This window comes from Ochlerotatus camptorhynchus, unplaced genomic scaffold (genome assembly GCF_037179485.1).
Source record: "Ochlerotatus camptorhynchus isolate MF236.1 unplaced genomic scaffold, CSIRO-AGI_Acam_v1.1 ptg000042l, whole genome shotgun sequence".
NCBI lineage: Eukaryota > Metazoa > Arthropoda > Insecta > Diptera > Culicidae > Ochlerotatus > Ochlerotatus camptorhynchus.
In genome coordinates, this window is record NW_027040533.1 from 195,377 (window position 1) to 635,000 (window position 439,624).

General features: G+C 38.2%; 5 protein-coding genes across 8 annotated transcripts; 1 reads left to right on the top strand and 4 right to left on the bottom strand.

The window, feature by feature from the left end:
• Positions 1–29,401: 29,401 nt before the first annotated feature.
• Positions 29,402–30,062, bottom strand: baf (barrier to autointegration factor). Its single transcript, XM_065237083.1, has 2 exons — positions 29,764–30,062; positions 29,402–29,693 (listed from the first exon to the last, which is right to left on the bottom strand). Exons 1-2 carry the CDS (start codon positions 29,887–29,889, stop codon positions 29,547–29,549), a joined length of 273 nt encoding a protein of 90 aa, XP_065093155.1. The 5' UTR covers positions 29,890–30,062; the 3' UTR covers positions 29,402–29,546.
• Positions 30,063–34,792: 4,730 nt separating this feature from the next.
• LOC135713821 (zonadhesin-like) lies at positions 34,793–56,746 on the bottom strand. Its single transcript, XM_065237061.1, has 3 exons — positions 56,693–56,746; positions 39,983–43,964; positions 34,793–34,971 (listed from the first exon to the last, which is right to left on the bottom strand). The coding sequence occupies exons 1-3, from the start codon at positions 56,744–56,746 to the stop codon at positions 34,793–34,795; spliced, it is 4,215 nt and encodes a 1,404-aa protein (XP_065093133.1).
• Positions 56,747–65,234: 8,488 nt separating this feature from the next.
• Positions 65,235–384,867, top strand: Trim9 (E3 ubiquitin-protein ligase Trim9). Of its 4 annotated transcripts, XM_065237176.1 has the most exons (11): positions 65,235–66,878; positions 320,523–320,618; positions 320,739–320,870; positions 320,998–321,099; positions 334,059–334,218; positions 337,614–337,646; positions 347,691–347,830; positions 354,328–354,378; positions 370,627–370,765; positions 382,831–383,064; positions 383,142–384,867. In XM_065237176.1, exons 1-11 carry the CDS (start codon positions 66,087–66,089, stop codon positions 383,429–383,431), a joined length of 2,169 nt encoding a protein of 722 aa, XP_065093248.1. In that variant the 5' UTR covers positions 65,235–66,086; the 3' UTR covers positions 383,432–384,867. The 4 variants fall into 4 exon arrangements, with proteins under 4 accessions (XP_065093248.1, XP_065093263.1, XP_065093255.1 ...); XM_065237191.1 differs by lacking the exon at positions 354,328–354,378; XM_065237183.1 differs by lacking the exon at positions 337,614–337,646.
• On the bottom strand, positions 109,788–111,502 carry LOC135713883 (cytochrome P450 9e2-like). Its single transcript, XM_065237094.1, has 2 exons — positions 111,272–111,502; positions 109,788–111,212 (listed from the first exon to the last, which is right to left on the bottom strand). Exons 1-2 carry the CDS (start codon positions 111,481–111,483, stop codon positions 109,823–109,825), a joined length of 1,602 nt encoding a protein of 533 aa, XP_065093166.1. The 5' UTR covers positions 111,484–111,502; the 3' UTR covers positions 109,788–109,822.
• Positions 384,868–403,082: 18,215 nt separating the features above from the next.
• LOC135713833 (uncharacterized) lies at positions 403,083–404,119 on the bottom strand. Its single transcript, XM_065237073.1, has 2 exons — positions 403,866–404,119; positions 403,083–403,803 (listed from the first exon to the last, which is right to left on the bottom strand). Exons 1-2 carry the CDS (start codon positions 403,922–403,924, stop codon positions 403,083–403,085), a joined length of 780 nt encoding a protein of 259 aa, XP_065093145.1. The 5' UTR covers positions 403,925–404,119.
• Positions 404,120–439,624: the final 35,505 nt, after the last annotated feature.

Consider the following 439,624-nt stretch of genomic DNA (forward strand, 5'->3'; position numbering starts at 1 on the left):
GTGTCACTTTGTATGGGAGCGAGCTGTCAGTTTGTTAGTTTAGTGTCAAACAGTGAAGTTATTATTTTGCTTTAAATCTTGATTTAAAAATCGAGATGAAAGTGTGTGGGTTCGAAAAAAATATCGCTGTGCTCAGAAAACGAAGCTCTTTCAGATGATGTCTAAAAAACGTTACATTTTTCAAAATTAAAGAACCCAATTCAAGCTGATGTATGAAATAATGATGTAATAGCAAAAAGCAGATACAATATTACATCAATGGATGTAATTTTGTTCGCAAAATCGATGTACATCGTACAACGTTATATTCGAGGTTATATAACACAACCGATGGATTGACCTGGTTGCAGCAGTTTGGATGTAATATTCAACAACTTTTTTTTTCTGTGTGATGATAATGTTGACAGACTGCATATATAATTCGTGAAAATTAGCATTAAATCATAATTTTCATCAAGCCTGCGTGAAATCCTTCCAATATAACATTCGAATTGAAGAAGAAAACGTTTTTACGATCAGACTGATGTTCATCTTTGACTTTTCCAGGTGAACTTTCATAAGATATATTCATTTCATTTCATGGCTCCATCAATGCTGCATCGTAAATATGATGGTAAACAGAAGTAAATTGCTCAATTACTCAAAATAAAGATGATTTGTCATCTTGTTATCACTTTGAAGACCATCTAGCACCATTTTATAGTATGGTGCGTGTTGAGTAAATCAAGTTCCGGTGCGTTTTCCATCGAAAAATGTGAGTATCAATATGTTTGCTTAAAAAAGGCCAAATGAACATTTATTGAATATTGGAGTCCTATAAAACCAATTCTCTATTACCACCAGCATGATACAACCTTTCCTAAGTAAATTCACTTAATTTCCACTTTCATCTTAGTGAAAATCGCACATATTTACCATATGGCAAATCATCTTATAGCAATATTATCTTATGAAAGTTTACCTGGAAAAGTCAAAAATGCACATCAGCCTGATCGTAAAGACGTTTTTTTCTTCAATTCGAATGTTATATTGGAAGGATTTTACGCAGGCTTGATGACAATTATGATTAAATCATATTAAATCAATTTTATGCTAATTTTCACGAATTTTATATGCAACCTGTCAACATTATCATCATCATGCAGTGGCGACATCTGCGTTGAGTTTTTACGGCAATCTCCCAATCATACACTCATTGAACATGGTAAAAATTTAAAGCAAAATTGTTATACCCCGTTCACATTACAGCGTATATCACGTGATATATGCTGTCTTGCAATGAGCACTCATACATCTAGTTTTCACTGGAAATCCTACACTCAAAAAATTCCACACGTCATCATCATGTGTCTCACACTTAATTTTGCGCTTATTGTGAAACACATCCATTTCATGTGTGAATCTTATGCTATGAATCATGCCTGAACACTATAGATTTGAATTGTGACACACTTGGATTCTATGTGCCTCATATGTTGATATCAATAGCTTTGCACATCATATTTCAATATTTTACTTTATCGACTTCTACTTTACCGACTCTAAAAATGAATCGACAAATGTATAAACAAAACTTCCAAAGGCCAGAGCTTTCACTTTTCTGGGTCTGGGTCTGATTTGGGATTCAATCATGGACTGTTGGGGTGTGCTGCTGCCGGAGTCTTCGTTCGATCTCACTGTACCACGGTTGTTCTCATATATCACGCAGAAAAAAATATTTTAAAAGTAATAATATTTGACGTAAAATCAATAAGAAATTCATTTTGTTTTGGCTGCAAAAAGAAATCATTATTGTTTCAACAATCCAGTATTTTTGTTTCTAAAAACCCATGGATTGTTAAATCAAAAAGAAAATCTTTTAGAATTTACAAGAGCTTTCATGGTTTTGACGTAAGCTGTCAAATTTGGCAGCTGGGTTAACAACAAAAATATGTTTGTTTTTAAAAGAGATTTCTTGTTGATTCAATCTGACAATTCACGCAGTAGAAATAAAAATGTGTTTATTGATGTAAAAATAATATGGCAATTTTTTTTTGTTTCGTTTTCATTTTGAAACAAAATTGCAGAAATTGTAATTGAATTTCTGCCCCCGGTTCATGAGCTGATGGGTCGATATGTAGGGTCCAGATGTGGGAGCTGCCTTCCTGGCGTTGGGAGCATTGGTACTCAGGCTGTGAACCATTTGCCGAGTTAAATTTAACTCGTGGTTAAAAGTGACATTTCGAAAGTTATTTTCTATGTTCGAAAATCCCCGTGCTGTCGATCGACCGGTTTTCGAGCCACGGTTGTCAAAAATTAACTTCTTGTCTGTCAGAAATAACCATGCTCGGATAGCAGGGTTAATCGATAACTTTTCATCTGTCAAATTTTAACCAAAAGTTAAAATAATCCACCAAATGGTTCAGAGCCTCAGTACGAAAAACAAGATCGACGGAAAAAAAAATAAAGGAAAAAAAAACAGAAAAATTGATTATATTTATTACCTGCAGCTCGAATTGCAGCATACTTACTTAACTCAAGTCTCAAGATTTTCGAAAATCTTGCACTTATTTCCCGAAATTTACAATTAAAAACAATACTTACGTGGAACGCGTAAGTATTGTTATTGTTTACATTTTTGTCCGGGTGAAAACGAGGGAATGGTTGGTAGTTATTTTTGCTTTAATGGCCCAGAGAATGGACACAGCAAATAAATGCTAAATTAAAATTAACTATTGTTGGCTTAATAATAGAATATTGTTATTTTTACAATAGTTGCATTTGAAAAGTGGCTGATTAAAACAAAAAGAATCCTATTTTGAATTTATATGAATAAGTATTATTGAAACAACAAAAAGCAATATAATTTCAACTGGAATTGTTTGCTTAAATACAATTAAAGATTTTTTTGGTTCAATGCAAACAATTTTCTGTCCGTGATGGAGGTGGATTGATAGGATAAAGTCACAACTCATGTTTTCGATGTTTACCTTTCTGAGCAAGCAATTTACATCGTATTGAAATGCAAAACACTTTAAATCCATCTGTTTTGAGCAGTAGTGTGATTCAATGTGCAATACACTTGAATAGATAGTGAAATATTTTCAACATTTCAAAGTTTGAAACACTAGATATTAACGTGTATAACACATTGAACCAAGGTGAAATACACTTAAAGTAAATGTGATTGTGCATTTAAAAAATCAAGTGTTTAAACACTTCGATCAAACGTGTGGAATTTTTTGAGTGTATGCATGAGTGCTTATTGCAAGACAGCCTATATTACGTGATATAGGCTGTAACACAGACAAACAGACATAACTCTTAGAAGAAAATTCTTCAAAAATATCGTCAAGCGTATTTTGCATGCGCACTAGCACCAACAATCAATACGAAACTAACGATTTTAAATTGGCACACTACTTGACTAGCCTATTGGTCCCAAGCAAACGATTAACGTATCCCATTCTAGTCGAAATTCTAGTACTACGCAATGTTTGTTTTGATTCGCTATGAAAGTTTGACAGATAAAATGAGGGGTTATTGGTTTTTCCTATGTTTCGAGGGGTGAATCGATTAGCTTGGGACCGAAGATAGTACCAGAGCTGAGCCAAAAAGTTGAGCACGTTTCTTCGGGACCTACTAGTTTTAGAGTTACCTCTATGCTAGCACCATCTATCATCCATATTCCCAAGCAATGTTTTGCAACCGGAGCATCCCCCGTGCATGTAATTTTTTCACTAGTTGCTTTTCCCTCGTTCTGTCAACGCGTCAGCTGTGTTGAATAAAAACAAAACAGATGGAAGTCAGTGATGTCGGTTCTATGAAATTTTCCGAAGATCTATAGAATTTATTGAATTCTGCAGAAATACGGATCCGTAGGAAAAATTCTCAGAAGCTAAAACTTTTTTTTATGGATTTGTTTTGTTTGCTTAGTGTGCTTTTTCTTTTGTTGGAAACAAGTATTTAAACGAGGTAATGCATCACTTATTAGTGCCCTTTCTACCACCGCTCATCACTTCAATGTGTACACAGAAAATAAAATAATATGTATCAATCAATGATATTCATGGTGAAGTATTGAACATCAATAACTGGTAAAAATTGATAGAATATTACATCCATCAACATGATTTGTTCTCGAATTCTGTGTACATCGTACAACGTAATATTAGGAACGGAATGACTAATGTGCAGCAGTTTTGATGTAATATTCAACAACGTTTTCTTCTGTATTCGTCAGATGTGGTATGTGTTTCCAGTGGGATGCCTTGACCACTTATCATTTTCAAAAGCTGACATCTACTAACTAGACGTAAAAAAGAACTGACATCACTGATAAGTTCGAAATGTGGTGGCTTGCTCAATGCTTCAGTGGCGCTACCATGGCAAAAGCAAGCACATTCCCAACTAAAACATTATTTGCAATGAATGTGATTGTGAGTGTTATGTCTGTTTGTCTGTTGCTGTAATGTGAACGGGGTATTAAAATTTGTTCAATGTAGTGCTGTAACAGGTTGTATTGGCTAACAAAAGCATCAACAAACGCACCAAGTCCAACTAAATATTGCTAACAATAATAATAGTGTATTGAATAATCGTTACAAGTGGTGCCGGTGGTGTAGTGGTAAGCGTGATTACCTCTAACCCCAGCAGGCCTGGGTTCAATCCCAGTCGGCGCCACCGGGATGTTCTGAGGCCAGGCATGGAAAATCATTTGCATTCATTTCATCCATTCATTTACATTCATTTGCCTCTAACTTTTTTCATCAACAGCATTCCGCAAAATAATGTACAGAGCTTATGTAGGTTTTGTTATTAACTACAACTTTTGGTCACAACTCAAATCCGTATCTCTTATACATGACGAACCAGAGTGAACAGAAGCCACTACTGTTTTTCAGTGAATGTATTTTACATTCACTGAAAAACAGTGACAAGTTCTGCCCACTCTAGTTCGTGATGCATAAGAGATACAGATTTGAGTTATGAGCAAAAGTTGTAGTTAATAAAAAACCTACAAAAGCTCTATACATTATTTTGCGGAATGCTGTTGATGAAAAAAGTTATAGGCAAATGAATGTAAATGAATGTATGAAATGAATGCAAATGATTTTCCATGCCTGTCTGAGGCATAACATCTCTGATCACGCCTTCCTTCGGAAGGGAAGTAAAACCTTTGGTCCCCGGTTCATGAGTTGATGAGTCGATAGGTAGCGTCCAGGTGTGGGAGCTGCCTCCCTGGCGTCGGTAGCATTGGTGCTCAGCACGGAAAACAAGATCGACGGAAAATAAATCAAAGAAAAAAAATAATCGTTAATTTTTATTGTCTCATGATAAGGTGTTCCAGAAAAGAAAATATTTAAAAAATGATCTTACTGCCTTATTTACTTTGCTAAGATTCTAATTGTAAGCCTTCCACGGCGTATCCAGATACCAGCACTAAACTAGATCTTTGTGAACCAGGCTGTTTTATTGCACACAGGGGCATTAAGAAAGTTTTGAACACACTACAACCAACAATCAATACGAAACTAACGATTTTAAATTGGCTCACCACTTTAGTAGCCTATTGGTCCCAAGCAAATGATTAACGTACCCTATTCTAGTTGAAATTCTATTACTACACTATGTTTGTTTTGATTCGCTATGAAAGTTTGACAGATAACATCAGGGGTGTGTGGATTCATGCAGAACATGCAGGGGTGAGTGAAATAACTTGGGACTGCTTGGGACCGTTGTTCTGGTACTGAGTGAACCAAAAATAATAATGATTTTCTTCGGGACCCAGTGGTCTTAGAGTTACCTCTATGCTACAACCAACCATCAATACGAAACTATCGATTTTTTTTTTTTTATCTAGTTCGTTTATTTGGGAGGCTCAATCGCGTTAGCTTTACGGAGCCGATAATTCATTGTTCACTGTGTGTAACAAAATTCACTTAATTCTATGTCTAGTAGGAGTTGGGCCGATTACTCGCGGCTTACTCGAGGTTAGAAGGGTACATTTTCGAAGGATAGGATCAGGGGAGGAGCTTGGGGTAGGGTTTCGTTGTCTCATCAGAGCGTTGTCGCCAGTATGAACGGTAGTGCTGTTCTAGCTTCGTCCGGAGTTCGACCGGCTATGGTGGGTGACCAGTGGGCGACGATGAGACTCATCGAGACGGGGGGACAAGACAAACAAAAACTAATAAAGAGAGACAAAAGACAAAAGGAATTAAATTCTTATACTAGACATTTGAAGAAAAACATAAACGGACTGCATATAGCAGAGATCACGGGTTGCCAACACGTCTCTGATAGGAACATAGGGTTGTCTTCCTTGGGCCTCGAGGGTATTCAAAAGTCGCTCTCTGGCGGCGTCATTATCCGTACATTGCCAAACTGCGTGTTCGATGTCATCGTAACCGTTTCCACACCGACAGATGTTGCTGTCCACGAGGTTTATTCTATTGAGATGAGCATCTAGCGAGTAGTGGTTGGACATAAGTCTACTCATCACGCGAATGAAGTCACGGCTTAAGCCCAAGCCTTTAAACCACGCTCTCGAAGAAACATTAGGAATAATTGAATGTAACCACCGTCCAAGATTTCCAGTGTCCCAATCGGTTTGCCAACTCGAAAAGGTACTCTGACGCACTAAATGGTAAAATTCATCGTGTGAAATTTGCCTGTCATACAATTCGCCTTCCTGCGCGCCCACCTTTGCGAGAGAGTCCGCCTTCTCATTGCCTGGGATTGAGCATTGTGAGGGGACCCATACAAAGGTAATCATATATGATCTTTCGACCAGCACACACATCTGCTCCCTTACCTTTGAAAGGAAATAAGATGAGTGCCTACCTTGTTTCATCGACCGAATAGCCTCAATCGAACTGAGACTATCCGAGAAGATGAAGTAATGGTCTGTGGGCATATTGGAAATCATCCCCAATGAAGACACCGAAGCCAGTGGATCCATTGAGACGGGACCCGTCTGTAAAATATCTTTTCATGCAATTGACTTGTTGGTACTTTTCAGTAAAAATACGCGGAATAATAATAGGTCGAAGTTGATCGGGAATCCCATGAGTTGCTTGTTTCATGGTCAGATCATATTCAATTGAGGAACTGCGATTGGTGAAGTGAACACGGGCAAGTTGTCTTAGCGTGCATTGTTCTGCCAAACAGTTGTCGATATCTTTGACATAAAAGTTATAAAGAAGAGGGCTGAGACATGAGCCTTGGGGCAGGCCCATGTAACTAATTCTGGAAGTTGTCAGTTTTCCAAGAGAAAAGTTCATTTGCTTTTCTGACAACAAATTGTACAAGAAATTATTTAAAATTCCAGAAAGTCCACATCTGTGCAGATTGTCTGACAGAATTTCAATGGAAACTGAATCAAAAGCCCCCTTAATGTCCAAGAATACTGAAGCCAATTGCTCCTTGTGTGCAAAGGCCAGTTGAATATCTGTGGAAAGCAGCGCTAGACAATCGTTTGTTCCTTTGCTCTTGCGGAACCCAAATTGTGTATTTGATAGCAAGTTATTTGATTCGACCCAGTGATCGAGTCTCCGAAGGATCATTTTCTCCAACAATTTCCTAATGCACGAAAGCATAGCAATCGGACGGTATGAGTTATGGTCAGACGCTGATTTGCCAGGTTTTTTAATGGCTATTACTTTGACCTGTCTCCATTCAGGCGGTACAATGTTGTTTTCTAGCAAGGAATTGAATAAATCTAGCAAGCGTCTTTTAGCGATATCTGGGAGATTTTTCAGAAGATTGAATTTAATCATATCGCTTCCCGGTGAGGAGTTGTTCGATGAAAGAAGAGCCATAGAGAAATCCAGCATTGAGAATGGTCTATCCAGAGAGCCACCGCTAGGAGACGCTTCTCGAAGAATATTTTGTGCTGGAACTGAGTCCGGACAGACCTTTTTAGCGAAATCGAATATCCATCGGTTGGAGTATTCTTCACTCTCATTGAAAGATGAGCGGTTACGCATGTTGCGAGCCACCCTCCACAAGGTGTTCATTGAGGTTTCTCGTGAGAGTCCCTCGACGAAATTGCGCCAATAACCGCGTTTTTTTGCTTTGATTAATTGTTTCAGCTTTGTCTCAAGCTTTGAATATTCCTCGAAGTAAGTGGAGGTTTTGTGTCTACGAAAAGCTTTGAAAGCATCAGATTTTTCTACATACAATTTTGTGCATTCTTCGTCCCAACCAGGTGTGGCTGGTCTCCTTTTAAAGGGTGCACTTGGAACTTTTCTTTTTTGTGCTTCCAGTGAGCTTTTGTAAATCAAATCGGCTAGGAATCGATATTCTTCCAATGGTGGAAGCGCATCTATTGATTCGACACCGATTGTCACCGCCGTTGCATATTTCTGCCAGTCGATGTTCCTTGTAAGATCAAATGGAACCCGAGATGGTTCTGCAGAGTGAGGGCCACACTTTATTGAAATGATGATTGGCAAATGATCGCTACCATGGGGATCATTGATAACCTTCCACTGACAATCCAATGATAGCGATCTTGAACACAAAGATAGGTCGAGTCGGCTTTCTCGAGCCGGAGGTTTTGCTATACGTGTCGCTTCACCAGTGTTCAAAATAGTCAAATTGAAATCGTCACATAAATCGTAAAAAATAGCCGCTCTATTGTCGTCATATAGATCGCCCCACCCAGTACCATGGGAGTTCATATCACCCAGAATTAATACTGGGGATGGAAGAATCGAAACTAGATTCCAGAGTTGACTACGGCTAATGGAGGTTCTTGGTGGAACGTATACTGAAGCTATGCAAAGATCTTTGTTCTTCACATTTATTTGGCAAGCAACGATTTCGACGCCGGATAGAGCAGGAAGGGAAATTTTGTAGAAAGGGTAGCACTTTTTGATCCCTAAAAGTACTCCTCCATAAGAATCGTCTCTATCCAGGCGTATAATGTTAAAATCGTGGAAGTTGAGTTCTTTATCGGAAGAAAGCCATGTTTCACAGAATTGTGAAGTAAAAATTTGAACGAGTCTAGTTTAGGCACTAGACTACGGCAGTTCCACTGTAGCACAGTGATCATATCTTCAACCTCGTTCGACGAATTATCCATCGAAAGATATGATTGATGCAAGGAGGGGCCATGAAACAGTCAATTGCTTAAGATATGATTCTAACGTTGGAAGCAAGGCAGAAACTAAGCTTCTTAGAGGGTCTTGTATGTTAAACATGTTTAATATGAATTCCACAATGTCCGAAAAAGCTAGCAAACCTCGTTCGGACTTGGATTTCTTTTGAGAAGTTTGAGGAGCAGCTTTTTTATTTTTTTTATCTTTGTTGGGCAATGGCGGAAAATTCTTGCTGCATCCAGGGATTGGATCAACAGGAGCCTTCGGTTTTGTTTTTTCATCCCCATTACCCTGGGAATTTGGCAATCGTCTGGAGGTGACTTTAGTTTTCTTACGGCGCACTTTTGGGGAGGGGCATTTTCTTTTTGAGGAACCGTCTATTTTTGAAGGTGCGTGTACCACCGTAGAATCACCTTCATCGGATGAGTCAGAGTCCGATTCTTCAACTGACAAAACCGAAAATTGGTTTGCATCTTGGACGGCTGATGCAGCCTTCAACATTTGAGCATATGTCTGCTTGGAGCGTCCAGAGATTGAACGCTGCACTTTATCGGAGTGCTGTTTGTACATCGGGCACTCCTGCAAGGGGTGAGGATTCTCGCCACAGTAAGCGCATTTTACTGATTCTTTGTGGCAAGAATCCTCTTTGTGGTTTTCACCACATTTGCCACAACGAGTTTTGTTGCCGCAATGGCTGGCCGAGTGTCCCAGCCTTTTGCAGTTGGTACAATTATATACCCTCTGTACAAACAGTCGCACCGGAAAAAAAGCACCATCAATTTTAACAAAGTTTGGGAGAACTGAACCTGCGAAAGTCACCCGGAACGAGTCTGAATGTTTATAAACTTTTTTACCGTCTAGCAAAGATGCTGAATGCAGTTGCCTTACATCCAGTATCTTCACTAGCGCGGTAGCGAATGTCGAGTTTTTAAAAGTTCCCGAGGCATGTTTCAAGTCCTCGACAGTCAGACTCGCGTCGGAGACCACGCCTTCTATCTCCACATCTCGAGAAGGGATGTAGATGTTGTACTCAACACTAAACAACTCGTGATCAGCAATTTTATTTGCCACATCATAAGTCGGTGCTTCTACACGCAGTTTGTTGAATCTTTCTTTGTGTACCAAGATTCCCGGATACTTACGCAGCAAATCTCTCGTTATGTCGAGAGTTTTCAAAGGTTTATTTTTGGGCCGAAAAAAGACAACCCATGGTCCTTTCGAAGACGGTTCATAGTATCTGGTTCGCGTAACGTAGGCATCGGAAGATGCCATAAGTGTTGCGCAAAAGCGGTGCGCAACCACTTAAGAAGGAAAAAAAAAATAAAACCTTCACTAATTAATTAATTTTAATTACTAGTAATTAAATTTTTTGCCCGACGTACGAACAAATCAAAAAGAAAAAAAAAATCGAAACAAAAAAAAAACTTATATCTACTTGCAAAAAGTTGTCTCACTATGACCCATACTCCCCTACCAGGGGTGAGAGACAGAGTCACGCGCCACGAGGCAAAATTAAACTACAATAGGGAGGCAATGGACTTGCAAAATGTATTGTCTAATACTTATGCCGGTTGTAAACAACCTATCAGCCGTTGCAGCTAGATGGTCCGTTTGCTGCTGCTGGTGGTGATGATTGGTGTTGGTGGGTCGGCACGATGATGAAAAAATGGCTTGACGACCGGATGGATTACCGGGGTGGATTAAAGCTGGATGGCAACTCCAAGGGGCTCGGCCCATGGAATTCCACTTCCTCTGTTGCACACTGGTCACTTGGGGCACCCAATGGGGGGGTGAAAAAACCGCTCGGGCGGAAAAAACACCGAAAAAAACTAGATGCCGCGCGACTGAGACCGGGACGTTGTTAACCGACTGAGTGTTCAACTAGGAATGGATACACAGTATCGATTTTAAATTGGCTCACTACTTGATTAGCCTATTGGTCTCAAGCAAATTGATTAACGTACCCCATTCTAGTTGAAATTCTAATACTACACAATGTTTGTTTTGATTCGCTATGAAAGTTTGACAGATAAAATGAAGGGTTCATGGATTTTCCTATATTTCGAGGGGTGCATCGATTAGCTTGGGACCGAAGATAGTACCAGAGCACTTTTCTTCGGGACCTACTAGTCTTAGAGTTACCTCTATGCTACAACACCGAAGCGAAACATTCAGGGTGGCCAGTGACGTTTTTTTTCCCGGTTCAAATCTTAAAAATTTGCCGGTTGTTGATATTCAACAAAAAACGAAATTGTACGCATTTTTATAAGCGTGGCGAACTGTAAATTTTCAGTGGTTACTTGTATGAAAAATAAAAGCCAAATTACAGAAAGTATTTTCTTAAGCTATAGAAAAAATTCAGCTCTATGAGTCACTTAATGTTTTCAAAACAATTTATTGATCTTTCGAGATCCTTTGATAAATCGAATTCTACCCTAGATTCTACCGCTTTTTATGCTCGACAAATTATGATTTCAAAGCCCTAGAATTTATTGAGTAACAGAAATTATGGTCACTGAGCCAAATGCTATCTGCATGATTAGGTTATAAGACAAAATTGTGAAGAATAAAAGATTTAATTAAAAAAAATGTTTCAGAAAAATGAACTTGATAAAAATGAGAATAAGAGCAAATTGATAGTGATATCGGATAAAGAAAATTTGCATTCCCTCCATTATCTATACTAATACTAAAAAAAATATGTGAAATCTACTGACGTTTGAGCTCGCTCGACGTGAAACTAAACATGGTTCATGAAATTTAATGCCCACTTGAAAAAAAAATTACTGAAAAATATTTGACTAAAAGGATAGATTCTCAAGATTCTGGGACTTTGAAATTTGTGTAGAGTCTAAAAATAGAACTTTTTTTCAAAATTTAGGATTAATAACAATCGTCATGATGGAGAAAAAATAGTTTAAATCAGGGTTAATATGTGAGATTTTAATAATTTTCCAAGATCACAGATTTGAAAAAAAAACATATTTATTAAATAGTCGTGTAGTCATAGTTGTCAAGGCTCTGAGACTTGGAAGCAATTTAAGGGTTAAAACAAATTACAGAACAATCGATAGAATCTTGCGACAAACCTTGGAATTTTCAGTAAATTTTAAAAGTATTCAAAGTGTTGATTTCAAACAACTATTGAGGAGGATTCCCACATAGTTTCGAAAGAGAAGTTCTGAGCAGAATTCCAGAATTATTTTGACATGAAGTCCTTAGAAATTGTTGGAATAATTTGGACGGTGACCGTCACGAAAAGATGTAAGTTTTTGAACGCTTATAACTTTGTCATTTATAGATGAAATAAAATCCAAATACACCAATCGATAGGAAATAATTCTCATAATCAATAATATATTGAAAAAAGATTTCGAGCATGGTCCCGTTGAAACACTTTTACATTCGCGTACTTCACACCTTTTGTAGACCATTTTAGCCGGAGTGTTTTCAAATATTTCAATAAATAATTACTTGTTTGAGTTGACAGCTGGCAGTTCATCGTACATGTAATATGCGCACGCTTGCTGTGAATTAGTTCACCCGTTGGCTGTCATAATTGAAAGAGGCGCTGTTTCAGTGATGCGAAGTTTCCTTCGAAATGAGCTCTCTATTATAATTATTTCTCTAATACCCCGTTCCGAGCCCCGTTCACATTACAGTGTATATCACGTGATATACACTATCTTGCAATGATCACTCATACATCTAGTTTTCACTGGAAATCCTATGTATGAGTGCCCATTGCAAGACAGCCTATATTACGTGTTATAGGCTGTAATGTGAACGGGGTATAAGGTAATATTGAAACAACAAAATGCAATATAATTTCGACCGGAATGGTTTGTTTAAATACAACTAAAGATTTTTTTTTTGATTCAATGCAAACAATTTTCTGTCCGTGTAGATAATGAATTATTTTCATAGCATCAATTTTTGTTCTTTGTGTGTACTACAAAGATGTTTTCACCCAACATCAATTTTAAACTACTCAATATTCAGTTGTGCATCGTTTACTTAACGTTAACTTCCCGTATCTGAAGAACCCTATCGAGATTAGTGACGTTTGTTTATTATTTTCCTAGTATGACATTAGATTTGTCAAAAATACTTTGACAGCGATTTGTTATATTTTTCCTCGGATTTTCACTAACACGCTCTCACATATCGCACTAATACCAAAGATGAATACTAAAAACTGTCGGAAGAAAAACTTTCTTTTTAAGTGTCCTCTTTCATGGTTCCTTTCATCGGGGGGTATCGTATGCAAGGTAATTTTTTGGTTTTGCTGCCCCCTCGGTAGAGATGAAATTTTGCGTACTTTTTTTTATCAAAACAATCACACCAAAATCAGAGATGTCCCATTTTTTAATGACTCGATTAACAACAAATCGATTATTTTTAGCTCGCTGTGCTGTCATTTTTCCACCAATGAGAGTGCAACATATGTTTGAAACGATCGGTGATGATCCTCTGGAGAAGTTAATGCTTATATCGGCATGATATAACCGATTACAAATATTTTACTTTTCAGTTCGTTAATCGATTAATCGATTATTCGAATGAAAATTGGCCATCACTAGATGAATGTGAAACGTCATTTCAAATATAAGGACCATTCATAAGTAATGATACAATTTGAAAGGGACCGGGGCTAATCACAAATTGGGTTCTTTAATTTTGAAAAATGTAACGTTTTTTAGACATCATCTGAAAGAGCTTCGTTTTCTGAGCACAGCGATATTTTTTTCGAACCCACACACTTTTATCTCGATTTTTAAATCAAGATTAATAAAATAATAACTTCACTGTTTGACACTAAACTAACAAACTGACAGCTCGCTCCCATACAAAGTGACACAGAGGGGCGCTTATAAGGTGATTTTTGCAAATGTAATCGTGCTTATTTAAAATAGTTCCAGTGTACCAAAATTGATGAAATTTTGGGTTTGGGTTCCATTTTTAATGCAGATTACGATTATGCATTTACCTCAATACGCTTAAAGAACCCAATTGCGTCCCCACGGTATCTGAAATTAACACGAGTGTTCACCGGTTGCTAATACCATAGAGGTAACTCTAAGACTAGTAGGTCCAGATGAAACGTGCTCAACTTTTTGGCTCAGCTCTGGTACTATCTTCGGTCCCAAGCTAATCGATGCACCCCTTGAAACATAGGAAAATCCACGAACCCCTCATTTTATCTGTCAAATTTTCATAGCGAATCAAAACAAACATTGCGTAGTACTAGAAATTTAACTAGAATGGGGTACGTTAATCGATTTGCTTGGGACCAATAGGCTACCCGAAAAAAATAACAACAAAAATACATTAAAAACAATGTATCAATAAGACGAAAATTATTGTCTTAACAATGATTTATACCCCGTTCACATTACAACGTATATCACGTGATATACGCTGTCTTGCAATGAGCACTCATACATCTAGTTTTCACTGGAAATCCTTTGTATGAGTGTTCATTGCAAGACAGCCTATATTACGTGATATAGGCTGTAATGTGAACGGGGTATTAGGGTAGAGAACTACTTCGGCCTAATCGCCCATTTTGGGCCTATCGAGCAGAAAACTTCAAATAAATCCATGATTTCAGAGTTAACATGTCAATTATGCGTTTGGTACGATACTTTAGTTAATAAGCTTCCGAACAAAGTCAATGAGAACGCGTGATATGAATGGTTGCAACCATTATTCCCAAAAACAAAAGAAACGCTCTGATCGAATCAATTTTTATCTTCATCCGATAGGCCGAAGTGAATTCATTGGCGTTTCAATAGCGTTTCAATGTGTTAAGCCGAGTTTAGAATCCGTAAGCCGAATTTGGCGTCAAGAAGCAGTGTTAGACTTTTGACAATATCTCAACGATTGGTTTCTCTTTATCAAATCTTTTGGTACGTACGGAAAGGTAAATAAATTTGGAAGCCATCAGTAATAATAACATTCCGTTTAATGCTAAACTGCGCTAGATTAAGAAAGACTAAGTGCGGGTTGTGCTTAATAGGCCGGAAATGGGGTAGTTAACCCTATATTGTTACATCTTCAATAAATTTACCTTGATTTATGTTGTACAAAACAGCAAATTTCATGGTAAATGGAAAATTTACAATAAAAAAGGGGGGTTGTTAAGTATCTTAACAATGAAATTTTCTTGATTTCCCCATATAATTTTTTTTTCAATAACATTATATATTATTGTTATTTTACTGTTGGTTGGCGAATTTATTGATTAAAAACAGGGGGTGGTATGTCGGTTACAGGTGAGTCCTTTTTTTACTAGTTATGGATTGAGATTCGATCCGGAATTTGTAAGAAATGGAGGCCAACTCCCCTGCACTCGATCTCGCTAGGTCACGTCTTCTTGGTGGTTGAGCGTCGTTGATAAGTTAATGCATTCGACTGGAGAGAATCGCCCAAGAAATATGCTTCCACCTGAGAGTTCCTTCCTGACATCTTCAAGTGGTGGAATTTTTTATTATTATTGTAGGGGAAATGACGGCTTCGGCATGACAGACTATTTTCGGCAACACAAATTGAAACACTATTTTCACTGGATTTTCTTACGAAAACACTTCGCTGAATGCATGCAAATGATTCTTTATGCTTTCAGCTTCAATTTGACTTTATTTTTACCACTGAGAAAAAGCAATCTAGCAAGGTTTTCTTGAAATGCAACACACGCACTACAAATTGTAGCTGATTTCGAGTTGCCGATAATAGAACAGCAGATTTACATGCAGTTCAAATGGAACGGTTGCCGAAGAAAAACTGGTTGCCGACAATACTCGCTCTCACTAGAGAAGATTGAAGCTTTGTAAAAGCGTTTCAAAACAGTTTTTGACAATTCTTTCGACTGAAATTGTTAGAGCAGCTGGCAGCAAAAGATTGTAAACAAACCAATACTGCATATGTGTGCGTTCCTTAGAGAAAAAGGCTATAGAAAGAAGGTCGCTGCTTAGGTTGCCGAGAATACGTAAATTCCCCTATGATTATTGACTGCACGGAAAAGGTCTGCATTAAGCGGGATTTAGATGAGGCAGGTGAGTTGAATTCAACTCAAACCGATCTGGTCGTAGGCGTTCAATTGACTTGACAACGAATAGAGCAAGTCCGATATCGGTCAGATTTCTGGACGTTCATTTCGCAGTTCAAGCGAGTTGAACGCTGAATTGAACCATCTTAACCCAGCTTTAGAGAGGGTCTAGGATAAGAGATGAGCGGACGTGGACTGGCTGGTTTTGAGCCAAACGAACTGTCAAAGCCAGAGCCATACGAGCAGCGCCTATCTTGATTACATTGGCAGTGTTGCTGACCCTCTCATAGTCTGCATGCTTCAATCAGATTTATTTTTATTGTTCGTGAATTAACCCACAATGAAAACACACCAATATTTAATGTAACAACAATTTTTATTGCAATAGAGTTGTTCATTATTGTTCATGATCGAATCATGTTAACAATAAAATAAATGAAAAATACGATAAAAATCATTGTAACAACATTTTATTATGTACATTCATTTTACAGATAGGTAGCAGTTTTTTCCGTTTTGGGAAGAGTACAACATTATAACAATCATTTTTACTGTCGACAATAAATATTAATGTTAGAGCATTGTTTCCACTGAAAATTTCACTGTAATTTTTTTTTCGGGTGGTCAAGTAGTGAGCCAATTTAAAATCGTTAGTTTCGTATTGATTGTTGCTAATACAACCGGACGTGAAAATCTCTATTGGGTTGTTTTGCACTTTCTTTTTTGACAACAAACATGAAAAAAAGAGTGAGTTAACTTAAAGTTTCTGAGTGACTTTCAACGGGCGTGTACGTTACTTTAATTTCCCAGGCTCCTAGGACATAAACCCGGTGACATCATCAGACCACAGACAAACAGACGATTGCATTTGTACACGCTATTTCAAAACTACCCATATTTGGGTACAATCCTTCCAGATCGGTCATTACTGAACCTACCCAAAAATGGGGAAACTATGTTGAGAGTGAAAAGTTAACGAATGTAGATCGGATTCATGTCGATGTTGTACACGCTATTTCAAAACAACCCAAAATTAAGTTCTTTTCACTCATCTCCCATGTTCCGTATACGATACGTATACGATAAGCCAAATTTGGGTAAACCGGCTCAAAGTAGTTTGCATTTAAGCACGGCAAAAAAAATTACCCATCGCTAAGTTATTTTCAATTTTGTATTTCCAAAATTAAGTTCAATTAACTCAAATTTGGGTATATCGCATATTACTCAATTTTGGCTTCTCGTACGGAACTAGACGGTTGAGTCGAATCTTGCGTTCTATTTTTGACAACAATAGCGAGAGGAAATGAAACGGGCAGAGGTCAAATAACTTAAATTTGAGTTTAAAAAACCCAAGCGGTGGGTAGTTTTGTTTTTCTGTGTGTACACGCTATTTTAAAACAACCCAAATTTGGGTAGAATCCACCCAGATCTGTCAAAACTGAACCTACCCAAAAATGGGTAAACTGTGTTGGGAGTGAAAAGTTAACAAATGAACAACATTAATATGAATCCGATCGACGTTCTTTATTCGTCAACTTGTCTTTTCCAACACAGTTTACCCATTTTTGGGTAGGTTCAGTTTTGACGGATCTGGGTGGATTTTACCCAAATTTGGGGTGTTTTGAAATAGCGTGTCTAGTATATTTACCGATCATTCCACATCGAACGCTCGACTGTTTCGGTCAAGTATTGCTTGCACTCCGTAATCGGTACTAGTTTTTTTCCCCTATTGAGGTTTTTTTTTCAATCCGCTTTCATACTGAGTGGTGTTGTAGTATACAACAGTGCAGTGAGCATCAGTCCGCATCGTGCTCTCTTGCCGTGCGGATCTATTTGCTTTTTGCTGAAGGAAGTGTTACTACTACCTAAAGCTACAACAAATTTAAACAGCACTTTTCAGTGCTCAACCTGTAAAAATTTTCTACCTTGTTCAACTCTTATTCCTCTTCGATCCTTGTTTGGACCCTACCCGAGGTAATCCTTCTTGGATATCGATTTGGAAAATTCCTCTTCGATCCTTCAGATTCTTATAGTAATCTGCTTGGAAATCGATTTGGATAAAAATTTACTGCCGCCATGGCGCCTAAACGCAAAAGAAAGGGGCAAACTCTTGACCCCCCTTCTGATGAAATTAATTTGAGTAATCAATTTGATTTGCTCACGGATGATGAGAATGATCCATCATCCAAGAAAAATTCTAGTAAACTTTCCCGGCTTAATGCCAAGAAGGAAAAGATTCCCCCTATTGTGATAACCACTACCGATTTCCATGCTCTTCGCATGGAACTTTTGAATTTCGTGAAAGTTAAGTTTTCACTACAAATTGGACGTCGGGGTGAATGCCGTGTATTGGCTGAAACCTTGGACGGATTTAAATGTCTTCTCAAGTATCTTACTGAGAAGAAGCACAAATTTTTTACTTACGACACCAAAACTGAACGTGTGTTCAAGGTTGTCATGAAAGGACTGCCCAGTGGTGAATCCCTGGATCAGATCAAAGATGAACTGGCAAAATTACTTGGAGTTGTGCCACTCCAAGTAATCAAAATGAAAATGAAATCCCGTCCTGGCGATTCGCGCAACGGGATTTCTAATGATTTTTATTTAGTTCACTTCAAGTCTAGTGAACTAAACAACCTTAAGGCCTTAGAAAAAGCTAGCCTTATGCTCCATGTCCGAGTGAAGTGGGAACACTTCAGGAAGACTGGAGGAAATTTCCAAAACCTCACCCAGTGCCGTAAGTGCCAGGGATGGGGTCACGGAACTAAAAATTGCTACATGCCAGCTAAATGCATGAATTGTGGTGATTCCTCTCACGCAAAGGACGACTGTCCTGTGAAGGAAGATCCTAAGAAATTTAAATGTTCAAATTGTGGTGAAAACCACAAATCCAATTTTTGGGAATGTAAGACTCGCAAAGCGATCCTACAATCTCGTTCTAACCGTCAGGTAGGAAACGCTCCACGTTTCCGACCAGGTACAAATTCCTCTGCTGTTAACAACGGTCAGCGAGGAACAAATTCTACATTCGTACCCGTAGGTACAAATATCTCCCCTGCTTCAAATGTTTCATCTGTACCTACTCCCCTCGCTGCTAACAATGTTCAGCGAGTTAATGGAGCTACCTATGCTGCTATTGCAGCGGGTAGAAATCAAAATACTAACCAACGTTCTAACGGAAATTTTGACAATTTTGACTTAGGAAGCATTACTGCCCCCAAAATGGAATTTTTACAGAATTCATTAATTGACATGATTTCTGATATGCTTAAATCTAACTCCATGTTTGATGCTATTCAAACTGGAGTAAAATTTGCAAATAATATTGTCATGACTTTAAAATTCAGTAATGGATTTTAAAGCATTAAATATTGTAAATTGGAATGCTCGATCTCTTAAAGATAATGAAGACGAGCTATTTAACTTTTTACGAGTTCATAACGTGCATATTGCCGTTATAACTGAAACGTTCCTTAAACCTGCCCATAAGGTTAAGAAGGACGCAAATTACTTGATTTATAGAAATGATCGTCTTAATGGACCCTGTGGTGGCGTTGCCATCATTATTCATAGACAAATCAAACATAAAATTCTTTCTTCTTTTGAAACCAAAGTTTTTGAAACTTTGGGAGTTTCTGTTGAAACAAAATTTGGACAACTTACGTTTATAGCTGCCTATTTGCCATTCCAATGCGTAGGCCAGCAAAAGAATTTTCTCAAGGGTGACCTCCAGAAACTTACCCGTCATAGGTCTAAATTCTTCATTATTGGTGATTTTAATGCAAAACACCGCTCATGGAATAATGCTCAAAGCAATTCCAATGGTAATATTCTGTTTGATGATTGTTCTGCAGGTTATTACACTATTCAATATCCAAACAGCCCAACATGCTTTTCTTCTGCAAGAAATCCCTCCACTATTGATTTGGTCTTAACTGATTCATGTCAACTTTGTAGCCAATTGGTTACCCATGCTGACTTCGGTTCTGATCACCTTCCAGTAACTTTTGAAATATCCCAAGAAATAATTTGTAATCCCAACAGCTCTACTTTCAATTACCATAGAGCTGATTGGGAGCAGTATCGAACATTTATGGAATATAACTTCGATCCAAACATTCATTTGCAGACCAAAGATGAAATTAATTACGCTCTTGAATCTCTGACTACTTCTATAGTTGAAGCAAGAGCTGGCTCAGTACCAAAATGCGAGGTTAAATTCGATTCAATTATAATAGACGATGATCTTCAGCTCTTGATCCGTCTTAAAAATGTCCGTAGGAGACAATATCAAAGAACACGCGATCCTGCCATGAAAGTTATCTGGCGGGATTTGCAAAAACAAATTAAAAAGCGATTCTCTGCCCTGAGGAACAAAACTTTTGAAAATAATATTTCTAAATTAGACCCGAGTTCCAAACCCTTTTGGAAACTCACAAAAATTTTGAAAAAACCTCAAAAGCCTATTCCAGCGCTTAAAGAAGGTGGTAAAATTTTGATCACAAATTTGGAAAAAGCTCAGAAACTTGCTAAGCAATTCGAGAGTTCCCATAATTTCAGTTTGGGTCTTACTAGTCCTATTGAGAATCAGGTTGCTCGGGATTTTCTGAATATTTTCTCTCGGGAAAATATTTTTGATGATTCCTGGGGGACTGATTTGGACGAAGTAAGGTCTATAACTAAAAAGTTTCAAAATATGAAAGCTCCAGGTGATGATGGAATTTTCTATATCCTCATCAAAAAACTCCCAGAGAGTACCTTGTCTTTCTTGGTAAAATTATTTAACAGATGTTTCCATTTGGCATACTTTCCTGATAAATGGAAAAATGCAAAAGTTGTTCCAATTTTGAAGCCGGATAAAAATCCAGCTGAAGCTTCTAGCTACCGCCCAATAAGTTTGCTTTCTTCAATAAGTAAACTTTTTGAAAAGATAATTTTGAATAGAATGATGCTTCACATCAATACGAACTCAATTTTTGCAGATGAGCAGTTTGGATTTCGCCATGGGCATTCAACTACTCATCAACTCTTAAGAGTTACCAATTTAATTCGTTCAAACAAATCGGAAGGCCACTCAACTGGAGTTGCTCTTCTAGACATAGAAAAAGCATTCGACAGTGTTTGGCATGAAGGTTTGATTGCTAAATTGAAAAAGTTTAATTTTCCACTTTATATTATGAAATTAGTTCAAAATTATTTAACTGACAGAACTCTGCAGGTAAATTATCAAAATTCCAAATCTAATCGACTACCTGTTAGAGCAGGAGTTCCTCAGGGTAGCATTCTTGGGCCTATATTGTATAACATTTTCACTTCGGACCTCCCTGATTTGCCTCAGGGTTGCCACAAATCTTTGTTCGCTGATGACACAGGCATTTCCGCTAAAGGAAGAAGTCTTCGTGTTATTTGCAGCAGACTGCAGAAAAGTTTAGATATTTTCTCTTCTTATTTACAAAAATGGAAGATTTCTCCCAACGCTTCCAAAACTCAACTTATAATATTTCCACATAAGCCTAGAGCTTCGTTTTTGAAACCTAGTAGTAGTCACATAGTCACTATGAACGGAGTTCCAATTTCCTGGTCAAACCAAGTGAAATATCTTGGATTAATACTTGACCAAAAATTAACTTTTAAAGATCACATTGAGGGCATTCAAGCTAAATGTAACAAATATATTAAATGTTTGTATCCTCTTATAAACAGGAAATCCAAACTTTGCCTGACGAATAAACTTCTAATATTTAAACAAGTTTTTAGACCGGCCATGCTTTACGCTGTGCCAATATGGTCTTGTTGTTGCACTACCAGGAAAAAAGCACTTCAAAGGATTCAGAACAAAATTCTGAAGATGATTTTGAAGTTGCCTCCCTGGTACAGTACTACCGAAGTACATAGAATTTCGAATGTTGAGACTTTAGCACAAATGTCCAACAAAATAATTAATAATTTCAGGCAAAAATCGTTGCAATCCTCAATTGCAACGATTAATTCCCTTTATACTTAGATAAGATTTAATTTTAGCTTTTAGTTTTAAGATATCAATTGTTATACTGACATGCAGGTTAAAAAACCTGTTTAAAATACTGAATTGCCAAGACATGAACAATGTAAAAACACTTAGATATATATCATAACAATTAAGGCTGGTACGTTACTGTAGTAACTGGAGCACCTAGGTTAAAATGAAATGTAATTTATTTTGAATTTGGAACAAATAAAGAGTTAAAAAAAAAAAAAAAAAAAAGTGCAGTGAGCATCGCGGAATTGTAATTGCCGCTCAATCGTTCGAGAAAGGAAGCAGTCATTTCCGGCCGAGTCCGGCAGATGAGCTGTACATCTCTAACCAACAAGTTTCATCGCATCACGAAACGGCAAACTCAAGGTCATCGAGTTCACCAGCCGGTGCTTTGTTGCAAACACTCGAGGGCAACAATAGAACGATCATCACCATCATTCTCACATCAGGATAGATCATCGTCATCAGCCACACTCCGTGCGCTTGTGTGGAGAGTTAAGTAACAAACGGTTATCTTCCGTTCTCCGCAACCTGATTAATCTCCATACAGTGTTGATTAACTTTTCTGACACCTTTTTGTTTTTTCCTGAAAAAATTTTCATTTTTTTTTTTTCTCTTTTTTTTTTCATTTACTGTTTTTTTTTTATTTTGCAAGTTGATTAATCTCCCTATAGTGTTGATTAACTTTCCTGGCATTATTTTTTTTTCCATTTTAAAGTTTTTTTTTTTTTTTTTGCTTTGTTGGATTAAGTATTATTTTTACCGTTATATTTTTTGGATAAGTTTATTTTTTTCTTACTTTTTTTTTTTTTATTTATTATTTTTTTTTCTCAACGCATATATATATATATATATATATAAATATATATATATATTTCCTTTTTTATGTCGAAATCTGTTGCGGAGGTACTTAAGACCCCGCAATGGATGAAACCAATGATGGCGGGGGTATTTCGCTAGCAGATATCTCCGATGATGAGTCTGTTAAATCTCCATCATTCGAAAATCTGCTTCTCACTGAAGAGGAAATGGATACCTCAGGGGATTCTACTTCGGACCCCAAAACGAGCACTGGAGCTTACCCAAAGGTGATGTCTAAACAACAACCTCCTTCACCCCCTGCCCCCCCTTCTCCACCATCGCCCCCTCGTCCACCTGTTCCCCCTACTCCAACCGTTCCCTTAAAAATTTCTGCGACCCCCCGCCATAAAGCTTACCCAAGCGACTCAAAAGGTCCGTGGGTTGTTTTTTTCCGGCCCAAACAAAAACCTTTGAATATTTCTCGGATTTCTAAGGATCTGACAAAACATTTTTCGGCCGTAACCGATATCTTTAAGGTAACGTCAAACAAACTGCGCGTTACCGTTGATGACCTGAAACAGGCAAACCGGATTGTTGCCTGTGAGCTTTTTTCGATCGAATATCGAGTCTACGTCCCCAGTTGTGACGTAGAAATTGAAGGAGTGGTCACCGAATCGAGTCTGACTTGTGAGGATTTCCTGCAAGTCGAATCTTTCGGCATTTTCAAAAACCGTGCCCTCCCGAAAGTCAAGATACTGGACTGCATTCAACTGCAGTCAGTGTCGCACATAGGCACAAAAAAAAAGTATACCCTCTCAGATTCGTTTCGTGTGACCTTTTCAGGATCGGCATTACCTGACTACGTCACAATTGGGAAGGTTCGACTACCTGTACGCTTGTTTGTACCGAGGGTAATGAATTGCTTGAAATGCAAACAACTAGGTCACACCGCGGACTTTTGTTCCAACAAACCGCGGTGCGATCAATGTGGGGAGGAGCATACGGAGGGTCTTTGTCATGCTACCCCAAAATGCGTTTACTGTAAGGATGCTCCGCATGCTCTGAGTGATTGCCCGAAGTACAAACAGCAGGGAGAAAAACTAAAGCGGTCTTTGCAAGCTCGCTCTAAGCGCTCGTTAGCAGAAATTTTAAAAACGACCGCTTCATCTTCCCAAACCACCCCAAAAAGCAACAACACATTCCACCTCCTGCCAGATGATGATCAGGGCTCTGACTCAGAGGTGGGTGAGAGTAGTCCTTTTGTCTTTAATGGCAACACGAGGAAGCGGTCCAAAATAAACGTCACCCAAAAACCTCGTAAGGCCTCTCGTATGGACTACCAACCTACCTTGACAAATTTAAGAGGTAGCGGAAATGTACCGAAACCCCCACCACCGGGATTTAAATCTTGTAATTTTAACAAGGACTTTCCGCCACTTCCGGGATCATCTAAAACCCCAGATATCCCAGTTTTTCAGCCAGAAAAACAGCTGAATAATCAGCAAGAACATGATGCCATGTTCACGTTTTCTGAAATTGTGGAGAGCATCTTCAATATATTCAACGTCTCTGACTCAACTCGGAACATTATTAATTTAGTGCTTCCATTCGTGAAAACTCTTTTGAAGCAACTAGCTTCTAGGTGGTCCTTCCTTGCATCGATCATATCCTTTGATGGATAATTTTCCGAATGAGGTCGGGGATATGATCTCTGTTCTTCAGTGGAACTGTAGAAGTCTTATACCGAAACTTGACACATTCAAATTTTTAGTTCACAACTCACTTTGTGATGCATTTGCTCTTTGTGAAACATGGCTTTCTTCAGACACCGATCTCCCTTTCCACGATTTTAACATTATTCGCCTTGATCGAGCAGATTCGTATGGAGGGGTGCTTCTCGGGATTCATAAGCTCCATTCCTTTCATAGAATCGATCTGCCTTCCGTGACAGGCATTGAAGTTGTCGCATGTCAGGTAAATATTCGAGGTAAAAGCCTCAGTATTGCCTCAGTATATCTTCCTCCAAGAACTGCGATTTCTCGCCAAGGTCTCTCAGATATCTGCTCAGCTTTATCTGAGCCTCGGTTGATATTAGGAGATTTTAACTCCCACGGTACAGGCTGGGGGGAACTGTACGATGACAACCGCTCAACCCTGATATACGACCTTTGCGATAACTTCAATATGACAATTCTAAACACTGGGGAAGTAACACGAGTGGCCAAACCTCCAGCAAGAGAAAGTAGATTAGACCTCTCCCTCAGTTCGAGTTCACTATCGTTGGATTGCTCGTGGAAAGTAATTCAAGATCCCTACGGTAGTGACCACTTGCCAATCAAAATTTCTATTACCAATGGTTCATCTTCCACTCGCTCGGTTGACATCGCGTACGACCTCACGAAAAACATCGACTGGCAAAAATTTGCGTCCGCGGTTCTCGGTGGTACTGATTCGGTTGACATACTCCCTCCGCTGGATGAGTACTCCTTTTTATCGCGACTTATCGTTGACTGCGCTCTTCAAGCACAGACGAAACGCGTTCCGGGTGTTTTCGTTCGCAAACGACCTCTCACTCCGTGGTGGGATAAGGATTGCACCGACGCGAACAGCGAGAAGTCCGCCGCGTTTAAACGCTTCCGCAAACACGGTAAGGTCGAGGATTTCGAGCGGTACACCGACCTCGAGAAAACTTTTAAGAGCTTGATTAAAGCCAAAAAACGCGGTTACTGGCGTCGGTTCGTCGATGGTTTGTCGAGAGAGACTTCGATGAGAACACTCTGGATTGTCGGCAGGAGAATGCGCAACGCGTCATCACCGGTCAACGAAGACAAGGAGTACTCAGACAGTTGGATATTCAGCTTCGCGCAGAAAGTTTGCCCGGATTCGGTGTCGGTTCAAACCAACGTTCGTGATAGTCCGTCGGGTAGTAACGAAATAGATTCTCCGTTTTCGATGGTGGAATTCTCACTTGCTCTCCTCTCATGTAACAACTCAGCTCCAGGAATGGATAGAATCAAGTTCAACTTGCTCAAAAATCTCCCAGACGTCGCGAAGAGACGCTTGTTGAACTTATTCAATCAATTTCTGGAGCACAACATTGTTCCGGATGATTGGAGGCAAGTAAGAGTTATCGCCATTCGAAAACCCGGTAAACCCGCGTCGGATTATAACTCGTACCGTCCCATCGCGATGCTGTCCTGTATACGGAAATTGTTGGAGAAAATGATTCTTTTTCGTCTAGACAAATGGGTCGAGTCGAATGGTTTACTTTCAGATACGCAATTTGGATTTCGGAGAGGCAAAGGAACGAGCGACTGTCTTGCGTTGCTTTCAACTGAAATTCAACTGGCCTATGCGCAAAAACAGCAAATGGGTTCAGTTTTCTTGGATATTAAGGGGGCTTTTGATTCTGTTTGTATCGATGTCCTTTCGGATAAACTCCACGATAGTGGGCTTTCACCAATTATGAACAACTATTTGAGCAACTTGTTGTCTGAGAAATATATGAGCTTTTCTCATGGAAACTCGACAACTTCACGAATTAGTTACATGGGTCTCCCCCAGGGCTCATGTTTAAGTCCCCTTCTTTATAATTTTTACGTTAAAGACATTGATGGTTGTCTTGATGAAAATTGCTCGCTAAGGCAGCTTGCAGATGACGGCGTTGTGTCCGTTATAGGGCCAAGTGCACCGGACCTGCAAGGACCATTGCAAGATACCTTAGACAATTTGTCTACTTGGGCTATGAAGCTGGGTATCGAATTCTCTCCGGAGAAAACTGAGTTGGTTGTTTTTTCTAGGAAGCATCATCCTGCACAGTTACAGCTTCAACTAAAGGGTAGAACAATCACTCAAAGTATATCTTTCAAGTATTTAGGTGTCTGGTTCGATTCCAAATGCACATGGGGAAAACATATTGCGTATCTAAAACAAAAATGCCAACAAAGAATCAATTTTCTTCGTACAATTACCGGAACTTGGTGGGGAGCACACCCGGAAGATCTTATCAGGTTGTATCGAACAACCATCCTGTCGGTTCTAGAGTACGGTAGCTTCTGCTTTCAATCCGCGGCGAAAACACATATCTTGAAGCTGCAACGAGTTCAATACCGTTGCCTCCGAATCGCGCTTGGCTGTATGCACTCGACGCATACGATGAGCCTCGAAGTACTCGCGGGTGTTCTCCCACTGACAGATCGTTTCGCTGAGCTGTCTTTCCGGTTCCTCATCCGTTGTGAAGTATTGAATCCTTTGGTAATAGAACACTTTGAGAAGCTGCTCGACCAAAATCCTCAAACAAGATTCATGAGTTTGTACTATGAGTACATGACGCTGGAGGTTGGTCCTTCTTCATTAATCTCCAATCGTGATTGCTTCCAAGCCTTCTATAGTTCCTCTGTAAATTTTGATCTGACCATGATGCAAGAAATCCATGGAATACCAGATCACCATCGGTCGATGGTTGTTCCCTCAATTTTTGCAATCAAGTACCACCATGTAAGTAACGATAAAAGATTTTTCACAGATGGGTCAACCATAAATGCTTCCACTGGATTTGGTGTATTTAATCAATTTCATAGCGCCTCCTATAAACTGCAGAAACCATGCTCCGTATACGTTGCGGAACTCGCAGCTATATTTTACGCAGTAGAGCGAATTGCCTCACTACCTTCTGACCATTATTTCATTTTTACGGATAGTCTTAGCTCATTGGAGGCTATTCGTTCAATGAGGCCGATGAAGCACTCCTCGTATTTCCTGCCTGAAATACGATCTAAACTGAGTGCTTTATCTAACTGCTCCTATACTATCACCTTAGCTTGGGTCCCATCTCATTGCTCAATTCCGGGTAATGAGAAAGCGGACTCATTGGCTAAGGTGGGCGCTATGGAAGGCGATATTTTTGAGCGACAAATCGCCTTCAACGAATTTTTCTCCATTGCTCGCCAGCAAGTCCTCATCAGCTGGCAACAAAAATGGAATGATGGTGAATTGGGAAGATGGTTACATTCTATTCTCCCACAGGTGTCGAACAAACCATGGTTCAAAGGGTTGGACATGAGCCGCGACTTTATACGCGTTATTTCAAGGCTTATGTCCAATCACTGCTCGTTAGACTCGCACTTCTATCGAATTGGGCTCTCAGGCAGCAATTTATGTGCGTGTGGCAGTGGTTATCACGATATCGAGCATGTTGTTTGGTCGTGTACCTTACACCGTGTTGCCAGATCTGAGTTATCCACATCCCTCAGGGCCCGAGGAAAACAACCCGCGATACCCGTTAGAGATGTCTTGGCGAGCCGAGATCTCGATTATTTTAATTTAATTTATGTGTTTTTAAAACGGATCGATCTGAGGATTTAGTAGTTAGTGTCATCTTGTGTTCTCTCAAGTTGCTAGGTCTCCATCGGTGTACCCCCATGTTTGTCTTTTCCTCCAGTATGTCGCTTAGTTCTAGATCAAGAGCACATTGCTCTCCAAACCTTGTGTTCACAATCCCTACCCTGCCATCCATTTGTTACAATTTGTTACCCCTAACCTCGAGATAGCCGCGAGTAATCGGCCCCCGCTTTACTAACGTTAGTTTTAAGTAATTTTGTTATCTAAACAATGAATATCGGCTCCGCAAAGCTACAGCAAATGAGCCTGGAAAAATAAACAAATTATTAAAAAAAAAAAAAAAAAAAAAAAAAAAATATTTACCGATAACATGCGTATTTAAATAATTTAATAATAAGCCACTATAGGAACACATTGCACTAGCGAACCTCCACTGTTGATGCGTTTACCCTATTGTAAGGTTTGGAAAAATTACATTAGGCCGAAACTGCTTTTGTAAATAACGACTTCAACCGCCGATTTCTCGCCAATAAAAGCTCACTACTGCAAATCTATCTGTTGGTGCTGCATGTGAGCAGTTTTCTTCTTTAGAAATCGATGGCCAATGAGACCAATGAGATCAACCCAAATTTGAGTTCAGTTTACTTAATCGCAAAAAGTGCAGGAACTCAGCGATGAATTGATTCGTCCATGTTTACCTGTAGAAAACCACAAAAATTTGCCAGAAAATGAGGAAAACTTTCCCCAGTTTAGGAGTAGTACCAATAGACTGAGCGAATCTAATATTTACTTTTCTCATATTCGGAAAAACATGAGGCAAATTTTCTAATCGCTGAGTTGCTTCACTTTTTTCTGAACTCAAATTTGGGTTGACCTCATTGGCCGTATAAAACAATAGTAATTTCGCCCTAATGAATACATTACCCTAGATTACTTCATGTAAATTTTATCAAAAATAAAGTGCTGTATTTTTTAATTTCAACTCTATTTTTTTATATATAGATTTGAATGTCAGTTTAGTGAGTAATGGAATATGAATCTTTGCCAGCAAGGAATCGACATGAAGCATACAGATATTTTAATCTATTGGTCAATTTATTGTAACATTTAGACACGTATCATTTAAAATTAATAGTTATATGCTTAACAATCTGGTCTTTAAAATACAGAGAGAATATATTCTGGAAAGTTAAGTTTTAAAATAAAAACCGACGAAGCAAAATGAAAAACCTGAGGATGCTTCCGGATATGTGGTTTACATGAACTCCTCACACCAATCGTTAAGACATTGGTAACAGTCGGCGGCTTGCTTTGAATTTGCTTGGCAGGTGTCTTTCATCCATTCCTTGAACAGTTCGGCGTCCTTTTTCAGCAGCAGATACTGGCCAAGCACGGTATAAGCCTGAAATTGAGCAAAGATCAAGGTTATGTGCCTGATTCCATACGAGGTAATTCCTTTACGGTTAACTTACCTTGTCAAATCCGGCAGCGTCTAGCCGCTTTCCAAGGACATCTCCTACTCCGGCGAGATCCGTCACCGGTTTATCTCCCATCGGTTCGGCCACGAAATTTCTATGCTTTTGCGATGTACTCGACATTTTAATGTTCCGCTATTCGAATACGATTGTTTAGATACGAGCAAATTATTCACGATTGGTTTTTAATAGGCACACGTTGTAGTTTTGGATTGACTGATTAAGTGGATCAGATTGTGATAAATTTAAGATAGCAAACTTTCCTGTTTTTACATGAAATTTGCTCCTCTTCCACTTTTTAACGCCAAGAAATAAAATTCAGAATGGAATGACAGTTGTGTTTTGAAAGTTTTTGTTCGATTTTGTGTTTGCCGCTTTGACGAAACTCTACACACAAAATGACATCCTAAGTTGAGAAAGAAGGTAGACCGACACTGAACGAAATCATCCACAAATACTTCGAATTGCTACACGCTATTTCAAAACTCCCCAAATTTGGGTACAATCCACCCAGATCTGTCAAAACTTAACCTACCCAAAAATGGGTAGTTTCGTTATTTTAACTCCAACTAAATTTCCGAATCAAGACCCATCACGATGTGAATTCCGGTGCGACAAGCAAAGTTGGGAAGTGAATCGACAACATAGTGAAGGTTAATCACGGTTTGCAGGTGGAACTGGCTGAAGTTCCTTCCCGCATAAGCGCGAACCATAAATTGACCTTACCTAAAATGGTTATAAATTGTTTATAATCCCTGCTAAACTTCAACTGAAATGGTTATGGAACTTTACATGAACGTTTAATGATAAAGTTTTAACCTTAAGTATTATAGTTTTTTGGAAGTGGACCTTACAAATAATGGGTTGTTAAGAACCATTACCATTCAAAATTCTTGTTTTCTCCATACATTTTTGGAAAGAAAACTATACTAAAACCTTTTAACTTATGGTTTGAGAACATTAATGTTAATGGTTATGGTAACCAGTAAGGTCCATGAATGGTTTTGTAACATCGATCAACTTTATGTGGAATATATCGCGAATTGGTTGCCTGTAAATTACTGATTACCAATTCACGATATAGTTCACGTAAAGTTGAGCGATAATACAAAACCATTAATGGACCTTACTGACTACCATAACCATTACCATTAATGTTCTCAAACCATAAGTAAAAACGTTCTAATATAGTTCTCTTTCCGAAAATGTATGGAGAAAACAAGAATTTGGAATGGTAATGGTTCTTAACAACCCATTATTTGTAAAGTCCGCTTCCAAAAAACCATAATACATAAGGTTAAAACTTTATCACACAAACGTTCATGTAAAGTTCCATAACCATTTCAGTTGAAGTTTAGCAGGGATTATAAACAATTTATAACCATTATCGGTAAGGTCATGTGATGGTTCGCGTTTATGCGGGTTTGAATGAAATCCGGAAATATGCAAAGACTCCAGCCTGATCGCCTAGAAGAGGTCAACGTTACCAGTCAAGCCTAACTGCAAAACGCACTCGTTTACGAGCAAATTATAATGTTCAATTTTGTTTATTAAATATTCCTCCCATACAGTTCATTACGCTACGACGATCCGCTCCCGCTCAAGTTACCTGCTAAGATTTTTTAAGTCCTAGCAGTTTTGAAATAACCAGCATCGAACAGGATACAAATAGAAGATTGCTTCACACAGAAATTTCAACCACTTATCTCACGCGAATGATACAAAAGCTGACCAATATGAGGCAGCCGACGGGAGCGTCTTGTGCTTGTACTCACTGCATGGACGGAGATTGGGTTGACACAAATTTGTCCCTAAGTCACAATAGTTGGGGTACGAATGCAAGACGGCCAAAACGGATTCCTCGTCTCACCATCAATATTCCATCAACGGGACTTCTGCATGGAGGATTGCACCACTAGTTGTACCATCTGTCTGGGGTGGTGTACAAGGGCCATCGTGTTCCCCGAATTCCTACCAGCCGCTATGAATCATTGCCATTCACCATTCAGACGTTGATTTATGCAGTTTCTACTCCAACTTTAGAGGAAATACAAATCTTTTACATATTATGTTTTTTTTATTGAGCTTCAAAACAAAAAAGCAAAAGAAAGGGATAGCAAAATCTAATCACAAATAAAGGCCAGGTTTACATTGGAAGAATAAATGCAGTTTATACTAACTATGTATAAACCGCTTTTATACTTAGTACGTATTCTCTCTCTTTATACCAACTTATGCGTCGGTCAGGAGAGTTGCGATTTAGCGTAGCTTTTAATCTATTTACATTTGAAAATCTTTTGAGTGTACACTGAAGTCTTTTTTTACACGGTTTTTTTTACGCGGTTTTTTTTTACACGGTTTTTTTTACACGGTTTTCCACGATTTACACGGTACGTTTTTAACGATTTCTCGACAACGATACAACCTATCGACTTGATTCCAATCACATTATCCGTTTAAAGCTATTTGTAATCGAATGGCATACTTAAAAAAATCACAATTTTTGGTGTAAATACAGAAATTTTTAAAATATGTCTATATGGACCATATCATGCTTTAATTACAAATGGCATCAAAATCCGATTTTTTAAAAACATTTAAGCATGCGAAAAATCAAAATCTCGTAGGTTTTTTTTACACGGACCGTATCCCCCGTGTAAAAAAAGACCTGAGTGTATATGTGTCGGACACATACTTCTTATGTGTACACATAAAATTAATGTGTAACACATATTATTCATTTGACTCATAATTTTCGTGTGTATTTATGAGTGGATTCTGTTTATGTGTGGACACATGAAAATCATGTGGAATTTTACACGGATATTCGCCAATAAAAATGTGTCGAATTTGATTGTAAATCCTTGAAAATTATGCCTATTTTCATATGGTGTTTCCGGTGTTTCCGGTACCATCAAGAAGATGCTGTGCCACCCTAATTGGCCATATGCCCTAAATCAGTTTCAATATAAGTTTTTCCACATTTTCAACGTAGGCATGCAGAACAGTATTGAGACTAACATCTTGTGGAACAAATTTAGAAAGTAATATTGCGCGTTTCACACCAAATTGGACTAATAAGCGCGTTTTCACTTATTAAATAGTCTGATAAAACTGCAAGTCTACGTCTAATCGTCTTGGTGCCTTCGGTGCACTTATTCCTTATGAGGCAAGCAATAAGCGCTCCAAAGACATCAAAACGATTTGACGGAAACGTGCACTTTTATCACACTTTTTGCATTTTTGGGACAGTCCAGTTTCAGATGCAATCAGCAATAATAATTTCAAGATTTTAGGCCGTATTACCATATACACTAAGATTTTTTTACAGATCATTGTCATTTTTTTACCGAATATGGAACAGCTGAACATCGGTAATCGATTCGGTAATTTTTATGTTTTACATTACGTTCAGTAAATTTATATTCAGCTGAGCTGTCAAAATTTACCGATCCACACTGCAAATTTTGTATTTGAAATACCGCTCTGCAAATTTTTACCGAAAATGCTGTAAAATGTTTATCGGTCGATCTAAAATTTGATCGGTAAAAATTACCGATTGTTTTGTTACTGCATTTTTTATGGATTTTCTTTATTTTTTCAAATTTGAAGTTAACAACAAGATAAATAGGTTATTTGGTTTATATTTTTATTCAACGAATGTTATTAGCTACAATGCTTTAATATGACTGCATTTTCCGTCTGTGTCGGAAAACTGTTTACAGCATTCTGATTTGGAACATGAAGGTACCCAGAGTTCATATTCCTTCATTCTCTGAATTCGGTGGATGCATTTTCCCGATGCGTTATTTCTGCAGAGAATACAAATGTTATAGAAGTAACTCTAAGACTACACTGATAAAATTTCAAAGATTGTTTGATTATGTTTCCTTCACATGAATTTTTGCAATGTGATCAACAAATGACATCTATGTGTCGGACACATACTTAATATGTGTACACATAAAAGCCATGTGTAACCACACATACTATTCATTTGACTCATAAATTTCATGTGTGCTTCTGTGTGGATTCTGCTTATGTGTGGTCACATGAAAATCATGTGGAATTTCACATGGAAATTCGTCAACAAAAATGTGTGGAATTTTATAAGAGTAGTAGGTCCCGAAGAAACGTGCTCAACTTTTTGGCTCAGCTCTGGTACTATCTTCGGTCCCCCCGTCCACCCGTAATCGATGCATCTCTCGAAACATAGGAAAATCCACGAACCCCCCCTTATATCTGTCAAACTTTCATAGCGAATCAAAACAAACATAGTGTAGTACTAGAATTTATACTAGAACGAGGTACGGTTATAGATGTACTTGGGATCAATAGGCTAGTCAAGTAGTGAGCCAATTTAAAATCGTTAGTTTCCAACGGTTGCTATTACCAATTAGGGATGGTCCATTAATTATGTCACGCAAATTTGGCCCATTTTCAACCCCCCCTCCCCCCTTTGTCACATTTTTTGTATGGATCTTAATTTTTTATTGTATGGCTCGTCACAGTTTCCAAAACCCCCCCTTCCTCCTAAAAGTGTGACATAATTAATGGACGATCCCTTAGAGGACCACTATCGCCATAGCTGGTACACTTCCCCTATGTGTAATAGTCAAATAAACAATTTGAGGTACTCAAATGCTGAATAAAACGCTGTCAAGACTGGAGAGTTATAACATGTTATAACGGTTGTCAAATAATTGCAACACAGAAACCACCATCAAGATAGTGCTATAACTTGTTATAACGAGCCAAAAAGTTGAGCACGTTTCTTTGGTACCTTCTGGTCTTAGAGTTACCTCTATGTTATAACTCTGTAGTCTGAACGTACTATAAGCCATTTTCAAACTGAAGAAACATAGTTTTGTCTTCACAAACTTTTATTAATTTTTAAATGTTTGTTGGAAAGTGAAATCTTTTCCCTGATGTTGTATGAGATTTTGAAAGTTTGTTGTTAACAAATTTATATGGAGAGAGTTCACTAGAGTACGTTCCACCTACGGCTACTAGCACTACTGTTACACTATTGAATACAAAAATCTCGGCTATAGCAGCCATCTTTGGCGCTGCATCCAGGTCCCGGGTGGGCGGAGCAAAATTCACGCTGATCCCTAAAGTCGCATTGGCTCCCTGATTTCTGGCACTCATAGGTGTAGCAATAGCTGTCGCAATCATAGCTCCGATCCGTACATCCGTCGCAGCCTGGTTCGTTGAAATAAAAAATTTATAGATTATTATTTATGTTTTATATGTTAAAAAAGAAGAAATGATATACTCTAGGTATTTAGTTTAATATTTATTAAGAGTTTTCAATTTGATAATATGTTCAATATTCATTATGGGCAGCCCTACTTTTGCTCAATAAAACAGATGAAATTATCCTTAATAAGTAAAAAAAAATCTCCTTAAAATAGATCGGGTTGCTCCTTAAATGATTGATCAAAATACGTTAAAAATCTTAAAATGTTCAGTAAATATTTAAAGTAAGCTCCCTAAAATAGAGAAAACTGTACATTAAGCATTTGAAAATGCTCCTTAGTATGCACCGCTTTGCACCATTTTGAAGTGTAATTGTACCATATATCATCGGAAAAGCTGCTGTAGAAAGGTTAATAAGTACCATGAAGTCCTGAAAATTTTTTACTGAACATTTCAGCTGATTTCATGGTACTTATTAACCTTTCTACAGCAGCTTTTCCGATGATATATGGTACAATTACACTTCAAAATGGTGCAAAGCAGTGCATACTAAGGAGCATTTTCAAATGCTTAATGTACAGTTTTCTCTATTTTAGGGAGCGTACTTTAAATATTTACTGAGCATTTTAAGATTTTTAACGTATTTTGATCAATCATTTAAGGAGCAACCCGATCTATTTTAATGAGATTTTTTTTACTTATTAAGGAACATCGTCATTGTTTAATGATTCATTTACCTTTTTACCATTTATTATGTAAGTGAGTTGGTACATAGGATAAGGTGCACCTCCGGGAAAAGATGACTTTTTGCAAATTTTGAAAACATTTAAAGTATTGCTAGTTCAAACATTACATTAGTAATGTTCCTTAACAGATCCTCGAAAAGAGGCAAACCATGTATTTTAAACGCCGCAAAGTCATTTTCCCACCGGGGTGCATCTTACGCCATCTTAAACTACAAGTGTAATGAGCTTTGCTTTTTTAAGCTTTAAGAAAGTCTGCTTCAGTTAGAATCCGGAAGTGAGAAAACAGCTCTATCTTGGGAAGTTTCCTCGGAACTTCTGTTGCGTTCCTACATTTTTCTGATATTCAAAGAACTTCTCTGGAGATCCCACAGTTAGCCAGAAATGTTTGGAACATTTCTGAAATTCTCGGAATATTCTAAAATACATCGGCTCTGGTGGTGTTCCTGCAATTAATTAACGGAGCTGCTCGAAATACTCGGAAAATCCCTGAAAAAAAATGAAACTGCAGTTCTCTCAACATTTTCCTGAAGCTCATAAGGCTGTCCTGAATTTATGGAATTCAAAATTTACAGATCTTAGTACCACTTGGTATCCTCTCCCAAAAACTACAGATCTTTAACTTTGGCTGAAAGTCTGTTCTTTCTTGAAGTTTTTGGAACTGCCTTTAAGATCCCTGAGTTTTCCTGGAGAAATATAGAGCTAGCTTTCTTTCTTGAAATTTTCCATAATTCTCCTAAAGTTCTGCAGACTTCTCAGATAATTTCGTGACATCTCTGAAGTTTTCGGGATATCCTTGAAGTTGAAGAACTCCTTAAAAGTTGCTGCAGTTTGCTTGAAGCTGACGGATCCACCTTGAAGTTGAAGCTGATAAATTTTATAAATTTTATGTATAGATCACTGCATCTTCTTAAAAAAAATCGCAGAGCTCTAGAATAAGTTTCATGAAATGACTAGTCATATAAGTCATAAACTCCTACTTCCGAATTTTCCAGACGACCACCCTACGGCCCCAAGGTTTCACATTCCGGTCATAGATCCAAATTAATTTATATAGGGTAGAGATCTATATCGGCCTAATCGCCCATTTTTGGCCTATCGAGCAGAAAACATCAAATAAATCCATGATTTCAGCGTTAACAAGTCAATTATGTTACGGGGGCGACCCCGGCGTAGTGGTTAACATTCATACCTCTCACGCCAAAGTCACGAGTTCAAATCTCACCCCCGGACAAGTCACGAATGACCCAAGAGCGTTAAAGTGACTATAATAAAAAAAAAAAAAAAAAAAAAAAAAGTCAATTATGAGCATTTTCAGCCCAAAACACAAACCGGTTGGACATGGGTGTTCGTGATTTGAATGAAACTACTCATATGTTCGCTGCTTCTTCTTCTTCCTCGCATTTCAAGCTTATTGCGTATGGCATATTAGCTTATTGCGTGCTCTCAACTTAGTGTTCTTGATGCACTTCCACAGTTATTAATTGAGAGCTTTCGATGCCTGTACCATTTTTGCATTAGTATAATTGTGTGGCAAGTACAATCATACTCTATGCCCAGGGAAGTCGAGAAATTTTCCAACCCGAAAAATTCCTAGACCGGACCGGGAATCGAACCCAGCCACCTCCAGCATGGTTTTGCTTTGTAGCTGCGCCTTTACCGACTGAGCTAAGGGAGATCCCTGCTACCAATGGTTCAATTTTTTATTCAAATATGATTTTCTAACTTTTGAAAAAGGCGTATTAAAAACTGGATTATATTTCTTCAAAAAATCATAACATGAAAATGATTGATCTGATCAAAATAACATCTGAGAAGAAGTTGTAGGTAATTAAATGTTCTTAAGTTTCACGAAATCATAATGGTTTTCAGGACATTTTTAAAGACTTTATTGAACCTGCAAGATCTTTACTCTAGAATACTTTCGAGAGCAATAAATATCTTATTGATACCAATCCATGCTGTGCATGTTGTCAAGGGGTTCCCTTGAGTTTCATTAACTCATACAGATTTTCAGCACATTGTACAAGACTTTATCAAGCCTGTAGATGTTTAAGATATTAGCTTCAGAATAGTTTTGAAAACAAATAATATCTTAGTGATACCAATCTATGGTGTACATTGAAGATGATCCAGTGTCTGGCTGAAAATCTCCTTAATAAAAACCATCAACCAACCATGATGTTCATGTTATCAAGAGGCTCTCTTGAGCTTCACGAACACCAAAATAGTTTTGAGAATATTGAAATTCTTACTGATACCAATCCATGATGTGCATGTTGTCAGGAGGCTCTCTTGAGCTTCATGGGCTCCTATAGATTTTAGCTCCAGAACAGTTTGAAGAGTATTAAAAACCGTTTTCATACTATTCCATGATGTGCATGATATAAAGAAGCTATCTTGATTTTCACGAGCTCATAATGAATTTCAGGTCATTGTTTACGACTCTATTGAGCCTATAGATCTTCAAGATATTAACTCTTGAATATTTTGGAGAGTAATAAATATATATTTTTTTATTATAGTCACTTTAACACTCTTGGGTCATTCGTGACATGTCCGGGGGTGAGATTTGAACTCGTGACTTTGGCGTGAGAGGTATGGGTGTTAACCACTACGCCGGGGTCACCATATAGTAATAAAAATCTCAATTATACCAATCCAAGGTAAACATGTTGTCAAAAGGCTCCCTTGAGCTTCATGGACTCATATAGATTTTCAGGACAATGTTCAAGACTCCATTGAGCCTTAGATCGTAGCCCAGAAAAGTTTGGATAGTATTAAAAATCTTAATGTTACCAATCCAAGCTGAACATGTTGTCAGGAGTCCCTATTGAGTTTCATGGATTCATAAAGATTATCAGAACATTGCTCAAGACTATATTGAGCCAAGATCTTAGCTTCAGAATAGTTTGAAGTGCAATTAATATCTTAGTGATAGTGGCGCCGGTGGTGTAGTGGTAACCATGATTGTCTCTCACCCCAAAGGGCCTGAGTTCAATCCCAGTCGGCACCACCGGGATTTTCTGAGACATACAATCTCTGATCACGCCTTCCTTCGGAAGGGAAGTAAAGCCGTTAGTCCCCGGTCCATGAGTTGATGGGTCGATAGGTATGGTCCAGTTGAGGGAGCTACACCTCATACCCGTTAATTTTGTAGTTGTAGTTCACAACCATTTCCAGTGACTTCGCACCACGTAGATGCTAAAGAGCCTAAATTTATAAAGAGGCTACATGTAAAAATTGGAACAATCGATTGTCTGTCAAAGTCATAGGAAAAGTCATTTCAATCGAGCAGAAGACCTGTAAAATGGATAAGATGTCGTCTCTTTATAAATTCAGGCTCTTTAGTAGATGCGATCAATAGATCAACATTAAACGAGAGGAGATTTTAAGCGACAGTCAAAATTCAGATTTTTTTCTGTGTGTCAGGAGACTCTCTATAGCTCTAGGGATTAATAAAGATTTTCAGGACATTATTCAAGACTATATTGAGCGTGTAGAACTTCAAGCTCCAGAATAGTTTGGAGAGCATTGTATATATTATTGTTACCACAGATAAACAGACATAACTCTCATAAGTTGTTCATCGAACAAGCATTTAACGGTCTATTTGAAAGTATATCAGTTGGTAGTACTGCCACCTGTGGCGCGCATAGTAAATTCCCTTGCGTTTGACGTTTACACACTACCGCCATCTGATCAGCGTACTACCCACCACAGTGTACTCAACAGATGGCGGTAATGTTTAAGCGACGATGTTTTACAATGAGAAATATTCAATGTTTTATGTCTGTTTGTCTGTGTTGTTACCATTCTATGATGCACATATATAGTAATTATGAAGCTTTACAAAGTTCGGATGTGTTGAGTAAGTCGGGATCGTTCGTATCAAACCACATTGAGCCTATAGAACATCGAGATCTTAACTCCAGAACATTTTGAAGAACTTAGACGACTTCGGGTTCTCAAAATCATGTTTAATGATTAATGTAGGTACATAATACTACAACACTTGTCATATAATGCAGAACAAGTATGAACATCTTTTTGCCCTCCTCCTTGGAATATACCACAGTAGACCGGGGTGAGGCATACAGACATACATCATAGCCATGCCAAGCGATAGGAGGGCATATGGGTATGTGATCCCAAAATATAATTTGATATCGACTTTCCACCTCTACCGGTTTTAACGCAGTTTCTCGAAATAACACGTTATTATCAATTCTGGAAGAGTTGACTGGAGTGATTATAATCTATATACTTACTCGGTTTTGTATCGTCCACGTAATCATAGTTTTCATCAAAATCTTCAATTCTGATTTCCGTACCGTGCTCTGGAGGTATCAGAATCAAAACATCATTGAAATAGTACGACTCTGAAGTGCGCAGATAGATGCGCTGGTCTTGACGATAACAGAATGATCCGCATCGATTATGTTCTGTATGGTAGCAATTCCATTCGTCGGCGTTTTCGTCAAATCTACATATCCTGGGTGAGTGGATTCGGCAACAGACTTCGCCCTGCGCAACGGATGAGGTTGATGTGTTGAACGGTCTTGGGGCAGGAAAATGAGGGACATGCGTTACAGGTGATAGCGATGGTGAAAATTGTCCCTGCGAACCGCAGTAAACAGTAAGGGCAGCATTGTTGCATACTTTACGAATACAGGAATCCAACTTTCGGCGGAACCCGCTTGGGCAGCTTGCTTCCACGTATTGGCGTTTTTGGCAGATGCCATTTTTAAAATTGTATTCATTGGGACAATAGAAATCGGCTTGTTCCGTAGAATACTGACAGTAGTCACGATCGCTACTGACTGGACTTGTTCCACTAGGGCACTTAGGAGAATGAGAGATCACCTTGGTGCAGACGGATCCATCGAAGTTGAATGAAGTGCTGCAACTAGGGTATGAGACGGGACAGAAGTTCTCCAGACATCGGGCATTGTTTGAACACTCTGCTTGTTGTACTCGATGTGAGCAGCATTGTCCGTTAAGTTGATAATGGTTTTCTGGACACTTGGGATTACCGCTGATGCAGACGTCCCGCATTCTTGCTGTTCTGCTATTGCAAGAGGGTTCAGAATACTCATTTCGTACACACCATCCATTAGACATAACAAAGTCTGGTCCATTGCATTGTAGTAGACTGACGCATGTACCATCGAGCAATATTCCTTCGTTGCATTTCGCTAAAACCATTTCCTTGTGTACACACATATTTCCAACGATAGTATAACCTATCTTGCATGAGGGAAAACCTTGTATGCATCTGTTGAAGGAAATCCTGCCTTGAGCACATGTTGCTGACCGTATGGTCACTGCTATGCACTGTCCTTCCTTGTTAAGGTACCATCCATCTCTGCACAGTTTATGATATTTGATGCACTTCCGATTGATGATGACCATATCGGACGGGCAGTGTGGAGTCTTCGAGGCGCAAGTGACGCATCTGCCGTTTTTTAAAACATATCCCTTGTCACAAGAAGGAGTCTCAATGTAGGCACACATATTATCTGGTACTATCACTCTTCCGTTGCATCTCGATGGCTCCAGGCTGATTTTTTCAAACTTTGATCCTTTATCATACACACACATTTCCTTGACTCGTTTCGTTTCCGGAGGGCATCGGAGCTGTATTTGCTCTGCACTTCTGCAAACGCTATCGGTAAAGAACAGGTTTTGACTTGGGCAGGTGGCAATCAACACACAAGTATCGTTGATCTGAGTAAATTTCGGAGGACATCTGAAGTGAACGTATCTTCTCCGAACACATTGGTTACCTTCAACGGAACCACCGGGACAGTCACTTTTATGCAAACAAATGCCTTCAATGTAGATGTAGTTCTTCGGACAGGCAAAAGGCGTATGGTACTCTATCTTGGCACAGGTGGTACCTTCCCGTGTGTATCCTGCATCACAATGTAGGCGAATACACGTTCCATTCGTCAATCCGTATCCTAAAGGGCACATGATGTTTGACTCTTCGATTTTTAAGCATACACCATCGACCATCTTGTAACCACTTTGACAAATCCTACTGTAAAATGTTATGCATGTATTGTTCTCCTTGTCGTAACCGGGAGGACATGTCAGGCTGACGATAGTTTCCTGTTTATCAATGGTCGTACAGGTTTCTCCAATGCCACAAATATCAGAATTCTGTTGACTGCCGCCACCGTACACGGAGCTGAAGTGCTGAACTCCGTATGAACATGGTTGCACTGGACATGGTGGACTGAAACATTGAGATAAACAGTACTGCAGACTGCACTGGATGCCGTGGCAAGGGTTCAGGAAGTTAAGATATGGAGAGTAATAGTTTGTCGATCGAAAAACGCATTCCTCACCCATTCTTTCATAGCCACTGGGACACACGAGATCAACTTTACAGAAACATTTGTTTTCTTGGTTCATGTGGATGGTTTTTGGAGGACACACCAGTAATCCGTGATATTCCTTAATACATTTTCCATTTTGCAGGGTGTATCCAATGGCGCACTGTACAGGCCTTGAATCTTTAACAACATCTGTACGGATCGTCCTAATGCAGTTGGCTTTCTCATAGTGAAAACCATGTCGACATTCAGGTTTAACAGAGGCGTTCAAAGCAGTACGCGTTTCTTCGATACAGCTGTGTTGTCCAACGGTATAGCCAGGAGGGCATTGTTTAACTGCTACGCAAAGTCCATTCTGGTAGACGGCGCCTTCTGGACAGCTAGGTACTTCCTGATGAACACAAACTCCATCTATGAGTTCTTGATTGTCAGGACAGTTGAGGTGGCTATGGACGCAGTAATTGTCGAAAAATTGTCCTGATTTACATTCTACATAGCTAGACGAGCTGCTTTCACAGTGATTATGTTTCCATTTGAATCCCGGCGGGCAGAGAGGTTCGTATTTAACGCACGTTCCATTGTTCAACTGATATCCGGAAGTTGTATCACAAACAGCCGGCTGCTCCATACATCGCACACAAATCCCATATCGTTCGTCGTACTCGTGATCTGGTTCACACAACGGAGCATTGCTCACACAGTGCTCTCCATCGTACGTTGTGGACGCTAGACATGAATCCGTTTGCGTCCTCATTTCCCGGACACAGTCACCATTCTCTTGTAATTTATATCCCGATTCACATGTTGCACTAGTACTACACCATCCATCACGCCATTGGAATCTTCCACAATCCACAGGGTGCGATACATTCCTCTTACAGAACGATCCTTCTAGTACAAGCCCAGTTGGACAAACTGGTGCTTTTGAAGTGCAATACATGCTATCAAAAGGAGATCCGGATGCACAGAACGCTCGATGTGAATCTAACTTCCCCTCACATAATCCATTCACGAGCAGTGAAGGTTTGCGACATTGACTTTTTGAAATCACACATCCAGAAGCACCAGGTTGACCTTGACGGCACACTGCTGGCAACGTGCTTTCCACAAGACACTCACAGTCATTGCTAAACACACCTTGCGAACACCTAGCCACCTCCACGCATTTCCCAGCATAGAAGCTTCCTGTGTCACAACGCGGACTTTCGAACTTCCTCCTCATACATAAGCCATTGTTGTAAACATCCTCATTGTCGCATTCAACTGGTACCCTGTAAGTAGCATTCCTCAGCACTACATCAGCTCTGCCCTGAACAATCTTTAAACATTTGCCTCGGTACAATTCGTAGCTTGCAGGACATTTCAAGGTCACACTCTCCTCTTCGCAATCCGAGCACGCCGCATCACAGTTAACGCAGATTTGGATACATTTTCCTTGTCGATTCTCGTAACCGTTGGGACAAATTTGCGTGCGCGGTTGATGGTAGCAGAAGCCATTTTCCCAGTGGTATCCTTCCGGGCAGTATCTGGCGTTGACGCAGTTGTTGCCTTCGAGAATGTAACCGGTGGGACAATCCAAAGTTTTGACGACACATCTGTTGCCCTGGCGGACACTTCCTGGGGGACACTGAATCTCCGATAGGACACAACTCCCGTGCCGACGTACGTAGTTGGCTGGACAAGCCGATCGCTTGTAGCGGCAGAACTGCTTATCGTTATCTAATTCAAAATCCATGGGACAGGTTTTGATACAATCAGCATCGGTACAGTAACGGCGGGCACGAATCTGCATCGGTATTTTAACTTGCACGTCTTTCAACTGCCTGTTCCCTGCTACGGAATGAGCTTCGAAAATACATTGGTACAGGACCAGCAGTGTCAGTAGCATCTTTCTTCGAGAAGCTGTCATCTGGAATGATACAAAATGCCATATATAAGTTATAAATGCAAAACAGACTGATATACTGTGCATTTCCGAATATGATTCATCAATATTTTTGAAATATTACCACAGCAAACACTACTTCCCGTGTTCTACGAGAGAAAATCTACGAGTGCACAAGCATTAGGAACTGCGCAAAGTTTGACGTCAGCTCGGTAGATTTAGAATTTATCAAATTTCGGTTTTGATAATTGATTTTGCTTCCTTCATTCACACATAGTTGGAGATGATTACTGTCAATATCAGACTTAAAGTGAACATTTTATACGATAGATGAGTATATGAACGTATAGAATTGATAGTTCCATAATAGTACGGCAGTGTGAAAATCGTATATAGAAAGTAGAAAACGGCCAAAGGACAATTTTGAGGAAGGTACGAATCGGGTCGAGCATTCCCTTTTCCAAAATCACCCTTTAAGGAGGGGCGGTGAGGGGAGTGAAATCGAAATTTCAAACCAATTAAAGCATTCCAACTAGAAATTTATACACAGCTATTAGTATTTCTTCCCACTACAAAATTCCTGTTTTCTTTACTTCTAGGAAAACTTTTTTCAATAATAAAATAACACATTTCCAGTGCGGTCATGGAAATTTTGGACCTGGTTACTCACTGATTTTTCATATATGTATGCGCCCCTTGATGGAGCTCCCATAATTTTAATTTCGGAATGTACACACAATTTAGTTCTCTCTAATTAAAACTAGAATATGTGTACCCAGTGGTGCCGGTGCTGTAGTGGTAAGCGTGATTACCTCTCACCTCAGCAGGCCTGGGTTCAATCCCAGTCGGGACCGCCGGGATGTTCTAAGGTATAACATCTCTGATCACGCCTTCCTTCGGGGACGTAAAGCCGTTGGTCCCCGGTTCATAAGTTGATGGGTCGATAGGTAGGGTCCAGGTGTGGGAGTTGCCTGCATGGCGTCGGTAGCATTGGTGCTCAGCACGGGAAACGACGGAAAACAAATCAAGGGAAAAAAGAATATGGGAAACTTTTCTACTAAAAAAAAAAAAAAATTAAAAAATATTAAATTTTTCGGATATTGGATTTTCAGTTTACCGTTGAAACAATGCAATGTAAATTTATCGACGTCTGTCAATTAACAATCCTGATCAAAACGCTAGAATGTTTTTTGACGTTTCGGTCTCTGGACATAGCTCAAAAATCTTAACGATCTTAAACTAAAACTAGCCCTGATGAAGATCCTAACACCTGGATAGAAACGTTGACGATGTTAAAAGTATAAAAAAAAATCTTGCAGCCTGAAAGCCGAACAAAATAAATAATTCTTCAAGATCAAAAGTCTAAACTTTTCTGAGGTTTTCGTAGCTTCCCTGAAGTTATTGGAACTGCAACAAAAATCTCTGAACTTCAATAATGTTATTTAGACCTGAATTTCTCAGAGGTTTTAAAAGTTGACACAATATTTCTGAAAATAATTGAGCTGCCCTGAAATTCTTTGACCTATCCTAATGCTGTGATATTTTAGATACTTCCTTGAAGCTCATGGAACTTCCATTAAAATCTAAGAACTTTCCTGAAGCTTCCTATATTTTCAAGAAGTTCATGAATTGTACTTGACGTTTCCTATTTTTTCAAGTAGTTCTTGGAACTTCTCCAGCACTCCATTTTTTTTAATAACATTCATGTACTTCCCTTAATTCTCCACATATTTACAGAAATGTTCAAAACATTCATGAAATTCTCAGAATATTCCATAATTCTTCGGAACTTCTTAAAAGTTCCTGCGATTAATTAATGAAAGTGATCTGAAGATCTCTGATCATCTTCGAAATACACTCAAGTCTTTTTTACGGTGTTTTTTACACGGTTGGTGCCGCTGAGTCACAATTTACACGGTACGATTTTACTAAACTGAATTTCTTGGAACCAACCAACGGATCCTTTAAAGATCTTCAATCTTCCTAAAGTTCTAGACTTTCCTGTAGTTCATAAAACTTTCCAGAAAATTTTGAAACTTCTCTGAATGCTTCGGATATTCACTAAAATTTTCGAAACATCACTGAAGTATTCGAAATTAATCTAAAGAGCTCTGAGCTTTCGAATTTTTTTCTAAAGTTCCCTGTATTTATTAGAACTTTTATTAATTTCCTGTTATTTTCCTGAAATTAATGGAACTGCCTTAAGTTCTCTGATCTATATGACAAAAACAAAATGTGTACATTGACATGCTAACAAATTTTTAAATGTTTTGATTATGTTTTCCCATGTAAATTAAGCATGCTAGAGCCAATATGCTTTTTACCCTTCTTACAAAGAAGGGTATAGATATCACTTGAAAAACCGACTATCGATCCGAGGCCCGGAGGGCCGAGTGTCATATACCATTCGACTCAACTCGACGAGATCGGAACATGTCTGTGTGTGTGTGTGTGTGTGTATGTGTGTATGTGTGTATGTGTGTGTGTATGTAACGAAATGAATGCGCTTACGTTCATCAGCAACCGCTCAACCGATTTGGACAAACTCGGCGCCAAATGATAGGTCTTGGGGTCTCATTGAACGCTATTGAACGGTTTTGGAATCGGTGAACCGGTGAACGTATCAAAACCATCATGCCACACATCAAATTACTACAGAATTCAAAAATAAGATCAATGCAAGTCGTGTTAAGTGTTCCAGACCACATTGGACACACTTGGACATGTTCCGGGTACCCCGGGGAAGTTGCTTGAATATGAATTGAATTAAAACCCATTAAATCACATTAAAATACGATGATAAGGTGATTGGTAGCCTCACCAAATAGACTACACCCGGATATATTCCGGGTACCCCCAGGCAGTAGCGTAGCGTCACTGGATGACACGGGGGTGGGGGGCTTGGTCACTGATAATGACAATAAAAGAAATAAACTTGAATAAGTAAGAAGGGTCTGATCACACCATAGGTGGATCAATTCGGGTTTTTTTTTAATTCTGTGAAATTTGTTTCAAGCGTTTGTTTTTATTATCGTGACGACCTGATTGTCGTTGCGGAAATTGGAGCCAGCGGATCAATAGAAGGAGATCTGTAAACCTGAAGGCAATTAGAGTGAAAAAATCGACAGCTGTGAAAAAATCGAAAGCGAACAGTTCTTTGACATGCATTCCTCTGATGTTTATGATGACAAAGAAGACCCGTTGATGATTAGGTTAGTTAGGTTATCTTTATTAGCAAGACTTTCAGCCCGTTGATGATTAAGGTGGAGTCGTAGACTGATGCAAAATTTGAAATTTTCGCTCCACAGTGCTCAAACGGTTCAAAATTGGGCCTTGATTAGTTTCATACATTTGGAACTCATTTAGTGAGAAACTGACTTGGCACAAACCATTTGAAGTTTATATGGGAATTACTATGGAGAAACCATAATTTAGGTTCATATTGATCTCAAAATTCACCAGTTCACTCTACTTTAGAAAGTTTTCTCAGCTACAACTTTGTTCAAGACCACTTTTCGATCAAATCTAAGGAACAAAAAATATTAATGATTCTAGTCACTCATGTCTTATGATTATGCTCAATCAACTGTTCAGCAGGCAACATTGGTGTTTATGGCGCGTAGAATAGAGGACAACAATCATGGCTACTATGTCACACTGCAGAATACAGTGTTGCCCACAATACAGTTGCTTAATCTTGCATAAGATTATTAATCTCTTAAACAATTAATAACTATTTAATTTGACGTTTGGCTGAAAAATGATTTTCTGCAAAGTTGTAGCTGATAAAAATTCCCATAAGAATAGCAATAGAATTTGTTAACAGTACAATATGTAAAAAGGCTAGAATACAATGAACAAAAAGTTTTGTTTTCCCATAGTAATTTCCATATAAACTTCAAATGGTTTGTGCTAAGTTAGTTTCTTATCAAATGAGTTTAAACTTCCGGAGGCTAATCAGGACCTGATTTGAAACCATTTGAACACGAAAATTTCAAATTTTGCATCAGTTTAGTGGAACCGTCTGAGGATTTACTGGACAGTGAAGGCGTTCCTGAAGATCAGCCGTCAATACGGATGAATCACATCAAACTGCCGAAGCGTTTCTCGGACTACGTGGTGGGTGTTGCTACTCACTAGATTGAGGAACCAGTGACTTTCAATGAAAAGATGAAGTATGTGAACTACCATTAGGAAATGGCGAACGGAGCCTGGGACCTGCTAGAAGAGTGGTAGGCAGTTACTGGGTAAATAAAGTGGAACAGAGGGGAGTCACTGTATGGACTGAAGGACATCCGAGGGTTAACCTTTGAGAAGGAGTGTTAGATGTACAACGGTGAGCCCCTCGATACTGGTAGCCATTCTGCCGGTCTATCAAAGAAACAGTGTCATTGTATGATTGACGATTGCATAATCTATTTCATAACCGCAATACCGCTTTTCTAATCGTACCACGGGGCTTCCCTTAGCTAAGTCGGTAAAGGCACAGCTATAAAGCAAGACCATGCTGGAGGCGGCTAGGTTAAATTCCCGGTTCGGTCTAGGAATTTTTCGGGTTTACAAATTTTTCGACTTCCAGTCAATTGTACTAAAGGAAAAATGGTAGTGGCTAATCTCTCAATTAAAAACTGTGGAGAATTGCTAAACAAGAACAATAAGTTGAGGGCTGGCGCAAAATCCCAGTAGGAGCATAATAAAGTAAAATAATAAAACAAAATACCGATTTTCCTTCCTCCGGTCGTTAAACCCCTGATATCCTGCAAAAAAGGGGTTATCTTCCACTTAATTCCACTTAATTATTTTTGGTATCCATTCCAGATACGTATGTCGACTACAATGTGCAGTCTTCATCAGTGTCATTCCCACTAAAGAACTTATCAAAATCTAACCCCATAATAATAAAAAAATAGGTAGGTTCCGATTCAACACATTGCAGCTTCATTTTTATACCTGTGATCAGGGTTACTTACACTCACTTGCTATAAAACAATGTTTTTCAGAATTATGAAATCATGAGAATCAAGTGATAATTAGAACTTGTAAGTTACAAGATGAGGACGTGAAGTATGTGTTTGACACATAAAATCTGTCAATATTGCTTTCAATGCGTCACAATCAGCGATTTTACGACTCGTGAGTGCTCACTCTGAGTGAACGCTCACGAATCATAAGATCGCTTATTGCGACGCTCTGAAAGCAAAATTGACAGGTTTTATGAGTCAAACACATTCTTTAAACCCTCTTATCGTTACTTACAAGTACAACATATCATTTTATCATCTAATGATTGCATAATTCCGAAAAACATGTTTTTATAGCAAGTGAGTGGAAGCAACCCTGCCTGTGATCTTGACTTTTTTACCTAGGAGATGAGCGAAAAAGTTACCTAACACTGTGGAGCGAAAAAGTCAAATTTTGCATCAGTCTACTGCACATTGTAGTCGAAATACGTATCTGTCATGGATATCAAAAATAATTAAGTGGAATTAAATGGAAGATAAGCCCTTTTTTGCTGTTTTATTTAAGCATTCCGCTAACAACCCAATTTCATTACTTCACCCTGATATCCTGTTTTCCCAAACCTACATTATAAGCGAAAATATAAAATCGATGCGAATCAAACAATGTCAGTGAAGTCATTGTATACTGCTTCGAAAGTGTTCATTGGCATTTGATTGAATGACTTTTTTCTCCGCTTGCCACTATAGACACCATTGCTTATCACGAAATGGTGGTTTTAGAACAAAAGTTTTCCAACTGCATTTATTTTGAGCACATTTTTCTGCATAAATCACTTGCCGTGCACTACTTACAACTTTTCAAAACCCTATCAAGATTATATCTTTAAAATCCGTACCTTTCGGTGAGGCTTCTCTTTGAGGAAAATTTACAACTGATCAATGTTTCTGCTTTCTCCTATTTACTATCCACTCCATTCACAACGAGATTTAACTTTAGACTGAGATGGTTCTAAACGTTTTAATACTATAATAAGGCGATGTTGATCAAGTTCGATCACAAGGACATAGATAAGTGCCTTGATAGGAACTGATAGATGCAATGCATCCTGTTTTAAACATTGTCCTTATTTTTCGCCATCATTCTGAAAGCTTTGCAATCGAACAAATTTGAGTTAAGTATATGATGTCATTAAGAATGGAAGAGGGATTCATTATTATTATACACACACTACGAAAAAGACATGTAAATTTCAGTGCCCTGAGACCGACACATGCAAGCGGCCCTTTTGACATAAGAATCAGTTGAAAAGGACGAGAAAATCAATTCAATCAAACGCACTTTTCGTCGAGTTGCATATGTTTCAGTTTCAGGACACTTAATTTTACATGCCATGTTTGTTTACGTTCCATGCTTTACGTCAAAGCTAAATTACGTCTCGTATAAAAATAATAATTTCTAAGTGTGCATGCCATGTGGCCGTGAATGCGTAAACGATTGATAACACGCAACTTAGTTGCTTTGTTATTAATAAATAATATGGAAGCATAATACAATGTACGTAATCAATTGAATGTCTGCATCTTTATAAGGCTTTCGAAAAATATATTAGCAATGTTTGTGTAAGCCAGTTAGGGAACATCGATAAATGTATATTTATCAAGAGAGTTTAATTGTCATGCCAAATTACTTGAAAATGAATATTTTCATCATTGTTGTCGTCCCCTCAAAACGCTGTCATATTGAAATTTGTCACTACCAAAGCAAACGGTGAACATGACTTGCATATGAATTGTTGACATCCGAATTTGTAAGTTTTTCCGTTTCTGTTCGTACACTAAAATGAACATCTGCTTATTCCGTTTTCCAACGGATCCAATAATCGTTATAAAATTGATTTATTTTTCGTGATAACAATGGTATCAGAGTAAGTACTCCTGTGTGCAGTGTCAGTACATGAACAGAAATCTGACTCATTTAAAATTTATTTTTCTTGAAAGACCGACACTGATTCAAATAAAGCAACATCCGTGAACTATAGCTCTCGTAATATGGGCATTCCGAACAACAGCTGCTACGACATTGATGATACCACAGACAAACAGACGTAACTCTTTCTCCGCAGTCGTCGTAGACGCAATGAACGTTCAATTTCAATATTATTAGTTGTGCAAATCCCCCATCACAGCGCATGCATCGGATCACTTTGAGATTTCTACACTGAAAACGAATCTTACCCAAGTAACCAACAAGTCAGCTAATCACCCTTTTAGCATATAATGCTGATATACGACTGATATAAAAATTGGAAGCCCTATATTAACCTTATATTTTAAAAAGACTATTAGCGTGCTAATAGCGGCCTTGGTGGTTACTTGGATACTCAGAGAGTGAGTAATTTTTACTCATTTCTATGGACAAATTTCTTAAAGTGTAGGTTACTCATGCTCTGTGACCAACGCTTTTAGGAAATTTTCCATACGAATGAGTAACAGTTTCTCATAACTGAGAAAAAGTGACTCATTTTCTGAGTTAGTTTCGTTTTCAGTGTATACATTTTATCGAACTTGTATGCAACATTCTTTGAGACTTAACTTTCCGCGAATAGCTCGCGAGGTGTCGTTAGTGAGTTCCGGGACGTTTCGTCTGTTTTTCTGTGATGATACGGAATATTAGCACCGACAAACCGACATACCACAGGAGCATTTCGTTTGTCCACAATTCGAATTGTCAAACGAGCGATTCGAACTTTCAAACGGGCGATCAGATCTGTCAAACGAGGTGAGACGCAAAACAATGCAATATAAATTATACGTGGGTTCGTGTCCTTGCTAATGATATGAGCATGTCACGTTAGTTCGTCGGTGATATTAGTCCCATTATCTAGAAATGCAAACAAACCGAAGCAAATCGAACCGATTATTTAGCACCAGTTCCTAAAAAGGATAAAAATACGTCAAGAACAACAATGACACTTCTTCAATACTTCCTGTTTGTTTACCACATTGTCTTTTAAAATTAGCGGCGCCGGTGGTGTAGTGGTAAGCATGATTACCTCTCACCCCAGCAGGCATGGGTTCAATCCCAGTTGGCACCGCCGGGATGCTCTGAGGCATAACATCTCTGATCACGGCTTTCTTCGGAAGGGAAGTAAAGTCGTTGGTCCCCGGTTCATGAGTTGATGGGTCGATAGGTAGGGTCCAGGTGTGGGAGCTGCCTCCCTGGCGTCGGTAGCATTGGTGCTCAGCACGGAAAATAAGATTGACGGAAAACAAATCAAAGAGAAGTCTTTTAAAATTTCCCCTTCATTTTCATGTTTTGAAAAAAAAATTCTCTTCAATTTGCTGCACTTTGACAAGCATTTTGAGTTAGTCTGGACTCCCTAAATAATTATCATACTTTAAACGTACTATTTACCACAGTTTGGGCTAGACAAGGTGAATTGACATGGATGGAGCGTTATATCAACAGCTCTGGTCCTCACAAGCTCCAACCTCACGTTTCAACGGGTCAAGACCGATCGCCGGTGATCTCACATAAAAACGGATCGTAGTGATAGCAAAGTGAGGAGGCAGTCCCACTATGGTATCGCGGCCCTACTGCGTTACCTGACTTATAACGAATATACTATACGTTGTTTACGAGTTCCCCAAATACAACGTATAGTTCGTCTAATTTTACATTGCAAATGCTATGCAAAATTAGACGAGTCATTCGTTGTATTCGTGGTACTCGTATACAACGTTTATTCGTTATAAGTCAGGTAACACATAGTAGTTTGTTTCCACGGAAGTCCGTAGGCCCCCATGGATTTTTTTTTTTATTTATGTAATTAAACATGATTTGTAATCCATATTTTCCACTAAAAGCTGGTTATAAATAAAGCTAGATGCAGGTTTCAAAGCACATTCGCGTCCCTGGAGATCAGAACCAGAAACTGTTGATATCAATTTGTTTATTATGCTTTAACGAGTAAATAAGTAAATTAATTCTGCACAAACACATCCCTCGTAGTCTGTTTTCAAGATTACCAACATGTTTAACTTATTCCTCTATGCAATTTGAAAGCTGCATAAATACCCTTCAATATCGACAACTAAATATCCAAAGTGTTATATTGCAACAGAAGCTTGAACAGATGGCACTTTTTCAATGGTAGTAAAACTGACATTTCAGGCCAAACAAAGAACTTCTACTACAAATTTATACATAGATTTTAATATTTATTCCCACTGAGCAAGAAGAAAACGGTGATTGTTGCTAGATCACGCCAAATGGTTCGATCTATCACTTTAGTGAACATTGTTGAAGCCTTCGGATGTATGTGCCACGAAGTAGAAAGAACCATAAAAGTGATAGAAACTGTGCTTGACTTCTGCCCAAGAACGCTAGAATAGTGAAATATTCTTAGAAATGTTAAGCTAAACTACTTGGAGCGCTTGTTTTCTTTTCACTCATAAAGCCTTTTGCTCGATAGGGTTAGCTTGTGGAGTGATCTGCCAAAAAACATTTAAACCGGCGTTCCACAGTGGCGGTTATTAATTAGCTACACAGTTAAAAATGCGTGAAAATTAAATACAGGCCCAGTGCATTCAATTATACACGTTGCACAGGTATCAAACATGCGTCAACGTGGGTTTTTGCTTAGGTTTTGGAAAACCTCGAAAGCACACGGCATCGGCGTACATCGGCCGACCCCTACATGGGAAAATAGTGACAGTTCCCCATACCTAGTCATCATAAACGAGTACCACTTGGTTGCACATCATTCTGCTTGAATCTGAAAAGATGTAAAACAGCGCTGCTTTCCTGCCTCTGCTCATTACCGCTTCGGACGGCGTATATGCGGATATTGTACTAGCACTGTGCGCAGCCAGCCAGCATAATGTAAGCAGGGCATCAGCGTCTGTGCTAGTTTCTAGTATACTAGCTCTAGCTAATCCACACAAATTTAAAGATTCCCTAGAGAGGCTGTTGGTAATTGTCCCATACCACTTTAAATTTGTTTGCATGGTCAATTTTCTACGCAGGGGATCGATCACCTTGACAACCAGCGATGTCGAAGGAGAGACGGTAACTAGTATGAACGAGGAAATTATGAGCTCAGCTTTTTGGCTCAGCTCTGGTACTATCTTCGGTCCCAAGCTAATCTATTCTCCCCTCGAAACATAGGAAAATCCACTAACCCCTCATTTTATCTGTCAAACTTTCATAGCGAATTAAAACAAACATAGTGTAGTACTAGAATTTTGACTAGAATGGGGTACGTTAATCGATTTGCTTGGGACCAATAGGTTAGTCAAGTAGTGAGCTAATTTAAAATCGTTAGTTTCGTATTGATTGTTGGTAATACTGCGGTCGTGTCTAGGACACAACCCTTTATTTTTTATTTTATAGTGAGGGCACAGACAAACAGACGTAACTCTTTGAAAAACTTGTTCTTGAAAACATAGTATCTCAAAACATATAACTTCAGTAACGACATCTATCTGGCTTCTCGCGGAAAACAAGCTTGCCCGCTAACTCGTAAACAATATTGCATAAAATTTCTATAGAATATATAGAAACGTCAAAGTGATCCGATGCCAGCGCTGCGGCGAGTAGTTCGCGGAACTGATAATATTCAAATCAACCGTTAAATGCATGAACGAAGATACACAATGAAGAGTTACGTCTGTTTGTCTGTGGTGAGGGGTTTCACGATTGTCTACGGTCCATACAAATTTCCAAAAAGGAGGTTCTAAAACGGTCTATATACCCAAGTAACCAACAAGCCCTCTAATTCGCCTTTTTGCAATATAAGGCTAATAAGCGGCTAATATAAAGCTTAATTTTAAGCTAATTAGCATACCCTATGTTAGCCGTTTCTTGTATCGCAAAAAGGCGAATTAGCGGGCATGTTGGTTACTTGGGTAGTTTAGGAGCTGTCCCATCTGAAAGGTTGTAATAAACCTGTTTATTACATGTTTTAAATTTCAATACTTTGGTTATTTAATTATTAGTGGAAAATGTGTCACTTTTAATAGTTGGTGTATATAGGTCCTTATTTATGTTTTTATCGTCAGACCTAGTACAACACCTGTTGACAGGAATATGTACTAAATGTTTGTACTAAAACGATAATATCATAAGTATAAATTTAGGGGCAAGAACATTATTTGTATCGTTCTAATTTACTAGAATAAAAATCCAAACCGGAAACCAAAAATTTAACCAATCAGAATTCAGTAAACATAAAACAATAGAAGGGGGCCAAATAGAAGGGTTTGAGCGAAGACAACAAATCAAGAAGACTGACAACTTTGCCAGAATCCAAGCGACAGATACAGTAGCGCTACGCTTGAGTGAAGGTGGAAGCAACGTATAGAAAAATGAGCAAATACACAAACCTTTCTTCTGAGGATGTAATCTTTGCTATCATATTCGTTCGAAGCATTTAACTTTGAGCGGCAAATGACGCGATTATACCTGTCTCATAGCGTTCGTATGAGAAAATGGAAGAGTTGCCAGTCTTCTTGATTTGTTGTCTTCGGTTTGAGTGAACCGAAAAGCGCAATCAGAGTAAATCTGGTGGAAACCGTTGACGAGATAAGGTGGAATCATTTCGAGACCAAAATTGTTTCGCGTGTATTTGATCTTGAATGGTTGAGTGAGTTTAAAGACAGTCGCGTGATAATAAAATAATTCTAATTCGTGTTTTTTTTGCAAATTCATTGATTAAGTGTATGATAAAGTTGAAAAGAGTGTCAAGCAAAGTCGATCGGACTACAAGGTAAGGATTTATTAAAAGTAGTTTGAGTGCTCTTTCGCGAATTAAATCCTTTAAAAAAACTCTGAATTTTGCATTTCTTAATTAATTAGTTTGGTAAATAAATTAGAATTAGGATCGATTAATTTCTATTGCTAAGATTTGGTCGTCTGAATATGATTTTGAGTGAACGACAACGCATCTCCATTATATAACTCGAATTTTGTTTGGAAGGTTCTTTTTTAGCACTTTTCTGTGGTTCTGATTAGTTTCTTTTGCTATATATTTTAATGGTTTGAAATTGGTTTCCTTTATTGTAACCATCCACATTCGTTTCCATAGTTCAGCTCGGGAGAACATTCAGGGTTACAAGGTAAATTCTTCTTTTGCAAACTATCTTTCATGCACATTAGGTTGGTTCAAAATAACGATTTTGCTCCACTAAGCTCGATAGATTCTAAATCAAGTCTTGATAATTCTCCCAAAATTTGAGTATATTTGGATGCGAACTTATACTGCACTGCCTCTTTGACTACATAAAAATCTTTCATATGATTGATGTGATCCCATGAGAATTTAAAATAAACTTTTCTGACATTTATATTTTGTACCAGTTTACCCGGCCATGTATCGGGAGCTCCTAAGGTAGTGAATAGAATTTGAAATGAGTTAAAACTTATCTTTGTCCCTCAAAGTTCAATTAAACCTATTGTCCATTCGTACGTAATATCTAAATCATTGATCTATTTTGTATAACCACTACATTTTTTTTTTTTAATAACGGGTGTCCACTAAAAATGAGATAAAAGAATGGGTCGGGAAAAAAAACACCAGTGAAGTTTAGTTCAAACTAAATCATTTCATACAAAGGGTCTTCAAACTGAGCTTAGTCCATCCAGCGGCATTGGGATCTCACGGTTTGGATTTACTCGTCAGTGTACTCTAGGGATCTGGTTTTCTTTGTACACACTATTCCCTCCTTCCTGTAATTGCAGATATGTGACTTTGAGCTACGGAACTTTCTGGTCGCTTCCCGTTGACTTACCGAATCCTTGTTGTTGGACATGTTATGCAGCGAGCAGAGCGTCTTATGATTCATTATCTTCGTTGGACGGCCGCTATCTCTCTTCCGGGTTACTGCCATGGATGTCAAGATACGTTTTTGTTGTAGCTGAGAAAACATTCCTTAAGAATAGCTTCTTAACTATTGAACTGTGCAATATGGAAAAAAGCAAGAGGACAATGAACTAAAAGTTTTTTTCTTCTCCATAGTAACTTCCATATAAACTTCAAATGGTTTGTGCCAAGTCAGTTGTTTTTCAAATGAGTTTAAATTTAGGAAGGCTAATTAGGACCTGATTTGGAACCGATTGAGCACTGTGGAGCGAAAATTTCAAGAATCCCCCTTTTGATGAAATTAATTTGAGAAATCCATTTGATTTGCTGCAACGGAACACATCATAGTCCTTGTGCCTTGTTGATAGTGATAAGTCCTCGGGTTACCTGGACCGAGGATGATCTTGAAACATGGAAAAAATGAGTTAGTTAGTCTTCATCTATGTGATTCCTAATCTTCTATTCGTTATTCCCTAGTTTGAAGTGGTTAAGACTAGGGTTCTGATGCATGGTCACTATCGGTGTCATTCTTTAATTTTGTTGCGAAGGAATCTAATTTTGACTGACAAAGGGGCGCGCCTTTGGAGGGTGTTCCAACACTCCGAAGGGTATAAATAGCGGAACCTTTCAATTAGAATCGATTCCTTGCGATGAAGGCAAGAATGACAACTGTATCAAAACCGAATACTTCATCATTTCTCAAGTGATGAAGTAATACGACATGCACTAAACTAAGGACACGGGATATACTACAATAGATCAAATTACTGGTCGCAGTAGTTTTATGTCTCGAACAGAGGAAAAAAATGTCTTCTCAAGTATCTTACTGAGATGCAGCATTATTTCTTTTACTTACGACAGCAAAGCTGAACGTGTGTTCAAGGTTGCCATGACAGGACTGCCCAGTGGCGAATCTCTGGATCAGATCAAATATGAACTGGCAAAATTACTTGCAGTTGTGGCAATCCATGTAATCAAAATGAAAATGAAGTCCTGTCCTGGGGATTCACGCAACGGGATTTCTAATGATTTTTATTTAGTTCACTTCAAGTCTAGTGAACTTAACAATCTTAAGGCCTTGGAAAAAGCTAGCCTTATGCTCCATGTCCGAGTGAAGTGGGAACACTTCAGGAAGACTGGAGGAAATTTCCAAAACCTCACCCAGTGCCGTAAATGCCAGGGACGGGGTCACGGAACTAAAAATTGCTACATGCCAGCTAAATGCATGAATTGTGGTGATTCCTCTTACACAAAGGTCGGCTGTCAGGCGAAGGAAGCTCTCAAGAAATTTAAATGTTCAAATTGTGATGAAACCACAAATCCAATTTTTGGAAATGTTAGACTTGCAAAGCGATCCTACAATCTCGTTCTAAGCGACATGTAGGAAACGCTCCACGTTTCCGACCAGGTACATATCCTCTGCTGTTAACAACGGCCAGCGAGAAACAAATTCTATATTCGTACCCGTAGGTACAAATATCACCCCTGCTTCAAATTCTTCATCTATACCTACTCCCCTCGCTGCTAACAATGTTCAGCGAGTAAATGGAGCTACCATAGAGGTAACTAAAACCAGAAGGTCCCGAAGAAACGAGCTTAACTTTTTGGCTCAGCTCTGGTACTATCTTCGGTCCCAAGCTAATCGATTCACCCCTCGAAACATAGGAAAATCCACTAACCCCTCATTTTATCTGTCAAACTTTCATAGCGAATCAAAACAAACATAGTGTAGTACTGGAATTTATACTAGTATGGGGTACGTTAGTCGATTTGCTTGGGACAAATAGGCTAGTCAAGTAGTGAGCCAATTTAAAATCGTTAGTTTCGTATTGATTGTTGGAGCTACCTATGCTGCTATTGCAACGGGTAGAAATCAAAATACTTACCAACGTAATCCTAACGGAAATTTTGAAAATTTTGACTTTGCATTACTGCTCCTAAAATGGAATTTTTACAGAAATCATTAATTGAAATAATTTTTAATTTACTGATATGCTTAAATTTAACTCCATGTTTGATGCTATTCAAACTGGAGTAAAATTTGCGAACAATATTGTCATGACTTTGAAATTCAGCAATGGATTTTAAATCATAAAATGTTTTAAACTGGAATGCTCGATCTCTTAAAGATAATAAAGACGAGTTATTTAACTTTTTGAAAGTTCATAACGGGCATATTGCCGTTATAACTGAAACGTTCCTTAAACCTGACCATAAGGTTAAAAGGGACGCAAATTATTTCATTTATAGAAATGATCGTCTTGATGGAGCCTGTGGTACCGTTTCCATCATTGTTCATAGACGAATCAAACATAAAATTCTTTCTTTCATTAAAACAATTGGGAGTTTCTGTTGAAACAAAATTTGGACAAATTATAGCTGTCTATCTGCCATTCCAATGCGTAGGCCAGCAAAAGAATTTTCTCAAGGGTGACCTCCAGAAACTTACCCGTCATAGGTCTATATTCTTCATTATTGGTTATTTTAATGAAAAACACTGCTCATGGAATAATGCTCAAAGCAATTCCAATGGTAATATTCTGTTTGATGATTGTTCTGCAGGTTATTACACTATTCAATATCCAAACAGCCCAACATGCTTTTCTTCTGCAAGAAATCCCTCCACTATTGATTTGGTCTTAACTGATTCATGTCAACTTTGTAGCCAATTGGTTACCCATGCTGACTTCGGTTCTGATCACCTTCCAGTAACTTTTGAAATATCCCAAGAAATAATTTGTAATCCCAACAGCTCTACTTTCAATCACCATAGAGCTGATTGGGAGCAATATCGAACATTTATGGAATATAACTTCGATCCACACATTTCTTTGCAAATCAAAGATGAAATTAATTATGCTCTTGATTCTCTGACTACTTCTATAGTTGAAGCAAGAGCTGCCTCAGTACCAAAATGCGAGGTTAAATTCGATTCAATTATAATAGACGACGATCTTCAGCTCTTGATCCGTCTTAAAAATGTCCGTAGGAGACAATATCAAAGAACACGCGATCCTGCCATGAAAGTTATCTGGCGGGATTTGCAAAAACAAATTAAAAAGCGATTCTCTGCCCTGAGGAACAAAACTTTTGAAAATAATGTTTCTAATTTAGACCCGAGTTCCAAACCCTTTTGGAAACTCACAAAATTTTTGAAAAAACCTCAAAAGCCAATTCCAGCGCTTAAAGAAGGTGGTAAAATTTTGATCACAAATTTGGAAAAAGCTCAGAAACTTGCTAAGCAATTCGAGAGTTCCCATAATTTCAGTTTGGGTCTTACTAGTCCTATTGAGAATCAGGTTGCTCGGGATTTTCTAAATATTTTCTCTCGGCAAAATATTTTTGATGATTCCTGGGGGACTGATTTGGACGAAGTAAGGTCTATAACTAAAAAGTTTCATAATATGAAAGCTCCAGGTGATTATGGAATTTTCTATATCCTCATCAAAAAACTCCCAGAGAGTACCTTGTCTTTCTTGGTAAAATTATTTAACAGATGTTTCCATATTTTCCTAATAAATGGAAAAAAAAGCAAAAGTTGTTCCAATTTTGAAGCCGCATAAAATCCAGCTGAAGCCTCTAGCTACCGTCCAATAAGTTTGCTTTCTTCAATAAGTAAACTTTTTGAAAAGATAATTTTAAATAGAATGATGCTTCACATCAATACGAACTCAATGTTTGCAGACGAGCAGTTTGGATTTTGCCATGGGCATTAGACTGATGTAAAATTTGAAAATTTCGCTCCACAGTGCTCAATCGGTTTCAAATTGGGCCCTGATTGGCCTCCCAAAATTTGAACTCATTTAGTGAGAAACTGACTTGGCACAAACCATTTGAATTTATATGGGAATTACTATGGAAAAACCAGGAACAAAAGTTATTAATGATTCAAGTCACTGATGTCTTATGATTATGCTCAATCAACTGTTCAGCAGGCAACATTGGTGTTTATGGCGCGTAGAATAGAGGACAAAAATCATGGTCACACTGCAGAATACAGTGTTGCCCACATTACAGTTGAACAATTAACAACTAATTAATTAGACGTTTGGTTGAAAAATGATTTTCTGCAAAGTTGTAGCTGATAAAAAATCCAATAAGAATAGCAATAGAATTTGTTAACAGTACAATATGTAAAAAGGTTAGAAGACAATGAACAAAAAGTTTTGTTTTCCCATAGTAATTTCCATATAAACTTCAAATGGTTTGTGCCAAGTCAGATTCTCACTAAATGAGTTTAAACTTTCGGAAGCTAATCAGGACCCGATTTGAAACCGTTTGAACACTGTGGAGCGAAAATTTCAAATTTTGCATCAGTCTAATGGGCATTCCACTACTCATCAACTCTTAAGAGTTACCAATTTAATTCGTTCAAACAAATCTGAAGGCTACTCAACTGGAGTTGCTCTTCTAGACATAGAAAAAGCATTCGGCAGTGTTTGGCATGAAGGTTTGATTGCTAAATTGAAAAAGTTTAATTTTCCTCTTTACATTATGAAATTATTTCAAAATTATTTAACTGACAGAACTCTGCAGGTAAATTATCAAAATTCCAAATCTGAACGACTACCTGTTAGAGCAGGAGTTCCTCAGGGTAGCATTCTTGGGCCTATAAAGGGTGAACACGAAATTATTGCGACACATTCAACAGGGCATAACTTTTTTACCATTGGGTAAAAATCAACCAAATTTTGCACACTTTCTCATTGATGTGTATTGTGTACATGCTGTCAAACTCGAAGTCGTGTTTTTCGATTCAACGAAAATGGAGGTGAACCAACGCGAGTAGAGAGAACAAATTCTTTCCAAACACCTGGAATTTCCTGACCTGTCGCACCGGCAGTTGGGAAAAATGTTGAACATTCACCATTCAACCGTCTCTAGAGTGTTGAAGCGGTTCCAGGAGCGGTTGACGTTGGACCACGGCAAAGGAGCTGGAAGAAAACCGGGACCGGAGAACAAAAAGACGGAGGGAAAGGTGAAGCGGATGATTAAAGCAAATCCCAACGTCTCAAGCCGTGATTTGGCTAAAAAGATCGGCATGTCGCAGAGCTACGTCCAGAATGCAAAGAAGAGAGCTGGACTACATACATACAAGGTACAGAACTTCCCAAACCGCCATGAGCGGCAAAAATCGACGGCTAAAACTCGGGCACGGAAGCTCTACGAGAAGATGCTGACAAAATATGGCTGCTGTGTGATGGACGACGAAACGTATATAAAAGCCGATTTTAAGCTCCGGGGTTGGAGTTTTTCATCGGCAAGAGCAAGTTCGATGTGGACGACAAATTTAAGAAGAAGAAAATGTCGAAGTTCGCCTCCAAATATCTCATTTGGCAGGCCATCTGCTCTTGCGGACTGAGGAGTGAGCCTTTCGTGACAAAGGGCACAGTAAATGGCGAGATCTACAAATCTGAGTGCCTCGAGAAGCGCCTTTTGCCGTTCTTGCAGCAGCACGACGAAGCTCCGCTATTTTGGCCAGATTTGGCATCATGTCACTATTCTAAAAGTGTCCTGGAGTGGTATGAGGCCAATTCTGTCCATTTTGTTCCAAAGGACATGAATCCGCCAAACTGTCCGGAGCTGCGCCCGGTGGAGCAGTACTGGGCAATAATGAAGCGGAAACTTCGGAAGAGTAAGAAGACAGTCAAAGACAAGAGAGACATGTTAAGAAAATGGAAAAAAAAAAACACTGAGAAACTGGTACCGGATGACACTGTAAAGACTTTGATGGAGGGCATCAAGCGAAAATGCGTTCAATTTTACACTCAAGGCTCCATCGATTAACTTTTCTTTTGATTTTTGAAGTAAATATATGTATAAAACTACCCCATTGTTCGCTGATGACACAGGCATTTCCGCTGAAGGAAGAAGTCTTCGTGTTATTTGCAGCAGACTGCAGAAAAGTTTAGATATTTTCTCTTTTTATTTACAAAAATGGAAGATTTCTCCCAACGCTTCCAAAACTCAACTTATAATATTTCCACATAAGCCTAGAGCTTCCTTTTTGAAACCTAGTAGTAGTCGCATAGACACTATGAACGGAGTTTCAATTTCCTGGTCAAACCAAGTGAAATATCTTGAACCAAAAATAACTTTTAAAGATCACATTGAGGGTTTCAAGCCAAATGTAACAAACTTTGCCTGACGAATAAACTTCTAATATTTAAACAAGTTTTTAGACCGGCCACTTCAAAGGATTCAGAACAAAGTTCTGAAGATGATTTTGAAGCTGCCTCCCTGGTACAGTACTACCGAGGTACATAGAATTTCGAATGTTGAGACTTTAGAACAAATAATGTCCAACACAATAACTAATAATTTCAGGTGAAAATCGTTGCAATCCTCAATTGCAATGATTATTTCCCTTTATACTTAGATAAGATTTAGTGTTAGGTTTTAGTTTTAAGATGTAAATTGTTATACTGACATGCAGGTTTAAAAACCTGTTTAAAATACTGAATTGCCAAGACAGGAACAATGTAAAAACACTTAGATAGGGTAAATGTTGGCTTCGGCACCCATTGACTGTTTTCGGCAACCTAAATTTAAACGTCAATTTCACTATGTTTTCCCATCAACGCACTTCCCTGAATGTGTCCAAACGATTGTTTAGCCTTTCAGCTTCAATCTGATTATATTTGAACGATCGAGCAATCCAGTAATGCTACATTTTTCTTCAAATAAAGCATACGCACTACAAAATGGGGTTGATTTCGAGTTGCCGATAATAGAACAGCTGGTTAACACGCAGTTCTAATGGGAAGGTTGCCGAAGAAAAAGAGGCTGCCGACAATAGTCACACTCACCTGAGAAGTTTGGAGCGTTGTAAAAACGCTTTCAAAACGTTTTGAAAAATTCTGTCGATTGGAATGGATAGAGAAGCAAGCAGCAGATGAATGTAAACAAACAGACACTTCATATATGTGCGTGACGCTGAGAAAATGCTAGTAGAAGTGCAGACGCTGCTTAGATTGACGAGAATACGTAAATTCCCCTATATATCATAGGAATTAAGGCTGGTAAGTTACTGTAGTAACTGGAGCACCTAGGTTAAAATGAATTGTAATTTATTTTGAATTTGGAACAAATAAAGAGTTATTCAGTTGATTCTAAAAGTAGCTTGCAGGATAAGCTTGCAGGATAAGCTTCTAGAAGAAGCTTCCAGAAGAAGCTTCTTAAGAAGATTGTAAAAGAAGCTTCTGCTTGCCCGTCGCTTCGCTCCTCTCTGACTAAAACAAACACGGGCAGGTCAGGAAATATGAGTAGCTACGCGGTAAAAGAGCGTTTTCCAAGGTTTAAGGAGCATTTATTCGTTTTAGTATTACGTTTCCATAGAAGCCCGCACTAATTTTGACAAATTCTGGCCTTGTCTTGTTTTTCATGAAAGTGAAAACAGCTCAGAATCGGGATACAGGAGCTGGATAGAGCAGTCTGCGGGTCGAGTACGAGTAGGTTTTTAAGGCTAACCGCGGGTCGAGCAAATCAAGGCCGTGGGTTGGATCCTTGATCGGGCCGGCCCGGCCGTTACGCAGACCTGGTGAAAAATAATTGGCAGGACAATCCATGAAAGTGATCGAAATTTAACGAGTTATTTTTAGGATTTTATTAATTTCTCCCCTAATGTCCATCGAAAATTTTGAAGAGTGGGCGGTGAAAGGGGGGTGAAAAAAGTAAAAATTATCAAATTGTGTTCCGACCTTATTGGGATAGTAAAGATTTTATTATAGAAAAACATCGCACTCAATACTTCCACACTGAAAGAGCGTAGTACACATTTCAAACCACCAGTATCAGCATCAGTACTTTTGTAGGTATAGCAACAGCATCAACAGATCAATGGATTTATGCGCTTGAGCATGCTGCATGCGGTGCAGGAACCCAGAGAGTTGGTAAACGTCGTGAGCATAAAATGAACACGAGAGTCTGTTGTTTTTTTTTTCCAAAACGCGAAGAAGAGAAAATGTGCAGAGAGCATAGAGTCGTTTATGAGCGAGCGTATCTAGTACATACTTATTTTTCCTACCGAACCGACCGGCATGTTTAATGTTTACCACCTTTTTGCTTAACACAAACGAGATTTTATTTCAAAAGAATTTATTCAGTTAAAACATGAACAATTCCGAATTTGAATAGAGGACTTTAACGAGGCTTTTCGATTTATTGGTATTTTTACCAAATCAGACAAAAGTTCATTCAATATTCAGATAAATAACCAGTTTTCAATTTTAATTACATCTTGGCATTAATCAATCTACAGCCAGGTTGAATAAACGTTGTTTACGTCATAGTCATTTTCACAATAAATTCAACGGAGCCGCTCTCTTTCTCTAAGTTTTTCTTCTCCGAATGAGCGTGAATCTACACTAACTACACACACCCTATGTGTTCATCGTCATGCAATCTGCATGGCCTGCTGCGACCACTTTTCCACCAGTATCGTGAGAGATTTGGTCGCGAGTGGTTGGCGGTCCTGGTTGAATTTTGGTCGACTTCCTTATCACAGTGACTAGGTATTGTGGTGGCTGGAGGGGTGCATGCCTCCTCCTGAAGAGGAAAAAAGGTCCTTTGAGGCTTAGCCAATGCTGAATGAATAGTTTGGGATGTTTTTCTGCCAATTGGGATGAGGTGAATGAATGCTTAGTTTGAGTTTTATCAGTGGAACATAAGACACCGTGCGGGTAACATCTTGGATCTTGGAGAGAAAAGGAGACCGCGAGTGTGACAGAAATCAGTGAAGTTATGAATGAATAAAGATAAGATTAATTGGAAGCATTACAAATCGATTATAATTGATGAATGTGGCACGCCGCACAGTGAATGGGGCAGTGATAATAAATTGATTAAGCAGCAGAAATCAGTTTGAATAGTGATTAATGTAGTTGGTTATTGAAAACCGTCAGTGGAAGAGGCTTGAAGCGATAAATAATAAATAAAAAGTGTTGAACAGAGCGAAGAGCGGCTAAAGTGCAGAGTGTTCTTCTCGGTGTTGGCTAGAAGGTGAACCGTGGAAAGTTACGTGAAGAGGAAATCGATAAAATTTTCAACGCTGGGAAAATTAAGCGAGAGATGAAAAAGCTTTCTGGCTTGTACGTATGAGGGTGTTTCCTGGTGTTATGCTGTAGAGATTAATTTTGGGAAGAAGAACCGGGAGTAAGGAAGGAAGACCCAAGTTGTTCAAAGTGTGAGATGATTTGCATATAAATTGGATCCGAGGATAAAGTGAAACGGAAAAAGTTGTTAAATGGTTTAGTGACCGAAAAATAGTTGAATGTGTGAATTGATTAAAATTTGCTCGAAAGCTTGTTCAAAAGGATTCTAGCATGGAGGAAGAACTACGTTGTCCTGTTTGTAAGCAACTTTTCTCTGGTCCGGTGCTGTTGCCGTGCTACCATGCGCTTTGTTTAGCGTGTGCCCTGGACATCCAGACAACAGCAAACCAAGTCCATCACAATCCGGCAGTTCATTTGCATCAACAGCACTCACAGTCGTCAGCATCATCCGTTAGTACTGGTAGCTCTAGTGCCACCGAAAGCGTTTCGTCAGATCAGGATCAAGCCGACAAAGTTAGTATTTTGAGCGAAGCTGATTCAGGAGTTATCTGTTGTACTTCACGACCAGGATCATACGCAGGCACACCGAATCTGCAAGGTCTACTGTTCCCACCGTCTGGATCGGGATCGGTGTTCTCGCTCGCTTGTCCCATTTGTCGTAAGATCGTTTTCTTCGACGAGCTTGGTGCCAGAAATTTGCCGCTATATCGGGCGATGGAGTCCATTGTGGATCGCTTCTGTGAACGTGAAGCCTTGAGATGTCAAATGTGCGAAACTGAACCACCAAAAGTAGCTTCGGTTGTTTGCGAGCAGTGTGAAATACGCTACTGCGATGGTTGCCGTGAACTTTGTCATCCGGCACGTGGACCATTGGCTAAGCACACACTTACGAAGCCACGTGGCGCCTCTCAACTTCGAGAATCCATTTGCGGTGAACACAACGAACCACTCGCTATGTACTGCATGGGATGTAAGCTGCCCATCTGCAATCAATGCATGACCGACAACCGTCATCAGTCCCACGACTTGCAATCGATCACGGCGATGTGCAAAGCTCAAAAGGTAAGCGCCTTCAGTTTATTCCCATAGCTACTGACCCAACCAGTTCTCCTATTTACCACCTCTAAATAATAACATTTGATGGACAGGTATGCTGGAATGCACTTGCATTTGTGGGTTCGTGTGCGCCTTCCGCCAATATGTGCACCGATATGAAACAGCTGTCAGAGCACTTGACAGTGGCGCACGTCGCGTCATGCCGGAGTTTGCTCGGTCCTGGTTGAAGCGAAATTTGCGGATGCGCTAAATGCGTTTTTGTTTTTCTCTCCCGTGATGCACCGACGACGTACCCCGGTGCACTCAAGAAGGAGCCCGTCGTCGTCGTTCGAATAGCAACGGTAGGAACCGGTTTACGCGGCGGACGATTTTTTAACCAAACAACCGGTTTCCAAGCTGATCTTCTCCGCGTTCGTTCTTGTTTTACTCACTGTTTATGTGCCTTTCTCCTTTTGTTGTTCTCGGGTGTTTATAGACTATTAGACTTCCTTCGTGCAAACGGCAAACTATAGTATGAAGTTGTGGCCTGTCAGAATCTTGTTACATCAAAAACTTAATGGGTCAGGAGGTGGCCCGGGAAGGTGGAATGGACTGCGTATAGGGTTTCCAGGCGGAATACGAAGCTACATGATCATCGATTTTTATTAGCAAGCCTGTATCTTTTATGGTTTCCTCGATTATGATCATGCAAATTAAAAATTAATCATTTTGTTCGACCATTTTCCACAGAGATGGCGCCGTTCCGCTGGTAGGAAGTGATAAAAATCCCCATATAAAAATTGAGAGAAGTGGGAATAATTCGCTTTCGGTGCATATTCAGGTGAAAAAAAGTGAACGACAACCTAAATAAATTAATCGGGGACTTTGTCGTTTAGTTTTTCCCCGGAAATTATTGTTCAACAAGCTACAATTAATTAAAAATGATTTTTCCCATACAGTTTTACCTGCTTTACTACCAGTTCCCAGAGAGCCAAAAAATTCAAATTTTAGAGAGAAAATTTGCTCTCACGACCTCAATCTCTCAACATGCCATGTATTCTGTTGACACTCGATTTGTGATTTCCCTTTCACAGATTATAAAATAGAGTACCTGTCACTACAAAACATGTCTGGTACCTCTATATATGCATTTGCTTTAACATTTGAAGTCCCTCCTTTTTTACATATTCTGCAAAAAAGATACTTTACGCCCCGCCCCATACATAAAATTTGGCGTGAAATTCTGTGAGGGGTGAGCTATTTTGTGTGGAGAATGTGTAAAAAAGGAGGGACTTCGAATATTAACCTAAATGCATATATAGAGGTACCATACATGTTTTGCACTGCAGTGTCCTCTGTGAACAATAATAGGAAAACAGATTGTGTGTAGTTTCCGATAGATGTCACCGCAAACAACAGCTGTGACATCTGATGGAACATGAATGCAGAAGCTTGACGAAATGATTAATTGTTTGCTTGGATAAACGATGATTACATAAACATGGTAGGATGGGGTTTAGTCAACCTTTTGTAACATTTGTTAGGTCTAGTGTAACAAAAACGGTCTATAAACATAATTGACGAAAAATAAAAAAATAAAAATGCTTTCGGATATAACGCAACTAATCAAAAAATCCGTTAATTGCCCACTAAACATGCTTTTCAAAATATAGGGTTAGGAATTCCAAGCTTCATGGTAGCCGTAGATCTTCATTATAGTGCATAAGGGACTTTTACCGGAATTTTTGTTTTTGACGTAGAACTACGTCTTTGTCGACTATACTGGGGTGCAACGTGCAAATCAAAAAATATGTGTGGTGAAGGAGTGTTAGGTTTTGAACGCTTGTAACTTTGTCATTTATAGATGAAATTTAAATCCAAATACGCCAATCGATAGGATATTACATTAAAAACCTGCTGAAATAAATATTTTTCGAATTTTTCTGTAATTGAACTTTTGAAAATGTACAAATGATAATTTTGTCACTGTTTTCATGAAATAAGCCTTTTTCCCAAACCCAGTCATCATAAACGAATACCACTTGGTTGCACATCATTCTGCTTGAACCTGAAAAGATATAAAACAGCGCTGCTCTCCTGCCTCTGCTCATTACCGCTTCGGACGGCGTGGCACTAGGTCCTGCAGCAAGCAGGACTAAGTGAGCGGCTAAAGGTGGATCATGGCGTGTCCACCACAATGAGGAATAAGACTTGAAAAAACGTGCATGAAAACCCCCTCCCCCTTAACTACCTCTCCCCCCCCCCTCAACAATAACCCGAAAAAGACATGGACTTTGACGATCACTTTTTTCCGAGAAATAAATTTTAAACAAACCACAATTATTAGTAAAAACAGAAGTTTTTCCCTTAATTTCTTCCCGCACCACAACTTTCAAATTTAAGAGAAAAAAAAATTGCTTGATAGATATATTCGATAATATTATGTTGTTGAATTACACACAACTGACTGTAAAACATATCAGGTACCTCTATACATGAAATTATATTAACATCCAAAGTCCATCCTTTTTTCCATATTCTGCACAAAAGAAACGTTCTGCCCCGCCCCCATTTATAATAAAATGGCGGGAAATCCTGTCCGTTGTGGGGCTTAGAAAGTATGCTTTGTCACTCCGGATCATAGATAGAGATAGATAGATAGGTTCTACGTCATACTGCGGTCGTGTCTAGGACACAACCCTTTAATTTTTTTTTATCTTTTCGGAGTCTATTGCGACCAGTAATTTGATCTATTGTTGTAGGGGAAATGGCTCTAATGTTGGCCTATGGATCTAAGATTGGGTCCATCGCTAAAAATTAGCTATTTATCAATTTTATCTAGATGAACGCGTCATTGGGATGGTACTTATGGATATTTTTTGTCGCGATTGAAAATTTAGTCGATTGCTGAATTTATGTATGGGCCAAATTAGGGGCATTTAGGCCGACATTACATTGATTTCCCCTATATTCCATGTCCTTAGTTTAGTGTGTGTCGTGTTACTACATCACTACTCACTCGAAAAGTACATTACTTTTGTATACTAAAGATGATATGCCCTTACGAAATGTTACGCAAGAAGTATTGAAAGGTTCTGATTCTTAATGAAAGGTTCTGCTATTTATATCATTCGAAGATCAACAGCACCCTCTAACGGAGCACCTCTTTATCAGTCAACATCGGATTAATTTGCAAAAATCCTTCTTTTAACTACTTCAAACTAGAGAACAACGAACAAAAGATAAGGACACACATAGAAGACTACAAACTTAGAAAAAATTACCGACTTCGGTAATTCATTTACCGAATTCTCAACAGCTGAACGGTCGGTAATGTGTTCGGTAATCGAGAACATTACCGAAAGATATGTAAACTGAATCAGCAAAATTAGCTGTCAAATTTACCGAACGATCGGTAACGTTTACCGAAAAAACAAGCTTGATTTGTAATTGGATTTACCGGAGAACTGTAATTTTGGAGTCGATATGGAAAATGAAAATTACCGAAAGATCTGCATTTTTTTAAAAAGTCTACCGACTTAAATTTAATTTGCTTTAATATAATATAAGGTGTTTTTCGGGTTTTATCAATTATACAAATTAAATACAAATATTTAGATGAATAATTTTTTTGAGTTCATTCAATGATGTCTCTTATTCACGGGTAGAACTTGCTTCATCGCATTGAGTAGGCATTTCATGACCGATGAAAATGGTTTCCCCCACACTTAGAAAAAATTACCGACTTCGGTAATTCATTTACCGAATTCTCAACAGCTGAACGGTCGGTAATGTGTTCGGTAATCGAGAACATTACCGAAAGATCTGTAAACTGAATCAGCAAAATTAGCTGTCAAATTTACCGAACGATCGGTAACGTTTACCGAAAAAACAAGCTTGATTTGTAATTGGATTTACCGGAGAACTGTAATTTTGGAGTCGATATGGAAAATGAAAATTACCGAAAGATCTGCATTTTTTTAAAAAGTCTACCGACTTAAATTTAATTTGCTTTATTATAATATAAGGTGTTTTTCGGGTTTTATCAATTATACAAATTAAATACAAATATTCAGATGAATAATTTTTTTGAGTTCATTCAATGATGTCTCTGATTCACGGGTAGAACTTGCTTCATCGCATTGAGTAGGCATTTCATGACCGATGAAAATGGTTTCCCCGAGTGGATCGTTTCCCTTCGTGGTACTTCCGGCTGGAACAAAGCTTTCAAGTGGATGCTTTTCAATGATATGGCGTTTTAAAGAATAGAAGTTTCTATATCTTGCATCACATTTCTGATATGTACAATCAAAAATTGTGTTTGCCGGTATAAAATCTTTCTTTTTTATGTGGTCATTGATGAAAAAACAAGCAACAGCATCGGCCATCTTTAACAATGGGTATTTATTTAGATAACGAAATATCATTACTTACGGAAAATATCTACGATTCGCTCATCTTGGTGTTGCAGCTGGTCCATAACAGCCTCCATAATTGAACTTTTTATTTTTCACAAGTTTCAACTTGCAATTTTTTTTAAGAAGGTCAAAAATCACATTATGGTGAATTTGACGTTTTTCGCTGTGAAAACTACCGAACTCGGTAATGGAACGGTTTGTTTACCGAAACTTCAGTAAAATATTTCACTGAAGTCAGTGATGAAGCTGATTTACAAATCTGCCGGTAATTTTTTTTTACCGTCTTCGTTGAATTGAAATGAAATCACCGAAATTCGGTGAAATTTACAGTTTTCAGCAATAGAGCGAGAAAATACCGAAGCATCTGTAATTTTTAGGATTACCGATCTAAGACGGTAATTTTTTTTACCGAACTCAGGGTCTCTGTTTAAGTGTGCAGCACACTTCCAGATTTAAAAAAAAAACATGATGTTTTCAAATCCAGTGCGTATTTAGTAATAGTGGAACAGTGTTTTTGATTAACATGCGGGTCGATATGTTTGGGAAAAGCATATTTGGGAGTTTTTCTTCAGGCTCTAGTTTAACCTATCTTCCCCGTGATCGGGGGGGCAGAACACCAACACCATAAACGTAAACGAAAACTTTTCTTCTGGAAGCGGAGGCGTAGGACCAAACACGCGAAAAGAAAAACCCACCGAAGCACAAACCAGCTAGCATGACGCTACAGCAACAATTCTATTTATACCAAGTTCTTGTTCGGGAGTTTTCACAATAATGTTCAGAATCTTCATTTATTCACATTAATGAAAACGAATTTCTTTTTGCATTAGTACCAAATGCAAAAGCACGCGTAGTACCAAATGCAAAAGCACGCGGAAAACACAAAATTTGTGACAGCGAAATTAAAACCAACCGTTCTCGGGCAGAGTCTACAGCGCACTTCATCAGATTTTTTTTTTAATTTTTCTAAAATTCTCCACAGTTTTTCCTTATTTCGTCTTTTTGGCTATATACAGCTAAAAACGGCTATACCAGTGTCTGTAAGTTCTAATGAGGGTCGTATTTAGCAATAAAGACGAAATAACGTGCCTATGGTTACCTGGGAAGTATTTTCCCAAATTCACTTGAAATTCACCTCACGATTCTCTTGGACATGATCTCAGAAATTTTCTTCACATAATTCATAATAGTTTTCAAGGAAAATTCCATGAGTTTATTTTCAAAACTGGTCTTAAATTCAAAATACGCGTATAATTCTTATTTGATTCTCTTAAAACTCGAATTTTTCTCAGGATTTCTGTGAAAATCTGCTCTGAACTGCTGTGAAGGAATCTTTAGGATTTCCAAAGATTTTTCCTTTATTGGGATTTTATTTTATTTAGTTAAATTCGTAAAACAAAAATTGTGAGATTATTCAAACTGAAACGAACGCATGCTTTCCTGCACAACCGCCTCTCACGAACCAACTACGGATGGAATAAGCCCATGCGGAGGATGTGTCGCAGCTTTAACAGATGCTACAATGTATTTGACTTCAATGTCTCCCGGTTTAGAAATAAGTGCAATTTTAAGAGTATTTTATCTTAATTTGTCTAGAATAAGTATACTGTCATTGTCAACTGCAACTACTGTTCAGAGAAAGGATAAAGACAGAGGAAAGAAATTTGTTGCGAATTGCGTAAAATGGATTCTATTCGGATTGCTGGAGAAATTCTCGTTAAAATACACTTTGATTTGTACTAATCATTGAGTTCTCATTTAGAATTCTCCTTCGTCCTTGAAATTCTTTTTAGAATATACCAGCATATCGCGTGAAATTCCCGTGGAATTTATTTTATAATCTAATGTAATTTTCCTTCGAATTGTTTTTCAATTCTCCTCTGAATTCCTTAGAAATTCTGCTCAAAATAAGCAAGAAAATTCTTCAAAGTGCCTTACTTTTGAAAATATCTTCAATTTTATGAGTTTTGTAAATGCTTCAAATGCCAGAATATTCTATTTTGTTTTGAAATGCAGTTTCAATCGCATTACAGCTTCGGAATTAGACTGATGGTAGTACGAGTCTGTAGTATAGTCAAAGAACGCCCGCCTAGCGTACTGTGAAGTGTGAATTCGATTCCCATAGGTAGGCAGAAATTTTTCTCATAATTTTCGTAAAATTTTTTCCATCTAAGCACATGTTCTTAGCCTTCAGTATCGTTTTCTAAACACAAAATACAGTTCCTTAGATTTTTTTTAAATTTTTTAAATTTTTCACCTTGAATATTTCTGGAAGTTCTATTGACGGAAAAAAAATCCAACTCTGATCATCGGAAAAACAAATTACCACGATCTTAAAATGCTTTTGCTGGAACGATTTAAAATCGACTGACGCAGTTCATCGAGATCGAAAAATATTTGTCTGTCTGTTTATGTGCATGTATGTTATTTACTAACTTTTTTCGGCATTGGCTGACCCAATTTGGAATCACGTAAAACCTTATCAATCTTTCATTCCGAAACTAACTGGTTCTGACCTGAAAAAAGGTGTTTTTTTTTAGTAAAACAGCAATATACATTTACTTTTCTCAACGATGGCTGAACCGATTCCATGTTGTTTGTAACTATCTTCTATAGAACCTTATTGAATTTCATATCAATCGGATATGTGGTTCCGAAGGTATGTCAAGTGATAAGTGACTTTCTCGCATTATATTACCTTTACGTACGTGACCTCGGGATTTTAAAATCATATTGCTGCAATTTCAACACCTAAACAAAACAATATTTTGAGTTCCATTTACTCAACTATGAGAACCGTTTACTCATTTTTGAATATGTTTTTTTAATAAAGTTGGTTGCCACTTATCGACGGACGAAAATAAATCGCATAAAAACGGAATTGAGTGTCCACAAGTTTGGAAAAGATGATATGAGATACTAATTTACTTATTTATTAAATCCTCTACACAGCTTTGGCTACCCCTGGGGAGCTGATATTGAGTACCAGCTTCTGGTTGAAAGTCTCCCTAATAACGGTATCCTAACATAACCTGATATGAAGTGTTTAAGGTTCAATTTACTTTGATGCGTTTTGGAAAATTTCAAAAGCAGTTTTTTCCGACGCATTATTTCAGATTGCAAAAAGCTCGCACTATTCGATTCCTTTTGATATTTTAAACAAAATGACGCGAGCTTTTTGCAATCTAAAATAATGCGTCGAAAAAAACTGCTTTTTAATTTTTTAAAAATGTATCCAAGTAAATTGAACCTTAACATTCATGCATGTTTCTAGTGCCCCTGCAATAGAGATCAGAATATGAAATGAAACTTTTTAATATAATGCGAGAAAGGCACTTGCAATCAGTAGGTGGATTAATCAGGTTTTTTTTTATGTAAGGTCGTACAGGGGATACTAAAAAAATCCTAGGATAGGCTAATTTTTGGTCATCTTTGGAGTGTCGTAACTTCGCCCAATATTGTAAATTTTTTAATTATTCCAAAAGCATTCGACAGGAGAGCTAATACAATTTTATAGTGTAGCCCAGCCGATTGCTGAAAGTCTCTTTAATAAAGAAAGATAAGATAAGATTATGGTGTAGCCACGAAATAACATTTTTTTAGGATACGGGTAAATAATCTATTTGTTTAGTAAATAAATAGAAAGAAAGAAGTAAAATCTGCCTAGAATTAACCGAGATATTTCCCTGAAATCGGTTCTGATGGAGGGTTCTGAATGCGGTCTTATTTATTTTTTCACTAAAATATGTCATCCAACAGCTTCAAGGATTTTCATCAATAGTGTAGACTTGAAGTGAATCATTGATCATGTTGGCCGCTTTCGGAACCATCGAGATGCCCCCGGGAAACTTGTATCAGGGGACAAATGTATTTTTACACCAAAACATGCCTGTCGACAGCTCTTCAAGAATAGGCTTTCTATAGACTTGAAATATATCATTCATCACATTAGCCGGTCTTGCAAAAACCAGTATGCCCCCGGGGGAATGAAGCTGGGGAAAATTTAATTTCTACTCCAAAATATGCCGTGTGACAGCTTTTTCATCATAGACATGAAATGCATCAATTGAATTTTTGCACCAAAACAAGCCGTTTGACATCTCTATTCATGGTTTTAAAATAATGTTTTTTGGGTTCCGGGTCATTTGGAAGAAAGCCGTTTGGCCGAATGGGTCGTTTGGCCGAATGCCGAGCAACAAAACTTCAAAGAACTGCTCATGATTGAAAGAAGGAAAAATATCATATTATTTTAAATTCTGGTTTGTCTTAATTTTATGACAATCTGCAGTTACTGTGCAAAAAATAATAAGATCATCAAAACTCTAAAGAACTGCTCATGTTAAAAAGGATGGCTAAAAAAATACCAATTACATAACTTAAAGCTTATCTTTAAAAGAATAATGAATCCATCGACAATATAAAATTTCAGTTAGCAATATATTTTTTTTTGCCATTTAGGAATCTAGTAGTGTTCAAAAATTGGAAATATCTCTCTTCCTTTTGTGTACCGTATGCGTGATAATGTTTGATAATGTAATGTCAAAATTTAAAAAAAATACAAAAATTTCGTTTTGGAGTTTTTTTTTATTTATTCAAAAGGGGGATGTTTCTCAGAGTCTTAAACTATGTTAATCATCGATCGAGTTTCCACTTGCTGCAATTACGGCCTCCACACGCTTCCGGAATGCATGGCAGGTTCTAATAATGTAGTCTGGATCCATTTCTCTCCAGGTACGGGTCAATGTTTGTCTGAGGCTTGCTGTACTCGGGTGGCGTTTAGAACAGGCCTTGGCCTTCATGACGCGCCATATTGAGTAATTCAGCGGATTAAGATCGGGGCTGGATGGCGGCCACATATCCTTCGCCCCGAACGGAAAATGTTCCTGCAACCACTTCTGAGTGCGGTTCGAGGTGTGGCACGGAGCCCCATCTTGTTGAAATACAACATTTGGCTTCGGACAGTACTGTTCTTTGATCCACGGAAGAACATACTTATTTAAAATCCCGATGTAGACCTCCGTGTTGACCTTGTTGCCTTCTGGAATGAACACCGGGTCCGGAAGCCACCAATCCAAACACCATAACGCTAGCAGGATTCTTGCTCAGATACACGTTATTGTGCTCGTCAGCCACGTCTTTTACCGGAAGAGAACTAATATACCGGTCGGTTCTGGAATTTGATACGCGATCGACGGTAAACATGCTCTCGTCGGTGAACAGGATTACCGGATTTTTTCGCTTAAGGAAGTTCAAGATTTTCTTGCATCGTTCGACTCGTAGCTCCCGGATGCGGTTGGTAATCATGTGAGTTTTTTTTCCGTGCCCTCGACTTTGCCCCGCAATCTTCCTTTACGATCTTCCGTGCCGTGAAGTCACTGATCCCGTGTTCCTTTGCCATTTCCTTAATGAACGCACTGGATTCACCCGAATCTTCCTTTTGATAGCAGCGATAACCCTCGGACGACCTGTGGCCACCTTTGCGACATTTGCACGTGGGACAAACCACGAATACGCTGCCACTTCGTCATGGTGCAACTGTCAAACTAAGGAAATCATTTTCTTTTATACACAGCCTACTACGGTATGAGCTATAGGTTACGTGCATGCAAAGAAAACCAAGGCATTGACCATTGAAACGGGAACCTTATTTGTACGATGGTACAAACATTATCACGCATACGGGATTTACTTAAAATTTCGATTCTTGTCCAGCTTTTTAAAAAATCTAGGAAGTTAGACATTAGATTTGCCCACATTTATATGGAAGCATTTTTTATCATTGTTTTCAACGGGCTAACCCGCAGATTTGTGCCATTAGGTGAGAACATCATTCTCTGAAAATTTCAGCTCATTCGGGTGTACCGAGCTTTTGCTTTTGGTTTAAAGTTCATATGGGGGTTTTGGTTAAAATGTATGGAGAAATACCATTCCTTCACTCTTTCATGCATAGAACTGGTTCAGCATACTTGATAAAGCTCAGAATTTTAGCACATATAGCTTCCACAATAAGAAACAACTTTGCTGAACACAGCACCACAATTCATGTTAGTATTGTTGAGATATTCATTTTTGAATTCATATGGGCTTGTTGTTAGTATATTGCAATTACATTTAGGCAAAAGTTCATATTTTCAGCAGGCTATCATTCATACTCCAGTCCAGACTCGTGTATTTAGGTAAGATGACCACTCTCTAAATGTTTCAAAAAAAAAAGGCTCTTTTGCCCGTTCTTGTTTTTCACTCTGCGGACAAAAGTATATCATCTCAATTTGGCAGAACACTTAAAAAAATTCAATGTTTGGACTACAAGCAATGTTTTGACTACAATTGACTACAATATTAGCTCATTGGTTTATCGTACTTCAAGAAGTTGCAGTTTCATAATGGATATACCGAAAAGAGACTTTTTACTAAAATTGCTCAATCTTATTCAGATTCTGTCAATCAAGTTCAACATTATACCGATAGGTTTTGGATACTTGACCAATCTTCAGCCAAGATTTCAGAAATGTCATGTACATCCAGAATAGTTACTGCTCTTTGAAATTTCTTGAAAAGAAAAAAAAATGAGTTGTCAGGTACTGTACATGATGAATGGGGCCAATACATACTGAAATCTGTTTGTACAATAAACCATACAACACAACTGTACATTCTATGTTCATACCATAGCAGTGGTCCAATCAGATTGCAGCGTGTGTTGGCTCCATAATACGTTATAGTTGCAGGGATAATTTGGGCATATTATACATACTTTCCTTTTCTCAAGGTGTCTGTAACTTATGGACGATGTCTTCCATAAATTCTATACACCTTCTCCTCATTTTCCAAAGTCGTCACGTGACACTCCGTGAAGTGAGTTCTGTGATTCGTATAATTTTTGTGAATAAATAAATAAATTATACATATAAACAATTTTGAACCGATCATGACGATGGAATGGGGGCTTTTCGTTCTACGTCGATCAACAACGCGTCATGTACGGTACCAGCAGCCGCCAGCAGTAGCCAAACTTATTGGAAAGGGAGTCTGGATGGAGGAGTCGGACAATTCTCCGTGTAGTGAAGAACCTTACGATTTGACGGTGGCGTCGGGACGTGTACGTGGAAGGAATATGTATGAACATAAATATTTTGGTACTACATTCATATGTACGTACGAACGGTACCGGGCCGTGAAAATTTGGCTTGATAGGGGAGGCCGGAGGCGCTACTGTTTTCTTCGGATTATCGATTTTTAAAAGCATTCAGCCAACGATGTCGGTTGGTCGGTTGCCGTAGCAGTGGATGCATGGTGGAAGCGCGTGCGAGCGGATGATGGCCGCCACCGCAGACGATTTCATGCCACTTTACACACCCGCCCGATATGCTGCTGCCGTCTGGGGGTTTTTGTTTGGACGTGTCTTGTGTTGTATTTATATTTATGCACATTTCTGTTCCATCCATTTTTTTCGGCTTTCGATTCAAAAAGCTACCGCTGCTAGAGTGTTGATTCTTTCATTTATTTTGAATGTGAGATTTATGGTAGAGTCATATCAATGTGGTACAACTTGGTTTACATTCATGTTGTTTCCTCTATAAGGTGGTTGTCATAAATCATACAAAGAGTATTTGAATCTAGCCAGAGATGTTTGTTTTAAATTTTCAATCTTACTCTATTTACTGCTGCTGCATTAGAGTGATGTAACTTAAAATAGTTTGAGTCCACAAGGTCGTGTAAAAAAATCTTTGAAGTCCATGAGATCGTTGAGAAATTTCCTAATTGTATTGCCAAGCCGAATTTAGAAACATAACATATCTCAATTAGAATCTCTTTGAAAACATCCACAGATCAAACGGTATAGTAAGCAAAACACAGACTGGTGAACGGTGTCGTAAAAGGTATCACTCAGCCGGGAAATGTAAGATACTTTAAGAGATTTGTATAAAACATTGACATAATATGTAATGTTTCACCGTATGAACCGATTCTGTGATGTGGCTGTCAGAAGGTTTTTAAAATAATGCTATACAATTTATGTTAGGTAAGTTTTCATGTTTAGATTGAAACCAAAATCTCCAAAACAGCTTTTCGGAACAATTCAAAATCATTGCAATACTTCCCATTTATCGCATCGTTTGTGCAATTGGCTCCATATTATGATAGTTGGTTTGACTCTGCTGGATTTGTCTTATTCAATCGGTGTTTTCTATACCGTCTGTACTCGACAATTGTAAATTTGTAAACTTTGTAAGCTTGCACCAGTTGTGAATCCTTTAAATTTGTTGCAGCTCTTTCATATTAAACAATTTCTTGACTTCCTCATTATGCTTGCTGAACCTTGAAATATTAGGTTCGTCAGAGATAGGCTTAGAGAGCTCGTTTGCCATACTTGTGCTAGTGCACAAATAAACAATAGTTGAACGGCAGGCATTTGTTCACATTTGGAACGTATTTAGAAACCGGACAAATTGATATGCACAGTTGGAAGAAGTAGTGTGCATTTCCGTTACTATTATGCACATAATAGGAGCGATATGTATCATACAAGTTTACATTATAGATCGTGTAAATTTATGAGACATACCATGAAATGTTCGTATGCAGCTGTCCATCTTTGTAAGCAACATTTCCTGCAAGTTTCTAGATTGCGTGTTTACATGCATGGATGTTTACATCACCAGTAAAATTCAGATTTTTTCTGTGTGTAATATGTAATCCTCACAGGTACTTCACCCTATATATCTGTTAACCAACCTCTATTTACATTCATATTTGGTGTTTTTTCTTTATTTTTTTTAAACCTGTGTTTCAACTTTGTCTGAAATATAACCACAGACAAACAGACGTAACTCTTTTTCTGCAATCGTCGTGCATGGATTGATCGATCAATTTTAATATTATTAGTTGCGTGAATCCCCTACCACAGCGCTGGCATTGGTCCACTTTCACGGTTCTACACTGAAGACGAATCTTACTCAGAGAGTTAGTCACTTTTACTAATTCGTATGAACACATTTATAAAAGCGTAGATTACTCATGCTCTGAGTGACCTACGCTGTTTTAAATTTCTCCATTCGAATGAGTAACAGTTACTCATAACTGAGTAAAAGTGACTTACTCTCTGAGTTAGTTTCGTGTGTATACATTCTATCGAACTTGTATGCAACATTGTTTGAGACTTGGCAAGCAAGCTTTTTTTTCCGCGAATAGCTCACAGGATATGGTTAGTGAGTTGCGTATCGTCATTTAAGGAAAACTTATTTAAAGAGTTACATCTGTTTGTCTGTGATATAACGCTGAGTTCCAACATGTATCTTCCTCTTTCGAGCACTTTTCCGTGAGCAAATTTTATTTCGTTGCTTTTAGGGATTCGCTCTTTTTTTCGCTCCACATTTACCAACCGGTAACGATAAAAGGGGAAATGATGGTAGAAATAAAATTATGCAAATTACATATAGAAGGGATTTTCTGTTAGCCTACGGATGTTTCAAGTAAATGTCATAAAAGAGAAATATAGGTCTATGGTTTTACTTAGTTGCACACAAAAATAGGTTGAAAAAAGGCGACTTGGTTGGACAGTGGTATTTTATATATTACATTGGTATTTTCTTTCAAGTGAAAATTTAAAGTGTGTGCTTTACAAAACTTATCTCCATGCTATCAAATATGCATGACATCAATTATTGCAGTAATCGTCCAAGACCACAACACACACACGTTAACAGTGCGCTTACGCTGGACATAAATTTTTGATTCTACATAACACATTCTACCCTCCTTGGTCAGAGTCGTGGTCCTTCGTTGCCATTGATTTTGCTGTTGTTTGTGATGGCGGGTCTGGACGTACTCACATCATCATCATCATCATCGCCATTGAAGTGGCGAGGCGTGGTTTTGTGGTAGAATATTTAAACACTTTTCCAGCGGAAACCGCCCGTACCTACCGTCATCCTAGACGCGGGTGATTCCATGAAAACACGCAATCGTTACTTGTTTGTAGTATGCTCGGTTTGCTTCTCCTTTGAAGTGCCTTGGAATTAGTCACCCACCAGTCATCATTGCACATTCCACTAAATCCTACCGGTTGTCACGTGACTGGAGTTATGACATCTTAATTATAGAAATGGACTCTTTTCAGTTTATATTTGCTATTCTGGATCGCTTTGCAAGTCATGGTCAAATACAGTACATCAGAAATATGTGCTTACAGAATGAGTTTTAAAGATAACCAGTAAGTACCAAATACACCCACCTTCGGCTAGGGGATATACTTAGATGACGTTGCATGTTGCGTTGCGTTGCGTTTGTAACGGAGTAATTCGTAGGTTACATACTGTGCAACTGTCATGTATCTACTTTAACTTTCTTATTCTAATTGCTTAAGGAAAACTATTTGGGAATTAATAACTTTCCAATCAAAATTCAGAATAGGAAAAGCATGACAGTTACCATTGCCGGCCACGGCCATCTTCTCCGTTACGGGGAAAGGAAGGATATTGTTGATGTAGCATGCTACGGAGTTGGAAAGTTGGGTAGGAGATGGGTCAGGATTCGCTTAAGCAGGTGATGTGACCATAGTAATTGTTTTGTTTTGGAGGAGCTTGGGAATAAACCCTCGATCTTCTACTCAGTAAGCAAAAGCGGTAGCGGTCAAGCTAGCCGAGCTCCTCAATTTTAATTCCAATCTTGTTTATAATAAAATGTAAACACAAAAAGGAAGGTCCATGGGGAGTGTACTTAAATGACGTTGCATGTTTATGACCAATTCTTGACACCCCTTCCGGTCACAATTTTTCAACCTCCTTCTCCTTCAAATACTTTACACAAAAATAGTTTAAATCCATGTGACTTTTTCTCTCAATACATCATTGATGTATGACATTGGTGAAGTTACAAAATCTTGGAAACGATTCAATCGACTGAACATTCGGTTGGTTTCAGAAACCAGCTCTTCCTATCCATAAAGTATATTTATAACAGAAGGGTAGAACGCTACTTCTGAAAATGGTGGAATCGACGCTCGAGGTTAGAGTCAATGGCATTTTTATGCCGCTGATTCTTACCCGACTTTGGATCCTCTTTTAGATCAGTCGGTAATGGTGGAGCTACAAAGTAAGACCATGCTGGAGGTGGCTGGGTTATTTTCCCGGTCCGGTCTAAGAATTTTAAGGTTTGGCTCGGCTTCCCTTTGCATAAGAGTATAATTGTACGTGCCACACAATTATACTAATGCAAAAATGGTACAGGCATTGAAAGCTCTCAATTAATAACTGGGGAAGAGCATCAAGAACACTAAGTTGAGAACACGCAATAAGCTAATATGCGATATGCAATAAGCTTGAAACGCGAAGAAGAAGTCTTACCCAACTCTGAACCGTAGCCCTGGTAATATGTTTATTCCTGTACCTTAGTTGAAAATCAATAATAAGGGAAATGGCTCTAATGTTGGCCTATAAAGATTGCGCCCATCGATAGCAATCTTCGGCTCTTCAATATTTTGTAGAATAATGCAACATCTGGACAATACAAATGGATATTTTTGGTTCCTATTAAAACATTGTCAACAAATGTTTTCCTTCGAAATTTATGTTTGGGCCCTATATTAGGGACACTTGGTCCAACATTAGGTACATTAACCCTAATACTTTGCTATTTTTATTTGCTTTCAAGCAAAAACAAAAATGCATTTTTTACGGAACAATATTTCACTCTCAGTACGCTTTGAAATTTTTCTTCGGGAGAGACGAAAAAAGACAATACAGGTAAAGTGCAGCATTTGCACTAAATAAAATTGGCTATAGTTTTGGCATATGCCAGTCGTGACCTATGAGATTTAAGTTTATTATACAAATAATGCTCATGTTCATAGTTTGTCATACAAGTGTATCCGCGGCATAAGGCTTCCTTAGAGTATCAACTTAAAAGAGTTGGTCCAAACACAGGTACTATTGCATACATGGGATTGTGCCATAACTGATTCACTTACCCTAAACAAGTTTGTTGTAATATTTTGTTTTGCTTTTCAGATTCGCCATCTGATCAGCAAGATCTAGAACTAAACTAAAGATGCCAATAGATAGTACCACAATCCGGGGGAAAACTGAATTGTAATTATGGAAATAAATTTCTACAATCAACGAAATTGACAACCTTATGGTAAAAAGCAGTAACTATGAGGTCTCTATCGTTTTGCATGATTATATGTCGTATTGAGTGTTTTTTTATGTATAGGACATTTTTTAAACCTCAAACTTGAAAATATCGATAAAGGGTGAAATTGATCGTCCCCTTTCGAGTAAAATTCTAGTAACTTCTTCTTTCTTCTTCTTTGCATTTCAAGCTTATTGCATATCGCATATTAGCTTATTGCGTGTTCTCAACTTAGTGTTCTAGATGCACTTCCACAGTTATTAATTGAGAGCTTTCGATGCGTGTACCATTTCTGCATTAGTATAATTGTGTGGCAAGTACTATAATACCCAGGGAAGCCCAGGGAAGTTGAGAAATGTTCCAACCCGAAAAATCCCTAGACCGGACCGGAAATCGAACCCAGCCACCTCCAGCATGGTCTTGCTTTGTAACTGCACCTTTACCGACTGAGCTAAGGGAGGCCCCAAAAAATTCTAGTAACGGCTCTCATTAAATTTGGGTTTCCTAAATCCGAATTAGATGCTTAAATCCTTGTGCAAAAAGTTTTTTAAGCAAAATTTTTGAAAATATTTTTTAGAATACAACAGTTGTGCCTAAATTTAGGTTATTTTAGCAAATTTGGCATAAAACCATTAATTTTTCAATACTGAAAACGTTTTATGTAATTTTTAAATAATTTAGATTCATTGACACTTAGTTTAATGAAAAATACCCTTTTTCAAGTAAAGGACAACAATCGTTGAAATCCTATGACCGTTTGTTTGAATGCTGATATTGAATACTATTGAACATCAGTTAAATTAAATTGAAATGTATGAAGTAAAATCTACTTTTGACGTAGGACTACATCTTTGTTTTAATCGCTTATAACTTGGCCATTTATTGATGAATTTCAATTCTTTTCACACCATTTGATTCAGATTTGATGTAAGATTTGTTTGATATAAAGAGTGTAGTAATTTATGATTAGTAACCTACTGAAAATTGTTTAAATTTTTTGGCCGCGATCAACCAATCACGTGCTTGCTTGTTATGACTATCGAGATAGTACAGAGAGACGAACCTAATGGGAGGTTATAAAAGAGCTTAGATGTACGTTTTGTTCCAGTTTGTCTGTAGATGTGGTGGTTGTCACATTGTTAGACGTCGTACACGGCCGCTTAGACTAACTCAAAATTGAGTAGGACTGCTCTCAAAATAGTAGAAAGTAGGGTTACTCACTGAGTGAGTAAAATTTTTCTCGATGTTCCTCAAAAATCTGCTTGAAGTTAAGGAAAATTGTACGTCTTTCAAGTCTATGAGTATACTAGTACGCGGCCAATGAGAGTATCTCAAAATTGATTCAAATTGGCTTAAAACTTCTTGAATACCGTAGAAAACTCCTTGAATAGCAAAAAATACATTTAAACGGCGCCCACTTTGAATTTGTTTAACGGGTACCTCTACAGTGCCCAATGGTTTTACGCAATGTAATACAATTTTGAGTTTAATTCGACTCAGGTACAGAGTTACTTTTATCGGCCGTGTAGAGGCCATGGGTAATTTTTTTCTCGATTTTCGTCATATTCGAGCAGATTTTGAGGAAAATTTGACTAATTCAGTGAGTAACCCCACTTTCTTCGATTTTAAGCAACATGTTCAGTGATGTCATGGTGGTTAGAGCTAGAGACCCTCGATGGTAATCAGCTATTGAAAATAACCATTATTTATTTATATTTCCTACAAGGGCGCAAAGGCCAATTCTATATGAGCAACCAGTTCCAAATTTACCATGACATCACTAGGTTGCGGTCTTCATCAAAGCTGTTCAGATGGATAAGGCCTTTTGAAAGGTGAACAGTTGAGTTCAGAATTAATCTTCCAGGTGCCACTAATATGCCATTTGTTTTCAAATCCTTTGCTTGAATTGACATCTTGACTAGATAAAAGGTTTCTGTCTTTGGAAAAGTTGTTCAAGTGAAAGAGACTTATTGGATGGTGCGCATCACACGAGTATTCTTTTTAAATTTTTATTGCTTTAACTTCCCAACAAACAATTTGAGCTGATTAAAAGCTGAATAAGCCATTTTTTAGCTGAAGAAGCTCACTTTTGTCTTAATAATCTCTTATACAACTGTCAATGTTTGTTGGGTTACGACCTCGACTAGATAGAAGGTAGCGGCCTTGGACAAAGTTGTTCTGATGAATAATACCTATTGGATGATGAACAACTCAGTTCAGAATTCACTTGCCAGGTGACGCTAGTGTGAAATTTTACATCATATTGCTTGCTTTAACTTGGCACTATGACTAGATAGAAGTTTGATGTCTTCAGTAAAGTTGTTCTGAATGACAAAACCTTTCGTATCTAATTCGAAAAAACACTAATCACTAGTACCATTTAATACTAATGGCTTGCTTAAGGGGGTATTCCCGATCTTTTTTTTCAAAAAATCAAATTTTTTTTTTCACGTTTTTTTTGTACTTTAGACTATATACTTTCATCCCCCCAAGCCGTTTTCCGATCAGTGAATTCGGTGTCCAGGCATAGCTGACTAATGGTAAGAACCCCCAAATGGTTTTAACTAAAGTCAAAACTTTAAACGCGTTTTTCTCGAAACCACATTTTTTTTATCGGGCGAAGATTTTTCTCAAAAACTATAAGAGATATTGACTTGAATCTTTGCGCATTTTGTTCCTTATTAAATTCTTTGGAGCTTCTCCCACTTTCAGCCAAAAATATTAACATTTAACATTGTTTGAAGCACCTTAAAGCTGCAAAAAAGCGGGCTAAAAATCGCCTGTTTTTTCATATGGCCGCCATTTTGTTAATTTGCAAGATTTTTTGCTGCCAACGGGAGAAGCTCCAGAGAATCTTATGCAGATTATTAATTTCATCACGAAATCTGTTTCAGATGAAGCCGTTCCAGAGAAAAGTCTTCGCCCGTCCAGGCGTTTGCGGCGAACAGGGGTCTGTTTGCCGCCATTTTGTGACGTCAATAATGTCTTTTTTATGTCGAAAAAAATTTATTTGTAAACTTTAATGTTCAATAAACAAGAATCCCAAAGAGTTAGGCGCATTACTATTCATTTTCCTTGAAAAAAATTAATTGAAAAACAGGCCGAAAAAAGGCAAAAGATTGGGAATACCCCCTTAACTCGACTTCTCGACTAGATAGAAGGTTGCTTTCAACACGACCTATAGTATAGTGGACGACTCAGTTCTGAATTACTTGATTTAACTTCAAAGTTTAACTGATTGCTGTTTTTCGCAAAGTTGATCAGATTTATAAGACCTAGGTACCAGGCGGCACTAGTGTATGAAGTGACTTGCTACCTTTAGCCGAGTTGTTCAGATGCTCATGACCTATTGGATGGTGCACAGTTTAATTCAGAATTCTGTCACCAGCCTTTGAAATAATGATTCTTTAAATCGAAGTTTTGATAAGTTGTTCTCATTCTTCATAGTTATTACGTTCCTACTGAAACATTACTTTTGTCTTCAATTTATATCATCTGCTGTTTAAGGACTGCGGTCGTTACTTGTGAAATGGAGATTACACGAATGTAACGTATTTGCTTGTAAGGTATTAATTTGTCAGTATACGATTTGCCACTTTCATGGCATACAGCAGCGAAAGAAAGCCGAACAAAGACTTTTTAAAAATGGTACCATGATGTTTGTAAATTTAAAAACAGCCATATGCTTAATGTGAGTTCAAATTCACAAAAATATGTTAATATGAAACAATTTAATTGACTTTCAATTTATTGAATTACAGCTATTTGAATGATTTTGGTTTGAACACAGATAAATGACAAATTCAAATGAGATTCAGCTTATCTATCATAATTCTGCAATATCAAAATGTAATAATAGTGTTCACTCGGCTCTCGACAGAAGCAGGCCACTCTCAATGTGTGTCACGCGATCGCCTGTTAACTCGGCAGCAACAATTGTGTGCTCCTCCTCATTGTTCTTCATCAGCAGTTCTTTCTGTCGATGCGTCCTCGACTTTGGAAAGTGACCGTTTCGTGAGGAGTGTGTGAGTTGTTGTTCATTAATTTATTTGATAAGGCTCAATCGAATTAACTTTACAGAGCCGAGGATTCTTGTTCACTATACAATACATCTTAAAACTATTGTCAAATACGCTTTATCTTCCGCTATCCAAAAAGCCTCCTCCATCAGAATGGGAGCCGCTTCCAGTGGTTTCATTGTATGGCAGTATCGCCAACGGGTGGCAGAGCGCTTCCATTGCAGCAATGGACGCAAAACGTGGTCTGCACTCATACACTCATCACGAAACGGTTGCTTTCCAAAGTCGACGACGCATCGACAGAAAGAACTGCTGATGAAGAACAATTAAGAGGACCACACAATGCATTGTCATCATCACCCGCACATCAAGTTCGTCGTCATGTGTGCTAGCATGTCGATATAAGTTGAAGATAGCACTTTGCGGTTTTTGTGTTTGTTGTAAATTTCTTTTTTGCCTTTTCTTCTTGTGCTACTGGTTTTATTTTCATTCCCTTTTCTCTGTGCGGAGGTAAATCGGTTGCGGTGGTACGTGAGTACCCGGAATAGATATTTTAGGTAATGGCGACGAGATCTCACTCTTCGACGATGATTCTCTGATGGATCTTCTTTCTTCTGAGGCAATGCATACCTCTGGTGATGATGGCTCAGCCACCAATAAGTGCACCGGAGTGTTTTGATCGATCTGCTAAACGCTGTAGCTCGATTGCCGTCTCGGGGTTTTGGGCTATTTTTACTATCAATTTGCCGGCTTTACGAAACCCTGTGGAGGCTACATATGTTGCTGCAGAAAATTGATTGAGAAGAGATAGATCCTGTTTTTCTTTGACTTCCTGTGTGCATTTATATACACGGCATACGGCTTAGAAGGATGGCCAACGAACGATTTTGAGGGCGAAAGGACAGCGACAATAAATTCTCCTTCAAGCCAAGCGTCGTTGATCTTCACAAATCGTTCGCGTTTCCTTCCAGCTGCCGGCCAAAGTTTCTGAAACTTCAGCATCACCAGGGTAAGCTTCCTTTGCACCAAACTTATGACCAGCTCTTCTCCAGAAAACTTTTTCTTTAAAAATTCCAATAAATCTTTTACCTTATCTTCGTTCATGAGAAGAAAGGTAAGATCGGTCAAACCAATCGCTGATAAAATAAAATCTGAGTTAATATAATGAAAGCACTTGAAAAAAATTCCCTTTTCTCATTTTGCAACGTTTTGAAATGAGCAGTTCAGCTTCTCAAAAATCAAAGCTTTATTTATTTAAATACGCAAACGTCATCATGGAACAGAGAAAAACTAAATGAACCGTTGCTAAACGGAACGCAGAATAATAAAAAAACAGCAAATACGGCTACCAGAAAATCGCTTTTCTGTTGGTCGTAGGGTTACTAGAAGTTCAAATTAAAAATAAACCCCGTTAATATGCACGTAGTGTCGTTCAGATTGGGGGTTCACGGTATAAATAATATTCTTGTTTATGTTAAAGACATTAACAGTCTTGCTTGTGTTCCATTTCTTATGCTTTTTCGAAGATTCTTATGCTTTATAATATACAAATATATATACAAAATAGTGTATCATCGATCTGGTTCTTTAATACTCGAAAAAAAAAAATCCGAACAATGTAGATTTATGGAACATAAACCCCTATTTTCAAAGTGGATTTATTTAAAACAACAAAAACTACCTTCACCAAAAGTTGCTAAAATGTACTTCTTGATATGCTGTTTAAAGTGATATGTAACACTATCGGTTGTACTTGCGCCATTTTGAAATGTTACGCTTGAAAGTTTGGGCTAAAAGACTACAAAACTGACGATAACTTTTGACAGAAGACTTGTACTGGTATAGTATCTTAGGGGAAAATGTGTATTTTAATATTAACTTGGTTAGCGGCGCCGGTGGTGTAGTGGTAAGCGTGATAACCTCTCACCCCAGCAGGCCTGGGTTCAATCCCAGTCGGCGCTGCTGGGATGTTCTGAGGCATAACATCTCTGATCACGCCTTCCTTCGGAAGGGAAGTAAAGCCGTTGGTCCCCGGTTCATGAGTTGATGGGTCGATAGGTAGGGTCCAGATGTGGGAGCTGCCTGCCTCCCTGGCGTCGGTAGCATTGGTGCTCAGCACGGAAAACAAGATCGACGGAAAACAAATCAAGGAAAAAATAAAAAAAAGTTAGATACCGAATTACGTTACTGGTAGAATTTGGCGTTTAGGACACTTTTGCAATCAACGCGAATAGAGCTCACAAGCAAATGTTTATATACGCTATCTCTAATATTTTTCGAGTTATTAATTTATTCCACCTAATTTTGCTCCCTGGACCACTGTGCAATGGTTGCTGCCGAGTAAACAAACGATCGCGTGACACACATCGAGAGTGGCCTGGAGCGAATTTTGACTCCGGTTACTGTAAATAAACATTATTCAGTACACACTTAGACTTTTTTTTACAGAAATCTGTAAAATTTTACCGAAATCTCAACAGCTGAACGTTCGGTAATGTGTTCGGTGATTTATTTGATTACCGAAAAGTCTGTTGGGTGGTTGAGGCAGTAGTGGAGGTACTAAGGCAATTTATTAATTAAACAATAAATATATGATGTATACACAATTTAAATACGTCAATCAATAGATTTCAACCTCTATTTTGATAGAAAAATATTACACTGTAATAAAATTGCATACAATTTTAGAAAACTCATCCTCCATTAATAGGAACACTGTTCCAGTAGTTGTGGTAGTTGCTAACTTTGGTTCCTATAATAGTGGAATGCGTTGGTTTCTTATGGGTTCCACTATTATAGGAACACTACCGCAACCGTTCGGTTATTTTTTTTACAAATTCTTCTGTAAAATTTTGGAAGAATGAATTTTTGTATTACCGAACCTTTCTGTGTTTTTTTGCGGTTAATCTGTAAAGACTGTACTTTTAATTATTTGATTTTTTAAAGCTACTTTTTTCAGGTATTTTTTAAAAATAATCATGTCAAATTCGGTTTCGAGATTTTTTTTTAGTTTTTGTGTATATATTTTACTTTACTCTTTAATGGGCCCAATGTATTAATGTATTATGGGCCCAAATTAGGGGCACTTAGGCCGACATTACATACATACATTTCCCCTACCAGTCTGCATCAAGATCATGATCATTTGTGGTCATATTGAGTATTCAGAATCATATCAGCCTCATTTGGATATGTTCCGTGAATTTGCAATATTATTACTTTAGGCAAAACAATCCTGGGACACATTCAATCACATGAAGATTCACAATAAGGATAAGGATCATTGGTGGCAACATAACATTTTTCTGATTTTTTGACAACATATGCATCAAGCTTGGTTTTAGTTGAACGTCGGGAAAAAGAAAAATTCAACCGCCTAAAAAAAAGGTGCATTTTTTCTTTAAATACTTTCACAATATTGCCTTCTACGAATATTTTATTTAAAGAAAGGGCTGTTCGCATTTTTCAATATTTGAATAAAGAAGAAAATGTTTTTATCTTAGAATATTGTAATAAAGTAGGGAATATTCACGTTTTCTAATATTTTAATAAGAACTTAAATATTTCCGTTCAAATAGGAAAGTTACTTTACTGCAGCACTTTTTTACCAATTATTTTTTTGCATGAAGGTGCATGATATACCAAGCAGCACAACGCTATGGAAAAAGTTGCAGCAATTTGATTGTGACTAAAAATAAGTCTCATTGAAGTTGCCTCAACTGTTTTGCAACAAGTGTTCTGCTGGGGATTTCGTGCATTTTAAAACTTATTTAATTCATTCTCATCTGAAAATGTTCTGAACCTTCTTCCTAGGAACATAAATTTATAACTTTTGTATTTGAATAAATTCAGATTTTCTAATAGCATCAATCTAAAGGTTGCTAGCGTACCTACAATTTGCCCAAACACTGTACATTAGTGTGATCACACCGATAGATGGGTGGGAGTGGGAAGTAGACAAACGCATCCCGGAATGGAGGTTTTTGCAGACATACAAAACACACAAAATCCATTTGCTAGGAACAAACAAATTAATAATTGCTGTATGAACTCGAGAACGGCATTGTCTTTCTCAGTTGGACCACAGGAAAACGAGATGGGTTTGCCTTCTCCGTCAGCAGCAGAGATACGAGAGGAGATGGCTTATTGATTTTGACTGTGCAATCGACCGTCCGGTCCAAGCCCTGGACTGCGCACCCACCATCATCGGTTTTGCAGCTTATATGGAAGTTTCTACCTTCACCGCGGGATTTCTGTTCTTAATTGACCGATTCTCGTTCCCATGACCATATATCCACAAGTGTGCTCCCGGGAGAGGCTCCCTTAGAAGGAAACGCGCCTCAGAATAACGTACCTACAACAACAGGCAATATTGGAATGCGCATCAACAACGGATGACGGCATGAAGAGTACGTAAAGTGAGGGAAAGGGCTCCTGTCGATTCGACGAAAAGAATTGAATAAAAAACAGGCGAAGCAAAAACTCAATCATTCCGAATTCCGGTTTTTGTGCTCAGCTCTCATCACCTTCGCATTGTGTTCAATGGAGTTTTCAAGTGTGTAGAACTGCTACGAACCTTTCTTTGCTCCTTCACCGATTGTATGTTTTTTCCCCTGCTTACATGATTCGTTTGTTTTCATTGTTTCTTCGGTTTCTAATTAGAGATCTCCTTTTTTGTAGTTAATCATAAATAATTGTATGTAGGAATCGGGCAGAGGGTGGAGTTTTAAACTGAGCATTATGTAAGGTGTGGTGTGCAGGACAGTGCCCTTTATTTGAGGATGTTTTGCATAACTTTTGGATATGTGGATTTACTTAGAATCATCACAAGTCACTTTAGAGTTTCAAAAATGGGTCGCATAGAAAGACTTCATACGATTTTTTTTTGTGAATAATATAGTTTCGTTAGAAGTTTATATGAAAAATGGTTACAATCCATTCAGACATGCTGCCAGTAAAACGATTTCATCGAAAGTTCCAAGAGATGGATTGTAAATACGAACACATTTTTTATTAGATTTAAATATAATTAATTAGATTAGATTTAAAAAAAAAATATTTTAACGAAATATCGAAACAATTACTTTATAACAATTACAAGACATAAAAGAAATCGATTTGGTTTAGTTGAATTATTCTAGGTAACGAGGGGATGTTAAGCACTTTTTACTGATAAACCTGAATATTTTTCCAACCATATGTTTGGTACACGAACAAACACCTTATTAACCTGTACTGGCGAATGCTTTTCTAATATATAAATTAATTTAAATTATTTTTTAGAATTAAAATTTGATTAAGAATTCTAATTTTCAATTCTGGGATGAAGTTGATCATGGTTTTTATGATTTCAATTTGAGTTGATTTCAAGGTTTTTATGCAATGCAATTTCCGAAGTGATCATTTATACTTGATTTGTGTTCGCTGAAGAAGAATCTGGCGTTAAAATTTCAAGAGAAGTTGTGCGAAAAACCTGCATTTTTTGTTGAAAAATAGTTAAAAAATACGCCTAAATGTCAATGATTCACTTTAAGTCTATAGAAAGCATATTCATGAAAATCCACGAAGAAAGAGCTATCGCACGGCACGTTTTTGAGTTAAAACGAAATTGTCCCCTGCTACAGGTTCTCTCGGGGCATCCCAGTGGTTCCGAGAGCGGCCAATGTGGTAAATGATTCACTTTAAGTCTATAGAAAGAATATTCATGAAAATCCATGAAGAAAGAGCTGTCGCACGGCATGTTTTTGAGTAAAAACGCAATTGCCCCCTACTAGAGGTTCCCCCCGGGGTATCCCGTGATTCCGAGAGCTGCCAATGTGGTCACTGATCCATTTGAAGTTTAATGAATGCCTATTCATGAAAAACCATGAAGAATGAGCTGTCGCACGGCATGTTTTGGTGTACAAATGCAATTGTCCCCTGCTCCAGGTTCCCCCGGGGGCATACTGGATGTTCCGAGAGTATGTGGTCAATGATGCATTTAAAGTTTATCAAAAGTCTATTGACGAGAAACCATGAAGAAAGAGCTGTCGCACGGCATGTTTTGAGTGATTAAATGATCTGCCCGCATTCAGAACCCTTCACCAGAACCGATTCCAGGGAAATGGCCATATCTCGGTTGATTATAGGCCGATTTTAGTTCTTGGCATATGATTTGCTTTAGAAATGGTTCTTCTTTTGTTGTATGTATTAAAAATCTATATATATATTTAACCAGCATCATACATAAAATTTCACCAAAAATTTAGCAAATTAGACAAGCCCTTCGGAAACCCGGAATATCTGCGGTATCCGGTGACCAGGATTATTTTCGTGGCTACATCGTAGAACAATATTAGTTTTCCAGTCAAATGCTCTTGGAAGATTTAAAATCGGATCATATTTGACGAAGTTACAACACTCCAAAGTTGACCAAAAATTTGCCTATCCTACACACTACTAAAAAGTCATGTAAATTTCGGTTCCCTGAGACCGACACATGTAAGCGGGCCTTTTGACATAAGAATCAGTTGAAAGAAACGTGAAAATCAATTCAATAAAACGTTGTCTTCGTCGACTAGCTGATGTTTCGGTTTGAGAACACTTAATTTTACATGAAATTTTTGTTTACGTTCTATGATTTACGTCCAATATGGATTACGTCTCGTGTAAAAGTAGTTATTTCTAAGTGTGTAGTTATTTTCAGTAACCCCTGTATGAGACGTAAACAAACATGTCATGTAATATTAAGTGCTCCGAGACTGAAAAGTTCGTTGCTCGACGAAAAGTACGTTTGATTAAGCTATATTTCGCGCCTGTTATGACTCAAATTTATGTCAAAATTGACGCTCGTATATGTCACTCTCAGAGCACCTAAATTTACATGAATTTTTCTAAGTGTGCAATTACTAAAAAAATACGAATTTCATTTGAAACCTTATATGGGGTTGACAGCACCCTTATAAATTCCAGTGTAACTTTAAAAGTGTAAATACATTGGCTTCTTTAGCAACTTTTCACACATGTTTCCATTACACAAATCGAGACTATCATTTGAAAAGGATTGAACTTTTTGATATTTTTTTTTACCAAAAGTAATTTATAAACATAATGAGAAGTTTAGCCAAGTTTAAAATTTGTTAAACCTGGTTTACTATTTAAGGGCCACCCACATTAGATTCGGATCTGACGCGTTGCGGTAAAGTGACAGCTAAATCTATCTTTACTGTTAAATTTATGTTAACGCAGCGCAAACGGATCTAATGTGAGTGATCCTTTAGAGTCTGAGGTAAAAACGGATTTATTTAGATTTTTCTTCTCTTGTTGCAATATTTATCAAAAAAAAATTAAACATATTTTTTTATTGGAGGTAATAAGCTTCCCGTTAATCGGTTCAATTACTACAAAAGATTCTTTGTTGACCTGTAAATTTAACATTTTGAAACTTTTTATTTACTTAATGCATTTTGTAGCATAAAAATATAAATAAAACACAATTGTAAATGGTTAATTGATGCCGTCATGCAGAGATTTCATAAACCTTACGCAACAAAACAAAATGTCAGACAAAACAAATTTGGGTTACGGTTTGCTTACCGGTTCGAATCAGCATGAATGATTGGATTTCTGGTGTGCAGGTGAGTGGACACATTAAAGTGAAACATACAATCCGAAAACTGACTTGATGTATGTAGGTACCTTCTTTCCTCGCACGGGACCCAAGATGTGGCTTTCAAGTGTATCTTAAAGACCCAGTTGGTTTATTAGCTCTGTATACATATAAAATAGCGGTTCACAAAACAGAAAGGAGTCAAAAGCTTAACGATCTACGAAAAAAGTGCCAATCATATTTCTCTCCTGGCTTTCTTTGCGCAGTCTTCGGTCGGTGCAGTGTTGTAGAGTCCGTTGTTGTGGCTGCAAAGGGTATCTTTCTTTTTATGATGGGGTGGTGGCGTGAAGAAAATATGAACGACGACGAACTTGCGAAAGTGGTACGAGATGCAAGACGTACCGTTTCGTATATCTGAAATAAGTACCTACCTTATACTTTTGTTGTTGGTTCGGATCGTAAACGGTTTTTGTGCGGTAACAATATTTTGGAATCGGTGGCGCCATCGGCGAGAAATATTGTTTTTGATCTGTGCAGTCGAAGAAGGAGCGAAGGACGCCTTGTGACCCGATTTAGGTCAACGTTGCGGCTTGCAATAATACAAAAATGATGCACATTGTCTAAAGTATATAATATTTAAAAGCTTTTTTTAAACAACCCCCTCCTATCAGAGATAGCATATCGATGGCTATTGCTTTTATACATTCGTCTGATGTAGCATAGGAAATTTGTACTGCCAAGCGAATCATAATTCATGGCGCACTTGTGCATGCAAACATGAAATTCCCCAATAATAAAACGAACATATGTTGACAAATACATCTTGCCTCGTTCGACATTTCCATTTCGATGTTAGCAGCACGTGAATGAAAGTAAGACACGGAAATCGCGCACCCCTTCGCCCAACTGCTGCAGCATATTCTTTCTCGTTCCGGGGAATTTCCTAGTCTGGAGAAGCGTTCCCGCCGTCGTCGTGGTCGTAGTCGCCGGGGTTGCTCTATCGTTCTTCTATCCATTCAGCCATATATTAGGTAACCCCGGTCCGACCTGTGTAGTCTGCTGCAGCCCAGTCAGTGGATTGTGCCATCGAAAAACTCGGTAGGAATGGCTTTCGTTACAGGGCTCAATTTTTCACCCTCCGAACATTTATTCAGCACATCCCTTGAACCGACAGGAGACGGTATCGGTGAATCCAGATACACAGAATTATAGGGCGAAAGCGAAATATTTTGCATCAATACTAGAGCGATGGTTTGAGCGGATGATTTTTGAAGAAAAAATTGTATCATTTAACGGACTCACTGGTTACGTAAAGATAATTAATATTCTATTAGGGAGAGTTAAGTTTGTATGGCGGATCTCAATCCCCTGCTCCCCACTGCTCTTTCGATCTGCGGGGACCTCACCAACAATAGCTCGATTTTAGAAAAAAATATGAATGAATTTAACATAACAAACAATTATGCAATGTTTCATGAAAATCGGAGAAGGTCGAGTCGAAACCTATTATTTTCGCTATTTGGCCTGGAACTGCTCAATACTGGAATACTAATCTTATAATGTTAGGTTATACTCTTTTTCCAATATATTATAATATCGCATCCAAATAATTATAATTTTATATGAAAATGCAAAATTTGAAAAAAAAAAACCTGTTGTGATAACTTCTAGGTGGATTTAATTTCGGTATTTTTTTTCCGTTTTCGAACTGTAAATCACAAAAAAAAATAACATTCCGCTATTCTCAATAATACTACTGATGTTCAGTAGCTTTTACGACAAACTACTGAATACGGTAATAGCAAGTACTGAATTTTTCGGAAAATGACAGATTTACGATGAATAACTAAAACGCAGTATATTAGAGAACCGAGTTTTCAATATTCGTTATGTTTGACTGAAGCCATCAAACAAAATTCGAAATTTGCTGATCTCACCAGTAAGCCAATTTGCTTGTGTCATCCTCCTCCGTTTCACCTCACGCACTTGACCTCGGAAATCTCTGTGTGATAACAGAAAACCCTAGCGGCGCCGGTGGTGTAGTGGTAAGCGTGATACCTCTCACCCCAGCAGGCCTGGGTTCAATCTCAGTCGGCGCCGCCGGTATGTTTTGAGGCATAACATCTCTGATCACGCCTTCCTTTGCAACGGAAGTAAAGCCGTTGGTCCCCTATTCATGAGTTGATGGGTCGATAGGTAGGGTCCAGGTGTGGGAGCTGCCTCCCTGGCGTCGGTAGCATTGATGCTCAGCACGGAAAACAATATCGACGGAAAACAAATCAAGAAAAAAAAAAATCAGGAAACCCTCGAGAAAACCTTTGTGAAAATAAGTGAAACATCTGGAAGCCAATACAGGAGTGCTGAAACTGCCACGGAATTGGGCAGTTTATGCACTCCTGCATCGACTACCAGATATTTTACTGATTTTTAACCTCGTCCCAAATAAAAATCGATAAAAAAATAATCAATTTAATCCTATCCATAGTATGGAATCAAAAACAAAAATCCCTAACCATCATTATTTTTTTGTATAAATTTGCTGACTTATTCAATGCCAAAATAAAAATACTTTAAAACTCAGCAGAAAAGAAATGTAAACAAATAAATTAATGAAAAAGCCAACGATTCTTCTACTGACTTAAACGGTGTTTTTTGACAGTTAAGAGATTCTGCAATTTACGGATTTTTCAGTAAAAGGAAACACTACTGGGTTGATTACTGAAAACTCAGCTGTTTAAAAAGCTAGTAAAATTTCACCGACTTCGGTAATCTCTGTGTGTACACCGATTACACCAAGACGATTTTCGTTGTTTCAGTCTCGAGATACGACTATTACGTAAATTATCTTAAAAACATAAAATTAACTTGACGTACCTCTAAATCATCACCAATTTTGCTGAAAATTTGCACAGTAGTTCAAATTAACGTGACGAAAAGTAATCACGGTTGACCTGGTGTATCCCGAACATTTATGTTAAAATACAGGTCTATTAGTCATGTATGCTGGACACATAATTTTCACATGATTGTTAAATGGAAATTCTTGTTATGTTTTCAATTCTCGATACATTTTTCAAAGGGACTTATCAGCTTTTGTAAGCGATTTGGCGTAACTGGTAGCTCGCCCACGCATGCTAACACTACCATCAGATAGGGGAAATGTTTCCCTACCTGCTAGTGGTGTTAGTAAGCGTGTATGCATTGTTTACAAAAGCTGATACGTCCCTTTGAAAAAGTAATCGAGAATTATGAAAAAGTAGAAGGGTCTGTGCCTAGGGGCACGAACGGAAGCTTGACGTAGGACCGCTAGTGGACGGAATAAATGTGAAGAGCATTAAGTTCTTTTAAATGATCAAATAAAGGGTGTCCACGATGAAATTGCCACACTATGAAATTGCTCTAACTTTTTAACCGTTGGGTAGAATTTAATGAAAATTTGGATTTAGTTCATAGTGCATTATTTACATCCTACAAGTTTTAAAGTCCTGTGATCAAAACTCGCGGAAATGGAGTCGAAAGAACAGCTCGTGCGTGATAAAATCTTGCGCATTCATCACGAGAACAAGGATCTCTCGCATCGTTCCATCGCTAAAACGTTGGGAATCGCGAATTCCACGGTGTCGCGAGTGATTAAACGGTTCGAGGAACGGTTGACCACCGATCGGAAGCCCAGAAGTGAAGGAAAAAGTATTCCGTACAACACCAAAAATCACAACCGCGTAGTTGGGGCCTTCAACCAAAATCCGAACGCCTCCGTTAGGGATGTGGCTAAGAAGCTGCAACTAAGCCGAAGTTTTGTCCAGAAGGCCAAAACTAAGGCTGGGCTTCGAACGTTCAAGGTACAAAAGGCCCCTAATCGCGACGAGAAGCAGAACAAGTCCGCCAAAACCCGTGCCAGGAAGTTGTACCTCAACATGCTGACGAAAGTTGAATGCTGCATCATGGACGACGAAACATATGTGAAGGCCGACTTCAAACAGATCCCCGGCAACCTGTTTTTCACGGCCAAGGATAAGTTCAGCGTTCCGGAGCATGTCCGCACTCAGAAGATGTCCAAATTTGCGAAGAAATTCCTGGTTTGGCAAGCCATCTGCACGTGCGGGAAGCGGAGTGCACCTTTCGTGACCCAGGACACGATGAACGGACAGGTGTACATAAAAGAGTGCCTCCAGAAGCGGCTGCTTCCTCTCCTGAAGGCCCACAACGTCCCAACAATCTTCTGGCCGGATTTGGCCTCATGCCACTACTCCAAGGACGTGCTGAAGTGGTATGCGGACAATAAGGTCAATTTCGTGCCGAAAATGTTCAACCCTCCCAACACTCCGGAGCTCCGCCCCATCGAGAAGTACTGGGCGATTATGAAGCAGCACCTTCTTAAACGACCTAAGGTAGTGAAGACAGTCGAGGAACTGAAGAAAGTATGGGTTTACATGCAAAAAACGGTTGATTCACAGGTTGTGCAGAATCTTATGGCCGGGGTTAAGGCCAAGGTGCGGGCATTTGCGTATGGACTGTAAATAAAATACGAGTAAAATGGTAAAATGAAGTTTAATAGTTATTTCTCAATCCCTGAAATTTGATGGCAATCGGATGAAAACTCGAATTTTGCGAATCAATTTTGTGTGTGGCAATTTCATCGTGGACACCCTTTATCTACTATCTCAACTCTTTCCGTTTTGTAGTCGGAATTATAGGCGTACCAAATTTGTAGTAATCTTTTTCAAAAAGAAAGTTGAATACGAGAATCAATCAAAATCACTTGCACCCCTGCTTCCAAGTTTGTGTGGTCGTTGGGGCTTGTGGTTCTGAATATGGACAAACAAGCACAGATAAATTCTATTCCAACTCTTTACTGATGTAAGCTTGATGGCCCTGAAAAGGGCCGTTTTATTGAAGAGGACATCCATGGCCACTTACGCTTGGCGTGTTTAGTGTAGGTGACAGCATCACGGACCTCATTTTCCACGAAAACCTTCAGCACACCTCGTAGATCAGACCGGAGATACGTCAGACACTGCCACGGCGAGCCAGACGACGGATGGTGGTTATCTCGAAGAATTTGCGATGACGATTGGCGCCTCAATTGTTGCTTGTTGGTTATAGAAAAGTGGACTAGCCACCTTCCTACTGCTGCTATTGCTGACCACGCCATCCGAAGCGAAAATGAGCTGATACCAGACAGCAGCGCTGCGTTATATCTTTTTAGGTTAAAGCAGAATGATGTGCAACCAAGTGGTATAAAAGCTACAAAGACTCCTCCCATTATGAGTAGTTTGCTATCAAGTAGCGACACTGGCTATTTTCTTTTTGCGTACACGGCGAATGAGAACGACCCAATTTTGAGTTTAGTTCACTCATAATCGCCAAAAGTGTAGGAACTCAGCGATGAGTAAATTTGTGTCATGATTTCCTGTGGAAAACCTAAAAAATCTACCAGAAAATGAGCAAATTGACGAAAATTTTATTCAGTCTCGGAGTAGTAACAATAGACTGAGTGAATCCAATCTTTACTTTTCTCAAATTCGGGATTTTTATCCCTGGACAATCCTGGAAAAACCTGGGCAAACATGAGGCAAATTTACTCATCGCTGAGTTCCTGCACTTTATTTCTTATTTCTGAGATAACTAAACTCAAATTTGGGTCGTTCTCATTTGCCGTGATAGATATCGGCGCCGGTGGTTAGCGTGATTACCTCGCACCCCAGCAGGCCTGGGTCCAATCTCAGTCGGCGCCACCGGCATGTTCTAAGGCATAACATCTCTGGGAGCTGCCTTCCTGGCGTCGGTAGCATTGGAGCTCAGTACGGAAAACAAATCTCGCGTCACTTTGCAATAGGTCCTATCTACATTGATCGATTCTCTTCATCGACACTCTCTTTCGTAAATAACTCGGCTTTACAAATCTGGATCAACAATAGAAAAGAGCCCATCAGCATTTGTAAACAAACCGTTCCAAAGCCTTTTACTCACAATGCGAAGGCCACCCACACAAACCAACACCAACATCGGATAGGGGAAACTTCTACCTACAAGATGTTGTTGTTGGTTTGTGTGAGCGGCCTTCGATTTGTGAGGCTTTGGAACGGTTTGTTTACAAATGCTGATGGGCCCTATTCTATTGTTGATCCACAAATGTTTCCTGCCGTCTTCGTCGAATTAGATGCTAGATGGTTACTTCTTCCATCGAAAATATCCGGCCGTGGCGATTCAAAGTTGAGCAAGGTTGATCAACATAATTTGTATCCCTGCTTCCAGTTTGATTACATGAGCATTTTGTGTGGTCGGTGGTTCTGAATATGGACAAACAGGCAGATGAATTCTATTCCTACTCTTTACTGTAATAAGCTTGCTGGCCCTGAAAAGAGCCGTTTTGTTGCCAAAGTTGGTGATGATTTAACCTCCGAAACCAAACAGAGTGCGTCTCTGTCACTTCAAAACGTAGATGACATCCATGGCCGCTTACGTTTGGCATGTTTAGTGTAGGTGACAGCATCACGGATCTCATTTTTCAGGAAAACCTTCAGCACACTTCGTAAATCAGACCGGAGATGGCGATGAGTGTGCAAAATATTACGCAATTCCATCCTCCCTATTCGCACGCGCCCGAGGATCGGAGGTGAATGCCACTTCGACTTGTTTCGTCTACTTACTACTCTCTGACGACTGTGCTGGGGAAGCAGCATATGCATGTAGGTAATTGGTGGATTTGTTAGTTAATTCGACGCTTTTGGACAATGCTGAACATTTACCAGTTCTTCAATAGTTTCTTGTTAAAAACCAACATTCGGAAGCATTGTTATCGATGCGTAGCCATATTTCTGATCGATTGGTGATAAACTTATTGAAATTGGACCAGGGGCAGCTGAGTTATTAACGTTCAAAATCTTTCTTAATTTGTTACATGTTCCATTTTCGGTTTTCACAAAGTGTACCCCCATATAGAAATCAAAGACGTAGTCCTACGTCAAAAAAAAAACTATGTGACAGTGTTCGTTGTGTACAGAGAGGTACCGTTGAATGTTTTAGCTTTTTTATCGTGAAGGGTTCCGCGCTTCTTTGTTTTATGGAACCCATTTCCGTCCTACACATTAAAAACAATGGGCACAAAACAGACACATCAATTTTGTATAAACTTCATTGCTCGCAAATAAAGTTACGGTTAGCGTGAAGCACTATTAAGTATCTTTTTACTTTTTGCGTTATACTTAATACACACCGTTCATTGCTGATCGTAATCAAATGACATTTCTCGTCGTTTTCATAAACTGAGTTTCATTTGAGATACCGAAGTCTTACCTACCTAAATTTATTCATTCGTATCAGTTCTCCCTCCGTTCTTCTCATCTTGCAAAATCGTATCTTTTCGTCCTCGTCGTGATGGTACGCTGCAAGGAATTCAAGTACCGATAACGGTTGGGAAATAACTGCCGTTCGTAATAAAAATATGAACACAGCTAACTGGGGAGAGGTGTAATTCTATCTGTCGAACCTGTCCGCGAGCATCCAGAATTGGAAGGTGCCACCAATCGTCGTCGTCGTGTGTACGTTTTTTTTTCATTTCGTGCATTTCGTAGCGTTTGAATGTGCTTCAGCGGGAATGGTAGCAGCAAGACGATGAGTATGTTAAGGTACACGGAAGGATGGAATAATTTCAGTTAGACGGGTTTCGGAGGCGGGGTAATTGTCTTCGGGGGTGATTTCTTCGGGGAATTGATATCTTTTCTATGAGAGGAGTTATTTGAATCCATATGTATGTAAGAATGCTGCTTGAACGAAATCTCGTCAACTCTTCTTCGTGTATGAGCTGTTCTGACGATTGGTATTATTTAACTGTATACGATAACCATTGGCTTGGTTTATATTTTCAATGAATTTTAACTTTAACATTTTACAAGAACTGTTCTTGTATGTTATGTTATGTTATGTTATGTTAAAACGTAAAACGTGAGATGTTCTTACCAATCCTAGTGAATAGTGATGGCATAATCAATAGCAAAATTTTAGTTTTCGCTCTCATACGCTATCCATATCACACGTGAGCACGCGTGAGCACGTGGAGCAAAATATCATGTATAATATTGATTCTACAAGCTCCTTTGATATTGCGAGACTATTCGGTGAGAATTGTAGCTGGTGAGTTTTGTTGACCTGATAATTGAAACTACAATGTCACAGCTTGTAATATAATCCGCAATTATTTGCTTGTTGATTTTTGTCCACGGAAATTTAGTGTGATCATGGTTATTGGTCAGATTTGATTTTTTTATATTTTTCCAACACTGCTAGTGAATCTTAAGGCAAGCGAGAACTACAGGGGATTTAATATTAATATGTAACTAGGTAGTTACTTTTTTTCTTCAATTATTTTTAGTTCAAAATTTTAATTTTCTTGTTCAATAACTAATGCAGGTTAAGTAACATAACTAGGATAGGACATGTTTTGACTATCTTTGCAGTGTAATAATTTTGTCAAATACTGATATTAAATATTTTTGGAATCTATGGAGATATTGCCAGAACAAATACCGCTCAATAAATACGGGCCTTTAGACTAGGATTAACCTGAAACGTGCAAATCATGCGATACTTCAAATCACACGAGAATTCGAAAACAATAACATCGGTGGCTATATGGCTATATGCTCAGGTCTCCGTTGGCAACACTCGGGCATGTTCCGGGTACACATATGAGAATGCAAAACCTAGTTCAATTGTAGTAATGTCAAGTGCCCGAGACCACATTGGTCACATCCGCTTGTAAATAGACCATCAAAACTTTCCAATAAAAAATCCAATTTTATTTAAAAAGTGAGCAATATTTTTTTTGTCTTTATTATAGAGACTTTCAGCCTTAGGCTGATTCGTCTCTTACTAAAAAATTGGAAAGTTCCAAAAATCCTCTTCTTCTTCTTTCTTTCTTTTATTTAACGTCAGTATCTGTTCCGCAATCTAGTGCCAATCACTGACGGACATCCATTGTCATCCATTGACGGCAATCGAATGTGCAGGAAGGCAGCTTCCACACCTGCGTAGGCTATTGGCACTTTTTAGTGCTCATTTTGATTTGCCAGTCAAACTACCACGATTTGAAAGCTCTTTTAATGTAGTTTCAGATACAGCTAACCGCATTTGCATCATCCAACACCTAGGAAACACACGGTGAAAATATGATGGAAAAATCGGAAAATTTATCAATAACTCATTCAATTGAAATGATGGGAGTAGTATCTTCAAAGAAATTGCGTATTTGTGTTTTACAAATAGCTTTGTAAAAGATAGTTAAGATCTAGAAATTAAAAATAAATACATTTTGTTATACATACTGTTGGACCTCAACAATTTCAAAACATGCTCTTTTTCACACTACAGCCTACATAACGTGATATAGAGTATCTTGATAAAAAAAAACGTCATACATATTATTTCCAGTGAAAACTATAAGTATGGATCAGGGCATCAACCCTCTTTTTTTTTCCTTGATTTGTTTTCTGTCGATCTTGTTTTCCGTGCTTTTCCATTGTGGAAACATACATTTTTTCATGGTGCTCTTAATTAAGAGCGTGAAAATCGACTTTTGAACCATTAAATCAAATTAAAAACTATGATTAAAAACTAACATCCACTCCCTTCAAGGTGGGGAAGGGGATCCTTGATTTTTTGACAGTCTGAAAATTTAGGTGGTATAAATATGAGAAAACGCATAAGGGGCCGTTCATAATCCACGTACGTCATAATTTTATGTTTTTCAACCCCTTCCTCCCCACTCATAGAGTATAGTAGACATTTTGAAGCCCCTCCCCCATCCCTTAAAGTCTACGTAGACTTTCATGCCTATGAAAAAATAAATATCATATGTGTATTTATCATTTGAAATCGACTTTTGCAGATTATATATTTAATATGCATCAATGAATATTACACACTGACACACAGACTGAAATATATGAGCGTACATTTTGACATAAAATTGACACATAATAGACGCAAAATTCAGCTTATTGAAACGTACTTTCGAACTTTTCAGTCTCGGAGCACTTAATTTTACATTACATGTTTGTTTACGTCTCATCCTTTATGTCAAAGATGGATTCCGTCACGTGAAAGATTAGGTATTTCTAAGTGTGTAGTTCGTCCGTTCGTCGGGTTCAAAAACAAGGGACATCCATAAAACTTACGATCATGGTTGTACAGTACTTTTGTGAAAACTTAAAAACTTGATACGAATGCGATTCAATATGATAAAATGTCCACTGATTGATTTTAAATCATCAAAACAGTTTTTAAACTATTCTCACTAGAAAATTTTACCAGTATGGGATGTGTCTCAATAATTTAAACGACAGTGTCGAAGATGTTCTTTTTTTAATTCGTTTGTTGAACGTTTCCATTAAATACAGGGAAGTAGCCAGTGAAACTAACCGATTATTATATACGTGGATAAACAAAGCTACTTTACAAACTCTTTCAAATGTGTATGAAAGTGTCTCAAAAGATCATCTAAAATTTAAAACTTTATCAGAAAAGTTAAGCGATCAGCCCAAATACCAACTGTCATGTTCGAATACATGATAGAAGAAAATACGAAAAACAAATCACATTAACGTAGGGGAATTTATATATTCTCGTCAATCAAAGCAGCGTCCGCGCTTCTATGAACTTTTTCTCGACGTAACGCACACATATGCAATATTTTTTTTTAATTAACATTCATCTGCTGCCTGCTGCTCTATCCATTCCAATCGATATAATTGTTCAAAACCGATTTAAAACGCTTTTACAACGCTCCAAACTACTCAGATGATTTTGACTATTGTTGGCAACCTCTTTTTCTTCGGCAACCATTCCATTTGAACTGCGTGTTAATCTGTTGTTCTATTATCGGCAACTCGAAATCAGTAACATTGTGTAATGCGTATGTTTAATTTCAAGAAAGGTAAAATGCGTTTGCGCAGTCGTAAAAACCTAATCAAATTGAAGCTGAAAGACTATGGAATCGTTTGAATACATTCGGCCAGGGGTTTTGGAGCGAATAAGCAGAGAAATCACCGTATAAATTTTGAGTGCCGAAACAGTCAATGGGTGCAAGCCGAGATTTACCCTATTTATTGTTAAGTGCAACATATTGTTAATCTATTTTGAGAGCAAATGCGTTTGATATAAACAAAATGATTCGCATATTGTTTGCATACGAATCGGAAAATGTACGCCATTGACCATAACTGACGCAATCTGATATTTTGGAAAACAAATTTGAACTACGTAGACTTTGTCAAATAACTCCCCCTCCCCCTTCTTAGACTAGCGTAGACTAATTACTACCACTTCCCTCGTCTGTATAGTCTACGTGGTTTTTGAACGGCCCCTAACATAAAGAGGGTGACCGGACATTAGCCATAAATACAGGGTGCGTGACGAATTTTTGCAGTAAATTTCAAATAGTAATTTCTCATGCTTGCGGATCATGATTTAGATATATTTGGCAGCACTGAATTGCTCATACTGTTAGGTGTAAGATGTAAACAAACAGTGTTGAGTAAACGTAAAGATGTCGAAACAAGAGAGCAATCTGTCAGCCGTTGTCGCTTTGTTGCGCGCCGGAGTAAGCGTAATAGAAATAATTCGGTGGATAAATGTGTCTGAAAGAACAGTGTATAATATAAAAAAGGCCTGGGAAAGTGATAAAACGGAGAACCTGCTCATACTGCTAATAAAACACAGAAATGGCTTGCTGAAAATATTTCGGAATTTTGGGAAAAAGAAATTTGGCCCCCAAGCAATCCCGATATCAATCCGTTGGATTATTTTGTACGGGGCATCGTCGAACGGAATACCAATAGAACCCCTAACACCACACTCAAGTCCCTAAAAGCTAAAATCAAGGTAGTGATGACATCTATGGATTAAAACATTGTCAAACGTGCATATGGCAGTTTCCGGAAGCGTCTAGCTACAGTCGTCGAAAGGGAAGGCGATTTTTTTGAATAAAATTAGTTACAACTTCCATATTTTGCGAAAGAAAATAAATCACATAACATTCATTGCTAGAATAGCTAACTGGTGTAATTTTTCTCAAATATGTCATTTACTGCAAAAATTCGTCAAGCACCCTGTACGTTAGCCTTACGGATGTTTGCCATACGTATAATTGTCATAAAGACGATAGCATAATAGACGATAGCCATGATGTACAGTAGCCATAACAGACGTTAGCCATAATTTCGTTGTCTTTGGATTTTTTGATTCCAATTACAATGCAGTACCCGTTATATGTATTTTGACAACAAGCCCAAAAATGTAGTGTTGCAAAAACCGAACGGTTTATTTTTGATATTTCTTTTATCATTAAAAAATTGTATCATGAAATACTCATAAATTATGTTGCTCTTGGAATTGACTCCTTCTTTGTATTTTGAGCTGTTCTTTGACAAATAAAAACCTTTTGAAAATTTCATCTGAAAATTATAAAAAGTAACATCTTTCTTGGATCTGACTTCTTCTTTACAGCATGAGTTGTTTTTTGACAATTTTTTTTATGAAAAATTAATTGAAATATTAACAAATTAATTTTCTCTCTCTCTACGGCTGAAAGTCTCCTTAATAAAGATATAAAAAAAAAATCTCTATAAGTTGATTCCTTCTTTATATGATGAGCAGTTCTTTGAAAAATTGAATAGTTTTAAAAATTAATTTATCACATTTTTTTCTCTTGGAGTTGACTCCCTCTATATAGCTTGAGCTGTTCTTTGATAGATGGATATTTTTTTTATGAAAAATTCAATTGAAATAGTCGCAAATAATTTTTCTCTTGGACTTGGCTCATTGTTTACAGCATCGGCTGTTCTATGACAGATAAAATAGTTTGAAAAACTCCATTGAGATGATCACAAATCATTTCTCTCTCGAAGTTGACTCCTTCTTTGTAAGAACAGCTCTATGACAGATAAAATCCCATCTGAAATTCTCAAAAGTAACATCTCTTTTGGAGTTGGTTCTCTGTTTACAGCATGACCTGTTATTTGATATTTTTATTTTATGGAAAATTCAATTCACAAATTATGTTTATTTTTAAGTTGACTCCTTATTTATTTGATGAGCAGTTCTTTGAAAAATAAAATAGTTTTAAAAATTCAATTAAAGTAATTACAAATTATTTTTCTCTTAGAGTTGACTTCTTCTTTACAGCATGAGCTGTTCTTTGATATTTTTTAAAGAAAAATTCAATTGAAATAGTCACAAATAATTTTTCTCTTGAAGCTGACTCCTTGTTTACAGCATGAGCTGTTCTTTGACAGATAAAATAGTTTGAAAACTCCAATTGAAAACTCTCAAAAGTGACAGCTCTCTTAGAGTTGACTACTTCTTTACAGCATAAGCTGTTCTTTAATTTTTTATGAAAGATTCAATTGAATTATCACGTACATCCGACAGAAAACATGTATTTGGAAAATTTTAGTTAATTTGATTATATGAATTATGGCAAATGTCTATTTTAGCTATCGTACATTATGGCTAACGTCCACATTCGAAAATAACAGTATGGCTAACATCCATTCTGGCACTCGTCCGTAGTAGGCTAAGCTAGGATATTTCAAATATAATGTCATTCATATTCAACTACACAACGAAACAAGACGTTTTATAAAGAGCTGTTACAGCAAGCTGTCCTGTAAATCATTATCGCTATGGACTAGGACGTTGAGACCAAAAAGTTCACTTTTCCCATAATAATTCCCATATAAACTTCAAAAGACCAGTGCAGTGTGAGTTCGCATTCAAAAAAACTAAAATTTTGGGAGAATGATCAAGAACTGATTTAAAATCGTAACTCTCCATTACTGGCAATTCCATTCCACAGAACTAGCTTTGGATTCAATATCTGTTTTAATTCATGTTTGCGTTCCTTTAATGATGTTTGTAATTAGTTTGATTTTACCATGTCCAAAAATGTGTTTAGTAATAGAATAAGAGGTTTGGATTAAACAAGTTTTAGTTTTAAGTAATCAGTCTGTACGACGTAGTCGAAGACGGTGTGCAATAAATAAATAAAATCGATTGAGCTTGGTGGAGCAAAAATGATATTTTGAACCACCCTAATAGACATATTTACAGACTTAAATGAGGATTCAATTAGTGCACTCATTACTCCAAAGTCTAATTTGTTTATTGATGTGCAAAACATGTGTAGAGATCAATATGATCGATTTAATGATGGCTCACTTTAGCTCACATTCAATGATCTGCCATTAATATAGGATTTACTCGCAATAACTACCAGTAATTACTATTATTTGACTATTACTTCTCATTGACCGTTCCAGTCATACTGCAGGAAAGGATTCAATTTGCTGGGGTGCCATCCATCGCGTAACGACACTTTTATGAACATTCCAATTCAGCCCCTTTAATGTCATAGCAGGCGCCATAAAACATCAACTTCAATAGAAGCAGGTACAGATGCCGTGGCGGTGGGTGGCAGCAACGCGACGCACGTAGCCACGCGCATCAGAACAAACAGGAGAAAATATTTCTCTGTATGAAAAAATAAACAAATAAATTACTCAACCAACCATCGACCTCGGCATTTTTCTTCCCGTGTAGCTCTACATTTGCAGTCAATCGGTGAGTGAAAGGGGACACTCGGCGCTTCACCAACAGTTTCTCCGCTACCGCCCCTTAGAAACAGTAGGCCGATAATGGAGATAGCATAGGCAGGCGTTCGGCGTAGACAATATTTTGCGGGTTAAAGGACAAACACAAGTTCATTGTATTTTCATTAATTTGCTTTCATATGGACTTTCTTTTGGTTGTGTTTTTCTACTGTAGGCGAGCTTTCAGGTCAATGGAAACTTCACTTTCAGGGGCCACGATGGTAAATCCTTTGCGAAGCTTCAGCGGTATTGGAGTTTTGCTGTTCTGTTCGAAAGAAAAGTGAAGTAGTAGATAGTAGATGATTGCTTTCATTTCCATCAGAGCAAATCGTGATCCAATACAATTTCTCGGGCCAGCTCCGAACGGTAGGTAGGTCATCGGATCTATGGTGGCTTTGTTTTCGTCACTGAATCGTTCCGGGTCGAATTTCTCCGGATTGGGATAGTACTTGGGGTCCAGGTGGATACCCTGTGTAGGGATCCAGACGGCAGTACCTTTGTTTATGGTAAACTTTAAACCTTGCCCGTCGTCCAACACGTAATCCCGAACACATAGACGGTCCAACAAGGCTGCTGCGGGACGAAGTCGCATGCTCTCCGATACAACCATGTCCATATATGTCATCTTCTGTAGTGTATCGTAGTTCAGAAGCTTTCCATTTAGAGACTCGTTTGTAGATTTGATTTCTTCATACAATCTTTGCTGAACATCCTGGTTTACGACTAGATCGTGAATGAGAAATGTGATGGTGGTCGATACAGTTTCAAAGCCAGCCAAGAAAAAAACGAAGGCCTGAGCGATCATTTCGGTATCGGTCATGCTAGATGCAACGTTCAATTTCCCAATATCGGACTCCTTGACGGTTGCAAATCCTTCATCACTATCTTTTTCATCGTGATGCTTGAGAGTGCCCTTTCGAGCTTGTATAAGAAGATGGATCATATCCGGACGTGTGATACCCTTGGTTTGGCGCAGCTGGATGGCTTCCTTAATCAGAGTACTGAAATATCGCACTTGATCACGATCAACGACATCAACTCCAAGTTGGCCCATCAAGGTTGGGAAAAATTTAAATGCAAACATTCTCAGTGCCACGCTCAGTCTCTCAAATCGCATCATCTTTTTACCATTGTTGTAAAAATCATTCTCGCGATTCCTCAACGAGTCCATTTTGATACCGAATGCACACGTTGCAATCACGTCGGAACCAAACCGAGTACACAAATCAGTCAATTCCACTTCCTGCGATTGCTTCGACTGGCTTATGTAATACTGGGCCACACTGGAACTGCATTCTATGACCAGTTCGAACATTTTTCGCATTTTGCTTCCGGTGAATGCCGGACTCAGAGTTGCGCGCATATCTCGCCATTTTTGACCGGCCATGGCAAACAGCGTCTTCCCGAAAATCGAGTAAGGGTTATCATTTTCACCATCTCCAAAAGTCGGTCGATGATCGATAAAATGGTCAAAGTCCTTGACGGTGATCTTCTTGATCAGTTCCGGGTCACGCACAACGAATATCGGTGTCATCGCGTCGAACATCCCGAAGACTCTGTAAGTTTCCAGACCGTATAACATTGTATTAAATAGCAAATAGTTTCATCAACTCACTTGGCACTAGCATATTTTCGGTGGATGTGATCAATGAATCCATTGAACGAGAATTGTTTCAGAATAAGTGGAGCGGTACTTCCGAACAAAGGTACAACTGCCATTGAAGGTATCGGTTTCTCGTGGAAATATCCATTGTTTCGCGTAAGCCACTTGTAGACCAATAATACCACCGATATGATCGCCAACCAAAGGCCCGGATTGATTTCCATTATGGCTGTCCTAGAAAGACACTCACGATAACAACGTTTCACCGCCGACTGATAGCCCAAATAAGATTCACTGCCAATTTCAAGAGCGCAATCAAGACAATTGACTAAATTGAAGAGGCGATTCATACAGTACCGGCCATAAGTATATAACAATGTTGAACAATTGTAGAGCTCTTAATTTTCCCGATGTGCATCTAATATCCTTACATGTTGCCGCTGGGTAAATCGATGAAGCTTTGAGTTCAATTGACAGAGTTTATGAAAAGTTCGACGAATACCAATAAAAGGTTTTTTTTATTAATGATATTTAAATGCTATTTCTTTAAATTTAAATCGAATCTGCTTTTAATAGTTGTACTCATTTGAGCCCTTTCAAAAACTATACACACGCAAAACAAATTTATCTTACATCCAATGAAAGGTTGAATTTATTACATCCTCTGCATATGTTTCGTACAACAAATGTAATGGCAGTTCTTGCAATGGACTGCAGAGTACATGCAAGTTTTTCCAGAATGCATATTTTTATATAAAATTTTCATGAGATGATTTTCTAGACGTAACGCGTTAACATCTAAATTACAAAACTATTTTAAAAACCTTCCGGCGACCACATTACAGATTCTGTTCATATCGCGTAACATTGCAAATTCTGTATACTTTTCGTAATATAATCTTACATTTTCCGGTTGTGTACATTTTTTGTAGCTGGATCACGAGGAATAAGAAATTCAGTACATTTTTCAGGAAAGACACATTATCGAAAAATAAAACCTGTTTGTCAAACGACTTTTGAGTCGTACTGTAAACAACTTGAATACGTTTTTTTTTATATAAGATATGCATATATGATAAGATATAAACTATAGAAGATCATATCTTGACTGTGAATTGATTTTCGTAATGAATGACCCTCCAGCTTTGATGACATAAAATCTGCTTGTCATCTTCTTTAGGAAGATCTACTTCGGCCTAATTGCCCATTCCCGGTCTATCGAGTACAGAACATCAAATATATTTATGATTTCGGCGTGAACGTGTCATAAAACGTTTGATACGATGCTTCTATTCAATAGCTGCAAGAACGCAAAATAAGATCTCGAAAACAAAAGACGCACTGAAGTGTACAAAAGGTGTACACTTTTCTTTCCGTTCGATAGGCCAAAGATAATCCCAATGGCGTTTCATTAGCTAATAGGCCCAAGAAGACTCGTAGGCCAAGTTGAGCCGCCAGAAGCAGTTTTGCATTTTCAACAATAAACGAATATTTCGCGACCCCTTATCAGAAACTAACGTTACATATGGAAAGGTAAATAAATTTGAAAGCCAATCGGGATTTTATTTTCACCAGGAAAAACCGGGAAAAAGTCGGGAATCTGAAAAATCAACTAGGAAAATGATAATTTCAATAATATCTGCATTTTACAAAGGATGATGATGGCACATGTTTAAACAAATCCGATGTCAACGTTTATTTTTATAATCGGGTCCATGCTTCGTTCAAACTAAAACTTTCACGCAACTACAGAAGAATAAAATATACCTAAAGGATTAAGTAAATGTTTTGCTTATTATTTATTGTTATTTTCAATTGGATTCGACAAAGATAGTGAGTCGTTGATCGCAGAACAGAGGAAAAATTTTAAAATTGTGTATATGCCATATGTCGTCTTAAAGTACATTTATTTGTATTATTATTTTGCTTCCTAGCTTTACACAATAGTGATACTGATATAAACATAAGTAATATGTTTTTGAAAAACAAAATCATTCCAAATTGGTAGAATCTGAGCTAAAAACGGCTAACTCACTGATTGTAGATTTACGAACGTAGATAACGTTTAGTCCTTAATCTCTCATTTTTGAGTTTGCACTCGATGAGAACATTATTCATCATCTTCCAGTTTCTCGCCTGACTCGTTCTACTGATGTCAGTTCCGAGTATTTGTACAGCCTTCTGCTTGGTCGAATTAACATTCATTCAGTTTTCTTTTACCATTGAAGCATGGCTAGTTTACTACTCGTACGAGTGAATAAATTTGCCCATGATTGATCATGCACTTAAAATCGCTTCTTCTGTTTGCACATCTTTCATAGGAATAGTTTAAATAATAATTTAAAGCAAGTGTGAAAGTCACAATATCTTCTGACCCCTCACTATGACTCCAAGGCTATTTTAAGCCTGGTCTTAAGTGGTGTGGCGGTATTAGTTTCGTGCCACGCGATATTGACATGATGTTTTGTCATGTTGTAGCAGATTGCCGTCATATCTATACGCGCCTGGCCTTAAACTTCAAAATTAGCTCGCACGAACTAGATTCAAGAGAAATTTTAATAATATGTACCTAAATCTGTATAAATTCATTTTTACAGAATAATCACGGGGGCTGAATAAATTGCATTGGTTTGATAAGCTTAAATATTACACAAGCGTTGTTTATTAAATCTTTATAATCATGTAGGAATCAAAATTGTGCAAAATCTCCAGCGTCCATAAGGAGACTGTTAAAGTAAACTACTTTCTATTTATGAGAGGTTGTTGGTACCACTAAAAGATGTGTTTTATACAGGCTTGGGTAGTGAACCGAGGACTTTCCGCGATAAATTTCGTCACGGTTTACTGAAATTGTTCTCTACGGACGCTGTTTTGCTCGTGTAAAGCACATAAAAGATCTCGGCGTTACCTTGGACTGCAGACTCACTTTCATAATGTACAGAGCTAATCGACAGCATCTTCAGAGCTAATCGACAATTAAGCTTTATTTTCAAAATTGCCGACGATTCCGTGACCCGCTATGCCTCAGGTCACTTTAAATACTGCTCGCTTGTGCGATCCTTATTGGAGTCAAGTTTAGTTGTTTGGTCCCCTTTCCATGCTAGCTGGATCACTAAAATTGAATCCGTTCAACGCAAGTTTGTGAGATATGCTCTTCTTTTCCTCAACTGGCGTGACCCAACGAACTTGCCACCGTACGAGGAGCGTTGACGTCTCCTGGGATTCGAACCATTAGAGGTGAGATGGACGGTTTCTCAAACTCTGTTCGCTGGAAAACTGCTTACGGGGGACATTGACTGTCCAACACTGCTGTCTCAGCTTAATATGTATGCCCCTGAGAGACCTCTTCGTCAACGCGACTTTCTGTTTTTCGAACCACGCCGCCGAAATTATACACAACACGAGCCAATTCGAGCAATCAGCCGGAAATTCAACAACTTCCTTTATATGTTCGACTTTAATGTAGCAGCTGACGTGTTTTGTCATCGGCTACTTGGCCTTTTCCGTACCGTTGACCGTAACTATTTAGTTTAAGTTTTATTCATTTAGACAATAGTTGAATTATAAACAAATAAACAAATAATCAAATTAATATGTATGTTCAATATCTAACTTGGTGAAGAAATTAGAACTATTTACATGAACCATGCCTAAAAAAAAAAAACGTGGTGAACTGCGGCGGTTCACGAAAACCGTGGTTTACGAAACAGAGCCACAGTGGTCAGAGATGGCAAAATCAAAAACAGAATTGAATTGTGTATTAACTAGTGACTTATTCAAAGAAGGGTCTTTAGAGAAATGGTTAACATAAGTATTGCCCAAAATCCGAAAATTTAAATAATTTATCAAAGCCTGCTATAAAAAATATGAAATCCATTTTTTTTGCCTGAAGAGATAGAAGGACACTTTCTTCGGCTAAGTTGTACAATTATTCAAAATATGAATAAGTTTTTAATTATTAACTTTTTATAAACTAATTTTTCAAACAAATGATGTTGTAAATAAATATAAAAAATAGAACTACATGTTTTTGCTGAAGACAGCATGTGACTTTGTGTATTCCTTGCAAAGTTATAGCAATATTTAACTTTATTTTACCCTATTTCTGACGGCATATATGGAGAAGGTGGCACACCAGGACATAATATCAACTAAAAGCATGTAGATTTATTGTTTTTACATTTGTCTGAAACATTATTTGTATGCAAAATTATTAAATAAAAAGTTGATAATAATAGACTAAATTTATAAGGGGGAATCCCATATAAAAACATAGAAATTTGAAGCCTTCAACAAAGTTTCATATTTTGAGTTGTTCTATTACTTTGCTGAAGAAAGTATCCTTCAAAGAAAAATGTTTTTTTTTTTTTTTTTATAATGCGTTTATTTTTCCAGGCTCATTTGCCGTAGCTTTGCGGAGCCGATATTCATCGTTTGGGTACAAAATTACTTAAAACTAACGTTAGTAAAGCGGGGGCCGATTACTCGCGGCTTTCTCGAGGTTAGGGGTAACAAATTGTAACAAACGGGTGGCAGGGTAGGGATTGAGAACACAAGGTTTTTTAGAGCAATGTGCTCTTGATCTAGAACTAAGCGACATACTGGAGGAAAAGACAAACATGGGGGTACACCGATGGAGACCTAGCAACTTGAGAGAACACAAGATGACACTAACTACTAAATCCTCAGATCGATCCGTTTTAAAAACACATAAATTAAATTAAAATAATCGAGATCTCGGCTCGCCAAGATGTCTCTAACGGGCCGCATAGGTTGTTTTCCTCGGGCCCTGAGGGATGCGGATAACTCGGATCTAGCAACACAATGTAGGGTGCATGACCAAAGCACGTGGTCGATATCGTGATAGCCACTACCACAAGCGCACAAATTGCTGCCTGCGAGCCCGATTCGGAAGAAATGCGAGTCTAACGAGTAGTGATTGGACATGAGCCTTGATATGACACGTATAAAGTCACGGCTCATGTCCAATCCTTTGAACCATGGCTTGTTCGATACCTGTGGGAGAATAGAATGTAACCATCTTCCCAGATCACTCTCATTCCATTTTTGTTGCCAGTTGGTGAGGACGTGCTGACGGGTAATTGAGAAAAATTCCGCAAAGGCGATTTGTCGATCAAAAATATCGCCTTCCATAGCGCCCACCTTAGCTAGCGAGTCCGCTTTCTCATTGCCCGGAATTGAGCAATGAGATGGGACCCAAACTAAGGTGATAGTATAGGAGCAGTTAGATAAAGTACTCAATTTAGCTCGGATTTCGGTCAGGAAATACGAGGAGTGCTTCATCGGCCTCATTGATCGAATAGCCTCCAACGAGCTAAGGCTATCAGTAAAAATAAAATAGTGATCAGATGGTAGTGAGGCAATTTGCTCTACTGCGTAAAATATGGCTGCTAGTTCCGCAACGTATACGGAACAGGGTTTTTGCAGTTGATATGAGGCGCTATGAAATTCGTTGAATACTCCAAATCCAGTGGAAGCGTTTATAGTTGACCCATCTGTGAAAAAACTCTTATTGTTACTAACATGGTGGTACTTGTTTGCAAAAATTAAGGGAACAACCATCGACCGATGGTGATCTGGTATTCCACGGATTTCTTGCAACATGGTCAGATCAAAATTTACAGAGGAACTATAAAAGTCTTGGAGGCAAACACGAGAGGAATTGAATGAAGAAGGGCCAATCTCCAGCGTCATGTAATCGTAATAGAGACTCATGAATCTTGTTTGAGGATTTCTGTCGAGCAGCTTCTCAAAGTTTTCTTTTACCAATGGGTTCATTACTTCACAACGGATAAGAAACCGAAAGGACAGTTCCGCGAAACGATCTGTCAGTGGAAGAACACCCGCGAGTACTTCGAGGCTCATCGTATGCGTCGAGTGCATACAGCCAAGCGCGATTCGGAGGCAACGGTATTGAACTCGTTGCAGCTTCAAGATATGTGTTTTCGCCGCGGATTGAAAGCAGAAGCTACCGTACTCTAGAACCGACAAGATGGTTGTTCGATACAACCTGATCAGATCTTCCGGGTGTGCTCCCCACCAAGTTCCGGTAATTGTACGAAGAAAATTGATTCTTTGTTGGCATTTTTGTTTCACATACGCAATATGTTTTCCCCACGTGCTTTTGGAATCGAACCAGACACCTAAATACTTGAAAGATATACTTTGAGTGATTGTTCTACCCTTTAGTTGAAGCTGTAACTGTGCAGGATGATGCTTCCTAGAAAAAACAACCAACTCAGTTTTCTCCGGAGAGAATTCGATACCCAGCTTCATAGCCCAAGTAGACAAATTGTCTAAGGTATCTTGCAATGGTCCTTGCAGGTCAGGTGCACTTGGCCCTATAACGGACACAACGCCGTCATCTGCAAGCTGCCTTAGCGAGCAATTTTCATCAAGACAACCATCAATGTCTTTTACATAAAAATTATAAAGAAGGGGGCTTAAACATGAGCCCTGGGGGAGACCCATATAACTAATTCGTGAAGTTGTCGAGTTTCCATGAGAAAAGCTCATATATTTCTCAGACAACAAGTTGCTCAAATAGTTGTTCATAATTGGTGAAAGCCCACAATCGTGGAGTTTATCCGAAAGGACATCGATACAAACAGAATCAAAAGCCCCCTTAATGTCCAAGAAAACTGAACCCATTTGCTGTTTTTGCGCATAGGCCAGTTGAATTTCAGTTGAAAGCAACGCAAGACAGTCGCTCGTTCCTTTGCCTCTCCGAAATCCAAATTGCGTATCTGAAAGTAAACCATTCGACTCGACCCATTTGTCTAGACGAAAAAGAATCATTTTCTCCAACAATTTCCGTATACAGGACAGCATCGCGATGGGACGGTACGAGTTATAATCCGACGCGGGTTTACCGGGTTTTCGAATGGCGATAACTCTTACTTGCCTCCAATCATCCGGAACAATGTTGTGCTCCAGAAATTGATTGAATAAGTTCAACAAGCGTCTCTTCGTGACGTCTGGGAGATTTTTGAGCAAGTTGAACTTGATTCTATCCATTCCTGGAGCTGAGTTGTTACATGAAAGGAGAGCAAGTGAGAATTCCACCATCGAAAACGGGGAATCTATTTCGTTATTACCCGACGGACGATCACGAACGTTGGTTTGAACCGGTACCGAATCCGGGCAAACTTTCCGCGCGAAGCTGAAAATCCATCTGTCCGAGTACTCCTTGTCTTCATTAATCGGTGATGACGCGTTTCGCATTCTCCTGCCGACATTCCAGAGTGTTCTCATGGAAGTCTCTCGCGACAAACCATCGACGAACCGACGCCAGTATCCGCGTTTTTTTGCTTTAATTAAGTCTTTAAAGGTTTTCTCGAGGTCGGTGTACCGCTCGAAATCCCCGACCTTACCGTGTTTGCGGAAGCGTTTAAACGCGGCGGACTTCTCGCTGTTCGCGTCGGTGCAATCCTTATCCCACCACGGGGTGGGAGGTCGCTTGCGGACGGAAACACCCGGAACACGTTTCGTCTGTGCTCGCAGCGCAGAATCGATGATGACACGCGCGAGAAAGGAGTACTCGTCCAGCGGAGGAAGTACGTCAACCGATTGACTGGCATCAAGGACCGCGGACGCGAATTTTCGCCAGTCAATGTTTTTCGTAAGATCGTACGCGATGTCGACCGAGCGAGTAGAAGATGAACCATTGGTAATAGAAATTTTGATTGGCAAATGGTCACTACCGTAGGGATCTTGAATTACTTTCCACGAGCAATCCAACGATAGTGAACTCGAACAAAGTGAGAGGTCTAATCTGCTTATTTTTGCTGGAGGTTTGGCTACTCGTGTTGCTTCCCCGGTGTTCAGAATTGTCATTTTGAAGAAGTCGCACATGTCGTATATCAAGGTTGAGCGGTTGTCGTCGTACAGTTCCCCCCAGCCTGTACCGTGAGAGTTAAAATCTCCCAAGATCAACCGTGGCTCCGGCATAGCCGTGCAGATATCCGCGAAACTTTGACGAGAGATCGCGGTTTTTGGTGGAAGATATACTGAGGCAATACTGAGGCATTTAGCTCGAATATTAACCTGACATGCAACTACTTCAATGCCTGTCACTGAAGGCAGATCGATTCTATAGAAGGAATGGAGCTTGTTGATCCCCAGAAGCACCCCTCCATACGAATCTGCGCGGTCAAGGCGTATAATGTTGAAATCGTGGAAAGCAAGATCGTTGTCTGAAGAGAGCCATGTTTCACAAAGAGCAAATGCATCAGAAAGTGAGTTGTTAACTAAAAATTTAAATGTGTCAAGTTTTGGCATAAGACTTCTACAGTTCCACTGAAGAACAGAGATCATATCCCCGACCTCATTCGGAGAATTATCCATCAAAGGATATGATCGATGCAAGGAAGGACCACCTAGAAGCTAGTTGCTTCAAAAGAGTTTTCACCATTGGCAGCACTAAATTAATAATGCTCCTCGTTGAGTCAGAGACATTGAATATACTGAAGAAGCTATCCACAATACCAGAAAACGTGAACATGGGAGCATGTTCTTGCTGATTATTCAGCTGAATTTCTTGCCGAAAAACTGGAACATCTGGGGTTTTAGATGATCCTGAAAGTGACGGAAAGTTCTTGTCATAATTACAAGGTTTATAACCCGGTGGAATGGGTTTCGGTGAATTTCCGTTACTTCTTGATTTTTCCAAGGTGGAAGGGTGGTCCGTACGAGTGGCCTTACGAGGCTTTTCGGTGGTGTGTTTTTTTGCTCGTTTTCTCGTATTGCCTTTAAAGACAAACGGACTATCCTCACCGACCTCTGAGTCAGAGTCTAGATCATCAACTGGCAAAATGGAGAACGTGTTACTGCTTTTTGGTGTGGTCTGAGAAGATGAAGCGGTATTCTTCAAGAGTTCTGCTAGAGTTCTCTTGGAGCGAGCTTGCAGAGACCGCTTAAGTTTTTCTCCCTGCTGTTTATACCTCGGGCAGTCAGTCAGGGTATGTAGGCTTTCCTTGCAGTACACGCATTTTGGAGGAGCACCGCAAGGGCCCTCTTGATGTTGCTCGCCACACTGATCGCAGCGTGGTTTGTTCGAGCAGTAGTCCGATGTATGACCAAGTTGTTTACATTTCGAGCAGTTCATTACCCGAGGTACAAACAGACGTACAGGCAGCCGAACCTTGCCAATAGCGACGTAGTGAGGTAACGCTGAACCCGAAAAGGTCACACGAAACGAGTTTGACAAGGAATACGTTTTTTTGGAGCCTACTACGGATACTGACTGCATTTGAAGGCAGTCCAATATCTTCACCTTCGGCAGGGCACGGTTTTTAAAGATTCCGAAGGAATCGGGACCCAAGAAATCATCACTAGTCAAACTCGCTTCGGTGACCACTCCTTCAATTTCTACCTCACTACTGGGTATGTAGACTCGGTATTCCAATGAAAAAAGCTCGCACGCAACAATTTGGTTAGCCTGCTTCCGGTCATCAACGGTAACGCGCAGTTTTATTGGTGCTACCTTGAAAATATCGGTAACGGCCGAAAAATGTGTTGTTAGATCCTTAGAGATCCTCGGAATGTTCAAAGGTTTTTGTTTGGGCCGGAAAAAAACAACCCATGGGCCTTTCGAGGCTTCTGGGTAAGCCTTTAGGCGGGGGAGCGCAGAGGTTTTCGGGGGCAATGGTGTGGGGGGTGCAGGTGGACGAGGAGGAGATGGTGGGGGAGAGGGTTGTGGGCGATATCTTTTCTTGGGATATGCTCCAGTATTTTTGCTGGAGAGCGAGTCAACTGGAACGTCAAGGGTTTCCATTTCCACAACTTCCTCGAGACTTTCGTGTGAGGTGGAATTAAGAGTTTCGTCGTCTGAGATGGCAAGCGACCATCCCCCGCCTTTATCATTTTCATCCATTGCGGTTAAATATCGCCGCAATGGTGTTTTTGGTAAATATTTTACAAATAATTACAGTAATTTCAAATAATATCAAAAATAGAAAAACAAAAATGCAAAAATAAACAAAAAAAAAAATGATATAGTTTTACTCTACTAAAGAGTAATATGAAAGAAACAAAAAAAAAACCAAGAAAAAAAAATAGAAAAAAAAATATATAGGGGAAATGTAGGTAATGTCGGCCTACATGTCCCTAATTTGGGCCCATCGCTAAAAGTCTGCTATTTATCAATTTTATCTAGATGAAGGCGTCATTAGGATGGTACTAATGGCTATTTTTGGTCACCATTGAAAATTTAGTCGATTGCTGATTTTATGTATGGGCCCAAATTAGGGACATGTAGGCCGACATTACCTACATTTCCCCTATATACTGAAAAAAAAAATTTGGATTACCCTAACTATACTCTACTTAAAAATAGTACGAGAAAAAAAAATCAAGAAAAAAAAAAAAAATTATAGATATATACTATTTACAAGATTTTGGATCACCCTAATTATGACCCAGCCTAATCTAATACTGGACCATGCGGGAAGATGCGATACTGGTGAAAACAAAGCGACACGGTATACCTATTGCACTGAGGCGGCAGATGACTGGTGCGATGCTATTGTATTCCCCAACGGCTGTTGGGTCGATAGCCTTGCAGCTGGTATGCCTCTTTCGCCTCGGTAGGCAATTTAACGTGCTTTCGTTGTTGCTATCAATGGGCCGATAGTGGTGATGATTTTACAGATGTTGATGTTAAAGCTGGACCGTAATCAAAGCGCTCGGCGTATGATTAACGGCTTCCTCACTCGCGCACTAGTTGTCTTAACACTATGCCAACTAACTTTGGCGAGAAAAAACCCTCGCGTGGGGAAAAACTCAAAAACTCAAAAACTAGTGTCGTACAACGAGACCGATGCGACTTGACCGGCTCAGCGTGCGAGACGGAATGAAAAGAAAAATGTTAGGTTCTTTATTTTTTTCATAGTAGACCATGATAATTTTTTGATATTATCAATATATGGGCAATACTTCTGTGAAAAAATCCTCTAAAACACTTTTTTGACCAAATATTTAATTTATGCACAATTCAATGAGGTATTCCATTTATCAGTCGAATAAACATCACCGCCCCATTACGTGTGCAGATCCCCTTTTCGTGGTACGTTACGGGATGTAAGATCTACTACCGATTCCTAGTCCTGACTATTTCAAACTAGGGGAACAGGATTTTTCAGTATTCAAAGGAACACATCTTAGTCCTTGTTACTTTTTATACCTTGTTGATAGTGATAAGCAGGGACGTAGTAAGCATTGATAGCGCCCCTGGCAAATTTCAAATAATTAAGTTAAAATATTTGATCTACATCAATGAATTTTTATTATTACGTAGGTATATAAGTTTGTGGTATGTCTTTTTTTCCCTTGATTTGTTTTCCGTCGATCATGTTTTCCGTGCTGAGCACCAATGCTACCGACTCTAGGGAGGCAGCTCCCACACCTGAACCCACCTATAGACCCAACAACTCATGAACCGGGGACCTACGGCTTTACTTCCCCTCCGAAGGAAGGCGTGATCAGAGATGTTAAGCTTCAGATCATCTCGGTAGCGCCGACTGGGATTGAACCCAGGCCTGCTGGGGTGAGACGTAATCACGCTTACCACTACACCACCGGTGCCGCTAAGTTTGTGATATGTCGACATGTATATTTATATACATACAACAATAAACTCTTTTTTATCAGTTGCAGTAACGTTTATTGCATATTCCTAGTAAGACCATCATAATTATTACTTAAAATAAACTCAAAATAAAGCCTTACGTGCCTGCTGAAGCAAACTGATCCACAATAGCATCCAAATCAAGTTCTCGAAGTGATTCCTTTTCTATCGAAAGAACAGCCAAGCCAGAAAGTCTGTCTTGGCTCATTTTGGAACGTAGATATTTTTTATAATTACACGATGCCACTTACGTCCAGTTACGTCAACAAAAAATCGTAGAGCCGTTTTGATGTTAGGATAAACTGCTTTGAGAGAATATCCATGGATACTGTTCAAGATGTCTAAAGGAGTCGAAAAGTTCAGGTCAGGTAATGCCTCTATAATCTGTGTTTTAAAAACTTCCACCTCAGATACAAGCTCCACTGTATCAATGTCAAAAAAATACTTTAGCCCGAAGTTTGCCGTGACATTCTCCAATTCCTGCATGGTCATAGCAGTCCCATTGAATACTCCGAAGCTATATCCACCATTGCTTATCCACGCTGTTCCATCTGTTGGAATAGAAAGATGACCTGATAATATATTATAAAGGTTCTTCTTTGTTTTATTTAACGTCGGTTTCTGTTCCGGAATCGTGTGCCAATCACCGAACTGCGACGATTTCCAATTGGTGATTTATCGCCGACGGAAATCGAGTGTTAGGGAGGCGACTCCACACCTGGATCCTATCGAATCCTTCACCAGATGGGCTGGGACTAACAGCTTTACTTCCTTTCCGATGGAAGATGTGACCAAAGATTTTTAGGTCTCAGAAAAATCCAAACTATTCCGGCTGGGATTGATCCCAGACACACTACAGTGAGAAAGCAGTCACTGTTTTATTCGCTATAATTTTCTTTACACATGCCCTATTTATGCTCTATAATAATTGTAGTTTACAGACATCACTGAATCGCAAAGAATCTGTTAACTTTTTTATCATGATGTATTGAAATTATAGTTGGGTTATTCCAGCTCAAGTGTATACAAAGTTGTGGTCAATGTCACTGATTTCAGCTAAACTTTTCCAAAATGCTTATTTTGATACTCTAAGAAATCAGCTTTTTAGATTTAGATTTTCACTTTCTGCACAGTTCGAAAAAGTAGTGTAAATTTCTGTTCAATATGATGCACATAAATGGAGCGTCACATATCATATACGTTTACATTATATATCATGTAAAGTTCTGACACATTTCATGCAATGTAGCAAATATTGTATACAAAAGCCCATCTTTGTAAACAACATTGTTTGCAAGTTGCTCGGTTGCGTGAAATGAAATACAAGTCTACGTGAATGAATGTTTACATCACAATTAAAATTCAGAATTTTTATCTGTGTGTAACTCTTGTTTTACGTTACACATAATAGCAATTCAAACTCAATGGTTGCTCACGAGATACCAATAAAAAAGTTCACGAGTCATAGTTCGCGATCTATTTCATCACATATCGGGAACGAAAAGTTGTGCAAGGAACCTAGAGCAAAAATATATTTTAACATACACAGATATAAATTCTGAATTTTAATTGTGATGTAAACATTCATTCACGTAGATTTGTATTTCATTTCACGCAACTGAGCAACTTGCAAACAATGTTGTTTACAAAGATGGGGTTTTGTATACAATATTTGCTACATTGCATGAAATGTGTCAGAACTTTTTATGATATATCAGGCATAACATTTGATAACGGTACAAAAGCATTTGTAAACAAACTTTCTAAGGCCCTTTACACGCGAACCAAAGTACGCTCACGTAAACCAACAACATCGTCGGATAGGGACAACTATCACCTTTCCGAAAGTGGTATTGGTTTGCGTGGGCGTACTTTCGTTCACGTGTAAAGGGCCTTAGAAAGTTTGTTTACAAATGCTTTTGTGCCGTTATCAAATGTTATGCCTGATATAATGTAAACGTATATGATATGTGACGCTTTATGTGCATCATATTAAACAGAAATTTACACTACTTTTTCGAACTGTGTACGCTCTCTCTTGCAGGTGAGTCAAAGAGGGAGTGATATTAGTTCCTCTCAATCTCAAACAAGAAAGTTCGCTCAGGAAATAACGCTTTGCGAAATTCCCATCGATAATTTCCCTAGTGAAAACATCTCGCTTGCGATGATGAACTTTTGGTGATATTTCCAACACTGCTCTGAAGTGCTTGGTTCCGTCTGGGCTGCAATCCTGGATTTTTTAGATATTTAGAAATTTGTATCTTTGAATAGAGATTACTCTGTAATCAAACAAGTTATATGTGTTCTTGACTCATCATTTTGAAGTGTTTTTATTGTAGATTAATCAAATTTGATTTGAGTTATTCAAACTACAGTAGAGAGTCAGATTATTGACAGCTGTCCAATTTATCAAAAATTTGCCTTTCATTGTAGTTGGACTTGGTTGTTTTTCAGGATATTTAGGGTTTTTCAAACTATTTTTCAAACTTATTCGTAAAAGTTATATATGACTGTATTATATTTTTCCTTCTGTGACAACTGCTCGTTATTTAATAGCGTTATTTAATTTCCTTGGTTTGTTTTCCGTCGATCTTATTTTCCGTGCTGAGCACCAATGCTACTGACACCAGGGAGGCAGCTCTCACACCTGCACAGATAAAAATTCTGAATTTTAATTGTGATGTAAACATTCAATCACGTAGACTTGTATTTCATTTCACACAACCGAGCAACTTGCAAACAATGTTGTTTACAAAGATGGGCTTTTGTATACAATATTTGCTACATTGCATGAAATGTGTCAGAACTTTACATGATATGTAATGTAAACGTATATGATATATGACGCTCCATTTATGTGCATCATATTGAACAGAAATTTACACTACTTTTTCGAACTGTGTGGACCTCACCCAGTTCGAAAAAGTAATGTAAATTTCTGTTCAATATGATGCACATAAATGGAGCGTCGCATATCATATAAGTTTACATTATGAATCATGTGAAGATCTGAGACATTTCATGCAATGTAGCAAACATTATATACAAAAGCCCATCTTTGTAAACAACATTGTTAACAAGTTGCTCGGTTGCGTGAAATGAAATACAAGTTTACGAGAATGAATGTTTACATCACAATTAAAGTTCAGAATATTTATCTGTGTAATCACGCTTACCACTACACAGTTCAAAAAAGTAGTGTAAATTTCTGTTCAATATAATGCAGATAAATGGAGCGTCACATATCATATACGTTTACATTATATATCATGTAAATTTCTAACACATTTCATGCAATGTAGCAAATATTATATACAAAAGCCCATCTTTGTAAACAACATTGTTTACAAGTTGCTCGGTTGCGTGAGATGAAATACAACTTTAAGTGAATGAATGTTTACATCACAATTAAAATTCAGAATTTATATCTGTGTACACCACCGGTGCCGCTAGAAAGAAACTAATTCTTCAAAATAAAAAATAAAACGCAAATGGATGATGTTTTAGGATTCCGACTTTTTGTCCTTTCGGCTTATTATCTTTAGATTTTTTTCTTCACAGAATAACGATCTAAATGATCGTAGGGCTGGTGATTCTATTACTCTGTTGATTGTTTGCTCTATCCTTCGAGTATATAATACATCATAAATTATGGATTATTTTGACAAAATACTGTTGGCCAGCTAGATTGAAGAAATAACCCTCCGTGCGATGTTTATACCACAAAAACTGCTTACCATCTCTTTCATTTGTTCTAGTGCCTACACGACCTTTAGTTTACCACAAAATTGATCTGAAACACTACCATTCATATAATTTGTTTATCAATACGGATTAGTTAAGATTGTTGACGGCACCAAATTCGAACATCCAAGTCTCTAATTAATGACTTTCAACAAATTTTTATCACTACTGAGAAGGGATTAATCCTAAAGACCAGCTTCAATATAATTATCATACGTATCCCTCTTGCAGTGCCGAAGAACATGCTGTTGCCAAGTTTTATCACAACACTGCCAATTCACCTAAACATTCGAAATCCCATTAATAAGCCCGATCGTAAGTTTTCGTATTTTCCTCCCATCTCCTGTACGCCCCTCATCCACCATCATTCCGCATAAATTCAACCTGAAATAGCTTCCGCCCGTCGGTCGTCCTGGTTCGACCGAATAGGACGGGGTTGCGAGGAATGGGTCGCATAAAAGGAAAATTACAATTTTGCATGATGGAAAAGGCTGAATACCGAAGGAAAATAAGAAGGGGAAGTAAAAAGAAAAACGGAAGAAGAAAAGGGCACGGTTCTCGCAGTTGTTATTGTGGCTGCTTCCTGCCTGCCTGCGTGCCTCGCCATGCCAATGATGATGGAAGCACTTTCCCCTGGACGACTGAAAACCCATCACAGGTTGCTCGTGGACCTGGGTGTTGTAAATCTCACTGTGTGTGGCTGTTGTTATTGGTGTGGTAGGGTGGAAGAGGACGACTGAGTACTTGCGGAAAGGGTGACCATTTGCTATGTTTAGAAATTCTACCAACAGATTAAAGTTTCTTTATACATACTCAATATCAAAACCTAAGTGTTTTGTAATTTGAGAACTCACTTAAGCCAGTAGAGGGGTTTTTATCGGGAATTTGTGGTTTGAATTTGTTACGGCAGTACCGCAGTACCTTACGAAGTCGTGGATCGATTTTGTTTTACAAAATTTCTTAAAGCTAAAGTAAGTATAACGAGTTTTTTTTCTGGGCAGTAACTAATTTTTCAGGGGGCAAAGGCGCAGCTATAAATCAAGACCATGCTGATGGTGGCTGGGTTTGATTCCAGGTCCGGTCCAGGAATTTTTCAGGCCGATAAATTTCTCGACTACCATGGGCATCAAGTATGATTGTACTTGCCACAAAATAATATTATAGTAGCTCTCTTTTTGAAAATCTTTTGAAGATGCATGAGAAAGATTTGGAATTACGGTTATGTAAAATTATTGAAAGATAAAGTCTGATCACTGTATTGTAAAAATGGTACTGGCTTAGAAAGCTCTCAATTTACAACTGTGGAAATGCTCTAAGAACACTATGTTGAGAGCCAGCGTGAAGTCCCAGTTGGGACGTAATTAAACCAAAAAAGAGGAAAGCTATGTTTTCAGGATGATAATTTCTCAATACTGTTCGGAAAAATCCTTACAATGGGTGCGCAGAGGTTACCCTATCTGTGGTACCTATTTACGACTAAACACAAATACAATGGGCACGGATGAAACCATGAGCGGAAGGGGAAAATCTGTTCGTTTCCTTAAAAAAAACCTTTCCCTTCTTCGGTTAGGATGTGCTTGCTTTGCTACACGCAGAATAGCTATTTGCCTTCCCCCTGGCCCAGCCAGGTCTAGTAAACCGACCAAAGGGGCAGGGCGAAATTTTATTGCCCGGATAAAGTTGCAGTTGTGTTGTAGGTACGGAGCTGGCCTGATGTTGAATAGTGTTGTAATGGGGTCAATGATCCTTTTCTCCGTCGATGTTGTGGCGGTGTTTTATGTGCCCGTCACATGTTGTGCTGCTCTTCGTCGTGATATGACGATGATGATGGTTACAACCGACGACGACGACGACGACGACGAGTGCCCAAAGTGGCTAGTCATGCTCTTTTTTCTGGAGGCAAAAAATCCCGTAGGGTGGTTGGATGGACATTCGGTCATTAAGATTTAGATCTTCGTTGGACGTGTTTTCCTGATCAGTTAACATGCCCGCTGGAGGCTGGGCATGAAACTTTGAAACTTTGTATGAATGAACGGACATCTTTCGGATTTGCAGAATAAGCATAAAGCGTAATGTTCATTTTCCGAGGCGAAGTTAAATAGGTTGAATTTGATTTCTTTGTTCGGCTGGTTACTGTTACTGGTTCCTTTTAAGTCACTGAAAGTAGATCGTGGTTTGTTGCAATGAAAACGATAACATTCGTTTAATTGGTTAAAGCAATTCAGAGAAACATTTTTAATGAATAGTGACAAGACAATGCAGAGTGGTCCAGAATCGTTATTTAGATGCAATAAATTGTTTGTGCATAAATTCATAGGTAAAGGTACATAGTATCTTCGGGAACGTTATTACATTTATTTTGGACAATATTTTTAGGTGCAAGACATTGGGGTGATCCTTTGATGGTTAATGAGTTCCAAATATCAACTTTTTAGTCGAGATAGAGTTGTAGTTGTAGAAAAAGTAATTTGAAACCATTTTTAATCTCTAACAGTTCACGATTTATACTGATTTTAATAAGTAGGGTAAGTAAGTTGGGGTGGCCCCTAATAAATCTGGGCTTCAACATTAACGTTTTATACATTGATTTTTCGTAAAATATATGTTCTAAAAACTTTTTCTTTTAATTTTTATGGTGCGTATTTTGGCCCAAGTAACTTAGTTGTTATTTAATTTCGTTGAAAAGTTAAAAACATTTGCATCGCAAAATACGTTATTTTCATCTATAAATGCTAAAGCTATAAATGGTTTATTGTGCCATTAGTTGCATTTGAAAGATCCTGATTTCTTATTTTTTAATTCACTTTTTTTTATTGAATATTGTTCATAAATTACCAACACGTAGCACTTTAATTTTTCGGCAAAAATGGGCGCTATAAATTTTTTGAAACGTGTTATGAACATACTGGTATGAGAAATTAATGTATGTACCCTTGAAAAACTATTTTTTTAGGAGTCACCATATTAAAAACATATATAAATAGTGAACCATTGAAGATTGAAAATTGCTTCCTGCAGCAAAGTTGCTTCAAATGAGTTGTTCTACAACTTTGTCGAACATTGAGGATCACTGTCTCATTTGTGACCCATTCAGGATGAGATTTGAACTCGTGACCTTTTGCATGGATGCTCACCACTACACCGGGCCCATACCCAAGGCAACGAATCTCTGGATGGGAAATATGGTTTCAGGTGATTATCATAAGCAAAGTGAAGAAATTTACGCGAAAAAAATACAACTTTAGACAGTTTGCATCAATAGTACAGAAGTCACGGTATTGCATGGCCCGGTGGCAAGTAAGACCTATCAAAACAACTTTTAAATCCAATAATATCACTTCTTTTCAAGCATGTTGTGTACACCCAACAAGCTATTTTAGTAATAATTGCACATAAAACTTTTTCGCTGTGCAAAGTAATGTATACCAAAAAACTGCATACAGATTTTGCAAAAACGAACAATATGTATTAACTGAAACTGTAAGATGAGCGGTTTCATACTAATTCGCTAATTCATTTATTTTTGTATTTTTTGACGTAGGACTACGTCTTTGCTTTCTATATGGGGGTACACTTTGTGAAAACCGAAAATGAAACATGTAACAAATTAAGAAAGATTTTGAACGTTAATAACTCAGCTGGCCCTGGTCCAATTTCAATAATTTTATCACTAATCGATACGAAATATGGCTACGCATCGATAACACGATACGAATATTGATTTTCAACAAGATACTATTGAAAAACTGGTAAATGTCCAGCATTGTTCAAAAGCGTCGAATTAACTAACAAATCCACCAATTACCTACATGCATATGCTGCTTTCCCAGCACAGTCGTCAGAGAGTAGTAAGTAGACGAAACAAGTCGAAGTGGCATTCGCCTCCGATCCTCGGGCGCGTGCGAATTGGCGTTGTCGAGAGCTCTGTAACTCTTTACTCCTATGGAGAAATCTCATATGTAACTGTCAGTCTATGTGTGAAACATGGCGGACTTTTTCTTACTCTCTCACTCCAACGCAAAACCCCATAAGGAACTGCTCAGAATTACTCAACCATCACTACAAAACGGTCCTTTTCAGGGCCACCAAAAATTTGTTAACGAGTATTATTTGGACATTGGTCAAGGTCATCAGTTCCCGCAAGCAGCTAGTTATCAAGGCTCAACCTGTCTATATAAGGTGTGGAATTGTAGGCCTGAATATATTGGTGCAATTGGTTTTTCCTCGGCTTTCATTCCGCACGATTCGTTTCTTTCGTTTAATCAATCACCCTTGTAGTGACGTCGAAAAGATTGTTTCAATCGGCACTTACATATGAAATTTAATGTGGATTATAGAATTTTTTGTATGTTACCAAAATTTATGAATGGTTTGCCACTAAATGTTAAGATAATTTATTGATTATTGAATTATCACACTGTATACCATGAAAAAGCATCCTGTTTGTGAGTTTTTGCCTGTTTTCAAGTAAGGAGTTATCACAAAAAACTATTCCCATGCACTTTACAAATAAATAAAATCAAACAGAATCATCATGCAGAACAAGCTAGGATTTGTTTTACTTCATATTTCACAAAATTGCTTTCGAGTGTTAAGACATCGTCTCCCGCAAAGTTTACATTTTTCCCTCTACCAACACATACATCAGGGCTAGATAGATCTCCACAGGATCTATAGAATCCACGCAATTTCAAAAAACCAAAATGCACAGCATTACGAGAAGAGGTCAGGTTTCGACCAATAGCAGATATATTTTAACTCTAAACGAGCCAAACGATTGGAAATGTATCTACCATTCTGCTTAAATGAACACTTAGTTAATTTTCAATAGGTAACTATTGAAAAATACCAAATGTCCAACTGTTGCAATGGTGATCAAAATTATCACCGAATGTCTGAAAACAGCCATTCCCTAACACAGACTTAAAAATCGAATTCGATGCGGTCCCACTGAACGGTGCTCATTCAATCACCGTAAGTGGGGGTGTCTAGTCCAGCAGCAGCAGTAGTAGCAGTAGCAGCAGTAGCAGCAGTAGCAGCAGTAGTAGCAGTAGCAGCAACAGCAGGAGTGCTTTCAACAACAACAACAACAACAACGAAAGGCTGTCTGCTAGCAGCGAGCTGCAGAGCTCATATGAGAAACCATAGAGGAGGAAAAAGTCCCACCGCTAGGCTAGGATCGGAATCAGTAGCTCGTCGTGCTCAGCTCAGCATTACTCAACCATCACTACAAAACGGTCCTTTTCAGGACCACCATAAATTTGTTAAGAGCATTATTTGGACATTTGTCAAGGTCATCAGTTCCCGTAACCAGCTAGCTATCAAGGCTCAACCTGGTCTCTATAGAAGGTGTGGAATTGTAGGCCCGAATGTATTGGTGAGATTAATCATCGTCCGACCATTTTCCAGAACACGCTGGTAGGAAGTGTTAAAAATCCATATAGAGTTTGAGAGAAGTGGGAATAATTCGCTTTGGGTGTATATTCAGTCCCATAAAGCTAATAAAATCAAATTTGTGAGAAAACTAGCACTCACGAGTTCAATCTCTCGAAGTCCCTCCTTTTTTACATATTCTGCACAAACGATACTTTCCGCCCCGCCCCATTCATATAATTCGGAAGGAAATCCTGTGAGGGGTGAATTAAATACTTTTTAATACCAAAATTTGATGATTGATCAATTAAAAGAACTAAATGTTCACATTTGTTCCGTCCACTGGCAGTCCTACGTCAAGCTTCCGTTCGTGCCCCTAGGCACAGACCCTTCTACTTTTTTGTTTGGATGAAAATTTGCAGAAAGGTTCCTTTTGTCCAAAAGTGAAATTTTCCATCTTCAAATCGCAAATTTGAATTACGCCTTATTTTTTGAAAAGAGCCTATGGAAAAAAAATAGTTTGTACTATCGGGTTGGTGCCTTGAGCAATGTTGTGGGTAATGACTGGGAGTATTTGAAAAAAAAAATATGTGCACTCTAAAAAAAGTTGCACCATATAAAAATAAAAGCATGTTAAGCATGTTTTTTATAACTAACATTTTTAATTTTTGTTTTTTAACATGTTTTAGGGGATATCAAATGCCATCTATAGCACATCTATTGGTCATGATGGAAAAATTATGGGCAAAAAAATTATGATATTTTCATAAACTAATGTTTTTGGAAAAATATTCAAAACATGGTTCAATTTTTCATTCGACTTGATATAATGAAAGAACATTAAATTTTCAATAAAAAATAACACAGATAAAGCATGTCTAAGTGTCTTTAAATGTTGATAATGTTTGGCACTTTTTGAATGTATTTCGAGAATCTCCAGATGAGGTAATATTTTTTTTTCAAAAGATAAGAATTTGTTTATTGCTATTGTGTTCCGGCTCATCGATTTGATCAAAATTATCCGACCTATGTGTATGTTTCTGAACAATCACATTTCATTTTTTTCAAAAGTATATTTACAGAACTTTTTAGGATAATCCATTTTCGTTTTATCATCAATTGAGGAGATTTGTCCCCGCTCTATGAGTTGGAGTTGATGGGTCGATAGGTAGGGTCCAGGTGTGGAAGCTGCCTCCCTGGCGTGGGTAGCATTAGTACGCAGCACGGAAAACAACCGACGGCAAACAAATCAAGGAAAAAAATCCACCGCCATAAATTTGAATTTTTTGATAGTTTTATGTCCGGGTGATCCCACTTACCTCGGTGCATGGGGAAAGTGAGACCTATTGCTCAATTTTAGAGCATTATTTTTTAATGTTGTGTATCTGGGTTTTTATGTGCCTACGCTTGAGCAAGGATGCCAACAGATAATGGCCATGCTTTTAAAAATATAAAACGATGATTATTGTAGATTACACAAGCACACTTGTTCCGATGTACCTTATTTGTTTTTACTCAGAATACCGCTGTGGCTCACCATTCACTTTAAAAAAATCTAATTAACAATGAAATTGAGAATTGTGAATTTCTTAAGGGGGCGGTGTAGTGCCCAGACAACCAGAAGTCGTATAGCAATGTGCAGACACTGTCGTAAATTGCTACAGTTTAAATCAAAATCGCATATAAGAATGGCATGCTTCGCATTATGTTTAAGTTAAATCGTATAGAATACAAATTTCCGACCTATATGCGATGATTCATTTTTTCGTCGTACTGTATCACAAATCAAATCGGATAACATCGTAAGACTTTTCAAAGTGAATTTGTTATTACAGATTAAATCGCATATGATGTTAAATTTACTCGTTTAAAATTAAATTAAAATTTGCACGTATATGGCCTCCACTTTTGTACGTATAAGCAATTTCTTTGCATTCTATACGATTTGTTGGTTTGTATATATGTTTGTATATCGTGAAAACAACTTTGAATATACGTGCATTCTGGTTGTCTGGTTGTCATGGTTAACATCCATACCTCTCTAGCCAAAGTCACGAGTTCAAATTTCACCCGGACATATCACGAATGACCCCAGAGTGTTAAAGTGACTATACCATTAATATATATTAATATATAATATAATATAAAAATATTTTCTTAACGATTTAGTATAGGTGTAGCATATATTAACGTTACAGAATACCCATATAGTTTATACCGTATACCGTAGTTAGCCATCCGATGTCAGATTTAATTATTTCGTCAACCGACGTAGAGTTGTACGAATTCATTAACAGTTTTATTTTTCTTATATATAAAAAAATCATTGAAAAAACAAGTAAAATGTACATTTTTTTCTTAATAGTATGAGAAATAAAGAATTAAATGGAAATTAAGCAGTGTCAGGTATCCAATTTTATTCTTATGAGTTATGATTTCATATGGAGTTAAAATATTGTTTTAGTTTATGCCGAGACATTGAAAAGTCAGTGTTTTTGCAGTATTGACCTCTGGACCTCCCTAATAAAGAAAACTTAACTTAACTTCGCAGTTTTGATTGTAAGAGACCATCATGTGATTTAATGGCCCATATTTTGCATAATTGCGATTTCGGAGTTCCATAGAAATTTAATTTTGAAAATGTCTATGCAACACATTTAATTTTGAGTCAATGCACTGCGAAACGATATCGGTTATAAATGAAACCGTTACATATTCAATGCACTCTTTTAATGTTTGTATGTTTATAAGCATGCCGCGTGCTTCATATGATGGAAGTGTTACGTGTCAGTAATACTATTTTTGATTTGGATTTTTCGTTGACACTTGCCTCGAAAAGTTTAGAAATGCAATAGATGATGGCACGTACGTCAAATTTTCAGCCAGATTTAAATATAGAAAAGAGCTTTTCCAATATTTTTGGATATTTCCGGATTCCGGTGACATATTAACAAGCCAAAACAATAGATCAGTCAGTTCCATTGTTAGACATTTCATAAACACTGGATGAATTCCGTTAGGTCCATTACGTTTTGAGGCGTCTAAATTTTTTTGTAGCCTGCAAAATATCCTGCACATGAAGTTGATTGACGCCAATATCCCTTGAAAATTCTGGATAAAATGCGAAATAATTGCAAATCTTCTTCAGAAAATGTCGTGTAGATTCCTTCAAAAAAAAAAAAAAAAAAATAGGAAATAGATTACAATTTTTTCCGAGCTATCGCCGACATTTTCGTCAAGATGCATTATTGAAGGAATATTGTGTGATTTTAATTTATTTTTTACGTAATTGAAGACAGGATAGGGCTTTATTTCAAGTTCAGTTTTGAATTATATTCTTCAAGTGTCACCATAGATGTGAACTTTAACCTAAAATCGCTTGATAATTGAAAAGTGCTAACTACTCTAGGGTTATTGACGTTCTGAATCTTTCTTAAAAAATGCACGGCCGATGAGACTAGCTCAAAGAGTGAGAGTCACTTTTACTCAGTTTCATGATAAATTTTTAAAAACGAAGGTTAGCGCTGAGTGACTTACGTTAAAAAAAAAATCATAAAACTGAGTAAAAGTATCCCTTGCTCTCAGAGTTAGTCTCGTCGTTCGTGTACGTGCAAATTACATTGCCAAAACAAAGGAATCCAATTTTAGCTACCCAGATACAACAGCACCCGCAGAGGAATGCGAAATAAGAACAAAATCCGATCCCCCTTCGCGATAAGTCTTCTCTTGCTGTCCGGCTGTAATACAATTCGGAAGCACCCGTAGAACCGGGAGAGTGTATAATAGCAATCATCAGCGCCGAAGCAACTTCCGCCGTTTTTCTGCCTCGGTCCGTGTTACGATTGCGGGAGTGGATTTTTAAGCTGCCATTCTCAGAGACCAGACATTGAATGGAAACCAGCATTGCAGATGCGATGGGTCGTTTTCCAACATCAACCAGCACTCAGTAGCATGTAGGTATAGGAGCTGAGCAGTTCAGTGTGCCAGTGTGGCCCGAAGGCAAAAGGATTAAACTTTGTGTTTAATTCGCTCCGCGTTTTCGTTTTCTGGCTGTCACGTCACGACTGAACAGAGGTTGGCTCGCGGCACAGAGGAAACTCAAATGCGGATGCCACGGTTCATCGGTTTCTCTATTTTCCAGGGCGAGAAAAATCCTGCCAAACGTTGTTGTACGGGTGAACCGTGTGGATGGTCTGGTCCTTAAGTCGATGGTTTCTCACTGTAGCAGCTTGTACTTAGCCCATTGGCGTGGGCCGAAGGGGGGAGAGAAGGAAATTGTAGAAAAGCAATTTTCTTTATTGATTCTGTTTAATTTCCTCTCCAGCTCTGGTTGAGGATGTTAGGAGTGTTATATTTTCGAATCACGTGCCTGGAGTAGCAAACCTCGACCCTGTTTGTAATGTCTTCCAGACACGGAAAGATTCTGAATTAGCACTAGGCTGCGATGATAAAGAGGTTGATATAACTGGAAATAAGAGGAAGGGGTCAATCATTAGGTTGTTCATGGGTTTGAAAATATTCAATTTGAAATAATGATTGCATGAGTGTTTCGAACTCATCTGCCCTTAAGAGAGGATATGGGCTATACGCAATATCAAAACTTGAAGATCTTTGCTATAAGTTTTAAGCGGTAAATCAATCGAGAAGAAAGTAAATATAAAATTATTAAACGTGACAGTGGTGAAGTTCTATGTAGGTCACGTATAAGCAATATTTTCGCTTATGAGTAGACTAATTCACTATAACCTGATCGTACATACCAATCTACATGTAATTGTCGTTTCCAGATTGATGCGTAATGATACCAACACATTTCTCCTTGTCCTGATTAAGGGTTCATCCACCAGGATAACGTTTTACTAAATAAACTACAATTACAATTACCATTTCTAAAGTCTCATAAGCTATAGATCTAAAAAAAAAAACATGTCCTGTCGTGGACATCTTGAAAACCATCATAATGATGCAGATTTCAAAATTTTATATTGCCATGTATGGATGTGAATACAGTTTGTAATATTTTTTTCGGTGATTGTACTCGTGATAAAAAAAAAACTCAAGGGCTTACTTTGACTATATATTTTAGTATTACTTCTACGTGAAGTCAACGATTTACGCGTGATAAAAAAGGTGCTGCTACTGTACCTTTCGACCATTGACAGTAATTGATGGTATGCTCCCATCCAGAGTTATGTACTTTGACTATATATTTTAGTATTACTTCTACGTGAAGTCAACGATTTACATAGTTGAAGATGCTAATTTCAATGGTCGAAAGGTACAGTAGTAGCACCTACCCCACCCGTGTCCCCTCGAGATCGTCAAATCGACGATGACAGGTGCACATATCGTGGTAGGGGTAAACAATAGTTGCAATTTCCAAACCTACGACTGGATGCCTTCCTTCAAATAACAACTGAAGTGCGGTAAAAAATCGGTAGAACTGTTTCAAACACACAGTTGGTACTTGAGCGGGTCGGTTTTCATCTCTTTTTGCCAGTGGTGGCGGGGGGGGGGGGGGCATCCCTCACCATCCCTCTCCAAAGGGGGAAATTGGTAAAGAGAGATGAAAAAACCGATTTGTACCTTCCTTAAAAGTTGTCCTAGCTCGCTATTCTAATATCTATATGCAATCTTCACACTGCTGTACTCTAAGGGAACTATCAACTCTATGCTTTCATCTAATCCATCTATCGTATAAAAATTACCACTACAGTCTGTTATTTGAAATTAGCATCTTCAACAATTATTCTTAATTTATAAAAAAAAATCGCTGAAAGTGGTTAAGATAGGTCGATTTCGACTTTTTATCACCCAACAATCACTTAACAATAAAATTTATTAGATGTACTTTATTCGAAAAATAGAAGCGAAGAAGTCTCGACATTTCTGGAGATGAAATTATTAAATCGATTTCAGTTCTTTTGTCATATCAAAAGAATCAAATGATATCGGATTATTTAGATTGGTTGAAATATCTAGCGACGTATCATTTTTAACGTTTTACTTCAACTGCCAATTATTTTTTTTTCATTCTGCATGCTTTCTTTCCAAAAGCCACCAAGGCATATAAATGATGGAAATGTTGTGGATCTCGATCAATTTACTCGCGTAGAGCAGTCATTGTAAAAAATAAGTTATTTCGCGAACCATAGCACCAATTTTAACCAAACTTGACCAGATGAAACTAAAACTTATTAGAAACTTCTGGCTCTAATTTCAAAAACTGTGCTAATTCGAAATGTCATTACGATGGAATTTGCTTTTGGATGTTTTGAGCATGTTTGCAATAACATATTTTGTTTTTTTTTTCTGAAAATTATAGAATTTTTTTAAAGATTGTGCAACCGAATAATTCCAAATTTTTTTCAATTTTATTTCTGCATGCTTTGTTTCCAAAGGCCACCAAGGCATAAGAATAAAAATGATGGTAATTTTATTGATGTAGAACACTTTAGCTTATCTAAAGCAGGCGTTGTAAATAAAATTAGTTTCATTTTTTAAATTTTCTCTCAAACTATTGCACCAATTTTAATCAAACATTTTCGCCAGATGAGACTAGAACTTATAAGCAACTTCCGTTGCAATTTCATAAATATATGTTCATTTGAAATGTCTTTACGATGGAATTTTCTTTTTAAAATTTGAATATTTTTGCAATGACAACAATTCATCACATTTATTCCTAAAATTTCACGGAAATGGAAAATAACTAGTGTATCTTTCCCACCATTGACAGAACAATTGTTGATAAGAAGATCTTTTTTTTGTAACACCTCTTTAAACTTAATGCGGTAATAGAGATTAGTGACGTTTAACGCACGCACACTAGCGAGTGCACCGCAATGTAAAGCTGTTTATTATTTTACACTGGCTAACTTAAAAAACATTATGAAATGAGATCTGCTAAAATGAGTTTGACAGCGATTTGTTATCTATAGAGATGAACTAGCCTTCGGCTAAAAATCCCTATAATAATAAAAAAAAAAATGTTATGTATTTTCCTCGGATTTTCACTAACACGTTCTAACATATCGCACCAATACAACCGGACGTGAAAATCTTTATAGACTTGGGCAGTAGAGGGCAGTTCCACTCCAAAACCGAATATTGGTGAACACACACACATCATTGAATGAAGATTGAGAACTGCGGTAAAGCAAAAGCAGCTGCTCGATTCTAGTGACTGTGTCGACGATTTGTTTGAATGATGTCTCCGCATGCCATTCGATACACGCTTTTGACAGAGGATTAAATTTCGTGTTCCTCCATGGCACGTGTCCTTGGGAGTTTTCTTTTATTTTGTTTTGTTTATGACAACTGACTGATGTAGGCATTAGTGATGAAAGACGAGGTTGTTCCTATCGAGATTTGGATCAAATATCTTGCTCTGTTCGCCATTAGCCACTCCATATCAAATGTTAAAATGTTAACTTTGAATGCTTCCCATATTTATCAAATATAACCTACTTTTTACTTTCGATGTGTTCACTATGGTAATTTTTGTTTACGCAAAATGCAATGTTTCTCGCTAGATTCTTCAATGTTCAAATTTAATTGACCCGTATGAATTTAATGTTTTCTTTCTTGCAAAATAATTAATTATAAGCCTACATTTTGGAAACTTAAAGCAAAGATGTTAATGGAAACCCGTTGAATGATGTCCCCATAAATTAGCTGAGTCCTGGGATATGACGCCAAAATTTTAATTTAACCACTCATCCAAACACAAGAGAAAGGCACATGTAACCGTTAGGGGCTGTCCATATACCACGTGGACAGTTTAGGGGGGTAGGGGGAGGATGGTTGTCAAATGACCACGGTCCAAACAAATTCAGGAAAAAGTATGTTGGTGATTGTCCACGCAGAGGGCGGGGAGGGGTTCTAAAACCGCTCAAAACATGTCCACAAGATATTGGGATAGTCCCTTAGTTGGATTAATTAATAAACAAGCTTATGTAGTTACATGAAAATTGATATTAATTTTGTTTATTTTTTCTTTTATTTTCAGGTGAGTGCTGAAATTCAACAAACTACTGTGTAGCTAACATGTGGATATTCTTAACAGAGATAGTGTTATTTTTTATGCTCCTATATAAAAATTATTTTCTTTAATACTTCTAACTTTTTTTTATCAGATATTAAAGAGTTGATAAGAAAGACGTTTATGTATGTGTGTATGTGTTCAAAACGAAATCTGAATATAACTAGTTATGTAAACATTCATGTGTGTACATTAAGATTTATTTTTTCGCAAACTAGGAACTTGCATGAAATGTTATTTGCAAGAATGGACGTTTTCATGCAATATTTTAAATATTTATGAAATATACTTATGGATTTCTTTTCATAAGGAACTTTAAAAAAATGTAATTTTCATTCCTCGATGTATTCCCTGTTAAGTCTAAACTAGAAGTGATCTGCTCGATCAACCTATGACCATCTAACAACCTAACATCTACGCTAAATTTATGAGGTCAGCTGGGAACGGTTGATGTCGCCGCGATGTCGTCCATCTAATTGTCACGTACCAGGATTCAGGTTGCAATTTATGACGATGACGTGTTGAGTTGGTTGGGATGATGTCCGGAGTAAATTGTGATTAGGGCGAAACTAGCAAAATGTAAACAAATGGAGATTTGTAACCCACAAACGATTTTTTTAAATGTTCCTCGAACGAAAAATCCGTGCAAAGCGGAAGGCGAAACAACATTTATTCATAAACAAACTTAAAAATGGATTACAATCTTTCCTTTGTTTACAATTTTGAAACATTTCAATGAACGGGCGAAACCAATGTTGTTTACCAACAAAAAGGAAAATAGTAAAAGGCTCATCTTTAACTGAAACGTAAACACGGCGAACAGTTAAGGGCGTTAATTTTAAGGAAATCAAATCAAGGCGCATAGTATTGGACAATAATATTGTTGACAAACATGTTTGGAGCGATTTAATGATGGCATACTCTTCACGATCCACATTTTACCGGCGAAATTATAAAAATGACGATTTTTCATGGTAAAATGAACAAATCGGAGATTTTAGAATTTTCCGAACATAAAATTAATTGCATTGGAAAAAAATATATTGCTACACCTTTAATTAAAAATTAAATTAATACATGCAAACTTGCTCGGTTTTTTTTCGTTTGTTTATATTCTGCTAGTTTCCCCCTTATCACAATATGCTCCGGATGTCTCGCCTGGTGTAGGCGCTGCGTGGGAACGTCAGCTTGGGATAACCTGGGTCATAACTGTTAACTTGGGATCCCATGACATAACTATATATCATAACTTTACAGGATCTATAATGCAATACGCTTTAGAGATATCGGCAGTGTTTCAAGCATAATTCAATCATCTGATTACGAGGCCAATGAAAATATAAAGCATTATTGCAATGATTCGTATTTATTTATTTTTTCCGAAGGTACTACTTCGTCTTATATTCGATGGCGGATGCCCCTGAAGTAAAATTTTGAATGAAATTAAAACATTTTTCTCATGAGTCCCATTTTATGAAGTACTATAAGGCGGGGTGACATTGGGCCAAAATTGAATTTTTTTATTGATGCCTTGAATATAAAGAAAATGGTGACTAGAGTACGTTCCTTGTACACCTGGAGTAAGGTGTAGAAAACATTAACCGGATTTTGTGCTACAATTTATTGAAAATTTACAATAACGCCATTTTCAAAAAAATATCAGCTCTGGAAGTTTGCTGATTTTTGGTAAACAATTGAATGATTGCCTATAACATACAGTTATGCAAAGTTTTATGCAAATCGGAGAAGGTCGAGTTTTTCCGATTTGTCGTGTGGCGTGAAACTACTCACCTTACCTTACTGGTTTTGGCAGCTGAGTACCGAAAGGTGCCACTAGTGAAAAATGGTAATGAATTCTATCTTGTTTGCTGGGCATAAAAACAAAATCAGATTTTCTCAGTATATATACTATATAAATAGTGTTTTTATTTTAACTTAAATATTCAGGGGAGGTTCTCATTCAAATGTTCAAAAAGTAAGCAAAGTTTGGTATTTTTTGTGGGCCAATGAAAAAACATAGAAGGACGCGGTTTTGAAATTCAAAAAGCTTAGAACTTCGTCGGGGTGAACACGAAATTATTGCGACACCGAAAATGTCATCCCAATTATAATGTTTAGAATCAAACCAAAATTTTAGGGTAGTTTTATACATATATTTACTTCAAAAATCAAAAGAAAAGTTAATCGATGGAGCCTTGAGTGTAAAATTGAACGCATTTTCGCTTGATGCCCTCCATCAAAGTCTTTACAGTGTCATCCGGTACCAGTTTCTCAGTTTTTTTTTTCCATTTTCTTAACATGTCCTTCTCGTCTTTGACTGTCTTCTTGCTCTTCCGAAGTTCCCGCTTCATTATTGCCCAGTACTGCTCCACCGGGCGCAGCTCCGGACAGTTTGGCGGATTCATGTCCAAAATGGACAGAATTGGCCTCATACCACTCCAGGACACTTTTAGAATAGTGGCATGATGCCAAATCTGGCCAACATAGCGGAGCTTCGTCGTGCTGCTGCAAGAACGGCAAAAGGCGCTTCTCGAGGCACTCAGATTTGTAGATCTCGCCATTTACTGTGCCCTTTGTCACGAAAGGCTCACTCCTCAGTCCGCAAGAGCAGATGGCCTGCCAAATGAGATATTTGGAGGCGAACTTCGACATTTTCTTCTTCTTAAATTTGTCGTCAACATCGAACTTGCTCTTGCCGGTGAAAAACTCCAACCCCGGAATTTGCTTAAAATCGGCTTTTATATACGTTTCGTCGTCCATCACACAGCAGCCATATTTTGTCAGCATCTTCTCGTAGAGCTTCCGTGCCCGAGTTTTAGCCGTCGATTGTTGCCGCTCATCACGGTTTGGGAAGTTCTGTACCTTGTATGTATGTAGTCCAGCTCTCTTCTTTGCATTCTGGACGTAGCTCTGCGACATGCCGATCTTTTTAGCCAAATCACGGCTTGAGACGTTGGGATTTGCTTTAATCATCCGCTTCACGTTTCCCTCCGTCTTTTTGTTCTCCGGTCCCGGTTTTCTTCCAGCTCCTTTGCCGTGGTCCAACGTCAACCGCTCCTGGAACCGCTTCAACACTCTGGAGACGGTTGAATGGTGAATGTTCAACATTTTTCCCAACTGCCGGTGTGACAGGTCAGGAAATTCCAGGTGTTTGGAAAGAATTTGTTCTCTCAACTCGCGTTGGTTCACCTCCATTTTCGTTGAATCGAAAAACACGACTTCGAGTTTGACAGCATGTACACAATACACATCAATGAGAAAGTGTGCAAAATTTGGTTGATTTTTATCCAATGGTTAAAAAAGTTATGCCCTGTTGAATGTGTCGCAATAATTTCGTGTTCACCCTTTATATCCAAATTTTTACAAGATGAAAAAATCAAAATGGCGCCCGTGGTCACGTTTTGAGTAAGGTAGCGTACGCCTGAAATTGTCAAACTGCGTACCTCAGGATCGATCTGAAACACAACACGATTAATGAGGCTTTAAAGTGAACTAAATTTATTGAAGGAATGGTCTAAAAATCAAATCAAAATATGCAATAACAAAATATCTTTTTTTAGAATCTTTAATGAGAACCTCCCCATAAGTTTTGTTCATGCCAAAATGTTTCTTTTATTTTTGTAATTGAATAAATTAAATAAAATTGTTTGGAAAAAGAAACGTTGTCCACACGTTTAATATTCGGTTAACTTCTTTTCTGGAACTGGTGGTGAAAAACTGACTGAGGTGAACCAGCCAGTGGCTGAAGCATCTTTAATAAAGATTAAAAATCTGACTCCATACCACCATAACTCATTGACACTTTCTTCTACAAAAGTTCAGAGTGAACACTTAAATCTTTACTCATTTGGCGGCGTCCATTAATTACATAAATCTAAAAATCGAAAGTTTTGGCTCCTCCTTCCCTTTGATAAATATCGTAACGTGGAAAGTACCCCTCTATATTTTATTACGTAACGCTCTTAACCCCCTCTGTCATTTCTAACTCCGAATTTTGTTATTACTTCTTTATTTGAAGGTAATTTAACATATTAAAAAAAAAAAAAACTAAAGATAAGTGTACCGTCGAGTACCTGCTTTTCAAAAGTTTAATGAAAGCGAAGAAATCCACGATAGAAAAATAGAACACATCTATTTTGCAAGTAAGATTTATTAAAGAAATGGCTTACTCGTATTTTCAAACTAAAAAAAAAAAAAATACAAAACATATTATTTTATTGTTTTGTCTCCTCTCCTCTCCTTCCTTCCCTATCTAATAATTTGTAACGATAGGGGGGACCACATCCCCCACCTATAAGCTTTACGTAATTTATGGACGCCGCCTTAGACCAAAAGAGAAATTTGTTTAACTTGTTCCAGAAGACCTTGAAAGTCTAGTCTTTGAAGTTTGAAGCTGTCCAAAGTTTAATACACTCGTTGTTTTAAAAATCATTCATTAAGTACTAAGACGTAATTAAGCATTTCGCGTAAACGAGTTAAAACAGTTTATTAATTTGATGATAATGATGGATAATGAATCTAAGAACAATTAAAACAAATTTCACAAGAGCCATTAGTGTATTAGGTTTGTTATCGTTTAAGTAGTCTAAAACAATATGAGAATGCAAGACCCGCTACTGAAAATTTGATTCAAAGATTAATTTCCGAACCCTGTTTTACTGATCAGGAGCGGCAACGTTCGATGGAGCACATTGTTGATTGTTGGTAATCTGAGTCGAAGTCGGAAGAATGAAACAAAATAAACAAATTCCGAACTCTGTGAATGGAAATAGTGGGAAGAGGAGAAGCGAGAGAACCGTAACATCGTGCCATAAGGTATCGGCCCCATCCGTCCGTTTGAGCTGGTTTCGGCAAAATGTAATCAATAATGTTCAATCAGATACACCGTCTCAGCAGCAGACATGGATCGGATCGACCGGCGCTAGCACGTTTGTGTTCTTCCCATAGGAGAGAGGCGTCTATATTGAGACATTTTGTTTTATTTACGGATATTTTCAGGTTTCACCGAATTTGATGTTTTAGGCCGGTTCGAAAATTGAGGACAGTGCCATTTGTTTTTGGGGTTGAATTGGGTTGTTTAACTTCGAAAAATATATCGATTTTTATACATCATCTGATAGAATTTTGTTTTCTGAGCACAACGATATTTTTATCGATCTCGTAGACATTCATCTCGACTTTATAATCAAAATTTAAATTTTTGATCGTTGAAACTAAATCTATTCGTTGACCGCTCGCTCCCATACAAAGTCCCACCAAGGGGCGCAAAGATGGTGATTTGTGATAATGTAATTTTACTTATTTCAAATAGTTCCAGTGTACCAAAATTGATGAAATTTTGGATTTCGGCTCCATTTTTAATGCAGATAACGAATATGTACTTACCAATACCCCTAAGCAACCCAATTGGGTTCTTTAAGGGTATTGAGATAAATGCATTTTCGTAATCTGCATTCAAAATGGAACCCAACCCCAAAATTTCATCCATTTTGGTACACTGGAACTATTTTAAATAAGTACGATTACATTTGCAAAAATCACCTTATTAGTGCCCCTCGGTGCCACTTTGTATGGGAGCGAGCTGTCAGTTTGTGAGTTTAGTGTCAAACGGTGAAGTCATTATTTTGCTTTAAATCTTGATTTAAAAATCCAGATAAAAGTGTGTGGATTCGAAAAAATATCGCTGTGCTCAGAAAAAGAAGCTCTTTCAAATGATATATAAAAACCAATATTTTTTTTTCAAAATTAAAGAACCCAATCGAGCTCTCCCTAAATCGTGATGGCGTTGAAAAATCTTCCGAAGGATTTGTTGACATACGAGATAATGACAGGCCATATGAAGTGAAACTACAGGAAGATGTGGGTGTGGCAAACGTGGATTCTGGTTCCAAATCAGTGTTGAATCAATATTCATGGCGGATAGTGGAGCGGAAGATTTTTGGCAAACTGGAATTCCTGATGACTTGAAACAGAAAGTAATTGGCAAAAAAATATCAAAAGTTGTGGTAAAAAACGGATTTAGTATTGTTTTTTTATGGTTGTCAAAATGCTTTTTTCACTGGTATTGATCAAGAAAAGTTTATCTGTAGTAAATTATTAAGATTTTGAGATGAACCTTCAACGTTGACTTGTTTTATCAAACATCGCTATGAACCCTTGCTATCAGTAGAATCAATAGTTTGAATTCAAATGAAACTGAAATGAAACTATGAAGCGTGTTAGGGTTACGGGATGTGTACTAGACCTACCTTCTCAACACAATATTTATGATATATTTAATAGTTATCTAATGATATATAATGATATGGAACTACCACTCACTGTAGCAAGACAACTGTCGGTAGACTGTCGACTATCCTCGCTGTTCGACTTGATAAAGTTAATAACCTGCCATTGTATGAAGGGCCAAACACGGTTTGAATGAATCCGCAGGCAATATTGCCCACCGGGTACCTGAAAATCTACAATTTCCGCGGCAACAGCCAGCAAACGTCGTATTTAGTTTTCAAGTTGTTGCATTTCATGTTATGTACTGGTATATTAAAGCTTATAAAATGGATGGATCTCACCAAATTTCAAGCCGGCTAGCACAAATTGGTCCAAATCTGAAGCAAGTGGCACGAATATATAGAAATCGAAAAAGTCACTGCACTTTACACCTTACTTTTTTCACACATATTAAAAATCAATTTTCGTGTTTTTCGCCTGTTTGAAAAAGCACTCAAACCATCACTTATGAAATGAATTTCTGACATAGCCATCACAAATTCAATGTTGTATTCTTATTGCCTATGATATTTTCTGATTTTATACTCATTCATATTCAAAAAACTAAATGGTTTGAGTTTCACCCATTTTTTCTACATTCATCGTTATCTTTGTATGATGATCTTGAGTTCCTAGTTGCGTCGTATAAAACTGTAACACCAGCGTGGAAAATAGACAGCGCCCATCTCCGGGTATTTTCTTAACGAGCATCACTCGATTGCCATATCGCATGTGCTCCATTTTGCTGCCCTCCTTTCACTTTTACTTTGTTGACTCCATGGTACCGGAAAAGAGATAGATACATACATTATTAGCAATGCTGGAAGAACACGCCCTAATCCTCACTAAACCAAAGGGTAGGGTTGTTAAATAATTTGTAGGTATACTTAAATAACAAGTTTTGTCGAGATTCCGGATTAAAAATAAGATTAGATCTAGAATCAGGATAGATGAACGTACAGTAAGTGTAAAGGTCAAGTTGAGACGTGTTAGTCAAAAATGTAACAACATCCACTAAATTTCATTCCTTGGTACAAGCAAGCAGAGTAAAAATGGCAGCTTGGATAAGTTGCTTTTAATAGTGTACAAAACTCTAGTGTCGCTCGCATAGTGCCTGCCGTCTCATTATCGACTACCCTCCTCTATCTAACGTGTGTTTGTGTTGAACCTGTGTGGAATGGACCGATAAGGCCATCTGAATAGCAAACCTACTCTCGGGATGACGAGATTGATGTTGTGAAAGTAAGAAGAAGATTTGTTGATCAAAGTCGTAGGTAGATATCTAGAGGATTACTTTTAGGTTAGCGGATATATGATAAAGGTATAGGAATAGCTCCAGCTTCCGTAATAGATGTACCGTTCTGTGTACATAATCACCTCGGAAGAAATGCGTTCACAAGAAGCACACATGGAGAAGTGTGGTGAATCGTGAAAATCACTGAATGATTGGATGAAAGGATGTTTATAAATACGATCCGGCTGGGGCTCGATGGTCCAGCTGATTGGCATATGATTTGTGTGCTTTTGTGCGTAGGTGGATTCCGGGTCAGTTTGATGTTTCAGGTTATTTGTCTCGCTTACATTTCAGTTGTTTGGATGAAAGTGTGTCTTCTTTCTTTGTTTGGTTCGGGAACATGCGATGAATGGATCTGAAATGCTTTATCATACAGGATAGGGTTAATAGAGCTGGAAGGTCTTTCAACAGTAATCCTCATTTTTCTTCCTACTGGATTTAACACTTTTGCACAAGCTTTTGCCTACTCTCAATTTAGAGTTCTTTTAAGCATTTTCACAATTAGGAAGCTATCTACATTCCACGTGAACTGTTTTCAAAAGGCTTTAAACCCTATAATATATTCTTAGCTTTTTGAACTATGTAAACGCCCTTCTAAAACTGTCCACGTGGTATTTGTACAGCCCCGTATTAATTGAGAGCTATGAATTTGTAAATTGTGTAGCAAGCAGAAATACTCTATATCCAGGCAAGTCGGGAACAATTCCAACCTGAAAGATGTTTTAGAACGGTCCGGGAACCGAACCAGCCGATCAAACCTAAAATTACGTTCATGAAAATGTGTTCATTGCATTGTACTGACCACTGGAACACACATATTCATTGACAGAATTTGGATTTTAAACTAAAAAACTGCATTTGAATTTCCATCCCCTATCCTCTTAACTGACCTCTGATGCCCCAATACCATAATCTACATTCAAGCTGTTTTAGTTCTATTCTTTTTACTTTTTGTTCACCTCTGATGAGTTTCCAAATAAAACAAAAAATTTCGAAAAAATCAACTTATTTAACATATATGAAAACGAGTTTCTTAGAAACATTATTTCACTTGTTTGTCACTGTGACTATATGTATTTTTAGCTAACTTGAATCCTCAATAAACATGAAACGTAACATGGGGTCAGCTTTCAATAACAGCTCCAACGAAATATGTTAAAAATTAGTGATTTTTTTGGAAAAAGTAACCCATGAAAGCAAATCCACACCAACTGACGAATCGATAAAACTTTACCCTCTCCGAATTCCATGAAATTTTGCATAATTTTTCACAATAGGGTCAATACCCTATGTCTGTGTTGGGATTCAGCCATTTGACTCGCGCCTGATTCTTCAAAATGGTGTTTTCGATATTTTTAATAATTAATAGCACGAAACCGGCTCATCTAATCCAAATGACGTCTGAGACAAAGTTGTAGGAAACGGTTTTACCTTTTCAAATTAAAATACGAACTGTAAAAAAAAATTAAATTATTTTCATATAGTTTAAATTCCCCTAACCTCGGTCTAAAATGAAGTCTTCAATTACATTTGATGCAGTATAATATATAATATATAGTTGAGCTGCAGTCGATATTTCACTGTGAACATGGAAGTACCTTATTATTTGGATGTTAATTAGACACGACTGAAAATTGTAAAACTCATAATTTTAACATGAAAACATTCCAGGTACGTGGATGTAATTTCGGTCTACTGTACTCAAATTGGGTCTATAAATGGATGCAACTTCGTCCTATCGTCCTATGAACCTCGATCTACAAAGGTTCGGGATTTGAAAGGACGCTTCTTTTTCACACCTTATCATTCATATGTTACCATATTGATGACGTCACTTTTGCTTCTTGCGTTGAACTGATGGGGAAGAAAGAGACAGTGCTTTCTTTCCGGTTGATCCAGATAACATAAATCACGATGCTTTTAGAATCAACATAAAAGCCAAATAGATCCAATGAGATGGAATACCGAGGTGAAGTAATCGGTTAAGTTGCGTGAGTGAAACCACTGTACGATAAATGCAATTAGTGACGTCGCTTTTTACGCGGTTTTCGACTCATAGTTCGATAAAAGAAGCTATTGTCTGGCATCTAATACGGCAAACACGGCAAGAAACGGTTTTGTAGCCAAATTATTAACGAAAGAGAAAGTTGACTAAGAAAGTCGATTCTCTTGATCAATTACTTGATGGTTTTTCGAAGGGTCTACACAGCAAATGAATCTGACCCATATTTGAATCCCGTTCACTCAAATTCGCAAAAACCGCTGTCACTCATAGCATGCGTACCTTTTTACTCAAATATGAGTAAATGTCAATCATATATAAGTTAATGTCACTCAAATATGAGTGAAATTTACTCATATTTGATAAAAATTTACGCTTTTGCGAATTTGCGTGAACGGTACTCAAATATGAGTAGATTAATTTGCCGTGAAGTTTGTTTTGACGGCATGCCTGCAGGATTGATTGCACGCTATTTCTAAGCAACCCAAATTTGAGTAGAATCTACTCTATATCCGTAAAAAGTAGAGCTACTCAAAATCTGGGTACTGTGGACTCACTCAATGTGCTTGTCACTTGGGAGCCAGTGTGAACTGCGAAACGGGAGCCAAACATTCAGAAGCAATAAATGGAGTTACTGTTACTACCCATCGTCAAGCATTTCAATATCATATAAATGATCCATACTTTGTCATAACACATTATTAATTTTAAGCTCAAAGACAAAAACCAGTAGGCTCAGTGATGAAAGTATAAAATCCAGTCCAGCATAGTTTTTATTACTCATCTGAGCTTTCAATTGCAGTAAAACGTACTGAAACAAGTATGTAAGTAAACTTTGGTAGAGTGATGGGGGCATGAGTACTCTTGGCTCAGAGGTTTTGGCGGGAATCAACTGAGAAAGAGCTCAACAATTTCAACCTTGAGAAAATTTCCAAGCAGTTTTCCAATGGCTTGCAACATAAAATCGATCGACTCCGATTTGGGTAGCTCTACTTTTGACGAATATTAGTAGATCCTACTCAATTTTGGGTTGTTTTGAAATAGCGTTTGTACGTTTCAACCTATCCTTTATAAAGAAGAAATTAGAAACGATCCGTTATGTTTAACGAAACTAACATTTGCCTATGGGGTTTTCCCATAGGAGTAAAGAGTTGCATGGTTTCACCAATACCATTACAAAGTTATCAAATAAAGTTCTTAGGCCATAATTAAGAACACGTCTCATAATGACGTCCCTAATGTACGGCCCATAATTATAAAGCGCAAATAGCGTTGAATAGGCAATTCATTTACGGACTACAATTTTGCACCAGATGTGGTATTAGTTTTTCATTACTATTGCGTATTATTGTAGAATTAATGATTCAATGGCTTGATAGGCCGAAGTGAAGGGCTAGGCTGATATTACATCCCGTAAACCTATGGAAAAAGTTTGTTAGAAACTTCAATAACAAAAAAAGCGAATTTATAAGTTTTAAACTTATATTTAGCTGAAAGCTTTTCAAAAATGCGTACTTTAATGACATTGGACACAATTGGGGGAAGGGTTAGGGTTTAAATTCCTCCACCCAGAGCCTTGAGGCAAATATAAAATTGACTGTTTCATATTTAGAACATGAGTAAATTTGAGAGATTTTTGTGTTTGCTCAAGATCCCCTGATGGAAATTTTGTGTATTTTTTTCGAAATGCATGTAATTGTCTTTTAAATAAAATCATGAAAAATTTGGAATGCCGTTTTTTGTATTTATTATAGTAAACACACCATGGGATTATTTAAAGTGAAGTTTGGAAATCCAATTATATATTAATTAATTTAGTTTAATTTTTGATAGTTGTTGAATTTTTAAATGATGTTGAAGTAAATATCAATTCAATTTATTAATATGATTAATCCCGGTTGATGTTTTTGAAATCCACCCAGATGTTCTGCTTCTCTAGAAGTTTTTTTTTCAGCTTGTTCAAGAAGTTTTATCCAACAACTCCAAGAAGTGTCATCCGACTTAGGTAGAATTTGTTTTTCAACTTTACCTGATTTCTTCTGACTACTTTCAGGAGTTGCTTCGAGCTACTTTCGGGAGATTCATCCAAATTACCCTGAAAGTTTATTCTTTGTTCCCCTGAAAGTGTTTTAAGACTTCCACCGGAATTTTATTGCGACTTTTCTTGGAATTTTCCCCGCAATTACTTTCTAGAAGGTTCTTCTAGTAGCTTGATGTATCTTTTCTTTGAAGTTTATCCCGGTTTCCTTCAAAAGTGCATCTGACTTCCTCATGTAGCTTCTATCGATATCATCTCTGAGTTTTCTGGAAGTTTCTTCCGACTTTCTCCGGATATTTTTTCTGACTGTTCTGGAAGTTCTTTTCAACTTCTTTAAAAAAGATTCCATCAGTAGCCACTGTAAACTTCACTGGGTAAATTTCCTGAAAATTGTTTCCATGTTGGTGTGTATCTTAGGTGAAAATGTATACTTAGCTGTGTTTAAAATAGCTGTTTCCCATGAAATCGTATAAGCTTCCATAGAATTGAAAATTTGAAAAAAAAATATCAAAAATTTTAACCCAAAATTGCATAAATCGACCTGACCATCGAAATTTTCCCAGGAATCTGAGCAGTGTTGGAAAGTTCATTTTCAAAAAAGCTCATTTGCTGAAGAACTAGCTATGCAAAAATCGCTAAACACAATGATAATAAGGGTTTGCACCGTCGTAGTTAACCTCAATCGGATTACAGTTAAGTGATACTGTTTACGTGGACTTAGTCGTTTTTTTCTTGGGCAGATTTTCTCGATTATTTTTCAGACTGTAGTGAAATGTAAACCACGCTTCTGCAATGTCCGCGATTAACATCCTTTCACCGCGCATTTTCCCGACAATTTTCTAAATGAAAAATTGGAAATTTTGAAATATTTTTTTTTTGAAAAAACTTCTAAGTGCCTGTAATCAGTACCACTCAAGAGGTTCGTCCGATGAATACTGAGTTCATTTATTACGTCACACTGCAGTACCTAATATTTCTCGAACGAGATGTGTGAAACAATGCGGCAAACGATTCCAAAAGAGAGATTTCGCTTTCTCAACCTATTTCCCAAATTCGCATCGCTATTTCGGCTAGCGAAAACATCTCGTTGGCCATAATGAACTATTGGCGATATTTCCATAAATCTGAGGAAAAAAATAATTTTCTTCGATTTTTTTATATCTTTTCCAATATTTTTCAAAAGATCAAAACGTACAATAAAATATTTTTTTGGGCGGTTAGCTTCCTCCTTAAAAGAAGAATTAGGGTTGAGCATCAGCCAATAATGAAGTATTTTTTTTTATAAATTTGATATCAAACTCGTGCATAGGAAATACTTTTTTGGAAGTTGATGTTCTGGGATTTTTGTCAATAAAAAGTGTTCATTGTGTTCAATATCAGAGAAGTTAGTAAATTTCATAAGTTTAAAAATCTTTAAATGTATTTTCTTGTTACTAAAGTTTTCAACTTTTCGATATTTTTTGACCAAAATTTGTTATTTTTTCAGTGTGTATTTTTTATGAAAAACAAACCAGTTTCCTTCAACTTTGTGTCAGACGTCATTTTGATTAGATGAGGCGTTTTCCTGCAATGATTTATCAAAACATAGAATACGCCATTTTTTATATTAGACACTAGTCAAAATTTCCAGATTTCAGCACAAACTTGGTTTATTTCCCATAGCGAAGCAAAGTTTCATGGAATTCTAAGACGTAAAATCTGAAATTCGTTTATGTTTTCACTAATATTCACAACCTGGTAAAAACTTCAGTGATTCATGAGCAGGAATAAATTTCGCCCCTACAGTATGACTCACGGGTACTTTCCTATTGAACGAATCACTAGTTTCCGAGTGGATTGATAATAGCAGCTAGCAAATCGGATATTGTGTCTTACAAATGACACGATAACGTGCTAATATGCGGCATATAAATCCTATTTGCAAGAAATTCAAGTGCGAGATTACATGCATTAGGCATAATCTAGCAGAAATTTTCATGGCATAAAAAAGCACGTCCCAACCTAACAGTAACGGAAGAACAGCCTTCTGATAATGTAGACTGCTGTCGCGTCGATGTAAAGGTAATCATTTCAGGCCAAGCTGTGCGTAAGTGTGGTACAGCTTTAGAGAGAACGATGAAATATGTTCATCATTAACGCTATCGGGAACATTATCAGGAATGCTGGTTGGCTACAGCTTGGTACGAATGTGCGTTCTATGGTCGAGGGTGGTACCAGCTGCTGGTTGGCTTGCTAAGGGGTGGTCTCTAGTCTCTGGTTTAACGCAGTACCTGTAGGAATTTTAGCGCATTTTTCAGCATGGTTCGCTCCTTACTTTACTTTTTGTGATTGTAAGTAGGAGGAAGCATAACACAGTGGAAGGTTCAAACTTATGATATTCTGTAAAAAATTGTGTTGTTCAGAACCCCTGTTAGACTTAAACTCCCTCACTCATTCATACAGTATGTAAATATAGTACGTGCACCCCTAGTCAACTTTCAAATATTCTATCAAATTATCAAACATTCGCGATTTTTCTCTCCATTCGTATCTCTGATGTGAACCATCGGCCCCGAATATCATTATTTTAGACTTGTCTGACCACTAGGCATTTTGCAGAAAACATAAAACAGTGTTATCTGCATTATAATAATGTGAAACTTCAGAGATCAATTACACCTCGCTGATCAATTTGACTCCGTTTTACGGTACTTTTTATATTTTTTAAATCTAACAACTGATCTGAGACGAGTGTGCTAGGGCTCAGCATGGTTGGGACACGGTTAGCCATGTGTTCACTTGTGCCCCAACCCTGCAGGGCTGATAGCAAGACACATTTTAGTAACTTGGTCACTTTCAACTAAAAGTCATTAATGTAAGTTGTTTCCGTTTCATAACATTGTTTGTTTGTATTAACCTTAATCAACTGTAATATCTAAATATTTTCGTTTTCTGGAGCCACTTGCCCTAGCACACTCGTCCCAGATTGCTAGATTTATGAAACTTATTTCATTCAACTTGATGATCCAACTTATTGTGGCAGAAGTATGCTATTTGGGTGGTTACCTCCATTATTTTGATTGAAATTCTCTTGCTCAAAGTATAATTTCTATCCGATGAGCTGAAATGAATACAGACCATTTCAAGTATATATTGTTTTAGTAGCTTAGGCTGGATGTTCGGATGATCTACACACGTGAAACCTAATAATTAACTAAGATAACGTCATCGCTGAATTCTCGCGTAACATTTGAAAAGAGCCTATTAACTGTGCTAAATAAAAATTGACAGGGTCTATACACGCGAATCGAAGTACGCCCACGCAAACCGACTACTATTCTCCCTTTTCCGATGGTGTTGTTGGTTTGCGTGAGCATACTTCGGTTCTCGCGTTTAGAGATTAGTGACGTTTAACGCACACACACTAGTGGGTGCATCGTCGGCTAAAATTGTTTATTATTTTCCTCTGGCAAACCTCAAAAATGAATGAAATTAGATCTATCAAAATGAGTTTGACAGTTAGTGAAAACTAAAAAAATTGCGGATAAGCATTTTTCAGTGACAAAAAAAAAGTATTGAGGGTTTCCTGGAACAATTTCACGAGGAAATTTGCCATCATGAGCTTATACCTCAAATTATTTATAATGAGAATGAATCGGGATTGTTTATTAAAATGTTGCCATCAGAATCGTTTGTTGGTTTGATCAATAAAAATGCTCTAGGACGTAAAATTATCAAGCAAGGATCACATTCATGTCGTGTTCTAATGTCTCGACAAACAACCAGCTGCGATTGGTGGTTATTGAAAAATTCCATAACCCCAGAGCATTCACAAATGTTTAAATATCTTTAACAAAAAAATACCTGGTTATATAATGACTTTGTTCCAGGAGTCCGACGATTTGCTGTTGCACAACTGATACCACCCAAGGCCATTTTACTCTCTTAGATAACTGTTCAGCTCATCTGAATGATGAGCTTAAAAGGGATGCAGGGTAACGTAACTGCTGTCATTCAGCTGATGGATCAAAATGCGATCCAAAATATTAAACTACGGTACCGAGAAAAGCGTTTGCTCCATGTCATGGCCAGCGACAAGGATAACAACACCGATGAATGTTTGAAGCAGATCTCATTAAAAGAAGTCTGTTTTTAGGTACAAGAATCCTGACAGAATTACACGACGATGTGATTCAGGAAGCATAGATGAAAATTTGACTATTGGTTGGTAGACAATTTGTTCATGAAGATGACATTCCGTTGGTCCAACTAATGGGCTGGAGCAATAATCATGACGACACCATGATTGCTCACACAGCAAAAAATAAATTTTAATATTACATCCAAGAGGATGCACTTCAATCATGTCGAAAATCTCATGTAATTTTTATGGCCACAAAAATAAACAAATGCAGTAAAAGCAGCGTAATGTCAGTTAATGCACTGTATTAAAGATAATTTTGTCCTTTGCAGTGCATGCACTTTGATGTGATATTAGAATTAATTGCTTGCTGTGCACAATGTGGAATAACAATAGGCTATAGCAATAAGGTTTTCACAATTCCGGAAAATATTTAAAATTTATTGTGTAGGTACTTACTTAATTTAGACGAAACCAATGACAGCAAAATGTCTTTTTGCGAAATTACAATGATAAACATAAGTTGCCACATTTAATCCCACAATCGATGCTTTGTAGTGCTCGAGCTTATTTATCAAACTTCAGCATGAGCCATCGTTGCTATCAAAGAAATCCGGTGAGCCAACGATGTTGGGGTTTAAGAATTCTAGTCCTGCACAGCGTAATCGTTGAATTTTAATAGCACCCATTTGTACGGCTGTTCCAGTCACGTGCGAAAGTATGGTAAATTATAAGCAACCAACGTTTGGTACGTTTACGCCAGGATTGTGGTCCAAGGCTACGCAGTTGTGATCGTCCTAAGCATGGTGCTTTTCATCTAATCGTTGGTGGTGGTAAATGTTCCTGGTTGGAATAATTTGCAATAATTTGTTAAGCTCGTAATGTGACCCCGCTAATCAACATGACACATTTCCATGCGACAAAAGTGACCCATTTCAACAAACACAATTACTAATTCCCTGCCTATGTCGAAAAGGCAAATGCCTTAATACTCGGTGTAGGTTTGTTTGCATGTTTTTGCGCCAATTACACATCTGTCAGCTATGGTTGGATAACGTTCCACTTAGACCAGAAACATCAACATATTTTTTCGGGAATTGTGGACATGAACGAAGGGAAGATAAAAATCACCAAATGTGGCTCGTGTCTCAAAGCTACCGGAGTGGATAATTGAAAACAGACTCTTGTTCTTACTCATCTTTCCAGCATTCCCGTTTTGTGCATACTTACGGAACACTAATCGGTAGGCTTATTTGGCCTGTCCGGAAAAATAAGAATGGACTGGTAAATTAATGCATCGGAGCGTAAACATCTGCACAAATTTATCGTCTTTTGTTTCCATTCCCAGATCAGAGCAAGGAACAGGCTCATCCCGTGATGAGTCCTTCTAAATGTGCAATGTTGTACGTAGGTAGAAGTTGGGGTGAGTTATATATGAAGATGTTATCAGAAGTTTTCGGTTGGAATATGTATGCAAGTCTGCAATAGGATTTGCCATTCTTTAGAATTAGGTGTTGAATACATTAGGTAAACATACTCGACATACGTTATGTAGTCCATAGCTTGAGCTCCTTTTACTGAAACAACAAAATCATTGCATTATAATGAACAGTTATTATAAGGTCTTATCATTTTTGCCGACAATTTGATAACTTGGCAATATCACAACCACAACATAACTACCGCTACATCGTTACTACTGCACAGCAAAAAAATAATTTTGATATCACATCAAAGTGGATGCACTACAATCATGTCGAAAATTTCATGTAATTTTTATGACCACATAAATAAACAAATGCAGTAAAAGCAGCGTAATGTCAGTTCATGCATTGTATTAATGATAATTTTGTCCTTTTTAGCAAGTAATATTACACCATATTTTCGACATGATTGTAGTGCATCCACTTTGACGTGATATCAAAATTTTTTTTTTGCTGTGTGGTAAATTAAATGCAAAGCATAGTTAAATTAGCATCATATCATTTAATGTACTGCAATTTAATATTCGATCTTCAGGCTTCCATTTTTTTCGCATTCTTCTTCAACCAGATAAATCGAAAATAGTGTTGGAAAAATTGAAACCGATGATTAATCGATGTTTAGTCATTTGATCTTCTTGTAACCGACACTTAAAATGTCCTCACTACCTACACCTCTGCCGTGTGCAAGTCGCATTATGTCTGCCACATAAAACCACTGGATTTTCGCTTGTCATAAAACTTGGATTGGATTATGGTTTCATTAAAATGTTTCAACAGATTTTCGTCTCGTGTTCTGTTTTGTTTACCCAAATTGAATGATTCTTTCGCATTATTCTGAAATTGTTCATTGTGGTCGATTCACAAGCGATATACACAGTGGGAGTGAGAAGGAATGGGTAGAAAAAAGGGAGTGAAAACAATAAATCATCCATTTCTTGCACCCAGTTCGGTAGGTACCGGACAGCCCGGAAAATATGACACTGAACTGATCAAATCGATACGAAATTGTAGAACAAACTTTTGTCAGAATAGCAATGGCAGAAGGCGCAGCTGGAAGACAAAAGTTTCCAGTGCCATTTGGCAACGGACGAGTGCAGCTTTTCTTTATCTCAATTATTCAATTGAGTTATTTTGAAGCACGGCCAAAGAGGAGAATATATTAGGTGCTTTAGATAGCACTTCGGACAGCTGACAATTTAATGGCATTGGGCTTGATAAAAATGCCTTCGGATGCAACGGCGTTGAAGTGACCAACTCATAGTTTTTTGAACAAATTAGTTTCTAGTTTCTGCAAGACAATAACAACGTTATCTTCATTGATCTGCCAGATGACACGACTTGTTGAAAAGTGGAATTTTGCTAAATTTTAGTTCAGAATCACTTATAAACATCTCATACATAGATATCATAGGGAGACCGAAAATTTTACTCGTTACTTTCAAAAGGTTTGATAAATACTCCATTTGAATTATCACAAAGCTGTGGAGTCGGATGAAAATCGGCCGACTCCGACCCCTCTGATTTGAATTTATCCGACTGTGACTCATAGAGTCCGACTCCGATTAAAACAAAATACAATCATTGAAAAAAAATCCGCAGTAATAGTAGTCCCATTAACATTTCAATTACATTTTGGTAATATTCGGCTAAGCAGTCTTTTTAATTTAGAACAAACGGTTAAATTTTGTCCAATGTTTCGATGTCGGTTAGCACCTTCTTCAGGGAAACTGTTATATAACTAGTGATTTTTACACTTTGCTCTACATATACTGTACTTACAAATTGTTTTTGTTCTTCGTCTAACGGCTTTTCTAAGCATGTAATTGTGTAATTAGTTTCTGTCAGTAGTGTATACATTTATGTTTTCTATAGATGTTGGGGGATATTATAACGTTAGATAATTATTTTTGTGGATTTAATATCATGTTCTTACTGATTCTGGGGCTATGGATTTAAATTCTGTGGCTGTGCTAACTGTAGTGGATTTGATTTACAATGGAGTTTTAGCTATTGGGGATTGTTATCTGAGTTATTACTGTTTGGCCTATTGCTAGAGGGAGATTTACTTATATATGTACCAGGAGACTGGCAACCCCATATAAATCCTATACGTTTGACAGTAGGCAAGATCACAGGCCTGACGTATGCATGGTGGAAAGGGACGGAAAATGTAAGCGTAACGTAAACGTAAGCAGAAGACAAGAGCAGATCATAGCATCAAAAACATGACCGCCAGCAAGACCCCTGATATGGACTATTGTTTTTTGGACTAATTAAGAGAGAGGTACAGCGGCGCCGGTGGTGTAGTGGTAAGCGTGATTGCCTCTCACCCCGGCAGGCCTGGGTTCAATCGTCAACCAGTCGGAGCCGCCGAGATGTTCTGAGGCATAACATCTCTGATCACGCGGGAAGTAAAGCCGTTGGTCCCAGGTTCATGAGTTGATGGGTCGATAGGTAGGGTCCAGGTGTGGGAGCTGCCTCCCTGGTGTCGGTAGCATTGGTGCTCAGCACGGAAAACAAGATCGACGGAAAACAAATCAAGTAAAAAAAAGAGAGAGGTATTTTTCAAAGCACGACGCGTAAATATTTACATAATTGACAAATATCAGGTAATCAGTGTCGAAAAAGTTCGCGATATTTCACGAAGTTCTCCAAGGGAAAAGTTCGCGAGTCATAGTGTTTTTTTGCGAACTTTTCCATCACTGCATGTAATCATGACATTTTGATCTTTGAAAACAAAGCGAATGAAAAAAAGAGACGTACTGCGTCAGGATTACCTGAGTTTTGTAAAAAAAAATGTAAATATTTACGCTGTGTGCAGCAATGAATATGCTGTGTTGAGTCCAGCAATGTCTGTTCTCTTGTTGACTGTTTTTGGTGTAGTGAATATGTGAATAGTGCATATTGACGGCAATCGAATGTGCAGGAAGGCAGCTTCCACACCTGCGATATCCTACGCAGGTATGGAAGCTGCCTGATAATGCGATCGATAATGTTTATGTTTTGTAAGTTGAATCTGTATCCGGAGTCTACAGAATGTTGTAGTAGCACCGACGAACCGACATGTCACAGGAGTATTTCGTTTGTCCACAATTCGAATTGTCATAAATGTATACACAAATTACATCTAAGCTGTTGTTTGTTGGGTTGAATCTGCAAGACAGTCAACGTTTATACAGCTTTTAATAAGTAAATCAATTAAATCACAGACAACAGTGGAATAAAGGTGTATAAATCGATCCTATTGAGCTTATTTCAGCACATAATTCGACAACCCGTTTTATTCAGCATTGTACATTGTAATACAGCACTTATTCAATATATATGCTTATTTGTGACTCTGAATTGTTTGTTGGGTAGCATTCATACTGTCGACAACGCTCTGATGAGACAACGAAACCCCACCCCCAAGCTCCTCCCCTAATACTATCCTTCGACCCCTCTAACTCCTCTAGCCTCAGGTAAGCCGCGAGTATTCGGCCCATCTCCTACTAGACATAGAATTAAGTGAATTTTGTTACAAACAAAGAACATTGAGCTATCGGCTCCGTAAAGCTAGTGTGATTGAGCCTTCCAAATGAACGAAATAGATAAAAAATGACCTAAGTCAATTCAAAGCAAGCTGAAGTTCATATCTGAAGATCTTCAAGATCAGTGATGTCTTATTCGATATTTTCATCATCGAATAGAAAAGATATTAGTATGTTAATAAGACGTCACAGGTTCTCCAATCTATCCTGGTATTATGATTCTATGACTTACTTACTAGATAAATCTGAACACCTTTGATACTCTTAGTATGTTCATTAAACATAAATTCATCAGTCACGAAAAGTTTTCTTGACCATACATATTTTAGGTGCTCACACGTTTGATACGTTTGGTTGCTGGGACTCGAAAAACGTTTTGCTGAATTTCAGCAAACAAACGACATGTTTGCTGAGATCTCGGTAAAATTTAATGCCAAGCTGGTAAAACACACCGGAACAAATCCAATCTCCGAAATGACAAAATTGACTCATGACTTCATAAGCATGGCGTATTTTCATGTTATGAAAATACACCACGAATAATATTCATGATATCATGAGTTATTTTTGCGTAACACAGCTAAGATTCCCGAAATAATGAATCATCCTAGTTTAAATCATGAGGTAAGAATTTAACTCTTAGCTTTTAAACCAAAACATTAATAAAAAAATAAAATAAAGCATCAGACTGGATTCGAACCAAGAACCTTGCGATAATTAAAACCATACTTTGACTACTAGACTATCAGTACTTGCATATTACGGAAGGCAAAAAGCGTATAAGACATACCTATGTAGGGCGTTTTATGAACACGATTTGCTAGGTACGTGTAACACTTGTAGCGGTCATGATTCCGTTGCATTATGAAATCATGAATTTCCATCTCGAAATCATGAATCATTGTTATGATTTCATCAGATGGCAAGTTTTTTTCATTTCATGATTTTTAAAGAAATCTTCAACTACGAGGTGCTAAGGTACATTTAAACTTGGTATATAAGCTTTATTGTGAGATACTTATCCATCTAAGTTGCTGTTTTCTGGAAAGCTATGCAGGTGACCATGTCCTTTCTGATGGTGGCCATATTAGTTCAGAACTTTCTCACTACGTGGCATAAGTCGGCACATAATGTATAAGCTGTATAAGCTCCTGTATAATACCTCACAATATGGATATTGTCGGAATGGACCCGACGTGTAGAGGCCGGAAATAGATGATTGACGACATGTTGGAATTCAATACACAGATAAAAATTCTGAATTTTAATTGTGATGTAAACATTTATTCACGTAAACTTGAATTTCATTTCACGCAACTTGTAAACAATGTTGTTTGCAAATATGGGCTTTTGTATACAATATTTGCTACATTGCATGAAATGTGTTAGAGCTTTACATGATATATAATGTAAACTTATATGATATGTGACGCTACATTTATGAACATCATATTGAACAGAAATTTACTCTTCTTTTTCAAACTGTGTATGGCGACTTCCGGTTTGTGAAAAAATGTCAAATACCTCCACAAATGAATGTTTTTCTCCTTGATTTTTTCCGTGGATCTTGTTTGTGCCACTCCTGGACCCTACCTATCGACCCATCAACTAATAGACCGGGGACCAACGGCTTTAATTCTCTTTAGATCAGAGATTTTATGCCTCAGAAAATCCTGGCAGCGCCGACAGGGATTAAACCCACGCCCTTTGGGGTGAGAGGCAATCACGCTTACCGTTACACCACCGGCACCACTACTGGCTGCGTTTGTTTTAGATTAGATTAGATAACTGAATCCAACATGACATCAATTCATCAGATTGTTTTCCTTAGTGACGAACATTTTCTAAGTTTCAGAGCAAAAGTGAAATATATAATAAAAAAAAAAATCTCTAAAAACTAGCCCAGTTGCTATGACCAATATTCTATAAGAGACGATAATATTATCCTATTGCTATTGTTCATAATTTCACTTAAGTCCTAACTAGTGCAACTAACAATTTATGTTTGTTTTTAATTTTTCAGGTGTGTACATTATGTCTGCAAGAGGAAACATGAACAATTTAGTTTTTATATAGGGGATTTTACGTATTCTCGGCAACCTAAGCAGCGACCTTCTTTCTATAGCCTTTTTCTTTAATGAACGCACACATATGCAGTATTGGTTTGTTTACAATCTTTTGCTGCCAGCTGCTCTAACAATTTCAGTCGAAAGAATTGTCAAAAACTGTTTTGAAACGCTTTTACAAAGCTCCAATCTTCTCTAGTGAGAGCGAGTATTGTCGGCAACCAGTTTTTCTTCGGCAACCGTTCCATTTGAACTGCATGTAAATCTGCTGTTCTATTATCGGCAACTCGAAATCAGCTACAATTTGTAGTGCGTGTGTTGCATTTCAAGAAAACCTTGCTAGATTGCTTTTTCTAAGCGGTAAAAATATAGTCAAATTGAAGCTGAAAGCATAAATAATCGTTTGCATGCATTCAGCGAAGTGTTTTCGTAAGAAAATCCAGTGAAAATAGTGTTTCAATTTGTGTTGCCGAAAATAGTCTGTCATGCCGAAGCCGTCATTTCCCCTATGTATGTATACTTAACAACGCCTAAAGTGATTTGTCTTTGCCTTTTTGGTTTTGTAGCTTTCTTGGCTGTGATAGAATATAAAATACAATATTGCGCGTTTCACACTTAGAAAGTTGTCAAATGAGCAGACGAATATATTGCTGTAGGAACGTCATAAAACAGATGAAACCAATTATAAATCTAGAAACCATACATCTAGATACCTCCGGTTCAGAGAGAAAAGGGATATGAAAGACAAATTTAAAATTTTGAGCCTGAAGTATGCTCAACTTGCGAAACTTTTCGTCGTAAATTATTTATAGCGTAAAGCGATTAACACCTGTTGATAACATTTTCTTTGATAAGCTATTTTCGACTAGCTGGCGATAATATTTCTATATTCGTGGATATTTATGTTCGTTCGAAATTTCCATCTGAAAAACCGTTAATCAACGAAGCAGCTCGCTGAACGGTTCATGAACCTGGTCCAGATAATTCCAAAAAAATCAGCGATAAATATTCAGATGAGCACAATGAATAAAAATTGCACCGAATGCGATTGTTATGTCTACGCTTTTGTTTTTTAAAAGGCTTCGGTGATAAAATCCAATCAAGTGTTTTGGTAGGTATAGGTGTGGTAAAAGTTGTTCACCCATTCACTCAGAATGGTTCCGATATGGGGTTTATCGTAGGCCGGCAGCATTTTTATTTCGCTTTTATCTGGTGTAATGAAATGTGTTAAAATATGCGAAACAAATTGAAAATTTCTCATCACCCCATGCGGATCCCAATTGATGATGTGGGGAAACACACCGACAAACCGATGCAATTATTCGTCCTTTTTTCGAATGCAGAAAAAAAAAGTGTTCAACTGATGAAAGTGGATTCGTGTACGGTTAAGCGGAATAATGTGCTGGAACTACGAGATGACTCGTTAATGGAGATGTTGGTTAGAGGCTTTCGAACTACCGGTATCCGCCTACACCCACATACAGCGGCGGATGGAACGTTCATTGGGTCGTGAAATTACTAGTTGAACTATCGCTTCTCTTTCACGCTTGACCTGACAGTCAGGAGGACATATGCATTTCTGTGATGACGCCGACCAAGCCGAGGGCTTTGATAAAAGGGTCGGTTAGATCATCCATCGTCAAACTGCAATCGAGACGCCATGCCATTGCATTGCCGGCGAAGGTGAATGTGACATTCTAGCATCATTAATTATGCTCGAGAGTGTGCGACTGAACTATGCCGCATGCAGGAGCAAGATCTATCTGTCTCCACCAATGATGCATGAGTCTGACCGTGTGCTGGTTGCTGCAGGTTCGTGCCACAGCATCTGATTCCTGAAATTTTCGCTTGTTAACATTTTAATCACGCCGAAAGAAGTAACGATTTCGTACGTCTGTCAGGACGGCAGTGTGTGCGGAAAGCAGTCAGTTTCAGTTTTTGATTGTATCCTTATGTGAAATCGTCAGTAAGTGAAACCAAGATCATTTTTCGCAAGATGATGTACGATTACCAACAAGTTAAGCTTTATCGATTTTATTTCTTGAATGAAGAAGTTTACCAGCTTTTGTATCTTCAGGAATTACATCTCTGGAAACACTGCCTTCCAGTCCCTGTATCAACCAGGTAAGTTGGCCACATAACACATAACATGTCCTTCGTTCAATCGAAAAACATACCGTGCTTCTGTTCATGTTTGCACACTCTGGCACTACTATTTAGATCTATCGGCTTTTAGGTGCGATGGGACCAATGTTTCCAAATGGGTCACTACGTGAACTATTACCGGGGCCGTGTGTCGTAGGCGTTTGCTTGCAGAGCTGGAAACGTGAATGTGAATGTGATGTTCTTACTCTTGGAACACTGTCCTTTCTGTAGCTCTGAAACTCTGACGTCCGTCGGTTTGCATGTCGGTCTCATTTGATATGTGCATCATTGATGAACTACCGTTCGCTTGCCATAGGACCGTAACCTGTGCGCTTTATTGGGTTTGCATGTTGCGACACAGTTCGAATTTGAGTTCAGGCTGATGAACAAAGTGAATTTTCTTGAGGACTTGAGAGCATTTTTTCTGAAGTTTTGAACCAATTAGTTGGAAAAAAACGCACGATATTTGCTAAAACAAAATCAGAAACATTCAAACTAACATCATGTTCACAAAGTCAAAAATTCAAAAGAAGATAAGTGGATATTTTAAACATGATTATGACTTTATGCTTATTTATTCATCGTGATTCCATGTAAAAAGTATATAAGGGCTGTATAAAAAACGAATAGTAAGCAAATTTTTCTTTGCAAATCCATAACAAACAATTTGAAATGCATAAAAGTTAATGAATTATTTATGTCATTTCCTTCTTAACTTCATAAAAATAATAAAAAAAAACTATTCTTTTAGGTACATTTATGTCTTAGATTTTGGTCTTCTTATTAACTTTGGACAGTGTGACAAAACAGGTTTTTCGCACATTTTATGTTTTATGATCTTAGTTGCTTTAGCATCCAGTGTTGTGGCATAATTTTGTATCAATTCTATGTGGCATTCTTGCTGAAAAAAAAACTGATTATTGCCGAGAGCGACCCAATTCATTTTTTTCGCAACTTCAACCTTTTGAATGCCATCTTCAGTTGTAAAACCTTGAAATAGTAAAAAATATACTGTAACGCGTTAAAAAACACGAATATGCACTCTCCGTAAGTTCCTTAGCGGAAGTAAACCCAACAGGATACCAGTTCCATAAAGAGTATTTTTTGGTTTGTTATTTTTTGTTATGTTTTAAAGAAGGACATGACACACACAATCGAAAAACTATTTTTTTTTACAGATTTGGATGGAAAGTTTTGTTATCAATAGTTTTTAAAATTAGACGGTTGTTGAGTAAATCCTGTAGTAAGGGTAAAATTTTAAAATTAGAAAATCAGTTCCTTTATTATTCATAATTAGGTTTCAAACATGTTCACTCAACTTGGGGAAACTTACTAATGTTAGTTATGAAAAAAAAACTTTGGAAATCAAAATGAACTATGACAGACAAGTGGCTTTCAACTAAAACTTATTTAAGTTAACTTAAATTCAGTTTATAATTACCTGCGCTCAATTCAAAATGTATAAAATAAATTTTGTCATTGAATAAATGGAATGTTAATTTTATTGTTTCATTGAAGCATATTGATCGCGCACGGGCGGGATCCCTACGTTGTGTTTATGATCGTTGTGATAGGTACGGAGATGAAAATAAATATAACGCACAGTTTGCTTGACCGTCCTGCCATGGCGGAGGTATTCGAGATACTGTATTGATTTCTATATTTCTTTGTGAAGTAGCTACAGTGGGTAGGGTAGTTGAACATGTAGATGACATTGCACAAACACATATTAAACAATAAAATAGATTAAACCCCATCTAAACAACATATAGTTCTAGTTCATAACTTTCATTTTTCCTTGTTCTGTTTTCTTTCGTGAAAGATTTCATATATCGTGAGAAATTCATCCATATTTTTGTTTTCATTCGAATAAAAAAAAAAGTGACTGACAAAAAAATATTTGTTATTTGTGTAGTCACCATTTCTCAAGTAACGGCAAATAAAATGGTAGTTGAAAATAGTTATAATTCCAATTAGAACGTAACAATAAAATTTTGAATTAGTTGTATTCATCTGAAAAACTTTTCCAAAGACAGCAACATTCTGTGTAGCAAAGCAGTCAAGTTAAAGTAAGCAATCAGAAATTATATGGTACATAACTCCGTCATATATTAGAATTTTGATCTGAGCTGTCTTATCCATCTGAATAACTTTACTAAAGACAGCAACCACATAGATAGTTGAAACACTGAAAACAAAACTAACTCAGAGAGAGGTTCATTTTTACTGAGTCATATGGAGACATTTCTATAATCGTAGGTCATTCAGCACTTGAGTAATCTACGCTTTTAGAAATTTCTCCAAACAAATGAGTAAAAGTGACTCACTTTTTGAACAAGATACGTTTTCAGTGGATGGACACTACTTAAGTAAGCCTTTTGAATCAAATAATATTAGCGCTACATTGTGAATGAATTTTGAACTAAGATACCAACCATGTGATAGGTCTTGTCCATCTGAATAATTTCACTGAAATTTTTGAAAAAACAACATTTTTCGCGATTCGTAATATTTGAACGGGACATAATATTTTAGTCTAAAAAAGGTTATTTTCCATTTAATTCCATGTAATTAATTTTTGTATCCATGACAGATACATGATTCTACTACGATATGCAATATTCATCAGTGTCATTCACACTAAAGAACTTATCAAAATCTAACCCCCTTGAGTATTCATCTCCTAGGGAAAAATGTCAAGATGACAGGTATAAAAATGAAATTACAATGTGAAAATTTGATAATAAGGAAACTTCCCAAAGGCTTAGAAGCCATCATAATGAAGTAATTAAATTGGGTTGTTAGCGGAATGATTTAAATAAAACTGCAAAAGAAGATTATCTGCCATTTAATTCCACGTTATTAATTTTGGTATCCATTCATTTTTATACCTGTGAGCTTGACATTTTTACCTAGGGGATGAGTACTTAAGGGGATTAGATTTTGATAAGTTCTTTAGTGGGAATGACACTGATGAAGACTGCACATTGTAGTCGAAATACGTATATGTCATAGATACCAAAATTAATTACGTTAATTGGTATCAGTAAAATTTACCAAAATTTCAACTGCTGAACACAACACTAGGCTTTAATTTTTGCCGCAGTTTATTTAACTTCTCAAACATAACTTCTGAAAAAGTTAAAATATAACAAAATATATTGTAGAGTAGATGTTATGATTATTATATTGAATTTTACCGATCAATTAAACTGCTGAATGTTTGGTTATAAGTAACCGTAATTCGATTTTTTCTATGTGTACAGTACAGTAACTTCAATAATAAATATTTGTCAATGTCCCTGCAGCAATGACTGCTAGCACACAAAAAACCCACTCGTGTACCCTTCTTGTTGTTCGTGGTGTCAAACGTATTGGAGGCTAAAACAATACTGATTTTTGTTTTGAAATATGAGATATGAAGTACTAACAAGTACAACAACATGCAACCCTCTGTGGGGCTAATACAACTAAAGTAACATTGGAGCATTGACTTTTTCGAACGTTTGCTTGAACGAAAAAAAAAGATCATCATAAAAGCTTTCAAGCAGCCTCGTTTTAGCAACAGAAACAGCAGCAATATTGTCCTCCCAAAAATGGTGCGATCTCATAAAACGAGGGCGTTCGTAGCCGCCACCGTGGTACGCGAGAAGAACTCAATGATAAATCTCCTCACTACAATGAGCCCATTTGAAGCGGCAACTACCAGCAAAACCCGACTACCTGTGTACAGTAAAGGTACCACCAACCGCACTTCAAATCGCGACCATTCTTCGGTGTTTTTATTAGTCTCTCGTGCCACGAACGGAGCCTCATAAACATTGCGAAATAGGGGCACTGTATTAACGGATGCTGCTTTAAATTCAGTTTGAAAATCTCAACGAAATACGGCTACGATTCAGAAACTACTCAAACTATACCGATGCCAACTTTCGATGGCATCGGTGGACAGCAGCACATGAAACGGGAGGCAACTTATTGATCCTTATGTGTCTGACTGACTCTTGTGGATATATGAGCGAAGCTGGAACAAATCTCTCCCATTCTAGCCATGCACTTCTTTGGGCGGACTTTTGGAGCATAACACTCTACTCGGATATACCACAAAAGGAAATCTAAAGAAATGCAATTTTAATGCCAATCGATTGCTCTGTCTCTCCTCTAGTGAATCGATCGACAATGGCCTTTGGGAGATGAAATATGTATGCCTGTCGAATTTGTTTCAATGAAAGTCGAGTGCTTTGGTAAGAAGTGATTAGACAAATCGTTACGGTTCGCTTTCAGCCAAAATATCAACTGCAGGGCAGTACTCCAGAGGTTCCGGCCTGTGGGCTTTACTTTTTCTGTTTTTTTTTCAATGCCGTAAAGCACCGAAAGCTAGGACACAGTTCCAGACACTTTTAATAGTTAAATATAAATGCCGAGCAAGCTCAAAACAGCACGTAAATTTTATGAGGGTCTGAAAGTTATCTGGAAATATTTGTTCGTTGCAACATTGATGATGAAGCATGCCAAATACAAGTGTACTTCTGAGGTTTTCTGTTTTGACGTATTGTTTAGCCGTATGACAAGGAGCACCACAAATCTCTCATTCCAGTGAAGATAGTGGTGAAAGATAACAGGAAACGTTACTAGGAACTATAATATTGCAGTAAATAATAACTCGAAATATTGCTGGACTTTTGATTATTTTCAAATTAAATTAATAGATGTTTAAAGTCACCCCCTATCATGCACATTCCGAAGAAAATGGTTGTCTGGTTGGAGACTTCCGAAGAAGGTATTAAGAATCAGCTGCCGGAAACTGTTTACATGGAACTTTTGGCTCATCAGCGCTAGTTAACCAACACAAGTGTAAATCGGGCATCAACAGGGCGCAGCTGTGAATACGTGTTTTTCTTAAGAATCACATGTATGAATTGATAAATCACTGCTTTATAATGGAATGGAATGTTATCTCAGTTACATCTCCAGTTCTATTCGTGTGCAATATAAATTCACATTTGTTGCCCATCCTTGAATCATGTGATGTAAATAAAAGCAAAATAGAAGACAGTTAGAAATTGGTGGCTTGTTGGTCACACCATGACAAATGCGAGCACAGTCCCAAGTAAAATTTAATTTGAATTGACTGTTAAGGCGTGCGATTAATGTGATTACGAGAGATTTGTCTGTTTTCCAGTGGTTTGACTTTAGGATGGAGATAGATTTGTTCACAATGTTCTCTCTAAGCAGCACTAATGTGCATGTAAACTGTATAGACTATATCTAGAGATTCATCAAACTAGTTGCTGTCATCGGCACAGTTGCTCTGGAGACCCAGGCCTTCCAGACGGTTGTCAGTTAAGTTTATGATTCTCTAACTACATGCCCTAGTGTGCATGTGAACTTCATCTTTGGATGGTTCATACAAAGCTGAGTTCAAATTATTTCTTTCATTACGTCGTGCTAGTGTGTATGTAAATTCATGTATTCAATACTTATCTATAGTAGAGGCTGGAAATCGATGTCTGATGGTCTGATGTCATAAAAATCAAGGCAGTGACTTCTTCTTGGGATTCAGATAGTCCAGTCAGGCCCGTATTACCAAGCTGATGGCAGCGGGTTCGATTCCCTTGTTCTGGTTGGTATGGTTGGCATAGAGTATCATGTTGCTTGCCATACAATATACAAATTCATGCCTTGGTTGGTATAGAAAGCACTTAATTAATAGCTCGTGTATCTAGAACACATAGTTGAGAGCCAGTAAAACGCTTGTTACAGAAACGTGAAAAGTCTAGAAGAATAAGAAGAAGAGTAAGAATAAGAATAAGCATACTAAGAAGAAGAAGAAGAAGAAGAAGAAGAAGAAGAGGAATAAGAAGAAGAAGTAGAAGAAGAAGAAGAAGAAGAATAAGAAGAAGAAGAAGAAAAAAGAGTTAATGTTCATAAAAAATCACGATTTTTTTAAGGTTCGCAAAAACTGTGCCTAATTTGATCAAATTTGGTTGCGATTTGGCAACATTTACGGACATCTTTTTCCGACCTCTACTTACCGTTCTGAAATATCCATATTATATTAAGGCCTATTTTACATTTATATATAAATCAGAAGTGGCCATATTGGATTCCAAAATTGATGTCAGACTCCAGACTCCTGATGTGACTCAGTTACCAAAATACCCATTTTATAAGTTTTTTTTTTGTATGCCGAAGGTCATTAGATCGAATGGCCATTAGGCCGAATGATCATCAGGCCGAACGATCATCAAGCCAAACGGACATTACACTGAACTAAATTTCGGAATTACACGAGATTGGTAAATTTTCGAAATTTTGCCAACTCCCAGACATAAACAAATTTTGAAAAGAAAAGACAATTGACACCAATTGAAGACTGTTGAAGACGTTGCAGAGACTGCACACTTAACACTGAAGCACGAGATAATCATTACCGGTCAGCATAAAATAATGCTATCACATGATGCATCTTATGCATCTGTATCACATCTTTTTCCTTTACATTTATCTTTATTTTCCATTATTTGCAAACACCAAGTCTTAAAATTACCTTAAATTATTAGAAAAAGTATTTAAATTGCACATATCTTGAATCAAAATCCGTACAGTGTTCTACGATTGAATCAAAATCCGTACAATTTTGAATCGAAATCCGTACACTGTGTTGAGGTTGAATCAAAATCCGTACATGAATGTAAATCGATCCAAATCAATGAAAAAAAAAAAAAACATGTTGTAAGCTTGAATAAAATATTTTTTAGAAGTTGTTTGGCTTCGAGTCCAAAACAGCTATATGTACTCGTTTAAATACACTAGCTTACAGCATATTTGAGCTTTGTACCCGGATGGTCATTTCCCATGTAAAAAATAATTTATTAAAACCGAAGAATTTGTATTTTAATAAACAAACTTTTTTAAAGTGAATTTACATTTTTTAGCTGTATCTCGAAAACTATCCTACTTTTTTGACTACATTTTTGGATTAAGCGCATGATTTTACATAAAAATCATTGGTCAAAGATTCAAATTATTTTTTTACTTTTATTTTTAAACTAGTGATATAAGCGTTAGATTAATTGACACTCCAATCGATTCAAAGGAATGATAACTGATTTTTTTTATTATTTAAGAAGGAGACTTTTCTGGATTTTTATGCCAACTAATATCATGTTTAAGAATTCATTCCATCAAAGATTTTATTCTATACCAGTGCTTTTGGTTAAATATTCTTACTAGAGTTTACCTCCGATCACAACTTCTTTGAAATTTGACATGTGATAACGTGCAAGATGCGCAATAATTTGGAACTTGGGGGTACTCCAGCTCAACGCTACAAAACATTATTAACCGGGACTAAACTGGGCAGTGTAGCTTGGTCAATGTTGTCAAATAAATAATTACACACTGAAGAGAAGACTGCCGAAACATCTTTAATACACCGATAATGGAAACGCTCCACCAACCCACTGGCATCAAGCGATTGAATAAGCGGTGCCTAAGGTGGTAGGCCTATAATGGCGGATAAGTGAAAGATAATTACAACCATCTAAGAAACCTACAAAAAAAAAAGATAATGAACTGTCATCAAGGATTAGGTTTTTGTTTTGTGCATGAAAAATAAGCTAAAGCGTAATTTAATTTATAACATATAACATTGCTTCTATTCCGCAGTTTTCTTCAGCTTCTTCTCCTTTATTGCCATTGCTTTTTCAAGTTATAATGCTTTCTTCTGCTTTCTTGCTTCCTATTTTCTTTCCTCCTCTTCCTGTCGTTCAACCTTTTTCTTGTGTCGTTCCTAAATCCTTCGCTTTTTTGCGTTCTCTTTATCAATTTTCTCCCGTTCTCCTTTCAAGTATATTTCCGCCCATTCCTCGCTGGTGGCTACTGCTGGGAATGCTCTTTTGCCCATTTCTGTCTGCTCTCTGCAATTTGATTATGGGTGTTGGTGATATCCTGTAGGGGAACTGCATTGTTTTCCTTTTCGGCTGCTTCTTGACGCTCTTCATTAAAGATCTCTTATGATGGTGAATGGAACGGCAAAATCCCTGGATGCTTCCCGGTAAGATTTCCCCGCACGCATCATCGCCACAGCCTTTTCCAAATCCTCCGGTGTGTAATTAGCTTCCATGATCTGCTGAAAACATTCGATAAAGTAGAATCGTTATTGTTAATGCACAAGTTTACGGATTTAGAATCAGATGCTAAATATGGATCGAAATCCGTACAGTACTAATTTTGATAAATAAAAAATATTAAATTAGCCTTACATAAAATTAGGATGAAATAGATTTTATTTATTTATTTATTTGTCATCAATCGGTCTACGTTTTACAATTGTTGTCTTAACAGGCTTCCAAATAGTACAGCCTCCTCGCGACAGTTGGTTTATACCTGAATTGACTGTTGCTTTGTGTGCTTTACTGCCGCTTGCTACCGTACGTTCAGATCTGAATTCGAAGTGTATTGGCAACAGCGCACGCACGAACGAATGAAAGCTGTATTAGAAAGGTCGCATCTATACCCGCTTTGCTAAAATCATCGTGCTTGGAACGTAGTGAACCGAATGGGCTGTATTTATACATTTCTTTATGACCAGGTTCTCAATGTTTCTGTCGTCATAACAGCCTTCACAAACCGACGACATCCCTCAGCTTACCCAAGTGGCTGTCACGAGACATTATTTACAATTGATATACGGCAGTGGAGTATGGAAGAAACCCAGAAGAATGATCCCGAACAGATATGTCGGCCCGATGTCGGATCAATGTAAGGTCAATTTATGGTTGACGTCGACCAAATGTCGGGTCGATGCCGGGCCAATTTTGTGTTTATGTCGGGTCAATGTCGGGCCAACATCGGGTTGGGGTTTGGTAGAAGTCAGGTTGGTGTCGGGTAGGCTTATATTTTTCGCCGGAGACCGCGCGTTTTTAAAAAAATATCGGATGAAAATTTTGCAATGGGCAGCACGAACGTGATAGCAACCGAACGAGCTCCGGCGCCACACTGGTAGTAGTAGCAGTCTTACGACATACAAACAAAATTTCAAAGACAACAGCAACGAATCGGCAGTTCGACGCACTGCTTGTTGTATGTACCTACGAGGAACGTTACGAATGACCATCCGAGGCTGTCATAGCCGAACGAACAAAATACATGAGGGTCATTCCGCGCCAAGTGTACACAGCACATGAAATTGACCTTTTCCGATTTGGACCAAATTTGTAGGGAATGTTCATTTAAGTTCAAATTTTAAAAATCCAAAAAATTTTATGCTAATCGGAGCACCCCTCGGTCAAGGGGCGCATTTTCCATTTTTCGTGATTCTTTGGAAAGCACTACTTTCTTTTGTTCATATCTCCGGAACAAATAAAGCTACAAATTACATTAGGTATTGTTTCAATAAGGAAATTAGACAAGAAATCTAAATCTGTAACTTTTGTTTCTGTACAGTGTTGCCAAATATTTTTTTATTTTTGTTTGAAAACTTTAAATGCAGTTTTCTCATAATACGTGTCGTTTAATTTTCATTTTAAGGACACCATCGTGTTTTTCATCATTTTTTACATAAGAAACACTTAACGACAAAAAGTAATTTGCGTATTTCCTGAGATATTGCATTTTGAATGAACGAAAGACGTAAATTATGAGGGTAAAACTTTTTTTTAATTTTTTTTTTCATTTCCTCTTAATAAGTGGATTCATTCTCATGACTTATTGTATGAAATTATATTTAAAGAAAAAAAAAAAATCGATTACATTACCAAGAACAGTGTTGCCAAATTTAAATATTATTTAGCAACTAAAAACTTTAAACGTGATTTTTTTTAGTTGAAGCATCTAAATATTTGGTTTGATGCCCCATCGTGTCCCACAGCATTTTTACATAAGATAGACTATATAAAACAAAGTTCAACGCAATGTAACATTTTCGGAAAAAAAAATTAAAGAAAAGTGTTTTTTATTTTTCTGATGCATTTTCTAAAGCAATGGAATTAATATCCAAACCTATTATTTTAAAAGTTTTCAGAAGGTAAGTGCACAACGGACCTAAATCTATGTTTTTTGGTACAAGAACGCCAAAATAACTATTAGCAATGGAATTAATATCCAAACCTATTATTTTAAAAGTTTTCAGAAGGTAAGTGCACAACGGACCTAAATCTATGTTTTTTTGGTACAAGAACGCCAAAATAACTATTTATGGTCAGCCATGAAACAAGATGTGAAATATAGGACAAAACTGTAATTTGCTCATGTTTTGCATACGATCCAGAATTTCGAGATCAAATAGATGTCTTTGAAGATGTCATCTATTAACGTATAAAATATGACATTTTTGATTTGTTTTCATATATTAGGCGTTAATGTTTTAAGCATCTCTGGCGCATCTGTCTAGTACATTAGAAGTTTGCAGATACCGAGTGGAAAATGGTGTGTTCTATTCAGGGGGTAAGCCACTTTGCCACCTTGTGTTAAACACATCAAAAACACTCTTCAACACTCTTCAACACACTCAAACACCCTTCAACCACCATGAGAACCTAAAAATCTCTAAAATAAAGACAAAAAAAAAAAAAAAATAAAAAAACCATGAGAACCAATTTTTCAATCTTTTCTGGCAGCACTGCCATTCATTTGATGCCCTTTTTCGTTTTTGTTGATTTTTTTTTTTCTGAAGAAGGGACCTCCAGAAATCGGTAGGATTCTACAAAAAAACTGATCGGGACACCGAAGTAGCCCTCACCCCCGCAATTAGAAAAGAAGATTCAATATCAAGCTCAACATTGAAAAACAGACAATTTCAACCTCTAACGAGCTAGAATATCTGTAACTGTATATGAATGAAGCGGATAATAATTATCATATCAATTATTGATCGATAGCTGAAGACAGATATTTCTTTCTAATGTGTTTGATGCCCTTTCGTCGTGGATTTCATATACACAATACCAAATCAGAGAGATTCATCCTACTTGCTGCCGCTTGCAAATAGGTTCGTTTTTTTTTTGCAAAATTTAGATCCAGAGATTGCTTAGCAAGGGGCGTGCTCGGTTTGGTTATCTGGCCTTGATTGCGACTGGAATTCGGTTGGGATGGATTCGAGAAGACTTTACTGGTTTGAGCCAGGATGTCAAGCATCATGACATAAGAATGCGACGGCTGAGGGAGTACTTTTTGAGATCGGAGTGGAACTCCAGACATACATACACAGCACATTCTTTTAGATAGGTGTTGCGGATGACGATCAGGGATGCGAATTTGAATTCCTGTAAGTTGCTTACATAGACGTGTGCATTATTTCTGAAATTCCGTGCTTTCACTGTGCATGATTAAATTGGTAAATTTTTGGAGAGCAAAAAAAAAAAAGAATTCTGATTATAAACAAAAGTGGATGTAATGCTAGCCAGTAAGCATTAATTTTCAATAAACGTTTTGACAGCTAGGTCGACATGCAGAAACACCCATAAACACCTTCCGACACCCTTAAACACACAAGAAACACAATTACCCCCCGTAACGTGGGTGGATCACCTTTTCGTGGTACGATAAAGGATGTAAGATCTACCACCGATTCCTAGTCCTGACTACTTCAAACTAGGGGAACAGGATTTTTCAGTAATCAAAGAAACACATCTTAGTCCTTGTTACTTTTTATGCCTTGTTGATAGTGATAAGACTCGACTTTGTCCACCGAGGATGATCTTGAAAAACAAGGAAAAAGGGCGTTAATTAGTCTTCATCTATGTGATTCCTAATCTTATATTCGTTGTTCCATAATTTGAAGTGCTTGACTAGGGTTCTGATGCATGGTCAATATCGGTGTCATTCCTTAATTTTGTTGCTAAGGAATCCAATTTTGACTGACAAAGGGGCGTGTCTTTGGAGGGTGTTTCAACACTCCGAAGGGTATAAATAGCGGGACCTTTCAATTAGGGTCGGATTCTTGAGATAAATGCAAGAATGACAACTGTAAAAAAAAATCAAATACTTCATCATTTCTCAATAGTGATGGAGTAATGCGACATGCACTAAACGAAGGACACGGGAAAAACTACAATATATCAAATTACTGGTCGCAGTGGGGTTAGGTCCCGAACAGTGGAACACAATTACAAGCTTCGTCCTGGTGTTACGGAACTGAAAAGTGTTTGTGATGGCCATGCTAAGCAATATGGAGACATGTATGCGACAATGCAACGACAGTGCTGCAACCCATTGAATCTGCATACAGTTAGTCGTCGCAAGAGTTTGAAACCAATTTCTGCACGGTTTCATGACGAGTACAATAAGAACTTTGCCAAAAATTATCGAAGGTCGGAAAGTATGCGTGCTATGTCATCTGGCGGTTAAAAAAAACATGGATAATGACCAGCCATCTGCAGGTAAAATTCATCTTGAATTATTCATTTCAATCCCAGCCGTACGAAAGCACGTCTATATTGTAGCGAAACAATCCGAGTTTTTCAAATTTACTTGTCATAGCTTACGTGAAGGTGAAGTCGTTGTAGTGGCAGATTTCTCTGAAAACTATTCTTTTGTTTTTTTAAGTGTACAGGGAATTCATTATAATAATTTGCTGGCAACCGTTCACACTTTTGATGCCCACACTGTAGACCAGAATAAAGTTGTACCATTGAACTGCGTCATAACGTCCGATACTCTAGAGCACAGCACAACAACATTTCATGCTTTCCAGCGCCATTTCAAATAGTATCTCAAATCCTAGGTATCACAGTTGTCCAAAATCTCGTACTTCTCCGATGGTGCGGTACCCTGGTTTTCCACGAAAGCAAATTTGGGGTGCCCACTCAGTGGCACTACTTTGTTACGGCACATGGCAAAGGACCAAGCGACGGATTGGGATGAACTTTGAAGAGATTGGAAACGCGAGCTAGTTTACAAGGAGCCACTATTCACACGCCAAAGGAGCTCTATGGCTGGGCAATGAAGAATTGCAATACAAACGTTAGATTTGTGTCATCTGATACTGTTCCACCGTTTTGCATCAGCTGCATCTATTCCCAGTATTCGTTAAATAAATGCAGCAGCTCATTCTGGTATTGATACCATTATTATGAAAACTGTTTCAGGTGCCACAACTGGTTCAGCTTTTAGAGTTGTGGCAACGAAACGTGCAAAGCAAGTGGATTTGAATAATAATGGGAAGAAATCATCACGAAGTGCTAGCCTTGAGAAAAAAATAAGTAAATTGTAATTTATGTTTTACATTGTTATAATAAAATGTAAGAAACAAATCGATCAGTGTTCGATACAACATTTTATTGGAATGTCTTAATTTATAATGCGATTCGTTTAGATTATTACTAGTTTACACTTTACACACTAGTTTTCAGCCACTAAATAATATTTAAATTTGTCAACACTGCATAAAAACTATAATTGGTTTTATCATACCTATTTTGTTTCCATCAAGTATTATTTAACAAAGTAAGTCATGAGAATGAATCTTATTACGAGGAAACGTTAAAAAAATAACCCTCATAGTTTATGACTTTCGTTCATTCAAAATGCAATATCTCAGGAACTACGCAAATTACTTTTTGTCGTTAAATGTTTCTTATGTAAAAAAGGATGAAGAACACGATGGTGTCCTTAAAATGAAAATTAAACGACATGTATTATGAGAAAACTGCATTTAAAGTTTTCAAACAAAAATAAAAAATATTTGGCAACACTGTACAAAAACAAAAGTTACAGATTTACATTTCTTGTCTAATTTCCTTATTAAAACAATACCTAATGCAATTTGTAGCTTTATTTGTTCCGGAGATATGAACAAAAGAAAGTAGTGGTTTCTAAAAAATAATGAAAAATGAAAAATGTGCCTCTTGATCGAGGGGTGCTACGATCAGCATACAACTTTGGAATTTTAGAATTCGAACTTAAATGAACATTCCCTCCAAATTTGGTCCAAATCGGAAGAGGTCAATTTCACTTTTGCAATTTTTTGTGACCACTTGGCGCGGAATGACCCATGACTAAGAACGAGCTGTCGTGTACTGCACAAGACGGCAACGTTGCATGTCGTATAACAGCCTCACTGTGGGCTGTCGCTTATAGCTCAATCTCAAGGCTGTTGTAGGGAAAAGAAAGCGACAGCCGTTGGAATAATGTCATGAGGCGGTACTTTTGGTATGAATGGTCTTAAGTGCTATTTTTACAATTTTGTCTTTGTTTATATTTTTATAATATGTCTTAAGAACAAGTTAAAACATTACTTCTAGTTGACGTTATGCGAGGAATTAAAATATTGCTTTAATTTGGTTTTTGTCATTGTAAAGTGCAGTGCTTATTATATGTATATGTGCTTATTATATGTATCCATCATTTGGTTCAAGGGTCCAAATTTGGCATAATTCGTACGATGACGATTTATAGCAAATATATTTCTATTTCGTAAATGCCTAGATGGTGTATATAAATTTAAGGATGACAATAGTTCTATTGAATCAATTCGATGTGATACGATATCGTTTACGAAAAAAATCATAGCAAATTCACGACGCTCTTTTAAAGTGTGGATATTTATGAGCATACACCGAGATGTGTAAGATGGCAGAGGAAATACAGTCCAACCTAACTTGCGGAGTGCATACAATAGAAACTGCTTTTGAACGGACTCTATTGTTTCTTCGTGTGTGATTGAAAAAGGAGACCAAACTATGCTGCAATATTCTAATATCGACCTTACATAAGCAATGTACAATGTTTTTGTCGTATACGGATCGTGAAAGTTATAGCAGAAACGTTTTATGAAACCAAGCATGTTGTTAGCTCTGTTAATAATATACATCCCATACACCAAAAACTATGCCAGTAGCGAAACGACACTGACCGATTTACTATAAAAATAGAATGCCTCGCGAGTAACGTCACTCGATCTTATGCAAATTCTCCCAAGGCCAAGTCCAGTGAAATCTTCGGGATAGTTGGAAATAGAGAGAGTTGTGGCTACACCCAACTATGAACGAAGGATCAGCGATCGCATTGCCGACCTAGTTCGAAGAAGTTCGCGGGAAAATCGAACTTCCATTAAGTTCGGCCGTGGTCACCTTATCTAATCGGTTTCGCTTCACTTTCGTCCGAACCGCAGATTACAGTGGAAGTGTGATAGTATAATTTTGTAAAGTGGGTTAAAGCAACGCGGTTTTCCTTTTATACTTAAATTCTAATTTCTCCTCGTTTATTATTTGCTTATAGTTATTCAGAAATCTAAACGTAGTGTGCGTCATAGGCTAGATTTGTGTGTGCGAAGACAAACTAGACCAGCTAATGTGATCGTTAAAGAAAATCTGTGCATTGTGCGTAATGACCTTTTCAACAATCGACGGCTACGTCCACTTCCAACACCATTAGCTGCATCCCCGGGGCGAAGAATCCCGGCAACTGTCACCTTGTCCGGTGGAAAGCGATCCGCATCTAAATCGCTTATCGGGGCTTTGTGGTTATCAACTGCCACTGCTGATGAGATCACCGTCAGTTCACGCACGTGGAAAATGTTGGCCTATTGGTATTTAACACCAACGGTCGAACGCGCATCGATTAAACATCATCATCGCCGCCAGTAACAGCAGTGCAGTAATCAACAGCAGCTAAATCAACTGATTAGTCCGTTCCAATTGTTTTTTTTTTGTTGAGTGTGGCGTCCGGCGAGGGCTCTTTTGTTGCAGCAGCGCCTCTGGTGAAAATAAGTGGAGCTGCCGAAGAGGAAAACATGACGTGTAACGTCGTTTTAGGTTTATGTGCTCTCTTACCGTGAGCTTTGTGGAAATATTTCGAGGTTGTGAGAGAATATGATGTTTTTGCAATAAGGGTTTCTACCCGATCATTTTCGGTGGTAGTGAAGCTGGATCGACCTCTTAGGAAGACTACACTTGGACTCACCCTGAGGCAGTCTCATCCGGGAAAACTCAACATGGCATGCGGTCTCCTTTACCGGAGTGGCGCTTTAGCCACATGCTTACCCGAGATCGACCAGTGACGGCTACAAGATAATAATTCGATCTTAACCGTTTTTATGCCAGCAACCTGAACTTGTACTGAATCACCATAAGAAACAGTGATTCATTTAGGGCCCATTAAAATATTATGAAACGCAAAAGAGTGTTAGGATGAACTCTGGTAATGGGGTCATGCAATAATTAAATATTTTTTTTTGATTTTTAATCCGTCTTAGGGTAAGTAAGTAATATTTCGTAAATTTGCCCCTAAGAATAAGTTATATTGAGCAATTGTTCCTAAGACAGAAATTTCCTTGATCATCAGATCATTATAGAAAGTTATAGAACAGTTCCAGGCCAACTAGAGTAAACAAAATTAATTTGCATGAAACTTTGTATAACTCACAAACATTCGGTAATTTTGGAACTTATTTTTTTCCAAAAAGGCGTCCTTATTATTTAAAAAAAATTAAATCACGTAAACGTCATTTATGATCGTAATGACGACCGAGATAAAGTTGTAGAGAAAAATAAAGTATCCAAACATATACACGGTATTTATTTTAGTAATCTTGAGTAAAAGTTAAAAAAGTGATAAAAACACAAATTTCTCAAATTGTCTTTATTCAGTTTAAGTATGATCAGTTGAAAATTGACAAAAATCATGAAACGATGTCCATATTTTTGTATTTTTTGTTAATGCACTTTTTTTACGTCTCAAATAATTTTTCCTTAAACACTGGAATTACATTAAAAAAATTGACCATAAGTTCTTGTTTTACGATTTTTGTCAATTTTAAAGTGTCGTTTTGAACATGTCCAAACATGTTCAGCAAACATTTCAAAAGATTGCTTTTTTTAGGCGCTTTCTTTTAGAAAAACAAAATAAAATTGAACATGGAACAGTATTTTAAAATGCTTTGAAAAAATACCGTGCAACGACTATAATTTTATACAAATTCTTTTTTTCGACGTCGTTACGATTAGAAGTGATGTTTACGTGCAACAATCTATTGAAAACTGTCAAAAAACCTTTTTGAAAAAAAAAACACCAGATTCAAAATGGCCGAATTTTAGCAAAAATGTAAATGATTTCCCGTAGCAAACAATTATGCAAATCGGAGAAGGTCGAGTTTTTCCGCTTCGTCATTTGGCTGATCTAAAGAAAGTTCGTTGGCAAAGTATAAAAATATTGAACAACTTTAACTTCCTAAATGATCAGTTTACTGAGATACCACATACTGCCAGTGTACATGTACACTAGCACCGCGTATTGAGAGAAGTTCAAACTAAACTGTGCATATTCAAAAGGCGTTGATCTCTGAACAACTTTTTTTTCCTCTGTTCGGGTCCTAACACCACTGCGACCAGTAATTTTATCTATTGTAGTATATCCCGTGTCCTTAGTTTAGTGCATGTCCTACTACTCCCTCATTATTGAGAATAGATGAAGTATTACAGTTGTCATTCATGCATTTATTGCAAGGATCCGACTCTAATTGAAAGGTCCCGCTATTTTTATTCTTCAGAGTGTTGAAACACCCTCCAAAGACGCACCCCTTTGTCAGTCAAAATTGGATTCCTTAGCAACAAAATTAAGGAATGCCACCGATAATGACTATGCATCAGAACCCTAGTCTTAACCGCTTCAAACTAGGGAACAACGAAAAGAGGATAAGGAATCACATAGATAAAGGCTAACTAACTCATTTTTCCTTGTTTCAAGATCATCCTCGGTGGACAACGCCGAGTCTTGTCACTATCAACAAGGCATAAAAAGTAACAAGGACTAAGATGTGTTCGTTTGATTACTGAAAAATCCTGTTCCACTAGTTTGAAGTAGTCAGGACTAGGAATCGGTGGTAGATCTTACATCCCGTAACGTACCACGAAAAGGTGATCTACCCACGTTACGGGGTACAACTTAGTAGTAGTAGTCTATAGACTGAAGCTTCGTAAACGACCGGGATCTGGTTTAAAAATTGATCGCTTTTACGAATGTTTTGAATCTTCTGGCGCATCCTCCGTTGTTACCAGGGTCCATATTCTGAATACAATTTCGAATTTATACTGATATACTGCGTTCAGTTCCAAACTGGAGGTACAACATATCTCTTCCAAAAGTGACGATCATTCCCCGTGACATACCCCCGATCTTTTTCTAGCTGTAACACTTATAATATATGGAAAAATAATTATAATTATATATTTTTTTGTAAGAACTCCGAAAAGATTTGCATTTTTTCTAATAATAACATAATTTTTACATGAAGTTAGCTCTACAACACAAGGCCTGTTCTCGTATTTGCTTTTTTGCTTTTGTTGCAAATTGCTGTATGAAGATCATATGCTGCAGAATGTACAGGAGTATAAGTTTGCTTTTTGCTGTAAAGAATCTTAAAGAAATATCAAGCCGGCACTCGGCGGCATGCATATTGATTGATTTGTTGTTTATTTTGACGTTTGTGTTTCACAACATTAAAAGTAAAATAAAAATACAGCAGAGTGTGGCCGTCTCACCCCCGTTTTCCCCCATATAATGTGTGGACCTAGTTCAACCCTCTCCGATTTGAATGTAACTTCGGTTTGGGACTATTTTGTTTCAAGACTAATCTTTCAAATCAGTGTTTGGCATATACATCGAAAAAATTCATAGCTCGGAAACCTTCAAAATGGTGCCTAAGAGGTTGATTCAGTTGGGGTTTCTGTTAAAAAGATGAACTTAAATATTTAGTTCAGTTTGAAAAATCCGTAAAGAAAATTTGAAATTTATATTGCTGAACGTTTGAAAATATTTTTAAGGATCATATAATTTTTTTTATGGAAATGCACTGTTTCATAAACTTCGTGACCTTCTCTACCAACAGCGACAGATTTTTAAAATTGTTTATCAAATACCCTACAACTTATCGACGATTTGTAAAAAAGTTTCAGAGCAAGCTCTTTCAAATTTTGGCTCTTTCTGGAAGATCTAGTCTGAAATTTCTCTACATAATGTATAATTTAAAGCTTGGTGAAATTTTTAGAGAATTCTGTGCTATGCAAATGTTTTTGTATTTTAACCAACTAATTAATTGTCTAGATTGTATAATGTTGAATTAAAAGTTTCTGCAATAATTATGTACTTTATAAAGTATCTAGATTTAGCAAAATCTGTTGGTTTGGTATTTAAAGAGTATAGTTTTCCCTTTGGTTGAGCTTTTAAATTATTTTAAATCAGGAGATTCTTCGCTATTACTAATATCTCTGTGATTTTTTTTTTATTGTAGTCATTTTAACATTCTTGGGTCATTCGTGACTTGTCCGGGGGTGAGATTTGAACTCGTGACTTTGGCGTGAGAGGTATGGATGTTAACCACTACGCCGGGGTCGCCCCCTCTCTGTGAATAGTCATCAAACACTGCAAGGCAAAACGCCCAAGATGGAGAAAGCAAACTAATATTGCTGGAAATCCGCTGCAATACCGAGGTAATAATCCTTTTTCCGATTCACTTATTATGTACTGCTGGCAGCTGTTTTGCACTCGATGCCATGAAGTTGGAATGTGATTCGACATGGCACAAGGATGGTCCTTATTTCTCTGCCGCTCTTATTGCAAATTTGCCACTCGGTTGAATTTCACTTTCACACAGCATCTGGTGGCGTATTTGCGCTGCTGCTTCGAGTGCAATTTATGATCCGTAAACTTTCACACACAGAGTCATTCGATATTGCTGTCGGAATTAATATACGGGATTATGGAAGAACAGGGTAGCCACCGAGATGCAGTTCAGATCCCGGAGAGGACTACTTGGACGGCTTCATTTTATGACATCAGGAGGCGCATGTAGGCCGATAAACAGACTATGAGTAGCCCATGAATCAGGATTAAAAAAACGAACAAGAGAAAGAAATGGTATATGAGGACCGAAGGGGCATTATATCGCAGTTGACCTACTTTTGCCAGGCTGGTTATGAAGCCTTTTCGTCTCTTCGAGTACTAGAGGATGTAGGTCTGCCTTTTAGGAACATCGATTAAGATTAGTTAGAAATATTGCAATATATAGGTTGCTCAACAACGATCACCAGGATTGTAGGACATTATGCTTTGAGTACAAATTCACGTTTAGTGAATTTGTTTTGCGAATTGACACGTCTCTGCTTCATCGCTATTTCAATATGCACTTGTTCGGTGGGTGACAAAAACGATTGATTAAGTGCTTTGCCGATTTGAACAAACCGCCATTTATGGCTTAGCCAGCACTCAAAAATGAAAACCAGGCGACAACAGCAAATGTATCTATCGTCCTGCCACCAGAATATGTGCCTTCTAATCTGCAATCAATCAATGGGTAGTCACTGAGCTGCCGCTGCAGCTGCCGTAAAGTTAACACATGTTCCAAGCCATCCCCGACGCTGGCCGGTCGGTGAAAAGGCCTCTGGCTTGATGAACTAATAATGGCCATCGTGACAATGATGCTGTAATAAATCATCGCTGATCAATCAATATTCATCGGTTTCATAAATTTATCTCGTTTCACTTCGCACGAGAAGTGCCCTCTGCTCGCTAGCCACTTGGGGTCGTGATTTAGCCAATACAAAGGAGGACTATCGGGGCTCTGATGATGCTCAGCAGTAGAGAATAAAAATGTCCGCTTACTGACGCTGCCAACTGGATGGATGATCGAAGGGGCTGCCTAGCATTTATGGAGGGTCTCGTGTATCGTCAAAGCAGTGAGCTTACACCACGCATCGCGTACCTGCAATGGGTTCTTTTTGTACCTCGTTCGTCATAGTTAGAGGGATGTTCAGGCTAGAGTTTGAAATCATCTCATTTAAAACCAGCCCATCCGTGTGGTTTTTACGGGTGGGAAATTGTGTTGGGGTAGAATATGGTCACAATCCAGGTCGCGGGAAGTCATTAGATGGGTTTGCAGGAATTCAGACAACATGATCAAACGTTTTTGAAGTTTTATAGAGAATTATAATTATTTTCTTATCATGTTGGGATCATCAAAATTGAGCTATCACATTAAGTTTTTTTTATAATCAATTTATTTGTCAAGGCTCAAATGCGTTAGCTTTGCGGAGCCGAATATTTTTTACATTAATATCATTTCTTATAACTAATGTTAGTAGAACGGGGCCGATTACTCGCGGCTTTCTCGAGATTAGGGATTACATTTATTGATCATTTGGAGGGAGGACAAGGGAAAGCATTTTGAACTAATTTAAAACTTAAACGTAAAGGATGACTAAAACACAAAACATTAAATACATACATCAACAGCTTTAAGAAAGTCGTAAATAAGCTTCATAAAGACGATATCACGGCAAGCCAAGACGTCTCTAATTGGCTTAAAGGGTTGTTTTCCTCGGACTCTAAGGGAATGACACAGAACGGATCTCGCCTCATGATGCAAGGAGCAGGACCAAACAACATGCTCGATGTCGTGATAACCGTTTCCACAGGTACACAAGTTGCTGTCGGAAAGCGTAACACGGAAGAGGTGGGCGTTTAATGAACAGTGATTGGACATGCGCCTGGACATTATACGAATAAAAAAAAACACGACTCATATCCAATCCTTTGAACCAGGGTTTGATCAACACCTGTGGGACAATAGAATGTAGCCATCTTCCCAGATCACCATCATTTCACTTTTGTTGCCAGTTGGTGAGGACTTGCTGACGAGAAATCGTGAAAAATTCGTGGTAGGCGATTTGTCTCTCGTAAATATCGCCTTCCATAGCACCCACCTTGGCCAGCGAGTCCAGTTTCTCATTGCCCGGGATAGAGCAATGAGAAGGGACCCATACCAAGGTGATGATATGCGAGCTGTTTGATAAAGCACTCAATGACTATCGTATTTCCTGGAGCAAATACGCTGAGTGCTTCATCGGCCTCATTGAACGCATAGCCTCTTGGGAGCTTAGGCTATCCGTAAAAATAAAATAATGGTCAGGTGGAAGTGAGGCAATACGCTCTAACGTGTACCATATAGCTGCTAGTTCACCAACGTATACCGAACTCGGCTTTTGAAGCTTGTATGAGGCGCTATGATGATCGTGGAATACTCCAAAACCAGTGGACGCATTTATCACCGACCCATCAGTGAAAAATCTCTTCTCGGTGGGGACGTGGCGGTATTTGTTCGCAAAAATAGTTGGGATAATCAGGGAACGGTGAGGCTCTGGAATTCCTTGAATCTCCTGCCTCATTGTGAGATCGAATCTCACGGAAGAACAACTGAAATGATGGGAGACAGCTCGATTGGGGTTGAACGAGGAGAGGCCGATGTCCAGAGTCATGTACTCGTAGTACAAGCTCATGAACCGTGTTTGAGGATTCCGATCTAGCATCTTCTCAAAGTTTTCGATCACCAGCGGGTTCATGACTTCACAGCGGACGAGGAACCGGAACAATAAATCCGCAAAACGATTTGTTAAGGGGAGGACGCCCACAAGAACTTCAAGACTCATGGTATGCGTCGATTGCATACAACCTAGCGCGATTCGAATGCAACGATATTGAATCCTTTGGAGCTTCAATATGTGCGTCCCCGCCGCCGATTGAAAGGAAAAGCTACCGTACTCCAAAGTCGAGAGAATGGTGGTCTTGTAGAGTCTTATCAGATCTTCCGGATGGGTTCCCCATGAAGTACCGGTAATGGAACGAAGGAAATTGATTCGCTGTTGGCATCTCTGCCTCAGATACGCTATGTATTTTCCCCAAGTGCGCTTGGAATCGAACCAGACACATAAATATTTAAACGACATGCTGTGAGTGATTGTTCTACCCATAAGATGAAGCTGAAACTGTGCTGGATAATACTTCCAAGAAAAAAACAACCATCCCTGTTCTCTCCGGAGAAAATTCGATAGCCAGATTAATTGCCCAAGTAGACAAATTATCCAAGGTATCTTGCAATGGTCCTTGCAGGTCCGGTGCTGTTGGTCCAACCGTGGAAACCACGCCGTCATCTGCAAGCTGCCTTAGCGTGCAATTTTCGGTCAAACATTCATCAATGTCTTTGACATAGAAATTGTACAGCAGGGGACTTAAACATGAGCCTTGTGGAAGACCCATGTAACTGATTCGTGCAATTTCCGAGTTGCCATGAGACTAGCTCATTCGTTTTTTTTTTTCCTTTTTTGGTTTGTTTTTTTCCGTCGATCTTGTTTTCCGTGCTGAGCACCAATGCTACCGACGTGCCAGGAAGGCAGCTCCCACACCTGGACCCTACCTATCGACCCATCAACTCATGAACCGGGGACCAACGGCTTTACTTCCCTTCCGAAGGAAGGCGTGATCAGAGATGTTATGCCTCAGGATTGAACCCAGGCCTGCTGGGGTGAGAAGCAATCACGCTTACCACTACACCACCGGCGCCGTTAAGCTCATTCGTTTCTCGGACAACAAATTAAACAGGAAACTGTTGATAATCGGAGAAAGCCCACTCGCATGGAGCTTGTACGAAAGGATGTTGATGCAAACAGAATCAAACGCCCCTTTAATGTCCAAGAAAACTGAACCCATCTGCTGTTTTTCAGCATAAGCTAATTGGATTTCAGTTGAAAGCAACGCAAGGCAATCGTTCGTCCATTTGCCCCTACGGAATCCAAATTGCGTATCTGAGAGTAAGCCATTCGCCTCGACCCACTTGTCCAGACGAAGAAGAATCATTTTTTCTAACAACTTCCGAATACACGACAGCATCGCAAAGGGACGCTACGAATTATGATCCGACGCGGGTTTACCGGGCTTCTGGATGGCGATAGCTCTCCCTTGTCTTCAATCATCCGGAACAACGTTGAGCTCCAGGAATCGATTGAACAAGTTCAACAATCGCCTCTTTGTGACGTCAGGGAGGTTCTTGAGCAGGTTGAACTTGATTCGATCAATTCCCGGAGCCGAGTTATTGCATGAAAGAAGAGCAAGTGAGAATTCTACCATCGAAAACGGGGAGTCCATGTCATCGTTTTCCAGCGGCGGATCGCGAGTGTTGCATCGAACCGGAACCGAATCGGGACAAACCTTACGCGCGGAGTCGAAAATCCACTTGTTAGAGTACTCCTTGTCCTCGTTGACCGACGATGCCGTGTTACGCATTCTCCTGCCGACATTCCAGAGCGTTTGCATGGAAGTCTCTCGCGATAGCCCATCGACGAACCGACGCCAGTAACCGCGTTTTTTGGACCTGACCAAGCGCTTAAACTTTTCCTCTAGCTCCGTATACCGCTCAAAGTATTCGCGGGAACCGTATTTACGAAATTGTTTAAACGCGGTAGACTTCTCGTTAGCGGCGCCGGTGGTGTAGTGGTAAGCGTGATTACCTCTCACCCCAGCAGGCCTGGGTTCAATTCCAGTCGGTGCCGCCGGGATGTTCTGAGGCATAACATCTCTGATCACGCCTTCCTTCGGAAGGGAACTAAAGCCGTTGGTCCCGGTTCATGAGTTGATGGGTCGATAGGTAGGGTCCAGGTGTTGTGGGAGCTGCCTTCCTGGCGTCGGTAGCATTGGTGCTCAGCACGGAAAACAAGATCGACGGAAAAACAAACCAAGGAAAAAAAGACTTCTCGTTATTCACGTCGGTGCATTCCTGGTCCCACCACACAGTGGGAGGACGTTTGCGAATGGTAGTGCCAGGAACAGGCTTCATTTGTATTTGAAGCGCGCAATCCACTATGAGCCGCGATATGAAGGAGTACTCATCCAACGGAGAGAGAACGTTGACCGATTCTGAACCGTCACGGACCGCGTTCGCGTATTCTTCCCAATTGATGTTTCTCGTGAGATCGTACGCGATGTTGATTGGACACTGTGAAGATGAACCGTTGGAAATCGAAATTTTGATGGGCAAAAGATCACTACCATAGGGGTCTTGGATTACCTCCCACATGCAATCCAATGATAGTGAGTTCGAACAGAGTGACAAGTCTAGTCTGCTCTCTCTTGCTGGAGGTTTGGCTATTCGAGCTACTTCACCGGTGTTTAGAATGGTCATATTGAAATCGTCGTATAGGTCATAGATGATGGTTGAGCGGCTCCCAGACAACCAGAAGTCGTATAATAATGTACAGACAGTATCGTAAATTGCTACAGTTTTAGTCAAAATCGCATATAAGAATGGCATACCTCGCATTATGTTTAATTTAAATCGTATAGAATGCAAATTTCCGACCAATATGCGATGACTCATTTTTCCATCGTACTGTATCACAAATTAAATCGGATTACATCGTAAGACTTTTTAGAATGAATTTGTTATTACAGATTAAATCGTATATGATGTAAAATGAACTCGTTTAAAATTAAATTAAAATATGCACGTATATGGCCTCCACTTTTGTACGTATAAGCCATTTCTTTGCATTATATACGAATTGTTTGTTTGTATATATGTTTGTATACACAGCAAAAAAATAATTTTGATAGGTATCCCATAAAAGTGGATGCACTACAATCATGTCGAAAATTTCATGTAATTTTTATGACCACATAAATAAACAAATGCAGTAAAAGCAGCGTAATGTCAGTTCATGCATTGTATTAATGATAATTTTGTCCTTTTTAGCAAGTAATATTATACCATACTTTCGACATGATTGTAGTGCATCCACTTTGACGTGATATCAAAATTATTTTTTTGCTGTGTATCACGAAAACAACTTTGAATATACGTGCATTCTGGTTGTCTGGGTTGTCATCGTACAGCTCTCCCCAGCCTGTACCGTTGGAATTAAAATCCCCTAAGATCAACCGTGGCTCAGGTAGCACTGAGCAGATGTCAGATAGCGCTCGCCGAGAAATAGCCGTTCTCGGAGGGATGTATAACGAGGCAATACTGAAGGTTTTACTTCTAATATTCACCTGACATGCGACAATTTCAATACCTGACACTGGAGGAAGATCGATTCTGTAGAATGAGTGTTGTTTGTTGACCCCTAGGAGCACCCCACCGTACGAATCTACACGATCGAGACGGATAATGTTGTAGTCGTAAAGAGAAAGGTTAACATCTGGAGAGAGCCATGTTTCGCAGAGAGCAAACGCATCACAGTGTATGTTATGAAGTAAAAATTTGAATATGTCTAGTTTTGGTAAAATGCTTCTACAATTCCATTGAAGGAGAGATACCGTATCATTTTTTGGAAAATTATCCATCGAGGGATACAAATGAAGCAAATTGCTTCAGAAAAGGTTTCACGATTGGAAGCATCATGTTAATGATGCTCCGTAGAGGGTAAGTGATGTTGAACAGGTCGAGAATGCTGTCCACAATTCCAGAAAGTATGAACATGGCGCTCTGCTGTTCTGGTTGCGAAACTGGGACATCTGAGGTTTTAGATGTTCCCGAAAGCCCCGGAATTTTTTTGTCATAATCGACAGGCTTAAAACCCGGTGGATTGGGTTTCGGTTTATTTCCGTGACCTCTTGATGTATCCAAGGTGGCTTGGGAGTCAGTTTGTTTTAGTTATCTGCGAGTCATTCTTGGATCGCTTCCTTGAAGGACCTTTGAAAACAAAAGGACTTCCGTCATTGCCCTCTGAGTCAGTGTCGTCCTCGTCAACTGGGAGAAAATTGAACGGATTATTGTTTTCTTTTTCTGGAGTGATTTTGGGAGGAGGATTGAAAATCTTCAAGATCTCCGCAAAGGAACGCTGAGAGCGCGCCTTCAGAGACCGTTCAAGTTGTTTTCCTTGCTGTTTATACTTCGGGCAATCTGCGAGAGGATGCGGAGGTGCCAAACAATAAACACCTTTAGGAGGAGCACCACAAGCACCCTCCGCATGCTTCTCGCTGCACTGATCGCATCGTGGCTTGTTGCCGCAGAAGGCGGCGGTGTGGCCTAATTGTTTGCACTTGGTGCAGTTCATCACCCTTGGTACAAACAACCGCACAGGAAGTCGAATCCTCCCAATTCGGACATAATCCGGCAGAGTCGATCCGGAGAAAGTCACTCGAAATGAGTCAGTCAGCGAGTAGATTTTTTTTTGTCCCGTCGAGGGATGCTGACTGCATTTGGGTGCAGTCAAGAATTTTGACTTCTGGAAGAACGAGGTTCTTGAAGACACCAACCCCCCTCTTCAAGAAGTCATCGCAGGTCAAACTCGCTTCGGTGACTGGGAATGTAAACGCGGTACTCTAACGTAAAAAGCTCGCAGGCAACGTGGAGAGGGATTAGGCGGGGTAGGGGGAACGGGTTTGGTGGTTAGGTGGGTGACGGTGCTGGCGGTGTCGGTGGCGATGGATTAGGCGGGGTAGGAGGAGATGGGGTAGGCGGTACGGGCTCCAGTGCTCGTTTTCGCCTGGGCCGCTTCGGGATGGTTCCGGTGTACTTCGTGGCTGTCGTTTCCACGTCGGACAGTTCGTCTTCAGTGGCAAGGGCAGGGAGGGTATTTCCCCCGCCATCACTATTACCATCCATTGTGGGGCAACTGCCACCGCAATAGATAAAAAACACCTCTACACAGGGAACACACAGGGACAAGAGAAAAAAAAAGAAGAAAAAAAAAATATTTGCGTGGGATGGAAGAAGGGGAAATGAAAACAAAGGGGCAATAAATAAAACTTATTCGCTACTTAACTACACCGGCACAAAGCGTGTGTGTGGAAACGCTGCTATCACGTGGTGCGTTGGTGTTGGTCCACGCTGCTATCCAGTGGTGATGGTTGGTGTTGGTGGGTCGGCAAGATGATGATACGACAACCATGTTTAGTAATTATTTTATGATAAAAATAATTAATATCGCGTGAATTTTAAGAGGTATTCATTAACTTTATTTTGTATACATGTGCATTTTAACATGTTCAAAATATACTTGAATGCAACTATCACGAGAAATTAGAATTCAATGATTCTGAAAAGTTTCTCTTAAATGAGAACGATGAGAGATAGAAAAATAATTATTCAACAAAGTTGCTTAAAATTAACTCAGCTACTACAGCAAGCTGGATTACATATATCTATATGTTCAAAAATAAGAAAGTTAGTATTGAAAATCACAATATATGAGGACCATTCTAATGTTTACAACTACCAAAAGAAGGGAGCTATCAACAGACGAAATCAGTCAGCCTTTTTCAATGGTCGAACTTACGCTCGCTCTCCTTTCGTGTGGCAATTCTACCCCGGGATCTGATAGAATCAAGTTCAACTTGCTGAAAAACCTCCCTGACGTCACTAAGAGGCGCATGTTGTACTTGTACAATCAGTTCTTGGAGCTCAATATTGTTCCCGTCGGTCCGGTTGGCAAATTAGCCGGGCAAAGTGCTGATAATGTGTCCGTCGCGAGTTTTGCTGGTGATTCGGTGGTCGACGTTGCCGTGAATCAGTGAGTTTACGGCTTCCAAAAGTGATCGTCTGCTGGTCAGTGTAATGCCGTGGATACACTTGTATGGCAAAATTTAAACATGAGCATTATTTATATAATAAATTATGAACACATCCCTGGTCACATTTGTATAGTTTTTGTATAGTTGTTGTATAGTGCTCATAATCAAAGTAGGCTGCGCGTGTCAACGAACATGACGTTCGTTTTTTTTCTCGGAGTTTTTTTTTATGCTTATTTGGTTATTAATCCGGTTAACATTTTCGACGATTGAATACTTCAAATTGGTTCTACATAGGACGGGACTAGTTTATGTCGATCCCCATCAAGCGAACCGTCTTTGATTGGAACTACAATGCAACAATAGCACGGATGCTTCCTGTGGATTCATTTGGACTAACTTGGTGAGATCGTATCTGATTTTATCTATATAAACTAAATTTATATGATTCTCTTAAATTTGGTAAAATCTTAATGGAGTTTTCTCCACACATCCCATTTTTTGTGTATTTGAAATCATCATTGAACGCCAAATGTCTGCACATTTTTGAACATGTGGTGGAACATTACTGTAAATCATATATTTTAAAACATTTTATAATATATTGGGTTGGGGAGGGGCAGCCTAAGGGAATCAAAGGATTTGTTGGCTGCACGAGGGTTCGTGAATTTGCCAGTCCCTTGTCACGTGATTACAGATGGCCATCTGGTCTTTTTGTCTTCCAAATGTCTTCAATAAAGCTGATTCACCCTGCTGCAACAAACCATCAGGCAGAACTTTACAACCGGTAAAGTATCTGCAGACATTGATAATCCTTGCACTGATGGTGGGTTCCATTCACATCACATCACTAAATGAAGGGAATTTTCAAGTGCAAAAAATGCACCAAAGACTTGGTCTAAATAGGGTAGAGAACAACTTCGGCCTAATCGTCCATTTTGGGTCTATGGAACAGAAAACATCAAAGAAATCCATGATTTCGGCGTTAACAAGTCAAGTATGCGTTTCACAAGCTAACGAACAAAGTCAATACGAACGCGTGAAAAGAAGTGTTCCGACAGAGTAAATTCAATGGCGGTTCAATGCGTTAGGGTAAGTTTATAATGCATGGGGTTAAGAAGCAGTGTCATATAGTTAACTATATCTCAACAATTTGTTACTATTACTATCAAATCTTACAGTACGTACGGAAAGATAAATACATTTAAAAGGCATATGCAGTGAAAAAATTCCGTTTTGTGAAAGCATCCGCTCGAAAAATGTGCTTAGTAGGCCCAAAATTAGGTCTAAGCCCTATTTAAACAAAAGTTTTTGGACTTTCGTGCTAAATTCCCATCCTGGACCACCGTAAAATTGTTCAAATGAGCCATATACTTTCATTTTTTTTTATTTGAGGCAGGCTTGCAATTGCTCATTACAGCTAAAATGCTATTTTTCGTTATTATGAAACAATGGGATACTATAATGATAATTTTTATTTGTAAGATGCAAAAAGAGGTGGTAAAGATTGTATATGACATATAAAATTTGTCAATTTTGCTTTCAGAAGGTCACAACTAGCGATTAACTGCAACGATGAGCAACGCGATGAGCGAACAATCAGCGATCATAACTAGACGTTGACTGTGTTATAGTGTCTTTGGGACAAAACATTTTAAATTAGAGAAAAATGCTTTTTTTCCTGGATTGAACTACTTAGCCTTCATTGAATCATCACAGACATTTATTAAACCCCTCCTCATCTGTCTTTGATACTCATCGATAGTTCCATATTATTATTCGAGAATCCCTAATCCAACAAGCATGCTGCACTTCTTTTCAATGTGTAACCTATTGCGGTAGTGAGAGAGGGCAGGGTCAGACTGCTTTACGACATCCTTTTCCATCACGTGAGTTGACTTTTTGCAGGGCAGCAATGCCCAATGCCTACTATAGCTACACCTCCACAGCCCAATAGCTGGATTACTCACACAGTAGATTGTTATGTATGGGCTACGTATACATACAACAGATGAACATAAAGCATGGCACTGAAGCCGCTGTTGATGTGCTTCGAAGATATGCATGATGGCACTAGAGCTTAGTATCCACTTCAACCGCTGTTGACAGCTACAGTGTCGAATGGAGCTACGATGCTAATGATGAGATTTTGATATGAATTTTATAGTCAATCATGACTCTGTCGGCGGTGATTTATCGATGCGTTAGTGTGTATGTATGTGCCGAGCAGTGAATGTACAACTGCAGCTCCACACGTTTTGCTGATGGATGGTTGTTTATTGTTTCATTTGCAGAGATTATTGATTAGATTTGTGTAACCTCGTCTCGCATTCGTTGCCTAGACATCATGTCCAGTCGTTTGGTTTGCTATCTGGAGATTTAATCAGGCAACAAGAAGCTTGGGTCGAGTGGTGGAGCTTTGATCTAACGCATTCATAAATTCTCTTTCCACAGAAGAATGCTATCCAAGGTTGACCTTTTCGAAGCTGTAATCTCCGGAAGATCGTAAATCCACACCAAAAGCTGACCAAGTACTATCGATGCGTTTGCATATTTCATGCAAAACGTTAAAAGCAACGTTTTGCTGCGGTGTCTGGTACTGTACCGATAGAGTGCAACCATATTCTAAGCCATGGAGTTATATAACGATACTTCTCTGCTAGAGAATTCTAGTAAGATCATAATTTATTGGCGGAGGAATCGAATACTGTGTAGGATGTAAATTAAATTCAACGGAAAATAAAATAAAATAAATATAATACAGGGTAAATGTCGGTTACAGCACTCCTTGACTGTGTAGGCTGGAAATGCTTTCGGCAAAGTGCGGTTTTAGGTAGGGATAAACGTCGCTAGAACTATTCAACAACCGCAGACAGTATATGAGCAAGTAAAACCCCTCATCTATCAAAGTATGAGCTAGTTAAAGCTGTGCGGGTTTGATTGGTATTGTCACATTAATGGCCATTTGCTCAATTTCAACTTCTGTTCAATTTTCACACTGCCGTACTATAGCAGAACTATAAATCTATCCTCTTCAGAACATTCTCTAGCTAATAAATTATTGCACTAAATCTTCATGTTGATATTAGTATAGCATTTCTTCTGAACTCTGAACATCGAACAACAAAATACTTTGATTGAATGTACTTTTTCTTTTTCTTAATTAATGGTTCGGTATATGACACATTTTCACGTCCAATTATGCATAGGGGAAAATTCATATGACAAATGTTTACCTCCAATTATGCAGCGGAAGTACCAAAGGGAACAATTCATATAAAAAAAATTATCACCTCATATTATGCAAAGCTGACATCACACACTGTTTAATAAAACGTCAAATATTTGACAAATTTTTACAATGTGTATTGACCAAATATTGCTATGGCACATATTTGGTTTGCATTTGTCATTCCATTTATTTGGCAATTTGTCAAATAGTGTGATGGCCTTTTATATTGTTTGCCAAACATGTTTGCTGAAAATAGCCAATACAAAATGTGATATTCTTGAAATTCTTGAGTAGCAAACCACATGAAATAATCGTCGCTTACTGTGATCGTACTTGATCACTGGAATAGACGATTTATGTGATGTGGCACATAAATTGAGTAATATTTTCCTCTAGTTAGGGTTTTGTATAAGAGAGGAGCGGACTGGTTGGTTTTGAGCCAATCGAGCAGTGCCTATTTTGATTGCATTGGTAATGTTGCTGGAAATCATCTAGGCATAGGTTGCCAAGGCAGTTTGTTTTGAATCTGCTCCTCTTTTTTACAAGACTCTAGTTTTCACCATCTAATTCGAAAGAGATGCGACCCCGCCAGTGGTAGATAAACCTGTTTTGCGGTATGGAGATTTTCGAAAAATCGTCTTTTTCTCTTCAAACTTGCTGGTGAGAAAATTTCTATATTTTGTTCTTTTTCATAATAGTGACATTATGTATTTTCAATTAAAAGTGAATTTCGCCATACATTCTCAAGGTGATTTTCCACGAATGAAGGTTGATCGCCCTCTGGTGGTGAGTGCTGTCAGATGCAGTATGAAACACCTAATTTTATATAATAAATCGAACTGTACCATTTAAGGTCCCTTACGTATGCTGAACCGGTTCACTTGAAATCTGTTGCCTTTTTTTTAAATTCTTTATTTAAGAGATTTTTAGCCGAAGGCTAGTTCATCTCTAGAAATCTGTTGCCGAAAAAATAAACTGGAGAAAAGAATTTATTTGATGCAAACAAAATGAGCCCTGAAGAGTTCATAGGACTTCACTGATTCTTTTACTTTAGTGGGATATCTGTTGGGCTTCTCATGGGAGTCCATAGAACCCGATGCTTCCCATGATTAACGGGGCGATATCCTCAATAATAACTTCCTCCACTTTGAACTGGATGACCCTCTGGTTAAGCATTTTCAGAATGCTCTAAGCAAAACTCTTGCATATACCTCTCTATCAACCACTTGCGCATTATAGGAACTCGACTCCTACGGAACAAGCTCGCTGCTCTCTATTAGACTGGCCCACGAAAATAAAAATTCGAATTTTCCACGGGCCAACCTCTAGATTTGTGCCTTTAGGAGAGAAAACCATTCTCTGAAAGTTTTAGCTCATTTGGTTGTAGGATGAACTGGTGCTTTTAGTTTGAATTTTGTTTGGGATTGAAATGACACCTACACTAGTGGAAATAAATATAAGGACACTATAAAAACCACGGCTCCTCCCAAATCTGATAATCAGAGGACTTCTATATCATGTGTATTTTTAAGCCACATTATCATGCTACAATATGAGCCTAACTAAGAACCAATTGCATCATGTACGTAGGAGAAATAAATGGAAATGTGATTTTCTCCTTCGGAAATAAATATAAGGACGCCATACAAAAATGTATGGGAATTGGTCATTTTCGAATCATTATTTAGCATGTCAACAATTATTGCGGCTCCAAAATAATCACAGAGTTAGTTCAAATAATCATTAAACTTCATTTCTGAAAAGTTATAAGCAGATCCAATCGCTAGAAGTTCTCGAACCTGACAAAAACCATTGTTTGATCAGCGATGATCAAATATGAGATACATACATTTAGGCGTTTTTTTTGGTGGTTCGTCTCCGCTTTATGCGTTTTGCGAACTAATTTCTGTGTATCCATGTCGATTCTGTCGGTTGGATCTCCATATAACTTAGCGAAAGTCATGTTCAATGATTATTTGAACCAAATTATTGGTTATTAAGATGTCACAATAAGCTTAGACATGTTTAAAAATGATTCCAAATTGACTAATCCATACATGGGTTATTTTCCAATCATGATTAAACTTGTCTATAATCAATAGATAAAATCATAATTATTGAATTTGAATTTTGTATGGCGTCCAAATATTTATTTCCGAAGGAGAAAATCACAATTTCTTTTATTTCTCCTTTAAATTGAGAGGATCCATGCTTTTAAAGTGTCCTTATATTAATTACCACTAGCGTACACTCTTTCGATGATAAATTTTTTTCCTTATTCTCGATTTGATTCAGATTTTCAAAAATTATAGTTCAAACAATGAGTAACAACTACGCAGAAGACTGCATTATGAATCCCGTTAGTTATATTGAGATATTCGCTTTTGAATTAAGTACTAAGCTGATGCATGATTTTAATATTTCACCTCCCACCGTTTCCTACGATTTTCGCAACGCCGACCATGGTAGTATCGCCGAGTTACTCTCCAATTTAGATTGGGACGACTTATTGGACACCGTTGACATTGAGTCCGCCGCTCAAACTATTTCCAATGTCTTGGCATATATCATTGACAGACACGTTCCGAAAAAGATTCATCATCATACGACCCATCCACCACGGCATACGTGCGAATTTCGTCGACTGAAATCCAGAAAGAGAGCCGCTCTTAGGAAGTTCACCAAGCACCGCACACTATCCCTTCAACGTCACTATGTCAGGATCAATCACGCATACAAACGAGTTTCGAAACGGTGCTTTCTTCAGTATCGACGTGGATTGCAGAGAAAGCTTAAGTCACGTCCCAAGCAGTTTTGGAAGTTTGTCAACGAACAACGTCATGAAGCTGGTCTGCCGTCGTCTATGACACATAATAGTAACGTGCCTTCATCTACGCAAGATATCTGTCAGCTGTTCTCTGAAAAATTTGCTAGTGTCTTCACGGACGAGAGACTGAGTGACGACCATGCCCGACTGGCTGCCAGTTACGTACCACTCTCTGGCCAAACCATGAGCAGAATTGACATCAATCCCGAGATGTTTTTCAGGGCTTCCTCGAAACTCAAGTCGTCGTACAATCCGGGTCCTGACGGAATTCCATCGGCATTCCTCAAAACGCACTTGGACAGTCTGTTGTCTTCAACGGTCTGTGGACGTCGGAGTTTTCCCATCCTGTTGGAAGCTAGCGCACATGTTTCCAGTACATAAAAAAGGCAACAAACAGGACGTTGGCAACTACCGTGGCATTACTTCGCTTAGCGCTGTTGCTAAATTGTTCGAAATCGTTGTTATGGAACCATTACTCGCTCACTGTAAGCCGTATATTAGCATCGACCAGCATGGTTTCATGGCTGGTCGCTCCACTGCCACTAACTTGCTGTGCCTTACTTCCTACATCTCTAACAGTATGTCGGATCGTGCTCAGACGGATGTCATTTATACTGAATTATCTGCTGCCTTCGATAAATTGAATCACTGCATATCAATCGCTAAACTGGACAGGCTTGGTATCCACAGCTGCCTTTTGCAATGGTTTCAGTCGTACCTCACCGATCGCTATCTTACTGTTGTCATTGGTGATCACCAGTCCCGTACGTTCGCTGCCACATCCGGCATACCACAGGGTAGTCCTGGGACCTCTGATTTTCCTGATTCATTTCAACGACGTGAATCTGGTAATTGAGGGACCACGACCTTAAACTCTACCTCCGAATTCACTCAATTGAAGTCTGTTGCTTCCTTCACGTCAGCTGAATGCTTTTGCTGATTGGTGTATTCTGAATCGTATGGAGGTTAACCCGTCCAAATGCTCGGTTATCTCTTTTTCGCGGAAGAAAGAGACTATTATGTTCAAGTATGTTTTGTTAGGCACTGAAATTGAGCGCGTCAGCCAAATTAAGGACCTAGGCGTGATTCTGGATACAAAACTCTTTTTCAAGCAGCACATCTCGCACGCCGTCGACAAAGCTTCCAGAATTCTAGGGTTTATCTTCAGGATTGCCAAAGACTTCACGGATATCTACTGCCTTAAATCACTGCTCCTTGTCTCGCTCCATATTAGAATACTGCTCGGTTGTCTGGACTCCTCACTACAACAACGGTGTCGAAAGAGTTGAGTCTGTTCACCGACGGTTCCTGAGATATGCGCTACGTAAACTGCCGTGGACGGATCCCTTCCGATTGCCTAGCTACGAAAGTCGTTTGCAACTGATCCATCTGGAGCGCCTGTCCGTCCGAAGAGATACAGCAAGGGCATTGCTAATTGCGGATATTTTGCAAGGACGCACCGATTGCCCTGTCCTCCTTGAGCAAATTGACATCAATGTTCAACCCCGAGCCCTACGAAATAATTCAATGCTGCGCTTGCCCATACAGCGTACTAATTATAGCATGTTCGGTGCAATCGGTGGTTTATAGAGACTCTTCAATAGGGTCTCCGCACTGTTTGATTTTGACCTGACTCGCCAGCTATGTACTTATTGATGTTTTGTTTTAGTACTTTTCATGTTTAGTTTAAGTTACATCATTGGGGCAAATAACGCCTGTTGATGTTCAGTCATATAAATAAAAGTTATCAATTTCTTGTTGAATGTATATGAGCATTTTTTGTATGAAAATTTCAACTAAATCTCCTATATAAACATTAAACCAAAAGCACTGAAACAACTGAAACATTCAGAGAGTAGTTAACTCATCCATGTCTAAATGTTGACCTGTGGAAAATAAGAACTTTAATTTATTAGTGGTAATCTAGTTGATACGTTGCATAATCTGCCTATATTTTCAAGTATGAATATCTCCATAATACTAACTTGAATCATAATGCTGTCTTGAGCAAAGTCGTTTCTTGTAGATTAAGCTACATGTGCTGAAGTTCTGAGCTTAAACGGGATTGCTAAACCAGTTTTATGCATGAAAGAGTGAATGAATGTCATTTCTCAATACATTTTGAAAAAATCCCCATATAAACTTTAAGCCAAAAGCGCCAGCACCTGTAACATCCAAATGAGCTATAATTTTCAGAGAGTGGTTATCTCACCTAATGGTTGGCCCGTTGAAAAAAAAAATGATTCAAAATTTCTCCCATATAAATGTGGGCCAGTCTACTCTCAATGCATATATACCTGTCAAATCATCAGAACTCCCATATCCTCCCTATTAGAAATGTGTCTTGTGCCGTTCAATTGACTCATAAAATACCGTCATGGGTTCCGAGGTACTGAGGGGCCGTAAATAATTTTCCTAATTTCCTAATTATTTATATGGAGAACTGACCTTCCCCAAAACTGAACCATGGATCCTTTGGCCATTCCTGTGATGTGTAATGCCAATCAGCTTCATTTACATTCGAGGTGAAATTTTAATGATCTCAACCCAACATACAGCGAAGTATGCACCAGGCTTAATTTTCAAATACAGGAATCCCCCGAATATCGCGGTGAGTTGTGCATTTCACCCACCGTTATTTCACCAATTGCGCTGATTTTATGTTTGTGAAAAGTGTCAATCATATACTTGGCACCTACAAAAAATCAGCTCAATGGGTTTAAGCACAGTCGAGAAATAGCGGTGGGTGGACTGCACCAACCCTATTCTAAAGTTCCCGAAATTGATGAATGCTGGATGTTGAGGTCTTAGTTCAAAGGCACTACACGAAGTGGAAGGATTCCGTCAATCTTGGTGTTCCACATCGTTCATTTAATTAGCTCAAATAAAAACTCAACGGAGCCAAGTAATGATGCATTATTTTAAAATCTTTCAAAACATCAAGACTACTTAGGTTAAACGTACTAATTCTTGACCTAGCACTTGTTTTCGATCCTTCCATACAAATTAAAAAATCAAAACTTCGAGTTTAACATTTGAACCAATTTTTTCATTGTCAGAACATTCGATGCATTACAAATAGGCAAATTGCATGTAAAAAGTTTATGTGTGCTGATTTTTTGCATGAAGGTGGATCATGTTCCAGAGCATCTATTGATAATAGGTAAATAAGTGGTGAAGCTATCATTTCATTCAATTGGAACATTTTGACGTTTTTGTCCCCAAGTTCGAATCATCAATGGGGCAAACGTTCGCAAACTTAATGGCAGTTTTTGAGAAGTTATGCAACTAAAATTCTTTAAATGCCCCATAATGGTGTGAAACATATAAAGAAACCACATGTTTGTACAAATGTCCAACAAAATAATTAATAATTTCCGGCAAAAATCGTTACAATCCTCAATTGCAACGATTAATTCCCTTTATACTTAGATAAGATTTAGTTTTAGTTATTTAGTTTTAAGCTATCAATTGTTATACTGACATGCAGGTTTAAAAAACCTGTTTAAAATACTGAATTTCCAAGACAGGAACAATGTAAAAACACTTAGATATATATCATAACAATTAAGGCTGGTAAGTTACTGTAGTAACTGGAGCACCTAGGTTAAAAATGAAATGTAATTTATTTTGAATTTGTAACAAATAAAGAGTTAAAAAAAAAAAAAAAAAACCACATGTTTGTGCCCAAATATTGTCGGAACTTGGTGAACAGTGAAATCCATTCGAAAATTGATTTTTGTTTTTTTTCCTTTGGTTTGTTTTCCGTCGATCTTGTTTTCCGTGCTGAGCACCAATGCTACCGACGCCAGGAAGGCAGCTCCCACTCCTGGACCCTACCTATCGACCCATCAACTCATGAACCGGGGACCAACGGCTTTACTTCCCTTCCGAAGGAAGGCGTGATCAGAGATGATATGCCTCAGAACATCCCGGCGGCGCCGACTGGGATTGAACCCAGGCCTGCTGGGGTGAGAGGTAATCAGGCGCCGCTAATTTTTTCTTGTTGGATGCCCCCAAATTAACATCCTGAAACAAACTTTTGTTTATATGTAATTCTTCTTAAATATGATCAATTTTTGTATTTTTTGAGGCAAAGTTTGGCTCTAAAAGCCTTCTAAACAAGTGCCAAAACATAAAGTTTTATTTTGCGCGGGGCTCGAAATCCTCAAAACCGAGCTCAAAACGAACTTTTGTCCCACCTTACTCTACATTTAAATTGTTTACTACTAGCAAACATAATTTGGCTTACCAAACTCCATAAAAGTTTTCGGTATTAGTTTATTACCGATCCTTCAGTGAATTTTTTTCATTTTCATCATTTCTAGCTGTTTTGGGCTGTCCATAAACCGGTTTTAGCCTTTCCCTTCTCCCGCATAGGCAATCATCGTTTCGTTTGTTCTCAGCTGTTCTTCTCGGTCGTCTAGGTTGTCGCGTCCATTTCCACTACATCTCTATTTCTCCATCCGTTTCCTTATCGTTGTAGACCAACCGTGCAGCTCCAGTCACTACACCAGCGTACGTTCCTACCACTGTGTTCTTCGTTTCATTACTGTTTTTCTCCTTGGAGCAGGAATTCAGTCAGTGCCCCTTCATCTCGCATAGGAAGCATTTATCCTTATTCCCATCATAAAATATATTGCTCCTTTGTGGATGAACTCGACGTAGGCAATGCTTGCGGCGATATGGCATCATGTCATGTCATGTTGACATGTTAAGATCCTGTGAAGCAAAGCTGACGTCGACATATTCTAGTAGAATAGTAGTAGATTCCAAACCAGTGGGCGCCTGGCCTAAATTGGACAAATTCAATACCGATCTCCATATCGAAATGGAATCGGTTTATAGGTTAAGTGGATAGTGACTGCATTTGTACATAATACATGCAATACATCGATTTTGATACCATTCCATCGTTAAATATAGCCAAAATCAATGTTTATGGCAGAAGAGAACATAGGGCCACGCCGTGCTGCCTTGCAACTGATTTACAATACATATAATACAAAAAGCAAAAATTAAATTCTTGAAATCTTCTCAAATAGTCTTCACGCGGCTAATGAACAGCTCCCAAAATGCACTTGAGCCATCGACACTAAAGTCGGTATAAGTATAAGCACTCACAAACGCCGCTCAAGATCATCGAAGCCAATTGACGTCGACCTACATTGTTTACCATAATCAAACAGGTTGTAAATAATCCCTGATGGAAAGAAAATAAAATAAGCCGTGACATTCGTCCACGGATATTAGATAATCGCACACAATGCAGCGGAGTATCGGCTCGATGGCACCAGGATGGCTGCCTTCAAAGGGATACAATTTAAGTCCCCGTCGCACTTTTCCATATCTACCACACCACTGGAGAGTACGATAGTTCAAAGCTGGTATCACGGCTTACGGGCCAGTCCGCATCGTGCTCTCTTGCCGTGCGGATCAATTTGCTTTTTGCTTAAGGAAGTGTTACTACTACCTAAAGCTACAACAAATTTAAACAGCACTTTTCAGTGCTCAACCTGTAAAAATTTTTCTACCTTGTTCAACTCCTCTTATTCCTCTTCGATCCTTGTTTGGACCCTACCCGAGGTAATCCTTCTTGGATATCGATTTGGAAAATTCCTCTTCGATCCTTCAGATTCTTATAGTAATCTGCTTGGAAGTCGATTTGGATAAAAAATTTACTGCCGCCATGGCGCCTAAACGCAAAAGAAAGGGGCAAACTCTTGACCCCCCTTCTGAAGAAATTAATTTGAGTAATCAATTTGATTTGCTCACGGATGATGAGAATGATCCATCATCCAAGAAAAATTCTAGTAAACTTTCCCGGCTTAATGCCAAGAAGGAAAAGATTCCCCCTATTGTGATAACCACTACCGATTTCCATGCTCTTCGCATGGAACTTTTGAATTTCGTGAAAGTTAAGTTTTCACTACAAATTGGACGTCGGGGTGAATGCCGTGTATTGGCTGAAACCCTGGACGGATTTAAATGTCTTCTCAAGTATCTTACTGAGAAGAAGCACAAATTTTTTACTTACGACACCAAAACTGAACGTGTGTTCAAGGTTGTCATGAAAGGACTGCCCAGTGGTGAATCCCTGGATCAGATCAAAGATGAACTGGCAAAATTACTTGGAGTTGTGCCACTCCAAGTAATCAAAATGAAAATGAAATCCCGTCCTGGCGATTCGCGCAACGGGATTTCTAATGATTTTTATTTAGTTCACTTCAAGTCTAGTGAACTAAACAACCTTAAGGCCTTAGAAAAAGCTAGCCTTATGCTCCATGTCCGAGTGAAGTGGGAACACTTCAGGAAGACTGGAGGAAATTTCCAAAACCTCACTCAGTGCCGTAAGTGCCAGGGATGGGGTCACGGAACTAAAAATTGCTACATGCCAGCTAAATGCATGAATTGTGGTGATTCCTCTCACGCAAAGGACGACTGTCCTGTGAAGGAAGATCCTAAGAAATTTAAATGTTCAAATTGTGGTGAAAACCACAAATCCAATTTTTGGGAATGTAAGACTCGCAAAGCGATCCTACAATCTCGTTCTAACCGACAGGTAGGAAACGCTCCACGTTTCCGACCAGGTACAAATTCCTCTGCTGTTAACAACGGTCAGCGAGGAACAAATTCTACATTCGTACCCGTAGGTACAAATATCACCCCTGCTTCAAATGTTTCATCTGTACCTACTCCCCTCGCTGCTAACAATGTTCAGCGAGTTAATGGAGCTACCTATGCTGCTATTGCAGCGGGTAGAAATCAAAATACTAACCAACGTTCTAACGGAAATTTTGACAATTTTGACTTAGGAAGCATTACTGCCCCCAAAATGGAATTTTTACAGAATTCATTAATTGACATGATTTCTGATATGCTTAAATCTAACTCCATGTTTGATGCTATTCAAACTGGAGTAAAATTTGCTAATAATATTGTCATGACTTTAAAATTCAGTAATGGATTTTAAAGCATTAAACATTTTAAATTGGAATGCTCGATCTCTTAAAGATAATGAAGACGAGCTATTTAATTTTTTGAGAGTTCATAACGTGCATATTGCCGTTATAACTGAAACGTTCCTTAAACCTGACCATAAGGTTAAGAAGGACGCAAATTACTTGATTTATAGAAATGATCGTCTTGATGGACCCTGTGGTGGCGTTGCCATCATTATTCATAGACGAATCAAGCATAAAATTCTTTCTTCATTTGAAACCAAAGTTTTTGAAACTTTGGGAGTTTCTGTTGAAACAAAATTTGGACAACTTACGTTTATAGCTGCCTATTTGCCATTCCAATGCGTAGGCCAGCAAAAGAATTTTTTCAAGGGTGACCTCCAGAAACTTACCCGTCATAGGTCTAAATTCTTCATTATTGGTGATTTTAATGCAAAACACCGCTCATGGAATAATGCTCAAAGCAATTCCAATGGTAATATTCTGTTTGATGATTGTTCTGCAGGTTATTACACTATTCAATATCCAAACAGCCCAACATGCTTTTCTTCTGCAAGAAATCCCTCAACTATTGATTTGGTCTTAACTGATTCATGTCATCTTTGTAGCCAATTGGTTACCCATGCTGACTTCGGTTCTGATCACCTTCCAGTAACTTTTGAAATATCCCAAGAAATAATTTCTAATCCCAACAGCTCTACTTTCAATTACCATAGGGCTGATTGGGAGCAATATCGAACATTTATGGAATATAACTTCGATCCAAACATTCCTTTGCAAACCAAAGATGAAATTAATTATGCTCTTGAATCTCTGACTACTTCTATAGTTGAAGCAAGAGCTGCCTCAGTACCAAAATGCGAGGTTAAATTCGATTCAATTATAATAGACGATGATCTTCAGCTCTTGATCCGTCTTAAAAATGTCCGTAGGAGACAATTTCAAAGAACACGCGATCCTGCCATGAAAGTTATCTGGCGGGATTTGCAAAAACAAATTAAAAAGCGATTCTCTGCCCTGAGGAACAAAACTTTTGAAAATAATGTTTCTAAATTAGAACCGAGTTCCAAACCCTTTTGGAAACTCACAAAAATTTTGAAAAAACCTCAAAAGCCAATTCCAGCGCTAAAAGAAGGTGGTAAAATTTTGATCACAAATTTGGAAAAAGCTCAGAAACTTGCTAAGCAATTCGAGAGTTCCCATAATTTCAGTTTGGGTCTTACTAGTCCTATTGAGAATCAGGTTGCTCGGGATTTTCGGAATATTTTCTCTCGGGAAAATATTTTTGATGATTCCTGGGGGACTGATTTGGACGAAGTAAGGTCTATAACTAAAAAATTTCAAAATATGAAAGCTCCAGGTGATGCTGGAATTTTCTATATCCTCATCAAAAAACTCCCAGAGAGTACCTTGTCTTTCTTGGTAAAATTATTTAACAGATGTTTCCATTTGGCATACTTTCCTGATAAATGGAAAAATGCAAAAGTTGTTCCAATTTTGAAGCCGGATAAAAATCCAGCTGAAGCTTCTAGCTACCGTCCAATAAGTTTGCTTTCTTCAATAAGTAAACTTTTTGAAAAAATAATTTTGAATAGAATGATGCTTCACATCAATACGAACTCAATTTTTGCAGATGAGCAGTTTGGATTTCGCCATGGGCATTCAACTACTCATCAACTCTTGAGAGTTACCAATTTAATTCGTTCAAACAAATCTGAAGGCCACTCAACTGGAGTTGCTCTTCTAGACATAGAAAAAGCATTCGACAGTGTTTGGCATGAAGGTTTGATTGCTAAATTGAAAAAGTTTAATTTTCCACTTTACATTATGAAATTAGTTCAAAATTATTTAACTGACAGAACTCTGCAGGTAAATTATCAAAATTCCAAATCTAATCGACTACCTGTTAGAGCAGGAGTTCCTCAGGGTAGCATTCTTGGGCCTATATTGTATAACATTTTCACTTCGGACCTCCCTGATTTGCCTCAGGGTTGCCACAAATCTTTGTTCGCTGATGACACAGGCATTTCCGCTAAAGGAAGAAGTCTTCGTGTTATTTGCAGCAGACTTCAGAAAAGTTTAGATATTTTCTCTTCTTATTTACAAAAATGGAAGATTTCTCCCAACGCTTCCAAAACTCAACTTATAATATTTCCACATAAGCCCAGGGCTTCCTTTTTGAAACCTAGTAGTAGTCACATAGTCACTATGAACGGAGTTCCAATTTCCTGGTCAAACCAAGTGAAATATCTTGGATTAATACTTGACCATAAATTAACTTTTAAAGATCACATTGAGGGCATTCAAGCCAAATGTAACAAATATATAAAATGTTTGTATCCTCTTATTAACAGGAAATCCAAACTTTGCCTGACGAATAAACTTCTAATATTTAAACAAGTTTTTAGACCTGCCATGCTTTACGCTGTGCCAATATGGTCCAGTTGTTGCACTACCAGGAAAAAAGCACTTCAAAGGATTCAGAACAAAATTCTGAAGATGATTTTGAAGTTGCCTCCCTGGTACAGTACTACCGAAGTACATAGAATTTCGAATGTTGAGACTTTAGCACAAATGTCCAACAAAATAATTAATAATTTCCGGCAAAAATCGTTACAATCCTCAATTGCAACGATTAATTCCCTTTATACTTAGATAAGATTTAGTTTTAGTTATTTAGTTTTAAGCTATCAATTGTTATACTGACATGCAGGTTTAAAAAACCTGTTTAAAATACTGAATTGCCAAGACAGGAACAATGTAAAAACACTTAGATATATATCATAACAATTAAGGCTGGTAAGTTACTGTAGTAACTGGAGCACCTAGGTTAAAAATGAAATGTAATTTATTTTGAATTTGGAACAAATAAAGAGTTAAAAAAAAAAAAAAAAAAAAAACGGCTTACGGGCCACCTTTTTGCTCGCGATGTTGTCTGTCGTTTTGGCTGAAAGCTAAATAATCTGAGTGATATTATATTGACACCAAATAAACAGGTATTTATGCAAATATTAATAACGAAGTGAAGAGATTTCGATGGGGGTTCGACTCGACTGAAGAATGCACGTAATGATGATTGATAGGGTCACAAATGTAGAGGCCAATAATGCCGACGGGGGGTGTTAACGATTTGTTGTGGCTTTTACCATTGATTGTCGAATGAGAGACAACTTCCACGGTTGTCTGATAAGAGTTCCATTTCATACAGTGACTTGTGGGAGTAAAATTATGCTGGTGATTATCATTAGAGAAGTTTTTAACTGACGATAATACTAAAAGTGGAAAGTTAACCATTTGTTCCTTCGAAAACGTTTGTAACTATATGTATTGCTTCATCATCAGTAATGAAACTTTCTGAAGTGGAGTGCCTCACATTCGCACATCTCTGCATGTGGCGTTCAGTAACTATGAAAAGCATAGAAACCACAAGGGAGTAGTAAAAGTTTTTGGTTGTCTCAGCCAAGGGTGGAATGAAATATATTTCAAGCACGTGATTCCATCATCGATATGTCGTATTATAGATATTTCAGAGCAAGCAGCGTTTGCCCGTTGGTCCACTGCTCTTGGTTCGGGTTGTGTTTCACTCTACATGTTTTATGTTCTTGAATGTCATATAACACGCTTCTTATCTTCAATAGGAAAAGAATGTAAAGTCAACATGTGGTTTTTTCTTATATTTCTGCCTTTTTTATTCTATTTTATTCATTTCATTCATAGATTGAAAAAAGAACCAAAAAGCTCATGTGAAATAAGTGAAAGGGAAACGCTTGCTCATATTGGACTTATCGGAGGTCCCGACATTATTTTATATTTTGGAGCTCCCGAAAAGCTTCACAACTTTCTAAATTCGGAGCTCTTTAAACTGGAGATAGGTATGTTGGCTATTAATAGAATCTTTTGAGATGATCAACACATTAATAAATTGGTAGTTATAATTCTGTGTTGTGGATGCCGGTCTATTAGCATACCTAGAACTTCAGGATATCTCGCAACTCTTGGAACTCCTTCTTCTTCTTCTAAGCTTTTTCGCTTCGTTTGCAAGCGTTTGGTTGGCTCTCAACCTAATGTTATAAATGCACTTCCACAGTTATTAATTGATTTTTGACATTCTATGCCAACAAATGCGTGAATTTTGCATATTGTGTGGCAAACGCAATGCTACTCTATGCATAGGGAAGTCGAGAACATTTCCCCCGAAAGCCTTCCTCGGCTGGACCGGGAATCGAACCCATCGCTTCCGACTTGGTAATACCGTTGCAGCGACCCCATATTCCAGTATCAATCGGCATAGGAATTCATCCGAACAAATCTTTGAACATCATAATAGCAACAGAAAAACCAATTACTCAGCTCAACTAGCAACCAGATCTGGCTAGGAAATTGATTGTTTGATTTTTAATAATGATTCGGATATTTTTCACAGAGATCCTTGTTCACTGACTCAATTAAAGTTTACGCTGCTATAGTTGTAGTTGATACCTCAATCATTAACTTATTCATTCATGGAACGGCATATAAATTATTGCAAAGAAAATGGATACATATTTAATCGAAATTCGTCACAGTTTCTAACGGAATTGTGGAACTTCTAATCAAAAGCAATCGAAATTTATAACAATATTGACAATTTTTTCACATGGATATGTCCATACTTATATAAAAAATCAGTCAAAACTTTCAAACCACATTTTTCAAAATTGGGAAATAAAATGTAAGCGAAGGTTTTAAGAGAAAAATTTCACAGCTTCCAACGTCTTGATCTCAACTTTTCACCAAATTAAACGAAAATGGACACAGCTTTCATAATACCCTGTCATAATTCACAAATAAATTGATCATGATTTTCATCTCATAAATTGGCCACAACTGTTGATGACATTAATTTATAAATATATCAAACTCCAATGCCAATGTTAAAAAATATTGGTCTTGATTTCTATGACACAAAATTAGTCACATTTCACTTTTTTTTTAATGTAATTAGTGTCAAACATAAACTTACTATCTACAGAAAATCAGCTCAATTCGTTGAAAGACAGCCAAAAAATAGAGGCTTCTGTAACTGCATTGCGGGCGTGAGTGGGGAAAACTTATGAAAAATGATTTCGGGTGACGCTCGTAGGTGAGCAAATCGGTAATGCACGATAACATCGGCCAATATAGAATCGAGTCCCGTAATCAATCAAAGAGGGCATGGTGTCCCTCATATGGTGACAGCTTTTCCGCGCCTTCACAGACTAGGCTATGTGAGACCCCTTAAAACTGCAAGTGTTACTGAATAAAATAAAAAAATCTTGTATTTGGAAAAAAAGTCAAAAATGGAATAGTTTTTTAATAACTCGAGAACGTGAAATTATTTCAGCTACCGTAAGACAGGGTGACTTAACAATATTTATTAATGCAAACATAGTGATGACTAGAAAATGTTTCTTGATCTCCTAGAGTAAAGTTTAGATACCATTAAACAGTTGTTTTATTTAAATAGTTCTGTAAACACGCGATATTTAGCCATATATACGAAGTTAATAGTGATCATAACCAAGTGTACCCCTAACAGCTACGTTAAATTTACATGTTTTAAGATATTTTTACAAAATTTTTATTATTCTTTGGAAAACTTTTGAAAAAAAAAATAGGATCTAAGGCCAAATTCATAAAATTCTGCACTGGCATATGCAAACATTTCATAATTTTAGACTTGGAGATATTTTCAAGATTCCGAGTTATATAAAATACAACTCATGTTCTATGACGTGAAAAAAACAATGCGATTCTAGGTGGAAATCATAAATTTTCATAAATCTGAGATTTCCAAAAAATCAAATTCAATCCAAACCTAATTGTCGGGGAATCTTCTATGAAACAATAAAATTTATTTTTCATGTATAAATTTTTCAGATTGTCTATTAATCCTGCGAAATTTTAATGTTCCGTAAAAGATTCCCCGAAAAGTGGGTGGTGTAGTCTACCCATAAAATGTTTCGGGTGTCCTCCAACTAGGCTTGATGAAAGTTTTCAAACTCGCAAGAGATTAGCAAATAATCTTACCCTGTGAGCTCAGCCCAAGTAACAGTCCTATTTCCTGGAAGATTTATTTCTATTTTATCATTGTTTTATCATAGCATCTCTTGCAGCCTGTAGCTTTATAATTGTTCTAGGTGGTCGTCATTAAACTAAGTCTTCAAGTATTCTATGTATAAGATTATTTACTTTTTTTTTAAATTATTTTTTTATTAGCCGTACCCATGAGGTGGTTTTCTAACCCTTCTTCTATTCTAGAAAAAAAAAACATGCAATTAAGTTTTTAGAAAGATGATGATGATGACCGTTATACAATTTTTAACACACCAAATGCTTCTTGAATCCCTCATTACAACTATAATTCTTATCAGAGCCCTAAGATGTACACAGACAAATACATACTGAAAACTGTCGAATAATGATTCGCAAATCATGAATTTATCAACGTAGGTCCACAATTTACCGAAGCACATCATAATATGGATATGACGCCTGAAAATCCGGTCATTCAGTGTAATTTATTGGAACAAGCGTATGCCAAAAATGTAATGCATGAAAAAGCCGGTACCGGAATGTTGTTACGTGAACACACGTAATTAAAATGATTCTGATGAAAGCCTCTTCATTATTGCTTCTGAATATGGTGAAGATGAGTCGATCGTCGTCAATATGGATCTTCTGGAGGATTTACAGTTGTGGGCTCTCTCATACAACATGAAGTACAGTGCGGTCTAGGAACTCATACAAATATTGAACAAGCGGTTTTCCGATGTACTTCCACATGATCCACGGCCTCTTCATAAAACGACTCAGACAGCTAATTCCGGTTGAGTCATTCTGAATATTGTTAAGTACGAATTTGAGGCACCGTTTTTGCGTGGAGTTTTCAGCGTAAAACCATAATCCTCTCTTCGGTGGACACTCTGCCTCGGTGTTGAAAAGCACTTCCATTGATTCGAACTCAACTAATTGCATCCAGTCTTATGCAGTACTCTCGCTTCCTGGTGCACTCCACATGTTAATTATTCTTTGATAGAAATGGACCGTACTTTCTGTTTGATGATTTTTGGTTTTGATTTGGTGGTAAATAAATTTAATAAATAGGGGGCGACCCCGGCGTAGTGGTTAGCATCCATACCTCTCACGCCAAAGTCACGAGTTCAAATCTTACCCTCGGACAAGTCACGAATGACCCAAGAGCGTTAAAGTGTCTAAAAAATTAATAAAACCAGCAAGCAGTCAATAAAACCAAATAAAACTTAACGTGTCCTGGCATCAACATGACTAAGAGGTTTTACCTAAATATTTTAATTTTGAATAATTTTCAAAAATATGATCCTTAACTTAACGCATTAAAAATATTCATTTATTTGAGTATTTATACGGTGTACTCAATTTATGATTCTATTTCATATGTTATTCACCATAAATATTGCACGGCACGCTCTTAAACATGTAAAATGAAATCCACTAATTTTCAATACGTAAAACTCTGATATTCTTCTGATCTATTTGTCACAAACCGACATCTATTATGATTTCACAGCAAATATCAAAATGATAAAACTACAATAAAATTCAATTCAATACATTCAATTCATCAGCCAAATAAATCCAACTTAATACCTTGAAGTTTGTGAAAACGTTTTTCATATCAAGTTTTACCCACTTTTTCAAGAGTGATTTATGCAGTTGTAACATACTTGTATACTAGTTGTTTTGTACTAGTATACTAGTGTCCTTGGATGTAAATACTTTCAGGTCTGAAGAACAACGACTTTGAGTACACTCAGTTTTGTTTTTACGTGATTTTCATATTCGCAGGATGAGTTAATAACACTTGATTCTTCATTGACTTTTTTATAAACCGTTTATGCTTTTAGCCTCATTTGTTGTAGTTTTGCGGAGCTTAACGTCATTATTTAGATCACAATATTACTTAAAACTAACGTTAGTAAAGCGGGGCCGATTACTCGTGGCTATCTCGAGGTTAGGGGCAAAAAATTGTAACAAATGGATGGCAGGGTAGGGATTGAGAACACAAGGATTGGAAAACAATGTGTTCTTGATCGCAAACTAAGCAACATATTGATGAAAAAGACAAACTTGGGTGTACACCGATGTGCAGCTAACAATTTGGGAGAACACAAGATGACACTAACTACTAAATCCCCAGATCTATCCGTTTTAAAGACATATAAATTAAATTCAAATAGTCGAGATTTCGGCTAGCCTAGACATCTCTAACGGGTATCGAGGACTGTTTTCTTCGGGTCCTGAGGGATATGGATAACTCAGATTTGGCAACACGGTGTAGGGTACATGACCAAACAACATGCTCAATATCATGATAACCACTGCCACACGCACATAAATTGCTGCCTGAGAGCCCAATTCGATAGAAGTGCGAGTCTAACGAACAGTGATTGGACATAAGCCTTGACATAACACGTATAAAGTCGCGGCTCATGTCCAACCCTTTGAACCATGGTTTGTTCGACACCTGTGGGAGAAAAGAATGTAACCATCTTTCCAAATCACCATCATTCCATTTTTGTTGCCAACTGATGAGGACTTGCTGACGAGCAATGAAGAAAAATTCGTTGAAGGCAATTTGTCGCTCAAAAATATCGCCTTCCATAGCGCCCACCTTAGCCAACGAGTCCGCTTTCTCATTACCCGGAATTGAGCAATGAGATGGGACCCAAGTTAAGGTGATAGTATAGGAACAGTTTAGATCGTACTTCAGGCAGGAAATACGAGGAGTGCTTTATCGGCCTCATTGAACGAATAGCCTTCAATGAGCTAAGACTATCCGTAAAAATGAAAGAATGGTCAAAAAGTAGTGAGGCAATTCGCTCTACTGCGTAACATATGGCTCTGAGTACCGCAACGTATACGGACCATGGTTTTTGCAGTTATAGGAGACGATTTGAAATTGATTAAATACACCAAATCCAGTGGAAGCATATATGGTTGACCCATCTGTGAAAAAACTTTTATCGTTACTTACATGGTGGTACTTGATTGCAAAAATTGAGGGAACAGCCATTCCATGGATATCTTGCATCATGGTCTGATCAAAATTTACAGAGGAACTATAGAAGGCTTTAAAGCAATCACGATTGGAGATTAATGAAGAAGGACCAACCTCCAGGGTCATGTACTCATAGTACAAACTCATGAATCTTGTTTGACGATTTCGGTCGAGCAGCATCTCAAAGTTTTCTATTACCAAAGGGCTCATTACTTCACAACGGATTGGAAGCAAAAGCTGCCGTACTCTAAAACCGAAAGGATGGTTGTTCGGTACAACCTGATCAGATCTTCCGCGTGGGCTCCCCACCAAGTTCCGGTAATTGTACGAAGAAAATTAATCATTTGCCGGCATTTTTGTTTCAGATAGGGAATATGTTTTCTCTATGTTTTTATTTTATGTTTTGAAACAAGTTGCATTAAATTTGGTTGTAAATTGAGATCAAAAGATCAATAATAGGGCTGAAAAAAAAAACGCGTCTAAACATAATTGAGTGTATGTGATAAAACTGGAATAAACCTCTACTTCTGAGGTGATCGTCAGCAACAGTTTTATAGTTAGGATTTATAAATTGCTATTAAACTTCGATAAAACAAAAACCATTGCTTGGGCAGGCAAGCCTCACCTCGAGTGAGTAGTGTCAGAAATATGGATGAAGTAAACTAGAACTTAGTGAGAGAAAGAGAGAGATAAAACGAACTCATGTGAGAGGATGATTTCAAGAATTCAAGTGAGATGCGGTCCGGCAGACTCCAAATGACTTTTTTGTTCGAGACATTAAGGACAAGATTGATAGAATCCACAAATGGCTGCTATGGCTGATTTTACAAGGCAAATCCACCATGACAATAATCATTTGTGGATTCTCCTAACCTTGTCCTCAAGCTCATGTAAGAGTCCGAAGAGCATGTCATAGAAAATATGAACATGAATGGCAACTAACCTCACTCTCGTTCAATGCACAAACAGTGAGTCTCGGTGGAAAGAAATTTTTCAGGAGGCTCGTGAGCGAAGCTCTATCAAGCCTGCTTCCAACTAGTGTTTCCATTTCCCAGCCTTTTTTGGCTTCCCGGAAAACGGGAAACAGCTGATGGCTCTTCACGGGAATTCCCAGGAATTGGGAAATATATTAGTTCAGAGACCAAAAAACATAAAGTTCCTAGAAATTTCCATCTGATTCCATCAGACACTTATTCCATAAGGTTGTTTGATTTCCACAATGACTTATTTTGACTTTAGCTGGAAGGTTCATCCAACTTCTTCAGCAAGTTTCTTAAAGGATTCATTGGAAGTTTGAATCGTTTTTATCTTTCCCAGAAGTTTTTTTTTTCGACATACCCGGATGTTTCACCCGACTTCCCTCATAAGTCTTTCTGGCTTCGTATGAAAATTTCAGAATCAAAAAACAAAATTCCTGGCCTCCCTCGATAATTTATTCTGGCTTCAATTTAGCAAAATTTGGAATGTGTCAGTCATGATTCCACTTTGACTCAAGACCTAGCAGGTGAATCAATCAGGGCCCACTTTTTTCAATTTAGCCATTCACTGGCTCATGTGTCACACATTTCTTTTTATGTCCTTTGTTGATATATACAGGAACATTGTTGAAGAATACTGGATAGGAAAACGAGAAAATAAGACCATTTTCTTATGGGAATTCTCGCCACAAACGACACATATCCTGTTTCAAGGGAAATGGTTCACGAATAAACTTCTGTTGCGAGCGCGCACACACGCACATATTGGCGACCTTTTCTACATAAAAACGTGCCCTCGTCGATCGTCGTCGTTCTTGTATGTAGGACATGAAGTGGTGAGGGACTGTGAAAGTTGGCGTCTTTTTCCGGTTTATTAAATCAATAAAGAGCTTTGTAGGATGGAGAAAAAATGTCAACATGCTCTACGTTTACTAAGGCCATTGGAAACGATCCAAGAGAGGAGGCGCATGGTTTTTTTTGTGTCTGATGTGACTTAAAGGCAGATAAGCCCTAATGGTTTGTTCAGTCGGAACGGTGGAAAATCATTATTTATTCAACATTCCACGCGAAGAAGTGATGCATCCAAGATTAGTCACAGGCGAAGAAATGAATAACGAATCGCATCGACATTTAATGGATATTCAATGAAAAATGGCGTTAAGTTTCCAGAATGGAAGTGTCTCCCACTGGCGTTTGTCGATAACGACGAACGGAGGAGAAAGCATTTAATTTATTATGCATCTTCTTTTGACGGCTTTGGAAGCTTTGGAACTGTTCCATCTGAAAAAAAAATGGATAAAGCTACTACTGACTGTTCGAAAGTGAATGCACACGGAAACAAAGAAATCCCAGAGGATAGTTTGCAAAAATAAAAAGAAAAAGAATCAAAGCAGTGCTAACATTCAATGTGAATTTACTATCATTTAATATGGTAAGGGAATAAATGGAAAAAAAGTAGTGCTAGATTGAAGACGGTGAAATGCACATTTTATCGGGTGTTTTATGGGACAACCTTTTCTTAATTTATTTGAAGGTTTTTGATGTATTGTAGGAAACAGTCTGCGTAGGCTTTAGCAGTAGACAGTTGCTACTGCTTGAGCTGCCACGGGTTTCATCTGCTTTTTAAGTGGGACGGGACTTGACAATCGGGTACACGCTAACTTGAAAGTACCCATTAATAGTTATAAAATACACAGTGGCTTATCTTTTTTTTTTTTCAAATGCTGCAATTTGTTGTCCAATCCAAGCCAGTACAGAGAGAACAGAGGGATCACAGCGATCGAATCAAATCCAAATCAAAATATAAAAACTCATTCTGGCATCACATCACGCTCAAATTTTCGAAGGGCATTCATCAAAAACATTAAGAATGAGAAGCTCGATTGTCAAGTCCCGTCTCAGGTTTACACGTGAATTCATAAATCTTTGCTAAGAAAGAGGTTTTCTGGATTTTCAATCAGTTTAATGGTCGGGGAGCTTGTTTTCTGGGATTTATAACAATCGTGGAGGAATAGTTTTTTTGGGATATTTCAGATGTCATCTTAAAGCTATGAATGGACATGTAGACTTTTATAAAAACAGGAATGTTACTTGAGTAGTGTCAACAATAAACCAGTCGTCAATTGAAAATCAGCTTAATTGGTTGGCTGAGAAAAAATGGTAGGCACCACCCACTGCGCTCTTCGTGGGATTCCTGTAATTTTGGTGCGAAAAGAACCAAACCCGCAGACTTTCTAGAATTAGTTTTCTTAAACTGAACGGAAGCTTAATAAAAGTAGGGCTGACTTTAATACTGTCGTGGATTTTATCAATTCTTTCATTATGTCTGTCGTTTGTTAAACATTTATGGATCTGTCCAATAAAAAATCCATAGCAAATTTATTTTGTTCTGCATTTATTAAATGCGCGCAATGTTCGAATGCATCTTGTTTTTGAATCCGGAAGTGTGTGCTCAGTATCATTATATCTATTCCCGTATTTAGGTATGTTCCTGTATCATTAGGTCTGTTCCCGTACTTTCTGCGCCATATATTTTTTTTAGCTTACAGAAAACAGCAAAGTAAAAAAAAGTAATTACGGGAACAGACATATTATCCATTTGACAAAAGTAAAATGCATGCAATTTGCAGTGTTTGCAATCATAAAGGTTGAGGGTGGCTCGATTCATAACCCCAATATATAAGCCTGTGATAAAAATGGCTGTATCTAATTATTTGATTACTTGATGATAACCAATAATCCCGAGAAAACAATAAATGAATCATAAACTTACACTCTGTTGTTTCTTTTTTCAGGTAAAATAACTAGACGAAATATTTTTCGGTTTAACGCGTAAGTATAAGTTGTAATAAGTTGTGAAAGATGTAACAAATGTATTGGTTTTTTTTTTCATTATATTTGGAATGAAGCGTTAAACCTGGGTGGTATATTCAAAAAAGTTTCATGTTTTGATGAATTACGTTTTCAAAAAAGTTAAAAAACTGCTACTTTTCATGATAAAAATACCTAGTAAAGTGTTAGTAACCGTTTTTTTTATTTAATTTAAAAATCTTTAGCTTGAAAACCAAGACCACTGCGATTTTGACGTCTTCGTAAAAAATTTATATTTTTGGCTAATATATAACTTTTTACTAGACACGAACTCCCCAGACATAATTATTAGAAAGTTATATTTTGAAAAGCAGTTTAGTACAAGCATAGTACAATTATATTTTGACCAGAAGATGGTATCCTTCATGCCTAAAAACATTGCCGAAGACAAAAAAATCACTTAAATGAATAGTTTTTGAGGTTATTAATTTCGTTTCGCTGGATTGCATTCAGTGTGGACACTGACACTGTGCAATGTTGGAGTGGTGATAGTTTTTCGATTTTTCAAAGGAGAGCTCCAAAGGAGAGTTTGCTTTGAGAATCGTTCGAGAACGGTTGTGTTTTTGCTCCAGGCTTTTATTTTATTTTATTTATTTTTTAGTTCGGGCTGTCTTTGCGCCAGCGTGTGGGAGCATCAAAATTTAGATTTTCTAAAATCTCTGAGGCATTCATTCTTTGTGCTACAACATCGTTTATAAAAGCTATCACTGCAAACTGCCTTCGCTTTTCAAGTGCATCCAAATTGATCAACATACATTGAGACTCATAAGATGGTAAGGGTAAACTCATCCAGCCTAACTTTCTTAGAGCAAATAATAGAAACTGTTTTTGAACTGATTCACTTAGGTGCTTGGTGTGCTCTAGCTTTCCTTGGTTGCCGGTGTGACTCAACTGCATTGATCTATTGTTAGGTTTTTTTGCGATGTGCATTGTTTTTGTGCACAGAGTGATTTGAAAAAGAAAAGTGATATCTAGTTATTGTGTGGTTGGAATCGCTAGAGGTGGAATTGTTTAAAAATGACTAGAATAAAATATACATGGAAGCATCGGGAATGCGCCCATAGATATATTGATTTGGTGAGTACGTTCCAGTTGAAGATTATTCTTATACATTTCTCGATTGCATTTTAGAGGGGACGTGTCTGCGTGTGTGAGCAGTGTATTTGATGGTTTGGTGTAGCTGGTGGTGGTGTTGGCATCAGTGCTGAGATTTGTCATTGTCATTGACAGACTTTTGCGCGATATTGACAAAATTTCTTACCACGTAGTCACTTATGAACTTAATCCTCAAAAAAACCTTCGTCAAAATCTCTTTAATTTTTTTTCGTCAATGACAAAGATTCACCAGGAACAAAACGTTTAATTTCGTGCATTCTGTGTTACATTATTGTTATCCAAGCAGTTCAGAACGTAGATGCTTGTTCACTTTAACGGCTCCATGTAATTGTTTTGATCAAGTGATTTAATTATGTTACAAATTTAGCTAATAACAAAATATGCCCATGTTCGTCACTTGTCAGCATTGACATGGTTTGCCATGACAATGACGGTTAGCTCAAATGAGTCATCAAAGCTTAATTTTGAATATCACCGTGCATTGTCGAGATTTTGCAACACTGGTTGGCATGCGTGGGGGAGGGGGGGGGGGTATGTAGAGGGGGATGGATGCCGGTTGCGCCGGATTTGGGACCGGATGCATTGTTTGCGAGAATCGAGATTTATTTTCATCGTTTCCCATTTGCCAGAGGGATGACCTCGATTGCGTGAGGTATGTTCTTCGGTTTTTACGGTTAGGTCCCTACGAATAATTAATTATGATTTTTTATGTTGAAGCATGATTCGTTAAGAAAATAAATGTCGCGATCGAACATGCAAGCTTGGCACTTGGCTGATTAGTTTTTGATGTGTTGTTATGTGTGTCCTTAACACGATCATGAGGACCGTGGTTGAAGACTGACAGTAGTCACGCCGGGTCATGTTTGATTGTGTGGTGCGGTAGTTTGACACATAATCGGGGTGGTTCGGTGAAATATGAAGGAGACAACAGTTGTTTTAAAATGCAATATAGTTCGGTCGAAGTAGCTTAAAAGATGTGAAATATGTGTACTGTACACTGGTAAAATCGTTGCGTTCGTCGTAGTTTACTATGTGAAGTAAGGGGCACGGTAGCCCAAAAATGTGAAAGTTTTATGAATTCTGTTCCCGTCTTACGTTAGGACCCAATCTAAATAACTAACGTCGCGTAAATCTAGAATTTAATGATGGCATAAGAGCTTTTTCGTAACTTTTTTGTCTCCAGGTTTAAAACATCATCGGCTTGAATAAATCCCAGGTCCTATCATATTCAGGAGATTTTTAGTAACATCGCTTGTTTATCGTGTGTTTTGTGACATTTAACATCGTCATCAACGTCACCGTCAGGGCCGGTTTTGAATAGTTGCAATAACAACGCGATCGTAGCTTATATGAGGGGTTTAGTGGCCTTAGAGCGACCATTTTTGTTTACTGAGTAGAACACCATGAGTTTAATCTCACATTGAATATTAGTTAATCGCTTTATTTGTTAATGGGAATACATTAGAATAACAACACATCGATCATTGGTGTTAGGTAATAAAAAGGAGCTCGTTTGCTTCGTGGCAAACGTTTTTGCTTACTGGGCAGAAGACCATGGGTGTGGGTTTAAACCCAAGCTCTTATGCGTTGGAGGATATCAATTCACCTTATCGTTTTCCAAAACGAATCTTGCTGCAAGCCCAACCTTTTTATCCAAATTCCCAGTGATTTCTGGTGGAAGTGCAGAGAACTTTTCGGCTTCCTAGATAGTGGATATCACGTCAACACATTCCTACCCATTCATTTCCTGATCTGTATTCGGACGCGGCCGGCGCTGGTATTACCTAGTTTGAGATAATCAGTTTTTTTAGGATGAATGCTAGTCCCAATAGTCTCAACACCACTGAAGAATCCATCTTTTATCTACGACTTATATAGTTTTATCGTAGATAAAAGATGGATTCTTCAGTGGTGTTGAGTACTGGGCACTGATGAAGTCTGCAAGTAGTAGACGAAATACACGCATATGTCAAAAGATTATAAGTAATTATAACGGAATTAAAAGGACATAAATCAACACACTCAAAAAACTGTTCAGGGATTCCGTTAAGAGGTTGACAATATTAAAAGATTGAAATTGGAAACCTCAAAACAAGTTTTGTCTTATTTTTGCCAGCTTATTGTTCTAGGTACTTTTCTGTGCGACGTGTGTTGATGTCCAAAAAACTAAGAAGCATAGAACTGTACATGTTGCCTTGCAGGAGATCTCCAACAATGTACGCTTTTTCCACGCTGCGTCTCGCTTCTAGTAATTCCAGGTTTATAAGCAAACAACGACTTTCATAACTGGGTAGGTTGAATGGATCTTTTCACCTAAGATGACGTAGTGCGAACCGGTTGAATTTTCGCTGAATAGCCTCAATCCATTGAATTTAATTTTGGTAATATGGATACTAGAAGACAGACGAATAGTATAAAGCTTTTAGGCAGTAGACGTCTTTGATTTATTTTAGAAAAAACTGAGGAATGGTCAGGAACGTTTCAAGAAATTGACCACGCGAAATGGATTTAGAGCATAATCCCGAGAATGATTCCATGGTAGTTTTCGGGAGATTTATCGTGGTATTTTGAGAGATGATTGGAAGAGTGTGCCATATGTACCATTGGATGTGATAAATAGAAACAAATTGATTGTTATTAGTTAAAAATCTAATACTGCTTCTAGATGTCAATTTCGTCATTCGAGTTTCAATTCCGTCCAAAAATATCAACCACGTCGTTGAATTCACATCGGATGATTCGTTCACGTCGATATCATTGAGAAATTTGACGTTTCTGCTCAGCATGACGGAAATACGCGCTTCTGCCAAAGTAGTTCTCTACCCAAGCTGCTATTAATTCAAATCTCTGGTTATTCAAATTTTATCTGTATATGTAAGGGAAATGCAGGTAATGTCGGGCTAAGTGTCCCTAATTTGGGCCCATACATAAATTCAGCAATAGCAACCAAAAATATCCATTAGTAACGTCCCAATAACACGTTCATCTAGATAAAATTATAATAAATAGTAGATTTTTAGCGATGGGCCCAATCTTAGATCCATAGGCCAACATTAGAGATATTTCCTCTATGTTATATTTTTTGATCTAGAATCTAGACTGAAAAGAACTATCGTAGCATAAATGACACAGTTTCCTGATTTTTGTTACCAAAATGTTGGTTTTTGTATGATTAGGATTTTTTTAAGCAATCGTTTTAAATTTTTCGGACAAACTTCAACTTTCAGTAGTTGTTATAATGCTGTTTATTTAAAACTGAGTGACATGCCTTAAAAATGTGGTTGCTTTTAAATTTTGTTTCAACGCATTTAAAAACCTGTAAATTTTCCTTTGAAGTCTTGCGAAAACCTGAAAACATAAGGGAATTTTATTTAACAACATGAGTAGACATCTTGAGCTAAGAAATTGCTGCCTTTGAAAATTTTGGTGGTTTTGAAATTGAACTGACAAAAAAAATAGAAGTAGGTACATAAATTTTATTGTCAGCGAGAAAAATATCTCAACTGTTGCTTCTATGCAAATAAAATTAATAGCGGAGAGATGGAACTACATTCCACACTATTGTCTATATAAGTAAGTATATGCCTGTATGCCTGTTGTATGTAGACATTAAGGTAGCAAGGAGGCTGAGCATCAAAAAATGTCATCTGGTGCAGCCTCTTTAGCATCTACATTTACCATCATGCGAACAACTTCCGCATCCGGACCTGCTGTGCATGTAAATTGGGAGTGAGAATTTCGCTGCTGACGGCTCTACTGGCACAGAACGAATTTGGAGAGGATGGCGCCGATGGTGATGATGATGATGATGATGTATACACAGAAGCTGCAACAGTAGTGCTATCTGCGGAACACGTGCAATCTGTTCATTCTCTCTTGTCTGTCCAACGACGGCAACGACGCGACGGTCTGTTCTGATGCTCGTTGTAATTTATCATTTCATTTGGAATTATTAAAATTTTCCGGGTTTTCGCTTGGAACGAGCCTTTTTCGGTGGTCGAGCAAGCACATGCCTGTTTCATATTTTCCTATATTCCCTCCGTTGCTTATACATATTGAGTGGAGCGTGGGTGGAATTTTTAATATCGGTGTGCTTTTGAGTGCAGTCAATCCAGTTAGAACGAGTTTGTATTCAGCTCACTACATAAAAATTTGCGCAAAATATTGTCCTGCGATGCTGATGAATCCTGGGGGAAAATACGATGAAGTAAATTTGGACGTTTTTCGGCGCAGTGATTATCCTTTCCATCACCCAGAACGATGCGATGAGTCCATTTAACATGGTTGCAATAACAACAAACCCATTTATCGGTGCTTTCCATTAGCTTAATGTAGTTCGAATTGACTCCGCGTTGCAGTGCTCTTCATTTACAGCCGAATTAACTGTTCATAAATATCGACGATGGAGCAGGGAAAGTGCTATAGCCACTGCTTTTTATGAACCATAACGTTATGATTTGATACGTTATGGGACAATCATTATACCTACTAAAGTTTTATTTTTAGTTGGGTTAAAGTGATTCATAAATATATGCGTCGGCTGCCCTGAGGCGTTCTAGGTCGTGGTTTCTGAGAAATATTTCCTATGATAATGATTCTAATAAAATAAAACCAATTGAAAAATTAAACAATAGTGATAAAATAGAGCTCTGTAGAATGCAGGATTTTTATTGAAAATTTGTGTTTTGTATAAAAAATAAATAAAAAAATAAGGATTCACGACATGACCAGATCTGCCGTGCGATGACAAAGTGACGTAAATGCCACCATGCCACATTTGAGTTCAGCATGACAACATCTATAATGACACTCAAAAACGCTCAACACTTGTACAAAATTTGCGTTTGAAGCATGCAGACAAAGTGACGTTAGCCATACATTTTCACTATTTCTGCTGAAAATTAAAAGCTACTTTAAACATCAAGTTAGTGCTTAGTACACCTTAAGAAAAAAGTACCCAAAAGTAAGTTCTTTTCACTCATCTCGGCACTTTAGTGGAGGAACCCAAAAGTAGGTAAATCGGGTCAAAGTAGTTTTCATTTACTTGTGAGCAATTCGTATGGTATTTTCCACTAGCTTTCTACCAAAAAGTAATCATATTTACCTACTTTTGGGTACAACTACAAAAGTAGGTTAATATGATTATACTCAACGTTGGGTTTCCGCACTTTACTACCCCTAGTGGGTACTTATCGTGAAAAAACTAAATCGTTTGTTTTTTTAAAAACGACAATCTTCAAGTGTTAATCTTTTCTCAAATTTTTTGCTTGAGGAAAATACATTCCCGCAAATTCATCACTAAAAAAAAAAGTCTTATGAAACCTGTTTTGAAAACTACCCTACTTTGTAATATATACAGCCATTGCTTAGCAAAACGATATAGTGGTTCTCAGAATTTCGTAAAAATTGGTAGTTTTGTTCCTTACTGCAAAATATCAGACTGGTAATTTTTTTTTGTCATAAGGGTGACCATTTCCACGTTAGGGTCCAATGACAAAAAATACTTTTTTTTTTCCAAAATTTATAACTTTTGAATCATTTCAAAACGATTTCAAAAATCATTTTACGGTTTCAAAGATCAAAATATGAATGGTAATTAAAAATAATTTTTAGAAAAAATATAATGACGTAAAATTTTTCTATCGGTTTTTAAGGTTTTCAGGTAAGGGCGCAATATGTTTTTATAGTTTTCCTTGAAAATTTAGGTTTTTTACACAATATATCAAAAAATCAGTGATGTAATTTTTTCGTTTTTGACTCATATTTTTTTGAAGTTATCAAGTTTTGGGTTTTCACCCAGTTCTCCATGCGACTAAAGGGTGTCCCACATCAAATTGCATCATGGAAAAAACCCTGTAGAAAATTACCGATTGGGTATTTTCTCTTGAACATTTAAGTAGAAGTAGTTTAGAGTGAGAATTTGGAAAAAAATGGCGTCACCCGAAAAGCAATGTCGCGAATAGATTTTGTGCAAGCACCTGGAAAATCCTCAACGAGACATCTGAAAATTGTGCAGTCGGAATCGTGCAGTCCACGGTGAGTCGTGAGATTATAAACGTTACTACGAAACTCTGAGCATCGAACGGAAGGAGAAATGCGGTCAGAATGGATGTTCTATTAGTGATCGGAATCTCAATGCTTCGGTGAGGGATGTGGCCAAAAAGTTGAATCTGTCCAAGTCTTTCGTTCAGAGAGCCAAGGACCGGGAAGGACTGCATACGTACAAAGTGCAGAAGGCTCCAAATCGTGACCAACGGCAAAATACGGTGGGAAAGTCACGCGCCCAAAAACTGTACACCCAGATGCTGACGAAGCCTCATTGTCTCATCATGGATGATGAGACTTACGTCAAGACGGACTTGCGGCAGCTTCCGGGGCTACTGTTTGTTGTTACGGAGGAAGTAAGGAAGCAGAAACTTTCAAAGTTTGCCAAGAAATACATGATTTGGCAAGCGAAGTGTGCTCATGTGGCAAACGAAGTGCGCCGTTTGTAACTACGCGAGGGGCTTAAAATGCAATCAAAAGTACATAAAGTAATTATACGTACTGACGGTGATTAAAATTATGTATCCGTTTTTAAAGTTATTAAAAGTATTGAACATGCAATTAATGTACTTTAAATACGAAATTTCAGCTGTAATTAATGGAGTTAAAAAGTAGTTAATGCTCTACATTGTGTAAATAATGTAATTAAATCAGTAGTTAATTGAATTAATTTAATTACAGCCGTTGCCTGCGTTGGAGTTAAAGGTTATTGCGTGCCCCTAGTAACTACCGGAACTGTAACCGGGGAGATCTACCTCAAGGAGTGTCTACAGAAACGTCTGCTTCCTCTGTTGAAGGAACACGAAGACCCTACGATCTTCTGGCTGGATCTAGCTTCGTGTCACTATTCAAATGTTGTCCTGGAGTGGTACGAAACCAACGGGGTCACTTTCGTACCCAAGGACTTGAACCCCCTAACGCACCGGAACTAAGGCCCATCGAAAAATACTGAGCAATTATGAAGCAAGGACTACGGAAGCATCCCAAGGAGGTCAAATCTGAGGAAGAAGCTGCAGCTAGATGTTGTACAGAACCTAATGAGTGGAGTTAAGCGTAAGGTGCGAGCGTACGGTTATGGTATTGAAGTTTAATGAAATAAATATGCCAAAACCCTACTAATGGGTTATATATTATTGTCTGAAAGTTTGAAAAGGATCGGTCTACTAGGTAATTTTCAACAGCGTTTTTTTTCGTGATGCAATTTGATATGGGACACCCTTTAGACTACCATGCGTCTCTACCATGTTACAGTCGCATTACATCAATGGAGTCGCATAGGAGTACTGAGCGAAAACCCAAAACTTGATAACTTAAAAAAATAAATATATATCTCAAAAACAAAAAAAAAAACCCGAATTTATCCACCTATGGTGTGATCAGACCCTTCTTACTTATTCAAGTTTATTTATTTTATTGTCATTATCAGTGACCAAGCCCCCCACCCCCATGTCATCCAGTGACGCTACGCCACTGCCTGGGGGTACCCGGAATATATCCGGGTGTAGTCTATTTGGTGAGGCTACCAATCACCTTATCATCGTATTTTAATGTGATTTAATGGGTTTTAATTCAATTCATATTCAAGCAACTTCCCCGGGGTACCCGGAACATGTCCAAGTGTGTCCAATGTGGTCTGGAACACTTAACACGACTTGCATTGATCTTATTTTTGAATTCTGTAGTAATTTGATGTGTCGCATGATGGTTTTGATACGTTTTCCGTTAAATCCAGCGTGAAGGCCCATATTCACCGGATCTTATTCCGGCCATATCTCCGAAACCGGTTCACCGATTCCAAAACCGTTCAATAGCGTTCAATGGGACCCCAAGACCTATCATTTGGCGCCGAGTCGGCCGATTTGTCCAAATCGGTTGAGCGGTTGCTGAGAAACGTGAGCGCATTCATTTCGTGACATACACACACACATACACACATACACACAAACACACAAACACACACACACACACAAACACACAAACACACACACACACACACACACACGCACACACACACACACACACACACACACACACACACACACACACACACACACACACACACACACACACACACACACACACACACACACACACACACACACACACACACACACACAGGCATGTTCCGATCTCGTCGAGCTGAGTCGAATGGTATATGACACTCGGCCCTCCGGGCCTCGGATCGATAGTCGGTTTTTCAAGTGATATCTATACCCTTCTTTGTAAGAAGGGTAAAAAACAAAAAAACAGCGTAAATTTTTAATAAAACATATATGTACATGTTGGGCCCTCTGTCTACAAACCCTGAAAACCATAAAAAATATAAAGGGGATATGGATGTAATGTCGGCCTAAATGCCCCTTATTTGGGCCCATACATAAATTAGCAATCGACTAAATTTTCAATAGCGTCAAAAATATCCATTAGTACCATCCCAATGACCCGTTCATGTAGATAAAATTGATAAGTAGCAGATTTTTATTAGATCCATAGGCCAACATTAGAGCCATTTCCCCTAAAATCAATGTTTTTCAATACAAAATCACATTTTTTATAAATTATATTTATCCTAAAAAAATTTGAAAAAAAGCTGAAAAACATGGAAATGGCAGGGGAGTGGAGGGATCTCAAGCGGAAATAACGGAAGCAGCCACTACAGCAACAACAGGAAGGCGAAACCAAACAATGGATGTGACGTCCCTGGACGCTGAGAAGAATAGTGGAGAGGACCTGGACGCTGAGAAGAATAGTGGAGAGGAAGCAATCCCTGTTGAGGAACAGCAACCACCTGTTTTCAAGTGCAAAAATGATGCGTACTACTACTACTACTACTACTACTACTACTACTACTACTACTACTACTACTACTACTACTACTACTACTACTACTACTACTACTACTACTACTACTACTACTACTACTACTACTACTACTACTACTACTACTACTACTACTACTACTACTACTACTACTACTACTACTACTACTACTACTACTACTACTACTACTACTACTACTACTACTACTACTACTACTACTACTACTACTACTACTACTACTACTACTACTACTACTACTACTACTACTACTACTACTACTACTACTACTACTACTACTACTACTACTACTACTACTACTACTACTACTACTACTACTACTACTACTACTACTACTACTACTACTACTACTACTACTACTACTACTACTACTACTACTACTACTACTACTACTACTACTACTACTACTACTACTACTACTACTACTACTACTACTACTACTACTACTACTACTACTACTACTACTACTACTACTACTACTACTACTACTACTACTACTACTACTACTACTACTACTACTACTACTACTACTACTACTACTACTACTACTACTACTACTACTACTACTACTACTACTACTACTACTACTACTACTACTACTACTACTACTACTACTACTACTACTACTACTACTACTACTACTACTACTACTACTACTACTACTACTACTACTACTACTACTACTACTACTACTACTACTACTACTACTACTACTACTACTACTACTACTACTACTACTACTACTACTACTACTACTACTACTACTACTACTACTACTACTACTACTACTACTACTACTACTACTACTACTACTACTACTACTACTACTACTACTACTACTACTACTACTACTACTACTACTACTGACATTTAAGAAAAAGTTTCTTAGAAAATATGGACTAGATTAGCACTAGTAAAAATAGATCCAACCATTTCTATTTATTTATTTATTTCGTCAACCAACGTAGACTAGTACAATTAATTAATACAGTTTTGTTTTCTTAAATATATATTTATATAAAAAAGTAGTGTCAGCTTTCTTGTCTTTTCTTTTATGAGTTGTTATTTCTTATGGAATAAAAATATTGCTTTAGTTTATGCCGAGACATTGTAAAGTCAATGGTTTCGCAGTGTTTATTGTAAGAGGCCATCATGCGGTTTAATGGCCCATATTTTGCATAATTTGTGCGATGATGTTTTATGGCAAATAAATTTCGATTTCGGAGTTGCCGAGTGGGTGCATGGAAATTTAATTTTGATAAAAGTTCTGTTGAGTCAATTCGCTGCGAAACGATATCATTTACAAATGAAACCATTGCATATTCACGACGCTCTTTTAATGTTTGTATGTTTATAAGCATGCAGCGTGCTTCATATGATGGAAGAGGAAATGAAGTCCAACCTAATTTACGAAGAGCGTATAATAGAAATTGTTTTTGTACTGATTCTAATCTTTCTTCGTGCGTGATTGAAAATGGAGACCATACAATACTGCAATATTCCAGTATTGACCTCACATAGGCAATATATAGTGTTTTAATTGTGTAAGGGTCCTGAAAGTTATAGCAAAAGCGCTTGATAAAGCCTAGCATGTTATTTGCCCTGTGAATAATTGTATTGTAATGGTCTATGAAAGTTAGCTTAGAGTCTAAGATAATTCCTAAGTCCCTAACTCTTTCACATTTGTCTACAGTTTGATTTCCTAATGCAATTGAAATATTTGAAGTTGTTCTTTTTCTACTAAATTATATTAAGTTACATTTTTTTACATTCAATTCTAGTAGACTTTTTTTGCACCATATGTAGAATATGTGTATTTCATTCCGGAATATATTGATGTCTTCTTCATTTCTTATTTCCAAAAAGAGCTTCATGTCGTCGGCATAAATAAGCAATTTAAGTTTTTTGAGAATGTAAGATATGTCGTTTACGTATAGAATAAAAAGGAGAGGTCCCAAATGAGAGCCTTGGGGGACGCCTGAAGTGACTTGAATTGGGCTCGATTTCTTTCCGTTGAATTTAATTATTTGTTGGCGGTTAGTTAAATATGATTCAAGCCATTTCAGGAGCCCTGACTTAATTCCAATTTTTTGCAGTTTAAAGAGTAACATTGGTATGTCAATGCGGTCAAATGCCTTGCTAAAGTCTGTATAGAGAGCTTCTACGTGGTTTCCATTATCCATTGCATTCAATGAATAGTCTATAAATTCAAGTAAGTTGGTCGAGGTCGAACGACCCTTGAAAAAGCCGTGTTGCATGTCAGTAATTCTATTTTTGATTTGGAGAAATAATTTTTCGTTGATAATTGACTCGAAAAGCTTAGGAATGCAAGAGATAATGGCTATTCCACGATAATTACGTACGTCAGATTTTCGACCAGATTTAAAGATAGGTACTAGAAATGAGGTTTTCCAAATTTTAGGGAAGGTTCCGGATTCCAGGGACATATTAAAAAGCCAAAACAATGGAGCAGTGAGTTCCATTGCTAGACATTTAATAAATACTGGAGGAATTCCGTCAGGTCCAGGACCTTTTGAGGCATCTAAATTTTTTAAAGCCTGCAAAATGTCCTGCACTTGAAGTTGATTGAGGCCAATGTCCCTTGAAAATTCTGGATAAAATGCAAAATAATCGCGGTCACGATCTTCTTCAGAAAATGTCGTATAAATTTCTTGAAAAAATTTTGCGAATAGATTACAGTTTTTTTTCCGAACTATCACCGACATTTTCGTCTAGATGCATTATTGAAGGAAAATTGTCAGATTTTAATTTCGTTTTTACGTAATTAAAGAAGTTCTTCGGACAGGACTTTATTTCACGTTCAGTTTTTGCATTATATTCTTCAAATGCAGTACTGATAGCTAAATTCAGTTGATCGCATAGATCCAAATAAATTAATAAATTATTACTACTATTGTGTTTTTTATAAATTTTATGTGCTTTTTGCTTCCGATTTTTCAAGTTTTTTATTTGTCTGTTAAACCAGACTGGATTTTGTGTGTTTCTGTTACGTCTACTACTACTACTACTACTACTACTACTACTACTACTACTACTACTACTACTACTACTACTACTACTACTACGACTTTGGGATAATTAGTTCACTATTTCGAGGAGGAGCGTATAAAAGACGAAGAGGTGGCCCAGCGGTGGGCGCTGCTGGAGGAAAAACAATTGGAAGAAGCAAGGGAGGCGCGTGCACGGTTGAAAGCGGAAGTTAAGCTCATGTTGCCTCCCAGGAAGAGAAAAAATATTATTTAATAAAAAATCATTGGTTTTCGGCTCTGTGGAGTCCTTTGGACATTTCAGCCTAACAAATAAACTAATTAAAAAAAAAAAAAACAAAATTTGCGATCACTCGCACAGTTTTTAGAATACTCATTCAGAAAACCGTGTATTTTTCAAAAATTTCAAGTGATATTTAATTTTCAATTCTCTAAAAATATTAGGTACGCAACTAAGTTCCCGCTGTTTGTCAATATATGGCTCTAGCAGTAATGTACTAGTGTACTAGCACTGTGAAAAGTAGCCAACATAATGTAAACAGGGCATCAGCGTTTACCAGCAAGAGCTTTTAGGAGTAACTGAAATTCGTGCTAGTTGGCTAGTACACTAGCGCTGGCAAATCCGCACAGATGTAAGCACCCCGTAAGTGCTGGTCGATTGTGACACATCGAAAACGTCATGAACCATGTTCAGATATATGGTAAACAAACCGCATTAGTGATTTCGTTTTTGCGTCATATACTTTTGGTTGTGTGAAAATGTCTGAAGTGTTGATTTTTGTCTTTCATTCGAAGAAAATGGCAGCTGAGACGCATCGAGAGCTCCAAAAAGTTTACGGAGATGCTGCTCTAAGTGAAACAACGTGCCGTGATGGATTCCATCGCTTTAAAGACCGTCCGCGTGAAGGAAGGCCAAAAACCTTCGAAGACGTTGAATTGGAGGCATTGCTAGATGAGGATCCATGCCAAACGCAAAAAGAACTTACTTCAACATGATGAGTTACTCGCTAAGCCGTTTCCAAGCGATTGTATGCGTTGGGAATGATTCAAACGCAAAGAAAAAGGGTTCCTTATGATTTGAAGCCAAGAGTTGAGCGTCGGTTTTTCGCCTGTGAACACTTGATTGACCTGTGATTCGTCTGTGACTTGACTCGAGGATAGCCTCATTTTCATCAAAAAAAATCATCAAATAGATTAAATTGATCATTACCGATCAAGGAAGCATGGTGACAGTATTCTTTTGAATGAATGTTTAAATTGTGGTTCTAAAAACGGGAGTTCCTGACATTTTTTTTTATTAAACTATGTATAACTCAATACAATGAACTTGTACAGCTTTTATGGCAAATTTTCATGAAATTTTACATCCTACAACTTTGCCGAATACAGTGATCTCACTGCGTCCTAGCAAGAAGAACGGTCGACTTGTTTCGCGCTCCGTTAATTTGGAAGTTTTCTCGCTATTATCTGACGTAAATAATCAGTTTTTTCTCGCTTAGTGATTCCTGGCATAATTCCCGATAAATTTATCAAAAAGTGAGTTTTTTTCTGAGAAGAAAGTGTGTTTTCGGCATCATCGGAAGGAAAATTGTTTTTGCGATTGCCAATTCGCCAACCATTTTGCGCACCATCGGTGCGTGGTCACGCATACCTGTGCACACGGATCATCGTCATCGAGTGTCAGCATCTGCCTCCACATTCAAACCGCTCATCCATCTCGTGTGTTCAGCTGAGTGCCGAGCTTCATACAAGCACACACCAACGAAGACCGCCCGCACACGCGGATCGAAGATCATCAAAGCTGCGCGTCGCTCCGCTGCTGCTGTGTAAAAGCTTGGTGGTAGTAGTATAGGATTATCAGATAAGTTTTTGTTCTTGTTTCTTTCTTTCTCCCATCAGTTAAATTTTAAGTTTGTGTTTCTGTGTTTGTATTTTTGTTTTCTCGTGTATTGTGTCCGAGTAATTTTGATTATCGTTGCAGTGGTAGAGCTTTTTTCGCTCCCACTAGTACGGCAAAATGGACATTTTGTCGGAAGACGAAATGGACGTTTTGTCGGAAGATGACACCACTTTGCCACGCGATAGCAAGAAGGGTCGAAAACGTCTGTCATCCCAGAAATCAGATGATGTCATCCCTGGTTCGTCATCTCAGTCTGGTAATGGGCAGGAACAGATAAGCCCCCGATCGCGAGCCTACCCAGAAGACTCGACTGGCCCATGGGTTGTTTACTTTCAGCCCAAAAAGAAACCTTTGAATGTAATGCAAATTACTAATGATCTGACGAAGCGGTTCTCGGCCGTGACCGAAATCTCGAAGGTGAGGTACAATAAACTTCGCGTTGTCGTCTCTAACCTGAAACAAGCTAACGAGATTGCTGCCTCCCAGCTCTTTACACTCGAGTATAGAGTGTACATCCCAGCTCGTAATGTGGAGATCGAAGGTGTGGTCACCGAAGCGAGTCTGACCCCCGAGATCTTGGCGAAGCAAGCGGTTGGCCGTTTCAAAAACCCCTTGCTTCCCACGGTTGAGATACTGGAAGTCCAGAAGCTGAACTCAGTATCTTTCAGCGAGGGTAAAAAGAGCTTTACCCCCACAGACTCGTTTCGAGTGACCTTTTCTGGTTCAGCCCTTCCTCACTACATCGAGTTGGGAAAACTTCGGCTACCTGTGCGTTTGTTTGTTCCTCGGGTCATGAACAGCCAAAATTGCAAACAGTTGGGACATACGGCCTCTCACTGTGGCAGCAAGGCACGCTGTTCTAAATGCGGGGAGAAGCACGAGGATGGCGCCTGCACAGTCACTGCACCAAAATGCGTGTACTGTAAGGGAACTCCTCATGGTCTCTCATCGTGCCCGGCGTACAAACAACGCGGGGAGAAACTAGAACGCTCTCTTAAGGAGCGTTCCAGGCAGTCTTTTGCAGCAATGCTAAAAACAGCCACACGATCAACCAACGACAAAAATCCCTTTGCTGTTTTGTCTGATGACGAGTCTGACTCTGACTTGGCTGAGGAGGGAGTTTCTTTCAGTTTTCCGGAAGGTTCTGCACGGAAACGAAAACGCATCCGTTCGCGGAAAGTTGCAGATAAGGAACCCCAAATCAGCTTGCCCAAATCAAGGAGTGATGGAAAAAAGGAAGTTTCAACTCCTCCTGGTTTCCGCAGAACTGATTATAACCAGAACTTTCCATCTCTCCCGGGGACATCAAAAACCCCTGATGGCCCATTTTTAAGAACAGAAGCCCCTTCTTCATCCGGGTTGTTCTCATTTGATAAAATTGTGGACGATATTCTCAAGTACCTCAATATTTCTGATCCTCTCAAAAGCATTGTTCTGGCAATGCTTCCTTCTGTAAAGACCCTCTTGAAGCAATTGACATTGAAGTGGCCCCTCATTGCAGCAATCATTTCCTTCGATGGATAATTTTCCAAACGAGGTCGGGGATTTGATCACTGTTCTACAGTGGAATTGTCGAAGTCTCATTCCTAAATTAGATTCTTTTAAGTTTTTAATTCACAATAATGATTGTGATGCATTTGCTGTTTGTGAAACTTGGCTCTCTTCAGATATCGATCTTCCTTTTTATGATTTTAACATTATTCGACTGGATCGTGAGGATTCGCGTGGAGGAGGGGTACTTTTGGGGATCAAAAAGTGCCATTCCTTCTATAGAGTGAATCTTCCACAATTTCCAGGTATTGAAGTTGTTGCATGTCAGGCTATTATTAAAGGTAAGAGCCTTTGTATTGCTTCTGTTTATATTCCTCCTAGAGCCGTTGTTAATCGCAAACAACTTTCAGATATCTGTTCGGTACTTCCTGCTCCACGGTTGATTATGGGAGATTTGAATTCCCACGGTACAGGCTGGGGGGAACTGCATGATGACAACCGTTCTACTTTGATATATGACCTCTGCGACAGCTTTAATATGACAATTCTTAACAATGGAGAAGTAACACGTTTGGCTGGCCCATCCTCGAATGGAAGTAGATTAGACCTCACACTTTGCTCTAACTCATTATCGTTGGATTGCACGTGGAATGTGATCCAAGATCCCCACGGTAGTGATCACTTGCCGATCAAAGTTTCAGTTGCCAGTGGGTTCAATCCGTCGGAACCCGTTAACGTCGCGTACGATCTTACCCGTAATATCGATTGGACAAAGTTCAAGAATGTGATAGAAGATGCCCTAACGTCGGTAGAAGGGCTTCCACCGTTGGAGGAATATAACTTCCTCTCCAATCTGATCTTGGACAGCGCGCTTCAAGCTCAAACTCGGCCGGTTCCAGGAACGTCTTTCCGTAGGAAACCTCCTTCCCCTTGGTGGGACCAGCAATGCACTGAGGTTTATCGTAAAAAGTCCGACGCGTTTAAGCTTTTCCGGAAACGTGGAACACCCGTACATTTCGAAGCGTACTCGGCTCTTGAACGCGAACTCAAGAGCCTCATCAAAGCCAAGAAACGCGGATACTGGCGGCAATTCGTGGACGGATTATCGCGCGAAACGTCGATGAATACGCTTTGGAATGCGGCGCGAAGGATGCGTAACCGGTCTTCAAACAACGAGAGCGAGGAGTACTCCGATAGTTGGATCCTCAAGTTCGCGCGAAAAGTATGTCCTGATTCTGTGCCGGCACAGATGATTCCTCGCGAAACGACGAATTCGGTAGACGAGATCAGCCAGCCTTTTTCAATGCTGGAGCTCTCACTCGCGCTCCTTTCGTGTGGCAATTCGGCTCCGGGGGCTGATAGAATCAAGTTCAACTTGTTGAAGAACCTCCCAGACGTCGCTAAGAGGCGCATGTTGAACTTGTTTGGTCAGTTCCTGGAGCTTAATATTGTTCCGGATGATTGGAGGCGGGTGAGAGTTATAGCCATTAAAAAGCCTGGAAAACCCGCGTCAGATCACAACTCGTATCGTCCCATTGCGATGCTATCGTGTATTCGAAAATTGTTGGAGAAAATGATCCTTTTTCGCCTGGACAAATGGGTTGAGTTGAACCACCTACTCTCAGATACTCAATTTGGTTTTCGTAGGGGCAAGGGAACGAACGACTGTCTCGCGTTGCTTTCCACTGAAATTCAGTTGGCTTTTGCTAATAAAGAGCAAATGGCTTCTGTCTTCTTGGATATTAAGGGGGCTTTTGATTCAGTATCGGTTGAAGTCCTTTCAGACAAACTCCACGCTTGTGGCCTTTCTCCATTAATTAATAACTTTTTGTACAATTTGCTGTCAGAGAAACATATGAGCTTTTCTCATGGAAACTCTACAGCTTCACGATTAAGCTACATGGGTCTCCCCCAGGGCTCATGTTTAAGCCCCCTTCTGTATAATTTCTACGTCAGAGAAATTGACAATTGTCTAAGGGACAACTGCACGTTGAGACAACTTGCAGATGACGGAGTAGTGTCTATGACAGGACCCAGAGAGGCCGACCTGCAAGGACCCTTACAGGATACCTTAGACAATTTGTCTACTTGGGCTATCCAGCTAGGTATCGAATTCTCCACGGAGAAAACTGAGTTGGTCGTTTTTTCTAGGAAGCATAGCCCAGCACAACCAAAGCTTCAACTTTTGGGTAAACCGATCACTCATTCTATGTCCTTCAAATATCTTGGGGTCTGGTTCGATTCAAAATGCACCTGGAGATCCCACATTGAGTATCTGAAGCGGAAATGCCAACAAAGGATCAATTTTCTCCGAACAATTACCGGAACGTGGTGGGGAGCCCATCCGCAAGATCTTCTAACGTTGTACCGGACAACGATTTTATCGGTTTTAGAATACGGTAGTTTTTGTTTCCAGTCGGCGGCTAAAACTCACATCATCAAACTGGAACGTATCCAGTATCGTTGTCTTCGTATCGCGTTAGGATGCATGCACTCGACTCATACGATGAGTCTAGAAGTGTTGGCGGGCATGTTGCCACTATCGGATCGGTTTTCGGAATTGTCCCTCAGGCTCCTCACCCGTTGCGAAGTTATGAACCCACTGGTGATTGCAAACTTTGAGAAGCTTCTTGAGCTAAACCCTCAAACTCGTTTTATGTCATTGTACTACGTGTACATAACACAGGATGTCAGCCCTTCGCAGCATAATCCCTATCGTGTTTGCTTCTCCGACTTCGACAGTTCTGTTCATTTTGATTTATCAATGACGCAAGAGATTCGCGGAATCCCAGAGCATCATCGTTCCATGATTGCTCCGTCAATTTTCGCTGCAAAGTTTGGCCAAGTTGATTCCGCAAGATCGTTCTTCACAGATGGATCACTAATAGAGGCGTCCGCTGGTTTTGGTATTTATAACGAATTTCATAGCGCCTCTCGAATGCTTCATGCTCCTTGTTCCGTATATGTTGCTGAACTGGCGGCAATACATTATACGATAGAAACGATCGCCTCACTTGCACCAGATCATTATTTTATTTTTACGGATAGTCTCAGTTCTGTCGAGGCTATTCGCTCCATGAGGCCGGTAAAGCACTCCTCGTATTTTCTCATGAAAATACGAGAGCTTCTAAGTGCTGTATCTTTAAGATCTTTTGTCATCACCTTTGCATGGGTCCCATCTCATTGCTCGATTCCGGGCAATGAGAAGGCGGACTCGCTTGCAAAGGTGGGCGCTATGGAAGGCGATATTTATGATCGACAAATTGCCTACGACGAATTTTTCTTCATTTATCGTCAACAGTCACTCGCCAGCTGGCAAAATAAATGGAGTGAAGGGAGTTTGGGACGATGGTTGTATTCAACTATCCCTAAGGTGTCGAAGTGTCCTTGGTTCAAAGGTTTGGAGGTGGGTCGAGACTTCATTCGTGTGATGTCTCGCCTCATGTCCAATCACTATTCACTAAGCGCTCACTTGTTCCGTGTTGGGCTGGGGGACAGTAATCTCTGTGAATGTGGACAAGGTTACCAGGACGCAGATCACATTATTTGGTCATGTGCTGAGCACCGTGGAGTCAGATCCGAGTTGTACGATTCCCTTCGGGCTCGAGGTAGACAACCTAATGTTCCAGTTCGGGATATTTTGGCTAGACGCGATCTGGAGTTTATGCAACTCATATATGTTTTCTTGAAGAATATTAACCATAGATTGTAAGTTTGATTAACCTTGTGTTTAGTTTGTGTTTTGTATGTGTGTGTGTATTTTTTTTTTGTAGATTTGTTTCTGTAATAATTGTATAATTACAGAGTTGATATAACGTCGATAGGATTAAGTATTTGTTTTAGAAATAGTGAAATTTTTGAATCATAAATCATATTCCAAATCTCATTTTCCCTCTCCCGATCCAAACAATTGTCATCCACTAACCTCGAGAAGACCGCGAGTAATCGGTTCCAATCCTTTAATTTTAGATTTAAGACATTTATAATGTATAAAGAAAATGATAACTTGGCTCTGTAAAGTTTATTCGAATGAGCCTGTACAAATAAAGTAATTAACAAAAAAAAAAAAAACTTTGCCGAATACACTAAACCTGTATCTGGTGGTATATTTTTTTATATCGCTGCGCCATCTTTGCGGTCAAAAATTATCTATTTTTATACTCCAAATTGTAGTCCTAACTGATCCAAGAAACTTCACTCAAATGGATGCAATTGAGCAAGCATCGAGCGCAAAAACTTCGAGCACAAAGCTGAGGATAGGCTAGGAGGTGTTCTAGAAATTTTGCCTAAACACGTTGTCGGTCACTGTTTAGCTGAAGAAGGGCTGAATATCAGATTAAATTTTGGTGTAAACACCGAGTAATAACCAAAATGGAGAAGAAGTAAAATTCATACACACACGCGCACGCCTACACAAGTGCTTAAAATTTATGCATCGGAGAATAGATTCGCTCCACTGAGCCTCATTGACGGTAATGATAAAAGATATCTCAGCTTTGGCAAATCCTAATCATTTCATAATTACGATGACATTCGTGTGATGGGCTTCACCGTTGCTGTAAATGTCGCATGAATAATTACAGTGTATATAAAGGCAAAGCCGGTCGACCGAGATCACGTCATAATTGCTTCGTGGAGGAACCTCTTGTATCCTCTCACCACTCTCCTCGTGAGCCTTGTTGTTGTCATCGAAGGTTTAACAACTCCTGGAGTGATGGAGACTCGTGTTTCGGTTAATTAGATTATCAAGGAACTGTTTATTATACATTAAATCTAATTTGCATATAATTACCCAAAACAAAACAAGCCAAATGATTGGGTTGAGTGAGGTTTATAATGTAAGGCAGGAAATGGATCTGATAAAAATGCTGCTGCCATAACAATTGACGCCTTCATCTTGGCTATTGCGCCCGGATCTTCACTGGGCCGAGGGCTTTGGCTAAACTAGTATTTTCTAGGGGTGGGGGTTTTCCGCATCTGCCAAAAAAATAGTCGTTTTAGAAAACTCAGGGGGTCACTATAATCACCTTCCCTTGTTATATAAAATAGAATTCCAGTGTAAAGTTTTTGACGTAGAACTACGTCTTTGTGGACTATACTGGGGTGCAAATCAAAAAATATGTGCACAGCTAAAAAAAAGTAGTGTAAATTTCCGTTACTATGATGCACATAAATGGAGCGTCATATATCACACAAATTTAGATTATAGATCGTGTAAATTTATGAGACATGTCATGCAATATCCCATATATTGTATGCAACTGTCCACTTTTGTTTGCAACATTTCTTGCAAGTTGCTAATTTACGTGAAAAGGAAGTTTACATGTATGAATGTTTGCATGCATGGATGTTTACATCGCCAGTAAAATTCAGAATTTTTTGGTGTGTGTGGTGAAGGAGTGTTAGGTTTGGAAACGCTTGTAACTTTGTCATTTATAGATGAAATTTAATTTCAAATACGCCAATCGATAGGATATTACATTACGAACCTGCTGAAATAAATATTTTTCAATTTTTTTTTTGTAATTAAACTTTTGTACAAATGATAATTTTATCACTGTTTTCATGAAATAACCCTTTTTCCCAAACCCAGTCATCATAAACGAATACCACTTGGTTGCACATCATTCTGCTTGAACCTGAAAAGATATAAATCAGCGCTGCTTTCCTGCCTCTGCTCATTACCGCTTCGGACGGCGTGGCACTAGGTCCTGCAGCAAGCAGGATCAAGTCAGCTGTCAAAGGTGGATCACGGCGTGTCCACAATGAGGAATGAGACTTGAAAAAACGTGCATGTAAAACCCTCTTCCCCTCCCCCCCTAACATAACCCGAAAAAGACATGGACTTTGACGATCTTTTTTTTCCGGGAAATAAATTTTAAGCAAACCACAATTATGTATAAACAATTAATTTTTTACATGCAGAGCCAACATTTTCAAAAAAAAAAACTGCTTAACAGGAGACATACACTCGATGAATTACCAACAACTGACTGTAAAACATATCTGGTACCTCTATATATGCAATTATATTAACATCCAAACTCCATCCTTTTTTACATATTCTGCACAAAAGAAACTTTTTGCTCCACCCCATTCATAAAAAAATGGTGGGAAATCCTATCAGGTTAGGTTGCACATCGTTCTGCTTGAACCTGAAAAGATATAAAACAGTGCTGTTGTCGTGCTTTTGCTCATTGTCGCTTCGGACGGCGTGGCACTTGGTTCTGCAGCAAGCAGGACCAAGTCAGCGGCTAAAGGTGGATCACGGCGTGACCACAATGAGGAATGAGGAAAAGCAATGTATGTAAACCCCCTCCCCCTTCACAAAAATCTCTCCCCCCAACAACCTCTCCCCCACCCCCCTCAACAATAACCCGAAAAAGACATGGACTTTGATTTTCTTTGCGTTATGTCGTCATGCCTTCATTGCTTATTTCGGAAACTACACGGGAAAAAAAAACCGATTCCATTTTCATGAATAAAAAATCATGAAATTAAAAAACTTGCCATCCCATGAAATCATAACAATGATTCATGATTTCGCTATGGAAATTCATGATTTCACAATGCAGCGGAATCATGACCACTTCAAGCGTTACCTAGGAAACCGTGTTCACCGCACTACATAGATATCTGTTATACGCTTTTGCCTTCCATGTTATACAAGTACTAATAGTCTAGTGGTCAAAGTATGGGTTTAATGATCGTAAGGTTCTTGGTTCAAATCCTGATGCTTAATTTAATATTTTTTTTACATATTTAATGAGTTTTATTCGGATGATTCATGATTTCGAAAATCTTGAGTGCGTTACGCAAACATAGCTCATGAATATTATTCATGATGTATTTTCATTACATGAAAATACGCTATGTTCATGAAATCATGAGTCATTTATCTCATTTCGGATTTTTGATTTGTTCCCGTGTAGAGAATTTTGATAGTTTTCTTCTAGTTTGATTTTTTTCACCTCAGGGCTGATGCATATATTATGTCACGCTCTAGGGGGGTGGGGGGAGGGTGTCTAATATTTTGTGACAAGCAACAGGTAATTTTCTCCTCGTTTTAGCTCAGCAGTAATTTCTGACGGCCAATTAACTAAAAATTAACAGTTGGTTTGGATTTTGGAACTGAAATAAAGGTCATTTCTCTTCAGAACAAACTTTTCTTTAGTGTTACTTTTATATGCTCATCGCCAACGTTTTTAGGCCCTCATGAAGGTAAAAGTTATGAACACTATTTTATTGGACTCCATTCCTAAGAATTTCATTTCACGTCATTTACGTAAATTGGTAAATAGTTGAAAAGCTAAATGAGAAAACGGTTCGCTGTGTTCCATGACCGTAAAAATGCGCTGCAGTTGCAAACACCTCATTGCTTCCAGCAACGGCTCTTGATTATTATATTACATTTCTCGTTACTTTGTATACTGTCATTTGCAAGCAACATGCAACGTGGTCAGGATAGGAAAATGCAAGAGAAACATTCAGAAAATCCTGCACCAACAAGGATTCATTCCCGGTAATAAATGAAATTTACCCTCCGGGAAGCTGACGGAATGCAAATCCTATTCTTCTTCTACTTCTTAATGTTCACCGTCATCGTTTGCTCCTTATTCCGCCGGCAATAAGGCCACCGCTCGATCGCTGTAAACTCACTTTGGTCGAAGTTACTTGGCTTGTGCATCCCTACCTCTGGCCCTTCACCACCGTTGTCGTCTGGCACCTTTGTATCAGCCAGCCAGTGAGCGTCGGAACGCATCAACTTTTACGTCGAATAATCTTTCTCTGATTACATGAATCAATTTGTCTGATTTAATAAAACTCGTCTGATGCTTGGTTGGTGTTTGTTCTTCACGGTCGGTGGCAGGTTTTCCGATCATGAAGATAAATGTCATTTTCTTTCTTATAATGGCATGAATTTTGCTATTCATAGCAATATTATAGTGGCTTAGTATTCATGGGTTGCAAATCCTTTCCACATCACTCGAAAGCTATGCACGTGGAAATCTCGATGGGCACTGCTAAAAGTTCAATTTAAAATGATCACTTATGCATTACCGGAAACTTTATCAATACAATAAAATTAGTTTTAATTGATGCAAGTCACCTTTAAACATTTAATCAATCCTAATGTCACAGACAAAGCGACGCCTCACTAGTATCTCGACAATCAAAAACGTCAATTTGAATGCCTGGGTTAGTACGGGAATAATTCACCTATGCGTTGTCGCTTGAAATGTCCAAATTACATTGATCAATTCTCTTAATCAACTTTCTTTACCTAATGCATGCATACTTCAGTTTTCGCGACGGTTTTCTTTATGAAAAGTAGAAACTATGCCTGTTAGTCTGTGGTAAAACGTTTCAATTCTGGTATAGTTCTGCAACCAATAGGTCTCAATTTCGTTTACAAAACTTATGCTTACCTAAATATTAAAACATCACCTCCAACATGTTGCCTCTAATTAGCTGTTATTTATCCCCTCAATGATCCGGGATAACTTCCTCTCTTCAACATGTATTTCAACTCCATTCAGGAATCCTAACATGCCCTAACAGAGACGTATGACATTTCTGTCCACCTCTATTGTCCTTCCGTCATTTATCTTCCATCGACAATGGCACAGTCTGCTGGAAGGTAACAAGTGCAACCAACCTATGTGCGTGATATCCTTTCGTCGTATGTTCCATCGTGTATCCTTCTACTTTACGATTGGACCATCCATTCTCGTTGAAAGTTCTTCATGATTGCCTCCGGCCAGAATGGTCGATTTGACAAAGTCTAGCGTGTAAAAGCATATGCATGGTGTCGTAAGTTTTCACCAAGAGTACACGGTCGTTGAAGATTGACTCAAAATTGAGTGGTTTTTTACTAAAAATCGCAAAACATAGCTTACTCAAAGACTGAGTAAAATTTTCCTCGATTTTCCAGGAAAACTGCACGAATATTAAGAACGTCGAGAAAGTCACTCAACACCGTAATCCGGGGGCTAATTGATCACCGGGCTGAAATTGATCATAATGCCTTGTGAGCAGCTCCACGCCAAAGGACGAATCGAAAAAACTCGACTTTTTCCGATTTGCATAAAACCTGGCATCATTGTGTGTTGTAGACATCATTGTGTGTTGTTCAAATTTTTACAAAACATCGGCCGTTTCGGATGCTGTTATTTTTTTTTCAAAGTGGCATCTTTGACATTTTTCAATAAATTGAATTTCGTGCTACGACACTTCTGATCGAAATGACGTCTGAGACAAAGATGTAAGAACAAGTATGTCTTGCTGGGAAAAATATTTGGAATTATTTTTGTTTGTAATTTTAAGAAAAAAATAATCAAAAAATTGTTAAAAAAATCAACTATCTATGCTTGAAAATATAACCATAAATTGATGTTCTACACGCAAACCAAAAATCTATTACAATGAATGTTAGTTCCGTTTCCTATCATCCTCTGTGCATGAACATCGCAACGAATGTTAGAAATTGACCATGCAGGCGATGTAATGGTTTTTTGTCTTTTTTTATTTCGTGTTCCATCTACGCTTTCGACTATACCAGTAAGCTTGTAGAACGACGTACATTGTAGAACATTGTAGAACGACGCACACACTTGTCTCGAATCTCTCCAGCAGAAAAAGCATACGAAGTCGAGCATTTTTATTTCGGGATCAATCTACGCTTTCGACTATACCAGTAAGCTTGTAGAACGACGCACATTGTAGAACATTGTAGAACGACGCACACACTTGTCTCGAATCTCTCCAGCAGAAAAAGCATACGAAGTCGAGCATTTTTATTTCGGGTTCAATCTACGCTTTCGACTATACCAGTAAGCTTGTAGAACGACGCACATTGTAGAACATTGTAGAACGACACACACACTTATATCGAATCTCTCCTGCAGAAAAAGCATACGAAGTCGAGCATGCGAGAAAATGAGCGCTTCATGTTTGCTTTTAGGCTGTCCACAATCAGAAGCATAAAGAGAGCAGTGGAGAAAACACAGGTCTGACAGTCGCAACGTCCGTGGTTCGAGTCCAGTCGGCAACCTTTTTCTATTTTTTTCGACATAATTAATTTCACTCACTAATACACTCCACACTTTTCGGTCTCCAATTTTCTTACATCGGACCGCAGCTAGGTATATCGCATCCTCGGTTCATGCGGTCTCCACTTACATCCTCTGATGATGAATCCCACATAATTGTAAGCGAATCTTACATCCACCGGTTGGGTGTACGATTTTCGTCAGTTTTTAAGTGTCCATGGTTTTTAATACTCCAAAATTTTAGATTTTACATGAGCTATATTTGAAAAATAAATTATAAATGTTGAAGATATAGTATTTGAAAATTCTAAAATGGCCAAATTTCTGCATAAATGTGAATGATTGCCCATAGCACACATTTATTCAAATTTCAATGCAAATCAGAGAAGGTCAAGGAACTGGTCTTGCGTTTTTAGCTGACCCTTTGAAAATTTCCGGTGATAGATATCAAGTGAAATATTGATAGTATTTCAGCAAGGTACTCTAATGATTGTTTTAATGAGTTTATCTCAACTAGCCATATGGCTAAAAATCTCTATAATAAAGAAGAAAAAAAAAAAAAAATCAGCTGAAAAGTATGTTTTGCTTCATACATTTCAGTTTTATTTAGCTGACGTTCAATGACATACAATATCAGCAATTATAAGGCTGCAACGATTGTTGTTTTTAAATTGTTAGTAGCATTCCTATCTTAACGATGGTACAAATGAATCCGAATAACATAATATAGATCTGTAAAATGGTTCCAATATCAACAAATTATAGGATTTCCGTCAAATCCCTTTCGATATTTAAATAAAATTCCTACATTTGGGTGCAGCTGTGAATTTTAAGAAATTTATTTTGGCATTTCTGCTGAAAATACACTTGGCACAAGGATTCTGAGGTTTGATTCAGATTCAGGGAACACAAATTCATAATGCACAATAACTATAAATGTACTGGGAACCTCGAATTTTGTAAAATAAACAAAACTTCCAATGTTATAAGTTATTATGTAGAATGATAGAGTATTCATAGCTACTGGCTTTAATACTGTTACTTGTTCAATATCACTTTTTGTAGAAATTTATTTCTATATTTACATTAAAAAGTGATCAATTTGCCACCGGTTTACGGCACTCTTAGACTGATTAAAATTTTCTCATATATATGAGATGAACCAGCTTCTGGCTGAAAGTCTCGCTAATAAAGATAACCTAATCTAACCTTCGCAGATATTCCTCATATTCGAGCAAATTTTTGAGGAAAAGCGAGCAAAATTTTACTCAGTCTACGATTAACCCACGTTTTTGCGATTTTGATTGTAAAATAACTCAATGCTGAGGCGATCTAATTGGCCGTGTCAACCTACGTAGCTCCCTACAAGAGGCATCGAATAAAGACGGCACAACAACTTCGCACATGTTTCGAACACACGTTTTGGCGTACTTCGTAGTTTAAAAGTGCGATAGAAAATTAATCTTTCGACAAAGGGCCATCTGTCATAATCTATAGTTCTCATGGTTGGCTGGGGGAGCCGATTCACTCCATCGTATTTTGTTGTTAATTTGATGACACCAAGGCTGCCAGGTTATTTGCTTCTTGAATTGAATGTGAAATTGAAGATATAATTAGAAAATAACTTTTCTATTTACGAAGTTTTACGATTAATTTAACTTTTTTAAAAACATGCTTCTTAGTCCTTACCGGGACTTTACGCTTTCTCTAAACTTAGTGTTCTTTGAGCACTTCCAGAGTTGTTAATTGAAAGCTTTCTATGCCTGTACCTTCTTTGCATAAGTATTATTGTGAAAATCATAGTAAAATATGCATCTTGCATTAAGAAACTATGTGCTGAGAGTAAATAAGTATTTGGAATCCTTGATTTTGAGTCACTGAATTGCGAATGAGTTTTAGTATCTAAAGGTAGTGAAATAATCAGGGATGGCATTATACATTTTTGGTATCTTTATTTCCTGCACACTAATACACACAGTTCGAAAAAGTAGTGTACCTTTCTGTTCAGTATGATGCACATAAATGGAGCGTCACATATCATATAAGTTTTCATTATATATCATGTAAAGTTCTGAAACATTTCATGCAATGTAGCAAATATTGTATGCAAAAGCCCATAATAAAGTATGCAAAACAGTTTTGATATCTGCGGTTAGATTTCAGACATAAAACACTTAATACCGGCACCGGTGGTGTAGAGGTAAGCGTGACTGCTTTCTCACCCCAATGGGTCTGGGTTCAATTACAGCCGAGATTGGTGGGATTTTTTTTGAGGCATAAAAATCTCTCGTCCTTCGGAAGGGAAGTAAAGCCGTTGGTCCCGGCACATGTGTGTTGAATGGGTGTGATATCCTACGCAGGTGTGGAAGCTGCTTTCCTGCAGCCTGTCCGTCGGTGATTGGCACTAGATTGCGGAACAGAAACCGACGTTAAATAAAGGGGAAAAAACACAAAATTTCTAATGTAAAATAGTTCAACAAGTTGATTTGAATCAGATAGTGTAGTCCTCGGGAAGTAGCTCATTTTGCTCCATTTTCCCCAAAACTCGTTATTAAGGATAATTAATATCATTTTTGAAAACTGCAGCTAGATTTCAGACATGCGTTGGATTTTTTCATTTAAGAAATGATGCGTTTTATGTCTAAAATTATAGCGGCAGATTGCAAAACTGTTATTGCGGAAAATGAGGCGGAATGAGCTTCCTTCAGAGGTCTACACTATCCGATACATGCTACAATCGATTTGTTAGACTATTTACATAAGAAATTAACTGTTTATGTGTTTGAAATCTAGTGGCAGATTTCAAAACTGTTATTAATTATCCTTAACGTTATTAATAACGAGTTTGGGGAAAAACGGGGAAAATGAGCTTCTTCCCGAGGTTTACACTATCCGATACATGTTCCAATAGATTCTTTGAACTTGTTTCCATAAGAAATCATGTGTTGTATGTCTGAAATCTAGCGGCAGTTTTCAAAACTAAATCTGTCTGAAATCTAGCGGCAGTTTGCAAAACTGTTAATAATTACCCTTAAATTACAAGTTTTGGGGAAAATGGGACAATTAGCTTCTTCCCTAGGCCTACACTATTCGATGCATGTTCCAAGCGATTCGTAGGACTTTCTTTTACATAATTAATTATGTGTTTTATGTCTGAAATCTAACGGCAGTATACACAACTGTTATAAAGTACCCTATACCCCCATGTATAAAACTCTTATAAATTATCCTTAAATAACGAGTTTCGGGCATAATGGGGCAAAATATGTTATTTTTTAGTCTGCAGATTATGAGAATAGTTTAATTCACTGCATTTTATGGCTGTAGTTAACCGGCAGTTACATATAAAGTAAAATAACTTCTTATTTCACCAGAAAATGGGGAGAAACGGGCAAAGGGGAACTTTCGATAGTCTGCGCAAGATAAAATCAGCGGCACAAAATAAGGGTGACTCTAGGTCAATTTTTGCCCACTGTGCACTGTTCGGTAATTTTTGAACCTCTCCGGAACCGTTCGGAGAAGGTTAAAAAAAAAACTCCTGAGCGTGAGCGTTTGTTGTTTACCCTCAGTTTATTGTGTTTGATAATTGGATTAGTGTAAAACGCTAAATTTCAATTGTTCTTCTAACATAATCAGTGTGCCTTGTATTCACCTCGCCGTCAAGCATCGCAAATCGTAAGTTGCTGCGAGATAATAGGAATACATCCTCATACGGTGCTAGAATGTCTATAAAAAAAAGTTAAAATTGTTATATTTATGGTTTGAATCAAATGCCTTATATCACTTTTTCTGCCAACACTGCCGGTGTACCACTGGGAGACAGATTCTAAACTGAAATAATTTCGGAGTTTCTTATCTTATCGATTTGGTATGTTCAGATGAATTATTCAAAAACAGTTGCTCTATATCATATGCGTTGTTGGAGAGATGGGGGCGGCTTAATATACCTCGCGCCTGCTTCACTCATATCAATAGAAGTGTTTCAAACTGAAATAGCTTCGGAGTTTCTTGCCTTATCGATTTGGTATGTTCAGATGAAATTGTTGTGTCGGGGTACAATCTATCGACCCAACATTTTGCACAGTTGTTTGGGACCTAAAATGGAACCAACAAAGGGTTGTTCTCGCATGGTGGGTAAAGCTGGCATTTCTCCATGTAACCGTGAGTCACCTTAATATCTCTCCTTCCGACTGAGGAACTTAAGCGAGAAGTGAATCTCCTTGTATATGCCTCGCACCTCTGAGTACATGTCGAGGTCCAACCCTGGTGAAAATTTTCCCTGGATGAAACGCTTCACTTTCCCGTATTTTTCCAGCACCAACGTAAGATCAGCCTGGGCATTGTGGACCGGAAAGTACAGTGATTATCATTAACTCGGAGTACCTGGGTTAGGCCTACTGATACGTAAAGAACAAGACGAATTACAATTCACCATATTCGAGTTACGATGCTTCTAGGAACTCCTCAATGAGTGGATTTGGTTCCCACCCCATCCGTGCAAATGATTGTAATGACATTTTGAACAGCATATCAATGGTCCTACCGAGAATGACTCCTTGTTTAATCCATGAAGTGACTCGGTTACTTCCAGTATTCCATTGACCATTAGAACCGTGGATTCGTTTACCTATATGACACTCATGACAATCTCCTGACCGGAAACATTGGCAAATGCTATCCAGAAAGAAGATAACAAACCAGAGGTAGCTCCTACAACTGAATGATTTTATTTTTAATTAATTTTGTAGTGGGCTATTTTTTCACGATTTAGATAATGAAATACAACATGATAAAAGTATTTCCAACAAATATCCAAATAAAAAAGGAGCATAACTTCCGGCGTATCTCGGTGTCCATACTGCACTTTAAGCTCGTTTTGTTTTACCATGTTTCCTGCCACCAGGCAATATTGAAGACAAATACTTCTTCAGAAATTCCACATCGTTGAAGATGACGTGCACTCCACCTAAGGATAATTTTTAAAGAGCTTCATCTCTACCTCACTGTCGGTATCGGTTTCCTGAGAGTTTCGACAGTAGTTGGAAATCAGCCACATCTTGATAATATTTGCGTCCACCGTCCACCGTCATTTATCTATCACGTCCAACGGCAGGAACTTCATGAACCGCTTTCTGTTGGTCGGTCATACCGCGCCTCGGAGCTATGTACATGATCTTTCACTGTGAACAACAAAACGTAGACCCAACCGATCCGACCCACGGTGTAGAAAAGCAAACAAAGTATCCATAGTATCCGACAACGGCCAACGATACCGAAGCCCATAACAGCAACAGTAACAGTCATCATCCGATTCGTACCCGTAACCTTACACGAGTGTCCTCTCTACCACATCTGTAAACGATTCTACACACTCAGCGACGATTTGCGTGTTCGGTAATTTTTTTTACTGGAAAAAAATCTGTAAATGCAGAATATTACAGATTTTTCGGTAAAAAAATTAATTTTACCAATATTCGGTAAAGTTTATACGAAGTTTCGGTAATGTGAATATTTAATTACCGAACACTGTAAAAAAAAATACAATAAGATCTGTAAAATGTGGTTAACGCCAAATTCGGTAAAAAACTGCCGAACACACTGTAAATGTCAAATCCGTTTACCGAACTTCGGTACATTCAGCCTGTCAGATCGTGGGACGGCTTTTTACACATAACCGCAAGCTGAGAGAAGTGAGACCAGTGTAAAGTGTGACCAGTGAAAGTTGTGTAAGTTGTATTATGAAACAGGTATGGAAACAAATGCAAGACCAGGATGAACGCATCACTGACAAAAATCTGGCGATTCCAATTGGAAGTGGAATGAGGGAAGCGTTTGAAATGTTGATCCAATCGTTCTTCGTGTTTGATACTGTACCGGCACCGTCAGACAAACAATTCTTCCTATTCTTCGGAGCAATGATTAGCGTTGAAAGTTTTTCTACAACAAGAACAAAATTTATGCACGCATTGCAGTAATCTTGCAGTCTTTTGTAGTTGAGTAAATTTCGTAAAGCGTATCCCAAAATCATAACAGGGCCATAATTTTAATGATGAATAAAAACATGAAATATCAATGTAAAAAGCACTTTTAATAGAAAAAATCTTGAAAAATAAAAAAAAATAAACATTAATATTTTAAGTTATACGTAAAAAGCTCCGAACCGTTCGTGAAAAAATACTGAACTGTTTGGTTAGAATGACAGAACTGTTCGGTAAAAATTGCCGAAACGTTCGGTTATTTTTACATTTCATAAAAAAAGTGTTTATGGAACGTTCGGTAGTCATTTCGTTTACCGAACGTTCAGCTGTTGAAAGTTCGGTAAAAAATTACCGATACGGTAATAATTTCTTAGTGTGTATGCCGGCAAGTTTCATCTATCAAGCTCGCTGAAAATAGACCTATGAATGGCCCACCCAGTTGACTCTAGACCAGATAACTGGGGCATTAATAAAAAGGAATATGTATCTCCAATACAGTTATTCTATTAATAATAGCAATTTTTCATTCAGATTTTTTGAGAACGAACCAAATGAGTAGACGAAATGAAAACAAATGAGAAGTACCTGAGTGTCATATGGTGGCATAACTATCAAATGAAACCTGATGAATGTGGGCGTCTTAGTGGAATACCTGTATAATGAGAGAGAGAAGGATTAGTATTTTTCATTTAATTCCACTACTTTATTTGCTTATCCTTGACAGATACGCGTATTTCGTCTACAATGTGCAGACTTCTTCAGTGTCTTGTACTAATACTCGTCGAGTATTAGTACACGACACTGAAGAAGTCTGCACATTGTAGACGAAATACGCGTATCTGTCAAGGATAAGCAAATAAAGTAGTGGAATTAAATGGAAAATACTAATCCTTCTCTCTCTCATTATATCAATTGAAATTTTACCGACTTTTTCAGCTGTTCAAAAATCCAGTAAAATGTTACCTACTTCGGTGATCTGAATTCAGCGTGACACTCTTCTTATGTAACATGATTGCCATAGGAATTAAGATGTCCCTTAATCCGGGGGCAAGCTCAGTTTATAATGTACAAATAAATATTAATTTCTACTTTAAACGAAATTGACAAACTATTGAAATCAGAAGCAATGACGTCTCTATCGATTTGTGAGATTACACAGTTTATTGATTTAATTTTTTTTAGAACATTTTTGAAATTGAGCTACCCCTCAAATCAGAAGAAAAGATTTCTTAAAATACACAATTGCACCTAAATATTGGAAATTTCAGTTTAAATCACTATAAATTTTACAGAAAACTATTTATTTCTCAATATTGGAAACATTTAATAGTAATTTATCAAACAATTAAGATTCACAACTTCGTTTATTGAAAAATACCACTTTCAAGTTAATTAAAAAAAAACCGTTTGTTTGAATGCTGACATTGAATGGCATTGAACGTCAGTTAAATAAAATTGAAATGTATGCAGTAAAATCTACATACTATCTATGGTGACATGCTATCAAGATTCCTTTTGATATCCATGGCCGAAATATTCCTACGGGATAACCAAAAACGCAACTGATAATGCCCAGTGATCAGTTTGCCCCCGGATTGCGGTTCTTCTATTCGAGACGGTCGCTTAGTTTTTTTTATGATGCGTTGTGGCCAATCTTTTAGTTTGTCAATACATTTAGCTGTCACTATTCCAGAACGTATCGAGTTGCAAAAAACGCCATCTCGAAAAACTCGGATTTACTCTATAGCCGCGCCATTTCTGATTGAACTAAGGGAAGCCCCTTGATGGTAAGTTTCAATGAATCCTAGTTCGGGACATGCATATATGGAAGGGTGCTGCTGCCGAATACCACCGATCAATAATTGATTGACATCAATAGGTGTTGGGTTTTGTGCCATTTTGGGTGGATGTTTAATTGATGAGTGGATTAGGCAAATCGCTTGCCGAGCTGATGTGGTTTATTCAGCATGAATGCTGCATGCGATGGTAGCCTGGACTAGCCGGGCTTTTGAATATTGATTATTTCATACGATTGACGATATTTCAATCGATTTTGCTCTTGAAATAGCAAATGGACGAGTGTTGGTAATCAAAACATCCGTTCCTATCTGAAATTCTACATTCTGAGTTGTGTAGGGTGAAACACTACTTGGGCATAAGCGTCTATTTCCGTCATATCATTAATATCAATGATTTCGATGTAAATGAATCAATCATATGTTTGGTACGATAGCTTAGCTCAAAAGCTAACAAAGTTTATAAAAACGCATACTATGAATATTCACATGCAGTCTTCTAAAAAACAAAAGGAGCATTTCCTAGCGAATCCGTTTTTTCTGCGTTCATCCGTATGCCAAATGAATCCAATGTTGTTTCAATATGTTTGGATGGAATTTAAAATCGTATGATGGAATTGTGGTCAAGAAGCAGTGTTAGATGTTTAACAATATCTCAACAATTTGTGACTCTTTACCAAATCCAGCGGTATGCATTGAGAGGTTAATACATTTAGAAGTCATCTTTGATAGAAACATTCCATGTTTTTGTTCAATTACGTTCGAAAAATAAAGGAAAAGTGCGGGTTGTGATTGGCATGACGGAAATTAGATCTCAACCCTATGATGAACATTGAAATACCACGAAACAGTATAATTTCAAAAGCCAAAAATCATTAAAAGCAAAACACACAATCATTACTGCATTTCATCAGATTATCCTCTAATCAAATATTTATTATTTCATTTTCGTGCACACAAATTGGGCTTAATTCTGCTTGAAATTACGAATCACGACGGAAGCCGGTCCGGCCGCGCTGTGCTGCAATGTTTATGCAATGTCTAGTGAATGGTGAGGGTGGAGCGGGATGGTTCCTTATCTTCGGACTGTGGCCCCAACAACGTGTGTCGACATCGAATTCGCAAACTCCGGCAATTCTCTCCCCTGAATGTTGTTTACGCGCGCATACTATAGACTGACTGGCGTGCCGCTTTTGATGGTGTATATTTTCGTCTGGCTGTGCTCTGTGGATGGAAATGTTTTGCACATCCTCGTGCGGCTTTGGGGTCTCGTGCTCGTGTCCCTCTATGATCAATTTTCACCGTAATGATGGGTGGTAATGGTTAGATGTGTATAATCTTTGGCGATTTAATAGCATGGATAGCACTATAGGGCAGCGTTCGTTCGTAGCTCTGTTTATGTGTCCCTGTGGAGTCAAGCCTAATTCATATTGGATGTATGCAGTGTTACCAGTCGCTACAAAATAAATTGTAAAACATTACTTTGGTAGTTTTAAAGGTTAAAGAGCAAAACATTCCTTAGTAAATATTAAATTGGGTACAAGTTCTGCTCTCAATACGCAGTGGGTAAAAATTATGGGTCTAGGCGTAAACATTAAGGATCTAGGATTATTTCTTCATGCATTACTCATGTTCAAGAAGCACATTAGTTACACTGTTTCTAAAGCATCCCGTAGTCTGGATAGAATTATGAGAATGGCCAAGGATTTCACTGATGTGTATTCTTGAAGAGCTTTTATAGTTCGTTGATACGATTGATCTGTGGTTTGGAACCCTCACTACCTCAACGGTGTCAATAGGATCAAAGTTATGCAGACACTTTCCTTCATAAAATAAAACGGTTTAGAATCAAGCAAAAGGGCTTCAGTTAAAAACAATTCAGTCTGCATCTGCAAATTATCTTCATAAAGGCCACATTAAAACGTGTTACATTTGTTAGTGATTTCATGAAAGCAAAACTGATTTTTCACAAACGGTCTATTGAAAATCAACTTTTATGCCACCGCCATATTCCTCCCAATTACCATTTTCAGCTTTATAAGCCAAAATTTTCCAGCGTTATGCTATAAAATAGCTGAAAAAAGCTGCAGATACAGCTACAAGGAGAAGCTAGGAAACTAGTTTTGGAGAGCGTTTACTCAACTTTTTAAATTTGTCAGTCGCACTGAATAACAGCAACCAATAAACGCTTATTTCACTTCTTTGTACATATTAATCAACTTCCAACATGTAGCTGCAAAAAAAAAACGAATAAAGTGAATATAGGGTAGAGCACTACCTCGTCGTAATAGCCCATTTCCGTTCTATCGATCAGAAAAGATCAATATTATCAATGATTTCACCATGCACAAATCAATAATAGGTTTGTTCCGATGCGTTAGTTCATTAGCTGCAACATGCATCCTATCAGAGCGCATTGTATGAATATTTACGCTCATTGTTCTCAAAACAAAAGAAAGGTGAATAAATTTAGAAGTCATCTTTGACAAACATATTCCATTTTTTGTTCAAACCTGTTAAGCTATCGATTTTTCGCAAATAAAAGCCCATCATTCAAATTAACAATGCTAGCTGGTAAAGGAAACATTATTCTACCTGCTGGTGTCATTAATCTTTATGAGTATGCTTTTATTCGCGAGAAATCGATGGCTAAAGCCATTGTTTACAATTGCAATTATGCCCCTTTGAAATGTTGACACTGAACTATTCTTAGCTAATAAACAGGTTTGAGGCTACTTTGGAAGCGTTTTTACAGTCAACTAGGTTTATTTTTAGACGTGTGCAGATTTACAGCTTTTACTCTGCTCTTTCCCAAAGCTGAATTTACTAGTCAAGAAAAGTGATTCATGTGCACTATTAGAAGCCTCGAACGTCGTGTAAAAGTAGAATTTAATGAAAGCATGAGGGCTTTTTCGTAGCTTTTTTGTCTCCAGGTTTAAAAGATCACTACCGATGATCTTCTTGTGTAAAGGGTACCACCATGGAGTTTGAGTTTGAATAAATCCCAGGTCCTATTATATTATTATTATATATTCAATGATACAGCTTGAGCTTGAGCTTGAGCTTGCTTGAGCTTGCTTGAGCTTGATTGACCGCCCACGGTTGCTACTCTGTTACTGCCAGATCAGCTGTAATTACACAGAGAACCAATAGACGATGCTTGGGACTAGCAATCATCCTCAATGTGTAAAAACTGGTGATCTTAAATTAGGCAATACCAGCGCCGGCCGCGCCCGAACACAGGTCAAGAAAGGAATGGGAAGGATTGTGTTGACATGACACTCGCTTTGATGGAAGCCGAGAACACCTCTGCACTTCCACGAGGAATCACTGGGATGTTGGATAAGAGGGTTGGGTTTGCAGCAGGGTTCGTTTTGGTAAACGATAAGCTGAATTGATGTCCTAACGATCATATAACGCGAAGGAGTTTGGGACTAAACCCACGGTCTTCTGCTCAGTAAGCAAAAACGTTTGCCACTAGGCAGACGAGCACCTTTTTAATCACCGAGTTGCTGTTATTACCATGTAGTCATATTAACAAATAAAACGATTGACGAATCTTGAACGTGGATGGGCCTGAGATTAGACTCATGATGTTCTGCTCAGTAAGCAAAAACGCACATAATACCGTTGCTCAAATTTGTGTATCCATTCAAACCCGGAACCAACGACAACAACGAGATTCGCAAAATACACGATACACAAGCGATTTTACCATAAATCTCTTTGATATGTAAGGAACTGGGACAGCGTTTTTCTGCTCAGTAAGCAGGCCACTGTAACCGACGATCTTTCAACTCCGAAAACTAAAAACTACGAAAAACTACTTAGGCCTTCATTAAGTTCCACTTTCACGCGACGTTCAATGACAGGGTCCTATCCAGGACTACATCTGAAAAATCCAAATCTGGCCAACGCCCACCTAAACCTGTTCTAATCCACCTGAAATGACTAACGAATGGAAGACTTTGACTACCCAGCCATGCAATAGTCTCATTCCGTGCCTTATGGCAGCTTGATGATTCTATTGCGCTCATCTTTTGGCACCACCCAGGGGAGACTAGGTCCTGTACCCAATGCTTAACTTATCTCCATTCCACTCAGCTACTCGCAATTTCTTGTGATATAGTGGGCGGAATATTATTATATGAGACAATTCAATGCAGACGTCTTTCCAAATTTGGCAGATCGACAGGTAATCGGTGAGTTACCACGATAGTTGCTATTCAACAACTCGACAACGTCCCATCGTCAACGCCTGCTATGAGAATTTCCCATTGCATACGTCAACGAAATGACGTCATCGATCAACTACCCTGGTTATCGCCTGGTACCTTATAGCACGATGCTAGGAGGCGAACCGGAAGAATCGATGAGCTACCTCTCCCCCCCATTATTATATATTCAATGATACATATTTAAAACAGGATCAAAACACAACTGGAAGAAGCAACGTAACATCATTTGATTTTCTTGAGTCCTCCGTTTAGGCTGGATTTATTGATTTAAACCATTAAGTTTATTTTCAGCTCTTCGATGATGGAACATTTTTTAAATAATATTATAATGGTTCACTTTTTTCAGCCTTCGTTCAGGCAAATACAAAAACATTGTAATAAACGATAGCAAGTGCATGAAAACTGTTAACTGTCATAATAACCGCGATTTTTCTGACTATTGATTCATTATTAAAGTCTACCAATATTTTTAAAAGCATTCCATATTGCGTTAAACCATGGTGCATCCACCCCTACCCGATATCATCCGGTCGACTCTCCACAAATGAGAGATAAATATGGGTCATTCCGCGCCAAGTGGTCACAAAAAATTGCAAAAGTGAAATTGACCTCTTCCGATTTGAACCAAATTTGGAGGGAATGTTCATTTAAGTTCGAATTCTAAAATTCCAAAGCTGTATGCTGATCGTAGCACCCCTCGATCAAGGGGCACATTTTTCATTTTTCATTATTTTTTAGAAACCACTACTTTCTTTTGTTCATATCTCCGGAACAAATAAAGCTACAAATTGCATTAGGTATTGTTTTAATAATGAAATTAGCCAAGAAATCTAAATTTGTATTTTTTCTTTCTGTACAGTGTTGCCAAATATTTTTTATTTTTATTTGAAAATTTTAAATGCAGTTTTCTCATAATACGTGTCGTTTAATTTTCATTTTAAGGACACCATCGTGTTCTTCATCCTTTTTTACATAAGAAACACTTAACGACAAAAAGTAATTTGCGTAGTTTCTGAGATATTGCATTTTGAATGAACGATGCATCGCTGGTTGTCAAGGTGATCACGCCGTCCGCTGCGAGAAAAATGTTTCTGCACGACGGCAGAGGGAAAAATTTCACCTTTTACCGCTGACTTGCAGCAGATGCACAACCAGTCTTGTAAGCGGTCACGGTAGTCGACACATTTTCTGTGATAATTTACTGCCTTTGCCTCCGACACTTGCAAAACAAGCTATCATAGTACAGTACCAAACTAAAATGTCATATGACAGGCTCTGTCATACGACACTGTCGCCGAAGACCGTCACGAATGTATGTATTTGAGTTTTTCTCATAATAAGAGCTGCTGATGGTGTGCTTGTGTGAATTCTGAAAATAGCAAGCAATGATGTCCTAGTAATAATATTTCTGATCAGAAATGGTTTGATTTACACCAAATTGAGGAATTACAACGAAATCCCACATGTTATATGATAGCTATTTTGAAAATTTTCTTTTAGCTCGAATGTTATTCTACCGCTCGTGTTGTGTGAGAGAGACGACGGTTGAGCATGAGTGTTCGAATACTAACAGACTGTCGCGCACGACAATGAAGCAAGTATAGTAAAAAACGTCAACTGTTTCAACCCCTGGGCACAACAGCAGCACTGTTTAATAACTTTTCAGGTTCAAGCAGAACGATGTGAAACCAAGTAAGTGATACTCTTTTTATTTCATGAAAACAGTGATAAAATTATCATTTGTACAATAAAGTGTTTGTTTCAGTTCAACATTTTCATTTACAGAAAATAGTTGTCCTGAACATCCTGAAGTACCGAAGGTGTATCAAATAGCAAATCATTGTTATTTAAATTTTATTTTATTATAATATAATGTTATCTGTGGTTTTCAGAATTTGGATTACTTCTTAGAGAATAAATTGAATATCATCATACATTAGGCCAATGTTTTTAAATTGTGTTACCTTTGCAGAGTTTTGCTATTTCAATAATTATTCATTGATACTTGTTTTTATAACTCTTGTAAGCTCAAATTGATTCTTTACTTAAAATGTGGATTTATTAAATAGGTAAAGTTAAGTTCAAACATACCATACAATTAAAATATTCATATATAGCTTGAGTTAGTATAGTATAGTAAGGACTAAAACCAAGGTTGTTTGTATTTTGTCATATTTTATTAATTATATATCGACGAGATGGATCCGGCATTTTGACGTCTGTGTTTTAAGGAGATACCTGCGATGGATCCAAGAAAGTCTACGAGGAGGCCAGTTGCTGTTGGTGCAGCTCCACTTGGTTATTTAAGTGAGATAATTCCTTTTTATTTATTTATACAGTAACCCCTCGCTATCGTTAGGACGTCAATTCAGCTTATCGTTTACCAAAACGAACCCTGCTGAAAACCCTACCCTCTTATCCAACATCCAGTGATTCCTCGTGGAAGTGCAGAGGATTTCTCGGCTTCCATCAAAGCGAGTGTCACATCAACACATTCCTACCCATTCCTTTCTTGACCTGCGTTCGGGTGTGGCCGGCGCTGGTATTGCCTAGTTTGAGATCACCAATTTTTACACAATGAGGATGATTGCTAGTCTCAAGCATTGTCTATTGTTTTTTTTGTATACGTACAGCTGACCTGGCAATAACAGAGTAGCAACCGTGGGTGGTCAACCATACTCATGCTCAAAATTAACGTTTTCCGAAGGCGGACTTATTTTTTTGATCTTCCGAAGCACATTTCACATTAGATTTAATCTGGCACCTAAAACTTGGCTACAATATGAGAACAGTTTTGATCATTTTAGTAACTACTTCACTTTAATGATGAGGATATTTAGGACATTGCCTTGTGGTTCAAGATTTGAAAGCCAAACTCGATAAATTTGTTCGCTGTTTGTCTCTATGCAGATCAATCTTTTTTGGTTTAATTTGTATTTGTATATTAATTTATTTGATAAGGCTCAACCGAATTAACTTAACAGAGCCGAGGATTCATGGTCACTATACAATACATCTTAAAGCTATAGTCAAAAGGTACAACACAATAAACACTTTATCTTCCGCTATCCAAAAAGCCTCCTCCATCAGAACTGGAGCCGCTTCCAGTAGTTTCATTGTATGGCAAATTGTTGTTCGCCAACGAGGGTCAGAGCGCGTCCATTGCAGTAATGGACGCAAAACGTGGTCATCACTCACACACTCATCACGAAACGGTTGCTTTCCAAAGTCGACGACGCATCGACCGAAAGAACTGCTGATGAAGAACAATGAGGAGGACCACACAAAGGTTGCTGCCGAGTAAACAGACGATCGCGTAGCACACATCGAGAGTGGCCTGCTTTTGTCGACAGCCGAGTGAACACTGGTTTAATTTGTAAACAGTGGGGGATTTTTTGATTCCCTTTATTTACACCAAATGGCAACAACATATGCTTTTTGTTCCCGTTTGATGGTTTATAATTACTTTAATAATGAAAAAAAACCTCTATGGAGTATTTTGTCGTGAAATCAATAAACAAACACTATGGAGGTTTATGATTGATTTACATAACAGTTTTATTAAGGGATAGAGTGCTGCATTAAATTCTTTTATAAAACCAGACACGTTTCTACTTTAACGTCAGACTTTAAGAGGATTTAAACAGTAAAATGTTGAACTACTAACCAGGCACTTTTAAATGCTGTATTAAAACTAAAAAGTTTGTTTATTGCCATGATAAAACCACAATAAATCAGAGTGAAAGCCAAATGGCTGTTGAATTGTTACTTGGGCTGTCAGAAAGCCAACAGTGACTAAATCAATCAATATATAATTTTCTAGGCATTCATTCGAAAAGTGCTCAACTGCCGCAGATAAGCTTATACAGGGAAAAAAATTGCTAATAGTGCTAATTTGTGCCTGTACTACCTTGTCTGCAGCTTAAATTTAAAAGAGAAAATTTTCTATGAATACATTTAAAAAATTTACTCGGAAATCAATATTGTGAAACGCTGGGATGTGGTCTAATCTAATCTAATCTAGTTTAACTCCAACATATCCAGTTAATGAAAGTATCATGGAAAATGATAGATATACTTCCATAATTTTTCTTGTCTATTTGGTATACGTTGCACATCAGAGATGCGCAAAATACTGTGCAGCATTTAAGGGGCAAAATGATTCAAAAACAGCGATGCTTCAGAATCTAATAAATTGATGAATCGAGGCCATCTCGAACAGTACGCCCCGTTGTATTGTTATTTATAAATGATTGCGTTGGAAGCATATAGTCTAAAAACTAAGTGATGTTGGATGGAGAAAAATATAATTTCGATCGTTTATACAATGCAGCAGAATTTGATCGTTTGAATGTTTGGAAAGTGGGGGACACAACATCAGTCCAGGTTCAACTGTTTTTTATACAGACGTTTCAAGATTGAACAATCGTATGGGAGCAGGGGTAACTGGTCCAGGGATAGATATCTCAATATCTTTGGGTTACAAGCCAACCGTGTTCCAAGCAGAAATTCAAGCAATTCTTGAATGCTCTGTAATGTGCTTGCGCAGAAATTATTCGAATATCTGCATTATGTCAAGAAGCATTAAATGGTTTAAAATCAGCAACATACAATTCAAAATTCGTATGAGAATGTGCAATGTCACTTCAGAAATTTGCCTGTCAAAACCAAGTTAGCCTATATTGGGTTCCTGGCCACTGTGGAATTGAAGGGAATGAAAAAGCAGACACGTTAGCCAGGCTAGGACCTTCTCAACAATTAATATGACTAGAACCATTCTGTAGAGTTTCTGCTTGTTCTCTTAAAATGGAGATCAAGAAATGGAAAAAAAAAAATTAAAGTGGAAGCCTATTGGAACAACACTTCCATTGCTAAGCAATCGAAACGGTTCATAATTCCGAACATTTCAATTAATAGCAAAATTCTTGAATTATCACAGAAAGATCTCAGTGTCTATACTGGTTTGATAACAGGACATTGTCCATGTAAATATCACTTGAAGTTAATAGGAAAACTTCAAGAGGATATGTGTCGATTTTGTGGCATAGAAAAGGAAGACTCTAAACACCATAAAGCAATATAAAAACGGGTAATATATCACAATAGATCAAAGTAATGGTCGCAGTGATGAATATACCTAAGACGGAAAAAAATAAGTGATGCTTAATTTTCCTCTAGTGGTCGGGACATGAGCACTAACTCTTGTCCTAGCTCTATAAGGCTTATGGTTACAGCACCATTACTCGCTTTCTAAAAAGAGAAGAATGGAAGAAAAGGACCTAGGAGAAGGGAAAGGAGGAAGGAACCCTAGTTCTATCCTCTCTTGTGTGAAAACTTAGAAAAAGCGTGTCTCTAATCAATATACACAGCAAAGAAGAAATTTTAATATTACATCTACGAGGATGCACTTCTATCATGTCGAAATTCTCATGTAATTTTGATGGCAACAAATGTAGTAAAAGCAGCGTAATGTCAGTTCATACACTGTATTTATGATAATTTTGCCCTTTTTATTAAAATTACACCATATTTTCTAAACGATTGAAGTGCATCCACTTTGATGTGATATTAAAATTATTTTTTTGCTATGTATAGGAAAGTTTGCGAAAACTCACAATGACTCGCAAACTTTTTCGTTTGTGTGCTTCATAAAATCTCGCGAAATTTTCCAACGCTGAACACGAAGAGATGAGAACTAAATTTTAGTAGAGAGAAATGAAACGAGAATACATTATAAATTTAAGTACATACAAAGGAAAGATCTCATCTAATTTAATACTTTTGCACTTCAACTGTCCTGCTGTACTACTGTTGAACCAAAGACTATTCCAAGATTTTTCCTACCTATTTTAAAGCTAACTAAAAAACAATTCAGACCCATCATGATAACAAACAAAAGGAAACATTCAAATACAAAAATATCAATTAAGAAGGGAAATCTCAAAAACCAGAAACAAAAGCACTAGGACGACTCTCTTGCCGAATGTACCAATAGGCAAATCAGTGCTGGAACTTGGCCATTCCCACTCGTTCACAGCCTTGCAAAATAGCGCGTTCGACATTTCTCAACCAAACAGCACGAAAACGGCTCTTGAAAATGATGTCTAAGACAATGTTGTAGAAAACTGATAAAAGTTACCGATGGGTGGATGGAACGATGGATTCTTCGTGCATTTCACCCGATGACTTTCACTTGCTTTCCACTAAAGTTGTTTTTCTAGAACTATGTTAGCAAGTACACTAACACACTAGTAATACATAGGAAATTTTCACCTCAGCGGTGCGAAAACTGAATTGCTTTCGATGACTTTTAAGTATTTTAGTTGGATTGATCAATTTGCTATAAGTTGTTTGAGTTCACTGAGTCAAAAGAGCGTTACAATTCCATAAGAACCACGTATGATTTTTTTGCCACTTGAAATATAATTTTGCAAAAAAAGACTGAGCCGATTGGACGTTGAGATTATGTCGCCCGTGTGTTGATTACTTGCCTTCCAACGCTTGGGATAATGAAATGGTTAAAGGCGGATTAAAGCTATCTCATGATAGACTAAAATAATTCATAAGTCACGCTTATGAAATTTATATGTGTCGTTCATAAGTCGAGCTTTATGAAATTCTTAAGTTTATTTGCCTCAGTGTTTATACACAGACCTGTGCTAGTATTAATGAAGTTTGGAGACATTCAATCATTCGAATTAATGACATTCGGCGTAATGGCATTCGAGACAATGTCCTAAAACCCAAAAAATGATAATCATAAGATGATGATCATGACTTCATGTGCAAGTGTCGGAAGTGTTTTTTTTTAAATAACTTTATAAATTTGATGATAACTAAATTTTCGAACAAAGTTTGTTTCCCCAAATGCATTGCGACTAGAAAATCCTCTCGATTAGGTTTTGTTTGAAAATATTCACACTGGAAAAACCTGATTGTACGTTACCGTTAATTGTATGAACTAGTGATGTACAAAATGGTACTATTCGGCTATGCATTCACCCAAAATATTAACTGATAATCGGCCATTTTCAACCTAAAAATTGGCCGACAAAGTGTTTGATTGAAATTTTGGGACTGCAAAGCGGCCTCCTTGATGAATAAATTTTTACTGAGTTTTTGATGAGTCAGAAAACTAAAAGAAATGTAATAAATTGAATGAATATTTTTTATTATTTAAGGGGAGGTTTACTTGGATATTTTCAAAAAAATTGATTTTTTTGCATAAAATGAAAGCTACAAGTGTGTAGAATATGTGGCCAAAAGGATTTTACGATCCGAAACATATTTAGCGAGTTATGGCGCTTTGAGTGAACCTTTGTCATGCGCGCTGAGGGACGCTACAAAAACTTTAAACGCGTTTTTCTCGAAACCATATTTTTTATAACAACTTAGAGCATAGGGCTTGAAAAAATGATCCGATTTACAATCGGAAAATTGCGCTTTGAAGGATACTATTTTTTGTATGGCTTATGCCTAAAATGAAAAAAAAAATTGTTAGTTACTATTTTTTAAGCAAGGTCAAAGTGAGAAAAAAGGGGTAAAAATAGCACTAAATTTTCAAATGTCCATAATTTGGTCAATTTTTGTCGGATTTCGTTCTAGTTAGGTATAAGCCATAGGGAATATTATCAACTTTAACCACAATAAAAAATTTCCTTTTAGTTCACCACCAGAGGGTGTGCACTCGAAGTTCTGCAGCAAAACCTGACTGACACTCCTCCACGCGAGCCGCCATTTTGAGCCGCCATTTTGTTTTTTTTACCTTCAAAAAATTTCCAAGTATTCAGGAATAGTGGACAAATATAATTATCGAAACCGGAAGTATGTCTTTTCATTCTCCTGAAAAAAAATTTCCAAAGTTCAACTGTTTTTCAGCCAAATCCAAGTAAACCTCCCCTTAACAGACTGTGTTCTTTTAACATTTTTTGATAATGAATAATTAAATATTTTCATACTGTTCATTTCATTACGTGTGACGGTTATTTTCGGTTTACTAACTTTTCAGCTGATTGAAATCCCAAACTCAACAGGGAAATGTAAGATTTTATTTCAGATTTGCATGAAAAATACGCACAGTTTGCAATGCTTCACGACATGAAGAAATTCTGTAGTGTGGCCGCCGGAAGGATTAAAATAATAATTTCAAAATACTTTTGAAATTTTTAATATTTATTTTAATTTTTGAACCAAATTTCCCAAATGCATTGCGTCTAGAAAATCACCTCGTTTTAGTTGTTGCATGTACGCTGCAGTCTATAGCAAGAACTCCCATTACATTGGTTGTGTGACACATATGTATTGAATCCAACCTTACATTGACAGTAAAAGAAATGTGTTATGTAAAAAAAAATTACTGACCGCTGCAAAATAATCTTTGTGTGCAAGTATTCGTCTGATTACTACGATGGCCGGATATTCGGTGCATTGCAAGAACTGCCATTTTTTGTAAGAAAAACTGCAGAGGATGTAAGAAATTCACTCTTACTGCTCATGCCATTGGTTTTGCGTGTTGCTAGGGGCACGCAATAATCTTTAACTCCAACGCAGGCAACGGCTGTAATTCAATTAATTCCAGTAGCTACTGCTTTAATTACATTAATTACACAGTGTAGAACTTTATCTACTTTTTAAGTGGATTAATTAAAGTTGAAATTTTGTAATGAAAGTACGTCAATTACATTTTCAATACTTTTAATTACATTAAGTACGGATAGTTAATTTTAATTACCGTCAGTATTACTTCAAAACGCATTAATTACTTTAAGTACTTTTAATTGAATTTTAACTTCAACGCACCGATTCTTTGTATTACGTGCCCCTCGGCGTGTTCTCGTCGTGTCTTACTGCTGGCAACACTTACGTGAGTGTACCTCCGAAAAGCTTTGGAATGATGCTAATGAAATAGCATTTATTGCCCATGGTTGCGCCACTGCGTTGGTTGCTGGTTGCCCTCGTTAAAAAGCATTTTCCAACTGCCTCCCTCCGCCAAGAACGGTCGGTCGTCGGGAATCCTTCCGGGTCGATGCAGTCAGTCAGTCAGTCATTCTGTCTACCACCCGGCCGTAATGGGACGCACTCTATTCCCCAGGGAGTGAGATTCCCATTCCTAAACCCCCAATACATTCTACAGTTATGAAGGGAGAGCCCTCTTAAAGTGGGTAAATATGAAAGTAATAAAATAAAATGCAAATAAGCATTAATTCCTGGCGCCATAATCGCAGTCAGTGAACTAATCTCCTCATGAATGGGTTCGTTCTATGGATAATGGTGATGATGACATTGTACGTAACAAACTGCCGGATTCCAAAGCGCATTTCGTTCGAACTGTGTGTACATTGGGATTGGCTTTAATGATGTGTTAACTTGCAAAATTATTATCTCACTCAGCTCTTTAAAAGCACTTGTACTTTGGATGGCAAATAGGAAGGATTAGAGATTGGTTTCACACTTTATATGAAGGCGAATGAACTGCCAGTCAATCGTTGACGGTGATGGTAGTGCCGGTACATCTCTTCAAAACTAAACTAAGCGTGCATACATCCCCGTCAATTCGTTCGCTAGTTTATGACTTTGGTATTTGCTAAGCTGGAGTTTATTGGTTTGAAACCACTTCCGTTCGCGCTTGGTTGGCAAAAGTTGTTCCTTCGCGCTTTGGGGTTGTTTTTGTTTTCCAGTCACTGCCAGGTAAAGTCTATGCAAAACAAATAAAATACACAACTTTTAGAAACTGGCTAACCTACCTCGACTGGAATCAATGGCGTGTATAGGATGGGCAGAGATTATTTAACTCAACGCAACGCATTTTCAATTGCGTTTTTCATAGCAATGAACTTTTGCTTTGCTGAATTAAATTATGTTTAAACATTAGGGAATTGGGGGTGAAATGAACTATTTGCTATTTAGTGGTCAAAGTGAAATATCAAAATTCTTTAAAATTTAAGCGATTGACGGAATTACATTTAGACTGAATGGTATGGTATTACTGGTAATGGTAATGGTACTAAATTGATTACAATTTTAACCAATAAGCACTTAAAAATATAGCCCACATTATTGATCAAACGAATGTTTAGACACGTAGCTATGTATATAATCTCAACATCCTTGATAGCATTTGATTCCTAGAACTTCCACCATGCAACCAAACCTGCTGACGCCGGTGAAATCAAACTCCTATTGTTCCGTTCCCCGGAGAGAACGGCGGAGGGATGGGTGCTCGTTACATACAGCAACAACAACAACAACAACAACGCAAATGGAAAAAGTAAGAAGAACATGAAAGCTTCTACTCCTGGGGAGCAAACTTCCCTTCATACCTTATGGCAGGCCAATAAAATAACGAACAAACGCGAACGATGACGAAAACGGTGACGTTGATTGTGATGGTAATGCCTGTTAAAGCAGGATGATTGTTTTCCCTAAATCTCTTACTTTCGTCCTCGCGTCCTGCATGACAGAAAATGGAAAAACGCCCCCCATTGCGAAAAAGGTATCAAATCAATAAAGCTAGCATCCAGCGCAAGTGGCTGGTGTTAGAATGATATTTTTAGTACTGGACTGATCTTTTGACAGCATATCGAGTTTTACGTGGGATACGGCGAGTGACGCAAAACAAATTTGTTTATGAATTCCTCGTTCATGACGTGATATATCAGGGATGAATTTGAGTATGTATTTGTTAAATCTGGTTGATTATTTTGAGATTGAATCTTTCCTCTGTGTATAGGGTCACCCACATTAGATCCGGATCAGGCGCGTTGCGGCTAGATCTATCTACTGTCAAATTTATGTCAATGCAACGCAACGCAAACGGATCTAATGTAGGTGGCCCTTATGAGTGTAATATGAGAAAAATATTTGACATTTTAAAAAATATGCGAGATCACAGATTTTCTCTACAGTGAGCACTCCGAGTGAGCGCTCCCGAATCATAAAATAGCTGATTGTGACTCTCTGAAAGCGAAATTAACAGGTTTTATGTGTGAACCACATACTTCACAACCTCTTCTGGTAACTTACAACTACAAAATATCATTATAATATTTGATGATTTCATTATTCCGAGAAAAAAAATGTTTAGTGAAGTGAGTTTAAGTAATGCTGTGAAATTAACTGTCAGATACTTTTTCTAACTGTTTTCCTGTGTTCTCTAATTAAATTAACTATGGAATTTATTGTTATTCCCATTCAATATCCAACGTTTCAGTCAACAGCAAGTCGTATTATCTGTTGACAGATTTACCTTTCTTACGGTGCCATATTTCAGACTTCTATTAATGCTTATGCTAATGAAATACTTGAAGTCGATTGTGTTACCTTCATCTACTGCAACCAGCTGAAGTTGAATGTCGCTAATGGAGTTGTAATGAATTGATGTTTTTTTTTCTCTTTTCAACCAAATGCTCCAATAGTAGCTAGTATGTGCGTTTAAATGTATTAATCAAAGTCGCATACCTTCTTTATTGAAGCTCGCTCGCTATGTATTCAGTTAGAGCGAGCCTCTTAGTGGGGACCGTGGCATATGCTCCAAGTGGTGGTGAATTATTGCTTCTTTGTGCTGGGGTTGAAATATTACAACACTAGAAGGAGTCGAACGTAAAAGGAGCGAAAAATGTCGGAACAGTATTTACATGAAATTTAATTAAGCTAATGGACATCGTATAGCAACTGCCGTCCAATCAAGTCTCTGTCGTCGTCGTTGTCGTCGTCAACCAATAGTAGCAACTTGGCTGTTCAATTCTTTGGACTAGCTTTCGCATTATACTTCATTCCGTATAAATAATTATGTTTATTGATGCAGATTCATATTTTTTGCAAGACGACTCCTCTTCGTTGTGTGTCTTCAATCCGTTGGTTCTAGTCCTTGTGGAAAGAGAGATGCCCATTACCATGATACATGATTGAAAAGAATGGCGAAGGAGCCATGGTTGAACTAATAGCAAAAATGGGCACAAATGGGTAGCAACTGAAATATATATCAGCTCGAATAACGCAAATTTACTTTCTTGGCGGTATGTCCGAATCCACAAGCCATCACTAACATTCAAGTTCCCGACAATCGGTGGTGACTGGCCGAGAGAAAATGTGCCATTGAATATTCATACTGAAATGAATAAATGAATTTAATGTAGCTGTTATGACTTATTTATACTAACTGCTGTCTTTATTTTGCCTCTCTTCTTATTTCCAGGTAAGATCAGCGCAATCTTCTCGACTCCGGGTCAGATGTCGCTCGGCCTTGATAAATGCGACAGTTAGACGCCGCTCGAAGCCTCTTACATTGACACAATGAGCGAGCGGTAAGAAGCGCGCGCTAACAAAGGTAGTTATAATGAATTATGACCATTTCACCGGTTCGCGGCTGTGAGCGTGGCAATGAGGATAGGTAGAACTCTGTTGTGTTTTAATTTTACTGCTTAAGTCGGGTACTTCTGAACGCCTCAGTTAAAGGGGATTTCAGATCTCATTGTTTCTTTTAGGTGTATTATATATCTGTGAAAATTTGCAAACGATCTATTAAAACTGTGTTGATTCAACTGCCTAGTTCATAAATATCGACTTATGAATAACTCTGTTATATGAAATGTTCGCCTAATTTATTTTTTAAGAACATTGAAATTGAACTTGTTTCTTGACTTACAACTGACAAAAACTTCTAAGATGGTTGTTCAACGACGTCATAATTTCAATTTAATACTCTATTTCAGCATACCTTGTTTGAACAATATGTTTATGCACAGGGGCCATTTTGCGGAATTCAAAACGATTATTTTTTTCATTTCGCACATTTGATTTGTCATGCTCTAATAAAAACAATCTTCTAAAATTCCGCCATGTGACCCACTTGAGCATGACATTTTCTAAGTACCGTAAAACGGGGTACCATTGATAAGTTTTTTTTAAGTATATTCTAAATATTGTTTATAACAATTAAAATGTTCAAATTTTATTTTATTTTAATCAAATACTGAGGATCCCAGAGTCAATATGTTAGTAATATGTTTTGCTGAAAATATGGAATTTGCACAATTTTTTTTTGTCTTCTGGCCGAACATCAGTTTTGGGGTTATTTTAATACAATTCGATTAATGTTGCAAAACAGGGTGAATCTCAAACAATTTAATTCAAGATATATGAATCTTTTAATGAGTATATAATCAGAAAACATCATTTGTGATTGCTATATTGCAAATATATTTAATGGGTGATTGTGTAAGTGCCTTTTTTATCAGGCGAAAAACAAGATTGTTTTTTTTTCAGATATTTAGAAAATATGTAAAACATACTATATGATATCAAACGTAATACCGTAAGCTATAAAATGGAATCAATGTTTCAAATTCGGAAATGGTGCAGAGAGTAAATTTAATCATTATATTCTACTATCAGAATTACCCACATTATCAAAAATACGGTATTTATGGATGAGGATGATCTCCTTATATTCCCCAAATACCTAGTGATAAATCAGTTTGCACGAACATGTCGTGCATGCTAATTAGTCATACAATGTGGCAACAAGTAATAAAATGGATATTGCTTAGCAGCTTTGCGACATTTATAGATATTTATTAACACTCCGAACACGATGCCACCGGTAAAATGTGTAACGGCAAATTGGCAATGTTTGAAAAATTATTGCTCAGCAATTTACTGATAGATTTAAATCTATTAATACCGAATAAATAACGGCGCCGGTGGTGTAGTGGTAAGCGTGATTACCTCTCACCCCAGCAGGCCTGGGTTCAATCCCAGTCGGCGCCGCCGGGATGTTCTGAGGCATAACATCTCTGATCACGCCTTCCTTCGGATGGGAAGTAAAGCCGTTGGTCCCCGGTTCATGAGTTGATGGGTCGATAGGTAGGGTCCAGGTGTGGGAGCTGGCTTCCTGGCACGTCGGTAGCATTGGTGCTCAGCACGGAAAACAAGATCGACGGAAAAAAACAAACCAAAGGAAAAAAAAAAAAATACCGAATAAATCTTTACAGTATGAAGTTTGCCGTTACACATTTTACCGGAGGCATCGTGTTCAAAGTGTTAATGTTTAATATGAAAGTAATGTTTGATAATTTTAAGAATCATTTTACTTAAATTTAGAATAACTTCAAAATTGTTAACATGGAGCACACTGCCCAAAAACTGTTTTGATTTTTCTAAAAATATTGAAAGGATGCCGAAAATATAAAAATGTCAGTTGTTTTCTTAAATTCTAAAGAAAATTTACGCGTAAAAACAACTTTTCATGACAAAAAGTTGAACTTAGAAAATCGTAAAATTTCACTTTTTGTTGATAACGAGATAGGAAAAATACGTGAAAACTTTTACAAGAATCTAAGAAAAGAAAGTTTTTTTTTATTATTTTTGACATCTTCCCCAATATTTTAAGATAAATCAAAACGTGTCCGAAAAAATACTTTTTTTGGGTTGTAACTTCCCGCTAAGGAGCTATATTATTCATTAAACGTTGAATAATCTTCCAAAATAACACTTTTTTTTAGTAAACCTGGGGGATCACCCTTTCAATGATAACTAAGGAGCAAATCTGAAAAATTTGAATTAGAGGTAGCACCGATAATATTTTTGAAAAAAAAATTCAATGGCTATGCAAATATATTTTAATGCATCTAAATTTAATGCGACCCAACCGTCTTCTTCTTCTTCTAGTTTCTATTAAACAATGATGAGCTTAAGTAACTGTTACTCCCGAAGCTTATAAAATAGCTGTATTTAATAAAGGAATTTGAAAAGGATTAAAAGCAATAATTCCTACTGGAGGTCAAATTATTCCTAATTCAATTGTTGGAGTTCCAACGCGAAAAATTCCTAGACCGGACCGGGAATTGAATCCAGCCACCTCCAGCATGGTCTTGCTTTGTAGCTGCGCCTAAGGGAACACCAAGGGAAGTGACCAATTTATAGCATTTGCCAAAACATACAAAGTGACACATGACATCACATAAAAAATCCGAAAATAAGATCGCTGGCAGCCTCATTGAGTGCCAAGACATATTGGCCACACACAGCTATGATCCGGATGCCTCTGGGGGAGTAAAAATATCAGTCTTAACTCTTAGCACTTCAAACGACACCTCAAATTACATGAGGATTCAATATAAAATATCAATGGTAGTAAGTGTTTAGAGCTTCAACATAAAACCCATCATACTACATATCGCTAAAACCACAGACAAACAGACATAACACTCGCAAGTTGTTCATCGAACAAGCATTTAACGGTCAATTTAAAAGTATCGTAGTTGGTAGTACCGCCACCTGTGGGGTGCATAGTCAGTTCCCTTGTGTTTGATGTTTACACACTACCGCCATCTGTTCAGCGTACTGCCCACCGCAGTGTTCGCAACAGATGGCGGTAATGTTTAAGCGACGATGTTTTACAGTGACAAATATTCAATGTGTTATGTCTGTTTGTCTGTGCTAAAACTATATCAAATTAAGAAGAAATTTAAAACTAAGGACATTGCTCCAAGTATTATTTTCGGTTTTATTATAGTTTAAAAGAGGTTTAGAATGGACTTGAAGACCATACTAAAACCAGACTTGTTTGGCACATTGGTTACATTCGAGCATGTGTTACGTATATATGAGATTGTTTAAAGTATCTTAACAAAGATCGAGCATTCGTGGACATAACGTGGATTAAGTCATATTTATTTACAATTTATTTATTGATCAAGGTTCGAATGATGAAATCATATTTCATATTTAACCATGATAATAACTTTTACTGTAAAATCCATCGTAGAAAATAGTTATCTTTATTGAACAACAAAACGTGATATTTTAACGTCCACCATCAAAATCAACTGCGTCACGCCGTGATGTCGCAACCGAGGCAAAAATGGGTAGTCAAATGTAGTATATGGGACACTCGATATGTCTCACATAACATATGTGGAACTCGATCATCAAAAATCGACAACATTTCAGTGATTTCAAGTGGTATAGAATGACATCGATCTGTCAAATTGATTATACCAGATGTAAATGAGAAAGGGAATCAAGGGGGCAGTCAATTCTATTAAAATATTTATAACCTGGTTTATGATTCTATGATTTTTTAGCACTTCTGAGTTTATGTCTTTGTGAATCTTCTTTATGTCCTTTATTTACAACTGTATAGCTGGATTTAACAAATTTATCACCTTGGTTCATACAGCAAAAATATATTAACGTTTGCATTTAAAAAAGTAGACATTTTTCGTCGATATTTTATGCAATGACCTGTCACCCAACGATTAATCCTAAAATGTCATTGTAAGCTGCCATATTTTACCTGTCTACAGCCCAGATTTCTGTAGTTATGGCAGAAAAGTAAAGAAACTCTTTCTGTAAACTTAGAAGAAGAATGTATGTACCATGTTTTTTCATTAAACTTTTTCTAATTGATTGGAAACAATTGCATCAATCTTTGATTTCATTTGGATTCGTAGGAGGAAAAATACGACCGTGCAAATTAGGAGTTTACTGCATACATTTTGAAGTCCACAGAAAGCAGTACAATTTGGCAACAAGCTCGGTTTATGCGGAAAATATGCAGTGTTTTGAGGTGATCATCGATCCATTCGCAAGAATTTCGCCAGCAGGACGATACATCAAATCGAGCGCTTTGATACCCGTAATACCCATGGATTCAACTCTCCATATGTTTCCCAACTGCGATCAATTAATATTTTTGACTCAAATCCCAACACAAAGATCTACTCCAATTACTTTGTACTAAAACACGTGGAAGGATTGATCTAAAAGGTAAAGGAGGGGCTAAACGGTATCCTAACACACTTTTTCCGACCACTATGGCTATGGTTCCAGCTGTCTCAAAGTAACCAGGAACGGATATGGTTTACTAGCGACAATACGCACTATTTTTTACAAAGGAAAGTAATCGTTTGGATCGTACGTAAACGGTAAATATAACAGTTTTGCCACTAGTGGTCCAGTTTTTAACCCTAGGAGGGCCTAAATCAAATTTTAAATAAATTTTCATGGCTTTATTTGCGTAGATTTATGGCAAAACATATGTTTGAACCTTGTAACCTCGATAAAGCAATTGAAAATAAATATGGTAAAAATGTGAAATTAAGATCAGGCCAATTCAAAGACCACTAGGGTCTTAAACTGGCACACTTACCCTAGTTTTATTCCTAGCTTTTAAAAAAAATCGACTTTTTTTAATGTAAACGTTAATATCCATCAACAGAATATTTCGTGCTGAAATCACAACAATTATAAGTTTACTTACTAAAAGCACAATGAACAATATTCCAACATACGAGAAATAAAATGTTTGTTTTATTACACCTGTTCAACGCAATCACCAAATCCATGAATGATTAACATTACATTACGTCAAATTATCGTAATTTCCGTAATTAATCCAATGTAGATCAAACCCGGTTGAAGAGACGAAGAAATATTGCATCTGTAAATAGGCAATATTACTGATTAATAATACTGAACCATGATTGTGGAGAGGAAAAGTTCCCCTATCCAATAGAATTGGTGGCGTACATGGATTAACTTTGAAATACAAAAAATTTACGAAAGAAGCCATTGTTTACGGTTTCGACATTGGTACTTGTGAAAGCTCAGTCTCGATATAATGATAATTTTATTTTGACAGATCGATGGCCAACTGTACCAGTTATACCACTGTGGTGATACAAAAAAGGGGTCAACTTTTAGTCAATTATTTAGCATGAAGTTCAACATATGTTATGTGACCAGGATCTTGATTTTGAATTCGGTTGTAATTGGGTGTGTCGCATGACGGGTTTTGATCCTAGCCAGAAACTGGTCACTTCTTCGGAGGTACCCGGAACATGGCCGTATGTAGCAAAGGGACCCTGGGCACTCAATTTGGTTGTCATTAATCTAGTTTTTGAATTCTAATGTGATTTGATGGGTTTTAGTTCTAGTCGGGAAGTGGCCACTTCCTGAAGAGTATCCATAACATGGCTGGATGTGGCCAATATGGTCCTGGGAACTCGGATAGGCTGTTATTGAACTTGTTCTATAATTCTGATGTAATTTGATGTGTCACATAATGGATTTTGATTTTAGCCAGGAACTGGCCCCTTTCCCGGGCTTCCCAGAATATGTTTGGATGTGGTCCTGGGCATTAGGGGTGGTTGTCAATGAACTTGTTCTGAACTTCTCATGTCATCTGAAGTGTCGTACGATGAGGTTTGGTCAAGTTGAAACTGGCTACTTCTCCGGGGGTACCCATGAACATGTTGCACACTAAGAAACGATCGCCGAATTTTGTGAAAAAAAATACGAAGTTGACCTTTAGACGAAAACTTTTCATCGGACTTCTGTAAATACAGTTGTCAGCTATATTGACAATTGCGATCGTCAGTTATTGTACGCAATTTGTGAAGTGATCCGTTTAAAGTGAATATTATGGATGAAATTTTGGAAACTCTGCAGGAGAACAACGACAAATTTGGCGGTATTTTCCGTAGCTATGATAAATGTGTATTATAAACTTTATGTTTTGTTTAAGTTGCCAATAATCTGTTTCCGGTTATGTGCCGGGTTTTCATCGTCACTTAAACTATCATTTGAAGAAAACTACTTCCACTCTGGATACACCTTCTTCAATTGTTTTTTTTTTTAATGCAATGCACGATTTATTAAATTTTACACACTCAAAAGGCACATTCTAGAAAGGCATCCAGTGCAAAGTGCTACAACTACACGAGAATCTATCGATTTAAAGCAAAACCATGAACCGGATCACAAATTAGAAGAGTCGACTGAACAGGAGCAACACGCTATTCCTTTCCATCCGATAACAAAGAAAGATTTGAGGGGGATCCGGAAGATAATCGGTTTGAGTGTCAGTATATAGAAAAAGTATTGAGGGTCAAAATGTTGCGACTCATTACACCACCGCGTCCTAGCAAGAAGTACGGTCGACTTGTTTCGCGCTCCGTTAATTTGGAAGTTTTCTCGCTATTATCTGACGTAAATAATCAGTTTTTCTCGCTTAGTGATTCCTGGCATAATTCCGGATAAATTTATCAAAAAGTGAGTTTTTTTTTCTGAGAAGAAAGTGTGTTTTCGGAATCATCGAAAATTGTTTTTGCGATTGGCAATTCGCCAATCATTTTGCGCACCATCGGTGCGTGGTCACGCATACCTGTGCACACGGATCATCGTCATCAAGTGTCAGCATCTGCCTCCACATTCAAACCGCTCATCCATCATCGTGTGTTCAGCTGAGTGCCGAGCTTCATACAAGCACACACCAACGAAGACCGCCCGCACACGCGGATCGAAGATCATCAAAGCTGCGCGTCGCTCCGCTGCTGTGTAAACGCTCGGTGATAGTAGTATAGGATTATCAGATAAGTTTTTGTTCTTGTTTCTTTCTTTCTCCCATCTGTTAAATTTTAAGTTTGTGTTTCTGTGTTAGTATTTTTTTTTTTCGTGTATTGTGTCCGAGTAATTTTGATTATCGTTGCAGTGGTAGAGCGTTTTTCGCTCCCACTAGTACGGCAAAATGGACATTTTGTCGGAAGACGAAATGGACGTTTTGTCGGAAGACGACACCACTTTGCCACGCGATAGCAAAAAGGGTCGAAAACGTCTGTCATCCCAGAAATCAGATGATGCCATCCCTGCTTCGTCATCTCAGTCTGGTAATGGACAGGGACAGATAAGCCCCCGATCGCGAGCCTACCCAGAAGACTCGACTGGCCCATGGGTTGTTTACTTTCAGCCCAAAAAGAAACCTTTGAATGTAATGCAAATTACTAATGATCTGACGAAGCGGTTCTCGGCCGTGACCGAAATCTCGAAGGTGAGGTACAATAAACTTCGCGTTGTCGTCTCTAACCTGAAACAAGCTAACGAGATTGCTGCCTCCCAGCTCTTTACACTCGAGTATAGAGTATACATCCCAGCTCGTAATGTGGAGATCGAAGGTGTGGTCACCGAAGCGAGTCTGACCCCCGAGATCTTGGCGAAGCAAGCGGTTGGCCGTTTCAAGAACCCCTTGCTTCCCACGGTTGAGATACTGGAAGTCCAGAAGCTGAACTCAGTATCTTTCAGCGAGGGTAAAAAGAGCTTTACCCCCACAGACTCGTTTCGAGTGACCTTTTCTGGTTCAGCCCTTCCTCACTACATCGAGTTGGGAAAACTTCGGCTACCTGTGCGTTTGTTTGTTCCTCGGGTCATGAACTGCCAAAACTGCAAACAGTTGGGACATACGGCCTCTCACTGTGGCAGCAAGGCACGCTGTTCCAAATGCGGGGAGAAGCACGAGGATGGCGCCTGCACAGTCACTGCACCAAAATGCGTGTACTGTAAGGGAACTCCTCATGGTCTCTCATCGTGCCCGGCGTACAAACAACGCGGGGAGAAACTAGAACGCTCTCTTAAGGAGCGCTCCAGGCAGTCTTTTGCAGCAATGCTAAAAACAGCCACACCATCAACCAACGACAAAAATCCTTTTGCTGTTTTGTCTGATGATGAGTCTGACTCTGACTTGGCTGAGGAGGGAGTTTCTTTCAGTTTTCCGGAAGGTTCTGCACGGAAACGAAAACGCATCCGTTCGCGGAAAGTTGCAGATAAGGAACCCCAAATCAGCTTGCCCAAATCAAGGAGTGATGGAAAAAAGGAAGTTTCAACTCCTCCTGGTTTCCGCAGAACTGATTATAACCAGAATTTTCCATCTCTCCCGGGGACATCAAAAACCCCTGATGGCTCATTTTTAAGAACAGAAGCCCCTTCTTCATCCGGGTTGTTCTCATTTGATAAAATTGTGGACGATATTCTCAAGTACCTCAATATTTCTGATCCTCTTAAAAGCATTGTTCTGGCAATGCTTCCTTCTGTGAAGACCCTCTTGAAGCAATTGACATTGAAGTGGCCCCTCATTGCAGCAATCATTTCCTTCGATGGATAATTTTCCAAACGAGGTCGGGGATTTGATCACTGTTCTACAGTGGAATTGTCGAAGTCTCATTCCTAAATTAGATTCTTTTAAGTTTTTAATTCACAATAATGATTGTGATGCATTTGCTGTTTGTGAAACTTGGCTCTCTTCAGATATCGATCTTCCTTTTTATGATTTTAACATTATTCGACTGGATCGTGAGGATTCGCGTGGAGGAGGGGTACTTTTGGGGATCAAAAAGTGCCATTCCTTCTATAGAGTGAATCTTCCACAATTTCCAGGTATTGAAGTTGTTGCATGTCAGACTATTATTAAAGGTAAGAGCCTTTGTATTGCTTCTGTTTATATTCCTCCTAGAGCCGTTGTTAATCGCAAACAACTTTCAGATATCTGTTCGGTACTTCCTGCTCCACGGTTGATTATGGGAGATTTTAATTCCCACGGTACAGGCTGGGGGGAACTGTATGATGACAACCGTTCTACTTTGATATATGACCTCTGCGACAGCTTTAATATGACTATTCTTAACAATGGAGAAGTAACACGTTTGGCTGGCCCATCCTCGAATGGAAGTAGATTAGACCTCACACTTTGCTCTAACTCATTATCGTTGGATTGCACGTGGAATGTGATTCAAGATCCCCACGGTAGTGATCACTTGCCGATCAAAGTTTCAGTTGCCAGTGGGTTCAATCCGTCGGAACCCGTTAACGTCGCGTACGATCTTACCCGTAATATCGATTGGACAAAGTTCAAAAATATGATAGAAGATGCCCTAACGTCGGTAGAAGGGCTTCCACCGTTGGAGGAATATAACTTCCTCTCCAATCTGATCTTGGACAGCGCGCTTCAAGCTCAAACTCGGCCGGTTCCTGGAACGTCTTTCCGTAGGAAACCTCCTTCCCCTTGGTGGGACCAGCAATGCACTGAGGTTTATCGTAAAAAGTCCGACGCGTTTAAGCTTTTCCGGAAACGTGGAACACCCGTACATTTCGAAGCGTACTCGGATCTTGAACGCGAACTCAAGAGCCTCATCAAAGCCAAGAAACGCGGATACTGGCGGCAATTCGTGGACGGATTATCGCGCGAAACGTCGATGAATACGCTTTGGAATGCGGCGCGAAGGATGCGTAACCGGTCTTCAAACAACGAGAGCGAGGAGTACTCCGATAGTTGGATTCTCAAGTTCGCGCGAAAAGTATGTCCTGATTCTGTGCCGGCACAGATGATTCCTCGCGAAACGACGAATTCGGTAGACGAGATCAGCCAGCCTTTTTCAATGCTGGAGCTCTCACTCGCACTCCTTTCGTGTGGCAATTCGGCTTCGGGGGCTGATAGAATCAAGTTCAACTTGTTGAAGAACCTCCCAGACGTCGCTAAGAGGCGCATGTTGAACTTGTTTGGTCAGTTCCTGGAGCTTAATATTGTTCCGGATGATTGGCGGCGGGTGAGAGTTATAGCCATTAAAAAGCCTGGAAAACCCGCGTCAGATCACAATTCGTATCGTCCCATTGCGATGTTATCGTGTATTCGAAAATTGTTGGAGAAAATGATCCTTTTTCGCCTGGACAAATGGGTTGAGTTGAACCACCTACTCTCAGATACTCAATTTGGTTTCCGTAGGGGCAAGGGAACGAACGACTGTCTCGCGTTGCTTTCCACTGAAATTCAGTTGGCTTTTGCTAATAAAGAGCAAATGGCTTCTGTCTTCTTGGATATTAAGGGGGCTTTTGATTCAGTATCGGTTGAAGTCCTTTCAGACAAACTCCACGCTTGTGGCCTTTCTCCATTAATTAATAACTTTTTGTACAATTTGCTGTCAGAGAAACATATGAGCTTTTCTCATGGAAACTCTACAGCTTCACGATTTAGCTACATGGGTCTCCCCCAGGGCTCATGTTTAAGCCCCCTTCTGTATAATTTCTACGTCAGAGAAATTGACAATTGTCTAAGTGACAACTGCACGTTGAGACAACTTGCAGATGACGGAGTAGTGTCTATGACAGGGCCCAGAGAGGCCGACCTGCAAGGACCCTTACAGGATACCTTAGACAATTTGTCTACTTGGGCTATCCAGCTAGGTATCGAATTCTCCACGGAGAAAACTGAGTTGGTCGTTTTTTCTAGGAAGCATAGCCCAGCACAACCAAAGCTTCAACTTTTGGGTAAACCGATCACTCATTCTATGTCCTTCAAATATCTTGGGGTCTGGTTCGATTCAAAATGCACCTGGAGATCCCACATTGAGTATCTGAAGCGGAAATGCCAACAAAGGATCAATTTTCTCCGAACAATTACCGGAACGTGGTGGGGAGCCCATCCGCAAGATCTTCTAACGTTGTACCGGACAACGATTTTATCGGTTTTAGAGTACGGTAGTTTTTGCTTCCAGTCGGCGGCTAAAACTCACATCATCAAACTTGAACGGATCCAGTATCGCTGTCTTCGTATCGCGTTAGGATGCATGCACTCGACTCATACGATGAGTCTCGAAGTGTTAGCGGGCATGTTGCCACTCTCTGATCGGTTTTCGGAATTATCCCTCAGGCTCCTCACCCGTTGTGAAATTATGAACCCACTGGTGATTGCAAACTTTGAGAAGCTTCTTGAGCTAAACCCTCAAACTCGTTTTATGTCATTGTACTACGTGTACATAACACAGGATGTCAGCCCTTCGCAGCATAATCCCTGTCGTGTTTGCTTCTCCGACTTCGACAGTTCTGTTCATTTTGATTTATCAATGACGCAAGAGATTCGCGGAATCCCAGAGCATCATCGTTCCATGATTGCTCCGTCAATTTTCGCTGCAAAGTTTGGCCAAGTTGATTCCGCAAGATCGTTCTTCACAGATGGATCACTAATAGAGGCGTCCGCTGGTTTTGGTATTTATAGCTATGAAAGCCTCTCTAATGCTTCATGCTCCTTGTTCCGTATATGTTGCGGAACTGGCGGCAATACATTATACGCTAGAAACGATCGCCTCACTTGCATCAGATCATTATTTTATTTTTACGGATAGTCTCAGTTCTGTCGAGGCTATTCGCTCCATGAGGCCGGTAAAGCACTCCTCGTATTTTCTCACGAAAATACGAGAGCTTTTGAGTGCTTTATCTTTAAGATCTTTTGTCATCACCTTTGCATGGGTCCCATCTCATTGCTCGATTCCGGGCAATGAGAAGGCGGACTCGCTTGCAAAGGTGGGCGCTATGGAAGGCGATATTTACGATCGACAAATCGCCTACGACGAATTTTTCTTCATTTATCGTCAACAGTCCCTCGCCAGCTGGCAAAATAAATGGAGTGAAGGGAGTTTGGGACGATGGTTATATTCAATCATCCCTAAGGTGTCGAAGTGTCCTTGGTTCAAGGGGTTGGATGTGGGTCGAGACTTCATTCGTATGATGTCTCGCCTCATGTCCAATCACTACTCGTTAAACGCTCACTTGTTCCGTGTTGAGCTGGGGGACAGTAATCTCTGTGAATGTGGACAAGGTTACCAGGACGCAGATCACATTATTTGGTCATGTGCTGAGCACCGTGGAGTCAGATCCGAGTTGTACGATTCCCTTCGGGCTCGAGGTAGACAACCTAATGTTCCAGTTCGGGATATTTTGGCTAGACGCGATCTGGAGTTTATGCAACTCATATATGTTTTCTTGAAGAATATTAATCATAGATTGTAGGTTTGATTAACCTTGTGTTTAGTTTGTGTTTTGTATGTGTGTGTGTATTTTTTTTTGTAGATTTGTTTCGGTAATAATTGTATAATTACAGAGTTGATATAACGTCGATAGGATTAAGTATATCTTTTAGAAATAGTGAAATTTTTGAATCATAAATCATATTCCAAATCTCCTTTTCCCTCTCCCGATCCAAACAATTGTCATCCACTAACCTCGAGAAGACCGCGAGTAATCGGTTCCAATCCTTTAATTTTAGATTTAAGACATTTATAATGTATAAAGAAAATGATAACTTGGCTCTGTAAAGTTTATTCGATTGAGCCTGTACAAATAAAGTAATTAACAAAAAAAAAAAAAAAATGTTGCGACTGCGTTCCGGAAGTAAGTGTGTGTTTATCGTACACTTCTTACTTTTGCATACCAGTCAGAATATTTTGATTTTCATTATTTATTTCAACCAAGACATAAGTTCTAAGCTTACAGAATTAATGTGAAATAAAACCGAATTGTTCGGTTAATTTATTTATTTTCTAACAAAAAAATCACAGTATATGTGTGAAAAATCACAGTGCAATTGTGAACAATCACAGAACGTTTCGGTAATTTTGACAAATAACATTTTTGCAACTTGACAGATTGTTCGGTGATTTGAAAATGTATAATGCTTGTCACAGATTCCTGAACCCCCCTCCCTCCTTCATTAGTGTGACGTAATTAATGGATCACCCATGAACCAATACAATCATGAATTTGAAGTCATGCACTGACGAAAATATGGCAGGATAGCGGGGCTAAAAATGATCATGTTACATAAAGTTCATAATTATAAATATAATTACATAACAATACATAAAATGTTTATTTTTGAATTTGAATTCATCAGTGTGTAGATTGCATCCAATTGTTCATTTCCCGACAGTATTTGTATGAGATTTTGTGACAAGCAATGCTTCACAGGGTAAGAAAAAAGTACTCAACGGCCTATTTTTGACTAGTTTGTCTCCTTTTCTCCTTCTAATGTTATCAACAACAGAGGAGAAAAACCACCCAACTGGGAACCCACCTTTGAACATAATCATATTCACCTACTTTTGAGTACAACTAACTTACTTTTGGGTAGAAAGTTAGTGGAAAATTCCATGCAAATTGCACACAAGCAGTGCTGAGATTTTTCATTGTCATTGACAGTCTTTCGTGCGATATTGAAAAAAATGTTTTTCACATAGTCACTGGCAGACATGATCCTCAAAAAAAAACCTTCGTCAAAATCTCATTCATTTTTTCGTTAATGACAAAGATTCACCTGGTAACAACAAGTGCAATTTCGTGCATTCTATGTCACATTATTGTTATTCAAGCAGTTTAGGACGTAGATGCTTGTTCACTTTAAAGGCTCCATGTAATTGTGTTGCTCAAGTCATTCAATTTCGTTACAATTTTAGTTAATAAAAAAATCTACACATGTTCGTCACTGACACTATGACTGTTAGCTCAAATGAGTAACCAAAGCAGAATTGTCAATATTACCGTTTATTGTCGATATTTTGCAGCACTGCACACAAGTAAAGGAAAACTACTTTGACCCGCTTTACCTACTTTTGGGTTTCCTACACTATAGTGCCGAGATGTGTGAAAAGAACTTACTTTTGGGTACTTTCTTCTTATCGTGCTAAAACGTGATCAAGTAGGTTGTAGGAGTAGGAGTAGGTTGATTTTTTTTTTCAATATAGTTTGATATAATTTATGCATGGCCTCTAACTTCCTAATTTTGAATTATTTTCATAACAAAACCATTTTCGAATGTTAACAAACCCAAAGACATCTACAACGGATATTTGACATTGTAATTGAAAGATTTCTCGCCATGTTGACAGGATACTTCAGTTTGAACGGGTGAATTAACAGTTACAAAAACTATTGTCAACTAATTTTTGTCGTCCAGAATATAGTGAACTGGTGCATATAAATTTACCCACCCTAATGCGTCCCATTAAGTGTGAACTACACTTCTTCCATCCAATTGTAGTTAACCACTTGAGCTTCAAATTGAATTTTAAAAGCGTTAAGCTATTTAATGGGAAACGACATATCAATCAAAAACTCATAAAAAAGACGCGCCTTGAGTTCTTGCCTCGCCGTCTCGACAGTTGGGTATTGATTGAAAATAAAACTAATTCACTGCCACAGTAATAAGGTATAAAACGGCTATACTAGAACATGCGTTTCCACAACAAGGGGACTTGGACGTAACAGAATGCATGGAATTTCAAACGAACCGACTAATAAAACCGGTATAGTGTTTCAACTACTCGAAACCCAGTAAGGGGAAAAACAGCGGCATGGCAACGCATCCAAAAATATCTTCAACAGCCTACTTCGATGGTCGATAAATCTTACGAAGCGCGAAGGAAAGGAAACGAGGGGAAAAGTAAAAGCCAAGAATCCGATTTCCTCTCCTCGGCTTAATCACCATGAAACAATAGGCACTGATGAATTTTCGACGAAATATAGGCCAGTGGCGATTTTCCCTTCCTCATCCCCATTGTGGATTCTTCGAAAGTTGTTCAATTCTACTAGTAATAATTGCATTAGATTGTTTTGTGTTTTGTTGTCGATGTTGATTTTTTCACCATGTGATAATTAGACGTATTCTGTGAGATTGGTCATTTAGTAGATGTGGATGTGAACCCTGAGGTATCTGAGTGGATGGCTTTAATCAGTCCATTAGAATAATATCAATCATCGTTTGGGCTTCATGAAGCTTCCCTTAGCTCAGCCAGTAAAAGTGCAGCTATAAAGCAAGACCATGCTGGAGACAGCTGGGTTCGATTCACGGTCCGGTCTAGGAATTTTTCGGATTGACTCATTTCTCGACTTCCCTGGGCATAGAGTATGTTTGTACTTGCCACACAATTGTACTACTGCAAAAATGGTATAGGCTTAGAAAGCTCTCAATTATCAACTGGAATTGCTTAATCAAAAAACACTAAGTTGAGAGCTGGCATAAAAGTCCCAGTTGGGACGTATTAAAAGTCATGGAAGTAGTACAGCTTTACCAACCAAAGGAACGGTGCGAGGAGAGCACTTTGGCATCCAATCAAAATACGTTGCCCTGAGCGATTACAACTCAACTTGAAGCAAAGTTCTACACAATAACCATCGAATGAAAGAACGAACGAATGAATGAAATATTCAAGTTATGAAATGAACGTCTGAGTCTTTTGCATTGATTCATTCGTGGTTTGTAGAACCCAAACAAAAGTTCTTCCGCACAAGAGCAAGTTGTTTTCCTTCTTCCGTGCTCGCTTGGCTAGCAATGACTTTGTAACCTCTCTGCGTGACATTTAACCATAAAAAGTTTGACTAATTCATATTATTTCCCAAGTTTCGTCATCCAGTACAGTTAGTTTTTTCCTGTGCCGTTTTTTGTATTAATTTTGTAGGGAAGAAGTTTTTTAGATGGACGTTTACAGCCTTTAGGTGGACGTTATTAAATTGCTTGCAGTCTGCAGTCTGTGAGTCTATATTATTTAAAATCTTGAGTACCGTGCACGATTACAAATCGAGATAGGTAGCAGCCATGTTCGTTCAAATTTGGGACAGTTGGTGGAAATCTCAATACAAATAAAAATAGAAATGGGAACAGGGAGTTGTAATCCGCTATACAAACTTGACCCTCCCTAATGAACACTTAATTTAGGGAGACATGATCCCCGACGGATTGGTCACATTCAAGGGGCAAGACAGCTCCTGCTCACGGAAGAATTTTAAGCTAATTTTGAGTAACTCTAAATAAACTCACCCATAGTGGGCTAGCAGCCTTAAACCATATGGACTGGTGGAAACCCAGCTTGAGAATGAATGGTGAAATTAGCTTTAATAATCTTGCAATATGTCCGATATATTACTTCTACATAGTTTCACTACATATTACTAAAAAGAACAAAATGTAGATTTTTTCACCGCTAGAAGCAAGGTTTGAAGAGAATTCGAAAATCTCCATCACTTCCACTCACCTCGCTAAAAAAATATTATTCGAATTTATGGAATCATTAGATGTCATAATGATATTTTGTACTTGTCAGATACTAGAAGAGGTTGGAAAGTATGTATTGGTCATACAACCTGTCAAATTCGCTTTCAGTGCGTCACAGTCAGCGATTTTATGACTCGTGAGCGTTAACTCAGAGTGAGCGCTCACGAATCGTAAAATCATTGATTGTGACGCACTGAAAGAAATAATGGCAGGGTTTATGTATCAAATACCATGTTAGCAAACTATTCTTGTTACTTTTTTTTACCTTGATTTGTTTTCCGTCGATCTTGTCAATGCTACCGACACCAGGGAGGCAGCTCCCACACCTGAACCCTACCTATCGACCCATCAACTCATGAACCGGGGTACCAACGGCTTTACTTTCCGCTTCCCCCGAAGGAAGGCGTGATCAGAGATGTTATGCCTCAGAACATCCCGGCGGCGCCGACTGGGATTGAACCCAGGCCTGCTGGGGTGAGAGGTAATTACGCTTACCACTACACCACCGGCACCGCTATTTTGAGGCTCTCTGCTCTATTATCCAAATGTGGTTCAAAGTGAGTGGGAATGATAGGAATTCGACGCAATACAGGTCTAATTGACATAGGTTACTTTATTTATCATTCCCTTTCACTTTGAACCATAATTGGATGTTTAAGGCTTTTAAGATTTGATACTAAAATAAAAATATGAAGGGTAGTGAAATCCCGGATAAACCCGAATACCGGTCAAATTCTGAAGCGTTGAAAAGCGATTTTGTAAATTTATAATACAATAAAATATTTAATTGATTCATAAAATCAAACCATCATACACCAGTGCTTAGTGGGCAAGTTATTCAATCTTTCTGGACAACATTAATAACTCCTCGGGGTGACGTCGTAGAAATGTGATGTCTTCCACGAAGTTTCTCAGTTATACAAAGCTTTCATACACTATGTACTCAAAATACACAACAGGAACAGTCAGTGATATTTTTCTTACTGATAATAATTATTATATAGGGGAAATGGAAGTAATGTCGGCCTAAATGCTCCTAATTTGGGTCCATACATGAATTCATCAATGGACTAAATTTTTAATAGCAACCAAAAATATCCATTACTACCGTCTCAATGACGCGTTCATCTAGATAAAATGGATAAATGTGCCCAATCTTAGATCCATAGGCCAACGTTAGAGCCGTTTCCCATATTACAACTACAGTAGTCCGATAGTTCAACAACGATTTTGTCGGATTGACGAGGATGAGTTGTATCCAGCTTTTTACGCTAGTCTACTCTAAAAACTGAATCACCCACTATGGTGACACAAAAGTAATCCAAGAAAACTTTGCTTGAAGCTGATTTTTTTGGTTCTTTGGTTCAATTATACGTCAGCCATTGCCCTAGAATAGAAGCACACTTGTCACCAGGGTTGCTTGTATATAAAAAAATATTTTTCGGAATTATGCAATCATTAGATGTTATAAGGATGTATTGTACTAGTGAGTAACAAGAAGAGGGTGTAAAGTATGTGTTTGACTCATAAACCTGTCAATTTCGCTTTCAGAGCGTCACAATCAGCGATCTTATGATTCGTGAGCGTTCACTCAGAGTGAGCGCTCACGAGTCGTAAAATCGCTGATTGTGACGCACTGAAAGCAATATTGACAGATTTTATATGTCAAACATATACTCCATGACCTCTTCTTGTAACTTACAAGTACTAATTAGCATTATACTATTTCATGATTTCATAATTCTGAAAAACATCTTTTTATAGCAAGTGAGTGGAAGTAACCTTGATCACCATCAAGTTACAGCAACTTATTTCGATAGAAGTGTGCTGCTTGGGTGAGAGCTGATGTAAACATTACGAGTCTCAGCTTCGTTTATGCCTTTGTTTGAACGGCCATGGTAACGTTGCGGTATAAGAAAAAAATGATCAAGAGCGTGGTGTTGTCGATGGTTGCCTCGATGTATATCAGTTATTTTTTTATAAAATGAAATTATAAAAAAGAAATGCATGAAATTTTATTAACGGTGGCTTTAAAAACCAATGAGTGTGCAATCGATTGGTTACACTCGGGTGGGTGGATCTCATTGGCAAGCCATGATGATGGTAACGTATGAACGAAGCTTAAAATCATGTCGACATCAACGCCACTGCTATCCCCCATGTGACATTAGACGCTTACCATTATGGCACATTATGACAGAGTCGTAGCAAACCTTGATATCACAAAGAATTGGCTATACATCCGAGCTGTAAATTTCTTCTGGAGCAATGAATCCGAGTGTTAATATTCCATTATTGGGAACGCTACTAACAATTCAGTAATGATTTAGCATCCACTCTGATTTATGATGGTTTTATAACGGCAATGAACAATCCATTAAGTTTAAATATAGCATTTTAAAGTGTAAAACATTCCTGCTTAGAAAGTCAAAAACTGTCTTGTTTTAAAAATAAATTTAAAACAGTTATCAATCCCTCCTTAAAACTGTTCTGTAATTCAAGCATAAACGTCATTACCAATTGTTTATTAATGTCTTGATGAAATACTTTATAACCCTGTTCTATCATTATAAATGAAACCATAAAACCATTAGGTTTAGGCACAAATTGAGCTAAAAAGATGGTTCCTCATAGTTAATAAATGCCAAATTTATGACAAGGAAATCTCGAAGGATAGACGAAGTAGGATGAAAAATTCAAGTCGATTTCAGCAAAATTTACTTCTTTAGAAGAACCAGCACACCATCAACGACTGACCATCTGGCGGAGAAGAGCAAACTGAGCGGGGCCCTCGAATTCATAAAACATTGTCGAGAGTTTAAAAAACATACCAGCCTTCTCCAGATCTTGCGAAAAGATGACAACCGACAGTAAACCACTGAAACTTTTAGTCAGCGGATATTAGCTGGTTTCCGATCCATAACCGCGATTTTATTCGGCGAAAGAATCAACTCTTCGAAAATTTCATTCAAGCGTACATTCCTGCATCGTTGGATGGTGCACTTCTGTAACCATCCGGAAGAAGGGGATCTTTTTCGGGAACGATTGCGCTTCCAGCTGTTCGAAATGCGAAATGTTGTGAAACAGTATTGCAAACTATCTGAGTAACTGCTCCCAATCTATCGGGAGAAAACCACCTGGAACATTGACAAACATTGACGTTTAACTTTTAGCAGGCAACTTTGCCTCCATAAATGCTGCCATAAATCTGAATATATATATATATATATATATATATATATATATATATATATATATATATATTATACATTATATATCATGTAAAGTTCTGACACATTTCATGCAATGTAGCAAATATTGTATACAAAAGCCCATTGTTGTAAACAACGTGAATGAATGTTTACATCACTATTAAAATTCAGAATTTTTATCTGTGTGATTTCTAGTAGCAAGTGTGGCCATAGGAGATTAGAATGGACCACAAAAATAAAATTTTTAATTTTCCATGGGCCAACCTCGTGATTTGGGCCTTTAGGTGAGATAACCATTCTCTGAAAGTTTTAGCTCATTTGATCGTAGGATGAGCTGGCGCGTTTAGTTTGCATTCTGTATGGGGATTGTAAGGATAAAATACATGAAAAAATTACACTCCTATACTCTGTCGATAGTATAAAATTTTCCTTATTCTAGATTTGATACAAATTTTCAAAACTTGTAGGACAATTAATGAGTAACAACTTTGCTGAAGATTGCCTCGTGAATCCAGTTAGTTTACTTATTTATATTTGCTTTGAATGCTTTGAATGAGCATTTTGTATATGAAAATTTCAACCAAATCTGCTGTATGAACATTAAACATAATGCGCCAGCCCGTGTAACGTCAAAATGAGCTGAAACATCGCACCAAAAGACACGAGCCTGGATGTTGGCCTGTGGAAAATATGAACTTTTATTTTCAGTGGTACACTAGTTGAGTTCTAGTTGCTTCCTGTATTTTGTTGCAATATACGAGCAGAATGCACATAATTATTTAATATCTCCATAATAATAACTTTAATCATGATGCTCTCTTCAGCAAAGTTGTGCCTTATAGGTGGGCTGAAATTCTGAGCTTAATCGAGTTTGCTGAACCAGTTCTACATAGGAACGAGTGAAGGAATATTATTTCTCCTGGGGGGTGACCCCGGGTAGTGGTTAACATCCATACTACTCACGTCAAAGCCACGAGTTCAAATCTCACCCCCGGACAAGTCACGAATGACCCAAGTGACTGTTAAAAAAAAAATAATAATTTCTCCATACATTTCAACCAATATCCCCATATAAATTTTAAATCAAAAACACCAGTTCGTGTTACCTTCGAATGAGCTGAAATTTTCGGAAAGGGGGTTTCTCTCCTAATGGCTGTAAAAAAAAAATGATTAAAATTTTCCCCCATATAAATGTGAGCCAGTCTAATGTTAGATGTGTGGTTATCATATTAATGATATAGAGATCCTACAGAACTCATGTTTTCAACCATATGTGTGTTTGTGTGTTTGAAAGAGACGCTCGACCAAGAGCCTATGACTTATTGTAGCCATGCATATCACTCAAAGAGGTTAAGATGGTCCCTGTGCCTCTAGTTCCTTCCTTAATAGACTGTTATGCATAAGTTGTGACAGACCATGTATTAGGTATAGTAACGCAAATTAAAATGGCTACAACTTTATGTCTTAACAAGTTTTAAATTCATAATTCCTCACTGCTGAGTTCCAACAGACCCTACATTCTTAAACACTTAGACAACCTATATGGGCCAATACAAAACAATAACTAAATTAATTCACTTCCAACACGGATTTTTTTGTCAATTTCTATCTGATGTCATGTGATCTTCCGAGGCACATACATTTTAGCACGAAACTATTTTGTCAATGAAATATTGCCAATTTAGAAAAAAAAAAATTGACATTTGGCGTCAGATTATCAGCTATAATATAATACTGTGACTGTCAGTTGCGACGAATCAGTTTCCCAGAAACAGCAATATTAAGAACTAAATTGACGAATAGCTCGTGAATTGGTTCCTGAAATCTGAAAAGAGTTTTAGATTGTACTCAAATTATAAAAGGTTTTATTTGAATACAACTGTATTCATATTTTTTGTTGATGAGGATTTGTTTTAACTGCATTTGTTCCAAATTTAAATTAAATTACATTTAATTTTAATCTAGCTCCAGCTACTACAGTAACTTACCAACCTTCATTGTTATGATACATCAAAGTGTGATTCCATTATTTCTACTTTAGCAATTCAATATTTTTAAACAGGTTTGCTATACTTGCTTGTCAGTATAACAATTGTTATCTTAAAACTTGAAACTAAAACTAACATCAAACTGGGTGGTGATTTAAGTTATCGTGAGTGTATTTATATGAATTCCTTGAAACTACTAAGGCATATGTTTGCCAAGTTTGTTTTGAAATCTTCTCTTATTCCTAATTATGCATTATGGACGTGGAAAATTACACTGTGCATCTAACTGGAACATTATTTTATAGGGCAGAAAAAGAATATACTTATGCCCTAACACGTCTAGTTTTTTAGGTTATCCACTGAGATATTATTCATATTTTTGCTTTTAAACTACCAACCTAATAATGTGGCATTTTTTATTGTGCATTGATCATTTGTAGAAAATAACTCAATGAACATTTGTCTAGGGCATTCGAAAACGCTATATCGATATTTCACAACTTATTAAGGTGATATTTATAATACTAAGGCGGTGTATTTAGTATCTGCTGCAGGCACGCTTGTAGAGCGGTACAGTCTATAAAACGCTTGTCAAGTATGGTAAAAAATTTCTGTCCTAAAAAGTCGTGTTTCACAGTGCTGTTCACAGTTCCATCTTCAGGAAGATAGGGACCAAGATCTATCAAGACAGGTTATGTGATTTACTCAGTTTGCGGCAAAAGCAGCGCGGAAAGGAGGAAGGTAAACAAACTCATGGCGGTAAATTTAAAGAGACAAAACTCGACTATTGTTTTGGTGTTATATTGGAATACATTGGAAACGAGACCCATTCTAGTTTGGAGGCACGATTTAAAGGGACAACATTGTCAGTGTGGCCGCTTTATTGGATTGTTCCTTTTTTTATATTCTTTATTTGAGAGATTTTTAGAAATAAGCTAGTTCATCTCTTATTGGATTATTCCATTTCCATAACCTTGTAGCTTGAGAAATGTTGATAGGGACGAATCTATAAAAAAAATATTCCAAAAACTCTACCAATTCTACAAATTGCTTCTATAGTAACATATTGGCTACTTTGCATCAATAAACTACAATGAAATGTCCGACATAACCACAAATCGCGATAAACGTGGAATTCAGTATGACGAGCCTTAATCTACCGTTGCGTCTGAGCACGCTTGCTCGACATTTTCCCGACACGAACGTTTCAAATTCAAAAGGATTTTCCGACGTAATCTGTTTTAATGCCGCTTTAAAGCACGTTACATTTAACTTATTTTTTTTCCACCACTCACTGCTCGTCTACGTCCATTAAATGTGGATGAAGTGCATGAACAACGAGACTGGCACACATGACACACGCAATCCCGAGTGGCAGGGTATGCGCGTGGATCATAATATCAATTAGAGTAGAGAGGAGGTACTTAACAGTTTTCCTCCAGTACGCGGTGGCGAGCTGATGCCAGACAGGCAGGCAGGACCACATGTGTTTCTTGTTTATGCCACGCTCCAGACCGAGTTCTTTACTGGAGTGCTCGTTGCTTCTGTCGTTGTTGCCTGGAGGATTTATGCGGGACCCGTGAGTGATGTTGCTAGAACTTCTCGACTGTTAGTCACCACCCTCATTAAATCCGTGTGTTTTTTCAACTCTATCTTGTGTGTGCCTCATAAAAGATGTAAGGAAACAAAATTGCATTCAAGCGTTCATCTTCTAATATATTCCACGCTTGAAGGTACGTAAACATTGGGACCTGACCGGGTGGTGAGCGGTTTAGGACTCCTTCTTGCCTCCCAACAACGCCGGTACATTGCATTATTTTTTCGGGAAACCAATGTTTGTACAACTTAAAGAGATGTAAAGAGAAGAAAAATGAGCTTGGGGATGAAAAATAGGGCCGTTCATAAATGCCATAAACTCGAAGAAGATATAATAACATGTAAACACAGTAGCACAGCTCAAGCACGTGCTGTTGCATCGTCTCACATTCGGTGTCTCGTGCCATAATAGGCATTGGGGAATCTTGGAGTCGGGATTGAAAATAGTGAACGATAGTTCACATGGTTGGATTACCGAGAAAACCTTAATAGCACAGTAGGCCAATGCGGCTTGAACGTGCTGAAAAGTCGTAGCTCTAAGACTAAGGTTTGTTCATCTGGATTAAATTTCAACGTTTTTAGTTTTGTATGCTCTTGCAACCAAGAAAATTCAAAAGATGATAATCAATGTCTGTCCCATTCTAAACATTCAAATATCTTATTCCTTGATCAAATGTGGTAATGTGTCATAGTTAATGCAAGCGTCACACCCGATTTTTTTTCCTAATTGTTCCTATAACTACTACTCTAATTCTTTGCACTGCCAGCAAAAATTGAGACCGATGTCAATCACCCGTTTTCACCTCATTATTTGAGTCAAACAGACAGCACGACAAAGCATCATAGGAAAAAAAAAGAGTTGTCACTTGACTCACTTGATCAGATAACGTCGCCCGCGCTGGAGCCGCAGCAGGAAAGTTTGACACAATTCATCGGCGTCATTATAGGCAAAAACATGACCCCATTAGTCGCACCTCGAATCACAGTAGGCAGCACCGTTCAGCGCAGAAGAATTCATTTGAGCTCCCTGTGCCATTCCCATAGCAACTCCAAAGCCAGATTTGGAATCGCGCCGGTGGCGGTTACTCGACGCTTACTATTCGCGTTCGCTGTCAGATGCAACAGTGAGATAACTTCACTCAGCGTTAGCATAATTATGTTTTGATTTGTTTTTATTATTAAATTTCCCGATACTATCTTTTCCCCAATGTTTTGACTACCGGTGGTGGCGGCTGAGCAGCGTTTGGTTGAAGTATATGATGGTGCACGGTGTCACGACACCACAGAAAAGCCGACAAAGAAGTAAGTAGAATATCATGAAGCTGGAGAATTTACAGTTGCCAGGGTGCGAAATATAAAACGCGAATGAGTAAAACGTTTCACACCTTACGGTTCAAGCTGACTGGAGATAGGGCTGAAGTCCCTAATGATGGATATCTTTCTTCTTCCTAAATCGTACACACTTAGTTTTTTTTTCGTTTTTTCGAGCGTTTATTAAGCTGCCATCTCCAAATAGTAGTGATATAATAATAAGTTCAATAAGTTCGAATACACTTTAAAATGTGTTAAAAAAATTAAAATACAAGATATTCTTTTTATGAGTAAATTTTATTGAAGCAATGTTTATTAAGAACCTTTTCGACATATTAGCTGGAAGCAACCCCCTCCCCCCCCCCCTTTGTGTATGACGAGCTTGAGATGTTTCTCAAAAGAACCGCACGCGGCACGCACCTGGTCCATAGGCATCTCGTTCCAGATCTTGGAAATGAGCTTCCTAAATTAGTCCATAGTCCATGTTCGCTCTGCTTGACGCTGGATGTACGACCATACATAAAAGTCCACGGGATTAAGGACCGGGGAGCTGGGAGGTCACAAAGTCTTATCGAGAAAATCAGTCAAATTTGTCGTGACACCACGCTTGGAACACAGCTAAAAAAAAGTAGTGTAAATTTCCGTTACTATGATGCACATAAATGGAGCGTCATATATCATACAAGTTTAGATTATAGATCGCGTAAATTTATGAGACATGTTATGCAATATTCCATATATTGTATGCAACTGTCCACTTTTGTTTGCAACATTTCTTGCAAGCTTCTAGTTTACGTGAAAAGGAAGTTTACATGTATGAATGTTTGCATGCATGGATGTTTACATCGCCAGTAAAATTCAGAATTTTTTGGTGTGAAGATATTCGCCGTGTGGGCCGGTGCGCCGTCCTATTGAAAGACGTAATGATCCTTCCCGTAGAGGTCCGAAGTGCCGGGATCACAACCTTCTCCAGAACCTCGGTCTTATAACACGTTGATTTTAACGTTTTTCTCGTTCTCCTTCATCGTGCGCGGTAAACAAACAACAAATGACAGTAAGTCGGCACCAAGCGCGTCCGTTACCCTATATATGAGCGAAGACAACAAATCAAGAAGACTGGCAACTTTGCCAAAATTCAAGCGACAGATACAGTAGCGCTGCGCTTGAGTAAAGGTGGAAGCAACGCATAGAAAAATGAGCAAATACACAAACCCTTCGTCTGAGGATGTAATCTTTGCTATCAAATTCGTTCGAAGCATTTACCTTTGAGTGGCAGATGACGCGATCGTACATGTCTCACAGCGTTCGTATGAGAAAATGGAAGAGTTGCCAGTCTTCTTGATTGGTTGTCTTCGATATGAGGCTAAAGCTGACACCAATACCAATATACAGACTGCACATGGTGCGCACCCACACAACAATGAAAAGTTGTATTCGAACTTATTTAACTAGAACTCTAAACTCATAATTTATACATTTTACACGAGATAGCTAAAAGATGATTATAGAATCGTTTTAGCAGGTTATGAACTAGGCATTTGGAGATGGCAGCTTAATAACTACTGCTCACTAAAAGCAGGGAATACTGCCATACGTTAGTGCGAAATTACTAATAAACCTGCTTGCTCAGGAGCAATAAACTTTTGAAAATTAACAATGGGCTAGTGGAAAGTAGCAAGTGACCATGCACTTATTACGTAAGATTAAAAAAATAAATGTGCTTACGTAATAACTTTTCAACAAATTGAAGTACACACTTAGAAATATCTAATTTTACACGTGACGGAATCCATCTTTGACATAAAGGATGAGACGTAAACTAACATGTCATGTAAAATTAAGTGCTCCGTGACTGAAAAGTTTGAAACTACGTTTGATTGAGCTGAATTTCGCGTCTATGATTACTCAATTTTATGTCAAAATTGAGGCTCGTATATGTCAGTCTCAGAGCACCTAAATTTACATAATTTTTTTTATGTGTGTAGCAATTACGTTGCTTTGACAAAAGTGCGACCCATATTATTTAAAAAATTGTCTACAACATACTTTTTCACGAGAAATAAATTGATGAAAAGTTACTGTACATTAACCAATTTTTGAGGGGTCATTCTAAGTTACAAATTAAAAATCAGTACGATTTATGATCCATAAGAGAAGAAAATAGCTTTCTTCAGCAAAGTTGTTTCAAATAAATTGCTCTACAAACATCATGCTAGCCAATCTCGAACAATAACAAAGATGACATTTAGAACTTATCAACGGTAAGGACCACCCTGATGTCTTGAACATAAAAAGATTCGCTAAAAAATTTCAGATTTAATTGATCAATTGACGAAATACAAACTAAAAAACCATCCCGAAGACACTATGTATACCTAAACCTAATGATTTAGGAACAAACAATTTATTCCAACCATAGTGCACTGTCATTGTGCTGTATAAAATAAAATAATTAATAAAATAACAAAAAAAAAAAACTAATAATTTAATTATTTTGAGAAGATTGTTCCTACTTTTAAGCATGAGTAGTCCTTTGGAGATTTTCTGTTCGCGGTATTTTTGGTGCCCCTAATGAAAATTGTCGTGTGATTTGTATCCCGTTTGGAACATTTTATGAGAAATAATAATTAAATCATCTGACTTATACGATATTTTAATTTCACATGAGCACAGATTTTCTATTCTTTGTACTCAGAAGTTTTATTTCGAAATTAATCAGTATTCAGTATTCGGCCAATCGGCATTTGGCTAAATGGCATACGGCCAAAGGACCCGGAATCCCGGGAACTTCATAATAGCTTTATATTATAGATTTGCAATAAAAATCTAAAGAATTTGTAATGTTTCACCGCATGAAAAGATTATGTAATATGGTTGCTGGAAGTTTTTTTAATTAATGTTGTAATTTTTATGATGGATAACGCTTCGGACAAAGTATATTTTCTGTGGCTTGAAAATCAGCTCGTGAAGGTTTTACTCGAAAATATTAATTATGGAAAAGCTACATGTACGTTGCAGACAATTTTAAGAACTGCCATTACATTTTATTTTGCATACGTAATAAAAATTCCAGTAGGTTTAGCCTTAGTATCGTCCCTTAGCTCAGTCGGCAAAGGCACAGTTATAAAGCAGGAGGCACATGGATTCGATTCTCGGTCCGGTCTAGGAATTTTTCGGGTTGAAAAAATGCTCGACTTCCCTGAGCATAGAGTATGATTGTACTTGCCATACACTATATACTAATACATAAATGATACATGCTTAGAAAGCTCTCAATTAAAAACTGTAAAAGTGCTCGAAGAACACTACGTTGAGACCTGACGTTATGTCTCAGTGGGGTCAAAATAAAGCCAAAGAAGAAGTAGAAGAAGTAGCCTGAAAATTACAACGCTACCACTGTAACATGTAACAACCCCAGGCCTATTTTTCATTAGTACTGCGTATTTAATACTTTGATGCACTCCCATATTTTTAGTTGAGAGCTTTCCATGCCAACCAATGCATAAAGTGGTATACTTATACAAACAATGATACTCTTCCAGACTCCACTGTTTTCGGTCACCTCTAACTACACACTACGAAAAAGTCATGTAAATTTCTGTGCCCTGAGACCGACACATGCAAGCGGCCTAAATGACATAAAAATCAGTTGAAATAAACGAGCAAATCAATTCAATCCAGCGTACTTTTTGCCGGCGCTGGTGGTGTAGTGGTAAGCGTGACTGCTTTCTAACACCCCAATGGGTCTGGATTCAATCCCAGCCGAGGTCGGTGGGATTTTTCTGAGGCATAAAAATCTCTGGTCACGTCTTCCTTCGGAAAGGAAGTAAAGCCGTTGGTCCCGGCCCATGTGTGTTGTGAATGGGTACGATATCCTACGCAGGTGTGGAAGCTGCCTTCCTGCACATTCGATTGCCGTCAATGGATGGCAATCGATGTCCGTCGGTGATTGGCACTAGATTGCGGAACAGAGACCGACGTTAAATAAAGGAAAGAAAAGAAGCGTACTTTTCGTCGAGTTGCGTATGCTTCAGTTTAGGAACACTTAATTTTACATGACATGTTTGTTTACGTTCCATAATTTACGTCAAAGATGGATTACGTCACGTGTAAAAGTAGTTATTTCTAAAGGTGCAGGTAAAATCATTCCTTAACTGACTTTAATACCCCGATCACACTACTACCTATACCATACTACTACCTATGGATAAGCCTATCTAGTCTAGATTACATTTTTTCTCCCAGATGGTATTACTGCTTCTTCAACGCTGATGTAACACAATTCGCTTTCTCAACCGAAGCACCCTTCGTTAGCTATAGTCAGGAAGCAATTTAATAGTTTCCGAGAAAAATATTACTTCCTGATAAAAGTGACCGAAAAGTTTGCCCATTAAAAGTTTAACGATATACAAAATGGCAATAATGATAAGACCTAAGACAGGGTGAGAAAAAGGGCGGAGAAAATGGTTTATTTTCTTTGCTTTTCGATGGCACTTTGCTCCACACGGTTATATGCATATAGTCAAAAGGCCAAGAAATGTATCTCGATGACTAATTGGAACAGAAGTAATTTGGTAAGCTCAGCACAATAAAAAGGAAGGTCCACCATTAATTACAGGTGACCCAAATATACTTTTAACAATGCCTCTCGATTTCCTGGCAGACACGTAAAAGCCCACGCAAATGCGGTCACCGGCGGCCACGAAATCACGAAGCAATTTATTCTCTCCAATGATGATCGTTATTATGACGCTCGAAACGGAATGGAAGGACAGCCACATTGTACAATATGACGACCACAGACGGCGATGAAACCACGCTCGTTTACTATCATGCAACACTTGGAGTAGATATCGTTACGATATCAGTCATTATAGTGATTTTTACTCCCTGAAGTTAAGTTAACCTTATTTATGCATGATTTTTATCATGTAGAACGATCACACTTCCGATGTTTTGATATTGATTGGAAACCAACCAAGACCCTTATTACAACACCACGAAGCCAAAAAAAAAAACCAAGAAAAAACAAATTGTACCAAACCCAATGGAATTTTTGGACTTCCCATCCCATCGGTTATGGTTCCACTCTTCCACCCGTACTATCCATTATCGCATATCAGTCCCATATTTGCTTAATTTCCTATTCATATGGGACAGTTATGGATAGCGTAGCTTGTTATCAGTGCTGATGAAATCATGATTGTTTATTTCTGTGATTGTCTCGTGATTTACCATTGTACCTGCCCCTGCCTCTAATGGAGCCGCACGATCTCGAGCCACAAACCGCTTCCCATTCCCAAAACTGTTTGAGCTCGCAGTATATTTTACAGACAGAAGGTAAATTGTCGAGTGATCTCGATTCGTTTACATTTCGATTTAATTTTATCGGCTAGGAAATTGTGGAAATTGGATGCGGAAACAATGGTGACAATTAGTACTGTGGGAGGGGAGGCGGTTGGGTCGAGATTTTAATTTCGATACGTCGCTTTATCACAATTTAAATTGGATAGAATGTTGACATGTACGCTCACTGTGGCGGTGATTTTTTTTGTTCGGTCAATAGCTATGGGACTCCATCACCAATTTCATATGGTAATAATATTTGTGTTGCAATCGAGGGTAAACCAGTTTCTATGAAAACTAGGAGCAGTTCTTTCAACCAAAAAGTTATTTTGGCGAATAAAATCCAAACCAAATTAGTACTAACAGAAAAATTCTCCTTAATCGTGCTTGTTATTGGTTATTTTAATTGGTTTTAAGGATCTTTTAAGTGTAGAATACGGATATTGGGTTAAATCAGCTTCTTAATTATTTTTTGAACTAAAGTAAATAACATTGAAGATGGCACCTGACCTATCTCACACCCTATAAAATACGGACGGTGGATCATAAAAACTCCTCTTCATTTTGTCACATGCAGGTGCGATGTCTCTGATATTATTGAATAACTGATACAACATTTGAGCGAATAGTATGGGCTCAACATTGTGCGTCTCTGTTGTAAAAGATGACTTGAAATTCTCAGTGAAGATTCTTTAGTCCATATTGCAGACGTGGATTTTTAATCAGGGTCAGTATTACTTGCATTTCAAAATTTGGCCAACACAATTCTGAGATAATCAGTCATGATTTTTCGAAGAAAAATTTGAAAAATGTTGTAACTTTGGGTGAACTTTTAGTATACAATATTTAAAAATTATGTTAAGCTGTTTATGTACAAAGAAAGTTTCATTCAATACCTTTCAAATAACCTAAAGAAAATAAAAAATGGACGTGAAACGACAGGGATATGAACATAACACTTGCATGTTTTTATAGGGGTGACCCGCAACTTATAACTGGGGATACCGCTTAGAAAAATGTCTTTAAATCCGAGGCCCGTAGGGCGGAGTACTAATACCAATCAACTCAGTACGACCAGAAAATGTTTGTGCTTATGTGTGTTACGAAGAAAATAAGTTGTGTTTCTCGGGAAATAATGCACCAAATTAGATGCAATAACAAGATCCCATTGAACGCTATTGAATATTCTATGAATTGGTTTACTGGTTTCGGAAACAAAGCCGGAACATGTTAGGATGCTTACTGGCCTTGAGACTTGAACTGACCTGAAACGCTCCAAAACTATCATATGACACCTCAAATCACATGAGAATTAAAAAATAGGATGTTGGTAGTATTGTTGAGTGTCCACTCCTCGAGGAAACCCGAAACATTTTCGTGGACACTCAATAATACAACCAGTATCCTAATTGCTCACTTTTTAATTTTAAAGTGCTCATATTGTTTTTTTTTTCATTGGAATTTTGTTAGTGCTCATTTTAATATTTTATTGCTACTTCTAGGTTTTTAGCTGAAAACTCATCAATTATTCATGGATAATTCAAGGTTTTTTGTTATTGCTCTAACATATGTTTTCTATTGCTATTTTTTAGTTCTCTGTAGCAACTGTTCAATTTAAAAAAATTATTTTCAATTGTTACTTTCCACTTGTCTATTGCTCATTATCCATAGTTTATTGCTCCTGACCAAGCAGGTTTTTTTCTAGTATTTTTATTTAATGCGAGTTTTCCCATCTTTTAGTGATCGTTCATTAGACTGTCATTCAAAAATAAGTTCATTAAATTTATTAAATGTTGTTGTCTTATTGAGCGTTCAGTACCACGCAGACCAACACGGTTTGTCATAAAGAAGTTGAAAATACGTAAATAATCAATAATACTTTAATATACATCATTTAAAACATTTATACAACCTAAAAAGTGCAAGGCACGGAGCTTATACAACTAAATATTGGTCTTATAACATGTTGTGGAAACATCATAAAATCCAGCAAAAAAAAAAAAATAATAAAAAAAACCTTAGCATGGGATTTGAACACTGGTCCTTGGCGTGGTAGACTTATTACTTCCTAACTTGACCAACCGCTTGATGAGAGGTTTGTTATAAGTATCTATGATCTTCTTGCCATTGGTATGAACATTATTTTCTTTCTTTCCTTTATTTAACGTCGGTCTCTGTTCCGCAATCTAGTGCCAATCACCGACGGACATCGATTGCCATCCATTGACGGCAATCGAATGTGCAGGAAGGCAGCTTCCACACCTGCGTAGGATATCGCACCCATTCAACACATACATGGGCCGGGACCAACGGCTTTACTTCCCTTCCGAAGGAAGACATGACCAGAGATTTTTATGCCTCAGAAAAATCCCACCGACCTCGGCTGGGATTGAACCCAGACCCATTGGGGTGTTAGAAAGCAGTCACGCTTACCACTACACCACCGACGCCGGCAAAATTATTTTCTCTTTCAACACGCCTTCGATCCGTCATAAAGACGTTTGTTTGACATACCATTGCACACTGGAAATCATTTCGGATCTCTAATTTAGCCATAATTTTATTGAAATTTCTTGGATTTTATTCCAAGGCTAATGGCATTTTCATAATGACAATATGGCGACAGAGGACAGCGGCAAGAAAAACACCCAGCGCAATTTATTAAAATGTCTAATGTTTACATTGCCAACTGGGTCAGGAATGCAACCTAGCGGAGCAAAATTAATAACTCCGAAACGAAGCATTTCCGCGACTAGGTGTCTTCGGCAAAATTTCTCATCATAATAAGGACCATCTATTGACATAAACAAATAGTTCAAAACTCTTCCGCAAAGATGGTGCCACAATCTAACTTCTTTCTCTGACGTTTTGGAGACTTGATGTCTTGGGCAAAGTTGTTTATCTTGACAAAATGAACAGCTCTTTCAAAGCTCTTGGAAGTACCGGAAATTTTTTAAATCCGGTGTTCTATGTGATTCCTAATCTTTTCTAGTTCAGTGTTGGGAAAATATCAAAAAATCAAATCTCACCAATGCCCAAGATCACAATTACAAAACAAGCCAGTTTGGATGATATCGAAGCTACGAATATCAAGCTAACAAAACTCACCAGCTTCAATTCTAACCAAACTGTGGTGAGTTTGAGTTTAATGAGTTTTGCTTTACATCTGAACGTGACACAGGATATTCGATTAGCTGTCACGTTTTTGCTTCGGTTAGAATTTACCCTTAGGGCCGTTGAATTTAAGAAAAAGTTTCCAATAATGTCGCTTGTTACCACCATATCCTGTGTTCGGTAGTTGGTAAAGTCATATAAGCGAAATATTTTTTTAATTTCTAGAAGAGGAGGATCGATTGTGTGCTAAGGACGATGTGTATGAGCAAGTGCAATCGAAATGAGGCTTGTTATAGGTCATTACGATGAATCACGAAATGAGATGCAAAGCGTAGAGAAAAACAAAACTACGGAACCCATGGTTCAGAGGATCAAGTTAACATGGTGAGACCGGTCCAAATAATGTTCACAATAAAAAAAAATAATCTAGATACGTGCCAGGATTCCGAACAACATTTTGAAACTGGAATTGTGTGTTGATAGAGATAATACATACTTGCGGGGCTTATTGTAAGTGAAAGTAACCTCGGAATGAGCGTGACTCTCCAGACATTCTGAGATGGGTTGCTGGAACTGCAATAGAACTAACCTTCTAACTCCCAGACTAAAGCTATCTACAATGGCCATAAATGGGACATTAAAAAATAGAGAGAATTCTACCTTAATAACACTACCGGTCAGTGGGGGTTAGAGGGAATACACACACATCCGAACGCGACACGAATCTACCGTCACTGCTGGCAGCAGTAGGTTCGTGTCTGCCATCGATAAAGTGTTGTGTTGAGTCAACTCTCAGTTTCATTTTTACATGTTGTGAATAGTCTCGCAATAAGAAAGGAGCTTGTAAAATCAACATCAAGCATGATATTTTGTGTCGTGATATTGAGAGCGGAAAAATATCAGTTGAGTGGTGATTTTGCCAACACTGCTTTTGCATGAAGTGGTTTATACTAGGGTTTTGATGCATGGTCAATATCGGTGTTATTGAGTGATTTTTTTTGTTAAGGAATCCGATTTTGACTGACAAAGGTGTTTTCCTTTGGAGGGGGCTTTTACTCTTGGAAGGGTATAAATACCGAAACTTTTAAATAATAACTGGTTTTTTGCGATAAAGGTAAGAATGACAACTGTAACAAAACCGAATACTAAATCATTTCAAAATAGTGATGTAGAAACACGACATACACTAAACTAAGGACACGTCATGTACTGTTCAGAACAGAGGAAAAAAATCAATCTCTTTGAATGTTTAATCCATCAAAACAGTACAGATATACCTTGAATATTTGATCAACTAGCTGCCAACATTACAAAAACGTTGATGCACATACAAACAAGTTTCAGCTTGAGACAATAAAATCACGACTGTCAGTTTAATACGACCGGTCCTGCATGATATAAATACGGTAAAACGGGGAGAAGTTGATCATTCAGGTGGAGTTGATCACTACACCGCTCTATTTTCAATTCTCTACAATCAAATTTCGTGATATCGTTATGAGATACTTTGTCCGTTCCGTTCCGATATGTATGTATGTATGTAAGGTAGCCACCATCCCTTCAAAGATCTTGTCTTGTAAGCAGCTCCACTTCCAACCCAGTATTTATTTATATAATGAAAATATATGTAGTGGAGATATGAAATATATCAAAACATTAAATATGAAATAATGAATATAAATTTATATAGATAAAATAGTTGATATTCTGATAAGATGCAGCTCTATGTTTCCTCAGCTCACAATGTCAAGTGGATGTAACACTGAAATTTCAAGGTTATATTAAGCAAATATATATTTTTATCTCTAATTACTAATAATGTAAGGATGTAAATGTAAAGTGTAAAGTGTGATGTATAATTAACATGACTAACAATAAAATGGGATTACTAGAAAAATAAAGGAAAGATCTCACCCGATATGTTGCAAAGGAATCCATGACATCACGATGATTTCGAAGAGCGCCAATAGATATGCTGCTGCTACTTCTTCAAGCGGTGTTAAAAACAGCACTCTCGCCTTTCTGTTATCACACAGCAGAGCAAACCCCATCAACAACAAAATACACTCTAGAGGGATCTCAGCAGAGGAAAAAAGGACTGCATCCACTTTCCATCACCAATCACTCGCGACGCCAGCTCCGATCACTTTTGTAAGCCGTAAACTACTGATTCACGGTAACGTCGACCACCGAATCACCACCAAAACTCGCGACGGACACATTATCTGCACTTTGCCCTGCTAATTTGCCAACTGGACCGTGTTCAAACTCGCACCCGGTGACGGCAAAAAAAGGAATCGATGGGCAATTTTGTGATACAGAATTTCCACAATAAACCGGGAATGCACGAATTTCTTCACATCCAACTGCGAAACACGTTTAGGAGCACTTTTGGTACACTTTCGATCGAACACACTTAATTTTTTTTTTTTTCAGAAATAGTTGCGAGTGAACCAACATCATTACCGCGTAAATAAACTTAAATTAAAATTATCACTCGCGATGGCACAAGTTTCTGGTCCGGGAGAAAAAATCAAACAACGCAGATAGCGTCAAATCTTCTGTTGCTTGCAAACATGATGAATCATGTTTTCTTTTTCGATTCTAAAACTTCTCGGAAAGCGAGAAAACCAATCACACACGTATAACCGTCCGGGAGGCAGAGTGCCAGCGCTAATCCGGCAAATGCAACCGAAAACTATGAATGCGAACGCACGCACAAAACAGAGAACAAACTTAAAACACAACCGTATCCATAGGCATTCGAAACTGAACTGTGTTATGAGAAACGAATATTTCAATATTACAAAATACAAATATGGAAATGGCTCTAATGTTGGCCTAGGGATCCAAGATTGGGCCCATAGTCAAAAATCTGCTATTTATCAATTTTATCTACATGAACGCGTCATTGGGACGGTCCCAATGGATATTCCTGGTCGCTATAGAAAACTTAGTCGATTGCTGAATTTATGTATGAGCCCAAATTAGGGGCATTTAGGCCGACGTTACATCCATTAACCTTATATTCCTGACAGAATAATGTATGTATGAGGTAAGCTTAAAATAGAAAATCATAATGGTAAACGTCCATTGATGTTGCATAAACAAAAACCTGAAAATAAACTATAATGATATAAATCGATGGGTTCCACATTGTTTTTGTAATACTGGTATCCAATAGATTCTGCTGTTCTTCTGAACTCTATATGTCTACAAAATTTTATTGTGGTTTATTAACAATTAGAATAAATAGAAATAGATGGCGACATGCTGGATTAATATTCACTAAAGAAGTATTATCGGATAATTTTGCAATTAAGACGGATAAAACTACAGCTTTTTTTAATAATTTGGGTATCATGTAACAACGCATGCTTGGCTTATAATTAGATTGATGATCACAAACGAGTTAGTTCAACTAAGTTTACTTGAAAATGCAATCCTATCATCGTCAGGGAATAACTGAAGTTCCAAATAAAGCAGCGTTCAGCCCAGCTCTCAAGGGCTTTCTTTGTTCACATATTGATTTGCCTTCGAAAATTACTAAGAAAATTTGGGATTGATTCAGATCTTAATTTGATAACACAATTGAAAGCTTTAATCACTTGACTAAGATCTAACCAATTCGTTTTACAGCAAGCATTTAAGGATCGTTTTTTACCACCATGATCCATTTGTTTGTATTATTTACAGAAAATGAAATACCTGTAACAATGAAAATTATGGGAAAATATACATGCAGCCTGGTTGAAAACCTAAATGAAAAAGTGGATTTAATAAATGTATCATCATTTGCACCACTTGTTTTTTTTTAAATTCAGTACATAAAATAATAAGATTTCATGACTCAGACCTGTTTATAGAACAGCAGAATACATTTGATGACGAATTCCTGCTACTTGCTGCCCTCTCGCGTAGCTGTGCACCACCAATATAATGTCGACTTTCCTGAACGGTTCAAAATAGACCTATGGTTTTGAGTGCTAACACAGTTGTGCGCAGAACCGGGTCTAGGTTTCAAAATATTATTTAATAGAAGCATGAATAAGGAACAAAAGGAAAAGTAATTATAAAACCAACCAACAATTAATTTAAATGATCATGAAATTAGAAGTAGGTAACAGAAATGAGAATAAAAGTTTGAAAAATGATGGTTTACAAAATCACGACAGCACTGTGCAACTGAGACCCTGACGCACCAACACCAACATAGTTCTCCAAACCTAAAACACTTCTCTGAACGCTCAAACGTCAGCGTACAAAGTAAGCAACTCCAAGTACATACCATCGTATCTACACTCTAACCAAGAGCTCCAACCAACACTTGGAGAGTCGAGAGTCCAATCCTCGCATTCCATTCTATACTGTTCTATGTGAATCCAGCTCTAACCGCCGTGCCACGTACTCTGTCACTGTATGCTAAGGCCATCCATAAATGACGTAGCATATTATTGACGAATTTTAAACCCCCCGTCCCACCTCGTAGCGTATTTAACATAGCCGATCACAACAACTAATAGCGGCTCTCCCTCCTCAAATGCTAAATCATTTATGGATGATCCCTAAAAAGAAAGGGAAGGTCACATCACTTTCTTTTTATTCCTCTTGTAATATCTACTCTCTCTGTTTTCGCTTTCAGCAAATAAACACGGCTCGAGCCTCACACTCTCGAGTCCTAAGAATGATTCGGTCTAAACGTGCACCTACACAAACAACCAACCCATACACTTTCACGCAAATTCTTACATACACTTGACGGTGTTGCGGAAGTCAATGGTCTATGGTGGTTTGAGATAAATATACAAAATCTGGTCTTGTAATAGACGAAACACTAGGGCACTTCGTATGAAGCACAACCTTTAAAATATAATAATAATCAATAACTTATCTGTGTTGATGTCATTCCGCTTGTTAGCCACGTCACTCCGCAACACCCTCATAACAGCCCGTTCAAGAATACACATCCTTGGGCTTTGCCAAAGAAAGTGAAACAGCAAATACCACTTAACGGAATGCTTTTTAACACTAACACGACGTCTCTGCAGCAACCGTGTATTTTTTTTTCTTCGGAAGCAACGCACTCACACCAACATTCCAAAAATCATGTTTAGCCCTGTTTTACCATATGCACTTCTTGATTTTCTTCTTCTTTAGTTCCGTTGGCTCAAGATTAGCTGTAATCAAGCATCTATTCTTTCCAATGCTAACATGATCAATTATCTTCTGAAACACAATATCGAATCCTAAAACCACAAACCAAACCAATGTTTCGCATTTCAGCATCAATCAGATTCTAAACCTCTCAGTCCGTTTTTTTTTTTCACACACACAAACTAGAACAAAATACGCTTTGCTACGCGCATGCATAGAATGCTGAATACTATTTAATTTAACTTGAATAGGCATGTAGGTATAAATTTATTGATTGAAAAAAGCACTCCAATACAAATCACACTGCAGGACACCAGCTAAACTGCGACGAACCTCGACAAAACAACGCATCAAATCAGGAGCAAGACCGACGCACACCCTCTTTCCTCAAAATCTGAAAGCTAACTGTTGTCCGTTCCGTTCCGATATTGTATGAAAAACTGGTATAAATTGCCTACATTACAGTTAACATGCAATTTAAAAACTAAATTAACATATAAGAAAAGCATTTTCTTATACAGGATTGAGAGGTATTTGTTTGTGTGCCAAACACAGAGGCCGAAAAAAATATTTAGGTTTATCGGTAAAAAGTAATCAATTTCCCCAACAATCGCTTAAAAAACCCACGGAAAATCGACTTAAGTGTAACCAGATTCTAAAAAACTCGTGAAAATCATATTCTGTGATTGATGCTCTGCCGATCATGGCAATTCTGTCTCATAACATATTTCAGCAAGCCGAGGAAAACATGTTTTAAGTAATCTTCGAACCATTGCTTCTTATGGACATCCCGTTTGGCTGTTTTTACAAACTTTTCCAGGACAAAGTTGTTGAGTTTATCCAGTATTTTGAAACTATGGTTGATTAGCTAAAAGATTATTCAAACAAAATGTAATGGTGATGTGCCATAAGGATTAGCTCACACATAATAGCTTCAAACCGAGAAAATTTTGGCAGTCAAATCAAAATTTTCCGAAATAGCACTAGTTTTCGAACCACCAATATACATTTCAGAAAATATAGTTAGGTTAGATTAATTCGTACACTACCCCTTCTTATTGAGCCTCTACTATCATTTCAAGCTCTAACATTCCTGATTTAAATGGAATTAAAGTTTGTTTAAGGCAGTGAACAAAAATTAAAATCATTCACAATAAGTGCACTCCCCGACTGAGTGCAACCTCGTTGTTGTTGTAACTAGCACACATTAATTAACTTTTCTATATTTGAAATGGGAGTTTTCCAAGTAATCCATCGTGCATTAAATTTTAACCACACATGCATTATTTCTGCCCACAACACTAGTAATGTAAAACATGTCAACCATATGATGTGCGCTATAATTAGGTTACGTATACCGATGTGATGGCCAAATTGTCAGTGAAAAAGTTAAAAACAGTAAGTGGAGCACCACCGAGGATGTAAAATTTTCCACACGTAGAGAAAACTCTGAATACCCACTTGATGGCTGAAGTCATAAATCCTCGCCCGATTAAGCTGCGGATGTTCCGGCGGTGGTAGTGACGCGCACTTATCGCCAGCTGCCGGCCGGTGAATACATTTACGCCAAAGTCTATGATATCCGGTAATTTAGAGTAATTGCCCGGACGGGCGATTTATCGGTGCGAAGGTACAAATAAATTCTTTCTGACTGATTTATGGTGCAATTGATCTGCATTTTATAGCAAACCACGAAGCTCTCGAAACGGAATAGATTGCAGCACAGTAGGCAGTTAGGCACGCAAACATCCCTCTTGGTTGCAGCAGTATAATTCTAATCGCAGCAGGCCATGTTTATCTCGCATCCGTGGGTCGACCGCAACGCGTTTTCACCGAAACCATTCCCAAAAATTCGCCGCAGTTTATTAATTTAATTTAGCGCTAGCACAAAATAGGGGCAGTCTAAATTAACAGCCAGCGGCCGAGATTATCTAAATTTATGGAAAATATTCGATAGGCACGACTCAGACATCCCAGCTGACTGGCCACACGAAGATGGAATTCATAATGTAGGTCAGCCGGAAATAGCTATCTTGATGGCATTCCCTATGGAGAGCATTTTTCCGAAAAGCACACGCCTTCTGAAGGAAACAGCTTTTCACTTCTATTTTATTTCCTGTTTTTCATGGTTTCCATTTAGCGACGCTCTTTAAAGATATCCAAATAGAAGAGGATGCGTTCTGCAAGCCCGAGATGTCGCATGGTTGTTCTGGTCACAACTTTGTTACGATGTTGTGTCTGCTTTGCATAATCCAAGGGTTTTGGGAATTTTAATGGTAGAAAACGTAGAATATGGGGTGGGGAGCAAGGGGGGGGGGGTTACTGTGGTTGCTTTTCCTTTAACAAATCTATCTCACATAATCTAGTTAGATAGGATATTACTCCCTCTTCCCACTCCTCCTGATGCTGTTCTGTAGCCCAGATCCTGACTCGTGCAGGCGTGCAGACAAGTAGCCAAATTATACAAGCTCATTTTATTAGGTTCCACTCCGAATACCATCCCTCCCAGCTGCCTTGTTGTTCTACGCTAATTGATTGCATTTTTAACTTCACTTTAACTGCCAATCCCTATCAAAAATCGCCTGAGCACTCGCGTCACCTTTCGAAACTCGTGTTCTCATGTGTTATATAAAATATTTTATAAAAAACAACAACCTTTTGGACCATTCTATCACAGACAAACATACGTAACTCTTTGAAAAAGTTTTTCTTGAAAACATAGTATCTCAAAACTTAGGACCTCAGTAACGACATCTCTCAGACTTCTCACGGAAAACAAGCTTGCTCCCTAACTCGCCAACAATATTGCATGAAAGTTCTATAGAATGTATAGAAACTTTAAAGTGATCCGATGCCAGCGCAGCGGCGAGTAGTTCGCGAAACTGATAATATTCGAATCAACCGTTAAATGCGTGAACGAAGATACACAATGAAGAGTTACGTCTGTTTGTCTGTGATTCTATATTTCATCGACTCCACACCTAATGATCTACTTGAGAGGAAGCATACCGCCCGAAAAAAATACGTTGCTATCGGCCTTTCGATTTTGTTTATAGCCCCAGTTTTTTTTTCATGATGAGATACAAAAAATATTTTAACATGTAATTTTGTTTAGAAAGCCATGACAAAAAATTGATTTTCTTTTCAACCCAGGGATGGTAAATGTCATGAACATGTTATGAGGAAAAATGAAAACACCTTTTTGCATTTTGCTTTAAAGTGCTTGATTCCCTCTGGGCTACATCCCTGGATTTTTGAGAATTATTGGAATTATATTTTGAATAGAGATTACCTACTCCACAACCAAATAGGCTCTATGTGTTTTTGCTCCACCATTTTGAAGAATTTTTAATGTAGAATCAAATAGATGCATCAAAATTTGATTTTTGTTATTCAAACTAAAGTAAAGAGCCACATTATGGGAAAGTATCCATATAATCATAAAAAGGCTCTTTTTCATACCGCGCGGGATTCATTGTTTTCAAGTTATTGACCTAAAATTCCCTCCACATATTGCAAAACCTAGTTGTGTTCTGAAATATATTACAAACACATATGTGAAGTCATAGTGATTAGTCGGCTGTAAAGCCACTGGCGTAGCTAGACAATTTATCTGGAGGGGGCCTAGGGGGGCCTGTTGCATTTATTTTTATTTTGCTAAAATACGGTTAAATACACGCGAAGATGCCTGTTTTTGGGTAAATTTCATCAATAATATATCATTGAGGCTTTTTTTTTTCTCTGTTTGGGACCTAACACTACTGCGACCAGTAAATTGATCTATTGTAGTATATCCCGTGTCCTTAGTTTAGTGCATGTCGTTTTACTCCATCACTATTGAGAAATGATGAAGTATTCGGTTTTGATACAGTTGTCATTCTTGCCTTCATCGCACGGAATCGATCTAACTGAAAGTTTCCGCTATTTATACCCTTCGGAGTGTTGAAACACCCTCCAAAGGCGCGCCCCTTTGTCAGTCAAAATTGGATTCCTTAGCAACAAAATTAAGGTATGACACCGATAATGGCCATGCATCAGAACCCTAGTCTTAACCACTTCAAACTAGGGAACAACGATTAGGAATCACATAGATGAAGACAACTAACTCTTTTTTTTTTGCCTTGTTTCAAGATCATCCTCGATAGACAAAGCCGAGTCTTGCCACTATCAAAAAGGCATAAAAATAACAAGGACTAAGATGTGTTCCTTGTATTACTGAAAAATCCTGTTCCCCTAGTTTGAAGTAGTCAGGAACTAGGGAACAACGGATAGAAGATTAGGAATCACATAGATGAAGACAACTAACTCAATTTTTGCCTTGTTTCAAGATCATCCTTGGTAGACAAAGCCGAGTCTTGTCACTATCAACAAGGCATAAAAAGTAACAAGGACTAAGATGTGTTCCTTGGATTACTGAAAAATCCTGTTCCCCTAGTTTGAAGTAGTCAGGAACTAGGGAACAACGGATAGAAGATTAGGAATCACATAGATGAAGACAACTAACTCAATTTTTGCCTTGTTTCAAGATCATCCTTGGTAGACAAAGCCGAGTCTTGTCACTATCAACAAGGCATAAAAAGTAACAAGGACTAAGATGTGTTCCTTGGATTACTGAAAAATCCTGTTCCCCTAGTTTGAAGTAGTCGGGACTAGGAATCGGTGGTAGATCTTACATCCCGTAACGTACCACGAAAAGGTGATCTACCCACGTTACGGGGCATCATTGAGGCTTACTATTATTTTAATGGTGAAACAATAAATTTGATTATATTAATTTCATTGCAACGATTGGGACCTCGATGGGGGCAGTCCGCTTTGAGAAGCGTCCGAGAACGGTTGTGTGTTTTTGCTCCGCTGCGTGCTTTTCTTTAGAGCTCGGGGTATCTTTGTGCTGCTGTGTAGTTTTTAGATGCTCGCATTTGAATAGTTTTGTGTCCCGGATGCGAAAATTCGATTTAGAATGATTTGTGCTGATGTTTTCCTCCTGTTGCTTAGGTACCTGTGTGTGCTCTCGCTCCCTTTGTTGACGGTGTGACTCGACCGCGCTGATCTATTATTAGGTTTTTGCGGTGTGCATTGCTTTTGTGCACAGAGTGACATGAAGAAGAAAAGTGATATTTAGTTATTGTCTGGTTGGATTCGCTGGAAAAGGAATTGTTTAAAAATGACTAGAGAAAATTAAGCAACGGGAATGCGCCCCCCGGATATATTGATTTGGTGAGTACTTTCCAGTTGAAGATTGTTCTCTCTAAATAACCCTTTTTTTAATACATTTCATTAATCAAACATTATTATATGCTGGGTTTGGGGGGGCAGCCTAAGGGTTTCAAAGGATTTGTAGACTGGACAAGGGATCGTGGATTTGCCAGTCGCTTGTCACGTGTTGATAGACGTACATCTTGTCGTTTGTCTTCCAAAGGTCTTCAATGAAGTTGATTCACCCTGCTGCAACAAACCATCAGGCAGACATTTACAACCAGTGAAGTATCTGCAGTCATAGGTAATACTTGCACTGATGGTGGGTTCTATTCAAATCACATGACATCACGATTGGGACCTCGATGGGGGAGCTTTAAAAGCTTATTGAATTTGAACAAGCAATGGTCCTTTGTTTATGCTTTTTTTTAATGAAATTACATAGCGTCTTGATGTCATAAATTTAAGCATCTCAAACTTAAGAAAATGCTCAGAGTTTGGAAATTACATGAATTTTTTAACTAGTTATTTTTAGATTCTGAATATTTTATCATCAGTTAAATCTCAGACATAGGAACCAAAATTAAATTCTAGGAGTTTGAATTTGAGACATGGTAAAGTGCACACAGAATAAATTTCATACATTTAAGACTTAAGAAAACATTCAAGACTAAGATTTAAAAATTTCGAAAAATATTGAAATCTGTATAATGAGAGAGAGAAGGATTAGTATTTTCCATTTAATTCCACTACTTTATTTGCTTATCCTTGACAGATACGCGTATTTCGTCTACAATGTGCAGACTTCTTCAGTGTCTTGTACTAATATTCGACTGTCGACTGTAGTCGAGTATTAGTACAAGACACTGAAGAAGTCTGCACATTGTAGATGAAATACGCGTATCTGTCAAGGATAAGCAAATAAAGTAGTGGAATTAAATGGAAAATACTAATCCTTCTCTCTCTCATTATACAGGTATTCCACTAAGACGCGCACATTCATCAGGATTGAAATCTGGCAAAAATTATGAATAGTCAGGTTATAATTTGCAATGATTGGGACATTTAAATAGAAAAGAAAGTAATAAAGCATTTATCCAAAACATTTTTTTTATTCGATGCATTGACTAACTAACATTTGGAGTCAATCAAGATTTAACTTTAATTCTAATCGAAAGGAATGAACTCAAAACTTGAATGATTGTGTCCCTGTTTGTAACTATAAAATACTATGATTTATTTTTACAAAAGCATTGGGATTTTCTTTATTTTAAATGAAGTTAGTTTTGGTTATTTCCATTCGGAATTACACAATTATTTATTTACACGAATTTTTTCAGTGTTTTTGATTTATTTAATCAATAAATACACAAAAAGAACGGATTTTTATATGCTAAGTTATTCAAACTATCCTGCATCTCAATGCCGGGCATAAATTTCATCGAAAATAAATTTATACATAGTTATGCCCGGAATTCAGCTGCTGGGGTGCTAATTCTTGACAGCTTAATCACCAAGGTTCGGGTCTTCCATACAGAGAATGAACAAACATGTCCATAATATCTAGATTCATCATTCAAGATTCCATCAGATTCAATAAGCTGGAACACTTTTGAATGCCTTAATCCGGGGACAAATTGATCACTATTTAATGTAAATATTTAAATACATAATATTGGATGTTTTGTTAATTTTAAGAAAATTTTTGAAATCTTAAATTTTCAAAATATCGATATGGGGTGAAGTTAATTCCCTGAACTTTTTCAAAATGTCTTACACTTCTATGAAATTTTATGCATCTCCTCAAAATACTATGAAATTCGCAAAACTGCTTTGTAGTTTGCTGTACTTCTACGTTTCTCGTTGATTTTTCTCGAAGTTCTACGAACGAAATTTCTTGAATGTGTACGTAATTTCCACAACTATTCCAAGTCCATGAGGCTTCAATGAAGTGCCCTGAAGTTATATAGAGATTTACGATCAATATTGAGCTTCCCTGAAATAAAATAATGTTCCCATAACTTCTACGAAGCTTCTCTAACATAAATATTTTTTCCACTTCAACGCAGTTTTCAGAACTTTTCCATGTTCCTTGTTTCTACGCATTTTTCTGTAGATCTATGAAGTTCCCAGAATTTCTAATAAGTTTCCTCAATTCCTACAATGTTCACTGAACTTCTTAGAAGTCCTTGAAAATTTACAAAGTTCCCAGAAGTTAAAGAAAAATCCCTGGGCTCATGGCTAATTTGTATAGCCTGAAGACGTCTTATTATTTCATCGCACCCCCATTAGGTACGCCAATGTGTAAAGCTTCTAATTGCCTGCACTCACTCATCTGGCCATATCTTATGAACTGTATTTTGAAACTATTTTCATTTCAAAAACACCTGTAGTAGATAAGTTTTCCAATCCAATCAGAGTGAGCGCTCACGATCGCGCTCTAAAAGCGAAATTTACAGGTTTTATGTGTCAAACACATGATTTACAACTTTTTCTTATTTACAAGAATATTAAATATGTAACGATTTTATAATTCCGAAAAAAAAAACATTTTTTATGGCTAGTGAGTGGAATTAACCATGCTGTTTGTGCAATGTCATCTACATGTACAACTACCCTACATACTGTAGCTACTATACAAAGAAATATAGAAAACAATACAGTATCTCGAATACCTCCGCCATGGCAGGACGCTCAAGCAAACTGTGTGTTTTATTTATTTCCATCTCCGTACCTATCACAACGATCATAAACACAACGTAGGGATCCCGCCCGTGCGCGATCACATGCTTATAATATCAAAATTAGCATTTTAGCAAAGTTTAGTTGAAATCGATGACATTGCGCACAACTGATTTTGATAAATAATAACAACAGAAACAATGACAAAAAGCCTACATTGATTTGTTTTTAGTAAAAGCTAGATTTACACATACTAATATTCCATTTAGATCTCATTTTTGTTATGATTACTGTCAACTTGACCTTACGGTTGTCAAATTATGTGTTCATGAACGTTTATATCATAATATCATATTACGTTTGCATGTTGTTTATATTTTCTGCTACATGGCTACAGCTGTCAAAATCCTTATATTTAGTTTGAATCCAACATGTCTTCGATTTTGACGATCTGCTACCTATGGGATTTGACGTTTAGGTACAGATGTTTATTCTGATTAAATGGCAACCTGTTAATGCTTCGATATGCCAACAACATGAAGTTTTAAAATGTGGCTCAGTGATAACCCCCTGATTTAGCTGCAACATTTGTTGCAAAACCATCGTCCAGAGCGGAACAAAACAGCCAGCACAAGGGGGATCGTTGAACACGAAAAAATTCGGACACGAAAATCTTGTAACAGCTATACATTAGTAGGTATTAATAAGCATTGTTTCAGTCTTCCTTCTTACCATAGGCCATTGCTCGAACTTTTCTTTGTACACGACCCATCATCTTTTGCACGAGCCCTGTTCCCAATTTTTTGGCTGCCAAATTCCATTTCCAATCGAAACCCTTCACCATTTTTCTTCAGTATGTGCTTCAAAATTGACCAGTATTCCTCAATTGGCCTTAGTTCCGGAGTATTTGAAGCAATAATCTCCTTGGGAACCACTGTGACGCCATTTCCGCTGTACGACTGTTTGGTCGACTGTTTGGTTGAATATGAGTAGTGGCAGCTTGCCAAGTCCAGCCAGAATAAGCAATCCACCTCATGCTGCTCCAGAAAAGACAGTAGTCTCTTCTGAAGGCACTCCTCCTGGTAAATTTGCTGATTTATGGTCCCAGAAGTAACAAAAGTGTTATTCAGTCCACAACTGCAGATTGCTTGTCAAACAAATACATTTTTGGGGAATTTCGACTTATTTTTTATTTTAAATGCTTCCGGGGTCCTCTTCCTGCACAGGAATTTGATTGAAACTTTTCAGGAGCTGATAGACCGAGATTTTTGCCCGGACGTACATGCTCCGGTGAAGGCATGATGTAAACAAATGAACTTATCCTGACAACAAATGCCTACTGTGATTCTATACACTCTTAGCTTGATACAGTGAAGTTTTGAATAATTTTACTCAAAAAATGCCTTAATGGCAGCGTTTTTAATGTGTCCAGAATTTTTTGTGTTCAACCTTCATATTTGCACTAGCTAAGTGTGCCCGGCCTTGCTTGAGTTCATGCGCCGATTCAAAAAAACATGCTATATTTTTCTGTTTCATTTGTATGGGAGCCCCCCCCCCCCCTTAAAGAGGGGGAGGAGTCTCGAAAAATCATAAGAACCTTTCCCGGCCAAAAAACAAACCCTGTCTATAAACTTTTACGCCGATCGGTTCAGTAGTTTCTGAGTCTATGAGGGTCACACAGACAGACAGAAATTCATTTTTATATAGGAGCAATGGCTCTGATGTTGGGCTGTGGATTTAAGATTGGGCCCATCGCTAAAATTCTGCTCAATGTGTCATTGGGACGGTACTCATGGATATTTTTGGCCGCTATTGAAAATTTAGTCGATTGCTGAATTTATGTATGGACCCAAATTAGGGGCATTTTAGCCGACATTACATCCATTTCCCTTTTATATATATAACAATCGAACGGTGGAGATAGGGAATAGGTAAAATGTCACAGCCCATTTTTTTCAATCAGTAATTCTTATTAATGTTTAGCTGTAATTTTGCGTGTGGCAGAAAATTATCAACTCCCTTTTTTACGCATAATTTTAACATATATGCCTATGATTGGATAGTATTCATTCTTATCTTTATATTCCATGCAATATACATCAAATAAATGCAATTCGCCAGAAATTAGCAAAATTTCACATGACATGTCGTAAATGATCTTGTCTGCTTCTGCGATGTATTGTTGCTGCCAAACAACCATTCTGAAATGTCACGACATTTTTTCCGCTGGCCAGTCTGTTTTTGTGTTTCTTCACCATGATAATTGCGAAAAGTACCTATGAAATGTTTGGATTTTTTTTTATCTGTGCTGAGCAAGCGCTGGATTGGAGCCCAGCAGGACATCGCAGCAGAGGCAGACACAAGGGCTGATGACGGCGGAGCCTCAAAAAATATTTTTTCATCTTCATCAAAAGCGCCAGAAAATGTATATCTTTTCGAATAATAAGATTCCGATATTTTAAAACCTTCGGTACCGATAAGCTAGAGAAAAATATGGCAACGCAACTTGGTTCATATCAGTAACATTGTCACATCGGTAAAACTTCTGTCACAAAACATCAAACTGTATTCGTTTACTACCAAAAAACGGGTGTCCCATTCTCTATATTAGACAGTACTCGTCACAAGATACGGTACGGACCCATTCGAAACAGAAATCCAATATGTGTCCATTTGTTTCCAATTTCAAATCATTCATTCATTCGTTCATTTGGCGTCTAGGTGGTTAGGTGGGTTGGAGGCAGGAGAGCAATTCGTCAAAAAATTAAATTCAAATCATGCAAAGCGCTAGTATGTATGCAGTAGATTTCGTATTCCCTCCGTTTTATATGCACGTTTTTGTCCTTGAACCAGCCGTTCCGGCGAAATGGGTTTCTGATTGAGACTTATGCGAACGCATATTGCATGCAATTTTGTGGCGTCGCTCACTGGTGCATGGTCAATTGCACATAAATGTTCCGGGTGCACGCAAACACACACACACACACACACATAAACCACGAGAACGATAGATGGCCCCGTAGGCGGTCGGTATGCACAATGTGGATGGAAGATCCATTGGATGGATGGATGGATGGACGATAATGAACTTCTTCTGGGGCCAGGCCATGGATTGGCACTCATGCTGGCAGTCTTGTGGTGGCAAAAAAAAATAAATTCGTGACGGTTCAACGAGGAGCCATAAATCATGGAGTGCATGACTGTCGGATATGGGTGCTGAAACGTTTGCAGTTACTTAACCTTGACGTTTGCTTGACACTTAGTAACGAAATGCTCAAGCCATGAGAAGATTACTATAGAAATTAATCTTTGAAGACATTTGTCTCTATCTTGATAAAGAGTCTTTTTTTATCTTTGCAGTGGTCATCCCACAGATAAAAAAATTTTGTCATTTTCAACTACCAACTGGAGCAGGGTTTTAAATATAAAATTACACGTTTAACGATCTGAAATTCAATTAATTATAGCTGAAATTTACTTTTTCATGAAAATTTATACGCTTTTTGTTGAAAATTAAATCAATTGAACTACCGTGTAAAAACACACATGGATGTAAAATTCATTGTACAAAATGAATGTTTTATTAAATAATTCCATGTAAAATTAATGTTTAATTGCTGTATATTTCAACTAAGATCTGAAAATACATCAATGTTGGTTTCTTTGCAGTAAGCACCGAGTTGCATACTCCGCTTTCTTCCGAGAAAATGTAAAATGTTGAAACAAACTGCATTAGTAAATTTATCATGAATCACATCCGATCCTTTGTTTGTACATTGGGGTCAATTTGTCACAGCACCTACTTGGACGCAACAAGAGCCAGATGAAAGATACTGTGACCCCATAGAACAATTTTGAATATTTTTTTAATCGGTCAACGGAAATATTACCGGATCATGTTCCGGCGAATACAGGTTATGTAAACGGCGGCGGTGGTGTAGTGGTAAGCGTGATTACCTCTCACCCCAGCAAGCCTGGGTTCAATACCAGTCGGCGCCGCCGGGATGTTCTGAGGCATAACATCTCTGATCACGCCTTCCTTCGGATGGGAAGTAAAGCCGTTGGTCCCCGGTTCATGAGTTGTTGGGTCGATAGGTAGGGTCCAGGTGTGGGAGCTGCCTTCCTGGCACGTCGGTAGCATTGGTGCTCAGCACGGAAAATAAGATCGACGGAAAAAACAAACCAAAGGAAAAAATACAGGTTATGAGTCTAGAACCGACCTGTTCCAGGAGTCCAGCAAAATGGCAAAAATTTGTGAATACTATTTTCGGCTAATCGTCTATTCGGATGCCAAACGTCCATATGATTGAATTCGTTTGCCAAACGTCCTGGCCCGTAAAAAATAATGTTAATTGATTTGAATTTGGAGCAAATGAAGAGTTAAACAAATTAATATGAGTGGAATAATAGTCACCTGTTAACTTTACACTGCACAATCTAATATGCAATCACCTCGACCCGTATTCCTAAGCAAAAAAAAATAGATCGATTGTATTTTTTTTAACGAATATAAAAACAATAATTATGGTCATATCATACCAAATTCCAGATCCACCATATACTAAAATTATGAATACATGTCTTCTTTTTTGCAGACTGAATTATCACATAACCTGCAGCAGCTGTCGGAGAAAGCACGGTCGACGACAGAATTTATCCAAAGACTGAAAGGAATGAGCGATAAAGTTACGGTGAGTAGGTTAAAAAAAATATCTGTTTCTATTGGTATCTGATCCGTCGCACCTAATTGGAGTCAATCAACCAAGCGTCCATAAAGTATTATTTCTAATTAAACAACATTACCATCACAGGAATCCTGCATCGAGTTTGAACGAGTGGTGACGGCCCAATGTGAAGCACTGATAGAGGCGATAAACGCGCGGAGGGAAGTCCTGTTGGAAGCCATCCGGCAAGATAAGGATACCAAAATTAGAACACTAAAGGTAAGCTAAAATCGGAAAAGGCAGCCTTAGATATTCCCCCTGCTTTAAATCCGCGGGACGTAAAATTAATCTAATGACACTTTGTTTCACTTTGTTCGAATTTTTCTTCCTCTCTCATCGCCGACAGGATCAACAAGCGAGTTGTACAGGGAAACTACAGCAAACCACAGGATTAATACAGTTCTGCATCGAAGCGTTAAAAGAGACTGATAGTGCGGCATTTTTACAGGTACTTAAATTTAATTTCGCTTGATTGCTTCGCATTTGTTCTGCGGGAATTTCGTTATGCCCCAAACCTACAATGTAGGTATGTGTCCCATAGCCGAACACGGCCTGTGACGACGTACGATGACCGTTCTCGATTTTGTGACCCGTGTGATAGGCTGCAACCCGCTCTTGGACTAGAGCTGGCTGCTGGACCGTACATAACCGTCTGTGAGTGCTGAAACGATTTGGAAATCGGATGGTTATTTTTCTTTCACCAGCCAACAGCCATCGGCCACAGAATGAAAACATCCGATAATGATGGTGCCACCAGAAAAAACGGTTCCTCCCAAATTTATCGCTCCCAGTCAGTTTCGGGACGCATCTGCTCAGTCAGTAGAATGCAAGAAAAAACATTGAGGTCTTGGTGAAACTTTTGTCGGTTTAACTCAAGCATGGGTTAGGAAAAGCGATCTGAGTTGATGGATTTTAATGTATGCATTTTTACTCAGTTTTTAGAATAACTTGAGGTATTTGAGATATGTTTTATGTAAGACGGTGTGGCCGAATGCAATTAGACCGAAGGCCAGTAGCCCAAACGCCAGTAGACAGAATGGAAGAATTTTTAAAATTTAAAGATTTTACTTAGAATATCTTCGGATAAGTTTTCAACATTCTGTACCTTTTTTAATTTACTGAGAAGGGTCATTTTCAACATTACAAAATCTTGAACACATAAAATTATGCAAGGTCTTTGATCTTTAAAAACAAATCATAATCGCACAATTGGCAAAAGCAAAATTAAACTTCAGATACTTAAAATTCATCATTCTGGGTCTTATAAAAATGGTTATATCATTCTAAGGCTAGCACATATTACGATTTTTGACGCGCAGCAATGTTACATCCACTTTGGCCGTCAGATTCACTCTGTTACAATGATTTCAACTAAAGTTCGGTGGTTGTCCTCACAGCAATATCTGCCTTCACAGTGAATCATCGTCGAAAGAGAAGGAGAGCTTTTTTTTATGGCTTTTTCGGTTTGAGCCTATTGGAAAACTTGAAACTAGAAGTTGATGAAGCTTTTTGGGACTTTAAACGGATGAGACCAAATGATTTTATTTAAAACGGTTGGAGCAAAATATCCAAGAAAACACATGTTCGAGAAGTAATTACAGAACTTCAGCAAAATTCCCAGAGATTGAGGAAAATTCCCATAACTTAAACGATTTTCCATGAACTTTAACGGAGTACCCAGAATGTTAATGGAGTACACGGCCGCTGTGAGAAAGCCATTGTTTCAGTAGTATGAGAAAATTATTAAGAGGCTAAGTGCCCCGCGTTTAAAGAAACTTAGAAAGGAGTTTAATGAAGTTCTCGAATGACTTCTATGAAGATCGATGCACTGCGATGAAGTCAGTATAATTTTTCTGAAGCTCTCAGAACTTTCCCGAAGATCGCAGACATCTCCTCAGTTCGAAGGTCTTATCCGGTGTTCGTATGACTTCTCCGCAATTTGTAGGACATCCCAGAAATGCGTATGGCTCTCCAAAAGTTCATTAGACTTCTCTGAAACGTCGCACAAGTTAACACAATGTTTCAGAAGTTCACAAAATGTCACTAATGTTCGCTTAACGTTTCTAAATTTTGCAGAACTTCCTAAAACTGCAGTGAAAACCCAGATCAATTAGGATAAACCTGAATGAATCTACTTATGGAGATATTTGACCCTTCCCACTTATTTAAATTCTGTCAAAATTTGCTCAAGTACACGTTTAGGGAAGAGAAGAATTATAAAGATGTGTGGGTCTGTGTTTGAATTTTCATGCAACACGTTTTGACTCATGGACAGTTCCACGCCAAATGATGAATCGAAAAACTTGAATTGCAAACAAAAAAAAAATTCTCCGATTAGCATACTTGTTTGTTATGGGCAATGAGTCACATTTTGACTTCACATTCGATCATTTTGGATCTTGTCAAATTTTACAAATGGCGTCAATGAAATTTTTCAAAAAATTGTAGCGCTGAAACGGCACTTTAGTTTGAAATGGTGTCTGAAACAAAGTTGTGGTGCGATTTTTGAAGTTAATTTAAAAAAAAGATTTTTTTTGAGTGTTAAAAATTGTGACAAAAATACTAGAACAAGATCTTTTGGTGATATTTCTAAACGTTTTGTTTAAACAATTTTTCATGCAATTTACTCAGGAAATAAAGTTCAAACATTTAAACAGAAGTTTTTATTATAAGATTTTTTCAGTTTTGAAGTGTCCATGGGTTGCAATATTCCGAATGTTTGAATTTTTATAAGCTCTTTTCATTTTTTTTATCTGGCAAGGACCTTTTGAGATATTTGGGTTTCTTAAAATAAACAAAAAAAAAAAAAATGTTTGATAATTTTTAGCAGAAACACATTATTTCTCTCCACAACTTTGTATTTGTTATTCGAACAGAAATGCCATTTACATTTTTTGTAAAATTTCAAAGACGCCATTTTAAAAATTTACAAGATCCTAATTGCCGAATTTTAACAAAAATGTGAATCATTGTACAAAAAAAGAGAGAAGAATTAGTAATTTCCATTTAATTTCACTACCTTATTTACTTATCCTTGACAGATACGCGTATTTTGTCTACATCGCAACTTACCGAATAGGGTAGAGTGCTACTTCGTCGTGATCGCCCATTTCCGTTTTATCGATCAATAATATCAATGATTTCACCATGCACAAATCAATAATAAGTTTGTTCCGATGCGTTAGTTCATTAGCTACAACTTAAATCCTATTAGAGCGCATTATATTAATATCATCATTGTTCTCAAAACAAAAGAAGTGCTCCTAGCGAATCCCCTTTCCTACGTTTATCCGTAGGACAAAGAAAATCTATTGGCGTTTCAATGCGTTAGGACGGATTATAAACAATATCTCTACAATTTGTGACTCTTCATCAAATCTACCGGTGGAAAGGTGAATGAATTTAGAAGTCATCTTTGATAGATGTATTCCATTTTTTGTTCAAAATCGTTGAACAGAAAGACAGGTAAAGCGCGGGTTGTGCTTAGTAGGACGGAAATTAGATCAAAAACCCTATATGTATATTAACTTAGGTATATTTTCAGTTAGAAGCTAGGTATAAACTTAAATCTAATCTCATGTAAAAACAGTTACTCCACTGCTTGGTCATTGATGTGTCCTAGGTAGTAACTTTAAAGGCCATGTGTGTCCCTTTCCTGCCCATAACAAATAATTACAAATCGGAGAAGGTCGGTTCAAAAAAATTTTTTTTTTCCTTTTTTTTTGCATTGGACTGACATCTGACAAATTTCGGAAAGGAAGTACTTGGATCATGCCCGGTGAAAATGATCATGAATCTTAAGAAAAATACTTACGAGTTCAAGTTAAAGATTCAGAGTTACAATATTGTTTTACACACTTAGAAAAATTAATGTAAATTTAGGTGCTCTGAGACTGTCAAGATCACACGTATAAAAATGAAACTACAATGTGTTGAATCGGAACCTACCTAACTAAACTAAAGGAGAAAAATCTATTCAACTCTTTAATAAGGAAAATCCCAAAGGCTTGGTAGCCATCATAATGAAGTAATGAAATTGGATTGTTAGCAGAATTCTAAAATAAAACAGCAAAAAATGGTTATCTTCCATTTAATTCCACTTAATTAATTTTGGTATCCATGACAGATACATATTTCGACTACAATGTGCAGCCTTCATCAGTGTCATTTCATCTTGACTTTTTGGGATGAGTACTTAAGGGGGTTAGATTTTGATAAGTTCTTTCTCAAACCAATCTCACCAAGGTGGTCATACTTTAAAATAGACCTGATAGGACTAGGAACTGTAAATAATAATTAAAATCTGAAATGTACTAAAGTTGAAAAGACGCATCTGTGTCACTTAAAAAATTCATAAATGTAAACCACACAATCACAAGAAATAAAGATCATTTAAATTAAAAAAAAGATAAGTTCTTTAGTGGGAATGACACTGATCAAGGCTGCACATTGTAGTCGAAATACGTATCTGTCATGGATACCAAAATTAATTAAGTGGAATCAAATGGAAGATAACCTTTTTTTTTGCTGTACTTTCGAACTTTTCAGTCTCGGAGCACTTAATTTTACATGACATGTTTGTTTATGTCTCATCCTTTATTTCAAAGATGGATTCCGTCACGTGTAAGGTATTTCTAAGTGTGTAGGCATTTTTATTTATTTATTTATTTCGTCAAGCAAAGTAGACCACATACAATGGTTACAATGTTTTACTTGCATACTATGCATTATTTCTATTATGTTTTAGTTGGGTTTTAGTTTCTTCTTTTGACATATTGATTCTAATGACTTCATAGTGTAGATTATACTGTCGCATCATTCGATTGAAGGGGCCATTTTTTGCGTAATTTGTTCTGTGTGGTTTTTCTGAGAATAATTTTCGTGTTCTTAAAACACGACAGGGTGTGTAGAAGTTTAATTGTGAAAGTATTTCTGGTGATTCTATGCCATGTGAAATAATATAATTGATGAAGAAAAGCATTGCAAACTCGGGGCGTTCTTTGAGTGTTTGTAAGTTGATGAGCATACAGCGTGCTTTTTAAAGTCAATGGTTTCGCAGTATTAATTTTAAGAGGCCGTTATGCGATGTTATGGTCCAAATTTTGCATAATTTGTGCGATGATGGTTTACGGCAAATACATTTCGATTTTGGAGTTGCCGAGAGTAGTTGCTTATAAATTCCCTCCCCATGGACATGGAGGTTGACGGTACTGAAGCAAAGAGATATGTTTAATTTCTTTATATTTGCAACGATGATGATTTCCTATAGTGACACTTATCACCTTCTTAATGCTTCAGTATGCCTCAAACGATTAATTCTTGGTTGTTAATAGAACTTCCTTGATAAAATCGGCTGCTTCATGCAGACTGAGCAATTCTGATTTTAGTATCACATTTGTTCTGTATACAGAGGAACTGGGAGGGCTTATCAAAAACTTCTCACCAATAAAGAAATGATCTTCTAGTAAATTTTGCATATAATTTTATTAATATTTTATTTTATTTAAGCACATTATTTTTGTTACAATCAATTAGCATTAGCATACGATACAAGAAATTTAATATTACTTGCTCGTTTTAGCGTAAAATAATCAATATTAATTTTACTTATAACTACATTTGAAAGTTTTCTTCAAGTTTTTTTTTGTGATCTGAAAGTTTTCGCAGTTTGGCTAGAAATTTCGAAGCTGACGCATGTCCACAGGCCTAATAGAAAGATAGGCAGAAAAAGTGTATCATGAAGAATGGTTGCTGCAGGGTTGCTTCCACTCACTTGCTATAGATGAGTGATTTTCGGAGTTTTGAATTCGTTAGATGTTGTAATGTAGATTTGTGTTTTTGGATGCGGGAGGAGATTGGAGGGCGGGTGTTTGACGCATAGAGCCTGCCAATTTCGCTTTCAGATTGTCGCAGTCAGCGGTTTTATGATTCGTGAGCGCTTGCGATTCGTAGAATCGTTGATTCAACGATTCTACGAATCGCAAGCGCTCACGAATCATAAAACCGCTGACCAGTCTTCGGTATTGAACATACAACGAAAGGAAAGATTACCGTGTAAGCACCAAATTCCACACTGTGTCTACTTCTGCGCATCAAATTATTTTTGTTTATGTTTCAACAATATTTTTCAATTGTTACCACTTTAAATATTACTTCCCGTGCATTAGAGCTGTAAGTACATGGATTGTTTTGAAAATATCTCACAATATGTTGATGCTTTTTAAACACTTGAGTTCACAATCATTATGAACAACGTAGAAAATGGTCCGGCACGGTAATCCGTCCAACAAAAGCAATCTGAAGAAAACAAACATCGTGTTCAAACACCGTGTTTGCACATATGAAAAAGAACACGTGGCTTCAACCAAACGTTCATGCGTGTGTATTGAACAGCATGTTTGAAATGAACATAACAACACAATGAAGAGCGTGTACGTGTTCAACAAAAACGTTATATTTTTACATCGGGTGCGAATGTGCGCGTGTTTTTCGGAAGACTGTCGTTGATTGTGACTGCAAGTGGATTTGGCACAAAATGGTGTCAGACGCATGCTTTCTGGCCTCTTCTTGTATCCAGGCTTCCAGTGCGCGCGCTACCGTATGCGAGACGCAATACGAATCAGTGCTGCAAAATCTCGACAGTACACGGTGATATTGACAATTCTGCTTTGGTCACTCATTGGAGCTAACAGTCATAGTCAAGGCAAACCATGTCAATTGTCAATGACAATGCTGTCAGTGACGAACATGTGCAGATTTATTTATTAGCCAAATTTGTAACGAAATTAAATGACTTGAGCAAAACAATTAAATACATGGATCCATTTTAGTTAACAAGTATCTACGTCCTGAGCTACTTGGATAACAATAATGTGACACAGAATGTACTAAATTACACTTTTTGTTACCAGGTGAATCTTTGTCATTGACGAAAAAATGAATGAGATTTTGACGAAGGTTTTTTTGAGGATCAAGTCTGTCAGTGACTATGTGACGAACAATTTAGTCAATATCGCGCGAAAGTCCGTCAGTGACAATGACAAATCAATGACGAATAGTCTCATGCGTAAGAGATTGGTAGCACTCTGTTTCTCTCTCTTCAGTTTTGTCGCATCTCACATTCTCATAATGGCTGTGTGTCGCACTGTTTTGTAAGCACAGCACATTTCCGGATGTATGCGTTTCATGAGAACTAGTATCATGCGACGTCGCGTGAGGCGAAGCTCATGCGCTTTTCTTAATGAGACGTCGCCAAGCGACGTCTCAATGCGACATCGAAATAACAAACTCAACTGGAAGACCAATTAGTGTTCTTGATGTGGGAAAAGTGTTGTTTTGTTTTGAAAACGATGGAAAATGACCTGGGTACTACACTCTTATCGAACATGGAGAAGAGGTGTCAGATGGATATGACCAACAAAGTTTTCTAGCGGCAATTTTCGTTGATTAAAGGATTAACTTAAAAAATATCCCATTCATAACGAACGAAGGAAGAGATGTGGCTTTGGTAAGCGAAATGTACAATCAAGTTGTGGTTTATTTGCTCGTTAATATGCTTTTTTTCAATTTCGCCGAGGGTCCACGGTACTAACACTAGGACTTTTTGGAAATCTGTTGTCGCAGATTGATTGTTTCAATTCAGCATCATGGTGGCTAGTATTAACCATCCTGTGAGCACTAACACATCTGAAGAATTCAGATGCTGCCATAGTAAGTTTTGTTGATTGACAGGTATTCAATACAATTCCTGAAGCAAGAAGCTTAGCAACAATCCGTAATACAGATATGACACAACTTTTTCCTAAATTTGTTACATTAACCTTAATCCAGCATTTCGTACCTACGTACACTGTGGTGCAAAGTTGATCGGACAAAGGTCGTTTTCATACAAACTAGCCAAGTTTAACATGTTGTAAATGTGTTCTGTTATGATCAATTGAGCTGAAATTTTGACGCAAAACTACAAATATGTTGAATTTCATGTAAGAAATGTAAGAAATACCAAATTTTTTGAAGCACCTGCTGGAAGGTGACAATAAAATTAATATTTGTGCATAGCTGATCGGACGAAGGTGAATGGAAAAGCAAGTTTTGAGTCAAAATTTCAGCTCAATTGATCATAACAGAAAAAATTTCAACATGTTAAACTTGGTTCATTTTAAAGTGTAGACTTGTGTGTATGTAATGAGAAGTCACCACCAGAATCGTTCAAAATCGTCCATTTATATTTTTACTGGTCTGAGTAAAAGTATTCTGAGGAATTTTTTAACCACGGCAGTCTAATTTGGTGCAAATGCGCAATAACTTGTTTATTTTTCCACCCAATGGGCTGAAAGCTTCAGAGGCTTCCAAAAAATGTATTTTAGAAGATTTCCGCACTTGTTGAAGGACACATAGTTCCAGAGATATTCCGGTATTATTTGGGGTGCTAACATGCTAACAGTATCCCAACTACCGTAAGGTTGCCATCCAACGCTCACGTAGTCTTCTTTGACCTTCCATTAGCATCCTTTCGACAAGCAATTACGTCTTCCTAGGAGCATGAGTGGTGATCTTACGGTGATTCCAGTATATCTCTGGAACCAAGTGTTGAGTCTGCTTGAATCTATACTAGAAGATATTTCTGGAACCATCTAAAAACTTCACCCCATTTCAAAAGCCACATGTGAGAAGGGCACACAATGCTTCTGTGAACAAACCCTTGCAGTCCCTTCTCTCGTCACCCGGCAACATCACATATGATGGGACCGCGAGAGTCAAGGTATGCGAAACAGCGCATGGCGATGGCGCCCTGAGAGAGCGCATTGAGATGTTTCAATGAAACAGTCGCATGTGATTAAATACATGCGTCGCATTGAGAGAGCAATGCGATGAGACAAAAAAAAAATGAAACGCTCGAATTTGTTGAGCCGTGTAGCTTGTCGCGCGCATCGTAAATATCACAAAAAATTAAAAGAAACATAAAACACAAGTAGAATTCAATGAACACATTTTAATGAGCGTTGTTTTGGATTTGATCAAAAAAACTGCTTTTAAATTTCCAAAACATAATAACGTCCTCTTTCAAGTTTGTTTCTTACCAATGTACAGTGGGCCAGGAATTAAATAGCATGATATAATTAATAACGCTCTGACACTATTTGTCTGAAATTCACGTTTTAAGTTTTATGAAATCGTTCAAATGAATTTTTTTATCATTTTTTGTTGATCGGTTTTGGAACAGCAAATTTTTTTTTTGAACCATAATTTTATTTTAAGAATGTTCTAAATAAATATCAAAATGCTGTCAGTTATTCAAAATGAACGTCAAATTGAATATTATTCCTCAAAACATCTCAGAGGTATATTTAGATATATTTGAGATATTTGGATTTGAATCAAGCAATTTATTATATTTAAACAATCGTATTATATAGCGGAGATGAACCAGCGTCTGGCTGAAAATCTCCTTAATAAAGACAACCAACCAATCGTATTATTCTTTTATGTGCATTAGGGTGGGCCGATACGGCGGATCATAACCCCCTGAGCCCCACTGTTTTTTGACGTAGAACTACGTCTTTGTCGACTATACTGGGGTACAAATCAAAAATATGTGTGGTTAAAGAGTGTTAGGTTTTGAAAGCTTGTAACTTTGTCATTCATAGATGAAATTAAAATCCAAGTACGCAAATCGATAGGATATTACATTACGAACCTGCTGAAATAAATTTTTTTTCAATTAATCTGTAATTAATCTTTTGAAAATGTACAAATGATAATTGTATCACTGTTTTCATGAAATAAGCCTTTTTCCCAAACCCAGTCATCATAAATGAATACCACTTGGTTGCACATCATTCTGCTTGAACCTGAAAAGATATAAATCAGCGCTGCTCTCCTGCCTCTGCTCATTACCGTTTCGGACGGCGTGGCACTAGGTCCTGCAGCAAGCAGGACTAAGTCAGCGGCTATAGGTGGATCACGGCGTGTCCACCGCAATGAGGAATGAGACTTGAAAAAACGTGCATGTAAAACCCCCTGATAACCTACCTAACTACGAGTCTAACTTAACTAACGTGCCAGATCACGTATGATCTGAAGATCTGATCTCAGACAGGTGTCTCTGAACCTTTCCAAGGAGACCGTTCGTCGCTCTTCGAGAGGCTGATGGCCAGCCAGGCGGTAGACCTCAGAATTTCGGGTCCGTGGAGGACTGTTTAGGATCATCCTAAGGATCTTGTTCTGGAGTTTTTATGTGTTCCACACATGAATTGTTGCAACGTGATCAACAAATCAATATCTATGTTTCGGTCACATACTTAATATTTGTACATATAAAAACCATGCGTGACCACACATACTATTCATTTGCGTATAAATTTCATGTGTACTTCTGAGTGGATTCTGTTTATGTGTGAAGATCATGTGGAATTTCACATGGATATTTGTCAAGAAAAATGTGTTTTGAGTGAACCATAACCGAAACATTGAAATACTTGAAAATTTTAAGATAAAGTATAACAGTCAAAAATTAATGAAAAACATCAATTTTGTGTGGTTCTACGTCATACTGCGGTCGTGTCTAGGACACAACCCTTTAATTTTTTTCTACGTGTATTGAGGCTACCAACAGCGGTATTGGTGATGTAGTGGTAAGCGTGATTACCTCTCACCCCAGCAGGCCTGGGTTCAATCTGTTCTGTTCCCTTCGGAAGGGAAGTAAAGCCGTTGGTCCCCGGTTCATGAGTTGATGGGTCGATAGGTAGGGTACAGGTGTGGGAGCTGCCTTCCTGTCGTCGGTAGCGTTGGCGCTAAGCACGGAAAACAAGATCGACGGAAAACAAATGAAGGAAAAAAAGAGGTTATCAACAAGTGTGCCAAATTTGAACTTTTGTACTAGACCGGGTACATCAAGACTTTTTTATTACACTTTGTAGAAAATAGCTGAAAATAACATAAAAAAGGATAGTCCTTGCCAGTGTTCCGAAAATCATTCGCAAATCCCATTCATTGAGTCTCCTTGCGAGAATAAACTTGTGTGCAATGCGGTAAACAAAATTCACGCTTGAGATTCTCCTGCATATGCACACACTCACACTCACAACGCCGAAACATCATTTCAGCTATAAACTTATAAAAACCACTCAAACGTTAATTGATAGCATGCTTATGCATGTTGTATTATATTTCCAACCACTGATACACAAACAATAGTAATAATAATGAATAACGCCAAACTATAAAGAAAATAATGTTTGAACCTGAAAACTCATCGGTGATTTATGCGATGTTGAATTGTGCAAGGCAAAACTCATAGGCGCATAAAATCATGCATAAGGTTTGAGTTTTTGAATTTTTCCGAACCTAGCGCCATCTGATTGACGTGATCTCAAACTAAACTAATTAGGTCCTTAACCATCTCAAAATATAACTTAACCAAAGACACCAAACCTTGGTGGAGTGCTACGATTTTTGCCCAATAAAAGTACCATTCTGCTCCATTGTGCGCAGTAGTAAGGAGTCTCTGTTACTTCTGAGTAGTCGGGTTGGGTTATCTGATTGGAGGTTGATCACTTAACCCATTTATTAGCTTTGTAAAAATAAATCTTTTTTGATTTTTATGGTGCATCGTCAAAAGGAAAATCGACCGTAGGCAACATAAACGCACATAAGGCGATCTAAAAAAATCTACCATTCTACATTCCAGCATCCTTGCTTGCATTGAAAAACAGTGAATCGAATAAAAACCATCTACCTACCATCGACTACCGTTGCCGAAAGCTCCAACTAGCGGGACGCAGGACTTTTGCCAGATTGTACGGCGTGAAAAAAGCTGTTTGTGGGAAACAAAGAGATTTACGGTCAACAGTCACATATCGGAAGGAATTTTCCGGTCTTTTTGTACTTTGTATTTTCCTGTTCTTTGTCCTCATAGGAGGACTGGCTGTGTTTATTTGGACGGGCCTCAATTGGCTCCAGCTACGGGACAAAGGCTGTACGGTTCATACATATTCGTACACATCGTCTGGTTCATGCAATACTGTCATAGCTCAAAATAAAATTCATCAAAAATTTCACTTTGTCAATCCAACGCTAGCTGAATGTCCGGCCTTGGAAAATAAGTTGTTATAAAGTGACATTATTTGGATTTTGTATGCTTTTAACCGAAAAACGGCAAAATGGGAAATTTTGAGTTGTGCCAGTATTGCATGAACCCGACGATATCTTCAGCCATAGATATGCTCATGCAGCACATGCAGTTCTACGAATGGACCACGCGAACGAGAACATATTAAATGTATTTTATGATTTGTGTGTGAATAAATATCCTTATGTTTGGTGTTTCCGGTGGCCATTTCGCTTTATGATGGTGTGGAAAGCAAAACGATGTTAGCGAAATTGGACCGGGAACGGAAATGAAACGAACCACGTGTGGCTATATTAAATTATCGTTTCGATGTGGTTGATAAAAATTGTACAGGAGATTTCTGGAACTCAGTTCAACAAGTTTTTCAAACAGAACAAGTATGATGGCAGTCCCAGGGTCATTATAACACTGAACGTTTATGAATGCACCAAATAGAGATTTGTCTCCTATTCTGAAATTCACTCTTGAAGTTGTGTTACTTGTCCTACTTATCTTGACATATGAACATGAATTTGGATGGTGAAAATTATGGCAATCGAATGCATGTCCAATTTTATTGAACAAACAAAGGAGATACGGATCACGACCGCATTCAATCATCGCTTCTTGCTAGCAACCACCAGTATGCACTTAAAGACATGTGTCCCAATCAGTATTGCCTGGGTTCGGAATTTCGGTTTGGTCCAGCAAACGTGACATACCTGCACCATTGTGTACCGAAATCGTTCAAACCTGGTAGGTCTCACTTCTCGGTTGTGTGTCCGAAAAACGTATGCAAGCGTCCAATGTTCGAGCCAATCTATTTTGATAGGCACTTTCAACGCCTCTTCCTTGTATGGCTAAAATCATGTCGCCGGATTATAGATAGCTAACATTTCTGACGACAGAAAGGTCAGCAATGGAATGAGAACACAATCAGCGGCGACCTTCGATGTCGTTAGGTGGTGCTGGTGAGTTGTAGATTATCGCAGGGGCCCAACCAGCCAGCACCTTTTCAAGCTCCTCACCTTCTTTAACTTCAACTTCAACTTATTGGCAAGTTTCAAACCGTTGCTAAAGCTAATCAACACCACTTCTCAATGGACTTGTTGAACCTTTTTCACACGCGTCGAGGATTCGTCACACTATGCTGACGGATAACCGACGAGATGATGAAGGCGATGGTGGTGCCTGGTGTGGTGGCTGATGATAAATCACATGCGGTTTGCCTATGCCGTACGCGCGTGTAACACAAACAATCCTCAACATATATTTTTCCTCTCTTTTCCACTCTACAGGTTGGCTCGATGCTGATTAACAGGGTAGCGAACACCGACATGACGTGGCATCAGGAGGTGACGAATGCCGCGCCCCGGGTGTCTCCCATCATCGATCTCACGCTGGACGACAGCTCGGTTATTCGGGCGATCGATAATCTTAACTTCATTCAAATGAAACGTGAGTATACTGGATATGGTAAAGAGAGCAAACCTCAAGCATTGGTTGGTTGAGCGTGACGTTGCGGTTACTATTATGCTGGTTAGGTGCATTAGTATTAAACGACCTACTTATGACGGGGGCAGATTCACTGAAAAGTTGTGATGCTTCTAAACTTCACCAATATCGGTTGCTAATGAGGTTTCCAATTAGGGAGCAATCCATTCAGTGGGATGTTACCGGTGTCTTCCGATGAGTCTTCTTCGTGATTCATGGTACAATATGGACCACAACATTGAAGAAAGACGCACGACAACAATGGACAAAATGCAGCACAATATTGGGGTGAAATGCACTGCTTGATAGAAACAATCCATAACCTGCTAGAAGATAATACAAAGGCATGATGTACTTCAAATAAGTATTCTTTTATTTTACATCAGAAAAAAAGATCTCAATAGAGTGTTAAATTGTTAAAATAAATCATATAAAACATAGACAAAAAGTGAATTCGTTCAATTCCTTTCCGATATATGCTGTTAAAAGCTTAATTTGTAGCCGATGATTTTAACAACTGTTCCTTGTTTTGCATTGTTTTTAAAGAATCAGTATGTCAATATATGATTTCATGATCAGGAATTATTTGTGCAACCCCATACCTCCGGATCTGAGGAAGGTTATCTTTGTTTTTCTATAAGTGGACATTTAACATCAGGAGTTCATTATGGGTTGTTCTCCCCTGCTCTAGATGTGAAAAGGATTGATTTGGAGTTATAATCAGATTCACGAATTACCCACCTTTACCGTAGGTTGAACGCCATTTAGCCGAAATTCATTTGAACGAGAGGTAGATTAGGCAGAGTTTAGGAAAGTGAAAGTTTACATCAAAAAATTGTTTAAGAATTATAGAAATTTTGAAAGAAAAGCTCTAAAATAAGGAAGATTTATTGGATCTGGGGGAGTTTTAAAGATCTAGGATTTATAAAAAATCTGAGATTACGCCGAAAACTCGAGATTATGGACAATATTCCGGAATTTGATTGAATTAACTTAAATGTAGCAATGTTTTTTTTGTATACTTTTTTTTCCTTGTCAGGTACATTTTCCACTGCGACCAGTGTTTTGAACTATTATGGTGTATTCTGTTTTTGCTGTTTGCCGTGTGTATTGATGACCAACCAACAAGAGTGTTCTTCATCGTTGATTATCGGCATTATTCCAACATGGAATTGCACTTCGAATGAAGTTTACAACTTTATTGGGCATAATAGTTCAGATTTCTCCAGGTTCTTTATCCAGAAATCTGCATCGTTTATTGAATAGAGCAATGCAATGACACAATAAATGTTCAGAGTCTTCGCCCTAAAAATTATAAAAGCAACATCTACCATCACTAAGCTTTCCAATATTTTCCAACCCGGTCGAGTCCTGATAAATCCTCGTCACTAATTTGTTCATGCCAACCTAAAGTTTCATTCGTCAAATGAAAAGGTACAAGAATACTTAAAAATCACATTTTATCTAACTTCTAATTCTAAGACATTGAAATATTGAGACCATAATCCATGAACTAGTTGGCATTGACTTATTTGTTGAGAAATATCGTCCATTGATCATTTTGTTTACGTCTGGTAAATACTGCAACTAAATAGTTAGTTTTTGAAAACAATCTAGCTCTAGCACAAAGACCTCCGTTCATTGAATCTAGATTTATGCTACTTGCAAATATTTCCTAAGTAGCACACTTCGGTTTCGAAAAGCTCCAGCAACTCTATTGTGACTGAAATAAGTCACATAAAAATCATAACAACTGTTTTGTTATTTGAATACCTAAATAGTCATGCAACAAAGATTGTTAGTTAGCATAGGTAACTATTCTGCACGCCGATGCACGCCGCCGCAGCCGGGCAAAAATTGTGCTCACGCCACCACCGACACAAAATACGTCGGCGTAAAGGTCAATTTTAGTACTTTGGCCAACGGTACAAGCCGATGCACAGTGAGAGGTTTACTATAAAATATGAACTTTAGTGCACTCTCTTATCATGCGAATGGCAGCAATAAATATAAAATGTACCTGTTGCTACTCCCAATGATGATAGTTATAGTTATATGCGGAGGTTAACCCCCACAACAGGAAATCGCTTAAAATTTCCGGGGGAACTCTGGAGATACTTCCGGTGGAAGCTCAAAAGTAAATTCAATATGAGTCGTAAGAATCTTTCGGAGAATTTAAGTAGTTGAGGGAATAATGGCGACCTTACGTTACCAATCATGCACGAAATTCCAAGGATATTTTAATACAATCTTATGTTAGATAGCTACTTTGTAGGAACGTCAACCGATTATTATTTATTAAAGAGTTAGGGCTAAATTGAATAAACAATAAGAACATTCAATTTGTATGCAATGAAAGACAATTGTCATCATATCATTAATCTCAATCTTTTTTTTTTTCAAAAACCTTGCGCTCCATCACAGTCAATTTCAACGAAAACTTCATTAGCTGTTTGACCTACTTTGCATAGCTGCCTTATTCTATGTAAAGAAAGAGAGTCAAATTATTATATTCAATCAGCGACTTGCTTCCATCATTGCATCACGTCCAAAAAAAGAACGAAAAAAAAGAAGAGGAAACTTCTCCATTTCTAGTGGAAGATAATTTTCAGAATGGTCCCATTTTGGGTATGTTTAATCATGTCACGCTGTGCTTCACTCTGTCATCTTGGCTCGAGGGCGTTTCGAAATTGGCCTATTTGAACTTTATTTAAACGAAAAGGACCTTATTGCTTTTCCACTTCTATTGGCTTCAAATTGGCTCCAACCAGCGAGCGAGTACGGAACGTAAGGAAAAGCATTCTTTCTCTGCTTCAACGTCTTAGACGATCGTGTCGTTCTGCAAAGCGAAGGAAAGCTTGACTCCAAGCATTATTGCTGCATGGGAGGTTATATTTAAACTTATGACGCCCAACGGCATTCAGAATGATAAAAAAGGGAAGGCAACCAACTGGGGGAGGTGGAGGAAATGAAGAAAGGAGCATGGTAAAAGGCGTCGAAAAAAGGAGACGAAGCAAATTAATTAGTCGGTGCCTATAACATGAAGTATGTGTACAACAATAACATTATCTATGCTGCTAGAGCTACTACTTATAACAACATCAGCACTTGAATTTTAATCAACTCGACAGTGCTCTCATACTCAACACGAGCGAAAAATCGTCACGCTGAACCAACCAGAGTATGTAGGCTTCCCTATCCCATTCTACTAGAACTAGTCAAGAGTCCTTCCTTCACCCCCTAACAAATCCCCTTTAGCTCTGCTCCTCGGCGACATCCACATCATGCATATTGCTCACGATTTAAATGAACGTATTCGATTTTGCACATAAATAAAATTGCAATTATCTTTCATGCAGCTGCTAAAGAAGGAGAAGAACGACTGCCAGCAGGTGAGAAACGATGACAAGATAGTGCTAACGAATGAGTCTGCGAAATAGCACGCTTTAAGCCGATACCTTCAGTTGCATTCGAATGTTTATTTATATGTGCAGATCTGTTTCCCTTCCCCTTTTCTTCATTTTGCAATTGTTTGCCTTCTGTTTCGCCCTTCACCCTGCACGGTAGCGATGATTTATTTTATGCATCATTTCGAGTGAGTACACGAATATCACAGGTTACCGGGTGTATTCACATTCTCTATGGAGTGGGCGTGAGGGTATTTTCCTGCATTACGTTTTACAGAAACTTCACTCAACCACTGACTTGCATCTGGATAATCAAAACATAAAGTCTGGTGGGATGCTAGAAAAATGAGTTTCTACCTCATTTACCTGCAGTGAGATGAGGTTTAGACAAATGTGCTGATCCTGAGCATGTTTTCATTTGTGGCACGTAAATTTCACTATTTAGCAATTATCTTTTCAAATTCAAATGTTTAGTGGAACGTTGTTCTTTGCCAATGTAATTAAATTGAGTTGCTTTTTTTTAAATTATGTACATTCCTTGAATTTAACTATATTACTACCTACTCGGTAAGATGGCACTCATAAAAATTGCTTAGGATTCTTGGGAATCAAAAATTTAAACCATTTTATGATCTCTTTGATGAAAGATTAAGATTGGCACTTGAATCTAACATTATAATAGCTTTATAACATCAAAATGCCTAAGAAATTGATTATAAACTGAAAAAAAAATTGAGTATCTTTGAACCAGGGGGCACGAAAAAAGATGGGCTTTGGGCTTATTAATGTTTTAGTTTGTCAACATAAACAGGCTCAATGAAGCCCCAATGCAATGACATAAATATCATCATACGTTTGCATTGAACCTGTTGATATTGACTGACAACTAAATTAATAAATGTACTAACCGACCCATCTTGCCCCACGTTACTGTAAATCATATTAATTCATCAAAATCTTAGTACACTATGTTTCTATTACTACCTTAGTGTTAGGTTGCGTTAGTTCCATCGGATCAACAGAAGAGTCACAAATCTTGTGTATGAAAATAATAATTTTTATAATTTTTTCTCCATTTTTACACTAAACCTAATTGTATATACTAACTCATTTTAAATATCTCTGACTGAGATTTTTTTCCACTCGTTTGTTGTCACTAAGTTCGAAAATTACTTTGCATGCCTACATCATATTTCGGATTTTCATATAACGTAAAACGGGGTATTTTTGATAATGCAGGTAGCTTTGATAGTAGAATATAGTGATTTACTCTCTGGACTATTTACAAATTGGAAACATTGATTCCATTTTTTAGCTTAGGGTTTAACATTTGATATCGTTTATATTTTTAATATAGTATGTTTTACATATTTTCTAACTATCTGAAGAAAAAAACCCAACTTTCTTGAGTTTTGCCAGATTGAAAAGGCACTCATTAAATATATTTCCGATATAGCAATCACAAATTCTATGTTGTCTTCTTATAACTTATGATGTTACTGATTATATACTAATTCCAAGCTTAGTATTTATTTAACTAAATTGTTTGAGATACACGCATGTTTTCTATATTCATCATTGTTAGTAACCCCAAAACAAAACAAAAACTGATGCTCGGACACAAGACAAAAAAAAATAAGTAAATGCAATAATTTCCATTATACATATTACTGACGAATTGATTCTAGTATCTTCAGCACTTGTTAAAAAAAAAATATTTGAAAATCATTAATAGTTTTCAAAAAATATTTTGCATATACTTTAGAAAAATTATCAAAGTTACCCCGTTTTAAAATACCTTTTTTTTCATTTTCGTAAAATTCTGAATAATTTTTTTACTATGCTTTATAATTTACATTTAATACAAATTAAGAATTTTTGCTTTACATAATATTTCCGGTCTCATAACATTTCCCGGAATTATTAAAATATTCCCGGTTGAGCGTATTATTGTATTATTAAGCGTAAAACCAAATGCAATTGAGCCGAAAGGATCAGTAGGTTAAATGAGTCATTACAAACCTAGCATTATTTGTCTCTGTACTAACTGCCATGCAAACTCGTATAACTCTTCACAGAATTTATTTGGACTGTTCTCGTGAATTATCTTCACCCACATATTTCGTTTCTAGATAAATTTAAAATAGATTTGAGAATTGCTCAAAGATTAATTTGAAATTTGTGTTACAACAGTTCAAAATTTATATGCAGGAAACTCCTAGCAAAATGGAATTCATTTTTAGATTAACATCGAATTTTTAATTATTCTTTCAAAAATTTACGAATTTATTATTTATTTAATTTGAGACGTGCTCTTAATTATGGTCAACGAACTTTATTATTAACTTTCGCGTTGACGAAGACTCTGACCTCGACCTATAGAAAAAACCCATTTGCAACAGTCAGTTTCGTGAAACTCAGCGGATCGTTTCTTATTCTTTCACTCCACTGAAAAATCTCGTAGGCGAAAGTTCAATCTTCGCGTTAAAAAAACGGGTCAAAACGGTACACACGCTATTTCTAAATAACCCAAATTTGAGTAGGATTTACTCATATTCGTCAAAAGTAGTGCTACCCAAAATTGTGTAAACAAAATTGGGACTAACAAGATGAATATACAACATCGACCTTAATCCGAACGATGTAGTTCATTTGTCATATTGTCAGTTCCAACTCATATTTGAACAGATTTTTTAGGAAAAGCGAGGAAGTGATCTACGTTTTTACGATTTTGAGTGCAAACCCTCTCAACTTTGATCATGCATTACATTTCCGATTAGGCCCTTTTAAAAATTATCAAGCCAAACAATGCATCAGGGTTTAAAGTAACATTGATCGATGCTCTTCGTCGACATTCTCTTTCGTTAATAACTTGGGTACATAACCGTTTCTTGTCATGTTTGTCGTATTAGAAGCTAGATAGTAACTTCTTTCCGATGTGCTGAAAATAGCTGGGAATGTCTCTACATGATCGTGAGGATGGAAAGAGAAAGTCGAAGAAGAGAATCTGTCAATGTTACTTAGGACCTAATTAATTGTTCAGCTTGAATCTGTCAATGTTACTTAAGAGCTAATGCATTCAGTTCGGCTTGCTTTCACTTGACTTAACAGTTCGTTACATGTGGGGTCGTGAGATGGTTTATTTTGCTTTGATTTTGATCGTGATTTATGTTATCTGGATCAACCGGAAAAAAAACATTGTCTATTTTTTCCTCATCTTTGTTACATTCTTACGCGAGAAGTGAATAAGAAGTCAACAATGTGGTTACGCATAAATGTTAACAGTGAAATATCGTTTGCAACTCAATAATTACATAAGATATTGACATAATATGTTATCAATGGCTTCATTTTAGACCGAGGTTAGGGATATGTACCCTAGATGAACTAAGAAAAACTTTCAAAGAGCTGAACATTTATTTAGTTAAATAATTAGTTTCGATTATCAAAAGAGTTAAAAATAAAATTCTAACAATAGCTCCAATATTTAAAGCCGTTAACAACATGTATGCTTTTCATGGTGAATCGTTGAGAATGTTTATTTCTAATAGATGTCATGATCATTGCAAACTTCAACGGTTCTAATATCAGCACCCACAAAGCATACATCAATGAACCTGATATTCCACTTTTGCAGCAAACCTGCACACTACGAAGAAGTCATGTAAATGTTGGTGCCCTGATACCGACACATGCACGTGGCAAACATACTTTTGAATATGAAAACCAATAAATTATCCATAACAAATTTAAAAGTGAATTTAAAAACACCTAAATAATCCATAAAACTTCAGTGAAAATCCCTAAAAAAGTGTGAATTGTAAAAATGTACCGCAAATGTAATGAGCACTGAAATTGTATGAATTACCCATAAACATATTGCAAAAGACCCATAAAACATTCAGCAATCTTAAACTGAAGAAAGTGTTACATGGAAAATCAAATTCGCGCACTTACAAATATAGGCATGATCCATAAACACTAGACATGAATGCACAATACAAGTGTAAAATGTCTCTAATAAAAAAAAATCCATAAATTAGACATATTTTGTTCATGTTTTGGACACTATTTCTTAAATTAAAAAGTTACTCCATTACTGCGTAGCTACTTAGATTTACGGTTCTGCCCGAGTTTTTTTGTCGTTAGCTTCCAAAAGAAGGTTTTATAATAATCTTCTTAAAAAAATTCCTATGGATGTTTCTGTTAGAATCTTAGCTCTTTGAGAGGCTTATTATTTTCCTTGATTTTTCGTCCGTCGATATTGTTTTCCGTACTGAGTGCCAATGCTACCAACGTCAGGGAGGCAGCTCCCACACCTAGACCCTACCTATCGACCCATGAGCTCATGGACCGGGGACCAACGGCTTTACCTCCCTTACTTTCCGAAGGAAGACGTGATCAGAGATTTTTTTTTCCTTTGGTTTGTTTTATCCGTCGATCTTGTTTTCCGTGCTGAGCACCAATGCTACCGACGTGCCAGGAAGGCAGCTCCCACACCTGGACCCTACCTATCAACCCATCAAATCATGAACCGGGGACCAACGGCTTTACTTCCCATCCGAAGGATCGTGAGGGCGTGAAGGCGTGATCAGAGATGTTATGCCTCAGAACATCCCGACGGCGCCGACTGGGGTTGAAACCAGGCCTGCTGGGGTGAGAGGTAATCACACACACACCACTAGCTCCGCTCTGTGCACTTGAAAAAAAAACACGGGCAGGACAGTAAAACTGAGTAGCTACGTAATAATAAACCAATTTTCCAAGGTTTATGTATCAAATTTAAAATAACAGTGTCCAATACATGAACAATATATGTTTAATTTATGGATCGTGCCTATATTTTTAATTTGTCAAGCTTGATTTTCTATGGATCAACCAAAGAAGAATACTAAGATGAAACAGTCGGAAGAAAAAATGTATATTTTAGTGTCCTCTTTCGCGGTCCCTTTCATCCGATGAATACCCCCCGTATGCAAGGTAATTTTGTGGTTTTGCTGCCCCCTCGGTAGAGATGAAATTTTGCGCTCTTTTTTTATCAAAACAATCACACCAAAATCAGAGATGTCCCATTTTTAAATTATTCGATTAAAAACTAATCGATTATTTTTTGATCGCTGTGCTGTCATTTTTCCACCAATGAGAGTGCAGCATATGTTTGAAACGATGGGTGATGATCCTCTGGAGAAGTTAATGCTTATATCAGCATGGTATAACCGATTACAAACATTTTACTTTTCGGTTCGTTAATCGATTAATCGATTATTCGAATGAAAATCGGCCATCACTAGATGAATGTGAAAAGTCATTTAAAATTTAAGGCCGTACATAAACAATGATACAATTGGAAAGGGACACGGGTAATCACAAATTACGTTCCCATGGTAACTGAAATAAACACGAATGCGGACCAACTTCGTTAGTTTATGGTTCACTGTTGAATGTTTTATGGATTATTTGCAATATTGTTATGGGTAATTTGTGCAATTTCAATGCTCATTAATTAGAAATTTAGAGGAATATTTTTACAAATGTTTCATTAAAGTGGATCATACTGATATTTTTAAGGACCATTCACACTTTTTTGGGAATTATCTCCGGTGTTTTATGGATCATCTGGATGTGTTTAAGGACCTTTTTTTCGTAGAACTACGTCTTTGTCGACTATACTGGGGTGCCAATCAAAAAATATGTGTGGTGAAATAGTGTTAGGTTTTGATTGCTTGTAACTTTGTCATTTTTAGATGAAAATAAAATCCAAATACGTCATTCGATAGGATAATACATAACAAATCTGCTAAAATAAATATTTTTTTTTTCTATTTTTCACAAAAAAAAACATTTGAAATATGTACAAATGATAATTTTCCCTAACCCAGTCATCATAATCGAGTACCATTTGGTTGTACATCGTTCTGCTTGAGACTGAAAAGATATAAAAGCGCTGCTGTCTCATGCCTCTGCTCATTACCGCTTCAGACGGCGGTCACTTGGTCCTGCAACAAGCAGGAGCAATTCAGTGGATTAAGGTGGATCATGGCGTGAACTTGGAGGAACTTGGAAAAGTTATACATGCAAAACACCCCTGCCCCCCGTCTTAAACGACAACCCGAAAAAGACATGGAATTATCATTTTATTCCGGGAAATAAATTATAAGCAAACTAAAATTATAAGTAAAAGCAAAAGTTAAATTCCGTTAATTTTTTACCCGCTTACCATAGAGCCAAAACTTTCAAATTTGAGAAAATTTTGCTTAAAAAAGGTATATATTCTATTCTGTTGGTGAATTACCAACAACTGACTGTAAAACATATCTGGTACCTCTATATATGCAATTAGATTAACATCCGATGCCCAGCCTTTTTTTACATATTCTGCACAAAAGATTCTTTCTGCCCTGCCCCATTCATAAAAAAACGGGAAATCTTATCAGGTGCGGTTGCACATCGTTCTGCTTGAACCTGCTCATTACCGCTTCGGATGGCGTGGCACTTGGTCCTGTAACAAGCAGGACCAAGCCAGCGGCTAAAGGTGGACGGCGTGATCACATTTTTTTTACAATTAGGAATGAGCCTTGGTTCCCGTTTCACTAAACCGATACGCGGAAAAGTTATGTGCCGGTTCATGAGTTGATGGGTCGATAGGTAGGGTCCAGGTGAGGGAGCTGCGTCGGTAGCATTGGTGCTCAGCACGGAACAAAAACCAAGGAAAAAAAGTGAACCATAAACGAAACATTGAAATACTTGAAAAATTTAGGATAAAGTATAATCGTCAAAAATGCATAACATTCATCAATTTTGCGTGGTTCTACGTCATACTGCGGTCGTGTATAGGACACAACCCTTTTTTTTATCGTTTTATCAATTCTAAAGGCACATACTTAGGGCTGCCCATGCAAGTGGCTCTTGTGACATAAGAATCAGTTGTAAGAAACGAGAAATTCAATTTAATCAACTGCATGTTTTGTCGAGTTGTCCATGATTCGGTTTCAAAACACTTAATATTGCATGACATGTTTATTAATGTCCCATAATTTGCGTGAAAGTTGGATTACATCTTTTGTAAAAAAAATCTAAGTGTGTGTTGTAACAACTCCATGTACGATGTTGCATTAGTGTCCAATGGACAATGATTGCCTTTAATAATTGGCTTTCTTATTTTTTGATGAAATGGAAAATTAATTGCAGTGAAATTTTTAATGCAGCATGTTTTAAAAATCTGGGAGAGTCAAAAACATATTAAAAAATCTGGAAATTGACGTAATCTGTCTATGTATCTGGAAAGGTGACTGTAAATCTGAAAATTCAAGATAAATATGAAATAATGGCAACACTGGATACCACTCTCTGATAAGACTGCACCACCCTAAAGGCGTGTAATTGATCAGAGAGCTTGCATGATGCAAGACTCCGTATATGTATTAGAAATCAAGCTGAACATTGCATTAGGTCCTAAGTAACATTGATCGATTCTTTTCGTCGACTTTCTCTTTCGTTAATAACTTGAGCACATAACCGTTTCTTGTTGTGTTTCTCGTATTAGATGCTACAGTTTTGATTCTAATTTCCGTCCCACTAAGCATAACCCACACTTAAGCTCTCTTTTTCGAACGGATATGAACTCAAAAATCGAGTGATTCTACTATAGATGACTTCCAAACTTATTTACCTTTCTATATGTACCGTTGAATTTGATAAAGAGTTACAAATAATTGAAATATTGTAAGAAATCTAACACTGCTTCTTGATTGCAAATTTGTTCTACGAGTTTCAACTCCGTCCTAACGCATTGAAACGCCATTGGGTTTTCTAAGTTTTTCTTTGTTCTACGAATGAAGACAGAAAAAGTTGATTTGCTAGGAGCGCTTCTTTTGTTTTGATAACAATGAGTTTAAATATTTATACAACGCACTCGTATAGGCTTTGTCTTGTAGCTTATGAGCTAACGGATCGAAATTAACGTATTATTAATTTGTGTGCGGTGAAATCAAAGATATTATTGATGATTTCTGCTAGATAGAACGGAAATGGGTGATTACGACGAAGTAGCGCTCTTCTTCTTCTTCTTGTTCGCATTTCAAGCTTATTGCTTAGCGCATATTAGCTTATTGTGTGCTCTTAACTTAGTGTTCTAAATGCACTTCCACAGTTATTAATTGAGAACTTTCGATGCCAATACCAATGCATGAATTTGTATATTGTGTGGCAAGCACAATGATACTCTATGCCCAGGGAAGTCGAGAAAATTTTCCAACCCGAAAGATTCCCTCGACCGGACCGGGAATCGAACCCGCCGCCTCGGCTTGATAATACCGTGCCTTTACTGACTAGGCTATGAGGCCCCTAAAAGCTTATTTTATCGATCTGTGTGCCGAAAATACCTGAGAATGTCTTTACATGGCCGTGGAGAAACAAAGAGAAAGTCGAAGAACAGAATCTGTCAATGTTAGTAAGGACGTAATGCAATGTTAAGCTTGAAATATCACCGAAATCAGGGATTGAGATAGCATTTATCAAATAAATATGCTTAACAGTTGTTCCTTCATTAAATTTTTAAAAATGATCCTTCCACAATCGAATTCACCGCCTCTAGCACGGTATGCTACGCCTTTGCAGACCAGGCTACTAGGAGGTACCAAGCACTATGTACTTACTCGTACCGAAGCTAAAACACGCGCTAGAGGGACTTACGTTCATTTTTATCCCTACACTTTTTTCCTATGATACCAACTGTAAATTGTAAATTGCAACAATGATGGTCTCAGTAGGTACCTATGGAAACAACAAGCCAAGCAGTGCTCGTTCTCACTGTTTCGTAGTTTTATGCGTTGTACACACATGCATCACAAGACCGCTGTCGCCCAGGGTTAGGTTTAATCGAATATTCTCCGCAGTGCTGCTGTGCATTGGATGAAAGCACTCACTCAGAGTAGCGATGCATCGTGTCGTGTGCTGCATGCATCAACTCATGGATACAGCTAGTTGTCGAAGCACATTTTCCATCATCAAACCGAACCGCAGCAGCACCGAGTGATAGTCCTGTGGATTTGGGACGGGATTCGCCTTGCATCTCCGATGAACGATGCAAGAATGGAATGCTAATCGACAAGTGGATGTTGATGTAACTGGATTTGAAATGGTTTCCATTGTTTTGCTGAAATGGGGAAAATAGTGTAAAATATTTAGTAAAATTGGTACAACACAATTAAGGATGCTGATAGAACTTCAATCTAGCTCGACAACGGTATTCGACTTCCTAATCGTTCACATTTCCGCTCATAATTGCCTCCATTTATCGCCCACCATGTGCTAGTCCTACTGACTGGAAATCTTACAACTGTAGACTGTAGCTGCAGGCAAAATTGAATCGAATAAGCTGTTACTGTAATGGTTGTGGTTTTGTTAAAGCTCGGTTTCCAAGCTGGATTCGAATTAACCGCACATTCTCTTCTCTCGACTTCTGCAAGCACGAGCCAATATGATAAATGAAATCCAACCGTCCATTGCATTGATCAATCATCCCGAAGGCGAGAGCTTTGGTTGCTTACACGGATTTTTGAAATCAAGGCAAGGTGCATTCCATCTGTCGCTGTCGAGATCACAGAGCTACATCGTTGATTGTGGCATGTTAAGTAGTTTTGACCTAAAAAGGAATAATGTAATTTAGATACCTGTTACGTTAGGTTCCAATGATGGTTCGCTTTATTGATTGCATTCGTTCATGATTTGAGTACACATTATTTTTCAAATATACCTCTTGTGCAAGGAAACTCCCAGCATCCTAACGCCCTGTTATTCCTAGAATTTAATTATTCATATTTGCCTTTGCTTTCATTTCATTATTTCGTCCGTTGAAATAACATACTTTCTCCAACGAAATGAATTCCTGTGCCAAAAGCAACGTTTTTAATAATTCAAATTATTTCCATTTTCATTTCTCCACCTCTCACGACTCGGACCTGCTGTTCCATTCTTGAATGTGAATTATATACGGATGTGTGTACGGACGTCAACCACCCACTTTACCAGTTCCCTTGGCACCGATCATCATCCCTGAGGACTGCTCCGCAGAGAACAACTCAGTAACTGTTGCATGGCAGCCACCCAGTCATTCGTTCGTACAGGGCTACGTTCTGGAGTTGGACGACGGAAGTGGTGGTGAATTTAGGGTAAGTAACATCATCCGCACCGTGTAGGAGCGGTACAGTATCTCTCGTTGTTGGTTGTGCTTTTATTGAAATGCGAAACTTTGCATTGGAGGGGACAGTGTTGTCAAAACAAAGAAAAAATATTCTGAAAGGTACATTTATGTATGACCATCGATTTTCCTCCTCTTATAAATTTTGCACACTGCCACAAAAAAGTTTTTCGATCATTTTGTACCGATCGTACTTTATTTTTTAAGCTACTTCATGATCTACGTAACCTTAGCAAAATGAAAAGGTTGTAAAGGAAACGCAATTTTTTTTTTAAATTAATTTGGCCTAATTTTATATTTCATATATTCATTTTGGCAGAAAATATTTAGTGGAATCAAATTTCAAATGATACGAGTATCTAAAAATACCTGGGGACACATTGCTTGCGTTGGGGTCACAGTGTTTCGTTTCGAGATGCGCAATGTGGCCCCTGATTGGATGTTTTAAATCGTTAACTTGTAAAGAAGGCCATGACATAAAAGCCCGTAATATAAGTAAAATAAGTTTTATTGATTTGAAAGCAAACATTCGTTTGCAACCTATAATTATAATCGATACAGTCCTTAGCAAAGACTGGTGCGACATAAATTATTTACCCTAGAAAAAATAGTTTTGAATTATGCATACTAATCTCAATAGTACTGTTCAGAATAATAGCAGCACAGAACGATTTTCAACTCACCAACTTTGGTATGCTTTGATTTTGTTGAACATCGAACGTAAATATGAAACATAACGTCGCACAGTGGTCCATATTGCTAGCGCGTAACGATAGATAGATTTAGATGCGTAAAATAAAAAAAAAAGATTTTTTATACATAGATTCGATTGCGTAAGATTTTCAATCATCTCAGGATTGAGATTTAGCTGTGTCGTGTGTCTCGTGTTAGAAAGCTGTTCTATTATTATTGCGTTTAACTTTATAAAATTCCTGGTGGAATGCGTTTGCTCAATCTAACGACTATCTAAATTTAATCAGGAAATTACATTGAATACATTCAGCTAAGTGTTTTAGTGACCTCAGCGTTTTTCCAAAACGCCATTTTGCAAAACTAGGTAAAAGTCAAAATAGCCGAATTCCGGCACAACCTCATTGCTCCTAGTGAACAATTATGCGAAGTTTCATGGAATTCGGAGAGAGAAACATAAAAAGATTTGAAGTCATGACACATCGCCCAAAATATAATTTGAGCTGATTGAAAGATGAACAAACCATTTTTATGTTGGAAAGCATATTTTTGCCTAAATAAGCACTTATTCAACTTCCAATGTTTGTTGGACGTTTCAGAATATTTATTCAGCTTCGGCATATTGATCTTTTGTCTCATTTGACCATTTGTGTTTCGATCTTTTGTACTTCGACCTTTTGATCTTTCAACCTATTGTCTTTCGACCTCTTGTTATGCGACCTTTTGTCTTTGGACCTTTTCTCCTATCAACTATTTGTCTACCGACCTTTTGTCTTTCGACATTTTTCCCGAGCATGGAATGTTCAAAAACTTATATTTATTACTGATTTAATGAATCATACATCTCAATAAAACAAAAATATTGAGCAGTTCCACGCCAACCGATGAATCGATTTTATTTTCACTCTCCGAATGCCATGAAACTTTGGCTAATTGTTCGCAAGGGGAAATGAACCAAGTTTGAGCCACAATTCGCCTAATTTTTCAAAATGGCACACAGTTCGAAAAAGTAGTGTAAATTTCTGTTTGATATGATGCACATAAATGGAGCGTCACATATCATAAATATACGTTTACATTATATATCATGTAAAGTTCTGACACATTTCATGCAATGTAGCAAATATTGTATTCAAAAGCCCATCTTTGTAAACAACATTGTTTACAAGTTGCTCGGTTGCGTGAAATTAAATACAAGTTTACGTGAATGAATGTTTACATCACAATTAAAATTCAGAATTTTTATCTGTGCATGTTCGATATTTTTCCTCAAATCAAAAACGGCTAATCTAATTGAAATGTCGTCTGAGACAGAGTTGTAGGAATTTGGATTGCTTTTTCAGAATAATAATACACAATGAAAAAATCACAAATTTTCGAACGGTTAAAAAAAAATTAAAAACTTCACTAATCAAAAAAGCAAACTTTAAATACTTTGAAGTGCTTTTTTTTTAATTAGTTCAATTGTTATGCTCAAATGTCCAGAATGACTTCACGGAGCTGAGAACCTTTAAATAATTTCATAATTACAATAGAGTATTAATGAGGGACATAGTTTATAAGTTCTTCTTACTCTTCCTTGGAGACGACTTGAGTTAAGCTTCTGCTTTCATCCATACCCTCAACTCGCTTGCTTATTCCAATTGTTTAGTCCAGTATCCCGAATTTGAAGTAGTAAGGCGCATCATTTTTCTAGGGGAAGTGCGGGTAAGCCCATTACTGTGGGTAAGCCCGGCACCCCATCACTTTTACTAGAAATCAGTTTTAGTGCAACTAAATAAACACAGGTGATTTTTGAATCCATTATTTTGAAAATTTGAAATACATTAGACCCACAATAAACTGCCAAATGCTAAGAAAATAAACAAAACATACCTAAGCATCTATCGTCTGTTGCTGGATGTAATTTTTTCCAATCGATTTTAAGGTTTTGACAGCACTAAAAGATAGGAATCCTCTTGTTTTGCACACATATTGTCAACTTAACCTTTTATCATCATCCTTGTGCGATTATAGATCAGTTTGATCAATAATATGATGTTAATTATGGGGACTAATTACGGATGTCACTTCACAGTGAAAACTTGTCACTTGTCGTCACGGTGAAGTGATTCCCATTTGATTTGTACGGCAATCACGGCTCTTATTATGAGTATCACTTCCTTATCACCGTGTAGTGACACCCGTAATAAGGCCCATGATTTTGGAAAAAATATGATCTGTTGAGGTAAGACCGTCACTCGTTAAGTGGAGTAAGACTGTTACTCTATTTGGAGTGCTGAGTATAAGGGTAGGTCACAAATATTCACTCTTTATGGCTCTTCGATTTGTATTGATGATGCTCCCAACAGCTGCGCCAAGTTTGAAGGAATTTGGTTGCGATCTGAAATTACACCAGGCTTTTAATGAGAGTCTATGAACATAAAGGGGAACGGAATGAAAATATTAATTTGCTTGTCACAAATTCACACTTTTCTCAACATTGAATATGTTTGATATTTAGATTGGGCAACTCAGAGTAACTGTTTTGATCACTGCAAATCAATTCGACTACTGTGCAAAAAGTTAACTAACCAATTAAGCAGTGCTGTTAATTTTCATATCATTCGATTCAAGATGAACCAATACAACCATTCAATCAATTCTGTGAAATATAATTCTCACATGATCATAATTTGAAGTCCTCCTTTCTCATTCGAAGCTTATTGTCATTGTCAATTGAGTCACTCACTATCATTTGATATACGACAGTGGAGTATGGAAGAATCCTAACAAAATGGTCCCGTACAGGCAAATTTAAAGTCGTGTTGTTTTCGGGTCAATTTTGGGTTTATGTCGGGTCAATGTCGAGTCAACATCAGGTTGGGCTTTTGTAGAAGTCAGGTTAGTGTCGGGTTGGCTTAGCTTTTTCGCAGGAATGTCTTCCAGAGCTCCGTTTATGTGTAGGTTACACTCAATTGAATGATATCAAGCGTTTCTCAAATGAGAATGTCATAGTTTATTAATTTATTTGATAAGGCTCAACCGAATTAACTTTACAGAGCCGAGGATTCTTGGTCACTACTTAAAACTATAGTCAAAAGGTACAACACAATAAACACTTTATCTTCCGCTATCCAAAAAGCCTTCTCCATCAGAACTGGAGCCGCTTCCAGTAGTTTCATTGTATGGCAAATTGTTGTACGCCAACGAGGGTCAGAGCGCGTCCATTGCAGCAATGGACGCAAAACGTGGTCAGCACTCACACACTCATCACGAAACGGTTTCTTTCCAAAGTCGACGACGCATCGACCGAAAGAACTGCTGATGAAGAACAATGAGGAGGACCACACAATGGTTGCTGCCGAGAAAACAGACGATCGCGTAGCACACATCGAGAGTGGCCTGCTTTTGTCGACAGCCGAGTGAACACTGAAAAAATGAGAATGATCCATGCCTTCGTCAAATGACTAAGCAACTAATATCACCCATTCGAACGAGGTCTCCTTTGATAACGTATAGCTGCTTTTTTATTTTCATCAAGAATATTCAATTGATTTTGAGAATTTACAGCACTGCAATTAAAGTGAATAAATACGAATCAAGTTCTATACACAGAACCAGATACGGAGGAGCACTGATGAATTCGGAATTCTAAAAAGTTACCAGTTTAAAGTGTAATGTTTCTAATTAATGCTTTCTTAATCATATAATTTAATAAAATTTTCGAATGCAAAAAGCTCGTTTGGTAAAGACTGCCGGTTTTACCCCACACTGTTATTAGTAAGTAAATTTTTGTCACTTTTTTGAAATAAACATAAATAACATATTTAAACCTTGCTGCCACACAGTTTCTTCAAAACTGTCTGGACATGGACGCTGCATGGGAAAGATGGCCAAATCAGCTCTTTATTATTTTAAAATTGCCTTAGTGTTTAAGGGGCCGGCTTACCCTCAGTTCCCCTACTTGAAAACAGACGAATGTTTCTCAACAGCGCTTGCTTCCTCTCCACTTTCTTCTCATCACATCTATCACCACCACCTCTTCTTCCAGGACCTCAACCGCTTTCTCGTTTGGTGATGCACCTCCAGTCACTACACCAGCGTCAGCGTACGTAGGTACGGGCAAGGTGACTACATATAGGTGTTCTAATGTGTCAAATTCATGATTCAGCCATGTTGGATTTTTGTATGGGACAGCGACCTAGTTTGTTTACAATTTGCTCTAAAACCGCACTTTTCCCCCTCGCGACCTCGTCGCCTATATAGTGACAAAGCTGCATCACCATGTATATACCCACCATGGGTACGGGTAGTACTCTCTTGCTCATACCGTTGTTGATTTTCAATTTTCGTTCGTTGTTGTTCTGGCTGCGTCCGATCCTTCAGCTTGGGCAGGAATTTATGTCCCCTTGATAGAATATGTTCCCCTTTCGATTGAGGAAATGCAGCTAGTTGGGAATCTCCTTTTTTACATCTATATACACCCGGCATACCTGTGTGCATGACGACCCAAGTAACAATTTTGGTTTTAAAAGGGTTCTGTAGACTATGATTTAGGCTTGTAGAATGCTATAAACCCTCTATAAAGCTTGCATTGCTCATTGGGGAGGCCTAAGGCAGCTGGAAATTTATCCCGTGTAGTACCGCTTTACATCACAATATTTCCCTAGCACCAATGATTGATATCCGGGACTTCTAGTGGGAGGTCGTACACTCTCACGTATTGAACGGTACCCCTAGTAGGTGACATGCGTACCTCGACTTACTTTCCATCAGCATAATGGAAAATTTATTGTTCACGGTTGTACGGTATAGCTTTTAATTTGAACTTGATGAACATAGAGTTTTTCTCCTCTATGCGAAAGGTACCCGAGCAAAGTCTGAGATCAAATTGAAATCTTAATTTGATGTTGTGATTTCGCTGATAACGATTACTCAAGTTGCTGTCTTTTGGTCGTTATAAAATATCAAAATTGAGAGCAAACAAATCTTCTTGTTACATCACATCAATGAGAGCAAACTGAAAATTATATTTGATATCCATTTTTCCTGTTGAAAACAAAATAAGTATTCAATTTGATGTTATGCTAAGGCAATGAAAACAAACCCGCAACAACATATTTTTGAAGAGCAAATTTACAGCAAAATGAAAACAAAATTAGGTATCAAATTTGTCAATTGCGTAAACTGAAATCAAATTATGATTTCATTTTGATGTTAATATCAAAACTTGATTTCAATTTGCTTTCATTTTGATGCTGGACTTTGCTCGGGTAGCGATCATCTGAGTGGGATCCGATTTCACAAAATTCACAATTCATTCCATAGATAGTTTCGCACTGCCATGTTGTATTTCCACCGACATCTCCACTAGTTTGCTTCCAACGGGACAACGGCATAAGCGAACGAACTTCAAACAATGAGCAACGGACACCGCAAAAATAGTTGCTATCGGAAAACAAACCATCGCGTGACTCGCGTCCAAAAAAAAACACACAACTGCTTGCTAAGAGCGATCTGGAAACTTTGTATTTTACCTAACTATTAACTTTTCTTAAATGAACACAATGGACACTTAATAATTGACCAAAATCGTAAAACGTCAACTTTCAGGAAAATGTTTGATCTTTTTTTTCACGCTATATTTATATAATTTGTGCATTGGAAACGATTTTCTGGACTTAAAAATTTGGTCCGTGCTTCTATTAGCATTTTCTCATCGTCACGCACACATATAACGTGTGCCTCTATTTACATTTATTTACTGATTGCTTCTCTATCCATTCCAATCAACAGAATTGTCCAAAAGTGTTTGAAGGCGTATTTACAACGCTCCAAACTTCTCAGGTGAGTGTGACTATTGTCGGTAGCCTTTTTTTCTTGAGCAATATTTCCATTTGAACTGCGTATTAACCAGTTGTTATATTTATGATCTGTAACTCGAAATCAGCCGCAATTGATAGTGCGTATATTGCATTTAAAGACAATCTGGTTTGGATTGTAACAGAATGTTCAGTCGTAAAAATGTAATCATATTACAGCTGAAAGACTAAGGAATCGTTTGATAGCATTCAGGGAATGTTTCGATGGAAAAATACAGTGAAATTAACATCTACATTTTGGTTGCACAAATCATTAAATGCAAAACCGACATTAACCCTATGTTTTATGCATGAAAAACAATAATAAACCTTTGTGGAAAAGAAGTTCAGAATTTGTCTTAAAAGTTTATTTTCTACGATTTTGGTCGATTTTTAACTGTCCATTGTGTCCAGTTCATAAAAGTAAGCATGTCTGGTAAACTTTAAAATAAGCATAAGTTTTTAGATTTTTAAAATGTCCTTTTTTGATATTGAAGTTTTTAATATTTTTTCTAACGGAGAATGTGTGATTTTTTTTTCAGTGGGTATTTTGTTTTTGAAAAGGCAGACCAGTAACTCCTATAACTTTGTCTCAGATGCCATTTCAATTAGATGGGCAAAAATAACATAATACCTTAACAATTGTCGCACACAATCAGATCGCCCTCCTTTGGGATCTTCACTGGCGTGGTATCCCAGATATTACATGATAATTGATGCAGCATATGATGCATGGGAAAGGATGGAATCTACTTGTATTTCATGCTTCGGATAGCTGTTTCTATCTCCTGCAATGATGGGACCTAGGAGTTGACGAAAGTGATGCAAAACAGGTCGAGATGTTCATGGCTGATCGAAGCTTGAATAGGTTGTTCGAAGTACTCAAACCAACATTTTAGATGGTCAGTGGGGTCGATAAAAAAAAAACGGATATTGCTAGTTATTTTGGCTTTCTGCCCTTTATTAGACAGAGAGTCCACCCACGCTCACTTATTCCTTTTGCAAAATAGCTTGACTTCCTTCTCGAGAAACGAATATCGTTGATGAGCTCCGTTATTGACTCCTCTGAGCTTTTATTCCTCGGTCTACAGTGCATTCAAACATGTGACCAAAAATGCTTGTTCTACGATTTTTGTAAATTTCCATGTGTCCATGGATTTTTGTATTTTGAATGATCTTCTTTTAAAAAATATCTTAAAGATAAATCGTCCAGCTCAAACTTTTGTAGGGGTAAGAGGTGGGACCATCATCATCATCATATACTTTTTGAGATATTTGAGTTTGTAACACTTTTTTAAATTTTATTGTAAATCACAAAAAAAACGGTTTATATTTTTTATGCTCGACAGACTTAGGTACTTTTCTTAATAACTTTTTCTCAGACGTAATTTCGATCAGAAGTAAAGTTTTCATGCTACAATTTATTGAAAATGTCTGTTCGAGCCACTAAGCAGAGGATTCATTGAAAAACTAATTACAATTAAATTTTGTTTCATATCAGATCAGAAGTGACGTTTTTTGTGCTACAATTTATTGACAAATGACAACAGTCGCGCACGGAACCCCTTTGGATAAGGTTGTGTTTGTTCTCTGTTTTGTGCGTGCGTTCGCCTTCATAGTTTTCGGCTGCATTTGCCGGATTAGCGCTGGCACTCTGCCTCCCGGACGGTTATACGTGTGTGAGTGGTAGTTTTCTCGCTTTCCGAGAAGTTTTAGAATCGAGAAAGAAAACATGATTCATGATGTTTGCAAAATAACAAGCATCAGAAGGTGTGGCGCTGCGTGGTTTGATTGTTTCTCCCGGACCAGAAATTTGTGGCATCGCGAGTGAAAATTTTAATTCCAGTTTATGTACGCGCTGCAAGGTGCACGATTGGTGTTGATGTTGGTACACTTGCAACTATTTTAGCAAAAAATAAAAAAATAAATCAAAAGAAATTGATATCGAAAGTGTACCAAAAGTGCTTCTGAACGTGTTTCGCAGTTGGATGTGGTGAAATTCGTGGTTGTTTTCAGTGAAAATTCCGTATCACAAATTTGCTCACCGAGTTCCCTTTTTTTGCCGTTCGACGACATCGGGAATGCGCTCCCGGATATATTGATTTGGTGAGTACGTTCCAGTTGAGGATTGTTCTTGTACATTTCTCGATTGCATTTTCGAGGGCACGTGTCTGCTTTTGTGGGCAGTGCGTTTGATGGTCGGTTTGGTAGTATCCTTTTAAATATTATGTCTCATGTCCAAATAACCTCGATTTTCGGTCTATTGATTCAATACTTTAGTATTATATTTTCAAAACATACAATGATGCATTATGTCATTTCATGGCACATAAAACAAAAAGTGTGTGTATAGGACCCAATAATCTAGGTTATTTGTATTTTGTAAAACATCTTTATTTTTTATTATATTTTTTATTTGATTACATATTTTATATACATTATATATTACATGATTATATATAAATTCATAATGTAAATTACAATAAATACTGGGACGGAAGGGAGCATCAGGGCATCATTGAAGTTGTAACTGGACAATGGAGTGGAGTGCCAACCGGAGTCTAGGAGGGAATGTGTACTGTCATTTTAGATAGTTACATTTCACTCCAACAGTTGCAATGAATTTGACGCGCTCTTCTTAAACAAATCATCCCGTGGAAAGCTTAACATGCATTGCGAATTTCATTATTCATTTTGTTGGATCATATTGTTGGAAGGAGATTCTCTTATTCCCGCGGGTTTCGCGTAAGTGCCTCTGCTTACGGGCCCGTCCAACCCTTTTTGGCCCTTCATACAGCAGTATGTTGAATTCAGAATGATGACGGAATTTGATCTTGCTGTTGAGTGGAGCCGCATGCAGGGCAAGACCCAAGCTAGGATGGTGGCTACTTACATACATACATACATACAATTTATTGACAAATGACAAAGACATCATTTTGACAAAAAAAAAATACAAGATCTAAAATGGCCGATTTTTTTCTAGCAAACATATGAGTAATTGTCTTCAAAAAGAAAAAGACACTTTCAGATCAGTAATAAAATCATAAGAACTCCCCAGTGTTTTCCACATAAGGATTTGCACAGCCGATGAAATCAATTCAAAATAATTGTAGAACGTGGTTTTTTTTCTCCCTCTGGACATACCTAAAACCACAGCAACCAGTAATTTGATCTATTGTAATATATCCCGTGTCATTAGGATAGTGCATGTCGTATTACTCCATCACTATTGCGAAATGATAAAGTATTCGGTCTTGATACATTTACAAAGAATCGATTTTCGTTCAAAAGTCCCGCTATTTATACCTTTCGAAGAGTGAGAGCACCCTCCAAAGGCACGCCCCTTTGTCAGTCAAAAGGAATCACATAGATGAAGACTAACTAATTTGTTTTTTACTTGTTTCAATATCATCCTGGGACCAAGGAATAATCATTATTAACCAGGCATAAAAAGTAACAAGGACTAATATGTGTTCCTTTGATAACTGAACACTCCTGTTCGTCTAGTTTGAAATAGTAAGGGCTAGGAATCGGTGGTAGATCTTACATCCCGTAATATGTATGAGTATAATTTTCCTCATTTTTCCTCATATTCATGCAGATTTTTAAGGAAAACCCAGGAACATTTGACTCACTGGTGAGTCACCCCACTTTTCATGGTTTTGAGAGAAATCCGATTTAAGTTCGAGTTGATCTCATCGGTCGTATTTTATAATGCTTCCAAGCAAGTCATATATCCGCACTTCGCCCGCACCTGAATAAACCCGAAGGTTGTGAGGCATTGCCCTATTCACATTCTTAAAGCCATAGCCAGTTTGTCCTATCTTGCTCTTCTCTAACATGGGTGTTGTTAGGCTGTCAGCGTGTTGAACCACTCGAGAGCATAGAAGTGCTGATAGAACTGGCTAAACCGAGAGAATTTCCTTTTCGTAATATTTTATGGCAGGTTGTGAAAATTGTTATTCTTCTATCTACTGTCCGCAGCTGACTGGTATGTGGGATGCTGAGTATTTACTTGCTGTGGGAAGGATAGCAAAGGACCGTTTTGAGTAGACACAACTTGCTCAACCGGACACGGTGGCAGTTTTGCTATAGAAGGTACAGCAAGTACTCACCGAGGAATCATTCGTTGCCGTTGAAAGATGCCAGAAATAAAGAAGAAAGATTAACCAACTTGCCATTCTATTGGGGGTATGTGAGTGGGTGGAAATATCCTGCGAGGTGGAAGAGGAATGAGCAAAAGCATGTTTAAATATTTACGTAGGGTGTCTACCGAAGAGAGGCTTTGCGGACAACCCAGTCAGTGAGGTTGCCAGCTTGGTCGAGCATTATTTTGACTAGGAAGGATGAATAACATTAGTTGCATATTTTCCAGGGTGGCATTTTTTGCTCGACGGGCTTCCACTGAAAAACATACTTTCATGAATAAATACCGTAGCCAACAAGAAGGGGAAGTCCCATTTACTGAAGCAGTCGAACGCACAATCTGGTTCGTAAATTTTCAAGTGCATAAATCATTATGACACATAAATCTTCATGCCACTGTGCGGTGTAGCTTTGGCTGGACTGGTGGCAGTTATAGCTTCCATAAAATTCATATCAATTTCATGCCCTTAGCTGTGCCAAATTCAGACCCACGGAACTTGAGAGCTGTAGGAAGCCACATTTGATGAACATAAGTTAGAAGCTCAATCCATTTCACCAGTGATATTTATTCGGGAAAATATTCTTATGCCCATTTTTTAATCAATAAGTTCAATAAAATTTCATAAACTACCACATAAAGATAAAGGTAGATGTGCCAATCTTGAAATGCTCAATGAAAAAAAGTGAAAGCGCGATGAAAAAGTAAAACTGTACAAGTACATTTAAAATATTTTTCTTAAAACAAAGCAATGATCAATATGAAAGATGAAAGGTTCTATATAATAGTTATGATATGTTCCCTAGAAAAAATGCAGTGTTCCTTAAAAAATATGAAATGTGCCAATATAAAAAAAATGAACCATAAACTTCAGCGATTTTTATGGAACATTTCATATTTTTTAGGGAACATTAAATATTTTTCTTGATGAAGGGATTTACTCTCCTGCCCATGTTTGTTTTAGTTAGAGTAGCTGAGCGACTAGTAAACGTCCAAAAGAAGCTTCTGAAAGATGAAATGTTCCTAAAAAAAATATGAAATGTCCCATAGAAATTGCGGAAGTTTATGGAACATTTCACAGCGAGATAACCTTTCACCCCATGTTCTGATATGGAATCAAAGAAAGAAAAAAAAAAAGAAAATGTATGAAGATTATGGGTTAATTACTTGAAAACCTCTCAAAAATGAATGAAGATTTCGAAATTTATCCAAAAATATCAAAAACAGAAAAAATATTCCGTTAAAATTTGATCCGCCAAATATTTTTTTCAGAAATGCTCCGAATTTTGCAACATTTTCCGGTTTCTGAATACAAAATAAATCTTTGTAACTTTTATCCACTAGTCACATCTGTTCCAAAGTAGGCATTGCATTGGCAATATTCTACAACATGTGTGGTCAGAGTGGCCAGGTATTTTTTTTTATATCTGGAAACTTTTTGAAAAAACATGATAATTTAGGATGGGTATCAGAGACCAAGTGTTTCAGGAAAAGTGTTCAATTTGATCTAAAAAATGACTATTGAACGTCGCAGATTTTGAAAATTATGAGCGGGTTTGGTGAATTAATAAATAATAACACAGTGTTGCGAATCTAATTTTAAGTGACCCATTGTAAGTTGTAAGACCAGCCGAGTATAACATGAAAACACATTTGCAATTGTTCAACCCCAAAATTTAAAGTTATTATAAAAAAAATAAATAATTTGGGTAAGTGACCGCATACATAAGTAACGCATAAGTCAGTAAGTAAGTATTTTTTTCATCCAATTTTTGATTTTTATACGGTTTCAGAAAGCGGAGAGGCAGGGCTTACCAGATATAAAAAAAATACTTATGGTAATTTAACTAAAATTTGTTATAATAGAAGTACAATTTAACTTAGGGGGCGACCCCGGCGTAGTAGTTTGCATCCATAACAATCACGTCAAAGTCACGAGTTCAAATCTCACCCCCGGACAAGTCACGAATATATTGTTGTTATATTGTTTTGTACCAAAAAACTAAATCTAAATAATGGCTTAACAATAAATTCTATGAATAATTAGGAATCTTTATGATAAAAAAATTCTACGAACAATTTCTGGCCAAATATAATTTTTATGGTTTTCTTATTGTATTATTATACGAGAACCTTATGATAAAATCAAACAATAGTTTCTCGAGCAATCTACGCAAAATTTTCTTACATTTATGGCATCTGGATCCTACACATATCCTGCACCATCTTTTTGTAGGAAACCTTCAAAATCTTCATTAATCCCCTTTCTATCTAACTCACCGTGTGGTTATCTCACTGCAAAGCGAAATCTTTTCTGCATATTAAATAGAATCGCTGTATAGAGTGTCCCAGAAAGTATAAGCACAGTTTCTTATTGGAATAAAACAACGTTATGTTGAACTTTTGATCTGACGTAGAACAATCACTCAAAGTTTATCTTTCAAGTATTTAGGTGCCTGGTTCGATTCCAAAAGGACGAGGGGAAACATATTGCGTATGTGAAATAAAAATGCCAACATAGAATCAATTTTTTTCGCACAATTACCGAAACTTGGTGGGGAGCACACCCGGAAGATCTGATCAGGTTGTATCGAACAACCATCTTGTCGGTTCTCCTATACTATCCTATACCATCTATGAACTGCTCCTATACTATCACCTTAGTTTGGGTGCCATCTCATTGCTCTATTCCGGGTAACGAGAAAGCGGACTCGTTGGCTAAAGTGGGCGCGGAAGGCGATATTTTTGATCGACAAATCGCCTTTGCAGAATTTTTCTCAATTATCCGTCAGCAAGTCCTCACCAACTGGCAACAAAAATGGAATGATAGTGATCTGGGAAGATGGTTACATTCTATTCTCCCACAGATATCGAAAAAGCCGTGGTTCAAAGGATTGGACATGAGCCGTGACTTTATACGTGTCATGTCAAGGCTCATGTCCAATCACTACTCGTTAGACTCGCATTTCTTCCGAATCGGGCTCGCAGGCAGCAATTTGTGCGCTTGTGGTCCACAAGCGCACAAATTGCTGCCTGCGAGCCCGATTCGGAAGAAATGCGAGCAGGGCTGTAAATTTTCATATCATTCGATTGAAGATGAACCACTACAACCATTCAATCAATTCTGTGTAAACGAATTCTCACATGACCATAATTTGAAGAGCCCCTTTCTCATTCGAAGCTCATTGTCAGTGTCAATTGAGTCACTCAGTATCATTTGATATACGACAGTGGAGTATGGAAGAAATCCAGGAAAATGGTCCCGAACAGACAAGTCGACCCGATGTCGGATCAATGTAAGGCTAATTTAAGGTCGATGTCGACCCAATGTCGTGTTAATGTCGGGTCAATTTTGGGTTTATGTCGGGTCAATGTCGGGTCAACATCGGGTTGGGGTTTGATAGAAGTCAGGTTGGTGTCGGGTTGGCTTAGCTTTTTCGCCGGAATGTCGACCAGAGCTCCGTTTGTGTGTAGGTTACACTCAATCGATTGATATATAGCGTTTCTCAAATGAGAATTATCCATGCCTTCGTCAAATGACTAAGCAACTGATATCACCCATTCGGAGGAGGTCCCCTTTGATAGCGAATAGCTACTTTTCTCATTTTCATCAAAAATGTTCAAATGATTTTGAGAATTTACAGCACTGCTTGTGGTAATGGCTATCACGATATCGACCACGTGCTTTGGTCATGCACCCTCAATTGTGTTGCTAGATCCGAGTTATCCGCATCCCTCAGGGCCCGAGGAAAATGAAAATAACCTATGTGGCCCGTTAGAGACAACTTGGCGAGCCGAGATCTCGGCTATTGGAATTTAATTTAAGCGTTTTTAAAACTGATCGATCTAAGGATTTACTAGTTAGTGTCATCTTGTGTTCTCCCAAGTTGTTAGCTGCCCATCGGTGTACCCCCATGTTTGTCTTTTTCATCAGTATGTCGCTTAGTTCGAGATCAAGAGCACATTACTCTCCGAACCATGAGATCTCAATCCTTACCCTGCCATCCATTTGTGACAAACGATGAATATCGGCTCCGCAAATCTAAGGCAAATGAGCCTGGAAAAATAAACGCATTATAAAAATAACCATCAAATCAATGTAATAAAACGCCTGAATGTATACTATCTACAACTTTTGGAAAGTAATAATTATGTGCACAATCTATTTCAGCATAAATTATGATTTTTTTTTTCCAATTTAACCTAACCGTGGTCATGACCCGGATGGGTGCACGACGTTAGGCATACGGTCGTTAGGCATACGGTCGTTAGGCATACGGACGTTAGGCATAATGTACGATAGGCATAATGGACGTTGGGCATAAAGGACGTTAGGCATAATGGACGTTAGGCATAATCTACCGGATGAATTTCAGAAGGATGATAATGGAGACCGTCTATTGATTGCTTACTTCGGTGACAATAATGAAAGAGCCTTAATTTTTGGAACTCATGAAAACTTGCGACGTCTTGGACAGGCAAAGTATTGGGTTACCGATGGTACGTTTGCCACAGTTCCTTGTTTGTTTCGGCAACTCGTCACTGTTCATGGAAGTATCACTCCCTCACATCAGTAGACGGTTCCGCTAGTTTTCATTCTTATGACAACAAAATCAGAATCGTTGTATCGAAAAGTATGGCAGGAAATCCTGGAAGCAGCAGGTATGTTTTTTTGTTATTGAATGAAAAACCACAGAATTAACCATTCTTGATTTCATGAGCTGTTCTTTGGCATCATATTTTATTCAACCTTGGCTGTTTTTTTGTTATTGAATGAAAAATCACAGAATTCATCATTCTTTATTTCATGTGCTGTTCTTTGAGGAAAACCTTGTCTTCTTTGACTTTTGCAATATGTGTGTAAGAATATATTACAACAAACGTGTGATTTTTTTTATTTCTAGATGCGATTGATTTCAAGATATAGTTCAAAACTAAGCTGAGTTTTCATTGTAAGATTACTTAACCACTATCGCTACTAATCATGGATCTAATCAAATATGTAGATACGTCACTTATGATATGATAAATAATGGATTCCAAACTGTGCTTATTAAATAAACTATGTTTGTTTAACTTGTATCATTTTTTATTCAACGCTAAGCCTAATTTAAGCATTGTTTACAGGTTTACAGGTTAAGCAGGTTTCTAGAGTTGCACAGTAGCAAGGTATTTTATGCCTAACGTCCATTATGCCTAACGTATATTATGCCTAACGTTCATTATGCCTAATGACTTTATGCCTAACGTCCATTATGCCTAACGTCCGTATGCCTAACGTCCGTATGCCTAACGTATTTATGCCTAATGGGGTACACTCGACCCGGATAGGTGGTTTTTTTTTTGCTCTGTGCGGGACATAACACCACTGCGACCAGTAATTTGATCTATTGTAGTATATCCCGTGTCCTTAGTTTAGTGCATGTCGTTTTACTCCATCACTATTGAGAAATGATGAAGTATTCGGTTTTGATACAGTTGTCATTCTTGCCTTTATCGCACGGAATCGATTCTAACTGAAAGTTTCCGCTATTTATACCCTTCGGAGTGTTGAAACACCCTCCAAAGGCGCGTCCCTTTGTCAGTCAAAATTGGATTCCTTAACAACAAAAACAAGCTATGAAACCGATAATGACCATGCATCAGAACCCTAGTCTTAACCATTTCAAACTAGGGAACAACGAATAGAAGATTAGGAATCACATACATAGGTGAATACTAACTAACTCATTTTGACGTTGGATAACGTCTTTCGGCAACATTACCCCCGTAAATTGAAATCAGTAATTTTGGATGCGTTACGAAAAATTAAAAGATTTTGAACGATAATAACTCAACCGTCTCTCGATATATTTACGAGATAATGGCATCAATCGATTGGAAATATTTCTAGCAATTTGCTGAATATTTCAAAACTATTGATTTCATTCTTTAAACTATTGAAAAATGGTTAAAAGTAAACCATTGTCTAAAGATGGTGAAAATCGATTGATTTTTTTTTATATTCTTATACTTTTTCCAACCGAGACATCAGATGCGAGTATCTGACACCTCTGATATTTTCTGTTCTACTATATAAGCGTCTAACAAGGTCGCCCGTTCCATCATTGTCTATCCGATCGTCGACCCAGCAGCAGAGCAGCAGAGCAGCAGTACCAGAGCAGCGGAAGCAGAGCAACGGCAGCAGAGCAGCGGCAGCAGAGCCTGGGGGCGAAAGGGCAACTACGCCGAGTGCGTTGGTGCCAGTGCTCCGGTATACTGGGCCGTCGTCATGGAATGTCCAGCTGCTGCAGTTCTCAGTCGGTCGTATTCACCTCACCGTCTGCTCCGCAAGGGCAACTACGCCGAGCGCGTTGGAAAAATGGCCCTTTTCAGGGCCACAACATTATCAAGAAAGAGTTTAACGTACGTATGCGAGTATCTGACACCTCTGATATTTTCTGTTCTACTATATAAGCGTCCAACAAGGTCGCCCGTTCCATCATTGTCAACAATATCAGCCCAACAAAACGGCCCTTTTCAGGGCCACCAAACTTTCGCAAAAGAGTTATTAAGGAATATTCCTAAAATATAATATACACAATTAAGTACAACACATAACAGACGTTATCCAACGCCAACCCTGCGGTCGTATCTAGTATACAACCCTTCCAACTTTTTTCCTTGTTTCAAGGTCATCCTCGGTCCAGGCAACTCGATGACTTATCACTATCAACAAGGCATAAAAAGTAACAAGGACTAAGATGTGTTCCTTTGATTACTGAAAAAAACCTGTTCCCTTAGTTTGAAGAAGTCAGGACTAGGAATCGGTGGAAGATCTTACATCCCGTAACGTTCCACGAAAAGGTGATCTACCCACGTTACGGGGCATATGGATTAGTTTGCATCAACTGTAATTTAAACTGAGTTTGACTAGGGTAAATGACGGCTTCGGCAATACCTTATTCTTTTATCGTCAGGGGGTAAACAAAATCCTAGAGCACTCAAATTTGGCCAATAGATGCTTTGGAACACATTGTATCCACATGCCTAAATTGAGCTCTCAAGAATGTAGGATAAATGACGGCTTCGGCAATACCTTATTCTATTATCGTCAGGGGGGTATGACGGTAATAGAATAAGCTATTGCCGAAGCCGTCATTTATCCTACATTCTTTTATGAATAACTTAATTTCAGAGTCATAAAGTTGTAAATCCAAATCATGACAAGCAACCCGAGGAAAGTCGGTTATCAAAATGAAAGCAAATCGATATTAAAGTTTGCAGTTGCTATCCTCATGAAAACTCATTTTGATTTCAATTCTCGCGACATAAGTCTAGTAGGGGAAATGGCTCTTATGTTGGCATATGGATCTAGGATTGGGCCCATCGCTAAAAATCTCCTATTTATCAATTTTATCTAGATGAACGCGTCATTGGGACGGTATTAATGGATATTTTTGGACGCTATTGAAAATTTAGCCGATCGCTGAATTTATGTATGGGCCCAAATTAGGGGCATTTGGGCCGACATTACATCCATTTCCCCCATCATATTGTGCTTTCATTATGATTTTTAAATGAAAGCAACTTAACTTGAAGTTCTGCTGTTTTGTTTAAAATGTTATTTAAGTTCATCTGTCGTTGAATTAATGATTATTGTTTATTTGCTTTGTTTAACATATTTTAGGTCATTCGTGACTTGCCCGGGGTGAGATTTGAGCTCTCATTTTTTAGCGTGAGAAGCATGGATAGGGTAGAGAACTACTTCGGCCTAAGCGCGCATTTTGGGCCTATGAAGCAGAAAACATCAAATAAATCCATGATTTCGGCGTTAACTGGTAAATTATGCGTTTGGTACGATACTCTAGTTCAAATGCTACCGAACGAAGTCAATAAGAATGCGTGATATGAATGGTTGCACCCAATATTCTCAAATACAAATGAAGCGTCAGAGCGACCCAATAAATCTGTATCTTCATCCGATAGGCCGAAGTGAATTCATTGGCGTTTCAACGGCGACGTTAGGCCGAGTTCAGAATCCGTAGGCCGAGTTTGGCGTCAAGAAGCAGTGTTAGATTTTAAACAATATATCAACAATTTGTTTCTCTTTATCAAATCTTCCGGTACGCACGGAAAGGTAAATAAACTTGGAAGCCATAATTAATCATAACATTCCGTTTGGTGCTAAACTGCTATATTAAGAAAGACTTAGTGCGGGTTGTGCTTGTAATAGGCCCGATTAGGGGTAGTTAACCCTACTAACGAATTACACCAGGCCCGTATTCAGTTACACATTATGAATGCAGAAACAGTAATCAAATTGATTAAATTGACAGCAGGATTGGTTTTCCGTTTGCGTCAATAGTGTAAAATTTTGCTCTCATTTTTGCTGTGTTAACCATTATGTCAAAATAAGATCACCTGGGAGTATTAAAAATAAGTTACATCATAACAGCAAACTTTGAATTCAATTTGATCTCCAGCTTTGCTCGGGAGTTAAGCCATGTGATCACTCTTACCTCATCATATCCGGGGGAATGTGGAGAAAACAGCAATTTTTCACAATGCATGCGAATATCTTACCATTTTGCCTTTTTCTATTTTTTATAATCACATTCTGTTTTGGGACTAACAAACAATTCAAGATTTAAATTTGATAAACACTGTCAGTGAAGGATTGCTCTTTTGAGTTTTTTCATAAATATTTATTATAGAATGCTAACGTTAACCCAGTTGAATTTTCAGTTAACCCATCGTTATATAAATAGTTTGATGCTATTAATCTCTCTTTAAATATGCTAAATTTTTGCACCGTAGGGCCACACGAGAGCGTTATCATGTGTAACTGTGAAAATACAGAGTGCAGCTCTTCACTGTGGAAATTTTGAATTTTGATAGGGACATTAATAGCACTTAACTTTAAATTTTAAGTGTGCACCTTAAAATTTAAAGTAGTGTAAATTTCATTTTAGTATGATGCACATAAATGGAGCGTCACATATTATATAGGTTTACATCATATATCATGTAAAGTTCTGAGACATTTCATTCAATGCAGCAAATATTGTATGCAAAAGCCCATTGTTGTAAACAACATTGTTTACAAGTTGCTCAGTTGCGTGAAATGAAATACAAGTTTACGTGAATGAATGTTTACATCACTATTAAAATTCAGAATTTTTATCTGTGTGGATTAACTGAAAATTCAATTGGTTTCAGCGTAATCATTCTATATCAATAAGTAATGATAACACCCTAAGAAAGCGATCCATCCCTGAACACTGTTTTTGAGCAGCAGGCTCCAATCTGTTGCTCCAACTGTTGATTTTCCCGGTCCCACTTCCCTTAGTACACCTTATTGCTTTTTGCTGAAGATAATATTACAGAAAAGCAAAGACGAGAACAAACCTATTGTTGACACATGACAACATACACACATCCCATGAAAAGCGGTGGTGTATTCCACCCACCGCTTCTTGTCGGCTGTTTTTCAACCGATTGAGCTGATTTTTTGGGTGTGAATAGTATCAACCATAAACCACAGACAAACAGACGTAACACTTCATTGTGTATCTTCGTTCACGCATTTAACGGTTGATTTGAATATTATCAGTTCCGCGAACTACTCGCCGCAGCGCTGGCATCGGATCACTTTGACGTTTCTATGCATTCTATAGAAATTTTATGCAATATTGTTTGCGAGTTAGCGAGCAAGCTTGTTTTCCGCGAGAAGCCAGAGAGATGTCGTTACTGAGGACCTATGTTTTGAGATACTATGTTTTCAAGAAAAACTTTTTCAAAGTGTTACGTCTGTTTGTCTGTGCATAAACTATTCATCTAGGGAAAATCAGCTAAATTGATTGAAGGACAGCCGAGAAAAAGCGGTGGGTGGACGGCACCACCCACCAGGGTTGCTTCCTTTCACCGCTTTTCTGGGTATTCTTGTGGAAGTGCTGTGTGCCCTCAAATACCCATACCAGTTATAGACATTTGTTTAGCCGAGAGCTAAACATTTTGAAAATATTGAAAAATTATATTTAAAACATGTTTTTATTCGGGATATGATTTGTCGTAGTGGTAGTGTATCTGCATCACTTTGGTGAGAGAGGAACGAGTCGCACGCACACACTCACCAAACCGGTAGCGGCGGATGTAAACATTCAAACAGCTTTTTCACCATAGACATTCGTTTAGCCGAGGTGCGAAAAAGTTTTGTTTTTGGCAAATATCTCGCGGTTTTCAAGTGTGTTTTAAAGCATTTCGATAAAACAACTTAAAATCAACAAGGTGCGTCAATAATGCGGTGTTTAATTTTTATTGATTAATGACAAATGTAATAGTTTCAGGAATGGCGAAGGGTGCCCGACTGACGGAGGAAGAACGGCGGATTATAAAATTGTTCAAGGAAGACGGCCACTCGAATGTCTCAATGGCCCGAAAAATTGGTCGATCTGAGAAAGCAGTAAGGAATTTCCTCAAAATGGGTTCGAAATATGGCATTAAACGTTCCACCAAAGGGCGCACCAAAGTATCGTTAAGGATGAAGGTCAAATCAGGCATGAAGCAACACAGAATCGATTGTCCTGTTCCCAAATAAAGCAAAAGCTTGATGTTCCGGTTACTTCCCGACAAATTGCGCGGATTCTGAATGAATCGCCAAACATCAAGTGGAAGAAACTATAAGGAAAACTGAAGCTCAATCTCACTCATAAGCAGAATCGGCTGAAGTTCGCCCGGAAGTACATGGAGTGGAAGACGGAATGGCGTAGTGTTGTGTTTTTTGACGAGAAAAAGTTTAATTTAGACGGGCCTGATTGTTATCGTTGCTACTGGCACGATTTGAATCAAACCAGCGTCGTTAGATCGAAACGAATCTTTGGTGGTGGAAGTTTGATGGTATGGGCTGGCTTTTCCTGCCATGAAAAGCTTCCGATTTGTTTCATCTCAACCCGGATGAATTCCGAAATGTACCTGGAGCTACTGGATGACGTTTTGATCGGGTCATATTGAAAACGACGCAAATGAGGACATCGTTTTTCACCAGGACCATGCATCTATCCACGTCTCCAAACAGTCCAAGGCTTGGTTTGATGAAAAAAACATTCCACTGCTGGACTGGCCAGCTTGCAGTCCTGATTGTAATCCCATAGAAAACCTATGGGGAATCTTGGTTGGAATGATTTACGCAAACGGACGTCAGTTTGACAGCATTTCCAGTCTTAAAACAGCAGTTCAAGATTGTTGGGCCAAAATCGACATGGCAACACTGCAAAAGCTGTCTGATTCGATGCCAAACCGTATTTTTGAAGTGATTCGTAACGATGGCGGCCATACTAAGTATTTACTATCGATTTTCTTCGAAATTCTTTATTAAAAGTCATCTTCATGGTGAAATTTAACAATTCGGCTAAACGAATGTCTACCCGTGTACCGATATTTTTTTTCAATTTTGTTATCCAAACGTAACGTAATTTCAAGTTTTATTAATGAATTTGTTAGAAATAAATGAAATCTATCGTACAAGACCAAATCCGAGCATTCATTGTGTATTACTTTCGATATACATAGAAAAACTGGGTTTCGGCTAAACGAATGTCTACCACTGATTGATATAATTATAATTTTCGTCTAATTTTCGTATTTTTTTTTAAATTCTAATTTTCATGTGTAATGTTTAAATGTATTATGGTTTTCGTTACTTTTTTTAAACTTTTTTACCGAAACTTTCAACCATGGATGGTTAGTCTGCAGTTTTGGTAACCTACCATATGAGAGGTTGTCCGTGAAATTTCCGTTTGGAGTGTTAATTGCATTTTACTAGCAACCATTTCACACTTAAATAAACCAACTACCCGAGATGAATAATTATAAGGATGATCTCGTTTTTCAGCTAAAATACGTCCCCTCCAGTGAAACCTTTCGCTTTAGAATTTCAACCACGACTGGTTTTTATATTCCCCATTCATTTTCATCATATTCCCATACCACATATAATCATGCTATTTTTTCTGCTCTTCTATTTCCTGCTGGAAACGCTTTTCCCGCTCGCTCCGGATCCTGGTTTGCGGAAAATTTACCCTAACTTTGAAAAAAAAAACCCCACAGGAAGTGTACTGCGGAAAAGAGACAATCTGCACCGTCGATGGGCTGCACTTCAACTCGATGTACAACGCCCGCGTGAAGGCCTTCAACAGCACCGGCGAGGGCGAATACTCGGAGCTCATTGGCTTGCAGACGGCGGAAGGTGAGTTTCATTGTCACCATTATTTTCAGGATCTGCTTCCATATTCATAATATCATCCTGCATTGCGATGCAGCACGCTATTTATTTTTCCGTTTGCTAAGTGGAACGGGATTTCTAGGATGCATTTCTGGACTGTTGTTACGAGAATGAAAACTCAGACTCGCTTGGTCGAGTACGCAAGCACGTGGTTGACAAGGTTGCGGGTATAATGGGTGATAATGATGACATGGAGGGTCGTTAACTACTCTTAATATTTCTAGACAAAATGGAACAAACCTTTCAACTGAGCATTGAAGTGTTTTTCTTTTGGAATTCGTCCGCCAAACTTAGCCACATTCCATTTGCTGCATTTACGAACATTCTGAATGTTTTTTGGTCAATACTTTGACCTAGTGCTGTAAATTCTCAATATCATTTGAACATTTTTGATGAAAATGAGAAAAGTAGCTATTCGTTATCAAAGGGGACCTCCTCCGAATGGATGATATCAGTTGCTTAGTCATTTGACGAAGGCATGGATCATTCTCATTTGAGAAACGCTATATATCATTCAATTGACCACTTTGTCAAGCAGTTTTGGCGTGACTTTCTACCAGCGATTTCACAAATCTGGACCAGCTAATTTAATTTTTTCATGAAACGCACAAATGTTGGCTACTTTTCTCGTGGTTCTAGAAGAAAAAATCTCAAAATAATGTTTTATATCAAAGTTCGAGTGGTAGTAAACGTCATTTTGACTGCTCGAATAAAGTGGTTAATTGAGTGTAACCTACACACAAACGGAGCTCTGGTCGACATTCCGGCGAAAAAGCGAAGCCAACCCGACACCAACCTGACTTCTATCAAACCCCAACCCGATGTTGACCCGATATTGACCCGACATAAACTCAAAATTGACCCGAAAACAACAAGACATCGGGTCGACATCGATCTTAAATTAGCCTCACATTGATCCGACATCGGGTCGACTTGTCTATTCGGGACCATTTTGCTGTATATCTTCCATACTCCACTGTCGTATATCAAATGATACTGAGTGACTCAATTGACAGTGACAATGAGTTTCGAATGAGAAAGGGGCTCTTCAAATAATGGTCATGTGAGAATTCGTTTACACAGAATTGACTGAATACAACCATGGTTCATCTTCAATCGAATGATATGAAAATTTACAGAACTGCTTTAACCCTTGTAAAGTGGTTCGGACGCCGTATTTAGGAGGGATGAATTATTTGCGTCTGAACCATTATTTTCAGGGTAATATTGCGAATATTTTCTAAAATTCACAGACCACCAAACAAGTTGCTCGCCACTGATTCATGCACACAGTTCCCGAGCAAAGTCCAGCATCAAAATAACAGCAAATTGAAATCAAGTTTTGATATCAACATCAAACTGAAATCATAATTTGATTTCAGTTTACGCAATTGACAAATTTGATGCCCAATTTTGTTTTCATTTTGCTGTACATTTGCTCTTCAAAAATATGTTGTTGCGGGTTTGTTTTCATTGCCTTAGCATAACATCAAATAGAATACTTGTTTTGTTATCAACATGAAAAATTGATATCAAATTGAGTTTTGAGAGAAGTGATGTCACAGGAAGATTTGTTTGCTCTCAATTTTGATATTCTAACCGTTAAAACGAGCAAAACGACAGCAACCTGTGTAACCACTATCAGCGAAATCACAACATCAAATTTAGATTTCAAATTGATCTCAGACTTTGCTTGGGTTGATACATGGTCGATGACAGTAGCTCAGAGGCTGAGTAAAATTGTATTGCTATCGCTTCTTTAAGAAAACGAATAAAATTTGCGTAAGAAAAAAAGAGATAGCAATATGGTTTTTACACGCCCGTTGATCATCAAAATGTTGTACGTACCTCTTTTTATTAAACCTAAACAAACGTTTAAGGTTTCCAAGAAAAATCTTGTCTCTGGTTGGCTATGAAGTAATTTTGTTTCAGTGCTTGTAACATAAGTATGTAATGCCTTACTGAATTCTAAAGCTATGTTTGCATCGTTTTAAATAAAGTCACCTTCTTTTATAGCCAGCAATTTTGATGCATGTCCAATTATATATAAAGTACCTTAGTGCACAACTCAGGTAAAATCAGAAAATGCAAGAAATTCTCGAGAAGCACAATAGCGTCTCTGGGGATTTTTTTTTTTCCATTTATTTCAGTCAATCTTTTGATGCGATACATTAGGGTGATCCATACGATTAATTAATTCAAAATGTCAACTGTTTACTAATAGATCAGAGATATGCACAGTGGGCAAAAATTAACCAAACCGTGACTAAATTGTATATCATTGGTTGGATAACGTTTCCAGCTAACATGCTATATCTTTTCTTGAAGAAAAAGGAAAGGAAACGACGGCAACACTGTTAGCTACGTTTACCGCTGCGTTTAATCGTTAATAAATTGCACTTGTTTATGTTGTTATTAAGGTTATAAATTATACCTTCATCGTTCGATCGTCAGTTTATGTGCTACTGCATTCAAGTGCCGTGAATTTCTTTCGGTGTGTTGTATTTTCGTGGTGCTGTTTTAAAGTGAAAGTGAAGCATTTTGAACATTGTTTACAAACACTTTCTTAAGCAAACGCCACGCGATTTTTTTTTCGAAGCGCCATATACCAGCAAAATTTTGAAGCTTGCGAGCTTTTGTTGAGCTCGTGGTGGAGCTGTTGCAAACATTTTGGCGCATTGCTATCGCCTGGATTCCACCGTTGTATTACACATTCGCCGTCAAGCTTACCTGCTCTATTGTTGCATACTACTCTAGGCGCATTACTTTAAACTGTGTAGTAGCGCTGCTTTGGCAATCGCATCAAATCCTGAGAATTACCTCAATCCTGAAAATGACTTCTACTTGCCACTCCTGTGCTACTGATGTCATTGACGATTCCATTTCATGCAGCGGCTTCTGCATGGCGGAATTTCACCTCAAATGCGTCAATATCACTTCAGCTGTTAACGATGAGATGAAAATGAACTCGCAGTTGTTCTGGATGTGCAGGTCGTGTACCAAATTAATGGATGACATTCGTTTCCGCAATTCCATTCGAGGCGCTTATGAGGCTGGGCAATAACATGTCCTTGGCGATCATAATGAGATCGTTCAAAGAATTAAGTCGGAAATCATGAATAAACTCAAAAGTGAACTTCGTCTGAACTTCACCGCTTGATCAATTCCAGTGCACTTACAACAAAATCATCAACTCGTAATACGAATACCGCTGGGTCTATGCGAAGCCGACGATTGTTCCGTTAAGCTGAAGCTGCTGAACGCCATCAACAGGATTTGATGTGTGGAACTGCAAGCTCAATATCTCCATCTATCGGCACTTTTGCTGTACCACCTCCAAGGCAGAAGTTTTGGCTCTACCTTTCGCGTATCTTTCGTGACGTCACAGTGGAGCAAGTACTTGAACTGGCGATGCAGAGGTTAGGAATAAATGACGTTGAGACGTTCAGACTAGTTCGCCAATGGTAAGAATGTCAGCAGTCTGTCATTCATTTCGTTCAAACTCGGTATGAGTCCTGAGCTGAAAGCAAAGGCTCTTTTGACTGCAACGTGGCCAAAGGGAATACTATTCCGTGAGTTCAAGGACAACAGGAATGTTACAAATTTTTGTAACCCTTCTCGAACGCCAAATGCCAATGTATCCCCCAGCATGGAGTCACCCAATTACCCGGATCACCAAGACAACGCCATGACATAATAAGTGACAAATCCCATCGCTGCACAGAGCTCGTCAACCAACCTGTTCCTGAATGGCCGGTTTCGTCATTGCCATCTTCTTTGACACATGTTTCACTTGTCTCTACCGAACTTCATCCAAACTCTTTGCCAGTCCAGCAAATTCCATTTGACTTTTCTTATCAGCCACAGTTAGGCAGCTGTACACTGGGACGCACCGAAGTTGGCTTCATGGAAGCCCTTGTACTTCACACCGCAGTCGAGCCATTCCAGCCAGCACTCAGCAGTCGCTCCGGCCCTGCGTGTGAGAGTAGTGCAAGGGTCTTCCAACTCGACAGCATAGGCAAGTCAACTTCTGCTATCGATTCAACAACTCCTGATCCGCTCATTGCTTCCAGCCAATATTCGCCTGCACCATCAAGGCATCCTTCGCAAGTTGCTCAGATTCTAGGACGTATTGAAACTATACCTGTTCCTTCAGACTTGCTGCTGTATTATCAGAACGTCCGTGGTATCAACTGTGATGTTGACGATTTTCGCGTAGCTACCTCGGATCTTTGCTACGACATCATTATTCTCACGGAGACATGGTTGGATTCACGCACGCTCTCTCGTCAGGTGTCCGGCGACGATTATGAAGTTTTCCGTTGCGATAGGAATGCTGCTAATAGTCGGAAAGTTAAAGGTGGAGGTGTTTTAGTGGCTATACATTCTAGGTTTAGAGCGAGGTTACTAGAAAATAATGCTTGGACATGCTTAGAGCAGGTGTGGACGTCGATTAAACTGGGCGATCGTACCTTGTTTCTCTGTGCGGTTTACTTTCCTCCCGGCCGTATACGGGAGCGTGACCTCATCGAAACCCATTGCCAATCGGTTTTTTTTCTGTTCTGGATACCACCAAAGCAACCGATGAAGTTATTGTGTTTGGTGACTTCAATCTCCCGGGGATTTCATGGAAAAAAAAAAACTCGCAACGGCTTCCTCTATCCTGACATGGATCACTCTGTCATCCATTCCTACACTTCGCTCCTTCTGGACAATTACAGCTCAGCCACTCTTTCTCAAATCAACCATGTTATTAACCAGAACAACCGCAGTTTGGATCTTTGTTTTGTAACCACCCAGGACATGGCTCCTTTCTTATGCGAGGCGCCCACTCCTCTGGTGAGACTGGATCGTCACCGCCCGCCGGTACTGGTGACGTTAAGTACTAAGCTGATGCATGATTTTAATATTTCACCTGCCACCGCTTCCTACGATTTTCGTAACGCCGACCATGGTAGTATCACCGAGTTACTCTCTAATTTAGATTGGGACGACTTATTGGACACCGTTGACATTGAATCCGCCGCTCAAACTATTTCCAATGTCTTGGCATATATCATTGACAGACACGTTCCGAAAAAGATTCATCATCATACGACCCATCCACCATGGCATACGAGCGAATTTCGTCGACTGAAATCCAGAAAGAGAGCCACTCTTAGGAAGTTCACCAAGCACCGCACACTATCCCTTCAACGTCACTATGTCAGGATCAATCACGCATATAAACGAGTTTCGAAACGGTGCTTTCTTCAGTATCGATGTGGATTGCAGAGAAAGCTTAAGTCGCGTCCCAAGCAGTTTTAGAAGTTTGTCAACGAACAACGTCATGAAGCTGGTCTGCCGTCGTCTATGACACATAATAGTAACGTGGCCTCATCTACGCAAGCTGGAGACGAACCAGCCCAGGGCTGAAAGTCTCCTTAATAAAGATATAAAAAAAAATTTATGCAAGATATCTGTCAGCTGTTCTCTGAAAAATTTGCTAGTGTCTTCACGGACGAGAGACTGAGTGACGACCATGCCCGACTGGCTGCCAGTTACGTACCACTCTCTGGCCAAACCATGAGCAGAATTGACATCAATCTCGAGATGTTTTTCAGGGCTTCCTCGAAACTCAAGTCGTCGTACAATCCGGGTCCTGACGGAATTCCATCGGCGTTCCTAAAAACGCACTTGGACAGTTTGTTGTCTCCACTGCTGCACGTTTTTCAACGGTTTGTGGACGTCGGAGTTTTCCCATCCTGTTGGAAGCTAGCGCAACAAACAGGACGTTGGCAACTACCGTGGCATTACTTGGCCTAGCGCTGTTGCTAAATAGTTCGAACTCGTTGTTATGAAACCGTTACTCGCTCACTGTAAGCCGTATATTAGTATCGACCAGCATGGTTTCATGGCTGGTCGCTCCACTGCCACTAACTTGCTGTGCCTTACTTCCTACATCTCTAACAGTATGTCGGATCGTGCTCAGACGGATGTCATTTATACTGACTTATCTGCTGCCTTCGATAAATTGAATCACCGCATATCAATCGCTAAACTGGACAGACTTGGTATCCACAGCTGCCTTTTGCAATGGTTTCAGTCGTACCTCACCGATCGCTATCTTACTGTTGTCATTGGTGATCACCAGTCTCGTACGTTCGCTGCCACTTCCGGCATACCCCAGGGTAGTCACCTGGGACCGCTGATTTTCCTGATTTATTTCAACGACGTGAATCTGGTAATTGAGGGACCACGATTATCTTACGCAGATGACCTTAAACTCTACCTCCGAATTCACTCAATTGAAGACTGTTGCTTCCTTCAACGTCAGCTGAATGCTTTTGCTGATTGGTGTATTCTGAATCGTATGGAGGTTAACCCGTCCAAATGCTCGGTTATCTCTTTTTCGAGTAAGAAAGAGACTATTATGTTCAAGTATGTTTTGTTAGGCACTGAAATTGAGCGCGTCAGCCAAATTAAGGACCTAGGCGTGATTCTGGATACAAAACTCTCTTTCAAGCAGCACATCTCGCACGCCGTCGACAAAGCTTCCAGAATTCTAGGGTTTATCTTCAGGATTGCCAAAGACTTCACGGATATCTACTGCCTTAAATCATTGTACTGCTCCTTGTCTCGCTCCATATTAGAATACTGCTCGGTTGTATGGACTCCTCACTACAACAATGGTGTCGAAAGAGTTGAGTCTGTTCAGCGACGGTTCCTGAGATATACGCTACGTAAACTGCCGTGGACGGATCCCTTCCGATTGCCTAGCTACGAAAGTCGTTTGCAACTGATCCATCTGGAGCGCCTGTTGGTCCGAAGAGATACAGCAAGGGCATTGCTAATTGCGGATATTTTGCAAGGACGCACCGATTGCCCTGTCCTCCTTGAGCAAATTGACATCAATGTTCAACCCCCAGCCCTACGGAATAATTCAATGCTGCGCCTGCCCATACAGCGAACTAATTATAGCATGTTCGGTGCAATCGGTGGTTTACAGAGACTCTTCAATAGGGTCTCCGCACTGTTTGATTTTAACCTGACTCGCCAGCTGCTTCGCCGGAGGTTTAGTTTGTTTTTTCTTAATCAGTTTAGTTTGTTTAGTAATGTTCCTTTTTTTTACGAGATGACTATCTATGTACTTATTGATGTTTAGTTTTAGTACGTTTCATGTTTAGTTTAAGTTACATCATTGGGGCAAATAACGCCTGTTGATGTTCAGTCATATAAATAAATAAATAAATAAATAAATAAATAAAAAAAAAAGTCTGCTGAATCGATTGGCGGTGATTTTTCGGTAATTCTCTAATGCTCGTATCGTAAAAATGGATCTACCTATTTTCATCTGGCACAATGCTACAGCAATGTTGTTGCTGTAAGTGATGCTGATGTGAATGAGATAGATGATTTTACAACCATTCGGGAAGGTGGATCTGTCGAGTTGATGTTGTAGATGAGATTATAAGCGAAGGGAAAGGAGGCTGGCTGTCTTTTATATAAAGTGATTCTTCAGGACTCGTTGATATTAGTATGATTTTGTCCTCGTATGATAATGCGAAGAGCTAAAATTATTAATACAATTCATTTCTGGAATTAAATAGGGGAACCGCTCCAGTATTGGCCATGTTCCTATATTGGCCACCTTTTGACGATATTTCACGTTGTTTACAATTTTGAGATGTTCAGTTGCTTTCAGTTTGTCGGTACAAATCATATTTATCAGTGTGCAGCTTTCCCCCGAAGAACGCGTTACCCTCTGAGTTCTACCCACCGCTTTTTTTCCCTTTATTTAACGTCGGTCTCTGTTCCGCAATCTAGTGTCAATCACCGACGGACATCGATTGCCATCCATTGACGGCAACCGAATGTGCAGGAAGGCAGCTTCCACACCTGCGTAGGATATCGCACCCAGTCACAACACACATGGGCCGGAACCAACGGCTTTACTTCCCTTCCGAACGAAGACGTGACCAGAGATTTTTATGCCTCAGAAAAATCCCACCGACCTCGACTGGGATTGAACCCAGACCCATTGGGGTGTTAGAAAGCAGTCACGCTTACCACTACACCACCGGCGTTGGCTACCCACCGCTTTGTATCGGTGGGTTTTCGACCAAGCGCTCTGATTTTCTGCGAGTGACTAGTTCTCGATTGGCACTACTCACCTGCAAAAAATCAGACCGACTGGCTGAAGCCCGCCGAGAAAAAGCGGTGGGTGCAAATCAGTGGGTAACGCGTTCTTCGAGGGATAGCTGCACATTATCATGACGACCACAAAATACACGAATATTGTAATTTAATCGGTTTTCTAAGGTGTGGCCAAAATAGGAACCTATCGCCAATACTGGTGCAATTCCCCTAGTAAATGCACGTTCATACAAAATGCTTTCGCACATGCAACGATAACCAGAAATGCACTATATTTTTTACAAGAGTTTCGATTGCTTTTGTACTATTTTCGTACAATTCATGCTTTTTTCATTACTGAGTATTCGAATGTTTTGTTCTTTTTTTTTCTATAAACATAATAAATTCGTATTTATTTTATGAATCATTCGTTCCTTATATGAAATAAAATCAGTAGCAAGTTGTAGATATCAACGAATGGATTCGTGGATTAAACGAACGATTTTGATGCAAAAATGAAATTTAATTTTCAATGCTTTGGCTGGAGACTTTCCCCTGCGCTTTTTCAAGAAAACATGTTGGCTAAAACCGTTGCCCAGCCGAGATATTCAACTCCAGTATAGTTTGGAGAGCATTAAATATCATATTGATACCATTCCATGATGTGCATGTTGTCAATGTTATTCATGGACTCCCTAAGAATTTTCTAGAAATTGTTCAAGACTTCGTCGAGTCTGTAGAATTTCAAGGTCTTAAATTCAGAAAGGTATGGAGAGCATCAAATATCGTATTACAGTCATACCTATATGTAACGAAAATCTGATTGTTTAGAATAGGTATACACGCAAATCAAAAATATATGACATTGTTGCATTCCCTATCATCCTATTCTCCGCAGCGAATGGTATAAGTTGACCATGCAGACGATGTTATCATCTTTTATCTTTTTTTATTTCGTGTTCTGTCTTCGCTTTCGACTTTGGATTTTTTATTTATAACATTGTAAAACGACGCACACACTTGCCACGATTCCCTCCAATTCCCGTTCAGCAGAGAAAGCATGCGAAGTCGAATATGAGAGGAAATGAGCGCCTCTTATTCGCTTTTAGCCTATCCAAAGTCCGAAGCATGAAGAGAGCAGTGGAGAAAGTACAGGTCCTGCTAATCGCAACGTTCGTGGTTCGAATCCAGTCGACAACCTTTTTCTATTTTTTTCGACATGATTCATTTCACTCACTAACACACTCCACATTTTTCTTGCTCCATTTTCCTGCATTGGACCGCAGCTCGGTATATCGCATCCTCCGTTATGAATCCCTCATAATTGTAAGCAAATCTTACATCCTTCGGTTGGGTGTATGCTCCACATTTATCCATTTTTTTTCGAAATGTATGTATTACTTCGATGTATCATAACTTCGATGTAACGTAACGACATGAAAAATTAAGTCACGTTATATCGAGGTAGGACTGTAATACCATTCAAGGATGCACACATTGTGCATTGTACATGTTATCATGAGGCTTTTCAAAGCTCTGACTGATGATGTGTTGAATACGTCGTGAAAGTGCATATCAAACAACATTGATCATGATCTTAACTCCAGGACAATTCGGAGAACTTTGAGGCTCTCAGGGTCTTGGAAAGATTTTTTATCATTAATTTGAAAATGTCAAACAATGCATGATAAGCCAGAAAATATGTTTGCTCCCCACCTTGTATGGAGATACCCCATAGGGCATAGAAAATAATATTGTTGCACTTTTGTATTTACCCGTTGCTTGAAAAAAGCTTGTCCAATATTCTTAAAGTCAGAAGAAGGGTTGCAGGGAATTTTTTGAACATTTAAAAAATCTATTACTGTATATGAGCAATTCCCTACGAATTCGCAAATCGGTTTATTTTTGTATTTTTTGATTTGGTTGAAAATTTGCAGCAACGTTCCTTATGGCCGACAATGCCATTTTGCATCATCATATCGCCATTTTGAATCCAGTCTTATTTTTGAAAAGGGCACATAGAAAAATATCAAGCTTATCTTCAGAAAAATTTTACTCGAAAACTGTTTGCCCGATCGGTTTGGTGTCTTGAGAAATATTGCAGATAATGGATGAGACTATTAAAATTACCCAACTTTTATTTCAATTTCAAATAAAATCTTAAAAACAATTTTTCTCAAAAAAGGAGATTTTTTTACTTTGTTGATATGTTTTAGGGGACAAAAAATTCCATCTATTGCACTATAGGTAAAGATGGATAAATGATGGACAAAAAAGTTATAATTTAAAAAAAAAACTCAAGTTTTTGGGAAAATATCCAAGGCTTGGTCCAATAACTGTTTCGGCTTTATATAATGAAAGTACACCAAATTTACAATAAAAAAGCACATGGGTAAAATTTTGCTAAGTGACACCGTTTTCGAGATGTAGCGGTTTGAAAGTAGATGTGTTTAAAATGTAATTTTTAATGTAAAATTTTCTGATCTTTCTGAAAAAAATATTTTTGGAACTGGAGAACTGCGAAATACATTCAACAATGGCCAAAAACTACTAACATTTTAAAAAATATCTACTTTCACACCGCTACATCTCGAAAACGGAGCGACTTAGCAAAATTTTACCCAGGTGCTTTTTTATTGTAAATTTGGTTTACTTTCATTATATAGTCAAACAAGTAATTGGACCAAGTTTTGGATATTTTTTCCAAAAACTTAATTTTTTTTTTAATCATAACTTTTTTGTTCATTATTTCTCCATCTTGACCAATGCAATAGATGGCATTTTTGTCCCCTAAAACATATCAACAAATAAAAAAAAAAATACAAAAAAATCCTTTTTTAAGAAAAATTGTTTTTAAGATTTTATTTGAAATTAAAAAAAAGTTGGGTAATTTTTTTAGAGTGCATATTTTTTTCAAATAGTCTCATCCATTATCTGCAATATTGCCCAAGACACCAAACCGATCAGGCAAACAGTTTTCGAGTAAAATTTTTCTGAAGATAAGCTTGATATTTTCTATATGCCCTTTTCAAAAATAAGGCTGGATTCAAAATGGTAATATGAAGATGCATAATGGCATTGTCGGTCATAAGGAACGTTTCTGCAAAATTTCAACCTAATCAAAAAATACCGAAATAAACCGATTTGCGAATTCGTAGGGAATTGCTCATATGGAGAAACACGGCTGTCTTGTGATAACATGGTATTTTTATAAAACACCAAATCTTGATAATGGTTGAATTTCGAATGTTGATCACCAAGAGCAATTTGATTTGAAATTATACGAAGTTTTTCCTCCAGAAACTTTCTCATTTAAAATTGCTCCATCCTAGCACACCTACCATTATTTTTCTTATGATTTCTATGACTTTTTATGAAATTTAATCTGTAGAAAAAAAAAAACTAAAAAAATCTTACGCACTATCGTAAACGGTTCTTTGTATTTCAAATTTGGTTTGTTCTATAAAAAAAAAAATTTCGACCCTGCATATTTTTTTTACAAAGTCAATTTGATTTTCTACAACTCCTTTTCAGACACAATTTCGTTAATAATACATAAGTAAAACCACATACGCCCTTTTGAAATGGTCTCTTGTCCTGTGGAAAAAGTATGAATCCAAATCAGAGAAAGTCGTGCAAAATTTAGGTTTTGATTTGAAATGCTCAAAAGTAATAAACAACCAAAATTATCTTTTAATACATTGGTGGAAATATTTCTATCTTCCATTCATCGTAGATCTATTCAAATCATATAGCTTTCTATTTTACGATGAAATGCACTTATCCCATGTAGCTATTTGCATATTTGATAATTTTCACTTTTCAGCGCTCTTTTCACTGTGAGCAATATATTTCAACTGTAACAAATTACTGATTTTATCGTTTTCCTACTGCTCTTTTTGCTTACTTTCCAGTGGCGTGGTTCACCTTTGACTCGACTCTCAGTGGTGGACCCTGCTCCGGACTGAACTTCAGCAACGACAACCGGACTGTATCGGCCGACGGATGGGAGCACCGAGTAGCCCTTGGATCGGTCGGTTTCTCCCGGGGTGTGCACTACTGGGAGTTTACCATCGACAAATACACGGCCGACACGGATCCCGCCTTTGGAATAGCTCGGATTGATGTGGCCCGGGATAAGATGCTGGGTAAGTCGTTTGTGCTGGCCCCGGTAACCATTTTTCGTTTTTTACCATGTCGTTTATTGTACCCCTTTCCATACCAGGTAAGGACGATAAGGGGTTTGCTATGTACATCGATCGTCAACGGTCATGGTTCCAGCATAATTCCGTACACGAACGTCGGGTGGAAGGAGGAATCTCCACCGGCAGCACCATCGGCGTGCTTTTGGATCTTGAGCGCCACACGTTGCACTTCATCGTCAACGAGATGCCTCAGGGGTCGGTCGCGTTCCGTGATCTGTATGGCGTCTTCTATCCGGCCGTCAGTGTTAATCGTGGCGTCACACTGACACTTCACACCGGCCTCGATGCACCGCATATGGACTACCACTAGGGTCATTAGGTGGTGTTCTTCCTACATAAAGCGAAAGAAATAGAGAGGACTTCCAGCCTGAGGAGGCGTGCGAGTCATTTGGGCTTTCTTTAATTTAAATTCTATTCAAATTATTTTGCAACTCCTTCGCCTCTCGTCTAGTGTACCTACCAGACGAACAAACTCAGGGTCACAGGGTAGCTCGTCCTCCTTCCATCAAGGGCCTACGACGACGATGATGCACGGCTAAGATAATTTTGCGACACAAATGGGAGCGTGTGCAAAGAGAAGAGAAAACATAATCATGCTTATGCTATTTATAATGTACAGACAAGGCTTCGAGTTGTATAAAACGGCGAGATAGTGTAGTGAGTGGGTGGAACAGCACAGCAGCCGCAGTAGCAGCAGAGAATGGCAAAACGAAACAAATCCAAGCGAATTAAATTGTTCTTGGGGCAATGGATCGGAAGGCAAAAGTCGATACGAAAAGGAAAATGAGATTGGAAACTATTACCTATGCGGTATCTTCGAATTTTTATCTTCTGTGGAAGAGCGCTCATGGAAAGACAGTCGATTTAGTATTTTAAGGGGAGTATTGACGGTACAATGCTACAAGGCCTTTTAATCCGTTTTTTTTTCTTCAAAAGTTTAACTCAAATTTAAATTAATTTTCTGTTTTTTATCGGTAATTTTGTTAGTAATTTTAGTGTATTAGGCCATCGTAATGTATGTGGGTAATCCTTGTTTTCAATTCGAGCGGGGCCTTCTTCTACGCCTACCCTCAACATAGCATTTTATGAGCATTTTCACAGTAGTTAATTAAGAACTTTCTAAAGCCATATTCAATCTAGGGTGTTGTAACGAGTTATAACCGGTTTTCATGATACAAGTTTCGATCACCTTATTCCTATCTATTGTTTTTTAACTCAATTTACACGATTTTTTTTACCCAGAATTTTTATCGTAAAATATGCAGCTGATAAAAAGTAAATCATAGAAAGTATGATATAGGTAATATAACTGTGACAATCTGAGCCATATGAACATTCTCATTTGAAATATTTAGTGGATTTCTAATTGTAATGAGATACAATTGAGGAGTACTGTATTCGAGAAAAAAAAATTAAAGCACTAACAATTTAACTCGTTTTTGAATTCAAAAATAATATGCCATCTCTGATAATAAATTGATCTCTGCCCCAAGAAATGTGCAAAACATTGCGATGCACTGCATTATTGCTTTGCACGTGCATTAAATTGAAAAGAAAAGTCATGTTAAGCTTGCAAATACTCATTTCAGTTAAAATAATGTTTTTCGGAATAATAAAATCAAAAGATGGTATGATGACATGTTTTACTTGTAACTTACAAGAAGAGGTTACAACGTATGCGTTTGTAACATAGAACCTGTACATTTTGATTTCTATGAGTCACACTCAGCGATTTGCTGATCGCTGAGTGAGTGTGTAAAAAATCGCTGATTGTGACTCTCATGAAGTGAAATAAACAGGTTTAATATGTCAAACACATTCTTTGAAACCTCTTCTTGTATCTTACCAATTCAAAATATGATCATAGTATCTAATTATTTCATAATTTAAAAAAAAACATGTTATACGCTACCTTGTGGCAAGGGTTGCAAAATATGCTACCGAAATGCATTTTGATTTTTCGCGTATCTCTTACTTTGAGTATTGTAAAACACAAAAAATCAACGTTCATAACAGGGTTACCAGAGAAATATTTATTGAATTCAATATTATTATTCCAGCAACCACTAACAAACTATCACTTTTGTATCCATGGTTAATGAATGACTACTAATAAGTCAAATTTTCACTGAATATCATTAATATGACACTTGATATCTAGTGACTTATATTACCTTATATCAGCTATAGTGTGAACGCCGTATATTTCACATAACTACAAAGCAGAAATATTATTCCTCAAAAAACTGCTCTGTTCTTTGCTCATATCTACACAGAAAAATAAGGCCAATAGCTAAAATAATCTATTACGTCAGGGCCTTCCATGGCTCAGTCGGTAAAGGCACAGCTATAAAGCAACACAATGCTGATGGCGGCTGGGTTCGATAACTGGTGGCAGGTATTTTTCGGGCCGACTGTACTTGCCTGGCCACACAGTTATACTAATCCAAACATGGTACAGTCTTAGAAAGCTCTCAATTAACAACTGTGCAAGTGCTCAAAGAACACTAAGTTGGGGGCCGGCGAAAGTCCCAGTAGGGACGTATTAAACCAAAAGAAGGAGGAGGGGGCAAGAACAACATTTTCTCTGATGGTGAGATACCACTGCTGGCTGAATACTAATAGAAATGTTTCCTGATGAAAATCATCTCTCCGAGCTCCTGTAAGCCTCCATGTTCCGGTTTTTCTTTGGTTAGAAAAGGTTGAGTGGATTTTTCGCTGTCTTTTCTCTATGTTTTCTGCCATTCGTGTCATTCAGATGGCAATAGTAGGTAGGTACACTGCCGATGGCATCATTTAATCCTGATAAAGTGGGATGTGCATGTACTGTAGAAAGGTACTCACAACACACCCAGCAGGATGCTTTTTCCGCTCATTTTCGCTTGAGCTCTGTGCACATCTGGTCTGGCAGCGTTTGACGGATGTGACCTCATTACATTTAATTTTAATCATCCCTGCACCAGAACTGCTACTGCTGCTGCTGCTGCTATCGATTCCATCATTATGAACATTTCCAATGCTACATTTTATAAATCGAGATAACCCCGGCAGAGTTAAACAAAAAATAAAACGAAATTGAGGGAGAGTAGACAGCGAACATTAATAGCAAAATTTTTAAATCACTCACCAATGAATAAATAATTGAAGCAAATCAACTGTAAATATTGTATAATAAATGAATGACTGCTTGTAGCGATGAATTACGATTTTTTCTACGGTGAGGATAACATCATAGGTATGAAGTGGTGTAGCAGTTTCACTTGGAAGTGTGGTAGCTGAAAACAGCTGTAGCAATCGATCTAACTATGAGTACGGTATTTAAATTTAAAAATCATCAACTAGAGAAGACTAAAAGCCGTCCTACTACAAATGGTCATGAAGTAAACGATATAATTTTTTATTAGTGTAAGACTGCAACGATCCAAAGTTAGAGTGAGATTATTGTAGTTCGTTCTTTCGCCTTGGTGCTGGCTAATGCTATCTTCAGAAGAAGAATTTTGTGATTAAAACCGGATAAACTACACTGCGTCAAGGCGATTCGATCATCCCTTAGCATAGTCCGCCTCATTCAGTAATTTTCTCAATTTTTTTTTACTACTAGTTACAATGGTTTAATAAGCAACACTTGATCATGGTAATGATTTTGGCAGTTTGGCCAACGTAAACATAGTTTCATGCTGTCAAGCACTTTTAAGACACCAGAGCGCTTCGTGTAAATTGTAGTTCAAAATTGCAATTATTGTTCATTCTGGAACTATAGCGACTGGAAAATATCTAATGCAAGATGAAGAATGCTGTTCTTTTGAAGTAGGATAGAACAAATACAGTCAACCCAGTATTATGGGCCACCCACAATTTGATTAACACGTAGAACTGACTGACCTATAATACTGACCATTTGGCCTATAATACTGGGGTGGCTCTATGAGTTTCAACTAGAGTTTCAAAGAAAATCGAGGAATCTCGCATACATTTTGTCATAATTTGCAGTGTGTTTAAAAAAATAAACAACCACGCAACGAGATTTCTCGATTTTGTTTGAAACTCTAGTTGAAACTCATAGTGCCAGATTTGATGGAACATTGGAAATCTTCGACACATGAAAACTCACAAGCATACTAAAAGTGAGCTAGATCTAAACTTCGGATCTCGGGAAGCAACTAGGCAGGATTTGATAGAAACTGCAAGCATTTGTCTATCTAAAATGATCTGGGCTCCATGTCAAAAGCCGGAACACTAAGCAGCAAGGTATAAATTAGCAAGAAACAACATGGATAGAGACTGTAACTTGCCAAACTTTATAACGAAAGAAAACATAGATCAAATTTTTCAGAAATGAGACTCCATAAGCCACACTACACTAACGTACCGCTACTATTGGTGCGTTTACCCTACTAGTAGATTTTCAGTGATGAGTAGTGATCAGAAAATCATTCTAAAAACTCATTCATTAACTCCTTCCGAGAGAATAAACACGAATGTGAATCTGTCTCACTGCCAAAAATTCATTACAGCTTTAAACTGATAAAAACCGCTCAAACAACAATCGATAAGGTACTGTTCATTAACTACGTATACAGTTAAGGGAGGGGGGGGGGGGGGTGTTTGCAATTATCCGCAGGGGGAGCCACTCAGCCACCTTGGGATGTGCTACGGTCAGTATTTTAAACAAGAAATTGTGTACTCCATCAGGACCTGGGCTTGTCCAGTTTCTCTAGAATCTTGTAGTTTAGAGGACATCTGATTCTTAAACGATGACGACATGCATTTCTTCGATTTCAGCCCAGTTTTTCTCCTCTTGCCATAGCCAAGGTTGCCCGATGCGATGGTCTATAGGGGCAGCCCATATTTCGGACCAAAAGTTAATGGCTTGGCCGATTTCTGGAAGACCCTTTGTTGTCACTGAACTAACGGATATGTTAACGATGTTTAGCGGATTTATTGTAATGCCCCAATCTCTTCGATAGGACGCTTGACTGCTGTACCAGTGTGTCTATTTTCATCGTCAGCTGGTGAGCTTCCAGCGATGGTAGCAGCTACCTGCCCTGCCGTCACAATCTTGACAGTTTTCACCATTTCTGAACGCAATCAGTCTACCAATCGCGATTCGGTTAGTCTCGATCCGCAGGTCGAACCTCCTTTTCCATACTGATTCATGCCTTTCTGGAATTTAATGAGATACCTCTCCTCTTGACGTAACGTAGTAGCCCAGACTCATAGTAATCACGACAACTGCACAGGTGCAACAACTATGAAGTGTAGGTTTTCCAGGTACTGGGCCGTCTCCAAATGCAGTGGGAGAACATTTAAGTTCATAATATTGACTACATACGTTAACTTGTGTGAATACTGACCTTTAGTATTCTGTGGTGTGACAATGCGTCTACTAATGGTAGACTAAATCTCGTAATAACATGTAATCTAGGGTGTGGTTCGTCTGGAAATGTAGGGTCCCGTTCTGATACTTCCACCAGCGCTACAGAACCATGTCCCTCCTCCACGGTTTAAGCACTGGACCTTGCCGAGCTCCACCGAAACGCATCAGTTGCTTCTCCTCCGTAGCTCTTTCTGCACCTCCTTTCCAACCTCATCGATTTCTACTTGGGAGAGCATATTGTTGCGAATAATTGTCCTGAGCCTTGCATTCATTGTATTCTGGACAAACCTTCCGGCAAACTTATAACAACGTTAAACATCTCGATGATACAAGGTCGTCCACTGATGTTCGTTTCATGTGATGTGAAATGATATTAGAGCCGAATCACGAATCTGTTGATTTCCGATGCGATGTCCACATGATCCGCCGACTTTGTGAACCTGTTAGGGTGTACCCGTCAGTCTCAACACCTCCTACAGACGCAGTGTGTGATTTTGATTACTACTTTGTTTGTCGAATAGTTGCTTTTCCGGTTAATCCCGACAGGGAGCCTGATCTTGAGCATCTACTTCCAGTCACTGACCGCTCACGTTTTGCCCCATTTCATAACCAGCTCCAGTTGGTGGCCCCTCCTCATTCAATCGCATGGCCGTTTAACTTCCAGTAGCTACAGAATCCATATTGTTGGGTGGTGACTTTTTTGTCGGCAGTCTTACCGGGTGGTGGGGTCTTTGGCTAAAGCTAGATAAGCTAAAGATCTGCTAGACTCCAGCAGTTAGCGCTGCTTTGCTACTGAATTGTTTCCGCAACTCTTCAAAGCCAATTATAAACGAATCCACCTTCCCATCGCTGGAATAGGGCAAGCTTCCTCGGAATGTGCATGTTCAAGTTCCACTCGAAGATTCGCTCTCTTATTGAATTTCTCGTGCTTCCAAAGGCCGCAATCGAGTTTTTCTCAGCCGCTGTTAACACGTGATCTTATTAGATTCCACCTGAAATTCAACTAGCCAACTAGCCAATTTCAGCAACCAATCAATCACATTTTAGGTGCTGAAGTCTTATACGAGCTTTTTAAAGTACGGGTAGAATCCCACTCAGCTCTGGTCTGCCAACGTCCATCGAAAAATACACCTCATGTCCTTGTTAATCTGAGACGAAAACAGCATGCGGAAAGCACTTTCGTCGGACAGTCTCTCATTGTTCCCCTAAAAAAACACGGTCACACGGAACTTGTACATGACTACCACTTCTCTTAGGTACGCGTGGTCTTGGACACGCCTTGTCGTACTTCGAAGAGACTATCATTGAGCGACGCATTCGTAGTTGGAAGGAACTGCAAAGACAATACGATCCAGAACCAACCCGGTCCTACTCAATGCCGACGTCAAACAAATGTATATGCAGATTCTGACAGAAAAACGCAGTGTGGATTCTGTCACCAGAAGCCCCTCTACAAACCTACGAATGAAAACCATTACTTGCAGCACTGCCAGCACTCCGTTTGTTGCTAAACGGGTCCGGAAAACTATGTAACGACGAGCAAAACTGTTGCCCCGAGGCTGCGAATGTTCTTCGGGAGGACTTCTACGTTGATGAGTAGATAAAGCAATCACTTTTAGGAAGCAGCAAAAATCGCTTCTCAATGGGGGGTTTTCAGTAGTAGAGACGTCCCGATCGATAATATAGGGCTGTCAAGTCATCGGTCGACCTAAATGGCTTGTGGTTTTTAAAAAAGCATTTTTGTGGATTTCAGTTTTTCAATGCATTTTTGGCGTCAAAACCATTTTCATTATAGCTATTTTTATGATTTAAAACGATTCTGGCATTCCAATGCCGTTTTTGGCGATCTACTTAATGTATGTAATAAATTACAATATTTAATATATTTCAAACCATCCACATTTGAATATCAACAGTAGACAAGTTTGCTTTCATGAACCATTTGTAGCAGGAGGACAATGAATGGGAAAATACCAATAATTAATATTACGAATGTACCCCCGGAGTAGCATGCGTTGTTGATTACAGCTACCAAATATGCAAACAACGTCCAAACCTACAAAGACGCAACCGATCCTGAAACGAGCGAATCATTTCAAATGTGTGCAACAGCTGCATTAACATGCACTGTAACTAAATGCCATCACCAAAAACAACATCGGCAACATCCATCATTGTCATCGTCATAATCATTATCAATCGAATTCGAATTGCGATTTTATAATAGCCGTTCCATGATGTTTCTGTACATTTGTAAATCAGAAGTAAATTATTGCCACACTCAATTAGTGATTATTATTTTATTTAGGTGCGATGTGAACAATACCACGCTATAGAATCAAGTGAGTAGTTTAGCACAAAAGAGTCATCACCTATAGTGAATAGTCTATAGTCTATAAATCTGCAATACTGCGCCGAACGCGGCCGATTCGAAATTACAAATCAATTTTAAACATTGAAGGATGCGAATAGAAATAGACAAAACAAAAACTAGCATTTCATAGTGCAACAAAACTTGCAAATCAAAAATACAGGTCAAAACCTAGGTTTTAGGGCAAAATATGTAAAAGTCCAAACATTCCCAGCAATGTAACGAGAGGTATTTTGAATCGCCATAGAAACCAAACAACACGTACGATGTCCATGACTAGCTTTGATATAGTGTTTATCGATTTTAACTGATGAATTTGAATATGAGAATAGAATGAAAGTATCTAAACGAAGAAAAGTATCTACGGTACGGTAATTTATTAACAATGAATCCCTATTAGTACTGATCAGAAAACACTAAACTAGCGAGAGATGGTTGTATTCCATCAGTCTAATCGAATTATTAAAAAATGAATGAAAATCCTATGAAGTTGCTAACTGCTTCAATTAGAAAGATATCACATACCCCTGGAAGCGACATAATTAGCTTAGCTTTGACTACTAAGTTCCACTATCTTTTTGAACATAAAACCTTCACTATCGACGACGTACATCGTCTTTTTTCCTCAGATTCCGTTCGGTATCCACCGGTCGGTGTACCTAATCAGTTTTTCCAACAAGAGCCAACAACGGCTTATCTTCTCCGCATCGTTGTTCGGTCTTGAATGAGCGAAAAACATCATCCCCCTAGACTCGATTTTTTCCACTCTCTACTCGATTCGCCTTTTTCTTCCATCACATGGCTGATAGCGAGCTACCTATGTACCTTCCTAATTTCAAAATAAGCCCAGGGTAGCAGTCAGCAGAGTAGAACGGTTCGGTCCCATTAGGATGTTGAAAGTGCTAGAGTGCCGAAGGAGCAAACCATAAATGACGGGAAAATGCTCGGGCCATATTTAATCCCTTGTTATAATTGGATTACAAACATTTTTGATGTTGATGGCGGACGCAGTGATGGTTGACTTTTTTTCAGGATGTCACAATCCATTTCCGATCGTAGAGCTCGGTACAGTGAAAATCATAGAGATACGGATATTCTCATGGGGCTAGACATCTTCGCGAAAATATCATTTGTACGGTCAAAATCTATAACGATAGATTTAAATATATTCTCCCATGAAAGCATGCGCATTTGTCAGAATAACAACTGCAGTACTCAAAGTCATTTGTTTGTTTTGTTTTTGTTTCATATTTCCTTGATTTGTTCAAAATTGCATTTTCGAATAGATCCAAGTCTGGACCTCCATTGCATGCAATTTGTGTGACAGTAACGAATCGAAGGCATAAAATTCAACTTACTTGAACGTATTATGGTGCAATGATTCCAGACGAATTAACATTTAATGGTCAGTCCTAAATAGAATAGATGTCAAATGTTGTGTGAAATCAGACCGATTTAATCCTTTGTTTGTAAAGACTGGAACGCGCAAATATTGGTCGACAAAAAATCGTTTCTTCCAGTCAAAATTCATGTCACAAAAATCTTCTTATATTTCTTTTGGTTGTTCAATTCATATATTTAAAGGAAAAAAATGTTCGTTTATTCTTTTGGTTTGCCAAATTTGAACTGCCGTGCCTTCCTCTTAACCCCTTCCATTAAATTTTGCACAGTGGTCTCATCGACCTTATTCGCCGCCGAACGCCAGTTAGATTAAAACTGCTCGTTTTCCATGGATTTATTAATTTTTTTTTGAGATTCCGTTTGTCCAAGGCCCAATACCGTTCGATAGGGCGGAGTTCTGAACTGTTGGGAGGGTTGTTGTCTTTGGGTACCACAGCCACGTTGTTCGCATCGTATCACTCGATTGCCTTTTTCTCATAGTGGCAGCTTGCCAAGTCCGGCCAGAACAGCACAGGTCTATTATGTTATATTAGGAACGGTAGCAGCCGCTTTTCCAGGCACTCCTGGACGTAGATCTCTTGATTGATGGTTGGTAGTAATGAAAATGCCGCACTGCCAGACGAGATATTTTTTAGGGGATCTTCGATAGTTTGAAGGTTTTGAAAATTTCAGCCACCTTCCTTTTTCCTGATGCGGTATAAAACTCCTGTTCCGGAAGCTGCTTAAAATCCGCCTTCAGATAAGTTTAATCGTCCATGACGACACAGTCGAACTTTGTGAGCAGATTCGTATAAAGCTTTTGGGACCGCTGCTTTGCTGACGTGTTTTGTCTGTAATCTCGGTTCGCCACCTTCACCTTCTTAAACGTCGACAACCCAGCTCGTTTGTTGGCCCGCTGCACAGTAGTATGTGCGACATTGAGCTTGCCAGCGATGTCCCGGATGGAGAGGTTAGGATTCCGCTTATATTTCACCGTCACCTTCTTCGTCGTCGCTACCACGTCCGAATTACGATTGCCGCCGCTTCCAGGCTTCCTGGCAGTCGACATTTTTAAAACATTTGTCACGGTCGAACGTCAGATTCTCTTACTGCGCGAGCAAAATTTTGACACGCTGCTCCTCTTGCTTGGACGTCATTTTGAAAACTGGAGACCAGTTGACCAAAGTTGACCAATTTTTGCGCGTTCCAGACTTTTTTATTTAGTAATGAATTTGTCTAATTATTTCGTGATTAGTTGTGTCCTTTTGGAGTTTCTAATACTAGATTAAATTGCTCCTGAATACTTAAAAAAATATCTCTTGCATCTTGAAAAAACTTACTCCCAAATTTGAAATGCCGTTTCTCAGCAATAGCCTTATGAATATTATCCCCTTCAGCAAAGATATTCAAGAAAACAACACCCCAAGACGGACCACCTATTCTCAGATATAGTCAGGAATCCTTATTGCCAGGGTAACGGGGGCGTGAATAAGGATACCCACAGCTTATGAGATTTTCACTAATGGAGGCTGTGGTGGACTATCTCATTTGTTTCAATATATAAAGCTATACTCCTCCTAAGTTCCTTTTTTTTTCTTTTGTTTTGTTTTTCCGCCGCTAGATGCGCTTCACTTTTATGTTACTTATGCCGGGCGCTATAATATATGGATCTTAGGTCCAACATAGAATATTTCGTGATCCTGGCCATACAGAAACTTGATGTCTTCAGCAAAGTTGTTCAAGTGACTAAGTCTTTTCGGATGGTGGCCATATTAGTTCATAACTCTCTCACTACAAAGCGCTAGTGTGCACATGAGCTTCCTGTATAAGCTGTATCTCAACATCCTGGCCATATAGAAGGTTACTGTCTTCTGCAAACTTGTTCAGGTGATCATGTCCTTTTGTGTGGTGGTCATATAAGTGCAGAACTGTCTCACTACGTAGCGCTAGAGTACATGTAAACTTCCTATATATACTGTATCTCGAGAAGCTGGCCATATAGAAAGTTACTGTCTTGAGTAAACTTATTCAGGTGACCAAGTCCTTTCAGATGGTGGTCATATTAATTCGGAACTCTCTCACTACGCGACGCTAGTATGCACATGAACTTTCTTAATATGTTATGTCTCGAAAGCTTGTCCATATAAGATGTGCAATGTGATAACAGAAACCGGAAAAGGGATGATTTGTAGAGGCTGGAAATCGATTTCAGGTGCAATTTTAAAATCCAAGATGGTGGTAGTTTTAAGAAAAACTGTCAAATACCCTACAATATGGGCATTTCTATATAGGGGATGACGTATAGAGGCCGGAAATCGATGTAAGACGCCATTTTGAAAGCCAAGATGGCGACCATCAGTTCAAGAGAAAGTAGAAGGGTCTGTGCCTAGGGGCACGAACGGAAGCTTGACGTAGGACCGCTAGTGGACGAAATAAATGTGAAGAGCATTTAGTTCTTTTAATTGATCAATTATCTATTATCTCAACTCTTTCCGTTTTTAAATTGTAGGCGTACCAAATTTGTAGTATTTTTTTCTTTCAAAGAGAAAGTTGATTAAGAGAATCAATCAAAATCACTTGCACCCCTGCTTCCAAGTTTGGTTACAAGATTACAACTCTGGAGAGCACTTTGTGTGGTCGTTTGGGGGCTTGTGGTTCTGAATATGGACAAACAAGCACAGATAAATTCTATTCCAACTCTTTACTGATGTAAGCTTGATGGCCCTGAAAAGGGCCGTTTTATTGAAGAGGACATCCATGGCCACTTACGCTTTTGCGTGTTTAGTGTAGGTGACGGCATCACGGATCTCATTTTTCAGGAACACCTTCAGCACACCTCGTAAATCAGACCGAAGATACGTTTGACACCGCCACGGCGAGCCAGACGACGGACGGTGGTTATCTCGAAGAAATTGCGTTTGGTTCTGAATATGGCGATGAGTGTGCAAAATATTACGCAATTCCATCCTCCCTATTCGCACGCCCCCGAGGATCGGAGGCGAATGCCACTTCGACTTGTTTCGTCTACTTACTACTCTCTGACGACTGTGCTGGGGAAGTAGCATATGCATGTAGGTAATTGGTGGATTTGTTAGTTAATTCAACGCTTTTGGACAATGCTGGACATTTACCAGTTTTTCAATAGTTTCTTGTTGAAAATCAACATTCGGAAGCATTTTTATCGATGCGTAGCCATATTTCTGATTGATTGGTGATATCATTATTGAAATTGGACCAGGGGCAGCTGAGTTATTAACGTTCAAAATCTTTCTTAATTTGTTACATGTTCCATTTTCGGTTTTCACAAAGTGTACCCCCATATAGAAATCAAAGACGTATTCCTACGTCAAAACTGTAAAATACTATACAATATGGGTATTTTTGGAAAGGGGACGACGTGTAGAGGCCGGAAATCGATGCTAGACGTCATTTTGGAATCTAAGATGGTGGCCATCGGTTCAAAAAAAAACTGTCAAATATCCTATAATATGGGTATTTCCGGAGAGGGGATGACATGTTTAGACAAGAAACATAACACAGGATGTCAAGCATTCTCAACATAGTCCCAATTGTGTTTGCTTCTCCGATTCGTCATTTCTGTTCAATTTGATTTATTCATGACGCGCAGAGCATGATCGCTCCGTCTATTTTCTGCAAAGTTGATTCCGCAAGATGGATTAATAATAGAGGCGCAATCCGTAATAACTCATGATTTAATTAAATTATTCAAGTCTATTTTTTTATTGGGTAGATGTATTTAAAACATGGAAGCAAGTCTGAGTGGTATTTATTTCAAAGGCAAACAAAAAAGATAAATCTTAAAAAATCATGTAGACCAATCAATATGTCATCAGTATTTTTGAAATGAATGGAAAAACTCATAGATGAGTATGTTACTTCAGATAAACTCATTAATAAACCTTTATCTAAAACACAATTCGCTTATCAACTGTAACATCTCTTAATCCTCTTGTAACTAAATTGAATAATCTTTCGGCTAAGAAAATTCTACTAGCAACGTTTCTTGATATTGAAGGGGAATTTGACAATACATCCTGAGAAATAATGTTTTTAATAAAAACGTAATAAACTGGGATGTAGAAATGCTTTCCAGATGAGAAATATCAGTAAGCCTAGCAGATTCAGTAGTGAAAGTAACAGCTGTAAAAGGCTGTCCTCAAGGGTCCTGTTCTTTCTACTCTTCTGTGGTATCTAGTTGTTGATGATCTTCCTTTAAAACTTAAGCATCAAAGAATTGAAATAAACTCCTCATGGTCTCTCGTCGTGCCCGGTGTACAAACAACACGGGGAGAAATTACAACGCTCACTTAAGGAACGTTCCCGGCAGTCTTTTGCAGAAATGCTTAAGACGGCCACGCCATCGACCAACGACAAAAATCCCTTTTCTCTTTTGTCAGATGACGAGACTGACTCTGACTTGGCTGAGGAGGGAACTTCTTTCCGTTTTTCAGTACGGAAACGAAAACGCATCCGTTCGTGGAAAGTTGAGAATGAAGAACCCCAAATCAGCTTGTCCAAATCAAGGAGTGGTGGAACAAAGGAAGTTTCTACTCCTCCTGGGTTCAGAAGAACTGACTATACCCAGGATTTTCCACCTCTCCCGGGACATCAAAAACCCCTGATGGCCCATTTTTAAGAACAGAAGCCCCTTCTTCATCCGGGTTGTTCTCATTTGATAAAATTGTGGGCGATATTCTCAAGTACCTCAATATTTCTGATCCTCTCAAAAGCATTGTTCTGGCAATGCTTCCTTCTGTGAAAACCCTCTTGAAGCAATTGACATTGAATTGACATAATTTTCCAAACGAGGTCGGGGATTTGATCACTGTTCTACAGTGGAATTGTCGAAGTCTTATTCCTAAATTAGACTCTTTTAAGTTTTTAGTTCACAATAATGATTGTGATGCATTTGCTCTTTGTGAAACTTGGCTCTCTTCAGATATTGATCTTCCTTTTTATGATTTTAGAGACAACTGACACAACTTGCAGATGACAGAGTAGTGTCTATGACAGGGCCCAGAGAGGCCGACCTGCAAGGACCCTTACCTTAGACAATTAGTCTACTTGGGCTATTCAGCTAGGTATCGAATTCTCCACGGAGAAAACTGAGTTGGTCGTTTTTTCTAGGAAGCATAGCCCAGCACAACCGAAGCTTCAACTTTTGGGTAGGCCGATCACTCATTCCAGGTCTTTCAAATATCTTGGGGTCTGGTTCGATTCCAAATGCACCTGGAGATCCCACATTGAGTATCTGAGACGAAAATGCCAACAAAGGATCAATTTTCTTCGAACAATTACCGGAACGTGGTTAGGAGCCCATCCGCAAGATCTTCTGACGTTGTACCGGACAACGATTTTATCGGTTTTAGAATACGGTAGTTTTTGCTTCCAGTCGGCGGCTAAAACGCACATCATCAAACTGGAACGGATCCAGTATCGCTGTCTTCGTATCGCATTAGGATGCATGCACTCGACTCATACGATGAGTCTCGAAGTGTTAGCGGGCGTGTTGCCACTCTCTGATCGGTTTTCGGAATTATCCCTCAGGCTCCTCACCCGTTGTGAAATTATAAACCCACTGGTGATTGCAAACTTTGAGAAGCTTCTTGAGCTAAACCCTCAAACTCGTTTTATGACATTGTACTACGTGTACATAACACTGGATGTCAGCCCTTCACTGCATAATCCTCATCGTGTATGCTTCTCCGTCAATTTACGCTGCAAAGTTTGACCAAGTTGATTCCACAAGATCGTTCTTCACAGATGGATCACTAATAGAGTCGTCCGCTGGTTTTGGTATTTTTTAACGAATTTCATAGCGCCTCTCGAATGCTTCAAGCTCCTTGTTCCGTATATGTTGCTGAGCTGGCGGCAATATACTATATGCTAGAAACGATCGCCTCAATTCCACCAGATCACTATTTTATTTTTACGGATAGTCTCAGTTCTGTCGAGGCTATTCGCTCCATGAGGCCGGTAAAGCACTCCTCGTATTTTCTCATGAAAATACGAGAGCTTTTAAGTGCTTTATCTTTAAGATCTTTTGTCATCACTTTTGCATGGGTCCCATCTCATTGCTCGATTCCGGGCAATGAGATGGCTGACTCACTTGCTAAGGTGGGCGCTATGCAAGGCGATATTTACGATCGACAAATCACCTACGATGAATTTTTTTTTCATTTATCGTCAACAGTCACTCGTCAGCTGACAGAATAAGTGGAGTGAAGGGAGTTTGGGACGCTGGCTATATTCGATCATCCCTAAGGTGTCGAAGAGTCCTTGGTTCAAGGGGTTGGATGTGAGTCGAGACTTCATTCGTATGATGTCTAGCCTCATGTCCAATCACTATTCGTTAAACGCTCACTTGTTCCGTGTTGGGCTGAAGGACAAGGTTACCAGGACGCAGATCACATTATTTGGTCTTGTGCTGAGCATTGTGGAGTCAGATCTGAGCTGTACGATTCCCTTCTGGCTCGAGGTAGACAACCTAATGTTCCAGTTCGGGATATTTTGGCTAGACGCGATCTGGAGTTTATGAAACTCATATATGTTTGCTTTAAGAATATTAACATTAGATTGTTAGTTTGATTAACCTTGTGTTTAGTTTGTATTTTGTACGTGTGGGTTTTTTTATGTTTGTTTTCAAGATGAATAGAAATTAGTTCATGTTTTAGGATTAATCAAATATTTGTATCGTACACCACATTTCAAACCTCCCTCTCCCTTTTCCCATCCAAAAAAATTGTGAATCTCCACTAACCTCGAGGCAACCGTGAGTATCCGGTCCAGCTCCTTTAACTTTAAATATAAGACATCAATAATGTATAACGAAAATGATAACTCGACTCTGTAAAGTTTATTCGATTGAGCCTGTACAAATAAAGTAATTAATAAAAAAAATATATAGTGCACGCTTGTGTTGGTGCAAGCGCTACTCGCATCTGTCAACTAACAGGGTTCGGCAACCTGAAACCAACTTTATTACACCGTAAAGCGTTGGGCACAACACATATTGATCAACAAATAGGAAAAGCAACAAATGCTTTTTGGATATGTAAAAGCACATTTGGAAAAAAATGGGGTATGAAGCCAAACATCAAATACTGGATATACTTGGCTATACTCCCTATAATTGCATATCAGTCCCATATGGATTTTCATCAATTTTGAGATAACAACGCTATCCACTATCAATTGGCATCTACTTTCATATTATGTAATAAAACTATGGACTTTGATCATGAAAAATGTAAAAACAACATCAGGTCAGTTTGTCCCATCCAGCAAAATAATCGCATATTAGTCCCATCCTGAAATCCAATCGCCCATAGTTCTAGTTAAAAGTCTGCTTTTTGAATTGCCATATTTTTCGCTGATATAACAAAATATGCAAGCTTCATTGCAACATATTTTAACTTGAAAAAATGTTCAATTAATTTACTATCATTTGTCAAATATTTACATGGAATTTGCACTTCATAATTTTGATTGCCATTTTCTCAATGCCTACTTTTTTTCCATATGGGACTGATCTGGGATTATAGGCAGTATCTCGGGTAGTATAGATAAACCCAGAATCACCTACGTGTCACTTATCTGGTGGAAAAAAATCAATCAACAAACTAAACGAGCTTGCTACTATTTCCATAACTGGAACAATGCGTAGTACTCCCTCTAAAGCCTTAGATGCGTTACTCAATCTTCTTCCTCTACATCAATTTATTCTACTGGATGCAGTAAAAAGTGCTCTGAGGCTCAAACGGTCCAGGAAGTTCTTCGATGGAGATCTTACTGGACACTTTAGTATTCTAAAAGAGTTTCAAATAAGTCCAAGTGATGAACGAAGATTGCTAAAACGACATTATTTCAACCATAAATTTAGAGTTCCTGATGTGACTCGCTTTGATTGGGATGCATGAGAACTTGATATTCGTCCTGGATCATAAGTTTTTGTTACAGACGGCACGAAACAAGATAATAAAGTGAGTGCGCTGTAATAACCAGCCCTGAAATTAAAAACTTTATATGTTTTATAAAGTCAAGCGCTTTTCATACGCAATCTTTCAAAACATGATTTGAGTACATATACTGGTTTGATACAGGACATTGTCCTTGTAAATATCACCTGAAACTCATTGGTAAACTGCATGAAGAAAAATGTCGCTTTTGTAGCTTAAAGAGTGAAAGCTCTGAACATTGGTTGTGTGACTGTGTTACTCTATTTCAAAACTATGCAGATATCTTGATAAGGGATTGATCTTGAAGGGAAATCTGGGCTGCTGCTCCCCATCAGAAAATAAATTTCATACGGAATTTATTACCTAGTTGGGATAATTTCCTTCAACAATAGTGGTAGCTACTCAAACAGTAGTTATGGAATAAATAATCATTACGTTATGGAATAAATAAAAAAAAGTATACACCACAATAGATCAAAGCAATAGTAGCGGTGGTATTATGTACCCAGCACAGGAAAAAAATAGAGGCGTCCGCTGGTTTTGATGTTTTCAACGAATTTCTTAGCGCCTCCCGAATGCTTCAAGCTCATTGTTCCATATATGTTGCTGAGCTGGCGGCAATACATTATACGCTAGAAATAATCGCCTCACTTGCACCAGATCACTATTTTATTTTTTACGGATAATCTCAGTTCTGTAGAGGCAATTCGTACATTCGCACTCATCGTATTTTTTCACGAAAATACGAGAGCTTCTATGTGCTTTATGTTTAAGTTCATTTGTCGTCACCTTTGCATGGGTCCCATCTTATTGCTCGATTCCTGGAAATGTGATGACGGAATCTCTTGCTAGGGTGGGCGCTATGAAAGGCGATATTTACGAGCGACAAGTCGCCTACAATGAATGTTTCTTCAACAGTCACTCGTCAGCTGGCAAAATAAATGGATTGAAGGAAGTTTGGGACGATGACTTTATTCGAAAATTCCTAAGGTGTCCTTGAAGAAAATTCCTAAGGTGTCCCGAAGAATCCTTGTTTTAAATGATTGGAGGTGGTTCGAGATTTCATACGTGGGATGTCTCGCCTCATGTCTAATCACTATTCGTTAAACGCTCACTTGTTCCGTGTTGGGCTGGGGGACAGCAATATCTGTGAATGTGGACACGGTTACCAGGACGTAGATCACATTATTTGGTCTTGTGCTGAGCATCGTGGAGTCAGATCTGAGCTATACGATTCCTATTCGGGATATTTTGGCTAGATGTGCTCTGAAAAGCATATATGTATTCTTGAAGAATATTAACCATAGATTATAGTTTGATTAAATTTGTGTTTAGTTTTTATTTTTTGTGTGCGCGTTTTTTATGTTTGTTTTAGTAATAACTGTATAACTGTAATAACACTGCTGATTAGTACCGCCACTTGTGGTGCACATAATCAATTCCCTAACGTTTGACGTTTACACACTACAACCATCTGTTGAGTGTATTGCCCATCAAAGTATATACCACAGATGGCGGTAGGGTTAACAATGATAAATGTTCAATGTGTTGTGTCTGCTTGTCTGTGAAATAACATGGAGGTAACGTTAGGATAAAATCAAAACATTGAGAAATATAACGCATCACTTTCAGAAATATTTCACTTCGCAACCGATGAACCATTCTGACGGCCATATGAGTACCCAAGTAACCATATAGTTGCAATATAGCTTGTATATTCTTACTTTGCTTGACTATGGTTAGTTGGGGAATCTGATGAAACTGTCACTTCTTGAAACTGATCCCTTTCGTATTTCTTTCATTCTCTTTTCGCACACGGAGCGCTCGGTAGAACAGCGATTTTGGACGTGAGCCTCGTCCCAGATAACCATGGCAATTCATTTCAATCCAATGAAACCGAACAAAAAAGGCGGAATCATATTAGAACCAACCAAGGACGATCTACGGAATGAAATTGCCGGTGAAGCACGGAATGAAGTACGAAGCGTTAGAGAAAAAGTCCAAGGGATTCCAAAATAAGTAATCAACGACGTCGGAAGAGCAGAATATGGTGAGAGCTTTCCAATTATTAAAAAAATATATATATATCAAAATTAAACTAAATACATGCCAGGTTTGAAAAAAATATATTTTCGAACCTGGAAGCGTGTATGTCATACCAATATCCATTTGATAACAGTGATGCATACATGCGGGGCTTATTGTAAGTGAAATTAACCTCGGAATGGGCGTGACTCTCCAGACATTCTGAAATGGGTTGCTGGATCTGCAATAGAGCTATCACCTTCTAACTCCTGGACTAAAACTGTCTACAATGACCATAAATGCGACATTGTAGAGAGAGTTCTTCCATAATAACACTGCCGGCCAGTGGGGGTTAGATTGAATACACACACACAACTGTAATTACACTGATCATCAAGTTGAATTGGAGTAAGTTCATGTTTTAGGAATAGTGAAATATTTGTATTGTAAATCACCTGGGGAGAGGCATCCATAACATTGTAAATCTCTACTATCGACCGTGAGTATTCTGTTCAATTTCCTTAACTCTAGATTTAAGACATTAATTATGTATAACGCAAACGATAACTTGGCTCGGCGAAGTTTATTCGATTGAGCCTGTACAAATCAATTAATTTACAAAAATATACATTTTAAAAAATAAGCAATTAATTTATTGATGGTTCTCTTTAAGCACAAAAGCTTCACCGAAAACACTAAACGTCTAAATATTAAAACAAAAGTTCTACGACTAATTTCCTGATAAATCCTCATACTGGGCAACTGTGCACTGTGCATTGACTTGTGAATTTGTGATATAACCTCATAAATCATTAAAACACCAACAAATTCACTGGTGTGATACTGCAGCAGTATCATTTTTATTTGCGCTATGTATGTTTATGTGCCCAGAATTTTTACCGTACCGAATTCGTATAGGAGATGCCAAATTGTTTTCCGTTTCCGTTGAATTCATTCTGAAAATGTTTCGCACAGTTTCATTCGGTTGTGAGATGGTCTTGTTCAGGAAATGTGGAATCAGCATAGATGAAACGTATCTTGGTTTTGTTAGGCCACTGACATATGGATTGGCGTAAGCTTTTGCTGAAGGCTGAAACTTCGGGGAAACTGGTGGGTACAACAACTGTCCCGGGACCGGTTCCTGACTGTAGAAGCGACTATTGTGTGACATTCGAAAGTTGTCCTCATCCGAGTACTCGACTTTTTCGTGTTGGAATGCTGGAAGGTTTTGCACTTGCTTTTCCGTTCGAGATTTACTTTTGGCGCTCATTCTAGAGCTTAGACGAGGAGGTCCCAGGAAACCTCGACTCAGATACAAACGAAGCAAATAATCCTCCAGGTAGCTCTCAACCGTTTCTTCAGATTCTCCCATCATAACATCATTTCGTCTAATCACAGTTCTTAACTTCGGTTGTCTCAAAAGGCGCAACTTATGTAGACACTCACAGTCATGGTTGTTTTCACGATCAATGCTTTGTTTCAAAGGAATTGTTGAGTACTCGCGTCCGTTTTTCCAGAAGTTTGCATTTACTGGAACACCTTCAGGAATACTAAAATGAGCACAACTATTAGAATAACTTGGAATCACTACACAATCTAATTTATAAATCACCGTCTAGCGCTAAGTATAGCAATCGCTCCAACGAACAACAACACCACACTTGACCACATTTTTGCTTCCGCTACTTTCGATAAATTCTACTCGCAAACTACTGCTAAACCACCTGCACGCGATCACTGCCCTTCCGTTAATGAATAGATCAGCGAAGATGTTTAGGGTTTACGGTCTCAGTACTGCAACGCATGACTGAGCTCCAATCGCCAACTGTTGCGCTTTATTCAAAAGACCATGCAGATGTAGCTTACTTTCAATGTGCTTGGGCTTCTGCGCCAAGCCTCCAACATAAGGAAATGCTAAATAATAGCCAAAAATTTTGATGAAAACTTGCCAGACGAGTTTGTTCTTGTATTGTGAAAGAGATACGATATTGGCGCAAGCGCACCAAATCGAGATGCGCAACGTAGCGTTTTCAACACTTTCCGACATTAAAACGTGCTTCATAGTACCATGAAAAAAAAAAACAAATCCTGTTCACTGTAAGTAAGTTGTTGCATAATGGAAAATTATTGTCCATTAAATATTTAGTAGATAGCACACTATTAAACGATTCATCAACCGCACCGAGAAATTTGGCCTAAAGCTCGCAATATCGTTTCCCAAACTGAAGCGAATCCAATTTTGAATGGCCTAGCAGCAAAAGATGATGGAAAAACATTGCTGAAAAAAAACACGCGGAAAAATCTAGTCGAAATGTAAGGGTTCAGGTTCAGTGTACAGTAATTAAAGCGTGTACCGTTCGTTGCAGTGACATGGCAAACTCGTGTGAATAGGGTTAACACCGTTCAACGTGGTTCGACTGTAATAAATATCAAAACAAACATTAAACTCCATGTAGGAATCCGCGGACCAACAACAGAGCAGCGGAAGCGAACGAAAGTGGAAGCCCGCCCTATCTGCGATTGCTGCTTCTTATGGATAGAGTGTGTGCGCGTAGAAGAGCTAAAGCTGGATAATAGCGGCGCAATTTTTATTTATCTAAGCCAAAATTGTGGCTAGCAAAGGTACGAGGCAAAAGAAGTGTAAACTTAACATCGCTTTACAATTGAAGCATCAAACTTACTAAGAGCAAAACAAAGATATGAGAGTTTCCCAGTTTGAATGGGAGTAGAAAGAAACGATGATGATGATGACGCTGGCAAATTTCATTCAATAATATAAAAATGAAAAAGAAACGTTCGTTAGTAAATATCACACAAAATTGTTTTCTAAATATCTCGAAACAAGTCATGGTCAACTAATACATTTTGCAGAAAATATCGTGTGTTAGTGGATCTCACCACAAAACAAGAATCGCATCAAATACCTTGCTACGACCTTACAATCGCAAGGAATAGGAAGGAACGTTAGTGCAATATCTGCTAAATAAGGTTTAGGAAAGGAGGATTTATATGTAATTAAGAAATTGTGCATGATTGAGAAACTCTATTAGGCATTATAGATTACATCTAGTAATAGCCATATTAACACAAATGGAAGCGCAATTAAATTAAAATTCTAAATGATTTGCAACAAGTCTGCCTTTTCATGTTTTCGAAGCTGTTTCATGGATCATCCGCTCACCACTACTCTCGAGCACGCGTCCCATTACACCACAAATATCGCTCTTCTTTTATCCTGCCCCTGCCGAGCTTTCCTCTCCCATAGCGTCTGTGACTTGTCAGCAGAGATGCCAGTTTTTTTTTTTTTCAAAGGTCTGCGAAAAATGTCTGTGAATTTCAGAAATGTCTGTAATTGAGCTGCATAAAATTAGCAAAAGTTTTGCGTGGTAAAATAGGGGGGGGGGGGGGGTTGGCAATGAAATAGATGCGAAATTTTAAATGTCAGTAATAGTCATGTTCGAGCAAAAAAGACCTGCTTTAACGGATTGAACCTGAGTGGAGTTGGGAATGCAGTTATAATTAATAAAAAGATAAATTACGATTACACGACAAATGAGGTCGACTCAAAGTTCCATTAACAAAACCAATGATATCTTTCTGAATTTCACATTCATGTGATCACATAAATTCTATATGATAAATCACTTAAATTTCATTGGACACATCAGGTTCATGTGATTTTGCGGTGCAATTCCCGATTATGATATCACATGAAAGTTGAAATGTGAAATTCTAATGAATATTTTCCATTGGATATGTGATTTATTCTTGAGTAAATTGTTCATCGATTTTTCTCATATTCGAAAAGATTTATGAGGCTCGGAAAATTGTACTCAGTCTACAAGTAAACTGCGTTTTCTAGAGTTTGAGTAATTTAAACTTAAATTTGAGTCGATCTTATATGCCATGTAGTGTGGAAATCCGTTAGTTACTTAGTTACTGGTCTTTTTTCACGCCAGCAGCGGGGGAACGAGACCATCTTAGTGAGAGATTCAACTTTTTTCCATCTAAATATGGAGAAATCGACAATCAAAAGAGCAATCTATAAGATTATTAATGCGATTCTAAACACTTCGTGCTCAAAACGTGCTGATGAATCAGGATCAGGGTTGCTGACACGATTCAGATAGGAAGGAGTTTCGAAATAAACATCATCGCAAAATGGAGAGTACTGTACAACGAAGCCAAGTACGATGAATTGGCGCTAAACACTAACACTGTTGTAACGATTTTACAAATACTGTTTAAAAATAAGATATATTAAGCAACACATTCATTACATTTTGCAAAATAATTACACACCTGGGGGAGAAAACTTGGTTAAATATAACACAATTTGCTAATACCAACCAAGGTGTACCGAAAAATTATGATATCATTTGAAAAACACAGTTTCGTTCCAAGACCCGGAAATACGAATGGCATATACCAATAGACTCATCTCAATGGGATCGGAAAATGTTTCTGTATGTGTGCATATATGTATGTATGTATGTATTTATGTATGTACGTATGAGTGTAATTCACTCACTTTTTGCAGAGATTGCTGCACCAATTTGATTGATTGATTGATTTATCTTTATTAAGGAAGCTTTCAGCCTGAGGCTGGTTCACCTCCAATGCACCAATTTGAGTAGAACATTCCAGAAGATGTGATTCAGATCCCCATAGATCGCTATTGATTTTTTTTCCGATCGAAATTATGGTTCCGAAGATATGAACAAAAATGTGAATTCCAGATTCCACTGGGGAATTCGCAAAAGATTGATATATCAAAAACTCATCATGCAACACCTCAAATCATATTAGAATTTTAGTATAAGATCAATGGTGGACATTTTCAGACCCAATGATCACAATGGCCTCTTTCAGATGTACCAGGTACCTTCGGGAAGTGGACAGATTCTGACATGCATCGAAATGCATCGTACGATACCTCAAATCACATGGAACTCAACATAATGATTAGTGCAAGTATTTATATTGATTTTCCATAAAACCTCATTGAAATTTATTGAAAGAAGAGAAATTTTGAAATGTATACAAAATTTCTCACTCACTTTCCTTGACTCTAGCTGTATCGATTTGAGTGAAACCCCTTTATTTTGTTTGTTTGGTTCTCTCATACACAAATTTTTTTTTCTGAATTTTAACTGTCTCCTCTCCAGTGATGCAAAATATCATGACACTCACTCGACACTCGTCAACGCCTCAACCGACTATTGCTGAAAGAACGTTTTGTCACGCAGTGAGAGGTAGAGGAATGGCAAACAACAATCACCAATAATGGACGCTGCTCACAGGCAAAACACTCGCTGCTGATAATGTAAAGCACAACGAAAACAGTGATGACTTCTGCAGTAGATGAGAAAAAGCGAAACGACAGAAGAAAATTAAAACAATGCCTACGAATTCCAAGTTCGTCTCGGCACGCGTGACTGTGTGAGTTACAAACAGTGCTGGCAAAATTAACCGGTTTCTTGTGGGGTCACTCACCAACACACTCACATAAGCAAGCACAGCAGCAACTGGTTTAAAAACGAGCACAGATGGTGTCGTGATTGTCGGGAATGACCATATCGGAGATAGATCACCACCGAAGACGAAATTCACCAGTTGCTTTTTACTTGCTTCGTCAACTTGATGGATGGTCATGGAAAATGCTTCGACAAGCGCATTGATAGGAATGTACCAAGTGTTACTACCATCAGCTGTTTGACCATCGTGATTGTGATAGGTCGCAACTCTGCTCCTCTCGTTTAATTTTGAGCTATACTGCCGTTCTTCGAATGTCGGTCCCATAGTAGTTTTTGTCAAAATTGAGTTTTTCAATGCAAATGGTAGCCAGCTACCCATATTTTCATAATACTGGATGAACTCATCAACTTTGTTCTGAAAAAGTTTGGAAAGACAGTCACATAGGTTGTACCATAACATAAGAAGGAATGGTACGAAGCAAACTTAAAACGCGATATTCTCGGCTTGTCGATTTTCGCTATGGGACGGACATGCGAAGAGCGGCAGTATACAGGGTGATTCGGAATAACTGTCCCTTTTAAAAATGGTCATAACGATTGAACGCTTGCATGAATTTTTGATATCATTATATTCCAGATATTCTACATATATAACCTTCAACAAAGCATAGTTTATTTCAAATCTTTACCTTAATTATCATCCACATTTGTCATGAAAATTAACCACAGCTGGCACGCACGCTTTAGTTCCAGCACTTTTTGAGTCCCGGTGATGCGTTTAAGCTCTGATATTGAACGGATCATCCAAGCATGGTTCCTTTGTACCTCTATAATGATGCAAAAATAAATGTTACATTCTTTCGAAGAGATTTCAGTTTCTAAAAGATAACACACGATTTTTTTACAGATTTATGCCATGCTCCATTTGGACGTCAATGGCTGTTTGAAATCACAAATGAATGAAATTTCAAATCCTACTATCAATACAAGCTTATATGTGCACACACTTAAAACAAAAATACTTGAACATATACCAATTTTACCCATTGAGAATTGCATATTTGTGAAATCGGTGACAGTTATTCTGAATCACCCTGTAGTTGGTGTAATCAACGAAGTTGCTTACAAGCATGTATACAATATTCTGATTTACGAAATATCGTATTAAATAACAACAAATATAGCGTTAATAACATGTGCGCTATATATCGCAGAAATTTACATGATTTTTTCATATGGTGTAGGACGCTAATGGATTTTATCCCGATCGCACATTGGGTTGCGGAGATGTGGCAAAAAAGTGAGATTTTAAGATAATTAAATAAAACTCACTCACTTTTCTCGACGTTGGCTGAACCGATTTGAATTAAACCACTTCCATTTTGTTTAAGGTGATTCGCTGTGACATCCTTATTCTCGGAACCACTTCGAAACATTAAGGTGATACTCTAAGGAAGCCTTAGCGTGAAACTTCAAAGGCACAAATGTCAGCTTCCACAAAACATACAAATTTGAAATTGCTACTCCTTGTTTGCTGTGCTACTACAAACAGAGGGTAGCAATTTCAAATTTGTATGTTTTGTGAAAGCTGACATTTGTGCCTTTGAAGTTTCACGCTAAGGCTTCCTTAGAGTATCACCTTAGACCGTTCTCCCATAGAACGCTATTAAATTCTATCCAGATCGCACAATGGGACCAGGAGGAATGGCCAAAAAAAGTGAAATAATTCATTGAAACTCACTCACTTTTCTCAACGATGGCTGAACCGATTTGAGTGAAACCTCTTCCATTTTATTTAAACTGTTCTCGCATATGACGCTATTAAATTTTATCGTGATCGCACATTGGGTTCCGTTTGAGTTTGAGTACGTTTGAGTATTTCAGTGACAGTGACTATAGACAGTCAAGTTATAGACCGGCCAACATGAGTTGACGTATCCAAACAAACCGTCAAATCGTATGGAAAATGTCCGTTTTGGAGACAGCATGGCAGCACATTGACAGGTTGATAACTATGACCGTCTATAACAGTGACAGCTGACAGTGTTGCAAAATGCATCGCACGTGTGTTTTGATTAAAGATGCAAAACAGTGTAACCAAATAAATTTTAAAGTTTTCCCTTGATTACAAAAGTCTGTAAATATCTGTGAATAAACTAAAAAGTCTGTAAATGTCTGTAACGGAAAAAAATGTCTATGAAAAAAATACAAGTCTGGCCAAGCAGGCCAACCTACAAAAGGAGTAACAATTAACTCTTGCACCAGAAACTATCCCATGTCCCAACCCATTCTGCATGCGCTTAAAAAAAAGATGAAAATTACATGTGATGTAAACCGATTGTATGTATGTGCCTATGTAAGTAGTGGGTCTTGAGTCAACAGCAACATCGAATTTTCTGATCATTACACTGTGCAAAATTTTCGAGGTCATCAAATGTAAACAAAATTCAATACACCCAAGTATTCACCCAAACTAGCCAAACCTATCTAGGTTTTGAGAATTTAGTTCGAAATTTTGATTTGTACCATCATCAATATTTTTGCTCGTCTTTTGGTTTTTCACGGCTTTATCTCGTAAACTATTTGGTATTTCTCAATGCAGATAACGGAATTTTACTTTTTCGTGGTGTTTTTAGTGCAGAAAGCTAAAAATATGCAATGTTTCTCACGGTTTCAACCATAACTCACAAGTCTTGCGTATTTAAGCATGATTATCTTACGTAAGCACGAGTAACTTTGATTAGTTTTGTCGCATTAATGGCCCATTGCTCATTTCAACTTCTGTTCAATTTTCACACTGCCGCACTCTAACGGAATTACCAATCTATCCTCTTCAGAAATTGCTCATGTCGATGTTAGTATAGCATTTCCTCCCACCTCTGAAAATCTTGAACTTCACTTATGAAGTAACAACACACTTTTAATGAAAATTAGCATTACAAAACTGTAAATATAATGTTGCATGTCCAAATTACCTCGTTTTTTTTTCGGCCTATTGATGCATTACTAAATCTTACCGATAACTTCAAAACATTCCATGATGCGTTATGTCATTCTATGATACATGAAAAAGTGTATAAGGCCCAATAAAATGTTACGGGTTAATGGAAGTTGAATTGCATTTAATTGAAATCTAGGTTATTTTTTAAACACAATATTAAAACCGAGATTAAAACGATGCTACTGTCCAGCCCGTGTTTTTTTTTAAGTCAGAGGAGCAGAGCGACGGGTAAGCGTTTAGGATAAGCTTCTAAAAGAAGCACAGCAGCAAACTGATATAAGAATATAAAAATGAATCTCTGTTATATAACCAAAAATCTGGATCAACAATAGAAAAGGGCCCATCAACATTTGTAAACAAACCGTTCCAAAGCCCTTTCCTCACAAATCGAAGGCTGCCCTCACAAACCAACACCATCAACGTGTAGGGTGAAGTTTCCCCTATCTGATAATGGACTTGGTTTGCGTGGATGGCCATTAGAGTGATGCAAAATTTGAAATTTTCGCTCCACAATATTTAAACGATTCCAAATCGGATCCTGACTAACCTCTCAAAATTTGAACCCATTTGGTGAGAAACTGAGATGACACAAACCATTTGAAGTTTGAATGGGAATTACTATGGTAAAACCAAGATTTTTGTTCATGTCTATCTAATAATTCACCATATCGGTCTGCTTCAAAAGTTTTCAACTGTACTTGCTACAACCACTGCTCAAGACCACTTTTTGATTAAATGCAAGGATCGAAAGTTATCAATGGTTCAATGCGCTGATGTCTTAAGATCATGCTCAATCAACTGCTCAACAGGCAACATTGGTGTTTCTGGGGCGTTGAATAGGACACACAAATCACGGTTACTATGTCACACTGCAAAATACAGTGTTGCCTACAGAACAGCTGCTTGATCATGTCATAAGTTTACCAATCCCTTAAATAATTAATAACTTTTTCCTGTCTCGTTTTACGTAGAAACAATCTTGAGCAAAGTTGTAGCTGAGAAAATTTTCTACAAGAATGTATATCGAACTGTTTCGCAGCTCAATATGGAAAAAGACTAGAAGGCAATGAACAAAAAGTTGAGATTTCCCATAGTAATTTACATGTAAACTTCAAATGGCTTGTGTGAAGTCTGTTTCTTACCAAATGAGTTGTAACTTTGAGAGACTAATCAGGACCCGATTTGAAACCATTTAAGCACCGTTGAGCTAAAAAATCAAATTTTGCATCAGTCTAATGGCCATCGCTTTGTGAGGAAAGGGCTTTGGAACGGTTTGTTTACAAATGCTAATGGGCTCTTTTCTATTGTTGATCCAATAATAAACCTAAATATTTTTCCAACCATATGTTTGGCTTACAAACCTGTACCTCTCAAACATGTGCTAACAAATGTTTTTTGTCGCGCTGTGGTACTTTGTACAACACACATGAGTTTTCCATTGCCATTTTGTTGCTGAGTTACCAACCGACCTGAAACCAACGTGTATTTATCAAAAAACTTGTTTTGAACTAAACCAGTTAAACATTGATTACAGTAAACTCCCAAAAAATGCGGATAATAGGGAAAATGTAAATGGATACCGCGTAAACGATGTCCATACTACGTGGGATTTGACTTAATTGGTTACAACATGGAATATCTCGAGATCCTGAGCAGATAGAAGTTACTATATTCGACAAAGTTTTTCAGAAGATCAAAGCCTATTGCTTTGTGCACAATAGTTTAGAATTTTCTCACTACATAGCACTAGTATACATGTGAAATGCACACATGTGATATATCTCGAGATCCTGACCAGATAGAAAGTGACTGTCTTCGATAAATTTGTAGAGAAGGTCAACGCCTTTGGGTTGGTGGATAGTAATTCAGAATTACGCGAGATCCTGACCAGATATAAAGTAAATGTCTTCAGCAAAGTTGTTAAGGAAGTCAGACCTTTTCGTTAATGGACAGTAGTTCAGAAATTTCTCACTACGCGGTGCTAGTATACACGTGCAATTCTCACATATACAATAGCTCGATATCTTAACCAGCTATAAAGTTACTGTCTTCGACAAACTTGTTCAGGGGATCAAGACTTTTTGGCTGGTGGATAGTAGTTCGGAATTTTCTAACCACGCGGCACTACTATACATGTGAGTCATTCCAGCTCAAGTAGCCGATGTCACTGATTTGTACCAAACTTTGTCAAAACGCTAATTTTGGCATCATGAACAAACGACTTTTTTGGATTTGCTCTTAAGTGCCTACAACCCTGGATTTCCGAGATTTGTAGAAATTTTATTTAAAAAAAAAAGATTTCTTCGCAACCAAACAAGCTATTTTTGATCATGGCACGCCATTTTGAAGGTATTTTAATGTCAGATTTTAAATGTTTACTGACATTTTATTTTCCTTACAGTAACTACAGTAAACAGACTGATTACAGGAGGGTATTCAAATTATCAAATATGGGCTGTATTCACCCAGGGAGGAATTATTAAATTCTTCAGTTTTTGGAAAGCTCTTCTTCTTGATTTGTTTTTAAGGGAAAATTATTTCATCAAATAGGGGAATTTACGTATTCTCGGCAACCTAAGCAGCGACCGTCTTTCTATAGCCTTTTTCTCTAAGGAACGCACACATATGCAGTATTGGTTTAATCTTTTGCTGCCAGCTGCTCTAACAATTTCAGTCGAAAGAATTATCAAAAACTGTTTTGAAACGCTTTTACAATGCTCCAATCTTCTCTAGTGAGAGCGACTAATGTGGGCAACCTCTTTTTATTCGGCAACCTTTCTATTTGAGCTGTGTTTTCATCGGCAACTCGAAATCAGCAGCATTTTGTAGTGCGTGTGTTTCATTTCAAGAAAACCCTGCTAGATTGCTTTTTCTCAGTGGTAAACATATAATCAAATTGAAGCTGAAAGCCTAATGAATAGTTTTAATGCATTCAGCGAAGTGTTTTCTTAAGAAAATCCAGTGAAATTACCGTTTCAATTTGGGTTGCCGAAAATAGTCTGTCATGCCGAAGCCGTCACTTCCCCTAGTTTTTATAATAGACCAAATGAGTGACAAATAGTTTTGAGGTTTTCTGATGGAAAATCACTCTTATTTAATGTTTTTCCTTGCATTCACGCCGGTAGCATAATTATATTTCAATGTTATTTTTCACATGATACGGACAAGTTTCTCATTAGATGTATAATATGAATTACATGTGTTCAGAATTTAAAAGTGGTCCTAAAAGTGGAAAATGCATTCCAATGACGTTCAGCTTTAGAAGTATGATTAATTCAGATAGATTAGCTGGAATATGCAATTTTAGGCGATTATTCAGGCGACTTGAATAATCCCCCTAAAAGTGCGATTTTTTATTTTGTTTTTAAATTACGGTTCAGAACTATTTGTTACTATGCAACTGTATACAACAAATCTAACAAATGCGCCGGTGGTGTAGTGGTAAGGGTGACAGCTTTCTAACACCCCAATAGGTCTGGGTTCAATTCCAGCCGATGTCGGTGGAATTTTTCTGAGGCATAAAAATCTCTGGTCACGTCTTTCTTCGGAAGGGAAGTAAAGCCGTTGGTCCCGGCCCATGTGTGTTGTGAATGGGTGCGATATCCTACGCAGGTGTGGAAGCTGCCTTCCTGCACATTTTATTGCCGTCAATGGATGGCAATCGATGTCCGTCGGTGATTGGCACTAGATTGCGGAATAGAGACCGACGTTAAATAAATGAAAGAAAAAAAAAAAAAGAAATCTAAACAAATCATTTTACAGTATAATTTACACATAACCATAACGCTCAGAAACCAGTTGAAGATTTATCTGGATGTCTAAGCAATAGCACAGATTTTTAGTCTTGCAAGCATATAAGTGGAAGAAACATATTTGAACCAACGAATCTGCACTAATACGTGTGAATTCAGAGAAAGAAAAAAACACAAGTACCTAGTGTTTATGCGCAAAAGGCAAAATTAGCCTGAGGCATGAAAAAGATGTATATTTTCAACATTGGGAGCACTACTAACATTTTTTCATCGCCATTGACTGATAGCAAACTGATATTTTCGTAAAAGCTAAACCTTTCTAGTATTTAAAGTGAGTACCATCCCAGAAGAACGTGGTAGGTGACTAGTTTAGAGTTGACCCTACGCACAAGTAAAAATCAGCTAGATTGGCTAGAAGAATAACATAAATACATAATGGTCGACAAACTAATTTACAACAACGGGATTGCTGTGGATACGTGATATGAATTAAAGGTAAGTGTTGCACAATTTAAAATTTCGCAATTCAAAGTAGAAATTCCTATTAGCTTATTTTTGAAATTTCTAAAAATATTTTTTTTCCTAAGGACTGTTAATTAAAGAAAGTGTACAATGGTATAGGGTTTTTTTTTTCTGTTCGGGACATAAAACTACTGCGACCAGTAATTTGATCTATTGTAGTATATCCCGTGTCCTTAGTTTAGTGCATGTCGTATTACTTCATCACTATTGAAAAATGATGAAGTATTCGGTTTTGATACAGTTGTCATTCTTGCCTTCATCGCACGGAATCGACTCTAATTGAAAGGTTCCGCTATTTATACCCTTCGGAGTGTTGAAACACCCTCCACAGGCGCGTCCCTTTGTCAGTCAAAATTGGATTCCTTAACAACAACAAAAAAGCTATGAAACCGATAATGACCATGCATCAGAACCCTAGTCTTAACCACTTCAAACTAGGGAACAACGAATAGAAGATTAGGAATCACATAGATGAAGACTAACTAACTCATTTTTTCCTTGTTTCAAGATCATCCTCGGTCCAGGCAACCCGAGGACTTATCACTATCAACAAGGCATAAAAAGTAACAAGGACTAAGATGTGTTCCTTTGATTACTGAAAAATCCTGTTCCCCTAGTTTGAAGTAGTCAAGACTAGGAATCGGTGGTAGATCTTACATCCCGTAACGTACCACGAAAAGGTGATCTACCCACGTTACGGGGCAGGGTTAAAACGTAACGAAATTTTTTGAATTTTCACTCAGTGTAAAGCATTGTCTATTTTATCAACACACCTGAAAAATAAAAAAATTAAAATAAAGTGAGAAATTTCGAACGATGGGATCAGCTTATCAACTCGCAGATTAATTCTTCACAAATGGTTTTCCGAAAAGTTGTTGTTTCGAGAATTGGCAAAAAGCGTGAATTGCAGTAAATCTACAGTGTTCAAGTTTGGAGAAACGTGTTGAAGATTTACCGAAATCTGGCTGCAAAAAGGGGATATCTGACCAAAAAATGGAGCTGGCAGCAGTACACCTTTTGAAATCGCATAAACCGTGTTCCGTTCGTGAAATTGCCATAAAATTGGACATTAGCGTCGGAACTGTGCAGAATATCAAAAAACGTAACAATATCAGAACCTACAAGAAGCAAAAAGCACCCAAAAGGACGGATTCACAGAAAGCTTCTTCTAAAATACGGTCACGGAACTCTTTCAAAAGCCGAACCGGTGCATTTTGATGGACAACGATTCGTACGTCAAATTGGATACCAGTACATTTCCCGGGTCGCAATTTGTCAACGCTGAGCAGAGGACAGATGCGCCTAATGATGTGCGATACATCCGAACTGAAAAAAAAATGGAAAAAAGGGTTTTAGTTTGGCAAGCCATTTGCTCCTGTGGCTTGGAGAGTTCTTCGTATTTCACAACGGGCACAATCAATGGTGAAAATTACAGAAAAGAATGCATCAAAAAACGGCTTCTACCCATCTACCTAAAACATACAGATCCTCCATTGTTTTGGCCAGATCTAGCATCTGCTCACTATGCTTCTGCTACGTTGGAGATGCTCAAGAAAGAAAAAGTCGATTTTGTCGAAAAATTTCAAAATCCCCCAAACTGCCCTGAACTGCGTCCTATCGAAAGATACTGGGCAATAATTAAACGGCAAATTAAGAAAGATAGAAGAGAAACAAGCTTTGTTGACTGCATCAAGAAAATTTGGTTTGCAGCACAACGAAAAGTTAAGAAGAAAGTTGTGCAGAATCTAACGGGCGGTATCAAGAGAAAAGTCCGAGCATTCTTCAAAAAACTCACGTGAAATCGGTCATATGTATGTTGATTTTCATTTATATAAACTAAACTTATAAATTTGTAATTATTTTCCTTTGAGAAACAGGTGGCTATTTTCATTAATGAACAGTTCTTAGCTGTTCAGGATCTCGATATATTTTGTATGTATTGCATACCACGTATTGAGAAATTTCTGAACTACTGTTCACGAGCCAAAAGGTTTTCATCTACTTAACAGCTTTGCCGAATACAGTAACTTTATAGCTAGTCGAAACATAATATATGCGAGCATTTCACGTGCATCCTAATGCCACGTAGTGAGAAAATACTACCCAAGCAGCAAATGGGGTTTTATGAGGGTCCTGCAGACTATGATTTAGACTTGTAGCATGCTTTAAAACCACGATTAAACTTGCAATGTTACTTGGGTATACTATTCACCAACGAAAAGGTCTTGATCTCCTGGACAACTTTGTCGAAAACAGTAACTTTTTAGCAGGTCTCGTGTTATATTATATGCGAGAATTTCACGTGTATACTAGCGCAAAGGTCTGAAGAGGGTAGGTTAATAGTTTCACTAGAGTACGGCAGTATGAAAATTTAATAGAAGTTGAAAATGAGCGAAGGACTATTAATGCGACAGTACTAGTCAAACTTTTGATTTTACTTCTCTGAATTCTATAAAACTTCGCAATTTTGATTCACGCAATTTTTTTTTTCCAAAATAGCGTGTTCGATATGTTTCAATAAATCATAGCACGAAAATGGCTCATCTAGGCGAAATGACGTCTGTGACAAAGTTGTAAAAAGCTGGATTGCCTTTTAAAAAAAAAAAAAAAAAAAAAAATCACGCATATTCGTCAAAAATTAAAACACAAACTGTCAAAAAGTTCATTAACAAAAAAGGAACACTTTAAACTTATGCTTATTTGAAAGCTCATCAAAAATGCATTTTTTCAGAAATATCAAAATGGATACTTCAAAATTTACCATAATCGTAGAACATCAAATTTCCTTCAAACAATAATAGGAGAAATCTCAGAGAGTGATCTTATTATGGCGCTCCATTGCATCGCCCTTGGCTGTAATATTTTAGCACCAAGCTGCTTCAAAACTTTTCAACTCTTTAATATTATGTTCATGATGAGGAACAGCCGAGTCTTCAGCAGCGATAGATCTTCTAATGGTTCGTCCTGTGTTAGAGTTTGCAAAACATAGGAGCCCTCAACCTACACTTTTCCTTGAACATTCACAAGATTTTTCTTGTGACTTTCCATTGCCACCACCGGAAAGAAAAAGACGATGTTAATTTCAATAATGCACAGCGTAATCTGGTGGACAATAAATTATTCAATTTGTTTTCTCCTATCGGCGGTGTCAGAGCATAATCTGATTGTCATACAAACGTCTAGACAGCATAACATTTAGATCGAAAATGGTGCAAAACACTCTAGACACACATCCCCAAGTCTCCCCGTCCGTCAGGTTCCAGTGGCATACCAATGCCAAAAAAAAAACCGTTTTCAATTCGACCGAAAAAGAAAGATATACCCATCGGACAGGAGGAGAAGGGCTCGAAACAGGAAAAACATTGCTCTGTACCGCAATTGAAATCCATTGGTTTATTATATCCGACGAGTAACATTTGACATCGTGCACACCCATTGAATTTGCTTATAGATGGGCACCGAAAAAAAATCAACAAACAAGAAAGTCAATTTCAACTGGGTGAGAGGAGAAGAATATTTGGGCGATGTGATTTTCTACCTCCCAACCTTCATCGCAATTTAAATTTGAAACAAGAAACTGTTCTGTACCGTATCTACTTGCTCCCTTACTCCGCATGCCACATGCGATCCATTCTGTTTTGCAATAATTTGGTGGTAAGAAGGGGCCTTAAGTATTGTTGTTTCAGAAAACAACTCACTTTCGTTCGACAACAGCTTTAATTTATTGTTATAGTCCCTTAAATTCCATTTAATTCCTTCTCATGCAAAACCCGGTATCGATTTCCTCGGGAACGCTGCAGCGCTTTCTCTGGAATCGACTGGTATAGAACACGTTTCGCCGATGTTGCTCCCAATGCCAATGCCAAAAACATCCAGTTCAACCTATACAATGATGATGGTGGTGACGATGATGGTGATGATGATGATGATGGTGATGATAACGTTAGAACAATGGCTAGTGTAGTGCCAAAAGCGATATTCACGACGAGCATAGCTGGCATTCTGGACGGGAAATTCGATAACAAGTTAGAACAGCACAAATCAGACCCCACCACGTGTACTGTTTCCCACATTAGTTTCGGTTCGATTGATTTTTTGTCTATACGTGCGATGATTTCGATTCAAATCTGATGTGCAAATCGTGGTTCGTAATTGGATTGTGTGCGGTTCTATGTGCATAATATAGTGAAAATATTCCGGAGAATCTGAGGTCTTAAGTTTTGTTCACACATCATCAATATGACCAAGTTATAATTCCACTGGGGGACTAGAGAGTGAAATCAGTGCCCAACTAGCGATAACATTATTTTTAATCCAATGCTCTTTCGATCTTCAACATGTGATAGCTGAGTAGTTCACGCCAAATGACGAATCGATCAGACGCATGAGACTTTGCATTATTATGTTTTAGGGTCAATTATTCACATTTAAGCTAAAATTCTGCCATTTTGATTCACGAAAAAGAACTTCAAAATGGCTTATTCGAATTTTTTTAACTAATCATATCTTGAGAACGTCATTTCCAATCAGAATGACTTCTGAGACAAAGTTGTAGGAAAAATAATTCCTTTTAAAAATTAAAGTAAATTAGGGTAAAATAACCAAAGAAATCTGTCAAATTTAAATGACTAAAATTTACCCCCTTAAATGATTTTGATGAATTTTCAAAAAATGTTACCTTCTAGATGTCAATTCAATTGGAAGTAACATTTTCGGGTTATGACTTGTTGAAAAATATCAAATACGCCACTTTGAAGTGATTTGCAAGATTCAAAATGGTCGAATATAAGTTCAAATCTAGCTGAACAATGCATTAGGTTCTAAGTTACATTAATCGATTCTCTTCATGGACTTTCTCTTTCGTTGATATCTTGGGTACAGAACCGTTTCTTGTCGTGTTCGTCGTATTGAAAGCTGGATAATAGCTTCTTTCATCGATCTGTGTGCTGATAATAGCTGAGAATGTCTTAACATGGCCGTGAGGATGCAAATAGAATATCTACAGAGAGAATGTGTCAATTTTATTTAGGACCTGATGCATTGTTCAGCTTGAAATGTGAAAGATTGACCATAAAATGACAACTATCCAAAGTTTCATGCAAATCGGAGAAGCTCGAGCCTGAAAGCCATTTTTTTTTTGCTATTTAACCTGTAATAGCTACAGGCCTGAATTACTATTATGGAAACAATAAGGGACCTTACATAACTGATGTAGTATATTTGTTCGAAAATTACCCCTGCAATACAATTATAATACATGCAAAAGAGGAGAAAATTACCGCCCCGAGAATAAAAAATTGTTTTCGCCACGGTTTTTTTTAAATATTGGGAAAAATTATAAAAAATCCAAGAAAATCTTTTTTTTTTCTTTAGATTCCTGGGAAAAACTTACGTTTAATTTTTTTTTAAATCATGAAAAAATTGGACCCTCAGCAAGACCGAAAAGTTGATGTTTTGTGGTTTTTTGAGTCCAACTTTATGTCATGATTACTTATTAAAATTGTTTTTGCACGTGATTTTTTGAAAAATTAGAAAAAATGCTATTGTTTTAGATTTTTAATATATTTTACCAATATTTTTAGAAAAATCAAAACGTAGCGGTAAACTTCCAATTAATATATAATATTCGTCAAACAAAGCACAACCCTCGCTTTTCTCCATTTTTTAACGGATTTGAGCAATGTTTGTAATATACACGTTAAGTTTTCGGTCATCCCCAAAAAACATGCAAAGGTTTTTTTTTCATATCACGCCATTTTCAGGGGTATTCTACAGTTGTCAAACCCCCTATATTAAGTTTGAATCCAACATATCTTCGATTTGGACGTTCTGGTACCTATGAGATTTGACGTTTTGGTACAGAGACATGTTCTGATTCAATGGAAAAATTAACAGGTTGCTTTTTCCAAATCCGAATGACTACCTTTTAGAGCAGGAGTTCCTTAAGCTAGCATTCTTGGGCCTATATTGTACAGCATTTTCACTTCGAACCTCACTGATTTGCCTCAGGGTTGCCACAAATCTTTGATCGCCGATGACACACGCATTTCCGCTAAAGGAAGAAGTCTTCATGTTGCTTGCATAAGCCTAGAGCATTTCTTTTTGAAACCTAGTAGTAGTCACATAGTCACTATGAACGGAGTTCCAATTTCTTGGTCAAACCAAGTGAAATATCTTCGATTAGTACTTGACCAAAAATTAACTTTTAAAGATCACATTGAGGACATTGCCTGAAGAATAAACTTCTAATATTTAAACAAGTTTTAAGACCGGCCATGCTTTATGCTGTGCCAATATGGTCTAGTTGTTGCACTACCAGGAAAAAAGCACTTCAAAGGATTCAGAACAAAGTTCTGCAGATGATTTTGAAGTTGCCTCCCTGGTACAGTACTAAATACTGAGGTACATAGAATTTCGAATGTTGAGACTTGAGAACAAATGTCCAACAAAATAATTAATAATTTCAGGCAAAAATTGTTGCAATCCTCAAATGCAACGATTAATTCCCTTTATACTAAGATGAGATTTAGATTTAATTTTTAGTTTTAAGATGAAAATTGTTATACTGACATGTAGGTTTAGAAAACCTGTTTAAAATTCGAGATTGCCAAGGCAGGAACAATGTAAAAACACTTAGATATATATCACAACAATGAAGGCTGGTAAGTTAATGTAGTAGTTCTTTGATTTGTTTTCCGCACTGAGTACCAATGCTACCGTCGGCGACGCCAGGGAGGCTTTCTAGAAATTTGGAACAAATAAAGAGGTAATAAAAAACAGGTTCCTTCAATATTCCATGCAGGGTAGGTGTTCCAGTAATAGTGGTGTACTTATAGTTGCGGTATGGATGTTGTGCCGGAATTGTGAGGAGGACCCGGATAAGATTATTTGTCATCGGTAGCTGTCCTAAAATAAAGCAAATTTGCATATATTTCAAATTAGCCCAAAAATTACGGAAAATCATTAATTTTCTTTAAGATTTTCACTTCTTTGCACCTATAGTGTGCAAAGTTGGGGTAGTGTTTCTGTAATAGTGGAACTCATAAGAAACCAACGCATTCCACTATTATACGACCCAAAGTTAGAAACTACCACAACTACTGGAGCAGTGTTCCTATAAATGGAGGATGAGTTTTCTAAAATTGTTTGCAATTTTATTACAGTGTAATATTTTTCTATCTAAACTTAGGTTGAAAGCTATATATTGATGTATAACAATTGTGTGTACATCGTATTTTTATTCTTTAATTAATAAATTGGCTTAGTACCTCCACTACTGACTCCCCCTTCCTACATGAAAGTTTGAAAATGAGATTCAATAATATTTCCTGGCCATTTTGCGTTCAATTTTGATTATCTAAAGGTCATTTTAAAGGTTTTGAATAAAACTTACTTCGTAGGTATTTTGCTACATATTTGTTTTTTTTTTCAAATTTTGAATACTAAAACTTTACCTAAAGTAATAATATTTTATAAAATTCACACTGTATAATCATAACTGACTTCCTCAGAATTTGGTGGTCCAAATCATAGTTTTGGGTAAATAATTTATGTTCATATTTATGCCATTTCTCGTCGAATTTAAGATATGTATGTGGCTCAACATATTTTTTTTTTCATTTTCCATATTAGAGAGGTACTCTCTGAGAGTTTTTTGATGAGGATATAGAAAATTCCATCATCACCTGGAGCTTTCATATTTTGAAACTTTTTAGTTATAGACCTTACTTCGTCCAAATCAGTCCCCCAGGAATCATCAAAAATATTTTCCCGAGAGAAAATATTCAGATAATCCCGAGCAACCTGATTCTCAATAGGACTAGTAAGACCCAAACTGAAATTATGGGAACTCTCGAATTGCTTAGCAAGTTTCTGAGCTTTTTCCAAATTTGTGATCAAAATTTTACCACCTTCTTTAAGCGCTGGAATTGGCTTTTGAGGTTTTTTCAAAAATTTTGTGAGTTTCCAAAAGGGTTTGGAACTCGGGTCTAATTTAAAAACATTATTTTCAAAAGTTTTATTCCTCAGGGTAGAGAATCGTTTTTTAATTTGTTTTTGCAAATCCCGCCAGATAACTTTCATGGCAGGATCGCGTGTTCTTTGAAATTTTCTCCTACGGACATTTTTAAGACGGATCAAGAGCTGAAGATCATCGTCTATTATAATTGAATCGAATTTAACCTCGCATTTTGGTACTGAGGCAGCTCTTGCTTCAACTATAGAAGTAGTCATAGATTCAAGAGCATAATTAATTTCATCTTTGGTTTGCAAAGGAATGTTTGGATCGAAGTTATATTCCATAAATGTTCGATATTGCTCCCAATCAGCCCTATGGTAATTGAAAGTAGAGCTGTTGGGATTTGAAATTATTTCTTGGGATATTTCAAAAGTTACTCGAAGGTGATCAGAACCGAAGTCAGCATGGGTAACCAATTGGCTACAAAGTTGACATGAATCAGTTAAGACCAAATCAATAGTGGAGGGATTTCTTGCTGAAGAAAAGCATGTTGGGCTGTTTGGATATTGAATAGTGTAATAATCTGCAGAACAATCATCAAACAGACTATTACCATTGGAATTGCTTTGAGCATTATTCCATGAGCGGTGTTTTGCATTAAAATCACCAATAATGAAGAATTTAGACCTATGACGGGTCAGTTTCTGGAGGTCACCCTTGAGAAAATTCTTTTGCTGGCCTACGCATTGGAATGGCAAATAGGCAGCTATAAACGTAAGTTGTCCAAATTTTGTTTCAACAGAAACTCCCAAAGTTTCAAAAACTTTGGTTTCAAATGAAGAAAGAATTTTATGTTTGATTCGTCTATGAACAATGATGGCAACGCCACCACAGGGTCCATCAAGACGATCATTTCTATAAATTAAATAATTTTAGTCCTTTTTAACCTTATGGTCAGGTTTAAGGAACGTTTCAGTTATAACGGCAATATGCACGTTATGAACTCTCAAAAAGTTAAACAGCTCGTCTTAATTATCTTTAAGAGATCGAGCATTCCAATTTAAAATGTTTAATGCTTTAAAATCCATTACTGAATTTTAAAGTCATGACAATATTATTAGCAAATTTTACTCCAGTTTGAATAGCATCAAACATGGAGTTAGATTTAAGCATATCATAAATCATATCAATTAATGAATTCTGTAAAAAATCCATTTTAGGAGCAGTAATGCTTACTAAGTCAAAATTGTCAAAATTTCCGTTAGAACGTTGGTTAGTATTTTGATTTCTACCCGCTGCAATAGCAGCATAGGTAGCTCCATTAACTCGCTGAACATTGTTAGCAGCGAGGGGAGTAGGTACAGATGAAACGTGGAGCGTTTCCTACCTGTCCCTTAGAACGAGATTGTAGGATCGCTTTGCGAGTCTTACATTCCCAAAAATTGGATTTGTGGTTTTCACCACAATTTGAACATTTAAATTTCTTAGGATCTTCCTTCACAGGACAGTCGTCCTTTGCGTGAGAGGAATCACCACAATTCATGCATTTAGCTGGCATGTAGCAATTTTTACTTCCGTGACCCCATCCCTGGCACTTACGGCACTGGGTGAGGTTTTGGAAATTTCCTCCAGTCTTCCTGAAGTGTTCCCACTTCACTCGGACATGGAGCATAAGACTAACTTTTTCTAAGGCCTTAAGGTTGTTTAGTTCACTAGACTTGAAGTGAACTAAATAAAAATCATTAGAAATCCCGTTGCGCGAATCGCTAGGACGGGATTTCATTTTCATTTTGATTACTTGGAGTGACACAACTCCAAGTAATTTTGCCAGTTCATCTTTGATCTGATCCACTGGGACCACTGGGCAGTCCTTTCATGACATTCTTGAACACACGCTCAGTTTTGGTGTCGTAAGTAAACAATTTGTGCTTCTTCTCAGTAAGATACTTGAGAAGACATTTAAATCCGTCCAAGGTTTCAGTCAATACACGGCATTCACCCCGACGTCCAATTTGTAGTAAAAACTTAACTTTCACGAAATTCAAAAGTTCCATGCGAAGAGCATGGAAATCGGTAGTGGTTATCACAATAGGGGGAATCTTTTCCTTCTTGGCATTAAGCCGGGAAAGTTTACTAGAATTTTTCTTGGATGCAAATCAAATTGATTACTCAAATTAATTTCATCAGAAGGGAGATCAAGAGTTTGCCCCTTTCTTTTGCGTTTGGGCGCCATGGCGGCAGTCAAATTTTTTTTATCCAAATTGACTTCCAAGCAGATTACTATAAGAATCTGAAGGATCGAAGTGGAATTTTCCAAATCGATATCCAAGAAGGATTACCTCGGGTAGGGTCCAAACAAGGATCGAAGAGGAATAAGAGTTGAACAAGGTAGACAATTTTTACAGGTTGAGCACTGAAAAGTGCTGTTTAAATTTGTTGTAGCTTTAGGTAGTAGTAACACTTCCTTAAGCAAAAAGCAAATAGATCCGCACAGCAAGAGAGCACGATGCGGACTGTGTAAGTCATTGTGTTTCTCGTTATCGAGTCACGATGAACATTCCTCCTGTCAAACATGACTTGAGTATCGCTTGTTTCGTTCGTCAAGTGCATCAGTCCATTTCATTTGAAGCAAAAATTTGTTTCAATTGATGCAATGAATGACTCGAAAACTACTTCCTTCGTTTTTTCCACTTTCACTTCAATTCGGGGCTCATTCGACTTGTCACACGTCGCGTCGTCAAGCATCAACATATAGTAACCGGATAGTATCTGCATAATATCGGTGGCCGATAGGCATGACATGCGGATTATATGTAGTAACAAAATGATATTTTATATTAAACTAACGAGGCCATTCTGGAGTTCCAGATGGTGCGCATCGGGCTCAGGAAAGTCTCAAATATTCTACAATATTGGTATTCTAGGAACGGTGACGACGCGGAGGTGCCGAAAATCTATATCCAACGCCATTTTGAAATCCAATATGGCGGCCATCGGGTTTCACAAAAGGTTTTAAATACCCTAAGATATGAGTATTTTCGGAATGGGGACGACGCGTAGATACTGAAAATCAATATTAGACACCATTTGTATGGTATTTGAAACTTCTTCTTGAACCAGAAGCCACCATCTTGAATTCCATGATGGAAATGATGATGGTGATGGTCCCACCTCTTACCCCTACAAAGCTTTGAGCTGGACGATGTATCTTTAAGATAATTAATTGTAAACATTTGAACCAGGTTAGCAAAAAAACGAGCTGGTTACATTTACAGATATAAATTTCCTCTAGAGTTTACAGTTTCTTCACAGTGAAAAAACTAAGGCGTCCGCGTCTTAGTTCACCTTTTTGTCCACCTAAAATATTCATAAATATTACAAGCGATCAAGACTTAATGAACAATCAACAAAGCATCCTATTACAATAGCAACCCCGCAATCTGATGCTATCATAATTTTCAGCAATTTCAGGAATGCTCACGAACCCCCAACATTTGCCAACATTTTTTTTAATCAAATGTCAAATTCAGTCCACTATATCCGTAATACGCGCGCGAGGCTCAAACCTTTGTAGACTCCAATTTTTTTCTACTACTACTTTTAAATAAAATATCAAAAATCCAATATACCATCGCACAGTGGTTGAAATCGGCATTTTCGTGCGCTTAATTAATAGCTCCTTTATCATGAAATTAAGAGGTATGGTGTCTTCAGAGAAGTGTTTCAATATGTTACTGCGCTTCTTTTGATGTTTTTAGTTAAAAGATTAATCCCCCTAAAAGTGAGATCGAAAATTTATTTTTTCAACTATTCAAGATACAGTATTGGAGTCTTCGACAAAGTTGTAGAAAATTTTTTTTCAAAGAACTATGCTGAAGACGCTTAATTAATATCTTTTTTACTTTTCAAGATATGTGAAGTTTATTGACGAAGGTCCCTCAAAAATGGTTTTCTCATCATAACTTTTTGATCTACATTTTTACGGCTTTGTCATGTTCTAGTAAGTTGTAGATAGTAATAAAATACACAATATTGTAGAACACCACATTGCAGTATCTTCTGTAGAAAAAAAGTTATTGAAGTTTTTGTAGATTTTTAGACCATAGTTTATGAACTTGTAACTTAGCAGGGGGCAAAATGGGGCAATATACCCATGGTGCATCTGAAACTTTAATAAATTCACTTCAAAATGATAGCAAACATCTGTGAATGTAAGCGATTGTTGGAAAACTATGATTTAAACAAAATAGTGATAGCCGTGCCTAAATGTGCATGCTATTGCATCAGAATTGCCGCACCTAGTGTTAGAGATATCTTGTATACATTATAATGCTTCTGTTGAAATCAAGTAAGCCATGACCCAAGACTTCAATCATTTTTTCTGAGTCCCTTAGCAACCATCGACAAGTGAAGTAAAATAACATTGTTAAATCTTAATTATTTGTTGGACATTGAGTGGTTTGAAAGCTCTATTGTGTACACGAATCACGGTAACAGTGCCCAGTTTTCAACTGTATAAATGGCCTCCATCGGTATGTAAAATATCTCAATTTTAAATTTGACTGTCTATGTTTTGGAATTTATGCCAAGAACTATTTTTTAAATCATTCTTATATTCCAGTTGAAATCGATAAACATCATCTATTTTCAACATGGAGAGCAGCAGGAAGGAGTTCGGCGATAAAAAATCGCAGCGTATTCAAAGAGGTCCTGAAAGCCTATTCGATTGATTCAGACATTATGCCGGAAGTTGCTGTGGAGGTTGAAAAGTATACCAAAACTATTTGTGATATTTTTCAAAGGCTTTGGATAAAACATAATCGCACAGCTGACAGGGTGCTGCTCCACCATTTTGAGAATTTCAAAATACCTTTCAAACTTCCAGCAAACATCCTCAATATGCTTCCTTCGTCATCATCGAGCGTCCCGGCTGGGCGTAAGCCAATACCATTCGAAATGTGTAGTGACTCGACTAAAAGAAAGAAAACAGCATCCATTCGTGAGAACCATCAAGCAGAAGAGCTTGTATTTGCAACGCAGATGAAGCTACGCGAGTCAGGTCAGAAACATGCTGCTGATATTCTTAAAGAGGCTGCGCAGACTACCCCGTCGCGGGCAAGCAAAATTGCTAAATCGTGGAAAAGATCATCGAACAATCCATTGTTCGAGTATAACGATGCTGAAGCTTTGGCATTATTTGTTGATGCAAAGTTGTCCAAATCGCAGTACATTAGAATTCAGACCGAGGCCAAACAACGAAATGCGAATATATATCCGCCGTACCACCACATTCTAGAAGCGAAAAAAAGCTGTTATCCAGATGAAAACTATATACACGGTATGAAAAAATCTTGTAAATATTTCTGTAACTTGCAAGCATCTTTTAATGTTTAAAAGTTAGATATATTTAAATGTTTAAAAGTTAGTTATTTAATATATATAAATGTATAAAAGTTAGTTATATTTATACTAAATATAGTTTAAAATTATGTTTTTTTCTGTGTTATAGTCAGCGACACATGTGTGGAAGTAAAACTACAACAGCTTCTTGACCACACGTCGGAGCGAATCGTCGATGCAAACGAAGAAACTTTGGATAACTTCACAGATGAGGAGCTTCTAAACATCAATTTGACGATCAAGTGGGGAATGGACGGAAGTACCGGAAATGCTGAGTATAATCAAAAATTCGAGGATGATGACGGTTCAAAAAGCGATGCAAGCATGTTCATTACATCACTAGTTCCCATAGTTGCCGAAACGAATGGGAAGACATACTTTCGTAATCCTCGGGCATCATCAACTCGGCTGTGCCGGCCAATAAGGATACAGATAATGGCCGAAACTGCTGAGCTTGCCATTCGGGAGAAAGAATATATTGAAGAGCAAATTGAGAAACTGTTGCCAACGGAGTTTACGAAACATGGACGAGACATACGGGTTCGGTACAGTATGTTGTTAACTATGGTGGACGGGAAGATTTGTTCTGCACTCACTGGGACAAAATCGTCCCAAAGATGTTTTGTCTGCCTAGCAAAGCCTACAGAAATGAATGATATAGACAAAGTTCGACAGCGTAAAGTGAATGAGACTGCATTTCAGTATGGACTATGTCCTCTGCACGCATGGATTAGATTTTTCGAGTATTTTATGCATGTTGCATATCGACTTGAAACGAAGAAATGGCAGTCCCGCGGAGAAGATAAACAGAAAATGCTTGAACAGAAAAAGAAAATCCAACAGCGTTTGAAGGTAGAATTGGGTATGAATGTGGATCAACCACGATCTGGTGGATCTGGAACATCGAATAATGGAAATTTAGCTCGAAAATTTTTTGCGAACGCTGTACAAGTAGCAGACATCACTAAACTAAATCTCACAGCAATCCAGCGGTGTGGTTCAATTCTCCAATCTATAGGATCAGGTTGCGAAATCGATTCAATATCATTTGACAACTATTGTGTTGAGACAGCACGCTTGTTGGTGAAATTATATCCCTGGTACTATCTACCAGCAAGTGTCCATAAGGTTCTTATACATGGGTCTTCCATAATTGACCATTTTATGGTACCAATCGGACAACTCTCAGAAGAAGCGCAAGAGGCAAGAAATAAAGATTGGAAAAGGTAGGTAAATACAAGCTTCATAATGTAATTATTTTATTGAACTATTTTAACCCATCCAACAGATACCGAGAATTCAACACCCGAAAGCATTCAAGACAAGCTACGAATCGTGACCTTCTGAACATGCTACTAGTGTCTTCAGATCCATTGATCACAAGTATTCGAGGATGGCCGAAGAAAATCGAAAAATCACTATCGGATGACGCGAAAAGCCTTTTGAAAAGTTTTTCTTACGATAGTGAGAATGACAACGAGAACAACAACGAAACCAAAAGCGAGGACGACAGCGATTCATGAAATAGACATGTTGAAAAACTTTTATTATCAGTTTACTTTAATTAAATTAAATTGAACCCAATTAGCGTGCCGTATTTTTTACTATAACGAAGAAAAAGTTTTAACACGAAACATACCTTCCAAAAGCTTACATTCACAGATGTTTGCTATCATTTTGAAGTGAATTTATTAAAGTTTCAGATGCACCATGGGTATATCGCCCCATTTTGCCCCCTGCTAAGTTACAAGTTCATAAACTATGGTCTAAAAATCTACAAAAACTTCAATAACTTTTTTTCTACAGAAGATACTGCAATGCGGTGTTCTACAATATTGTGTATTTTATTATTATCTACAACTTACTAGAACATGACAAAGCCGTAAAAATGTAGATCAAAAAGTTATGATGAGAAAACCATTTTTGAGGGACCTTCGTCAATAAACTTCACATATCTTGAAAAGTAAAAAAGATATTAATTAAGCGTCTTCAGCATAGTTCTTTGAAAAAAAATTTTCTACAACTTTGTCGAAGACTCCAATACTGTATCTTGAATAGTTGAAAAAATAAATTTTCGATCTCACTTTTAGGGGGATTAATCTTTTAACTAAAAACATCAAAAGAAGCGCAGTAACATATTGAAACACTTCTTTGAAGACACCATACCTCTTAATTTCATGATAAAGGAGCTATTAATTAAGCGCACGAAAATGCCGATTTCAACCACTGTGCATCGTGGTGAACAAAATAGTTTTTGCAGTGCTACAATAATTATTAAAAAGCCGTTATAACAGCTATCCATACAAATGATGGCGTCGGACATTAAATTTCAGCCTCTGGATGTCGCTCTGATTCCAAAAATACGCACATTGCTCGGTATTTGACAGTATTTCACAAAGCCGCCATCTTAGATTTTAAAATGGCGTCAAACATCGGTTTCTGGCCTCTAGACGTTACTGTGATTCCAAAAATACCCACATTGATGGGTCTTTGAAACTATTTTCAACTTTTTCTGAATCCAGAAGTCGCCATCTTGGATTTAAATATGGCGTTTGACATCAATTTTCGGCATGTACGTGTCATCCCCGTTCTGAAAATTGACACTTTTCCTCAAATCGGAAGCCACCGTATTGGATTTCACAATGACATTGGATATCAATTTCCGGCTTTTAGACATTACCCTGATTCTAAAAAAATAGCAGATGTATGGGTATTTGATAGAATTTCACACTTTTTCAAAATCTCAAGAATTTTAAAATGGCGTCGGATATTTTTTTCATATATTTCTTGAACTTGAAATTCTTGGACTTCAAAATGGCGTCGCATATTCATTTCCAATCTCTATACGTCATCTAGATTCCAAAAATACCCATATTGATGGGTCGGCATCACTATTTCCCAATTTTCTTACTCGGGAAGTCGCCATCTTGGATTTCAAAATGTTGTCTTATATCAATTTCCGGTCTCCAAACATCACCCCGATTAAAAAATCCCCATATTAATGGGTATTTGACAGCATTTCCACTTTTTTCTGAAATCGAAAGCCGCCATATTGGATTTCAAAATAGCGTCGGATATCGATTTCCAGTCTAGGCGTCATCCAGTTTCGAAAAATACCTATATTAATGGGTATTTGACAGTATTTCCCTTTGGCTATATGTTTAGTATTACTTCTGCGTGAAGTCAACGATTTACATAGTTGAAGATGCTATTTCGAATAACAGACTGAAGTGGTAATTTTTATACGATAGATGAGGAGGAGATGAATGTATAGAATTGATAGTTCCGTTTAGATTATGGCAGTGTGAAAATTGCCAGTGGTTGGGGGAGGGGGGACACCCTTCACCATCCCTCTCCAAAGGGGGAGTTTGGTAAAGAGAGATGATAAAACCGATTTGTACCTTCCTTAAAAGTTGTCCTAGCTCGCTATCTACTTTCTATATGCAATGTTCACACTGCCGTAATCTAAACGGAACTATCAATTCTATACTTTCATCTCCTCCTCATCTATCGTATAAAAATTACCACCTCAGTCTGTTATTCGAAATAGCATCTTCAACTAAGTATTTCCCTCTTTTTTAAAACTGCAAGCCGCCATGTTGTATTTTAAAATGGCGTCGCATATCGATTTTCATTATATAGGCATCATCCTCATTCCAAAATACCAATATTGATCGGGTCGCTGTCAGTATTTCCCGCTTTGTCTGAAACTTGATGCCACCATCTTGGATTTGAAAATGGCGGCGGTCACCGATTTCCGGCCTCTAGACTTCGATTCCAAAAATACCCATATTGATCGGTAAACAAACCACCCTATGATGATGAATTTGACATACACGTGCACAGATCAATGCGCATGTGCTTAAATGACTCGAGTGAACAATCAACAAATGTCAGAAAAACTGCGCGAATTTGGATCGAACAGCTTCGCTTCAATGTGAAAACAAGTTCGTGACAGCATGAAAACTGATCGAAAGTGGTTCTGTTGATGTTGAAGAGGATCTGCTCGAAGAGAAGACAGAATGACTTTCAATTGAAAGTGATGGTTGACACCTTCGTCGTCACTTGACGGTTTTCGATTGAAAGTGACTTTGTTGGGCTCTGGTTGCATGACAATTGTTAAGGTTGACCTAGTAAAAACATATTATTAATCTACAGGGATTTTCTCACATGAATTACTGGGCAACTTACCAAGTGAAACAATAAATCACCAAAGATTTTTAGATGTAAATTCACGGCAACCTCTAGAAACCCATTTTTTATTTTTTAGCTCAAGTAACTTTAGCTAACACTTTGACAGCTCTTCACTGATTTCCAGCAAATCACTCATGAAAACTACAGCAATTTCAGTAAATAAAAATTGTTAGCTGATTTTCGGCATAACTCAAGGTTTGCTGATAGGGATGAATAGGTAGAGAAAAATATGCGTGGAAGCATCGGGAATGCGCTCCCGGGTGTAGTGATTTAGTGAGTACAGTCCAGTTGAAAATTGTACAATCATGTCGAAAATTTCATGTAATTTTTATGACCACATAAATAAACAAATGCAGTAAAAGCAGCGTAATGTCAGTTCATGCATTGTATTAATGATAATTTTTTCCTTTTTAGCAAGTAATATTACACCATATTTTCGACATGATTGTAGTGCATCCACTTTGACGTGATATCAAATTTTTTTTTTTGCTGTGCTGAGTAGTTAGTGTGAATAAGGGCGTCTATGTGATGTTTTGCTGTACCTGTTGTGTAGTGCATCCTGTTCCCTTAAGGTTCAATTTACTTTGATGCTTTTTCGAAAACTTCAAGAGCAGTTTTTTTCGACGCATTAGTCCAGATTGCAAAATGCTCGCACTATTCGATTCCTTTTGCTATTCTACACAAAATGACGCAAGCTTTTAGCAATCTGAAAGAATGCGTCGAAAAAAACTGCTTTTGAATTTTTCATGCATCAAAGTAAATTGAACCTTAACTTGTTGAGGACATTCTGTCTTGCCTCAAAAGTTACCCTTTTTGAAGTACTAGTCTTCACAACATAAAGGGTATCATTACGGAGCATGAGATTTGATCAAATGATTCGCTGTTCTACTTGTCAAACGCCCCCGGCTGGGTGAGGGATAGAGGATGACACACACGCACACACACACACACACACACACACACACACACACACACACACACACACACACACACACACACACACACACACACACACACACACACACACACACACACACACACACACACACACACACACACACACACACACACACACACACACACACACACACACACACACACACACACACACACACACACACACACACACACACACACACACACACACACACACACACACACACAGGCACCAGCAGCACTTTTCGCAGAGATGGCCGAGAATCCATTATCGACGTTACTTTCTGCAGTCCGTCGCTGATGGCAAACATGGATTGGAGAGTGTGCGAAGGATATACCCATAGCGACCATCAGGCGATACGATATGGCATCGGTCAACGGAATACTGTGGCAGTACGGAGGACGAGAACTTGTGACCGAAAGTGGAAGACGAAAGCTTTCGACAAGGATTTGTTCGTTGAGGCACTTCGTGTGGACGGGAGTCTCGTAGATCTAAATGCGGACGAGCTGACAGAAACGTTAGTGAGAGCATGTGACACGACCATGCCGAGGAAACTGGAGCCAAATAACAGACGGCGTCCAGTCTACTGGTGGAACGAGGCACTTAGTACTCTCCGCGCTAGTTGTCTCAGAGCCAGAAGACGTGTTCAGAGAGCAAGAACGGAAGCAGACAGAGAGGAACGAAGAGAAGTGTTTCGAGCGGCCAGGGCCGCTTTTAAACGAGTGATTAAGCAGAGCAAGTCCAACTGTTTTAAGGAGCTGTGTCAAGACGCTGATGCCAACCCCTGGGGCGACGCATACCGAGTCGTGATGGCGAAGATCAGAGGTCCAACGATGCCCGCTGAAATGTGCCCAGAGAAGCTGAAAGTCATCGTGGAAGGACTTTTCCCGAAGCACGACCCAACAACCTGGCCACCTACACCGTACGGAGAAAGAGAGGGAGATAACGTCGAAATCACCAGCGAGGAGCTCGTAGTAGTGGCGAAAGGATTGAAGGTGAAGAAAGCTCCCGGTCCGGATGGAATCCCCAACGTAGCGTTGAAAGCGGCGATCCAGTCATCCCCGGACATGTTCAGGATGGTGCTGCAGAAATGCCTGAACGAGGGTCACTTCCCTGACAGGTGGAAGATACAGAAGCTAGTGTTGCTGCCGAAACCAGGAAAACCGCCGGGGGATCCAGCATCATACAGGCCTATATGCCTGCTGGATACACTCGGAAAACTCTTGGAGAGGATCATCCTAAACAGGCTGACGAAATACACGGAGAGTGAGCACGGATTGTCGGAGAGGCAGTTCGGATTCCGGAAAGGGAGATCGACGGTGGATGCAATTCGGACAGTGGTCGAGAGAGCTGAAAAGGCGTCCAAACAGAAGCGGAGAGGAGATCGATATTGCGCCGTCATAACGATCGACGTCAAGAATGCGTTCAACAGCGCCAGCTGGGAGGCCATCGCCGAAGCACTGCATAGAATGAGGGTCCCTGACTACCTGTGCAGGATCCTGAGGAGTTATTTCCAGAACCGGCTTCTGGTCTACGAGACAGACATGGGACAGAGATCGATTAGGATCACAGCGGGAGTTCCACAAGGCTCCATCCTTGGTCCAACGCTCTGGAACGGGATGTACAACGGCGTGCTAACGCTGAAACTGCCCAAAGGAGTTGAGATCGTTGGCTTTGCGGACGACGTCGTCTTGACGGTAACAGGCGAGACGCTGGAAGAGGTGGAAGTGTTGTCAACCGAGGCAATCGACATGATTGGTAACTGGATGAAAGGAGCGAAGCTGCAAATAGCCCACCACAAAACGGAAGTGTTATTGGTCAGTAACTGTAAAGCGGTACAGCGGGCGGAAATCACCGTCGGGGAGCACACCATAGCCTCGAAGCGTGTGTTAAAATACCTGGGAGTGATGATCGATGACCGGCTAAACTTCAACAGCCACGTCGAATATGCCTGTGAGAAGGCTTCGAAGGCCATCAACGCGATAGCTAGAATCATGCCGAACAACGCTGGTCCCAGCAGTAGCAAGAGGCGTCTTCTGGCCAGCGTGTCATCATCGATACTGAGATATGGAGGTCCAGCCTGGGTTCCAGCGCTGGAAACGAAGCAGAACCAAAGGAAACTGAGCAGTACGTTCCGGCTCATGGCCATGCGAGTCGTGAGTGCGTACAGAACCATCTCGTCGGAAGCAGTATGCGTTATCGCCGGTATGATCCCTATCGGCATCACCCTGGCGGAGGACAGTGAGTGCTACAGGCAGAGAGAAGCCGGAAGAGTACGGAAAGTTGTGAGAGTGGAGTCATTGGCTAAGTGGCAACAGGAGTGGAACACGACGGAGAACGGTAGATGGACACATCGACTAATACCGATTCTTTCGACCTGGGTGAACAGAAAACACGGAGAAGTCAATTTCCACCTAACGCAGTTCCTGTCTGGCCACGGCTGCTTCAGGAAATACCTGCATCGGTTCGGACATGCAGCGTCACCCCTCTGTCCGGAGTGTGGCAACGTCGATGAAACGCCGGAGCATGTGGTCTTTGACTGTCCAAGGTTCGAGGCAGTGCGAACGGAGATGCCCGTCCTTAACGTGGAGAATGTCGTTGATGAAATGTGTCGAGAGGAGGACTCTTGGAATGCCGTCAGCAGGGCAGTCACACAGATTATGTCAGAGCTGCAGCGTAAATGGAGAGAAGAGCAGCGATCTAGCAACGCCAGCTAGCGCTGAGAGTACGACAAGTGCATGAGCACAGCCACCCCCCGAAGTAGTCGCTTCACAGTGGTCCCGGGGGGATCCAGGCAGAGGAGAGAGTAAGGAATGGGTTTTAGTGGAGCTGCACTAGGCAACTAGTGGATACCACACCGTGCCACCTTCACTACAGGCCAGGCTTCTTGAAGCTTTCCTAAACCTTACTATAAAAAAAAAAAAAAAAAAAAAAAAAAAAAAAAAAAACACACACACACACACACACACACACACACACACACACACACACACAGGACACGCCAGGAGATGAGGAGGAGCCCAAAAAACGCAGGGACGACGAGGAAGGCATCAAGGAGATGGGAGAAAATGGTGCGTGGCGTAAAGTCGAGAACCAGAAGGAGAGGAAGAAAAAACAGAAGGAAGATGAAGTGAGGAAGAAGGAAGAGGAAGCGAGGAGGAAGGAAGAAGAAGCGAGGAAGAAGGAAGAGAAGAAGAAGGAAGACAGGAAGAATAAGGAGAAGCCTAGGCCTCGTAGGGAGAGAAGCAAGGGTGACGCTCTGGTTGTTGAGGCGAAGGACAAAACGTCCTACGCAGCACTCCTCCGGAAAGTGAGAGACGATCCGGAGTTGAAACAACTAGGCGAGAATGTGGTGAAAACCAGGCGAACCCAGAAAGGCGAGATGCTATTCGAGCTGAAAAGGGACCCTACGGTTAAGAGCTCAGCTTTTAAGGAGCTCGTCGAAAAATCTCTTGGCGAGACGGCGAACGTAAGAGCCTTATCCCAGGAGTCAGTGGTCGAGTGCAGGGATCTGGACGAGATCACAACAGAAGACGAGTTAAAAAGTGCGCTGAAGGTGCAATGCAACCTGGGAGACGTACCGATGGCAATTCGGTTGAGAAAGGCGTATGGTGGCACGCAGACGGCGTTGATACGACTTTCTTCGGACGCAGCTAACGAGCTGCTGAAGACTGGCCGAATCAAGGTTGGGTGGTCAGTGTGCCCGTTGAAAGCTATTCCTCGGGTATCTAAGAAAATGGAGAGATGCTACAAATGCATGGGCTTCGGTCACCAGGCGAGACACTGCAAAGGCCCTGACAGATCTGATCTGTGCAGGAAATGCGGAGAGAAGGGGCACGTTGCAAAAGACTGTACAAAGCAACCGAGGTGCATGCTCTGCAAAAAGGAGGACGGAAATGGCCATGTGACGGGAAGTTTCAGGTGCCCTGAGTTCAAGAAGGCGATGGTGGGCCAGCAATAATGAAGGTAACCCAAATAAATCTCAATCATTGTAACACAGCACAGCAACTGTTGTGGCAGTCAACAACGGAAACAAAGTGCGACGTTGCAATCATTGCAGAGCCATACCGAGTCCCTCTCGATAATGGTAACTGGGTGGCGGATAGAGCAGGAATGGCGGCCATACAAGTCATGGGCAGGTATCCCATACAACAAGTGGTGGCAAGCTCATATGAAGGTTTCGTGATCGCCAAAATCAATGGAATCTTTGTATGTAGTTGCTACGCACCCCCGAGATGGACAATTGAGCAGTTCCACCAGATGCTAGATGGGCTCACCGAAGAGCTCATTGGACGGAGACCAGTCGTCATCGCAGGAGACTTCAATGCTTGGGCAGTGGATTGGGGGAGCAGATGTACCAACGCAAGAGGGTATAGCCTGCTGGAAGCTCTGGCAAAGTTGAACGTCAGTCTGGCCAACGAAGGAACCATCAGCACCTTCCGCAAAGATGGTAGGGAATCCATTATCGACGTTACTTTCTGCAGTACGTCGCTAATGGCAAATATGAACTGGACAGTGTGCGAGGAGTACACCCATAGTGACCATCAGGCGATCCGGTACAGTATCGGCGAACGAACACCGGTGGAAATGCGGAGGACGAAACTAAGCGAGCGGAAGTGGAAGACGAAGGCATTCAATAAGGATCTCTTCATCGAAGCTCTAAGGGTAGACAACAGCGTCCCGGGCCTAAGTGCGAATGAGTTGACCGAATTATTAGCAAGGGCATGTGACACAACTATGCCGAGAAAACTGGAGCCAACGAACAGGCGGCGTCCAGCCTACTGGTGGAACGAGGAAATTAGCACCCTCCGTGCTACTTGTCTTCTAGCCAGAAGGCGTGCTCAGAGAGCAAGAACAGAAGCAGACAGAGAGGAGCGCAGGGTGGTGTTCCGAGAGGCCAGGGCTGCACTGAAACGAAAGATAAAGCTGAGCAAGTCAAATAGTTTCAAGGAGTTGTGCCGCGATGCCGATGCCAACCCCTGGGGCAACGCATACCGAGTTGCGATGGCGAAGATCAGAGGCCCAACGATGCCGGTTGAAATGTGTCACAACAAGCTGAAAGTCATCGTGGAGGGACTTTTCCCACAGCATGACCCAACGATCTGGCCACCTACACCATATGGCGAGGTAGATGAAGACAACGTTGAACAAGTCTCCAACGAGGAACTCATAGCAGCAGCGAAAGGGTTGAAAGCGAATAAAGCTCCCGGCCCGGATGGAATTCCCAACGTGGCGTTGAAGGCGGCGATCCAGACGTTCCCGGACATGTTCAGGATGGTGCTGCAGAAATGTCTGGACGATGGTCAGTTCCCTGATAGGTGGAAGGTACAAAAGCTTGTGCTGTTGCAGAAGCCCGGAAAACCGCCGGGGGATCCTGCATCGTATAGGCCAATATGCTTGCTGGATACTGTAGGAAAGCTCTTAGAGAGGATCATCCTCAACAGGCTGACGAAATGCACGGAGAGTGAACACGGATTGTCGGAGAGACAGTTTGGATTCCGGAAAGGGAGATCGACGGTGGATGCAATTCGGACAGTGATTGACAGAGCCGAGAAAGCTTCCAAACAGAAGCGGAGAGGAAATCGATACTGCGCCGTGATTACGATCGATGTCAAGAATGCATTCAATAGCGCCAGCTGGGAGGCCATCGCCAAGGCGCTCCATAGAATGAGGGTTCCGGGCTACCTCTGCAGGATTCTAAGTAGTTATTTCCAGAACCGGGTCCTTGTCTACGTGACAGACACGGGGCAGAAATCGCTTAGAATCACGGCGGGGGTTCCCCAAGGCTCCATTCTAGGTCCTACGCTGTGGAACGGAATGTACAATGGCGTGCTGACGCTCAAGCTGCCCAAAGGAGTTGAGATCGTTGGCTTTGCGGACGATGTCGTCTTGACGGTAACCGGTGAGACGCTGGAAGAAGTGGAAATGTTGGCGGCTGAGGCGATAGATACGATTGGTAACTGGATGCAAGGAGCGAAGCTGCAGATAGCCCACCACAAAACAGAAGTGATGTTGGTCAGTAACTGCAAAGCAGTGCAGCGGGCAGAGATTACCGTTGGAGAGCACACCATTGCTTCGAAGCGCATGCTTAAGTATCTGGGAGTGATGATCGACGACCGGCTAAACTTTAA

What these genes read in the sequence shown, in the direction of transcription:
- Trim9 (XM_065237176.1), top strand. Translation starts at nt 66,087, where the DNA reads ATGGAGGAAGAACTACGTTGTCCTGTTTGTAAGCAACTTTTCTCTGGT. An exon ending in AGAAGAACGACTGCCAGCAG is followed by an intron (nt 337,647 to 347,690) that starts GTGAGAAACGAT and finishes CCACTTTACCAG; the next exon opens with TTCCCTTGGCACCGATCATC. An exon ending in TGGCTTGCAGACGGCGGAAG is followed by an intron (nt 370,766 to 382,830) that starts GTGAGTTTCATT and finishes CTTACTTTCCAG; the next exon opens with TGGCGTGGTTCACCTTTGAC.
- baf (XM_065237083.1), bottom strand. Translation starts at nt 29,889, where the DNA reads ATGTCGAGTACATCGCAAAAGCATAGAAATTTCGTGGCCGAACCGATG. An exon ending in ACGCTGCCGGATTTGACAAG is followed by an intron (nt 29,694 to 29,763) that starts GTAAGTTAACCG and finishes GCTCAATTTCAG; the next exon opens with GCTTATACCGTGCTTGGCCA.
- LOC135713883 (XM_065237094.1), bottom strand. Translation starts at nt 111,483, where the DNA reads ATGGAAATCAATCCGGGCCTTTGGTTGGCGATCATATCGGTGGTATTA. An exon ending in CGAAAATATGCTAGTGCCAA is followed by an intron (nt 111,213 to 111,271) that starts GTGAGTTGATGA and finishes GGAAACTTACAG; the next exon opens with AGTCTTCGGGATGTTCGACG.
- LOC135713833 (XM_065237073.1), bottom strand. Translation starts at nt 403,924, where the DNA reads ATGTGGTCAAGTGTGGTGTTGTTGTTCGTTGGAGCGATTGCTATACTT. An exon ending in GCTATACTTAGCGCTAGACG is followed by an intron (nt 403,804 to 403,865) that starts GTGATTTATAAA and finishes TGCTCATTTTAG; the next exon opens with TATTCCTGAAGGTGTTCCAG.
- LOC135713821 (XM_065237061.1), bottom strand. Translation starts at nt 56,746, where the DNA reads ATGAATCATAAGACGCTCTGCTCGCTGCATAACATGTCCAACAACAAG. An exon ending in TGTCCAACAACAAGGATTCG is followed by an intron (nt 43,965 to 56,692) that starts GTAAGTCAACGG and finishes GTATCATTCCAG; the next exon opens with ATGACAGCTTCTCGAAGAAA. An exon ending in CGTGGACGATACAAAACCGA is followed by an intron (nt 34,972 to 39,982) that starts GTAAGTATATAG and finishes TCAACGAACCAG; the next exon opens with GCTGCGACGGATGTACGGAT.